Source organism: Heliconius melpomene, chromosome 13 (assembly GCF_056956725.1).
Source record: "Heliconius melpomene rosina isolate 202511_hmr_F chromosome 13, ASM5695672v1, whole genome shotgun sequence".
In the NCBI taxonomy this organism is placed as follows: domain Eukaryota; kingdom Metazoa; phylum Arthropoda; class Insecta; order Lepidoptera; family Nymphalidae; genus Heliconius; species Heliconius melpomene.
Genome location: NC_140401.1, coordinates 11,672,406 through 12,249,121, shown reverse-complemented (window position 1 = coordinate 12,249,121; position 576,716 = coordinate 11,672,406). Strand labels below are relative to the sequence as shown.

General features: G+C 33.2%; 15 protein-coding genes across 30 annotated transcripts; 6 read left to right on the top strand and 9 right to left on the bottom strand.

The window, feature by feature from the left end:
* Nucleotides 1-26,254: 26,254 nt before the first annotated feature.
* On the bottom strand, nt 26,255-51,349 carry LOC146532989 (uncharacterized). Its single transcript, XM_085196668.1, has 2 exons — nt 51,192-51,349; nt 26,255-28,703 (listed from the first exon to the last, which is right to left on the bottom strand). The coding sequence occupies exon 2, from the start codon at nt 28,676-28,678 to the stop codon at nt 26,933-26,935; it is 1,746 nt and encodes a 581-aa protein (XP_085052794.1). The 5' UTR covers nt 28,679-28,703; nt 51,192-51,349; the 3' UTR covers nt 26,255-26,932.
* Nucleotides 51,350-108,499: 57,150 nt separating this feature from the next.
* Nucleotides 108,500-110,648, top strand: LOC146532988 (uncharacterized). The gene is made up of 3 exons (XM_085196547.1): nt 108,500-108,918; nt 109,593-109,718; nt 110,528-110,648. The coding sequence occupies exons 1-3, from the start codon at nt 108,778-108,780 to the stop codon at nt 110,615-110,617; spliced, it is 357 nt and encodes a 118-aa protein (XP_085052673.1). The 5' UTR covers nt 108,500-108,777; the 3' UTR covers nt 110,618-110,648.
* Nucleotides 110,649-118,293: 7,645 nt separating this feature from the next.
* On the bottom strand, nt 118,294-241,615 carry LOC146532984 (uncharacterized). 2 transcript variants are annotated; one of them, XM_085196493.1, is made up of 2 exons: nt 241,462-241,615; nt 118,294-120,627 (listed from the first exon to the last, which is right to left on the bottom strand). In XM_085196493.1, the coding sequence occupies exon 2, from the start codon at nt 120,590-120,592 to the stop codon at nt 118,832-118,834; it is 1,761 nt and encodes a 586-aa protein (XP_085052619.1). In that variant the 5' UTR covers nt 120,593-120,627; nt 241,462-241,615; the 3' UTR covers nt 118,294-118,831. The 2 variants fall into 2 exon arrangements, with proteins under 2 accessions (XP_085052619.1, XP_085052618.1); XM_085196492.1 differs by lacking the exon at nt 241,462-241,615 and adding an exon at nt 149,262-149,380.
* Nucleotides 139,474-163,759, bottom strand: LOC146532987 (uncharacterized). The gene is made up of 2 exons (XM_085196316.1): nt 161,374-163,759; nt 139,474-139,577 (listed from the first exon to the last, which is right to left on the bottom strand). Exons 1-2 carry the CDS (start codon nt 163,757-163,759, stop codon nt 139,474-139,476), a joined length of 2,490 nt encoding a protein of 829 aa, XP_085052442.1.
* Nucleotides 164,118-165,029, bottom strand: LOC146532986 (uncharacterized). Its single transcript, XM_085196315.1, has one exon. It carries the CDS (start codon nt 165,027-165,029, stop codon nt 164,118-164,120), a length of 912 nt encoding a protein of 303 aa, XP_085052441.1.
* Nucleotides 178,463-178,819, bottom strand: LOC146532985 (uncharacterized). Its single transcript, XM_085196314.1, has one exon. The coding sequence runs from the start codon at nt 178,817-178,819 to the stop codon at nt 178,463-178,465; it is 357 nt and encodes a 118-aa protein (XP_085052440.1).
* Nucleotides 241,616-314,493: 72,878 nt separating the features above from the next.
* On the top strand, nt 314,494-332,782 carry yem (yemanuclein). 4 transcript variants are annotated; one of them, XM_085196918.1, is made up of 17 exons: nt 314,494-314,750; nt 317,763-317,861; nt 318,707-318,814; nt 318,947-319,066; nt 319,615-319,746; nt 321,341-321,428; nt 321,883-321,988; nt 322,183-322,308; nt 322,446-322,591; nt 323,196-323,388; nt 323,882-323,962; nt 324,308-324,523; nt 325,007-325,928; nt 326,231-326,282; nt 326,801-326,861; nt 328,728-328,776; nt 328,947-332,782. In XM_085196918.1, the coding sequence occupies exons 1-17, from the start codon at nt 314,592-314,594 to the stop codon at nt 328,986-328,988; spliced, it is 2,700 nt and encodes an 899-aa protein (XP_085053044.1). In that variant the 5' UTR covers nt 314,494-314,591; the 3' UTR covers nt 328,989-332,782. The 4 variants fall into 4 exon arrangements, with proteins under 4 accessions (XP_085053044.1, XP_085053045.1, XP_085053047.1 ...); XM_085196919.1 differs by having other exon boundaries at nt 328,723-328,776; XM_085196921.1 differs by lacking the exon at nt 326,801-326,861.
* Nucleotides 332,783-333,006: 224 nt separating this feature from the next.
* On the bottom strand, nt 333,007-392,869 carry LOC146532982 (protein Fe65 homolog). 5 transcript variants are annotated; one of them, XM_085196922.1, is made up of 13 exons: nt 392,643-392,869; nt 384,366-384,534; nt 358,048-358,186; nt 340,975-341,013; nt 340,574-340,788; nt 340,072-340,312; nt 339,701-339,893; nt 339,169-339,296; nt 337,782-337,975; nt 337,158-337,360; nt 336,550-336,726; nt 336,166-336,345; nt 333,007-335,879 (listed from the first exon to the last, which is right to left on the bottom strand). In XM_085196922.1, exons 2-12 carry the CDS (start codon nt 384,496-384,498, stop codon nt 336,178-336,180), a joined length of 1,830 nt encoding a protein of 609 aa, XP_085053048.1. In that variant the 5' UTR covers nt 384,499-384,534; nt 392,643-392,869; the 3' UTR covers nt 333,007-335,879; nt 336,166-336,177. The 5 variants fall into 5 exon arrangements, with proteins under 5 accessions (XP_085053048.1, XP_085053050.1, XP_085053051.1 ...); XM_085196924.1 differs by lacking the exons at nt 384,366-384,534; nt 392,643-392,869 and adding exons at nt 365,529-365,709; nt 371,757-371,882; XM_085196925.1 differs by lacking the exons at nt 384,366-384,534; nt 392,643-392,869 and adding exons at nt 365,529-365,697; nt 371,757-371,882.
* A 1,679-nt stretch (nt 392,870-394,548) lies between these two features.
* Nucleotides 394,549-503,623, bottom strand: LOC146532980 (uncharacterized). Of its 5 annotated transcripts, XM_085196436.1 has the most exons (10): nt 503,320-503,623; nt 448,050-448,110; nt 438,599-438,707; nt 438,319-438,454; nt 437,376-437,493; nt 419,369-419,482; nt 400,041-400,176; nt 399,359-399,474; nt 398,963-399,062; nt 394,549-398,815 (listed from the first exon to the last, which is right to left on the bottom strand). In XM_085196436.1, the coding sequence occupies exons 3-10, from the start codon at nt 438,696-438,698 to the stop codon at nt 395,658-395,660; spliced, it is 3,978 nt and encodes a 1,325-aa protein (XP_085052562.1). In that variant the 5' UTR covers nt 438,699-438,707; nt 448,050-448,110; nt 503,320-503,623; the 3' UTR covers nt 394,549-395,657. The 5 variants fall into 5 exon arrangements, with proteins under 5 accessions (XP_085052562.1, XP_085052563.1, XP_085052564.1 ...); XM_085196437.1 differs by lacking the exons at nt 437,376-437,493; nt 438,319-438,454; nt 438,599-438,707; nt 448,050-448,110; nt 503,320-503,623 and adding an exon at nt 421,313-422,942; XM_085196438.1 differs by lacking the exons at nt 419,369-419,482; nt 437,376-437,493; nt 438,319-438,454; ... (1 more) ...; nt 448,050-448,110; nt 503,320-503,623 and adding exons at nt 400,479-400,694; nt 417,253-417,522.
* Nucleotides 459,950-464,585, top strand: LOC146532981 (pupal cuticle protein PCP52-like). 2 transcript variants are annotated; one of them, XM_085196640.1, is made up of 2 exons: nt 459,950-460,074; nt 463,996-464,585. In XM_085196640.1, exons 1-2 carry the CDS (start codon nt 460,030-460,032, stop codon nt 464,518-464,520), a joined length of 570 nt encoding a protein of 189 aa, XP_085052766.1. In that variant the 5' UTR covers nt 459,950-460,029; the 3' UTR covers nt 464,521-464,585. The 2 variants fall into 2 exon arrangements, with proteins under 2 accessions (XP_085052766.1, XP_085052767.1); XM_085196641.1 differs by lacking the exon at nt 459,950-460,074 and adding an exon at nt 463,284-463,736.
* A 165-nt stretch (nt 503,624-503,788) lies between the features above and the next one.
* LOC146532979 (endoplasmic reticulum-Golgi intermediate compartment protein 2) lies at nt 503,789-506,425 on the bottom strand. Its single transcript, XM_085196431.1, has one exon. It carries the CDS (start codon nt 506,286-506,288, stop codon nt 505,128-505,130), a length of 1,161 nt encoding a protein of 386 aa, XP_085052557.1. The 5' UTR covers nt 506,289-506,425; the 3' UTR covers nt 503,789-505,127.
* A 292-nt stretch (nt 506,426-506,717) lies between these two features.
* On the top strand, nt 506,718-513,634 carry Lamtor1 (Late endosomal/lysosomal adaptor, MAPK and MTOR activator 1). 2 transcript variants are annotated; one of them, XM_085196434.1, is made up of 4 exons: nt 506,718-506,936; nt 508,326-508,471; nt 509,675-509,876; nt 510,423-513,634. In XM_085196434.1, the coding sequence occupies exons 1-4, from the start codon at nt 506,829-506,831 to the stop codon at nt 510,513-510,515; spliced, it is 549 nt and encodes a 182-aa protein (XP_085052560.1). In that variant the 5' UTR covers nt 506,718-506,828; the 3' UTR covers nt 510,516-513,634. The 2 variants fall into 2 exon arrangements, with proteins under 2 accessions (XP_085052560.1, XP_085052561.1); XM_085196435.1 differs by lacking the exon at nt 506,718-506,936 and adding an exon at nt 507,015-507,335.
* A 979-nt stretch (nt 513,635-514,613) lies between these two features.
* LOC146532977 (uncharacterized) lies at nt 514,614-516,883 on the top strand. The gene is made up of 5 exons (XM_085196432.1): nt 514,614-514,773; nt 515,405-515,552; nt 515,771-515,894; nt 516,042-516,227; nt 516,656-516,883. Exons 1-5 carry the CDS (start codon nt 514,703-514,705, stop codon nt 516,820-516,822), a joined length of 696 nt encoding a protein of 231 aa, XP_085052558.1. The 5' UTR covers nt 514,614-514,702; the 3' UTR covers nt 516,823-516,883.
* A 252-nt stretch (nt 516,884-517,135) lies between these two features.
* On the top strand, nt 517,136-519,889 carry LOC146532976 (uncharacterized). Its single transcript, XM_085196670.1, has 6 exons — nt 517,136-517,378; nt 518,194-518,341; nt 518,483-518,587; nt 518,919-519,039; nt 519,390-519,566; nt 519,734-519,889. Exons 1-6 carry the CDS (start codon nt 517,284-517,286, stop codon nt 519,832-519,834), a joined length of 747 nt encoding a protein of 248 aa, XP_085052796.1. The 5' UTR covers nt 517,136-517,283; the 3' UTR covers nt 519,835-519,889.
* Nucleotides 519,890-520,420: 531 nt separating this feature from the next.
* On the bottom strand, nt 520,421-558,364 carry RhoGAP102A (Rho GTPase activating protein at 102A). 2 transcript variants are annotated; one of them, XM_085196430.1, is made up of 13 exons: nt 556,518-558,364; nt 550,264-550,420; nt 539,947-540,063; nt 535,256-535,380; nt 527,265-527,432; nt 526,303-526,453; nt 525,742-525,964; nt 525,487-525,654; nt 524,406-524,504; nt 523,291-523,371; nt 521,875-521,974; nt 521,018-521,484; nt 520,421-520,702 (listed from the first exon to the last, which is right to left on the bottom strand). In XM_085196430.1, the coding sequence occupies exons 1-13, from the start codon at nt 558,147-558,149 to the stop codon at nt 520,489-520,491; spliced, it is 3,702 nt and encodes a 1,233-aa protein (XP_085052556.1). In that variant the 5' UTR covers nt 558,150-558,364; the 3' UTR covers nt 520,421-520,488. The 2 variants fall into 2 exon arrangements, with proteins under 2 accessions (XP_085052556.1, XP_085052555.1); XM_085196429.1 differs by lacking the exon at nt 523,291-523,371 and having other exon boundaries at nt 556,518-558,295.
* Nucleotides 558,365-576,716: the final 18,352 nt, after the last annotated feature.

Genomic DNA, 576,716 nt, shown 5'->3' with positions numbered 1-576,716 from the left:
CTTCGCTCTCAGGATGTGAATTTTTATTAACATAGATTAACAATAAAATTAATAAATTAGTAGTTTAAAAAACTAAAAACACGCTTACTGGTAGGTTCCATCAGCCTCGATCATCATCCTCCATCAAGCGTTATGAAGTAAAATAATTTAAAAAATATATTAAGCATTTACAAATTCATGTTCAATACATTAACAATTATATAGAAGAAAAACTAAAACTTCTTATTGTAAAAGCGATAGTTGTACATTCTAGTTTCCGTTAGGAGTCCATCGATTAGAAGTTTTATCTCCTCTTAAGAAAATGATTATATTTTTTTTTAGTGTGGAATGGTCTATCTTGACACTAGGTTGTCGCTGTCTATACTGTTATGTGGAAAAAATGGTGAGACTGCCATTTAATTTTCCACGACAATGGAAACAAATGATAAGTCCACAACTTTACAAACTCTACCTGGTTACGACATTTGATTGATAAACGTTTCGAAACAATACTTCTTCCTACGTTTTTTTAAACGATTTATATGAATATTGTTTGATGTCTTTAAGCGTTGTAATATAATATTATAATTTTATAAGTATTTTTTTAATATCACTGACTATGTTTGTTATAAATGAGTTATACCAAGAGGGTCTCCACATGGAAATATTAAATATATTTATCGAATTTATACAGAGCATCTCTATAGCCAGGCTACCCGTGCATCTCCATAGGTTTTTCAATAGAGAAAAAAGAAAATATACATAATTAATTCGATATGAAAAAAATATTTCAAACGAAAGGAGCCTAGCCTAGTTAACTTTGAAGAACTACTTTCTCTGTCCCATATAGTCTCTTTGTTCTTCCATTCAATATTTTTCATATTATTTTCCACAACTGAAGTAGTATAATAATCTGATATCCAATGTATAAAAAATATGGGATGAACAAGGATCTTAAACCAAGAGGCTTGGAGAGAGGAACTTGAAAATAAAAATATAATGAGGAGGTCAAGGGGGTTTTCAATATTCATCAATATATTTTAAGACTAGTCGTCGCTCGCATCTTTATTTACATGGACTATAAGACGTAAAATGGAAAAATCTGTTTTTTCTGTTCCCGTATGTATTTCGAGAAAACTTCTTTTAGTGCTTCTCTGGACTCTCAAATCTGAATAAATGCCAAATTTAAACTTTATAAGTCCAGTATTGCGTTGTTTGTTAGTCACTTAAGTAAACAGGTTTCTATATATTATTATGTATATCCGAATATATAGATGAAATAGATTTCATGACGACATCAGGAACTGACTGTACTCATGTGTTATGAATTCCATTCATACTCGGGATAATGGTTGAAATTGAAATTAAAATCTCGAAGAGAAATTACTTATTGGTGGGAGCGCTTAGATTATACAAGAGGCGGTTACATCAGGCGTGGGTTGAAGTCCTGGAGCTTAATTTTTTTATGTATTTTCTAAAATATATTTTCCGTTACATTGCCAGGTGTGATAATGTGTGGTGTATGTCCTGTGCGTTCAGAACGTGATCAGCTTCACGCTGTATCCCGCATAAAGCCTATTGATAAATTCCACGGGATCTGTTTTCGTAAATCAGGGTAGGCAGAGGGAAACTAGAAGATACTCTGTTACCCACTTTCCCTTTCCTTTTCAGGAAATGAAAATATTAATAAATAATAACTAATTCACCCCAGTGGGCATTGAACCCATAACCGTCGCATTACAGTCGCACCCTTGTGCCCCTGCGCTACGCATAAAGAACGTTATGCTGCTAAAACAGACGAAGAGTAGAAAATAGAACGATGAGTTCTATTCTGCACACATCGTATGATTAAGGATTTTTTTATAACAAGCTACGGACGGACGTAAATGTAATTTAAAAAATCTTTTTGTATTGTATACTTCAGATATTGAAGGAGGCTTTAGGCTATTACAAGACAATCTTTTCGATGTAATTATCTATGCCTGCGGCCAGAGCTACCTCAGACATTGAGAATGTATCATGGCTCATATAACTATTGGCTTTTTAAATTTGACCACGCAGGCGAAGCCGCAGGTATAAGTTAGTATAATATATATCTACACATTAGATCAAAGAAAAACTGCATTGTTTTATTAAATTTTAACTTTACGGTATACTTTATAGCAACATATATTTCCAATTTTATGATACGAGTCCGTAATAAAAGAGTAAAATATGGGATGAATGGGATCGTTGTGGGATTTACGCTTTTCAATAAAATTTTGGTTTTGTACTCAACCTGTTGACGTAAAATATTATTATACTATTACGGAAAATTTAAGTATAATTGATAGTTTTGTAAAACTGACATATTTTGATTCTGGCGCATTGTGTGTTTCCAGAATTTTTCTTATTATTATCTTTTTATATTATTTTTATAATTTTCACTTAGATCTAAAGTGATAAGCGAGTGTTGATATAATTTTATATAAACAACTTCACACATTACAATATATTCGTTCGTTTGATATCGTGTAATTTTTTAAAATCTTACCTACAGGAGGCATTGCACATTAAGTAGCGGAACTCAACGCGGCGCTTTGCCTCGTTACCAGAGAGAGAATGAAAATAATAAATATTTAATTTCCTCAAGTGGGACTCGAACCCGTACGCTTGTGCCCCTACGCCACGACTGGCTTCGGCAACAGATAAACATTTTAAGTAAGTGGTTTCAACAAGTCACCAAACACAACCCGTTATTACAAAAAGAAAGTTTGCCGAAGTAAATGAATCAGGACACGAAAAGTCAAAGTTTAGTTAGAATAAGTGAGTTTTAACTCAAGATTTGCGCATAAGTTAAAGACAAATAGCGTTTAGTAATATTTTAAATTAATAAATATGATTTCGCTTTAAATAGTTCAATAAAAGAATATTTTATATCTAACTTCATACATCAGTATTTTGCATATAGCAGAGTAGGTAGGAGAAATCTAGCGTGAAGACTTCATCCCCATTTTCTGCCTGATTAAATTTAGTATAATTTATTTTTATTGTGCACTATTTAACATGTGCCAGTTTAAGATATGTTAATTTTAAATAACAAACTACCCAGTGAATTAGAACAAGAAGAATAAAAATAATTATCTGTATTCTCTCTCTCTGGTAACAAAACAAAACACGACATTGAGAACCGCCACATAATGCGCAATGTCTCGAAAATTAAGCGGTGAAGAACGAAGTGTCTTAACGCTAAGTTAGCATGAAGCAAAAAAAAATATATAATCTCCTATCGCTTTTGAAATGTACCAAATAAATTGTGCACGGGATCTGTTTTCGTTAGGCCAACTTAAATTAGATAGCTTAACCCATCTGTGATTCTTTGATGAAACTAGAATTGCTGTTCGATGTTTCAGCTTTATCGTGTTTCTTCTATTGTAAATTACATTTTGTTGTAATGGTCCAATTTATTTAAGTACAGTCGTCATTTTATAGTTGTTGTGGTTGAAATTGTTCTGTGTTGAATCGCGCGCACGCGCGGTAATCTCCGGATCTCTGCAACGCCGCGTATTGTCTTGCTACCAGCGTAAGAAAGTTAAAATAATCTATTCCCCCTAGTGGGTATCGTTGCGTTTCCAGGCAATCATCACTGCGCCAAGACGGCCTCATTTTACAATTTTTATCAACAATTTTACGAATAAAATTGAGGACTACCCGTAAACACGACATTTTTTATTTACAACTTAATTTTCAACACCCAGAAACACTCATAACTCTGCCTATCTCTGTAGAGACATAAAAATTTATTTTTTCGCATTTTAATTTATTGTATTTGCAATAAAATGTTCATATAAAGGCGAAATAGAAACAAACGTGAATGAAATTTAAATTTGATCTACCTGCAAATACTGTACACGTAAGCGAGCGCGTAAATTATTTCTATAGTAAAACGTACCCTTGTCGTATGAGCTATGGTTATTGCATCGTTAATACTTTAGCGGCTGTAGTTTCCACTGTAACTCGTAGTATAGATACTAATCGTCGGTCAGGTCGTAAATAAGGCTGGTTGCGTACACAATATGTTAGAAGGCTAGTTTAATATGCGATATCTACTATAAGCGTTCTATCAAACAGTAAAAAAACTTTAGCTTCCTTTGACATTGAAAATATAGTTTTTATAGTTTTAATCGCATAAACTATTAAAGACTTACTGGGAATAAATTAAGAATATTTGCAAGAGATACGAGTAAAAAAAATATTTTTAGGGTTGCATACCTCAAAAAGAAAAAATATGTATCAAGTATTAGGTCTATAGTCTCTAAAAGCACAGAAAAAAATGAAGCTTCTAAGCCAACGTAATCAAAAGATACGAGGATTTATGCATCGATTTTGCTGCATTTTGTATGAAATTTACCGCGTAATCATAGCGTGTAGAGTACTTCCCGTGGACCTACAATTATGAAATTTGGCATAAAATGAGAACTTACAATACAAGTAAGAAAAAAATCCGAAAAGTGAAACTTATATGTAATAATAATAATGTTAAAAAATCATTCTACCGAGTAGGAATCGAACTCATAATCGTAGCGTCAAACACTGTGCCGTTGCGCTACGACTGTAGTCTATATATAAAGTTCATAAGTATTATTACAAGTCTTAGTCAATAAAAATAAATAAAAGAAATATAATTCATTTACTTTCAACCTTCGATATAAATGTATAAGTAAGTATATAAGACATAGTACAAAACAATTTAGTTGCAGCGCTTAAGCCTGGCAACGTCTTTGACGACACGTTTGCAATGATCGATAGCGGCAAATACGTTTACGTGAATCACTGTAGAAAGTTTATTTGTTTGAAACTACAATATATGTATTTGCACCAATTTTATTTATAAATGTATGTTTATTTATATTAGTTTTTTTACAGTTTCACGCTTTTCCCGTCTAGCACGGTAAACAGAGGTGGGGTAGTATTAATATACTCTGTTCACCACTTTTCGCCCAATTTTCAAGACATTGTGTGCCAGCGCCGCGGCATGTCTTTTTACCAGAGCGAGCAAATGAAAATAATTCAATCTCTCGATACTTCGTAAATTTAACAAGAAGTGTACAACGAAGCTTCCGGATGAGCATTAAATTGAATTTACAATTATCAAGTAAAATTTCCTGCTTCGGCACGACAATAGGAATTTTCATGAAGAGCTGTTCCACTGATTTTAAAGTATACAAATAAGGTATACTATAATGTAATTCCCGTTAAGACATTTTTGTTCCCCATTATCCGTCAAATTCGCCTTTCTTTCGCCGCGCTTTCTCTCGTTACCAGAACGAGCAAATGAAAATATTAAATATCCATTTAATTTAACTTTTGATTATCCTTTCCTCGAGTGACAATCGAACCCTCAATCTGCCGCATTTACAGTCGTTCGCTTGTGCTCCTGCGCCAAGATTAGCGTCGATTATATTTATATTATTTTCATTTCCTTGCTTTAAGGTTAGTGGCGGAAAGTCGGCAACGGAGTGTCTGAGCACTAAGTTCCATGTGACTACCCCGCTAACTAGAAAAAACTGTAAAAATATATATATGTACGAGTATACTACTTAACCTTTAACTATGGACGTGATTTTTTTATAACATACATATGGACGTCGGGTCTGTCAGACCAGTGTATTTATTGGTCATATTCCGGCTGTTTTTTAAAGGAAGAAGACAATTTTATGTTTTAGTTTACATGAATAGCCTCAAATCAAGCAAAATTAATATAAATAAAATCGACATTGTAGGCAAACAGGACGATTGCAGTCAACATAAGTATGTGTTGTGTTTCTATATATCTTTTGGGGTCAAAGTGTACATGTTTTTCAAGAATCCAGAACTATTTTTTTTAGCTTCATGTTCAATAAATGATAGATCAGATCGCGAAACGCGAGTCAAAGTCATTCTCAATTCTTAGAGTAGTTTATTATACGAAACGCGTCTTTTTATTTGATAAAGTGCTATTTTCTTTATAAAATGTCGTCGTCCAATTCTTTTGTTTGATGTTGATTATAAAGTACCGATATTTTTGTCCCTGACGTGCTAGGTCGATCATTTTTTTCCATTTTATCATAAAAACTAAAAAAATTGAATCTTTTTTAGGTAAATAATATTTATATTACTAAAATATATAACAAACAATGCCAAATAATATATGATATAAAACAATAAAAACATTTGAATACAAATAATACAATTAAAATATTAAAGTATATTTTGTAATATTATAAAAATATATGGCGTTTTTAAATCATTCATGTATGGGAAACATGGACGTCGGGTCTGACAGACCCAGGCCCCGTTTAGAAAGTTAAATACTCACGTGTTTTGAACCCAGAGACACAACCACTGCTGTCTACATTCATTTTGTCATTAACACGAAAGGTACTGAGAGACTCAGTGGCGGAGATCACCGAGAAGTGGCCGATTTGTAGAATTCGTAGAACTGTCTGGTCTGTCAGACCCGACGTCCATACTTAAAGGTACTAGGTAATACGCACAATTATATAAAACCATTGTAATTTTTCGTACTCAAAGCTTGTGTAGCAATAAAGATATTCACGGCAATAAAATTATAATCTTTAATACTAAGGATTTTTGGTCTCATAGGAAAACTAATTCGGATTGTAAAGTTACATTTCGTATTTAATTTATAAGAGTATAGCGTTTAGCGGTAGCTTTGCTCATATTTATACATAAGGAAATGAAATATTTAATATTTTCATATCTTCGCTCTGGTGTCGAGGCAAAGTGCGGAGCTGAGTTCCGCCTATCAACAAGCAGTCACTCTAGAATTCGGCGGAAAATGGAGAACAGAGTTTTTTAACACCAGGTACTCTCCACCTACCCTCTACGTATGCATGATACAGCGTGACACAAAAGAAAAGGATAATTAGTACTATGAGTAGGTTTTTAAAATCAGCTTCACGCTGTATCCCGCACACAGCAGGGTATTCAGAGGGAACCTAGTGTTAAGACACTCCGTTCCCCACTTCCTGCCGAATCCTGGAGGCATTGCGTGTAGATCTTTTATGCTAATCCAGTGATGCAAAATTTAAAAAAAAGTTTTATTCCTAATTTGACATTCTCTTATAACATAAGAGTTTTAACGCTCGGCTGAAGTTTACAAGTCTTATGCGTCATTAAGTGGAGCTATCGGTGAAAATATCCAAACTCTGGGGACTTTGTGACACTAAATTATATGAAATTTACTCCTTTAGTACCTTTTAGAGATAATCATAATGATTAATCTTTGTATAATACATATAATATACAGATGTAACTTGATCGACAGATCTACCCAGGTCTATAGGTAGAGTATCGCAGTACTTATCCATTCTACCCCTAATTTCAGCAATTTTTAGTAGTTTAGGGGAGATATGTATCACGCATATAGCAAGTTAAAAGGAACCTAGTGTTAAGACACTGATTTCTCCATTTTCTGCCGCATTTATCGACGCATTGCGTGTTAAGTGGCGCAATTCAACGCCGCGTATCAGAGTGAGGAAATGAAAATATTTAATTTCCCCTAGTGGGTGAACCCAGAATTATCGAGTTTACAATCACACGCTCGTGCCACTGTACCACTTTTAATTCAATAATTTTTTTCTAGCTACCCTGTATGAAGTTTAAATGATCTTATTTTTTATTTTTTAACGTCTTTAGATATTTTTTAAATTTTAGCAACTTAAAAAAAATATTGGATAGAGAAGAGAAAACGGAATGTTTCACCACTAAAACCTATGCCTAAAAGATTTCATACATAGCTAATACTGCTTCTTTACCAGATACGGTGCCATACATTGCATATGGGATCAAATCACTTTATTTATCTCTTCGGGCAGCGACTCTCATGAATATTTTTCTACCTAAAGCCATTCCATATCTTTTGGGCTTATAAGAAATGTGTGTCTTAACTTAACGCTCTTTCAATCTAGGTGTTATTAGGGGTAGGTAAATACATATATATCACGTTTATGGACCAGTTATGGGCTATTTTGGTCAGATTTAGCATTAATATGACATTCCATACTATTTTTATATGGATACTAGCGGACCCGGACGCGGCTACGCCTGCTTGAAATATAAGAATATAATTTCTATGGAAATATAATTTCAATCTAGATGAAATGCTAAAAGTGACTATTATATTTATTTTCATAAGGATGAATATCAAAATGACGCGGTAACGAACGCGGTCGCGTAGCGACGACGGTTGTTATTAACATGGCAGAATAAATTGCATGTCAATTTAGAAAGTATTTTAATATATTAGTATATATGTGTTATATAAAATTATATAGCCTATAGCACTTCTGAAGAATGCAGCTTTCATACAAAACAAAAACAAAGTAAATCGATCCAGTAGATCCAGAGATCTTAGCGTTCAAACAAACAAACAAACAAACAAACAAACAAACAAACTCTTCCGCTTTATTATATTAGTATAGATTTTGATGAAAATTTCGAAAACTAAGTTCCCAGGTTCGATCTGCCTACCCTGCTTATGTCCCATACAAAAGATATTTATACAGAAAAATATTTCGTTCCTTCCATTTCATATCAGATTTATTAGCAATCTTATCATAATAAAAATTAAGGCATTTCTTATTGATATACGCTTTACTCTTATAAACAACAAATTAGGGGGGGAATTGCGTGAGCTTTAAAGTTCAAAAAAAAAAACAACACAATTTATTTCTCTACATACGAGTAGGTCTATTGATTACTATTCACACATCATTAAACTGCCATCGGCTAAATTAACACAGTTCTGGCGTGAGGGCCGAAAGAGGACAAAGGCCCCTTAAAGTGTTGTAATGGACCGTAAAGGTACAGGAAAAAGGTAATAGTAACCTTTTTATAATGAATGTTGTTTTCATGCTTTACCTTTTATCTCTCTGTTCGTTTGACAGAGAGTTTTTTTTTAATTTCACGCATTAGTCGACGATCGATCCGGGTTTTCTCTGCCTACCTTGCCATGTGAAGGATACATTGTAAACGTGACAATTATGGGATCGATATCCACTAGAGGGAATTAGTTTTTATTTCTTTGCTCTGGTAACGAATTAAAGCACGGCGTTGAGATCCGTCACGTCACGAAAATTGGTGGTGAGTAGGGAACAGAGCGTCTTAAAACTAGGTTCCCTCTGCCACCCCGCATATAGAGTACAGCATGAAGCTAAATAAATATTTAATGTATAGAATAGCTATGACTTTTCAGGTAATTCTGATGTTACATAAAAGTTTACAATATTATCATGTAATAATATTAGTCGCAACGTCAACATTACCATAGAACGGTAGTATGCGCAGTACGAAATGCATGCAAATTGCTTTATTAAAACCTATAAAAGCAATATATTTATTTCTCTGATTTGGATAATTTTAGTGTTTTCAATACATTTAAATAAATTTAATGTTTTTTTTTGGCTTCACGCTGCATCCAGAGATAATCTAGTGTTAAACACTCCCATACTTAAAATTTTCGGAGCATTGCCTGTTATGTGGCAGCATTCCGCGAGTTCTCCCACTCATCAAGCAAAAATTAGGCGGAAAGTGGGGAACGGAGTGTTTTAACACTAGGTTCTCTCTGGGAACCTAGTACTTAGATACTCCGTTCCCATTTTTGGACCAATAGATCCAGAGATTTTAATATTTAAGCAAATAAACAAGCTCTTCCGCTTTATTATATTAGTATAGACTTAATTTCATCGAATGGGCATCGAACCTACAACTAGCTGCGTTTATAGTCACACGCTTGTGCTCCTGCGCCAGGACTGGCCTAAATAAACTATATTATATGGTATACGGTATAACGGAATGGAACTTTCGACAGCGATCTATTCTATAAATTAGATATAACAAGGATATAATAAACAGCACTCTTGAGATAACCACGTAACAAGGTAAGTTTAGATAAATGGTCGAACTTGTTATACCTGGGCTAGATTACGTTTCGAAACAATCGAAGAAAACGAAAATGAGCAGAATTATTTCATAGAAACTAAACAAAATTATAATTATCTTTTGCTTATATATTTCTGTTCATATATTAATATGGGGACGTCGTTATGTAGTGGAGCAGCGTCTGCAACTGTCAGGGCGATGGTAATGGGTTCTTTTTCCACTGAAAAGACTGAAATATTTTGATTTTTATCTACTTGCCTTTGCCGCAACAAAATGGCGTATTATAATTTTTTGCACAACCCACCAGGTTTTTTTTGGTTTAAAAAAAAAAAACGATTTATTAAATGTATTTTTTTTATTCATTAATGTTTACTGTTGTGTTGGAGGAGTAGTCACAAAGAAAAAAAAAATAATTTTATAGTATTTTGATATTTATTATACTTAATACATATATTTTAAAAAATAACATTTCTCGGTTTAAGCATATTTAATTTACGTAATTTTCACATCCAAATCAATTAATTTGTATATCTAATATTTGATTAGCGCGCTTCCTCTTTTGCCATTGCTTTTTAAAATGTTCTACAGAGGATTTGTTAAGCAAAACTACTAAAGTATGAATTACAAGTCTAAAATTAAATAAAAAATCAAAGACAAGTAAGACAGGCAGCACTAAGCTGATCGACGTTATCATATCACACAGAATTGCTATTCCCACTAAGGAAAGGGCGCGTGTGCCTCCAGTCCGCGATATCTTCTTCTTGCAACACGAAACAACAGATGACATTACTTTAAACACAACCAACATATTTATGAACATAATAAAATAAGCTCCAGTCGCTGTGGCCTCCAAATAACCACTACCTTGAACTTCAAACATAGTTGGTACCACAACTTTCACTACAATCAACATGATTATAAGTGTTCCGTAACTGAACGCCGCAGCTTTTCGTTTTCCGTAACTAATTTTTCCCGTAACAAGTAACACTAATCTAATATAAGCCAAGAGGGAAGCGCAAAGTGTCCAACACATACTCGCAGGAAGTAGAAAAGTAGAAAAATTAATCGAGATTCCCCAATCCATATGTATTATACATAAATGAAGAGTTCCAATGATTATTTGGTGAATATTAATAAAGTTGTGCAATGATCGCCACTTCGAGTCTATAGTCCACACTACAAATAATATAATAGAACACAATATTGATAGAATCGTCGCGACAACTGCTGACGTGTCGGTCATTGTAAATATACTGCAGTACTAATAAGGATTGTTAGTAAAGTATTTTTTTCATAATTAATGGTTTGTTATCAGGTTGTTAACTGTGTGCTTATCGTGTTAGGCCTGAATTTATATAATGTGTTCTGCATGTTATTAAATATATTTATTTATTTGCTTATAAAATTTTAAGTAAATTTAAATGTAATATAATGAAGGATTAAAAAAATTCTATATAGATAGCCAAATATTGTAATGAAAACGAAATTTAGATAAAAGGACACAAATTTATGATTTATTAAAGTAACATAATACAACATTTTTTAGTCTTATCGCATTATTGCCGAAGGCAAAATACTATTCTGAGTTCCTAAGTAGAAGAAAATAATTATAATTTTCTACCATTTCTTCCATTTAACTTAATAAATAAATATACTGAAGTAAGTAACATTTTTACATGTAAATACGTAAGTGGAGGAGAGCACTAAGAGAGGATTTCTGAAATTTCTATGGAAACGGGAACAAACCAAATTTTACGTTTTACAAATGAATTTTACAATTTTGGGCGTCCACTAGTTTCATTAAATTCAGAAGCTTAGACAAATAATTAATTATTACTTATAACATTTCAAGAAACAAAAAAATCTAGTGGATAACCCAAATAAATATCAGTGGTCAGAGTTAAAAGATTGTAATGTTTTTTTCATTAGTAAAACAAAAGTCTGTGTAAGGAGGCTGTATTTCTCCCGCAAATTGCCTATAAATTTTTATTATGGCCACTCTTATTTGAGGTACCGAGGTTTTTCAAATAAATAGCCGTGTTTTATTATGGAAATGTATGATTTGTGCTTACTACACTAATTCTGGGAAACATATTTTTTTAATGATTTTGTAAATTCTTGGTAAATATTTTACGCAATTTGGTAAGAATAAGATATCTTTTGCCTATATTTTATATTTATTTAAAGCAAACTATAGTTTTTAACTGAATAGATAAGAAGCTTACAAAAACTTGCGGCAAAAATATTTTTATTAGGACCTCACAAGCCGGTTTAGCTAATTAACAAATAGTTATGCTTTTTTTAGCTTCACGCTATATCCTACGAATACAAACAGATGTGACAAACAGAACCTAATTTTAAGACTCTCCGTTTACCACTTACTGTCTTATTTTTGTCTTTGAGACATTGCGTGTTGAGTAGCGGAATTTAACACCGCGCTTTGTGAGAACCAAACCCACAATCATCGCGTTTACAAACACATCCACCAGGCTTCCTTATACAAATCAAATCTAAACCAAACTAAGGAAAAAAATTAAATAAAACACAAATATTTGAATATATTCTTCGTATATTTTTCAAATAAAATTGGTAGTAATTTTAACTAACTATAATCACATCGTCTATCTAAATTAGCATAACGCTTAGAACAGAGACATTTGCACGCCACCTTTGTCAACATGCAAACTATAGCAATAAACACTTTCTTTTATGGCGGCACTTATAAGAATACAGCAAAATTTCGACTAAGAATTTGTGCACGCGATAGTTAAATCTAAAATAGTGTCACGCGAGTCTAAATATGTTTGTAAAATAAATTCTTTTGTATATCTGTTATTTATAAGTTTTATGGTGTGAAGTTTTAAAATTATAGTCCTTTTGTTTTTGTTAAATTATTAATAGAGCTATAGAGCAACAAAGCCAGAGAGTATGGCTCGATAATTCTCTTGGACAAATTTTCTTTAGTTTAATTATCAAAAATTAAATAATTTTAAAATTATTTTTTAAAGTTATTATTTATTTATCCAAATCATCTACATACTTTAAAAAAAGTAGCTTAAAAATTGCAATACCTTAAAAGGTGTGTAATTTAAAATAATCAAGTTTAGACCTTGGCGAAGTCTGGTCTTATAGCTAGCATGCAAAGAAATCGTGTTGAATGTAGTTTATCGTTATTCAAATTCCTATATTTACTTTATTGTTTGCACGGAGGTGTCGAAAATAATGGAAGTGTAAATATTTGTTATAGCTTTTTGTTGGATGTATAATTAAAAAAAAATTTAGCGACCAGTTCATATTCAACAATAATTCATTAATTTTGTATCTTCACACTATACAATGACGATACGATTACGATTTTATTATTATATACGATTTTAATATTTTTCAGAATAAACAACGGAACGGATTTCAACGCTGCGCCTTTTTCGCCAGACCAAATGAACAGAAGCTAAATATTAGATAATATAATACAATAGAAATAATTAAAAGGCAGTAGTAGCTTTATTTACGTTCGACGGCTCAAAAATGATTGCAAATTGCAAAACTATATTTGAATAAATAATATCATTAATTTGAAAATCTAACAATTACGCTACATCAACCAAACCTCGATGACAATTAGCAGCAAGTAACAAATGATAAAGTAAATTAAATTACAAAGCTGTGTAAAGCTTTATAAATACAAAATAACAATATATTATTATTAACATAGTAAGGAAAGCTCTGCAATGGAATTAAATTAAAAATGTCATACAAAACAAATGAATCTGCCAGAAAAAGCTTAACGGATAAGGTATTTGCGGAGGTGATACAAAGGCATTGTGTGAAAAACTAGGACAAGGATAAATCGTACAAGTCCCACTGAGATAGTAAAGCTGTGGTCATATAGAGGTAAAGACGTTTTGTGTTAAACTTTTAAATAGTGAATACTTCGCAGGGAGGCAGAAAAAATCAATTAGTGTCCAAGACACTCCGTTCTCCGTTTCCGCCTGAATTTATCGCAATGCTTGTTGTGTGGTGGACATCAACGCAGCACTGTGACTTTGGAGATCGGGACCCTGAAAATTTTTAGTCTTTCAGGCTTTCGTATTTCAAAAGAAAAAATGGAAACCTTATGAGATTATTTTTTCCGAAAACCTATGTAATGTCACTTTCACGTCAAAATTACTTTACAATGGGCACATAAAAACAAAATTCTAAATAATATTTTTCTGAGTTTCCTGGCTGTTAGTTAAGAAACTTGTTTCAAACTTTCCTCGGCTTACAGTGCAGTGGCTGTGAAAGAACAAAAAATCTATAGGTACGCCCAGACTTCGTGCATACGTTAAAACTCCACCAATAGAACTCTTAAGCTCCCTCCAAGTTGTAAACCGATAGAGTGGCTTTGAATTACTTGTCATTTTTCTTATTTGAACTAGTCTGGTCTGCTATGGGCTGTTTGGTCTGGTCTGAACTAAAGGGCTTTTATGTATTCTTAAGTATTTTTTTTAACTTCGCGCTGGATCCCACATATAATATATTAGCAGGGCTGGCAGAGGAAACCTAGTGTCAGTCAATGTTCCCTTCTTTCTACACAATTTACGAGATATTGCACATGGTTTATTACAATAACTAAAACTTGCATATAATCTGACAGTAAATAACGCGACAGTAGTGGGCTCGACTATTTAATTATTTTCATTACCTCGCCCAGGTAACAAGATATAGAATGTATTCATTTAGTAACAAACGTCGGAATTAATTCGACTATATTTAACTTCGATTATATGATTAAAAGCAAAAACCAAGCTAATGCCAAACACTTGCCAGCTTTTGAAAATAATTTAAATGAAAAATGAATCCAAAGTTCTGATTCCACGAAAGGTGTACTAAAGAAGCGTTCACATTGAAAAGCGATGCAAATCCATGAACAACTGAGTCTATGAGACGTTTCTACTTACGACTTAGTGAGAGCTTATACTTGCAACGTGGGTGTCATTTTACGACAGGTATGCATAAAATATATGTAACTTGATTTTATTTAAATAAAGATTTTTTAGGACTGTAACCACGAAGATTGTGGGTTCAATTTCCTCTTGGGGAAATTATTTGAATTTTAGCGTGGAATTTTAACGTTGTATCTAGAAAGATGAGCTGAAAGTTGACAACGGAATGATTTAGCACTAGGTCCTTTGCTTATTCAAGTTGGTGAAAAGGTGATTTTCAACGCTATTTCCTTCATTCCCACTCTAATAAAACATAATTGATTAACATATAGTTAATAAGAAGATAGGTAACTGGTAGTCGCTCAGCGTTAACTACGTAATAAAATGTAAGAGACTGAATTTAACCCACTTGTATGCAATTTCTTCTATTCTTGTGGACCTGAACTGAATGTTTTGATGTCAGGTTCTCTCTGCTTAAGCTGCTATGTGGGAAAAAGGTGCAGTTACGTTCCTATGTTTCACGCAAAAACATTTGCTTGAGTAGTATTTAATTCCACGTCTGAAATATACTATGTCATCCAAATGTTGAAACTCTAAAGAAATGCATATTTGAAATGCATATTTTAATTTTTTTTTAATTGAATAAGGTATTTTTAAAATAGTACCGAAAACGATAATATTTTTGCCTACATTTGTAAGTAACTATAAAAAACCGATAGTAAAAATAAGTAAAATATCAGTTAATTAAGATTTCACAGTAAAGCAATATTGTGTTTACCAATAAAATTTAATTTAAACAGTTAAACTTTTTAATGGCAACACAGCGCATTTTATAGATTCAATACTGCATTTTCTCAATAAATATTTGTGTGCTTTTTATGTGGCAACATTAACATTGTGACAGATGCGACGTGAGCCGTGGGCGGACCATTCGAGTTTTTATATCCGCATTTGTGGAATTTCGCTATTAAACCTCAGATTTAAGATTTCATTGTAAAATTGTTTAGTTGACACAGTTTATTTAACGTGAAAATGTTGCTTGTTTATTATTTAATATTTCTTTTTATATACATCACTGACTGACAGTATCTAACTAAAGCCAACGTAAAAACGATGCTGATGGATTCGATCCTCACTCGGAGAAGATATTATAATTCAATTATTTGCCATGCAAACCTTCTGCTAAAAAATATTAAAGGGAACCTGGAAATCTAAAAGTGTAAAGACACTTCACTTTGTGGTAGCGGAACAAAACGCCGCGCTTTGCCTCGAGGAGGAGACAGGGAATTGAACACATGACCTGTCGCGTTACACCTGTGCCTAATACTATAGTTAGACCTGTGCCATAATTGGCCTCTGCCTTCTTTGTCCAACAATTTACTTTTACCATAAACATATTATAAGTAAAATACAATATACGTTTATGTATTCCATATAATTTACGTGCACTATCCAAAAAGCACTGCCCGACTGAACGTCCCGTGTCCAATTTTATATCAAAACTTTTGTATTAATACTCTACCGTCTCTCCAATGGTTAAAGTTTGTATTACCCTCATTCTGTTGTCTAATGTCGCCAAACTTTGTTTAAAATAGATATTAATTATTTTCATTACACCATACTAACAATTTCCATAAAAGTAATCAGAACAAAACATTTATTATTAATATTACTAATTACACTTATTATCCTGCTCCAAAACTACCTAACAACTTATGTGCATACACAAAAACTAAAACTAAAAAAAAATATTTAAAAAAATCAGGTTCTCACTGTATCAGGGAAGGCAGAGGGAACCTAGTTTTAAGACGCGTTGAGGGGCGGAATCCAACGCCGCGCTTTGCCTCGACGCCAGAGAGAAGAAATGAAAATATATATTCAAATAAATATTTCCTTTCCTCGAGTGGGGATCGAACCAGCAACCACAATAGACATTCAAGCTGAGAAACCAGTGCAAAAAAAACATACAGTTGAATTGATGATTAATTTTATAAGTCGGTTAAAAAATAGTAACATAGTTTTAAAATGTTCTCATCTCAATATATTCTTTTCCTCTCAATTTCTGCAATGCACTGAGATCGGTGTTCAAACAGTCGTTTTATTCGGAATAGATATAAATTAGAATTCGTTTCAGACGTAGTTCTAGATTGGTAGTTTATGGCGCGTATCTAAAACGACACTATTTCAATGAACCTGAAAGTACTGGTGCGGAAAGTAAAAGTAAAATAAAATGTTTTGTTTATCAATTTTGCGCTATATTCAACATATAGTAGACACTGTGGAGCTCAACACCGCGCGTTGTCTCAGCAGAGTGGAGAAATGAAAATATTAATTACTTATTATTCTCCTGACGACTCAGGCCGGTATAGGACCCATAACTAATGTGTTTACGATGGCCTCAATATAATAATAAATTATTACAGAATTAATCTTTCTATTAAGTATATAAAAACTATTAATATGCATGATTTTTATAAATCTTATAACAGTGTGAATATATGAAGAAGCATTATCGTGTCTTAAATTTTATTTGAGCCTTCTTTGAGGACATTTTTTGAATCCTATACGCGGGAAAGTGTTATTTTCATTTCCCCGCTCTGGTAACAAGACATAACGTAGCGTAGAGTTCCGTCACTCCGCACGCTACATGTCGAAAAGTGGGTGGTGCATAGGTAATGGAATTCCTTAACACTAGGTTGCCTTTATCTATGCTACCATGCGCGGAAGCATCGTGAAGCTAAAGAAACCTTTTTTTTTCATTCTTCTCTTAGCTCTTTCAAAGGCCGTTGTGGCGTAGTGGGTCAGCGTTAGACTGCAAACGTGACAATTATAGCTTCGATTTCAGCTTAAGCGTAATAAAGTTTTCATTTCTCTATCTCGCTCCGATAACAGACAAATCACGTCATTGAGTTCCACCACACAACATGCAATGTCTTGAAAATTGAGTGGAAAATGGGGAACGGAGTGTCTACGCTCTAGGTCCCTCCGCCAATCTGTCTGTATACGGGATATAGATTGAAGCAAAAAAGTATTTTATTTTCACAGAACTTTTTCGCCTTGTTCTAGTTTACATGATATTTTCGGCGTTATATTTTGAGAGGTGTAAACTGAGAGCAACGGTAGAAATGGATTAACGCAACAACAATTTTGAAGATTTAGAGTATGCACTCTGTAAAACAAGTGGATTTTGTGGCAATATAATGAAAATAATATTTTTTTGCTGTATTATATGTTCAAACAATTTTATGTGTATTTATTCCTATGTTCTCAAAGCGCGGCATTGAGTTTGGTCACTCAACACGCAATACCTATAGAATTCGGTACGGTAAGTGGGGTACAGAGTGTCTTTACACTAAGTTCCCACATGGGAACAGGGGGTTCTTTCTGTCTGTGAAGTTGTTTGAGAGTATTTTTTTAGAGGCCATCTTGGCGGAATGTGGTGCTATCTGACTGTAAGCGCAATGATTTTGGGTACGATCGCCACCGGGGGAGTACCTACATCATGCCCATTTCCTCGCTCTGGGAGATAAAATGCGGTGTTGAGTCCCACCATTCAAAATGCAGTATCTTAAATTTAGACCGACTATTTTAAATAGGTAGGATTTCTCTTACTAGAGTAAATTTATCTCATACGAAAACTTACCTCAAATTTATTAGAACCCACAATGCTTAAATGTTATTAAAAAGTATAATCTGTAAAAGTATTTTTAGCCTAGTTATTAAAACAGCCACCCTTTAAACATTTTAGCATTGATGAAGTGAAGTAAATAATTGAATTTCTCTCTCTAGAGACTACCCTGAGAATATTGAACGTATAGGTATTGACAGAACTCTAGAGATGTCAGTTAATTGTTTTATATACTTGTATACACTTTCAGATAATTTTTGATTTCATTAGAATAAGTTTATTCAGTAACAAATTATAACAGAATGTTTTTTTTACTCTATTTTCTGTTGATTTTATAAATATTGCACGTTTTGAAAACTGTGCGTAAAAAATGGGGAACGGAGTTTTTTAACACTGCCCTCCCTCTGCCTATTCACTCTGCTAAGCGGGAATAATTCATTTATTATCATTTCATTTATAAATGTGACATCTTACAGACTGATTTTTGCAAACAAAACAAACTTTTTGAAAACAAGATTTTTGGATGTTTATTTTTCATGCTGTATTGTATTTTACAACGTTTCTTTTTTACTCTTTTCCTTTCATTTAATACCTAGTTTTACAAATATTTGTAATCCGCCATTTTGTTGCAGCGGCCATTTTAGATTAATAACAATATTGATTGTAATTTCATTGTCATCGGAACCGACTTTGTAATCAAAATATTAGCTTAAAAAAAGGACATCAAATTGATTTCACATACACTAACACGCTCACTAACACGACAAGTTAAATAAAAGATATAACAATGTGTCCCTTTATTAAAAGCTGATGAGTATTTTTTGTTGAATGCTCTTATCATATGAAATACTGGTTTAAAATGAAAAATTATTTCTGTATTGTATCGAACAACGATATAAGCCATATTACATTTAATGACTAATCTTTTTGACGAAAAGTACTTTACCTTTGCTCAGAGTTATCTCCCGCAGTGTATTATGTGTCATACAAAGTTTATATTATTTTCATTTGAGAGCGTAGGCTAAACTGCAGGTATAATATAGTTTTTTCAGCAGTGTTTCAGCTTCACGCTGTATCCCGTATAGCAAGGTAGGCAGTGTGAGCCTAGTGTTAAGACACTCCTCTCCCCAGTTTCCGCCAAATTCTGGATGAAGCCATTTAATATTTCATTTCCTGGAGGAGGAATCAAACCCATAACCTGTCGCTTTTACAGTCACACTCAATGTTCATTATAAAAGAAATATTTTCACTACATTATATATAGAACGTCCGTCCACTTTTACACATATTTTATTTTACAATTAACCTAATCTGTGACAATCACGAAACACGATAACAGCTGATTATGTCAAAAATAATTTAACGAGTAACGTTTCAGATCCGCGATTACCTCATTATTTTGATTTTAATTTATAGTTAAAACATATTGTTGCTTTAATGGCTGTGATTTAATTAAATCTGATATTTCAACGATATTCCAATGGTATAATAGAAACATATTATGTAAATACTAATATTTATGTACGTACAGGGTGAGTCATATTGAACTTTCCGGTTTTGGAAGGACGTTGCACGAAGAAGGGAAGGAGTAGAAGGGTGGGGATGGTGTCATTAGACGCGCCATGACATGCAGTTTTAGTGTGAGCAATGGCTTGGTCGGGACAACATCGTGCGTTCGTAGTTGAAGAGTTTATTAAAAATGGCGGCTCCGTGATCACAACACAGCGTGCGTTCCGTTTACATTTTGCTATTGGTCGACGTGATCCCATTCCCACTGGACCAACAATCAGAAATTGGGTATCAAATTTTAGAGCAACATCATCAGCATTAAAAACAAGACCACAAGGCCGAATTAGGACGTCAACGTCAGCGGAAAACGTGGATAGAGTGCGGGCTTCAATTCAACAATCCCCTCGGCGTTCTGTTCGGAAACATGCCGCTTCACTAGGATTATCTTTCAGTAGTGTCCGCAGAATACTGCATAGAGACCTTAAATTTCACCCATACAAGATTCAGGTAGTGCAAGAATTAACAGTTAGAGACTTAGACACACGAACAAATTTATGCCGCGACATTCAGCAGATCCCCCGCACTGCTGTTTTGATCTTCAGTGATGAGGCACATTTTCACCTCGCCGGAACTGTCAACAAACAGAATTTTCGATACTGGGCTGAGAATAACCCACGAAACCTACACGAACGACCACTTCACAGCCCTCGAGTGACAGTGTGGTGCGCTATTGCAGAGTTTGGTGTGTGGGGTCCCTATTTTTTTGAAGAAGATGGTCAAGTCGTCACAGTTACCTCTGCTCGGTATTGCGACATGCTTGAAACTTTTCTGAAACCGAAATTGGAGGAATTAACGCAGAATCATGACAACGATAACATCTGGTTCCAACAAGATGGTGCTACAGCCCATACATCCAGGCGTTCAATGGAAATCCTGCGACAAATGTTTCCCGGTCATCTCATTTCTTTGCGAGGTGACGTTGGGTGGCCGCCGAGATCACCTGATTTAACCCCCTGCGATTTCTTTCTCTGGGGTTACCTGAAGGAAAAGGTGTACACGCATCGTCCCCGAACCATCGATGAACTGAAGGCTGCAATCACGGAAGAAATCAATGCTATTCCGCTGAATATGACTCGACGAGTAATGGACAACTTCCGGGAAAGGCTTCAGCAGTGTGTGGTCAATGGAGGTAGACATTTACAGGATATCATTTTTAAAACCAACTAAATTAAAACTGCATGTTATGTGCTTTCAAACAATAAAATAATTTTTACTGCATGTCGCTTTGTTTTTAATACACACCTTATTGAAATCGGAAAGTTCAATATGACTCACCCTGTATAACAGGAGACACTATGGTGCCGTGTGTAATGTAAACGCGTTGGTTGTGAGTTCGATTCCTACTTAAATACACAATCATTTTTAAATAAGTGGAATATCAAGAGTGCCTTATTACTAGGCTAAGCTATCTCTGCTTACTCTTTTTTAAAAGGGAGATATGTGTAATTAAAACGAAGCTTCATGCTGCCCTCATATGCTGGGCTGGTAGAGGAAATTTAGCTATAACAATCCGTTCCCGACTCTCCTCCCAATTTTCGAGACATTGCTTTATCTTGACCAGAGCTAAGAAAATAAGAAAATATGAATAATCCATTTTTTCGAGTGGAAATCGAAGTCACAACCTTCGCGCTCACAGTCAGGTAAAGTTATCTTAATACATTATTACAAAATATAAAATGACAATTCCTTTAACATTAGTGTGCAGTAATTTTTTCTTTAAAATTTTGATACTTATTTTACTTTGCAAAGCACAATTAGAAAATGCAAGCGAAATTGATTCAAGCGAAACCAATTTCCATTTGACTTATTTATTGTGGAAAATGTAATGAAAAGAGTAGATATTTGAATACCTTATTTGTTTTAGAAATTCAATTGTGTGTTATACCTTTATTTATTATGTTGTTGAACATAAATTTTACATATTTTTTGCTTCACGCTGTATCCCGAACACTGAAAAGTGGGCAGAGGGAATCTGGGAATCTAGTGTTAAGACACTCCTTTCCCATTAAGACATTGCCGCCTTATATATACTTTTCGCAGAATTCTAGATTCACTGCTGGGCACAGACGTGCGACTGTAACCGGGACAAATTGTGACTTAGATTGTGACTCGGACAAAATGAATTATATAATATTTTATATTTCTTCACTCTGGTAACGAGTCAAAAACGCGGCGTTGAGTTCCGCCCCTCAACACGCAACATTTCAATAATTCGGTATAAAGTGAACTGGAACGGAATATTAATAATCATATTATTGAGAGCTTACTTCGAAATACACTAGTGCACTGTGCAATGAAAATAAATAATAGGGTCTGGTTGTCACAGCCCTTGCCAGTCACATGTTTTCTCTGTAAAGTAGACTGAGATAACCCAAGACTGAGATAAATTGGAAACACAGTGTTTTTGTGTTAAGTTAAAGAGAGTGGCGAAATAAAAAAAATCTACATAAAATCATTCAAGCCAGAATCGTATTCATGACAACCAAGTCAGACGTAGTCCACTGCGCTACGACGACCACAAATACATATAGAAAGACAGTAACAAAATTGAATAACAAATAATTTAATCAAATATACCATCAGTATTACACCTGTACTGAGGGCTTATGAATAAAATAAAAACTGAGGTGGCACGGTGACAAGAGAATAAAACTAAAAATTCCCAAAAAACAGGCGCTCGGGACGCGCCTATGGTAGCTACTAGCGGGGAAACCTTTTCCAACTTTTATGCGAAAATTGTGATATATTTACAACGCTGTTCGGTTCGTAAATTCATATTGTGTCTGGGCACTTTCTATTTCTATGTAAAATATTTCATTTTTTCTATACAAGCCATCAAAATACATTAGAAAAGTAATTATTATAATGATTTGATTATTATTAGAGTTTTAAGCATTTTTAGTTTAAAATTTATACTAAACAAATTAGCTTTCAGTTTTATTATATAGGTATGGTTTTTAAAAAAGGTTTTTATGATTAAAATATTTTTCCGTCAGTCATTTCTATGAGTAATATTTCAAACGTTAGTATATATTTCACAATACTATTATTGAAAACATAATATGCGTTGTTTGTATAACATTTAATTGGAATATATGATACATGTTTTTTTATCGTTACGCTTCTAGCCGCATAGCAAGTAAGATAAGGTTTTTTTAGCTTCACGCTGTATCCCGCACACAGCAGAGGAACCTGGGAACCTAGTGTAAAGACAATCCATTCCCACTAAGAAATTTCCGATCACCAGTTTTCACCGAATTTTAGAGGTATTGCGTTTCACTATGATAAAAGCGTGGGACTGTAAACAAGACAGGTAACCTTGTCTTAAGACATTGCGTTAAATTATTTTCCACCTTAATTTTAAGACATTATGTTGTCAGTGGCGGTACTCAACGCTGCACTTTATCTACCATAAAGGAGAGCCCCCGAGTGGGGTTCGAAACCACAACCGTCGCCTTTATAGTCAGGCACCCAATCTTTCACGACATCTTGATAATATAATAGCATTCTGTCAAACAAACAGACAACTTAATTCTATCAAATGGTAAACATTTCGATCTAGATATAGTTTTCACCCAAAGGAATGTAGTCTGTACCGTAACGGGACATTGCAAACTTGCACAACTAACTCCGACGAATGGACACTGATAGATGACTCGTTTAGATTCATTTAAAATTTGTTACGTTGTTTTAACTTTGACTTTGACTAAAGATTTATTGTTTACAACCGTTTTGTGACAAATATGTTTTAAATAAAATTAAGTATATATAAAAAAAATCGCCAGCTACTAGACCGAAGTTGTTATTATTATATAATCTAAATATTAAAATTAATAATATTCTCTCATGTAAAGTGGGGAAAAGAAGTGTCTTCATGGACACGGAGTATCTGAACACTAGGTTTTCAGGTTCCCTCTGCCTATCTTGGCTTCGTGCGGTATACATATACGTGAAATTATTTATAATGAATCGGGTAAAGAAATACAAATTAAAAATTAGAACAACTTAAGTTTTACTTATAGTACAAATTATTTCGAACTCAGACTCAAGAACTACTTAAGTTAAATTACTTTTGCTTGGCCTAAGCTATTCTAAAGTTAAAGGGAATTTCTAGTAGAATAGTCTAAAATACAATTATCACGCAAAGTATGTAAGACAACTGTCTTTAATGAATATATGAATAATCTAGTAGTTCAAGCAGCGTAGTAATAATATTAAGCTCGGTAGTAACAACTTCATTAAGTAAAAAAAATATTAAAAACGAAAAACCTCAATGCATAAAAGTAAAAAGAAAAATATAAGTCCAATTAGGATAAAATCAGAAAAATTATAGGTCTCGTCGACTGTTAATCTTAATGAACTATTGAGCATGTTAAATTTGTGGGGTGAGCAGGGCCTACTCAGGTTCTCATGTTCCTACGCTCGTGGTAATCGAACCCACAACCGTCCGTACTTACGGTCAGACTTCTTCTCGCCTTGCTTGCCAACGTCCACTTAATGATTTTTTCTCTTGGCTGGGTAGAAAGAGAGAGATGAAGAAGACAAAATTATTCTGGAATTTCCATCTGTTTTAAATATTGTTGTGTTAGTGGCATAACTCAACACAGTGATTGATTTTTTAGTTTCATACCATAATCATACTTATAATATGTTTAATATTCAGCATGCATATAAAAAATCTTATAAAATACTATATATATCTAATTAACCTTTAATACAACATAGTTTTAGGCAAAGAACTTATTTTACAAACCTTTTTAATATTAACTTAAACTCACGAGTCGTCGCTCACAATTTGAACCAGCTGGATTTAGCACTAGTTCCCTAAAAATCGCTCTTTTCCGTTCCCATAGGAATATAGATAACGCGCCTCCCATCCACTTCATGTCTTCATTCTCCAAGTAACCTCAAGCCTAAGTCTAAGCGTAGCGAAAGAGCCAGCTTATCATTTACTCTGTCTTTAGTGAGAAAGAAATCATTTTATTTCTCCACTCTCCACTCCACAAGCCAAGCTAAACGGACGGCGCGTCCGTATCGGAATCGAATGCTGACATTTCAATTTGCTCAAAATAATGGGTTGGTACATTGTAAGGCGGAATGCGTCCGCTATGTGACTGGCGTGTAAAGCGTAAAGTAAACGAATTTACGTACCGAGTGATTGACGTATATCGAATAATGCCTGTATTATCATTTTCTGATTTAATACTTCTATATGTGGAATTTTTGGGGTATCTTATAGTGTTGGGTGAATTAATTATGTGTGTACATCTTTGTTTTGTTGTGGTGTTGTTCACGTTTATTTTTGGCGTCTCACTGCAAACGTGACGGTTGTAGATTCGATTCTGCTCGAATGATTATTTATTTTAATTTGTCACAAAAAATGGGTGGTGCGTATGGAAAGTAGTTTCTTTATACTAGTTTCCTCTGCCTACCCTTCTATTTGCATAATATAAAAAAGCGGGAAGCTAAAATAAAAAAAATAATATACTTTACTCACAAGTACGAAATTATCTCCAAATTAACACAACACATCATTCTCGAGGAAAACACTGAAAGTTAGATGAGTGCTTCATATTTTTCCCCAAAAGTTTTCCAACTAAGGAACCCAAAAGTTATTTTTTCGATATGTAACTTTATCTCGGCTTTCATTATGTTGGAAACACTAGCCCACTTCAAACACCTTGCCAAAATATTGGTGAGAACTTTGAAGATAAAGCTTCGATTGTACAATGATTTATTTGAAAGCCTTTGGAGTTATATAATAAAGTATTAAAAAAAACTGTTTGTTTGTAAATGCGGTTGTGGGATCGATCGCCTCTTCTCTGGCACTAAGGTAAAAGCCCGGTGTTGATATCCGCCACTCAACACACAATGCCTCGTAAAAATCGACAGAAAGTGTGTTTCAACACTTTGCCTACCCTTCTCTAAGCGGGATACAGCGTGAAGTTGATAGTAATAATGTTTACAATGTTGATAAATCATTATTATTTTTTTGTGAGAATTTCTTTTATTTACTTTTATAATTTTAAGGGGTAATCAAAAATCTATTATATTATACCGGTGCTACAGCTTTAAAACTTTCTTCTATGTACTTTTTTGCCTCTTTACGCATTTTTTCGCATAGCAGGCTTGGCAGAGAGAGCGTTAAGATACTTCGTTCTCTATATAATTGGACTAATTATAATTATAAAAGGTTAAATAAAAAATGTTTTTTTTTTTCTTTTCATTAATAATTTTATTTTTCATAAAACTTAAAGCAATAATATTCGATCCAAATCCCTTAAAACTATAATATTATAACTATACAATACAATACACACTATTTTCTACGTCAAAGTAGTCACATAAAATGTTAGTATCTAAAATTAATAAAAGCACGCTGCTAAGACTGATATGTTACGTTAGAAAAGTTATTAACTTAGCTAAGTACAAAGGAAATACAAATTGAAATGAAGATCTAATAGTTAGCTTAGATAATAAATGTATAAAAAAATGGCATATTTGATTTTTTTTATATTGTACAAAACTTATATTAAACTCAACACTTTTATATTGTACAAAATTCACTTTAAACTCAACACACAATGTTTCGAATTATGGGCGATGTATGGAACCCAGAGGGCTTAGCACTAGGTTCTCTCTGCCCGAGTAGACAGGGTAGGGTAGAAACAGCGTAAAACTAACATAATATAGATACGTCTTATAACACTATTTTTTATAAATCAATTAACATTCCACCTAAGAATATTATTATTTAGAATTCATTTCAATTTGTAATTCCCAAAAAAAAAACATTTCAAACGTTAACTTAATACTTAAAAACAATAATTATAATATGCATTTGAGATATAACAAAAAATCTCAATCTCCCTATTTATCTATAGATATAAAAATTTAATTATAAATTTTATAAAGCAGTGAATTCTGTTGAAAAAGTTGATAATGGCATAGGGGGTGTTGAGGCTCTATTATTTTTATCTCCTTTTGCACCTGGCAACGACCATGTAGAACTACCGGTAGCCGTCACTCTCGGCCCCATATTATCGTAAGCAGATTTCAAAAAACAAGTCCTACTTCGCCTTGGCAAAGTTGCCCCACCACCTAATAAATCTGGAAATTTCTCATTATGTCCAGTCACTTGGACTGATATAAATATATTGCCGTATGGTGCTGGTATTGCAAACTCCGCTGGTGGCGGAGGAAACACGCCCGAAGGACCCTCTATTGTTATTTGTACTGGTTCCAAACACCTTTGGGTATCTTCACTCTCCATAGACATAGATCTGTCAAACATTTCAAAACCATATGAAGAACCCATATCCATACTTGTTCGGTCGCAACTGACAGCTATCGAAGTATCAAGTAATTTTTTTTCTTGATCTGTGAAACTTCGACTCGGAGGAACACTCCGACGTCTTATTTTCCAACAGACACAGGCGGCTATGAATCCTGTACTAGCCATCGCTAACACAGCGCCTATTGCTATAAAAAATTTTGAATAATCTGGCGCACTACGAGCAGTTGCCGTTCTGGCTTTGGGCAAAAAAATGGTTAAATAAGCACTGGATTCTCCTGCTACACTTTTAGCGCTACATCTCCACTCCCCAGCCAGTTCACTGGTAACATTAGTTACAGTCACATTAAACCACTGAGCACTTTTATTTATAAAATCGTCAATGTATTCATTAAAATTTCCACTTGAATATTGGAAAACGGAAATGTCACTATCACTATAAGTCTTATTTACTACTTGTGTATGGCGAAAATACCATGAGACATTAGGCATAGGATCTCCACGGACAAAGCAACCAAATGAAATGTCCGCCCCGGTCTCAGTACGAATTACGGATGGATTTGTTACAGCTGACGGAGGACAGAACATGTCCTCTCCCTTTATGTCTAACCAGGATATATGAGCTTTATTGTCGGGACCGGAACAAAACACGTCTTCATTACCGAGATTGCTATTAAGAAACCACTGGTGAAATTCTCTTATCCTACAATCACAGAACCAGGGATTATCGGAGAGCGTTAAAGTTTTCAGAGCTGGCAGGTTAAACGTGTCTCGATGAAGATATGAAAGTAAGTTCTGTTGGACATGTACAGTTTCTAACGCCCGCAGGTTCACAAAGGCTAAAGGGTGAACTTTGCGGAGCCTACATCGTGAAAGTTCAAGTTTCTTTAAATGTTGTAAGGGCGGGAATTGCTGCGCAACTAATTTACTTAACGGGTTGTCATTAAGGACTAAAAGCCTCAGACGCTCGTTGCCTTTGAAAGTGTCAGGTGAAAGTTCGGTTAGATAGTTCCGGGATAGATCTAATTCTATCAAAATACGAAGTTCCCGGAATGCATTTTGGTGTAAGAAATGAAGATTTGTGGAGCTCAGGTTCAGACGTTGCAGGTTTAATAACTCTATAGTGGCCAAAGCATCTTGTTGAAGTTCGCCGAGGTTGTTTCCATGTAAGTCTAGTACTTGTATATCTGAGGCTAAGTGAGGTATCTTTGTCAGACCGGCGGATACGCATGTTGCAGTTTTCTTCCCGGACGACCATTTGCAGTGACATTCTCTGATGCGGCCGCAGCTCAGCCAGTCGCTTCCAGATGATTTGAAGAGAGTGACAAGTAACGCGCACCACAGTGCACGAATGCCCATCTCATATCAAAATCGGTGTATATACCTGAAACAACAGATAAAATTTTTATTATATTTTAGTAAATTAAAATTTTCTTATTTTCTTACTTTTATAACGTTTTTATACGTTTTCTTGATAGTCATATTTTTATATACAAAATTTTTAACACGATTATAGAACAACGGCCTAACGACTTGACGTACCCACATCCAATTAAGAAAAAAAAAACAAATGCATATAATGCTATATAATTTTAATTATATCATTAGATTTAAATCCACAATTAATGCATAAGATTTATTTTAATAATATAAATTTATTTCTTCTCCGTTCTTATGATGATGCTCTATCATTTAATTCGTAAACAAAAGTTATCAACGTCAAAAAACTTCACTCTGCTCCATAATTAATAGTGAGTGAGCACTTCACTTTGTATCTCGGTGATCTATCTACGTAAGTGGCGACGTAGTTCGATGGTGGGCTAACAAAGTTTGCTTGTTATATCGCACAAAGTTAATTAATTTAAATGAAAATTACCCGTTTTATATGAATTAAAAGGAGTTTCAAAAAATTATGTAATAAGTAGTCGTCTCTCGCAATTATGTTTGCGTGTACTTTTAAGATACAACTAATAATTCTATTTTTCTAAATTTTCCCAATTACAAATTTGAGAAAACCCTCTCATATCAAACTTTTATACATTTTATACGTTTAATCTTTAACTAGAAATTAGCAATGTTATATACTAATACATGAAATAAAATTTTCCGATCCTTGTAATTAAAACAGCTAGCTAAAGTTATATAGGTATGAAATTTGGCATATATGTATGTATCCACATATATATACGGTTAATGCAGCAAAACAACGCATGTAAATAATATTATTTTATACAATACAATACAAAACTTTAATCCTATTCTATTAATATTATAAATGATAAAGTTTGTGAGAATGAATATTTGTTCTACTTTCACGTAAAATTTGCTTTACAAATTTAAATGAAACTTTGCAGTTATATAGCTTACTAGCGACCCTCTTGCGGCTTCGCCCGCTTTAACTACTGGATTATTCAAGTAATGTATGTTTGCAAGGCACTTAAGATAATGTGAAAATTAATTAAACCCTAATGCAACCCGCATTTTTGTAGTTTCAATAAGGATTTTCCAATTGTTTTACACAGCAAGGATCCAATACGTGCAAACGCATCTAACTAAATCTAAATCTTCGTTGCTATAGAGGCAGGCGGGTTTTTTTTTCGTGCTTGTGGTTAATGCTGAAGGGGGTATTCTGTCCCTGATGAAAAGCAAGCACGACGAGTGTATTCTTAATTTGCCACTTCCAAAATTTAAAATATCTGTAAAAAAAATTCTAACAAGTAAAGCTTATTACACTGTTCAAGAATATTTAGAGGATAAGCATGTATGGAATTAATGTCTATTGAATGTCAGGCAGGACAGCTGCCAGCTAATGTAATAGTAAAATACGAGTATACCATTGACTTTAAAAAGAGCAACTGTTGAGTTTCTTGCCGGCTCTTCTCAGCAGAACTGCCTTCCGAACCGGTGGTAGCTTTTTGTTCATATGTTCATTCGACGATTCAAAAGTGCTTATAAAGTTTATTTGAATAAAGAATATTTTGAATTTGAATTTGAATTAAATGGCCAACGTAACTAATATACTTATTTATATGCTGAGAGTAAGGGATAAGTAAAACTTGACTCGATACGGCTGATGTGTGAACAATTAAATGCGTTTTTCTCTAAAACTATTCGCAATTTCGAAATATTGTAAAAAGCAAATTTTATCTTCGTTTAATGTAGAAAATTAATAAAGTATTTTAATGGATAAGGATTAATACCATTATGGAAAAATATCCCTCACAATAAAAAATATATTGAAATTATTATTTTTAGACAGAAATATGATCACTACACGTTAGTCCTAAAAGATAAAAATATGCTGTCGCGGACTTTTTTGTAGATCTTATTAAGAGGGACAATACTCCAGTACATTTTTTTCATGTAGTACTCACCATTAAAGCAGCGCATGCGCGAAAGTGTCTCAACGGGTAGGACTTTATACACATTTATCGTATTTATGTTAATGTACATAAGAATGTACAAATAATAAACTATATATAAACCTTCTACGAAAAATACTCGACATAATGGTGAAAACCGCATAAAAATCCATTGGATGGCTTAGAAGAAGAAGAGTTAGAAACAACAGACAGACACGAAAAGCGACTTTGTTTTATAAGATATAGGATAGGATAGGATATATCAGAATAATATCAGAATAACATAGGCTATAATTTATGCTAATATTTTGTAGAATATAAATTTAGCAGGCGAAGCCACCGCTGGGTCGCTAGAAAAATACATATTAGATACACTCCCAAATGATGCTAGACAACATAATTTTTTTTTAAAGTGACAAAAACGTGACAGAACACCTACGTCCAATATTACGCGTCAATGAGTCCTGTAGTGAATTTAAAATTAATAAAAAAGTATAAAAAAAATTTTAAGTTAAACGGTTTTATATTGCAGATAAATGTACTAAAAGCTAAAAAATAATTTCATAGAAATTATGATTACTAAAATTTAATCGTGGGGCACGTCCAATATCTACAATTGAAAGACATAGCGTGAGACTTCACCCACCTAGTGGTAAGTAGCAAGTGTCCCCACGATTTTATTTTAGTAATCATAATTTCTATGAAATTATTTTTTAGCTTTTAGTACATTTATCTGCAATATAAAACCGTTTAACTTAAAATTTTTTTTTTACTTTTTTATTTTTAAGTTTTTAGTTTTTATTTCTCATGCTATTCAATTCGTTGAAATGAGGCTCGATGTCTCATTATTGCAAGGTTAATGGAGAATGTTACGAACGACCCCCCCAGAGGTCCAATAGAGGGACAAGGCTATGTACAACAAGATGTGCCTGAATCTTGAGGGGAAAACGCTAACGACATATCATTTTTATCCACCTAGTGCCATACAGTTCTCGGCGCGCTTTTACCTTTTACCTTGGGTGGTACCCCTAGCGACGTATCATTTTTAGGCACCCTATAGCCACACAGTCCTCGACAGGATACCAGATCTTGACTTAGGTGGGAGATTCATATTGTAATTGTGTATAGTATACTGTATTATACTTACCAAGCCCTTTATTTTGATACCCATATTGATGGGATTGAAAACTACATTATCCGCCATTTTGTAGCAGTGGCCATCTTTGATTTTGATTTTGTATAGTGCACTGAATTCTACTTGACAAGCCCTTTCATTTGATACCCATATTGATGGGATCGAAAAAACTAACTTGTCCGCCATCTTGTAGCGGCGGCCATCTTGGATTTTGATTTTGTATAGTCCACTGAATTCTGCTTGACAAGCCCTTTCATTTGATACCCGTATTGATAGGATTGAAAAAAACTAACTTGTCCGCCATCTTATAGTGGCGGCTATCTTGGATTTTGATTTTGTATAGTCCACTGAATTCTACTTGACAAGCCCTTTCATTTGATATCCATATTGATGGGATTGAAAAAAACTAAGTTGTCCGCCATCTTGTAGCGGCGGCCATCTTGGATTCACAATAATATTGAATATGGATAATTGTATTGTCACCAGAATCAAAGGCGTATACCAAATTTCAGATCAATCGGTTAACGGGAAGAGGGTTAAATTTCAATTACTAAATTTGACCCAAACAAACAAACAAACGGGGTGAGCTAAATAAAACCGTTTAATAAAAAAGTAAAAAAAAAATTTTAAGTTAAACGGTTTTATATTGCAGATAAATGTACTAAAAGCTAAAAAATAATTTCATAGAAATTATGATTACTAAAATTTAATCGTGGGGCACGTCCAATATCTACAATTGAAACCCACCTAGTGGTAAGTAGCAAGTGTCCCCACGATTTTATTTTAGTAATCATAATTTCTATGAAATTATTTTTTAGCTTTTAGTACATTTATCTGCAATATAAAACCGTTTAACTTAAAATTTTTTTTTTTACTTTTTTATTTTTAAGTTTTTAGTTTTTATTTCTCATGCTATTCAATTCGTTGAAATGAGGCTCGATGTCTCATTATTGCAAGGTTAATGGAGAATGTTACGAACGACCCCCCCAGAGGTCCAATAGAGGGACAAGGCTATGTACAACAAGATGTGCCTGAATCTTGAGGGGAAAACGCTAACGACATATCATTTTTATCCACCTAGTGCCATACAGTTCTCGGCGCGCTTTTACCTTTTACCTTGGGTGGTACCCCTAGCGACGTATCATTTTTAGGCACCCTATAGCCACACAGTCCTCGACAGGATACCAGATCTTGACTTAGGTGGGAGATTCATATTGTAATTGTGTATAGTATACTGTATTATACTTACCAAGCCCTTTATTTTGATACCCATATTGATGGGATTGAAAACTACATTATCCGCCATTTTGTAGCAGTGGCCATCTTTGATTTTGATTTTGTATAGTGCACTGAATTCTACTTGACAAGCCCTTTCATTTGATACCCATATTGATGGGATCGAAAAAACTAAGTTGTCCGCCATCTTGTAGCGGCGGCCATCTTGGATTCACAATAATATTGAATATGGATAATTGTATTGTCACCAGAATCAAAGGCGTATACCAAATTTCAGATCAATCGGTTAACGGGAAGAGGGTTAAATTTCAATTACTACATTTGACCCAAACAAACAAATAAACGGGGTGAGCTAAATAAAACCGTTTAAAAATACACATGTTGTGTATATTCTTATATACAATAAGGTTAAAGTCGTTTCGTAGCGGTTAGCGTAACATGTACGCTAATCGAAACGGTTATGGGTTCGATTCCCAATTAGAGGAATTTTTTATTTTTATTTTCCCGCAAGACAAAGACAAGCAATGTTAAGTTCACCACAGTACGTTATCGAAGTGTTTCCCCACTAATTTCCCTGTGCCTACCTGTTATATGCGGGATACAGCGGGAAACTAAAAAATAAATTTACTTTTATTGTATTTCTTTCAAAACGCTTGCTAATTTTCACCAACTAATTTAACGGGCGTCTAACATTTCTGTCTAATGCCAGTACGACTCAGAGAGGATTGTACTGCATTCTTGTCTCTTCATGCAGAAGTGACCGGATGCTTTGGCGCATATTGCTCTATACTTTCATTAATGTGAGAACGTTCACACTTTCGTTGTTCGTGTAGGTATTTGTTAAAGGCTTAGAACTTTTAAATTGTACGAAATTTTAATTTTATTATGGCTTTTAAAATCTTTATATTTGCTATTGATTATGTGGTTTAGACGTAGGCATGTCCTAGTGATAACTGTGATAACGGTGATACTTAGCGATGTTTTTTAGTTTGCTACCAGATATAGGCAGAAAATAAGAAAGAACAGAGACAGAGAGAGAAAATAAGAAGGAACAGAGTAGAAGGTTCCAAATTTTAATATATCGAAATGAATAACGAACTAAAGGCCCTCTTGGTGCAAAGACAAACATAGCAGGCGTTCTATTTTCTGTTTATAATTAATTAAGAATTTAATTTACTATACCACTACAATAATTGAACAAAAAAAATAGAAAAATAAAATAAAGTACCATACAATAAACAATGGTTTTTAAAAAAATCTTTTCATTTGCAATGGCCTAAGGTAACAATGATATTTCTACTCTACGTTGTATAATGAGATGTTTAAAGTGTATCTCAACTTCATAAATATTATAATAATTAATTGTTAATAATAAGTGTTCTAGTTTGTATCTCGGTGACCTATCTCGAGAGAGAGAGAAGTAGACCATTTGACGATACGCATTTGCAAAAGGAGTTATTTTTTTTTAACCATGCTGTACAAGACCGGAGAAATGAAAATTATTTTTTGCATTAAATAGCTACAGATAATATATGGTCGATTTCTGAATGTCATCTTAAGTCTAAATTTTCTCTTTTACCATTCACTGTATGTATTATAGGTAATTTTTACCATTTTTTTATATATAAAGTTTAATCTTGTATAGAAAACAAAACTACCAAGCGTACCTAAGCCGAGGCCGGCCGAGTATTATTAAACAATCAGATTATTGTCCTACATTATAAGAGTATTTGAATTGAACAAAAGAATATATAATAAACAGAAGGTAAAATTATCAAGAATTGGTTTAAAAATATGATTTTATAATAAAGCTTTGAAAACAATGGTGATTGATATCTGTGACTATGTTAAGATTTTTTTATTTTATTTTACATCCAATATTCTCATGTTTCAATATTGCAATGATCTAACAGGTTTTCTAAATTATTGATATTTTTTAAATAAAAAATATTTCTCCTTTTATCTAGTTTTACGTTGTACGTACCTATGGTAGGCAGGGGGAACACTAGGGAGGGTTGAGACATATCGCTTTCCAAATTCCAAACACCCTCTAATTTTATAAATAAAAAAAAAATTGACTGACCTCAACTGACTGACCATATTTTGTATTGTTACCAGTGTCTTAATGGAAACAGAATAATTTAGCACTGGGTTCCTCGTTTTCTCTCACTTTATTCGCTAAAAGGCAAAGCATGGCGTTGATAACCGCCGCTCAACACGCAATGCCCCTAGAATTCGACGGAAAATAGATAACGAAAGTGTCTTAATGGGAAACGGCGTTGTTCCCAGTCCTTTCCAGGTTCCTTCTGCTATGTACATAAATACAGCGTGAAGCAGTGAAAAAAAATCTATAACCTAGTAAGTTAGGGCGTAGAGAAACCTAACGAAGCTAGAATTTCCCCTGCGTATAAAATATATTATATTTTAAATTGTTTTAAGTCAAGAGGGTTATTTACGAGGTTGTTCTTGAAGTGGTCTCATGTGGATTTCGCATAATTTAAAGTATGCAAAAAGGTAAAGCAGAATTTTAAAAGTTAAAGGATATACTGTTTTATGATATCACGTTTCATATATCTTCTGTTTATATGAATTCTGAGTGGAAATATCTAAGTTACATTAAGAAAAACGAGATTTTGTTTGTAAGTTTTTTTTTTGTGGCTTTATACCCACACATACCAGGCCAGGCAGAGAAAGTATTTAGTGTTAGGACACTCCATTTATCACATTTTCATCTGAATTGACAAGACGCTGAGAGTAGGCGGAACAGAACGCCGCGATTTGCCTTCCAGAGCGAGGAAATAAAAATAATTAATTCTTCAAATTCATTGTTTAAATTTAACATAAATTTCACTCTGTGGAGAAAGAAATAGGAACTTAAGGTCAAGAAGTACGGAATATTCTTCGTTGGGAAGCGAACTCACAACAATCGCATTAAAGATCCCCTGCGCTACAATGGCCTTAATTTCAAACATATCTATATATATAAAAGGACTTGTCCTCACTGACTGAGGTAAGACGCACGCACAGCCGTAACCGCTGTGCGTAGAAACGTGGAATTTGGACAGATGTTTACTTTCGTAATCTGGACATCCAGTAAGAAGGGATTTTGGAACATTTTAACCCTAAAGGGGAGAAATAGGGGTTGAAAGTTTGTATGGAAAAATAAATTAAATCGGCACCGATTTTTATAAAATTTGAAATTTAGATTTTTAAAAGCATTTAACTGAATACGTGTTTCATCGTTTTCTAAAATTCTCTCCCTAAGGGTGCAAATAAGGGGTTGAAAGTTTGTATGGAAACATCTTTAAAACGCCACCGATTATTATAAAATTTGAAATTTTGACTCTTAAAAATATTTAATTGAACATGTGTTTCATGGTTCTTTCGAATTCACCCCCTAAGGGTGCAAATAAAGGGTTGAAAGTTTGTATGGAAAAATCTTTAAAACGCCACCGATTATTATAAAATTTGAAATTTAGACTCTTAAAAATATTTAATTGAACATGTGTTTCATGATTTTTTAGAATTCACCCCCTAAATACACAAGCGAAGCTGCGCGCGTCCGCTAGTATGAATATAAAATATTTAACTTTGTAGGTTGGGTTATTGATTACAGTATCGAATTTCAATAACGAATAGAAATATTTTTCATATTTTTTAAAATATACGCCTTTAATAAAAACGACAGTCTCAGTTTCATTTTTTATTCCAATCGGAAGTTTTTGTGTGGTTCGCAATAAAAATTAAAAATGTTACTGCATACATATATTGTAACGTGTATATTACCTATCGATGATAAGACTGACTGTAGATGTAATGATTGTGGGTTCGATTTCCACTCAGGGGAACTGTTCTAGCTATTTTCTCATTATTAGGCAGGCCTCTTTTTAGTCCTTCCAGTTCTTCCGGCTTTGAGCTCCACCACCATCACCAAATTTTATTGGAAAGTAGAACCGAAGTGTCTTTGCACTTTTTAACCGAAGGAGGAGAGCACTTCGTATATTTTAGTACGTACAATAGTGTTCCATAAGTAGGTTCGTTCATAGGTTCTACTCATAAATATGTTTTTACAACGTTACGTTACAAATCTTTGACATTATTTTTATTTTAAGAAATAATTTAATTTAAGAAATTATGCATATTTTTATACCCGCTCACTGCTATATAGCAGGGTAAATTGAGAAAATTTACTGTTAAGGCACTCCATTTCTTACTTTCATTTTAATCAATGAGGCTTATATTATTTAATTATAAAATTTCTTTTTTTTTGTTTAGGCTTCTTCCTGCATACAGTAAAAAAGGAATCTAGTATTTAAATATTTCATTTTTAAGTTTTCATCAATTTTTCTAGACATTTTAAGTGTCGAAGCTTAACGCCATATTAGAACTTGTTAGAGCATGAAAAAAAAAAATCATGGCCAAAGTGGACATCAAACTCACACCCGTTTACAATCAGACGTTGCCCCATAGCCATAAAGGCCTAGCTTTAATAAAAAATATAAAAATTTAATTATTTACAACATGAAACTGTTACTATTACATTATAAATATCCATACCAAAATTCTAATTAAGCTTATAGCATCGTTGATTTATCTGGAGTTCCAGACGTCTAAATTGGAGTTGACCTCGCTATAATATATGCAGCATATTAAGTGTCCTGCCCTAACGAAATTCGTTTGCGTTGCTTAACTCTGAAATTTCAGTGAAACTACATTACCTCCTAACGCTATAAAGTGCATTAACTGCAGCTGTGCTAAAAACTAAAATTAGTTTTACATAGGTTTAACAGTAAGTTGAAAATTTTGATTAACTTTTGTATTAGATTATACGACCTTTTAGTGTTAATATTAAATACTAGTGATCTCCGCGCGGCTTTACCCGCTTTAACTGTACTAATATTTATTTTATATTATTTATGCGTATTTTGGGAAAATTTGTTATTTTTCCAAAAAAGTAAAAGGTAGTAAAAAGGTAGGTAAAATAACTAGTCGAATAGTATAAATATACGTAAATCGTGTAGAAAATTTAGACTGTTACATAGAGTATAAAAGTTACCTGGAAGAAAATAAATGGGCACCACATGGAACTTTTCAATCCAAAACTTATCTTAAAAATACTACGGTATTAGTAAAATTAAGAATTTCATCAAAAAGACTTCTTTATTGTTTTCTCTTTTCTTTTTTAGGCGTAGTAAATTCAATTTATTTAATTTTCATAGCTAAATTGGAAAGAAAACATATAATCTAAAATAATATTTTATATGTAAGCTCAATAAAGAATTTAATAATTTCAATTGAAGTTTGAATTGAATTGAAGCAAATAACTTTTTATTGTATTAAATAAGGCTTCACGGCTATTAGCTCCACTTGTCTTCTGGCCTTCAGCGTGTGAGACTAGGTCACTGATAATATCGGGTTACGTTGGAGGCGTTGTCACTTAATTGGATAGAATCATCAATCTGTATTTACAGTATACTACTGTTACACCTGGTTTGTGTCTAATATAAATAGAATAGAATAGAATAGAATATTTTTTATATTAGGAAAAAATTATAGAGGTCGTTGTGGTACAGAAGCACAAGCGTTCTACAGTGGGTACAATTCCCACTAGGAAGAAGTATTTAATATTTTCACGCTCTCGCTCTGATAACGAGGTGAAGCGCGGAGTTGATTTTCGAAAATGAGGAACGGAAATGTTGAATTAGGAACCGAGTCCTAACACTAAGTTCTCTCGTCTGTCCTTCTATGATATAGTGTAAAGCTAAAAAGAATCATCAAAACTCCGTCGTATTTATAAATAGTAATAATATTTTTTTCCCAATAATGAGTTGCTTGAACCCGCCACCATAGCATGTGCTACCATAGCATGTGACGGTTAACGCGCCGGTAGTGGGTTCCATCCAGTCGGTGGAATTAGTTATTTCCTTTTCTCTCTCTAGTAACAATTGATATTTGCCCTTCAATACGCAATGATTCGAAAGTTGAGCGAAAATGAGAGAGTGTCTCTACACTAAGTTCGCCCAGACCATAGGGTAGCCCATATACGGAATATAGCGTAAATCTATTATTATTATACTTTTTAAGTAATATCAATTTTAATACATAAGAAAAATATTTTTCCCGCTTATTTATAATATAATCAACCGAAGAAATAAAGTACCATAGCTCTATAGAATCTTCATATAAAGTGCGACGTTTATTGCTTATACTATAATGTTAATTACATCGTTACAAGATTACAGCGTACTTAATTTTTATAGTTTCATATGTTACCAAATGATAGTCAGTTGTGTGTAGTCAGAAATTATTTTAAAAATTATGTATAGCACAACTATCTTTTTTAGGCAATAAGAGATTTTCATTTCGACCGTATATTTTAAACTTATATGCTGCATTCCGAACATACAAGAATAGGCAGAGGGACTTTGGGAGCCTAGTGTCTGTTCCCAATAAGACACTTCCGCTTCCCACTTTCCGCCGAATATGTCCGTTTATTGAACTCATTAATCAAATGGAAATTTTTAAGTGTTAAATGTAACATTTTACAGATTAAAAGAAGATACTCTACCTTCCATTAAAAATAAAAACTCTTAATAAATCTAGATTGAGACATAAACTTAAAATAAAGTTGCAACAACAATTCTAGCGTTTCATTTAAATAAAAATATGCGACACTTTATTTGAACACAACGTGGACAAATCTCTAAATTATTCAAATAGTTAACCCACGTTCTAAGCCATTTTGTTCTAAGACATTATGAGCTTTTTGACCTATTTACATAAACGCCTGTACATTTATTACTCTTGTGTAGGCATTAAAATATGAAAAATCTATAAAAAAAATCTTCATTAATGATAGTAATTCTCGGCGTTGACACATGCGATGTCTCGAAACAGGCTAGAAGTGGGGAATGAAATGTCTTAAAACCTGGTTTCCTCTGCTTACGTTAGGCTATAGGAGAATACGGGAATTAATTACTTAAATTTTCACGACTAGATGATAAGGTTCCTTCTGCTTCCCCTAATAGAAAGAATAGAATAGAATAGAATAGAAAAAACTTTATTGCACACAAAAATACATATAAAAGAGAAAGAAACAATATATTTTTATAAAATGTATGCAAAGGCGGCCTTATTGCTTCAAGCAATCTCTTCCAGGCAACCCTTGTAAAATAAAGGACTAAAAATAAAGAAGTGGGAATAACGTTATAGTGCACAATTAGATTAAATAAAATACAGTAATAAACTAATAATGAATATACACACATACATATATATATATATATATATATATATATATATACATATTTACATAATAATAATATAATATCTACATATAATCCTATAAATATAATACATAATACTACATAATATAAATATATATATATATAAACGACTAAAGATAAACTACAGTTATATTTGGAAAAGATAGTCTTTTAAACGATTTTTAAAAATATTAAGTGATTTAGAATGACGTATTTCGGACGGAAGTTCATTCCAGAGGATAGCAGATTTTACAGTGAAGGAATTGGAATAGAATTGGGTACGACAAGTTGGAAATTTAAGAAGATTATCGCTCCTGGACCTAAGTTCAAGGCGTAGGCTAGAATCGGAGTCACGGAAACAGAAACGATCTTTTAAATAAGCAGGATAGAGAGGATTATAAAGGATTGAATAGAGGAGAGTAAGCATCCGGAAGTAAGCATCCCCTAACTATTTGAAATTAAAGTCATATCAAAAATAAATGGTGAAAATGTATAATATTATTTATATTAATATATCTTACACTAAAGGTGATATTGGCTGGTTAACTACCTTCAACAAGTCAAGACGAGGTCATCATATCCATCACACCTGACTAAATTTAGTACCTGCTACAAATTTAGCCAATCTCGTTATAATGATATATGGGTTATCCTCAAATTGTACCTGTTAGCATTTTTATAGCTTCATGCTGTATCCCGATATAGCGGGGTAGACAGAGGGAACACGGGAAACTAGTATTTAGACACTCCGTTCCTATTAACTCACTTCCGTTCCTATTTTCTGCCGAACTCTGGAGGCATATTTAAGTAAGCCCATGTTGCTAAAGTAGCGTCATATTTCATTTTTTTCACATAGCACTATTCACTGTTCATCTTATTTTCGAGACATTTCGTCTTACGTCCTTTGGCTGAACTCAACGCTGCCCTTTATCTATTAATCAGAGTAAGGAAATTAATTTAAAAATTAACACTGTAGTGTCAAAGTTATAATAGCATTTAAACTAACAAATTAACTGGCGTCAAGCTTACATAGACTAAAGTACTACCATTTTTCATCTCCTTCATATAACACTATAATTTAAATGAATAAATAGCAAACTTAGTTCGCAGAAATGAATAGTTATTTACAAAGTTTGCAAAGCTTTTAGTGTTTCAAGGTGTTTTTTGTGCCTCTTAAATCATATGTTTAAATTATGTATGATGAGTGTTTGTACTAATTTTTGCATAATGTTGTTGCGGTTTTATGCATTTTTCAGGTGCATTATTGTGTTTTTGTTTAAATGTGTAAAAATTAAAGTTTAAATTTGTATGTAAAAATTGTAAGTTCATGTTAAAATATTTTTTTTTTCGGCCTTTAATGCAAGAACGCAGAGATAAGGAAGTCATTTCGTTCGTCCCTTATGACTATTGACATATATGGACCGTTTATTTTGAGAGTGGTGTAAGTCCATTTTCTTTTATTTCGAGAAAACTAAAGGTTAGTATGTCGATGATTATGTAATTTCATTTACCGACCGATTTTAAGTTATTTATTTATTTTAATCACTAAAAATTTAAATAGAATTCTCAATTTTTTTGTAAAATATTCTTTCTGTTGTGTTTATAATTATTAGCAGCAAGACAGAAAATTCATAGAGTTCAAACTCTCCGTGCTCAAAAAAATCCGCTATAATTCAAGACATTGCAAGTTGGGAAGCGAAACAAAGCACCTTACTAATATTCATAATAATTTTAAATTCATCCTATTTCCTAAACCAGTCCGTAGATTGATGACAAAAAAGATCGATCGAGACTTAGATGCCGATTGAGCGTTTTATAAGCGCGCTCCAAGTCAAGGCTCCTTGAAAGTTCTACCGTGTAAGGGCTATAGAGCCATGTTCGTCACGTCATCACGTCGCCCTCGTTACATTAAATTATATTTATTTCAATTAATAGGACTGCCTTACTAATTAGTAAGTAGTGTTCTATATGATATTAATTAACTAATCCATACCTAAGTTTTCAAAATTTTATATAGCTTAAATATAGTACTAATTGATTTCAGTAATGATTTTTTTTTAAATATAAAAAAAATCAAGTGGGAATCGAATCTACAGCTATCTATTTACTAATAACACACACTTAATTGTGTCAAGTACGTTATTGTGACGTCAAGTAGTGCTGTAATAAACACAACTGTGCAGTGATAACTATAGTATAAGTAAATTGAACTTATAGCTATAGTTATAGCTTTAGTATAAGTAAATTACAATTTTACTACATTTGTTGTGAGTAACTTGCACACATATCGTTGACGGTAGAGTTGACGTTACCATGCAGTTTTATTGAGTTTGGCTAAATTTGGAATACTATTAAAACAATGGGTGAACTGAGGCCAGTGGGACCGTGTCTGGCACACTAGGCGCGGCTCTAACTTGTAGAAAAGAATATATTATACTAGAGACCCAAACGCGGCGTTCCCCGCTTAAGCTATTTATTGTATTATAATTTCGATGTATAAGCTATATTACTGTAAAGTTTCATCTATATCGGTTCAAAACTTTTTATGTGAATGTGGGACAACCATCCATGATCACAAACTTTCATATTTATTAAACTTAAAAACTTATTAACTTATTAAACTTTCATATTTATATTGAGTCTTTTGATTGAAAGTGGGGGCCAAAATGTCTTATGCTAGGTTGCCTCTGCCTACCCTACTATATGCATATTATAGCGTAAAGATAAAAAATATAATTTATAAGATTCCCACTTCGGAAATATAATTTCCTTGATAGAGAATCGAACCCACGACTATTGTGTTTATCATACACTCACCGTGTAAGGTATTTTTAATAATTACTTTTAAATATATTATAGGTACAAATAACGTTTACTGCTATTGTCCACCTCATTAATTTAATAGCATCTTCAACTATGAATTTCTGGAATTAAATCAAGCAGATACGGCAGTGCGGCTGGCTCGTCGCCAACCGACTTGGGCCCAATATTAATATTGTTTTAGTTTACCATTACTCATTATGGAAAACTATATTTTAGTATTTGTTTATTAATTGATTACTTTCTTTAATTGTTTGTGTTTTGTATCAAGAGCTGGAAGACAATTCGACATTAGGCTTACTTATCAGCTTCACGCTGGGAACCTAGTGTTACAACATGCCGTTCCCCACTTTCTGCCGAATTCTGGAGGTATTGCGTGTTTAGTGGCAACGCCTCGTCACCAGAGCAAAGAAATAGAAATATAAACGTAAATAAATATTTAACTTCCTCGAGTAGGGTTCGAACCCACAACCGTCGTTACAGTTACATACTTGTCGTCAGGACGGCCTCATTATAATATAATGCTTACTTATAGTAAATTAAAAAATTATATTTAAACATATGTCTACAGGATATGTAGAACTACTATAAATAATAAATAATAATAATAAAAATCATTGTTAACATTTGATTAAAAAAGCTGTAATTAGCGTAAATAGCTGTAAATAGCTGTCTTTGTAAAAAAAAAAAACAAAAAGCTGACAGTACTTTATAACCCATTAATCAATAAAGCACTCTACTAAAAGTTCTTTGATGTCGCCTTCAAATCAACACTTCTTTTATTAATCTTAAACAAAGAGAAAGCTCAGTGACCGTGGTATTGAAGCTTTTAGTTTAAGAACTAGAATTTTGACAATATTTTATACTTTTTTTGCTTTCTATAGAAAACACAATTAAATACGTAAAATAATTGACAATTGTATAAAAAACGATCATTTTCTTAATGGATCACTCGGATTCATAGAATGCTAAGTAATTTCTCTCTTTTAAAAAGTAGGACTCAAATAAGGGTTAGTAAATTAATAACAAAATATAAGAATTTAATGAATTAGAGCCTAGTGTCAAGACTCTTCGTTCTCCAATTTCTGTCTAAGTTGGAGAAGTTGTTTGTTAAATATCGAAATTCAACGCCGCACACAATAAAAAAAACATTATATTAAAGTACCTTTATAAGCGAAAACCAGTTTAACATAATAACAAGTATTTATAACTAACTAACATAACTAAAATATTTCTCACAAACGCTTTATTGTAAACATTACTATTACTGGGCCGCGTCTAAATTTGTTCTGTAAAGTCTAAACAATGCGTCGCGATGCTAACAGGCATTTCCTTAATAGTATTTCGAAACAATGATTTAGTTTTATTTTCAAACAAGTTTTAGCATTAATGTCTTTAGATAATCCTTAAAAATTAAAAAAAAACACATAGCAGGGTAAGCAGATGGTACCTAGTGTTAAGATACTCCGTTCTCCACTTTCCGTCGAAATTTTCGATGCATTGCGTGATGAGTGTTGAAAATACTTCATTCCCCAAGTGGGGATCGAAGCAACAACCCTCGCATTTACGGTCAACACATACAGACGCTGTGCCATAACAACCTCAATAACAATAATAATCTAACATTACTCATTTTAAAAAAGTAAACAAAAAGTAAAACAAAAACTGTAAAAGAACATCATTAATTAAAGATCGCACAGCGTAACTACAGCTTGTGATCTGTCATGTTCTGGCTCCTGAACTGGAGTGGACTGGTCTAGGTCGTTATTAGCGAACCGTAAAATAGAAACTTAGTAGTGAGAAATGGCAAATAACTTAACTTGAAGTATTGTTTTGTACACTTGAAATGTATAATAAGACACAGACAATATCTCAGGCCAGTCGTGGCGCAAGGGCGTAAGTGGGGAATGGAAGTATCTCAATACAAGGTTCCCAGGTTCCCGCTGCCTATCCTGTTACGTGTGGGATACAGCGTCAAGCAATACAAGCTAAAAAAGTCTTGAGGCCATAGTAGCGCAATATGGATTGCTGTTAGCGTGTTGATGATGATGATGATTTTAACTCGGGGCATTGTATTAGTTAAATTTCCCCGCTTTAGTATCCAAAGTGCGGTGTTAAGCGCTACGAAGTAAAAAACTGTAGGAATCATTTGTATAAACGCTTTTTTAACTTTTTATAAAAAAAACAAAAAAAGCTTTTAACTTTATCATAGAAATCTGCTGTTCTTCTTATTTAAGTGTAACGATAAGAATAAAATTTTAATGGAATCTAGACTAATGTAACTCAATGGGTATTCCAAAACTATTCGATTCCACCTTTGAAATAATCGATCTTCTTTTCTTCTTATTACTTGATGGTACTTATGGTACTTACAAAGATATTTATTAAGTACGTAGATTCATGAACTAAAGTGGTTTTCAAAGATGTATCTGAATTGACTTGATGTGGAATTAATGGCTCAATTCCCACAAAAGTAGAGAATGGATTATATTGATACTAGGTGTCTTCTGCCATGTGGCAAAGTGATTTTTTTTTATCTTCACGCTGTATCCCGCATATAACAGGGTAGGCAGAGGGTATCTAGTATCTAGTCACTCCGTTCACACTATTTTTTAGACAGTACGTGTTGAGTGATGGAACTCAACACCACGTCCAGACACGTCCACCATTGTCCAAATAAAGGAAATATTAATTCCTAGTAGAAATAAAACTGACAGCCATCGCGCTCATCATCAGACAGCCTCTAAAACGTGAAAATAAAGAAAAATATATGATAAACTATAACCATAATATCAATATTGTCACCAGGAATAATTATCATTAGCGCCCACACGACCCTAATAGAACTTTTCGTTCAAAACTAATATTAATAAGCAAATATAATTTAAAACACATTAATCATTTGAATTTCAGCTATGATGAGTTATTTTAACTTTCGTATCGTCGTTATTTCCTAGAAATTTATTAGATTAGACTTTATTTATGTATCACTGTAGTACAGCGGCTGACTTTAAGGCTAGCAAATAATTTGTTGCTATATAAATAAAAACACACGAATGTAAATATAAATAGGTGGTCGGTTTGAATCCTCGTTCGTCGTTCTGGTAACCAGGCTAAGTTAGGCGTTAAGTTCCAGCCCACTCAATACGCAATGCCTTCAGAACTTGGTGGAAAATGGCCGGAGATATTAATTGGAACGGAGTGCGTTAACACTACTATTCCCAGGTGACATGGACTAAGGCAACGGAAGGGACTGCTCTTACATTCATTTCTCTAAATAAAATAATACAATAAATTAAGTATATTTTTGTAGGGCACTAAATCGAAGCGAGTGTTTCATCTATAGTTCTATTTTATAATAGTGTTAAACAAAACTATTGATGCTCAATTTGCATCGTTGGACAGCTGGGCGTTTGAGAAATTTACTTCAGGAAGTTAGATAGTATTTGCGCATGACAGTTGCATATTTGAATTTCCCCGTAGAATTATTATAGCTGTTTTTATAGGTTTTAATTTTATATTTTGTCTTTTTAATATAGAGATATTCATTTATTTGTTTTTATTTTTTCAAACATTGCTGTGTTTTTTGTGACCTCACAGACAGAAACTTAAATTATTATTAAACGTATATTTTATTAAATTATAAAAAAAATATTCTGTACAACCATTTCAATTGCAATAAGAACGTAAAAAAATATATTTTTTCACCATTTACTTTAAAAATACCAAATGGTAGCGTAGTTGAACTAATTTGGCTATACTTTTTAAAATCCAATGTAAATTTTAACCAAAAACTGTTTATAGAAGCATCAATCTCGGAGCAATTAAAAAATAATTGCTTCACCCCGTTTCATTCGATTTAAAGGTTCACTAGGCATGTGTATTGTGACATACACATTTTATACATTGACTGATTAATGTTTATTAACGTTATAGCTATATGGCACAGTGGAGTTGTGTCTGCACGTCCGTGATGATTGGGAGTTCGAATTTTATTTATATTTATATGGCAATTTAACATTTTTCGCATAGTATCAGGTGGAGAGGAATCCTAGTGACATGACTGCAAACGATAGTTGTGGATTCGTTTCTCAGTTGACGAATGAATTGTTAAAGTAACTTTGGTAAGACAAAGCACGGGGTTGAGTTTCGCTACTCGACATGCAGTTTCTCGATTTCAGACTGAAAGCAAAGAACGCAGTGACTTAACTTACTATTTGGGTTCTCTCTGCGTATTTTACTATACACAGGATAAAATGTGACGATAAAAAGACTAGATGCATGAGTCATACCTAAGTTGCCGAAACCTTGATAAGATTTAAATTTCACATTTTCAAGCTCGAAGTGCCAAAAAGTGAGAGCGCTCACGTCCGTTGAAATTTAAAACAAATTTTTAAAATTATTGTTGAAAAATGTTGAACTACTATTTTGCTTCAAAATATTTTAAAGTTTCATTTACATTTTTAACATTATAAATATAATATACATAACTTCGTAGAAACATTTTGAATGTAATAAATAGGGTTAAGACCTACATACATCTTAAATATACCAGTTACTTTTCATATTGGCCAGTCATCGTTTAGTTACGCGATCAACTTTTGCGGTGGATGTCTAGCTGTAAGCGCGGTTGTAGGTTCGATTCCCATTAGAGGTAATGATTTATTTTCATTTCTTTTTTATGGTAACCAGACAAAGCGGGGCATTGAGTTGCCGGGGCAGTTTGAAGCTTGTTTAGCTTGAAGCTAAAAATATTCTGGATGTAATAAAATAAAACTCTGTACCTCTTGGATACGCCAGTCATTTTTATTATTTATTTATTTTTATTTTATTGTTATTTGACCAACAGAAATAAAATAATGAAAAATCACTCTCTATCATTTTTTAGTTAAGAAGTTAAATCAAAGTAAGTAACACCACATGTACTTCTGATCTGACTTTATTTCGACCCTAGACTCGTTTCCAGATGTCCCATCTAACAGACCCAATAACACAGTTTATTATAAAGGTTCACTGAATTTCTTTGGTCAAAAGCTTTCATTTATTACCAATTCGAGTTACATTTACCCATTTGTTCGTAAAGTTGATTTTAATTAAAGTCATCTTCCAAGCGTGCCCTTAAATTTAGTGGTAGGGGCTAGATAATTTTGGGATCTGCTAATATTTGACGTCGCAGTTAATTCTGGCGTCGGTCTGTAACGTGATAATAGTCTTATTATTACGTCGGTTGTCACTATCAGTTGGGAGAATTAATGATCAAACCTTGCCACTATAAAGGAACTGACCCTTTCTATATAAATGCTTAATTTTAAAGTGTTATGTAAAGTTACTGATATAGCCGCGGTGTTAGAAATAGTTGGGGTGATGGAGCTTTCCGTTTCTATGTATAGATAAGGAAAAGGGTGACTTAGTCACTGTAAAATATGAATTCAAATGGTTTCCTTCTCTTTTTGTAAAATTATTTTTTGCTTTATTCTGAATGTATTCTTATTAAAGCAGAATACAGAGTGAAGGTAAGAAAAGAAAGTACTATTAACTAAAGGCTCGTTGTAGCGCAGCACAAAGTGTGACTGTAACGCGACTGGTTTTGGGTTCGATCCCCACTCGAGGAAATTAAATATATGTATATATATAAAAAAGTTCTGGAGTCAAGGCAAAACGTGGCGTTAAATTTCGCCACTCAACACGCAATGCCTCCAGAATTCAGAAGAACGGAGTGTCTTAACACTAGGTTCCCTCTTCCTACCCTGCTATCTGCGGAGTACAGCGTGAAGCTGATTTCTACTATCATGTATAAGTAATAAAAAAATTACCAAGACCACTGGTCAAATATTAAAAAAAAAGGCAATATCACAGCAGTGGGTCATGTTGATTAGGTAGCTGATTCTACCCAAAATGTCCTCAAAGTGGAAAGTAAAATTTAGCATCATACGACCAAACGTACCGCACTCGCATATTTTTGTAACAGTTCCAGCTCTATTACGTGTGTAATCTCTTCAAAGGGATGCGCTAATTACGACTTAGCATTGAGTGGACTTTTAGCTTTTTAAAGCGAACCTAGTTTCGTTACAGAATTTTAATTTTTTTTTTCTTTTTTTATTATGTAGATGAGATATATCTTTTTTCTATCTTTGTAAAAAAAATCAAAAAGAAAAGCAGCTATACGCTTTTACCACATATCAGTGTAGGCAAAGGTAACCTAATGTTAAAAAACTCCGTCCACCACACACCGCAAAATTATTGAGACGTTTGTTGATTGGCTTTTGCCCTATCACCAGAGCAAGAAAACAAAAATAATTCATTCCCTAAGTGGGAATAGAACCCACAAGCGTTTAATTTACAATCAAATATTGTGCCGTTATATATGTTTTAGTATATACTGGATGTAATAGTACTTATATACTATTTTAAAATAATAATAAATATAATTTTTGGCCTTCGTGGCGCAGCACAAGGATGTGACTGTAACGCGACGGTTGTGGGTTCGATCCCCACTCGAGGAAGTGAAATATTTATTTACATTTACATTTCCATTTCTTCGCTCTGGTGTTGAGGCAAAGCACGGCGTTGAGTTCTGTCACTCAATATGCAATGCCGGAATTCGGCAGAAAGTTTTAACACTAGGTTCCCTCTGCCTACACTACTGTGTGATCGTTACAGCGTGAAGCTGAAAAAAAACTAATTAAAAGAGGTTATATACCATCTCAACCGAATAACCTTAATTGCAATTGAAGGGAGCGCTCTAAGAACGAAGGAGAAAGGGCAAACCATAAATCAATACCATTATCCCATTAAAAGTCAAAATGTATTTACTAATTACGATGGTTAATTATAAAAAAGGTCGACCATTATTCATAGAATAAATATTGTTTTATCAAAGCGGGATGCGAAAGCTTGTTTTCAAAGATAAGCTTTATCTCTCTATAGCTTATATTCCAGACAAAAAGCTGTTTCCAAAGCTGTTCAAAGAACATACTATACTATAACATTCTGTGACTAACAGACAATGTTAAATAATAAAATTTAATGCATAAAATAAACAAAAATAATTTGGTTCGTAAAATAAATTGTATTAAAAACATATTATGGTCATCGTGGCACAGCAGCACAAGCAGCAATCAGCTGTCAATCACAACGGTTATGGGTTCGATGCTTACAAAGTTAAACAAAACAAAGTACAATGTTGAGTTACTTTTCAAGGCAGTCTAAGTTCCTTGCCGTGCCGTGCCGTGGAATATAGCGTGAAGCTAACAAAAATATACCTACTTGGACTGTTAGCGGTGTCCTCATTCCGCCTGTAGTTACGATAAAAAAAACTCTTTGAACGACACCGCTTTGCTACCCTAATACTAAAAACTACATCCACAGTGCTATGCGTGAAAAAAGATCACTACTTTTTTATAGGTATATTAGAAAATTATTTTTAACCGTAAAGTTATGAATTTTCGGTAACACGTAAGTATTCTTCATATTTACAACACCCTATGTAATTTCAACAGGTATTCTGTTGAAGTCGCGATACTAGATACAATTGCAATTGTTAAAACAATTGCTTTTTTAAAATTATTTTTTACTCTTCAACTGTTTTTTTAGCTTCACCTTTATCCCACACATAGCATTGTAGACATTCTATTCCATTAAGAAATACATTTCTGTTCCTCAATTCTACCGAAGGCACTGAGTGCCGAGTGGCGGAACTCAACGCCGCGCTTTGCCCCGTTATCAGAGTGAAGAAATGAAAATAATAAATGCTTCATTCCCCGAGTGGGAGTGAGCTCTTCAACTTCAATTAAAAATTATTTCATTTCAAAAATGTATACACATTATTTTTTTAAAATACATAATAGCTTAATAAATAATTAGGAAATAAATAAAGTCAGCTTAAATATTAAAGAAATATTATAAAACTTTCAATTCACTCTACTTTCCTGACCACGTGTCCAATTCAGATTGCCCACCCAATTAATCCAATAATTCAATTATCATCAATCTTTCAATACTAATATACATATTTAATACAAAATCTAATCTTAAATAATAAATAAAAAACTTACTTTTTCCATTTAAAATCCACAAAACACAATTGAACTGGGCATTTTAGTTTCACAAAAAAATCACTGAACGAACTCGTCGCCCGACTAGTCGGCGGATCGATCGACTTGTAGCGGAGACGTGTTGACTCGACGCAGGCTCGCGCCAATGTGCCCTGAATTCTGTGCAGTAGAGTTAAACCGCCTTTGTAGAGACCGACGTCTTATTGTTAATTCGCCCTTTATTTGTAATAAGGTTTTAGATAATCTTTTGCCAAGTGATTTCTTTGTGTTTTTTTCGCAGTTTTTTAATTAAATTATTTTCTGTTTTTGGAAAAAAAATTGGAAAATATTATTATAAGCTGAGATTTTGTCCAATAAGGCGACATTGTTATTATTCAACGTATTTTCATCGTTCGGATGATTCACTCGTGTAACGAAACAAGTGGCGAGTTTTACCACTCAACACGCAATGTTTCGAGAACTGGGCGGAAAATTGGGAACACAGTGTTTCAACTCTAAGTTTGCTTTGCCTGCCCTGTTACTTGTGGTCGTGATTTTTCCGAAATAAGCCCGATGCTCTGACTGACTGTTCATTCTTATCAACTGTTTTTTTTGGTTTCTTTCATAGTCTAGTTTTATTAGTGTTTTTAGAAAAAGAATCTGAAATACATATGTATATTATAGGCGCAGAGACACAGAGTCTGGCTGTTAACGCTATGGATATGGAATTGATTCCCACTCGTGGGGAATAAATTGTTTTTATTTTCTCGCTCGGGGAGTAGTATATAATATAACATTTTGGTAAAAGCGAAGGTTCCACTACAAAAATAGTAATAACCTTACCCGTTTCCAAAATTTTCGTTTTCGTAGAGCTTAGTCTATGTAATATTTTATTCACATACTGGTAAGTATGGTAATTTTAACAACTTTAAATAAAATAATATTTTTTTAAGAAAAAAAAATATTATTACGTTTGTATTTAAATCATAAATGAAGTAAAAATTCCGAAAACGAAAAAAAAGTGTAATTTAAACTTTTTTGTTGACGGTTCGCCGTCGGCGTTACTGCTACAATATTCATGCTAGGTAGGACTAAAAATGGCCTATGTCTACTTTCTCAAAGTAGTGTTTTGTAATTTTGTATAAATATTAAGGCAATAGGATTAGTAGGACTACTTCTGATTGTGACCGCGATGGCTGTGGCTTCGATTCCCATTAGAAAGGATGAATATGTTTAATTTACATTTATTTCTCCACTATGATGAGTTCCACTCAACACGAAATATTTCTAACATTCTACAGAGAGCGGGAAACATAGTGTTTTAAAGCTAGATTCCGTCTGCCTAACTTGCTACGGACAAAAGCCCGAAGTTTCCCGAAGTTTTTTCTAAACATGACAGTTTCGGGTTTATTATTCGAGGAAATATTATGAAAATAAAATAATGAGAGGAAATAAAATGAAGTCAGGTGGAAAACGTAATATTGTTTAGACATTATGCGGAGAACGAAAACTCGAAACTATGTAATGTCTACTTGCGCAGTAATTTGGTAAAAATAGAAGCTGAAACATATAAGCAATTTATTTTTTCAATTTCACGCCTTATCGCGCGTATGGAAGAGTAGACAGAGGAAACTTACTATTAAAGTACACACGTCACTCAATTTTCGAGACATTGCGTGTGAATACCGGAACTCAACACCTCTCTTTGTCTTAGAAACAATTGTTATAAGAAAATCGAATCTACAACCACCTCACTATCAAACCATTTACACTAAAAGGCTGTTTCAAAAAAACATTTCAACACTTGCACAACGTAACATCAAACGGAAAATACAAGTGTTTACGTTCCAGCTTACTCACGTTCACTTGCATACATTTTGTGACTTTGAATTCCACGTGACATTTAAGTGTCGTTAATCTTTTTTAAAGGTGGAATAAAAGCTATGGCCCAATTTTATGGGTTTCAAGTAGCTGCTATACTTTTATTAGCTTTAGTGAAGCTGTAGAGCTTAGCTTAGCAGTGTAAACATCTTTGTAGATAAATTGAGAAAATAATTATTATAAATTTCTTCTGGTTTTGATTGGGAACTGGCTAAACATTGAAAACCTAGAATCACGACACTCCCTACCCTACTTTCCCTTAGATTATTAAGACATTACGTGTTTAGTAGCGCCGCGTTTTGTTTTGTTACAAAAGTAAGAAAAGAAATATAATTTGTTCCCCCCAAATGGAATTCGAATCCACAACCGTCACCAATACAGTCAGACACTGTACCACTGCACTACAACGGCCTCTAGAGTAAATTATAAATTATAGTATGTAAATAGTTACGAGTGTACTGCGGTATTCAACGCGCACTGAGTAATCAGTGTCACTAAAAACTCGACGAGTGCATCTGTTAACCGTCTGCGGCCGTGCGAGTAATTAGAATGAATGTTGCGCTGCTAATTTATATTAAATGCTTATTTAAATTACTTTATATATATAGATATATATATACAGTAAATGTACTGTAATGTATTACTAAATAAAGATTATTAAATAAAGATTTGATAAACAAAGTCCGGCGTAGAGTTCCGCAATTCAACACGCAATGTATCGCAATATATTCATGGCCAGTCGTGACGAAGGGGCATAAAATGTGATTGTAAATGCGACTAGTTATGGGTTCGATCCCCACTCGAGGAAAACAATTATTTATTAAATTTATATTTTCGTATCTTCGCTCTGGTGTCTAAGCAAAGTGCGGCGCTGAGTTCCGTCACTCAACACGGTATGCCTCCATGCTACTGTATGCGGGATACAGCGTGCAGTTCTTTTCTCGCGTTTTTCTCTAGGGTTTGTATAAAGTACGATCTGTTCCACCGACAGTGTGCATAATAAATATATCTTGGTCTTAATTCCTACATTCGAACTACACATTTAGCGGGTTTCAAGTGCAGGTTAGGTTAATTTAGCATACATTAGTTAAAGAATTAACGAAATAACTACTGATAAAACAAACCTTTAGAAATTAATATATTACAATACATTGAGTAAATTGAGCTTTTACAAGCTACAATCATTGTATATTAATGAAAGGCATTATTGTCAAAGTACACAGTATTGTAAACTACTTATTATTACCTATTGCATAATGCCTTACAGTGCAGTAATAATTTTGTTGTTAACAATAAAAATAAAGTATTAATTAATTATTAATTAATACTTTATTATTTCTTTTGACCAGCTATCAAAAGGAATAATAATTAATCAATTATTATTCCTTTTGATGATTAGTTTTCATATTTATGCCAACTTTATGCTCTTTGCGGGTCATAATTTTATTAAATGGCATATTGACATTGGTTTCTATTTATTTTTATATATATATATATTTCAATTAATATATCTACTGACAATGATTTAAACTTTTTTTAGCCTTACGCTATATATTTGCAAAGAGTAGCCCACTTTTCGCAGGATACAGCGTGAGAGATAATCTAGACGAATCCAGTTACCAATCTGAGAGATAGTCAAGAGTCTCTGTTCTCCGGTTTTCGCTCGAATTAAAGACTCGGCACGTCAAGTAGTGGAACTTGACGCTGTCTTTCCAGTACAGGGAAATGAAAATAGTTGGATAGAGAACTAGTAACAACTCGTGGCCAGCGGCACAAGCGTGTGACTGTACCGCGACGGTTGTGGGTTCGATCCCCACTCGAGGAAATTAAATATATATTTACATTTATATTTTCGTTTCTTCGCTCTGGCGTCAAGGCAAAGAGCGGCGTTGAATTCCGCTACTCAACATGCCTCTAGAATTCGGCGGAAAGTGGGTAACGGTGTGTTTTGACACTATTCCCTCTGCCTATCCTGCTATTTGCGGGATACAGCGTGAAGAATAAATAAATAAATAATGGTGTGGTGTCGTGGGACACCAGGTAGAAACGAAGTTGCTTCGGCTAATGTAGAATCGACACAAATTGCAAAAAAAGTCGTGCTCAATTTTAAGGTTTTCTTGATTTTTCTCTTAAATTTTGCTGATTAGTTTTTATTTAAGTACAAGAAAGTATTTAGGAAATTCAGTATTTTAAGAAATAATAAATTACTTAAAATAAAAAAACATCGTAATTCAAATTATCAACTAAAAAAAGAAAGAGGGAGAAAGAGAAAGGCGTTATACACTACTCGTCTGTGTATGTGACTGTCGCGCCTGCGCACGTCTCATTTAACGGTTTTATTCCACGCATTTTTCTTACGGTTTTACTATCACATTTTTTTCAGTTCGGTCACGCAGCGAAATCCCTATCCCTTCCAAGCCTGCCGTAAGAAGCCTTCCAAAAAATGAATAAATTCAAAAACCCTTTAATTCTTAGTTTTTGCAGCATTGTTAAGCCAACGAACGGGTCGATCGTAGGAGCTAAATGAATTAGCAGACGCTCATGCCCGTCGGATGCGGATCGACTGCGGATCGTGACTAATCATTGCACCGCTCTGTTGTGTACCAAATTGTAGGGAATTGCTTATTTTATGTTTTTTTGCTCGTTATATTAAAGTGCGGTGTTAAGTTGCGCCACTTAATACTCAATATTTCAAACTTGTGGCGGAAAGTGGAGAAAGGAGTGTCGTGACACTAAGTTCGTTCTGTCTAAAACTAAAAAAACGTACAATAAAAATATATTAACTTATTTAAAAATTAATAAATACAAACAAAGCTTTTATAACTCGAAACAATATAAAAGAAAATACACCGAAAATAAAGGAAAAGCAAGAAATTTAAAACAAAATATATATACCTACTTTTGAAATATTTAATCGCGCACTTAATCCGAGGCTAAGTTATTTTTTGCCCAATTTAAAGGCAGCTTATTCTAGTCACGGCTGTTTGCTTAACAAATAACAATAATTTACTATTGGAGCGGAAACAGGAAGAAAATATCGTGGATTCGAGTGAACAGAGTAGGTAGGCAAAATTTTTAGGTTTTATAAAATATAGAAATGTGTGTTGAGGCCGTCTGTCTGTAAATGTGACTATTGTCGGTTCGATTCCCATGAATAACTGAATTACATAACCATCGTGCTTTCAATCCTGGTAACTTTCCGGTTTTTCAATATTGGAACCTGTCCCACTGCAAAACGGTGCTTAAAGGCCATTACAGAAATAACCCTTTATTATAATTGAAAATTAAATCTTATTATATCGAAATTTTATTCTAAAACAAAGACTAAATCTAGGTTTAATTTATTCCATTTGAGTCCTAAAGAGCTATACAAAGCTAAAACCTAAATAAAGAAGACCTAACTCATAGCGTGACGTATGAAGCCGTACCTGGAATGTGGGTACATAGAAAATCAGTCATAATACGTTTTTGAAATTAAAATGATATAAGAAATAGATAAGAAATATTAAATTTATACCTTATTATAATGATATAAAGTTTTAATTCGCTCACAAGAAGTATTGTAAGAAAAAAATTAAATGCTAAAATGAAATCGTTTTATTCGCATAAACAGTTTCGCGAGCTTAGCGTTGGATAAAAATATTGGTTAAAGCCAACGTTATGGTTGCTAATTACTTCTACAGCTATTGAAGATTTGAGCAAGTCTAAAAAAGTCCTGATGAGTTTCATGCGCTGTTCTTCTCAGGTCAGAGTAACTTCGGTGTTAAATTATTTATTGTTCCAAAATTATGTAACTTCTTATTTTCAATAAAATTATTTAATGTATTTTTTTTTTACTTTCTGTGCCTAAGCTAATCAAAATGAAAAGTAAGTGGATTATCGTTTTGATTACACCTCCCGACTCCCCTGCGTTGTCTGACAGTCATTGAGTAACGGGGGGGTTTATGTAGATTATTATATAAATTTATGGTACAGCCGTCGTGGTGCATCATCTGATCGTAAGCAGGATGATTTTGGATTCGAATCCCACTCGAAAGTAATAATAGTTTCAGGAAATTAAAATATTTTTTCTCCCGTGTTGGGAACTGAGTTGTTGACAAGACAAAGCGCGGCGATGGGATTTGCCACTCAACATGTAACGTTTCCAAAAATGGGGAATAGACTATCAGGGTAGGTTCCAACTGCCTATCTTTTTATAAGGAAAGCGTGCCAGTTGAGCACTAATTACTTCGCCAATATTACGTTAAAGGGAGAACACTCGAAAGAGGTTATATGGTAAACAAGAGATATTGAGGTGGGTAAAGTGTATGAAATCACGAGTGTGATAAATTCAATTAGACTACCAGGCATGAAGCCTGTACGTAATTAAATCATGATGAAATAAGAAAATACAATAACATTTATTTCATTTTAATAATTATTGCTAGCAGTTCACCGATACTTGCTTTCAACTAAATAATGGTGTTATTAATTGAAATGAAAATAATTAAACATAATTATTTGACTTAAAGCAGGTCAAACGTCTACACAATGTAAATTAACAAAGAAATACGAACGCAACACTTAACAAGGGCGGGGAACACTCGAAAGTTGCGTCATTAGGGAAGTTAATTAACAAAAGAGGCTTTATCAGAAAGTTGGAGATTTATCGTTACAAGTATTCCATTAAAAATTGAATCTCAGGAATGAATTAGATCTATCTATATAATATATTAATATTAAGAAATTGAAGATTTTGTTTGGTTGAACGCACTAATCTCAGAAACTTATGGCTCGAATTAAAAAAAAAAGTTTGTTGGATAGTCTATTTATCGTGGACGTCTTATTATTATTATATTAACAAAATTACATTAATTACATATTAATAAAAATTACATTATATTAACAATAACGAAATATAATAATTATTTCCTCTGAGTGAGGATCGAACCCACAATCACCGCAATTACAAAGCTGCACCTACTGCTCTACGAAATAAAAATAATAAAGCTAAACACACTTAAGCAGAGGTTTAATGAACACCCTTCACATTGTTTTATGTTAGTAAGCAAACAACCCTGTATACAGTAATCCTTTCTAAGTGATAAGCTAATTCCACTCAGCAAGCGCGTCGTTAAACTCGTCTTCGCTAAAACAAACTATTATACTTTAATACTAAATACTTTTAGCGTATCCTATTTTTGCTCGAGTTGAAATATTCTTTTCCATGGAAATTAAATTTAATTATAAATATCTAGTCAAGTGCGAATCGGATTTGCCAACCGAATGTTCCGTACCAATTTTAGGGTTAAGATAAGCTTATAAAACGCTTTCATTGTGTATGAAATGAATGATTTTTCTTTATGACATTCCTATAAATTTTCACTTTTCGGATATTTTCCGTAAGTTGTATAGTAAGTTCTCACTTCGTTCTAAATTTCATAACTGTAGGTCATCGGGAACTGCCTTATACGAATTACATACAAAATGCAACAAAAAGAATGCATGAATGCTCGTATCTTTTGATTTCGTTGACTTTGGTCTTGATAAATGGTCTTGACAGACTGACAGACGGGAAACAAAGTGATGCTGTAAGGGATCCCTATTTTACTTTTGAGGTACTAAGTCCTAAAGAAGCATTGTAATTTTTTTACAAATGAGTAGTTAAAAGTTATTCTGTAACAGAGCGGACTGTCTGACCGGCAAAGCGGGGCGTTAAGTTCCGGCATTTCATACGCAGTGCTTTTGATAAGAGAATTTGGTGGAAAGTGAAGAACGGAAGTGTCTTAATGGGTAAAGAATATTTTAACACTAGGTGCCTATGTTCCCTCTACCTACTCTACTATGGGCGGGATACAGTAAGTAGCTAAAAAGAGATGATATTTGTCATGTGGTTACTTGGAGGGTAGGGGAGTACTAAGATAGGTGTTCCAGAAATATGAGCGGTAACGGGAAAAACTGAATATTCTATTTTACATGTTATAGTTCCGTTATAAGGAGTATAGACAGCATTAGAAGATTTCTTGGACTTCCAACAACAACAAGGAAAATACTTTATAGGAAATATATAGGAAAATACTCATCGTTATATTTATGTATATAGAAAATTACTTGCTATTAGTTAATTCTATCTCTAAAAGCTAATTCGATAAACTTTTATAAGGCCAATTAATACTCAGATAAGAATGTAAAGAATTTTAATAGGATCTTTTTAAGTGATATTTAAATTTTCTTTTGCATTGTACGTTTTTTATAGCATAGATAAATAATAGGCGCTGAGTTCTATTCTTAGCTATACGAATATACATTTAAAAAAAATATTATATTATTAACACTTCACTTCAGCTTCACGCTGTATCCCGCACACGCAGGGTAGACAGAGGCAATTAGTGTTAAGATACTCCGTCCCCCACTTTCCGCCAAAATATGGAGGCATTGCGTCTTGAGTGGCGTAACTCAACGCCACGTAATTAATGTACTATTCAGTGCTCTTCTACTTCTATTATTAATGATTTTTATCAATAACATTTATTAACGTTAATAAATACTATAAATGTTTAAAAACAACTTGTCTAAATTGTGTAGGTAGTGGGTGTTAGTGAGGCTGAAGTGTACTTTAATAAACGATAGGACACCTGAGCTTTGTTACGAGACATTCTACGATACCTTAGCTTCACCGCATACCTATATAATTTGTTTCATTTTAAATTTAATAAGAATATTCCAACCACCATTAAGGTAACATAGAGACTATCCTGAGATTATTTGATGAAAATTTCTTTGCATGTAATATTTATTTCCTTTAACTTTACTCTGCTGCCTATACTTCTATATGTGATGTATCCCACACTCCATCTTCAGAAGAACAGGCAGAGGAGACCTAGTGTTAAGACACTCCATCGCCCTTTTTCAATCCAATTTTTGAGACATTGGATTTTTAATACAGTGCCGTGCTTTGTTTACTAAAGTAAGTATTAGAAATAATCAATCTAAAACTTAAAAAAAATACCACATAATACAACAAAAACAAACTAAAAATAAATCAAGAAAATACTATGAAGCAAAATTATAGGTACCTACAATGAACAAACGAGCTATTCATAAGAAATTACAATATAATCTTAAATCTCGAAGTAAGACAAACAGTTATTCGATATTCGACCAAAGATATTTTGCGTGAAACACCTGACAGCTGTGATTGAAAAAGTTTAATCAAATCCGGGCGCAGGCTTACTTCTGCCGATAGCGTTTTACCGAAAATTACTTTGATTTATACATTTATTTTTTGATGAATAATGATATTATTTTTTTGTCAAATGCATATATTAGCAAGGTAATAATATTAAAAATAATTAGATAGTAAGTGAGTTAGAGTTAGAAAGAAAAGTAATGCAGTAAAAAATTAAGAATTATGTAGTACAAGCGGGCGAAGCCGCGAGCGACTTGCTAGCATCTAATAATGTTTAATGTTTTGGTATACGTTTCATGTATTTACCTGCTTTTTGTTACATTCGTCGTTTGTTTAGACGTCTTTATGAGCTTCGAGTTCGTTTGTGTTCAGTTACATTAACAATTGAATAATAAACATTAAATTTACGTTCCTTTTGCCGATATATTCTGTACACATATCGATGTAAATAAAACTTGTAAAAAGTAAATGACTTGCATTTTAATATAATTGTGAAACTTTGTAACTGTGTTATGAAATCTAAGATGTTGACTTTGACCCAATTATATCATCATGGAACTTGTCAGTTATATATGTTTACTAGTGGACCCGAACGCGGCTACGCCCGCTTGAACTATACGAATATTTATGAAATTATTTTCAGTTTTCAATAGAGAGATGCGTTAAGCAAGCTCATTTTGGGTGACTTTTCTAACAACAAACTTTGCAATTCGTTGCTTAGCAACGGTCGCATAGCATAAATTGCATGTCAAATTAATAAATATTTTAATATATCGGTATATATCGAAAATATTACAAATATGAGAAAAAAAAGTATCCTATGTTCATCCCGGTACCCTCAAGTATCTCTATAAGAGTATTTTATCACAATTAAATTAGCGGTTTGGCCCTGATTGCGTAAAAGACAGACAGACACAGTTACTTTCGAATTTATAATATAGGTATGGATGTAGTTTAGGTGACAATAACATGGATAATAATGTGGCCATCAAGCTGATAATAGATCTTAATATTGGAACTCTTCAGAGATTACTAGTAAAGCAGCTGAGGCCTACATAATTTGTAGCTCCGAAAACATTCTAAAGGACTTGTAGCACTTGGTGTAGTCTGTTTTTTTCTTTAACTATATACCTACTAATAGTCCAGAGCGAAGAAATGAAAATAATTCATACCCTCCAATGAGTATCGAACCTATAAACATTGCGTTTTAAACGACTTGGTTATCCTAATGTGCCATAATGGAGTAACTTTTAAAATTACGACTTATGAACTTATTCAAGGCTCAATGATAGGACGTACACGTTATTCAAAAAGTAAATTTATTTTCAACTTCAAATTGCTCACGTCTCGATCAAATTGAATAAAGAATTTGTTTTTATTAAGTTTATAGTGCGAATGTTTATATTTTAAAGTTTACAGATGATTAAGGTTCTGTTTGTGAATAAAAAGGCGATAGTAAATAAAAGAAAGAGGGAACCTGGGAACCTAGTGTTAAGATCCGTTTTCCTCACTTTTAACCGGAAATTTTAGTGGCATTTCGTGTCGAATAGCAAAATTTTCCGACCGCACAGTATTTCATCAACCCAAAATCATCCATCCCACCTAGATGACGTAGCACTCCACTATCGTGCGGATTAGTAGAAGCTTCCTTCCACGCGCTACGCAACCGTGGAATGGCCTAATTGATACGACTTGGGTACCTTAATAAAGCACGTTTATTTCCATCTCAAAGGAATATTTCGAATTATTGAGAACTATAAAATAAATATTTAACCTGAAAAAGGATATAAGTAAAATAAAATTCTTACTAAAATTGTTATACTACCAAAATGAACTAGATGCTTATATTTCCTGCTTAGAAATACTAGCTCTCGCAACTCCCTGCCAAGTGCCAAGTTTATAATAGGTTAATCTCTATGAGTCTAGTTTTGTTATACTTGCTGCATCTTACAGTAATACTGAATAAGAGAACTTAAAATTTATAAAATACTAATGTTCTGCTTGTGGCTTTACACGCATAATCTATTTTTTTTTAGCTACAAGCAAAGAGAACGGAGCAGCAAATACTAAGGTCTTTGCATAGTTCTTTCTTCATCCATTGTCGTCATCTTCAATTCTTTTTATTAAATGGGTAACTGACTACTAATGTAAAGCGAAAACACAAAAAAGAATATGTATGTGCTTTTGAGGCTGTCATGGCGCAGTGGGTCAGTACAGTACAGTATCTGACTGTAAAAGCGATGGTTGTGGGTTCGAACCCATAACCATTTTATAGTCGAATCAATATTGCTCCGAGTGGAAATCGATCTCCACTGTGTTGAGTTCACTTAATTCTAAGTCAATTTCTCGAAAATTGGGCAGAAAGCGTCTAACGGAGTGTCTTAACACTAACTTTCCTCTGTCTACCCTGCTATCCGAGAACAAACGTGGGGCGACTTTTTGGGGGCTTTAACACTAAAAGAAGATTTCCCGAAATTACTACGCAAACGAAGTAGCGACCAGTATCATAATATAATACATAAGCTATTATGTACAAACTTTTAACTTTATTTTTTTATAGTTAACTTTATTTAAAACTTCACAAACTCTGCGTTTCAAGAGTTTCGTTGACATAATGCCGCGTCATACTCTCACATTTCTATGCATCAGCATGAATTCTTTTAAAATATTCAATAATTAAGAATAATTAAAAATAAATAAACGTTTAATTGACATTTGCGACGTAGTAGGACAACGTCTTATTGGACACAGGATGGTTGCAGGTTCAATAATTATTAGAGCATTCCGTCGTTTCCTAACGTTATGTTTATACTTACCCTCCGAGGACCCTTCATGCTTTTTACGAGACCTTCCTCCAGTATCAGTTCCGGAATGTCCACCAAGACTTCAACCATGCCAACCAACTAAAACCATAGAAGGCTCATGCGTGATATTCGTATTTTCATACTTAACAAAGGCAACGTTTTGTTTTTTAGTTAATAGTTTATCTAAGGCAAAAACTTTGTTAAAATAAATGCCTAATTTATAATAATATTCCTGAAACATTCTAAACATAGAATACAAAGGTAAACAAACATTCAACGCGATACAAAAGATTTAATTAACATCATTTTATCATTATAATTAGTTTGGAACTAATTGTCCGCTATATTTTATAACTAAAGTAACACTAAAGAAAATTTCGAGATTAATTACTGCGAAATTGCAAACTCTCATACGACTCTAGCATCTTGATAAATATGAAAAGGTTATTAAGTAAAGCTGTAGAATGCAGATTTTATTAAAGTGAGAAAATTTCATTATTAAATGAAACAATAGAGCTTTGGATGTTCCTTTTTGTGGAGCGTTGTTATAAAATATTTTTGTTTTCCTTTATAATATACTACTTGTTGCCTTTAGCATTTACGTTTAAAAATAAGAAAATTCGTGGTTAATAGAAGTCACCATTATTCCAGCAACTACCATTATTATTTTTATATTGATTATTACACAGTGGGAAATTGTGGATTCCAATACCATTCGGGAATATTTAAGATTAAGGGATGAATATGAGGCTATCGTTGTGGCGCAGTGGTAAAGCCAATCTTCGAGACATTCTGTGTTGAGTGGTGGAGCCCAACCCTGTGCATTATCTTGCTACCAGAGCTCGGAAATAGTTCAATAAGAAATTTATGATTATACATACTACCAAAAAATTTTGAAATATTTATTTGAAATATAATTTTAAAAATGTAATAAACAAAAAGTTAAATATCCAGGAACCATCCAAATTGTAATAAACGTTAATACAAAAGAAAAAGAAAATGATGAAGCGTAAAAATGCAATTTAAAGTTAAAATTCCTTAATAAACAGGGCACATTCGAAATAAAACAACCCTCACTTGGCACAATGAGGAGGTGTTTATGCAAATAATTTAATTATTTCTTTTAACGTTTTTAAACGTTAATTTTTTTGCCAGAACTAATTTAAAATGGTATTCTGCCATATCACATTGTCTAGTTTTACTAAAGAGTGCATGTCGTACCTTAAAATATTGTTAATTTAAATTATTATAACACAAAATGAAAAAATTGTAAATGAATTGTAATTTGAACCAAAATAGAATTTGAACTTAAAGCCATCGCTGGTAACCGAGTACTTCACAACTGGGCCACTACAGCATCCCACAATGTAGATACTTCTGCCCTAATATAAGATTGAATGTCCCTTTTAGCACGTACGAACTTTACCTCACGTTTCGGTGACTCAGCGGCTTGAATTGAGGTTTTGGGGATCCCTTATAAAATTGTATTATTAAGATGATTATTTTAATGAACTTAATAATACCTTTTAATAAGGCATCATGGAGGGGGACACATTTTAATAGGTTTAGATATATTTTTTTATAAAAAATATATTTTTTTAAGATATTTCGAGGCAAAGCGCGACGTTGAGTTCGGCCACTCAACACGCAATGCCTCCAGAATTCGGCAGAAAGTGGGGAGGATACTAGGTTCCCTCCGTCTACCCTTCTCTGTGGGGGATACAGCGTGAAGCTTTATATATTTTGTTAACAAATATAAATATAATTTAAAGACTATTCTGTCAATTAAGTATATATTATTAACAAGAACCCATTCAAAATTTTTATTCAAGCTCGAACTTGACGGGTGCCTACAAGATTAGGTATTTATTAGGTCAATCAACTTTGATTTTTCTTTCCTTTTTATTTTATATAATATTTTGTGGCGAACATTTATTTTTTGTACACTTCGATATCTTTCTATTAGGTAAAAAAATGTGTAAGTATTTTTTATAGGGTACAGTAGAGTAGAGACGTAGTTATTTTTTCAAAAGACACTAAAAATTAATTTTTAACAAAAACAAAAACCGACTTCCAACAACGAACTAAAAAGTGAAAAATAATTATATAAAGATTTTATAATTTTGAAGTCGGTGTCAAACTAATGCTACAACACCTTTACTACAATATCTAATTACTAAGCCTGTTTGTTTTACTTGGCACCTAAAAATTAAAAAATTAATTAAAAATTAATTTATTTTACGATTTTTAGTGATGGGTAGATCTTAAAATGATGCTTCTTGAACGAGTGGTGATGGTGGTGGTAGTGGTTGTCAACGAGTGGTTGTGATTTTTCTATGTAAAACTTCATTTAATTAGCTATTATTTTTGTGCAAAATTACATTTTGGTATATTGACAAGAACAAACATAAAAAGTATTCGGGTGAATTCGGAATCTCCCTTTTTTGAAGTTGGTTGAAAATGAGAACATCCTCTTTTTTGAGATTGGTTGAAAAGAAATGCAACGATCAGGAATCTCACTTCTGACATCAATTTAAAAAGTTTTTGCTTGTAACTATTACAGTATAATTAATTTTTGACCAAAAAAAACAAACTTTCTCAATTTTCTCCGGATTCCACAATCGAAACTTCACCAAACTTTCACCAAATTATCCTTGAAGTGTATCCTTTCAAATAAAAAAAGAATCATTAAAATCGGTTGGCGCGACATTGAGTTATTCGGCTATTAGTCGCGCACATGCCTAATGCAAATTTAAGACTTATGTGATTTTCTCATGGATACCATTGTCAAACATGGACCAAAAAAAATGGGACCATTCGGGAAGCTATACCTTTCAAATAAAAAAAAAATATCAAAATCGGTCTACCCAGTTAAAAGTTATGAGGTAACAAACATAAAAAAAAAAAAAAAAAAAAAAAAAAAAATACAGTCGAATTGATAACCTCCTTTTCTTACAGAAGTCGGTTAAAAAAGTAAATAACAAGCGTATAAGAATTTTGATGTATCTTGATATGAACGTAGACATTTGCATGGTGTCCAAGAGGCGTGGGTTCGAAGTCCAGCGATGTATGTTAAAAACCCGTTTTCTAAAATATTTTTCTATCCTTAGTGGAGTTTATTGCCTGTAAGGCTGTGCAACCTAGAAACAGTTAATAAAATATATTAAGCACATCCGTACAGTGATTTGTAAAAAAAAATACTTTTATAAAAAAAGGTCCAAATTCAAATTTTATACCTTTTTTAATAAATTAAACAAACAATAAAAAAAAAACAAAGAACAATGAGTCAAACAAATTTTAACAAAAAATATATCACAATTTTCATAATTACGCTTTCTCACAACCAGTATAAGAAGTCAGCAAAATTTTAATACAAGTAATAAAAACAATTATGTAGAAGGTAAGCAATTAACAAGAAAAGCTACATCTTTCAGTTAAAATAATAAAACTACTGGGATGATTGTTAATATAATAAAAGCTCCATACTTTTATAATTGTCGAGTCGTCTTTTTTTAATTTATTTTTTCATATTTCGGAATCCAAGAGCTTAAGATTAAGTTTGTATTCTTTAGAAGAACATAATTAAGTTAGTTGTGTTCGCGTTTTATAATATCTGACTATTGCTTTTGTCTTTGTTAGCTTCCCACTGAATCCTGCTTATAGCAGGATAAGCAGAGGGAACCTGGGAACGTAGTGTTCACAGACACTCCGTCCGCCACTTCCCGCCAAATTCTCTAAGCATTGTATATTGAGTGGTAGAATTCAACGCCACGCTTTACTAACGAGTAAAGCGCCTTCATATAACAGGGTAGGCAGAGAGAACGTAGTGTCACACACTTTCTTCTTCACTTAGTCTTAATTTTAAAATAAATATTTAGAAAACAATGTGGATATTATTTATAATTTTTTTTGATAATTTTATTTCTTTAAATTTTTACCTTTATAAGTTACACGTTAAAATTTTCACTTATTATTAAATTTTATAATTCTATGTTGACATGAAACACCTTATTTTAGTTTAGATTACGCACACAGACAGACAGATGGACAACATATCGATATAATAAAATTACTCCGTCTTTTACTTTGAGGTTCAGAACCCTAAAAACATTATATTGATCTATTCCGCAAAAACAAGATATGCTGTTAAAAAAAATGTTTGACACAAGTTCAAATCAAAATCAATTGTCTCGGTAGCCCAATACGTTGTCGGAGTTACGTCGTTTATGACAGTCGTAATTCGTCGACTGCGTGATTGGAGAGCCATAAATTGTTTGTATATAACACGTAGCCAATGCAGTTTGCCTTTCGTGACTACTGTTACTTCACTATAATTAGAAATAATATTGTATTAGTTGTAATTATCTATTTTTCCTATAAAATCTATATAAAAGAATAATAAAAAACACAAAAATTTTATGTATACCGTTAATCACTCTAGTATTCTATACATATATCTACTGTTTAGCTCATATTTTTAAATTATTATTTGCAATTGGACATAAAAAAAAACTTATTCGAACCAACTATACTTATAAAAACAGAACACATTCGCTTTTATATAATACAAATTTATCAACGCGATAAACGCAAATTAATTATTATTAAAAAAAACAAACATAATGAGCTATTCTAATTATAAGCACAGTGTTTTCAAAATGACCGACCAGTCAGCACTCGTTGCGACGATTCTATCAATGTTGTGTTCTATTGTTTTAATTTTAGTGTGGACTGTAGATTCGAAGTGGCGATCATTGCACAACTTTATTAATATTCATCAAATAGTCATTGGAACTCTTCATTTATGTCTTATCTATTTGAATTGGGGCATCGGAGCTTATGAATTTTCTTTCATCCTACTTCATGCGAGCATGTGTTGGACGCTTTGCGCTTCTCTCTTGGCTTATATCAGATTAGTGTTACTTATAACAGGAAAAATTAGTTACGGAAAAAGAAAAGCTGCGGCGTTCAGTTACGGAACACTAGCGATCGATTTCATTGTATACAAACTTGCTGTACCAACTATTTTCGAATTACAAGGAAGAGAGTATTATATGGAACCTATGGTTGCTGGAGCTTATTTCTTAATGTTTTTGAATATGATGGTGGTGTTTAAAGTGATGTCATCGGTTATTTCGTGTTGCAAGAAGAGAATATCTAGTACGGGAGGCACACGCGCCCTTTCGTTAGTTGGAATTGCCATTCTGTGTGATATAATAACGTTGATAAGCCTAGCGGTACCTCTCTTATTCGTCTTTGATTATTTATTTAACTTTAGACTTGTACTCCATACGTTTGTGGTTTTGTTTAATAAAACGTCCATGGAGCATTTTAAAAAACAATGGCAAAAGTGGAAACGTGCTAATCAAGTTTTAGAGTTACAAATGATTTAATTTATATATTTTTTTATTTTACACTTATTTATTTTTAATAAAAAGTAGACTAGGAGAACCTTCGCTTGTTGTTGATTTCACAAGATGCTGCTCCACAATACCTTTTATCTTTTATTAAAAGTCCCTTAAAAATCAATTTAGCTATTCCGAAGACTTGCCCGGATAAACGAAAGGGGGGAACGGTTTGTCTTGAACCTACGCTCACGAAAGGCTAACATCAATTACTAGTGTTAACCCATTCATAGATATGTGATGATAAATAAACAAAGTTATGTGGCCCGTTGTTTGCGTTTACAGTATGGAATATTATTCATTTGTTTAGTTATTAATATAATGTTTTTAGTATACTAATGAGTGTGATGTTTTTATTCTTTATTAACGACAATTTATTATGAGGCATTCGTGGCGCAGTGGTGCTTCACTCTCGTGCACTCTCTGATGTCTGACTGTAAACGCTATGGTTGTGGATTCAATAATCATTCGGGGGAATGATCATATACAATTTATTTTCAGTACTACCACACGAAACTTTGGTTCCTGCTTTCAGGTGGAATTTCGAGATGTGGTAAAACTCGGTAAAGTAGACTTTACTGAGTTCTTAAATTTCTCCTGGATTCCTGATATTATTTTCATTTTGTCCTGTATATGATGGATGTCGACGATAGATACATCGGGACAAGTCTATTTTGTGCTATATTTTATATAAGGTTTGATGCTGTCAGGGTCCAGCGGCACGGTATCTGAACGTCGGTTGTCAGTTCGATTTCCACTCAGTGTAATGAATGAATTATATCTATGTATAAAAAAATCATTCAGTAACTTCTAAATATTGTTATATTTTACAATTAATTTATTTACATTGAAATTCATCGGGGTCGGGCTAGCGGACTACGCAAACTAAGGTTAACTAGGGCATCCAACTTTAGCAAATTAAATTATAACCAAAGTAATTACGAATGTGATACTTTGTTTGAGCACATAATACTTATTTGTTCATGATTATTGTCCAATTGTTTATATTTATAATCAATAATTATATTAAAATTATAAACTGAAATATTTCATATGAGGCACAGTGGGATAGAGTTCGATGGGGTGAGTTCAACTCCTACCTAGGGGTATGATTATTTTTAAATGATTGTCATTTTCCCACTCTATAGACGAAGGCGTTGAGTTACGCCATCACGCCATTTTTCTCAAATGTCTCTTTGACCAAGAGTGGCGAACGAATTGTCATAGCATATAGCATAATATTCCCTCTGCCAGCTGCTATATCATTTTTTATGAAAGAAATGCGTCAGCTGGAAGCTTTGTCCCGCATAGCAATGTATACAGAGAGAACCTAGCGTTAAGACATTCCATCTCCCGCTTTCCGCTCAATTTTTGAGACATTACGTAAGCACCTTTTTCGTTACTAACTGAAAGATTGATAGAAAACGCATGTAGAACGCTGAAATTTAGCAGGTGCCTTAGGGCATATTGAAGAGCATCATCATATGAAATTCCTGTGGAAATAGTACAAAAACAAAATTGTACGTTTACAATCCCGAGCTAAAAGTACGTTAACATTTTTTTTCAGCTTTATGCTTCATCCCACCTCGCAGGATAGGCAGAAAGAGCCAAGGGATTCCGTTCTCCGCTTTTCACCTGAATTCAAGATGTCGAATGTGAGATGGTGGAACTCAAAACCGTGTAAAGCATTATAGTATCAAACATTAAATTGCATAAAATATGCTAAAACTACCAAAACTACATGAGAAACAAATCAAAAAAAATTAAGAATTACCTTTTCCAGCTACCTTAGTGGGGTACGTATGTAAATTATATTAATTTTGTCGGCACGCGGACGCCTGTGCTCCCTTGCGGTGTTAGTTTTCTTTATTACATTACTATTTGTACTATGGTTTTACATTATACCCACTGTTCTGAAATTTTAGCATTTTTTTTCAACTTATACGAATTGTATTAGTATGAGAAATAAGTAGGTAGCAGGCGAGACGTTAGTAGAATACAAATATAGAAAAGAAAAAATCCTTTTCGTGGCATTACTTGTTCAATCTTCTTCTTCTTCTTCCTCCTGGCATTAATCCCGGCTAATTGCCAGGGTCTGCCTTCCTACACAACCTACTCCACTTTGCACGATCTTTTGCATCCTCGGTGGTTAGACCATTGGCTCTCATGTCCTGCATCACGACATCCAACCAGCGCTTCCTTGGGCGTCCGGGAGGTCGCACCCTAGGGACTGGTATAGCAAGGCACTTGCGTCCGACATAGTTCTTAGGCCGGCGCGTAACGTGGCCAAACCATCTCAAACGACTCTCTTGGAGCTTATCCGCTACGTCACGGACCCCAAGACTACCTCGAATGAATGTGTTGCGTATGCGGTCAGACCGCGTTACGCCGCACATCCACCTCAGCATCTTCATTTCCGTGACGTGAAGCTCCTGAGTGTGCCGAGATAGTGCTGGCCAACATTCGCTGCCGTATAAAAGAACCGGTCGGACGATGCTCTTGTATATCAGTCCCTTGAGCTTGGGCGGTATTCTACGGTCGCAGACCACACCAGTGACCTCCCGCCATTTGGCCCAGGCAGCGCTTATCCGGCCATGGACATCGTGGTCGATGCCTCCAGACTCGTGCATAACGGATCCAAGGTACCTGAACTTCTCCGACTTAACGGCTGGCTCAGGACCTATAAGGATGGTGCTCGAGTCCCGGCTCCCGCAGGCCATGTACTCTGTCTTCGACACATTTAGTTTAAGACCGCCGTTCTCAAGCGTACCCTTCCAGAGGTTCACTTTACGCTCCAGCGTCAGTCGGTTCTCGGCAATGAGTGCTATGTCGTCGGCATACATCATCAGCCATGGAGGCGGGTCCTGGATGTGAGCCGAGACAGTATCGAGCACTACATTGAATAAGAACGGACTAAGAGCCGAGCCCTGGTGAACCCCCACCGTAATCGGGAAGGGTCTAGTGTCGCCAACAGCAGTCCTAACCATAGAAGCGGAATCGTGGTACATGTCTCTGATAATCTCAATATAGGCCTCAGGGATCCCTTTGGATCGCAATGCCCACCAGATACACTGACGAGGCACACAGTCAAAGGCCTTCTGCAGATCTAAAAAGGCCACATGCAGAGCTCTCCTTTTTTCCCTGTATGCCTCCATCAAAGTTCTGAGGGCGAAAATGGCGTCCATGGTGCCCGATCCTGGCTGAAATCCATATTGAGACTCAGAGACAGTACACTCTCGGCGGAGCCTGAGGTCGATCATGCGCTCGAAGAGCTTCATGGTATGACTCATTAGCTTAATGCCCCTATAACTACCACAATCTTGAACACTGCCCCTTCCTTTGTAAATAGGGGTAATGAAGCTAAGCCGCCACTGATGCGGCATCTTACCAGTGTTCAAGATATGGTTAAAAAGGTCAGTAAGCATGAGCACACCAAGAGAGCCCAACGATTTCCACGCTTCGATCGGAATGCCGTCAGGTCCCACCGCTTTTCCGTTCTTCATGCGTCGAAGGCAATTACGTGTTTCGTCAAGGGTTGGGACTTATTGGGGCAATAAGTCCGAGGTTAGGCGGTGGGTCGTGATGAAGACTGCATGGGTGCTGAGTATTCAGCAACTCCTGGAAGTAGCTCCTCCACCTCTCCTTCACAGAGGCATGACTACAGAGCAGCGTGCCCTGGGAATCTTTGACGCAAAGACATTTTGCGATATCTTGCGTCACTTTATCCCGGGAACGTGCCAGTTTGTAAATGAGCTTCTGCCCCTCCACAGTTTCAAGTTTATCATACAATGGTGACAAACTTTCACTGCGGGCTCTGGCTACAGCTCTTTTACAGGCACGTTTAGCTACTGTGTACTCCAGTCTGTCTTCAGGAGAGTTGGATTCCTGCCACTTCTTAAAGGCAGCCTTCTTTTCACGAGTCACCTCCTGCACCTCGTCATTCCACCACCATGTCTCCTTGTCGATGACACGTCCTCACCTAGAAAGGCCAAGAACTCGCCTGCCCGCCGCAATGATTGCCGACTGAGCCCGATCCCAAGCATCCTGAGCAGTCTCGGTGTTCGTCGAAATATCGTGACTTTTCACCTCTGCCAGGAAGTCGGTCTGCATCGGTCCATTCAGCAACCACCACTTGATCCGAGGCCTACGTTTCTCGGCTACTTTCTTCTTCGGAGTGACGTTAAAGTCCATGACAAGAAGACGATGTTGGGCCGTTAGGCTTTCGCCTGGAATGACCTTACAGTTAGTTACCCTGCCCATATGACACCGTCTGGTCAATAAGTAGTCTATTTGAGTTGAGTGGGACCCGCTCTTATACGTGATAAGGTGCTGAGAATTCTTTTGGAAGAACGTATTCACGACGGCCAGATCAGACCCAATACAGGTTCTCAGAATGTTTTCTCCTTCTGCATTGCGAAGACCGTGCCCAAAACCCCCGTGAACACGTTCATACGGCTCAGCAGCCTTACCGACGTGCCCGTTCAAGTCCCCCCCAACTAAGACCACTTCGGTAGACGGCACAGCAAGTAGCACCCCTTCATACTGCTCCCAGAATGTCTCCTTTTCGGCCGCGCTACATCCCGCCTGGGGAGCATAGGCACTGATTAAGTTTGTGATAACGCCCTCAATCAGTACCCTCACTCGCATCAAGCGGTCGGAGCGACGGTCAACTTCAAGGAGCCCATTCTGAAGCTCTTCAGAAAGCACTACCGCTACACCGTTTCTACCCGAAGGTGACCCAGTGTATATAAGCTTTTCGTGGCATTACTTGTTCAATCTTCTTCTTCTTCTTCCTCCTGGCATTAATCCCGGCTAATTGCCAGGGTCTGCCTTCCTACACAACCTACTCCACTTTGCACGATCTTTTGCATCCTCGGTGGTTAGACCATTGGCTCTCATGTCCTGCATCACGACATCCAACCAGCGCTTCCTTGGGCGTCCGGGAGGTCGCACCCTAGGGACTGGTATAGCAAGGCACTTGCGTCCGACATAGTTCTTAGGCCGGCGCGTAACGTGGCCAAACCATCTCAAACGACTCTCTTGGAGCTTATCCGCTACGTCACGGACCCCAAGACTACCTCGAATGAATGTGTTGCGTATGCGGTCAGACCGCGTTACGCCGCACATCCACCTCAGCATCTTCATTTCCGTGACGTGAAGCTCCTGAGTGTGCCGAGATAGTGCTGGCCAACATTCGCTGCCGTATAAAAGAACCGGTCGGACGATGCTCTTGTATATCAGTCCCTTGAGCTTGGGCGGTATTCTACGGTCGCAGACCACACCAGTGACCTCCCGCCATTTGGCCCAGGCAGCGCTTATCCGGCCATGGACATCGTGGTCGATGCCTCCAGACTCGTGCATAACGGATCCAAGGTACCTGAACTTCTCCGACTTAACGGCTGGCTCAGGACCTATAAGGATGGTGCTCGAGTCCCGGCTCCCGCAGGCCATGTACTCTGTCTTCGACACATTTAGTTTAAGACCGCCGTTCTCAAGCGTACCCTTCCAGAGGTTCACTTTACGCTCCAGCGTCAGTCGGTTCTCGGCAATGAGTGCTATGTCGTCGGCATACATCATCAGCCATGGAGGCGGGTCCTGGATGTGAGCCGAGACAGTATCGAGCACTACATTGAATAAGAACGGACTAAGAGCCGAGCCCTGGTGAACCCCCACCGTAATCGGGAAGGGTCTAGTGTCGCCAACAGCAGTCCTAACCATAGAAGCGGAATCGTGGTACATGTCTCTGATAATCTCAATATAGGCCTCAGGGATCCCTTTGGATCGCAATGCCCACCAGATACACTGACGAGGCACACAGTCAAAGGCCTTCTGCAGATCTAAAAAGGCCACATGCAGAGCTCTCCTTTTTTCCCTGTATGCCTCCATCAAAGTTCTGAGGGCGAAAATGGCGTCCATGGTGCCCGATCCTGGCTGAAATCCATATTGAGACTCAGAGACAGTACACTCTCGGCGGAGCCTGAGGTCGATCATGCGCTCGAAGAGCTTCATGGTATGACTCATTAGCTTAATGCCCCTATAACTACCACAATCTTGAACACTGCCCCTTCCTTTGTAAATAGGGGTAATGAAGCTAAGCCGCCACTGATGCGGCATCTTACCAGTGTTCAAGATATGGTTAAAAAGGTCAGTAAGCATGAGCACACCAAGAGAGCCCAACGATTTCCACGCTTCGATCGGAATGCCGTCAGGTCCCACCGCTTTTCCGTTCTTCATGCGTCGAAGGCAATTACGTGTTTCGTCAAGGGTTGGGACTTATTGGGGCAATAAGTCCGAGGTTAGGCGGTGGGTCGTGATGAAGACTGCATGGGTGCTGAGTATTCAGCAACTCCTGGAAGTAGCTCCTCCACCTCTCCTTCACAGAGGCATGACTACAGAGCAGCGTGCCCTGGGAATCTTTGACGCAAAGACATTTTGCGATATCTTGCGTCACTTTATCCCGGGAACGTGCCAGTTTGTAAATGAGCTTCTGCCCCTCCACAGTTTCAAGTTTATCATACAATGGTGACAAACTTTCACTGCGGGCTCTGGCTACAGCTCTTTTACAGGCACGTTTAGCTACTGTGTACTCCAGTCTGTCTTCAGGAGAGTTGGATTCCTGCCACTTCTTAAAGGCAGCCTTCTTTTCACGAGTCACCTCCTGCACCTCGTCATTCCACCACCATGTCTCCTTGTCGATGACACGTCCTCACCTAGAAAGGCCAAGAACTCGCCTGCCCGCCGCAATGATTGCCGACTGAGCCCGATCCCAAGCATCCTGAGCAGTCTCGGTGTTCGTCGAAATATCGTGACTTTTCACCTCTGCCAGGAAGTCGGTCTGCATCGGTCCATTCAGCAACCACCACTTGATCCGAGGCCTACGTTTCTCGGCTACTTTCTTCTTCGGAGTGACGTTAAAGTCCATGACAAGAAGACGATGTTGGGCCGTTAGGCTTTCGCCTGGAATGACCTTACAGTTAGTTACCCTGCCCATATGACACCGTCTGGTCAATAAGTAGTCTATTTGAGTTGAGTGGGACCCGCTCTTATACGTGATAAGGTGCTGAGAATTCTTTTGGAAGAACGTATTCACGACGGCCAGATCAGACCCAATACAGGTTCTCAGAATGTTTTCTCCTTCTGCATTGCGAAGACCGTGCCCAAAACCCCCGTGAACACGTTCATACGGCTCAGCAGCCTTACCGACGTGCCCGTTCAAGTCCCCCCCAACTAAGACCACTTCGGTAGACGGCACAGCAAGTAGCACCCCTTCATACTGCTCCCAGAATGTCTCCTTTTCGGCCGCGCTACATCCCGCCTGGGGAGCATAGGCACTGATTAAGTTTGTGATAACGCCCTCAATCAGTACCCTCACTCGCATCAAGCGGTCGGAGCGACGGTCAACTTCAAGGAGCCCATTCTGAAGCTCTTCAGAAAGCACTACCGCTACACCGTTTCTACCCGAAGGTGACCCAGTGTATATAAGCCGGTAACCCTGTCCGATGTTACGGGACATATTGCCCTTCCAGCGAGTTTCCTGGAGGAAAGCACACTGGACCCGACGTCTCATGAGTACATCTGCGAGTTCCCTGCATCGTCCGGTTAGAGAGCCAATATTCCACGTTGCAAAGCGGAGTTTTCGTCTGGGTACTTGCGTCTTTAACCGTGCCCGTACTTGACACGGTAGCCCTTGCCCACTTGTCGCAGGTGTAGGACGATGTGCCTGCGCGTCGTTTTGCGGCGACGCCCTAGCCGTACCCAGTCTTTTCTTAGTCCGTGTCATGTACTGGCGGTTTGCGGTTTTCGTGGAGCGACTGCCGTCTGACCTCCAAACCCCTTTGTGGGGAAAACCGAAGGGAGAGGAAAATAGAAGGGTAGGATAGGAAAAGGAAGGAGGGAGCTAAGGAAGGAGGAGAGGGGGGGGGACACCATTCTTACGGACTGGATGATGATATAAGAGTGGCGGCTCGAGGATCCGGGGTCGCGTACCCGTATGCCCACAAACCAATATCGGACAGATATTAGTCTGGACACCCTCTGGACTAACCTCACCACCCTCTGTTCAATGGCGGGGCTTAACGGCGCACGTCGTCTATCAGAACGGGGAGATGAAAATAACTCATTTCCTCGAGTGGAAATCGAACCAACTATCATCGGTGGCAGTAAGAAGCAGTCTCAATTTACAATACGCTAGAATGACCTAGACACATTTGGTCGTAGATAAAGAAGAACAACATCAACAAAATTTTGTCATATATAATCTATTTAAAAAAACCTAACGAGTTTTATTACTTTTGCGGTTAAAATTTATAGTTTTTTACTATGACTCGTGACACTTTTCTTTTAAATGGCCGATATAGTGTGTAACGCTTGACGGTTTTTATTGACACTGCAGTTTAGAAATGTTCATCTGCATTGGAATGGTTATTTGTTAGTATATTTTTTTATTTAAATATACATATTATTTCAAAACTTGAGGTAAAGCATTGTGTCGAATTCGCCACTTAATACAAGCCTCGACATTGAAGGAGAAAGTTGGGAACGTGAATGTCTTAATACTAGGTATCCAGGTTCCTTCTAGTTACTCTGCTACATGTGGGATACAGCAAACCAGTAAAAAGAGAAATAATTTTATTTCGCCGTAGTTCTATGATACATGTGTGTTAAAATGTAATGTTTCAAATTCAGGAACCGAAGGATGGAGTGTTTTACACTGTGGAGCCACTACTACAACTAGTGAAGTGTTACAATTGGTTCCCCTCTGCCGTTTAAAGTTGTAAAAGTTCATATAATAGTTAATTAACAACTACCGTTGGACTAAAAAAAATAAATTGTTAAAAGTAAATTTAGGTAAATTAAAGTAAATTTAGGGCACCATACCCTTCATTCAACCATATCGCTGTGATAGCAGCACAAAATCTGTTAATTTTAGCAAAATGTATTCTAGATGCAAAGCAAATAGCTAATTGAGTTTTTAGCGCCCAGGTGCGTCCAGCAACCGGCTAATGTGAAATTTACGTCGAGATGAGGCTATTTTCAGGATTATTCTATAGTGAACGCAGCTTCACGGATTTACCGCAATCAGGGTAGACACAGGGAAGTCCGCCCAGTTTGTAGTGGTGGAATTTAACGCCGCGTTATGTCTACCAGGGAAAGAGAAATAATTAAAAATTTAATTTAATTTACTTATTACTATTCTATAGTAGCACATTGTATTTTACATCTATGCTATTCTACACCCATAATCTATATATATAAAATCGAAAGGTCACTCACTCATCACGAAATCTCAGAAACTACATGTGCTAGGAATCTCAAATTTTGCATAGGAGTTACTTATAGGACGTAGGTGCTCGCTAAGACGGGAATTTGCAATATTCGACTTCTAAGGGGTTGTTTTTGGGGTAGAAAGTTTGTATGAAACTCCGTTACTACAAATATTAGAAGTCTCAAATTTTGCTTAGACATCACTATGACGTAGTCATGGAGACAGAAATTAATAATAACATAGTTCACGCGGGTGTAACCGCGAGCGGGCCGCTAGTGTTATATAAATTTATGCTTTGGATTATTATTTTAGTTCGAAATTTTCGATGGGAATGTGTTATGTTGAACATAATGTTTTAATACATACTTTGATTTGTGTTAATATTTTTTAATTTTTTATCATGTTTTGGTTGTTTAAAGCTCAAATCAAATCACGCGTAGAAAGTAAAAAATCTTCTCAGTGAGACTCAAATCCACAACCTTCGCGAGTTTGTTCTGTTTTATCATTCATATTTCTTTAAATTTTTATTTTCATGTATTTGCTCTGGTGTCGAGGCAAAATATGGTGTTGAGTTACGTCACATGACACGCAGTGTCTCCAGAATTTGGCGGAAAGTGGGGAACGGATTGTTTTAGCACTAGGTTCCCTGTGTGCGGGATATAACTTGAAGCTTATTTATTTATTTTATTTTTATATTAACTTCTCCGACTTAGTGTCAAACCCACATCTATTGCATTCATATTCAGGTGTTCCACGACGACCTCTAGTAGCATCCAAAAGCAAATAATTATAACCATAATTTTGGGTCAATTTAAAACCGCATCACAAAAACAAGATTAAAAGCAAATCTAAAGATCGTGACCGCAAGCCGACGACAAAGCCAAAAGGTTCGAACGACGGCAAAATTAATTTAAAGTTAACAAGTATTTTTGGTTACAAAGGCGATTAATTGAGAATTTAAAAGAAATATTTTTTAATAGTTCTTTAATCTAATAGTAAAAATGTAATTAATAGTTGCTTCTGTAAATTCCTTCCTTAACTTCACTTCTATTAACTTCCGAATCCCTTTAGAATGAGTTGTTACAGTTTCGATGTGGTATGTTAGAAAATTTCTTAAATTTTAACCCAGCAGTGGCGTAGCTAGGGGGGTGCGAGCGGGGCGGTCGCACCGGGCATCAACAGGAAAAGGGCATCAAAGTCGACGATTAGTGTGTTTTTTCTTTGTTTTTTGGACCTTATACCATTTTAAAGGGCATCAAGTCCTCTAAGCCGCACCGGGCATCAAAAGGAAAGGGGCATCAAAGTCGACGATCACTTTGTTTTTTTTTTACGTTTTTTTTTTTAGAACTCAACGTCGACGATTACGTTTTTTTTTTACAACCCATCAACAGAAAAGGGGCCTCAAGTCCCCCGAGCCGCACCGGGCAGCAAATACCCTAGCTACGCCACTGTAACCCAGTGTTAAGACACTTCGTTTTTCCCAACTTCCTTTTATTTTTTATGTGTTGGCGGAACTCAAGGCCACTCTTTATCTTGTTACGACAGCAAATCGAATTCTCCAACTATCCTTAATTTATTTATAGTATAATATTTTAAAAACATTATTTTCCCTTCCGCCAACTTATATAAATCTGGAAAAGATTTTGAAGTTACTATTAACTAGATATGTCTAATAAAAACAATACATTATAAGATAAATTTATTTAAAAATTTTTGTATAAAATCTAGATCTAGATCTCCTATGCATAATACTACGAAGTATCTCGAGATGAGACGAGGATGATATTTAAGTTTCTCTTACACATTCGGCTTACATCGTTAGGAAACCTGCCAAACGGTGGAGAAGCATTCATGTAAATATTTTCATCTACACAATTGAAATTCTTCGCGATAAAGCTCGAAATTTCTAAGCGGTTAGCTTTTGGTGGGAGCTTTTGGTTAGTGCTTCAATAAGTAGACTGTGTGTATCTACATTTTAAGAAATAATTTTAAACTTAGCAATAAAGTAAGTTTAAAATTGTTTCTTAATCTTAAAATTATTTGTTAATAGTACAGTAGTTGTAGCGCAGGGCCCAAACGTGTGACTGTAAAGACGACGGTCGTGACTTCAAATCTCACTCGGGATAATAAAATATTCATTATTTTCATTTCCTCGCTTTGTTAACGAGGCAAAGCACGACGTTGAGCTCATCACTCAACATGTAATGCTTTAAGAATTCGGCGGAAAGCTGAGAACGCAGTGCCCAGGCTTTAATCCGTGTAGCAGAGTAGGCGAGAGGATCTAGAGTAAAAACATCCATCCTCTTAGTTTCTACCCAATTTGAATGTTGAGTAGCGGAGCTTAGCACAGCGTTTGTCCAGTATTCCTCGAATGGGAATCGTACCCACCACGATCGCGTTTAAAGTAAAGCTGCGCCACGACGGTTCCAGTAGTAATTTAGTTAAAATAACTCTGCAGTGCCGTAAATGATTCACTTAATATATTTAATAAAAGTACACTTTGTAACACAAAACATTTAATATTCAGAGCACGCGGCGGATTTAATAAAACGTACCATATATCGGTGTATATAAAAAGTTCAGTATTAACCACAAAGTTTCGAATCATAAAGAAAACTTTTAATAGTCGAGACCGGAAGGTAGCAAAATGAATTTGTATGAGCCAAGTTTGAGCTTCAACATTAACAGTTTGGAAAATTAGCTTTGAAATTTTTGACGCGTGAAGCTTTATAAAGCTCCTAGCCTAGCTTTTATTAATTTTAGCGTAGCTTATGCTGAATTTTGGACATGTTTTTTCACAATAAGTACATAAAATTGGCCTATTAATAATCAGAATGTATTCTGATTTCCATTCGGAAAATTAAATATCTGATATACCTATGTATTTATTTCTTCGCTCTACAAGGCAAGGAACAGCGTTGTGTCCGAAACCGTCACACACCAAATTTTCAGAAAAAAAAAAATAGCTTTCGCAGGACAAATGGGGTCAATCTAGCACTTTGCGTCTACTTTAATTACAATATTTTCTACAATAACTGTTTTAGTAACAAGACAAACAAACGTGGCGCTTACTTTTACCACGAAAATTCAACACGCTATGTCTCGAAATTTGGTCGACGCGTGAGAACGTAGTGTTTTGACTCTAGATTCCATTTGCCTACACTGCTATATGCATAATATCGTTAAAAATATAGCAAATAAATTTTAATTCACAAGTTAAATTTCTATTTATATATAAGTACATTTTATATTATACTTAAGCGATATCAAACAAAATTGAACTCATAACTGCCGATAATACCAACCAAACTACTGTACTACACCATAGCGATAAATATTATTTTTATATTGAAACATATATTTCGACTGGCTGTAAATAGCAGCTTTGAGAAGTGTCAATAACATACGAATATCACGAGACTCATTTCTGTTTTTTCTGTACCACTGCGATCATCGTATGACAAAATGTGGTGGGTGGTGGGTGTTATTTAATAGGAAATCGACTAAAAATAATTTATTTCACGTGTCAAGAGATTGCCTGTCACGTGACAGTGTTTTGACGTGTTTACGTTTATCTTAGCTTTCAGTGTTGTAGAATAAACAAGGAAAAATATATACAACATTGCAGAAATTTTATGAAATTATTCCCGCTATGTTTTACATATGGCAGGTAAAGAGCGAAACTTAACGCTGCACTAACATGACATCATGTTAATTATTGACTACATCAATGTTTGATAAAGAGTGTTATATGTTTCTAAGTTTCATTTTAAACTTTATTAATTTTTAATGGTTTAAATGAATGAAAATAAAAAATAAAAAATTGCTTCACGCTGTATCCCGCACACAGCAGGGTAGGCAGAGGGAACCTAGTGTTAAGACACACCGTTCCCCACATTCCATTCTGGAGGCATACATCTAAGAGGGAATCGAACCTATAGAGATTGTATTTTGCCGTTAGATGTTGTACCACGTCGGGCTCACAATTATTGTTAATGTTTCTTTATATAATGACATTCTATTCACAATAATTTCAATGAGAATCAAATCTGTGAACCCTGAATTCCATTCATGTTATAAAAAATGAGGATGGAGCACATTTAATTTTAATAAAAATAGGAATAATGAAAATAGTTTTTCTTTTGCTATATTTTTTATTGTCTTTGCCTTTTTTAAAGCACTATAAATTTTAATGTTAATAAAATATATATTATTTTTGAAATAATTTACTACTAGCTTTTACCTGCGGTTACACGCGCTTTGTAATAAAAATAATTAACAGCTGTGTATTGTATATGACCATGTATAGAGTTCAGGAAGCCTATTTTTGCGGCCTTTTCTTAAAAAAATGTAATTAATGGAAAAATCAATTAGAAAATTAAGAAGTCTATGTTCATTCCAAGACTCTCAAGTATGTTTATATGAAATTTTATCACAATCGGCTCAGCGATTTGGCCGTTATTACGTCACAGACTGACAAGCAATGTTACTTTCGAATTTATAATATTAGTATGAATGTATTATTTTGATGCATTAGGTATATTACTGTAAAGTTTGATTGAAATTCGAATCAAATAAAGTTCCATGCTAACAAACTTACACATTAATAGTAGGTATTTGAACAGGTGCACAATGTTATATTGAATACCAAATTATATTGTTAAATTAAATATTAGTATATGTTGCTTTTGTAAATGTGACAATTATATTATGAAATTTGTAAACAATTATTCTATTTCCCAAAGGATAATGTGTTTACGTGTATTATTGTTTATTTATTTATTGAAAATATTTGTTTAATTATTGGTAATGATTCCATTTTGCCTACAATGACGATAAGTACATATTTACAAACAAATATTTTTATAACTAGTATTTTTTTTCAGCCCAACGCTTTATAATGCATAATAATATAATATAATAAAGCGGAAGAGTTTGTTTGTTTGTTTGTTTGTTTGTTTGTTTGTTTGAACGCTAAGATCTCTGGATCTACTGGTCCGATTTACATTGTTTTTGTTTTGTATGAAAGCTGCATTCTTCAGAAGTGCTATAGGCTATATAACATTACATTATACATATAAACTAATATATTTTAAAGTACTTTCTAATTTGACATGCAATTTATTCTGCCATGTTAATAACAACCGTCGCGTCGCTACGCAACCGTTACCGCGACATTTTGATATTGATCCTTATGAAAATGAATATAATAGTCACTTTTGGCATTTTATCTAGATTGAAATTATAGTTTACTGTGTAAAATTCTAATAAATAATTGAGGAGATGTCACTGATTCCAAATGACCTAGCCTACGGGCGGCATAGTATGACCGACGCGAACGGGCAGATGATGTTGACAGTTTTAAAAATTTTCATACATTTTCGAACTATTGTTAATTTTTATGTAATTATTTGCTGTTTATAATTAATTTAAACTACACTTTGGTTCTCTTCTTATTTTATTTGATATAGCCCGCTAAAATTATCCTATTTAATAGAGAGAAATGTTTAATTATTTCGTAGAGTCGATATCTATGTACGCACGCACGGAATACTTTAGGTACTTTTCCTAATATTAAGAAATACCTATCCTTTAGTTACTTTTAATCCTTTTGTTGGTTCATTTCAATAACTCAGATAATTTTTTCTAATAATATGTATCTACTTATTATTCTTTTTAATTATTTAGGCCTATATTTCCTTACTAATTCTAATGAAAATTGGAAATAATTTCATGAATATATTTAATAAATATTCTTATAGTTGAAGCAGGCGTAGCCGCGTCCGGGTCCACTAGTAATGCATAAAAAGAATAGGCTAAAATGATGCATTTTTCATTTTCCAGAGATATTGTGTTTTTGGTGGCAGGTCTTACTGATGCGCTTTTTTACTTGTGAAATTAAAATAATTCTAATATAACATCCACCTGAACGAGAATCGAACAAACAACCATCATATTTATAGTGAGACGCTGTTCTACTGTGATACCTTAATTCTGGCTTTTATTTTTTGTCTATTACAATAAATTTAACAAAATATATTCCTATAAATATTAAAGTCACGACATTAGGAGTTCAATGTCAATGACCACTTTTGTAAAGGGCATCTTTAATGTAAATAACTTTTCACTCACTTAGAATCGGAAATTGACTCAAAAATTCAAATTATATAGCAATTTGTCTAAATTGAAAATTGATGAATGTAATTTAGTAAATGGTTGCTATAAAGAATTTTTTTTAGATATGCACTTTATCCGTACGTCAAAGAGCGCCAGAGCCACGATGTCTGTGTAGCCACCCTTCTCCTCTCGTCCACTGTCATCAAGTTAGAATTAAGTTAAATAAATATATTATTATAAACTCCCCTAAATATTTCAAACGTTTATGTTAAATTATGATATTTTAATATTATAATACCCTCTTCCTCATGTAAGGAAGTAGGAATTCATCTTTGTAATGATCTCACACAGTCGTAACGCTTAAAGGGTCGTTGAGCGTAAAATTTCATCCTACCAAACCATGGTAAGGAATATTTTATTATTTGTTGTTTTTACTGTTTTATTCTGTTTTTTTATCTCAATTAATTATATTATTTTAATATAAATGTTTCTATGTTTATTATATTTTTATTATTAATATTATAAAACTGAACAATTTTGTTTCGTCCAACGCGCTAATCTCAGGAAGTGCTCGTGCGAATTGATTTTTTGTTAGAAAAAACTATAATTTTCTTTTTCCGTCTTAAATTCCACGCAAAGATGCGGGAGACGACAAGTTAAACATAATAGACACATCTAATGAATTTGGTTTCTCTCATATTAAAAACATAAGTAAATTAAAGTCAAAAACAAATGTAAAAGACTTACTCGAATATACAAGAAGTTAGCAACATATAGGCTGTATAAAGTTAAATCTCATCGTTACGGAAAATTTCCCCTTTTAAACAGATCAACTTGATGTGCTTACTTGCGTTGTTTGCTAAAAAGTTAGGGCTTTGTATGAGTTTCCTTTTAAACAATTAATGTTGTTCGCTTCTTTAAAATGATTGTCTGTATATTTTTTTTTATTTTAAATTTCACGCTCCTGCATTTTAGCTTCCTGCATGTAACAGGGTAAGTGGATGAAGCCTAGTGATAATATCCTCTGTTACCTATTTTCTGCCCAATTTTGGAGACATTGCATGTTAAGTGGTGAAACTTAACGCCGCGATTTACCTTGTTACCAGATCGGGAAAATGAAAAATAATTCATTTCCTTCAAGTAAATCGAACTTACAAGTCAATTGCTGTGCCGCTGAACTACTAAGGCCTCTTTAGGTGCTTTTTTATGGTATACTCGTAATATTTTTTTTTTATTGTTTCCATCCATACCTATATTATAAATTCGAAAGTAACTCTGTCTGTCTGTCTGTCTGTCTGTCTTTTACGCAATCAGGGCCAAACCGCTAATTTAATTGTGATAAAATACTCATATAGAGATACTTGAGGGTCCCGGGATGAACATAGGATACTTTTTTTTCTCATATTTGTAATATTTTCGTTATATACCAATATATTAAAATAATTAATTTGACATGCAATTTATTCCGCCATGTTGTTAATAACAATCGTCGCTACGCGTTGCTAAGCAACGGCTTGCAAAGTTTGTTGTTTTAAGAAAACGTCACCCAAAGTGAGTTTGCTTAATGCATACTTGGCGCGCGCCGATATATATTTGTATACATTAACAAAAATTAGATGATTTCTATAGTTTGATATTCATCCTTATGAAAATAAATAGGTATATTAGTCACTTTTAGCATTTCATCTAGATGGAAATTATAGTTTACTGTATAACATTCTAATAAATAATTAAGATGTCACTGATTCCAAATGACCTAGCCTACGAGTGGTATAGTATGACCGACGCAAACGGGCAGATGACTTTGATGACTTTGTAATTTTTTATATATTTTCGAATTACTATTATTTTTTATGTAATTATTTGCTGCTTATAATTAATTTATCTCAGTTCGGTTGTCTATACCGATGTTATACACTTAAAATATCGTAATTTTAATAATTTGGGATTTTATTAAATATTGTTTGCAAAAATTTATAATTATTTAATATAGAAAAATGTTTAGTACGCGCGCACGGCAAACTTTAGGTACTTTTTCTAATATTAAGAATTTCCTTTAGTTACTTTTACTTCTTTTGTTTGTTCATTTCGGTTACTCAGATATTTTTTCTAATAGTAAATCTCCACTTATTATTATTTTTTAACTTATTTTAATTATTTAGGCTTATATTTTCGCGGGCGTAGCCGCGTCCGGGCCCACTAGTTATAAATAAATATCTTTATACATGTATTGCATATCTTCTGCATCACACTTTACGGCATAGGCCGATAGATATTTCCTCGAGTTAGTTCCGAAGCCACATTTACCACATTCTATCAATCTGGCATCTCAACAGTACTACAATGATTTTCATGTAAATATCTCGAGATGTTTCGATATATAGGGATCTTAATGTTAAGATACTCCATTCCCAGCTTTATACAAGATTTTTTATTATTTGACTGTGGAAGTATACAAAAATACATAAGAAAAAGCATAGGGATTGAACCTATTACCACTGCGTGTATAATGAGACACCAACAGTGCCACTCGATATATGTATCTTTTAATAAATATTAGCTTTACGCTATATCCCACATGTAGTCGGGTAGATAGAGGTAACTTAGTGTTGAGACACTACGTTTTCCGCTTTCATCCCGTTGAGTGGCTCTCCTATTACTAGAGTAAGGAAATTAAAATATTTGATTCCCCTGAATGTGAATCAAACCCATGAACGTTGCGTTTATAATGAGAGGCTGTGCTGCGGTATCTAGGACGTTTTTAAATGAAATTTACAAAAAATAAAAGAAAAATATTTGAAATTTTCCATCTGCTTTATCGCACAGTATGAATATAAATATGTAGATGCTTCCATTCAAGAACGTGGTGTGTAATTTAAACACAAATTACATAGTCTGGTGGACTTTAACCCTTAGGTTGTTATTTGTATTTTATACTTCGCTACTTCAGCCGTTGACAAGTATTTTTTTTTTAGTTTCACGCTGTATCACTCAGGCCACACGTTTGTGCCTCTGCGCCACGACTGGCCTTAATTTGTATTATTTTATAATATAAGTAGCAACTTTCTTAAGACAGAGAAACACAGAGAATTACTTATATTGCTATAGTAAAGATCCATTTATATCTATGGAAAATGTTATTTTTTATTAAAATGTATATTTACATATTAAGTTTTACTGTAGTAAAAAGTAAAGCGGCGTTGTGTTCCACTTATCTTGCAATATCTCCAAAAATTCGGCGTATACTAAGCAATCGAGTGTCTTGACACTAGGTTCTCTCTGCCTACCGTGCTATGCGGAAAAGAGTGTGGGGGCTGATTTTTTTTATAATATACTTTTTTATTTATGAAACAATTGAAATAAACGAATATTAAATGTTACAGGAAGTTTTTGTTACTGCAACTTAAGGTTTTCACATTAGAAATATTTACTGCTTTGCAAACATACACTATTTATTAAAATACGAACGTTATTAAGTATACTAAGTAAATAATTCAATAGCATACGCGGGCGAAGCCGCGAGCAGGTCGCTAGTATAAAACAAAGTGATCGAGAGAGGGTGCTACATCATGTAAAAAATATGGAGAACACAGTAGAAAACCTCGAAAACGTCAATTAACATGTATTCAATTTACATGCTATAATAGCAATTGTAAGCTATATTTTTCTTATCACAGTCGATATTTCATGTTTGAAAATTCCCGTAGTGGCAATCAATATGCTATGGCAACGGTCCAAGTGTAATGCGAGTGAGTCATAATTCAAAGGATATCGCGCCTCCATAGCGGATCAGGGGCCGTTTACACGATGTCGAAATGAATTGTATTGTAAACTAAAATATATACTAAAGATACAATATTTCAATTGTAGAACAAAGGTTTCCATTAAGTTATTTCTGCTTGTTCTGCTAAATGTGAAGACTGTGTTTAATTGTCTTGATAGACAGAGAGACAAACAAACAGAAAGAGACACAGATGGACAAACGGTTAACAAAGCGATGTTTTAAATGTTTCTTTTTTTGAACTACGATAAAGTAAAAAGAGCTTAAAAAAATTATCAAGAAGAATATAATATACGACATGTACGTTAAACATGAGATATATTTTGAAATATATACATACGGTATGTATGTTTTTGAACAACATTGCTTAATAATAAATATATTTAATAAATTGAAAATTTTATATTAGGTCATAATTAATGAATTTTCCGAGTTTGATAGAATGCGGCGTTGAGTTCCGCCCTTTGTCCATCTTGCTATATAACAAGATAAAACATGAAGCTGAAAAAACTTAGGATTATTTGATAAAACTAATTGCTTGTATAAGTATAAAACGTAAATACTAAATTATATAACCTCAAATAGTTATTTATTTTCATCCATTACGTTCAAAACTATGAATCGTTTCGATACATTTCAAACAGGTCAAAGCGTCACTTAGTTTGAAACTTTACCTGCTCTCACTGATTTATCACCTCTGTAACATAAGCTTGGCCAAGTAGTCTACTGTATTGATATTGGCTTCAAATTCAACCTCTGTGAGGCAATATAATTAATATCAAGTAAATAATTGATTTGTACAAAAAAAATGTATTACATACATATGTAATACATTTTTTTTGTATTTAAGCAAAAAGTATAGAGTTAATATAGTAGAGTGCAGACTGAAGCATTTTATACATTATATACGAAGCGTGTAAAAATATACACAAACATTTAAACTTTTTAAATTCATTGTATCCTGTATATAGCAGGCTAGGCAGAGGGAACCTAGTGTTAAGTCAAACCATTCTCCACTTTCCGCTGAATTTTTGAGATGTATGTGTAGTGTGTTGAGTGATGGAATTCGTCGCCGCGCTTTGCTCTGTTACCAAAACGAGGAAAATACTTATTATTAATAAAAGTAATATTAAAATTTCTTTGTCAAATAAAGTAATATTAATTTAACAAATTAGCCACTTTAGTTTAATACGTATCACTCAAGCCTAACTCGGAACACTTATGTGTAAGTAATTGCGACGTAGCAGTTAACCTTTAATTAACGTGATGGGGCGAACATCAATTTTGTATCACCTGCGCGACGACGGGCTATTAGTCAACTTTAAATATTTTCAAGTTAAATTTATGAAATTTGTGCCAGAATTACTTATCTGACTAACCTATATATTTTAGATATCAATTTTAATATCTGCTTGCTTAGTAATGGATTCATGTGACTAATTCTTCTCAGGTAGAAAGTGGAGAATATCTTGATATTATGTTAGATATGAACAATATTGATATTATTATACATTTATATTGACTTTGTTTTTCTCTTACTGTTTTAAACGTAAAATTATTTGATCAATTATCATGAAATTTTGTTCATATATTTTTAAAAATACGAATAGTCAATGATATAAGAATTTTAAAATAAAAAACATCGATGATACGGAAAATTAAAATTTGCTGATTTTGGTATATATGATAAGGAAAATGTCAAATTTAATAGCTTTAAAATAAATGTAATGTTTTTAAGTTAATTAAAATTTAATAAATTCATTTGGTTTTTTGCCTTAACGTGTAAATATAGAAATTAAAGCGTTTAGAAAAAAATCTTAAACTATCGAAATGTATATTAAATGCTAAAAATACATTGATTATAGTACATATGCTATATCGAATGTTATCAGTTTAGCGCATTGTTGATGCGCCATTAAACAACTTAAGTTAAATTGTGCGATGAAAATCAATTTCCTTCCAACATGATGACTGCATTGAATCATTTTGACTGAAAGAGTCATACAGAGAGATATATAAAGAATTTTGGTAATTTTCTTTTATAATATTTTTTTCTCTTCTCTTTGTATAGCGAGGTAAGCACAAATAATCTAGTGTTAAGACATTTCGTTCCCCATTTTCCGCCGATTTTTCGAGACATTGTGTATTGAGTGATGGAACTCAATACGAGTGTGAATTAAACCCATATATGTCGCATCTTTGCACCACTACCACCACCACTGCACTGTTTTTTTTTGTAAATCGAACCCATAATTATCGCGTATACTTCCCAATTAACAAGTGTTTCTGCGTGTAGCAGGAAAGCAGAGAGAACCTTATCAATACCTGCGAAATTGTGAATACACTCCGTTATACACTTTCAGGCTGATTTCGAGACATTACATGAGTGGTGGAACTTAACGCCGCGCTTTATAAATTATTTGTTAAAAGGCCATTTCCATGTTAAATGTTAAACGTAATCTAGTTTTCATTTCCTGTCACAACGTTGTTTCAATTCAGGATATAACAGTAACATATCGTTGTGTCAACATATATTACTTTATCGTAATATTGTAATTTCAATTTCATATCAATACAGATAAGATATATGAATATATAGGTATTATTTATTGTGTACTATTGAATAAAAAGGTTATTAAGGGATGGTAGTAAATTCAAATTAAAATATTAGGATTTTAGAGCATATAAAGTATATATACATATACACAGTAACTGAATGTGAACGCGATAGTTATGGGTTCGGACTCCATTTGTGACAATTAATTATTTTCAATAACTAGAAACTTTAAAAAATCCTTCTTTGCCGTGCTATGTGAGATAAAAATTAAAATTAAAAATATATATCGATAAAAACGACTTAATGCAGAGAAATATAACAACATATCTTTTATCCCGCTTACATCAGGGTAGGCAGAGGGAATCTAGTGTCCATTTTCAAGCGAATTTTGCAGCCATTGCGTGTTGAATGACGAAACTCAACGCCGCGCTTTGCGATTAAGCACAACTTTCTTAGATTGCATTACATAGTTACAAATAATAATAAAAGCATGTCATAAAAATCGACCAAAACATTTTACTAAATAAAGATAGAAGCTTAAAAAATTAAAGTCACATCTTCCAAGGCTATTGAAACGAAATTAACCATCGAAATACATAAGACCAAGAAAGGTTGCGTCCTAATAGCCCAAGAGCGGTAGTTCGGCACAATAATGTTCTAAGTTTCTGCGTAGCGTACTATAATTAATCCCTTTTATTATTAAACTAAAGTAATTACTTTAAGATAAGCGTCAGGTGTTCTTATATAACTAATTTATAACTGTTACACTTGATTATTAACTGACAGGTGGTGGGTTCTCTATTGTGGGGATAGCGTATTCGATTCCTGATCTATACAAATATAACAAAGAAGAAAGTAAATATTTTTTCGCTTATGTCCCTGCGTCAATATTAAAAGAAAATTATTACAAAAGCTTTTTTTTTTTAAATCACGCATTACAAATATTTTTTAGGTTCTGTAAGAAGAAAAAACGCGGCGTTGAATTCCGCCACTCTCTGCACACAATGTTTCAGAAATTGGATGAAAAATGGAGAACTGTGTATTGCCATTAGTTCCCCTCTGCCTATACTGCTATATACCTACCTGCGGGATACGGCGTGAATCTATTTATTTATTTAAGCAAACATGTTTTTTTTTTATAAAATAACAATTTAGAACATGCCACCAGTATTGAAACAATGTAAATACGTAATTCTCATACTATGTATTTCAGTATCTGTAAATCATGAGGTGATTCATGCAAATGTATAGTAGAGGTCGGTGCCGCCATGAATTTCAATTAACTTGGATTATTTGTATCCTGTGGCTTTAATTACATTGTCTACTGAAAGTTAACGCGAAATAGAAAATAGAGACGTAAGTGTGACGTTTCTATAGGAAATTAGTATTTTGACACTTTATCACGCTGTTTACCGCATACATTCCTTTTCCGTTTTCCGATTAAATTCAAGGTTCTGAGTATACAATAGCAGAATTCAACACCGAACTTTCTCTTATTAGAGCAATGAATTTTAAAATTGTTTATTAAGTACGACAGGTAAATGAAATATGTAATATTGTTATTTCTTCGCTCTGGTAACGGAGTGTTTTAACATTAGGTTCCCAGATTCTCTCTGTCTACTTTGCATTATGCAGGATACAGCGTAAAGCTAAAAACCTATAAAACCAATATTTCTAATACAACTTTAATATGAGTATATTCAGTTACTTTAAGCTTTGATATCAGAAGACGTCGTGTGATCAAAAGCTGCTTGCTAGCTTCCCTTTAATTATGAATTTCCATATTATATAGAATTCACCATACGAGAAAATGAGCGGTAACTTTTAAAGGCATCGTTAATGAATAGATAATTATACGTCATGTATAATACATTGCCTTTTAGCAAATAGTTGGGTAAGCGTGACTTTAGTGTTAAGACACTCCATTCCCCATTTTCGAGACATTGGGTGTTCATTAGCGAAACTCAACGCCGTGCTTTGTCTGCCATGGAAAAGCGCGGCGTTGAGTTCCACCACCCAACATGCAATGAATTTCGGAAATGTCTTATGAAAACCAAGGGACTTAGCATTAAAAAATGAATCAAAAAAATCAGCTTCACGCCGTATCCCGCACACAGCAGGGTAGGCGGTGGGAACCTAGTGTTAACAAAATACACTCCGATCCCCACTTTTTGCAGAATTCTGGAGGCACTAGGTCTTAGAGGTCTTAGCACTAGGTTTCCAGGTTTCCTCTGCCTACCCTGATATATGCGGGATAAATCGTGAAGCTACAAAAAATATTAAAAATATAAATAAGCTATTACACATTTGATTGAAATACCCTGTTTACCATCCACATGTTCCGTCCAATCTGCAAAAACAATGATCAGAATATAGCTTACGAACGGGTAAACACATCCCTCTGTTTTCTGGATTTCATCCAAGATATATTGATTTGTCAATGAATGTCGGTAGCATAAGGAAGGAAATGGGTATCGAGATTGTATTCATAGATCTTGTTGAGATAATAAACTTGATATGTTCTGTCGTAAGTGGAGATATTTCACTATATTATATACTAGTGTAGTGCTCGCATGGGCTACACAATTGTGGTTATATCCCGTTGTCGTGAGTGAGTTGACAGAGAAAACCTCATGTCAACACTCCGTTCTCCACTTATCTTAAGTTTAAATAATTTGCGCAAACTTAATGCAGTCTACAATTTATATCTGTACTGTATACTAAAATAATCTACACTTCTATATAGATTTAACTTGCAGACTCCATTAACGTCCAATACTTCGAAATGTAGTTCAATTTACTGAAATATTTCAAAAGAAACTAGATTTCTACTCTAAATAAAAGATTTTAACTTGTAATACATAATTAGGCACAGAAAAAGGCATAAGTTTAAATTAGCTTCCATTCAGTAGTGGAAACAATAGAATTTATTAACTCTCAAATTGCCATTTTCACAAATGCGGAACATTCATTAGTTTTACCACTACCTTCTCTGATATTGAATGAAATTTTTTTTTTTTCGAGTCATATCTTGGCACTTCATGGATATACCATGTAGGTGGTTTTCTGCCAAATTAGAACATTCCGAGTGGCGGAACTTAACGCCTTCTCTTATTTTACCAAATCGGGGTAATAAAAACGATTCATTCCTCCGATAAGCGATGATTTTTAATCAAATCCCCTATTAAGATAATCACCTTCCGACGGTCCACCGAATTCTAGAGGCAGTGTGTGTTAAGTGGCGGAACACAACGCCGCCCTTTGCCTCGACACCCTACCACCCGAGTGAATAAATGAAAATAATTAAATATTTCATTTCATCGAGAATCGAACCCACAATCTGTCGTCTTACAAGAGTGTGATGCTTATGCCTTGGGCCACGACTGGCCTGAAGGGATCAAATCATGTATGAAATTCTTAAATAATATTAATTTTGTACCAACTCACCATACATTTCAGTGAAGTACACTGTACATTTCACACTTACGCTCTGCTAAATGTCCTTTGACATAAACGGCTATACGAAGTGCTTTAACTTTAAATTTTATTGCTTCACATATCTACGCGTCGGTTGCTCTTGAGATCCTTTGAGATGCTGCGTCATCCGCAATAGCATGCAGCAGCTCAAAGACGTGTTGTGTGCTAGTGTTAATTAATAAGCAAATGTATGAAATTTTAGTATTTTAGTTTTTATTATAATATAATTATGACTGTGAAGCGTTCTCTATGAGAAAGCTTTGGCGGAAGCTACAATACAAAACAAAATATCATTGACTCCAACTTTTTTAAATTAATAATTAAAATTCAGCTTCACGTTGTATCCCGCACACAGCAGGATAGGCGGAGGCTAGTGCTAAGACACTCCGTTCCCCACTATCTGTCAGGAATTGAAGGATTGCGTGTTGAGTGGCAGGACTCAACGCTGCAACTTTTTTAAAATTTATAATTATAGAAATTCATTGCATATTACATTACATTATTTTTTTTGTTACATTTGTTTTTATATTTCCATTAAAATAAAATTGCTAAATATTAAAAAAATAAGAAAAGAAGCATTTTCTTTGAGCTAAAAAATACTTTGGTTAAGCATTCATCAGCTAAAAGTTCTCCCTAGTATATTATTTATATTATACTATCTATTAAATACGATCTGTTTATAGCTATTATTAATAAAGAGATATATTACTAAAGAGATATTTTATCTAAGAGAAATTTTAGGCATAGTTCCTATGACTATAGGTTATGGGTTCGTTTCCCATTCAGGGGAATAATTATTTTCGTTTCCTCGAACTGGTGACAAGTTAACCTGGCATTGAGTTCAGCTCGAAATTTAGCAGTGCGTGTAGTTCTTTCTAATTATTTAATCCTTCGATTTAAACATCCAATAACGAAAAAGTAATAAGTATATATTAAGTTTTGTAACTTATACCGTCTTTTGTTAGGAAAGATGACTTTTTCCAATTACCAAAAGTACATCAAGTAATTCTTATTCATAGTACATTATCATGTGATGTAAAACGACGCCTGGTCCCATCAATCACTTTCCATCAAGCGGCAGCTTGTACAAGACTAGAAATATATTAAAAATACTTAAGAAACAAAAGCCTATTGTTGTGAAAATACCACGTTACATATTTGTAAGGCGGTATTTTCATTTCTCTTTAAGAGATCCGCATGTATAAGAATATTATATAAAAAAAATCTTCACACTTTATTCCACATAGCAAGGTAGCTGCAGCTTAGTGTTAGACACTCCGTTTCCTGTTTTCTGCCAAATTTAGAGGCAAGTCGTGTTGAGGGGCAGAACTCAAAATCGTATTTCATCTACTAGAGCATATCTAAATCACTGTTTTGTCTGATAATCATTTTAATTCTTTTAAGGGTTCTGTAACTCATAACGTTGCATTTTGGTCTATCTACCCTCCATTACGAATTTTGAGACAAAAGTTTGTAAGAAAAAATATAAATGAGCATCGAAACTATCGGTATTACTATCAAAATCTTAAATACAACTAATATTAAATTTCAGACAAAATATTCTCACAAATTACAATTTTTCGGTAAACAAATACATAGTAAATGGGACGTGGCTGTTTTCAAGGAACATAACGACGTCATCACGGCCCTTTGTAATGGAGGGTAGTCGTTTCGTAGCCCGCAAGGTCTGGGTTGGGCCATTAAAATATATTTGGTTTTAAAATTTTTACATTTCTATCTATATTAATATAATTAATTAATTTAATTAATATAATAAAGCGGAAGAGTTTGTTTGTTTGTTTGTTTGTTTGTTTGTTTGTTTGTTTGTTTGTTTGTTTGTTTGTTTGAACGCTAAGATCTCTGGATCTACTGGTCCGATTTACATTGTTTTTGTTTTGTATGAAAGCTGCATTCTTCAGAAGTGCTATAGGCTATAACATTACATTATACATATAAACTAATATATTTTAAAGTACTTTCTAATTTGACATGCAATTTATTCTGCCATGTTAATAACAACCGTCGCGTCGCTACGCAACCGTTACCGCGACATTTTGATATTCATCCTTATGAAAATAAATATAATAGTCACTTTTAGCATTTTATCTAGATTGAATTTATATAGTTTACTGTATAACATTCTAATAAATAATTAAGGAGATGTCACTGATTCGAAATCACCTAGCCTTCGGGCGGCATAGTATGAGTATGACCGACGCGAAAATATTCTTATAGTCCAAGCAGGCGTAGCCGCGTCCGGGTCCACTAGTATTATATAATTCTATCAATGTTATAAAATATATATGTATACATATATGTAGGGGGTAACAGATTCAATACTTTAGATTTAGCGTAAGTGTTTTAGAAATGGAAATTGATGTCTATTCTAATATTACAATAATCTCACTAATACGTTATTTTCATTTCGCACGGACATGGGCAGGGAACTAGTAAAACTATAAAATTAATAATTTTCATTGCTAGCCAATAAATGTTGTACTCACAATTATTGCAATTCTCGTCTCTTTTTAAGCTAAAATATATTTCTCTAGAATATTTTAAATATAAACAGATTCAAAGGGACAGTGAGTGATTGTAAGCGCGATAATTTTATTCGTATTTATTTCCGTTTCGTCGTTATACGACCTCAACCGTACAATTATATCACAGTGTTGTTAAATAAGTTAAAATGTTAGATAAAATAATTTTAATACATATTATTTTAGTGTACAATTCTCATTTATCTACAAAATAAGACAACAATTTCAAGTATTTTAGCATAATAACTGTGAAATAGTATGAAAATGTGCAAATACTATTCCCAAATGATGGAAATAAACAAAGCTATCATAATATTTAAATGGACTAAATATTCTTGGGTAAAGCTTTTGTGTGGTGTTATCTCATACATATCTGTGCCATCGTAGGTAGCGGGTAATCGTTTGCACTGATTTGTGATTTTATTTATTACCTGTAATTAATTTACCTAAACGGGAAGGGCCCTTACCTGTTGGGATTGAATTTTATTTGTGAATGTTTACTCAAATTTATTTTTTGATTTTGACACGTCTTGCGCATTGTGAAGGATACCAAAAGAGTACAACATATTACAAAAAATATTATACATGGTAAGTATATTCCAGATCGTCGTGATGTAAGAGCACACGCGTGCGACGGTTGTGAGTTCGATTCTCACTCGGGGGAGTACAATATTTAACATTTCCATTGCCTCGCTGGGGTAACGAGAGTTCCACCATTCAAGACGCAACGCCTCAAGAATTCAACGGAATGAAGTGAAGAACGACACAAGTGGGGAATGGAGAACAGAATAAAATAGAGAAAATCAATAAGATTTAGATTAAAACCACAATTTTTAAATTCACTCTATATGGATTTCACTCTATGGGTATCGGATTGGAACTTAAAAAAATATACTATAAAAATGTTGTCGAAACTACTTTAACTTTAGTAGCTAGAGTTGATTTAGAAAGTTTATAGACGGTTTTAAGCTTTGACTCGGCTTGTATTGACTTAATTCTATAGAATTACTGAAAGTACCTTATGTGGATTTATTCTGTGATTTTTTAGTGTTTTAACTGTAAATAAGGCTATTAAAAATAATAAAAGATTTCGCTTAAATTTAAATTTAATTGATGAAGTATTCATCATTTTTAGGGTTCCGTACCCAAAGGAAACGGAAACCTTATCACAAACATTCCACATGTATATATAAATATTTATATTTATTATTGTTTCGATAAAATCAGTCACTTTTTCTCAAATACATGTGAGACAAAAGGAATCTAGTGTGTAGACTGAAGATACCACACACACACAGAACATTCAACCTCATGCTTTGTTTTCCCAGAACGGATAAAATAATATAATTTAATGTAGTGTAGTGGTAGTGCGACTGTAAACGCAACGGTTGTTAGTTTGAATCCTTCTCTGGGGAATGAAATATTTAATACTTTCAATTTCTCGCTCTTTTAACGAGGCACAGCGTGGCTTTGAGTTCCACTACTCAACGAACAACGCTTCGAGAATTCGAAAACATAACGAAGAGTTTAACCATTTTTTAACTATTTAAAGGCATGAAATTTATTACTAAAAATAAAATAAGGAAATTATTCCAACGGAATTATTTGTTAAAAAAATAGAGTTCAATTTAAATTAAAACGTAAGGCATATTGGCCATCCGCCAGTATTTATATCAACTGATTCAACTTCCAATTTACAGATTTATTATGCTATGGGGCCTTGTTACATTGATAAGGAATTGTTGAGCTTTAATAAAAAACTCATGTCACAATTGACAATTACTATCAAATTCTTATTTTTTTCAGCTTCACACAGTATCTCGCACAACACAAAAAGTAGTGTAAGTAGTAAATTAGTGTAAGTAGTAACCTAGTGTCAACACATTCCGCTTCAAACTTTCCGCTGAATTTTGGAGGCATTATGTGTTGAGTAGCGGAACTGAACGCCGTACTTTGCTCCGATAGAAAGAGCAAAGAAATTAAAATATAAAATATTTAATTTTCTCGAGTGGAAATCAACCCACAAACTTCCCAGGAACTAACACATTAACACGGCAAGTTAAATAAAAGTTTGTAAAAAGAACTTAATATTTTAATTCAAACTTAAATGATACATAATTTTCTAAATATCTAATAAAATATTATCTCAGATAATAAATCAATTACACTTTCTTATAATCTTAAAGTGATGGATCGGCATTTTGAGAGCTCGAGGCGAAGATGTACTGATCAAGAGAGATGACCCAATATTTACTATAGCAAATGAATTTTTCGGTGAAAATAAATATTTGAATTTCTTATTTATTTATTTTTTCCATTTCTGTACCATATATTTAATTTTATATTCCAGCGGTTATTGGTTCTCCTCGCTAATGTTAACGTTCGATCTTTTAAAATTTCCAAATCAACTTCACCCAATTACATTTAAAAAGAAAATTAATGGACGTTTTATTATAAAAAAATTGGGCCAATCTTCTCTTATAATGATATATAGTTATTACTGAGAATGCTATAAATCCTGGTAACAAGGGTCTATAGGAATAAAATAAAACGTCGATTAGATATACCTACCTTTGGAAAAGCCATTTCGTTACTGATTTCTGTCATAATTTACTTTTTGAAGGTGACTTTTTTAGCCGACTTACAATAAAAGTATAATCACTTTTTTTAGATTTATTTTAGAAGATTTATTTTAATTTAAATCACATAAACCACAAACTAGGGAACATTCCACGTTCCACAAAATCGCTTAAGTTGTATTTAGACTTGGATGCCTATTTCTGGGAGGTGACATATTCCTATAACACATATAATTGATAGGTGTAGGTTATTTTGTTATTTACCTCTACGGTACTAGAATAAAAGTTAAAAGAACCCGCTGGTTAAAGCTAGTATATAATAATTATAGTAATTTAATATTTACAGAAACAAAGTTAAAGCCGAGTACAAAGTTCCCGTCATGTTCATTTCCTGGGACTGATTTTGTAATACCGAAACAACAAAGCCAATGTATATTGTAAACTAAATGTTGAATTCAGTTTGTCTGTTTAACTTTGTCGTGTTAACTTGTATTGTAAATAATTTATAGAAATACATTGTTAATTAGAATATAAGTATATTTCTATATAATTAAAAGAAAAGGATAGAAAAATCAATTCTGTACTTGAAAGATATAAAAAAATATGTAATGGGATTTCGTTAATATGTCGATAATAGAAGCTAAAAAATACTCAGCAGATTTTTTGTCTGTCTGTCTGTCTTTCTATCTGTGAGTTTGTTCAAATCTTGAATTTTGGTTTGGTAGCTTAGTATGGAGGTACGAGTACATCTGTTTCATTCCGGTATTGATTGTAGTTTTCGTAAAAAAACTAATACAGTAAAATTACTTTGAACACTGACAACTACTAGTAATAAATGAACTATGGCAAGATAATAGCTGAAAGTCTAAAGCAACTTAAAGGGTAGTTTTCATCCTGCGTTAATATTTTAATTTACTTTGTCATATTATTTTCAAGTTGAAAAGTGTCAGTTCACATATGGTATGTATCTACATTATATTTATTCGTAACAGAAGATAGATTTACTTTTTCAATATTTTATGTAAAAAATATTTTATATTAAATATTCATTTTCTCTTTTATTTTTCATATAAAAAGCATACACATGTTGTGTAAAGAAGCAAAGATATATTTTTAATTAAAGTGACTTTTATGAAAGAAGAATTTTATTATATTTTGTCAATATGTTACGGATGGATGTATTGAAAAACCTCTTTTTTTCCATATTTTGTTTTTTATTACGTCATATATTTTTAAACAAATAAATATATTTTAATCCGCATATTAATTTTTAAGTTGTGAACGAATGTAACAAAATAAAAGTAAATATTACTACGTGTGCAGCGTTTGAGAGCGGACGTGTTGCGAGCTTTTTTCTATTTTTATAAATTATAACTGCAGTAAAATCGATCATAGTGCTACTTAAATAAGGACTCATTTACTTCAAGTTGGTTCATGCGATTTACGACGTTCTGCTGGATCGAGACGTGAGTTTTGCCTTTCACTTTCGAGTAAGCGAGACAATTATAAAAACCAACTGTTACACTCTTCTTACCACACCACTATTCAAAAGTGCACCTTAATAACTTGGAAATACTATCAAAAAGTGGAAAAAAATTGTGTAACATGAATAAGTCGCCGAGTGGAAGTTCACATGCCGCCGGCTCGAAGTCAAACGAGGTAGTGGATCGACAAGTAACGTTGAGGAAACGTAGGCAACCAGAGACGGACTGTGATTGCAAAAAGGAACTAACCAAATTTCGAGATGAAATAACAAAGTTAATTACCGATTTTACAAATATACAAAAAGAACATATGATGGCTATGCGGGAAGACACATCCCAAATTAAAAACCAGATAAATGTTATTCAATCCTCTACAGAATTTCTTACTGTAGAGCACAAGAAGATAATAAACGAATTAATAGAAATAAAAAAGCAAAACACACAGACTGAAAATAGGCTGAAAAATGTGGAGGATGAAATTATTTTATTAAAAAATGCATCTTCGAGAGAAACTACAACGGTCTCCTCACCAAGCAATGAGAACATCATACGTGAAGTTCAAGAAAGGTATCAACGGGAAAAGAATATCATTATTGTAGGAATTAGAGAGTTACATTTAGAAAAGCGTGAAACAAGATATAATCACGATAAAAATGAAGTTTCATCTGTTCTCGACTCCATAGGTAAGGATATTCCATCTCCAAAGTACATTATAAGAATAGGAAAATATAAACCGAACTTAGATCGACCTATAAAAGTGTGCTTCGACTCAAGTTCAATACCTAAGCTGTTACTACGTGAAAAATATAATATAACTGATAAAAATATAAAGATATACCCTGATAAAACTAAAATAGAACAATTACACCTAAAAAAACTTAAGGAAGAGCTAAAAAAGCGGCAGCAAAATGGTGAAGATAACTTGATTATTAAATATAAAAATGGATATCCTAAAATAATAAAAGCGCCAAAAAACTACAAAATTCAATAAATTTACTTAACAATACTCCTGTAACTACAATAAAAAATAAAACCTCTAGCATAACCTATGGAATAGTAAACACATATGATCAATTAAAGAAGAATTTATACTCACAAAACTTTCTCTACTCCAATATTCGAAGTATAGTCAAACCAGGAAAACTAGATGAACTAAAATGTATTATAAAATGTATAAGCACAAAACTACAGTTTATTTTATTAACTGAAACTTGGATAAAATCCGAACAAGAGGCGAACAGAGTACAGATACCCCATTACACTCATTATTTCAATTTTAGAACATCTGGAAGAGGTGGTGGAGTATCTATTTTTGTACATAACGACCTGGAACATAACTACACTAGTGAAAAATATACCAACGGTAACAACTACTTATGGATTCACGTAAAAAAGCTTAATCTTGATATTGGAATAATCTACAAACCAGGTGATACGAATACTAATCAATTCATAAATGACCTTGAAGAGGAACTTAATCAGAAAAAAAGAGCTATTGTATTTGGTGATTTTAATTTAAACTTATTATCTAATAATAAAGAAGTAACACGATACAGAACTATGCTGACTGAATGTGGATATACTGTATTGAATAAAATTGACAAAGAATTTGCAACTCGTACTACAACTTCTAGTAATACTATTTTAGATCACATAATAACGAATATTAAAGATAAAACTTACCATCTAGCTTTGACTGACTCTGCAATCTCAGATCACATGCAGATATTTCTTGCAATGAAAAAATATAAACTTGAACCACCCAAACGAATTCAGTACGAAGCTATTAATTACGATGCTTTACGAGAAAATGCTGAAATTTACCCCTTCAACTCGGACTCTCATTCATTTACTAATCTCCATAAAGCCATTAACCAAATAAAAGAAAAACATAAGGTGATCAAATCTAAAATACAAAATCTCCCACAAGCCGATTGGATTAATAAAGACATATTAGCAGATATCGAATCAAGAAATGAAGCATGGCGCAAATTTAAACTGGATTCTAATAATTCTGACTTAGAAAGAGATTATGCAAGACAGAAGACGGTTACGGCAACTAACATAAATAAATATAAAAGGAATTTTTACATTGACTCTTTTGTGAGATGTAAAAATAAACCTAAAAAAGTATGGAACCTTATTCATACATTATCTAATAATAAAATAAAATCAAACTGTGTGCCCCCACAACTAATGACTAGTACAGGCTTAATTACTGATGGTACGCAAATATGTGAATATTTTAATAAGTTTTTTGCCACCATTGGTTCCGTTTTGGCTACTCAGATTCCTAATAAATTTCATAATAGTACAGTTTTTACCGTAAGTAGTCATAAATATAATAATAATTTGTCAACATTAACACACTGTAGTAGAAGCGAAATATCTAGAATTATTGATAATTTAGACTCAAACGTAGGCATTGGGATAGATGGTATTAGTACAAAAATAGTTAAGTGTTTGAAGGAATACATTGTTGGAGAATTGACAGACTGCATCAATAAATGTCTAGATGAAGGTACTTTTCCGGATGCTTTGAAAATTGCAAAAGTTACTCCAATATACAAGTCTGGTGTAAAATCTGACCCCGGTAATTATAGGCCCATCTCTGTATTGCCTGTTGTTTCAAAAATATTTGAAAAAGTTATTTACAATCGACTAGATAAGTATTTATCCCAGATTGGGTTTATTTTTAAACGTCAGTATGGTTTTAAAACGAATTCAAATACTTTATGCGCAACAATAGACATAGTGACGAAAATTAAAAGAAATATAGATGCTAAACATATAGGCTTAGGAATATTTATAGATTTGAAAAAGGCCTTCGACACTGTAAGTCACCCCCTTCTATTAAAGAAGCTAAGAGGAATAGGGATCACCGGTACTGCTTATAAATTAATAGAATCTTACTTAACAAATCGTCTACAAATAGTAAAAATTGATAAATATCAGAGTTCGACACATATGATCACTTTCGGTGTACCCCAAGGATCAATACTCGGGCCCCTGTTATTTTTAATATATATAAATAATATCAGTGAATTATCACTTCATGGCGAACTTACACTCTATGCAGATGACACGAGTATTTTTTATTTTGGGCATTCCTTACCAGATATTGCGAAACACGCCCAACAAGATCTTAATGCATTAAGCCGATGGTTCCAATGTAATCTTTTAACAATAAATATACAAAAAACTCACTATATAATATTTAAAGCTAAAAATAAAAAAATACACAATTTTACTCCACTTTCTTTAAATAACACAGAAATCAAGAAAACTAGCACAGAAAAATATTTAGGTCTAACCTTGGACAGTGACCTGACATGGACGGTGCATATAGAAAATATTAAATCTAAGTTATCCTCCCTACTTGGTTCGTTGCGTGGTATCTATCGTTGTCTGCCTCGTAGTGTGTGCTATACAATATATTACTCATTAGTTCAGTCAAATCTAACTTATCTAGTTGAAATATGGGGAGCCGCTGCTAAAACTAACTTTAAATCTTTGCAAATTATTCAAAATAAAATAATAAAACTGCTTTTCCATTTCAAGCCATTAACATCTACAAATAAGATATATAATGAAACTAAAATTTTAAATATTCGTCAACTATATCAATATAACACATGTATTCTTATTCATAAAATTTTACAAAACAATTTACAATCGGAGCTATCTTTTTTGACCAATAAACAAATAGGAAAGAGACCACTTAGAAGTGCAAATAATTTATACTTACCAAAAACAAGAACCAATTATGGCAAAAAATCTATTATTTATGAAGGAGCACAAATTTACAACAAATTACCTCAAGATATAAAAACATAAAAAAAAATTTATAATTTTAAAACTAAATTAAAGGAGCATCTTATAAAAATTAAGTAGAATCCGACCCTGTATTGTGACTTCTCAAAATGTGGGTAAACCTTACTTTATTGTAAACGATCATGGTCAATATGTTTAAATTATCTCAATGTACCCCCTATCACTTACATTTGTTAATTGAGTATTTGATATTCTTTCCTTTTTGTTATTTACCATGTTTTGCTGATTCCGACGCTCACATTGTTTAATACGTATTTATTTAAGATAACTCTGTATTTCTCTTTAAGTGAAATGTAATTTCTTTTGAGAAATAAATAAACTCTTTAACCATAAAAGTTTTTGCAATTGCAAGTCGCTTACGGTAAAAACAAATCAATTACATAAATATATAACAGTAATTCGTAAATAGTATAAATAAATAGTAAGGCTCGAAATTGCATTATAAGTATTATAACAGATAGAGTATTTTATTTTCAAATTAATAAAAAGAATAAATTAAAATAATAGTGTTAAAACACTACGTTCCCACTTATTTGTCAATTATTCGAGATATTATATGTTAACTGGTGGAACAAACCGCCGCACTTTGTCTACCAGAACGGAAAAATTAAAATGATATTCTACTCCCTTCAAGTGGGAATCGAATCCGCAACCATCCTGTGTACACTGTAGCTCTGCACCACGACGATTTCTACGGATATTAATTAAGAAAATAATATATTAATTAATACTAGTATAGATTTGAGAATAACATGAACATTAATTAGTACCAGAATTATATGCATATATGTCCTCCGTAGTCAAACCTCACTTACGCCTGGAATCACCGTTTATACAGATTAATTGCTATCCTCTGCTAACCATTAGGAGACCGCGAAATTGGATTAGACAATTAGCTGTTAACAATTGCCAAGATATTTGTAATGAAGGGGTGTTGGGTACGTTTTCAAATGTTATTATTGAAAATTATAAAAATATATTCTATTTATTATTTTTAGGATTTCGTACTTCAACGTGAAAAAATGGAACCCTTATAGGATCGCTTTGTTGTCCGTCTGTATTCGTCAAGATTTTTTATCTCGAGACAGCGTGGAGGTGTCAACCTGAAGCAAAGAAAAAGCTTCTAAGTTAACGCAATGAAAAAATACGGTATATATAAGTTTTCTACCGGATTATAAAGTTGGAAGGGATTATGAATCAGTATGTAAGCTTCTATTTATGCCGGGATTCCCGTGCAAAAAATTGCTGCGATTAGATTTAAAATAATTAAATATGTTTCTATTAAATACAAAATTTAAAAGAAAATAACTTGAATTCATGAATTCAAATAATACAACTATATGACAACTATATGAATTCGTATAATAAAACTAAAACCTATAAGTAAAAATATTAAACCATATAAATAAGTCATCAATGTGTTATTTTATCAAAGCTCACTTGTTGGTACAATCGTTATTCAACCAAAGCTAGGCTTAAAAAAGCTCCTTAGGCTTTCACAAAAAAACCACTCAAATGTGTTAAACTTAAAAAATATTTTTAACTTGTGGCATGTTTAAACATGCCGCAGCTTTAAAAAGAGAGTACAATTTTTATTTACAGTAATACCATATGAGAATATAACTGAAAAACTCATTTAAAATACGAAATGAAATAATACTGTCAGTATTTAATATTGTTCCAGAGAACAAAAAATGTATTCATTGCGCTAAAATGAAGAGACAACAAATTTTCTCACACGTTTTTTATGTTTTAATATTTTAAGCCGAAAATAAGCATTGGTATTTCTTTTGAAATTCATCAGATATTATTTTTTATTCGAAGCCGTCAGTTTTTAATATGAGGCTATCGTGGTTCTGTGGGTTAGTGTCTGACGCGATATGTATGAACACGATGGTAATGGGTTCGAAACACACTCGGGGGATTATTTTCATTTCCCCTCTCTGCAAATCCATACCTAAATTATTAAATAGCATTCTCTCTCCCCAAATAAAAATTTTAAATTAGAAAATTAATTACCAATTAGTTGACAAATATAAGATACGTTACGTTTCTGTAAGTCTGATAGGTAATTAGTGATACTTCTCTTCTCCCTATTTTCATTCTGTCACTTTAGTGGTGTTCCTATGAATATATCCTATTACTATTCCTATATAATTTTGAAATTTATCCTAAAAACTACTAAAAATCATTAAAATAATTTATTTTCGTTATATTTTTTTAATTATTTATGTGCAAAAATACGTTAGTGAAAAATTCTCGCCTCGGAAGCCGTAAGCTCGACGAAATGAAAACCTGTTTTGTTTTTCCTTTTAAAGCTATAAATGAAACGCCACAATGAAATTCTTTATAAATCTTAGTTACGATCCCATGTACGAGTATGAAGGAAAGTAAGAAAATATGTTGGAAATAGCTAAGCTGATTTTGATAAGCTTTCAAATTGAAAGGTATATATAAAATATATTAAAATAAATGTATATTTGAAACACGCAAAACTTCACAACTACTGGACAGATATGGATTTTTTTTATTGTGTAGCTTTTAGGCCTGGGTAGTATGTATTGTAATATGAAATTAAAAGTATTATACGGTATGAGAAAGTAATAGAGAAGGTGCAAGAATAGAAAGATGGCCTTTAAGGACTTTTCTTTAATAATATTTAATTTCATAAAATATATTTTTACCAGATATTAGGTAAAAGGCTCACGTTATGAATGTAAAATATTAAGTATACGTACAAAACCTCAAGCATATGGACAATATCGTAAAATCTACAGACATCCATAATTTTAACAATTTTGTATCATTTATTACAACCCTTACTTCAGTAAAACGTGAAATTTGAAATGGAAATTTTTCAACGGCTCAAATTTTCAATTTCACCAAGCAAAGTAACAAAAGCCACTATATATAGTACCTATAGTAATAAGATGCAAAGTATCGTTCGAGGAATAGCGCAATACGCTTTGCATTGAAATATGATGGGTATAACTTTGAACATTTGGGCGAAATGAAAGGACGGTGTAATCCTTACCGGATGTCATAAATGACGGATCAATTTTAATGTCGTTTTTGGGTTTGAAAATGAAACAATTAAGCATGTCTTTATATCGGAGTACAAGGTATAAATTAGTGGTACTAAGAAATATTAAGAACGGTAATATTGCACGCATAGTAACTAAAAAAGATACAATATAATATTTAACGGGTCTCACACACCTAACCCGCGCAACGCCGGGTAAAATATAACAGTATGTTTTTGTTTGTAAAGTAAATTAATTATTTTAAACTCGTATAAACAACTAAAATCCGCCATTAAGCGAGATCGCATATAATGCTCCCATTATATTCATATTTAGTCAATTATACTTTTGTTGTACTATGTTTGCAATGATTGTCATTATTGTATAATTTTGTCGGAACTATAGCTATTTGCTTTTGATTACAATATTATTATTTACAGCGGATTTTTGCATTGAAATTATAAAAATAAATATTATGCAATGTTTTTTCTAGATTGTAGTTTCATTGTTATTCTACATATTGAAAGATTACGAACGATATAATTGATACATGTTGAATGGCGGAATTCAACTTCTGGCACAGTATTCTTGTCCCTTTGTAACTTGGAAACAGCTAAAAAATTATAAAGGAAAACAGCTCAAAAATTATACAGACGAAAAAATCCAATTTTAAATTATAAATATAACTTTACCAAGCCACACTAAAAACAATACAACTAAAAATAGAATGTTACAGTGAAATTTCGATATTGGCAACATTTCCCTCATTTCGAAAACATATTTCAAAGCGATTAAAGCTGGTTGTACATTATGACAAGTCTGTTTAAAACGCCAAAACAAGTCCAGTTTCTTGGCACGATATGCACTGCACTGTAAAGTCTTAGGATAGGAATAGTTTATTTTAATTTAAAGGAAGACTACCCAGAAGGCGCGTTTGCTCTAACTCCAGGGAGTCATTTTACAAAAATATGCTCAAGAAGTGAAAATATCTTATGAAATTTTAAAATATATGTTTATTTTGTGGGCTGGGTTAAATTGTTTTTCAATCTTATAATTTTATTCCACACAACGGGGTAGGCTGAAAGAACTTAATGATAACATACTTTGTTCTCCGATTTCTTCACAGATATTGCATGTCGAGATACGAAACTCGTCGTTCTTCGTTTATGAGAGAGTAAAAAATATTTTAATTGCCACAATTGGAAGTCAGATACTGTCCGCTTCAAGATTATGTTAAGAAATGATTTGTCTGCGATTGATCTATATTATAATAATTAATAATTCTAGGGCGAAGCCGCAAGAAAAGAGTAGTAAAATATATAAATAATCTTAATGAGTGGCCTTAAATAGTTATATTACTAAAATATCATTAATTCATCTATGCGTGAAATTATGTCAGAGAAGGTTACAATAATTTAATAGTTTTGTTAGTATATCATGTGAACACTATTATGTTAAACGTCCAAAATGTACATTCGAGGTTTATTTTTAATCTGTTTTCTATTTTCCATGCAATTCTTTATAGGACAAGCGGAGAATGGTAATGTATTATACAATATTTTCTTTATGTTTTTTTCTGATTAAAACAAATAAATCTGATTAAAATAATACGTAATAAATAAAATCTGTATTATATTACTTACGTACCTAAAAATTATTTGTATTAAATTAACAGAAAACCCTATAGCAGCCATGATTCACAAATCACTAACTGCTGTTGCTCATTCTTGTATGGAAAAAATCAACGGTACCGAAGAGGACCTAGAATATCTTCGCAAAGATCCTCCTTTTCCTGAAAAGTCTGCTTGTATCATAGTTTGCTTATTAAAAAAAGTAAGTAAATGTCATCAGCCTATCGCCATCCACTGCTGAATGTAGGCCTCCTTTGTCAAGCGTCAACCATCCCGGTCTTGGGCTTCTCGCATCCATCCGGTGCCAGCCACCTTCTTTTAATCGTCTGTCCATTGTGCTGTAGTAAATGAGCTATGTTTATTATAGCAGCCATGTTTTTTCCTGATACAATTTCAACGCTGTGGTGAGGAATTCAAATTTGGATTTATTTATATAAGTTATTCTAGGTACAGAAAGTGTGGGAATACGATCCAAGTTAATTTCCGCCAACCATGAAATTTTAGCAAAATTGGAGGAATTTAACGCCGCATAGTAAAACTTTTTTGTATCAGATCAAGAACCCCTTAAATATTAAATAAAAAATCCCTGGCTAAGAATTGAAAATTTTTTTAGTTTTACCCGCTTGACCAAATGGAAGTACTCGTAAGTAAAATGAAACATGACATATTCTGAAGGCGAGAAGTAGTTTCGACCGCAAGTACATCGAAACGATTAACGTGATGTCTTTTTCGAAAAATTTACCATCCAACAAAAATGAATCCTATTCGAATCCGTAGTTCCTAAGATTAGTACATGCAACTAAACTAACTCTTCAGCTTTATAATATTAGTAAAGATGTGATGGCGATTATTAATATTTTAAAACTTTGTTAACAGATCGGTGTTGTAAAAGATGATCATTTTTCTAAAACTGGTTTCGTAACAGCAGTCACTCCTTTAGTCTTTCACAACAGAAAAAAACTTGAGCATATGAAAAACGTATCGGAAAAGTGTGATAAAGAGGTATTTTTATACTTTGTATATTTATTTTCTTCACTCATCACAGTTTTTTTTTAAATTCCCGCACCAGATAAAACCTAAGAATCTTGTGTTAAGGTATTTTGTTTGCCATTTAGATACTTCCGTACCCCACTTTCATCGGATTTCTTAATAGAATTGCACGAAGGTAGTTTCTCAAATACGGACGGAAAGTAGTCAATCGAGAAACTTGACGCTAGGTCCTCTTTCATTAAGTTACTATGAGAATAATTAAATAAAATGTAGTTTTTTGGAACTTATAAAATAAAGCAAAAAAAAAATGAATTATTACTTAAAACAAATTAAAACAAGTATTTTGTTCTCATCTCTACACAGCGTGATGATATGGGGCTGGTCTTAATTCTATAGGATTTATTAAAGAAAATAAAAAGTTTAATGTAAGAAAGCAAGAAAGGATTTTATTATACACTATCTTTTTCTTTAGGCTTTGCTTCCAAAAGATTTGTCTAAAATGTAAATTACACACCACACATTCTAACAGTGGCGTAGCTAGGGTATTTGCTGCCCGGTGCGGCTTAGGGGACTTGATGCCCTTTAAAATGGTCTAAGGTCTAAAAAAAAAAAACAAAGTGTCTTCTACTCTCACGTAGATCAAGTGTCAGACACTAAAATCTGACATGGCCTACCTTTAAAAAAAAATAATCGTCGACTTTGATGCCCCTTTCCTTTTGATGCCGCATGCGACCGCACCGCTCGCACCCTCCTAGCTACGCCACTGCATTCTAAATCAAATCGAGTACTAACGTCATTTTTTTTACTTCTTTTCTTTCCAGATAACCACCACTGAAGACACTTGCCAGCTCGGCAACTCAATAACCGCTTGCATATTCAAATACGCTCCAGAACTGCATTACAAAACTTAAAGCAATATAAATAAATAAAAATTTATGAATGTATATTGGTTTCATTTGGAATTCACGTTTCGTTTTGGCGAATCGTACTTGTTTTAAATATTTTACAATATACCTTATGCGTTTGTCCGATTGTAAATACGATGGTTGTGGGTTCGTTCTCTAATTAAGAGATAGGTGGGGATCGGCGTTGAGTTCCGCCGTTTATACGAGAAAATTAGGCGGAAAGTGGGGAACGGATTGCCGTCACACTAGGTACCCTCTGCCTACACTCCTAAATGCGGGATGAAGCTAAAATGAAATTAGAAAATGTATGAACTTATTGTAGGTATGACCGTGTATGTACCTACAGATTTTGTAGGTTTGTGCGCTTGCGACTCATTTATTTAAATTTTACGTATATTAATTTTAGATAGATTTCTCTAAAAAATATATATCTCCAGAAGGTCTAACGTTTTTTTCCAAGTGACTAAGACTAAGACCTGAATCCAGCATCAAGCATGTCAAGAGATCCTCACCACGTCCTCGTTGACGGTCGTCTTGCATTTATTTCTATGAAAATAGCACTTTCCAGCTTACGTTGAACCTTAAATGTGTCACTTAAGTCGTCTGACAACGCGAATATTATGTTGAGTGCTATCGTCATGTTAATGAGCATTGTGTGAAATTGATCATATTTTTTTATTTCTTACTTAATGATAGTTTATTTCTTATTTAATGATATTTGATGGAAGTCATGGCGCAGGGGTAGAAGCGTGTGACTGTAAATGCGGTTGTGGGTTCGATTCCCACTCCACAAAATGAAATATTTAATATTTTAATTTCTTTGCTCTAGTAACGAGGCAAAGCGCAGCGTTGAGTCACTCAAAATTCGTTGAGTCCTCAAAAAAACGAGAATTCTGCGGAAAGTGGAGAACGGAAGTGTCTGAACACTAGGTTCACAGATTCCCTCTGCCTACCTACCTATATGGGATATAAAAAACAAACGAACGAACTAACCACTTTCACACTTACAGGTGACACTTGGTCCCTCAACCCCACGATTCTTTAATAATGCTCTTAAAACACAAAATTATTAAACCTCATTTTACTATGTTCGTATAATATTCATGAATATTTGAGGTGTAGAATATTAATATCTAAAGAATTCAAGGTTTTAGGTATCATAAATAAGAAATGGTTTCATTTTAATATTTTGGTTGGGTATAATTAATATACATTGAAAGTTAATTTAATTTATTTTATTAATTTAATCATTATTATACTGTAACCACATATTAAAATTAATTGTGGCGCAAACACGATGGCTGTGTTTTTTTCTGCATAGCAGGGAAGGCAAAGGGAACCTAATGTTAACACTCTACTCCCCCCTAGTCACCAAATTTTCGACACATTACATGTTGAGTGGCAGAACTCAACGCCGAGCTTTGTCTTGTTATCAGAGCAAGGAAATAAAAATAAATTATTGTCCCGAATAAAAACCAAACCCACAGCTCTGTTAAGATAAAGCAAGGCGTTAACTTTCGCTACAGTAACAAGTAGAGAATGTAGTGTCTTGACACTAGGTTCTCTGTTATATGTGTGATATAGCAATATACAGAAAATTTAGTTTAGTTTTTAGAGAAATTATTAATTCATAAAAAAATAATAATAATATCCATCCGCATGTTAATTAATAGAAAGCGAAATAACAGATTTTTTTAATTAAAAAGGCACGTTTTTAACTCTTTTCAATGTATAACATAACAATTGAATCAATTTATCCATCACTTTGTTTACATTTGTCGCATTTTTATTTTGAAATAATAATAAAAAGGCATTTTTGGTGCAGTACTAGATGATTGTGAGTTCGATGTCCACAGGTCATATTTAAATTATTATTTAATTCTTACTTGGCACTATATGTGACAAAATAAAATCTAACAAAAACTAAATATATGCTATATCAATATAATATGTTTGTATATTGAAGTCGTCGTAGTCCAGCGGTTCAGTGTCTGGCTGTAAACACGACGATTTTAGCTTCGACTCTCATTCTCGATAATGAATTGTTCTCATTTTCTCGCTCTGGTAATAAGAGAAAACACAAAGTTGAGTACCGCCACTTAACACGTAATATCTAGAAAATTCCGCTAAAATTGGGAAACGGAGTGTCTTAACACTACGTAATTTTTACCAACTTTGCTATATGCGGAATACAGTATGAAACTAAAAAAACCTATGCACATATTTACATAGTATTCTACTGTAGGCACTGTACTGTATTTTTTGTACAAATGTTTCACATACCCGAGCTCTGCGTGTTGGCGAGTAATAATAAATGATATATACCATTATAAAACACCCCTTTATTGCCTCTGTGGTTTGTAAGTTTAAAAATGCCGCAATTCGCAATTCGTATAGCCGCAAGATTAATTTATAAATGAAATATATGGATGTATTGTTCAATTGATTGTGTTTTTGTTAGTTTAAAGGTGGCTGTAGGTTTGATTTGGTTGTGAGAAAAAAATGCTTTTGGAGAATAAAGTTAAAAAAACAAATGCAAAATGGAACCTAATGTAAAAATCTTCTATTTCGGATTTTCCGCCCAATTTTCGAGACATACTCGTAGCTTGTGTTGAGTCGCGAAGAAGCTCAACACGTTCAACACACAGTCACTTAGTAACGAAAAATAGATAGCAAGCAGAAGAAAATAAAATAAATAAAATACGAGTATCAAACTCAACACTATTTAGCTACTCAGTTTTAACATACATACATATATACACACATACTATAATTATCATAATTGAAGAATTTCGACCTGAACTCATTAATTATCTTTTGTCAGAAAATAAGCCATTGTACAGATCTGTTAGTGGAAATGATAATTATTTTGTTTCGTATTAATTGTAATTTATTAAGTGTATAATTTTGTTGGACGTAGGTACACGTCTTTACATGTTTCATCAGAAGTTTAAATCTATACATATAATAAAGAAGTAAAAATATACATTGAATTACAAAATAATAGTTGAAGGGTGTTTAGGAACAGTAATAGAGCCCAAATCTACAAAAAAATTGTCTGTATGCCTGTTTATTTGTCTGTTAGTACGCGCTAATCTCCGGAACTACTGGACGAATTTGAATGATTGAACAATATATTATAAATTAATTTAAATGTTATTATATTAAAATAATGTATTACTTATTATCGATGATGTAATGTGGCAGCCGTTACGCGGTAGTTTGATTGTAAGCACAACAGCTGTGGGTTCAATTTCCACTCAGAGTAATCCTACTCTATTATATACATTCAATAAGAATGGACGTAGAGGAGGCTAGTTGTTTATGGGTTTTATATTGCAAACTGGGATGTCGTCGTCGACAGCAAAAACGATACTGGGTTCATTCTATTTTGGGTCAAAGATAAGCTTGCTTGTGACTTTATATTCCACACTAAGTATGTACATATGTATGTACAAAATATATCAATAAAAATACATAATATGTATATACATAGACTGATAAATACATTACCCTCTTTATTATCGCGCAGTCGGATAGTAAAATAAAAATAGATTAGTACCAGATGTAAACAGTACTAAGATATTTAAAGCGTTTTCTTTTTTAAATTATTACAATGTCACTTCGACTAATAACTAGAAACGTAATTTATTGAAGTGTCCGCCACTCAGCTTTAGCAAAGTTAGGAAAATAGTTTATGATACGTTTATTTAATCTTTTTTTCTTTGTTGTTTTAATTTTGCATGTAATAATAAAAATAATATTTATTCATTTATTTATTTATATTCATTTATTTATATAATAGTATTTCCGTATTTTGAATGTATTGAAACTGACTGTACTGAATATAACTGGCTGGTTTTAATACCATTAAATGTGCCATTCTGAAGAAATAATAAATAAAAAAGTAGTTCCCGCCATTTTTCCTCGCTCTGGTAACGAGGCAAAGCGCGGCGTTGAATTTCGCCACTCGGAAACTTGGAACAAAGTGTCTTAAAAATAGCTTCCCAGGTTCCTCGTGCTTAACTTGCTATGTGTGGGATATAGCGTGAAGCTATAAAAAACTAAAATAAATGTAAATTATAACTCTATATTATCCAACACCACGACCTCTATTTGAAGTTTAAAAGATTGAACTTTATATCAAAAGTAACCTAGTTTGGCTTGAGTAAAATTACTCAGTTGTTAAAGTTGCCTTTTGAGTTAGCGGAACAAGCTGAAGAAGAAGTACAGGCCATGTGGCCATAACTACTTAATATAATGAAAATGTATTGTGTGTTGTTAGAATTAGAGATGTTGGTGACTTTGTGACTTTATAGCAGAATCGAGTGAGAAGTATAGGGTCTAAGTATTAGTAGACACACTGTCCAATTTTCGAAACATTGCGTGATGAGTGGCGCAACTCAACGCCGCGTTTTACGAGAATGAGGAAACGATAATAATTAATTCCTCCGAGTGATATAATTATATTTATGATATTATTTTCAGTTTAGGGGGTGAATACTAATGAACCATGAAACACGATTTTTCCATACAAACTTTCAACCCCTATTTCATGCCTTTAGAGTTATGATTTTTCAAAATCCCTTCTTAGTGGGTGTCAACGTTATGAAAGTAAACATCTGTCAATATTTCACGTTTCTACCATCGGTTACGAATGTGCGTGAGTCTCACCTCCGTCAGTGGGAACGTCTCCTTTTATATACTCGTATGTAGATAACCTCCAAAGATCAACTACCAAATTATTGCTGTCCCTCTTAGCGATTCCTCCAATAATCTATTTTTATGTTTTTCCTGAAACTGACAATATTATCCCTTTTGTATAACAATAATAAAGAAAAATACATTTTAACACTACCTTTTCAGTGACGCTATTGAAACGGGTATACAATAATTCTGGATTGAAAACCTACCTTTTGTCTACTTACCATAGCAAGGAAATAATATTAAATATTTCATGTCCTTTAGGGTATCATATTATTACAAAAAGAAATTAACCAATTCTGAATAAAAGATATCTATGTCCATGACTCGAGATTGTAGATATAACAAAGTTACTTAGAAAGGCTAAATAAGCTCAAACTTTCTTATTGTTCAATATTCATTTAAGAAAACATTCTCAGTTACAACTTTGAGAAGAAACATCAAAATAAGTGAGCTTAATTAATTTAATACTATATAAAATAGCTAACTTTCGAGTCATTTTATAGTAAACATAATGGTTGTGGTTTTGATCCCTAGGACAGTAAATGATTTTCATTTTTCCTCTCTGACAAGATCAAGCGCGGCGTTAAGTTCTGCCACGTAACATTAACGTTTTTTTTAAAAAAGATAAAAAGACATAATTATCGTCTATATGCTTCTAAATTATTCAGAAAGAGATTCTACGTAATTGCAATAAGTGATATGTATCGCCCATTAACAATACTTCACACGAGTTTCCTTACAATAAGGACCGTTGCTTACAAGCAACTGCCCCCGATCGACACTGCTTTTATAGTCTTTTTCACCTACATCTACCCTCTTTTACACGAATTCGCTAACAATAATACAAATTATAGACTTCTGCTTTAGTAAATCAACATATTATGTTTGTCTTAGGCTAGTCGTGAGAATCAAATTCATAGTGCCTAGGAAAAAGGAACTAAAAAAAATCTAATTTAAAATGACACACCGTATCTTTACCCATAAATTCATTAGAAGGATTTTAATAACGTAGCGCGAACGTACCACAAAATGACTTGAAGGGCTGACCCAATTTCGGCTTTTATTACGTTACCGGTTATTTTGTTTTCCAACGCCTATAAAATTACACCTTGAACCGATTTTCGACGTCTTGTTAGTACGTTGCCATTTATCGGTCTTTACGACGCTACCTACCATTATCCCTCAGGATGAGAGTAAAAGAAAATTAAATGAAGGTTCGTAATATGCAAATATATGCATGCGTATGTGTTCTTATAGAGTACTAGCGGACGCGCGCAGCTTCGCTTGCGTATTTAGGAGTGAATTCTAATAACCCATGAAACATGTGTTCAATGAAATATTTTTAAGAGTCTAAATATCAAATTTTATAAAAATCGGTGGCTATTTAAGAATTTTTCCATACAAACTTTCAACCTCTTATTTTCACTCTTTGGGGGAGAATTCTGGAAAACGATGAAACATGTGTTCAATTAAATACTTTCAAATTTTATAGAAATTGGTGCCGATTTAAATTTTTTTCCATACAAACTTTGAACCCCTATTTCACCCCTTTAGGGTTAAAATTTTTCAAAATGCCTTCTTAGTGGATGTTCAGATTACGAAAGTAAACATCTGTCCAAATTTCACGTTTCTACGCACAGCGGTTATGGCCGTGCGTGCGTCTTACCTCAGTCAGTGAGGACAAGTCCTTTTATATATATAGATAGTAGGCTAAGGTTGATTGTTTTGTGCTTCATCCACATAGTTGATAACAAACAGTTCATCGAGGACATACAACGTGACGCGTAATTTATATATAGTAGATATGTGTGTGAATAAAATTGTCAAATAATATAAAGTAATATACGCAAATTTAATTTATAAAAAAATATATTTACCTTGTAGTACAATCCACTTCCAATCAGCAAGGAACAGGATGCAGGATGAAAAATGTTTTTCATTCTTTCGTTTGGAAATGTATTTATACAAATAAAAGTATTAATTTTTTTATAAAATATTGAGTGTCGCAGCCTAACATCGTACTTGGTTTAACTAGGCCGAGAAAATTAAACATCTATATTAATATTATAAAGTTAAGTTTGTTGAACTAACCTCAGAAAATATGGATTCGAAATGGTCTATTAGTGTTTTTGTCTTTCATATATTACATCACGGTAAAAGTTTCGATGTAATTCTCTGTATGGTCAAAATTAAGCCAGGCACTTGGAATGTGTCATGCACAACTCTTATTTATTTCCGTAAGACCAAGCGGGCGAAGTCGTAATTAAAAGCTAGTTTCATATAAATATTCCTGTCAGTGAGAATCGAACCCACATCTACATATACAGTTTATATGTGTAATATACCGTATACATTTCTTTCTACTTACGTACTCGTACTACAATATCATTTAAACAAAGATTCCTATAAATTAAGTTTTATTTATTGAACACTCATAATTATTAAAGTTTCTTAACAATAACAACCTCCTGTATAAATTTAACACAAATTTCAAATTGAAAACTGACAAAAGAAAATGAAATATTACAACGAAACTTCCGATTTACTCATAGAATTTGGGCAAAGGGATAATTAATAGGTAAAATTTGTAAATCTCATAAAGTGGGTCAAAGATTGCGCAAGCGTTTATGGCAAATTGTTTTGGCAGTTAACGGCTACAAATGCAGTTACGCTGAAATACTGCTCTTAATTGGGCTACAGCTCTCTGGAACAGTGATAGATTGTCATTGCTGATGTGTCAGAGGTAACGGGTTCTCTTTGTGAAAATATTGTTATATAAAGGTGGACAATTCAAAACATTTTAAGAGTTAATATGCCTGAATAAATTGTAAATTATTTGGTAGCTTTACTACAAGAACGTAGTATAATTTCGTTGTTTCTACATTGATAGATTGACATTTCTGAATCGAAAATGTCATGAACAAAGAATTAAATTGAAAAACTTACATCTAATGGATTCAATAAAACAACAGAAGTTATATTATAATGTGATCTGTTTATTTTTACATTATTTGCATTGAAATAAAACTTTTATAAGCTATTGGCCTATTTGAAGTATATTATAGCTTTATACACTCGCATCGTAAGTTAAAATAACAAAGAGAGATGAAAATAAGACAAAGAGGTCAGTCTTATACTTGGGAAGTTTGTAAACATGAATCACCAATATTTACAAAAGTTGGGAAGACACATACGCGAAGAAAAAAAAGGAACGTCTAGTAAATAAACAGGTAGAGACTAAATGCTTTACATTTCAACATCCCATGCGAATAACCTATTCACATAAACGTCTATAGTAGTACAGTTCATATTGATAACAACCTTAAGTAAATATAAATCTCACAAGATGTCTCACATCGCTCACGCACATTATTTACAAGTTTCATTTAAAGTAATCACGTTAAAATTATCGTATAATAAATACAATAAAATTGGGAAATAGTCTAATTGACTCAAAAAATGGTAGGTACCAGGTCACCTCAAGCTTGAGACGTCCAGCACCAGCGGCCTCGGCTAAAGGGAGACGAAGTCTGGTGGCGGAGGCGGTAGTGTCAATACTGGTGTTTCAGAAGCTTCCACGTTTTCTGAACTAGCTCCAGGTAATGACCATGTCGAGCTGCCTGTGGCTGTCACTCTAGGACCCATATTGTCATAGGCTGGAGCATTACAGCATGTTCTACTTCTACGAGGAAGAGTCGCACCACCACTAAGTAAGTCTGGGTATTTACCAGGCTCGCTTCTACCCGCTACTTGAACAGATATAAAAATATTTCCATACGGAACTGGTACTGCAAATTCAGCAGGAGGAGGTGGAAAGGCTCCAGGTGTTCCTTCGATTGTTATATGAACAGGATCAAAGCCACATCCTCTGGGTGTTTCATCTATAGACAGAGACCGTTCAGTCAATTCAAAGTTGCACGGCGATGCCATATCAGCGATAGAACGATCGCAGCTTACGACAACAGACGCATCAATTAGACGTTTCTCTTGATCCATAAAACTTCGACTAGGTGGAACAGTTCTCCTTCTCAGGTGCCAGCATGCCACAGCCGCAATAAATCCAAGAGCAGCTAATGCACCTAATGCACCAAAAACGACCCCTAGTAGTTGTGGAATGCCTGGAGCAGTACGTGCAGTAGCTGTTTGTGATCTTGGTAAAACAAGACTTATTACGGCTCTAGCTTCTCCTGCCATACTTTTTCCAAGACATGTCCACTCTCCAGCTGCACTAGAAGTCACATTTAATAATGTTATATTCACCCATCTAACACTACCGGGTACTCTTTCGTCGGAATTATCATCTTCGATTACTGTATCTGTTTCTTCCATGTCGCAGTCAACCGTACTGTTTCGTATTTCAACACCATCTAACATCCACGTGACGTTAGGTTTAGGAACTCCATGAACCCAACAACCAAATGTTGCAGGTAAACCAACTTCTGCCCTCACAACTAATGTGCTTGATCGTACTTCTGGGGGGCAGACCATGGCTTCACTGAAAATATTTCGCCATTTATTACCTGATTGTGTAGTTGGCTCTACACAAACTAACTCCTCCGTACCCAGCTTACTTTCTAAAAACCAATCTTTGAACTCGCGTAAACGGCAATCACATCGCCAGGGATTTCCAGAGAGCTGCATTGTTTTTAGTGCGGGAAGGGCAAAAGTAATTAAACGTAGGAATGTAAGTTGATTTCTTCGTAAGTCTATCGTCTCTAGAGATTTTAAATTTCGCAAGGCGTTTGTGTGTATTGTCCTTAATCTGCAACCATCCAATGATAAAATCCGTAGATGTGGAAGTGGTGGAAACTGGTCTGCTACTAATATAGTCAATGGATTGTTACTTAATATTACATGTCGTAATCTTTCGTTGCCTCTGAATATATCCCTTGGCAGGATAGCTAGATCATTATCCGCTAAATCAACTTCTATTAAAATCTTTAATTCTAGGAAAGCATCTGCGTGGATAGACCTAAGTTTGGTGGCTCGTAAATTAAGCCGTTGTAAATTGAGTAGACCGATATTATAGAACACTTCTTGAGGAAGATTTCTCAGTGGGTTGTCGTGGAGATCTAAGACTTGTATATCAGATGAGAGAGCTGGCGGGCGGCGTAGGTCACTAGAGGCACACATGGCAGTTTTCTTCCCCGAGGACCACTTGCAACGACACGTCGCGATGTGAGCGCAGTCGAGCCAGTCGCTGGCCGTCCTCGCGGTACACGTCGTGAAGATAACTATCCAATACCACCTGGCCCACGACACGCGCATACTCATCTCATTTCGGATTTGTCTTTGCACCGGCCGTATGCCTGAAACAATAAGAATATATTCAATTATTTAACTTTATACTTTGCGGACTTATATATAATTGGTTATACTTAAAGCTATGTATAACCTCCTATGTATTCATAGTCAACATTTATCAATACACTCTGTCAACATTTCAATCAATTTCATTATTAGCTATATAGTTATCAAAATACATTTGAAATATTTACATACAAGCTTTACGACCATATATTTATTTAAATTATATATTAATTTAAATTTTATATACAGCTTCACGCTTTTTCCCGAATAGCAAGTCAAAAGGAACCTAGTATTAGGACAGTCCGTTCTCAGAGCGAGGTACGTGGCGGACTTAGTTCGCGACCGCGCTTTGTCTACCATCATCCCTATGATAATCGAACCCACAATCATTGCCTTTACAGTCAAACACAATCCTAGTACACCAACAATATCATAATACTCATTTTTTATTTCTTGTATTTTTTGTACACGTAGAATATAGAATTTTAATTATCATATATCTATTTGGTCATAGTTACATTGCCATCCCTCATACATAATTAGATATATTATATATATATATATATATGTATATATATATACATACAGATATAATAAAGTACAAATTATATTACCCTCATCACCTTGACATAATAATATATGCTATTAAATTTCATACGTCCCGTAAATTCATTGATTATAGTTTAATTTAAATGAATCCAGAGTAGCTTCCTCTAATGAGGATGGTTACGTTACTCCTACGCTGAGTTAGATGGTTATATATTTTAATATATATTAAGGTATAATACACTTTCCTTATACAGTAATAATTTAATATTATTTTAATGTTTTTTAATGAAATTTCGTATACTGTTATAAATTACGGTTTTAATTCGCGTCTTTTTTCTCACATATATTATTTTATACAGCTGTTATAAATTGTTATTTTATTATTTTGTTACTGCTAAGTTTTTGTTTTTCAGTACTAAATAAATTAACTTCACACATTTCCCCACAAAACAGAATAGGCTAAAAGAACTTAAGACACACCTCTAATAATTTTCAAGGCATTACGTGTTGAATGGTAGAACTTAAAGCCACGTTTTTCTACCAGAACGAGGAAATGAAAATAAGAATATAATCATTCCTCCGAGTGACAATGGATCCACAACCAACGTATTTACTCTCCATTTTTTTCTTTTGACTTCATCTTCTTCAGAACTGGACTACAAAATACAACTATATTAACGACTTCAATATAAGAAATGTAGAAAAATAATCCACTTGGCAAGTATAGCGGGGTTATTTGCTATCCACACATTTCAAGATGAATACAGTTTTGATAAACGTATACGTATTGCCTCATGGGGCCGGAGGTTTTCTGTCAAGATTAGAAGGATTAATGGTTGCGATAGGTTATTTGTCTTGTCCAGTTGGTTCCGGCACCAAATCTGGCTATACTCGTATTTGTTGGAATGCGCGATGATTTCATTCTTTTCGTTAACAGGGTAGGGTTTAGCTGGTAATTTATCATTGTGGTGTGGACGCTTTTAATTTGATGTCGTTTTCGATTATTTGGAAGAAATATAAGGTTCTTAAATATTTTTTTATGAAATAAAATGCAGCTTTACGCATTTTTCTGGGTATACATAGGAAACCTAGTGTTAAGACACGTTTCCAATTTTCCGTTCAATTTTTGAGATACTTCATATTGAATGGTAAAACTCAACGCCGCTTTTTGTCTTTTATTAATTTAAGCTAAAAAGAACATCAATATATGTACCTATATAAATCAATATATGTATATAAATAAATAAATATGTGTATAAATGTGTATTTTTATTTTTGTTTACCTAAAAGCTTGTAACTGTCTATTTGCACTTACACCTAATATTTCTACTCAAGACACCTACAATAATTTGGCGCGGCGCGAGCGTGTGAATGGTAAAGCTTAGATGTAATGAAACACATAAATCACTTTGTTAGCTGTTAACACACGCGTTGATTCGATATTGATCTTTTAGCAAATTCGTTTTTACTTGTATAGTTTTGTAGCACACTAGATCTTTTCATTTTTTTTTTCATTTTTTTATCAATCCTCGTAAATTTTAAATAAAAAAAATAATTTCGTTCTGTATCCAGCTTATAATAGTGTAAGAAGAGGAAACTTAGTGCTAAAACACTCCGTTCCCTACTTTTCGTGAGTCACTGTTCGTCCTTTGGGTGGCGAAACTCAACGCCGTGCTTCGTTTTTTTATTCGAGCGAGGCAATGAAATATTTTATTTCCTCTAGTGGGTATCGAAGTCGTAACTGTCTCGTTTTCAGTCTGACGCTGTGCCTCTGCGCCTTTATGGTCTCAAAAATATATTCAATTTATTATAATCTATTAATTTATTTGGCCTGTGGCAATTGTCAATGTAAATGATATTGTATATTCAAAGAAAATCTTATAATATAATAAAACGATATAATATACTACTAGTATATTTATTTTTATAGAAATAAATAATTCAAGAATTTTCTGAAACATAAATTTATATTTTCCTTTAAGCAGATTTTGATTATTTATATTCTATTTTGAAATTTCTTAAACCAGTACTTCGAATTTACTAACGAACTTCCAGAGCTCGGCGGAATAGTAGGGAACGGAAATGTCTTAATGGAAACAGAGTGTCTTAACACTATGTGCGAAACTAACTAGGAATAGGAATATTGAAAGAGTTTTAGAGTTTTTTTTTACATACACTTCGGCATGGCATGTACAAATATTTATGAAGTACGTTTTCTCTGACTAACCAGTAAGAGATACATCGTGAAGCTTAAAAGAAAGCTTAAAAGATTTATCCCGATTTTTCAGATAAACTTACCTTAGTATTTGAAAATAGTTGACTTTAGCAACTAAGTTGAGTAAACAAGAATTTTCGTTATAAATTCTTACGACATTTTCTTTGCAATTTTAAACTTCGAGGGTATTTATTTCGGAAACCGCGCTCTGTTTGTGATAGAAGCTTCCTGACACAATATTTTCAATACAATACGATAAACACAAGTTTGTAACGATTCGAACTAGTTTCTGCTAAACTGTCACATTTTATCAATTGCTGACTTGGATATTGGGAGCTAAGAGTTTTTGATTATATGGCTGAACTAACTTAAGTTGTAAAAATACAAGAACTAAAAATACGAAATTGTTAAAATTATATATGAAGTATTTGAAAGAACTATTTTAATTTATATGAAATCAAAAAAATAATAATTTCTTAACATAAATGTTCATAATTTAATAAAAAAATACTCTATAAATCGACATGGCATGAAGCCTCATTTGTGAAACAACAGTCAAGTTCAACAGAAAACACTCCACCACGTACAACACTTAAGCGGTTTCAAAGTTACGTCGCGGCAATGTTCTCGTTTCAGTACAAGCGACAAAGTTTGCACGTTAAATAAAATAACTTACGGCAAATAGTGTGCTTTTCAATTATTCTGATGTTGTTAGCTGTAAATACTGTATTTTAAGCGAAAATTGATATTCTTTTGGGGAGATTACAATGAAATAAAAGAAATAAAGTTAAATATTGTACTGAATAGAATTTGTAGAAAAAATATGAGTATGTGTTTTTTTTTTCATAGATATTTCAGATATCTAAAACAGCCGTAGGAATGATATAGTAATCTTACTTACATTACATAAATTAAAAATGTCAATGTATGTAGAAAAATTATTTATAAACTTTGATGTTTTTGCAATATTTCAAAAGCTGTAAATACGCCCATTTGTAACTAAATAAATAAAAATAAATAAATCAGCTTCACGCTGTATCCCGCACACAGCAGGGTAGGCAGAGGGAACTTAGCGTTAAGACACTCCGTTTCCCACTTGACGTTACTAAATGAGTGATACTAAAATTACGCTGTGGCGCTTGTTTAGTTGAACACACTAATTTCGGGAACTAATAGATGAAATTGAAAAAAAAAATTGTATATTTATAAATATACAATTATTTTTTAATAATTGCATATAATATATTGTCACATAGTCCATTTATCGATAAAGTATCATGTAACCCAATATAGGTACTTTCAATCAGTTATATCGACACTTACAACGTGTCATACACAACCCTTAGTTATTTACATTCGAACATGCGGGCGAAGCTTCAAGTACCCGCTGGTTCCAACTAAAACTACTAAAATAACTATCTATATAGCCATAATATGTACATCTATGTCTATATATGGGTTCTCGACGCCATTGTCACGCTCAACGCTCCCATAAAGCATTTAACGAAGCGCTTGATTCCATTAAACAACCACTAAAGACCTCTTCACGCTTCTTTCATACTCACTTGAGTGTTGGAAATTTGTTAGCCAGTTTTTAAATTTACATCTAAATGTTATAATGTAAGGTAATCGAAGTAAGTTTTGGGTTTCTTTTTGTGTTTAGCTGCAACTGTATCCCGCTTATAACAGTAAAGGTAGTGTTACAACACTCTGTTCTCCACTTTTCAATCAATTTTCGGGACATATATGTTTAGTGGGGGAACATAAAGCCGCATTGGAAAAGGATCAAATAATCTGCTCTTTATCATCATTCATCTGAAGTTGTTTATGACCATTCGGTCATTTCTTTCTTTTGTAATACCTTTCTGCATGAAACGAGAAACGCAGAGGTAGCCTAGCATTTAGACATTTCTTTCCCCTCTTTTGGCCCTATTTTCAAAAGAACAAACTGTCTGCCTACCAAAGCGAATAAATGAAGACAATTTATTCCTTCAAATGGGTAGGTATCGAACCTTTATCTATCATATATCCTTTGCCGCTGCGTCTAGACGGCCTCCGTAGATATAATAGAATGTATATTTTACAAAACTTCAAAGTATACTTTAATAAGCGAGCAACTACTTTATATCGCACGACCACGTTAAGCTTCCATAGTAAAAAGCTCTCATAAATTTAAACTTACTTTATTCCAAATTTCAAAACTAACCGCAAAAGCAATGTCAAAGCACCCTGTTCATATAAATTCACAATAATACAGCATTGTTCTTATACAATTTTATAGTGTATAAATGCTAGTCATATTAATTATAATTTTGATAGCATTAAGTTGAAAACATAGCAAAATGTTATCTTGGGAAAATATGAAACTACTAACGTTCTCACTTCTCTACGTGTAAAAGTATTAAATATTTATTCCCTCGAGTGGTATTCGAACCCACAACTTGTCGCCGACTAGTGTCACGGCCGTTGCCTTTATAATCAGGAGCCTATATAATGTTTTTTTTCCAAATAATATGTTTTCAACTTAATGATATTATATTCTTACATGAAGAATGAAATATTCTTATTCCCTCGGTCGCTCAAGTGTCGTAACACTACGTTCTCTGTGCCTATCCTGCTTTGCAAGAAAACTCTTGCGTGCGTTGCTTCTTTATTCATTTCATTAAGCTAACATCATAAAATTTTAAATGGCATAACTTTAGTGACCTAAACTAAAGTGAGTTAAAAGATAAATCAAATTAGACTTCTCATTGAACTGTCAAGCTGAAATTATATTCGTAATGTAATAATATGAAAGTTGGAAGGAGTTTTTGATGTCGCCAAGTAGAATTTCTAACCTAATAATGCTGGACAAAGGTCGCCTTCAGGGGTTATTGCATTTTATATTGGACCGTCCCCGCTCCTCGGTGTCCAAATGATTTTCTATGTCTTTATAGTTACTATCCTGCATTCTTCTTTGGAGATCGTGATGGCGCAGTGCGTTGGCATCTGACGGCGAATACAATGATTGTGGGATCGATTTCGACTCAAGGTTAACATAGCGTGGCGTTAAGTTTTGTCATTTAACACTCATTGTTTCAAAAAATTTACGGAGAAAGGAAAGCGAAGTGTCTTAACAGTAAGTTCCTCCTGCCTATCCAACTATATGCAGGTCTTTGGTTAAAACGACTGAACTTCATTGGGGAGAATATACTAATAACTATTGGTTCTCTAGTATGTATGCACCGTGAGACGAGAAGCTTTCTCTTTAACAACATTTTTACTAAATAATAAAAATAATAAGTGAGAAACTTCAATTTCTTACATAGCCGTAACCAATTTTAAGCTTTTCTTCGCTTTTATTTCACTCATTAAGGGCTGGTTTTTGAACGCGCTCTTTAAAATGTTTACAAAAAGAGATGTTTGAAGCCATCGTGGAGCATAGGCCAAAGTTGCGACTGTAAACGCGACGGTTTTGGATTCGATTCCTACTTGGAGGAGTGAAATATTTAATATTTTCATTACCTCGCTCTGGTAACAAGGCAAAACGCAGTGTTGAGTTCCGCCACTCGACGCCTGCCTGAAGAAGCCTGAAGAATTCGGCGAAAAGTAGTGATTGATACTGTATTAAAGAAGATCGTAGTATCTGAACACTAGGTTCTCAAGTTTCCTCTGCCCACAGACTCTAGCAGAAAAAGGCGATAGTTGTGGCATCGATCTCCACTCGGGAAACTGAATCATGTGAGGTAACTTGGAGTTCCGTCAAATTTGGCCAGAAATTGTGGAATAGAGTGCCTTTAAGCTAAATTTTCTCTGTTTACCTTTTGTACTAAAACATATTTGCATATATTTTATTTCACCATTACCTATTTATATATTAAGTAAATGTAAAAGGTTAACTTGACACTCCCTTGTTTGCTTGAATTTGTCAATATTTAAAAATCATATTGACTTAAATAACCTGTTGCCCTAGATTCTATAATGTTATAACTTAGCTCTACTATTACTATTACTAATTTTATAGCTTCAAGACTTGAGAAAATTTAAGTTCAAAGTTTATAGGGTACCTAGTGTTAAGACACTCCGTTCTCCATTTTCCCCCAAAATCACTAGAGCGAAAAAAATAAAATATTAAATATTTCACTTCCACGAGTGGCATTCGAGCCCACAACCTGTCAATGTTATTTTTAATATTAGTAAAATATGAAGCTAATAATTTTGTTTGGTTGGACGCGCTAATCTCAGTAACTACTGGTTTCGATTGAAAAAATATTTGATTTTTCGAGAAAGGCAATTAGGCTATGTATAATATATATGATGTTAATCGTGTCACTGTAACCCCCTGCAATCAGTCTTACACAAGTCTCAGTTATATTTTTCCCCACGTAAGCGAAGTCAGAGGTAAAACTTAGTATTACATAAAATATCCAAAAATATATATTTCTAGCAAACTAATCTTGTTGGTAATACAACTGAATGACACCTTGAATTTGTTTATTCCATTTCCAAGTAGGCATCAAACCTAGACAGACAGACGGATTCGTTATATTCGTTATATCATTACATTGTGTAGATCAAAGAAAATTCGCGAAATGAAAAATTACTTAATATATTCTGCTTCTCAAAAGGGTTTATTCGATGGGTCTAGAAGGAAATTTTATTTCAAAAAGGCTTGTGAGTAAATGTATTGATGTTTTCTTATTATAGTAGTCCATTTATGAAATTAAAATAAAGAGGTACTGTGGCAGCTTGCTAGTCGCGGGTTCGATAAGCATTTTTATAGTGTAAAGTTAATAAGCAATATAGCTTATAACAGTTATTTGTTTTGTTATGAATTATAGAATATATAAATATTTTTTAATATAAGTGTTTTGTTTATTAAGACTCGAATGGGAAATGAACCCATAAACTTTGTGTTCATTTACTTCATACGCTCATAATTGCAAGATAATATTACCATTAGTCTTTCAAATTGATATACGTAGAATGTATGTAAAATTTTGCAGGAAAATTTTAAGATGAAAAGCTTATATATAAACGCTTCAGCATCAAGCCCGCATCGCTCGAAGCGTTGAGGCGAAAAAGCGGATGTTCAAACAAACACGTTTTGTATTCTGTTTTATATTGATAGCACAATGTATCTTTTTCGTATACATACATATTAAATGGCAGTAATAAAGATGTGTAAATATAGAAACGGCGATAAACGCCGTTGTAATAAAATTGTGCGTTGCCTTTCTATATAAAATTTGCACCCAGACGCGTTGTTGTTTAAATAGATATATAAATACAGATTCACGCTGGGTGGGAAGAGGGAACCTAGTGCTAAGACACTCCACACCAGAGTAAAGAAGTGAAAATATTAATAAAATATTTAATTTCCTCGAGTGGGAATCGAACCTGTCGCGTTTACAGTCACACGTTTGTCCACCTGCGCCACGACTGGCCTCAAATGATATTTAAATATTTAAAAGACCATTTCTGGCGCAGGGGCGACTATAAGCGTGACCGGTTGTGGGTTCGATTGCCACTCGAGGCAATGAAATATTTAACATTGTTATTTTCTCGCTCTGATACGAAATAAAAAGCGGCATTGAAATAAATTAAGTTAAACCCTATTTTATCTGTCTGGAGAGATTAAATCAATATAAGAATTCACAATACAATATTGAATACCAAATTGACTATCGTGGTGGTGGTGGTGGTGGTTCTTTAAATCTAGCTAATCTGGACTATCAATCAATACATTTACGTGTGACATTCGATAGTTTGTTTGTGAAAATGATATCCGCATACCGTCGTGGCGTAATCTAATGTATAGAATTAGTTCTGGCAATACGCCACCAGTTATACCGGGCGTTGGCCCCTTTACAGTTTCCTGCGAGAAAACAATGTGCAACGTGCGAAACGTACGACGAGATGAAATACTGGGATTCTTTTGTTTTTTTTTAGTGTTTTGTTTTTTTTTCATACTTTATAGGGTAGAAATTTGTTTTTGTGGGAAGAGACGTTAGGAGGCAGTGTCATTCTTGATAGATTAATAATAATAATAATACTTTATTGCACATGAAAAGAAAATATATATATATATATAAAATTTACACAGAAAAAAAAAAAAAAGAAAGAAAAGAAAAAGAAAAAGAAGGATACATAGGTACTTAAATTAACATGTGCAATGGCGGCCTTATCACTGCAAGTGATCTCTTACAGGCAACCATTAAAAGTGCAGGACTTATGCAAGAAATTATAGTAAAGCGCAAAAAGTATTACTTAACAAAGTAAAAATAAATAAATAAATAAATAATATATATATATTTATTTAATACACATACATACAAATATAAAAACATATACACACAAACTACATACATACATACATATATACATACATACACACATACATACATACATACATACATATTAAAATAATACGGAAATGTATACATACGTACATATTATGATACTTTATTTTAAATATTGTTCTAAGTAGTAATTTTTAAGCCTACGCTTAAAAATATTTACTGACGGAGATCGTCTAACTTCACCTGGCAGCGCATTCCAGAGTTTTACTGTTTGGACAGTAAAAGAGTCTCCATAGCATTTAGTGTGACATGAGGGGATTTCTAGGAGGTTGTTGTTGCGGGAACGAAGGTGTTGGGAGTGGAGGGCGTTCGACCCCAAGAACTTAAACCGTTCTTTGAGGTATGAAGGAGTGACAGGGTGGTAAAGGATTGTGAAAAGGAGAGTGAGAGAGTGTAATTGTCGTCGGTCTTTTACAGTGAGCCATTTAAGCTGAGTACGGTATTGTGTTACGTGATCAAACTTTCGCAATCCAAAGATAAATCGGATTATAAGATTCTGCATCCGTTCAAGCTTATTTAGTAGTTGTTGAGATAAATCTAAGTAACACGAGTCGGCATAATCAAGTATAGGGAGAAGAAGAGTTTGAGCCAATGAGATTTTAGTCTTTAATGGTAGTAGGTTCTTCCATCTTCTCAAACTTCTTATAGCACAGAAGATCTTACGGCTGAGCTCGGCAATTTGAGGCGACCAAGAAAATGTGCTGTCCATTCTGACTCCTAAGTTCTTGACACTATCACTAACCTCTAAGCAGACATTGTCAAAAAGGATTTGAGGGAGATTTGGTTTTATTTTAAATAACTGCTTAGGATGCGCAAACATACATACATTAGATTTACTTGGGTTAATAGATAGTCCGAACGATTTACTCCAAGAACTAATTAATTGTAAATTGGAATTAATTTCATCTATCGCTCTGGGTGTGTCATTAGCAGGTACCGTCTTATAAATTTGTAAATCGTCGGCGTAGAGATGATAAGATGTTGATATATGTGGAGTGAGATTGTTAATAAAAATGGAGAACAGTAAGGGAGACAGCACACCTCCTTGCGGTACGCCAGCGCCTAAATGACATTGAGAAGTATGCTTCCCGTCATGCTTAATGCTCTGAGTGCGGCCGTGAAGATATGAGGAAAACCATTAAAGTCAAGGTTATATAATATATTTTTTTAAAGTAATTTACAAGATCTGTTATTCTGTTATTTGTTATCTGCCCCTAAAGCATACACTTGGATCGCAAGTCCTAAGCACTGCGCCCAATTTAAGAGTATTTGTTGAAGTAATTTTGCAAGTCTGCAAAAGATTTGAAACGAAATTCATACCTTTTCAATACAGAAGATAACAAAACTATATTGAGGCCATAGTGGCACAGCAGCACTATATCTGAGTGCAAAGGCGATAGTTGTGAATTCAATTCTCACGATTTTCTCGGATTGAATTGATTCTTTTTCTTTGCTCTGGTAATAACAGAAAACACGGAACACACACAAGGAAGTAAAATATCGTAACACTAGGTTCCCTCTGCCTACCCTGTTATATGCGTGGGGCTAAAAAAAACATTTGCATCGTAGTAATGGTATATTTAAGGCGACAGTAGTCTATAGAAGCGAGAATAATGCAACATTATATTTTTTTTCAATGGACGCATTTGAGCATTTCTATTGTATTTTTTGTGTTGAAATTTGAATTTTTATTTCTAGCTTTATTTTCATATTTTTATAAAGAAGAAATGACTGTAATTATGTGTGACTTACTGTAACGTCCCAGTTTCAAGTATGTAATTTGAAATTTAATTTCCTTTAAAATTTACGCTCTGTTTATTTTTATTTTATTTCTAGTACTAGTAGTAAAATAAATTGACTTCTGTTATACGCGTAAATCTTGTGTACTACGCAAGGCATTTCAATTCATTTTTAAAAGCTTTTATTTATTAACAGACAAAGTGGCTCAAGAGAAAGGCTTAACTATTAGGTATCTAGGAAAAGAACCTACTTAATATTTCATGGATGCACTGTGCGGGTATCGAAATCACATCTATCACGTTATTATAATATTTTTTCTATATTTATGGCAAAAAATGCTTTAAAACTGTATCCCGAAATATCCTATAATAAAGGGGGCGGTGTAGGGTTTTAATACAAGAGACTTTCTGCCCAATTTTCGAAATCTTTCGTGTTGAAGGCCAGGTCAGTTTCAATGGTGCTCTGTCTTTTTACTATTAAAAAGCAAGAAAATGAAAATAATTCATTGCCCCGAATAGGAATCGAATCTACGACCGTAGTGTTTACAGTCAGACGACCTCAACATTTAACAAAGATACTTTATACATTACAACAAAATACAATTCAAATAAACCATATCCTAAAACGTGTTTGACTTACAAAAGCACTTTCCAAATTAGATCTGGGCTTGTGCAAAGGACAGAATTCTGATTTTAGCTTATAAATAACATTACTCTAGGGAAACATAAGTTACCTAAGATAATATCTTAAGTATACATTGTTTAAATCTTCTACTTTGATACGTTTTATTTTTTTATAGCTTCCCGCTGTATCCTGCATATATACAAACAGAAGGAAGGAATATTGCGTGTAGAATGGCGGAACTTAACTCCGTGTATTGTCCTGTTACTAAACCAATCAGGCGAGGAAATGAAAATAATCCACTCTCTCGAGTTTGAATTGAATCCACAATCAAACCGATACGTCACGACGCCCTATTGGTATATATGTATAGAGGTCGATATGATCGGAAATATCGAATTCATAACGGTCACATTTTGACATCCACTCCAGTACGATGTTATCTATTTTTTAAGTTCACGCTGTATCCCTCACATAGCAGGATAGTCAGAGGGATCCTAAAAATCTAGTGTTAGGTCGCTCCATTCCTTATTAGGATATTTCCGTTCCTCATTTTACACCGAATTCTTGAAGGATTGAGTGTTGACTGGAGGAAGTCAACCGCCTTGAGACATTATTAGAGTAAGGAAATGAAAACATTAAATATTTAACACCATCGAGTGGGAATCGAACCACAAGTCACATTCACACTGACAGGACTGTGCCCGTGCGCTACGATGACGATTTTATCCGCCAAATATAAATATTATATATATATATTATACATATAAGAAGATAAAATGGTCTCTTTTCTAATAGGTTACTTACGTCATGGCTCCCAGACGCCTGTCGAATAGTTCCCAGTGATCGGTCAGTTACCTCTATTTAGGTTACTTCGTTTATGTAATGGCCAGTTTGTTTGCCAAAAGTTAGAAGGACCTAGGTTCGATAGTTGAGTCATATATATAGTTTAAAGTTATATTACTATAATAAAGTTAAGAAATTTCTTAACATCAGAATCCCTTTACGAATTTTCTCAGAAACGATAATATTTTACAAATTAATTCAATACTCGAATAGAAGCCAAGGAAAAAATAGAATATAATATTTGAAGAGCAGCCACATAGAGTGCAATAAAGCATGTCCTCGAAAGATGGTGTTTATATATATTTTTAATTTTTTAGCTTAGGATAACCAGAGGAAATCTACTGTTAAGGCACTCCGCTTGAACTATACGAATATTTATTAAATATATTTATGAAATTATTTTCAGTTTTCAATAGAGAGATGCGTTAAACAAGCTCATTTTGGGTGACGTTTTCTAACAACAAACTTTGCAAATCGTTGCTTAGCAACGGTCGCATAGCGACGGTTGTTATTAACATGGCGGAATAAATTGCATGTCAAATTAATAAGTATTTTAATATATTGGTATATATCGAAAATATTACAAATATGAGAAAAAAAAGTATCCTATGTTCATTCCTCTATATGAGTATTTTATCACAATTAAATTAGCGATTTGGCCCCGATTGCGTAAAAGACAAACAGACAGACAGACAGAGTTACTTTCGAATTTATAATATAAGTATGGATTTATAAAAAATATAATACAACAAGATCTTGTTTGTTATTTATATAAGTTATATTTATAGCAGAATAACGACTCTCACAGTTTTATCAAATGAAAATAAACAAATACAGCCTTGTTAATTTTTCAAGCGGAAGCGCCAAGTCTCTAGAACACTTATGCAGCAATTGAAATACTTAAATGCTCTTAAGCATAACAATTGAAAAAATATAGAAAATAAAACTATAATATGAAAAATAGTAATAAAATATAACCTACTTTTATTTTACTTCAGGTATCATTCATAATTCGCGGTAGGAAATAGTGACCACTCCGTTCCCCACTTTCAATTTAACTAAATTATTTATTTATGGTACAATGTACACTCTACATATTTATACTTGATACTTCTGTACTATAAATTTGGATATTATGTTTGGTCGAAAGCAATAATCTCAGGAACTACGGAATTATCACTTATAAAAATGGCTTTTCTTTAACTTTACGATGTACCCTACCTACCCTAGATCTCTCTCTCTCCTATGTTCTCTCTAACATAGGAATCTACATTTTAGATAGTCCGTTCTCCATCTCCATCTCCACTTTGTTAAGAGGGCGAGGAAATTAAAATATTATATATTTCATTCCCAACAATTAAATCTAATAATATAAATACTAAAACATAGTTTATACTGGATCTAGTGCACGCCACATAGTTATGACACACGCGGGTATACTTTATAGTGCTGATAATTCACTGGCAGTGTGGCACACGAATGTGTGGGACGTTTTGCAAATGTCATGTGATATGACCGTTATTTTAACGACGTCCATACAAGTATATATGTATGTTTGTATGATTGTTTGGTTAGAATTTGTAGTTTGTCGGTTTGAGTGTGTGTATGAGATTAGGGTGTTTAATTTCTTTTTAGTTTTGTATGTCCTATTTGCGCTGTAGCAGAAGACAAAAGACCTAGGGAACCTAATGGTAAGTAAGTAACTCTGTTCTCTACTAATCACTGAAGTCTAAATAAAATGAAAATATTAAATATGTCTTTCCCCTGATCGGGAATTGAACCCACAAGACGAGGTAGGTAAAAAAATCTTTATGTGCAGAGTTCTGATAATATGAGATATTGCAGTATGAAAAACGTAATTGCGCTAGGATTCTGCATAGTTTTTGCGAACTTTGGCTAGCGAGATCACACAAGGAAACTGTTTTAATGATAAGTTTTCTGAAGTGAACACCTACTTATCACTCTTAGAAAAGAATATCTCCGCATATTAAGTGATGGAACTCTACGTCATATTTTTTACCAGAGTGAGAAATGAAACTCTTCAATCCCATTGAAAGTAAATTCGTCGCGTTCACAGACACGTTCCCACTATGTCTGGATCATTATTCTATTTATATACGAAATAAATGAGGTTTTATATTTATATTTAATCTACGTCTCGATTCCTTTCGTATTGTAAATACTAGGCATTTTCTTGTATCTATTGCTTGTTATTTTTACCGAGAATTTAGTCGTTTATATCTCTTTTTAAGATCAAGATACTCATTCATTTTATATTCAGATGCTGAATATTTGATGAATTCACAGAACTAGCTTTCTACAATTGCTTCTTGGATGTTTTTTTTTTAGATTACTTAAAGTAATTGTAAGAATAGACGTAAAATGTAAAAAAAAAACTAATATAAATAAATATGAATAATTCATTATAATAATTTGTCCAGAAAGTTTTATTTTATGGCAAAAATTTTTTTTTACATTTATTTATTTATTTTGTTAGCTGCACATTGTTTCCAGCATATCGCAGGGTAGGCAGAGGGAAATCTGGCAACCTATCGTTAAGACACTCTGTGAAAGTGTCTTAATGGGTAAGACACTTTCGTTCCCCACATTCTGCCGAATTCTCGAGGCATTGCTTGTTAAGTGGCGGATCTCAACGCCGCGTTTTACCTCGCTAGCAGAGCGAGGTACTGTAAATATTAATATTTCAACCCCCGAGTGGGTCTCGACGGCCTCGTAATCACTAAACGTGAACACTAAAAAAACACTTAAGTAAAAACACTATCCTAGCAACAAGAACCTTTAGGCCCGAAATACTGTAAAAATAACGTAATTAGATCACGTAGTGTTTGTTATACTTCAGCGAAAATTAACGACTAAAGGTCCCTAGTTCCAGCGAATTGTATGAAAACCCAAGATTATTATTCTAGTCTGTTTCTTTGAACTACATATTTAAAATTGTTGTATAAATAAGGAAGACAATTTATATGACGCCATCGTCGTGGTGAGCGGGGGTTCGATTTTCATTACATGTTCAGTAGCGGAACTTAAAGCCGTGCTTTGCCTCCTTACCAAAAGGTGGTAATTAAATTTAATATTTCATTCTCTCGAGTTGGAATCGAACCCATAACCGTCGCATCTACAGTCGAACGCTTATTGAATTGAAAAACATTTCAAATATAACAATAAGGGAACATTCTTTACTCATTCTAGCCGCGGAAAAACTGGATTATTTTTAAACAACGTTATTAAATGAACAAAACAAGGAAATGTAATAAAAGCTTTTCGAAAACATCTATTGTTACGAATATATACTTATTTTTTATTGTTATGTAAAAATCTTATAAAACAATATGAAATGCCGTAATATTTATTAAGCTTATCGTATCTTGCATGTTGCAGGGTAGGCAGAGGGAACCTAGTATTAAAACACTCTGGTCCCCCACTTACTACCGAATTTCCAAGACTTAACGTCACGGTTTGTCTTGTCACCAGACCGAGAAAGAAATTAAAATTATACAATCTACCGAATTTATAGTCAGACATGGTCGCCGCGCCACGACGGACTCATCTTATAGAAATATGCTCTAATTAAATTTTGACGTCGTTTTGTTCTAAGACATCATGTCTTGGCTACGGTTGCCAGAATTATAACTATAATTCTGTACTCTTTACTGATGTCATAAAATTAGAGAATTCCTTTGGTGAAGTGCGCTTAACTATAAAAGCTTGTTGTATTCTTAAATATAGTTGTATATTAACTTTTCACTCTTTACTTAAAACATTCAAAACAAGATTTACCATAAGCTAGTATTTTTGTTTATTCTTTATATTATTTTCGCCTCAAATATCATAATTTTCCGACAAAAAAAGAAAATATATTACAAATAACGATCGTTAATACGATATAAGGAAACCAAAACTGTCTTCATTACCGGATGTCCTCAGAAAAATAAGATACTGACAGTATTAGACTGGTGTTTGACGAAAATCTATTGACCATGAACAAGACAAAGTATGGTAAGGAAAACCAATAGGGAAACTCACGTTCCCTCCCCCTCTACTGAGGTTTTCGAGAAAATAGCCACCATTGAAATCTTTACGAATGGTTTTTTTTTAGTTTCGTTCCGTTTCGTTTTCGTTTCGTTTGTATTTTATAAGTTTATTTAGCTTCAAGCAATATAACCTACGATAAAAAAGACAAGAAATTTACAAAAAACTAAGGACACAAATCTACCAATAGAAAAAAGCGAAACATTTACATCGTCCACTGATAAAATATTGCCTTACTAATGTTAAAACGCTACTATCTTTTAGCACTTTTATTGTCGCCACCTTATCTTGACCCCTCGATACGATCAGTTGGTTGCGAGCCAAAAGTGTTAGAACCCATTTTCAGAGGACAATTCTTTAAAGGATTTCCAGAAGTGCTCTTGAACTTATGTAGAGGAAGATTACTTTGGCAATCATCTAAACGGAGGAATGAAGTATTTTCATTTCGTCGCTTGGAATCCACCAGACCAGGCTCGGAGTTAAGTTCCACCACTCACTAAAAGAAACAAAAGGTTTCGAAAATTGGGCGGAATTTGAGGAACGAAGCTACTTACTTAATTCTAAATTTTTTCTGAATACCCTACCAGATACAACAACGAGAAGCCCCAAAAATCGTTTTAATGTAAGTGTACGAATGTGCACCCATTGTGCATGTGGTTACGGTTGCCTAGGGTTCTTAAAACTGGTCATGTATAATATACAATTCTTAGTTATTCTATATAATCACGCGAGTGAATCCGACATTATAAACTAGATACTCATAAATGTATATATGTTTTACTTATAAAATGTACTTCATATTACATTTTTTTATTTATTACTGGGAAACGAAAGAGGAATTATGAAATAATAGTACAATATTATAGAGTCGAGGAATATCATAATATTTTTCTATTTAAAGTAGCATTTACTTGCGCTTGCGTGATTAATGAAGAAAAGTAAATCCAGAATTTGGAGGAAAGTGTGAGCGTGAAGTTAAGGTTCCCTCTGCCTATCCCGCTGTGTGCGGGAAAAAATAAGGTAGATAACAAAAAAACAAAAAAAACATATATTATCTTATTTCACCGATTATACGTTTATCTATAGGCTATGCTACTGGGGTAAATGTATACCTAAGCCGTTTTATATTGGAAACAACCGAATCGATTACAGAACGGGCCATAAATCGATATTTAACAGATAAGCAAAATGAAAAATATCCGAATAACGTCGCGTTGGATATCAAATTTCATCCTAATTGAGTGAAATCGGGCGAAGCGGATGTAACAAGGCAGCCGCAAAGCGTGGCCCAAGTAATGGGTGAATTAGGGTTTAATTTATTGTTGAAGCCAGTGATAGCTTCCTGTAGGCTTTTCATGAGAATGGATCAAAAATGCTTGTAATGGCCTATTTGAATAAAGAATATTTTGATTTTGATTGCCTTTATCCTTTACCTTTAAGGGAGAAGACGGAAGGAACGTACCGTACGGATACCAGAACCTCTCTGGTATCTGGTATGGTGAAGCTTGATGTTGTCAAACGTATTACACATGAAAAATTACAACTTATAAAAAATTAAGTTGAACTTAAATTAACTACATTTATAAGTTTGTAATAGTTTTTATAAACTTGCCTTTTTTATTCATTTGTCACTTTCTATTTGAGAATTTTATATATTGTGTGTTGAGAGGCGGAACTTAACGCCACGCTTTTTCTTGTCAGTGACGGACAAAAATTCTGTCCCACGATACCATGATCGCCTCAAAACAAAAAAAAAACCTAATTGCTACACTTTATAATGATAAAGAATTTATTTCATGGTAAATAAAAGAAATTCTTTCAAGGATTTCCTAAAAATATCTCCAAAAATATTCGACTTCGACAAAAGTATTCAATAATTTGTACACAAAAGCCTATTCATTTAAACTTTCGTGAACTTTGTTGCGAAGTCCAGATTGGTTTCGCATTTGCTTTACAAATAAAATAAATATTATAAAAGGCATAGATTATGTGAGCCGTTTCTATTTTTTTTTGTAACGTTAGCCATCGCCCGCCACTTTGCTTGACGTAAAATATAAAAAAACACAAGTGTAAAGAAAAATTTGTGTAAATGAATATACCTTTCAATGTGTTTTCTATAAATGAAATTTTAATGTCCACATTCAGCCTATAATAAATAAAGCATTGACGAAAACGTGAGACATAACGCTGTATCCCGTAAGTAAGACGCTTCGTTCCCCAATTTCCACCCTATTTTCGAGATATGGCGTGTTGAGTGACAGAGCTTAACGCCGCCCTTTATCTTATTACTATAGTAAGGAAATGAAAAAGTACACTAACCGGGTGGAAAACGAACCAACAACCGTCGTGTTTTTATATGTGTTTGTATATGTGATTGCCTCTATATAATATATATGTATTTGCATTAAACAAACCGTATGTATACAAAATTTCAACCATATTATAAATCTTTCACTAATAAGCCTGTGTAATCTTAAGAACGCTTACCACCTGTCTACGACATGTTCCAGCTTCAAGCAACCGTGACCTATTTCTGGGGCTATTTTGAAACCATTAGATGCTTTTGTTTGTGTGAAATCAGTGAGTTCTGTAAATTACGTTTAAGTTTTAATTATAGTTAACTAATTGTAAACTAGTTGAAAGATTTTTGGTTTTTGCTTCACGCTGTATCCCGCACATAGATGGATGTAGTCCCGCAGGGGGGGGGGACAGAAACCTAGTGTTAAGACATTCTGTTTCTATCAAGACACTCCCGTTCCCCAATTTCCGCTGAATTCTGTCGTTATCATTGCCATATACAAGATCGAACTTATATATAGCCTACGTAGATCTAATGGCGTCTATACCTATATGTTTTTTTATCGTATTAATTAAAATCCTAGCTATAATAATTCTGTATCTCATACATTAACGTCAGTCTGTCCGTACCGCTATAATAAATTTATTTTACAAGCTTTTTTATAGCATCCATATATCATTTTGTGTTCTATGATTGCTTTATCATAATGTTGACCTGGTTACATTGTATCTAATTATAGATGAAGGTGAAAAATTATTGATAAATATATGGGTGATCGTTCTTAGTATTTAATAATTGTGGTATATTTGTTATGTTACGCATGTAGGTTCCCAGGTTCCCTCTGCCTACTGTGCTATATGCGGGATACAGCGTGAATCATTTACACAAAAAAGATAGATAGAGAAAGTATGTGTTAAAAAAATCTTCTCGCTTTATCTCACTTAGCAGGGTAGGCAGAGGGGACTTAATGTAAAAAAACGTTAAATAAGTACTGTTTTGTCAACCTAGTGTTAAGACACTGTCCCCACTTTTCAAATACGAATTTTCGAGGCATTGCGTATATAGTATTGAGTGGCGGAACACAACACCGCGCGAAGCCTCGTTGGCATAGCGAAAAAACATATTTCATTTCTCCTCAGTGAAAATCGAATATAAAATAATCGCGTTAACAGTCTCACGCTTGTGCCTCTGAGGCAGGACGGCCTCTTTATTCATTAATATTTTAATGCAAAATGAAAATTTAATACGTTTCTAAAAACCTATCCTACCCACATACGCTTTGAGCTAAAGTAATTCGTTTAAAGATTCTCAGATAGGTACTCTATATGGAATATCGTTTATAATTTATTTATAATTTTAAATACGTTGCTTATTTAAACATTCTACTTAATAAAATATTTTAATTTCTGTTTAAGTTTATCTGCATTGCAGGTGTTTTTTGGGTTCCGTGGGTGAGAAGATATTCTTAATGAATTGTAACTTCATTTACATAATAATCTCATTCAGTGTTCTTTTAAGTGATAATGATGACACTTTACTTATTAAAAGTAATAATTAATAAATACATATTAGATTAAAACAAAAAAAACTCAAAAGAAGAAAATTTTATGTATAAAAATTTTTAGGCGTCGCGACGCGACACGACGACGCGACGTGGTGGCGGTCACTTGCATATTGTCTGACTGCAAACACTACGGTTGTGGGTTCGATTCCCATTCAGGCAAATGAATTATTTTAATTTTCTCGCTCTAGTAAGACGAAAAAGCGCGGCGTTGAGTTCCGCTACTCAAACCGTAACGTCCCGAAAATTAGATGGAAAGTGGGGATCGGAGTCTCCTAGTACCAGCTATTTTTCTAACTACTATACGGGAGTCCTGCTATGCTGGGTACACAGAGTGAAGTAAAAGAAAAAAAAATAAACACTATAGCTAGCTTCGAGAAATAGTTTTTAGAAATATGTTAAAAAAAAATCATCAAGCATAAAGTTGAAACCAACGTCAGATATTAAAAATTCTTTTATAGGTTTCTTGATAACGTATTGTGGAATTTAATAATGCCTTGGCAAAAAACAAAGTTGAAAAGTAGGATTCCTCATACGGCGTGTGAGGGAAATTATTTTGTGGTAATCTATTTTGCGCAGCGGCACAGCGTGTGATTGTTAAAGAGAGAATCATGGGTTCAGTTCCCAATCGGGGGAATAAATTATTTTCATGTACTCGCGCTCGTAAGAAGATCAACCGCGGAGACGACAGTGGTGCACCACTGCAGTAATATCTACAAAATTCTGCGGAAAAAAGGGAACAGTATATTAGCATTATGTTGCTCTGCCTACTATATTCTATGTGGGATATATCGTGAAGCTAAGTTTGGTAAACTGACTTTGTCCGACCAAAAATATAATTTATTCCATTTAAATATCATTATTTAGAAAATTTATTAAATAAACAGTGGTGTTTTATAAATCTTTTTTTAAAGAAACAGTTTTTAACATTAATAAGTAATCTATATACATCTCTATATGTTTTTATCTATGCTTCGTCTGTCAGTCACTCAGTCAAGGGAAGAGTTTTATATAAGTATATTATATATCTGTAACATTTGATTACAATCCTGTCGTCCCCATCAAAGATCCCATCTTATAGAAACCCCATAATAAGATGTTCGCACAAATAATTTATCGTATTTGATGGAGATAGCCTCATGGGAAATTAACCTTTACGTATCAATCGTATTAATGAAGAACTGTCTTCGAAATTCTATAGGTTATTTATTATCAATGCTTAAAGAAAAAAAATTGACGTAATATTACTTAAGTGAACGATTTTTCATATAAATATTATTGTGTTTTTTGTAAAAATTATAGCCTAGCTAGCTGTTTGTTTCGAACAGATATTATGAGCAGGTTCACCCATTTCCCACATAGCAGTGTAGGCAGGAGAAACCTTAGTGTTAAGACACTCCGTTTCACACTTTCCGCTTAGTTTATATAAACTAACTAGTCTAAATAGTCGAACAGACATCGAGCCCACAGCTATCTAAACTAGTTAGTAACTAGTCTAGTTTTAAGTAAATATCTCAAAATAGCTTCAAGTAGGTGGAAGCCACCTCGTCACCTAATTACAAACAACCCTTAAGGCGTTCTGCTTTAGAAATATGATGTTACAAATTTTATAGTATCTAATTTTAAGCAACGAAAATATGAAGGTCATAATTATATGGTAATTGTATAAAATTTACTTTTTTCATAAAAATTATAGGTCTTTAAACTTTAAATATGAAGTAATTATAAAATTATTTTCATTTTTCCGAGTGTGTTGTGATCATCTTTCTAATATTCCGTGATTTGCGGGATCAAGCGTGAAATTAATTTGTTAATTGTATAATTTTCCATATTTATTTTAGTTTATTACGATGAACTAACATGATATATTCTATCTACTCAACATAAAACATAGTTCCAGGTAAACAACTTGATAGTCGCGACGAAGAATAACATGTGAAAAGCACTAACTATTACATACATGTGAATAGAGAGCCCTACTTTTATTGGTTATAAAAATATTAGTTACAATAACGGCGTTGATGTTAAAACATATCATATTTGTTTCAGTTCTCCAATAATAGGTGTTCTAGTTTTTTGACCGACTAAGAAAAAGATGTTATCAATTCGGCTGTATTTTTTTCAGAGTATATACCTAGTTATAATAAAAAAAAGTAAAAACTTTTTAGCTTTACACTCCTCAATATGTCAAATTTAAAAACGCGTATTTTTTGCCGTATGTTGTCTGTCTGTCACTCATAAACGGTTGTGTTTTTTCTAAGCATAGATGAGTGTCCGGATTTTTTGTCATTGACTCTTTTTACTATCAATAAAATTAAATATAATATATAATATATTTTTTATACATAAAAATATACAAAACGGTGGAAATTTTTACCCAATCCACCTAATACGGGATAAGGAGAAAATTATGGAAAAAAATCCGCCATTTTGTTATGGCGGCCATTTTAGAGTGACAACAATATTGATGATAAATATTTTCATTGTCATAAAATTTTTAATAGTAATCTAAATTTTACTTTGCACTGGGAAGAGTGTCAGATTGAGTTTGCCAGATTTTACATACACTATTAACACACATATTAACACGGCATATCAAAAAAGCTTGTAAAATAATATAAACTATAAAATAATCCATCTTATTCTATTGTATACTAAAAGTGTCTAAATATTTTAAGTCTTGATGACAGCTCATCGTCAGTGTAAAGAAACTTCTGTAATTAATCATGGGAGGCTGTAAACATGTGTTTATTAGCGTGGATCAAAATATGTAATATAATTGATTATATTTATCTGAGGCCGTCGAAATACAAACGCCACGTAGCGCAGCGTGGTTGTGGGTTCGATTCTCACTCGGGGATGGATGGGGACTCAATGGATTATTTTCATTTCATTCTTTTCTTCACATAATAAAACTTATATGTTTAATATGTCAATAACATAATTTAACATTATAGATTTTACAATTCACAAAAGACTTTATGTTTAACGCTTAATGAAGGTACAAAAAATTGTTTGAGAATAAAATTTATTATGACCACATTTCCCCGCTTTTCCGATTTTTATTATTAAATATATAAAAGCCAAAAAAAACCATTAATTAAAGCCATTATCCGCTAAAATACATGTAATGTTTCTTTACAACATTTCCATCATTATTTTCTTTACGGCCGCTATTAACAACGTGACCAAAAGGTCGAGTGTCTTAAAATATGCGACCCGTTTCTTAATATTTTTAGTAAACCTTAAAAATATCGCCGAGTATTTCAGCTTCCATTAAACTTGATGAATTAAAATGTTTTACTCAAATACTACCTTTATTTGCCTAATAGCAAATTGTAAAGACTTAATTTTACAATTCGGAATACCAAACGCTCGCTCTGGTAAAAAGACCAAGTGCGGCGTTGAGTTTCGCCACTCAACACATAGTCTCAATAATATTGTGCGAAAGTGAGAATGGAGCCTCTTAACATCAGGTTCCCTCTGCCTATACTATCTATATGCGAGATACAGAGTGAAACCAGAAAAAAGTGAAAAAAAAAAACCAGTTGAAGGTATATTAAAAGCACATCCCAAAGATATTTCATTCTTTATGGAAAAGACCAGGCAAACGTGCGTACGGGTGACCTCATGATAACTGATCCCCGCTCACGACCCCGTGTAACACCAGAGGAGCTACAGGTGCGTTGCCGGTCTTCCAGGTGGATTTATTTTTATTATTATTCAATAAAAGTTATTGATTCCAATTCTTAATTCCCATCCAGTGCATATATGAAAAATATCGCTTGAAAAATAGCTATCAGCATTTAAAAATCACTCGACTACTAAAATACTTTTACTCTCACTATTAAATCTATATCAATATGTTTCACCCATTAGTGTGTATGACAGGGCTGAGCTAATGGGGGGAACGCAAAAAGGTGGCCCCGTTCTGAATAAACCTGGTCTTAAACGTTTATCGATAATGGTGCTTTACTTTAGTTATGGTGGGTTCGTGGTAGATTATTGACTTTCTATTTAGTTGAACGCTTTACCCCACATATGGAAAGGTAGAGGGAAGCTAGTGTTAAGACACTTTGTTTCCCACTTTCCATCTAAATTTAATCAAACAATGCGTGTTCAGCAGCGGAACTTAACGCCGCGTTCTGTCTCTTTATAGCGGTGATGGGGACATAGAAGGAGGTGGAGTTAGTAGAAAGGACAGGTTTTAACCGAAAACAATGGTTGCGTCGCTTAGGGACAAGAATTATTTGCATTTTGTCACTCCGGCAGAACAAATCAAAACGCGGTGTTGAATTACATCATTCAAGACAAGATAATGTGAAAATATGGATGGGAAATGTAGAATGAACGAGTGAATATTTGAATGAATGAATGACTGTAATCTCTTAACAACATGTTCCATCTTTTTACCCTGCTAACCGGGGAAAAGCGTAAAGCCGCGAATTCTACATAGATGAGCTAAAAACGAAAACGACACGAATCAACTCGATGCTCGCAGAATGCATATCGCTCGGGATATGAGGATTATCGGTTTAAATGTCTAACCGATTCATTCCCAACGGCTTCAGAAGCCTCACAATGCACAAAATTCACTATTTACATGCAAATATGTATGCAAGTACTTACTGGAGCGCGGTACGTAAAAATTCCATTCGTATAGCATAGGGAGTTGTGAAATAAAATTAGTTAAAAGATTCTTTTCTAAATACAAACATTTTCTAAATTTTTTTTTTAGCTTCACGCTGTAGCTTGCAGGGGGAGTTCCGTTAGCAGGGGGTTCCATTAAGAAACTTCCGTTCTTCATTTTTTGCAGAATACCCCGAATACTGGATGCACTGCATCCTGAGTGGCGGAACTCAACGCCGTGCTATGTAGACGCCAGAGCCAAGAAAAAAATATTCAATATTTTATTTCCTCAAGTGGGAATTTTTTCCCACGTTTTTTTTAATTTCCTGTATAATATGTATAATGTATATATATAATATTATATATATAATGTATATAATATTATATATATAATTACATAATAATAATAACTATATTTTTGAACATCCGGTTTCTTAAATAGCTAAGAGCTGGCGCAAAAAATCAAAAGGATTTTTTTCAAAATGAAAATAATTGATTTACTCCCTTGAGTGGGAATCAACTGAACTTACAACCATCACATTTAAAAAACAGATAAACACAACTTATGCAAAAAAAACTAATATATAAATACATGAAAATACAAATGTAATATAACCAACCATTTAAACATTTTTACTCTAAGTTAGCGGTTGAAAATTTCAGTAAAAAAAACACCTCTTACTGAAACCAATTACTGAAGCGATAAAGCAAACGCACTCATATAACGAATCCACTCTACATCAGAACGAACTATCGTACACATTCGAAAAATCATTTTTAAATAGTGACCATTACAACGAAATAAAAAAATGAAAATATAACTGCTTAAATGTGGAGATCGCGGCGTTAAGTTCCGCCATTTAACATCCAATGTTTATAATATTGGGCAGTGCGTGCGAATAGAGTGTCTTAACACTAGGTTTCATGCTAAGAGCTTAAAGTTTTTTCTCACACTTTGTTTTTAATACACTGAGTTATACGCGTTCTAAATTCGAATTCGTGTCCTAAATTCGAAATATGGATTATCAAGTGTCCGAAAAGTCTCGTTTTGTCTTGGCAGGGCGGAGAAATGAAAATGACTCGTTCTTCGAGCAAGTATCGAACCCATAACCGTAGCGGTTACGGCCAGGCGCTTTCTACTACTGCACCACTCTCATTAATCTTGTACGTATAACATATTATATGCTTCATTATGATAACAAATGGATATTTAAGTATATGAAATTGTAAATTTGGACCAATTAGAGGATTGAAGTTGCAAAAAAATTTTAAGAATATCACCGTATGTTGAAAAAAATATATTTTTAAATAGTTACAATAGTTTTAACTTTTAAAATTCGTTTCACACTTTTCGTCCAAATTTCAACTGTGAAACTGAACGCCGCGGCTTGTCTTGGTATGTGAAACTATTTAAAAAAAATAATCAATATAAAAATATTAACAAGCACCGAGTTATAACCTTCGAAGTGATATAACCTCACATATAACTTAAATAAAAAGCATAAAGAAACTTTTCATCTCCGACGACGTCTCAAGAGACACGAAGATAAGTAATAAGTGTTATTCCAACCTAATAAAATGAAGTATTTCAAAATATTAATCTTTCTTTTACTTACATAAGTATTTTATATTTTTATTGTCTTAATTTATTTAAACGTTTGAAGGTCGCGAATTTCATTTCCAGTGAATTGCTCAGTACGTTTATATTAGTTGAGTCTGACTCTAAATTCGACAGTTATGAGTTCTATTACGTTCAATTATTTTCATTTACTTGCCCTTAGAATCAGAAAAGGCATGGTTTTAAGTTTCACAGAAAAAAGTCCTGGCACAATTGAGTTATTTAATTATGTTTCTGATTAAGAGTAATCAACTAACGACTAACGTCACTTAAAAGGATGTAAAGTGAAGAATATTAAATTTTATTTATTTTTATTTTGTTTTTTTTTTGTAAAATAAGTCAATGGTAAGAAGGTAGAGACGTATAAGTTTTCAAAAATGTTATAATAATATTTAGATAATGAAAATTATTTAGATATATAGTAAATATAAAGATATTAAGAAGCGGGATTGTATATAAATAAAAGTATACATAATGATAACCTCCCTTGATAAGCAGACGTAGGTCGTTTCAATACAAAAATATTTCTATATAGTTTTCAATTACAATTTCAAGTTCTTGAGATTAGCGCGTTTATACAAACTTTTTAGCTTTATAATATTTAGTACAGATATACCTACCAGTAAATGTTTCTAAGCCCACTTTTATTCTACTGACCGATTTCTCGGAATTGCGTTCGAAGCAAGGCTTAAACTTTAGAGCTTGAGTTTCCTTACGGCAGTCGATAGCTGTAGTTGAAATTGCTCCAGTACGTAATAGTACTGTATTTGTACTGTATAAAGGCAACAATAAGCCTATAAAAGTATATAAAATATATGTAAAAGTGTTTTTTTTAACTTATAGTATCTTTCCTAGGTAAGTAAGAACAATTGTTTATTCGATTACGGAACCCAACGCTGCGTTCCCTCTCGGGACAGTTAGATGTTTCATATTTTCATTTGCCTGGTCTGGTGATGAGGAAAAGCACGGTGTTGAGTTCTGCCAATCAACACGCAATGCCTCATATGAATGTGAACAGAGTGACTTAATGCTAGGTTGCCGCGAATTATTTACGTACTATAGGATTCTTACTTTAAAAAGATTAGATTCAATAACTAAACAACAAATCTATCATTTTAAAATAAATTTCAGACTCTATTTCAAAATTATGTAAAATAAAAAAATTCCTGATAGAAAAATATTTCTTAAAAAAATCGCATTTACTAAGAAGCCAAAGAAAGTCTCAAATAAATACAGAACGTTCAATATGTAACATGTTAAATCTTGTAAGTACAATAATGTTTAAATACGTAGTAAACCTAAACATTATAAATAATCTACTTAGTTACCTGTAAATAAAATATTTAAAATAATAGATTTGGCTGTGTATCCCGCATATAGAGACTAAAGGATGGGGTAGGCTGAAGGAACCTAGTGCTAATACTCCGTAACCCATATTCCACTAAGTTTCGGCACATCGCGAGATGAGCGGCGGAACTAAACGCCACGCTTTGTCATGTTGACGGAAAAGATGACCCTCCAGACCGTAGGCTATCACCATATAAAAAATCATTTTTTTCTCTCCGGTATTTATTGTGTGATTCGTGAACAAACGAACAGTAAGACAAAAAGTTCTAGTAAGTGATTTTTTGCTTCTATAATCGATATGGTAACCGACTTATTTTTTTTGATATTTTTCATATTAGAACTGAACAGAATAGACTTTTCTATTTTTATTATATAAAGAGTAGAGATTTTAAATCTTTTATCCCTGTTTATTTTTTTTTAGTTTGGTGTTTTAGTTTTTTTATAAAGCTTAAAGATGAACGTTATAATGAATAGTGTTTTAAGACGAAAGTTTCAGCTTAATATTGTCTCATGATTACGTAAAATATATTTAAGATTTATATAATGAGTAAACATTATGACATCATTTTATTGCTAATATTTGTTAGGAGTTAATGCGAATTATATAAAAAATTTTAAAAATTATTATAAATTTGTCTTAAGAGTTAAAATTTTCTAACCAAAAAATGTAAAACGTAGAAAAAGTTTTACGTAAAACATTTCTTTTGTTAAAAAAACCCATGTATATGAAAAAAAAATACAATATTTAATTTACTGAACGAACTTCCAAAAAAATTTTTTTTTCATAAAAATTAATTAAATAAAAAAAATTACTTACCATTTAAAGCCACAGCAATACGAAAACACAACACATCACATATACTCGTAGTTCACTGTAATCACTGGCATCGTATCACTGTAACACGCTCGGGCGCCGCGGCGGCTGGTAAGCTAGTGAACGGGGACGTCCCCCGCCCCCCCTAGGAGCGATACCATAGCATGTATTGCGCAATGCATGTGCATGTTGTAAGATCATAGGATTTCGCTTTTTTTACATGTGATTATTATTAATTTTCGATTTTTTACACTGTAAACTTTACCTATTCCGCAAATAAGAAGGTAGATAGAGGAAGTTTGATGTTAAGACTCCTTTTCTTTCCTCCCTCTATAATTATGATTTCAGACATCTATATAAATTTATATATATATAATTAAAAATATTAATCAAATAAAAAAACAAATAATATAATAAAGATTTATTTTATGTTTATATTTATGAAAAAGAAAGAAGAATAAATGTTTTCGTGCTCTAGTTAGTCAAAGTGCAGAGTTGACTTCAACTTTCGTCAACAAGCACGCAATATCTCTAGATTGGCTTGAAGTGAAGGAACTTATTATAAGATTCTATCAACTTAATCCGAAAAAAGAAAATGTTTATATATCTTTTTCTAGCTTCACGTTTTATCCCGTACATAGCAGGGTTACCAGAGGGAAACTGTGAAGGAAACCTGGTGTTAAGGAACTCCGTCCTCTATTATGACGCTTTCAGTCCCCACTTTCCGCCGAATATTTGAGACATTGTATACTGGGTGGCGGAACTGAACGCCGCGCTTTGCCTCGTTACCAGAATGAGGAAATGAAAAGATTAAATGTCTTATTTCCCCGAGTGGGAATCGAATGCACAACCTTCGCGGTTCCAGTCGCACGGCACCACTATGTCCCTGCACCAGAAAGGTCTTATGTTTTTTAGGTTTTTTTATATTTAATTTTTTAATTTTTAGTTTATAATATAATGTCAAAATATTTGAAGTGAAAAATAAGATTTTTGCGTTTACGTCAACAAATGGGACTCTAGCCAAACGCGTCTGTGAAATATTGTTGCTTTCTTCCTTATTTCTTCGTGTCGTAGTATCTATCGTATCTTTTATTTGAAAAATGTACCTATCTGACGTTACGAGAAAATTTAATCAATATAAACGTGTTAACTGAATGAAAAAAAAAACAATAATTTCACGTTTTTCCTTCGCAGTACACAAGGTACAGAAAACTTACATAATATAAACCAATGTCAAGACACTTCCAACAATCTCCGTTATTCACCCGAAATTAAAGAGCGGAACTCTAGAGAGCCAATAAAAATATATAAGAATAATTATTTCCTGCACAGAATCGAACCCATGTCATCGCACTTTGTCTTGAAAGTACTAAAAAAAACCCAGAGAGGGACTAGAACTTATGACCGTCGTGATTACAGTCAAACGATGTTCCACTATGTCATAATAGCTTACTGTAAAAAACACGTAATATCGCTATTGTAAAACTAGAACCAAGCGGTAGGACTAAAAAATTCCATTATTTACTTTAACAGAACAGCTGGAACCTAATTAGGTTGGAAGGTACTCGTTTGACGTCAACTAAATAATGAGTATTAATTAAAAAGAACGTGAGGACAGAGAGCGGGAAAAAATTAAAAGGTGTATATAATTCTAATTTCCGGAAAAAACACAAGGTGGATGTTTTAGATTAAATTTCCGAATTTATGTAATTTCGGTTTATTTTTCGCTTGGATATCCCCGAGAGGCACGAGTTCAATTCCCGCTTCGTAAAAATCTTTATACATTTTCAAAAAAACTGTACTATAACAATTTAAATCACTTCAAAAGTATAAAAACAACTAAAATTAATTCAATACGAATCCATTAATAGACAGTCTAAATTATAAATACACTAACGCTAAAATTTTTATTATGTTAACTAAATTGAATTGTCACGTCTATTTCGATAGTTGCGATTCAAATAATTAATAAATCATTTTGTTTCGTGAATTCAATGATGTTTTGCAGATATTGTTGCTTACATATATCACTATTAGGTCCCAGGTTCCATTTAGGGTTCCTAGTATATATATTTTTTTATTTCACGCTATACACTGTATACAACAGGTTAGCAAAGAGAAACCTAGAGTTCTCTCCATTCCCCACTTTCGTTTTAATTTTCGAGACATTATGTGTAGAGAGGCGGATCTCAACGCTGCACTTGGTTTAGTTACCAGAGATAATTCATTCCCTCGATTGAAAATCGAATTTACAATTGTCGTTTTTTAACAAAAAATATCATTGACTATCTACATTCGTTGAAATATCTTAAAGCAAAAAATCTTGTATATAAATAAATTAATTTTTAACAAAAAGAAAAACCGACTTCTAACAACGAACTAAAAAGTGAAAAATAATTATATAAAGATTTTATAATTTTGAAGTCGGTGTCAAACTAATGCTACAACACCTTTACTACAATATCTAATTACTAAGCCTGTTTGTTTTACTTGGCACCGACTTCAAAATTATAAAATCTTTATATAATTATAGTCGGTTAAAAACACGCGAACGTACAGCTTAAATATGACAAAAATACTAAATTAGCATGCTCAAGTTCTGCTGTGCCTAAATTTTAAAATGAATTTTCCTGAACTTCTTCTTTCTGTCAACAAATTTGAAAACAGAAATAGAAAATAGTAAAAACTATTAATAATAACCTAGTTGTTTATGGCAATAAGGCGGAAAATGAGATGGGAGCGTATAATATACTGTTTACGATATAGAAGACTCGAATACATAATGCATTAGATTTTCATTCATCCTCATATCCAATATATTCTATGAGGTTTAAAAAAGGGCTTTTCAATAGATAACTTACAATTTTCATAACATACAATTAGAATCCCGGCGCTAAATTCCGCCACAAATTTCGACGGAAAGTGGAGAAATGAAGTGTCTTAATAGAAATGGAATATCTTAACAATAGGTTCCTAGGTTCCCTCTACCTACTCCTTGCAACGAAAAAAAATGATCTCATAAATTCTCACAAAATGGCAAAGTTTTTTACAATAAGTAAGTTTTCTAAGGCAAGGCTCAACATTCAATGTCTCGAAAATATAACGAAAAATTACTTACTTAACAACCTAGGTTCCCTCTGCCTCACTCCTATATGCGGGATGTAGCGTGAAACTAGTGTATTTAATTAACAGTCGACATATATTTCGAAATTATTACGTTCACTCTTTGATGTTGAGAATTAAAATGTAAAGGAAACACGGTATTAACATGTTTCTTTTTATTTTAGTATGCTTTAGGTCCATCTGTTGTGACCATCGCTTACTTAGAAGCGGGAGAGTTTTAAAATTTTCTTTTAGATTCACGCTTTTCCCCACACTTAAGACAGATAAGACATTGCGTGTAACTTAACACCGCGAACTTTTAATTAAAGAAAAAATGCTTATTCAAAAAGACCAACTGATATTTGTATAAAGAAGAGATGCTGAAACAGTCTCAAATACTGAATGAATGTGGAATATGGTCCAAATGTATTATTGTCCGAATCTAAATCTGTAGTTATATTTACGACTGGAGAACTGCCAATTCCGTTTTCATAGTTGCCGACAATGGTTTTACGGCGGACCTTTTGTTGAATAAAAATGTCTATTTCTAATATAAACGTCAGTATGGGGGTGGTGAAACAAAGTTATTATTTAGAAACGTAGTATTCTAATTCATTTAGGTGGGGATTGATTGAAAATTATAATAAGGTATGGTTTTTTTGGTACGGCTGGATGCGAAGAGCTGAACATCGACAGGACAGGCTGTTGATGATGATGATGATGGTTTTTTTTAATTAATCGAAAACAATAGTGAATTAGAATTGAGGCCAGTCGTGGCGCAGGGTTACAAGCGTAAACTCGATAGGCTTTTATTTCATATTTTCATTTCCTCGCTCACAAAAAATGCAGCGTTGAGTTTCGCCACTCAACACGTAATTTCTCCAGAATTTGGCGAAAGTGACGAATGGAAGTGTTTAGACACTTTTAGGAACGAAATGTCTTAAAACAAGGTTCGCAGGTTCCCTCTACCTACTCTGCTATATGCGGTACTATATTGAAATTCACATATTTTTTTGAGCGGGGTTTGAAGCAACAGCGTTCACATTTAAACAGACTCGTCCCAACTACGCCGCGATACCTCCTTTTTAAAATTAAAATCATGATATTTATTGAAGCGTATATTTGTCAGGCTAGTTCTTATTTTTTTATTTATTGCTTTATACATATTATATGAATGTTATCAAAGTAATTGGAATTTAATAAATACAAGAACTACGTCTGTACTAAGAATTTTTTGTGTATTGTAAATACATATATTTCTCGTGAAAGAGCCATTTTTATTGAGTTGTCAATATTTTAATAAAATAACCTATTTCTAGTGGAAGTTAATATAAAGTTCAATATTTTCCATTTTATAGGATTTACATGCATCGTGTTTCTAAAAATTACGCAAAAAGAATAAACTGTACTAAAAAATATTTTACAATATGTAATTTTTGGAAAACTTATAAAAAATGTAGATACAAGTACTTAGCGAGTTTCGAACTCGCACACTACTTTGTTACAACTTATGTTGCTGTTAATAGTCTATCGAGAGATTTTTATCAGTATGTAAATAACTGGTACCAAATGTTATTCCCAAAAATATTCGTTTGGCAAGAAATAATAAAAGTAATTCGTTCCCCGAGTGGGAATCGAGCCCACGACCCTTGCATTTACAGTCGGACGATGTTGCACTCCGCTACGACGCCCTCTATATCTAATTCATATTATATTTTAATACGACCACAACTATTTTACCTTATTCTACACATATGTTTAAATTATTTCCATACTACAGATTATATAAAACCTAGTTAATTAGGTGTTGGCTTAAGACTTAAAGTAGGTTTATATCTCAGAGTGGCGTTAAATAATAAACAGTTTCATACCTCACTCCCAAAGGAATGTAAGAAGATTTAGCAATCCGTTAACATCTCGCCTCCTTTGCTTCCTTACTTGTTGAAAAATACGGCTTCCATCTGAAAAATGTATTTATAAAGGTGAAGATTTTTTTTTATTTTATAGCACTCTATGCGACTGTAGATGCGACGGTAGTAGATTCGATTTTAACTTGGGCAAAATGTTTTTTATTTCTTAACTCTAGTAAGAAGACAAACTGTTGCGTTAAATTCCACCACTCATCACGGAATCTCTCGCGAGCAAGGTAATATACCTGCATAGTTCGTTTTCGAGTGGGAATCGAACCCATAACCGCCAGGTTAAAATTACACGCTGTGCCGTTGCTTCCCGGCGAGGCCTCCAAGAAAGATAGTTCAGATAAATAAATAAATCATTGTGTACATTTTCCAATACATAAAGTACTAGTAAATATTATTCAACAAAACACCCCAAGTAAATACTTTTATAAACAAAGCAAATAAGAAATGTCTAAAAGAATTTACGTAAAACCATTATATTAGATATATTCAAGCAAATAAAAATATCTGTCTGTCTTTATTTAACAATCTAACACGATTTTCTTATTATTACGAAAACAATATTTTATGAAATATTTTTTTTTATTGTATCTTAACAAAAATAGAAGCTGATTGCAGAGTGGCGACAGGTTGTCGGTTCGATTTCCACTGGCTCTGGTAACGCGGCAAAGCATGGCGTTGAGTTCCGCCACTTAACACAGTGTGGAACAAAAGTGTCTTGTGTTGTCAAAACATGACTAACTTTACCGTCGTGGCGCAGTAGTACAGCGTACCAATAGAAACGTGATGGTTGTGGGGTCGATTTGGGTAGAATAATTTTCATTTGTTTGCTCCGGTAAAATGACACGCAATATTTAAAACCTTAATTCTTGGTTTCGCATACATGCCCGCTGGATCTAAATGGAAGATATGGCACGAAGTTAACAAAAATATTGGTACTCATATAATGTCTAAATAAGAATCGAACCCACAACCCTCAAATGATTCGAAGTCGAACATTGCGTTAAACATAATATTACATTCAGCCATTACAAATTAATTTTAAAATTATCTTAAGCAATTACAAAGAACAAAATTAAAACCAATAGAGGTCGCGCTAAAAGTTACACGACGTACATAGACCGAGTCCGCTAATTAATTGTCCTAGAAACTTCCACTGTGTCGCGAGTCATGAAATTGGAAATATTTTCGATATTTTCCCCTTAAACATTGTATTCAGTAAATTTGAAATTTTGCTTTGTCTTAAAAACCTTAGTGATAAATCACTTTTTTTCTGAGAAAGCGATAAGACACTCCGTATTCACTTTTGTGTGGAGATGGCAGAACTCGTCACCGCATAATGTTTCATTATACCTACTAAAGAATTCAAACCCAGAACCACAGTCATGACGATCAGCATGTTTAAAGATTCAAATCCTAAACATACAACAATATCTTCTAAAACATTATATATTTTACAATACTTTTTTAGCAGAATACCTGCTTATATCAACCGCAAATTAACACAATACGCAAATTTTCTATATCAAAAATTCGGTAGACAGAGAGAACATAATGTTAAGACACTCTGTTCCCCACTTTCCGTCCAGCTACCGAGATACCCATTGAGTACTTATACATATATAATGTAAAGAAATACTCATTATTTACAATTTTACATTCACATCTATGCTGGCGAAACGCCGTTTTCAACCAGGTCGATAAACATGTCATTATCTATAGGGTAATATAGAATTTACCTTAAGTAATTGAATTTACGTCCCTCACGAGGAAGGGTAAAGTAGGTGACAAAATTGTAAGAATGTTTCATATTATATAAATATTTTGTATAATGTCACCCAAGGTGTATATTGCCATCTTGTTATACCGTGGTGTAGGAGAGAAGTCAACTTGTTTGGCGTTGACTATAAAAATAAATAAAAATGATATTATTATATTATAATCGTAGTGGCCGTCGTGACGGTTGTGGGTTCGATTCCCACTCGACGAAGTCAAATATTTATTTACGTTTATATTTCCATTTCTTCGCTCTGGTGTCGAGGCAAAACACGGCGTTGACTTCCGCCTCTCAACATGCAATTCCTCCAGAATTCGGCAGAAAGTGGAGAACGGAGTGTCTTAACACTAGGTTTACTCTGTCTATCCTGCTGTGTGCGGGATATAGCGTGAAGCTGATTTTTTTTAATATAATCGTTTGTACATATATGCAAAAACCTGAATTATCGAAATTTTGAGTTACGTCACTTTCATGCTAAGGGTGTTTAGTAAAGGTGTCGAGTTCAATGTAGTGTTAACTGTATGTTACATACATACAATGCAAAGTCATGAATGACCCAACCGTTGTTATTTCCACCTCATCAAACATCCTTCTCTCTTCAGGTTTCCACAAAAAAACTTGTTATGTGGAATATGTTATCTTTCTTTTAAATAAAATGTTAGTATTTTTTTTATTATAGAATTATTTTTAGTACCTACAGAAGTTTTGTAAAAGCATTTTCCTTAAAAAAAACTGTCATTTTCTTTTGATGCGGTCGTGATGCAGTGGAACAGCGTCTGACTGTAAACTTAATGGTTGTCAGTTCCAACCCCCGTCAGAGAAATTATTATATTTAAATTAATGTAATTTCTTCGCTCTGGTAGATAAAGGATGGTGTTGAGTATCACCACTCAATACGCAATGTCCAAAACTGCGGTAGTAATTGCGGTAAGGAGTATCTTATCACTAAGTTAACCCTCTCTCTACTGTGCTATGCGAAAAAGCATAAAGTTGCTTTTTTTAATTTCTTTTTTAACTAGTAAAGCTATGTGCTTTACAATCTTTTCATCTAAAACTGTGAAAGTTTTACAAACATCCATATTCACAAGCTTTTACATTTACAATATTAATAGAATAGTAGAGTTACTAAGTAACTCTCTGTATAACAAAATGTTATAGAGTAGTATTACTACTATCATAAATCTCAGGGCTAAGCATCAGATTTAAATTCCAATACAAAGCTCGAAACGTAATTAGAATTTCAATAAGATCAATTTAATATATTTTGAGAAAATAAATATCGTTACAGACAATAGGCATAACTCAAGTAACATTTCGGACTATTTCTATCTATTTTAAAATATAAAGAACCTTTTAGACGTGCCTAATCACATATAATATCTATAATGGCAATACTGCCTACCGACCCCCCCTTTTACATAAACTGTGTTTCTTATAGTTTTACAAAGGAGTCATTATATATAATTTTAAATTATACACCTATATGAATTTTTGCATATTCTTGCAAATTACAGAAGCAAATTCTAAAAACATTTTACGGGGAATGTTGCAAGTCAAATTATTGGACTTATATAATTACCATTTTACATTATCTATTAAAGTTATTGTTATATTTTTGCCAAATTATACAAATTATTTACATAAATATGTTATTCTGATATGACTACTTAGTTCCGATCAATAGTTTTTGCGTCCATCCCCATAAACATTCACATTTATTAAATTAATAATTAATAATATTAGTAGAATAAGTCACGTTAGGTATTTCAGTTGTCCAACGTGATTGTGCGGAAGTAAAGATTGAATTACCGATAGATAATAAGTTTTCTTTTCCTCCCCAAAACGTTAATTATATATTGTACTAGTCGTTGCTAAGAAAATGAAATGAAAAATTCCATTGGTTTGTTACCTCTTATATTGTATACTCTCTATTCTACTTACATATTAAATTTCAACTCTCTAAATCCAGTAGTCTCGTCTGTGCATTGTGCATTAGTCTCAGCAAGGTAGGCAGAGGGAACCTAGAAACCTAGTGTTAAGACGCTTCGTTTTCTATTAAGACCTTAATAATTATTTTCTTATAATGTAAAAGGTCTCCTAAATCTCGAATTAATTTCAAGTTGGCATCAAGGATTAATTGTATTTAGACCGTTTTACGATTGGCCACACTGAGACCGCACCTAATTGATTCTTGTTAAAACTTTCCGACCGACCCATTTACGTCCGTAGTTTGGAGATTTCAAAGACGTTGTATGCAGAATGAAGTATATATTGTATCGGAGTTTCTTTATTTTATAGTGTTGTTTTTTTTCTACTCGCTGTATTCTGCGTATGGCATAGGGAACATTATTATCGGAACGAGGAAAATGAAGATAATTCGTTTCTTTAAGTGGGAATCGAAGCCACAACGGTTGCTTTTACAGTTAAACACTACACCACGACGTTCTGTATTTTTAGAGGTCATTATAATTAGAAACCAAAAACTAAACTAAACTAAAACTAAAAACTAAACTAGTAACTAAAAACTAAAATAAACTAAAAAAATCTAAAAATTATACGTACCAAGACTCAAACTCGCGCCTCATGGATAGGTCTAACCACTCCTCAACGATTGTTCCACTGCACAATAATAGCTTCAACTATTTCATTTAATTTAAATGCACAAAGTAGAAATTCAAATTAGTTCTCAAAAGTAACAAATGTCAATTAACATGTAATTTCAGACATTAAATTGTTCAAATGACCTAAAATCGTAACTTCCCTTAATTAGAAGTGGTATTCCTTCTGAAATTTGAATCTTAATTAAGATAAAACTGTTGCCGTGAAATATTCACAAAGCTATTTATTTTATTTAATATTTATACTAAATTTTGTGCTAGTGTTTTTTTTCAACTTCACGCTCTGGTCCGCATTGTCTCTCAATACTAACTTGTCGATAATTACCTATTTTATCAACAGTAAAATAGGTAACAACAATTCTGATGGGTAGGCTGAAAGAACCTAGTGTCAAGACATTCCGTTCTCCGCTGTACGTCTGAATTCAAGATTTAGTAGTGGAACTCTACGCAGCACTGTGTCTACAGAAGCGGAGGAAATGGAAATAATTAATCCCTCCAAATGGAAATCGAACCTACAATTAATGGCATCATGACTAAATCGTTAATAAATCGTTTATAATGCTATTTAAACACAATAAATCACTAAGGTTATAAAACTAAGATTATTAGTTCCAATCGTTTATCAAAAAGTGTGGTACTTTAATGGCTTACAAACCAGGCCAACCCGAACTAACGGCCTTTCAATATTGCACTCTTACAGGACCCTATTTCATTATTTATTAACCACTTTTGATCATAAAATCATTCGCCCGATATATCTTCGTGTTTTCTAGACAGGGTAGGCAGAGAAAATATAGTGTTGAAACACTACGTCTTTTACTTTTTATTTTAAGAATATTGTATTTTAGAAAGCGTAACTTAGCGCCTATATACATCGTTGATTATGGAAAAACATAAAAAAATATTAGAACAAATGAATGAAGTTGTATATCTGGGAAGTATGTTTAGTAGAGATGGAAATTGGAAATGGATATGGAAAGGCGTATCGCCGCCGGTAACGAAATTATGGTGCTATAACATCATTGATGAGACAGTGTAGCGTCAGCATAGCTTCAAATTTGACCATAGACAAGGCTGTGCTAGTACCGACGCAGAAGTAAATATGAAACGAGTGCATTTTATACAAAAAAAAACTTTCTATACACGGTATACAGAGAACGTAGCTTTTGGTGCTGTATTCCCTCTGGCTACTCCGCTACGGATGAAGCGTGAAACTAAAAAAAAATTGGAATCCGCAATCACCGCTTCCAGGTTGACTTTTTTTATTAAGCCACAACGATGTTCACACAATTGATATTCTTTATTTATTTATTTATTGTGACGTTATATATAAAGCCATAAGCAATATGTGAAACACGGTATCAAAAATAAATTACTCGTCTACAAAGTTAAATCGATGCTAGGGGCTAAATACCGAACTAAATTGTAATTAATTGAACTGCTCCGATACCTACTGGTTTTGTCTGGTGAATACAAACATTTTTATTTTGTTTTAGAAATAATATGCTGATATAAAGTAGATATTTGTTATTATTGTTGTTATTTGCAGTACAATTTTTTAATTTTTTAAAGTTATAGCTTACACTTGCTTCATCGTTTATAATCGTTTAAGATCGATAGACAAACTGACAAATAGGGCTATAGAAGATAATACAAATACACCAAAAGCTGATGGAAAAACACCAAAAATATAGATGGCCTGAAACTAAAAAAAACATATAATTATAGAGAAATTTTGTAGAAGTAGATATAATAATAATAATATAATTTATTCATAAACAAAATTACAAAAAAAAAAACAATTTATAACGATAATAACCGCATTAGTTGTAAACTGTGTGGCAGTTATTAACGCCCGCCTCACCAGCATCCATTCATAAATTAGTATGATCAATTACAAAAAAAAAAGAAAAAACTTTAAAATATAACAAATGATAAAAACTAATAATTAAAAAAGCATGCAATAATAGTATTAAAAATTAATTAATTAAAAGAAAAAATAAAATAAAAAGGTATACAATAAACAAAACATTATTAGAGTGCATGTGCATGATGTTTATATGTGGTGTGTGAGTTTGCGTGTGTTGATGTGTGTATGCGTGTGTGGACGTGTGTGCGTGTGTGGATGTGTGTGTGCGTACGTATGATGGCTTCATCGGTATCAAGCTATACGATCAATAGGTTCTCTGTCTGATCATAATCTAAGTTTAATAGCCAGTCAGTCAATTTAGTTTTACATTGATACAACGTTAGGGGATATATTTTTAATTCTTTATTTATTTTATTATATAGTATGGGGCTTAAGTAATAAAATATGCGATTTGCCGAGACAGTGCGTCGTGACTCTATTGAGCAAACCTTATCAACTCTACGTTTCCCGCAATTGTTCTGCGGTTCGAAAGGGGTGAGCCTATGCTTCCGTAAAATAGAGCGCAGAACGAATAATTGACGGACACTTAAAACTTTACAAATGTCATATAGTTCGGCAGTTGGAAAACGGGTAGGTTTAGATGTCATAACCTTAAGTATACATCTCTGTGCTTTTTCTAGTGGGAGTAAGATTGATTTAGGAGCACCACCCCATGCCGGTATGCAGTAAGTAAGAATCGATTGGACAAGTGCGAAATAAACCATCTTAGCAATTTTTATACTAGCTCCAGATCTTAATTGTTTGAAAATGTATATTATTTTTCGTATACGGGCACTTAAAGCTAGTATATGATTCCTCCAGGTGAGATTCTCATCTATAATAACACCAAGGTATTTTATAGTGGAAGATCTATTAATATTACTACAATGGCAAATTGGACTTAATTCGGGGTGGCATCTATGAGCAATTATAGAAAAAGAAATGGGTGGCAACGAGCGTTTCGGGCCTAGAGTTATAAATTGGGTTTTATCCACATTTAATGTTAGCCTGTGACAGGACAACCAGCTTATTACGATGGCTAAAGCTTTCTCACCATGCTCGCGTGTCTCGGCCCAACTGTTACCGTACACAAGCAAAGCGGTATCATCTGCATAAGAAATAATTTTGGTATTTGGAACAGAGAGGTTGCAAAGTTGATTAGCGTAGATTAAAAATAGAGTTGGTCCCAATACGCTACCCTGAGGTACTCCAAAAGAGACGTTTGCTTCATTGCTAATATTATTATTAATGTTTACTGCTTGTGTTCTGTCAGATAAATAACTTTTAAAGAGATCCAAGACAATTCCCCTAATACCAATATTTTCCAATTTGCTGTAAAGGATCGGTAGTGAGACCGTGTCAAAGGCCTTAGAAATGTCCAGAAATATGGCAAGAGTCTTTTTTCTATTATTGATATTTTGGGCAACCTCATCAACTAAATTCGAGAGCGCATCCTCGGTTGAGCTACCACTTCTAAAACCATATTGGTTAGGAGAAAGCAAGTTGTATCTACCTAAGTAGGAGACAAGTCTATTATTAATAAGCTTTTCCAAGATCTTGGATAGGGCACTTAGAACAGATATGGGTCTGTAGTTACTGAAGCTGGCCTTACATCCGTTTTTATAAATTGGGTGAACGACAGCCTTTTTAAAGATTTTGGGAAATACCCCCTGGGATAAGCAGAGGTTACAAATCCAAGAAATAGGTGGGGTAAGTACATTTACCGAAGCTTTAAGGACAGAGGACGATATACCGTCCCACCCTACCGCGCAATGGCTTTTAAGATTAAGAATTATGGATCTAATTTCTGAATTATCAGTTTCATTAATAACCATTGAATTAGGTATTACCTGGGCGGCAGTGTACGGTAGGTACATCTGAGGAGCACTATTGAAATGATCGGCAGAAGCAAGTTTTTTCCCTATATTAGCAAAGTAATCGTTTACATTATTGACTGCTGAGATTGGATCGTTACCTAATTGCAAGAGATTGCTTGAGACTTTAGTATTCTCTTTAGTGTTATTTATAATTGTTTTAACAACGGTCCATGTCCTTTTTGTATTTTTGCTAGCTTTCTGGAACTCGATATTTTCATAATTAGCTTTAATTTTTTTTAACAGATTGTTACAGAAATTTTTATAACGAACATAACTGATTTTAGATATTGGATCATCGGGATTCTTTTTCGTATTTTTATATAGTTTATCGCGATTTCTTATACATCGGAACAATCCAGGAGTAATCCATGGTTTTATAATTCTTTTTCTGCAAGAGATGATGCGGGTGTATTTTTGTATAGCAGAGGTTATTGTTAATACCAATTTTTCTGCTGCACCTTCTGGATCTCTGTTACTTAAAATATCAGTAAAATCAGATGTTTCTAGTACACGAGTAACTGACGATTCATCCACGTAAGTGGCAGTTTCAGATGTTAATATATTTCTGTTTTGAAGTTCACAGCAAACCAATATAGGACAGTGATCAGTGAGAGGTGCGTCCAGCACATATGTAGAAGATTTCCTGCTACTTCGAAGGAGTATGTGGTCTATACAGTTCTCATTACGGGTGGGAAATAGGTGCGCTGGTATAAGACCATGTGTTGCGCATAGATTTAAATATTCTTCCGCTTGCGAATCATTTGACGAGCCGCTAATATTGATATTTAAATCACCAATAAGGACTATTGTTTTGGACTTTGTTAGCGAAGTCAGTACATCATCCAAGCTGTTTAAGAACACATTAATACAACGGTAAGAGGGAGATCGATACAAAGCAAGAATGACATGGGTAGTAGAAAGCGTAATTTGGAGGCAATTTGCCTCACAAAAACTGGGCTCAATAACCTCACATAATAAAGTATCTTTGGTATACACGATGAGACCGTCATTTTGATTTGTATAGCCCGACTTAAACGATCGGAAGTTCGGCAGTACGGGAATTATAGAAGTCTTACTCAACCAGCATTCCGATAAAACCAGAATGTCAACTTTGTAACTCAACCTGTCAAGAAGAACCGAAAGCGAGTCAAAATTGCAATTTATACTTCGTATATTTACATGAAGAATTTTTATACCACTAATATGAGTCAAGGATTCCTTACATTGCTCGGGAGAACAGAGTTGAGAATCAGCTACCAATAAGTCATCAATATTATCAAGTAAATTTTTGTGACCCATTATTTAATTCTGTTTGAAAAACGTATGTGCTAGTAACCAGCTCTCCAAAGTTTGGTGACATATTATTTATTTTTAATATAGCAGAAAGAAATAAGTTTTTAAATCCAAATACTTTTCTAATAATGGTACAAATGAAAGCTTTACCAACCCGTACACTGAAAGAGGCGATGTAACTGTTATTATACAAAACGGTAAGTAATATTAAACTGGTGAGTGTATGTGTAATAGTGTAATTATGTAAGTACATGGAATCCCATAAAAAATATACACAATATTTAAATTGAATTAAATTACAAGAATATAAAACTAAATTTGACATATTAATATAAAAATAAGTGTACACATTTGAATTGACTAGTCATTTTTTTACTGGTATATCAGATAAATCACTTTCACTTCTAACAACTATAAGTTTATCTCCTTCCTTCTTCCGTAATAGCACCTTGCCGTTAGAAATCCAGCAGTGTGAGTATTTGTTTAGCTTAGCGAAGTCACGGGCAAGGAAAAAAAGTCTTTTCATTTTGGGTGTCAGACTCTCAGATATAAATAATGGTTTTGGCGGTCCTGGTAGCTTTAATTTATCCGTAGTTAGTCTAATATTTTCTCTATTACCCTTTCTGTACATTTGAATAATTTTTTCTTTGATCATCACCCCTGTAAAGTCCACTAGGACTGTGCGGTTCGATGAGTCACGTGAATTAATGCGAAATACATCTTTGACTTCGTGTGATTTGATAGAAACGTTTAAGCTGTTCCCTATAGAGATAACTGTATTTAATAGTTTGTCCTTTGTCTCAGAAGGTGCTGATGGTACATTTTTTATTTCGATGCATGTTGACCTTGACAAGCGTTCATAGTTTTCCATTTTGATTTCTAAAGACTGTATTTGAAGAAGATTTTGTTGTTTGTCCTTCTCTAATTTGTCAATCTGAGTAATAATGGAATCATATTTCTGCGACAGAAACTCAACAGATGTTTGTATTTCAACATTTTGTCTTTTAATTTCTTCCACAGCTGCAGACAATCTTTCAAATTTCAAATTTTGTTCTTTTTTAAGCGCATCGAGTAGATCTTTAAATTCCACCATAAACGCGGCCAGCTTTTCACCAACTTCATCGGAGGGCGTACGCCTCCGTTTTTGTCGGAATGTCACATTTGGGGTCGATGCTCCAGTATCGACGTTGCCTTGTTTAACAAGACTTGGTTCCGAGACACAAGTCTGTTGTGGTGACGGTAACAATGACTTAGGGGGTGTTCTTTTCAGTGGCATTTTAATAGGAGGATGTACCAAAAAAAAGAACAAAAAAAAAAAAAAAAGTAGAACTAAAAAGTTAAAGAGATAGAGATTAGATATACGAGAAGAGAGAGACAGAGAGTAGATATACGAGCATACTGGAAAATAGTGCTATAACAAAGCTCATAGTCCACTCAAATTTCATACGAGACGCTGCCACGTCAAGTGGGAACCAATGACAGGCTCAATTTACTACGTGGTATTCTAATGTTTATTTAGGCAGGCCAAAATTGCTTATATTAAAATTAAGTAATCCATGTCGTCACTCTCTCATTTCTCCATTATTTTTGGAGGCAGAATTGGCAAGGAGAACTTAGAGTCACTTTGTTCTTTGCTTTCACGGTCCGAAATACCGACGTAATTGCCAGTATTCAATTTTAGCTTGAAATATTTACGGTTTGAGTTACAATCGACGAATACATTAAACTTTTTGAATGTAGTTTCACGAGTTTCTTTGAAGAGGGAAGCTGGTAGTAAGACATTCCATTCGAGACATTGCTTGTTGAGTCGTGGAATTAAGAGCGAATAAATTAAAAAACTAAGTATGTGGCAATCGTATTTACACCCAAACGTCACCACTGCCTTCTATATCATATTTAAATGATTTTAAAATTTTTCCCTCTGGTAAGAAAATCCACGGCGTCAAGTTCCGCACATATAATATCTCGATAGTAAGCGAGATGAAACCTCAGCTTTTTTAAAACACAAATGCATAATTGATATACACGTATTGATTCATAATATAAAGATGCTTAGCAAAATCCATTAGTACCGCTCACATACACAATCCTTTAAAAGAAAAAAAACATTACTTTGCTCTATATCAAACACAGAACGTTTGAAAAGGCATTTTTAATTAAAGCTATATTGATTAATATATACGAATAGGACTAAAATATATGTAGTAATATAATGTATATTTCTAACTTTTAGATAGATTACTTTACGTTTGAAATCAGATATAAATTTGCAAAGTTTAAATTGATTTCGTGATTACTTCTATCTATTTTATATTCATTAATATATACATTATAAATGCGACAGGTTGAGGTTTCGACTTCCACTCGATGAACTGAAATAATTAATATTGTTATTTCCTTTTCTTGTGCCTAGTGTGTTATGTGGGGTTGGTGGAAAGCTGAAAAATAAATATAATGAATGTGACCCTCTACAATTATTGTTTCTTTATAATAATAAATTTCAGCATTTTAGTAAAATTTCAAAATTACTTGCACTTAAAGCTACTTTAAAGTGTTTATTACTTACATTTTCGTGTTATAGTCAAATTGTAAGTCGTAAAAATGAAATAAGTCAGTAAATTAAGTTTTGTAGACTGACAAGAGCTACGTTTATTGTTGGTGAATGAACTAGAGTGTGAGTCAATAACCGTGTAAATGACATTTCATTTTCACTTTATGGATGTTTTTATTATTTTCTAGTGTTCGTTTGACTTAATTTGTATGAAGAATATATTGAATGGTATAAATTTCATTTAAATGTACCTAACAGAATGATTGTGTATCTAAATTAATAAAATTAACTAAAAAATACGGACGTTGAATACTGCCACTCAACACACAATGTTTCCTGAAATCGGCGAAAAGTGGTGAACGGAAATGTCGTAATGGGAACGGAGTATCTTTCTTCACTATCACTATCTTTCCAGGTTCCCTCTGTGTATGCTGCTATGTGTGCTGTCCGCACAAATTTCAAACGGATATTGCATGTTGAGTGGTGGAACTCAATCCTTACTTTGTTTAACTTATTTTTTGGGATTCGAACCTACAACTATCGTGTTTACACTTAGACACTGCGCCACGACCGCCTAAAGTATCACGTACAAAACGAATAAGTCCAAAAATCACAATGTATGAGCGGTTTATCGAACGTGACTAATGTGTGGGACGTAGGCAAAGGTTTGTCACGAACTCCCACTAGTTTTCTTGATCCGATTTTCTTGTATACTTCTTAGTATTCTTTCGTAAGATCATAAAAATGGTTACAAAACTGTCTAGGTTTCATATATCTAGTATTTGAAGGCTTGTAGACTGTAGTATAGATTACATAACAGCCAAGGACTGCTCAATCCCAAATTAAATAACTTTTTTCTTTAATAAGCGAAGAATCTTGAATTCAAAATCTATTATCTAAGATTCGGACACAATCGACACATTTTGCAATCAAAATATTTATATCATATATCTACTTTAAGATTTAAAAAGAAACGTTAAAATATTTGAACGTAGCGTACCTATATCTAAGATATATTATAATCTAAGATTAATATTTCTTATTTAATTTTTTTAGCTTAATGCTGCATTACGCACATAGGTAGGCAGAGGGAACATGGTAACCTAGTGTTAAGACACTCCGTTTCCCACTTTCCGACGAATTCTGGAGGCATTGCGGAGGCAGAGACAGGAAAGGAAAATATTAAATATACCATTTGTCCTCGAGTGGGAATCGAACCCACAACGATAGGCGGCCTTACTGGCTGTTTTTAAAAGTTATTTTTTTTAGTTTAGTAATTCATTGTAGTATAATCTTGATGGAATTTTCATTTAATATAATTACTAAAATAATACATCAAACACAGCTGTAAATGCGGTCAACCATTCAAAATATAGTACTTAACCCGGGAAGTGAACCCGAAGCCAAAGTCGGTCAAAAGTCGGAGGCCCTTTTACGGCCCATTTAATGATTACGCTCCTAAGTAGCAAGACATTGGACCTGTCCTACTATTAGGACAAAAATATATGGAAGGGATGTCTACAAAATAATTGTATAAACTTAAAGAAATATGTATTTTTTTCTTATTATACTTTTTACTCACGTATTTACAGTTTACTTACTTTGCTTAGAAAGTATATTATAAAGACAAAAAATATCGTTAATACGGGTACAAATCCTGTTACATTTTTCTTTTATGACCTTAATATTTTTAATTTCGTGAGTGATTAATAATTAAAAACAAGTATTAATACATTTTCTTATATTAGCCTGACATCATTCTGCTCGCTGTTCTTAGAACTTATGAATATGTTCATTGATTTTACTAAGTAGTCCTTAGGTCATGACCTATTTGGATGAGGATTGTTTTTGGGTAATGTCTTAGGGTGAAGCTTTGTATCGTATATAGCCAATATACATATTTGTTTAGCTTCACTCTGTTCTTGTTCCCAGTTCCAGGAACTGGGAACCTAATGTTAAGACAGTCCGTTCCGCTCTTTCCACTAAATTCATGAAGCATTGCTTGTTGAATGACGGAATTAACGCCGTTTCCAGAGCGAGGTAACGAAAATATTAAAATATTTCCTTCCCCCAAGTGGGATTCGAATCCACAACCGTGGCCTTTGTGAGTTCGTGTTTACAGTCAGACGCTGTCTCACTGTGGTAGGATGAACTAAACATATATTTTTACATACAAGTTTAAATAAATATTACTTCCTATGAAAGTGCATATATGTATGAATATTACCTGAATTATAAATATATTTACCTTAAAAGTTTGATCTGGTAAAAGTTTATTATATTTATGCATCTTTTCTTCATATATGTACGACTGATATATTTTAGTGCGCATAGTAAAGATATAATGAAATTGAGGTCTGACGTTAGTACTTGAATAGTAAAAGTTCTGTCGCAGTCCAAACTTGGCTTTAAAACTTTTAACCGAGAAAAGCTAGTTTAGAATAACGTAAGTAAAGCACTTTCATTAAATGTGTTAAGAAATTGAGTTATCTTTTTGTTTTATAATATTTTTTCTTCACGCTGTATCCCGCACAAAGCAGAGGGAACCTGGGAAGCTAGTGTTAAGAGACTCCCTTTCTATTAGGACACTTCTGATCCCCATTTTCTGCGAATTCTCGGAGCATTGCGTATTGAGTAGCGGAACTCAACACCGCCACCGTTATTTGAAAGAAAATTAAAAAAGTGAAGTAAAAAATATCACCTAAAAGAAAATACTGTTATAACTTAATATAATTATAATATAAACAATTACCAGAAAATATCATTTAATAACTTATATAAACCATTAAAACAAGAGAAATTTCAACAAAAATCGACTTCTTTCATTCATAGTAAATATATTATGATTAGAACAACCTCATGTTCGTCGATACGCCGCCGTAACGTTCGCGAGAGCATACCCTATTCGTGGCGAAAACAAAAAGAAATTTACCAATAAAATATATTGTAGTGAATATTGAAAAACTTGGAGTTCGGTACGACATCTGCATATAAATGTTCTGGCTCTCCGCCTTAGGTTATTTTATTATTATGTTTGTTTCTAATTTTTTTCAGTTGTTCTCTTTTTATTTACACTAAGCTAGTATATATGAAGTGATGTAAATACTCGTAGATGGATGAAGCTTTTAATTGATGATTTGTTAAGAAAGTGGTTAAGAAAAACATGGCCTTTTTATATAGTAAGTTCACTCGGAGGAATGATTTTTTCGAAGCATTTCGTGTTGAGTAGAGGAACTCACCCCCCGAGTGGGAACCCCTGAGTTGGGATCGAACCCACAACCACCACGTTATAGTCACAACTTTGCGCCTCAGGGCCACGACGGGCTTTAAATTGTTATGCTTAAAATGTCGCACCAGCTAGACAGAGGATTTCGATGTCGCATTTACATACAAACTAACTTGATGAGGGTACCCTTAATCCGATGTACTACCGATATTGGCTTATTTATTTGATATCCTGACACATGTCGGGTGACCGACGAGATTATTTTATTCTCAATGTTTGTCCGGGGTTCAATCTTCGACCGGGAGAAATTGAGATTAAATTATTAATTTTTCATTTTATCGCTTAGGTAGAGAAAACGCGGCGTTAAGTTCCGCCTCACTATGTTTCAAAAACTGAACAGTGAACGAAGAACGAAAAATAATATATCTATACTAGATTTTCTATACATGCCTCTACTAATCTATACAAATATTATAAAGCTGAAGTGTTTGTTTAGTAAACGAGTTAATCTTAGTTCATTTATCGACAAATATTTTAAGCTAAATAAAAAAATGAAATTAAATTTAATAAATTTAATAAAATATAATTTAATAAAAATGTTACATTGAGACAGCTTGAGGACTTCTGATAGCATAATTTTGAGATCGATCCTGAGATGACGTTTTCATTCATAAATTATATATCTATGAACGAAAACGGCAACTTAAGATCGATCTTAAGACTTGAGAGAAATTTATAAAAATGGGTCTAGATAATTTTCCTTTGACCAAGCTTAGGCTACTGTAGTCATACATATATTTACATTTACATACAAAAGAGAATATTAACTGTACAACGTATAACCTAACCTAAGCCAAAGTCGACACGTTTGTGGGTATATGATACTGGACCCTTTGAGGTCGGTTAATATTAAGGGCGCAAAGGTTGGGAATCCGCACTGGCATGTTTTTGTATTGTAATCGCTTGGGGAAGTTAAAAACAAAGTCATTTTAAATTATAATTTATTACTTAATTTCGGGGATAATTTTTTAGTAAGTGGTAAAGATATCGTGAATTTTTGTTACTTAAGTTCTCAACGAAAATATGTGTGTAGTATATATATGTTCATTACACACATTCAAATAAACACACACGTAAATAAAGAATATAATTTTTTACTTACCGAAATGAATTCCCATCTGTAGGTTAAAATTCAGGGACTCCACTTGCATTTTATTGACATGTACCTACAATATAAATATGTTAATTCTTGAGTAAAAAAATTAAGCTGATAAGGCACACTAAATACATGGAATATGTCACCTGACTTACCACACACGCAGTGGTGTTAAATGCAATGGTTGTGGGGTTGATTCCACAAATTATTTGCACTTCTCCGCTTAGTATGACAATTTGCAAGGTTAAGTTCCGCCACTCAACGTACTATGTCTCGGATTCATACGGAAATTATGGAACGAAAGAGCCTTGACACTAAATTCTTTTTGTTTCCGCACATATTCACATATTTAAGTTTTTATAAGTTTTTATTTTCTGTAAGTGTATGTGTAAGTTAGTGTAATTACGTCATTGTTACACCAAATTAGCATAATATTTATAATACTAATTATAGTGTAAGTAATAATTGTATTACTAACTCTTGTGTAGACATAAATTTTATAGAAGAAAAAATCTTTTCAATGTTTACGGAAATACTATCATAAGAACTTGTACTAAGATGATATATGTATAGAAAGGCCTCGTGAGAGCAAAATTCCTTTGAGGTCACCGCGTTTAATATTAAAGGTGCTGTTGGGGTTTCAATCCCATGTATGGTTTTTGTTTTGGTCGACCTTTTTTTCTCAGAGAGAATATTGTTCTACAGATTTTTGTTTATGAAATTTCTTTCGAATGTAAGAGAACATAGAGTTCATGGAAAAAGCTTTTTTTTTCAATATTCTTTAGCATACTTGAACTGTAAACCAAACGAGGGTGGGTTCAATTCCATGGGGAATTAATCATTTCGTTTCATCGCTCTGACACCTAGAGAAAGCGCAGCGTTATGTTCCGCCACTCAAGAGACGAACTCACCGCCGCCTTTTAAGAATAAAAGGCGTAGAAACCCGAACAGGGAAAATGGGTCACAACCGTCAGACGCTATTAGTAAAAATTCTGAATGGAAGTTAGCATATCTAAATGAGCCATAATAAATTGATTATTTGATAAAAAGATCAAAAGTCAAAAATTTTGCTTTTCAATCCGCTACTTCCCAAGTTGGGCACATTTGATTAACTCAACATCTTTATAATACCTTTAGGGAACTCTTTAGCAGGCGACATTCATTGGCAGTAAAATGAAAAAGTTTGTTACAGAAAGCTCATTTAGAATCATATAATATAATGATATTACCAAATGGAGACTACGATGACTTTGTTCTTGTAAGGAAATTTAAAAGTTTTAAAGGCTTACCTACGTTATTATTAAGTAGTTGATATATTTGTTTGATAAGTTGCTCTTTTTTAGGTTCCAAGCAAAGTATGCAGGGGGAACCTAGTATTAGGACACTTTATTCTCATTTAGACATTTCAGTTCCCCAGTGCGGACTTTCCGCCAAATTCTCGTGGCATTGCATATTGAGGAAATGAAAATATTATTATTACATTCCTCCGATACTAGGTTCCCTATGCCTTACCTATACTTTTATTATTTCACTACTTGTTTTGTCACACATTTAACCCGCAATGTATCTATTCGGATTGAAAGTAGAGAACAAAGTGTCTTGACACTGGGATCTCTTAACCTACTATGAATTATACTAGTTATAACGCGAAACTAATGATAAAACCTTTACTAAATTCACATAAAGTCAGTACAAAGTTCATAAAGACGCTATGACATGTCGGCTTATTTCTAACAACGCCTCGGATCTTCGTATATGTTTGCATATCAACCAGTTTTACACAAATCCTTGCTTTTGTGTCGGAACAAAGACATAAGATTTTACCATTATATCCTTTCATACTCGCGTGTGCAAATTGATATATGGATAATGAAATATGCTAATATGGATGAATTTATTAAATTATTATACAGAAGCTGTCGTGTCAACGGTATAGTGTTTGGCAGTGAAGGCGATGGTTGTGAGTTCGATAAACTCGGGATTTTTTTTTATATTCTAGCTCTGTTAAGTTCTGAACACAGTGTTGAGTTCTACCAGTCCATATGCAGTGCAGAGAAGGCAGCGTTACCGTGGACGTGTGCTTGGCAATCGTCCTGGTGTCTTTGGTCGATGAATCAGATTAGACCATTGGTGTGCAGTATGGGAAATCTGCGCCAGAACCAGAATAGGGTATTCTGGTCTATTGTCGAATTAATTTTAAATTATAAGAGAGCTCCGTTGAGGAGCGCGTCATCTGAGGAGGGCTACGGACGTGGTTCTATCAATTTCCCGGGTCCTCCAATAGTGTCGAAGTCGGCAAACGCAGGGGTTTTAGTCGGTAAAATCCCACATAATCTGGTCCTCCCCAAAGATTGGATATCTTTCGAAGATTTACCCTGCAAAAAAAAACCCCCTTCTTCCTTCTTCTCTCTAGTCTGCTAAGTGCGGGATATAGGGTGAAATTCATACAAAAAATGAAATTTTCCATTTAATGCATTAAAGTCACCACAAACGAAGTAACGCTAGTAACGAAAATACAATAGACAAAATTTTAATAATAAAGTAATAATAATAAGACGGTACGTATAATAAGGTATTCATTTCGAGCCACAGGATAAAGAAGATCCGACCTCATCCTGTTACTTTACGGTTCTGAAATAACGCAAAGTTAATAAAATTTCCGCAAAAATCAAAATGACGCTTCCTTTTTCACGCCGTCACGTGTATTATGATGAAAACTTGAGAAAAATAGTCAAGATACGTTTAATTTGAACGTTTTATTTTATTATGTCCTTTGAAATTTCGAAATTTATTATTATATAAATGATAATTAGTTGAGCGATTTTTTAATTTACTATGTTTGATTTCTTAGCTGCATGCTGTATCCCTCCTATAGCAGAGTAGGCAAAAGAAGCCTAGTGTTAAGGCACTCTATTCCACACGCACCGCTGTGGAATAGAAATCGGACTGGGATTCGAAGCCTCATTTAAAAACCATCCAAACGTTCTAACCAATTAAGCCGTACATTCTTACAGAGCTATTTCGATATGTCTCGCTAAGACGTGCAGGCTCCAGGCTCTCAAGACATGGTCAATAAAAATAAATGACAGTTCGTCATGAATTTTCATTATATTTTCACATGAAATTTTATGTATGTACGAAATTTTATGTGTACCAAGTACAATAAGTACAATAATTGTAGTAAAAAATATTTTAACCACGATTAACCATATTAAACTGTTTTTTAAGCAATCATATTATGTTTTGTTTGCAGCGTCACGCTTTTTTCTGCATAGCAGAATAGGCGCAAGGAACCTAGTGGTAAGACACTGCGTTCCTCATTCTCCATCCAAGTTTCAAAACATTGCACGTAGAGTGGCACTTAAGTTGAGTTAATTCATACGTGAACAACGGAAACTGATTAAAGATGTAACTAAATTTTATAAGGACAGATATTATAAAAGTGAATACTTTGATTGGTTGAACGGGGGAGAAGCCTCACGTAAAAAGCTATTTTTTATATATACTATACTTCCTATAAGCAAAATATAATAAATATTGAGCACAATCACAAAAAAATTATACAAAAAATATTATTGGAACAAGTTAGTATAAGATTTTACATGTTTGTGATGGGACTTCCGGCGTACCAGGTATGGGGTGAATATATGAATAATAAATCTTGTCGTATTTGGTCAAACCTCGTGACATACATACATAATGCATTGCCGTGTTATATGCGTATATTAAAAGTTGGGACCGGCCCGGATGAAATGTAAAGGAAGTTCATATTGTTATACATGAATATCGAGGCTTTGTGGGATTGTTAAGTTAATATTTAATGTTTTATTTTCAGTTTTTTGTATTATCTCGCATAGTGAAGGAACGGAGAGAACGGAGTGTGTTAACACTATGTTCCCTCCGCCTACTCTGCTGTGTACGGGATACAGCGTGAAGCTGTGTAGCTAAAGTGGAGAACGAAGTGTATTGGCATTATGTTTCCACTGCCTACCCTGCTTTATGTCTATAAAGTTGAAGAAGAGATGCCAATATTCGTACGAGATTGGTAAATTAAAATATATCTTAAAAGATGAACATTTAAAAATATTGTAACATTATTATCTTAGGAGAAAATAGGTCACGGCGTTAGTACTACTAGTAAAATTGATGTACGTATTAATAAGATCTTAGAACAGCATAAAGAACAATGACTAGATAATGTAGAATAATAATAACAATACGATGGTATTTATTTATTTATTTTTTAGCTGTCTCCCGCACAAAGGCGATCTGGGGACCTAGTGTTAAGACACTTTGTTTCAATTAAGATATTTCCGTACACCATTCTCGGTTGAATTCTAGAGGATTGTAAATTTAACGAATATATAAAAGAAAACATTGATTTAGAAAAATATATATTGGAGACAATCATAATTTAATATAATAACTTTTTTTTTCAAAACGTAAAATATTTTGAAAATGAGTCCACTGGCATGGCAGAAAAAATACGTACAATTTATCCGCTGTCACAGCACCGACAGATTGGTCCCCCAGTGCGAAGGACGACAACATGACATAATTCTTGTTAGTATACAATATATTATTAGAGTAAGGCCGGTTTGACGAGGATTCCTTATTCAATTATCTTTTTTAATTTCACCCTGTATCCAGTACTTAGGAGGGTAGGCAGAGGAAACTTAGAAGCCTAGAGTTTGACACTCCGTCCCCATTAAAACACTTCCGTTCACCATTTTCCGCCGAATTATGGAGGCATTGTGTGCTGAGTGACAGAACTCGACGCTAAGCTTTACCTGAGTGAGAATGAAAATATGAAATTATTCATTTCCCCGAGTGGAAATCTTATCAACAAAATAAATAAATAATGAAAAAATTAGAAATACATTATTTAATAACAAAATCAATTAAATAATAATTGATATCTCTGAAAACAGAAGTTAATCATTATTATGTTTTAAAAATATTTTTAACGTCATCGTATAAAACAAAATTAACCTACCAATCATTTCTTTTCATTTATCAATCAACTGTACGTTTTAATAACGTCGAACTTGAAAAATGGCCCAAAATTGGAAATTCACAAAATATTAGCTCCATACTTTCGCGACAGGTGAAATAGATTCAATATCTATCGAATTTCAAAATTAGGATTTTCATACGAAATTCCTTACCTGAATATGCTATCACGTGTGCATTGCATATGTAATGGCGGTAGTTCTGTTAGAAATCTTTTTACTGGAACATCTTATTTGAAATTTGTAATTTTTCGATTCTCAGTTAGAGAGTGAATTGTTTTCTTTTACGACATCTGGTAATAAGGCGAAGGGCAGCACTCTCTCAGGGAGTTCTGCCACTCGAATGTCTCGAAAATTGGACGAAGAGCAGGGAACCGTCTTAACACTATAAACTATTCATGCAAAAACTACTGAATTAATTTCGATGAAACTTTATAATAATATAGCTTATATACCACAATAACACATAGGCTACAATTTATGTAAAGATCTCGTATAATTTGCGTATAATATAACATCAAATTTAAGCGTGCGCGGCCGCGTTTCGGTCTCTATTAAATGTGCGCATTTTTCATAGAGACATTTCATTGTTAGAAATTGAAATGAAGAATGAAAAGATAGGACGATATTTTCTTTTTTAACACGATTTTTCTACTTCTGTCGTATCTATGTATGTTTGTAACAGACACTTTGAACATGATTTTAACCGGTTATATAGCAGGGTAGGCACAGGGAACCTTGTGTTTTTACACTCCATTTCCTCATTTTCCATCGAATTCTGGAGGCATTGCGTTTTGAGTCGCGGAAATCAACGCCGCGTTTAATTCACAAAACATCACAACAATTTTTTTTTTTTTTAAACTATTATTTAGTTCTCTCTAAATAAATTTTATACAAAAAATTGTAACTTAAGCTAGATATTCCTTTAGATTACATACAAATATCGTTGACTCAAAATGTTTCCAATTGAATTAGAATTTTCAACGTGTGCCATATTCAGCACCTGAATTTGTTATAGCTTGCTCTCTACACTTGTAATAGATTTTAGTAGTTTCTGTACGTGAGTGACGGTTTTAGGTGAATTTCTAAAAGGAATTTAATAGCTAAAATCTAAAAAATTGTGTTAGTAAAAAACAAAGACGGTAAAGAAAGCTTTACCGTTTATGTTTATATTCTTTTTCCCAATAACAGGACATAGGGAACCTAATGTACCCAACACTCCGTTACCCACTTTCCGCTCAATTTTCTTTTCTTTTTAATACCTTGTCATACTAAATGTGTTTTGTTAGTAATATTTCACGATCATATAATTGATGATTGTGGACGAGGTGAAAGAGTTACTATCAGTTTTTTTATTCCTTGAATACTGGTGCCAAGACAATATCTGATTTTATTTTCTTCCTTATTTAAATTTTACTTTATTTTATAAACGCCTAAACGAGATTTATTAACATGTGTTAATCTTATACATTACTTATTAGAGATATTTTATATATACCTACATACTTGTTAATTATAATTATATAAAATAATTATAATTGACAAATATGTGTATCTAAAAATATCATAGTTATATAAAATTACATTGAAAAATCTAGTCACGTAGAGAGTGAGCGAAGAGGTACTAGGATTAGGCCAGTATCGCTATGTTGGAGGACTGTTTTACTCCCGTTCTTCACGGGCATTTTCAGGTTGTACTCCACAATAATTCTCACTGACACTATTTATGATATACATTGGTATATTTTCTTCCTTTTTATCACTTTTATGTATATTTCCTAAATTTGGTCGTAAATAAAAGTAAGGTCCAGTTACTTTATAGAGAAAAGTACACTGCTTATCTATATGCTCTCAGATTGGAGTAAGAAACTTTTATTCTTACCCCTACTATATAAGGAAATCAACATACAGTATAGTAACATATTTATCATGTTCCGCTTCACGGTTGTATAATAGTTTTTTTTAAGTTAAAGTTTGCTAGTGAGGAAAAATAAAAATATGTTATATATAAATTTATTTAATTTTTGTAAACTGTAAACACGACGTATTTGGGTTCAATTCAAACAGAAACGTGAAACACTCTGTTTCCCATTAAGACACTTCCGTTACTTTCAACAGAATGAATTCTGATATTGTTTTTTTTTAAATATTGGATTCAATTCCCTCGAATCGGAATCGAACTCACAACCGTTGCGCCACGGTGACATCTCACTTTTTTAAATTTACTAAACGAGCGGGTTCATGTCGCGCGCTACATCTTTTTTATACATATTATAAAAATGTGGGATAACATTTTAGAAATATCAGTAGATACCTATATATTTATTAATAAATCGTATTTGGTCATGATTGTTGATGCTAAAACAACAATACTAAAGTTGTAGCTTGTTCGTGAGTCTCCTAACAGAGATATGCTCAAAGGATTTTTTTTCTTATCACTTATCGCTATCTTTATAAAGTTTCGACAGCTGCTTACTTTGGGAAATGTTTTATCTACTTTTGTATATTATGAGGCACAGAAATTATATAATTCAGAAATATTTTTGTGCTACATTTACTTCATTATTATATTTTTCTGAGTATTCGGTCAGTATTCATTTATAATATTATAATTCACTTCCAATTTGCCTTTAATAAAATTATTTATTCCAAATTTCATTCAGATTTTCAACTATACCAATTTAAATATACTTAATTGTTGTATGAATAATAATTCTTCATCTTCTTCTCAGTCGTTACGCTCTTGACAGAGCGGTCGTGGCCATCACGTAGTCACATTTTTGGCTTTTGTTATTCTTGCCACAGTTTCACGCCATTTCCTTCTGTTGGTCGCCATTCTAGTGCACTCATGCAATCTACCGCCCACAGCTGATTTTACTTGGTCAGTCCATCGCATGGGTGATTTACCTCTTGGTCTGGTACCATTTACTCTGCCTTGCACCACGAGTCGCTCTATGGAGTCGTTTCCTTTTCTGGAGATGTGACCGAAAAACTTAAGCATGCGGGTTTCTACAAGAGCTGATAGTCGCTCTTTGATGCCAAGTTCTTGGAGTATGGACACATAGGAACGGAACTCTGTCCACGATATCCCGAGCATCTTCCTCCAGCACCACATCTCCATGGTATCGATCTTCTTCTTTTCCGCTTCGAATAATAATACGAGTATAATTAACACTAGAAGCGCCGCCGTCCCATTTTTATCCCAAACGCAAGGTTGATTGTTTATAACTTTTTTATTTGTTAATTTATGTAGATGAAACTTTTTGACTATTACCAATTTTACACCTTTATTTAATTAAAAATATAAATAATTTTATAGCAGTCATACTTTTTGAAAAAAAATTAGATTTACCTAGAACTGCCGCTGGGTCATTTTTGTCCCGCCATTATTATTTTATTATTTGAGGGCATAATTTGACATATTTTCATGCCTCGGGGACGAGGTGGAGGTGAAAGGACGATGCGGGGGCGGAAAAAAATTGAATAGTAGGTTTAGCAGTCAATACCTAAGTTTTTAGGGTTCTATAGCTTTTAAGGGAAAAAAACCCTTATAAGATCATTTTTTGTCCATCCGGCTGTCTTTGCCTTTATCTCAGGAACGCTTGGAGAAATCGAGTTAATATTCATATGAGTATATGAATATCAACTATATGACGATCTACAGTCCCTTGATTTCCTGAAAAAGCACGCTTAAAAAAAGATATGACCATTTACATAGTAAAAAACGTGTATTTCGACACTATAAAGGGAATCAAATTAATAAGGTACTTTCAGTTAACTTAGAATAATGAAATTTGGCAGTTAGTATCTACATGTAGTACTAGTACAGGAAAAAATCTGAAAACTATACATTTATGCATAAATCTTAAAAAATAATAGCCTGAAAAGTGGGGTAAAATTGGTGTCAATACTAAATTTTGCCGCTAGTTCAAGTGAGGTATCAGATGAAAGGATGACTAAGCTAGGCTTGAATTTTAGAAAAACAATCGATACCAAATGTGGGCAATTTTAGGCTAGGTGGAGGCAACCTGGGAACCTAGTGCTATGCACTCCGCTGGCATTTTCCGCCGAATTCTTGAGCCATTACTATGCAATGTTATAAATCATCTGTGATGTATCACTGATGAAGAATATATTAATGCATTACTTGGCCTAATAATAATATTAACTAATTTCAATAACTTATAATTTTGTAAGAGTTATTCAGTTAGTTGTCACGACCTTAGAACGTATTTGAAATATTTGATTCTTTCTTTGTGTTTGGTTTTTTGGTACTTTTATGTGTGTTAAAGAACAAAAATTGATCATTAAAGATGATCTACATATTTTACGAATTATTTTAATAATATTTTTTTGTATTATACCATAAATCAACATAATAAGTAGAATGGGACAAATTTGTCACGACGGCGGTTCAAGGGGGGTCTCAATCTTCGGCACTTCTAGTGTTAATCTGTATTGTATAACTGTGTTGTTGTTTTTACAGCTTCGCTGTATCCCATATATAGGATAGGCATAGGGAACTTAAAGCCCTATTTCCCACTTAAAGCCCTATTTACAAAAAGAATATTACGTGGCGGAACTTAACGTCGTGTTCTGTCAATTATTTATTGTGTGATTAAAATGTTTTCCTTAGCTTAGCTTCACAGTGTATCTCAACAATATATATTCCATATCAGGATAGGCATAGGGAATCTGGGCGTCTAATATTAAAAAAAAAATGTTTCTCATTAAGACACTTCTACTCCACCCCACTTTTCGCCGAATTTTTGAATCATTGCCAATTGAGTAACGTTTCTAGTTATTAAGTTTTTTTCAACCTAACGTTTGTCTCGATGACAGCATATTTATAATATTTTTAATCCATGTTTTACTTATAGACTGTTATACAAAATTTTCCAATAACGAATTGTTAAAACAACAGAGCTTTGCATTTAAACGTGAATAAAAATGAAATTGTCCATAATATCTACAAATATAATAGTATTTTAAATAATCTATTTTCAAAATTAAACCAAACTATTAGCGTAGATATAAATTCTTACACTGTAAAATAACTTTAGATACAGTTTTCTCCAGTTTTTAAGCCTAGTGTCCAGACACTCCACTATTCTCCCAAATTCGAGACAATACGCGTTGAGTATCGGAACTCAACGTCGCGCTTTCTCTTTCCAAAGCAGAAAAAATAAAATAATTTATTTCTTCCAGTGTAATCTATATATATAAAAGGGCTTGTCCTCACTGACTGAGGTAAGACGCGCGCACAGCCGTAACCGCTGTGCGTAGAAACGTGAAATTTAGATAAATGTTTACTTTTGTAATCTGGACATCCACTAAGAAGGGATTTTGAAAAATTTTAACCCTAAAGGGGTGAAATACGGGTTGAAAGTTTGTATGGAGAAAAATTTAAATTGGCACCGATTTTTATAAAATTTGAAATTTAGATTCTTAAAAGTACTTAATTGAACACGTATTTCGTGGTTTTTTAGAATTCTCCCCTTAAGGGTGTAAATAAGGTGTTGAAAGTTTGTATGGAAAAATCTTTAAATCGCCACCGATTTTTATAAAATTTGAAATTGAGACTCTTAAAAATACTTAATTGAACACGTGTTTCATGGTTTATTAGAATTCACCACTAAATAAGCAAGCGAAGCTGCGCGCATCCGCTAGTCTTTTATAATTTTGTACTTGTTAATAATTATATTGTTATCTATGGAACATTGATACGATAATATTCGAGTGAACGGTTTCGTTTAATTGAAACACAAAAATATCCAAATACATTATGTATATTACCAATGTATTCGTTATACAGTGCAATTTTACTACGTGCAAGTCGCAGTTAACAGGTCTGCGGTCTGCCGATTCAGTGAAACTGGTAGGGTTAGCATAAAAAGTATTGCATGATTAATTTTAACCTGTAAGACTGACATTACTGACATTTTAATGTAGCCCGACATTTCATGACCTAATGGAATAAAAAGTATGATAATTTAGATCGCCATGTGATTCAAGGAAAAGTTGAGGGTAGCAGGCCACGCGGTAGATCCGCCATGCGATGGACAGACCAAGTGAAGGCTGTCCTCAATGACCCTCTCTACGAGTGCACCAGGCAGACAGTCAACCGCGTAGAATGGCATCGGACTGTGTAGTGCACCACCATCCTTTAAAAAAGACGACCACGACCGCTCTGTCAAGAGCGAAACGACAAAGAAGAAGAATAAAAATGTGTAGTCAAAATTTCTGCTATTAAATTAAAAAAAGATTAATTATAATATTTTTTACAGATTTTTTTGCTAAAGTAACAAAAAAATATTTAAAATATTGTATAAAATGATTATGGATTCCATTTGCCCTTAAGCACAATTATGATTAAATAAAAAAAAAATAACGGAAAAAATTAACATTAAATCACGCGACGTGACACTGACTGTTTTAAGCAAAATATGTATAATTAAGTAATTTATCACTAGTTTCTGTTTGTTATCCTTAAAATATTACAAGTTGTTGCCAAAATTTGTCATATTAATTTAAACTGCTGGCTGTACTAGCAAGTTCTTTATGCCAACTGTCCGTACTTATATTTATCGTGACCACATATTGCTTTAGTTCGGAGTTGTAAAGGTAAATTAAAGGATTTTGTTTTATTGTGAACATATAGACCTCTAAAAAGATTTCTTACCTCATTTTCATTAGAATTATTCATTATGATACACTATTTGGCATTTTTAGCGCATACAGCAAGGTAAGCAGAAGAAACCTAGTATTTAAGACATTCCGTTCTCCACGCATCGACCAATTTTTGAGACGTTGCGGGTTTAGTGGAGGAATTCACTTATTAATGGTATGATTTATTTACTCCATTGCTTGAGATCGCCGTGGTGCTGCGGCCAACGTCTGACTGTAAACGCGACAACTGAGGGCTTCATCGGTGAATTATTTCACTTCCTCGCGCTGGTGGAGTACCGCCACTCTAAACGCATTAGCCCTAGATTTGGGCGTCTTAACATTAGGTTCCTTCTGCCTGTCCCATAAAATGCAGGATACAATGAAGAACTAAAAAATACTTTCTTTTTACGCAAAATATCTTTTGAATAGAAACATTTCTAAATTTTAATATTGATTTTAAATTCACAGCATTCCGACAGCTCATCATTTTACATGAAAATTGTTGTAACTTTCAACGTTTTCATTAAAGCACCGAATAATAATTACATCCAGTAAATTCATAGCGCTATATATTATTTTGTACTTTATGGTAGGTGGCCTTTAGAAATAGTTAATTGTTGATTCCCTCATATAAAGACCCTATCCTACTATATGCAGGATAGATGGTGAATTTAAAAAAAAAATCTGAAATGATAATACGTCGTGGTCACTCCTAATGCTCGGTACAGTATATTTCAAAACTATTTTTTTTTTTAGTTTTGCCCTGTATCCCGCACATAATAAAATAGATAGAGGAAATCTATGAACCTAGTATTAAGACACTTCCGTTCTCTACTTTCTGCCGAATTTACGAGGCATTGCGTATTGAGTAGCGTAACTCAACACCGACAAACATACATATTCACAATTTTTTACATTTATAATATTATAAGTAAGATGGCCGACAACCCTTAGCTAGTGGTCGTTGGTTCTCGCTTGATTAGTACAGGGGAGTAAGAGAGGGGATCCAAAACCTGCCATTAATTCCGTTCCACTCCACCAATTTGGAATAAAAGCTCATCGGCTCATAATTTTCCATCCTCATTTACTATTCTGATGAAATCCCCGTTATATTTGCCTTTATATTGGATTAATCAAAGATTTATTGTAAATTAAACTGTTAATAGAGATGAGTGTTCCAATAATTGGGTGAAACTTGAGGTTAAGTTCAGATTTGAACAAATAAATAGAAGAGTGTAGAGATTGAACGTTATCAATTAATGTTAATTATTTTTTTAATATTTTTATTTAATTTTTACTAATTATTTATATTTCAATACAATTTATAGGGAATAATATCACTGATGATTGATATCTACTTTGTAATTATTTGAAATATTTTTTTATAACAAAAATAAAAATATAAAATACAGTAGATCTTATATTTAAATTATAAACAACATTTTTTTCATTCTTAGTTATCTAAGTTAACGCAAAAATAATTAAAGGAGCGACAGCCGAGTTTCTTTAATCAGACAAAATGGATTACTTCGGTGATAATCTGGTTACTTGCCTACCTTTAATTTCTAGGCTGTAAAATTTGCTTAAAATGTTTTCTTTTCTTTTTCTGTAAATTGAACACGACTTACTTAAGCCACGTCTTATAATAAATGCGATGGTTATGGGTTCGATCCTCGGACGGAAGAATCAATAATCCATTTTCTTGCTCTGACAAGACAAAGCACGGTGTTAAGTTCCTCCACATTATTAATATTTTATTTATAGCGTCACACCGTATCTCATAAAGTAGGGTAGGCAGAGGGCACCTGGTAACCTAGTGTTAAGAACTTAAGACGCTCCGTTCCCATTAAGACATTTTCGTTGCCCACTTTCCACCAAATTTTGGGGGCATTGCGTGTTTAGTGGGATTTGAAACCACAACCTTTCCAGTTCCGTACAGCCTCAACAATTTCTATAGAATCAATAATAAATTATGATACTCAATTCACTAACCTACCGTCTCAACCGCGATGCGGTTACCTGACCCCACTGTGGTAATTGTTATATTCATATTATATCTTAGACCGCGGGCCGTGTAACAATTGCAACGCGGTTGGTATTAATATGTATATACAAATATACATGTGAGGTCACATACATGTGTGATATTATATTTCATACATGTGTGGCATTACGAGGCAAAGTACGGAGTTAATTTCCGCCACTCAACATGCAATGCCTCCAGAATTCGGCGGAAAGTGCCGATAAGAAGCGTCTTAGTAACTCGTATTTTCTCGTCTCAATGTCAAATATTGTAATAATAGAACACAAAAAAAGTCCCAACCGGAAATAGAACCGAAACCCCAATATTTCATATTTCTTAAAGTTTTAAACTCGCTCTGGACAACCATCTAATGTAATCGTATGCGGTAAAAGAAATAAAGGAAAGAAGACGAAGATTAATGATTGATATGTGAAACCACTCGCGTTGCTCTTATATAATGAAAAATGAAACACTTCAACTAAGCTATTTATAAAAGTAAGAGTGGGCTATTTTTAAATTATATGACATGTAATGTGTGATCATGTTTTATTCTATACAGCGTGGTAGGCAGAGGGGAACCTCACTAGGGAACCTCACTAGGTGGTGTTGACACTTCAAGTAAATCATTGTGTGCTAAGCGGCAGAAGTGAACGCACTTAGTCTTATGGGAAAATAAAAAAAATATATAATTAATCCCCCGAGTGGGGATTGAATCCACAACCATTAGTTAACGGAGAGGCCGTTATAATAATTTAAAACATCAAACGCATCTAAATATTTCTCCAAATGGAAACCTAACTCGCAACCGTCATGTTTGCTGTCAGATATTACACCACTGGGCCACGACGGCCTCAATATATACAATAGGTTCTGTCCCTATATCCATTTACATATAACTACTTATACAACATTCAATGGAACGAAAGAGAAACAGTTTACTATGCATAAAGCAAACATAAATTACATCAACTTTTTCTTTCCAAAGATAATGTAAATAGAAGAGATGAACCTTCGCGGAGAATCGTACTTTTATTTGTCAATTTGTGAATATTGTCAAAGAAATATAACATTAATACATGGCGCGGATGCACAAACGTGCGACTGTAAGCATAACAGTCTATGGGTTCGATTTTCATTCGAGGAAATCTAATATTTAATATCGCAATGCCTCCGGAATTTGGGGGAAAGTGAAAGTTAGTCATTAGCACTACAAATTGAATTTTCACTTTCGGTCGAAATCTCGAGGCACTGTGTGTTGAATTCCAGATCTCTACTAAATAGAAATTAAAATATTACCAGTAGCCAGACTACCTACTAAGCTTAGCGCGTTCAACCAAGTAGTCTTGTTTAGCTTCACGCTTATGTATCCGGCACATAGAAAGGTAGGCAGAGGGAACCTGGTCACTTAGTGTTAATTTACTCCGTTCCTATTAAGACACTTCCGTTTCTCAGTCTCTTCAGCTTTATGATAATTGTTTAGATATAGATAATTGACATAAAGACTATTAAAATATATAAACTATAATATACTGAAATATTAGGTTAGTATATAAGGACGTAATAATATGAGAAGGTAACGTTTTCCATAATAAAATGAGTCTTATGGTTTATTCTCTTTGTTCATTTCCCATAGAGTACTATTAAATTTACATATCTGTATGAAGCGTGAATTATTTTTTCCGTCACATCATTTTTTATTTTGATAGGCATCATTATTACTTTGCGAAATAACACTAACTAACACTAGGGGAATAAAAATTAATTAAATTATTTCGTGCAAGAGAAAGCGCGGCGTTAAGTTACGTCACTTAACACACTTAACCTTAATGTCTCCAATTCGGCCAGAAAATGAAGTGTCGGTGTCTTGCTAGGTTCTCTTTATCTATCCGAAATGAAAGGAATGGCTGTGCCCACCCCAGAATAATTTGGTGGCGCGCGGCTTTACTCGCTTAAGCTATATGAATATTTATTTATTATTATTTTAGTATATTTAGGGAAAATAGGTAGATTATTTTGGTATGATTTTTTATATATTACATGATAAATGTAGATTGCAAAAAAATGTATAGACATTTTTCACAGTGAAACAACGACAAATCGATTCGATCGATTTTACAAGTGGAAATGACAGTTTTTCAATTATTTTAATTAATTTGGGTTTTTTGTCTTAGGTTGATCAAGGTATATTATTAAAATAATTCCATAAAATATAATATTATAGCACATGTTCAAGAACTGCTCGCTTGGCTGTAAGCAAACATTAGGTTTTGTAAATATTTGCGACCACTAGACGCGCTAGCTCTTAACCCTTTATGATCACGTAACGTTAACCTCTGTACACTTCATTGAAAAATAGAACAGGAATTTTCTTTGTATGTATTATATAATTATATACATTATAAATATTGTGTTTATAAAAAAATCAGGTAACACAACGAGCTATGGAAAGAAGCATATTAAAAATTAAAAAAATACATAAAATAAGAAACGAAGTAATTAGAAGTAAGACTAAACTAACGGACGCGTTATCTCAAGCCCTAAAACTTAAGTGGCAATGGGCAGGACATATATCACGCTACTCTGATCATCGCTGGACCATACAAGCTACAAAATGGAAAGGCCCTATAGGAAAGAGAAAAGTAGACAGGCCAACAAGACGGTGGGCTGATGACATCAAAGAAATTGCAGGAATAAATTGGACGACAACAGCAAAAAATAGAGAGGAATGGAAGAGGATGGAGGAGGCCTTCACCCAAACAGGGGTTCACATCCAAGAATTAGATAACTAACAGTACTAACACTAGCATTAAATTCATTTCATACTAACATTAATGTAAGATTAACATCAATTAATTGTAAACATTTGGTTGTGAAATAAATGGGCTTAATTATTATTATTATTTATAAATATTGTGTAAGAAAAAACTTTTATAAGCAGATATGCTACTAATAAAAGATTTTTTAAAAATTTTAACAATCTCTTCATTTATCATATAATATATAAAAAATCATACCAAAATACTCAACCTATTTTCCCTAAATTTACTAAAATAATAATAAATAAATATTCATATAGCTCAAGCGAGTAAAGCCGCGCGCCACCATATTATTCTGGGGTGGGCACAGCCATTCCTACGCCCATAGATAGAACTTTATATATATTATCTAAAGAAAATATAGATAAAGATACCTGCCTACCTAGAGAGACCTACCTACATTCAAAGCCAACACTATGCATAACCTAATAGATTTAGTTCAAAACCCCAGTTAAACTAACATAGGTACTCTAGCTAAACTCTAATAGCTAGATAGATTGAATTTGTCTGTACAAATAAACCAGTAAATACTCCTATACGAGTATACGCCGAACACAGGCTTATTTGTCAAAATGTCTGAATTCAGAAATCAACCTCAACTAATCTAATTAATCATTTGTGTTTATACATACATACATATATGTATGTACATATGATAATAAGCCATAGCGTGTATAATGATTTAGTATTCATCAATTATGTGAGAAACGCTGGCATGTCAAAATAAGGACATGCATATCGGGCGTTTGATTATTATTTAAAAAAGTTGATTCGGTTAAAAAAGGTTTTTGGAAATTAAAATTATTCTATTATTCAGATATTGGCACAAATTATAATGAAAACAACCGGCCAAGTGCGAGTTAGACTCGTGTACAAAGGGTTCCGTACCATCCATAAAAACGCCAAACAATTCTAAACCAATTTTATAGGAGCCCCCTTAAATATTTATTTTATTCTGTTTTTTGTATTTGTTGTTATAGCTGCAACAGACATACATCGCGTGTCAATGAGATACATCCTAGTGACAGACGGACAAACAAACAGACTGACGGATGGACGCGTCTTACGTAAAAGAATTTTGAAAAATATCTTAAAAATATACCTACAAGTTTTTAATCCATACATTTTCCAATATAGCAAAAATATTCAGAAATTATTCATTTTTACCTCAACTGTAAATAAAATGACGCAAGTAAAATAATAACTACTTAGATAAGAAGCAATTTATCACATTTCAAAATTAATTGCATTAGCATAATTTGCAGCTTCAATAGAGTTAAAAGCTCGTATCAAAGCTCACGGGGCTTAAAACATTTGAGCTTATTAAATTAGTTAAAGGCTTTCAATTCAGCGGAGCATGGGAATATTGTATAAACACAGGATTGATAGGAGCGGAAGTTAGAAGGGTAATTTTACTTACATTTTCTTTTGAGACCAGTCGTGGTGCAGGGACACAACCGAGCAACTAACTGTAAAGGCCACGGTTCGATTCTCACTCGCGGAAATGATGTGTTTCATATTTTCCTCTCTTTACTAATGAGATAAAGCGCGGCGTCGAGTTCCACCTCTTAATACGCAATTCCTCGAGAATTTAGAAAGTGGGGCCAGTGAGTCCTTCTAATTTTCAAGACATTGTCTGTTGAGTGGCGAAATTAAACGCCGCGTTTTTCAGTTTACAAATATTACATATGCCTTAGTAGAAATTGAACCTACAATCATCACGCTTACAGTAACATTCTGTGCCACTTCGCCATGATGGCCTCAATACAAATAAATTAATTTTTAACAAAAACAAAAACCGACTTCTAACAACGAACTAAAAAGTGAAAAATAATTATATAAAGATTTTGTAATTTTGAAGTCGGTGCCAAGTAAAACAAACAGGCTTAGTAATTAGATATTGTAGTAAGGGTGTTGTAGCATTAGTTTGACACCGACTTCAAAATTACAAAATCTTTATATAATTATTTTTCACTTTTTAGTTCGTTGTTAGAAGTCGGTTTTTGTTTTTGTTAAAAATTAATTTATTTTACAATTTTAAGTGATGGGTAGATCTTAAAATGATGCTTCTTGAACGAGTGGTGATGGTGGTGGTAGTGGTTGTCAACGAGTGGTTGTGATTATTCTATGTAAAACTTCATTTAATTAGCTATTATTTTTGTGCAAAGTTACATTTTGGTATATTGACAAGAACATACATAAAAAGTATTCGGGTGAATTCGGAACCTCTCTTTTTTGAAGTTGGTTGAAAATGAGAACATTCTCTTTTTTGAGATTGGTTGAAAAGAAATGCAACGATCAGGAATCTAACCTCTGACATCAATTTAAAAAGTTTTTGCTTGTAACTATTATAATATAATCAATTTTTTACCAAAAAAAAACAAACTTTCTCAATTTTCACCGGATTCCATAATCGGAACCTAACCAAACTTACAGCAAATTATCCTTGAAGTGTATTCTTTCAAATAAAAAAAGAATCATCAAAATCGGTCAGCGCGACATTGAGTTATTCGGCTATTTGTCGCGCACATACATATGTGATTTTCTCATAGATACCATTGTCAGACATGGACCAAAAAAAAATGGGACCATTCGGGAAGCTTCACCTTTCAAATAAAAAAAAAAAATTCAAAATCGGTTCACTCAGTCAAAAGTTATGAGGTAACAAACATAAAAAAAAAAAATAAAAAAAATAAAAAAAAAAAAAAATACAGTCGAATTGATAACCTCCTTTTCTTACAGAAGTCGGTTAAAAATAAAAGTAACTTATTAAAATTAAAAAAAAGTGTTGAATATAATTAAGTATGTACCTACTTGTAGGTTTACATATTAACAGTATTAAAAATATGTGTACGATTGTAGGTTAGAAACTTTATTTATATAAATTTAGATGAATTGATTTATTACGTATATTTTATACGCGTATTTATGTATATATAAAAGGTAACCATTTAACAAATTTTCAGTTTTAACACAACTCGAAAGTTACCTAAAATATAAAGTGCTTGGTTATCCCAAAACTTCAGGATTGTTTATGCAAACAGGTGCTGAAGCGGCCCTAATTTCGATGAAACCTCACTACGTCCTTTATGAATATTGGTCTTAGCATTTCTTACACTTGAGGACAAATTTAGGGGTAAAAATATATAAAAATGCAATAAAATCGGGCTGACGTCGTTACACTATAAACCATGAGAAATATATGACTATAAAATAGTATATCACTATAACATAGAGATTTTTATATTTTTTTTTATTGCATACAGTCTGATGTATAACCTAATAACCTATATGATGTTTATCTTGAGATCACGTAGAGGTATCAAGCCGAAATTAATGTAAAATATTTAAGTCTATAGCTATTTACACCAGAGCAAAATAATGAATATATAACACGATATGTTTCATAATTTCTATTCAAAAGACAAAGCACGGAGTTGAGTTCCACCACTCAATACGCAATGCCTCGAGAATTTGGAAAGTGGGGCCAGTTAGTTCTTCTAATTCAGCAAAATAATGAATATATAAATATAATAAACATTTCATATTTTATTAGGTATTTCATAGATAAAAGTTATTACAAGCTTATATTTGTTTCATTTGACATAAAATGAGTGCATATGCACACTTGCATGTGTCAATTTTTATGAGTTGTCTTTTTTTGACCTATAATCCTAATTTGGTACGGATCGATGGGCGAGTCCGACTCGCACTTAACCGGTTTTTGTAATATAGTACTATAAAAAGTACAAAAAATTTGTACCATCATAATAAATATATAAATGGATATGAAATGTGTATCTTTTTCATGGCAAGAAATGCACGGAATTCTTCCTATCAGCTACAGCTATCGAATCCCGCATATTATTGGAAATTCTTTATATTTTTACGGCGTTTTGTCGCTTCTTACTCTTACACGTGAAATTTCTGTTGTACTCGTGTATACCAAATATTATAACAAATAACTCGGATGATCTTCTACAATGGTTCATTCAAATCAGAAAACAACACAGTTTTACAACGCCACAATTAAAATAAGTTCATAATATAAACATTATATTATAATTATATTCATATAAAAATTGTAATTAAATAATTTCTCAGCCGGCAAAACCATTTGGTACGGTTAATTAAACTTCAAATGCAATACTGAAAGCATCCAGGGAACATTTAAGTCTAGGAAAACATTGAAAACATTTTGCTTTGATAATAAAGTATTATAATTTTAATTTTTCGAAATATAGAAAAGTTACGTTACGCATTTTATTGGGGATTCAAATTCAACTTTCAGTTTTCTTTTGGCTTCAAGTTTTGGCTTCAGAGGGGACCTAGTGTTAATACACTCTATCTTGTTACCAGAGAAATAATCATAAAAAATTAAGGCAGCGTACGCTAGGGAGCCCTAATTATTGCACATTTTTTTCTGTAAAACTGATGCTTTTGTGTTTGATTCCCATTGGGAAAACTGACTGAGAGGGAATTACGCTAAAGCTTCCCAGTAAAGAGTTGCGCCATCCAATACTTAATTCCTCTGTAGGATAGGTTCCCCTTATCTTATCTGTGAATTTTTTCGTAACCCCATTTGTATAATAGAATCGAACCTCCCACACGCAATACTAAACAGACACAATTACACAACGGCTGTCTACGTTAACATACTATAATGGGTTCTAATTTAACTTAGAGTATGCTCCAATTAAATACCTAAGTAAGTTACGAATACCTGTGGAGTATACGAATGTTCTGTAATTTCTGTACAAGGCCTGTTAAATTAAATGGTGTTAACTACGATGGATTATTTGACTTATATTTATTTCCAGGCCAGACGTGCCCCAGGGGCACAAGAATGTGACTGTAAACACGATAGGTTGTGGTGTGGGTTCAATTCCCACTCGAAGAAATGATATATTTAATATGCTCGCGCGGCGTTGAGTTTCTTAATGGGTAACAGTGTCTTAACAGTCTTTGTCTAAATTATTAACTTCCAATTAAGCTCATACGCGTAGTTTAAGTTAAGTAAAAAAATATAGTTACCTACAAAAATACTACTTTCGCATACTCTAATGCTACACTCCCACCAGTTGGGTTTACATTCGCACTGTTGTACCGCTGCGCTACCTGTGACTGGCCTCAAAATATGTCCACAATCATTTCCCACTGAAATTAATTTGGAATACCTGCGGCCGGTGAAAGAACACGCACGTAGCAGTACAATATTTATGTAAATGTTGGCAGATGCTACCACCTTATTAACATACCTGTGACTTCGAATGGTAGTGGTAGTGTTTCAAGTTGTTTCTTAAAAAGCAGGTTCACGCACAGCATAGCAGGCATAGGAAGCCTAGTGTTAAGACTCTCCCTTCTCTATTTTCTGTTCATTTTTCGGCGTTGATATAAATTAAATTTTGTAAGGGATAGAGTGGTTTTCCAGCATGTTGTCAAAAATTCCGAATACAGTATGAGACAGCCGTGGCGTAGCGGCACATAATTTGACTATAAACGCAACGGTTGTGAGTTCAATTTAAACAGAGAGAATGAACAATCAATTGAACGGAATGTCTTAACACTAAATCTGCTCTACATAGTTAAGCTATGTGAGCGGGAAATGCCTAAAGATATATCTTCGCAGCTATTACTATTCCAATAACCATACAAACGTTATTACTTATGAAATGGGAGACGCGTATATCCAATCGACAGTATAATTAAACTGATTTAATACAGAATTGAATTGTAATTTGCTATAGTTGCTCATAAATTGGGAAGTCAAAGATCAATCAATTTCAATAATTTCTAGTAAATGTATTTCTATATCTATTTGGAATAAAATTATATTATTTTATAAACGTGAAGCAATAAGGACTAAAAATGCCTTTGAGCTAAAAATCTCTCTTTTTAAAGCCCTAGTGGTGCAGCGGCACAGCGTCCGACTGTAAATGCGACAGTTTGTGAATGAGATTCCCTGTCATGGTAATGAATGATTTTCTCGTTCTACAAACAAGAGAAAGCGCGACGCAATGACTCGAAAATTGGGAGGAAAAGGGGAACGTAGTATTCTCTTCTTCTGTACCCGTAGTTTTCTGCGCCAGTTCTTCTCAGGTCTGACTAGACAGTATTTTTTGTAAACTGAGGTCGGTCTCACCCACAAAGGCTTCCGTATCAATTTCAGGATTGTAGGTTAACATGAAGTACAACTTACAAAAGTTGTCAAACTTAAATTTGCGGCCCTCATTTTGTATGAAACGAACTACAAACATAAGTTTGTAGTGATTTCTTTCTATGAAATACCTATAAATTTTTAATTTTCGATTTTTTTCTTTTATTTGTATTGTAACTTCTCACTTTGTGCCATGTGCAATACAAAATGCAGCAAAATCAATGCATAAACGCTTGTATTTTTTTTATTGTTTTGATTTAGAAAATTGATTTTGTATGTGCTTCAAGAAACCGTTGACTTTAATATTTGATAATAATTTCAGGTTGATACCTCTACGCGATCTCGAGATAAATGGGCTTGACAGACAAACCGAGAACAAAGTTATCCTATAAGGGTTACTTATTTACCTTTTGAGGTACGGAAACCTAAAAATTAAGCATATAACTTCTTATTTTACATAAAACTATTTGAAATTGAAATTGCAGCAACCCACAAATATCCAAGTAATGTCGTCGTTTGTTGTTATAATACTGGAACATGCTCCTGTCCAGTACATCAAGCACAATTTACATTTCAAAGCCGCGTAAATACTGTTTGCCGGCTCCTAAATTATTTCACTTATTGCGCAACATTAATAATACACTACGGAAGGACAGGGCTTATTCTAATTAATATCTTGGATTTAGTCGTAATTATGATAGAGTATCTAGCTCAGATTATAGTGAATTCGATTCTTCATGCATTTTTTTTTGGGCAAAAAGAATAAAAATTATGTAACATATTTTTCTTAAAAATTGTCTTTTGAGGTCATTAAGAGCCGTGTCTAAATATAAACGTGTTGGTTTAGGGTTCGATTTCAACTCGGGGCAATAAATATTCTATTCGGGGCAATAATATTTCTTTGTATGGCATAAATAAAGATAAAATAGTGATAATATACTTTATCAATTATTCTTATTGGAAATAAAAGAAAATGTTTTGCCATTCTTAAGAACAAATTTGTTTTAAAAAAAAATATTGTAAATACTCAGGAAAAACTAGGACAATGCAAATATACTGTTGGAAGCAGATGGTTACACGTCTAAAACATTTGGTAGCTTCATTTGAAGTTAGTTTGATATACTTTTAGAGCATTTCTATAGTTTTAAATAGTATTATAACAATATATGGACAAGTTTCGATAGCCACCTATCGAGGGTGTGGGTTTGATTCCTAATTTGGCAATCGGTTCTCCCTTTTGTTTCGGCGGTAAATTATAGAGTAAGATTTTTAAAGAATATAATTTTTTATTAAACGTACTTTGCGAGATCATAGTAATATCAAGTAAATAAAAATAAATCAAAAACCTACTTTAAAAATATCAGTAGAAGATAATATTTTAATAGTTTATAGGATTATTGTACAAAATAGAACGACTTATCTTATTTATATTTTTTTTAAAAAGAATACAAATCAATGGCAGAAGTCAACGCCTTTGTCTTGATACCAGAGCTGGAAATGAAAATAATTAATTCACCCAACTGAGCATCGAACTAACAACTGTTGTGTTAACATACAGCTAACTAACTCAAATAAATTCTTGCAAATTCTCTATGAAATAACCAAGTGATATATATTTAATCATTCAATATCCAATATATACGTCAATTTTACTACAATTATATTAATATACACCATTATAGAGTAATAGCTTTCAGTTAAATGCACCTGCTTCTATTAGTTCGGTAAACTGGCATTAATAGTTAATTATAGTAATTAGACATTTGTATGTTGCATTTACGGAGATAGTGACGGAACAACTGTGGAGTTTAACGCCTTTGGCGATGTTGTTCAATGTGGATTCAATATGTAACTATGGAGAATGTCTTATTTTTACTTCCTTGCTCTGTCAAGAAGATAATGCGTGGAGTTAAGTTCTGTCACTCAACACACAATGTCTCTTAAATTAGGTGGAGATTGGTGAAAGAAGTGTTTAACACTAGAAGCGCCGCCGTCCCATTTTTGACCCAAACGCAAGGTTGATTGTATATAACTTTTTTATTTGTTAATTTATGTAGATGAAATTTTTTTACTATTACCAATTTTACACCTTTATTTAATTAAAAATATAAATAATTTTATAGCAGTCATACTTTTTGAAAAAAAATGAGATTTACCTAGAACTGCCGCTGGGTCATTTTTGTCCTGCCATTATTATTTTATTATTTGAGGGTATAATTTGACATATTTTCATGCCTCGGGGACGAGGTGGAGGGGAAAGGGCAAGGCGGGGGCGAAAAAAAATTGAATAGTAGGTTTAGCAGTCAATGCCTCAGTTTTTAGGGTTGCTGTAGCTTTTAAGGAAAAAAAACCCTTATAACATCATTTTTTTGTCCATCCGTCTGTCTGTGCCTTTATCTCAGGAATGCTTGGAGAAATCGAGTTGATATTCATATACACATACTCATATGAATATCAACTATATGACGATCTACAGTCCCTTGATTTCCTGAAAAAGTGCCCTTAAAAAAAGATATTACCATTTATATAGTAAAAAAACATGTATTTCGACACTATAAAGGGAATCAAATTAATAAGGTACTTTCAGTTAAATTAGAATTATGAAATTTGGCAGCTAGCATCTACATGTAGTACTAGTACAGGAAAAAATCTGAAAACTATACATTTATGTATAAATCTTAAAAAATAATAGCCTGAAAAGTGAGGTAAAATTGGTGTCAATACTAAATTTTGCCGCTAGTCCAAGTGAGGTATCAGATGAAAGGATGACTAAGCTAGGCTTGAATTTCAGAAAAACACTTGATACCAAATGTGGGCAATTGTAGGGTAGGTAGAGGGAACCTGAGAACCTAGTGCTATGCACTCCGCTGGCATTTTCCGCCGAATTCTGGAGGCATTACCACGCAATGTTATAAATCATCTGTGATGTATCACTGATGAAGAATATATTAATGCATTACTTGGCCTACTAATAATATTAACTAATTTCAATAACTTATAATTTTGTAAGAGTTATTCAGTTAGTTGTCACGACCTTAGAACGTATTAGAAATAATTGATTCTTTCTTTGTGTTTTATTTTTTGGTACTTTTATGTTTGCTAAAGAATAAGAATTGATAATTAAAGATGGTCTACATACTTTACGAATTATTTTAATAATATTTTTTTTGTATTATACCAACAAACAATATAATAAGTAGAATGGGACAAATTTGTCACGACGGCGGTTCAAGGGGGGTCTCAATCTTCGGCACTTCTAGTGTTAACACTATGTTCTCTCTACAAAAACCTCCTACGAAAAGAACTTGAAGCCACCAAACATAAGTAAAAATAACAGCCCAAGACGTCCAAGAATATGTTAAATTCACAACGAGAAAATAAAGCTCCACTTTAAATTAACTGACGAGAATAATTTGGGGGCTTTTTTCCCGAAAAAGTGCCCTTTCTTCTAATTCATGCTGTAAATCTACTGATTTACTAGAGGAGGTAACGAACAGAGATTCTTAATTACGAGCTTTAAAAGATCGTTGAGGGAAAATCACAAATTAATTTTTAATTTTCATATTGTTTTATTTTGGCTTCGTTTATTTTGTTTACGAGGTAAGTAGCGGTTTTACAGTCGATTTGCTTGCAAGCCTTGAGAATATAAAAAATCTACAAATTAATCATCTAGCATTATTTTAATTATAATAATAGATTTTCTTTAATATAATTGTTTGTTTTTTTTACATGAAGAAAACGATGGGATTGATTCCAAAATTGTCACAATAAGCGTCGTTCCAGTACGCCACGATAGGCTCACGAGGTTATGAATTCGACTGTATTTTTTATATTTGTCACCTCTGAACTTTTGACCCGGTCAACTAATTTTGATGATTCCTTTTTCGCTTTTCCGCCATTCAATAGGCAATACTTTCAAAATTCGGCGGACAGTAGAGAACGAAAGTGTCGTAAAGGGAACGGAGTGTCTTCCCTCTGCCTATCCAGCTGTGTGCAGGATACAGCGTGAAGTTAAAGAAAACTATTACGAATGCAGCCAAAAATATCTTACTACGCTACACTAAAGTCTAAAGTTAAAATGTATGTTTATATAAAAAACAGTACAACAGTAAAAGCAGAATGTGGTATTTATAAGCTGCTTTGTTATATTTTGATGCAAGTTGCAAGCTCTCGATGCTCGTAGAATGTAGCTTTATTTAAACTTTACATTTAGAAATATAATGTTTAACCACGAGTAGCATATAAAGGTACAATAATATATTTTTGAATTTTTACATACATATTATGATAAATATAATAATTTGATTGATAAACCTTCACAGTTTTGCCAGCATTAGGAGACCTGCGTTCCCTCTGCCTACTTCGGACTAGAGGGAACGGAGTGTCTTAACACTAGTTTTCCTCTACCTACCCAAAAACTAGGGAAAAAATATAAAGTTGCCTTTTTTTTTTATGGAAAAAGGACAAGGCAAACGAGCGTTCGGGTCACCTGGTGGTGATCACCGCCGCCCACGACCCCTTGCAGCACCAGAGGAGCTACAGGTGCGTTGCCGGCCTTTGAGGTGGAGATAGACGCGTTTCTTGAAGGTACCCATATCGTACCGACCTGGAAACACTGCAGCGGGTAGGCCATTCCACAGTTCGGTGGCGCGTTTCGAACAGCTTTACGTTGTATGCGATCAAATGGGTCAAGCTGATACTGGGGTGCACCAGCCCAGAGATGAGAACAGTACTCCATGTTTGGCCGAACCTGGGCCCTATATAGGGCCAATCGGTGTTTTGGCGTGAAGTACCGTCTCGCTCTATTTATGCCCCCAATTTCTTCGAGGCCAACTTGGCCTTGCTTTCCAGATGCTTTTATGTATCACCATAAATGAATTAAAAAATATTGTATATTATATGGTCTAATATTGTATAGTCTAATTTTTCCATTAATTTACCATGGTCTGCTCTCCTTAACATATTTTTTAAGAAAGGTGTGAAAAGAAGAAAAAGCTGTTAATTCGGACCATTTGTTTCAAAGGAACGGCGACAAAGTAAATAACGAATAACAGGTGCCTTTTCCGTGGAAGGTATGGCGAATTTTAATTATACAATAATAATGAGGGTGTAACGACCGGTAAGGAGTCTAATGTCTTTATACAACATTTTTGTGCTTTTCGAAATTATTATTTTTTAATTAATGTTATTTTATGCAGGTATTTGTATTTAAAGACTGTAGGTATATAACCTATAACAATAAGAGAACGAGAGCAGTATAAAATATTTCTTTTTAGCTTCACACTTTATCCCGCAAATAGCAGGGTAGCTAAACCTGGAAAACTACTCTTAAGACACTCTGTTCCCATAGAGACACTTTCATTTGTCACCTTCCCCCGTATACCTGGAGTCAATTGGCGGAACTCAACGCACTACCAGAGTGAGGAAATAAAAAAAATATTAAATATTTTATCTTCTCGAGTGGGAATCGAAGCCACAACCGTCGCGTTAGCAATCAAATTCTGTACCGCTGCGCCTCTACGGTCTAAAGTATTACCAATACAAATATTCTTCACTTAAACAATTACAAACAAAACACATTAAATTCAAAGAAATTGTTCTAAAACCTTACAAATTAAGTGTTATATTTAGTCCGTTACAATAACATAGTAATCAGAAAGACGAGGGTCCTCCTCTAAGGAAGATTTACGCAGCATCAGTTGTTCTCAAATATTAACCAGACTGTGAGGAGGGCGGTAAATAATAGTTTTTAACTTTGACCTTAGATTAGTTAGATAACTAAGTAGACTAGTTTAGTAAATGGCTAATGATAATGCGAATCTTGTAATTAATTTTAAATTAAGTTAAAATATAGATCGGCCATATTAAAATTACAGTAGTTTAATTAAATTTAGGCTGAGCTCAGTATTATAAAGTTGCTTTCGTTAGTGTGATAAATATAGAAAAATGCCTAGAAGAACAAGTACCTAGTGGCGAAACTTAATATGTTTTGCGCTTGCCAGAGCGGAGAGATCACAATAAACCCTTTCCCTAAATAGGAATTGAACCCGCAACCATCGTACACAGACTGGTTAACTTCGCAACTCTGAATTCCCTCATTAAATACAATACCAATAAAAGTTCCGGAAGAACAACGCGTTCATCATTCAAGAACGGAAAACCCCGTGAGAGTAAGCTAAGCCTTCTGACATCAATCAAAGTCAGAGTCAAAGATCGAGGGACACTGAATGACATAGCAAAGTAGAGTGTATCATGTTACTTCGTAGACATTGTCCTGACACTTGGGTACGGGTTCCATTCAAGAAAAGAAAGTCTAAAATAGATGAAGTTAATTAAATACTTACATATATACTTTACCGTTAAATTTATAGAAACATGAAATTTAAATAGAAATTTCATGTGTCTATAAAGTATTGAAAAATTTTCTATAACTATCGCTTCTAGAACGAATCGCGGCTTTGAGTTCTGTCACTCATCACGTCAATGTCGCGAAAATTGGGCAGAAAGTGAGGAACAGAGTCTCTTAACACTACGTTTTTTAAAAAAATAACGTGCGGTTGTAAGCCATCCCAGGTTTCCAAGAGGCACGGCTTAAATTGTTTATCTAAATATTTCTATTTCCTTAGAGTGGAATAACAATTTCAAAAATATTCATCAAATATTATATTATTCATATTAATATAATATTATATTATTCACTAGTACCTATTACACCGTTTTGGGTTCTGGCCGTGGCAGTTGCGGATTTGCAAATGATGAATCTAGGCAAATGTCTGTCACGGCCCGGTCGGATTTATAACAATAGTGTATTAACTTAGACCACTCAATTTGACTTTTGTTAGCATTCTGTCCCATTGTTTATTTAGGCGACGGAAACTAAGTAGATTTGATATGATATGTTTATATATGTGCGTAGTACTTCCTACCTAAGTACCTATGCATACATTTTTATTTTCACAAAAATATTATATTATTCAGCATCACGCTGTATCCCGCACACAGCAGGGTAGGCAAAGGAACCTAGTGTTAAGACACTCCGTTCCCCCACTTTGCGCTGAATTCTGCGTGTTGAGTGGCGGAACTCAACGCCGCGTTTTGCCTCGACACCAGTGCGAAGAAATGAAAATATAAATTTAAGAGTGGGGATCGAACCCACAACCAGTCGATTTTGCAGCTCACTTTGTGCAACTGGACCACGACTGGCCTCATATTATATTATGATTATTGTTTATGTTTTGGTTCAGGAACGTCCCGTAGTTATATCCAACAGAACTTAAATTTTTGGTAAAAATTGGCCAACGTCAGCGATGTACACAATGTTAATTTGGTCTAAATATGAATGGACCGTATATAAGCTTGGTAAGTTATAAAATTATTTTCCCAGGGTTTTTTTCCACGGTCGCAAGATCTATCTACGATCTGCCCAATTTTCGAGATATGGAGATGACTGTGAGGCGGAACACAACATCATGTTGTCTCTTGTCACCAGATGGAGATAACGACAATAATTCATTCCCCAACTGGAATTCGAGCCTACAATCGCCGCGTTTATAGCTGTGCCACCACTTTGTTATTTTATAAAGATGACAAAAGACAAAATTTGTTAAGCATGTGAATTGAAGTTGCAATCCACTTTTAAAACCATCTTCAAAAATACAGAAAATAAATATTTTAGACGTCATAAATGTAAATTTTTCTATGACAAGCATTTCATAGAATTAAAATTCATTCAAAAATTGCCTTGCAGCTAATGTTAGAATTTCAAAACTGAAAAAGTTTGGGCAAAATGTTGAGGCTTTTATTTAGAGTCTGAAAAATCCTCTAAAACACAGTTTTTTGTTGAAAGAGTTTTAAACTAGGCTGAAGTGAATTTGGTACTAAATCTAAAAATCATGTCAAATGCTTTATTTGATAGTCCAAATCGTAATCACTATTAAATTTAGAAAATCCACACTCCGAAGTGATTTTAATACATTATTGTATTACATCGTTTCTTTCCTGGTAATAACACAAGTTGAGTTTCTCACCCAACACACAATGTCCAAAAATTGGGGAATGTGATGAACGGAGTCTCTTTAAAATAGGCTACCTCTGTTTACCCTCTATGTGGAGTACACACGGGATACAATTAACAATTATAATAAAAAATCAGCTTTACGCTGTATCCCGCACACAGCAGAGGTAAACAGAGGAAGCCTAGTGTTAAGATACTTCTTTCCTCACTTTTCGCAGAATCTTGGAGGCATTGCGTATTGACACCAGAGCGAAGAAATGAAAACTTTATGTTTTAAATTACAATTTTAAGTTTAATATTTTTATTTAAATATTTTTATTTCACCGAGTAGAAATCGAACCCACAACCGGTCGCGTTTACAGTCGCACACTTGTCCCCCTGCGCCACGACACAGCTTCTGATGGTAAAGGTGAAGGATGTGGATAAGAGTTCCACTTAACGGAATTCATTAATTTAATTTCTTGACTCTGGTTCGCGGTGTTGAGTTTCACAATTCAGCAAGAAAGGTTTTGAAAATAAGCCGATGCGTAAATAATAGAGATTCTTAATAGGTAATTAGGTTTCCTTTGGCAATAGTGCTATACCATTATATAACGTGAAACTATTTATATTGTATATAAATTTTCAAAAAACTTAATAACATTTAGTCGGACCACGGTTTTAACTAAATGCAAATAGTACATTCCATCGCGCCCGAGGACTGGTACTGATTTAATTTGAGCCGAGTTAATTTCTGCCGGAGTATTACATTATCTTGGAAGGTGAATAATCTTGTGCGGAAATGTCCAAATTTCATTTTCGATTCCCTTATAATTCACAATTTCCCTTTAGATTTAATCTTTGAACAAAGTCTAGCAATCATGGTACAAGATACGGCATAAATAAATTTAAACAATTATGTTGTATGTAATGGGTGTCTAATTCATGCTAATTGTACTTAAAACAATAGGCTAGTCGTAGCGAGAGAGAAATAAAATATTTATTTAAATGTATATTTTAATTTCTTCGCTCTGGTGTCGAGGCAAAGCGAGGCGTTGAGTTTCGCCACTTAAGATGCAATGCCTCCAAAATTCGGCGAAAAGCGGCGAACGGAGTGTCTTAACACTAGGTTCCCTCTGCCTACTGCGCTGTGTGCGGGATACAGCGTGAAGCTGATTTAATTATTTTCTTTAAAACAATAGGCCCTCTTGACGCAGTTGCACAGCGATCTTTAAGAGATTTGATTCCCACTCAGGGGAATGAAATATTCCCTATGTCTAAATGCAGGGAAGGTAAAATATCAATATGTATGTACATAAATAGTTTTTTATAAGTAAATCGTTAGATTTCTTATAAGAATAAAACATAATATAACACTAACATCATTCAGTATTCACCGCTGAGTTGCAAACGTAACTGCCTTCTGAATATTGGAGGAAAAAATGTCTGCGTGCTATGAAACACACTTTAACCTGAGCGCGGCTTGAGTTTGCTTGAATTATTAAAATGTTTGGTTGTGGAGGAGATATTTAGTTTTTTGGTTAAATATAAATGTTATTTTATATTTCAATTTTCCTCGTAATGTAGCTGGTTCGTTTATTTCTATTTTTTAAATAAATATTATATAATCAATAAAGATATGTTTTTATTTACATTATATGTTTTTATTTACATTATATGTTTTTAAAAATAAGTTTCTCTCCTTTAAAAAATTTGAACTTTATATATTTTTAGAAACTATTTAAAAAAATAAAGAGAGATTCGTACCTGCGCCTCATGGAAACTATCCAAGCGCCCTGATCACTAAGCCATACTACATCTACTGGATTTATTAAAATTTATTATTAACTAGTGGACCCGGACGCGGCTACGCCTGCTTCAACTATAACAATATTTATTAAATATATTCATGAAATTATTTTCAACTTTCAATAGAATTAGTAAGAAAATATAAACTTAAATAATCAAAAAAAAATAATAAGTAGATACACATTATTAGAAAAAAATATCTGAGTTATTGAAATGAACCAACAAAAGGATTAAAAGTAACTAAAGGATAGGTATTCTTAATATTAGAAAAGGTACCTAAAGTTTTCCGTGCGTGCGTACATAGATATCGACTCTACGAAATAACTAAACATTTCTCTCTATTAAGTAGGATAATTTTAGCAAGCAATATCAAATAAGAAGAGAACCAAAGTGTAGCCTAAATTAATTATAAACAGCAAATAATTACATAAACATTTACAATAGTTCGAAAATGTATGAAAATTTATAAAACCGTCAACGTCATCTGCCCGTTCGCGTAGGTCATACTATGCCGCCCGAAGGCTAGGTCATTTGGAATCAGTGACATCTCCTTAATTATTTATTAGAATGTTATACAGTAAACTATAATTTCAATCTAGATGAAATGTTAAGAGTGACTATTATATTTATTTTCATAAGGATGAATATCAAAATGTCGCGGTAACGGTTGCGTAGCGACGCGACGGTTGTTATTAACATGGCAGAATAAATTGCATGTCAAATTAGAAAGTACTTTAATTTATTAGTTTATATGTGTAATGTAATATTATATAGCCTATAGCACTTCTGAAGAAAGCAGCTTTTATACAAAACAAAAACAATGTAAATCAGACCAGTAGATCCAGAGATCTTAGCGTTCAAACAAACAAACAAACAAACAAACTCTTCCGCTTTATTATATTACTAGTGGACCCGGACGCGGCTACGCCTGCTTGAACTATAAGAATATTTCTTAAATATTATATAATATATTTATTTTTATTAGGATGAATATCAAAATATAAGTTCATTTTGGGTGACGTTTTCTTAAAACAACAAAGAAACTTTGCAAACCGGTGCTTAGCAACGACGGTTGTTATTAACATGGCAGAATAAATTGCATGTCAAATTTGAAAGTATTTTAATTTATTAGTATATATGTGTAATGTAATGTTATATAGCCTATAGCACTTCTGAAGAATACAACTTTCATACAAAATAAAAACATAGTAAATCGGACCAGTAGATCCAGAGATCTTAGCGTTCAAACAAACAAACAAACAAACAAACAAACAAACTCTTCCGCTTTATTATATTAGTATAGAAGTATAGATACTACAACGTATGGCTCAGGGTTGAGTCCTGCTACGTAAAAAAAAATTCGTTTTATTAAATTTTTTATCTATTCTTATTGTAGAATAAAAGCTTAAAAAAATTAAAATATCTCATATTATATTGATATAAACTGTACACAAGTTGAAATAATACCAGGCTTGAGATATCCGTTAAGTTATAACGCGGAAAATAGGCGTCAATAACTGTTCGAGATTGTCATACGAGTCCTCGAGGGGATTCTGATCCATTTAAGTGTTTTATGGGAATGTTGGGGGATTTAATATCTTGTTCCTACGAAAATAATATGTCACGCTATACACTATACATGTATAGTGTATAGCGTGACATAAATATTATATTATATGTATGAATTTATATTAAGTACCTATTACTTTTTTGTAATATTATGAAAAAGAGATAGTTTTGTTATCTTATTGAATAATACGAGTATAGAAAGATACTTCGCTGGTAAGCTTAAATTCGTTCCCCGGAGTGGGAATTGAACCCACAACCGTCACGTTTACAGTCTTGTTTTTAACCGACTTCTGTAAGAAAAGGAGGTTATCAATTCGACTGTATTTTTTTTTTTTTATTATTTTTTTTTTTATTATTTTTTTTATTATTATTTTTTTTTATGTTTGTTACCTCATAACTTTTAACTGGGTGAACCGATTTTGATAATTTTTTTTTATTTGGAAGGTATAGCTTCCCGAATGGTCCCATTTTTTTTTGGTCCATGTCTGACAATGGTATCCATGAGAAAATCACATAAGTCTTAAATTTGCATTAGGCATGTGCGCGACTAATAGCCGAATAACTCAATGTCGCGCCAACCGATTTTGATGATTTTTTTTTATTTGCAAGGATACACTTCAAGGATAATTTGGTGAAAGTTCAGTTAGGTTTCGATTATGGAATCCGGAGAAAATTGAGAAAGTTTTTTTTTTTGGTAAAAAATTGATTATACTGTAATAGTTACAAGCAAAAACTTTTTAAATTGATGTCAGAAGTGAGATTTCTGATGTCAGAAGTGAGACTTCAAAATTATAAAATCTTTGTAAAATTATTTTTCACTTTTTAGTTCGTTGTTAGAAGTCGGTTTTTCTTTTTGTTAAAAATTAATTTATTATTAACCACAATTTAAAAATACTTATTGTTTAATTAGAATAGAACTTGTGCTTATAATATTTAAAATCATTTCTACTAGACAAGAATATATATAATAACTATAAAAAAAGTATTAGAAAATAGTCTTTAAATTTAAATTTTCTTTGAAAACTGCCGAGTCTTGCAAGAATAAATTGCTCAATTAGCTGTCAATCGTCGGCGTCAGCAGAAAATTTGATGTCTTGAAATGAGGGCGTTTGCTTTCCCAGTTTCTTCTTCGAACTCAATATTATAATGTAATGTTTACTTGAATAGCTTATTATTATATGGTAATCATCGGTTTCTGTTAGACTATCGTAGGATATCTTTTAAGTTTAACTACAAAAGCTATAGTTGTAGGTAAGAAAAATATATCGATAGTATCGGACATAGAACCTCTATCTTTTAAAAAAAAACTTTAAAAAAATATTCTGCAAACAGCTAATTAAAATGCTTAAAGTCGAGTCATTCCTATGCATTTGGGTGATAAAATTAAAAAATTCAACGGCACCCAAAACTTTACCAATGAAAGTACTTTAAACAGTGTCTTTAGAGGCATCGTGAATCAGCCAGGAATGTAACCAAAGTTTGGTAACTAACAACAAGATGCCGAAAATGTCTGCCCGCTTAAGTTAAGCCAACTGGGAAACTTTGCACGCCTTTCCACTCTTTAGTGAGGGAATAAACCTCGGGCTGGTGCTCGCTTGAGTCCATTGTATAACGTTATTTTCGTACGTCAATCACGTTGAAATACAACTGATTATTATTGACTAGAGTAATAGTATAATTGATTTAAAAAATCGTATTTTTTTACTTTCACGCTGTACCCCACATAACAGGGTCGGTAGAGGGAACCCGGGAACCTAGTGTTAAGACATTCCGTTCCCATTAAGATACTCACGTTCCTCACTTTTCGCCGCATTCTGGAGGTATAGCTTGTGGAGTGACGGAAGTCAGTGCCACGCTTTGCCTTATTACCACAGGGAGGAAATGAAAATATTAAATATTTAATATCGTTGAGTGAAAATCGAACCCACAACCTGTCAACCTGTTTGTGTTAAGTAATTCACTACATAATTTAGCGATTTAAGGTTTATATCTACATAATTTTCGTGTATGCTCGTAATTAGGTTAATATTAGAGAAGCTGTAAATATTAGTAGAGTATTTCCTAATATAAGCTATAACAGAATAGTCAAATATTAAAGTACTATTAAACAATGATAAAGCGATACACGTTTATTCCTAAATCAGTTATTTCATTTGCCTATATTTTAAATATCTGCAATTTGCATTTGTTTTTTTTGACATTTTTGATGTATTATTCCACACTGAGAAAGATTTTTTTTATATATATAACGTAGTAACAGGTTAAAATCTCGCTACTTTAATATTTTTATACGTTTTTTTTAAAGTATTGGAAAACCACTTGACTTCTACGCTTTAATTGAACACCTCAATCGTAAATTAAAAAATAAATCAAATTTAATAACCTATAGGTTATTAACCTATAGGTTATTAAATTTAATTCTCTTCTATAGAATCTGTTTCCTTAACTTGAAAAAATATATTTTCATAAAGAATGGAAAATAGTGAACGGAGCCTTTATACTAATGTATATAGTGCCCTAGGACACTATATTTATATTATTTAATATTTTCATTTCGCCGTTCTAGTAACAAATCAAAGGGCGGCGTTAAGCTCCGCCACTCAACAGCTACAAACAATGATTTTCACGTCCAACAATGGAAACTGAGAACAGCAAACGTCGGAGAGGTCACAATCTGCGACGATTATGGACCTCAATGCGGATTATAGTGCTCCCCGTTCTGACACCGAGTGTGTTCCAGAGATAAATCTTATCCCATTTAATTAACTAGGAATGCTGTAAATTGTTAGCGCTAAAGGTCACGCGGTACGTTTTTGTGTATGACAGTTTAAGAAAAGAATTGTTTTATATTTTTTATTAATATTTCCGTTTCCTTGCTCTGATAAGGAGGCAAAGCGCGTCGTTGAACTCCACCAAAAAATACGTACATTCAATGTATATAATAGATATATTAAAAAGATATGGCATTATAATAACAGTGTCATAGCGCAACCGTGACGTAGATGTAACTGAAACTTTAAAGTTTATGTTTTTTTTAGGTTGAAGATGTAGCAGGATGTATAGGGAACTTAGGAACATAGTGTTAAGATATTTCGTTCCCATTAAGACACTTCCGTTCTGTTCCGTGGTGAATCTGGATTTGATAAAGTAATTATAATTTAATTAACCACACTGTTTTAGCCAATACTAACTTAAAAGTGAAATAATTTTAATTCCTGCGTAATATTCCATCACAATTAAGAATGTAACTTCTGAATATTTCTTTGGAATTTGTCTCAAAACAGTTGATTATAGCCTACAAAAGCTTAATTTGCAGTACAAAGTAAAATTTCAGTTTCTCAGGAATTCCTCTAATCAATTTGCAAGTAAAAAACTGACCTTTAAAAAATTTGAATATAAAATTGTGAAAAACTTTTTATAAACCTGTTGTCGCGTTTCAATTATTTCTGTACAGGAAATAAAATTTTGTACGAAACTAATAAATAATTTTTAATATTTTTAATATTTTAAAATAGTTTTATAATATTTAAAAGGGTTGCTTTATATTATGTAATTTCATAATTGAACATTTAGCTTAATTAAAAAGGTAGTATAAACTTTAGTAAACATAATATTAGATTATATTGTATGTTTATTAAGGAAAATAAAAAAAATCTTATTTTTTTTCGTTAGACGGTAGAGTTCTTTGTTCTCCATATTGACGAGACGATGTGCAGTATTTGTTATAGTAAAACTACTCTTAAAAGTAGTAAGAAGTAATTTAAGATGTGGTTTTAAACAAAGTAGAGTGCTAAGAACGCAGAATGTAAATTATTATAGAGATGATCTCACATAATTTTATATTTATTTAAGAAAGAAGCATGTAGCGGATTCCTTACGCATAGCCTGTGCGCCTGTCACGATGGTTGTGAGTTTGATTCTCAGTCGGGGCAATTGGATACTAAATATTTTCTTCACTCGAGTAATGCTACAAATTTCGACATTGATGTCCCGCTGCTCAACATATATTGTCACACGAACTGGGTGGAAAATGATGTAGTCTTCACTCTGGTAGTGAAGTCATCTCAGCTACCGTGTGATATAAAAAAAAATATTTTATATTCATTGATATCATTTCTATAACTATCAATTCTATTTGGATCTTGTCCCAAAGGCGTAAGAAAGTTTGTGATGGACAACAAAACCTTTTCAGTGTCCGGTCCATATCTTACATCCCAGTTAACAGCAGAAAATTGAGTCCAACAAACTTTCAGTCCAGAACTATAATAATTGTAATGAATTAAACTCAACGGTCATTTCAATTAGTTAAGATTGAGAAGTTCGATTGATATTATTAGTATAAAGAGATTTATTTGTAGTTCTTTTTATGATTATTTTTTTATCAGGATACCGTTTGGAAGAATTCAATGTAGGTACACACGATATTTCAGTGATTTCCATTTCCAATAATCTCTTCACGTTTTTTTCTGCACAAAGGTAACCTAGTGTTACTCTTAGACACTCTGTTAGACACTCTGTTCCTAAGTTTTTGATGTAGAATTGTTGATGTAGTTGTTGTGAATACATTTTTTTCTGTTAGAATAGAGAACCTAGTGTTACAATACCCTGTTCTCCACGCGTCGTCCAAGTTTCGAGCCATTACGAGTTAAATAGGTGAAGCGCCGCGGTTGCTTGTTATTAAAGCAAGAATATTAAAATAATTAATTCCTCTGAGTGGGAACCTGTCACGCTTAACAGGCAGATTTCGCGCAATCTATACAATATTATTAAAGCTTTACATAGCAAGGTAGATAAAGAGAACTCAGTGTTTCTCCACTTTACGTTGCCAACACCTCCTTGTGTAACATTTTCCAGAGAATAGAAATAAAAATAATAATATCTGATTCTCCCGAGTGAGAATCATACAGCAACATCAACAGCGACATCACTAAATTAGAATATAATTATCACTACATTTCACTAAAATTTTCCACAAATTTTCCAATACTAAACAATATAACGAGCGTAAACAACTTCATCAGACAGCACGAATTAGGCACCAGAGTATTTTGTATAGCAAATTTAAATTACGGCTTACTAATTGTCCCAACTAAATTCAACGTGGCTAAAATGCCAGTACGTTAAAGAGGGTCCGATAGCATCTGGGGTTTGAAATAAACTAAAATTTGCTGATAATCATTTGTGCTTACGCCCATTACAGTATTTGTGTACGTTTGTTATTAATATTAATAATACACTATTTAGGCCAGTCGTGGCGCAGGCACGTGTGACTGTCAATGCGACAGGTTGTGGGTTCAATTCCCACTCGAGGAAATTTAATATTAACATTTTCATTTCTTCACTTTCACTTCTGGTATGTGGATTGCCGCCACTCAACTAATGCAAGTAGCATTAGAAAAGCTTAGTCCTTGAAAGTTCTATAAACTAACATTATACGGGAATCCAAAGAAAATCCCAACAAACACATCGTTTTGTCAAAACAAAAGGGATAAATCTAAAATTTAATTAAACCTTTTTTAATTATAAAAAGGCTTTCACAATAAGTTCTCTGCAAGCGCCACTTCACACGCGTTCCGATGGCCCAATTATATGCGGCATTCAACTGCGAGTTAATTAAGAAGAAAATTATCTTCTCAAACATAGGCGGGTGTGACACGAGGTCTAAGATGCGAGAGGCATGTAAGCGTTTGTTAATGCGTAATATAAATTTCTGTTTTTTTTTTTTTCAACTTCACGCTGGGAACCTGGGAACTTAGTGTTAACACTCCGTTCCCATTAAGACACTTCCGTTCTCCACTTTCCAGTGAATTCTGGAGGCATTACGTGTTGAGTGGCGGAATTTAACGCTTTGCCTCGACACCAAAGCGCAGAAATGAAAATTTAAATAAAAAAATAACGTAATTTAAATAAAATAGTAAAAATAACTGAATTTGAATCCGCGTCTCTTAGAAACCGTTTTAGCGCTCTGACGTGAGGCATATGTTCTCATCAAGCAATGTCTAAATTCTTATACACTTGTTAATTGTTTTGTTTGAACAACAATTTTATCTTTGGCAAGAAAGAAAGGCTAACTGTAAATGGTTATGGGTTCGATTCAAATTCGAGAAATTATTTTTATTTCAAGGATTAGAACGAAAAACTTGCCTCATTATGCGATACGAAACTAAGAAAAATCTAATTAATAAACAGTATATAATACAATTATAAATAACTATTAATATACATCATTATTTTCACTATTGGACAGAAGAAACTGGGTCATCCTATCTTTCTAAACAATGACTATCGCGTAAGCTTATCAAATAAGCCTCCAAGTAATCTGAACGACCGCCCGAAAGCTGAAATATGGTAGAAATTCCTTCAGTAAAATGCCTACTCGTATTAAATTATAGCTAATGAGACGTGTAAAGGCGGAAATGGAAAATTTTATCTAATACTATTTCTGTAAACTTGAATTACAGAAAAAATACGTGAAGCTTAATAGGTTTCTGTTTGTAAGACAAGTTGATTAACTTGTCCTTTTATAACAAAGAAAGACATATTATATCTTTCTTGCAATGTGTTCTGCTGCTGTCTTCAACTTCTGTATTTTTCTTAACAAAAAAATAGCTCCACGTTATTTTCAGCATAGCAAAATAGACAAAGGGAAACTAATGTCAAGACCGTCCAACACCTCCCTCCTAGTTTTCAAGAGACCCCTTTTTTAAGAGACAAAAAATGAAAATAATTAATTCCCCCAAGTGAAAATCGAACTCAATCGTCACGCCTATCGTGCTATGTTGAACTACTGCGCCACGACGATTGTAACCAGTCGCCGTTCCACCGTGTTATAATTGTATCTATATACGAGTATATGTTAAATACTAAAAAAATAAAATAAACATATTTATGTTTTTCATTTTATTTCCAATATTATTGACTGTATAAACTAATACGCCGTATAAGTAAACCAATAAAAGTTATTTGTTTTGTCATAAGTCTTCTTACATCCTGTGTGTTTCGCGAAGAGCGGGGAATGAGAATATTGAAAAAATAAATAATATTTCTGTTGAGAGGCGGCTTAGAAAAATATTTTATTAATACTATATTACAAAACATTGAAGGGTTGGTTTGGTTGAATGCGGTAATCTTAGGAACCACTTCCCATTTGGATTCCCATTCGAGGAAAGGAATTATTTTCATTTCCTCGCTCTGGTAACAAAGCAAAGAGCAGCGTTGAGTTCCGCCACTCAACACTAAATATCGAAAATTGGAATGATGCAGAACGGAGTGTCTTAACACAAGTTTCATCTCTTTTACCCTGCTATATGCTGGATATAGTCTAAAGCTAAAAGAAATTAAAAAACGTACATTTCCTTACTTAGTGGGTCGAGGATAACGTTAAGGATCGGAAGCCTTGTATGACACTTTAAAGTCAAAGAAGCTATTCTGCATCAATACCGCGCCGTCAGCGTTTCTCTTTAGAAATGGAGCCAGGAAAGGCATCTTACTTGTTTTAATACTTTTGAAGTGACTTTTAGTAACTCTGTTTACCAGTGCGTGGAAATGAAAATATTTTTCCCCCGGAGTGGGAACAGAGCTCACAAACATTATGTTTACAGTTACAATGTAAGTGCTGTGTCGCTGCGTCACACATTTTTTTTAGATTTTGTAATACAATTCTAGGTTTCACTATTCAACATGCTCTCTATTTAGTCGAAAACTGTAGATATTAATCACTCTTCATTATTTATTATCGCTCTTATCCATATTATGATACAAAAACAAATTGTGAAATACAAAAATTCAAATAATCTTTAAAATATTCTTTATTACCCGATTTTTTTTTACAAAAAACGTAAAAATCAACACAAAAATTAAAATTACATGCACATAATACGAGTATATAACAATTTCTACCAAAACGCCTACTAAAGTTAAGGTAATATAAAAAGGTATACCCATAGATAAATGGAGACGCTAATGGCGGGGCCACTATAGTTTACCGCAGTCAGCTCCTTCCGTGTCCCCGATTAATGAGCTGTTGAATATATACTTTAAGAGAGCGATCAGGCACGTTAACCTTTGAAGATGGTACTTACAGATTTGGAAAGTGTCGAACTTTTTGGATTTTTTTTAAACAATTTAAACGTAAGAATATACTGACTGTAACAGGTACGAATGTGGGTTCGATTTCTACTTGGGGTATGATTTATTTTCATCTTCTAGCTTTGGTAAGAAGATCTCGGCCCTATATCTCATTAATTGGGTGGTGTCTAGAGAATGGTACTCCGTTAGATGATATTTAACACTAAGTTTTGTCAGCCTACCCTGCTATATTCAGGATGATATATATCACGAACAAACCATGAAATTGCCCGCAAGGCAAGCATAATGAGGTTCGTGGTAGTGAACGAGGCGCTACCCGCTAGGTACAAAAAGTACAGCAAAATAAATAGCAAGAAAAGGGATTTGGAATTGATTTTTCCCTAAGATCTCTATATATATATATGCCGCAAGAGATTCAAATACATTATTTAAAGTTACCTAAACTAAGCAACAGTAAGAAATGATCCTCGGAAAACAATTTCAGTTATACTGGAACATGTTCTGCAAAATTTATGTTCTCCATCGGGAGTACATTGCTAGGAATAATAAAAGTATTTTTAGATTTTTCCGGTAACGATATATTTTATACTGCAAACGACCAATTTTGTGATAATATTCTTTTGTTGTTTCTTAATCTTTTCTTATATATTATTTGTTTTTGAATCTAACTTTACAAATATTTGTATTATTATTTATTCGAAAGCCTGTACGTGTGAATTCAAACATTTTCCCGCACATCTCCGTTGTCCACTTTCTAATAAATTTTAGACAGTGCGATAATTGTTACCAGAGCGAAGAAATGAAAATATTAATAAATAATATTTCATTCCCCCGAGTAGGGATCGAATTCACAACCGTCGCGTTTACAGTTACACGCTTGTGCCACTGCGCCACTACAGCCTCAATTTATAAAAAAAAATGTTTTTTAGCATCTCGCTGTTTTGCATGGTAGGCAGAGGGAAGCTCTTCGTTCCCCACATTCCGCTGTGACGAATGGCATGTTGAATGGCAGAAATCAACGTCGCACTTGGCCTCTTTACCAAAACGACAAATCGAAAGTATTATTCCATTCCCTCAAGTGTGAATCGAACTCACAACCGTCGCGTTTAACCACGCTTGCGCCCCTGCGCCTTATCGATCTCAAAAACATAAAACTTTTCATTCCAAATAGCAATGTGTAGCTCAACCTGAGTGTTGCTTGGAAAGTTCCTATAAAATTACCATAATGTTCCAACAGCGAGTGGCCTGTGCTTGATGCGCTATGTGTCCCGCTAACTAGCGGCTTCCAAATTATAATATTGTACGTTACATTTTACATTTAGAGCAGATTTAAATATTAAATACCTGCAATATATAGAATAGTTTATTTATGTAAATGTATTATTTCCGTTGCTGAGTGACGGACAGACAACTGTTATCTTCTATACTTAACACACAACCGACGCGTAAAAGTCACACCTTGTGCCTCTACGCCATGGTGACCTCATATATGTTTAATAAAAAAAATACTTCCCAATACTACTTCTACTTCCTCCTAAAAAAATATATCAAATTTAGATAAAATTCAATCCGAGTCCAGAAACCAGGTCATGTTCCTAGTATTCAAAATTAATTTCAAATGGCAGTCAAGACATTATATATGCGATGCCTCAACTAAAAGTACCCGCATGCCAAGTTTTACATATCTCGATGTCTATCTTAGTACGAAGTTGTATAACGTCAGTTGAATATTAGATCTAAGAGCTCATATTTACATCGTGTCCACTTTAAAACTAAATCACAAGTTTTCATAGAGATACTTTACATTAAAAATGATATTTTCTTACTGCATGATAATGTGAGGAATATAATATTTTGTACATGAGGCCATTGTAGCACAATGGAAAAGCATCTTAAGGTAAACGCAATGGTAGAGGGTTCGATTCCGACTCGGTAATGTTTAAACATATCTTCAACCTACCCTGCTATATAGAGAATATAACGCGAACCTAAAAAAGTTTTCTATATATGATATTTTTCATATGTACTTAGATAAATAAAACCAATATAGTATAAATACTTAAGTAATATTTTTTTTGTATATTTTGCACATAAGTATAACGCTGTCTGTTAGAAGACCGGTAACGAGGAATGCGTCAGCATCATTAGTTCATTACATTCACGGTTACGCCCTACGACACTGGATAGGTTATGGCTTAGTGATGAGCTGAGCGATTAGCGATTTTATATCAATTGTCGTGATTTTAAAATTAAAACGTTGAATATCTAATATATATTTCATAGAACGTTAAGTTCTAAACATTCGTAGGACCTTGAATAAAATTCTAAAAAGAATAGAAAATATGTCTGATTATAATGACTTTTAAAATTGACCAGAAAACTACTAGAACTTATGCTGTTCGTGTCGCACCGGCACAGCGTGTGTTTGTAGATTCTATTTTTGAATGAATAATTTGTATTTTCATTCAACAAGCAACGCCTCAAAAATTGGGCGGAAAGTGAAAAAAAAAATCTTAATATTACATTCACTCTGCCTACTTTACTAAATGTGGGATATGGCGTGAAATACTCGAATGCCATTCATATAATTTATAAAGTACTCGTAAATGATAACTAATATTATTATTTCACTTCCCACTACTTAAACGGTGTCGAGTGTTAGAAATTGCACCCCCAGCGCTTACAAGAGACTCTTGTCTCTTAATGGAGGCGTTATATTTGAATGTGTTTTACATAGCTTACTATGAAATCAATTATACCGTGACAAAGAACATTAAGTACTAATATGCAAAATTTCTTGTACCCAAAAAAATCTTAAGAATTATATAGATATCTTTTTCAGGGAACCTAAAGTTAAGAAAATGAATAAAATATAATCATTATCCCGAATGGAGATCGAATCCATTGCGGCTTCAATATCCATAAAAGAATATATTCATATTTATATAAAAAATACACAATGCCTCAAAAATTCAGCAGAAAGTGCTGAACGGAAGTGTCCGAATGGGGCACGGAGTGTCTTAACACTAGACTTCTAGCTATAAAAAATCATTCTAATTATTATTATCATTGAAATAAGGATAAATATAATAAAAAAATTGTTTCAATATAAAATCTAGAACTAGATAACAATTTTTTAAGCATTCGTCTAAATCTACAAGCTACTATACATATTCTTTATTGCACATGTATAAATAGTAAGAAAACAGTTAAAAAGTGAACTACTATTCTACTGCGTTAGTCACAGTTCATTCCTGAGTGAAGTAAATATTTATTTCAGTCACATAAAAAAATCGCTACAACTAACTTCTATGGGGTTATCCTAAAAACTTAATGGCGTCTGTTCGCTTGAGATACCGCGACCCAAGAGCGCGAAACACCCACTCATTCTGACTGTACCACTATTCTCTACTCTCTTTATTATGTATTTTGATTTATTTACTACAGGTTGTCTATATTAAAGACCACATAGCATAATTAGTCGTCGCCTGCAACTTTTTTGAACTAAGACGTTAAATAGACAATCCCCTTTTTTCCTATGCTCGTAAGAATTTTATGAAATCCTGTCAGACTGCAGTCTCCTCAATCCTTAACCTTCATACATGCAAAGTTTTCTCTTTCTAAGTACAGTAGTTTGGTCTGTGCGTTGTATGTCTGTGAAGAGTCTTACATCTATATATATTAAAAAGATGAATAAAAACTAAAATGAAGAACATGTATGAAAAGGCAGTTATGATATAACTATTATTACACATACAAAAACGTAGATTTTTATAAAGCTTCCACAACTAGAAATACATAGATAGGAAAACAGTTTAATAAATAACAAACGTAACACAAAAATGTCGTATGAATATTCATATTTGAAACATTTATGTGTCAAAATTCAGCTGAATTTCAATGCCTCAAGCTACGGTATCCTGTAAACTCGGGCAAAATGCCAAAATATTCTTTTCCATATATATCCATATTTCAAATCGGTAACATTACGGTGAATAGACGATTTTACTTTGAAATGAAACTAAAGATTTTTGTTGTATTTTAATTGTTTTTTAGATGCTACCAAGTAAATTCGTTCATTCATTTAACACGAGTGCAGTTGTAGTATCGATTTCCATACGAAGAAATGTTTATATTGAAAGAATTTGAATTTGACACACAGTGACGCTAACTGGTATCTTTGTCCATACATTTATCCGCGTTTCCACGTAAGGTTACACGTTGAATAGCCTTAAAACTATTCATACTTATTAGTTATTTAAAAAAAAACAACATTCACTTGTACTTTAAGGTTATCAAAGAGCCGCGGGTTCCGTACGTCGCGTCGTATATATTCTGTTAGAGCCCAATAAGCGACGGTACGCCCAAGTTTGCCAACCTCTTCTAATTAATTTCTACTCCATACCGGTGAAATGGTATGCAGCTTAAGTTATAGGCGGAAGCGATTTTGGCATATTTGGAGCAATTTTTTGAATATCTACAGGAACATTGTTGCTGAGGGTTCGAATAAAATTTGAGAGGTAAATATATCTGTTTCGCCAATGTGGTTAGTTGTTGTCAAAACACTCTTTATCTTTAATAAAACCATAAATATAAACAAAATGCTTTTTTTTACATTTTGAAAGTGTTATTCCACAATTAGGAAACAAAAATACTATTACTACTATTTTTATAAAATGTATCAATATTTGAGCATAGCGTTATTTAAACCAGCGCCTCTCGGAAACCGTCCAAGCGTTTTGGCCATCACGCTATACGTTCACATCAAGCTGCCATTATTCTTATACGCTTGTTGCAAGTTATTTGTTGGAATATAAAATGTGGCGTAAAAAAAAATTAATATAGCTTAACCTGGAACCCGCGCCTCTTGGTTATCTTCTAACCACTAAGCCTTACGTTTAAATTCTTATGCGATTGTTACAATGTGTTATAGTTGGTTTTATTTCTTATCTTTGATTATTTTATATTATTTTAGTCCCACCTTATAAGCAATTTTGAAAAAAAAATATCATTTGGCAAAAAAGAGTGCAATTTTTAATAAATAGGAATACAGACGTTTAAAGATATTCTTCTTTTCTTAGTGCGGAAAAACAATTTAAAAAATATATATAAAAGCACATAGTAAAATTTTCATCTTAAACCACCTACAACGTAAGTACGGACGATAGTGATATTAGTAAGCTCAGAATTGGTTAGATAGGGTGAGAAAAGATCAAGGGAGCGGCGACCTTATGCTTACGTTTCATTTAAGTTTCAAGTGCACACGTAGCACGTAGCGGTGCTCGACTTGCTACTAAATTCCGATATTGTATAAGCTGAACGGAAATATTGAATTTTGCATACAACGTGCATAAAGTTTTCTAATATTTTAAAATGTCAAACACATACCTTTTGGATTATAAATATATTGAATTTCTATATAAAAGACAATGTATTTTCGTGAGGCTAGTCTTAGCGCAGGGGCACAAGTATGCCCTCAGGGGCCACTCAACACACAATGCCTCCAGAATTCAGCGGAAAGGTAGTGCCTTAATGGGAACGGAGTGTCTCCGCAATAGGTCCACAGAAACCTTCTATCTACCCTGCTAAACCACAAAGCTAAAAGCGGGGCAAAAAAAACCATTAACACACACCAATAAGACAATAAATACTAAAAAAATAACAATATCAAGTACTAATTTCATAATAACACAACTGCTCTCTACCGACCGCAGGTTTCAATTAGTGTCGCCCATTTACCCGCTGCCAATGTGACCGCAGGTTTAACGCCTATTGTTAATACTGTTACATTTTAAGGTTCCCTTTCTCAAAAACTATATATGGTAATAAATTTATGTGCCTCTTACTTCCTACTTTTGTTTAGAACGTAAACGAGCAGATAGTGGAGAGGGCAATCTTGTCAGTAGGTTATCTCTGCGGGTTTCGATTTGCGGGATGAAGCGTGAAGCTGAAAAGTCATGAGCTTTTTGTGTCTTAAAGTTCACGCAAACAAAGTTGCGGTCGACTACTAGTTATTGAATATAGTTTTATTTATTTTAATGAAAATTTTTAATCTCCGTAGACACACAATATATTTTTTTAGCTACAAGATGTATACCACGTATAGCAGATCTGGCAGATGGGACCTGGGAACCTAGTGCTAAAACACTCCGTTCCTATTAACACGCTTTCCGCTAAATCCTGGAGGCATTGCGTGTTGATGACGGAACTCAACGCCGCGGTACGTCTCGTTACCAGTTCCAGGAAATTAAAATATTAAACATTTCATTTTCTCGAGTGAAAACCGAGCATACAACCTGTCGCATTTACAGGCCTCCAATTCTAATATTCTAATCATTGATTAATTATTTTAAGTGGTGGCCCATTCCATACTTTTTACATAGAATATGAAGATGTACATAAAAAGTGTAAAATAAACAACTGGTAGTGTTCAAAAACACTCCGTTCTCCACTTTTTGCCCAAATTCGAAACATTGTATGAGTTGCAGTATTAAAAGGTAGAATTTAAATAACGGTCAGTATACGTAATTTCCAAGCGACAGGCTATTTTAAATTTAAGTAATTACTTTATTAAGCGTTGTACTCACACAAAATACAGTGGAAAATAATAATTTTCCACACAGTGTTATGAAATTAAAAGGCAATAAACCATATAATGTATAAAGTCAGGATTTATCAGTTACCTATATAATTAATACTGCAGTGATTTCGTGGTGTAGACGTATAATTACCTTAATTGTATACGATCAAATGAACAATATCTCTATATAAATTGCTTACGCAGGTTGACGGTGATGGCTAGTAACATGTGGAATATAACTTTTTTTCAGCTTCATGCTATAGCAGGGTAGGCAGAGAGAGCTTAGTGTTAAAACACTCCATTCCCCACTTACAGCCAAGTTTTCGAGGCATTGCCATGGTACCAGAGCGAATTTGTAATGCATATACGTATGTAGAGAATGGAAAGTTATAGTATGCGAGACAGATTCATGTTTTTCCCATATATCAGAGTACTCAAAAGGTCCTAGTGGTGGATTAGTTAGTTGACCTAGTGTTACGATACTCTTTTCTCTAATTTACAGCCAAATTTAGAGACATTGCGTGTTGAACGACAGAACTGAAGGCCGTGCTTTATCTACCAAAAAGGAAAAGAAAATAATGTAAATTTAATCATTCCTCTAAGTAAAAATCGAACTCACAGTCATCGTATTTACAATCAGATACTGTTGCGGTTTTCTAAATAAGATTCATGCATTAAAATCATTACGAAATATTATAAGTCCATACGTGCCACGATAGTGTCAGCTTATATACGAGTATATTGAATGTTATTCTTACAAAGTTTGGGCTTTAAAACTTTTTATCACTGGACATTCAGCCCAAATAAATATCTGCCCTTTTTCTTTTCTTTTATTCACTAACCTCTTAAGCTCTCCTGAAAAAGTTTTCTTTAGTGAAACAAATACGAAGTTAATATTTCATTGTTGTACAAAACAATTGTTTTATTATTATTAAAGTTGTTAATTTTAGAAGATTTAGCGACTTTTGATGAAGAAAACCTTGTTGGCCACCAAAGATCTAAACTAGAATTGTGGTTAATGATATATATATTAATAATAATAGTGGTAATTAATAATATTTTTTTTTTGTTTATTAAACTTTCAGCTTAAAAGTAGCTCTTTTAAGTAGATATGTGGCTAGGAAACGACTTTAGAAAAAAGGACTATATGAAAAAGAATCTGTAAAGATAATTAAAAACAAAATTACAAAACAATTATACTCGTAGCATCAGTAAGAAACATAAGTAAAAGTTTCCGTTCAACATTAATTTAGACTTCGAGACAAAATAAATGGAAATTGTTCATAAACTGCCATAAAAATACGTTCTTGTTTTTGCGTTAATCTCTTAGGGACAATGTTATAGGTTGTAACTTCGTAATGGCCTTCTATACTTTTATTCTGGCAATATTTTATTTTACATCTTCCTATTTGTTGTGTTATTAAAGAAATTTGTTGTGTTTTTTTGTATGAACAAATAAATAATATTTGTTTTAGTACACAGAATATACTTTTATTAAATAAGCGAATCAATTTTACATTTTTAAATATAAATTATTATAAAAAAGATACATTTAAAAATATAAAAAACCACACTTCCGAGGGCGGGACAAGGGTCCAAGCCATCGGTGGCTAGGGCTCCAGAGAGAGGAACCTCCGCACAATACGTACCGTCTCAAGTATTACTGCCTTCTGTATCCGGTTCTTGATCCAACAGCTAAGCGATAGCCTCTTAAGGTGTTGGTCGAGGCTTTTCGCTATTAAACCGTTAACCGAAACCACTATCGGCACAATGATAGTCGCATTGACATCCCACATGGCGGTAATCTCATGGGCTAGGTCCAAATATTTAGATTGTTTTTCTTTTTCGGCCTTCACGAGATTTTCATCATGTGGGATAGTAACGTCAACAATCACTGCGCGGCGCGCCGCTCGGTCTACTAGTACTATATCAGGTCTATTGGCAACAATATACCTGTCAGTAATAATAGACCGATCCCAGTAGAGCAAAGCACAGCTATTTTCAAGAACAGACATGGGATTGTACCTGTAGTAAGGCACCTCCAATTCTACAAGGCCATATTGAAGAGCAAGTTGCTGGTGTATTATCTTGGCTACTTGATTGTGTCTATGCAAATACTCGCCATTAGCAAGATGAGAACAACCAGAGACAATATGTCTGAGGGACTCCCCAGGTCGATGACACGCCCGGCAGATGTCGATAGTGCCATCTTTCATAATATGTCTCTGGTAGTTCCGTGTCTTGATAACTTCGTCCATAATTGCACAGACAAAACCTTCAGTTTCTCCGAAAAGATCCCCGAACTGTAACCAAGATAATGATGAAACAGTATCTACGTCCTGGCCCACTAGGGCTCTATGGAATCTACCATGCAGCTCCTTGCTCTTCCATACATCCATGCGATCAGAAGTAGTAAGTACTACAGGCCGACGCCAGTTCTCTTTGCCCAAGGAAAGAGGAGTAAGGCCTTTGTCAACTGTTACCACATCCTTGTGCATATCCACGTCAATCTTGAGAAAATATTCTCTAAGACTGCATACCTCGTGGTTATGGAGGTTCTTGACATTCAAAAAGCCACGACCTCCACACTTACGCGGGATATACAGTCTCATTACAGACGAACGCGGATGGTGCATTCGGTATGTCGTCAACAATTTACGTATTTGGCGATCTACGGAGTCTAACTCAGTCTGTGTCCATCTTACAATGCCAAAAGTATAGGCTAAAAGCGGCATAACCCAACCGTTGAAAGCACGCACCTTGTTGCCACCAGATAAAAGGCTGCCAAGCACTTTTTTCAGGCGGCTAAAGAAACGCTCCTTCACCAATTGCTTTATGCTCCGCTCATCAATACCCAATGCTTCAGACATTCCAAGATATTTATAAGTCTCACCTTCACCAAGAGTTCTGAAGGAAACAGAATCTGAAATGCAAATATTATCAGATCTGATCACACTCCCCCGCACTACATGCATGCTAGCACATTTATCGACGCCAAATTCCATTCCTATATCACTACTAAAGGTTTGAGTTACCTTTAGTAGCCGCATAAGATCAGAACGTTTTGACGCAAATAATTTCAGATCATCCATGTACAGCAAGTGAGATATGACCTTACCCCCCCGGCGAAGACGAAAGCCTAAACCTGAATCCTCTAACAAAGTGCTAAGAGGATTCAGAGCTAGGCAAAACCATAAAGGACTCAGACTGTCACCCTGAAATATACCCCTCTTTATCCTTATCGGTTCAGACGTTGCAGGAATATCACACTCCCCTAGATGACGAAGGACAGTGACCCATTGTCCCATACAAGCCTCCAAAAATGATCTCAAAGTAATATCAATCTTATATAACTCCAAGACCTTCAAGAGCCAAGTATGTGGCACTGAATCATATGCCTTCTTATAGTCTATCCAAGCAGTAGTGAGATTTTTCCTGTTCCGCCTTACCTGTTGGCTTATAGTTGTGTGAATGAGAAGAAGTTCCTTTGTACCACGGCCACCAGCCTTACATCCATTCTGAGTCGGTGCCAAAATTTTGTTACGAACAATATGTCCTGTGATTTTTTTATTCAGAATAGATGTAAGGAGCTTATAGATGGTAGGTAAGCATGTTATTGGGCGATAGTTTTTAGGCTCCGTGGTACATCCGGATTTGTATGACAGGAATGTCACACCTGTTGTCAGAAATGTTGGTAACGATCCAGAGTCAAGGGCATCCTGGAATTGTGTTGCGAAAACGGAATGTGAACTGCGAAACCACTTCAGCCAGAAATTATGCAACCCATCTAGGCCGGGACATTTCCAATTACTAGCATAACGAATAGCACACCTCACGTCAATTTCGCTTATTTTTATTGATGGCATTGGTATAATATTTTCGCAATTTTTCACAATATCACAAAACCATTCACCCTCAGTGTGTTCAACAGGAGCCGACCATATACTACGCCAAAAACCAGCACTAGCATCTGGATTCGGGATCTCGCAATTAACCACACTATCCCCAGAACGTTCCCATTTCCTGTATACACTCCGTTGGTTCTTTTGAAAGGCACTATTCTGATTGTATCGATCCCATCGTTCTCTATATCTTCTAATGCGTTTTGCCAATGCATAGAGTTTCTGTTTCAGAAAGTCAATACGGTTTGTGACGTTAGCCATATACTCACTGGGCTTTAAATTTGTTCCAGCAAATGCTTCCGCCACAAACCGCATGACCCTCGGTCGACGATTACCCGACTTGAAACTTATTAGCTTATTAACTTATTAGCCAATGAGGATTCTAGTCAGATTGATACGCTTTTCAGTGTCGTACTGCCATGCCGGCACCGTATGCTTTGAAGCCTTGGTACCCCCTTTATTTGGGAACTGTACACCAGCAACACGACATACAGCTACAGCACCACAATACAACAATGAATGCGTATCAGTAAGATCGTTACAGTTGTTAAAATGACTTGGCAAATGTTGATCTAGAATCCTCACTAGTGCTATGTTACGTCTATGCATAGGCAAACGAGGTAATTTTGGTCTGAGATTTACCGGAATGGAACCATATTCCAAAATAGCATCTTTCAAGCTTCTCCTCAATCGCTCATCATCCTGGGCACTCACAGACAACTCAATATTACCTTGCGACTCAATGTTGGCGTGCTGGAACTGTGACCGGATGTCGCAACTGTTGTTGTTGGTAGTATTGACCTGCTGAAAGCTCAAGCGTAGCCTTTCCAGTACGGATTCATCCAGCAGATGACGTCGCTGAATGATCCGCACCCTGTCCGACAGTCGCTGTGCAGTAACGGTCGCTGTTGGTTCAAGCTCCTGAAACATAGACAGCAACCTTGAACGATACGCAGTGAGGTTAGTTCCCCCCTCTGTTGCCCTATAGTACGCACGCATGACACTCTCATTCAGCTGTTGAGACCATCTCATGCGAGGCACTTTACCACCGGTAGCGGGAGCCTTGTTGAGCATCCTCGACACTCCTGGCTCCAAACCCTCCGATGGTGGGATGTCGGCGCGCCGGCGTGGTCTTAAAGCCGGCCCTTCCGACTCTGACATTCCTTCCTCCGAACCCGCAGTCGAAGGCGCAGTGCGATAGTCGTCTTCTGACGACGACGGTTGCGAATTCGAAGGGCAACATCTCCGCCCGTGGTGTTGGGAGTGCACTTGTCCTCCTGGCATCCGTCACTATTTTTTACTCTTGTGCCATCTTTTACCAATATTTGTTTTAATTCTAGTAATCCAGATCATATTTTTGTATCCAATTTTCTTATGGTTTTGTACTTTTTCTAAATTATTTATTAATTTATATCAACAGTGAAAATTTTTCCTGACATGTTTGTTTGACGGTTGCTAGGGTTGTATATTATTGAACCTTCTGATAGTTTTACGTTTATAGTATAGTCATACGTAACAATTTCTCTAAATATCTAGAGGGGAGACGGCTTCTAGATGAGACTCATTGGCTGTTGTTTCTCTCTCTGTTCATGGCTATGAGCGAGGAGTTGAGGTGGGCCCAAGTCTTGATATGTGGCTCAGATGAGACAGGTTGGTGATATAGCTATACAAAATACGTTTTAATATAAAGTCCACCCCGACAGAAAGTTTTGAATATGAACTCCACTTTGAATATCTTATTTCAGCGCATATATTAGACGACATACTGACTTCTCAGTAAATTTGACCCGTTTTTAACGGTAAAGTTTGGCACTCTGTCCTCTCAGGCCCCTCTAAGGATAAATAAAGCGCGAAGCCAAAAAAAAAATCTATTTGACTTCGCTATTCTGAAAACAGAATAAAAATAGTTAAAACGAAAAAAAAGAACTAGAAAAACCGTGCTAAAAGCCGCACAGTAGAACTAATACAGAGCGTCGATGATATTCAATACTAGACACCTCGCACGTTAGATATTTCAAATGTTAGTACCATTTACAACATGGGAATACAAGTGCTCCTGCCGCAATGCAGTTTTAGTTTAAACTAATATTTATTAAATAAACTTCACAGTTACTCGATAACGTAATGGCTCATTGATATCGAATGTTAGAAGATTAAGTTCAAATTACTATATTTTTTTAGACTATTTGTATATTCACATAAACTTACAACGAAAGTTATTTTAAAAATTAGTCCATTAACAATATCTTAGTGCCTTTTCAGAGGAAGTCAAGAGATAAAACAAAAGATTTACACAATACTTAGCACAGAATAATTCAAATGTATAGAGTATTTACTGGTTCTATACCCCCCTCCATATCACCCCCATTCGGTTATACAATACAAGTTAAGTTAATGACCTATGAACCCCGATTTGCGTACCTAATGTGTTTTTAATGACACACTCCGCTATTGAATGTCATTTAATATAGCTAACAAAATTTACAGCTTTGTTAATCTTCTAAAAATACACACTTATGGTTAGGCCGGTTGCACAATGGGTGACTTTATTTTAGCTTCGCTTATGTTGTATGTATGTACTGTAACTCGTTGTAGTGATAAAAACAAAATCTTTGAAAAACTATATTTTTCCCCACTTGTTTTCTGATCTCATCCTTTTACGTTTCCAATATGAAAATAAGTTATTCATTTTTAAGCACAGGGAACTTAGACGTTTTTTAAGTTGATAATTCTACAAACATGGTCCGTACCGTTTTTTCCATAATATGAATGAAAACCTAGAATTGAGACACTTCGTTTCGCACTTTTCGAACAATTTTCATTTTATTGTGTGTTGAGAAACGGAATGGAACACCGCGGTTTATCTTGTGTGAAAAAATGAAAATAATTCATTTTCCCAGTGAAAATCGAACCCATAACCTTCGCATTTACAAGCTTCTCAATTACACAAATCATTCGTCTATTCCTATATAATATGATATTTGGTTAGTTGCAGATTGAAGTTAAATTGACAGCCATCTTGAGACAGTATGACATATACTTGAATGGTAATTGACACCTTATACTAGGTCAATAATTGGGTATGCTATATAATAATATCCTTGGAGATATTCCCTGAAGAGAAACTAATTATATTGATGTTAACAACATTAAATTACGCCTAATTTAAATTAAGCTAATGTTAGAAAAAAATCCCGAGAGGATAATGCCATAAATTTATGGCATTGATTTAAACCTTTTTTAAGAAATAAATTATCTAAAAAAACTAATCTATACTAATATAATAAAGCGGAAGAGTTTGTTTGTTTGTTTGTTTGAACGCTAAGATCTCTGGATCTACTGGATCGATTTACTATGTTTTTGTTTTGTATGAAAGCTGCATTCCTCAGAAGTGCTATAGGCTGTATCCTATCCTATCTATACTAATATAATAAAGCGGAAGAGTTTGTTTGTTTGTTTGTTTGTTTGTTTGTTTGAACGCTAAGATCTCTGGATCTACTGGATCGATTTACTTTGTTTTTGTTTTGTATGAAAGTTGCATTCTTCAGAAGTGCTATAGGCTATATAATATTACATTACACATATATACTAATAAATTAAAATACTTTCTAATTTGACGTGCAATTTATTCTGCCATGTTAATAACAACCGTCGTCGCTACGCGACCGCGTTCGTTACCGCGTCATTTTAATATTCATCCTTATGAAAATAAATATAATAGTCACTTTTAGCATTTCATCTAGATTGAAATTATATTTCTATAGAAATTATAATCTTATATTTCAAGCAGGCGTAACCGCGTCCGGGTCCGCTAGTATCTTATAAAACAAAGCCGCTTTTCGTGTCTGTCTGAACTTTCTAACTCTTCTTCTTCTAAACCACCCAACGGATTTTTATGCAGTTTTCACCATTAGGTCGAATATTTCTCAGGGAAGGTTAATATATAGTTTATTATTTGTACATTCTTATGTAAATTAACATAAATACGATAAATGTGTCTAAAGTCCTACCCATTGAGACACTTTCGCGCATGCGCTGCTTTAATGGTAAGTACTACATGAAAATAATGTACTGGAGTATTGTTCCTCTCAATGAGATCTACAAAAAAGTCCGCGATGGCATATTTTTAACTTTTAAGGATAACGTGTAGTGATCATATTTCTGTCTAATAATAGTAATTTCAATATATTTTTTATTGTGAGGGATATTTTTCCATAATGGTATTAATACTTATCCTTTAAAATACTTTATTAATTTTCTACGTTAAACGAAGATAAAATTTGCTTTTTATACTATTTCGAAATTGCGAATAGTTTTAGAGAAAAACGCATTTAATTGTTGACACATCACGCCGTTGACACATCAGCTGTATGTTACTCAAGTTTCACTTATCCCTTACTCTCAGCATATAAATAAGTACATTAGTTACGTTGACCATTTAATGTAGACCAAAACTGTCTTTTACTGTTTTTCATTTTAATAAGTACTTTAGAAGTTGTTACAATATAAAAAAAAATCCTTGCTGCGAAACGGCTCGCCACTCGCCATGCGTCCGCCGTGCCCGCTTGCCTTACACGCATCGGTGGTTCAGTGGTAGAATGCTCGCCTGCCACGCGGGCGGCCCGGGTTTAATTCCCGGCCCATGCATTCTATTTAATTTTCCTCACAGGCAGCCACGTCGTGCTTGCTTTTCATCAAGGACAGAATACCCCCTTCAGCATTAACCACAAGCTCGAAGAAAAAAAACCCGGCTGCCTTTATAGCAACAAAGATTTAGTTAGAAGTTTGCACGTATTGGATAATTGGAGTTGAATGTATTATTTAAGCGCGAATTATTTGGTTTCACATTTTTTGTAGTAGTTAGTAGTAGGTAGGTTTTTGTTTATAATTTCTTCCATTTAAAAATAGTCATTTAACTAATAAGTACTTGAAAAGATTAGTAGCACAGATTTAAAATTACGGTAGCTACTTAAAAATCCTTGCTGTGTAAAACAATTGGAAAATCCTTATTGAAACTACAAAAATGCGGGTTGCATTAGGGTTTAATTAATTTTCACATTATCTTAAGTGTTTTGCAAACATACATTACATGAATAATCCAGTAGTTAAAGCGGGCGAAGCCGCAAGAGGGTCGCTAGTAATATTATATTACACATATATCCTAATAAATTAAAATACTTTCTAATTTGACATGCAATTTATTCTGCCATGTTAATAACAACCGTCGCGCGTTCGTTACCGCGTCATTTTGATATTCATCGTTATGAAAATAAATATAATAGTCACTTTTAGCATTTCATCTAGATTGAAATTATATTTCTATAGAAATTATATTTTTATATTTCAAGCAGGCGTAGCCGCGTCCGGGTCCGCTAGTATTTAATATGAGTAAAAAATTTATTTCGGCCACTTGCACATCCCACCAACGATGATAACTGGTCAAAAGATATGTATATACAGAGGCAGAGGGAACACGCCGGGCATTTGTTTTGATGCCAGAGCGAAGAAATGAAAATATTAATAAATAATAATTCATTCCCCCGAGTAGGCACCGAACCAACAACCGTCGCGCGTGTGCCACAACGGTTTTAATATATATTAATTTGAATATTAATAAATAATAGTAGTAATAAAATTAATTCCATGCCAGAAATATGTGAAATGCCTTAAGAATTATAATTATTTTCGGGGCGAGAGCGCTAATGAGATATCATCCGATGTACAATTAACGATCATAATGGTAGCGTTTTAATTTTGCGTCGCGGTTATAAAGACTCATGTGAAGAAGAAGAATAGAATAAGATACAATGAGGGTTAAGTTCAGTGCAGCTTTAAATGGATATCCTTGCTTAGTCAGAAAAAATAATAAATGTACGCCTACGCCATGATACTGAATTCGATTTCTGAGAGCTGATGAATCCAATTGGGATATTAGATCTTGTCGTCGGTGTAACCTGTATATGTATTTCATGACTGAGTGGAATCTTCTTTGTCGTTTCGCTCTTGACAGAGAGGTCGTGGTCGTCTTTTTTAAAGGTTGGTGGTGCGCCACATAGTCCGACGCCATTCTACGCAGTTGACTATCTGCCTGGTGCACTCGTAGAGAGGGCCATTGAGGGCAGCCTTCACTTGGTCTGTCCATCGCATGGCGGATCTACCGCGTGGCCTGCTACCCTCAACTTTTCCCTGATCACATGGCGTTGCATAGAAATATCTGAGTGGAATACAATGCCGAAATTAAATATTTCATATTTTCATTTCTTCGCTTTGGCGTTAAGGTAAAGCGCAACGTTGAGTTCCGCCACTTATCATGTAATGCCTCCGAAATTCGGCGGAAAATGGAGAACAGAGTGTCATAACATTAGGTTTTCTCTGACTACTCTCATGTGTGTATCCCATACTGCGTGAACCTGAAAAAACACCTCACTCTACCTTTTATTTCTCTCAACACACTATAGAACCAAATCATCTAACAAAACGTTGTTCATTGCATATAGAAAAGCAGAACACCCGTATATCATTCTATTTTCCTACCCCCCAAGATTTATTTACACCCTAATTCAAAGCGAATTCACTTGACGTCCAGTTGAGGAAAGCCCGGCGTATAATTTATGTTAGTGCCTAAATTTACATTACATGTCCGTTTCGGACGCCAGCGTTGACCTTAATGCTGCTCTTTATTTATGTATGCTTTAGTTGATTATGATTATTATATAGAATGGTTTCGTATTGTTGTTATGATGGAGGATACAGTGGGTGAGGGAAATGGTATGGTATTCACAAAGAAAATAGTAGTTTAATAAATTGTGCAGAAAGAGAGCAATTGATTTTTTAGTAAGTACAAATTAGACGTTTTTGCATATGTAAATTGAAGAATACTGGCTTTTCCCGCACTTGAAGGGATTTCTCTTATTGCTTCCCTACACTCTCTAGCTTCGTGCCAAATTTCAACTTTTTAAGTATTACTTTTTCGTCCATCTGTACGTTGTCTGTTGATTGACAGAACTGAACGCCGCATTTTGTCTTTCTATCAGAGCGAGTAAATGAAAATAACTAATTTCTCCATTAAAGTCACGACCATCGCGTTCACTATGCTATTGCGGCACGATGACTTCAAAAGATTTTTTATTATAATATATAAAGAAACAATCTATCATCTGTATTCATAAGAGGACCGACAAATTCATTATTTTAATTCTTAAACGAAACCTACATATATATTTAGTTTCATCATAGAAGTATTGAAGAAAATCCTATTTGCCTCTATTCTGTTAGAGGCACACGTTACATTCGTATTGAGAGCAATCTGTTAACATTAATCCTGGAAGTAAAGCTCGTGTAATATTTTGTTCTACGATATTGCCCAAAATCGTCAGCTGTTTCAATAGTATAAGAATAACTATAATAAATAGACTATAGCAAATTTATACGTTACTACAATAGTTAACGTGTAGTTACTGGAGTAATATATCCACCTATAGTTTTACTTATAGTGCAGTGCAGTCATGCTTACAACACTGAAGGTGTTAAAACACTCCGTTTCCCACAAACCGACCAATTTTCGAGTAATTGCGTCTCGAGTGGACGAACTCAATGCCACGAACATAACATTTAACCTCCAGTTTGAACTTATATTAGTGACAATGCAAGATAATTTTTCAAGTAAATCTATCGCTACTAAGATTTACAAATTAATATTATAAAAAATAACAACAAAACAAGTCACTGCCAATCGAAAACATATTCCAAAACACAATTCATAGTAAAAACAAAGCTAAGGCAGATATTTCTTAGCGTGACTGCGATAAAAACGTAACGTGACGCGAACCCATGTAATATACAGAGATCAATCTGTCACTCGTGTAATCTGAGTGACAGACGTTGGTGCGTACTAGTAGATTTGATCAATATGTATGTATATACAAATTGTAGCCCGTGACTTCGTTTGCGCCGACGATGAGATGTAAACTTCGGTTTTAAAGTTTGTATCTCAAGAAAAAAAACGGAACCATAATGGTATTTCTTTATAATCCGTCTGTCTGTTTGTCTGTCAAGACTATTTTTCTCAAGAACACATCAAGATTCCGTGGAGGTAGCAATGTAAACGATCCTTTATAACGCTCGAATAAAATAAGATAAAATTATTCTTCATACTAATAATTATTCATCAACGTTGTTAGGTACACCAAATCCTCTAAAAATATTGAGTCTTCACGCTTTTTCTTTCATATTGCAGGATAGGTAAAACGGTTACTTTTTCAGTTACTTTTCTATTTTACAATACTTATTTACAAATACAAGCAAATAATTAATCCAATAAATATAAATATTCAAAAAAATAAAATAATAAACATCTAAATGTACGCTTTAAGAAATCGATAGCTTCAATAGATACTGTAGATGCACCAAACATTTGTGTCGAGATTCATGATATCGAATTCAAAGTGCAGTAGTATTTAGACTGGTAAGGCGATCAGTTTGATATATTTATTTAAAATATCCAACTTCTATCTACAGAAACATATTGAATTTTATAAAGCCTGACGCTTTGGAGACACCTGAAGGCTTAAGTCTTTTATGCGGGAAGTTTGTATTGAACATACTTTGCTTATACCGGATTAAAAGAAAGTGTTTGGAGATTTTTTAAATAAGTACATAAAGTTGATAAATTGTTGTAAATGTAAGATTTACATAATGTTTTTTTATTACATTGTCGGTTTGCTGCTTAAATTAGGAATATGTAAAGAAGAAACGATAAAATAACTTAAAAGAGTCTGTAAAAAAAATACAAAAAAACTGCTTAATTTTTAATTTTAGGATTCCCTACCTAAATTTTAAGAAAACATAACCTTATTATTTTTTTAAAAAAATTAAGATATCTTGTTGGCCATCTGTCTGACTATCAGTGAAAACAATGCATAGAACTTAAGTTTGTATATTCTTATAGAACTCTTGGTGCATGAACCTAACATGAACACAAAAGCCCTTGACCGGTGTTTCTTATATTTAATGAATTTCTAAGCGCATATTTCAGTTAAAAATTTAAACATTACAATTTTACATATCTACTTATCTACAAAAACGAAGAAAATTCCTAAAATAATAAGATGAATTGTTGAAGAATGTTACTGCTTGATTCTGGCAGCAGGCCGAGTGAGAAATCTAATAAGATTTTATATCGATTTCAGTTAGAAAAGAGTTTTGGCGAGATGGAATTATGCCGTTATTTTGTGTAATACTGAAATATAAAATTAATAGATACTATATTTTTTCGTTTTCTAATTCTTTAATAATATTTTAAACATTATTTTGGCACAAGCGTGCACAAGCGGGCACAAGCGTGCGACTGACTGAACAGGTTATGGGTTCGATTTCCACTCGAGGAAATGTAATATTTAATATTTTCGTTTCCTCGCCCTGGTAAAGAAGCATAGCGCACGCAAAAAATCATATATTTTTATTGATACCTCAATACGCAATTATATTCCAAGTTCTATAATTACAACCTACTCTATAACTATTAATTACTTTTACTAAGTAAAAAATCCACTAAACGCTATCACTTTAATATCAAACACTGTGTATTTCTCCCACGAACTATAAATTTTTCTATAAACCTTTATTGCCGTTTGCAACGCTCGAGTGTAATTAATTTTAGACCCCGAGTAGCTCCGGGCGAAATATGAGCTTCTTTATAGACGACTTTTATGTGGTAAGCTGCTATAACTAATTTCGTGAGTGCTCAGATTGCAGCGAATGATTGTATTGGTCTAAATAATTGAAACTTTGTTGATATTTTGAAAATTATTTATTTTACAATAGGGCACAAGCGTGTGTCTGTAACGTGATGGTTGTGGGTTCAATCGCCACTCGGGAGAATGAATGAAGCGCGTAGTAGCAGAACTAAACGCCGCACTTTGCCTTGTTTCGTACATAGCCTAGATAGAATTTTAGATCTAGGTACAGCCCTGACTTACCAAACTGAAGAAATGAAAATAATTTCAAAACAAACCTTGTGTGACTAAACCGTAATAGCAAGTACTTACCATTATAATATAATGAGCCCGCTATTTAGTTCTATACAGCTGTTTACTCGTGTCGTGTTTAATGCTAAATGTTCTCTGATGCAATTTGGGTCAGTCCTTATAGAATATATCGATGTTAGACACATAGTAATACTAGATACTTATAAGTAGACTAGCGGACGCGCGCAGCTTCGCCTGCTTATTTGCATTTAAAAAAAAAACATACAAACTTTCAAGCCCTATTCAGGGTTAAAATTTTTCATAATCCCTTCTTAGTGGATGTCCAGATTACGAAAATAAACATCTTTCCAAATTTCACTATTTCTACGCACAGCGGTTACAGTTGTGCGTGCGTCTTACCTCAGTCAGTGAGGACATGTCCTTATATATATATAGATAATAGATATACATATATGGCATTATTATATATACAATATACATATGTTAATAATACTTGACTGTGAATCACGCCATTAAAATAATTAAATATGAAATAGCTTAAATTAACAAAACTAACTGACCGACACTATACAAATGAAGCAACAGCCGCAAATTGAAATCAAAAACAAATGACTTAATAATTAATGATCATTCTATACTGTATATGACTAAATAACCGTTAGTTGTATAATGAAGAGCGACGGTTTCACACCATATAAGTATCAACAGGTTGTAATTAGATTAAAAAATATACTATTTAAGTTTAAAAGCAAAGCAACGATCATATTTATTAATAACTAGTGGACCCGGACGCGGCTACGCCTGCTTCAACTATAAGAATATTTATTAAATATATTCATTAAATTATTTTCAATTTTCAATAGAATTAGTAAGAAAATATAAGCTTAAATAATCAAAAAGAATAATAAGTAGATACACATTATTAGAAAAAAATTATCTGAGTTATTGAAATTAACCAACAAAAGGATTAAAAGTAACTAAAGGATAGATATTCTTAATTTTAGAAAAAGTACCTAAAGTTTTCCGTGCGTGCGTACATAGATATCGACTCTACGAAATAACTAAACATTTCTCTCTATTAAGCAGGATAATTTTAGCGGGCAATATCAAATAAAATAAGAAGAGAACCAAAGTGTAGCTTAAATTAATTATAAACAGCAAATAATTACATAAACATTTACAATAGTTCGAAAATGTATGAAAATTTATAAAACCGTCAACGTCATCTGCCCGTTCGCGTCGGTCATACTATACCACTCGTAGGCTAGGTCATTTCGAATCAGTGACATCTCCTTAATTATTTATTAGAATGTTATACAGTAAACTATAATTTCAATCTAGATAAAATGTTAATAGTGACTATTATATTTATTTTCATAAGGATGAATATCAAAATGTCGCGGTAACGGTTGCGTAGCGACGCGACGGTTGTTATTAACATGGCAGAATAAATTGCATGTCAAATTAGAAAGTACTTTAAAATATATTAGTATATATGTGTAATGTAATGTTATATAGCCTATAGCACTTCTGAAGAATGCAGCTTTCATACAAAACAAAAACAATGAAAATCGGACCAGTAGATCCAGAGATCTTAGCGTTCAAACAAACAAACAAACAAACAAACAAACAAACAAACAAACAAACAAACTCTTCCGCTTTATTATATTAGTATAGATTCTAGTTTTACCACTTTAACGAAATGCGAGACTGTCGTAACAAAGGGGCGCCGCGCGGCGTTTGTGGGTTCGATTCCCACTCGGAGACATAAAATATTTAATATTTTAAATTTGATTTCCTCGCTCTGGTAACCATTTAATATGTCACACTTAAAATGTCATACCTCAAGAATTCAGCGGAAAGAGGAGAACGGAAGTATCTTAATGGCAACGGAGTGCCTTAACACTGGGTTCCATCTGCCTACCCTGCTATTGCGGGATACAGCGTCCTACATCTAGCACAGGGGAACGAAGAGTCTTAACTCTTGGTTCTCTCAGCCTATATTTACATGCATTGTTTAAAGCATAAGAAATAGTACTTTCAAAAGCTTCACAATTCAGAAACTTCGCCCAATACATGAATGCTGATCCCGGAATCCCGATGCCGATACATCTCACAAAATCTAGTATGCGTCGCTGTCGGATACAGGCGCCGTATGCACGCTAATTATTTGAGGTGAATACGTTAGATATGCTAGACTGAATTATGCCTATCTAGACTTAATTGCGTTTGTACTGCTCTTATGATCAAATATATTGCAGATTAAAGCTATATATGAGCAGTGGCAATGTAAAAAAAACAGAATATAATTCAAATTATTTGTAACTAGCTTTTACTTGCGGCTTCGCCTGCGTGATCACATTGAAAGTAATTGCTGTGAATGTGCAACACATGAGACTTTAAGGCTCGTATTTATAAATCGTTCTCTACTTTGAGATCGATCTTGAAAGCCATCTTGAGATGCCGGTTTAGTCAGATTATTATGTGTGTTATATACACTTAGTTTTATTGAATTAGTCAGGCAGGCGAAATCTAGCCCCGATGGCCTAAGTGTCTTAGGTGACTTCAACACTCCTATTTATCTCTTATCGATTTGAATGAAGAAATCGGTATTCTCTTTTGTCCTATTAGATATCGGCCGAAAGGAATTCAAACTCGCAACTATAATATGAAGTTCAAGTGTATGTGTTAACTCTTAACTGAACCATAATAAAATTCCTCTCAGAATTAATCGATTGTGATAAAAGTTTGAGGTATAATGACAAGCTATCCCAAATAAATTTACATAGGTGAGGTTCTTCCGGGAAGAGCCATTGCAAGGGTAGTGTGAGATTAATTGTAGAATGTTTGAATGTATTGTATTTAGTGTGTAATAGTTTTCAGAGAGACTATGATTATTCTTAATGTTGTGACATTTTTTTTTAAATTTCAACTTACACTTTTCCCTCTGGCACAGTGCCCGAATGTAATTGCGAAGGTCGTGGGTTGGATTGCCACTCGATCCTTTATTAACTCGAATTAACTCTTAAATAACTTAAACTTCGAGACTTAATTACTTTTAATTACACATTTCACGAAGAATATGAAACAATTTGTATCGATATGTAATTTTCACTTTTAATATCCATGCTATAAAGGCAGAGTGGATAAACACCATTCGTTACGGTCTACTACCGCGGTAAAATTTAAATAAATCATATTTTCGAACCCACAGCTATCAGTTTTATAGACAGACTCAGCCCCATTGCACTGCAACGACCTCAATTCTTCTTTTTATTCTTATATCATATCAGTTATTAAACTGTTATTTCAAAAATTTAAATTTCCGTTTGGTGAAACTAACCACGCACCAGTAATCAATTAATTTCGTTTGTCTCTATTAAAGTATTTAAGAAAAACATACCACATATATGTGGTTTTCTAAATTACACCAGCATACCACCAAAACCGGGTTCCCTGGGTTCACCGCAACTAATTATGTAAAAATCCAACCGCAACATTAGGCCGGCCGGTGATTTAGAGGTTACTATACTATGTACGATATAGGTACCTACGTACTCGTATGTAATCAAAACTGGAATTCGACTCACGGTGCCCTCGTCGTTACAGTTGTGTCATTAAGTTTATTAGGTAGAGGGTTAATAGAAAACCTTGCTATTCCACAATTTAGGAAGTGTGCCGTAAAATATTTAGTTGTTTTGTTCTTTATCTTATCGAGTTCATGGAATTGTTGGGTTCGGATATAAGAAGCCACTTCTTATGGAAAACTATAGTTTCTTTAATAAATTAATAGAAAGGAATAAAAATATTATTTCAGAGATCCTTCAAAAGTAAGAGTGAATTGCATGTTTAGTAGATAACTATACTTCACATTCTAAAGCTAAAGAGTTTATTTGGTTGAAGGTGCCAATCGCAGGACTATTTCAATGTAACCCAACAGTGGGTTAAACAACTGTGATCAGAGTTACCTAATTGGCATGTGTCATACTCAAGTGTCAGATTTAACAAAACCGCAGGCAAAAGCCAACATTTACATAAATTAAGTCTACAGTATAAAATTTCAAAGGTTACCTCAGTAGTTTCTTGCTATGATAAAAAAATCTTATGAAGATTTCAATGTTTAGCCACTGAATAACTCCCAGAGGAACGAATCCATTATATAGGTAGTAATTTTAAATTATCATCTACCTTACCTCTGTCTCTTAATACAACTCCGAAATCTAAAGTTGAATAAAAAATATTGTTTCGAGTGATAAGCCTGCATTAGACAGAACTAAGTATGCGAAGTTGACTGCCAACCTTCACAAGTTGGAGAGGCACGTTAAGAAGAAGAAGGAGAAGAAGGAATTTCGTGAAATCTTCTTTTAGTGATTCCTTACACGCCTTAACTTACGTACGTGCTAAGATTTCTAAGTCCAGTGGTTTTATTTTATCATAAAAATAGTGATTTTCAATAGCCATTTTTCTCTTTAGTGAAGCGTGAAGCTGTACTGACAGTCCTTTACATATAACTTGCATATTGCATGAGCTGAGTTTACAAGAACGTCGTCTGGAAGACACTGTAATAGACAATGCTTGGGAAATGCGTTTTGATATTCATTCATATCTTATGAGTGAATCGAGTTTTCCAAGGCCGTCATTAGTTAATTCTAAATGTTTTTACGTTGAAGTTTTAAGCCATAAAGGTATACGCCATATTATAAAAAATAGAGAAATAGAAATAAAGGAGATTCACAATTCGTAGCGTATTGTTTTTGTTTTAACTCGAAGTTTCCTTTACTAAGTAGTTCGATTTTGTGAATTATTTTTTATTAGATAGATAGAGTATACCCCTAAAATGGTTCCATACAATTTTTCAGACTTTTTCTCTTCTTCAGTAAATATATATATTTTTTTCTATTTTTTTCTATTTTTAGACAGAGGAAACCTTACACCTTGTAGTAGTGTACTAACAGCTTAGTGTTAATACACTGCATTCCCCACTTCTCGCTGAATTTTCGAGGCATTTTGTGTTGAGTGGCAGAACTCACCGTCGCGTTTTTGCCTTGATACCAGAGTGAAGAAATAAAAATATTAATAAACAATAATTCATTTAGTCGAATGGGAATCGAACTCACATCATCTGCGTTACACGCTTGTGCCAGAGCGCCGCGACGACCTCGTCGACGTGAACAAAAAAAATAAATCTTTACAATGCCAAATTGTAAAACAAAAGTCAAAAAAGTCATTAAAATTTCAACTGTACGGGGGTCAAGCAAAGAGCGCCCACAAAAAACATTTAGCGAACTAAAGTCATTGCTGAAAAATCAACATTGACACGCTGTACCTAAACAAACACGCCACAAATTATTAAAAGGTAAGCCCACGGACACGGGCGGGTCACGGACTTAATAGTAGAATTGTTCCAACTAATTATGCATCTAATTACTCTTGGAAAGGCAGACGTGTTTCTTTCAAAGGCGAGTCCCCGCTTTCGGAGGCTGTAATAATGCACACCTGCAGAATTTTTGAGGTTATTTTTTTGGGGTGAAACTGGCTAATTTGATATTTTACTTTGGTGAGGTTTTGTCGTATAAAATGAGGTGGTGGGATGAGGACATCTTTGTATCTTGGCAGTATATAAATTTGTAGGGAAATGAGTGTGTTGGCATAAATTCATCATTTTTAATATTTTTTTAGCTTTACGCTGTATCCGTTGTCGTGTTGAGTGGTGGAACTTAACGCCTCGCCTTGAGTTGTAGGAGCAAAGTAATGAACAGAAAAAAAATCGTTATTAAAAAATATTTTATTTAGAAAAATTCTTTTGACACCAACTAAATCAACCCCAAATCCTAGAAATATAATATCGATAAAATATGTGTATTTATTATAACTAAACGTTGAGATTTTAAATACCTCTATTTCTCAGACATAACAAAATTTAGTGCATTATTGGGAGATATTGTATTTATCACATTTATATGTTTAACGGATTTTATCTAAATAAATCAGAAAAATATCAGCTTCTATATTCAATCCAGAAAAATAAATTGCCTGGAACATACAAATACAATTCACATTCAGTAAACAATATTGAAATATAAATAAGCTCACGAAGTCTTTCTATTTCAACGTACTAGTATCGACCATTCGAATTAACCCAAGAATGATATCCAACATTATGTAAACAGCTACAGAAAGTTATTCACGAAACAACAATGCAATCTTTGACCATAACCTCTAAGTTTTAAAGCTTACTTTGCTATAAACGAATAGTTTTGAAGTGGAACAAACTTAGAGCTCATTCAGAACACTTCGACCATTTCACTCGAAGGCCGTTCCGATCCGGAATTACAGGGTAATCCGGTTACAGACAGGAAGCATTTTGAGTGACGTCCACTCTTGTTGACCGAGACTAATTAGAAATTATAAGCTCACAGAATGGACATTTGACATTTGATTGTTGATGGTTATATTTGTGGTCCATTCATATTTTTATTTTAATGGTCTTTATTATAATTTGAGCAGTGTTGAACTCCACCACTCATGCCTTGAAAATTTGGCAAAATCGCCTGCTATATGCAGCATGAAGGTAAAAAAATATTGTTTCATTATTGAAATCAAGCCTAAAATCGTTAGATCAGAAAGATCAGAAGGCTATTACATTTACATATTTACCAACGTACCTTAAGCAAAAAATAAAAAAAAAATTATTTAATGATATATATATATAGACTATTTGATATAAAAACAAACTACTATTAGTATATTATTTTTGTATTACATTACGTTAAGTTTTAATGTAATTGTCTGTACCTGCGGTCAGGTACCCCTCGCACTAATCATTGACCACGCTACGGCAAAATATAGTTTTATCTATAAACGTAAAGACATTTTATGAAGCGTTAGATAAAAAATCTTCTATCCATATAAAAACAAAGCTTACAAAGGAACATGTTTGTCCACCGGCGCAATATTTCAGTACCAAATTTTTCAATTCCCTTTCAATTTTCGATATCCCATCAATCCATGTCGTTTGTTCTGAAATAAAAGTGCAATACGAAACGAGTAACCATTTACTTTGTTCGAACTGTCTATATACTGGTGTCTGTACATGAAAATTGGCAATTGAAATTTAGATTTAAAACTAAAGGTATGAAACGGAAAAAAGGAACTTCACACTTTTTTATCGCAGGGTATTGTAGGCAGAGGGAACTTAGTGTTAATGCACTCCATTCTTGATTTCGACGTAAATTTTGAGACAGCTTGCAAATTAGCGAAAGTTAATACTGCTCTACGTTCCTCAAAAAATTAATACATAAATAAAAAAATGACCATAAAATAAAAATAAAGGTATATTTTAAAAACGTCATATTGAAAAAAAAAGCAATAAAAATGTATCCAGCCATGACATAACACTGACAAGTCTTTAAAGGGGATAAATAATAAGTACTTTAAACAATCCTGTATCAATCGGGATCACGGTTGTCGGTTTTGTTTTTTGTCGTGAGATATTTATTAGTGGGACTATTCATATTTATCCGATATAGTATAATTCTAACTTTTTTTTCAATTTCACGCTGGCAGGGTAGGCAGAGGAAGCCTAGTGCTAAGGTACGCCGTTGCCTACTTTCCTTCGAATTTTAGGCTACATGTTGAGTGACAGAATTCAACGCCGTGCTTTGCCTCAACACGAGATTCATAAATATTAAACATTTCATTTCGTCGAGTGGGAATCGAACCCACGTCGATTCCCACTCGTGTCGCGTTTACAATCACACGCTTGTGCCCCGGTACTTCACGACTGGCTTCTGATTACTTAACTTACTTTATTATTATTAGTTTTTAACTGCGGCTTCGCCCTCTTGTCCAAACGAAAATAACTAAGCAGTGCTTTATACTTAGATGAAAGATTTCAAGTGGCGAATTGACTTTGATCGCAAGTGTATTCGATTACATCTAAACGATTAATATTATGTAACATAGCCTTCCTCGATGTATGGAATATCCAACACAAAAATACTTATACAATTCATATCAGTTGTTCTTGAAATTATCGCGTTCGACCATAGAAATTCTTTAGCTTTGTAATATATCCATAAACAATGATATAATACGAGTATCAATGTAATTTGCAAAAGAATTATGGAAAAAAATTAGATAATTCTAATAATGAATGAAAAAGTACTTACAAAATAGAATTTCCTCTTGATCGCATGCTCTTGAGCACTTGTCCTATTTTATGAAATCTACAACGACATCTTAAATGAAACTATTTTAACCGGATTAATTGTATATATTTAAGAATATACATTTTTGGAAACCCGACGCGACGTTTCGAACACTTTCCACTAGTCCGTGGTCACGAGTAGACTTAGTGAGTTGGCATTCGTCTGTCAGTTGAAATAGAATTATTATATCAAACTACCGCCAAAGTTTTTTTATAATTTCCTAAGCTAATGCCCTGGATTCCTGGGACCCAGGTGGTACAAAACTTCCAGCTGTCCGAAAGCCTGGATCTGTATCTTCTATATGGCAGATGCTTTTACTGTCATGTAACTTAGTGACGCATCACTTTTGAGCAATTGAGATGTTTTGTTAAGAATATTTTTTTCTTTACCAAAAAAAACTTTTTAAACAATTTAAAAATTTTTCTCTATATCGTCTTATCGTATAACTTGTTTTTGTTCACAAAAACTAAGCCACGCATTCAACTTAGACCGAATTTATACGTTATCTACCTCATACTGTATTTTTCTAAAGTTTTATTCCCCGGCACGATGCCAAATGCGAGTGTATAGGAATTTATAACAAACTCAGCACGGCTACGTGATGGCGCTCTGGAACTCCCGTGTCTTATAATCTTGATGCTTCTGAGTCAATGCAGATAGTAATAAACATGCGGAGGAAGTTGTTTCTTCTTCAAATTCTTCTTCAAATATTTTGTAGAAATATTGTAACGCAAGGTTTCTCTATTTAACTCTACATTCTATACAGGTTATTTGTGACTATATAGAAAAACAAACAAAGTGATTGGATGGTAATTTCTCCTTTCCCGTATAGAACATTTTCTATTTTTTTCTTTTATTGAGATAAAAATGTTTTATATAGCAAGTACTGCTTATATAATATTCGCTCGTCTTAGAAGTCTTTACTGGCCCAGCTGTTGCTACCCTACTCTCTTCAATGTCAATTGATATCCAGAATCTAACCATTTTCCATATTCGATATGGTGAAATAGAAAATTTAATACAATTTAAAGAAATTCTCTTATATTTTTTTATACTTAGTAGTTTTATACTTAATTTATGTGAAGCTAAAGTTAATTATGAAAATTTTACTTGCGCTGTATAGTTATAATGCTAATAACTTTTGTTGGATTAAAAATTTTACTTTGTTAATTTTTTAAGAAAATATTTAAAGCTGGTGCTGGGACTCTTAGTTTAATATAGTCTTGATATTTTAATACCTTACTGATGTATGTATATTCAACATTCTACTAATAATTATAGAAATTTTAGGTGCGTCGTAATTTTAGTTCCCCTATTGTACATTTCAATTTTTTTTTTCTTTTTTGTTTTCTATTTTATTGTTGTTTTCCTTATAACCTTCCTTATACAATAAAGAGTATTATTATTATTATTATTATTTCTTTCACTTTACGTTGTTCCCAAATAGGACTGAAGGAGAGAAACACAGCAGCAGAACTCAGTGGAACTTCTCAAAATTAATTCCGCCAAAGATTACATATATAATTTACATGTATAACTTATAATCAAATTTATCTAAATTTATCTCTATAAATCCACATAACAAACTTACAAACTTAGTTTAAAACTCATTAATCTTGTATAAAATATACAAGCATTAAATATAAGTACGACAGCAGTGGATTTGATTCCCACTTGAGGTAATTAATTGTTTTCATTCCCTCACTCTGGTAACAAGATAAATCGCGACGTTTAGTATTGCTACTCTAAAATTAGGTTGTGTCTTAACACTAGGATCCCTCTACGCTTCTATACTGTAAAACGTGTTAAGTTAATTTAGGCGTAACTCAACGCAGCGGAAGCGTTAAGTTATTTTAATCTAACTATATTTATAACTACAAATCTACATAACAAAACTTTGAAGCTAAGTTTAGAACACATTTATCATATATAAAATATAAACTAATAAAGCATTAAGCGAGACCGACACAAATCATACTGGTAGCTGGCCTGTTGTATGGCAAAACCGCTATTTAGTTATACACGATACAACCACCACTAAATCAATGTATGAATCTTAGAATCTATGTAGGTACTGTATAGATGAATTTATATGTATATTTTTTTTAGATTTCCCGCTTAATCCCGTGTATAGCAACGTTAAAACACTTCGTTCTTCACGTTCCTTTCAAATCCTAGATGAATGGATGGCGTCGAGGGATGGAACTTAACGCAGCGCTTTGTCTTCTAAAGCGGGAAAACGCAGTAATTTAATAGTGTCTGGTCTTTTTCACCGCGCAGTCAGGTAAAAATAAAATAAAAATTGTTGCTATATTTTTCCTCATTTAACAACCATAAGATTATCAAAAATTTCAGTCATATAAAATTAACTTGTTCAATTCTCAAATGAAAATTTAACATAGTCGAACATAGTAAAATTTAATAATAAAAAAGACACTGCGTACTACCATTCTCACCTAATTTACGAGGTATAGAGTGTTGAGTGGTAGAGCTCAACGTCATGTTTTGTCTACCAGACCGAAGAAATTAAAACAATATAAATGCTATAATTTCCTCGAGGGGAATTGAATCCATAACCAAAACTGTCGATCATTGCGCCGTAAAAGCCTAAAAATATATAAAAACAACAACGTAAAAAACCGTTCCATAAATTCATAGTTATATGTTTTCATAATGTGAAATTCTAGTTAACAATACAATCGAGGGATTCCAACAAAGCGTAGCAAAATACTGAACTAAATGGCCGTATTACGATGAACGGCCAAATAATATTGGTCTGAAATGGAGAATTTATTAACAAGTTTTATATCTTTTTTTTCTGTCTGTTAGAGGCCGCCGTGGCGCAGGGTGCAAGGGTGTGACTGTACGCGATGGTTGTGGGTTCGATCCCGACTCGAGGAAGTGAAATATTTATTTACGTTTTTATTTCCATTTCTTCGCTCTGGTGTTGAGGCAAAGCGCGGCGTTAAGTTCTGCCATTTAACACGCAAAGCCTCCAGAATTCGGCAGAAAGTGGGGAACGGAGTGTCTTAACATTAGGTTCCCTCTGCCTACCCTGCTGTGTGCTGATTTTTTTTCTGTATTACTATTCCGTATTTAGAATGTACATAAAAAATAATCAATGTACCTACAATGTGTAGAAAATTAGGCGGAAAAAGGGGAACGAAGTGTCTTAACACTAGGTCTCTCTGCCTGCAATTATACAAAACAAACAAAAATATTTTTAAACATTACCCCGAATGGGACTCGAATCTTCTACCATTACATATACATTTAGATACTGCCCAACTCAGTCACGAGGATGTCAAACTGAATTTAACACAGTTTAATTATTCAAAAGCGACAAGGTGAACTCGTTGACAGTAATCGTATATGGGAGGCGTTCAAAACGGATTAAACTTTATAAAATAACTGTAATGTATTTTTTTGTGTAATTATATAAATGTTTATACTAAATTGGCTATAAATTATGGCTTGTAACACGGAATGCCTCACATTCGTGGTACTTACAGGTTCAAATTATATTTATATCGTTGCTTTGGTGGTGAAGAGACAGTGACAATGACGAACGGAACGGAACGCACGAGTTAAGTAAAGCAAGTTATTCTAAATTATAATAAATATTTTTTTTTATGTAGTTAGTGTTTTATTTACCTAAATTGAGAGACCAGCGCAACGATATATAAAACTCTTCCATTACCGAATAGAATATTTACAAGCAACGCAAAACTGACTGACCACTGAATGTGGAAAGCTATAAGGCTGCATATTCGATAGTATGTGCTTGAAACTGCCGAAATAGAAAAAAACTGATTTTTATAGTCCTCGCAAAAACAGAAGTAGAAGCTGCAGGCAACAACTTCTATCCAATATATTTGTAATTAAGAACATGTAAAAAAGCAGCTTTACATAGTATAGGTAGTGCCAACCAAGTGATCACCTACTTTCCGTTTAATTTCGAGAGTTTTAATACTGTGACGGAACTCAACACCGCGTTCTAACTACCAGAGAAAATAAATAAAAATAATATAAATATAATAATTTCCTCTAACGGGGATCTAACCCACGACCATCTCATTAACAGGCAGACTCTATCCCAGTGCACCATAACGGCTTCTTTTGCATTGTTTTCTGTTCTCACTACAAATTACCGCTGAGGTGCTTGTACTGTTTATACTGTCATCATTTAGACTAAAGTACATGGAATTAAGATCTAATCTGTTTACAAGGGTGAAAACTAATATTACAAAGTTCATTCCCCCTACGAAACTCCATATATTTGATTCAATCGTAATTTATTTTACAATTAAATGGAAATACAGACGACTTTAATCGTTTGTTATTTACAATTTAATTTTGAATTTTATTAGTAAATTTTGTTTTACAATTACAATTTTACGATAACATTTTCTTTTACATTGTTTACGTTTATGTATTAATTTTATTTACGGTCTATTAGACTATTAAAAAAATCAGCTTCACGCTGTATCTCGCACACAGCATGGTAGACAGAGAGAACCTAGTGTTAAGACACTCCATTCCCCACTTTCCACCGAAATCTGGAGGCATTGCCTTTCCAATCTGGAGGTATAGCACCAGTAGATTTTGCAGTCATCCTTTGTGCCTCTGCACCATAAATATTAAACATATATTAGGAACGAAAATAGAAATTAACATTAATACGAAAAATACATTGACAACAAAAGTTAAGAACTGTAGCTGCAAATTATAAACTTCTTATCAACATATCAATCACAATCTATCATCGTAATATAAAAGGTATACTGTTGATCGATTGACACCTAATTACTTATGTGACTGCGAAATAAGAAATTATTGTACTCTTCTATAATGTAAATACTTTTTTCTTTAGATTTTTTAAAGGCCGTCGTGACGCTACTGCGTCATTTGACTGTAAACGTGAAGGTTGCGAGTTTGATTCCCACTCGGAGGAATATTTTTTTTTTCATTTCGTCGCTCTAGGGAAACAAGAAACGGGTTCCCTTTTAGTGCTCTGCTATATTCAGGATACAAAGTGACGCTAAACACATATTTCCCACATCTATATATATAAAATCGAAAGGTCACTCACTCATCACGAAATCTTAGAAACTACATGTGCTAGCAATCTCAAATTTTGCATAGGAGTTACTTATAGGACGTAGGTGCTCGCTAAGACGGTAATTTGCAATATTCGATTTCTAAGGGGTTGTTTTTGGGGTCGAAAGTTTGTATGAAACTTCGTTACTACAAATGCTAGGAGTTTCAAATTTTGCATAGACGTCTAGGACGTAGTCATGGAGACAGAAATTAATAATAACATAGTTCACGCGGGTGAAACCGCGAGCGGGTCGCTAGTATAGTATAATTCCCCTTCCCCAAGTGCGAATCGAATCCTCAACCGTCAAAATTACATTCACACAAATTTTTGCTTTATATATATTTAGAACAATGAATTCGAAAATTGAAAATGCCATAATCTTATTACATTCAAATTGTTATGTTTCTAAATAATTAAAAATCATCATTATGACAAGCACCCACCAAACCATAACACAACCACAAGACAAAAAACCAAATAAATAATACTTTCGCGGTAAGAAAATTAAAAGGAGGAGGAGGAAGTATAAGGATATTATTAAGTTCATCTTCCACACTCACACCCTAGACGTCTAGTCTAAGTAAGCCACAACAACCGAGGCCTCGAGGCATTCTCAGTTTGCTGGTATTTATAAATTTACTTTGCATAACGAGGGGAAACTTTTAAATATCTTACGATATATTACATGTATATATGTAGGATTAACTTTATGGCACTCGTTCGCAACTTAGTTTGTGTAAACTTTAAGCTTGGTGTCCACTGTGAGCGGAGCGGGCTCATTAATGACTACGTTGAACTAGCAAGAGTAAACTGCTTATTTGTATTTTCACCAATAAGCAGTCGGGTGAACCGAGCAAACAGAAAGAATTGAAATTAACTCGCTCAGTTCTAGAAAGATGAGCGAAGTGATTACAAAATACAAAACTGTTTGTGTTAGAAATGTAAGCCTATTTTATCAAAAAAGAGCATTACTCTCTCTCTCATTTCTCACCATGCCAAATTTGGACTTCCAAAGCCCAGTATTTCTGTCTGTGCATCATCTGTCAGTCAGTAATGGACCGGAGTGTCCTAGCACTTTGCAAAAAATATTATAAAAATACAATAATATGACAGACTTTATAAAAAAATGTGTTTAAAACATAATTTGTTTAAAAAAATACTTCCTAATTATCTCGTTTTACTATTATTATATTAATATTAAACAAATAAAATGTTATAAAATATGAGTTCAACAAATATAATAATAAACATTTAACTTACTAAAGATAGTTACAATAAACGGTACAAAGTGAAATAACAACGAAATAAACTGAAAACTACTTTAGTGCGCTGCTTTGTGCAGTTATAAATTTCAACTACGATAATTTGTAGAATTTGAAAAGGCCAACATACTACTTACAGTGAGATATTAAAATATAGCACCTTAATTTATACCTGAAGCCGGTATTACGGTACTTATTTTAAACGCGACGGTTGTTGATTCGATTTAATAGTCAAATCATTCGGAGGAATTATTTTTTCTTCTGTCTAGTAACTAGACAAAGCGCGGCGTTGAGTTACGCCACTCAACACAGACGTCTCGTAAGTTGAGCGAAAAGTGAGGAACTTAATGTCTTAGCACTAGGTTCTCTCTTCCTAAGTTTACAGTCAGACATTGTACTACTGTGCAACGACAGTCACAAAAACAGACATTTTTTTAATATATTAAATTCAAAGTAACTTGAAAATTAAGTGAAATTTTTAATTCGACGTTAATGGCTGTTGACTTTAAAGAGTTCTCAAAAACGAAAAATAATGTCTGCTTTACAAAATTCCACGAGTTAATAATAAAATGAAATTCAAAATGATTGATAAATAGATACTTATAATTTAATAAGTGGATTAAGTACATTGAAAAGCTTTTATTATTGAAAGGAAAGTGTTTGGGATAAACGTAGAAAAGTAGGCCATCATTGGTAGTTGGTGTTCGATTTTTTATGCAATGGGTGCGTATTCGATTCCCAGTAAGGGGATCTTCATATGAATATATTTTTTGTCAACTTCAAGCTTTTATCCTTCACCGCAGAATAAACAAAGATACCCTAATGGTAACTTTTAAAACACTTCGTTTCATTCGATTTATTAAACGTGCGCTAATTAGCAGGGCTCAACGCCGCGCTCTGTATTACCAAAATAAAGATACGAAAAAAATCAACCCCCTAGATTATATAAATAACCCATAGCTATCACGTGACTACGACCTCTTCCCCATACATATAGGAAAAAAATATATACAGGCTGATATTTTTCCATCATTCGGTTAACCCACTGGGTTTTTTTTGTAAAACATTACCACCGAGCTTTGTAACTAATTAAACACGCTGTACAACATTAATTAATCGACCGTCACAAATTAATTGTCAATCAAGCTAACGATGGATGATAAGCGATAACTGTAATTAATCGCAATTACGAATGACCACTACAGTATGGCTTTTTGATATATTGGTGTATAGATTATGGTTTTTCTACTAAAAGCGACGGTTGTGAGTTCGATTTCTACGGGTAACGTGTGATATTCATTTTTCTGCTCGGGCAATATAAAACGCGGCGTTAAGTTCGGTCACTCAACACGTAATCTCGAAAATTGCATAAAAGGTGGGGAAAGAAGTGCCTTAGTGTTAGGTTCCCTTTGCCTACCCTACTAGTTATGCGGAATCAAGTGAATGAATTCTGTAAGCTTAAAAACCGTAATTAGAAAAAAAATATTATTAAAATTATTTAATTTAAAGGCTTTAAACCAAAATATGCTAAGTTATTTAAGCATTAAAGTTTCAAAGGCGACGGTCAAGACTGATTTACATAAACATCGCTGTAGTGAGCCTAAGTCTTGAATAGGTATTTAATTTCTATTCACCTGCATTCTAACTAACCTAACTGGATCTTATCATGTAGATACATAATAAATAACAAAAAGCAACTTTGTCACATAGGAATAAGGTTTACTTTACAATTGTGAGAGAAATGCACAAGAATTACAAAATTGCCAAAGGTATTAAACACAATATTCAGTTTACAATTCGAAAATTGTTATTTACACAAAATTAAACCTTATTGTCTTTGAAATAAAACTTAAATTATATACGATATAGGTTTCTGTAAGTATATTTAGATGGTTTTTCAGAAATAGAGGACAGCTAAGACAGGAGCAGACGGTGATGCAGACTGGATGTTTAAGGGTAATTTGCATTTTGATGCCAGTTTGGCGATCCCTCTAAGTTAACAAGCCAATCTTCTGTTATCTCTAAAATAAGTTTATTCGATATACTCTATGAATTTAAGAAGAAAATTGAGTAATTCTGTTTCTTTTTTACGTTGTATTTTTTTAGTTTCACGCAGTCCAGCTTCATCCAGCATAGAGGAGAGGCAGAGGTGTAATATTTGTACTCTCTGTTCTTCACGCACTGCCTATTTACATGTGTCTTGAACATTGCGTGTTACCGCAACTCAACGCCGTACAGTACTAAAGCGGAAAAATTAAAATATAATTATTCCTAACCTTTTTAAAGTGTTATTCCACACTTATGAAAGAAAAATACTTATTTAGAAAACGTATAAAAATTTGAACGTGGCGGGATTTAAACCCGTGCTTTTTGAAAATCGTCTAAGTGCTCTATAGTCAAACAATATTTCTAGGATATAAATCAGCTTCACTCTGTATCCCGCACACAGAGGGAACCTTTTATTAAGACATTCCGATCCCTATTTTTTTACTGTGTAGATTTCAATTATATTTTGACGCGACGAAACGAAAAAAATAACTCATTCCTCCAAATGCGAACCTAGAACCGTCTCGTTTATAGTTAGTAATTGTGCCAATATGCCAAGCCGGCCTCTTAAAAATAATAAATGCATAAATTATTTAATAATAAACATAACATAAATAAATATAATTAATTTCTCCTTTGCTTTTCACTTTGTTGCGTCTAAGAATAGTTTGTAGTGTACTTTTACTTCAACTTGCCTCCGCCTCATAATTATAGTACAAAGAATGTTATATAAACAAATTGAAGATATAATTTGCAAAGAACTTTCTATTCTATTTTAGCTATAATTATTCTAGCTATTTTTATAAAATTTTATATTAACTTAACACGTAGCTACGAACGGCTGTACTGGGAACTTAACGCTAAAATACTTTGTTCATCCCTTTAGGCCCATTTACGAGTAATTGCACGTTAAGTTGTGGAACTCAACGCCAGGCCTTGTCTTGTTACCAAAAAGAGAATTGAAAAGAGCTATATTCTTCTCTTTTTCTTTTTTCTGTGACTCCGTTGACATAGCTACGAGTATGTTAATGGACATAATATGCAGTTGTGAGCTAAATAAATATGCCTTATTACCAGAGTGAGGTAATGAAAATGTTAAATATTTCTTTTCCTCGAGTGGGAATCGAACCCACAACCTGTCGCATTTATATTCACACACGTGTATTTCTACGCCACGGCTGGCTCAGCATTAAATAAGACATTTGTAGTACCAATAAGTACACGTCGCCAGACTTATGTTCAATACAAATAAAACTGAATCTTATATTTACGATTGCATTTATACCGCCACCACTTAGAGTTTTATGTGAAAATTTTATAAGCCAACTTAACTAGCGATAGAATTTTATGCTAGAAACTAATAAGGTCAAATCACTTTTAAGTTTATAAAATTTTCTATTAATTATTTCGAGGGCAGCGATTGACTGTAAATGTAATGGTTGTGGATTCAATCCTCAATCGGGGAATTAATTTATATTTTTCATTTTCATTTCCACGCTTTGGCAAAATTAAATACGGTGTTGAGTTCCGCCACTAGAGACTTAGAATTCGAGCGGATAGCGGAGAAATGTTGAGTGTTTTAACACTACATTCTTCCAGGCAGAAAATTCCTGGTCTAAAAAATGTACCTACTATTCAATTTGAAGGACACAGAATATAACAAACCGGTCAAGTGCGATAGGGTAAGTGTAACGTTTTATAAGTTAACAAATATAATTTTGCTATCGTATGCTCTCGATTTGTGTGAAATGAACTACAATTATAAGTTTGTAATGATTTGTTTCTATGAAATACTCATAAATTTTCATATTTCGGATATTTTTCAGTTATTTGTGTTATAAATTCTCACTTCGTCCAAATTTCATAACACATGTAGGTCCACGAGAAGTACTCTGTAACTTTTGGTAACGCTACGAATTTCATGAAAAATACAGCAAAAACGATGCATATCTGCGATGCGTATCTTTTAATTTAATTAATTTAGAACCTTATTTTTTCTGTGTCTCTGGACCCTAAAAAACGGCCAAATGCAAGTCGGACTCGCTAATCGAGGGTTCCGTACCAATTACAAGATTGTAAGTCAATGGGAAGTACAACTCATAAAAGTTAACAAACTTAAGTTCAAATTTCCGTTTTTCGTACTGTAATATTCCACTCTAGAACCGCAATTAACATTTAAATGGTATTTAATCGATGTAAAATCTCAATGTTAATGGACACAACCAGGAGATAATCCTAATATAAAAATAAATATAAATAATAATAAAAATATCCTCTCTAACGTATAGCAACTTTACGACGTCACTTTAACTACGACAATAATGTACAACGTACAGTGTACCGCGTGATATTATTTGCGTTGCAACTCGCAACCTACTTCACGGCACTATATTTTATCGCTTTAAGAACGTGTTTTATGTCACACGTACTGTTGAAAACATAGGGGGTTAGAATTGAGCCAGTATTTTGAGTAATTGAGTCGTTTGGCTTTAAAGGTGACGGTAGTGGGTTCAATTCTCAATTAGGGGAGTGAATTATCTGTATTGCTTCGCTCTGGATTAGAAAATTGGTTTCCTTTTTCATATGCGTGATACTAAAAAAATCCAGCATAAAGGAGAAGGCAAAGAGAATCTAATGTTAAAATAATTAACTCTGGTTTCCGCTTAAAATTGCGACATTGCACTAGAATTTTTGTTAATTAATTATTTTCTATTATAAATGCCTAAATATGCTCGATAATATTCTTCCCCGTATCATTCGCACGTTATAACGTCCACTATGAACACGCTTCCGAAGAAACACTTAGATTTTACGACGTCCCACATTACCGTTGGCAATCAAATAATACTAAAACAATGTTGACTGGATATGTCCTATTTGGGAATATTCCTTTGTTTGTACTGTTTTTCATTACTAATAACAATTATTAGAGATATTTAGTAAGTATGAGGCTGTCGTGATCTAGCGGCACATTTGACTGTAAACGCGAAGGTTGTAGTTTCAATTTCCACTCGGAGGAATTAATTATTTCCATTTCCTCGTTAAGTCGTTTTGAGTACACTTCTTGTTTTCCTACATTTTGTATTTGAATTTAAAATATTACTTAACTTGTATATCTACTACTACTTGTAGTCTAGTCACACGGCGGTGAATGACTATCCTGTTCTCATTGATATAGATGCACTAAAAGCTCTTCCGCCTATCCCATTTTCATGAGGATAAAATGTCACGTCCTTTCCTTACGAAATGTAATTACATTTCATATTTTGAGTCATTAGTTATCGAAAATTCTTATATATTTAGATTATAAAATATTTTAAATGAGCTACTACTGTACAAATGTAACTATTATTTAGTACTAGATGTAGACGCGACGCGGCTGATGTGGATTCGATTTCCACTCGTGTCTAAAAAGTCTGGGGGAAAGAGAGCCTATAAGCGAAATAGAGCGTGAGGCTAAAAGAATAAAATTTAAAAAAAACAATAGAAGACTTGACGACCCTCCCCATAAAACAAAACACACTGAACGCGAAACAAGAGCGACATACCTTTCATTTGGACCATTCATTCTGTTAAAACTTGACAATAAAATTTAAATTTCGAATATAATGCTCTCGTTGAGAATTGTTTAATGTACAGCAACCACTAGGCTATATAAAACCTAGTAAAAACCTAGTATAAAGAAAGTGGAATAAAAGCTGAAACATCTTCCATGCTTTCAACCGCCTAGTACAGGTACAATGCGTTTTGCTCAGTCACTTGTGAATCCATTTTGGGCATCACTTTCAAGAACTCACTTTTTGTATGCAAATGAAGTTTGTAGTTGAATGTTCTTCAATATTATGTGAAAATTATACTTGTGTTGAGAGAGTTTCACATATGTTGAGTGGAGGATATAATAATTGTAGGTAGGTACTGGTTGTATGGTCACTAACAAGGACTATTAAAATATTGTTCTGTTTTGATGAAGGTTAAAAAACTTAGCAAGGTAGGCAGAGGGAACCAGGGAACAAAGTGTTAAGACACTCTGTTTCCCATTGACTCTTTCGGTCCTCACCTTACGACGAATTTTGAAGGCATCGCTTGTTGGAAGTGAAATTCAATGCCACACTTTCTGGCTAATCTGCGAAAAGTGCGAAAAAAAACAAATAAAGCATACAGTTAAAAAAATAGGAGACGCAATATATTTTTAATTAATGACTTATTGTATAGGTATACCTGTGTATAGACGACATAGTATTGTTCTTTTAGGAAATATTATAATTATTCCACTTCTGGTTCATAGAGCCTATGTTTCCTTCCCAGTAGACAGTCGGCTTCACTTTTTTAATTTATTACCTTTAACTGAACGTTTAATCATAAATTACCCTATAAAAATTGATTGCTTCCGGAAACTTCAATAAATAAAGTGAAATAATTCTTCCAAATATATATAAAACTTCAAAGAAATAGGACTGGTGACTAGTTATAAAAGGTATAAGTAAACTAAAACCGCCATATCATTCTATTGCGATCAGGCCACCGTTCCTTTACTCTAGTACTCAATGTAATACATTTTATAAAAGCAGCTTAGAAAATAGAAACTAAATAAGAATCTTGATACTGAAATTCTATATAAGACTAGCTTATACTTGCGGCTTCGCCTCTGTAGTCAAATATAAATAATTAAGATGTGCCTAAAGTGGGGAACGGAGTGTCTTAACACTAGATTAAACGAAACATAAATATGAATACAATTATTCTTTCATTGTTATTTTTAATTGTATTTTGTATTATATCTTTATATAATTATTTTATTTTATAGCATTCTTCAATAAACACAATTATTTTCTCATTTCTTCGAATTACGGTAAAAAAACAATAACGCGAACTGACTTAAATAATATATTAGAAACAATATGAAAAAGAAAACAGTAAGGTCTACGCTTTCATCGGTTTCCACTGAAATTCCTTTACATTTATAAGCTCTGTGCACATTAATCTAAATTTCGTTGTGGTTGAAATTAATGTGACCGTAAATTTCAGGGACTTACATGTATTATATATTGTTCAAAGTTAACTAAGGTCTTACTAAATGATATGATAATTTGAATAAATTACTTTACATATAGTCAATTTAACTTTTTTTTTTTCAACTTCACGCTGTATCCCGCACACAGCAGGATAGGCAGAGATAACCTAGTAACGCGACAGGTCATAGGTTCGATTCCCACTCTAAGAAATGAAATATTTAATATTTTCATGTCCTCGCTCTAGTAACGAGGCGAACCGCGGCGTTGGGTTCATCACTCAACACACAATGCCTTCGGAATTAGGCGAAAAGTGGAGAACGGAAGTGTCTTATTGGGAACGGCGTGTTTTAACACTAGATTCCCAGGTTCTTACTGCCTACTCATGTACGAGATACAGCGTAAAGCTAAAAAAAAATTAAATTGTGTGAGAACCACATATTAGAGTAGGAATTTTATATTTTATACTTTATTGGAATACACAAGAAAATTTACACAAGAAACAATTTGTACGATAATAACCGCATTAGTGATACACTGTGTTGCGGCTATTAACGCCCACCTCCCTAGCGTTGCTTAGTAACTATTGTAATTATATGAAACAGCAAAAAATTACCATGAAATACAAAAAAATAAAATAAAAAAAAACTCTTAAAGTAAAATAATATAAAAGTAAGTGGGTTTGTGTGAGTGTGTGTGTGTGTGTATGTGTGTGTGTATTTGTGTGTGTGTCTGTGTGTATGCGTGCGTGTGTACATGTGCGCGTGTGTGTCTGTGTGTGTGGTGCGTGCTTATGTTTGCATCTGAAATTTAATAAGATTTTCGGTGTCTCTATAATTTAGTGTTAGAAGCCAATTAAACAATACAATTCTACACCTTCGTAGCGTTAGGCTGTAGAATTGTTAAAATATCTATATTATATAATATAAAATAGATTGTTAAAATATCGACGAAGTCTCATCGACATTAAGGCTGTATATAACAGAGTTTTGGCTTTCCGCTCAAACGGTGCCCTAAGTGACGGAACTCATCAGGAATAAAAAATATATATTCCGAGAAGACTGATTATTGAACTTACAACCACCGCGCTTACGATCAGACTCTGTCCCACTCCACTACACTATACTACTCTTTAAAAGCTTTTTATACAATAAATATTTTAGCTAAAAGACCAAGAAAGCTCAACTAAACTTTTTGTCACGCTCGACATCCCCACTCCTTGCCCTCCAATTTCGCAAAGTGAAAACATCTATTTATAAAAATTTAACACTTGCACTTACATTTTCGAATTTAAATGCCCCAAATGTCGTAAACTCAGATGGTCTATTAAAGCCCACTTAAGGGCAGAAGTCGGTAAATGAGAGCGGGTCTAATGCAAATTTAACAGCGCAATAATAATTTGAAAGATTTATTTTTTCACTGAAAACCGCCTTTTTAGGCTTGTTATTTGAACTTGTACAATAAGAAATTGAAATGTAGCTCAAGAAAACTAAATAAGTAATTATTATTAAATTTCAAAAAATGATATTCATATTTGAGTTGCAAAGCTTTGCGAAAATAGTTCTACGGATCTATAGAGACGCTAACAATTCTACAATTATACGAAAATGTCCATTATTTCTTCTTATCCTCAACTAACTATTACACCGATCAACAAATTCAAAAAGAATAAAGAGTAAGAACTAAGAATACAATAAGATCTTTGTTATCATCAGCTTCACGCTTTTTAAATTCTTTAAAATGTAATTAATTTTTTTTACAACAAAAATTTAAACATTGAGAATTGAACCCACGCCTGTTGCTTCACGCTATTTTCCACCTAACCAACCTGCCTACCCATCCTATGCAAAGAATAACCAGGTAGGTAGGTTAGGTGATTAGTGTTAAGTCTTTCCTAACTCTCCGCCCATTTCAAACACAGAACGTCGCGCTTTCTTCTGCTCGCACGGGAAATGAAAATAAATAATTATAATACATCAATGCATTCTATCGAATGTTTCCTTAAGATATGTCCATTATATTTCAAAGAAATTTGGATGAAGGCCAGCGACGTCAATTAAGATTGGTAAATGGACCCCCTACGAACTCCTCCGCTAGATATCTGAAATCCTTATCTCAATAGTGTAAGTATCAAAATGGGAAAACAAATTATATATCGATCTCGACTGCCAAAAGCCTCAGGCTTGAGACCGGTGAAACAAATATTTTCTATGCGTTTAATTTTATCTGCTTGTATGTAGGGTTGTCGATATAAAAATTACTTAAACTTACTTGCTCTATAATAGTTTTAATATAATAAGCTTTTATAGTGGCTCATTCCTCGTGGACAAATGCAAATAACTAAGAATCGTATATGTAGCAACTAAACTAAGAATTGTAGTTTACATTGCCTACAGCCTACTTCATCGATGAGTGACCAATAAAAATATTTTTTCAAATTGAACCAGTAACTCAATATTTTCAAAATATATGTGACACTTTATCTTACCAGAGCGAGGATATGAAGAGCATTCATTCCAGCTATTGATGATGGAATCCACAACAAACACAAATAAAGTACTAAAATCATTGCAAAAAATTGGCAACCCTAGCTGAGTAGAATTTAAGTATAGCGCTTTTATATTTACTTGTCCGATTCGTTCCGCATTTAGACGGCAGTACAGTGACTTTGTTTTTGTAAGTACATGGAAAGAAAGATTTCAGTTATATAACATTTACTATACTATAATATTATATAACTCCGATAAAGAACAAGTGTTTCGAGTAACGAGACAATGAGGGTTGAATGGCGGAACTAAACGCCGCGCTCTGTCTACCAGAGCAGGGAAATGAATATATACATATATAGAATCCCAGTCATCAAGTTCACTACGCCACGACGGCCTTAGTAAAACTGAAAATTTTTAATTAATCGAATTTTAAATGGAAATTTTCTAATGAATTATCCTCTTGAGAATAAATTTAATTAGCAAAGTACGGTAGAATTTTTTACAGCCAACGCTTGAATTAACTAAGAATATTCTTAAAGGTAACGTAATATCGTTATAAACACGAGCGCGGGTAATTTTTTATATAGAAAATACACGAGATTAACTTTTTACCGCCATGTATATCCTCACCGGGTAAGATGAAACAAAGTAATATAAAATATGTAATATATTGAAGCAGCCAATAAGTCATCTTTTAGCAGAGCTGCCTTCTGAACCGGTGGTGGTTTTCTATAGGAATGGCGATTTTATAAAATTAGATTCGAATTTAATTTTAATTTCACGCGGTACCCTTATCTGGATGGCAAGAAGGAACGCAGTGTTAACTCCGTTTCCAACTTTCAGGCCAATTTTCGAAACATCGAGCGTTGAGTGGCGGAACTCAAGACACCTCGCTTAACCTTCTACTAGAGCGAAAAAATTAAAATAAAAATTAACTAAAAAACGACCTCTATTTTTACAATCACACGTGGGCCCTTGCCTATATTATAGTATGAATATAAAAAAAATCAAATCAACTTCACTGCGTATCCCGCACAAAGCAGAGTAAGTGAGGGAACTTAGTGTTAAGACAATGCGTTCCCCGCTTTCTGCCGAAATTTCCGAATGATGAGTAGCGGAACTCAACGCCGGATTTTTGGTGCCAGAGCGAAGAAATAAAAATATTAATAAATATTAATTCATTCCCTCGAGTGGAGATCGAAACCACAACCGTCGCGTTACAGTCACACCATTGTGTCCCTGGGCCACGACGGCCTCGTATATCATAAAAAATAATAAAATAAATAAATTCGTTACATAATATTCTTGACTTCTTGACTTCTTGACCTCTTGAAGTTGAAGTCTAGTAACTTGTTGCGTTAGAGCTTAATTAAGATAGACCTAGGTCATGTCTTATACCTGTAACGTAAGACCTTAGTAGACCGAATGGATATATGAAGTCATTTGAAATAGTGCGTACTATCATTTAGGGTTTTAATTATAGACATTTTCTATATATTTCTGTTGAATATAAAAAGATTTTATGAGTGATTTTTGTAAGTTATATAGACGAGACGTACTGGGATAACATCTGACTGTAAACGAGAGTGGATGTGCCTGTGGTAAACAAAGCGCAGCGTTGAGTTCCGCTACTCAACACTGTATGTCTTGAATACGGATGAAAAGTAGGGAAATGGAGTGTTTTACTACTGTTGTTTACTAATGTTGGCTTACCCTACTATGCGGGAAAACCTTTGTATATTAAGCCTACAAGGACTATCAAACCATGTGTATGTAAGATACATGTATATAGAGCCGGTGTTGGGTTCTATTGTCACGAGCCAAATAAGTAAATTAAGAAAGAAAACGAAAAATAAGCGTAAAATATATATTTTTTTTTTAACAAGACAACAAATATTATTTTAATAAGTATAAGAAATATAAGACTCCTGTCCCGAAATTAAATTATAATCTGAGGATTTACGCGAAATTTTACTTCAGATTTACTTGAAACATCAAACGTCGAATTTGTATTAAGGTTCATAAATCCGCACAAAATTATTTTTAAAAATATAATATTATATTAGTAGTATTTACTGTTATACAAGTATTATAAATACTTTTTTTGATAACGTATTAAACGTCTAAAATTAGCGGAATTTAAACGAACGTCTGTTGGAAACCGACAAAATATAACTCAGGAACAGCACATGACACAGCACATGCTTTGAGATTTAGTAAAGGTATGATAAATACCGAAAATAAATAAACAATGAAAAATTACACGTTGCTTAATGAAATTTTAATCGTAAAGTCTAGAGTATCTCCGGCTGCACTCAAATACGCAATGTAAAAAATTATAAATCTATATATATAAAAGGACTTGTCCTCACTGACTGAGGTAAGACGCACGCACAGCCGTAACCGCTGTGCGTAGAAACGTGACATTTGGACAGATGTTTACTTTCGTAATCTGGACATCCACTAAGATGGGATTTTAAAAAATTTTAACCTTAAAGCGGTGAAATAGGGGTTGAAAGTTTGTATCGATTTTTTTTAATCGGCACCAATTTTTATAAAATTTGAAATTCAGAGTCTTAAAAGTATTTAATTGAATACATGTTTCATGGTTTTCTAGAATTCACCCCCTAAGGGTGCAAATAAGGGGTTGAAAGTTTGTATGGAAAAATCTTCAAATCGCCACCGATTTTAATAAAATTTGTAATTTCGACTCTTAAAAGTATTTAATTGAACACATGTTTCATGGTTTTCTAGAATTCACCCCCTAAGGGTGCAAATAAGGGGTTGAAAGTTTGTATGGAAAAATCTTCAAATCGCCACCGATTTTAATAAAATTTGTAATTTCGACTCTTAAAAGTATTTAATTGAACACATGTTTCATGGTTTATTAGAATTCACCCCTAAATAAGCTACCGAAGCTGCGCGCGTCCGCTAGTCTTACATATTTAGTATGTTATATTTTTACCTATGAAATGATAATGTAAAACATGATAGACATAGGCTGTTTTTTGTTAATGGTCCTTTATTATACATTAATTATGTTTCTGTTTTTAACTTCAACTAATGTTAAAACATTCCTTTCTTCACTCTTCTTGCAACCTCGAAATATAACGTATTGACTGACGGAACCTGTAATATAATAATTATTGTGTTCAAAGAAACCTCATTATATTATTTAGTAATTCAGTTTATATTTTCAAATCAAAAACCCAAGTAAACAAAGTTATGAATAAAAATAAGTTTAAAATCAAGTCTGAAATTAAAACAAGCACAGGAAGGAAGGTATGCGCAATTTTCTGCGAGGCCCACTGAGTACCGACCGCAGGACTAGAATGTATGAAACATCATTCACACTATGGATATGGTGTATATATTTATTTACTTTTACTTCATGCATTATACCTAGTAGTCAGATAAAGCCAAGCGCCAAACGGGTCTCTCCACGCCTGTCTCGTCTCGTCCACTATCACCAACCTCTTCATCCATACTCTCTGGGGGTTTCTCATGCTTTTTACGTCACATTCCTTCAGAATTATCGGTGCAGTTTGCTCGAATATCATACAGGGTGTACTGCCGTTTTTCTTTGACACCTTGCGGTTAAATTGTCTTAGTTTTTAAAATGTTTACTTTGTGAGCACAGTTTTATTGGAATTGTTTTAAATAAGATGTTTAAAAATCTTATTTAAAATAATTCCAATATATATTCACAGTTTAGGCGTGTTTAAATATAACTATTTGATACTTTTGTTCTTCTTTTTGCATCTTCAACATTATGAGGAGTCGACAATGATTATTTTATAGTACTGCAAAACATTTAATCTCATTTTTTGTCGTTCCCGTAGGTGTTTTAGAAAATCTTCTCTTAGTACTCTCCCCAAGGAACCAACATGCCAAGTTTCAGCTTTCTACGTAATTCCGTCTGTGCGTTGTCTGTCAGCAGAATTTTATAAATACGAGTAGGTATAGACGCTACTACGCTTTCTTTAAGCTATTTATCCGCCACAAAAAATGCATACTAATAAAGCATTACCAGTGAAACTTCTACCAAATGAAAATCAAGATATTTATTTTTCAAGAAGTAAAAGCAAATATTTCTATATACGCCACATCCGTTTTACATACACAATGTACACCAGTGGCCATTACGGAGTTCTCAGAGGCAAATTACTTTCGCGCTTACTTCATATCTCATACAAATTTTATTTGTAACCGCTGAGATAAAAGGGTGGTGTTGTTAGACATACTAGTAACATTGTTAGGAACGTTAAACGCTATTATTATTATTAATATCCTTGATTTTTTGGCACACACCGAGATTAGAAATAGTTTTTGCCATGTATATATTTTAATTCATCTATATGTTTTTTAAACTTCAAGCATTTTGTCAAATAACAGGGAACCAAGCTAGTGTACTCCGTTCCTCATGCACAGCCCAGCTTTAGAGACATTGCATACTGACTAGAGGCACTCAACGCCGGACTTTGTTTTTCAGATCATGAAAATGAAAATAAATAAAATCATTCCCACGAGTTGGAATCGAACCCACAATCATTGTGCACACAAATTTACAGTACAAATTTAACTCAGTTAAATTAACAAAACTAGTTAAACTTTTTTAGCTATCTCTTAAAAGTAAGTAAATTGATATGTCTATGAAAATAATGTTTATTTCACCCACATTGAAAGCAAACAACGCAAGATGAATAATATTTTATTAGTAACTATATATCCATACCTATATTATAAATTCAAAAGTAACTCTGTCTGTCTGTCTGTCTGTCTGTCTGTCTGTCTGTCTGTCTGTCTGTCTGTCTGTCTGTCTGTCTGTCTGTCTGTCTGTCTGTCTGTCTGTCTGTCTGTCTGTCTGTCTGTCTGTCTGTCTGTCTGTCTGTCGTTTACGCAATCAGGGCCAAACTGCTAATTTAATTGTGATAAAATACTCATACAGAGATACTTGAGGATCTCGGGATGAACATAGGATACTTCTTTTTCTCATATTTGTAATATTTTCGATATATACCCAAATATTAAAATATTTATTAATTTGACAATTTATTCCGCCATGTTAATAACAACCGTCGCGTTGCTAAGCAACGATTTGCAAAGTTTGTTGTTATAAAACGTCACCCAAAATGGGCTTGCTTAACGCATCTCTCTATTGAAAACTGAAAATAATTTCATAAATATATTTACTAAATATTCGTATAGTTCAAGCGGGCGTAGGCGCGTTCGGGTCCACTAGTTTATTATATAACTATAGATCTATTTAGAGGTCGTCGCGTAATGCCTCAGCATCTGACTGTAAACTCGATGGTTGTGAGTTTGGTTCCCATTCGAGGAATAAAGTTATTTCATTTCCTCATTCTAGTAAGAAGACAAAGCGCGCCGCGGTCCGCTATTCAATATCTCCAAAAGTGGGCGGAAAGTTGAGAAGGAAATGCCTTAACACTAGGTTCCCTCTGCCTACCCTGCAAAGTGTTAAAATATCACTCTCTATATTCCAAAGCACCACCTGATTAACCACGCTACTTAACACCGCATTTTATCTTACCTATTCATCTAGAGAACATATTTTATAAAAGAAAATATACAAAATTCGAACCTACTAACACCATTTTACATCGAAGCACGTAATCATTCACAAAATTAATCATTCCCCCATTAATTTTTCATACACCCAGCTCGTTTATTAAGCTGATAGTAATCCCCTCGTCGGATATTACTAAAGGTTTATCGACCAACATCGAGTACACAACACAACTCTTTTAATATTCACGTAAAATTCTTACGAGTTTATTCAGCTTGGCTTATTTTTCGGTTTTATAAGCTTTAATGACGCCACAACGAATGATAAAATAATAAATATTTTATGAACGAAACCTATTTTCGCTTATAGTTTTTTTTTTCTATTTTTTTATTTGTTTTGGTTTCATTCTGTATAATATTTGTGTTTTGAGTGGAAAAACTAGTCCCCGGGGTTTGTCTTCTTCTCAGAGAAAGTAAATTTCAGCCGCGTAATTCAATTCAAATTCAAAATATTATTTTATTTAAACTGGTCTTTGTAAGTAGGTACTATTGAATGATGAAGAGGCGACCAAAAATAAATATATTTTTCTACGATTTCCTGCATGATATTTTACATAATACAAATAATGAATGATTCAAATGATAACATGGCTTTCCATAGAGCCCGATATTATAGATATTACGAGTAGAGTGGCGAAACTAAACACCGCGCTATGTTTTCTTACAACTTTTGCGTTTACAACGACTAGGTCTCTTCAGTGACTTAAAACAAAATCTCATAAACCTATAAAACAACTAACAATACAGATTTAGATATATAAATAGATTAATGTATGATTAAATTCACTAATATCTCTGTTTACGATTCCATCATAAATGTTTATGAACAGCATCAAGGCGGGACGAGTCTTCGCACGTATGGAGACCATCCTAACGCGGTTGCCGTTACTGTGACAATAATGTAAAAAAACTATTCTTAATTTTATAAAACTATATAATAAAACTGGATATCGTTTGGCTTAACGCACTAATCTCAGGAAATAGGAATTCGAATGGAAAGAATTTTCCAATTTCCATTTGATTAAACGAGCGAAGCAGCAGCTAAAATTTGTATTATATAAAAATATAAAGAATATCCAGATACCGTCAACGTAGGTACAACGCGAAAAACGCTACGTTGTGGGTTCGATTCCCACTTGGGTGAAATAATTATTTTTATTTTCCCGCTCCTTTGGGCATTTCAACCGCTAAACACAATTTACTTCGCCAATGTCACGTTATACGGAGAAAACATAAAAGGAGATCGATATACAGAATAATAGGATACATATAAAAAAGAAATTCAATAAGTGTAATAAATTTATATAAATTAATATAGATTTTAGGACAAGACTCGTCTTAACAAAACTCGTAGGCACCCTACAGCTACGGCAATTTTACGAGACAAAAGGTCCTGACGCAATGCGGATCGTTAGCGGTAAATCGCCACCTGTTATTTGGTTCCGCATCCCTCTTTATAAATAAATACGTAATTTCACGGTGAATTCGTGTTTGCCGGACTGATTTAAAATTTTCCTTATTGTTAAAGGAAATATCGAAGAAAATATGTTATGTTACTTTAAGAAATAAAATGTTATTGTATTTTTTGTTATAATTACCTTTGCCTTGTTATCACACACTAAGTTTTTTCAGATTTTGTAAAAGAGTAAAATTGGAATCTAAACAGAAAATTCAGATTAAAAATAATTATTTAATCGATTTTTGCATTTCTAACATATTTGAAATATTTCTATGGTTTCATGTTGTTATAGTAATCTCTATAACCAAAGGGAACCTTGTATTAGAATACTCCATTTTTAAGAAACTGGATTTTGAGTGGCGAACTTTATGTCGCCCTTTATTATGTTACCAGAGAGACAATATTAAAAATAATACGTTCAACCAAATGGTAATCGAACCCACTGCCATGGCAATTACAAATCGACGCTGTGCCTAGAGGGTCAACCTCCACTCCACTTTAATAAATATAGCTATTTTGTTGCCATTATTACTTACTATATACATAGAATTTAGGCCTTTGTAGCAACGATCAAAGCCTAAGAGCTTTACAAAGCTTCGTATGTTTATCTAAGTACCTTTTGAAATGTACAATTTATGTCAGTAGATCAATAGAGTCTCAATACAAGATGGTTTTAGCTAACCTTTAAAATAATATTGTCTACTATAATCCTCCATTTATATTTATAGCGGAGAGTACCAAGTGGGAGATTACTTACTTATTTTAATTTGGAAAAATTTAGTGTCAGTTGGCAAAATATTACACTTAGCACGGTCGATCAATTATTATCCATACACCTATATTCATATATACACTTAATATTTTTTTACTATTCACTGACAAAACAGGAAATTCAAAGGGAACCTGGGAAGCTAGTAGTAATAAGACACTCCGTTCTCTATTCAAACACTTCCGTACTTTCCGCCAAATTCTTGAAGTATTGCATACTATGTGCGGAACTCAACACCGCGCCTCTACAGACCAAAGAAAAAAAGTATTAAATATATCATTGCCCCGAAAGGATTCCGAACCCACAACCATCACGTTTACAGTCACTGCGCCACGAAGGCTAAATTATTTATTACGATAAAGTTATCGTTATTTTAAGGCTAAATTATTTATTACGATAAAGTTATCGTTATTTTAGTAAAATAAAACTCTAATACAAGATATTTAGAAATTTCAACCCCATTTTACTTAGTTAAACCCACCCCTAAACAATTATCGTTCATATAAGCAAATATTGGAGATTCTGATATAATCTGGGGCCTAAATCTTGCACAATATCTCGAAAGTGCAACGTACGGTGGGATTATTAAGCCGCTGTGCTATTACGATTTCGATATGCCCACGTAAACACGAGCCGAGTTTGTAATTTATATTTTGTCCGTGAAATGCTTTGGTTTTGGATTACTTTATTTATATTTAGCTGGTCTCTGGAGTTTAGATTGGAGGATGTTTAGATTTTTTTTTATAATTTTTTGCTTTACTAAATTTATTTGTAAATCATTACTAGAAAGACTATCAATAAGACAATCTTACTCTCAATTCAATTTAACAGAACAGAATAAACTAAAATTTTTGTTAAACTGAATATATATTTTTTGCACCACGTTGTTTCCCAGTTTCCGCCCAATTTTCGAGACACGCCGTGTTGAGTTACGTAAAACAACGCCGCACTTTATCATCTTACCAAAACAAGTAATTTGATCCCTCGGGTGAGAATCGAGCTCGTCGCGCCTACATTCGGATGCTGTGCCTGTACGCCACGAAGACCTCTAAACATATGTAAACATTTTAATATGAGTATATGTTAAAACCGTTCAAACACACAAAAAAGGCTAAAAATGAATTATTACAGTCATCGCGTTACAAATAATGGAGTGAACTAAGCTGAATTAATATGAAAACTTTGATCAAAAGGTAAACTTTTCCAATCAGAGCGCCATTGTACGCCGCAACGATTAATGGCCGCGACACAAATAACACTGTTCTTTTGTATTCAACTTGGAGACGATCTCGGCGAGCATGTTAAGTGATATACTGTGTGGGGACGTGTTCTTAATTTATATGTTATTTAATTAGAGATTCATTTAGCAGGAAAAGCAGAGGGAAAAGAGGAGTGAAGGTGTGCAGGATACTGTACACCTTCCTGTTGTATGTGGGATGCAACAGGATCGGCAGAAGAAACCGAGTGTTACGACACTCTGTTCCCCTACTATTCCACAAATATTCCAGAAACTTCGTGTTGAGTATCGGAAATCAAAGCCACGTCTTGTCTCTTTGCCAGAAGAAGGAAATGAGAATATTTCCTTTCTCTTAATGTGAATCGATTCCACAAACGTCGCCTTAACAGTCAGATGCAGTCACGATTGCCTTTAATATATTCTACAATCGATATTCTTCAAATGTCACTCTAGTAAAGAAACAGTACTATAAAGCTACAATAACTTGTAGATCGGTCGTTAAACTCATTGGAGTGCAACGATACGATATATTCAACTCGCCCTCAGTATCCCGACAACACGGGTGAAGTGAAATAAATAGGTTTTTCAAGTAAATTCTAGACGTGCGATGATTTCTTCTATTCTGTTGTTTATTTTTTTTTAATAAAAATACAACAAATGCTTACACAGCATACAACAGCGCCCCGCTTTCCTTCATCAAATTCGAGACTGTTAAGTGGCGTAATTTAACGCCGCACTATGTTTTCTATTAGAATTTGGAAATTAAAATAATTTATTATTTCAAGCGGGGATTGAACCCACAGCCATTTCGCTTACAGTCAGATTCCACTGACTTACTATACGATAAAACTGCAAAATAAATTAAATTTTCATCGCTCAAGCACTTTTTAGTGAAAGCTCCCTTCTATGGTCCCAAGCTATTAATCAATGTACAGGAACAAAACTTGAGCTTTGCTGCCTTTAAGATCTCATTTTTTATGGTCCAACCACCAATTTATATTCGTGATTTTTCATTGCAAAATTTATTTTCATCATTGTCATTTTTCGACTGATCGTTTAATGCTATCTGCTATCTATTTTTCTTAATGCGTCTTATTGGAAGTCTTAGGTTCAAGCTTTGAATTACTTTTCGTTCCATTTTTGAAACTTTTTCTATTGAGTGACGGAACTAAACGCCGCGCATTGCCTAGTTAGAAGAGCGACAAAATTAAAAAAATATATCCTGAGTCCATCGTCATCTGTTGCTAGGCCACGAGAGGTTTTGAGTCTAGAATTAATTTTAAGAAGGAACAACACCGAATGGAGACTTAACATTAGGTTCCTTCTGTTTTCCCTACTACATGCGGAATACAGCGCGAAGCTAAAAAATAAATTACCATTGAATTTATCATCGATACTACAACTGTAAAACAAAACACATTGAGTGATAAAGTACACTTGAATTTGTTATTTCACCCCCATGGAGTACCTACTTAGAATTAAGTGATAGAAATTGCACCCCTCACAAGTATGAGAGGCACTTGTCACTTGAGACTTGAGAGTGAAGGAAATTTAAGCGAGTATATTTTGTATTATGGTAGTTTCATTACTTTTTAAAAAAGATTAAATCTAAAGTGCTTAATATATTTAAATGGTTTGAAACCGTTGTGCAACTGTAAACGCGGCGGTATGAGTTCAATTCCCACTCAGTAGAATGAAATATTTAATATTTTCATTTTATCGTTGTGGTAACGAGGCAAAGTTCTGCCCCTTAACACGCAATACATCGAGATTTCGGCTGGAAATGGAAGTGTCTTAACGGGAACAAAGTGTTTTATCACTAAGTTCCCAGGTTCCCAGGTTCCGTAGCCTGAAGCTCAGAAAATCTACGAAGATATGTAAAAATTATACGGAATACTTCAGACACTCTACTACATTTAAAATTGGCCATTAACATTTTTTTATTAAACGCTATTTATTAGCCAGTGTACAGAAAAACATGTTAATTTGAGCAAAGTGAAAATCTCTTAAGAAGATTAACAGAATTTGAACCCGTGTAAAATGTTTTTACTATAATTATTTCACGTGGGCCATTGAAACAGCGTTTTTAAAATAATTACATACAACTTTTAATTTTCGGAATGAAAGTTCCCTTGTTAACTTAAAATAATACATGCCACTGATATAATTTTTCTTATAAAAAAAATATTGAATTAAATTTTTTTAATGGAAAAAAATTGATAAGAAGCGACCATTTTATTTAGATATCAAAACTATCTAAGCATTAATTTGGCGTATCTGTTCTAGCTGAAAGCACAGCAAAGGCAAGCTGAAATCTCACACAAGCGTTGACTGGCCACAGTGGGTCCTCTGAATACTTGAACCGTTAATTGCAAAGAGGATCCATGGTGTCTGTCAGAAACCGTGACCCATAATACTTACTATGTGAGTGTTTTAAAAAAAACCAAACTACAGAAATACAAGATGTCATCATAAGCTTTTACAAAGGCTTTTACAATGAGTACACAACGTCTTTATGTATAATTGGTTGGTGCGAATCCGACATAAAATTCTAGTTAAGATTTTTATATTTATTGGTTTTTATTATTGCTTTACAAATTATCGAATATTTTTATAACTACTTAAACAATTTGCTATTTTCGGATCATTTTACTATTTATTTATTTGGTTATTTATATTATTTAAAATTACTGATTTTTACATACCCTATGATTATTGTGTTGTGGGAATTAAAAATATATAGCGGATGTATTTTCAATTGTATAAATAATTATAATTAAACAGATTGATTAATGATTATATAAAACCATCGTGGCGAACTAAGACGCGATGTTTGTGGATTCGATACCCTTTAGAGAGAAAACGAAACAGCAAAATGTCTTAAAATTAGGTTTCCTCTGTCTACCCTGCCAAATGTCAGATATAATGTGAAAATAAAAAAAATCAAAGAATTTATTTGGAAGTAATCACAGCTGCAGCTAATGGCCAAACATAAGCTTTAATTATCCACCATATGCCGCCTCGAGCATCTCACCTGCTTAAGTGGCCTGATACATCTCAGAGTAATCTGAAACAGCATCTTACAAAATTACCCTCTTATATTTATTTTGGTAGAACATGTAAACAAAGTCTTTAATTTGTTGTAATTTATAATGTTATTTCAAAATTAGGTATTCAATTTGTATGTATTTTAAATGTTCGTAATTTTATAGCAGGGCAAGCTGGTCCCCTTTACCTGGGAGCCTAATGTTAAGATATTCCGTTCTCATTGAGACACTTCCGTTCCCTTCTTTCTGCCAAATTGTGTGTTGAGTGGCGGAACTCAACGCCGCGCTTTGCCTCATTACTAGAGCGAGGAAATTAAAATATTATATTTCCTCGATTAGGACTCACAACCTGTCGCGTTTACTGGCCTGGAATGGCCTAAATTTATTTTTATTTTTTAATAAAATTAAAAAAGACTTACTAAAAAACAATTTCCTTATATAAAACTACATAATTAGATATTCATTATCCTTTCACAAATTATAAAACATAACACTTGTAATTTATACACGAAAATATACACAGTAAGTATATTATCATCTATTTATTTAACCATGTAATACGTGAGCCATACAATTACTTGCATTTCATTGGCTGAAAACAATTGTACACCTGTGTCCATAACGTCCCGTTGCAACGGGCTTTACGTTCAATCACAATTTATTTGAAACAGTAAAATGTACGTTTATAGTATTTATAGACTAAAGTAAATATGCAAATTAATATGTAAACAGATAAAAGGTGTGATTATATGTGATATTGTAATATAATTATTTTAATTATATAAATAATACTCGATCTAGTAAGGAGGAAAAGCGCGGCGTTGAGTTCCGCCACTCAACATGCAATGCCTTAAAGGGAAGGTCTTCTCAAGGAAAGTGTCTTAACACTAGGTTCCCAGGTTCCCTCTGCCTACCCTGCTATGTGTGCGAGATACAGCGTGAAGCTACATGACTAAATGTAAAGCTAAGAAAGGTACACACAAATTTAACGATAATTGACACTAATTCAAAACAATTTTTTTTCCTATAACCCAACCTCGGTTGTAAATTCATATAACCAAAACAATAAATGTAACTGAAAACTCGTCAATTTAACAGCTTGCGTTCAACAAAAAAACAAAAGAAAATTCTAAAAACCCGTACGTCAGTGGAGTCTATCGAAAATTGGAATAACAAAACGTATATAAGTTTTTAACAGTTTTCGTGTGAAATACCGATCGAGTTTTCTAATCTCAACGCGTCTAAAATATTGCTTTCCGAGCATTGCCATCGTAGTTCAAAAAGAATCGGTTCAAAATTTTAAACTGCACATCTCAATTGTATCTCAGAAAAATTTGCAGTTTGAAGTTAGACCAATTTATTTTGCAATGATAGTTTTGTGTGAAAAGGAATAAAGGGATAAGGTATCTATCTATATATGTTTTGTCTATATATGTTTCTATCTATATATATTTTGAAAATTAACACTTTGGAATTGATATTATGAGAATACAATAATTTTCAAAATATCTTTTTGCTTGGCCTCCTGGCCTTTTAATGTCGGAGGCCCTGGGACCTTAAGCTAGTGCAATAGGTGTAGTTATGTCAAATAAAACCTCACTATTGTATACACTCACACAAATGCAGGGCTCAGCTTTCGCCTCGCATAGTGGACTATAATATCAGTGTGAATTCTTAATAAGAACAGAAAAAAATATATTAATTTCCAAATAAAGAGCATATCCATTTCATTACACGAACTGTAATCGTTAAACTGAATTGACGTTCGTTAAAACGATATCTCGGTCTGTGTGTGAAGTGTATTTCACGTCATTCGCGTTCATTGTATGACGTATAAAGTACGACGAGACGATAACTAGTTCATCTCCATTTTACTCGGGATTGATTGCTTTTTCACTAGTTTTTTTCACTTTTTTTCTAAGATAAAGGCAGATATGGCCAAAATTAGCTGCTGTCAAGACATAGCAACTCAGGATTTGAGTGTAAGTGCGATTCTCATTACTCCCGAGTATCCCGAGTGAAAATCAAACCCAAAGCCCCAAGCCGTTTCATTTACAGTCACGTGCCATACCGCGGCGCCACAAAGACCTCCAATACATTGAGATCTGTTAAACATATAGCTTTCGATAGAAAAACAAAAGACAAACTCCATAATATAGTACCTACTGATCTACGAAGACCATTGTATTAAACTTTTAAAAAGTTTCTATGCCTTTCCTTTACAAGTGGCTTAAATTTTAAAACTTTTAAAGTAGAATTTTAAATATGTATTTATAGTATGAATTTATATTCTCTTAATACACATAATAATGTATTATTCTAATAGATGTTTGTTGATGTTTTCATTTCGACACGATACAATTAACTAGTTTTAGTCGTAGCTCTGGTAACTAAAGAAAGTGGTGGATTTTAGATTTTTAATTTCACGGAAAGTGTAGGACGGACGGTGGATTAATTTTAGATTCCCACTTACTCATGGTTGTGTCTAGGAGATATTTTCCAAGAAAGGCCAACTCTTTAAATTTGTTTTTAATTTTCATTGTAAAATTTTTGTTACTAAGATTTCTGGGGTGCGTCAAGCTAATAAAAAACGCAAAAAAATACTGATAAGAATCTTAAATCATCCTCAAAGTCTTAAAACACTAAAATTATTAGCAATATAAACCATCAGAAAGGGTCTAAAATAACATAACTAAGATTCTAAACTTCTAAAACAGCTATTCTATGTATATAATACAGTAATAGGCTATTTAGTTTTCAATCTCAGAGCGAGGAGGAATTTACGCGGAGCCTGAGCGGTACTAATGAAACATCGTGTCGCAAGTTTACAGCCGAAAACTTGATACTACAAGACTTCTAGGGATTTATGTACTACGTACAATGTAGGAATGATAGCGTTTTAGTATTTTAAACTAGCAGCCCGCCCGAGGGTTTGCCTGTATTATTTATGTTTAGTTCTTTTATTATTCTGGTACACCCAATGAATTATTATTTAGGATTTTATTTGTTTTCATTCGCAAAAATTGTCATATTCAAAAGAAAAATTGTTTTTTTTATCTGTGTGAGTGGAAGGAACTCGCAGCGCGAGAAGTTACGTAGGTAACCAGGACGAAGAAAAGAGGACAGACAGAAATTAGATGTTAAAAAAGTGGAAGAGACAGGTTTCCTCTATGAGTACAGAGAGAACCTATTTCTGATATAATTGAGAAGGCTTTCAGTTAGTTAAAAGTTAAATATTAAAATTTAAGTTATTATAATTTTATAATCACGCTATAATAATAGTGAAATAATATATCACTTATGTTTTTATTATTCAGTGTATACTTTGAGTGTCCCTATATTTTATACAGCTCACCAAAGGACACGAGTGTCACTAAAATTTACTGTGACACTATTATTAGTGTCGCGACACCCGCTGTTTGAACACGTTGTGCCCAAGTGTCTAGTGTAGCTGAAAAGTTTCGAATTGGTTTGACATTTTCAATATACCGTACACACATTACATTACAATCAAAGAAACCGTACAAGTGTAAACAGTACACTTATATTAATGTCTAACATTTATGTCGAAATTTTAGTCTTAGTCTATTCGTACTATTATATTTTGTACCACTTTTACTTTTTCTAATAAGAAATTCTATTACATCGTCTTGAGAAATTTAGAAATGGAAACACTAACATTTCCCGACTAGAAGTCAAACCCTCGACCGTCGCGACTACAATATAACACTTGGCCACGATGGCGTAATTAATTATTTTAACGTCAATTAAAATAATTAAACTTTAATTAACTTAAAAGCCCGCTCCTTCCATCACTAAGAAGCTGTTTCAACGAATCTGTGAGTATTTCACGAAGGTCAATTAAATCAAAATGTTAGTTGTTCCGTTGTTTCTCGCATTTCGGGCTGTTTTGTGTGTTTCAACTCTAAAAGTGCCTACAGTTGTATCACTGTTGTCGTTAAAACATACTTTATAACTGTGGATAAGGAAATTTGTGTAAGAGTTATATCATTTACATAGCTTAATTTTACTTTTTATGATTTTTTTGTTATTCAAGATTAGTCAAATTATTATATACTTTTATTATTATAACTTAATATAAAAAATACATTTAGAAATATGAAAAATATTCTCCCGGGCGGGCTAAGGGTCCAGGCTATCGGTGGCTAGGGCTCCAGACTCCAGAGTGAGGAACTGCCTCGCAATTCGCGCCGACTCAAATAATGCTTTCTTTTGCATCTGGTTCTTGATCCAATAACTAAGTACCTTGATAAATTATAATTTCGAGGTTAGTTACTATTAGTTGACGCTATCTTAGCGCAATGTCATCTGACTAAGGTTGATGGTTTAGAATTCGATTTCCACTCGATGGAATAAATTATTATCATATATCAGGCAGGTAGAGGGAACCTGGGAACTTAGTATTGAGATACTTCCGTTCCTCACATTTTACCGAATTCTGTTGAGTGGCCAAACTCAGTGTCTCTCTGTCTCTTACTACTTTATACAATATAGAAATCAAAATTTCTACTTTCTATGCGGGATAAACAAAAATCTAAAAAAACAAAGCTCTATCATAGTTTTCGCCAGACGATATTTAATGTTTTTAAAGTAACTGTTAATAAGAATAATAGGAAGGTATCAAGAAGATGTTATGCTAGCATAAGAGATTCATCTCAAGTTTAAACAGCTAAGATAATGAAAATGCTAATTTTACTTCACACTTCCGTTGCAAAACTTATGACCGTTTATATAATTGAAATACAACAAAAGATTTATAGTTGAACAAAATGTATTAAGTATATATATTTATTAGGTCTTCCGTGTAAACACCCCCCCCCCTTTCTGTTTACTAACCATGAAGCTAAGTAAGTAAGCAGAAAAAAAAGCTAAAATATATATGTACATATACTTACATCCTACTCCACTTTTAATTTCGCTGACACAAAAGGAACTTTTCTAAAACAAACCGATCGACCGGATAAATGATTACTTTATTTTTCGCAACAATCTCGTTTCCGTAAACATTTACTTCCGTTAACTTTGACGTGATTTAGTTAAGGAAAGTTCATTGCGAGTCATTGGGAAGGTTTTTTTCTTTGTAGACAGCTATGGTAGTTGTTATGGTTTTCTTCTGATCTAACTTTTAATTTGATTGAAAGACAATTTTGCTTAATTATTAATGATGGCGTTGGGGTTGTTCTTACATTAAATTGAAAGAGATGATTGTGCCTTCAAGTGGATTGAAATAGAAAGTTACTTTAAAATAGTAATTTCGTTGAAGTTAATCAATGAAAATTGGATAATTTAATTTGTCACTGAGCTCTCTCTGAGAAGGAAACTTGCTTTTTTTTTGCATTAAGAAGAAAAATATATAAAAGTAAATAAATTTATTGTTTTAACATTTATAAAATGTTTTTCCTTACTTTGGAAAGAAAAAAATTGGAACTTTTATCGGAAAATACAATAAAAAAGTTTATTTCGCAATATAAATGTAATTTTTATACCGAATTCCTGCGGAATCAAGACTTACCGCCCAGATAGATAGACTCGCAAGTCTAACCATAGTAAAAAAAAATAGCAAAATATGCTTTGGCAAAACAACCATTGAATTTTCCTTAAATACACTAAAATAAATTTAAACGAACGAATCCACATACAGGTCGCTAGTCTACAACAAAATTATATTCACTTACAACTCATATATTCTAACATTCAATCTTCATACGCAAATGTGGATCCACATACATTTCATACTCTCACTCATATCAAATGCAGAAGTCTCATGTTTCATTAAAACACATTCGTTATCTAGGATATATTGCCTGGTAGTACCTACCCTGCTGTGGGTATACTCGTAGGTAGAGTAGATACACTACGAGTATATGCCTCGAGTCGACGATTTGCAAATGCGGCGTAGTTTATTTGCATCTCCCTAAACTTGTAAACATGTACGTCTTTGTGATGTGGTTAGAATGGATATGGTATTTTAATTTTGTTTAGCTTTACCCTATTTATCGCACGTAGCTGGGTAGGTAAAGGGGAATTGGGAACCTTGTGCTGAGATACTCCGTTTCCATTAAGTCACTTTTGTTCCCCACTTTCCGCTGTCTTGCCTTATTTATTCATCCACCAACACCAATTTGCGTCGCTTCATGTAATTAATGAAATAAAATTATTCAAAAATATTTCTTAAACTTTTACAATACTGAATAAATTATAAAAATCACTCGCTGAAGATTTTTATATATATAAATATTTGTATAAAAGCCAAGCTAAACTAGGTCCTCTCCCTCCCCTAACTACCCTCCTTTCCATTCAGCTACATTATCCAATATACCATTTAAACACACACATACATCAACATTGGACTAATGCCAGGCTATCGTGGACTGGTGTCAATCATATTATGTCACGATAAATCGCATGACAATTCTCAGACGTCAATCGATAGGTTGATAGGTTGACCCATCGATCATGATTCTAGCGTTACCCATATTTCATGGAAGTAGAAGACTGATTATGTAGCTGAGGCGTTCAATTTGAATTCTGTTGAGGTTAATTTACAGGTATTTTGTGAAAATCGTAATATTTTTTTATTTTAGTATTATAACAACGTAACTTATAAAATTTGACATACAAATTTCTCGTTGAATCACACTGTCTATAGTGAAAATCATACTATTACTGAAAAAATAAAATCATTCAAATATTTTAACATTAAAGGTTAAATTATTCAAAATTTTAAACTGTCATATCCAAATCAACACAGTGCTGGTATACAAGAATCTTCAATTTAAACGCACCCTCTTGTTTATAGAAGTTGTTGTGTATTTGATCACCTGGCTTTATTTTGGGCAAAATTTTACCTGTATACATACTCTATTATTATTTTTATTTATTACCCGACTAAAGATGAAAAGTGGGTAATGTTCGATTTGAATTAACTTTGTGATCTTATTTATTTATTCACTTCTCCTACTCCCTAGTATGCATTCGACTCCCACTTGGGAAAATATTTTAATTTTTTTTCGTAGACAAAGTGCAGCGTTGAGTTCCGCCACTCAACCTACAATGTTTCGTAAATTGAACGCAATGTGAGTAACGAAGTGTCCTGATACTAGGTTCCCTCTGTCTACCTTGCTATGTCTGAAAAAGGACAAACCTGATTTTTTCATACACTATAAAAACCCCAAACCAAAAGTCCTATAGAAAATAAGCAAACAAAAAACTTAAATGTAAACTTGTGCCATTTTGACTGACATAAAGTAATTCAAACGTCAAGAGCTCTCGCAACGAAGATTCGGTGAACGTGAAAAGTGGGTCAAGCATTTTTTTACACCCGCACGTTTTTTGGACGCTGTGTCGTAAAAATTTATTTGGCGACGCCGCGCTGAGGTATTTACGAGTTTACATCAAAGTTGGTTCGAAGAATACTGTTTTGTATGTATGTATCATTTTGTTATTTTTACATACAAAATAAATTTCTCCATCCTTAAGACCATTGTGGCACAATTTCTGGTTGCAAACGCAACGGGTTTGATTCGCACTCAAGGAAATTAGTTTTATGTACTAACAAGGCAAAACGCAACACAAAGTTGCGCCCTCTCAATATGCAATGTCTCAAGAAATGGGCGGAAAGTTGGGAACGAAGTGTCTTAACAATAGGTTTTCTGCTTTCAACCCTAGATTACTAGATTTACTTTACAACGTTTATTATGAACCTGATATGAACAAGTAACCATTAACGCCATGCTGAAGTCTAGTTATACATATTTCCAAAAGTTTATATTCAATTTACAATATAACTAACTGACTGAAGCCAATAGTGGCGCAAGAGCACACGCGTGTTATTGTTACCGCGACAGGTTGTGAGTTCGATATTTCATTTCTTCGCTCGCTCTGGTGTCTCCAGAATTCAGCGGAAAATGAAGTGTTTTAGCACTTGGTTCCCACTGCCTACCCTACCGTGTGCGGGATACTGCGTGAAGCCAAAAAAAAACCATTCAAAACAAATATTCGAAAACGATTTCATGACGCATGAAAGAAACGTATGCGCCCATATTACTATCTACTTTATGTTGTTTGACTGTAAACGTCTTCCGCTTATGCTGAAGTGCTTTTGGCAACTAATCTACTTGCGCATTGTCTATGATACTCGTTTGTATGGCGTTAATGGTAAATGTAAGAATTTTGAAGTTAGTAGGTGTAATGGTGGTTGTGGGTTCGATTTTCCTATACATTTAAATTTATTTCATTTTTTTTAGTTAAACGCATTCTATATGTATACTGCATATAAGATTATAGATAGAGTACGCAGAGGCAACAAATCACTCTTTTCCCCATTTTCAACATATTGCATAAGCGGCGGGACTGAACGCCGCGCCTCGACCTGCAAAGGTGGGGAAATCCAAACAAATAATTTATTCAAATATAGGGGGGGGGGGGTGTATATATATGGGAATAGAATTCATACCTGACACGTTTATAGTCAGAGTCAGTGTGAATAATTATTATTCTTCCTTCTTCAATTCTGAATAATTTAACGTCCTTTTAACTACCTTCTTATAACGTCAACTCAAGGTTATAATTAATGTCTCGATTTTTTTTGAAGTTTGTCTTTCCTGCTGTAGTAAAATATTTTCTCCTCATTTTATTCCTCCTCGTATTACCACATTTGGCGCTAACTCCACAACATCTTTGAAAGGCACGATAGTAGTTTCTATTAACTTATGCCCGAAAATAAATATTATATCGATACCTTTAAATTGATACACAAATATCGATGTTACAGTTATTCATATACAAAAATGATGAATACAACCAAAAAAATCCTAACACAGTATATAAGGTACCCTAAAAAGGGAGACACATCCAAGTGTCGAGGTCGTTAGAGGACTTCGGCACTTACATGGCCCTTAACGTGCCTCGAGTGCTGTAAGACAAGGATCCCAAATTTAAGAGGATGGGAATAGGGTTGCCTTGTTAAACATTATGTGATTTATTATCTTTAAATTAAATTGGTAATTGAAAATATATTTTTGTGAGATGATAGGCTATAGTTTAGTCATAGTTACCTCCTGCATGCGCCACGCAACTGTGGAGTATGCTACTTGCGGCAGTGTTTCCAGGTCAATTCGACATGGGTATCTTCCAAAGCGCGTATATCCTCACCTCAAAGGCGAACAACGCTCCTGTAGCTTCTCTTGTGTTACACGGTATCGTGAGCGGCTGTGATCACTTACCATCGTGTAACCCGTACGCAGATTTGCCTTGTCTTTTTCCATAAAAAAACTGCGGTTAATTCCTCTATAAAATATTATTATTTGTTTATATGTGAATCGATTGAAAATTTAGTTTAATAAATACTATTGGGCTTGGATTTTTTTATTTTAATTTATATGCATAAAAATTGCCAACCCTATATGATACCCACAATGTTCCCCAAAAATACGCTTTCTATATAAACTTAAGAACGCTAATCCTTGAGGCATATTTGCTTGCTTGTTATATGAGAAAGTGAATAAAAATGTTGACGTTTTCATCGTCTTAAGTGTTTCAGAGGATGTGACCGTATAATTTGATCGTAATACCATATAAGGCTTGTACAGGAATTCGCATATATTTTTTATGTTACGAATATTTTGGTGAGTAGCGTTGAGTTCCGCGATTCAAGAAGCAATTCCTTCAGAATTCGGCGGAAAGGGGAATGGAATAGTCTTAATGGAAACGCAATGTCTTACTACTGGGTTCATAGATTTTCTTTGCCTACCCTTCTATGTACGGGATACAGAGTGAAGCAAAAAAAAAATATCCTATCTTTTGCATCGTATCGTAAATTTAATTACAATGGACAACCTCATAAACTATTTCTTTATTTTTATGTCAAGCGGAGTTATTTTTATTTTTTTACAGTTATTTTTTTCTTCAAGGTATATCCCCATATTAACAAACATAATCTAGTGTGACGGCAATTCTCAAAAATTTTCCATACAAATTTACGAAACCGCTGCCGTTGACCTTTGACCCAAGCGAGGTTAGGATAATATTATTAAAAAAAACCGAAGAAATCCTCCATAAAATCAGAACAATAATTTGAAATTACAAGAAAGACATCACAACTGTACCACAATAGAAAAAAACTCATAAACCTAATTCCCATTAAAAAACTCCGCAACAAAAAAAATGTCGCCGTATACAGTAGTAAATAAATCATTGGACAGATGTAATATTTCACAAGCGGCGGCTGGCATTCAGCTTACGTAATACATTTCATTTTTGTCTTGTTATTTTAATATGAAGGATTCTGAGGTGTAAGGCTTTGAATGTATGGAGCTGTTTTTAAACATTTTAAAATGCTATTCCACACTTAGGAAAAAGATACTTTTTTTTAGAAAATGTATATAAATTGAACGTAGCGGAATTTTAACCCACGCCTCTAGAGAAGTCCGTATACCCTTTCATATAGCTCTATCAGTTCCTTAAGACAACAAGATCTGTGAACTCTTTGCTTCCTATTTCTCTTCAGTTTATTGCACAGATGAATCCAGTTCAGATTCAATAGCGTTAAAAAACCTTGATCGAAGATTTAATAGAAACTCATTCACAATTTTGGCATTCGAGGAAGCTGTTCTTAAAAAATTAAAGGAGCTGGACCTTATGGCATACCACCATATTTCATTCAAAAATGTACCAATATCAGTTATGCTTATCTAAAACGAGGTTACTAAATTCATAAAATATTACCCAATAAAATATACACACATTTTAAGCAAGAAACTTCTTAGTGGTAAACTTTCTGAGAACTTCTAAAAGCTCCATACAAAAAAGCCTAAGCACAACTTATGTTGTTTCAGCCTTCTGTAACAAGTTAAAACAAAGCCATTTTAAGACTTAATTTTGCAGACTGAAAAAGGTAAAATATTTAGTATATTTATAGCTTTTATCTTTAGTAAGGAAATTTAAAATATATTACAATATTACTTTTAGTAATGTATAATACTCATTAAATATGACATCCCGTAGCCTCAGCTCAGCAGGGTAGGTAGAGGGAATCTAGTGTTAAAATACTTCGGTTCACACTTTCCTCTCAATCTTCGAGATGTTGTGTCTTGAAGGGCGGAACTCGAGCTTCGTCTCGTGACCAAAAAAACGAAAGTAAGTCATTCTCAGGAGTAGGAATCGAACTCACAACCGTCAAATTTTCTTACAAGAAAATATGATTGAATTCTCAGAGTAGGATTTAATACGAAAACGATCTGAAAATAATAGAACATTGGACTCCCTAACTCTATCAAACAATCAAAAACCAATTCAAATCTAACAAAAGAGTATCAATGCACTTCGGGTTGCCATGTAATTAATATCTCGGTATCAACCCATTGTCCAAACTTCTCCACAAACTTGGAGCTCTCGGTTGTAGGAACTTCAGCGTTTAAGCTGATTAAATCGTTATTGCTCACTATCCTATGGTTTCTCGGCAAACGACAGGCAGGGTGATAAAATTGTGTACAAACAAGCTTTTTGTATGGCAATAATCACAAAATATAATAGAAAAATAAAATGGAGACTTATTGGAGTCAATGTCTCAACAACTGTAGACAACGGAGTGTAAGACACTACTAGGTTCCCTATGCCTAACCTGCTATACGCGGGATACAGCGTGAAGCTAAAATATAATTTAAATAATTCAATTATAATTGAAATTTGTTCACATAGCGGGTAAATTTTTATTAATTTCGCACATACACCGTCGACGCCAACCATTAGTGGTCGTTCTGCAGGTATCATTAATACGTTATTTACTAATAGCTTTTTGATGTTCTCATTATTTATCTAGGATGTTGTTACGTAAATTTTAAACTCATGCTAAAAACTGATCAAGAGCGAGTCCGATTTGTATACAACAAGTTTAATATACTAATCCATAACTCTAACAAATATTTTTTAGGATTCCGTACACAAAGGGTAAAACCCGACCCTATTACTAAAACTCTGCTGTACGTCTATGTATCTGTTATCACAGTGTATCTCATGAACTGTGATAGTTAGACAGTTAAAATTTTCACAGATGATGCCGCGCTTGTAAATAATATTTGTTGCTTAGAAGCACCCTTAAATATTTTTCTCTCGGTGACATTAATCATTTTTTATTCTGGTAATAAGTTGCAAAATTCTGGTAAAGAATTGCAAGTAAGGGACGGAGTATTTTAACACTAGGTTCCTCTTGTCTAACATATATGAGATACCGGGTGAACCTAAAAAAACTTTAATAATGTGTTTAGTTAAACTCTTAAATATATCCTTCATATATTTTGCTAAATTTGAAATATCTTCTTACTTGCGTAAAGTTTTATATAAGCAATAACGTGTGATATTACCGCGTGTATTATTACAACTCATAAGTCTTTTAATATGACAAATTAAAAATAAATATATTATATTTATTATAGCACTGTAACCGTTGCTGTACGTTGATCTGACTGTGGCTTAATGTTGTAATGGGTTCAAATCTATGATTTAGTAAATTTTCTATAGAAACGCTACGTTCTCGAAATGCTACGTTCAAATTTCAATTCCCGCATCTTGGAAATCGTCCAAGCATTCTGACCACTAAGCCATACGTTGTCGTCAAGCTAAGTCGAAATTCTTATACACTTGTTACAAATTAGAAGATAGATCATTTAGAAGATTTTTACAAATTTCAAAAGATTATTGCTTGGAATTATCACTTGGCAAAATATTAAATATTTTTAAAGTGAAATAATGAAAAGAAAATTTTAACCCAGATTTGAACCCAAAACCTACTTACTTTTCAAGATTTAACCATCCATCATACCATGTGTTACAAAATGTTATAGATAGATAACAATTTACTTAGAAACTCACAAATCCCTTTATTACAAGTTATCGGATAAAGCAATGCTTAGGCAACGCCATAGTTTGAATTGGTTCACATAACTTTGGCACAGTAATGTTATTTTGAGTTATTTACGAATCTCTGTTCGTCTTGGATGCTGATCACACCGTAGCTGCTTAGATTTGTAACTTCATATAAAATGACTTGTAGGTGTTGATTGGTTGTGGGTTCGAACCCCAGTGGAGTTAAGGTTAAATAATTTGATTCATAATTAGAAATTATATGCTTCATTTTTTTACTACTAATGCTTTACACTAATGTCTAATATCTATTGAATGTAATGCAGGATAGCTGCCAGCTAATGTAATAGATTGTACCATTGATTTTGAAAAGAGCAACTGTTGAGTTTCCTGCCGGCTCTTCTCAACAGAGCAGCCTTCCGAACCGGTGGTAGCTTTTTGTTCATATGTTCATTCGACGATTCAAAAGTGCTTATTATAATTGCCTATTCGAATAAAGAATATTTTGAATTTGAATTTGAATTTAACGTTAAATATTTTAGCACCAGCTACACTAAAGTTACTGCCGAACTGCCGGTCTGCTGCCTGCTATGTTCGGGATACAGCGTGAAATGAGAATATCTCTAAAGTGGAAATCGAACTCAGAACTGTTTTGTTTACAATTAATAGCTTTGACCATGCACGACGACAGACTCGAATAAATATTACACAATTTAATTTTAACTCACGGTGTAAAACAGTTTTCTTAGTGTTCAGAGTTTTGACGTTTTCACTTCAGTGTTTCAACTCGACTAAGTCAGATTGCATTTTCCGGAAGCTGTTGAGGCCACTTCAACTTAGCTAAAACTTATTAGCTCACTTTCTTGCTAAGCTTAGTTTAACGTATTAAAATTACTGCTTCAATTTGGGCTATTTTACAATTTTGTATTTTTATTTTTTAAACGTTGTTTTATATACGTTTAAAAATAAATGTCTATATCTATACTAATATTATATATCCTAAAAGGTTGTTTGGTCGAACGGAATAATTTTAGAATACTGATTCGAATTGAAAAAACATTTTTTATAGGATAGTCCATTTCTATTCTTTCAATATAAATAACTGTACCGGCCCACGTAAGTAATTTATTCTATTTTCAACCCCATGGTTGCCTGGGAGAGATCGCTCACTTAGCGATTCTATCCAATCTATTATATCTTAATATTTCATATATGTCATATAATAAATAGTCTTTTACTTTACCCGTACTTAGAGTTACCTCAGGTAATTGGATTTGGACTGGTTTCTATTTAAGTAAAAAGTAATATTTTCCAATATTAATTATTATTGTTTTACACCTTTTCTGATCCAAGTCAGGATGTTATTCATGAGAATAATAGATGTAGCAAACCGCATTCGTTGAAACATTTTCTCAAAAATAGTACTTTTTTTAAAAAAAAAAATCATAGATCTACCTTTATCGTAAAAGTATCTTTATTTCATACAAAATTAAAATTTTCGCCTCAATGATCATAGCCTTATCTACTATAACAGAGCAGCAATAAGTAAATATTGTCCACCACGGACGTTGCTCTGTCAATATTTACTGTATACTTACTTACTAAATACACCAATGACCGAATGGATATTGCTTGAAATAATAAAAAAATACTATTTTTTGTTTTTTTGTAGTTACATTATAAAAAGTAATTAGGTTAAAATAAATATTGCAACAAAAATACAAATCAATTTATCGATTTAAGTAAGAATCATCAAAATCGGTTCCAATCAAATGTACGTACATATGTATATGCATAAATTGAGAAACACTTTTCCCTCCTTAGCAACCCAGTCAGGTGAAAATGTTACAAAAAAGTGGAAAAAGGTATACAAATTTCAACCCATATAAAATACTCGTTATAAATCTAATAACCATAACTAACTTAATTAAATTAAAATAAATAATTATGCGGCTTAATATAATTATTACAATAACATTTAAAAGAGCACTCTACTGAGTCAAACACAATGATGTTCTGAAATGTGGTACACCGCAAACAGGAAGGGACTACCACTTTACGGTGTTTGTCATAAAATATACGAGATTTTAATTACTACATATATTTAGACTATCCTGGTACAGTGGGATAACGTGACTGTAATCGCGATGCTGGTGGGTTCTGGTGGGTGGAGGGATTACTTGGAATAATGAACTATTTTCATTTCGACGCTCTGGTAATAAGATAGAACGCTGCGTTTAATTCCGCCATTCAATGCGCAATGTCTGGAAAACCGAGCCTGAGTGTCTTACCCTACGTTTCCTCTTAAAATTAAAAATATATATATCGGTAAAATTATTGCATATCTCTTTAACTACAGAATAATTTTAAGCATTTTCCTATATATTGAAAACAATAACGAAAAAGCAAAAGCCATCCAACTATAATATAAAGCTATTTAAATTCATATATAGTCGTACTCGTAGTATCAATGAAACCGCGAATATCCACCATTTATTTACCAAAAATATTGCCAGAAATTATTTTATAAAAGAATTGATGGATAAAATAATAAATATTTGTTAGTAAATAACAAAAAAGATATATTATTTTATTTTATTGAGGCTTGTTCGCTATACGAGTGAGTTTAAACGATGCACTCTACGGCCATTGTGGCATAACAAATAAAATATATATACGTACTATACGTAGTAGGTCAGAAATTGTTTCAGAAAACATTATTATAAAGCTATATAATAAAATATAATGAGGACACTCGTGGAGCAACACAAGGGAGTTTGATTTCTACTCCAGGACATGAAGTATTGAATATTTTCGCGGCGTTAAGTTTCGCCACTCAACACGAAATGCTTCCACAATGCTGCGAAAAATGGGCATTATACCTTTACTTTCCATTCCCTGAGGTCTAACTGTAGGTCAAGTAAAATACTCCAAGACTCCCTCTGCCTAGCCCGCTACATGCGGGATACAGCGTGAAAGTGAAAATAAAAAAATACATTTGGTTTCTACAATTTCTCTTTAAGCCAAAAAATATCATCTTTGAATAGAACTCCAAGCGACATTGAAAATTTCACCAACTCTAGGGCCAACGCAGACCTAGTACATTATACACGATAAACCTTTTATGTAACTTAACCTGCTTAACAAGAACATGCTAATTAATACTTATATTTGAAACAGAAAGTACATTTCGAGTCTCACAGCTGTGGATATTTCTATATAATAACTCTCGTGTCTGCAGTGCGAAATATTATCTTTTAATGAGGTTTTTTGGAGCGTTTTTAACCTACTTGTTGAAAATGTCACAAGGTTTCAAATATACTGCGTCGAATTGACGTAGATGAGTAGTGGTCTTTGAATTATTTATTACTAAATTGGGTTACTATGTTAGGTGTGTTTATATGTCTATTTAAATTGGTTGGATATTCTATCTATTAATTATGAGATATGACGATTTTTTTACTGTTACCTAAGTGGAACATTTAAGTTAGTTATTACCCAACAACGTGGTTGTTTATTTTGAAACCCCTTAAAAATATTTTAAAACATTCTAATAAACAGCACTTTAGTATAGATGTTGGGAGAGTAAACGCGACATTTGTGGGTTAAAATTAAATATTTAATATTTTAATTCTAGCCTTGGTAACGAGGTAAATCGCGGCGTTAAGTTTTGCCACTCTACACGCAATGCTTCATGAATTCGGCGAAAAGTAGGGGAGGGAGTGTCTTAACCCTAGGTTTCCAGATTCCCGTTGCCTACCCTGGTATGGCAGCATATAGTTTGAACTTAAAATATATATAATTGTTATGTATTTCAAATATAAATCTGAGCTTAGGTAGTAATAAGAAGGTTTATTAGTATTAGAATTCATAAATTCAAAAAATTATCAACGAAATCCAAAAAAATGTCTTAATTTTAAAATGGACAATATTTTCCATTCAATAGAATAAAGTGAATAGAGAAGTTTCTTTTAGGAGTGCAAGATTTACTTCATTTAGCCTAGATCAACTAACTGCGAACTAAGTTACGGAGCTTCACAAACTTTGTTGCTGACAAAATTTTCGAGATGATGACATGAAAGTAATATATTTAAGGAATTACTCTAATGTAAGGATTTAGATACTAGTTTCCCAGTTTAATCCATTAACGCTAGGTTTCCTCTGCCTATCCTGCTATGTAATGGATACAGCGTAAAGCTATTTATTTATTTTTTTAGCACAATGAGCTTAACCATACTTATTATCAGTTTCGAGACCAAACCTCATAAGAAGAGGATATTAGAGTTCATATTCTAGAATTAGAATTTTGATTATATACAACGTTAGCTTCTTATTAAATAAATTTAAAAAATGGGCAGAAATTAGGAAACGGAGTATTTTAATACAAGGTTCCCAATGCCGTACCTGCTTGTTTTTTTAAATAATTCCAACATTCCTTTTAATATACATACATGAGAGACTTCCCTAATTTTAATTTCCCTAAGATAACTTTACCCTATAGCTAAATATAAAGTATTCATTACACAGTTACAAGAGGTTTATGTATTTAGTAATTAGTTTATGAAGACCACTTAAAATTGTCGAAATTTTGAACATTAACTCAAGTGGTGCTATAGAGTATAGACAGCTGCTTCCTAATCACCTAATTTGAGTTATAAAGATTAATTTTGCATTCGAACTCCCATTGTTATATTGAGCAGAAAGCAGAGTGTTTTGTCACTAAGTTCTTTGTAAGGCAGGCTTTGTAGCCTGCAATATGCACAAAATGCTTGAAAAAGAACTATTCTATAGGAAACATAAGTGTAAAAATTAGAGCAGAGTTCAATATTAAGACTAGGCATGTTTCGTTGACCTAAAAAAATATAGGAAATCTAAATGAGTGCATAGTTCGATGGTGGATAGTAGATATCTCTGATTTATTTAAAAACAAGTAAATATATCGGAGCTTAAGGTAGGAGTAAAAACTCACTAACTATCACGTTCAATATATTTTATATATTAACATTTTTAAATGAAAGATTATAGATTTCGAAAACTTTATTTTCTTTATTTATTCATACAATATATTTGGTTAATATTAGAATATCATTCTGATATTGGAAGATTGTACATTACTTTCCTAAAAGCTTATTAAAACTAAATGAAATGAAACTTTATATAAAAAGAATTAAAGAACACATTATTCTTTCAGCAAAAAACCATGTTTAAATTAAAAGTAAAACTAGAACTAAAACTTTAACAACTACAGATACGTCTTTCGTATTCGTAAAAAAATACAAAGGGCCAAAATTGTGCAAAACTTTCAGCACCGCCGCTATGTGAAGAATTCTTAAATAGTCACTAACAAGATGTCTCCTTGTCTAACTATTGTAAAGAACAATGATGGTGAGTTACTGGATAAAATTATATTTTTATATTAAAAATCAATAAAAAATCATTTTTAGCACATATAGCAGAGACGATAAGAAAGTGTTAAGTGCATTTTTAAAAGCATTACGTGTTTAGTGGCGTAATTAAACGCCGCGTAAGCAATAATGCTTTTTTTACAAAAGTTACCGAAGAGAAATAATGTTCAAATTTTGTCCTAATGTAAAAAACTATGTAAAAAACAAATATACTTAATGGATAAAAACAAATAAAAAATAATAATAACTTTTAGAGGTCTCTATCATCAAAGAGCTCGTCTATGTTGTGGCATGTCAAGCTTCAAGCGTTATAGTATGTCAGTTTCGAGTGCCTTTCAGTAATTTGAAGTGTTGTTAAGTAATTGAGTCAGTGGAATTATTAATTAATGATATTAAATAAACTAGTTATATGACAAGACTATAAGCGCGGCGGGTGGCGGTTTTCATGTCTTCTTTATGGTACCAAGACAAAACACGGCGTTCTGCTCCGCCACTCACCTGGCAATGTCACGAAAATTGCGTAATTCTTGAGTCTCTCTTACATAATATATAATTTTGTTGACACTTCCATTTTCTTAAGTCACAAGTGAGATAGTTTTAGCTTTTTTATTTCTCGGCGTCCCACTGACCGCTCTCGAGCATTTTAAGAAGCTGCTAATTATTACCGGCATGATTTTTAACAAAATTAAACTAAAGTAGTATTTCATTTGGGATTTTAAAATTTTTGACATTTATTTTTCTTATGCATTTTAATTTGTTAAGATATTTCATCTACATAATTATTATACAAAGTCTTCTAATGCTGACTGACAGAAAACAATACTACGCGGCGCAGAACACCGAAATTTGATTTTTTGGAATTTCTAACGACCAAAAAAAAGGAAGTTAATTTCGGAAGTCGCTAGATTTTTAATCAATAGCCCTAATTTTGAAAAACTTCTTAACTATACTGTAAATCCAATACATTCACAAAAATAAAGACATCTTAAAAAATATAAAACATTTTTAATATTAAATTTTAAATTAGAAATTGCCACCCATCCGGAAATATTCAACGGTTGCCTTAAATGAAAATTTATAACAAAAATTAATCACATTCAAATTACAGCATTAGCCCCATAATTAGCTACAATCGAGGAGGAAATGCAACCGAAATTACCTTCCTTTGAATACGGCGAACGAATTACTTATAATTTGTAAATCAGTATCAAAAGGCTCCCGAATCGGCTCTGAGTTATAGCTTTGATAAATTTTCTGTAATTTTAAATTATTTACTGTGATTTATTATTTGCTTTTTCTTTTATTATAATTAATTTTGAACGTCGTTTAGACGAGAATTATGATAAATTGAAATGTTTCTGGTGCAGTCTGATATCTGACAATGGTTGTGGGTGTAAATATTACTTGTAGGAAATAATATAAAGCAAGCAAGCAGCTTCACACTGTGTTCCGCGTACGGCAGCATAGGTACAGGAAACGTAGTGTTAAAAGTTTGGAAAGTGGAGAACGGAGTGACTTGACATTACATTCGTGCAGATCGTTGAGCAGTCAAAAATAAGCGTCATAAAGAATTAACGGTTACATATTTCATAGATAATTATATTATTACTAGCATTTTATTATGGCTTCGCCCTCGCTGTCAAATGGAAATAACTAAAGTATAACACATTCAAAAGTGCCCGAAGTAACTCTCACCGCAAGAACTGTAGATTACATTGAATTGAATAACGTGATGTAACATAGCCTACAGCTTTTTTAGATAAATGGACCATCTAATATAATATTTATTAAATTCAAACCAGTTGTTCCTGATATTAAGGCTTTCAACTAAACAAAGTCCTTTTGTTTAGTTTTCACCTTTACAATATTAGTATCTATAGATTGCATTATATTTATGAAATATGCACAAATCACGCCCAGAATATTCTAACTGAATAGTTAGTCTAACTAAAGTTGGAGTATCTCGTGTAAATTGGCGTAAAGAAGCCGAACTATTGCCGGTGTTCTTGCGAACTATGCACGTAATTTCCTCATTTTCATATTGTTGGTTGAAACGTTTCTAGACAAGGACTTTCATGTAAGATGATTTAATGATAAAATTTTAAATATAATCATCATCTCATTATTTATCTTTTTGTAGCTTTATACTTTATTCTCTGTGTGTGTCTCTACCTCTTTCACCTCATCACTGTCGTCAATCTATATGAATGCATTCTAAACCTTCATCCTTTTTACGTAACCTTCCTCCAATATCAAATTAATAATTTTAGCATAAATATTATTGAATATATCGACCTATCTGTATTAAAGTGACCATATGCTATTCAATTTGTAATATTTCACAACAAAATATTAGAATAGTTTCATTATTATACTATTTCTGCATCATCAGAAAACATATGCATGGACTCCAGATGTACTATAATATTATCAGCCTACTACGTAGTATAATCAAATGCACGTAAGTCATTATCACACTAATGTCTTTCATCATTTGGATCATTTTCACTTTTGATTTTAATAGGCACCTTTCACCCCTTTTCATCCATAAGATATTATATACTGGGTACTCAAAACTGAATGCTCTATGTTAATCTTCTAATATGTAACAAGATTTTTTTCAAGTTTCAATCTACTGCTTACTATTAGTCATATATTAGTTATTACACTCCTATTATTAATAAATTACATATAAATTAAAATCATAATCCAGAGGAGGTGGTGATGGTTGTGCTTGCTCCTAACAAGACAAAATACGGCATTGTGCTCTGTTACTCATCTTACCTCATACTCTACCTATACTTAAATAAAACAAAACAAAATATGACAAAATCAAAATAACATAAAGGTATTTTTATTATAAAGTTTACGGTCGCGTTCACATGAGAGCAACTTTTAAATTAAAAAGGGTCTGAATAACATATTACATATTAGGTGGCGCGATTTCCCTGGTGTGGATAATTTCATTACAACTTGCCTTGTCACCTCAATCCTTTGGCTGATTGGACACACGTTAAATACTGGGAATATCGTTTTTATATAGTTTTTATTTTTTTTTTGTTTCAGCTCCCGCATGGAGCAGGGTAGGTTGTGGAATGGCTTGCCTGCGGTAGTTTCCAGATCTATACGACTTGGGTACCTTCAAAAAGTGCGTTTATTTCCAACTCAAAGGCCGGCAACGCATCTGGAGTCTTACCATCAGGTGACCATCCTTGTCTTTTTCCAGCAGCTGCAGCTGCGACTGAAACGACTTCAACTTTTTTCTTTATTTTGTTGAAATATAAGTCTTCGGCTACTGAATGTCCGACGAACAGCACACAATTGTAACTGCGAAACGAAGAAGAAGAACGCTGAAATTTTGTATGTAAGTTCCTCGAAGTTAAGAGAAAATTTCCCGAAATAAATTTTATATTCCACTAAACTAAGTTGGAGGTTTTTCAAATGAGGTTTAATATAATCAAAAGCAAATTTTAACTTTAAAATGAAATTTTGCATCAAAAATCTAATCTAACTATCTTTAATAAAATTTGACTTTAATTTTCAACAAAAATGTCTTCCGCAAAATTAAACAACGTCATTAATAGTGAACGTGTAGGAAAATTACAGAGGGGCATCACAACGCAAAATATTTTATTCATGCCGTTTTTAATTTAAGCCTTCATTACGTGGGTCCCTCGGGATAACTTTGGACAACTCTAGGCAGGGACCATTGTATCAATTATTTTGTTACTATAATTAAATATATAATTTTTCACGGCGTTGAATGCCGGTATTTGACAAGCTATGTTTCGAATTTAGGAGAAAAGCAGAAAGTATCCTAACACTAGGTTCTCTATACCTCGCTATATAGCATGCGTGCTGGAACCCAGCAGGCTTTTTTATGAAAAATCAACTTACTTTATTTTCCTTCTAAAATTGTTCTGACAAAATAAACAACTAAAAAGTTCAAGCACAATCAACCATCGTCAACAAATTTTGGACGCGATAGAAAACTCTTCAAACAATGCAATTTAAAAACCAAAAAGTTGATTCTTGCAAATTTTAATAGAATTAATATAAAAATATAACCAAGTTCGAGTCGATTTCATCCACTGAGGGTTCCGTTCCCATTTCATGACGGTCAACGGGGACTGGTGCCTTATAAAAATTTACAAACTTAAAACTTAAGTTGGTCGGCGTATGGACTCATCATATATGAAGTGTACTACAAATATAATTTTGTAATAGTTTTTAAATATGATATACCCATAAATGTCATATGGAATGGAATGGCTTAATATTTCTGTCCTCCAAGAAATGAAATCAGGGAACTAAATCAGGATATTTGATACTTTTTTCATCCTGCTACCTCAACGCTTTCTTGATAAGTATGGTCTTGACAAATATTCAAGCGGACAAGACAGCGATCCTATTAAAGACCCGATTTTTTTTTCTTTTAAGGTACGGTAACCCTAAAAAAGTGTTGAAAGCCGTCAAATATTCGTGATAAATGACGTTACATTGTTTGTTGGTGTATTGTATATTCCTCGCCCACATTGCGGTCTAAAGACCAAAAGTGACGCGGTCGTGGCAATATTGCGGAGGTTTTTTTTATATTCCTTATATTAATAAAATTCCGCAATGTATTTAGAAGTTGACACTTTCGAATTTTTAAGTAACTTTAAATATAATGTCGTTAGTAATACTAATTACTCCGTTCAAAGATATAAATGTGTAATAAAGGTTCATTTGATATAAATGTGTGAAAAACTTCATTTGAATTTCTTGCAGGCTATTCTGCAAGTATTGTATTAAGCAAAAAATTGTAACTTTTACATTGAAAAGACCACACGCAAAAGACCATGCAAAGTGGAGTAGGCAGAGTTCCTACTGAACCTACTCCACTTTGGGATTAATGCCAGGAAAAAGAAGAAGAAGACATTGAAAATACCAACTTTTGAGTTTGTTGCCGCCTTCTAAGCAGAACTGCTTTCCCAGCCAGTATACTTTGTATCTTTATGTTCATTTTATTTAAAAATGCTTGCAAAAGATTATTTTAAAAAATAATATTTTGAATTTGAATTTAATATGGAATATGTCTCACAGTGACACATTTACATTACGTTGTAGGGAGACGAGGAAATATTTATTTTTCAATGTTTGTCTGTTAGATTAGAATCTTGTTAGGTTTGCATGATTCCTGAAATTTATAACTTTAAAAGCTTTTTCACGTTCAGTTATATTACGGCGAGGTAACTGAAATACATATATGAAATTTTAATTTTTTAAGGATTGAAAATATATTTACTAACATCATTAGCAGTGTTAACAGAGGAAATCTAGTGTTAAGACACTCTGTTCCCAACTATCTGCCTAGTTTTCGAGATATTTTGGAACTGGATAGATAATTTTATTCACCTTGTAGTTACATTAGTGGGCTTTTGTCTGCACATTTTATTAAAAATCAAAAAAAAATATTTAAAAATTAAAAAAAAAATGCCTCCAGAATTCAGCTCAAAATGGGGAACGAAAGTGTCTTAATGGGAACGGAGTGTTTAACACTGACTTCCCAAGTTCTCTGCCCCCGCTATGTGCGGAATAAAGCGATAAGTGTAAAAAAATAGCATATAAACATATATATCATATAGATACTCCCGTACAACGATAAAATGCATTTCAAAGGAAGCTCTCTCAATACTGATACTCGAAAGGTACTTTAAAGCTAAACAATCTGTAAATCATATAAAATTTATTGCTCAAACGTCGCAATGTATATTAAATACTGGAAATGTTATTACAAGCGGAATCTTATATGCTCGACAGCGATATTAATGGGTTTTCTTATTAAATATAATTAAGGGAATATTTATTTAAATGCTAAACTTCTCAATGGAAAATTGTAAAGATTTGTCGTGTTATTTCGTTTAGGTAAATACCTTATATGATGTTTGGAATGGGGTTATGGTTGTGAATTTGAGTCCCGGAGAAGACAATTATTTATGTGAAGTTAATAAATGATGCAAACAAAACTTGCACCCGTTTTGTTTCTAGGTGTGATTTTTTCTCAGCTTTCGGCTTAATTCTACTTCTAAATATAGCGAGACAGTAGAGACAACCTAGTGTGGAGACACTACTAATTCTGCTTTCCGCCCGAATTACAAAATAGTGACTCCTCATTAAATTCTCGTGGATACTGTATAAACGTGAGAAATGTATAAAAAAATGACGTCCGTCGTGAATAAACAGCAAGCACTATATATAAACGCTTGTATTTTCCATTGCATGGAATTAGAAGCTTGATTTTTTTCTGTACTCGAAAGGACCAAGACCTGAATATTTGAAATTAATTTCATATCGACACATCCACACGATCTCGAGATCGTCTTGACAGACGGACAACAATTAATCCTATAAGGGTTCCGTTTTTTTCATTTTGAAGTACGGAACCCTAAAAAACATCAATTTTAACAAAAACTGATAATGTCAAGCTCTATCATAAGTAAATTGTCGTGTAAAGCTCTTTTAGAATTGCTAAGTATCGTAATAAATAGAAGCTGATATATTAAACGGTCATTAGCATACAATGTAACTATGAAATATGTGTAGTAATGATACTTAAGCTATTTTTTGTTAGCTGCTTTTTAGCTTACTTCACATTTTTTTTATTAACACGTTAAATATTAAGAGATCTTCTGATCTCTTAATTTTCCTTCTATTCAGAATTCGGCAGAAAATGTGGAACGGTGTATGTAAACACTAAGTTCCCTCTGCCTACCCTAAAACGTGACGTGGTTTGCTCAGATTGCATTTGTACCACCAATAAGCTCTCATTCCCCTGAAGACACTCATGGGAACAGAATGGTAATTTTTGAAAATAATGTGTGGAATTAGTTTGTATTTAAAATATTTTCCACTTAGCCTTTGGATTGGTTGTCTAGATGGTTATGGGTTCGACGTCTTGAAATCGAACGGAAAGTAAAGAACGTAGTGTTTTGACACTAGTTTCTCTCTGCCTACTATAAGCAAGATACAGCGGTAAGCTATAAAAAACATTAAAAATATTCAGAAAATCTCAACGGATAAACATAAAATTAAAACATGTAGCTACATTAAAATCAGTAAATAATTGAATCAAGAATAATGAATCAATCTGAATATAAAATGTTTCATGTTTCCAATTTGACCTCGTTACTGTCATAATTGATTATATTGTAGAATTTATTTTTAAATGTATCGCTAAAATTTCGAATTATTTGAAATAACAATAAATGCTTTATTGAATAAGCAATGATTTTCAGCTTTCTTTCGTTTTATTCGTTATGTTTCGTGATTTTCCCAGCATCATTACGATATGTACTGTAAAGCTAGTGACTACATCCTCCGCTATTTTTTCTCACGTCCTTCCATGAGGCCAGTCATGGAACACAAGCGTGCGACTGTCAACGCGAAAAGTCTCGGCTTCGAATTCCACTTGAGTAAATATAATATTTATTATTTTCATTTTCTGTAACGAGACAAAGCGTTGAGTTCCGCCACTCAACACGCAATACCTCCAGAATGCGACAGAACACTAGGTTCCCAGTTTCCCTCTGCCTATCCTGCTACAGCAGTACAGTGCTGGTATAGCATTAAGCTATTTTAAACATAAAAACTCCCCTAGGATATTGATAGAACCAACGGCTTCAATAAGCAATAAGTTTACATGCAATTTTGCAAACAGAAGTTACTGGAACAAAAAGGATACAAATTGGCCATATTTTTCATGCACACAACTTAAATTATGTATGCAATTAGTTGCAACGAGTATTTCAAACAAAACAACTAACAGGCTATGCTCTAAAGGCTTCACTTATGTGAGTAAAGTAATCTAATGTTTTTAGCAACAACTAATATAAATCATTAATAGTTTAAAAAATTTAAATCACGCTTTACACATTAATAAGACTGTTATGAGCACCAAGTACTTGTAGGCAGTCCAAGGTTCCATCAGTCATCTTTCAATTCCATCATCAGACCAGCTCGGTGGTACCCAAATATAATTGCCAAGTATAAGTATCATTCAGATTTTTAGATTTCATTACATAGTTTGTTACACCTCGACCTAATTAGAGCGTGTTGAAGATAAAATGAACTAACCTTTTTGTCTTGCCTTATTAAAATGAAATATTAATATTTGGCATACCACGCTATGGTTTTTAATTATAGACGATGATTATAGGTTCGATTTTCACTTGATTGGAAACATGCAATACTTTATTCTTCTACCCTATAAGATATGTTTCCAAAATAAACAAAGTATAAAATAAAATAGAGGCTGTCTCGTTGTAAATACGATGACTCTCTCTTGGGGGATAATTTTGGGTATGGGGGGATATGATGTTTTTTTCGTTTTCTCGCTATAGCATATAAAGCGTGACGTTGAGTTCCACTACTGAACATAGAATCTGGAAAGTAGGGTGAAAAGTGGGGAATGGAGTGCTTTGTTACTAGGTACCCTCTAAATACTCTGGTATGTATCTCTTTTTTTTATAAAATTCGACGTAACACCTATACTATAAAAGAATTTATTTTCTATAATTTTGATCTTCAAATCGTTTAAAAGCTCAATTAAAGTTCAACTAGTTTTTGCTATGAATTTATGTAGTATTTTACACAGTAAGCTCGGTGGTAAGCTTGGGTCTCAGTTAATAAAAGAAAGAAGTGTATTTTCTGCAACACTGCACTAAAAGGCTATTAATCTACCGTTCTTACCGGTTACGGGCATGTGTGAAGGAATGTGCTGTGAATTTATCTTACAAATAAAACTGAAATATATTATATTAATACGTTCACTAAACGGTTGCTTCAATTTTTTTTTTGCTTTCTTACTGAACTAAAGTTTAAATAAATTAAGGAAATTATAAACATATAAAACTTTAAGGGAAACAGGATTTAAACTAGCACCTTTTGAAAATCGCCCGTCGCCAATTCATTTTCTTAGGTGACGGGACCCAACGACTTACATACAAGTCGGATTCCATATTATGCCCACATTAAATATTTACTTGTGAGTATTATAGCGCAGGAGCACAAGCGTGCGATCGTAAACACGTCGATTGTGGGTCCACTCAACACGCGTTGTCCCAAAAATCTGCGAAAAGTGGGGAACGGAGTTCCTTCATGGGAAACGGATGTCTTATTAACCTAGATTCCCAGATTATCTCAGCCTACCCTGATATGTGCGGGATACAGTGTGAAATTATAAAAGAAAAAGATTCCTCAAGTAACACTCGTAGTTATACCTATGTTCATACTAAACATATCATTCATAGAAAATCAAATTATGTTTTTTAATCTTGATTACCTACATTTAAATATTCACGTCTGGGAAAAGAGCTTTCGAGATTAAAACATATATTTTTATTATTTACACAGCAAATGAACACGTTTGGTTAATAAATAAGTAGTACCTACTTAAAAGCTTAATTCCCCTACAAATGAGCAACTTCATATTGCTAATTTTAAAGCTCGCGACTGCTATGTTATTCTATTAAAAGTTACACTTGGAAAAAGAGAATTACAGCCCTACGTTTCTATTCCTTGGGGGGTCTTATATGTAAGTGGTATAATATTCTCATTTATTTTATCGCTTAATGAGAGTGCTGGTCTCTAGTTTGAATTTTCTATGTTTAATGAGGTCACCGTGGCGCAGTTGAGTAGCGTCTGACTGTAAACGCGAAGGTTGTGGGTTCGATTCTTACTTGGTGGAATGATTATATTTATTTTGTTTATTTTTTACTTTGTGGCTTAATATACGAAGCGCTGCGTTGAGTTCCGCGACTTACCACGAAGATAAATTCTATAGTGACATAGTTTGGTAATATCATATTACTATACGTATAGAATTCTACAATTTTTTTTTTGGCAGGACTGTGGCTTTGGAAATGAATGTATTGAACTAAATCAGTCTATAAAATAGTAAACTTTTATTCGTAAGGCCGGCCGTGGCGCAGGGGCATAGAGTGTGACTGTAAAATCGACTAGTTGTAGGTTCGATCCCAACTCGATGAAATGAAATATTTATTTAAATTTATATTTCTATTTCCTAGCTTTGGGTGTCGAGGCGTTGAGTTACGCCATTCAACACGCAATGCCATTGGAAGAGTAATTTTTCTAAAATCTGAACTCGCACCATAGCATATATACAAAAAACAACAACTAAACTAAATAAACGTCATTGTGGTGTGAAATTTAACAATTAGCTTCAATGATGCAATTTATTGCATCTGTCACTGATTGGCCGCTGATTTGTCCTGTAGCGGGATAATTAAACTGTATTATAGTATTGTCTATTTAAACAGACACACATATATACCTATATTTATATACATAATTATACATATACAAATTTTATACTTTTTGTGCACATTACGCGTGAAGTTACGCGGAACCTAGTGTTCTCTGTTCCCATTAAGACATTTCCGTTGTCACGTTACACATATTAAATTTGTGAAAATTTTTTTTATAAGCGCATATTAACTTCTACGTAGCAGAACTTGCCTTAATTTTGAATTTATATTTTTAGCTTTAAATTACATGAAAATTTAAAAAATACATATTATTTTCACGTCACATATATCTCTCAACTCTATCACTCAATACGCAATGCCTGTACAATTCCACGGAAAATGGAGAATGGAGTGTGTTAGCACTAAGTTCTCTCTACCTACTCTGCTGTTTGCGGGATACAGCGTGAAGCTGATTATTATACATTTATATCTAAACACAAGTAAAACCATGTAAAACTATTAGTATAAACTAAAAAATTACAGCGATTAATTCTAATTACGACGAACACTACGTACCTACTGTAGTAGGGTAGTTCATTAGCACTTGATTTAGACGAGAGCTGCTAACCAAATTGCATATTCTGTTTTCATTATCTCGACAATATTGCCTTTGTGTTGTTTTTTTCCTTCTTTTTAATTTTTCTTAAAATTCTTTGACAAATACTTACCATCTGGTGTAATTTCCATTTTTATGGCCTAAATTGAATTGCCTTTTTAATTTAATACATTTTTCTTTATTTTTATTATTACAAGGTAGGCTAAAAGAAAATTAATAGGTTTATATTTCTTTGTTTCCATTAAGGTACTCTGTCCAATAGGCATGATGACAGCTAGTAAAAATCACTAAAATTATTTATTCCTATTAATAGATTAGAAATGTTATTAATTAGTGTAGAATAATTGAGAATAATTAAGCAAAAAAAACTACAAAATACTACAAGCTGCCATGATACGAAACGCCAGGAAGAGAGATTTACGTCACTCTTTAGTGAATAAACGTATTGACATTTTGTATTGTAGGTATACCATGGTATTGACAGATTACTCAAACTTGACGTCACAAGCGACGTTATGACACTTCGACGCCTTTTGTTTCTCAAAATCTGTCAGCATGTCTATTAAAAACGTTGCAGGTTAAATGGTTTCAGGGGAAATGAAAATAATTTAATCATTTCGTAGTGGGGATAGAACTCGCAACTGTTGCTTCTACAGTCATTCAATGTACCACTGCGGTACAATGTCTTATAATATACTAGTAGGCGCGCGCAGCTTCGCGTGCTTATTTGGACACTTAGGGGTGAATTCTAATAAACCATGAAACACGTGTTCAATGAAATATTTTTAAGAGTCTCAATTTCAAATTTTATAAAAATCGGTGGCTATTTAAAGATTTTTCTATACAAACTTTCAACCCCTTATTTGCACCCTTATGGGGATAATTCTAGAAAACCATGAAACATGTATTTAATTAAATACTTTTAAAAATCTAAATTTCAAGTTTTATAAGAATCGGTGCCGATTTAATTTTTTTTCCATACAATCTTTCAACCCCTATCTCACCCATTTAGGGTTAAAATTTTCCAAAATCCCTTCTTAGTGGATGTCCAGATTACGAAAGTAAACATCTGTCCAAATTTCAGGTTTCTACGCACAGCGGTTACGGCTGTGCGTGCGTCTTACCTCAGTCAGTGAGGACAAGTCCTTTTATATATATAGATAACGTTAATTATCTTTATAAAAATCCTCCAATCCAAAATATGGTAGGGCAGGTTTTGAAAAGCTAATATTTTTTTTTTTAGCTTCAGCTGCAGAGGGAGCCTAGTGTTAAGACACTCCGCTCCCCACTTACCGCCCAATTGCTTGTTAAGTGGCGGAACTTAACGCCATAATATATTTTTTCTTGATTAAACTAAAATATTTGATCACTAATATTATTAAAATACCCACATTTTGAACTATTAAGGAAGTAATACGCGATTAAGCTTCGCTCAAGTGAATATGGCGTATGTAATGAGAGCACGTTACGACCTCAATAGTCATTGCAATAAGCCAAGATAGCCTTAATGCTTAGAAGTTTTAAACTGGGCTAAGTACTTTTGATTTTAAGATTCGAAATTTTAAATTTATTATTGCTTTTGTATGTAATAACGATAGTCCGATTGTACACAAAACCAGTACAAGCGATAAGACAGACGCGGCGGCAGTGGAACAGGTGTTTGAATGTTAACGCGTTGATTGTGGGTTCTATTTTCGCTCGTGACAATAATTCTATTTAAATTGTATCAATTTGATTTTATTATATTTTTTTATTTAGCATAATATGTTTAATATGGTATCTACCAACGCGTACAATAGAGAAATATTTGTTCAGCTTCGCGCTTCATACCGCACCTAACACGGTAGCTAGAGAGAACTTGGAAACCTAACGTTAAGGCTTAAGACATATCGTTCACATTAAGACATTGCCATTCCCCACTTTCCGACGAATTCTAGAGACCTCTGAATCTGGACGTCTAGAGACGTGTTGAGTGGCGGAGCTAAACGTCGCATTTTGCCTCGTTACCAGAGCGTTACTTTAATATATGCCCCTGTTCCTTAACAATAATTATTACATGAAATATCAAACCACATAATAATTATAGTAACCGATGTCGCGTATGTTAAATACTCGTATCTAAGTGAATGCAGCTTATTTAGCTTGCACAATTACACGGCTAAGTTATCGTTAGTTCATATTGCGCGACACAGATTAATGTAGGATAGGCTGCGTCGAACAAACGCTTTGGCAACGATAGTGTGGCTGAGGTTGTGCACACTGAAATAAGGTTCTATATAGATATGTTGTATATGAAAAATATATATTTTTCAACATAAATAAAATATATGTATTGAAATAGCATACTGTGAGGGCTCCATGTTATATCTCAAATGTAGCAAGGTAGCCTTAAGGAACCATTCTCCACTCTCCTTCCAATTTTTGAGACATTACGTGTTAACTGGTGGAACTCACTCACTCGTGGCGTTGCGTTTTATATTCTATACTAAATATACGCGATTAATCCGATTAAGTAGTTTCATTTAAAATGTATAATAGCGAAAATCAAAAACTCAAAAAATATTAATTCTTCCAAGTGTCTATGCCGCTGCGTCCGGAGGGTCTATATTTTATATAGGAAAAAATTAAGTTAACATTTATTATAATTAAATTAGTCAATTATAAATTAATTGGATTGCTATCCAACATGCTATATATCTCTAAATTAGAATAACAGTTGCTTAGATACCGTAAAAATACAAAATATGAGTAACAAAAAGAAAGAAATATAGAGAATTCGGCGAATATTAAATAATTCATTTCCTCGACTGAAAGTCGAACCCACATCCTGGCCTGCGCCACGAATGGCCTAAAATGAATTGTTGTTTGTAAAAATTCCGCCTACATACAAATCATTGTGTAACTACGAGTAAACTGTCAAACCGTTTTGAAACCATTCGTAAACTCTGTGTAAAATAGAAAGCTGCGATTAAAGTTGATATTTGGGCGTAGTGAATTATTTTCCACACATTTTTAACAATTTATATCTCACTTTTAGACAAATTGCTCGACAATTTTTAACCAACTTCAAAAAAGGAGGAGGTTATTTATTCGGCAACTATAATTTTTTAACATTTTATTCATGAATACATTATTTCGGCAGAAAACTTTATCATTCTTTATTCTGCTAACCTATTTTGCTATTTTCTTTATACTTAGAATTCTAACCATTTGAGACCAGGCTGCAAAAAAAAAACTTCGAGGACAATCGTGGCGCCGTGGCACAAGCGTGTGACTGTAAGCTCGATAGGTTGTGGGTTCCCACTTGTGTAAATGAAATATTTCTATTTTCATTTTAATTTCTTCGATTTCATCATTCTAGTGTCGAAGCAAAGCACATTACTTACCGCCACTCAACAAGCAATGTCTCGACAGTGTCTTATCACTAGGCTTCCCTTAATAAAATCTTCGAATTTTGCGATTTTCAAACTGGAATCGTGTATATTTAGTATTTTACAATTTTAGAAACCCGACGTTTCGAACACTTACAGTATTTCCAGTAGTCCGTCCTTGAATTACCTACGAAAAGTCGAATTTTAAAAAAGTTTCCCCTATATATTAGTTATATACGGGATAAAGCGTGAAAATATATATTATTATCTATTAAATTATCTGGAAAACAGTCTCAAAACCAAGAATAGAAGTCTTTCCCTTTGCCAAGTAGTGTTGTTAATGAACGCCGCACAAAGGAGACGCAGCGGGCATAATGAGCGTGACCCTGTATTAAAATATACTAATCTGTAAGAACTATGTTGTTTCTTTTTTAATATCGCTATAGTTTCTTGTGATATATTTAGGGCATTGTTTTTGTTTTGCTTTTGTAAGTAAAATAACTTAATAATAAAATATATCATATGGATATGAAATCTAGTGTTAAGACACTCCATGATCCATTTTGCTGGTTGATAAAATCTTCTTAAAATTATCTATAAATTATTTGAACACTATTTTCTCTTTCATTCTTCCAATTTTTGCAAAAAGTAAGATTAAAAGTTCAAAACAATTACTTAACTTATATTATTTAAGAAAACGATCCAGTCTTAAACAAACCTAATATATTTTATTTAAATAAAAGAAACCAAACAACTAGAGATCTCTTAAAGAATAAAGTACAAAGAAACATAATAATTCCTGTAAATTGGGTAGTTATTGATTCGTTCTCTTTGCCCGGGCATAATATTGTTTTATGCAATAAAAGCACCACTATTTACGCCGCGTTGCCTCTAGATAATGGGAGGTCGATGTTGCGAGATAAACATGGTAGAGCAAGGAAATAATTAGTCCATGTTTTTGTTATACTTACTTTAGATACTATTGGTAATATTGAGAAAATAAGAAGTTTCAAGTTTTTTTTATGTATATTTTCTTTAGAATATGTTCAGAATTAAAAACAGCATAGCATTAAGTTATCTTACAACGATCGATTGAATCTGTAGGTTATATGGGTAAAATATTTTTTGTACACATTCTTAAAATATACAAATTCATATAACAAAATACAAAATGTAAAAAAAAACTTCAGCTTATAAATAATCAGCTGTATCCCGCACACAGTAGGATAGCCAGAGGGAACTTTGTGTTAAGACACTCCGTTCCCCACTTTCCGCCTAATTTTGGAGGCATTGACACTAAAGCGAAGAAATGTAAATAAATATTTAATTTTCACAAACATTTTATTTTGTACAAATATATTATTTCTTTCCTTTAACCAAGTCAACGAAGCCACAGGCAAAACCTAGTCTATATATATTTAACTAAAAAAAATTACTCTACACTAAAATAAATATAAATTACTTACATGTCTATCTACCGTATAACAGCGTTCTTATTTGTATTGGTTTTCCGATAAACAATTGAGTGTGGATGCTCGTAATGCTATGTAAATCCCACGCGGATCCGGGTCACGTGTGCAATATGCACCTGCAACGGTACAGAGTAAATGAAAATAGAGTAAAATACATGGATTTTTTTTCAAAGAGAAGTTAGGGCCAAGATATTCTGTTTTTTATTGGAACGAAGTTCCTTACGGAAGGCTTGGAAGGGTTAGAGATTTCGCTGCGTGACCAAACTGAAAAAAATGTGATAGTAAAACCGTAAGAAAAATGCGTGGAATAAAACCGTTAAATGAGACGTGCGCAGGCGCGACAGTTGCCACAGACAGTAAGTAGGCAGTCGTAGTTGATAATTTGAATTACGATGTTTTTTTTTATTTTAAGTAATTTATTATTTCCTAAAATACTGAATTTCCTAAATACTTTCTTGTACTTAAATAAAAACTAATCAGCAAAATTTAAGAGAAAAATCAAGAAAACCTACATAAAATTGAGCACGACTTTTTTTGCAATTTGTGTCGATTCTACATTAGCCGAAGGAACCTCATTCCTACCTGATGTCCCACGACACCATTTTAATTTTATTTTTTATTTATTTTTTTAGATTTTCGAAATATTGAATTTTAAGTGGCAGAACTTAAAGCTTTCAGAATTCGGCGGAAAGTAGGTAATAGACGTGTCTTAATGTGAACGGAGTATCTTAACTAGAAAATGGTAGTTCTGCCATTTTTTTAGCTTTACGCACTATTCTCCTCTTCACCTCTTTGTCTTGCAGACGGAGAAATTAAATTATTTAAATATAATAATTTTCACTGTATTATAATAGATAGAAACAAGAGAAAGGAAGTAAGTGAGATTTTTTTGTTAACACAACTTTAAAATATATTTTTAATGGCTTTGCGAATTTAAAAAGAATATTTAAGCACAACTTTACGTTCATATAATACTACAAAGTATATTGACTTAGAAAAATATATTATAAATCTCTATGTTTATCCACTCTTCAGTACAAACATCTTTGAAAGCTATAAGCGTTTGATTTTCTTTGGAAACTTTTAATAAAAATATCACATGCTGCAGGTACTCGTATAGAAAAGCTCGGCCCGATTATATGTACTTACATAGACTGCATAATATTTTATTTGCAAATGTAGAGTACATTTGCTTCTACTTTTCTTTTACGTAATACAATTTTTTACCTGTGGCTTCGTTCTCGTGGTTTGTATATATATAATTGTAACACCGTCGTCGTGGCGAAATATAATTCCAATAATATCCAAAATCATATTATCGGAAGCGCGGCGTTAGGTTTCGCCAGTCCACATAAAAATTTTAATATCTGAGGGCTATGTTCGAATACGAGTACGAGAGATACGTTCACACATATGACACGTTCTTAGTGCCTCTTAGTTATGTAATATGACATGACTATGGCTTTAGCCCTCCTCTATAAGTGGACTCCCCAACTATAAACTGTTCAGCGGAAAGTGAAGAAAGAATCTTAATGAGGACGAAGTGTCCTGGGGATCTAGTCCCCAGGTTCCTTCTACCTACCCTGCTATGAGCGGAAAACTATGTGTAGCTAAAAAAAATATGATAATAATGATTTTATCATAAAAATTATTTTATACATTCACAAAAAATAAATTTAAAATTTATGCCATTATGCTGACATATTGGAATATAAAATAATAATTGTTATTTTAACATAAGGATTAGACCTTGGAATAAAAAGTTATTCCTAAACCACTGAACTATCAAGCCATTTAATACTTGGATACATCCCAAATGTGCCTACTGCATTGTCCTTATAACTTAAAACTTATTTAAAGTTTCTCCATGACTAAACTAACAAAAGTACTATTATATAACAGCCCTACATTGAATTATTCATTTACAGCAATGTTGCCAATATTTAAAAAATAAACAAAGTTTTAGTAATATACTAAAGATAGTAGAAGTTATTTAGAAAAATATGAAAATTTGAACATAGTAGGACTCGACCTTGCACCTCTTGGAAACTGTTTAATACGGTTTTTACTTCGCACATCTCTTGCAGGTAGAGAGAATCTACATTCACCACTCTTCATCAAATTTCGAGAAGTTACGTGAAGAACAGTAGTACCTTACGTCACTTTTTTTCTCCTACAGACTAATCGATTTTTTTAGTTTCATGCTATATCTCCTAGCAGCAGCAGAGTAAGGAGACCTAGGAACCGCAGTACTGGGGACCCATTTAATAAAAACACACTAAAAAAACATGTTTTGGGTTCCCCCAATTTTTGATAAAAACGTGATTTTTAGTTACATTTAACAATTATTTATTACAGAACCACGATGCCTGCAACTATGTTATCAAGAAAACAACATAAATACGCTACTAATTCCAAATGTTGAAACAACCAGGCTCATTTCGTCATAATTGTAAATTACTGCGGTGCGATCTTAACAACGTGACGTGACGGTGGGAAATAATTATATTTGTAGAGGCAAATCTTAAAGATTATTAATTAAGCACGTCTGCCTGCTCGTCGTGTCTATGGAATGGAATATTTACTTGGAACTTATTGAATATTGTTTTATGAGCGAATTAATATAGGGTGTTATGGCCAATTAACTTTTACTTTTGAATTTGTTTGTCTAATTAGAGTTAAGTAAAATATAGACTTTTATGAATTAACTATTAAAGGAACGTAAAAAAGAATCGAGTATACCATGTTAGTTACTTAGTTAGTACTTAGATAGATAACTTATATAGTATATGTCCACTCTAGAAATACATATTTAGTAGATATTGATGTCTCGAAAACTCAGAAACTGATTTTGACGAAATTTAAACGTTCATGATTTTTGTTTTTCACAAATCATCATAGTCATTTTTTACTCTCCGTTTACTACTACCACCAGTATAGATCTAATATTACAAAATAAATTAAAATTTGAGGAATAGAAAAATAAAGTTAAACTAAATAACTACATTCTTTATGAACATTCCAATAAATAAGATATCTTTTACTACGACTCCAATTTCCAAAAATTACCACTAATGCATAAAAAATGTACAACATATGCATATGAATACAATAAATAAAAAAAAATACCAAAATATGTACCTAGTACCACAAGTACAAGAGAAGTTTAGAATTTGATCTCCATATAACCCTAGACAGGGCGTAGCTGTTGCTCGTATAAATAAAATATAGCGCCTCCAACCCTACGAGGCTGTCGGTTATCGAATGTTCGCCTATATCTAGTGGGATTGAACTGAAAAATATTCTATGCAAAAATACCCTCAGGTGTGGGATGTGGGAAGAATGGATGTGCCATTTTTTTTAAATTGTATGTAAGGAACTAAAAGATTTTTTCCGATAAGCATATGTATTGGATTATTGTGTTCGTTGTTCGTTTTTTTTTTTTGTATATTTATTTAAATGTATGATTTTTAGTTGACTTTAACGATAATTATCGAAGACAGGGGGAACCTACCTAGTAAAAAAAGTACTACGTTCACCACGAACACCCAATGCCAGAGTCACGACGTGTTGAATGACGACATTTGTATTAAAATAATCAAAATATATTAACCTCATGTGAGTATACCGTATGGCTTTCACACTTTCTTCTCACATCCCAAGTAATTGGGAAGTGCCGTTTGGAAGAAAGGGTGAAATTTCAGTCACGAACCGGGGAGGGAGACTCATAAATATTGTAATCGGACGCAAGTGTATTTCGCTCATGATGAAATTTATTTAAATGCCTACTTATATTGGATCCGAAAGCATAAATGAGTTATTAATATTCCGCTGGATTTACGGTTTGTTATAGCGAACGTGAGAGAAGGTAGGTTTATGAGTAAGTTTTAGATTTAATAAAAATATTGCATATTTCATTATTATTTTTTATCTTTTTATTAAGAAACTATATTTTGAAATTAAAATATTATATATAAAAAGTCATATCGACTATATAATAATTATATAAAATTAATATTCAGATACCTAATAAAAGTTAAAAAGATTGTTGGTGTTACGGTTTTCGTATTGTCTGTTTATATTATATAGATTATTTTTTCATCTTACATGTTAAACTATATTTTGTTGCTTAGGTATTTGGTTTCCACATTTTTTTATTTTACAGTTCATTGACTCCCCAATTAGTATTTGGAGTCTGATAACATATTTAAGCTTCACACTGTATCTAGCACATAGCAGAGTAGGCAATGGTGCTCTGTTAACCACTTTCTACCAAATTTTGGCGAGGCAGCGTGACGGAACTCAACGTCGGGCTTTTGAATTTTATCAGAGCGAAGAAACGAAAATATTAAGAAATAGTAATGCATTTCCTCGTGGGGATGAAATCCCAACGAATCGAACCCACAGAATCGAACCCACTGCTGTCGTTACAGTCAAAAGATGTGCTGCTATGTCACAGCGGCCCCTGTATAAAAATCTTTTTCCCCATACAAAAAATCATAATATTTAATAATTACAGAAATATTTATAAAGACATGCTAATGAAAACTATTGATGACAGAAACCCTATTCATATTTGCTTTAAAAAGTATGACAAGCTTTAGAAAAATTTATTAACTTATTAATAAGGATGAAAGTTCTGAATGAAACTTCTCAATCTCATTTCTTACTTAACCAACGGGCAGTCATAGAAATTTCTATTTACAGAAAAATCCTTTTTTATATTGAAGTTTAGGTTAGTTTAATTAAAATGTTTTTTTTTTGTATAAAAGAAGCTGAGCTGAGCTTTCAAAAATCGTCCTCTAATGGCAGCTTTATCTCGTGTCTAAAGTTTTTTATTGCTCTCTGTTATTTGGCAGGCGTTCAGTATTTAAATGAACCGTGCCCGGCCTTGGTACCTAAGAGCTACGTCCTTATAGATTAAAATGTCAATTATAATTTGTAATGAGATTTATTTAAGGCTAAATAGAGTAAATCATGAATGAAAATAAAGGTATTTAGTTAAGTGATCGTAAATGTATGGACTTTGGAATTTTTTTAACAATTTCACGCTCTAGTTATCTCGCATATGGCAGAGTAAGTAGAGAGAACTTGATCAAATCCACAACAAGACCAAAAATACTTTCATTTCCAAAAGCTGGTGACATAGAGCGGGTCGTTGTGTCCTTTTATCCTATAGACAATGTTTATAGTTACAATTTAGAAAATAGCAGATGATTTCTTCTTCTTCTTTCTCAATATTATAGTGTATAGTTATGAATTACAGTGTATAGTTCATCGATGGGCAAGCTTGTCAAATTTCCTTTTTTTATGCAGAAACTCTCGAAATTATTTTACATTAGGTATGTAATTTTGCTATATCGAAATTTCAAAATCTATATGTAAGCGACGCTTATATTATTTTAAATAGGCTCTATTAAACTTTTTTAGGGAAAACTTTTAAGTAAACAATGTATGTAAGTAAACAATGTAAGACCTAAAAGAAGAGTTATTTTTTTTTTATTTTACGCTGTGTCCATCATCGTCATCGTATTCTCAGGTTCACATTCAAGTTTTAATTAACTAATATAATATATTAAAATAAATACTTGATTATAAATAAATTTTAAGACGAAAGAATCCACCAAAACATTATTCTACCTTAAAATAAATCACAGAAAATTACAAAAAAAATACCGTTCTCCGATTAAGAAAATATAAATTGAATAACCCGAGTATTAAAAGAAACCTGAACTGAATATAAAATGAAAGGGCATTTGGAACAAAGTAAATAAATCGCTCCTAAGCGATGATTCAGAGAGCGGGCCTAATCCGCGCGATAATAAAATTTTAAGGATTTCAATCAGTTTGTTCGTAGGCTGTGAGAATTTTTTTCTTTATTTTTATTTTGTTTTAAGTTAATAGGTGACAGATAATAATAAAACCAACCAAATCATATAATATAATTGATTGATTGATTGATATATTGATTTATTTAGCTTCTCGCTGTCTCCCGCCCACAGCAGAGTAGGCAAGGGGAACCTGAGAAACTAGTGTTCAAGATACTTCCGTTTTCCATTTTCCGCTGATTTCTGGAGGCATGTTTAATGGCGAAACTCAATTCCGCGCCTTTTCAGAAAAAGGTTTAAAAATAATTTATATGCAGTAGAACTAGGAGCCAGGAGTGTAACAGCTATATCTGTCTATAGTGTTATACAAGCCTATTCTTATCTAGAACAATCATCCATTTATTTTTAGAAGTACTTCAGAGGCGGCACTAGTAGAAACATTTCGAACATGATTAGGTAATAAGATGAGGTCGGACAGTGAAGGTGAGTGTTAATGCACATTCAAAGGCCCTACCCTAGACCCTTAGACCTGGACTTGGGTCGCAAGTCCCATACTTCTCTGACCTCGTCATTCACCAGCAATGGACACCCACAGGGTAAATCCATGAAATGCTAAGTAGTTTCGCTATTCGCTTTTTCTTTTCGTTTTTCTTTATCATAAAAAGCTATACTATAACAGGTGTTACTGTCAAATTGAAATGTAATAAGTGACAGTTGACAGTTTAAATAAAGCAAACAAATATTGTCTGATGTTTATTCAAATAATTGTTTACAAAAACATAACTGGTTGTCTGTAAATCCGGTTTACGGACGATAATTGTACGTAATAAATTACGTACTTTTATGAATTAGATTGAATTATTATCACTGAGTTGTACAAAGAATTTTGTATAATACAAAGAATTAATTGAAAATTACAATTATCTCGATAAATTATCGTTTTTTTTTTACACTTAAAAAATAAATCAAATATTTTATTATTTCATTTTACATATAACAATAAATGGATAGATTCGTCACACGCCGAACACTTAGGCGGATCGTGCCTCTATATCGCTTGTTTCGCTCTCTCGCTTACACGCTCGGCTCAGGCGGAACGTAACAATGATACCTGCTTTTTCGTGCGTTCATCGATTTATAAGACATTATCATGTCAAAATAAAACAACTATTTGTTTACCACAGATAAATGACGGTGTTCAATTCCCCAATCAAAATGGCATAGCACATTTTTTCTAAATGTTTCCACATATATATATTTTTTTATTTATTACTATTAAATATCCATACAAATATATTTCTACATTGATAAAGGCACCACGAAAACTAAAAACGAGTACCATAACTCGTCTAAATTATAGATTTAAATAATATTTCTTTAATAGTCGATTTAAGCTCCCCTCAGTAAATAACGCTCTAAATATTATTCTAATGCTTGCACGAACAAATAATATGTTTAGGTTACGAGCCCTATATACCTTACCTAGATTTGGAGGTCATTAAAACGCCCTCCGGTAGTTATATTATCTCTACACGCAGCTGGCAGCTTTGCTCCTAAAAGGGAAACCGGTCTTGAATAGACTAACTGAACTAAGGACAAACGAGGGTAAGAGGTCACTTGAGGTGTTATGATAACAGCGTTATAAATATGTCATTTTCTATCATATATAAAAAATATTATTTTACTTCTGATAATATTAAGAAATTATAAATATATTTAAGTAATTTAATAGAGAAAACTGTAAATAAATAATTAGAGATGCAATTACAACAGGTTTTAATTATTAAATGTACCAACAATTAATAATACCCAGTAAATTTCAATATTTATTAAAAAGCTTGGATAAACTTTGCAAAATCAATTTCGTCATGAAGCTAAAACCATATTATAATGTAACTCAACATTCTCATTTATAACGAACAGTCACACCTACCTCGCTCTATGATGCAGCACTTAAATAATTCAGGAAATAAATATATATATTTTTTTCATCACATAAAAATGTCCTCAGTGAAGACCGAATCCACAACCATTGCAAAAAAGACATATACAAAGACATTTTTCATCTCCTCCATAATAACATAACGAGTTTAATTTTTCATTATAATCCTTACTAATAAAACATAAACCCTCTGAACAGAATCCATAGTCATTTACGGAAATTCAAAACGGCGATTATAAAAAGTCATTCGTTCATTCTATAATGACGTCAAGAAGCTAAATTTCATTTTTCCTAATGAATAATATTCTTGAACTGCCACCGTATATCTTGGAATCCCTAAAATAATGGCTACTCGCTGCTTCCTTTACTTGAGGCAAGTTGAAGAAAAAACTCGTGGTGAAGGAATAAAATCCAGTATATAAAATTTATAAAACCTTATTTTTTATAAGAGAGTAAGATTTTCCTACTAACCTATTTTATGTGATATGTGATTTTTATACTTTATAATCTTATTTGTAAAACATCTACGTAGGTACTGGTCTAATTTATAAAAGAAATATCCTTAAATAAATTAACCTTTAATAAGAAGTAAAGTTAATTATCTCATTTCACAATTCCAAATTTTTATTCACACACCCCGAAGCACGACTGTCAACGGAAATACAAAAATATTACAAAAAAATACAGTCGAATTGATAACCTCCTTTTCTTACAGAAGTCGGTTAAAAATTAGGTTTACAACCATCAAGAACTGGAACGCTAGAACAGTGCCCAACTGAGACTAATGTCCTTTATCTTAATAGGAATCTCGGCTTCATAATGTCCAACTCATCAACGTTTCCAAACCTCCTTACCCCCTAAGACCCCCTAAGACCCCCAACGCTGATAGTGTCGTTTTTTTAATAACCACACTCCGTTAAATCTGAATGGAGTTTTGTAATTACTATACTTAGGTTTTTTCGTGCAAATTGAGTCTTTCTAAAGACTAAATTTCGCAAAATCATTAGAGGTATTGGATAATGATCTTATGTTAGACTTAATAGCATCTAAAGAGGTTTAAAAAATATTATTGAGTTAAATCTATCTTTATTTCATTTATCATATTTAAAATTATTTTGAGAGTTAATTAAATATTTTTATTTATAATTAAAGAAGCCAAAAAACATATTATAAAAAAAATATTATTATAGACTACTGCAAAAATATAATTACGCACACATATGTACATATATGTTTGTAAATTAGTTCGTAAAACATACAAATTAGTTGTAGTTTATCACTTATTAAACGTCGCAGCAAAAAATAACGTCAACAAATGTTTTCAGTTACAAACAAAATAATAAACATATAGACAGATATTTTATTCACTCTTAAAAACTTAAAAGAATGTATTTATTCATTCTTATATCAAAATATTCTGCGAATGTTATTTTATGTAATTTTGATTAAGTAATTGTATTTGTTTGTAAGTTCGGTTTTAGATTAGATCTTCACTATTCTGTTTATATAGGTTTTTTTTTATATTTGTTATTGATATACTTGATTGCTTTCAACTGCCTCGAGCACAAAATTCAGACGAACATATCAGGTATATAAATTTCGTAAGAATAATAAACAACGAATATTCTATTACTTTATTTAGAGGTCATATATTTTTTAGTAAAACTATATTCTTATTATTATTTCTTATTATATTCTTATTTCTTATAAAAATATGAAAACAATTTGATCGTTATATATGAAAAGAACACACATATTTTACGATTAAATAATTTTAATAAACACAGCAATGTTTTATATCGATATTATCTATATCGAAACGTAGCATTAATATTTTGATACTGAAATCTCTTTGAAAACATAAAGATTTTACTTAAAACATATCTTTTTGTGATTAATTTCTGGTGATTTGAATGAAATAAATTATTTATTAAAAAACATTTTGCTCTAATCTTCTTTCTTGTATAGAGTATAATAAATTATACTAGTTAATTTTAACAAAAAAGCCGGACAAGTGCAAGGTCGGGCACGCCCACCAAGTGTTCCATACAAAAATTGGAGGTCTCGTGCTTTTTCTGAAATTCAAGCTTACCTTAGCCAGAGCTCTTTCGTCTGATAACTCATTTGAACTATCGACTTGAACACCAAATTTTGCACCTTTTAAGGCTATTGTTTTTTAGGATTTAAACATAAATGTATAATATTCAGATTTCTTGCTGAACTAGTACTGCCTATAGATGCTAGCTGCTAACTTTCATAATTAATATTGATTCCCTCTATAGTGTCAAAATATGCGTTTTTGCTACATAAACGGCCATATGTTTTTTTAAGTAAATATAGAAACACGATTTTTTCAGGTAATCAAGGGGCCGAAGATCTGAGTATATGGTATGAATTTTTACTCGATATCTTCAATTTAGCATTCCTCAGACAAAGGCTCTTGAAAGAGAGACAGGCAGATGGTGACATAGAACAAAGTGATCTTATAAGGATTTCTTTTTCCTTAAAAGGTACGGAACCCTAAAAAAGTAAATACAATATAATATAAAATGTAACAAATATAATAACCACCTTATAAAAAATAAAGGTGCAAATAATTCTATAATAGTGTGTATATAAGTTTTAATAGAAAATATATCATCATTCACTAAATATTTATAATGTTGTACTTTGCCAAAATTATACTATAGTACAGTTTAGGTGCAGGTCAACTGACGCCCTTTTATATATTAAATGACAAAATATGTGCAAATTACAAAGTAAATAAAAAATAAGTTTAAATAAAATTGTTAAAATTATCATAATATTTATATTTTTTATCTAAATTGAAAAAATCACAATAAAAATAAAACAAGTGTCGGTAAAACAGTCCAACAACACATGACAGTAGTATAAAAACGACATCTATCGAAATATATGGGATTTATTATGTGAACATTTTTGTCACCTCACAGCCACTATTGAAACTTAAGGTTCATACACAAACTTATTATTATAAATAAAGTTTCTGCTAAAAAATAAGGAAACATTTAAAAAATAGTATACTCATAATATATATTATAGGATATTTTATTAATATCTTATTTATTGTGCACAAAATTCTATTTTATTACAGAAAAATGTGACGCTATCTAGAGGAAGTTATAGTAAACTACAGCGCTATCTATCGGCGCATGAGTCAAAGTGGCGACTAGTTCCAGCTCGTTCCGTAGCGCTCAGAACCCAAACAATGAATTCCAACATGGTGGCAATGTGGTACACAGTTTGAAAATGCAGGCCGTGTCATGCTTTGAAAAAAATCATTTTATACTGGAATTTGGTGGAAAATGTCGGACCCTAAACGTGCTAATCTTATAACAGTGAGTGGTGCAAAAAGTACACTAAACAAATTGAAGGAAACAGTGAGATTAACTATAAATTTGGACGAAAGCAACGAAAAAGCATATCCAGAGCTGGATTACAAGGAACTAGTCAGAGCAGTGCTGGTAAGTTATAACAGAAAATCATAGTAATTTACGCAACCATACTGGTTTTTCAGCTCTTTGTGTTATTGGGGATCGTGTGAAATAATACGAGAGCAATACACCGCCGCATTTGGCGGCTAAAGATGGTTGTAAACCGAGCTCTTAGATTTCGCTTAGGATATTTTTTGCTTACGTTACATAGCTTTGCATTAGTATTGTTACATGATTTTGCGTCCACGGGCCGCGCGAGAAGCCCAGATATCGGTCGCCATGTTTGCAACAATCTAAGAAGAACGTCAACCTAGGACATCCTTTACGTGGGCAATGTTTTGATCGCTCTCTGAGACCGATTATCAATATTTTATACGTTAAATAAATAAGATATTAATAAGAATGCACTAGAAATATTATAATGATTAATTGATGACGATACCGGTGTGTTATTTAGATAGGTGATCGAGCGAAAGTAGTAGTGTTGGATGACCTAGGTTAACGCGCCTATTGCACTGTTTCCGGCAAAGGGACTATTTTTAGGTTACTTTCTAATTACATACAATTTTAACATTATTTATGCGTTTTTTATCGAAACATATGGTTACTAATTATATGCATTGACATTAAAAGTCATATAGAGATAATGTTTTTATGTGTGCGTGTGCAATTTATATACACTGAAGGCTGACACACAATTGTAAAATAGAATTTTTATTGTCATTATATTTCATTTGTATATATTATGTTAATATATGTAATTTGTTTGTATAATGTCTTTTTCATTTGCGATTCGTTTCGCGTTTTTGGCGTAAACATTGTATATTGTGAGACAAACTTGTAGTTGGCAGAACTGGGCATCGTTTACCTTTTAGTATTAAAAACATTGTTATAGTAACTTTTAATCGATATATCTATAGGTTATGTTATGTATTATAACATCCATTTTGTATAAACTAGTGTGTGTGAATGTTAATTATACATTTATACACTGTTGTTTTGACGTGTATGAGGTTATTTTGTGTATAATCTGCGTTTTATGTAGGTATATAAGTTGCGCGTCATTTTACGTGTTTATACATATGTAATGGATAAGCTAATGACCTCGTTAAGGGAATATGCTATTTTTTTCGCGGTTTTTTTTTGTTTTTTTTTATTACTTTTCTGCTGTTTTCTTATTCTATTAGTAATGAACAATGATATTTAGTGTAATTTATGTATCTTTAAGAAAAAAAATTATTTAGGCATTTTATTATAATGACGTGATTTATCGTTTCTCTATTACAAAATATATTTTTGCGCCTTTTATGAATATTTTATTTATTTTTGAAATTTCAATATTATGACGTGATTTATCTTTTTTTTTGTTATCTTCATGTTGAATATGTTTATTTGTTTCGTGCAGAGATTATTTTAGAATGGTTATTATCCTTATCTTCTGTACCTTGTGAGATAAATAGATAAGAAAACCTACATTGTTTTTTCGTTTACTAGCCTTCGCGTTTAGGTTTACTTGCAATTTTTGTTAAATATAAAATAATATTAAGTAATTATTTGTTAAATTGGTTATTATTGATTTGATATAAGCAGTGATATTAAATACTATTCAATATTAAAGTTTTGATAAGAATGATAAGAAATGAGATTTTACAATCCTCTTATATTTAATCTTTATTGAAGTAATTGAAATACACATAAAACAAGAAAATTCATTAATCTTAAAAAAAAACTACTATTAATTATTTTTATTAAGATTCATATATTTTTTTGTAAATAGTATTTAACTATTTATTACTTTATTTTCATAAAAAGTACATTTTTCATACTTGTTTTGTAACATGCAGGTAAATGGAATTATATTTTTAAATTCCTTGCTTATCGTAGTAGTGCTTGTAATTATTTTTAAAGCTAAATATTATTCATACAAGAATAGATAGCTAAACTATGAAGATAATTATGTATTAAAGATATTTCTTTTTATATTGACACAAATTGTAATTAGGATGTTTTGAATTCACACTTTCTGTATGAAATATTCTTCATATTTTTTTATTATTAAATAATTATCTGTGTATATCAAAATAGCTAAAATCTGTATATAAATCACACAACACATTCTAGTGAAATGGGTTACATTAAAACAAAAAGTGATGTATTATTACCTTAATTTTATTGCCTAAATTATTCATTGATAAATAGGCTATCTGACATAAAAATATAATTTTAATTTAAACCAGTAGCTTCTTAGATGACTGCATGTTAAATGCAGTCATCAAATAAATTTTTTCTTTATACTATTGGTAAAATAATATACAAGTTTAATTATAATTAAAATAAATTATACACTCTGAAATACCTTAATATATAAATATATGTATAAATAAATATGATATAAACATTTTGATATAAAATAATGTCACTAGTGAATCATGTTTAACATTCAAGGTCTTTGCGAGAGGATTTTGCCTTTCAGCTTGTTTACGCCTATTCAATCTTGCTTATTCAATATTGAAATACAAATGAATTTTCATTGTTTTTATATGTTATATAAAAATTATAAGTAAATATTTTATATTTAAAAAATCTATGAAATGTTTTCTAACTAAACTTCTAACATATATAGTATAAATTATTTCTTAAAGTAGCTAATATTTTAATCTATTTACAGTAAAATAACCTATTATTTCTTGGCCTCATAATTTGACTGATAATAATATTTATTACTGAAATTATTACATTTCTAATATATTATCAGATATATTTGAAATTGTGAATAATTGATAATTTATTCTTAATATAATATATAACAGAATGCTTGATGTTTTTTTTTTATATTTTATATATCTCTTTAATATTATGAACTAACTATGCCTCTAACTTTATATGTGTGAGAAATTAATTAAAGGAATTCATTACAATTAGTAATTGAATACTTTCAATTCAAATAATAATTTCTGAATAATGTCCTCAACCAAACAAACTCTTCAGCTTTTTAATATTTGTTTAGATATGGTATAATTCATTGTATTTTTTTTGTTTTAGGGAAAAGAAAAAAGAATAAACGGCACCACACCACCAGACAGCTTCTTTGATAATGATGATGATGTTAAAAGGAAAGCTAGGGAATTTGAAAGGAAATATGTTAGTACTTCATTTATATATATATATATATGTATATTAAACAGTGAAGCTAAATAAGATTATATTGTTGTTGCTTTACCCTGTATCTCAGATTTAGCTGAATAAGCATAGGGAACCGGTTCCCTGTGCACCACCTAATTTTAGAGGTATTGTATGTTAACAAGGAACTCAACACTGCCTTTTGTCTCCTTGCCAGAGTGAGGAATTTTAAATAAATCATTCTTCCTAGTAGAAATTTATCCAACCGTCGTGCAAACAGCGCCACAGCAGCCTCAATATTTATTATTGACAAAATTATTTATTATATTTAAATATTTTAAGAGTTATATTGTTTTGTTTTATTTTAAGAATAATGTTGTTTATGTATTTTTTAAATAGTTTTATCAATTATAACAATAATATTAAGAAACTAAGCACAAAGTCAACAGAGGTTGATTACAAAAACTCATTAGGTATTCCACATTCCCATTTATTTCACAATTAAATATGAAAACTAACTACTTTGAAAATTGTTATTGGAATATTCTAAGCCTTGTTAGCTACTTAGCTGTTACTTGCTCACAAGAAGCACATTTTTATTTTGTAGTAATTATTATTTTTCAATTTATTTTTACTATCAATAACTTGATATAATCATTTTGTCCTTTGAGAGAACATCTAAATCCTACTAATACTATAAATGTAAAAGTTTGTGAAAATGGATGTTTGTTGCACTTTCACGTTAGCGGGCAAAGCCGAGTTTGGGTCGCTAGTGCCTAAATATTTTTTTTAATGGGGGGGTTATCCCCTTTCGGAAATTTTTTTAAAAATGTTTTATTATCATCATTTTAAACATAATATTTCAGGGTGGCCAAAGCACGTATGGCAAGAAAAGCGGGACAGTTAAAAACAAATTCGCAGATATTGGGGCTGGTTACGATGACAACGATTCCTTCATCGACAATACTGATGCGGTACGTTAGTAGTACATACAAAACATAAGCCCGGTCTATTGACCGTAGTAACTATACAAATAAACAACAGCAAATTTTTCAACATTAAAATGTTTGTATAGATAAATAACAAAATGAATTATAATATTTCAGTATGACGAAAAGATAATCCCAGGTGTGGATACCAAACATGGTGGATTCCACATACACAGCGGCTCTCTAGAGTTCAAGCCAGTCAATGAGGTGGATCAAAACTTCAGGGATAATAGAAAGGTATGTTATATGTACCATTTAGTTTGCTTATTATATTTACTAAGCACAATAAGGATATTTTATTTTTTAATTTTTTCAATTTTGGTCATGTGATGTTAAGTTTATTATATTTTAATATTATCAAGAAAGTTCAAACAAATAAATGGCTGCATCTAAACTTTTTATATGTACTACATTAGTAAGAAAACAAGCATGCGAGGAATACTATCCTACCGTCATACAGTAAAACTAGTTCGGAGAGTAGTGCTAATCAATTATTGTTAGCTTAGCCAAAATTGTATTACTGTTAATTATACGCCATTAATTGTAATAGGTTAAGATTTATATATATAAATAAATAAATAAATAAAAGTTAACAGTCTGATGATGTTAAGATTATAACTTATACACATTTGATTTACAATTTATGACATAATTTCTCGAATTTATTAAATAAAATTCCGGAAAAGTTTAAGACGGTACTCTGTGTCTGACATCGCCTTGCAAAATGTTTATCAAATCACCGCGGTTCCACCATACTAACATATATTTATTCTTTTTATATTCAGAGACGCAAGATATCAAGCAGTAGCAGCAGTAATAACTCTGATTCGTCATCGGATTCAGACAGTCAAGATGCGAAGGAAACGAAGGGTATCACCAATGGGGTTGATTCCCATGATACTGAGCATAGGAAAAAGGTATGGGTTTTATTGGTTTCAAACTACCAATAAGTGAAGTTAGTGTTATATTTAGGCCCTTACGATTGTGGGTTCACTTTGGGTGAACTCCAACTCGTACTTGACCTGTTTTTTATATTAAAACTAGCGACCCCCTTGCGGCTTCGCCCGCTTTTACTACTGGATTATTCATATAATGTATGTTTGCAAAGCACTTAATATAATGTGAAAATTAATTAAACCCCAATGCAACCCGCATTTTCGTAGTTTCAATAAGGATTTTCCAATTGTTTTACACAGCAAGGATTTTTTAGTAGGTACCGTAATTTTAAATCTGTGCTACTAATCTTTTCAAGTACTTATTAAAATATATTTAAATGACTATTTTTAGATAGTTAAATGACTATTTTTAAACGGAAGAAATTATAAACAAAAGCCTACCTACTAATAACTACTACAAAAAATATATCGCGCTGGAATAATACATTCAACTCTAATTATCCAATACGTGCAAACGCATCTAAATCTTCGTTGCTATAAAGGCAGGCGGGTTTTTTTTTTGCTTGTGGTTAATGCTGAAGAGGGTATTCTGTCCCTGATGAAAAGCAAGCACTACGTGGCTGCCTGTGAGGAAAATTAAATAGAATGCATCGGCCGGGAATCAAACACGGGCCGCCCGCGTGGCAGGCGAGCATTCTACCACTGAACCACCGATGCGTGTAAAGCAGGCGGGCGCGGCGGACGCATGGCGAGTGGCGAGCCGTTTCGCAGCAAGGATTTTTTGATATTGTAACAACTTCTAAAGTACTTATTAAAATGAAAAACAGTAAAGACAGTTTTGATCTACATTAAATGGCCAACGTAACTAATATACTTATTTATATGCTGAGAGTAAGGGATAAGTAAAACTTAAGTCGGCACAGCTGATGAGTCAACGGCGTGATGTGTCAACAATTAAATGCGTTTTTCTCTCAAACTATTCGCAATTTCGAAATTGTGTGAAAAGCAAATTTTATCTTCGTTTAACGTAGAAAATTAATAAAGTATTTTAAAGGATAAGGATTAATACCATTATGGAAAAATATCCCTCACAATAAAAAATATATTGAAATTATTATTTTTAGACAGAAATATGAACACTACACGTTATCCTTAAAAGATAAAAATATGCTCTCGCGGACTTTTTTGTAGATCTCATTGAGAGGAACAATACTCCAGTACATTTTTTTCATGTAGTACTTACCATTAAAGCAGCGCATGCGCGAAAGTGTCTCAGCGGGTAGAACTTTATTCATATTTTTCGTATTTATGTTAATTTACATAAGAATGTACAAATAATAAACTATATATAAACCTTCTACGAAAAATACTCGACCTAATGGTGAAAACCGCAGTTTCTAACTCTTCTTCTTCTAAACCGGTGGTTTAGAAGAAGAAGAGTTAGAAACAACAGACAGACACGAAAAGCGACTTTGTTTTATAAGATATAGGATAAATCATAAAAACCTAGCCGCTTCTGCTATAACTGTGTGTACAAATATTTACTGATAAGTGCGTCAATATAGATTTTGGAAACTGAATAGACTTTAGTGTAAAATATTTTCTCTGTTTACAGAAGAGTAAAAATAGTGATAAGGAGAACGCCAAGAAGATAAGAAGGACCGACTCCTCTGCCCCTACATCTGGAAAGCAGACATCTGATGGTAATTTTTTTTATTTTTAATTTAAATTAAAAAACAATGGTCATTAGTAAAGTTTACTACTCTGTTCAAGATTTTTTAAAGCCAGACATTTGTATGTATGAAATTAAAATATACTTGAATTAGGGGTTCAATTCCTCTTTCTAGTAAGAAGACAAACTCCACCACTGACTTATCTAATATTTTATTAAATAAATAAATTTGATATTGACGTAAGCCCGATAGGTTGTGGATTCGTTGCCCACTCGAGACAATTAAATATTGAATATTTTCATTTTCGCGCTCTGGTAACGGAGGTAAAGCGCGCCGTTGAATTGCGCCACTCTCCAACTTCATGTCTCCAGAATTCGGCGGAAAATAGGATACAGAAGTGTCTTAACACTAGGTTCCCATGTTACCACTGCTACAAATTTAAAAAATAATAAATTTAATATTAATTAGTAACTTTCATCTACAGACAATGCTCAAGGTGATGGTGAAAGTGCAGATTCAAGGTCGTCAGATTCATTAACATCTAAACCGGCGCCCAGCTCCGAGAATGCCATCACATCAGACAGTTCTAGGTTAATAATTTGTTATATGTGTGTATAATATCAATGTGCGGCGTTGGGTAACGTCACTCAAATTACTATGCCGGCCAGTTTGATTGATAAAGCGTTGAAATGATTATGCCGTTTCTGATATAAGCGTGCACAAACGAACAGACAAACAGACAGAATTAATAATTGATATTAATAATTATTATTGTGTAATTTAGGGATATGGAATCGAAGGAGGAAATGAAACAGTTGCCGTCGTCAGTGAATCAATTGTTAGAAGAGTTTGAAGTACTAAGCCGTCAACTCAGTAAGGAGGACACTAAAATTGAACAGTGTGTTGGCAGGTAATAAGAACTGTTTAATATTTAAAATAAACATTGAAAATTGGTAAAATCCATTCTACCACCGAAATTATACTAACATATAGAATTTAGCTAATATAATTTAGTAATAACAGACACAATTTTCTTTCACATTCCAGCTTAGAACGTGCGTTAAACAAAGCGAGTGCGAATGAGAATATTCGTCGTATAACTTCCAATTATGTAGCCAAAATGCTCAATGTGACTGCCGATAATAAATTATTACAAAGGCTGAGGAGGGAAACACTGCCACAAATTGAAACTAGTATGTATCTATTTTATTAACTAGCGATACAGGGGCAGCTTCGCCCTCTTAAACTTATTGTTATATTATAAGTTCTTTTAAATTCATGCTGTGCTTCACGGAGTGTTAAAACACTCCGTCCCCCCACTTTCTGCCAATTTCTGGAGGCATTGCGTGTTGAGTGGCAGAACTCAACGCCGCGCTTTGCCTCGACACCAGAGCGAAGAAATGCAAATATAAACGTAAATATATTATAAGTAAATTGTACAAAATATTTTTACATGTTAGGTTCAATTTCTCTTTGTAATAAGAAAACAAACTGATCTGTATAGTGAATAACAGAAACGACTATCGTGACCTTATATGCAAAATGCTAAAAAATAAAAATTCCACCCTTTTTCTTTTGCATATTTTTGATAATATAAATTGTATTCAATAAAGAATAAATATATATTGATCAGCATTTGAAGACTTGTTCATCGGGATAGTATGTCCAAATGGCTTATTTAACTATATTTAATATTTTTACATAATTTCTATAGCTATAGAAAAAAATCAAATGTCTAACTAAAATAGTCTTTCTATCTTTTTCTATATAATAAAATATATTTGTTTACTATTTCAGCTCCAATACCGCCAACTACCTCTCAAATTGCTCAACCCACTGCCACTATTATTACGACAACAATTACAAATACAACTAGTACTACTAGTAGTAATAACTTCAAGAGGAAAGCTGACGACATGTTGGATCATATGGATGTTAGTATGTTGACACTGGCTGAGAAAGAAGCTAAGATTGAAGATACTTTAGTTAGGTAATTATCTGTTATTTTATGCTATATGAGGCAGAAAGCGTAGTAGGCAGAGGGAAAAGCTAACGTGTATCGAGTCAGGACTCAACGCCGTGGTTTGTCTTACTAAAGAGACGAAATAATAGTAATTCAGTGTGAGTGAGAATAGAATCCTTAACCATCGCTTTTACAGTCAAGTCCTGTGTTTTAGCAACATGAAAGCCTGAAAGTAACAGTTGTGCTATGTAAATAAATATTAAGTTAATGAGTCACAAATAAAAATAAAATAGCAAGTGTTCTAAAGTCCACGCAAATGAAGTGGAAAATCAAAAAGTTGACTGGAATTCCTACAACCAGCATATAAGCTGCATGGCCTATAAGCAATATATAACCAGAAAAAAGTAATTATATAATTTTTCTTCAGATTGTTAGATCCATATATATACATAAAAATATTGCTTACTATGCAAATCATATTAAACATTCTAAAAATATTACGATTTTTATAATATTTCAGATTAAAAATTTTAATAGAAGAACGCAAGCCAGCCATGATAGCTGCTTACAAAGCTGACTGTGAAAGGGTGCAGGAAGAAAAGTGTGTATTATTTGACGCTTATTTATAAAATTTGAGGCCATAGTTTCTCACTGTAACTTTCATTTCCTTGCTGTGTACATAAATACAGCATTGAGTTCAAACACTACTACAAATATTTTATTTGGCTGTTATATATTAACTATGGTGCGGTCGCTGACTCGTCGCCGCCCTGGAATTAAGTTTTCTGATTTTTTGCATATTATTTACTCTGAAATAAAATAATGAAAAGTAAGAAACAAATCTAAAATCAAATCTGCGCAGCTAACAAGAGGGCCGCCAGGGCTCGATAGTACTGCATTAAAAACAAATTTTAATACGAATTCCTTATAAAACTCATGTTTCCAGGAAAAAGCTCCAAACAACAAAAACAGACGGTCCAACAACAGACAAAAGGCGTCCCAAACGTCGTTTCCCATGGTGTTCCCGTGCCCGAGCCCTACTCATGAGGTTAGCTTCCCTAGCCGGCACCGGTAGAGACGCGGCTGCCCTACTATCCAGTAGGGCTCTACCCTTGTTCCCTGAAGGATTTGTCAGGATGCCTACACTGTTGAAACAGGCTGAGTGAGTTTGTATATATATATATTTGTATCTGTACATATATAGGATAATAGTAGGGCCATCGTACCCAATATGATGGAATAGTTGTGGGTTCATACTTATGTGGTTCTTCTGACAATCAGTGGTTAGTGGCTCTAGCCGACACCGGCGAGGAGAAGGAGGCGAAGGGTGGTGTAGGGAGACGGCTGCCAATGCCGAAGGATTTGTCACAATGCCCACACTTAAAACAGTTTGAGTGACTTTGTTGTTGTACTATGGATATTAATTTTCGTTAACTTTTACTCACATGTACGTGCTTAGACTTAATCCAAAAAATATCTCATCAATGAAAATTAAACTCACTACTCATTTAATTAATTAAACTAAACATTTAATTTGTGTAAATTTTATGTGCAATAAAGTATATTGTATTGTTCTCCAAATCTATTACTATTGTTACATACATTTAAAAAATATTCTATATTTACCTATTTTTTTTTATTTCAGCCTACATAAAGAAGTTAAAGCGTCTGATCTGAAACGACCACGTGCCGGTTCTATGTCACAGCCCTCGCCAGTTATAACTAATGTTCCACAATATGCAGAAACACTTCAGTTCCCAAGCTCCCTTACAGTAACTACTTCTATCAAAACTATAGACAATAATGATGAAAAAGAAAAATATAAAGCTAATACTACAATATCACCTAACAATTTTACTATTAACAAGGAATTGATAATAGAAAAAACAGAAGATAGAAAACGTGAAGATGTATACAAAAGAGAAGATATACCTAATAATATAGGCAGTATAACAATAACGCCGGTCAATACGCAAAAAGACAAGAAATTAAGTGAAAAATCTAAAGAGGCGTTAATACGTGTAAAATCACCAGCTGCTCTCAATGAAATGGTACATAAAAAGGATAAAGTTAAGAAACTGGAGAAAATTAAGAATATTGATACTCCATTACATATTGATACTAATATTTCTAACAAAAAAGATTTAACAAGCCCCAAAAATAAAGAGGAAATATCCCAAAAACATATTGAAAATTTGAGAATGATGGAGAATAATATTCCCAGACCGAGTTTAGTTTCGGTTCATCATTCACCAACATTTGTCAAACCTGATAAGAGACCGCCAGAAGTCAAGAAAAAAAAGGAATTAATTATAGTGTCAGATATCAATCCTTTAGATGATAACATGCAAGAACCAGTCAATTTAGATGATAGTAGCAGTGATTTAGAGATAGTGGAGGACAAATTGGACAAAAGTGTGAACACCAAGTGTCAAAGTGAAGTGCCTTGCAAGGACAAAGTGAAAGTGAACAGCGTAATTGAGAACACAAGTGTGAGTGTTAGTGATGCGGATGAGATCACCGAGGAGGATATTGCGGGGCTCACGAGGAGTATACAGGATATGAAGGTTAGTGTTTGTTTGTTTTTTTTTTTATTTGATTAGGCAGGTTCCAAAAGACATGTGTCTGAGTCCCCCCTATATTCAATTTTTATATTGCACTTTAGACACTTGAATAAAGCTGTTGAGTGTGACATGAGTGTCAACAAGTCTCTTATGATTTGAATAACATTAGATAAATTGTATCTACTTAATAATAGTTAACCTTTAATAAGTATTTCTGAGTGCATCTATTTTTTTTTCATATTTAAGTACTTTTATAATTGTATTATTAATTTTTTTTTGTTATATATTTTTTATTTTTATTTCAGAATTCACAAGAGCTGCCAAATTTAAATTGTAATTATGGGAGTGTTATTACAAGTAAGCATTCATTTCAATTTATATTTAATTCATTAAGTCAACTTTTTCTAACCTTCTATAATGATGATGATGATGTAATTTGTTTTTTTTATATAATGTATATTTTATATACTGAATTGAATATTATATATATTTTTTTCCAATGTGAGCAGAAATTATTCCTTATTGGTTGTAAAAAGCATAAATTATTTAATAATTAAAAAATGTCAGTAAATTCTATAATTTTTAATAAGTATACTTATAATTATTAGGTTGAATATTTTTTTATTAGAGTTAGCTATGAATTTGAATGTCAATCTTTATAGAGATATATGTTTCATGAGATTAAATAACAATTATATTGTAATTAACCAAGTACCATTAGTATTTAAAGACTTTTCTGTTTGCAAAAACAATTATGTAACTTAATACCCCCATAATTAGTCAAAATAACCATATTAATCATACCATTTTAATGGCACTTAAGTTCTAATTAACATTTCTATCTACTATATTTAATACAAAATTTCCTCACAAAGGCCCGAGAAGCAAGAGCAAAAACACGTACAGCAGAACAGACTCTCGATCTAAAGACAATCTGTAAGTTTGTCTGTAACTATTGAATTAGCTCGCTAACTTTATTGTTTTTGTTTTTTTGTTATTCCAAAAGTGATCACCTATCTAAAATGTAAGTCAAGTGACCAATGTCAACCCTTACATTTGAAGAATTACTATTAATAATTCTTTACTAACTTTCTTATAAAAGTTATGTTGAATGTCATAATAATAATTACAAATAAAATATGTAACTTTTTGTACATATTCAAAAGTTTTTATTTTTAAGTTGCTCCTTAGATATTTTTTATGCACTATCCATGTAAATATATTTTTAGTAAAATCATGAAATTAAAAGTTAGCAAGTTAATTTCAATTTGTGGCTAACATGTCATGCTTTCCGAACTATGTTGTCTATGGTAGAGACAAGTTAATATAAAAAGAAACTAAGATAGAAACTACAGGAATGTGATACTTACTAGAGATAATAAAATGTAAATTGTGGTAAAAAGCCACTTGTTATCGAAGGCCAGAAGAAATATAGATTCATGACAAATCATTTCAAATTACATAAATAAAACATTTTTTTCTGTAGTTATTTTTTTATAGAAATAAAAATATTTCGATAATGGAGATTACCATGAGGAAATAAATAAATAAGATAGATAATAAAGTTTTTTTATAATAAATTTTAAGATTATTGTGATTTATAAAATCTTGGTAAATTCCTTATAACATGTCTCTACCTATATATGTATGGGCTTCCTATGTATATCACATTACATTAAATTAACAAAAGAATTAATTAATTAAATAATTCATTAAAAAATTCATTAAATTAACGTTGTCCATATTTTTTTATATTACTTAAAATAAACATGAGTTAATACTTATAATGATAATAGATCTTAATGCTACGTTCCCAGGTTCCCTCGGCTTACACTGCTATGTGCGGGATACAGTATTAAACTAAAATAGTAGAATAATATAATTATAAATAACATTAAGTGTATTGATTATACAAAACATGTCTCATTGAAAATCATGTTTATGCAATATTTTATTTATGAAATTAATTTTTTACTTCTCTCCATGATATTACTTTTAGACATATTTTTTTTTACTTTTCATTTTTGTCTAACTAGATTTTTTTTAATGTTATTTAGAATTAGTGCAATTATGAATTCTGTTGTTCATGTAAGAGGCCAGACATAGCGCAGAAGCACGAGTGTGTGACTGTAAACGAGAAAGGTGTGGATTCAATTCCTACTTATTAAATAAAATTTTTAATATTTTCATTTCCTTGTTCTGGTATCGTGACAAAGTATGGTTTTGAGTTTGCACCACTCAACACGCTTTGCCCTCAGAATTCGGTGGAAAGTGGAGAGTGGAGTGTATTAACACTAGGCTCCCAATGTCTACCCTGCTACATGCGAGATACAAGATAAAGCTGAAAAACTGAAAAATACTAAATGTATTTTTAGAACGATGGATTTTTTGTTATTTTTTTTCTAAACAAAAAAGTAATTCAAAGGAAAATATAAAGTTTACAAACATTAAAATTTTCTTTATATTAAACCGATTTTTCCAAGTATAGATAATGAACTCAAAAGGAATGTAAATACTTATTTGGATACAGTGTTTTTTCCTTTTTTTTTCCACTACATCTAACTTGGTAGTGTTGTTCTACAGGTGTAAAGATCTATCATGTACCTATTAAACCAAACCAAAATAAATATATATTTTTTTTTATTATTATTCTTTTAAAAAAACCTGTGACTGACACATTTGCATAAAGATCATAAAGCATATTATATGTCACTACGTCATGTCATCATGCTTATCTAGTATTATCATGTCATAAATAGTTTGACAGAGTAACCTATAGTTGTTTAATTTGTTCCAGCGCAGAATGAAGAAAATACATTTTTTTGAACAAAATGGATGGATAGCATCACAGGTATATTATATTTTTTAATTAAATAGTATTTTTAATTTGACTGATTATGCTATTATGGTTATAAACTAAATTTGAAAATGTAAATAATAAATATATACCTATAATCAAATTTATTATATATTTTTATTATTATTTCTATGTTAAAAGAAAATGTTTCTTTTTGTCCACAGAAAGACGTAAATTCATTACTGCGCGATGAAGCGATGAAATGATATAATTGTTTTGAATGATATTTATTAGAAAGCAGCTTATTACTATAAGATATATAAAACTAGATCTACTGCCACGTCGCGAGATAACGAATATATGCATATAAAACATATAAATGCCAATAAATACATGTAAATGCAGATAAATATTATTTATAATAATCCTAAAATATTATATTAATAACAGACTTGCATAAAAAGTGAGATATGTACCAAAAATATATGTGTATATTATATGTAGTTTTTTCTAATCTTCACGCTGTATGCCGCAAGGCAAGGTATGCAGAGGGAATGAAGTGTTATGACACTCCGTTATCCACACACTACTCAATTAAGGTAACATTACATGTTGAGTAGTGTAACTCAATGGGAGTCGAACAAACTATCGTTTATATTATAATCATGTAATTCAATCATTGTAAATATTTGTATATAATGTTATTCTATTAAAAATCTAAAGTGACCTATCTCAAAATAATGCAATTTTTAAGAAATTACCAAAGACCCTTGGAATTTTAGATTAGATTAGATTTTTTATTGTGAGTTTATATAAAAATAAGTAAAAAATACATAAAGGTGAATTCAGGTGAATTAATTTTATTACCTCGCTTTGGTAGCAAGACAAAGTGCGGTTTTGAGTTTCGCCACACAACACACAATGTTTCGACAATTCATCAAGGACAACAGAGTGTCTTAAAATAAAGTTCCTTTGGCATACCCTGCTATATGCGGTATACAAGTGAAGCTAAAAAAGTCGCTCTTATTCTAAAGGTGGTCTTATGTCATATATTATAATTTAATATGTTCTAATGATTTGTGATAGTTATTTTCTCGTGACGTGTTCAGTACAATATATAGTATTATAATTATAAATCTTTTAGTTTTAAGTTGTGTAATACAGTTTTGAACCAACTTTGTAATATATTTGGATTGTATCAAGAGATTTTTCTTTTTTTTTCTTATTTAAATAAATAATTGGACGTGTAATATGTTATGCAAATTGATATATTTTTTTATATTTCACAGTTTGTATTTATTAATTGTGAATATGTAATAAAAAATGTTTAAAATAAAGAACAATTTAATTTTGTTTTATATAAAACTAGCGACCCGCCCCGCGGCGGTTTCTTCTAGTAGCAGATAACTAACTGTAGAACTTTCATAAATTGAAGATTTTTTAAATGTTTGAACCAAATGAAATAAAACAAACAATCAATGCTATGGGGAGCTTATTAGAATACAACAGTGAACAAGAATATTTGAATCGATTAAGGTATTTCTGAAATTTGCGTCCACAAACCACACCACCTTAAACAGCCAAAAATTTAGAAACTCACTGTTTTGGTTCTACTACATTTACAAATGCCGCCAATAATAGTTTTTCTAATAAATCTAAGTACAGACAGTGATCAGTTACATTTATATTATATGTATTGATGAATGGAAAAGATTGTTGAATTGGTATTTTCAAATTTTGATCTTTAATTACTTGATTTTTACCCTAACATTATAAATTAAATGATAAACAGGAAAGCTTAGATTTTGTACTTTTCTATAATCCATTTTTTACATAGAAAAAAATAATGACCGTCATAAAAATAATTTTTTATTTAGGTAACTACGTCCATTAATGGCCTAAAATAACAAAAAAATCTAATATATGTTACATTATATACATAAAAATGTACGCTTATTGGTCAGTAATTATTTAAAACATACATATATATTTTTTATGTTGAATCTGAAAATTATTGCAAAGTTGGTTCCAAACGAAAAGAAAAGCGACGCTTAAGAAGAAAACATTTGTATAGAAATTATGAAGAAAATATGATTTTAGATTTTCGCGATTTACTATTTTAAATGAAACTAACCGGATTAATCGCGTATATTTAGAATTATGAAGATGTTTGGGAACCCCACGTTTCATTTAAAATTGTGAAGAAAAATTATCGTTCCTACCGCGTCAGTGGGGAAAATGATGGGGAGACTTTATTGTATTAAAGTTTTTTTACTACAACTTGTATAAAGGTTGAGTTGATTCTTGTGGATATTCCTCACATACTATTTATACGTATAAATAATGTTGGTATGTATGTATGTGTTTTTGGTGTTATATCTTGTGAATATTTTATTTTAAACTATATACTTTAAAAATGTAAAATGGAAAAAAAATCTTATTTTAAAATTATGCATTTTCTTACTATAGTATTTTCTTACTATAGAATTGTTTTGCCGTAAAAAATCCTCATTTTAATTACAAAAATAATCGGGTTTTTATGAAAATCTTGCTTAGATTTATTTATTTATTTGCCGATGTAATTCTATAATATCAAAAAAAATTACATACATACGTACAAATATCCAAATATAAGGAATATCATGTAAATAAGAATCATCTCATAATATTTTGTATAAAAATTACATATTATTATAGTTTAAAATAGTTTTTCTTTTATTAAACACTACTATCTAATAGAATGATGCCTCACGACTTTCGATCTCTTATCCTCATTTTTTATTTCAAAGTGGCGACTTCATTTTATTTTATTTTGTGTGTTATTTTTTTCTGAAGACTACTCACAGTGACTGGTAAAATTTGATTTTGAAATCATCATTTAGATAGATATAATATTTCAATAAGTGCGGGTTCACGATCATTCGTTGTTTTTATAAAACAAACATTGTTCTTAATATAAAAAAGTGAATTTGTCGAAATAAACACTTATTTGTATGTAAAAAAATCTATTTATGAACTGAATGTTTATTATTTTTTATAACATGATATAAGAAAAGTAAATTTTATATTAAAAATATTCCCCACATAATTTTTTTTCAATACTTTTATGTTCTATGAAAACGATGAACGTATATTTTATATTTATTGACAGGCTTTTATAAGGTCGAGCTACATATGTAATAAAATCTAAGAATCTGAATTTAAACCACTTGTGTATAAACTAATGTAACACGTATAGGTAAGTAGAGGAACACTGGGTTGGCTTTTCTACAAGAACGAGGAAATGAAAATCTTAAATATTTCATTTCCTCGAGATCCTCGATTGAACCTATACAACCTATACCTATATTCTGTAGCATTTACAGTCGCATGCCGGTGCCCCTGCGCCACGACTGGCGACTGGCCACGTCTTCGTCTCTTTCTCTGGTATTCAATATGGATTGTATTAATTTACAAATATGCAATTTTAACATTATTTATTTAACTTTTTCAAAACAAATGTTGTTTGGTAATTTTTTTAAACAAATTTAAATAGCATTTACTTATCATGTTTTTATAGATTACTAGCTTTTATCTATGGCGGATTCGTCCGCGTTGTCAAATTGACATAAGTAAGAATTGGTACACAATAGGTTCCATCAGGGAGGGTCAGCTTCCTCGTTCTTCCTCACACAATGCCTTCAGAAAAATGAAAGTAATTTATTTAACATTTTTACTTTTTATATATAGAAGAGAAGAATATTGAAAAGTCTAGTCTAAATTTTATTTCTGTCATATACCTAGGTAACTTTTTTTTTAGTTCGTATGGTAATTTTAAAGTTTTTCCAAACAAAAATGAAATGTCTGTGTTTAAAATGTTTATATGTATGTATATAAAAGCTAATACTGCCATTATAAGATAAATATTAATATTATAGTGTTTTTAATGTCGTGGGGCTCGTAATGTTTTGTCGAGTTTGATTTCACGGTTTTTTTTAATTATTGTGTAATTTACCTGATTCCAAATTAATGTCCAATAAATATATTATGATAATGATAAATAAATATTTATAATGAATTCTTTTGTAGTTTTGTTTCTTTTTCTCATATGTTCGTTGTGTATTTTCTTTGATATGTCAAAGGTAGCAGGTAGGAGTTAATTGATTTTGTAAAGTATTAATCAATTTTATTAATTAGAAGAATTATATATATGTATATTTTTGATACCAAACTGTGTATTTAGAAAGAATATACTGAAACGACTTTTTGAAAAAATGACAGGATACAAAATAAAACAAACAAACATTGTGTTTATAATTATTTTTTTATTAATTTTCACAAAATTATTTATTAAAAGCCACAATTGTAAGGCTTTTAAGCTGTTAAAGCGACGACGGTTTTTAAATCGAATCCCCACTTACAGTCGAAGTGAGACAAACTCGCACTCGTGAGCTAGAACTGGAATTTAAGCTAACTATAAACTACTTTTATAAATGTTTATATTTATTTCATTATTATAGAAAATATTAACCGGCAAACGGCAGTCAAGCATCCTACGGCGGGCGGAACGCGCGGTCCGAACGCCGCGTCTAACGCCCGTCGCTATATGTAAATACAATCTCGTGTAAACATTAATCTTATATATTATTGTGAATATAATTTTAATTATATTTTTAATTTACGTATAACAGCTCAGTGTTTTTGAATACAAGCAACATCGACTAGTATTTGTGTAGAAGCTAATTTGTGATTTCTATACAATGATTTTGGCCACTGAGATTTCGTTTTAGAAAATCAGTGATAAATCATTGTTCCCTACATATTAGACTATTTAAAAGTACACCAAGTATTTTATTTTTCCCACTTAAAACGGTTTTCTTTATAGCGATTTAAATACAAATATATAATTATCGAAAGCTCAACGATTTCACACCCTTGTTATATGAGGCTATCTATACATATATTCGGCCGAGTGGCAAATAAACATTTTACCATCAATAATTTATTTAGAAGCTTAGAATTTTAAATATATAGTGTTATTAGTATTGCGGTTATATAATACAAAAAATATTTTATCTTTTGCAATACATAATTTTATACAAGCTTAAGCAAAAATAAACTCTTCACCTACACGTTATTTATTACTTAATTCTAAATAACTAATCCTAGCCATCTTGACATCAATCAGAAATCAGTAAGAGCGGTTTGTTTTGTTTTTTTTTTGTATTTATTACTCCTTTAGAAGATAACCAATTATGATGGTAGTAGCAAGCTGTTTCATAATTACATCAGTATTTGAAGCAGTGACCCGCGTTATAGTAACAACCACTGGGTCTAAACCGCTCTTAGTATAACAATTTCTTCATACCGTGCTCACAATATTCCACTAGAAACAGAATTTATTACATTTAGGTAATAAATTCCATTTCTAACAACTTTACCGACCAACCATTTTGCTACACTAAAATTATCCACCGCTACATTTATATATACAACATACGCTAATTAAATTATTCCATAATAAACAAAATGTTTGGAAAATAAAAATTAAAGTTAAATGTAAAATTAGTTTAGTCATATGCAACGAAACAGTCATATAATATTTTTGAATATGATTCGTGAAAAAATATATAATTAAGCAAAAAGGATGAAATTATGAAATTATTATTATTAATAATATAGAAAAGTAAAAAAAGTATTAACTATACACGAACTAAATATTCCAAAATGACTTGTCAAGCTGATTTCCTCTTTCAATGTACGTTGTCCGTCACGTCAACGACTGACCAGAAGCCATATTTTAATATGTTTTCTAGTCAGTCATTGATTGACAATTTCAAATCGCGTCAAAACTGAATATAAATGTAATTTGAATTTAGATGATAAAGTCTATTTTTTTTATTTATATACAAAGGAAAACAATAAAAATAACAAATAAATCCTTTTCGCAATAAATTTTCACGCTCAATACAAAATCACTTTAAAATTTACAAAAATAACATTAGGACTAGTTCTATAAAGGTAACTATAATATCATTAAATATACGAGACCATCAATTTATCTAACACCGACAAGCTTTATACACGAGAAACCAACAAACGTGAAACGTGATTACGTGTTAACGTGACAATATGATTGCGTGATAATGTGATTACGTGAAACGTGATAGATATGTACGTTAATATTATGCAACGAAATTTACTGTGTTATTTTATTTATATTATCTTATAGTTATGCATACTTCGGATTGTGAATATATTGAAATTTTGTAGGAAAATTTTTATGTAGCAGGATTTAAAGCCGTTTTTATTACTATGGACGGTATCAAATGCTGCTACGTTGAAATTGTGCATAAAATTTCAATATATATTATTAATTATATAATTTATAGTGTTTTGTCTTTTTTTTTAATATGGTTTAATAAATAAATTTTATAAATCTATTAAATCTTAATCTCAACTCATTCTAAACGAAACGAAAGTAAGATTTGTGCTATAGAGACGTATTTTAAACGGCATTTGGATGTCAAAATGAAATGTGCATTAAAATATAAAACAATCATTAATCGAGTACAAAATGGTCTATTTATATAAGTAAACATTTTAACAAAAATTAACAGAGTTAATTATTATTTAAAACACTGAATAATTCTAAAAATCGATTATATTTATCGCTATAAGTGGAACAATTTTCGCATCACTACATAATCGATTAAAACAAATATTCGTAGCGTTATCATTTATAATAATCAATCTGATATTATGGTTGTTTGCGCTGACTACAACTTGACTGACATCCCAACATATGTCATGACTGACCAATAAACACAATTCTGAACATTTTGACTTACTGACTGTACACTCTAATCTTTATATTATAATAATATTAACATCGATACATTTTCCATATAATAACGATACTCGAAGCGTGCGCGAGTAAAGGCGGCAAAGGCTCGCTTACAGTAACGATTATGTCACGTCACAGTGACGTCATGTTACTGTCACAGAGACGGTGCTGTCACGTCACAGTTACATTGAAGCGGTGACGTCAAAGTGACATTGTGATTGCAGTCAATGTGACAGTGACCTGGCACTCACGTCACGTCACGGTTATGTCGCAGTCACGGTAACGGCTCGGTGTGGTGCGGTTATTCTCGATATCAACCGCTGGGAGCTAGCTGTAAAAAAAGAAATCGATAAAATTATTTTATTTAATCACAAAAGAAAATCAATTAATTTAATCTTATTTGCAGACATACTAAAATATTTATAATATTATTTTTTTATTAATTGTCATATAATTAAAGAAGAAAAAACCTAAAGTAAGAACTTGTGGACGTAGCTTAATTTTAAAGTGTACTCTCTTGAACAGGACGTACTATTTCCTTCAGTTAGCTAACCTATACTTCGTATTTCGGTATCTTACCATATACTAGTAAACTAAAGCAAATTAAGACTATTTACCATAGAAACCGCTCAAGAAGCGCGTCGTCCAGTCAACGAGCCCACAAAGGACTTAAGCGCTTGCCCTATAGAGGCGCGTCCGTCCGCGCCCGCACCCAGCATTGACCCTGGGACTGACCCGCCCAGTGAACCAGCTACCACTGAGCCGCCGTGAGCGTCCAGGCATTTTTGATAACGTAGCTGGGGAATAAGGGATTTTTTATTGTATTTTAAAGTAATGAAAGATTTTACTTCAATAATATTTTAAAATTGTTAAGGGTCCTATTATAATAAGTGTTACTTATAACAGACCCATAAGTATAATTTTTATAACATAGAAATAGATTTTGTTAATTATAATTTACAACCATTTCGATACTTAAGTAATAAGTTTAGAGTACAAACCTTGCAAGCAGCCTCTACAGTCTTGCACAGCGCCCCAGAGCTAGGCTCGGCGTGGAAGGCGTGCGCCACGAACGCGTCGTGCGGAGTGTGCACGATGAACGCGCAGCGCCGCACGTCGCGCCCGATGCCCAGGAACGACAGGTAGCGCACCCGGCATTCCAGGATTGGTGTCGTTTCCTGTTAATATTGTAAGTAAATCGTAATTACACTTAAATACTAAGTTAACTCATTAATACAAAATTTATTAATTACATTTAATAAAAGTTGAAAAATTGGATGTTTATAATAAAGCTGCTGACATAAATTAAGAAAAAAAACATCATTGTTATTTTGAGACCTTTGGTTCCGTTTAAAAAAATGTAGTATTTACTTTTTTAGCTTCACGCTATATTACTCTCTGCAATATAAGCAGAGACAACCTGGGAACCTAGTGTTAAGATATTCTGTTCCCATTAAGACACTTCTTATTGTTCCCAATTTCCCCCGAATTCTGGATAATGTAAGTTATTCTGCATCAAATCCTAAGTAATTAAAGTTGTTTTAATTTTTTAGCTCTACAATTACCGCATATAACATGGTAGGCATAAGGAATCTAGTGTTAAGCTCACCCCCTCCTCAGTGACCGTGATCATAGAGGGCGCGACCGCGACCGCGACGGGGCGCCAGGCGGAGGGTGCGCGCGCTGCCGCGAGGCGCTCGAGTGCGTCGTTAAGCACATCCATGCCGGTCGCGCGCGGCACCTCCGCGCTGCCCAGGTAGCGCGCGCGCACCGTCTTGCGGGGCTCCTCCATCGGCGTGGGGAATGACGCTCCTGACAATGTCATTGTTATTAAATTATATACTTTAATAGACAATGTTCTGTTTGTTAATGCAAGTTAAAATAGTGACAACATCAACGTCAACATTCTAGAGAATCAATTTTTTTAAATACCAATTTAAATTCATTTATTTTATTTGCTCTGTGTGACTTATATCTTGCCTTGAATACAAATCATTCAATATGCTGTTTCTTAAACTATACATAGCACAAATCTATTTAAGAAATACTGTTTCAATATTTTCGTTTCAAGAGTTAGTTCAAACTCACTCCAGAATAGTTATTCCCACTTCAAATTTTTTACTAATAAAAAAGTAAGCCAAGAAAAGACAACAAAACCATTAAAAATATCAATTCAAAGCTAATATCAAGGTCCCTACCGATACCTATCCCATTGCTCTATCCAAAATCTTACCCGACAACGGCCTCGGTCGCCTAGCAGCTGGCAGGTCCGTGGGACGAGGCGGAGGCTGCAAGGACCTCTCGATCATGATCCTCTTGCATATATCGCGTAATGCGTTCGCTATGGACCGCGCGGGCGCCTCACAACGGAAGACGTGACACATGTGCTTGCGTGTCACTCTGTCACGGGCTACGTAGGCAAAGTCCCTGGATGTTTTAGGGTAAAATTAGTATTTTTTTGTGTATTTTTTCCAAAATTTAAAAAGTCTTATATACAGCCCGAAGTGCAAATAGTTTATTAAGTAGTGGGATCATTGAGACCATATTTGATCTAACAAGATCAAGGAATAGATGAAAAAAATAGGACATAATTTTCATTATTGGGCTTTAATGACCAGTTCCAGGAACCAACCATTGCAAATGGATCGCTGTACTTATTTGTGCTATGGTATTATTAAAATAATAAAAAAAAATATTTATAAAATATAACATACCTACTTTTTATAAAGAATAGTAATTTAGGGTTAATCCTTAATTTAAAAATGTCATAGTAAGATCTATGCACATAGCTAATCTATATTACCGAATGAATTATTATTTATGCAAATTATAATAACAATTCCCACTCTTATATTTTAAAAGATCCTATGTAAATTAACTCTGTGTATTCTACTTTAGGATAACAAATTACAACCATATATTTATATGTATTGGGACAAAAACAAATGACAAGAGCTACAAATGTAACTAAAATGAACGCTAAATTCAATCGTTTCATACCTTTCACTAATCCAAGATTGCGTAATAAAAAACAATATTTATTAGTCAATTATTGGTTAAAGGTCTAACTACGTAAGATTGTATGAGGATCTACTTGCGCGAATGATTTGGGACTTTGCAAAGAACATAAATACTAGCGTGATACGTATAAGTTGATTACAATTATATAAATAAATTTATTATTATTCACTAGAAAGTAAAGCATGGATAGCCAATTATATTTTTTGTATAGATGTAGTGCTTCAAGCGACTAAATTATTTTTTACTTATAATGAAAACCCTGTTGTGTAAATAATTATAAAAGAAAATAATAATAATTTAATGACTGTAACTTATAAAGTTTAATCCCAAACACTAATGTAGGTATATATCACATGTAGACGTTTCTCAAAATAAAAAAAATAAATTAAAAAAATACAGTTACAAAATCTCAGAAAATTATTGTGGAAATAATTTTTGTATCAGTTTCCTTTTTACTGCACAATTGATACTTTTTAATAAGTTTAGTAAAGTTATTCCATTCTTATAAATTAAAATTAAAATATAAACCCTTCCTAAAAGTAATTTCCTCTTTGTATTAAATACATAATTATCTATAACTTCATTTAAAACAAACTCACCGTCCATTGTCTCTGCCGACGCCCCACACGCGTATTGTGTGTATGGGCTGCGTGTGCAGAGTATTTAAACTCTCCGGATCTATCAGCTTCAGGGCACCGTCGTCTAGATCCATGAATAGATCTTTGCCCTGGAAATGATTGAAAACATTATATTAATCCATTGGTCTTGATATATAAATTAAGTTAAATGGATATTCGCATATTTATAGTAATATTTAAACATCCAGTAAAAACTCAACCGATTTTATGATGATCATTTAAGCAACAACATATCCAGATTTAATGTTCACAGATATTATAAATAAAAATATCGTGGCAGTTGGATATCATCTGATAATAAATTCGATATTTTATTATTTTTAGACAAAACACGGCCTTGAATTTTGCACGGTCTTTTGAAAAAAATAAGCGGTGCCTGGGAAAGGTCTTAATTCTACGTTGTCTCTGTTTATCCTGTTATATACTGTATACAATGTGAAGCTAAATAGAAAGTAAAACTAAATTATTATACAATTCTAAAGGTCATACTCACATCTCCCCAACGCCCGACCTGGTCCAAAAGATCATTGCGACCAAGACTCAAGTCTACAATGCATTTGTTGACGGCGCGGCTCGAGCGCTCAGGAGTTAAATCAGTTTCAGATATCTCCACCCAACCGAGGGAACGGACGAAGAATCTGACAGCACGACCATCTTGTTCAGGACGGGCTGGGTAACTACGGCGCCTGAGGGAAAATTTGTTTAGTTACATTCAAATAGATTGAATTTTGAGAAAATTATTACGGATTAAAAAATGTTTTCATTCAAGCATATGTCACATGTCTTGTCTTCCGGAATAATTGTGTAAGAACAAGATTGAGACATAAATAATACCGTTCTTAAAATCCAAAAAAAGAAACATACTTATAAGCTACTTCCTCTCTTCGTTTCCTCTCAGCCTCTTGATGATCCTGATCCAAAGCACCACTAGTAGTACTTCTAGTAACGGACGATGTCATACCACCCTCGTACTTAACGTCCGATAAGTTCGAGCAATCTCTGACCATGGATATGCGGGACTCTCGAGCTTCTATGGGCGGCATTTTGGGGATCTCCCGCTGGATAGTCCCGCTTTTTATGTGCCAGTAATATGGGCCATCATTGTCTGTAAGAAACAATTATTTTTATGACAAAAAGGAACTCTCTTCAATAGAAATGAATATAATGTATATAAACTATTATCGCACGAACTTGTAAACAACCATATTTAGGAATATTGGTCCTGTCACAAGTACCATATATTATAATGTTTTTGTATCTTAGACTTGAGTGGAGAACGCAGTATCCTTACTACACTTGATTCTGGTCTACATATTGAAAAAAAAAAAATAAGGAATAAGAAAATAAATAGAAATACTGTATTTACCTTCATGTTTCTCCCACCCAGGAGGCAAAGTTTCTTTCTTTGGACGCAATTTAACTGGTATAGCGTAGAGGTCGTCATTGGGCCCCTCTGCGCTGTGCGGCACTGAACCGCAATGGCTCTTCTCCGTGTCTTCTTGATCAGCCCTCTCCTTTTCAGGAGGGGGTGAATCCCCCCCGCCATTCTGTTGGGGCGGCGTGATGAGGCCGCTTTTTTCGCTATGGACAAAAAATAAAAACATAGTAAACAAATCTATAAAAATCAAAAGTTGTTAAAACGTGATTTTGATTTTCGCCACTCTAAAAGCACCGTTTTTAAAATTGAACAGAAAGTGGGGAACAGAATATTTTATCACTAGTATTCTATCACATAAAAAATATATTAAAATAAAAAACAATACTTACTTAAGCTTGTTAACAGGTGAAGACGCCTCGTCTTCCACTCTGCAAAGAAACAAACACGAATTCATTAATAATGTCACCAAAAAACATATAGGTACTTTTATTATATTTCTTTATATAGGCACAGCCTCTGACTGTAAACACGACGAGTAGGGGTTCGACACCCACTCGAACTGATACTGAAGTTACAGAAATGAGGGAAGTTTTAGACAGAAGTGCTACAAAATACGTCTACCGTTCTTAACTGTCTCAATGTTAACACGCACCACTAAACACTGAAAGTTAAAACTGAATTCACTATGGCTTCTTCGTGTCGCCTTACTATTAATCGTTTAATACAGATTAAAGACCACTCCTTGTCTTTAATCTTGAGTTTTGGGTATTTTTGGGCATCTTCGGGTGAACGGTTATATCTTTTAAGCTTGGGTAAGCAGATAGTATTCAGGAAAATGTTATTGTTTGTAATCATTTTAATAGGCCATCGATGATTTCGGCCAATCGACCTGCATAATCTTGAAAAATGGGAAAACGGAAATTAACATTACATATTCTTCTATTCTCTTAGACAAGATCTTAAATAAAAATTTCAAGAGCTTAGACAAAGAAATATAAAACGACCGACGACTCGACGCTTTAAAAATGAGAAAAAAAATATCGAATTAAACTGCGTCTTCTTGCGCATAGCAATTTTTTCCATTTTCAATTACTTTTTTATTTTCATTCTTGTCTTGAGTCAGGTGGGTGGTTTTAAGTATTTATTAGTAGCGACTGCCTCGTATTTTTGGAGATTTAATGGGAGTTTTATATTTACAACTATATGAAATTACAAATCCATACTAATATTATAAAACGGACGAATTTGCCTGAACACACTAAACTCAGGCACTACTGTTTTCAATTGGAAGTAACTTTTAAAGTTAGATATACATACTATTCATCGAGGGAAACTATAGGCGATACGACGGTAATCCTTTCAATTTTACACAAATTTTAATTATATTCATTTGACCACGCGGGAGACCTCGTGAAGCATGGACCAAAACCTATTCTTTCTACGGGCATGAAATGCCTACTTCAAAAAACAAAAAAAAATCCTCACAAAGGTCTCTAAAAAAATATATTTGTATGAAAAACCAGACGTATCTGCGAAACATTATCTTGTCTTAACTGCAGTTGCCGAACTCCGGCCGTTTCGGGAGGGTAAATTAGCGTCCCCACTTTACGACCAATCTCGGTGCTAATAGACAATTTGTACATTTTACGGCTTTTACGACTGTACTGTCGACAAAAACGTACCACACGTCGTGTAATTAACGAGTGGTGCTTTGTGGGATTAGTATATAATTTAGGTTTACATGTGATTACTTCCTTCTGATTCTGTTTCCCGCACATATCAGGAAATGTATGCTGAGGGAACCTGTGAACCTAGTGTTAAGATACTACGTTATTATTAAGATACCTTTTCGTTCTCCACATTCCATGGAATTCTGGAGGCACTGCGTTTTCAGTGGCCGAACTCAACACAGCACTGCCTCGTTACCAGTGCGAGATAATAAAATATTAATTATTATAGTGTTATTTTTTGCTAATATCGAATGAATATTATGTATCCATCGGGAATTGAAAAAACAACTACGACATACGATCGATATGACTTCAGTTTTCATTGGGACTAATATTATATTAAAAGTAATAACAGTTGCGGCGGCGTCCCGACCGAAGTGTCTTATTGGGAACGGAGTGTCTTAACACTAGGTTTTCCAAATCTTTCTTCATACCGTAGCGTAGCGTAGCAAACGCTAAAAAAAAAATAACGCTCTCCATACTACTCTTCGTTTTTCGCCCGAAACCAGGACATTCGGAGTCTAAATTCGTAACTTAACGCCGCACTTGAGATTCTTATGCGCATGTGGTTCGACCTCACTACTCGTGCTCAAAGTACATATTTTGTAAACATATAAACATTATGTCATTTAAATGTAAATAAAGTCTAAAACAGCGTCTGCAAAAAGCTATAAAGATTCAACCGTGGCTGCTTTTATTTAACTACGGTTTTACGACACGTCGCCGTTTTCAAACAAACTGTAGGTACATGTATGTAAACTTTCAGGTTTTATTATATTTTCTATGTTTTAATTAGAATTATAAAATATTACTTGTCACTCATGTGTTTGTTTTAAGACGTAAATTGGAAAATCTCATATTTTCCTAGGAAAATCAAATTTCAAATCTCGTAGGAATTTCCAAATTTCCTCATTATGAGGGCGAGGAAATGGAAATATGAATATTTCATTCCTCGAGTGGGAATCGAACCCATAATCGTCGCGTTTACAGTCGCACACTTGTGCCCTTGCATAATAAGTAAATAAAAAACTAAATACAGGGGTGTGCCGCTCGACTAACTGAGGGGGTAAACTGATGACCGCTCCAATGGTTTCGACAAAGTTGTAAGGCCTTTTAGCATTTACTTCGTAACCCTAATAAAATAAGAAGTTTCTTGAAATAGTGTTATAGTATGAGATACCACCTAGTTATACGTAGAGTACGCACATAATTTGTAAAAAAAAATTAAGTACCCATTAAAATAAAATTAATATTAAATTAAGTTAAATATAATAAACGATGCATGAGGCCAGTGGTGGAGGAGGGGCATAAATGTGCGACTGTGCACGCGACAGGTTGTGAGTTCGATTCCCATTGGAGGAAATGAAATAATTAATATTTTTATTTCCTCGATCTGGTAACCAGGCAAAGCATGGCGATGAGTTCAGAATTCGACGCTTATAAGACACGTAGTGTTTTTAAACCTAAAAACTACTGACATAAACACATTAGTTATAGATTATCTATAATATTTGTTTTAGAAACTTTCATAATCTGTGAAACTAACTTGCTAGATCAATATTACGAAATACTAGACAAGCTAGGAGATGACATGACACTATAACGTCATCTGAACAAATATAACGTTGTAAGAAAAATATGTGACTGTATTTCTTTTCAAATTATTAATTTACGTAAAGAAAATAATGAATTGAAATTGTAGTTGTGGATTCGATTCCCTCACGGTGTAAAATTTATAGACCATCCAAATAATGCATAATCTGGGCGTTGAATAAATTATACAGAAATAACAACAATTAATGTTCACGCCCAATTCTTTTGATTTTCCGTATTATAACCGTTCCCCAATAAGACGACGGCTTCAAAAATAATAACATAATATTTTGACAAAAAATATAAAAAATCCATTATTACAAAAGGAAGACAACGTCAAAACGGTTGTACATATATTACAATAACAAACCGTACCAACGAATGAATATGAATAAAAAATTCAAAGCAATGTCGTTTCTAAAGCGTGACTTTTAATGCCTGCATAGAAAAGCAAGCTCGTAAAAGGACATAGGTACCGCATCTATTTAAATTTTTAACTATATTTTAAAATTTAAAATTCTAAATAACGCCCGAGGCGTAACTAGAGAAATATTTTTAGATTAATCTTTCATCAGGCAGGGCAGACAGAGCAGACTAAATGTTGAGACACTCCGTTCCCCACTTTCTGCCGAATTTTCGATTTGATTAGTTTTATTTTTCCATCCATCTCTCCGACGTTGATATCCTTCACTTAACGTGTACTTTATAAGCTCCTATTACTTTATGCAGGACGAAGGTACAGATTTTCTTTATTTTGATCTAAACAACATATTTTTTGGTCATCTTATCTTTTATTATCTTTTTTCAAACAAAAACATTGAGCTAATTTCCATATAACTCAGTATGTTAATTTTCAAACGCTACAAAAGTCATAAATTTTTGTTTCTAAAAATACGACAAATCCTGTGGAAAACGTAAAAACGATTTTAAAAAGCCAATTAATATGCAGAGCCATTGCATTGATTTGCATCGAAATTGCCCTAATCATTGCGCTATGCTAATAAAAGAAAAAAAGGAACTTGACTGACATTTCATTATTGGCTTTAGAATAGAAAAAATAAAATATATATTTATAGATACGCAAATGGACATGTTAAATTAATAAATAATATTGTTTAGCATCACGCTGTACTCCGCACATAGCAGGGTAGAGAGAGAGAAACTAGTGTCATTAATCTTAAAAGATTAAATAAAAAAAATATTATTATTTAATCCCAAAAGATTAAATTAAAAAAAATAACAGACAGTTGTTCATTAGTATTAATTATTATAACACTTAAAAATGGACCCTGTCAAGTGACCGTGGGAAATATTTTAATAGAAAACTAGGTTATTTTGTGGTTTGTATGCAATGAAAGTTGTTTGATGAGAATATTCTATGAACTGTGTGTGCATCTTCATTGCCAAATATCGTATTATTACATACATTTACATTTACACACATTTATTTATATCAATTTATTCTTTTCCAAACATTTTACAATGACCAAAAGGTTTGGCTTATATACCATACTAGTCGTCGCCTGCAACTTTTGTTTAAGTGGACTTAAATATGAAATCCAATTTTTCCCCGTTTCTGTAGGAATTTCGAGAAACACTTTCTAAATCTTACCTACACTCCATGATCTATCCACAAGCCAAAATTGTAAATGATCGCTGTCTGTACATAGAAGATACATGAGAAAATCAATTATCGAGGGGCATTTATTAATAGGTATAGTAGAACCCAAAACAATTATATTTTTAAAATATTTGCATACGATTGTAATCCTAGAATTTTATTATGCGAACTAACCCAAGGTTAGTTTAGAAAGCCTAGATTTAACCGTAGAAAGTAGTCTACTTGTATTTGAATATGTATAAGCATTTAAAGTATTGTCACTTTTACATTATATTAATTATTTAAATAAATTAGAAAAGGTATACTAAAGGACCGCCGTGGTACTGCGGCACAGTATTGTGGGTTCAATTACTACTTTGATAGTAAGACAAGATGCGGCGTTAAATTCCGTTAATCAACACAAGCGCTATGCAATGTTTGAAAATTGAGCGGTACATGGAGAAAGGGGTGTCATAACACTAGATTTCTCTAGGTTAAAACCAAAGAGAACCAAAGGAAGAAGTCAAACAAAACACATTATCACGTACAAAAACAAACTAGATGCGAAGTAAAAAGTCCTGCAACGGGTATATTAGAGCGAGGGTATTATTCAAAAGGGGCAAATTGCTTTCTAAAAATACATCGAAGAGCCTTCGAGAATAGATGGCTGGCTGGTTGAAATGAAAAATAGTATTCTGTAAATAGTGCTGCTAACTAGATGAAATTAGAAATGTAAAAGCGTTTATTACTTATTCAACGTTTATTAATGACAGTTTGTTGAGAACGTTCTAGGAACAGTGTATTTTTATTTTATGTTGAAATGATAATGATGATGATGAAATGGGGTGTTATTAGAGGCCGTCATGGTGCAGCGGGCAGGTTCTGACTGTAGACGCGACGGTTGCGGGTTTGATTCTCATTTCTCACAACGCCACGGCAGTTTCAATTCCCACTCGGGACAATGAATTAATTTAATTTCCTTGCTCTTGTAATAAAATAATACGCGGCTCCCCTGAGTAATGTCTTGCAGGTAAAGGCTAGTGTTTAGGATAAGCAGTAAAATATAGTGTTAAGACACTCCGTTTTATATTTGTGTATAAAAAATACAGCTATCTTTCGTATATGTCGAATTATAACAGCAAATATAAAAGTGCTTAACAGTCGTTATACACCATGTATAGCACGTTTCCCGACAATTTCCGTCTTATTGCCCACGTTCTTGTTTTAGATTGGAGGGCATTCATGTATGCTTTCTATTGACTATTATTGAGATTTAAAAATTGTTTTAATTGTTATGTATGTTTTGTATATACGAAATTAAATATTTACTTAAATTTATATTTTCATATTTTCGCTCTGGTGTAGAGGCAAAGCACCGCGTTTAGTTCCGCCACTCAACACGCTTCCAGAATAGGTGAAAAGTGGGAAACAGAGTGTCTTTAAACTAGGTTCCCTCTGCCTCTCCTATTGTGTGCGAGATATAGCGTAAATCTGATAAAAAAAGATAATATGGACAATTCTAAGAACGACAGAATGGAATGACTGAAAAAAAAACCATTTCCAATCTCGAAGTTTTATAAGTTCTATGTTTACTTATAAAAAATCCTGATAAAATATCTTAGTTCATAAAAACTACTTAAAAAAGCTTTTACCGCGCTGAATATTTCAAAGTTATAAAAACTAAGAAAAAACCGATTCTAACACGAATAACTTTAAAAAACTATCTCAGGATTTCTGCGAAAAAACGCTATCATTTCTAATTCCAAAGTAACGGTACAAAATACGTATTTAACTGAAAGACATATAGATACGAAAACTGAAAATAAAATATTGAATCTGTTGTGCACAGCTGGTGCACAGGATTGATTTCCATTCGGAAGTGTTAATTATTCTCATTTTGTGACGCTGGTAAGAAGACGAACCGCGGCGTTCAGTTCCGCCACTTTATACACAATGGGGCACAATGGGGAACGGAGTGTCTTAAGAATAAGTTCCCTTTGCCTATCCTGCTTATCTGGGATAAGGCATGAAGCTAAGAAAAAATAATTCTTTTGATTTTTTACAGATTGAAATTAATATTTATGATTTTTTACTAATATATAAGCATACAATATTAAGATTAATAATCAAGAAAAACAAGTTAAAAAAAATAGAAAATAATACAATAACTCGCTATAATATAGTTCACGTTCAAACGAATCAACAACAATAGATTGCTTCCGATTCCATTTGAAAAGGCACTCGCTGTGGTTCCTTGTAATGTGGATATTAAACTTGGCCATTGGAAGCCGGGGCTCGACTCGCGAGTAATTTACGAGATGAAATATGAAATATTTCATACTTTAGTTGGTTGTTTAATTAAAATATTTTAAGCTCTCATTGTGTGCTGAATGTGGTTTTAGAAATTGGGTTTTTATATAATACACTAATTGTAGTTCAAAACTTTGTTTGCGTGGAATTTAAAATGTAAAATGGAAAATCTCGCTTTTTCCCAATTAACATAGGAATTTCGAAAAATCCTCTCTCAATGCTTTTAAAGTAGTGCTCTCTAGTAGTACCTATTCATGCCAAATTTGTTAAGACACATCGTTCTCATTAAGACACTTCTGTTCTCCATGTTTTCTGGAATTCTCTCCGAATTCTGGAGGTATTGCGTGTTGAGTTTCGGAACTCAGTGCCGCGACTTGCATCGTTACCAGAGTAAAAAAACGAACATATTTTATATTTAATTATTTCTCTTCGAGTGAGAATTTAATCCACAACCTATTGCGATTACAGTCGCACGCCCCAACACCACAACTATCCTCCAGATATTTTTAATTAATAAGAAAAATAAATCAAATTGAAATTTAAATTGTGAAATATAATCCATCCATCCAGCCAATCTTTTACGAGTAGATTTTATATTTGGTCAATAGCTGTTAGAACAAAAAGGATTTTCCAGTGTGTTTGCAAGTAACAAAATATATATCGGAACGTCCCAGTAACTCCGCAGCAAGTAAACAGAAACATAAATCCGCTACCCAATTTAAACTTTTGCCAAATAACTAACCTCAGTACGATAAATGCGGTGTCCACAGTGATAAGGTAGAATATCTACATTTACATAAAAATACTTAATTATTATTAAAATGAATGCATTATACATTAGTTGTGGCTTACGTATATATAAAAAATATTGTTTTAAGAATAAAAGATTTAAAATTTATTCGTACAAAATTCTGATTTATTATATACATAAATAAAAAAACCTGACGAATTAAGTTTAAAACTGTAAACAAATTAGTTCACTCTACTTAACAACGTGTGAAAGCTCTGGTAAATGCTTTAATCTCTTTGTGAACATTTAATACGAGAGTCCTATGTTAATTATCATGTAAGTTGTATGGGAAACTATATTTTTTAAGTAATTAGTAATTAGGTATAATATTTGAGTAGTGGCTTGATTATAAAATGTAAAATTTCGTGTATTTCCTGTTTTTAGTTTTGTCCAGTTGCTAATTTTGTCTCTGTGTTTGTCTGTTAGTCACTAAAAATCGATAGAATTTTACATATATAATAGATATAGACTAAGAATTTAATTAGTGACTTGACAGTATACTTACAATACTAGTAAATATAATAATATATAAGGGAAATTGCTTAAAAATAAATTTAATATCAAACCACAACTCAATTAAGCTCGCATGTCAAACAAATATCGGATTTTTAAAGCTGGTACAAGTTTTAATAAAATTTTACGACAGTTCACAACTCCGCTTTTATACTAAAATACAAGTTGAGTAGTTTTTTATAGGTAGCATGAAGAGAATGGTAATATTTTTTGATAACGGAATATTATTATTGTTTTGTTTTCACGCCGTATCCCGCACACAGCAGGCAGAGGGAACCTACTGTTACGACACACTGTTCCCCACGAAACTTCCAATTTCCGAGACATTTGTGCGTTCTTTTTATCAGAGAGGAAATTAAACCAAAGTGGGAATTTTAGACTTTAATAACAAAATAAACGATCATTAGAAAATTTTTCACGGAAAAGGAATTGAACCTGCGCATTTTAAACGATAAGAATCTCTGCGAGATTTTAAGAAATAAGCAATATTACACGGCACTGGGCCCCCTTAATACCTACCGATTTTTTTGGTAAATTACTTAAGTCGATTTTTTTTAAATATTTAAATTTATGACAGAAATTTCCATTTTTATTGCTTGTAATTGACACTGTAATATAACTTACTTACTTCATATGTAAGGTACTTTTGTGTATGTAAATAGTATACAATTTCAGCAAAAACCGATAACCCACTGAGATACAAAAGTAAAGGCAAGTTCGCTGATTGTAATCGCGAACTCATTTCAGATAATCATTTTACAATTTACATATTGCAATGGCCTATGCCATTGCAATATGTAAATTTATGTATGTATGTATATTCATATTATTAATCTCCTGAACTAATAATAAAATAGTAATAAATTTTGTTAATTTGCGTTTTATTTTCTATTAGAACTCCGACTAAATTGATTATAGTTACATTTAAAAAAATAAAAAAATAAGTTTTTATATATTTTTAATGTTTTCCATATAACAATTATCTCACTTCAAAGTCGAATAAAAATAAACTAAACATGAAAAACTACGAAGTAACTTAATAATTAAAAGAACAATATTATGCGAATGCATACAAAAAATGCATTCAATTCTACAATATCTACAAAAGGCGTGAATTATTTAAAAAAAAACGCCAGACATGCATAAATTTTTAATGCAGTATTAATGAACTAGCGCTTCAGCCGACGCCTGATAACGAGGCTTTTAGTCTCGAGCTTTAGAATAAAAGTTTAAATTAAAAATATAAAATCTTGCTTTTTAACGCCGTCGTGGCTTAGTCGTCGTAAAATACTTTAAATATAATGGTTGTAGATTAAAAGAACGGAGTGTTTTGACACTAATATGCGTAAAAAATTGGTATTTTCTTTAAAAAATAAAAATTTTAAGCGTAGCGGGATATGAACTCGCACATCTTGGAAACCGTCTAAGATATATTTACGCTACATTAAAAATGTCACAAGTTTTCTTAAAAAAAAAAACTATTTACCCCCCTAAAAATGTTAAAAAAATTGACTTTAAACTTTATAGCATCACTATTTTTTGTTCATTTTTATAACTTTATTAATATCACTATATTCTATATAGGCACAGGTCTTATTTAACATTGTAAAGAGAATACAGTAGAGTCTTAGTTGTATTTGAAAGGTGCTAAATCTCACTGCAACGCGAGGAGTCACGTATTGCTGTAAACTAAGATAAGTGTGGCACAAACTTTAAGGATATAATTAGTTGAGTTTAACTTTGTTATTTATATTTATTTAATTATAGACATATATATACCCAAGGGGGAGTAGAATTCACAACCGTTATGTAAAAGGACATTCGATATTTTTAAAAGAAATAGTGGATATATCCCGCGTATTACAGGATAGGCAGAAGGAATTTATTGTTAAGACACTCCACTCATCATTCAATTATCGAAGTGTTCAGGTCGAGGAAATAGTAATAAAAATTTATTTTGTGTTTTTATTAATAAGTATCACATTAAGAAACTAAAAACAGGCCTAGACTTGTCTGATACAAGCCTAGGCCTGTTTGATACAAGCCTAGGCCATATTCCATTTCCAATATCAAGTATTTATACACACAGAATTTGATAACTCGCCTCATACCAAAATATTTTTAAAACAATAACAAAACTTAACTCCCCACACATTTTCCTGTCTACGCTACAACTATTAAACGATCGCTTCAGCTTACAACCTACACCACAAACTATATTAAGTTAGAGCGGACGTGCACCGCTCCGGACGCCCGGGGCCATTAAGCGGGCTTAGCTTGCGTTTGTACAAGTACTTTATATCTAACGACAGTAAAGCATTTTACGATATATTTTTATATTTTATCAAGTGAACTTTAAAATTAGGATTTTATCAATTTAAAATATATTGTAGAAATATTTAAAAAATCTTCTTTTTAGAAACGCACGGTTTTCAAGAGGCGCGGGTTCGAATACCGCTATTTTAATATTTTCATATATTTTTTATATTTTGCTTATATCTTTTCTAAATGTGGAATAACGATTTAAAATTGTTTTAGTTTTGTAGTTATATTAGTAAACACGTTATAATAATAATAATAAATATATAGTTATTATTATGATAATGTTAGAAAAGCATCTATATCAATTTTAAGCTTTGCATGAAAGCTCTAAGCCATAAAATTGTATCTATATACTATAGAAGTACATGTAAACATATTTAAAATTTTATGTTTTTTCATTAGAATTTTAATACGTCTAAATAAAAACAATAAATTTATATACTTATTATTATTATTATTATGTTAGAACAGCATCTATATCAATTTTAAGTTTTGCATGAAAGCTCTAAGCCATAAAATTGTATCTATATACTATAGAAGTACATGTAAACATATTTAAAATTTTATGTTTTTTTATTACAATTTTAATTCGAATTAATAAAAAAAATATATATTAAGATTATTACTATATAAATACATAATTTAATAAGCTTTAACGAATTTACCTTAAAAACCTAATGATATACATAAGTATATATCGTCGTATCAGCATATTATATAAATAGTATTGTGTGAAGCACATAGCTGGCCGCTAGCAGCTAGTATGTAGCTGCACTGTCGATCGATGCACTGCGACTGCGCAGTGGGCAGGTCGGCGCACCCGTTACGTAACCATTGTTACTAGATATATCTATCTATCTGTCTATATATATATATATATATAAATATAGATAGATAGATATATGTACTAGTTGATGCCCGTGACTTTGGTCGCGTGGACATTACAACCAGTGCCACACTATATTCATTTACATGTTTCGTAATTTTAATTTGAAATGTAAAATTATTTTTTTTTCGTGGGATGTATTGGAAACAGTTTCACGGTACTTTAAATATTCCTCAAGGAAACTGTATGATAAATTTTAGCTCTCTGTTGCTTAGGAACGGTACAATTTTATATAATTGATTGAAATTGTATGTATAATTTCAATCTTTTCTCCACTCATAACAGCTTAGGCAGGTAGAATGTAGTGTTAAAATACTTCTTCCATTTTTCACTTTATTTTCGAGAAATTTGATGTTAAATGGTGAAACTCAACATCACGTTTCTTACGAAAGCAGGAAAATGAAAACAATTTAAATTTTATCATTCCCCTGAGGTACAATCGCGCAAGCATTGTGTTTACAAACACTGTCACACTGCGCTAGGAAACCACTTTTAAAATATATGATTCGATTGTAGGATTTATTGTAAAAGGTCAACTTAAAGCATAAATCATGAGAATTTCTGGTCTGGTTGTTTCTGTATAGAATTATTTTAGAGCTTTAAACTTTTTCTGGTTTAAAGAAAAAAAGAAAGAGTAAAGAGTAAAGAAGAAAAGAAAAAGTAAAAGTAAAAAGTAAAATACAAAATAGGTAATATACACATGTATATTACCTATTTTGTATTTTACTAATTTTTGAGACAACACGAGTTGGGCGGCGTAACTTAGCGCCGAGGCTTGTTTTATTTATGTTCTGTAATATATAACTTGGAAATTAACCGTTAAAGTATAAGAAATAAATTGGGACTCCACTATCACAAATTGAGCAGTCAATTTTCATTTGAAAATTGTAAATGGGAAGTTCTATTCTAGTTTCAGTTTTCCTATATTCTCCTGACAAAAATAACCAGCGATGGACAGAAGTTTTACGAGACTTATTTTTTTAGCTTCAAACTATATCTTGCATAGAAAAAGAGATATGCAGAGGGAACACAGAGCTAAGACACTCCGTTCCCCACCTACTTAATTTGGAATTAAATTTTCAGACATTGTGTATTGAATGGCAGAACTCAACGGGATTTTCTTTTGTTTTTCCAAACGGGAATCGACCTCATAACCATAGCGTTTACAATACGGCGTTTATTTTCGCTTATCCCACAAAATGCAATAGAAACTTAAAAGTTAAAAATAATTTTCCATACAAAAGTTATATAACTTATATAGATACGTATACAGACGTCCACATTGGAAGCTATTGACTTCACGCTTGGAAGCACCAATGAATCATTTAGTGTTATTATGAGCGCAACGGTAACGCCGTACGTTACCACGTAAACACGTAATGGAGATGACTGGATGATATGTTGCTTGTTTGTGTTATTACTTAACTTAATTGAGAATTTGTTATATACATGGTGCTAGGTGTTACGGGTGAAAATATTGTTTTATATTATGTTGAGGCTGTCGGCGTAGTGACTGTTTATGCAACGGTTGTGAGTTCCAATCCCAATGAGAGGAATTATTTAATTAATACGAGTATATTCGTTTTCTTGCTCTGGGTAGAAGATAAAGTTCGGCGTACAATTCTGAAATTGAATACGAAATGTCTGGAAAATTCGGCGGATAGTGGGGAACGTAGTGTCTTCACTAGTTTCCCTCTGCCTAACCTGCTTTATGCAGCATGAAGCATGAAGACAAAAATCTTATTTAAAATAATAATTTACGCAAACCATATTAATCAATTACTAATGCCTACTGTACACCTAAACGAATGTAAAATGCTCTATTATTTATGTTTTTTCTAACAACGTTTGACGGTTATTAAAAATTAAAAAGTATCTTTGAAATGAAATATGAAAATTTATTTATCGATTTTGCATGTCTAATTTTGATGTAGCTCTCACTATTTCACTGATTTAATCTAAACTTGATAATACTTATATACAGTTAATAAATCAAACCCGCTAATAAAGTGATAACGTTAACGCAAGTATAATAAGTGCAACAAATCTCTATCAGATTTACGGTTGAGAGGCGCAACGAATCATAAAACGATGATATCTATACCTAACGGTTGTGTATTAACCATATGTGTATGTGTGTTGGTATGTCTCTCCCTATAAATGCATGTACCATTTCTTTTCCGTTGTCGGTAAAATAACCTCAAAAAGTATACTAAGTGAGCCATATAATAGCTTAAAAATAGCTTAAAAAGCTTAAAAAGCTCACTCAAGTCCAAGCTATACAACCCTGAACTTAACATTTTAAGTTATTCAAGTTATCGGCATTCGAAGAATGGACTTCTATATACAGGTATGTGTTTTGTTCGTGCGTCATTCCACGTGTATGTACATTTCTTTCAGGTCACATGAATCATATGAGAATTTAGTTCTGTACGTTTTTTTTTTGTTATTATAAAAGGTAAACTGAGAAATGTATAATGTTTTTTATTCTGCTTGGTTATATTTTAATAAAACTTTTTTTTTTTTAATAAAACCATTGGGTTTTGCCACTCAACACACAATTCCTGTCTACTATATGCGAGATAAAACATGAAGCTGTTAAATCATACTAAAAGAAAGATTCTAATATATTTTTACTTTTTTTACTATTAAAGTAACAAAAATAAAGAAATCAGCTAAAATATATAAACATGAGACTAAAAAAAATCATAGATGATTTTTTATTCATCTTCTAACAACCTCTCTAAGTTGAGTATGAACAAAGTTTAAGGTCGAATCTAGATTGAGAAATTTCAATAAATCTTATAAAAACTTAGGCTTTATAGTATGAGGTCGTTGCCAAATTGTGATGTTGGGAACATTTTCTAGGTCATGAGTCATATTAAGTTTAGTTACTGTATTAATTTATAAGTTTTTTTTTCTTTTTTAGCTGTATCCCGCTCATTATAGAGTAGACACAGGGAGCCTGGAAGCCTAGTGTTAACATACTCTGTTCCCATTAAGACACTTCCGTGTTATATTATATTTACATTCGCATAGAATATATTAGTAGTAGTTCTCTTACATTGATAAATGTCCAATATAATAGATGCTCTTATATGTATATCTTCCATGTACAGACAGCGATCAATTACAATTTTATTATACTCATAGAAGAATAACTCAGTTTTCAGCTTTCCTTTCCAGTACAAAAATACTAGATTATTTTTTCACAAATAATTATAAACAATAAACATTTCCTTTTGGTATTTAAACCCATTACCATTACAATCAATCATAATGAAACTACAACATGAAATTTCAAAGAAATCATAAATAAAACTTGCAGTAACATGATATATGGAAAAAATAACCTCCCATCCCTATTCATAAGTTCCACAATAAAGCACCCGTATACTATCAGTCCAGGATATCCGTACCTGGCTTGGAACACGTCCAGGTGGTTTGAAATGCAAATGGCGATGTGCTTTCTTTGTAAATCAAGGTTTATATTCCAAAATGTAGTGGATAAAAGTTTGTGTAGAGTTGAATGTGTAAAAATCATAAAAAATATGATATATATTATATATTTCTAAGGCCAACCGTGGCGTAGTAAGGGCAATAGCATGTGGGGAACGGAGTGTTTTAACACTAGGTTCCCTCTGCCTACCCTGCTGCGTGCGGGATACAGCTAGAAGCTAATTTACTTTAATTTTCATTCATTGATTAATTGGCTCATTATTAAATTATTTGTTAGTATTCATACTAAATCAACATAATAAGCTATATAACTCATAATTACTTTATTAGGTATATATTTTCTAACCTGCTTATAAATACAGTACTACCATCCTGTAAATGTACTTTAAATAACCACTTATATTCTTCAATTACATTAATATACATACATACATTAAAAATTAATTGTACAAAATTGCCAGTTTATTTCACGAATTATATTATTAGAAGTGAACTTGAGTTTAGTTAGTGATGTAAAAAATTCAATACACGAACTAACGATTATAATTGTGGGTGCAATTGCAAAAAATTCCTGTCCGGCTTTTTGCGAGATGAAGTCATAAAGTTCTTTGTTCTCAATATAAATAATGCATAGATTTACTGTGTACATACATGTACTTTTATGTTTTTTTATTTACCTTCACACTGTATCCTGCACATAGCAGAGTAGGCAGAGGGAACCTGGGAACCTAATGTTAAGACACTCCGTTTTCACTAAGTCACTACCGTTCCACTATTAAAAAAAGAACCAATTTTGTAGAGTATATTATACAAAGGGGTTATAAAGTAGGTTAAAATCTACATTAGCTCCGAAAACCATCTGCCGTTGACAGCCGGTGAACGGGGAGACCGTCGGACTAACATAATATGAAACAGCTGTTAGCAAAAAAATTAAAAAATCTAAAGAATTCGTTGAAAACGTTGTGAATGTTATCCAATTTAGTTTTATATATACTCTATACTAATGTTATAAAACTGAAGAGTTTGTTTAGTTGAATGCGCTAATCTCAGGAAGTACTGGTTCAAATGAAGTTTTTGTATTCGAGGAATACTATACAATCCTTACTTATTAAAGGCAATAACTATTATTAACAAGTGTATTGACGGAACTTTATAATTTGAATCTTACACTAAAAAATATTAAAAATATTTTTAAGTATATTCAAAATAAAAAATCGATCGGTGGAAATCGGTAAACGAAAGTGTCTCAATGGAAATGGAGTGTCTTAACACTATGTTTTCAGGTTCCCTCTGCCTACATGCGTGCGGGATACAGCGTGAAGCTAAAACAAAGTAGTATTTGATTTTAGAAAATATCTATATTTACGGGAAATTTTCCTCAGTGGTAAGAGACCTCGCTTTAAAAGAAAATCTACCTCCGAGGATACTCGTTTTGGAAGAGTATAGGGGGAATTGTAACCAAACAGTTCTAAAATCGCGTAAACTATCTAGATCTTGCCTTTCTACGCAAAATAGAGGTGATAACTAGACTTTTTAAAAGAAAATAATAGCTTTTTTTATAATAACATAGTGATGTAACTTGAATTTCCATGAATGAGAACAGAGAAAGTAAAAAAAGAAATATTTCAATACATTTTAATTAAATCATAATCTGTCAATCCATTCATTTTAATTTAAACGCCCACTGATTTTTAACATGTCTGTCATTTCCCATTTTTGTATACTTGTCATATCGAGACTCATCGTGAATTATGCCTGTTGACTAGTATTTTCTAATAGTAATATAATATTTCTTTACTTTCCTTATAATTAAGATAAATAGTTATAAAACTTATATATTTGTGCAATGGTTGCGGAGTGTAAAATGGGGTTCGAATCGTAATTAAGTAACAAATTAAAATATACAGAGGATAAATTTAACCGAGCTTAGGTGACAATATAATAATATAGTATCATCAAGCTGGTCTGATGACGGAGCCAGGACCTGACTAGTGGAATTCTTCAGAGGTTACTAGTAAGCCGTTCAAATATAGAATCATAATTTTTAGCTTTGAACTCTATGATACTTGTACCATTTGGTATATTTTTAGTGTGCATTAAAAGTGTTTTTCTTTTCAGCTTCACGCATTACATACTTAATTTTTTCGAGTGGAGTACGAACTCATAACCTGTCGTGGTTAGTCACATCCTTGAGTCCCTGCGCAACTGGTGCTTTTTCTGAAATTTTTAAGTAATATTTTTGTCAATTATTAAACTTACCTCCTATTATCTAAGTAATTGTAGTCTAGAGGCATGCTCTTGTCGTCGTGCATGTCGTACAGGTCGCTGTATATCGCGGACTCGAGGCGCGCCGGGTCCAAGTGGTAGTTTGGGTTCTCGTATGAGAGTAGACCATTCTCTGTTGACAAAACAAATTTTATATTCATATAAAAAATATAAATTCATGATAGATATGTCATAAACGTCTAACAACCTACCCTCCTCCACACCTGGACATTGGTCAATCACTGGATCGATATTCGGCTATATTATTGTATTTCTTCAAATTTCAATATTAAATATAACTAATTAATAATATGTCTATACAAAATAAATAATCTACTTCATTTAGATATTTAGTCGCGACATGCACTTCACCGGTTTCACGTAATGTGACTCCGAAGCCCGACAAGTGACATCGCTACAGTGTACACTTGTACCAGCTTCGAGTAAGCCTATAATGTAAAATAACTGGCTATTAGCTGAGGAAAGTAAGGCTTTATTTCCTTAGACGAATATTCTTTACTTTTGCTAAATTTAATTTTTTCATTAAATAATTTTAATTATACCTTTTTACTAGCTTTTACTGCGACTTTGCTCCTGGTTCTTAGGTGATTAGGTAGTCTGATACCTTAAAGCAATTAAAGTGCCTATATAGCCTATAAAGTGCCCATATAAAAATAGCCTATCCAACACAATAGAATTGTTTCAAATCTATACAGTAATTACTTATTATTGCGTTGAACCCATTAAGCTTTATAATAACACTAGCGGACGCGCGCAGCTTCGCTAGCTTATTTAGGGGTGAATTCTAATAAACCATGAAACATGTGTTCAATGAAATATTTTTAAGAGTCGAAATTTCTAATTTTATAAAAATCGGTGGCGATTTGAAGATTTTTCCATACAAATTTTCAACCGCTTATTTGCACCCTTAGGGGGTCAATTCTAAAAAACCATGAAACATGTGTTCAATTAAATACTTTTAAGAGTCTGAATTTCAAATTTTATAAAAATTGGTGCCGATTAAAAAAAATCGATACAAGCTTTCAACCCCTTATTTGCACCCTTAGCGGGAGAATTCTAGAAAACTATGAAACACGTATTCAAATAAATACTTTTAAAAATCTAAATTTCAAATTTTATAAAAATCGGTGCGGATTTAATTTTTTTTCCATACAAACTTACAACCCCTATTTCACCCCTTTAGGGTTATAATTTTTTAAAATCCCTTCTTAGTGGATGTCCAGATTACGAAAGTAAACATCTGTCCAAATTCCACGTTTCTACGCACAGCGGTTACGGCTGTGCGTGCGTCTTACCTCAGTCAGTGAGGACAAGTCCTTTTATATATATAGACTAGTGGGCCCGGACGCGGCTACACCCGCGAAAATATAAGCATAAATAATGAAAATAACTTAAAAAATAATAATAAGTGGAGATTTATTATTAGAAAAAATATCTGAGTAACCGAAATGAACAAACAAAAGAAGAAAAAGTAACTAAAGGAAATTCTTAATATTAGAAAAAGTACCTAAAGTGTGCCGTGCGCGCGTACTAAACATTTTTCTATATTAAATTATTATTAATTTTTGCGAACAATATTAAATAAAATCTCAAATTATTAAAATTACGATATTTTAAGTGTATAACATCGGTATAGATAACAACAAATAATTACATAAAAAATAATAGTAATTCGAAAATATATAAAAATTTACAAAATCATCAAAATCATCTGCCCGTTCGCGTCGGTCATACTCATACTATACCACTCGTAGGCTAGGTCATTTGGAATCAGTGACATCTTAATTATTTATTAGTATGTTATACAGTAAGCTATAATTTCCATCTAGATGAAATGCTAAAAGTGACTATTATATTTATTTTCATAAGGATGAATATCAAATTAAAGAAATCATCTAATTTTTGTTAATGTATACAAATCTATATCGGCGGGCGCCATGTAAGCAAACTCACTTTGGGTGACGTTTTCTTAAAACAACAAACTCTGCAAGCCGTTGCTTAGCAACGCGTAGCGACGATTGTTATTAACATGGCGGAATAAATTGCTTGTCAAATTAATTATTTTAATATATTGGTATATATCGAAAAAAATACAAATATGAGAAAAAAAAGTATCCTATGTTCATCCCGGGACCCTCAAGTATCTCTATATGAGTATTTTATCACAATTAAATTACCGGTTTGGGCCTGATTGCGTAAAAGACAGACAGACAGACAGACAGACAGACAGAGTTACTTTCGAATTTATAATATAGGTATGGATATTATAGTATGTAGGTATTTTTCGGGTATGGTAAAAAAATATTATTTTTTTTGTAAATTACTTTTTTAGTAGTAGGGAATGTACAAATGTTTGAATGTAGTGGGATTTGAACCCACAACCATCGCGTTTACAGTCAAACGCCGCATATACAACAAAACCTTGTATTTTCCTATATTTTTGTGGTAAAGGTAACGAAATTCACACAAACTGCCCTCACTACCGTTATTAACGGCAACTACCCTTATATACATAGGGTTTATTATATCGTTAGGGTTGTACTAAAACCGTAACGGTTAACGTAATGGTCAAGTTACAATGAATCGCTATACTACTGTATATGAGTATTGGAAATGATTTTCCTAATATGAAGGTTCTTTTTTATTTTCTTCGTGTTTAGCGGGATAAGTGCAGCGGTACAGCGCCTGCCTGTGAACGTGACGGTAGTGAATTCGAGTCTTATTCGGACACATTATTTTTTCATTTCCTCTCTTTAGTAACAAGACAAAGCGCGGCGTTGAGTTCCACCACTGGAACTGTGGAACGGAATATCTCAATACTCTGCCTAACCTGCTGCATTAAGTTTATACTGTACTTATAACATCTATTTAATCGTCTATACTGGGTTACTACTGTACCTAACTACAGTGAGAGTTACCTCCCACACTTAGAATATGTCATGTGTCATACACAATAGTTAGTTATTAATAATAACTATGTAATAATAACTATCGTAACTAATAATAAATATGTAATAATAACTATCGCCTATGCACATTTGCAATAATTTATTATCATTTACACAAGCGATGTTGCAGATTAAAGAAACGAACCGCATAGGTAGTCAGAGGAAGCCTAGTGCCAAGACATTCCATTTCCCACCTTTCGTTTAATTTTTGAGACATTGTAGATTGACTCAGAGCCTCATTTTGTCTTGTACCGGATGGGGAAAATGAAAATAATTCATTCCGCCGAGTGGGAATCGAACCCACAAATATCGCGTGTACAACCTCACGCTGTGCCTGTGTAGTCTATCACGGTGGCCTCAAATAAGGCACTAATAAACTCGGCGCCACATTTAATTTCAAACATGCAAGCAAGGTTTGAGACCTTGTATTAAACAATGGCCTTTCGTTGAACAGTTCGTGCTGGACGCGACTATCACAGGCCGCTATGAAACCCACATAGTATATGTGGGGCGAGGAATGCATTTATAACATGAACTTTGAACTTGGCTACAGGGGTGACACTGTGGTATTTTAGAACTTATAAACATTTAAGTAAATAAAGTATATAATCAATATATGTGGAGTTTATAATACATTTTTTTGGATCACGCTGTATATAGCAGGGTAGGCTGAAGTAACCTAATCTAAGATCTTAAAGATCTACGTGTGAATCGACTAATTTACATTATCGATATATTGAATAAAATATTATAATTGAATCTATTGAAGACTAGACTTATATAAGTAATAAAAGACTAGACTTCCTTGAAGAGTCTATTTACTCTCACTGTTTTCTATTTTCCATCCGTATGTAAACACACCAGTTTTCACTTGCGGCTTTGTCCTTATGGCCAAATGGAAATAACTATAGTTGCATATGACACATGACACATTGTACGGGCCCGAGGTATCTTTGACCGCAACCCAGGTACAGTGGATGTCACCGAAACTCTTAATGTATAAAGCCTATAGGTATAGCCTTCTAGTTTTTTTTTAGAAAATTTAATTCATAAAAAAACATAACATGTCAAAATGTACTTATATTTTTACCACAATGAGCTCTCATAAATTCAACCCCTAACAATATGTTCATTGTTTACATCAATTCCTTGAATAAAAATAATATAAACAACGTTATTTACAACTACGATCCTGATAACTTTGAATCAAGGTGACTTAGTAAATAAAAAATGAGAAATGCGTTCACTTTAGCTAGAAATTGCTTAAGAAAAAAAAAAATTAATTCAAAAGAAAAAATGGTAAGTTTTCTTATAATAATGTTTAGAAGCAAAAAATGTTTACGTTTAAACAGATGGAACCTAGTATTGAGACACTCCGTTCTCAACTTTCTGCCTGTATAAAAAAATACATTGTCGGTGGCAGGATTTAACCCCGCCGTCCTTACTTTTAAACTAACTAAACTAACTAACCAGACCGAGGATTTGAAAATATCTATCAAATTGTCTCCACGAGTAGGAATCGAACCCATTATATGTGCCACATAGGTAACATATACAGTTAATATCTTTAATATATAAATAATATTTAAAAGTAAATTAATTTACTTTATTAAATGTAATTTCAATGGTTTCAGTTTCTTAATGAATATGATTCAGGCTTCAACTGAAGGATGCTATCGATCGTCCGACCTTCGCTCGACCGAAATCGTTCAAAGCATTTGGTTCGCGTCGCGTTATAGTAAAACTATATAATATAATTACAATAATATATAAAAATTAAGTTTATTTTGTCATTTAAACTATAGCTTTTTTCACAAAGGAGAGTAGGCAGAGGGAACCTAGTGTTAAGACATTCCGTTCCCCATTTACTGTCCAATTTTACAAGACATTCTCAAATCGTGGAACTCAACACCGTGGTCTGGTTTGTTATCCGAGCAAATAAATGCCTCAAAATCAACAGCTTTAGTTTTCTAAATAGCTTCTAAATCTAATGCCTAGTACCTACTTCAGATCGTGAATTTAAGATATTTTTATATTAGTTTCACATTTGCCCTATAATAATATATCATGAATAGTTGGCCGGCACAAACGAGAGTGGCCTTCAACTTAAATGTCACATATCAACTTAGAAAACAAATACTAACCTAAATAAAACAAATATAAGACCGCCGTGGCCTAGAGGCATGCGTGCGACGGTAGTGGATTCGATTCCCACTCAATAAAATTAAATATTTTCATTTCTTCACTCTGGTATACCTATTGAAAATGGAATGGAAACAATTGCGTGTTGAGTGGCGCAACTCTATACCGTATAAAAATATAAATAAAATAAAATAAAAATAAAAAGAGCCTTTATTTTCTCTGACCTGTTTACATAATTTGTTTTACTTATAACTAACATTTTACACAATATATGAAAATATTTACTAACATAGAATAGAATATAAACTGAAATTGTCCTTTTTTTTCCAAATGTTATTTTTTTTTTTAATTTAAATTTATTATTAATTATTATTATTTCTGCTAGTGTCAGCTACCAGGTCAGGCTGTCCTACGACATAGGCCTCCTCAAGTTCACTCCACTTGTGCCGGTCTAGTGCTGTCCGTCTCCACCCCTCTGGCAGGTGGCTTCCCATCTTTTTTTACCGTATAACTCTATATAAATAATTCATTACCCTGTACGGGAATCGAACCCATAACCGTCGTGTTTACAATCAGACGAATATTTGTACTTAAGAATTTACAATTTTTTTTCACGTTAATTTAATCGAGAATCGTTATAATATACTTTAGATAACTATCAAAGTACATTAACTACATATATTTCTTTATTTGGCTTTGTGGTACAAATTATATAGTTATTAGGTAATAACTAGATAGTTAAACTTGTTACTATGTGGGTCAATGCTAAAATGTGATAAAATCAAAATATTTTGGTCGACATACAATAAGTAACGGCTATTACATTTTTTATCGTCACGTTTTTCACTAGAGAGCTAGTGTTAAGAAACTCCGTTCTCTACTTTTCTCCATTTTTAAATAGTGAGTGTTCATAGCGCTGCACTTTGTCTAACAACTGTAGGGAAAATATGGTGTTTTAACACTTTTCGCTGATAACTGTGTGTTAATTGCCGGAACCTAACGCCACTCATTATCTATTAGAACAATGAAAAAGAAAATACGTAATATGGTCATGCCGGTCTATAATAACTCTAGAACATATGTACATTATCCTTGAATAACAACAATATGGTCATTAAAAAGGTCTCGTTACCTTGAAATATAAGTAAGTTAATTATTATTTGCTTTTGCTGTATCCTGTCTACAACAGGGAAGGGAGAGGGAACCCGTTATCCACGCAGCGTCCATTTTACGAGACATTACGTATTGAGGGGTGAAACTTAACGCCGCGCTTTATCTTGTTACTAGAGTGCGGAAACGAATAAAAATAATTTGATAAATAATAATAATTATTTTAATGAATTCCCCCAATTGTAATCGAACCTACAACCATCGTGTTAACAGTCAGATACTGTATGTTAGTTAATAAATTATACATAATTCATTACACTAAATATGTAACAATTATAATTTTTATAATTGTTACATATTTCATCACACTGACATAAAGTAACTTTGCTTGATATAAATATGTCTAAAATTAATAAGCTGTAATTCCGCATTTAGCAGGGTAGGCAAAGGGAATCTAGAGTAAAGACACTCCGTTCTATGCTCATCGCCCAATTTTCAATATACTGCGTATTGAGTGGTAGAACTCAACGCCGCGTTTTGTCTTATTACCAGAGTGAGGAAATGAAAATAATTAATTCCATCGAGTGGCAATTAAGCCTACAAATCTCGCGTTTACGTTTGTGTAAATGTTAGAATATATAACCAATTTTCTTGAGGAAAAAACAGAATGGACTGAATCATTACCTCCAACACTAATCCCGTAAGATGCAAAAACACGTATAAAAAGCTAAACAAAAGAAGGCATTAAAATACGACTGACTAATGGGTAAAAACTATTCGTATACAATATATTTTTGTTACTTAGGCTTCACTATGACCTACACTTTCTATAAACATATTTTTTTTAGTAACAAATGTGACATTAAAGGGGGACACCCTGCACTCAGTGACTCACGTTACTGATGTCTCATACTAACAAGGTGTGATGGTAATTAAAAATATAAGATTTTTACTTTGGTATCAAAGTAAATGGCAAAAATACAATAGAATATAATTTTCCCGCTATATACCATATAGCAGGGTATGAATAGGGAACCTAGTGTTAAGACACTCTATTCCCCACACACCGATCAATTATCAAGACATTGTGTTTTGAGTGGCAGAACTTAACGCTGCGCTTTTTTTATATAACCTTACCAAACACATAACAAATTAACATAAGCAATTATATGCTTTATATTAGCACATATACCTATGCACATAAAACATAAAATAACACGTAAACAAATAATAAATTTATTGAATAATACTCACTTCCTCGCTTGTGCAATCCCATGTTGGTAAAACACTAGCACATAGTGATGTACACTTTCACATCTCAAAGCACATCACTATTCAAAGTAATGCTGCGGACACACCAGCGTACGTAAGGTATTAAGTAAGTAAACAGTGTATTGAATTCAAATTATGTTATAGTGACTTTCTAGAGCAAAAACTATATAAAAATGGTAGTCGTTGCCCGCAACTTTGTTTGCGTGGACTTGAAGAATTAAAATGAAAATATCGTTATTTTTTTAGTTTCTGTAGGAATTTAAAGAAATTCTCTCTTAGTGCTTCTCTTCTCTTTGTAATCTACCTACCTACATGCCAAATTTCGATTCGATAATAATCATTCCATAAATTGCATTCTACAAACACAAACATTACATTTATTCTTATAATTCAAATTTACTTTAAACTTTTAAATTTAAACATTTTAAACTTCAAATGCGTTACATCTATATATGTACTGTATTTATACATACATTGCGATATACATGAAATAATATTCCATATCCTCGTTCTGGTATGGAGACCAAGCGCGGCGTTAAGCTCCGGCACTCAACACGCAATGCCTGTAGAATTTGGCAATACTATCCTGTATACACATATACCTAGTTGAACCACAGTTATGTAAACATTGCGACAATATTTAAATGTGAATCGACCGTTAAATCTTTGTGCTTGAATTTTTTAAGAGCAATTAGCACCGTGAGACACATTATATGTAATATTTACTCGCTAATGAGACCTCGCTTTCCTTTCCCGCAATAAATGCTCGAGAGTGGATTTTACTCAAAAATATATGAAATTTTGTTTTTATTGCGAATAAAAGTTTTACTGCTATAACGCAGTGGTAGAGCCGACTAGTAGAGCTGATGGATGTGGGTTCCATCATCGCTCTAAGGAATGATTATATTTTAATTGAAGCTTTCACGGGGCAGGACCATAAACGTGCGACTGTAAACGCGGCGGTTGTGGGTTTGATTCCCACTCTGGGGAATGAACTATTTGATATTTTCATTTCTTCGCTCTCAAAAATATACAGCTACTAGCGGCCCGCTCGCGGTTTCACCCGCGTGAACTATGTTATTATTAATTTCTGTCTCATGACTACGTCCTAGTGACGTCTATGCAAAATTTGAGACTCCTAGCATTTGTAGTAACGAAGTTTCATACAAACTTTCGACCCCAAAAACAACCCCTTAAAAGTCGAATATTGCAAATTCCCGTCTTAGCGAGCACCTACGTCCTATAAGTAACTCCTATGCAAAATTTGATACTCCTAGCACATGTAGTTTCTGAGATTTCGTGATGAGTGAGTGACCTTTCGATTTTATATATATAGATTCATGTAATATATTAAAAAATATACTTCTAAATTATTAATTGAAGCACAATTAAATAGCAATTAAAGTTCCTATTTCATTTTATTTTGCAACAACCAAATGCGGAGATTGTTTAGCTTTTTTTTTGTTCATACATTATAAATGGCTGAAAAGTCCAAGGATTTCGCGCGATACATTAATTCTGTTTTAATTATCAACAAGAAGAAATAATACGGAAGTTTAGTAAAGAAATATAATATTCATAAATCCTATATGATGATGATGATGTCGTAGTTTAGTCTGGTTATTATTATTATAGTTTTTATATGAATACGAGTAGGTACAGTTGAAGCTTGCAACTAATTTACGTGGATTATAAAAAGTAATGTTTCGGTTGTTACCGAATTTTGAAAAATCCTCACTCAGAGGTCCCCTACACACCGGACTTACTTTTCCGTTGAATTCTAGAGGCATTGCGTGTTGAGTAGCGGAACCCAACGCCGCGCTCTGCCGCGACACAAGTGCGAAGGAGCGAATTAAAAATATGAAATATTCCATTCCTTCGAGTGGGATTCAAATCCACTTTACGTGTTTACAGTCACTCGCTAGTGCCCCTGCACCACGATGGCGTCGAAGGAATAAAAATAATTCATTTTCTCGACTAAGCTCGAATCCACAACCATCGCGTTTACAATTCAACCCTCTCCCACTGTGCAACTATGACCTCTTTTTTCCTTATACGAGTTCATTGATTTGTACCATATATTCATTCAACCATTTAAGATTATATAATCCTAGTCTGAGCTTTGAAGAATAATCCCTTAAGTAATCTAAGGTTTCAGCAATCTGGGTCGAGACTTAACTGGACTCTACTATCTAAGTACTTTGAAGACTGCAGTTTAAACTTATGGTATTTAGATATTTAGTTTTAAATGTAAAATAACTCGAATTTAGCTCGATCGACGGTCTCCCACAGGGGACGCTCTTGCTGTCCCTTGCCCAGATCTTGCAATTTATTAGAGACAGACAACTATTTTCCATACCCAACAAGTGTCGCTGTAACAGCGTTAACCACAGGATAGAAAAAAAAATCAGAAAATTATAACATTTCTGACAATTCTAATATATAACTTTTAACTAAATTTAAAATATTTTAAAATTATTATTACCTGCATCAGTTTTGTTATTTACCTACCAATTACTGTATATAATAGACAAATTGACTATACGGGTAAATTAATGTCGAGTACTAACTAAAAATTCTAATTATTGAAAATATATAATTGAATCAATTGTGATAACATCTATTGTAATCATACAACTAATACTTCAATTGTATGATAATTAATTTCAAGTTCTATTATGTACTCGTATACTGATTTTATATAGGTAATTGAAGCATCCCGTTGTTTCGTAAATTTTATTTAAAGAATGCAACGGGATAAGTGATGTTATAGTCGTAACTTCACGCTGTATAACTTAAGTTGGGAGAGTTCATTCCCCATACATTACCCAATTTTGACACTGCGTGTTGAGTGGCGTAACTCAACGCCGCGTTTTGTCTTCCAACCTATAATAACTAGTTCCAAGTGGGTATCGAATCCACAACCCAAAAACATTATTATGTACAGTATTTAAAGAAAAACAAGAACATTAATAGGTAGCATATTGGACAACTTTGAACGTAGAAGTTTGTTTTAAATGACAATGTGACAGTGGTAAAGAATGGTTGGTCTGTCTTTGACCTAAGACCTGTTTTGCCAATGTGATATTTGAAACCCGGATACAGGCAAAATTGTTATCAATTAATTAATATGCAATTATATATACATAATGTAATATGGCATTTGAGAAATTTATATATTAATTAGATATATCTTATTTGTGTTCTTATAAGTTAGTCACTTATACCTTAGCTATACACATAGATTTTTGTTTATTTTACTGTATCCCGATATAGCGATAGATGGTATAGCGAGAAAGGCATCTAGTGCCAATTCTCCATGTTCCACCAAATCTTCGAGATATTGTGTGTTGATTGGCGAAACTCAACGCCGCACCTTTGTAAAGACGTTGTAAAATTTTGGAAAATATCAAAGATTCAAATACAGAGAATTTTCCATGAAATCCTCATACAAAAACCACAAAACCACGCGACCCAAATTAAAAATAGCAACAGCTACAAAATTTTAAACAAAATTGAAAAGATTCAAGTTTCTGAATAAAAAAAAACGCCTTTTCATAACAGCATAGTACGTATTCTATTCAACACGACTGAAATAGTACGCAAATAAATAAGTACTATGGCTACAGTACGTTCAATGGTGAGTCAACGACCGAAACACCATGCTCCAGATTCCTTTATAGGATTTACTGAATTGCCCCCACTGTATACACTATACTATGGAACAATGAACATACATACATATTGAATGGAATGTTTGATTTGCTTCATTTATTAGTTTTATATATATTTAAGTATAGATACCGTTGTGGCGTAGTTGGCGTCAGGCTGTAGATGATGATTACGGATTCGATTATCAGTTAATAGAGAGAATTATTTTAATTTCTCCGTTCTGGCATAATAAAGCGTTAAGTTCCGCCACTATCGCCAACACACAATATTACGATTTGGGTTCGAAGTGTGTATAAATGGTTTTCTGAATGGCTTTATCTAAGTTAGGATATAATAAATCATGCTACCGACGTCTATTATCATTTATTTATGATCGTTAATAGTTTCACACAATATCTCGCTAAGGAGAGTCAACATAGTGTTAAGATACTCCGTTCCCGACGCACCACCCAATTTAAAAGACACCGCGTGTTGAACGGCGGACGTCAACGCCACGCTTTGCCTACCAGAGCGAAGAAATTATAATAATTGATATATAATGATTTCCCTAGCGGAATTTGAGCTCACAACCGTCGCGCTTACAGTAAGAAGCTTTGCTGTTGCACCTCTACGGCCTTGTACACCAAGAAAACAAATAACTAATTTACATTCAATTATTATACATTTATGCCAATTCACGTCTTAAGAATAATTTCCATAATAAATATCGCTTATCTAATAAATAAGCTGGGGCACGCTATGGGGCTAACTATGGGGTTGCTTGACTTTTGATTCATCGTGCCCCCATTTTCCTTTATATTTCCATTTTGAGTGATCAATCACTCTGTGTTTACAGTTTTTTTGGGTTGTGACCCAAAAATAATGAATTTACTTGATTAATTGTAAACTAAATTTTGTAGCGTGAGTGTAGTGTATTTTACTTGTCATTCACTGAAAATATTGAATTTAGTAATATAGAATGAATGAAGCATGTTCGAATTTAGCATATGCCTAATAATCTTAACCTGTTCAAAATAATAAACTCATTTAATTCATACTTCATAATAATTTAGTTTTTCCTAATTTTGGACAAGACATTACTATTAGACGAAGCGGCGTTAAGTTTCGCCAATCAAAACAATGTCGAAAATAGGGCGGAAAGCGGAGAACAAGTACATTAACAGTAGAATCCTTGAATAAATAGGGAAAAATGTGAAGCTATTTACATTATTTTTATAGAAAGTCCACTAAGTCACTAGTCTATATATATAAAATCGAAACGTCACTCACTCATCACGAAATCTCAGAAACTACATGTACTAGAAATCTCAAATTTTGCATAGGAGTTATTTATAGGACGTAGGTGCTCGCTAAGACGGGAATTTGCAATATTCGACTTCTAAGGGGTTGTTTTTGGGGTCGAAAGTTTGTATGAAACTTCATTACTATAAATGCTAGGAGTCTCAAATTTTGCATAGACGTCACTAGGACGTAGCCATGGAGACAGAAATTAATAATAACATAGTTCACGCGGGTGAAACCGCGAGCGGGCCGCTAGTGACATTATAAACTTGTTAAATAAAGTAGATACCTAAATCAACTCTACAGTTAGGCTAACTAGATTTAAAGATTAGTTGTCATCCATTACGTAATCCGATTGCAAGCGAATAATTAAAGCCATAAATAAAGAGGCTATCGTGGCGCAGTGGCACGGCATTGGACTGTAAGCGCGACGGTAGTGGATTTAATTCCCACTCGGGGACTAAATTATTTAATATTTTCATAGAAATCGTGGCATTTAGTTCCGCCAGTCAACTCATAATGTTCCGCCTGCAGTGTGAGATATAGCGTGAAATAAAAAATATATAAAGAATGTAATGGATACTGCGTAAAGCTGCTTTTTATATATTTATATCAGTAATATTAGGTTAGTAAGCAGTATTTGTTCTTTGTGTTGTGAAAAGCCGGCGTTACAAAAGAGTTTGTAAAAGGGTTTTCAGTATTGCAACCGAATTAGCATAACAATTGGTACTCTACACAACATAACGATGTTACATTCTTTTTTTAGCTTCCCGCTATATCCTGATTATACGGGATAGGTCGATTGAATATAGTGTTAAGACACTCTGTTCCCCACGCACCACTCTATTTTCGAGACATTATTCTGGCGGAAGTCAACGCCGCGCATTGTCTTTTTACGAGAGCGAGAAAATAAATAATTAATTTCTCCAAGTGGGAAACGAAGATACAACCTTTGCTACATTTAAGTTAAATAAAACTATTAATAGGTAAATTCATTAATAAGAAAAAAAAATGCTTTAGTTCAAAATATTTCCAGAAATATTTAAGAAAAACAGTTCTATACTTAGAACGTTCAAATAATTTAGTGATTGAAAAATCAATTAATTATAGTAGCTCAATTATTTTTATGTATATAGTTAATTTCAACAAAACTATTGTAAATTGTAATATTAAAAGCCTTATTAAAATTTGGCCTAGACCTAAAAGGAATAAAAACGATAATCGCACATATGTAATATAATAGGATAAGAAACATACGCTGGTGTGACACTGAAAAATATAATCACTATTCAAATTATAGTCACTATAAGTACTTTTTAAGTCACTAAAAAATTTTATATCAATAATCCTTCGATATACGTATATTCTCGCGCACGGTCGGAAGCAGACTGACGTCTGACGCCTGTGCGCGGCAGGCGGGGGGCTCCCCGAATTTGCTATATAAAGTATACAGATCACAGCTGATTATACATAGACATATAAAAACTTTTTAGTTCTTTTTGACTGGCGGATGTTATGGTTGAGACGGATTTAGCTAAAACTATTTCTGATTAAATTTGATTTTATTTCTTTATTATTTGCAGCCCGCAACGTTGGTTGTGTGAATGTAACATAAGGCTTTTCCGTTTCCAGAGGATTTTTGGGAAACCCTGTTTCAATCTTAGTCCACCCCCCAATATTGCAGAAGATAACAAAATAGAATTTGGGTATAAAGTAGAATAGTTTATAAAAAAAGAAGAGCTACATTATCATTTAAGTAGCTCTTTATTACATGTTTAATCACAATTTACAAATGCAAATGGCATGGCGTATGGCAGCGTTCTATGCTGCATATTTTCGGTTGTGCGTTGCCTGTCAGTCACTCAGTAACGGAATAGTTTTATATATTTATATGTTTTATTTCAAAATTTTAATTAAACATATTTAAAAAAAACTACATAAATTACAACTAGGTACAACTAAGATACTAATGAAACGAGACGTTAGATAAAATAAGTAAAAAAAAAACAAAGAATGTCTAGTGCCCGTTCTCGTGTTCAAAAAGAAACTAAAAATTCTTAACTATCCTTTAGTTAACACCTACATTAAATCGTTAACGAAACTTTATATTCTCGATTCGATAATATTAGTTTAATTTATCCAAATCCTTGAAAAGAAAGCCTATAGTATATAGACCTACGTGTCTCATGGCTGTTCTCTATAAAAACATGTAGTTACACGTGAGTACAACGTGACTTTAGCAAGGTATAAGTGCGTTCATTCGTAACAATCTACTTATAGTTTTTTTTAGCTTCACACAAACAGCAGGGTAGGCAGAGGGAACCTAACCTAGTGTTAAGACACTTCCGCTTCCCATTTTCTATCGATTTCCCGAGATATTGAGTGGCGGTTCTCAACGCCGCGCTTTGCCTTGCCAAGAAATGAAAATATAAACTTTCTTTTGCTCAGAGAAGATTGAACCTACAGCCGTTTACAGTCCAACGCGTTACCTCTATCGAGACGTTAAAAGCTTTAAACGACAAACTTTACGTAAAAGCTCATTCTCAGCAATATACGCGCGTAATTTGGACAAAACGTGATATTATGTAACGATATAATAACTTCACTCCTGTTATGGAAATGGGGGATTTTGCCTGTCAAAAGGTTATTGCTCCCGAGACTGTCGATATAAGCTTTGTTACCAAATCGAATTTTTTAATGCTTTAACTTTTTTAGTGCTAAGCAGTGGCTTAGCGGAGTTCTGTTCCCAAATTTTTTACCCTATTTTCGAGATGATAAGAGTTTGTCTAGTTACCAGAGTGACAAAATGAAATCAATACCCTCAAGCGGGAATCGAACTCAGATTCTTTGCGTTTACTGACTGTTAAACAAGTGCTGTTAATACTTTCAAGGGTCAATACTTTTTTCCAATTGTTATAAAAACATTATTATGTCCATCATGGCGACAAATTTTGACTAAAATAGGACAATTGTAGGTTCTATTCTCATTCGAGGGTATGATTATATTGAAATATTTTAATTTCTTTAATATTCAACGTTGACCGAAAGCGTGAAGCTTAAAAAAAATTATATTTTCTAGATTAAACTAGACACTTATATTTAGTTTTAAACATTAAGTAATTAGATTTTTAATGAGACGTTATTTAATTACTTTTGTGAAATAGATGAATGACTCGACAACTAATATACTATATATTATATAAAAACTTTTATAGCTCGACGGAAATAGTAACATTTTATTTTATTTTTTTTTTTATTACTTATTATGTAAAGATAATTTCACACGTTTGAGCGGAAGATATTTCATTGTCTACCATAATGTAAACTGTACCTTTTAGTAATATTTTAGTTATAAATTCTACGGCGTTCATTTCCTCGCTCTGGACACTGACAAAGCGCGGCGTGCAATTCCGCCACACAACACGCAATATCTCGATAATTGGGTAGAAAGTGGGAAATGGAGTATTTTAGTACTAGATTCCCTCTGCTTACAATATGCGAGATACAGCGTGAAAATGCCGATGAAAATTTTAATACAAAATAAATTGATTTCAAAATGAAAATTTTAATACAAAATAATTGATTTTTACTTTCAACAAACGCTTGAAACAATAAATATAATTTGGGACGATGCGCGCGCAGTCGACCGTTTATATGGTTGCATCAGCTATATTTACATACCCGGTTAGGCTAGTTGCTAACATTAATACCGATAAAGTTACGAAATTAATTAAAAGTTAAATAATAACTATTAAAATTGATGATTTTGTTTTGTAACCTCTATTGAATCATTAGTTTTTATTTTCATATAATTTTCCATATTGAAAGAATAGTAAGAGGAAACCTAATGTTAAGCCACCTCGTTCCTCACTCTCCGTCTAATTTATGAGACATTACATATTTAATTGAGGAACCGAACACCGTGTACTGTCTTGTTGCCAGAATGAAGGAACAAAATCTTTGCAGTGTCTAGAACAATGTCTATTATTATTATTCGATATATGGGATACGGAGTTTCTTAACATTAGATTTTCTCTTCCTACCCTGCTAGGTAGAACATAGACAGTAGAGTAATGTTCAATAGGATATTTTACACAACCAATAAAATTACTTAAAATGTCCAAAAAAAAATGTTTACATAATAAAAACAAATTACCATCTCTGAGTACGCTTTTCAAGCTAAAAACTATTTGCATTTATCCACTCTCGTTAACCTCAATATAAATCTCTTATCTAAAAGTTAGATATAGATAGGACCTTTCAATTCAAAAGTGGGGGTGACTGTTTGTCTTTTACGCCCCATCTCGTAATGGAAAATCAATATGTTCCGGTGTGGAGTTAATTATTCATATTGACTGAAAGTTTGCTTTGGACCGTGCCGTGAATGAAATCGATAGCTGTCTACTGAGCGGCTTATACAATGACTAGTGGACCCGGACGCGGCTACGCCTGCTTCAACTATAAGAATATTTATTAAATATATTCATGAAATTATTTTTAATTTTCAATAGAATTAGTAAGAAAAGATAAGCTTAAATAATCAAAAACTATACTACAATAATAAGTAGAGACATATTATTACAAAAAATTATCTGAGTTATTGAAATGAACTAACAAAAGGATTAAAAGTAACTAAAGGATAGGTATTCTTAATATTAGAAAAAGTACCTAAACTTTTCCGTGCGTGCGTACATAGATATCGACTCTACGAAATAACTAAACATTTCTCTCTATTAAATAGGATAATTTTAGCGGGCAATATCAAATAAAATAAGAAGAGAACCAAAGTGCAGCTTAAATTAATTATAAACAGCAAATAATTACATAAACATTAACAATAGTTCGAAAATGTATGAAAATTTATAAAACCGTCAACATCATCTGCCCGTTCGCGTCGGTCATACTCGTACTGTGCCGCCCGAAGGCTGGGTCATTTGGAATCAGTGACGTCTCCTTAATTATTTATTAGAATGCTATACAGTAAACTATAATTTCAATCTAGATAAAATGTTAAGAGTGACTATTCATAAGGATGAATATCAAAATGTCGCGGTAACGGTTGCGTAGCGACGCGACGATTGTTATTAACATGGCAGAATAAATTGCATGTCAAATTAGAAAGTACTTTAAAATATATTAGTATATATGTGTAATGTAATGTCATATAGCCTATAGCACTTCTGAAGAATGCAGCTTTCATACAAAACAAAAACAATGAAAATCGGACCAGTAGATCCAGAGATCTTAGCGTTCAAACAAACAAACAAACAAACAAACAAACAAACTCTTCCGCTTTATTATATTAGTATAGATTATTATTAAATATGCTCTTTTTTGTACTTTTTTGATCTCAATATTTGTACTATGGTAATAATATTAGGGGGTCGGCGTCAGCACAGCGTGTGATGGTATATGCGACAGTTTCGCGAAGTGGTGCAAAGTGCTGCATCAGTTCCTCCACCCAACTCGCTATGCTTCGAATATAGATGGAAAGCGGAGAACGGAGGATCTTGACACTACTTAGGTCTTCTCTGTCTAGCCTGCGTTATACGGGATAAAGCGTGAAGCTATAAAAAAAAACTTAAATTCGGAGATGAATGATAAGACATACCTATATATCTCTAGACCGTCTACCAAAACTACAAACGAAGAAAATACAAAAGAACTTACTCAAAGTCCTAGTAATACTGCCCATCACAACAAAAGCGAACAATCGGCACATTACACTATAGGATAATGAAAACAAACCAATATCTGACTAACATAGCTGAACTGAAAGCCTTAGAGACCTTGCCATTTGGTTATTAGAAAACAAACTTTATTGCAAAGGAATAAAGGGAAATATCTTTTGGCCATTTTATTAGAGCGATTCATTTGCAGGCTCTAGGAAAACCCGTGAGTCACCTGTGAATCCACTGAAATACGTCACTGTTATTGGAGTTTCATAAAAAGTTCATAGAAGAAATTGTTTTACGAAATGTTGTGTCATGATTTCTGAATTATTTATTATATGGTGCACTAAGACGAACAAGTTCGACTTTTGTCAATATATATTCTCTTGTACTTGTAAAAGAAAGCAGTTTTTTTTTTCGTTTCGAGCAGGGTTCCGTAGGGCAAAGGGAACCTAGTGTTAAAGTTCAGAGGATCCTCACTTTTGAAGTATGTTCCAGAAAATCTCTGTGCCCATTTGGGGAAATGATTAATTTATTAATTTACTTCCATTAACCCACTCTCGTGGCGTTGCGTCAAGTTGCTTTTCTGGTTTTTAAGTCCAATTTTAATAATGCACTCTTGATTATTTGTTAATACATAGAGTATATTTAATGGTATTTTGATGTGTTTTCACTTTTTAATATTATATTAAAGAAACAGCGCAGCTTAACGCTTATTTTACTCAGTTAAGGAAAAGTCCATATATAAATTGCATCAAGCTACGTATATAATGGAAGCTATTTTCCCCAATTTCTGAACAACAATATTTTATCAAACTACCAACCAGTACATCTTTCAAATATCTTACGAATATAATACAAAGTTTATCGCCGTCTCAATGTTTCCCCCGTCTGCTGTCGTAATGGGGGGTCAACGAATGTGTTAGCGTTTGTTTTGTATGCCATGTCATAGGTTGATGAACTTTAAGTGAGATCCCCCAAAATTTCTCTATATATGTATATAATCGTACATATTTTTGTAAAAATATTGTGAACAAATCAGATTTACGCTGTATCCTGGACACAGAAGGGTAGGCAGAGGCAATCTAGTGTTAAGACACTCCGTTCCCCATTTTCCGCCGGATTCTGCAGGTATTGCGTGTAGAGTGGCGGAATCATAAATAAATAGCTTTACGATGTATCCTGCATAAAGCAAACTAGAGGGAACCTATTGTTAAAACACTTCTTTCCCAACGCACTGCCCAATTTTCAAGACATTATGTAAAACTTAACGCCACGCTTACGTCTTGTTTGAGCAAAGAAATTAAAATTCATTCTTCTCAATAAGGAAACCCTGCTATATGCCTAATGAGAAGATCAAAGGATTAAAGTCCACTAGTCTACTCTACTTTTAGAATAATCTCTATTTAAGGTTTAATATGACATCAATACAGCATTTATAAGCATATTATTATGTAATTTTAGTATAAAACACATTGTTAGCCTAATTAAGCCGATAATTTTAGTATTAGAGGATAATAGATGGTACCTCATTTGCATAAATCTCATCATTTTATTAGGATTTAATGAAGTTTATGATCATGAGAGATTTTGTGGGTTCAACATTATGAATTGGTAACAGTTTTGTCTACATAAATTTTTTTTTTTTTTTTCAGGGAAACTAGTGTTACGATGCCCCGTTCCTCCACATTTTCCGCCTAATTTTCGAGGTATTGCGGGTTCAATGGTGGGACTCAACGTCGTGCTTTGTCTGTCTGAGCGAGGAAATAAAAATAAATATTCACCCAAATAGAAAACCACTGTGCCACGATACTATTAAATAGAGTCACTAAAGAAAAAAACCGGACAAGCACGGATTAGGCTCGCCCACAGAGAGTTCTGAACAAAAACCGTAGATCTGAGTATATGGTTTCAATTTCAACTCGATATCTCCAAGCGTTCCTGAGATAAAAGCTCTTGACCGGTAGACAGACAGACGGACAATAATGATCTTATAAGAGTTAAAAGGCGAGGAACCCTAAAAAACATGCCAAACGCGAACGACAAAAAATGAGGTCATACTATTCCAGTAGACTTGTTGAACACGTCGCTCAGTTTTCAGAGAGGCTGCACGCTTTTTGTGAATCACTTTGTGATTATAATTAAAGAGTTTTTCATTTCATCTGAATAGTTCTTTTTATAGCGTCAAAAAAAACTTAATCAACTTTTCAACAAAAATGATGCCACGTAGAGTTCCGTCACTCTGACCACGAATATCAGAGAGTGGAACTTAGCTTCATTTTATATTATGTACGTACATTTTGTTATATTTCTGTATACACAGTACAAAAGAAAAAATATTTTTTCATATATAAAAATATTTTCTCCTTAGAAATTATTTTCATCCATTCATTCTCTGGTCATCTCTATCGTGGCGTTGCACCCGCCATTCAACACGCAATGTCTACCAATTGGGAAACGGTTTGTTTTTCCCTAGGTTCCCTAGACTAACCTACTTCGCAGAATAAAGCGTAAATCTCCTGTATTTTCCATAATAATGTAGTTTAACGGTCTCAAAGCATTGAATGGTAGAGACTGCCAAATGCTAAAGTCCTATTGAGCACGCCTCGCTGCGAACTAATGGAGGACACTTGAACAACTTATCGATTTACAGATTTTAAGTAAGAATAAATGGTTTATGCTATTTTAATAGCTTTATGGTTCCTTTTTAGCTTCAAAGTTTTACCCACTTAGCATAACAAAATGAACCTAGTATTAAGATCATTTGTTCTTTAAAACCTGCATAAGATTCGAAACAAACAAAAACGCGAAACTTGACGTTGTATCCTACATGTAGCAGGATAGGTAAATAGTAATAGTGTTGGGACACTCCGCGACCCACTTACCGACAAATTTTCGAGATATAAGAATATATGTAATAAATTGCAATTATTATTATAAGCAAAAACATCCAGAATATCTTTAACTCAGTACCTACTTAAGACAACAAAATCACTACAACTAAAACATCAATTGACTCTTTTGACTCTTTACGCAATATAGTCGTCTCGAGACCTAATTTACAAGGGATCAAACTGCCAATACCAAGTTTGCTATCATATGTCTAAATCTCTGTTGTATATCATTTAAAGCTGATTTGTGTCACAATATTTAATTTGAACACTATATGGCGCTTAAAGTTACTAAAAAACAAGGCTGAATTAATTGAGGCCAGTCGTGGTGTAGGGGCACAAACATGCGACTGTAAGCGCGATAGGATGAGGGTTCGATTCCCACTCAAGGAAATGAAATATTTAATATTGTCTTTTTCTCGTTCTGGTAACGAGGCAAAGCGCAACGTTGAGTTCCACAGCTCAACACTATGCCTTCAGAAATCGGTGGAAAGTTGGGAACGGAGTGTCTAACACGAGGTTACCAGGTTCCTGCTATGTGCGGATACAGCGTGAAGTTATTCCTGCTCAAAGCTCATCAAAACTTACCAAAAAATTCAATTATTTAAAAAAATGCTTCTCCACAAAAAGGCTCATATTAACCGTATCGCAGCCATCTAATATCGATTAAATATAGTTAAAATAAATCGATTTTCGTATACGAATACAGTGAAATGGCCGTCGACTCACGCGAGGTTATATCTACAGACATCTTGGCGCCTCGCCCCTACCACTGGAAGCTAAGGCACAAGATATATGAGACTAACGCTACAAAACTGACATAACTTACAAAAATATTAGTTTGTTTTGGGAATAAAGTATGAATATTTTACAATTAAATTCTATACTCTGAATATACGACGGCATTTAGCATATTTTTTTTTTATTTTCATTTTTCTATTCTAATAAAAAAATAAAGCTGTTCAGTTCTCCCACCCAATGTTATAATGATCACTAAAACTCAGCAGATGTTAGGGGACGGTGTTTTTAACACCAGGTTCCCTCTGCCTACCTCTATAACACGTTTTTTAAAAAAAATGGCGACGTTAGATTGCACTATTTAGTATGCAATGTTTTTGATAGGCCTGAAGTGGGAAACAGAGTGATATACACATGTATATCTACTATATAAACTATATATTTTTGCTTGACGTATATTAGCAAAGAAGATAAACGCAATTTTTTTTATTTTTTTTAGTTATTTCAATTACTGCGTGTAAATAAATGAGTTAGGCCACTCTCTTTATACGGACAACTTGCTATATCTTTACGACTGTAATCTTGACCAGACTAATGTATGGCCATACTTACATTTTGGGTTCACTCAGACATCAAAATGTCAACTTTTAGTACTTATTAGTTGTTTTTAACCCTCAACTGTACTGAAAGTTTTATTATTTTTTTTAGTTAGTTTATTATTTTCATTTCCTGGTTCCAGTCACAAGACAAAGCCGACGATGAGTTCTGCCATTCATTAATTACGCTATGTCTTGAAAATTGGGCGAAACGTAACTTAGTATTTTAACTTTAGGTTCCCTTTGTCTACACTGCTATGCCGATTAATAAACAAACTAAGAGATAAGACACACTGTTCTTTACTTTCAGTCTGTTCATTGACATTGCCAGTTGGAACCCAACGCCGTGTATTGTTTTATATTAAGCATAGCTATATAAAATATATTGTATGATATAAAGATATATAGATAGGTGAAATATTAATGGCGTTGACTAAAACTAGACATCATAATGGGATTGTCTCATTACAATGGTATCGATCAAAACGTCCATTATGTCGTTATTGTATAGTAAGTTGAAATAAAACTATTTGTACACGTATAGCAGGTAGGCTGAGGGACCCTTGTAATTAAGAAGACTTATAGAGAGAAAGAGATTATAAAGACGCTCTTTTGGCGTTAATTTTGAAGAAATTGTGTGATGAGTGACAGAACACAACGCCGTAGCGCTGTTGATTAGAAATTTGGGATAGATCGGAAGAGTACTTTTTCTAATGCTACAGTAAGCTAATTTACTACTGTTTTGCTGTTATCTGTGGTTCCGTCCATGTGGCCGAATGATAATAGCTAAGTGTTCTGTATGACACATGACACATTCTTATTGCGTTCTATCAAACAAACTCTACAACTTAATAAAATTAGTAAGTATAGATTTAAGTGTTGCTAGTAAATTAATACGCGGACGAAGCCGCAGGTTACATTTAATTAAAAGTAAAATCAAAATCATTAGTAGAGTCACATAGACTAAGCTATAAAATCTGTTTGTGAGATTCAATTAAAATAATTACAAGCACTACGCCGTTGTCAGTTGATTATTAATATTAATATGCCTATATAAAGTACGGCTTTGTGGGAAACGGAGAAGGTATTAATGTGCCCTCCACACGCACTCACTAGATTACAGATTTTGATATTATTGTTCATATTGTTGAAGCTTTACCGTTATATTTTATGTACGTTAAGTATACATTTTAGTGTATGTGTCAGCTTCACGCTGTATCCCTCACATAGCAGGGTAGGCAGAGGGAACAGGTCTCCTCTCTCTACCATACTATAAGGAAAATAAAAGAATAGTAAATAATATTTTTAAGCTTTCCAAGCAAAATACACAACAAAAGCTCACACGAAACTATTCAGTAAAAGGTTTTCTTCATAAAAACATGAAGATAACATATCTCTAAATAAAATAAGAACCAAGGACGGCAAAATCTTAAGTAAGTGGCCTTCTCCAATTCGATGTGAGTGTACCTTGTACTCGTATGGTATCCAAAAGAAAGAACTAAAGATGCTAAAACTCGTTTACCTTGATATTTTTATAAAACCACATTATAAAATGCTAAAATGAGGTGATCGTGGTACAGTGCGGCACCGTGTAACTGTAAGCGCAACTGTTGTGAGTTCAATTCCCATTCGGGGTAATTTTTTTCCATTTCCCCTCTCTGGTAGAAAAAGCATGTAGATTTAGGTCAATCACTACAAAATGTCTCAAAAATTCAACGGAAAGTGGGAAAACTTGTATAGTTTAAAATGCAAATAACGTATTAAAGACGAATGACGTTTATGAATTCGTTTCATCATCAAAGACAACATTACAATGAAAAAAGTAAAATCTTGGCGGAAAAATATAACATCTATATATATAAAATCGAAAGGTCACTCACTCATCACGAAATCTCAGAAACTACATGTGCTAGGAATCTGAAATTTTGCATAGGAGGTATTTATAGGACGTAGGTGCTTGCTAAGACGGGAATTTGCAATATTCGACTTCTAAGGGGTAGTTTTTGGGGTCGAAAGTTTGTATGAAACTTCGTTACTACAAATGCTAGAAGTCTCAAATTTTTCATAGATGTCACTAGGACGTAGCCATGGAGACAGAAATTAATAATAACATATTTCACGCGGGTAAAACCGCGAGCGGGCCGCTAGTATATAATAAATATATAACATAGTATCTTATGATTGGGAGAACCTTCCTCCGTGATTTTCATAAAATCTTAATAGATTACATAAAAAAATGGTTAACCTTAGATTTGTCTTCATCATGAAAGTATAATAAAAATGCTATGCTTGCTAACTTTAAATCTGTCTCGGATCTGGATGATCATAAAAGAATATGTAAAACATGAATTGACTGTAGATACTATCGTGACATTGCTTCTTTAGCGGCGGAACTTAACGTTGCGCTTTATCACAACCACCATACACAGTCCGATACTGTCTCATTGCATAATTTTTCATATCTACTATTCTATATAATTATACTATTAAGCTAAATACATAAAAATTATAAGAAAATACATGGCAAAACTGTGAGTATAATAATGTAAATTGTAAATTTTGATATTTTTAAAAATGTATCTTCTGCTCTCTCGTATTCTTCTTTATTCTTCTCTAATTCTTCAATATGTCGTCGTATTGCGAATGTTACTCTATGCCACCCATTGGTATGTTGGGCCATACCAGCAGGTGCCATGGAATACCGGTCGCTTCATCTTCGTTATCCCGGAGGTGAATATATAAACATATATGAATTTTACAATTGAATATAATAGAATTAGAATATTGTTTTTAAGATACAGAAATAAATAAATAAAAAATGAGGCAAAGCGGCGTTGAGTTCCGCCACTCATTATCCAATGGCTCCAGAATTCAGCGGTAAATGTCAAAAGCGTCTTAATGGGAACGGAGTGGTTTAACACTAGGTTCCCGGTTTCCCTCTGCCTAACCGGCTACAGGGATACCGCGTGTAAATATATAATATATATATCTATCTACTTATATTTAAATCTCACAAAGAAATATATTTTAAAAAAATCTCAGTAAAATATAAGACAAGTGCTACGTGAAGCTCAACAAAGACTAGAGTCCTAGACAGCTTAGTATCTATCTTTTGAGAGACTTCATATATCCGTAGCTCCTTTTCTCAGGCGTGTCGTGTTACAGCTGGTGATAAAGACGCGTAAACTACTAAAGCGATTATTTGAAATTTTATGTAAATTTACATCAACTTTTAAGTTTATTTTTATTGGGTGTGATGACGTGTGGTTTTGTGAAACTCTTATTACTATAAAAATAAAATATTACAATAAAGTCTTTATTTAAAAGTTTGCTAAAAAATAAAACGCTCGCTCTGGTGTCGAGGCAAATTGCGGCGTTGAGATCTGCCACTCAACACGCAATGTCTCCAGAATTCGGCAGAAAGTGGGGAACGGGGTAACACTGGGTTCCCTCTGCCTACCCTGCTGTGTGCGAGATACAGCGTGTAGCTGATTTTTTTTATATATTCTAAAAGTTAAGTTACGTCTGTTTAATGCAGATCCCAGTATACAATGTTAAGAGTTAGTGCTCTTACAGAACGTTGCTCTTCTCAAGTATAGTTCGTTGCTACCCTCTCAAGATATACTGCGTTAGTTCCTTGTTTACTTCATAAAATATATAGTATTCAGTTTTTATATAGCTAGTTGTTATATGAAGATTCACTATTTTTTTTTCGTTATAATAGTTTAATTTCATTGTCTCAAAAGATGAAATATGTGAGGTGACTCTCTTCATTACCAAATCATTGACATATAGAGTACTAAAAGTTTCCTTTAAATTACAAATATTTAGTTTTTTTACGCGAACACATATAATATGTAATGAATATTTATATATTTTTTTTAATTGTAACATTTATCAGTTTTTCTATTATTTAAATTAAGAACTACATAGACAGTACTGTCAGTCCACATTGAAGCCTAGACTTACCTATAAAACTGGGCTCGTCAGTATGCAGCGCGTGCATGACGAGTGCGGCGAGGAGGGCAGGGCGCGGCGGCAGCGGCGGCGCCAGCCCGCGCAGGCTCACCGGCGCGGCAGACCAGATCGCGCCGCAGAGCATGCCCTAGCGGTAGGCCCGCCTTGTTGGGTTGCTCATCTAGTCATAAAAGATATGAAATGTTATAAATTGACGTTTGAAGCCGTTAGCCGTAAGCGTGATGGTTGTAGAGTCGATTCCCTCTTGAGATAATGAATTATTTTTTAAGTTACATCAGCGCCACACAATATGCAACGTCACAAAAATTGGGCGGAAAATGGGACACGGAATGTCTTAGCACTAGACTGCCTCTGCGTACCCTGCCCTTATGTAGATAGCGAGAAGCTGAAAAAAAGAGGGTAGGTAAAGAGAACATAGTGTTAAAACAATTCTTTCATATTTTATATTAGAGTGGTGGACTGGAACATGTGTGACGTGTCCTACGTATTACACCTATTACCATTTAACCACGAGGGCGAAACCATCCATCCATTACTACAGTGCTCAATCAATCAATCAATCTCTGATAAACCTACATAACAACCTGTGGATTCGTTCCTCATTCGGTTAAAGATTATATGTAATTTATTTCCATTTCCCCACTTAAGTAGACGAAGCACAGCGTTGAGTTCCGCCACAGAATACGCAATGTTTCGCAAAATCGGCGAAAAGTGGGGAATGGAAATTTAACTCCTTAACCCTAGGTTCCGTCTGCCTACTCTGCTGCGCTCCCACAAAACTGTGAAGCTGCGATTTTTTTATAGGTACATATTAACCAGCACGTGGTATAGTCATATAACGATATATCAGCGTGTAATTACACGTGGAAGCAGCTTAAGTTCTTGTATTCTCTCATTGAGAGACTTATAGACGACAATCGGACGTAACCTGCACGCGATTCTTTATTCTATGGTGCATATATTAGAGTAATGAAATTATATGGCTGTTACCGAGGTTGTGAGGGGATAAAGCGCGGCGTTAAGTTCCGCCGTTCAGGGAGAGTGAATTAAAGGAAGAAGCGTTCTTTTTTATATATATATATAAATATACATATATATGGCAAAATAATTTTTTAATTTACGGACAAAATTAGTTTCAATATTATTTTCCAAAATAGAAACTTGCAAAACATACAGATTTAAGGATTAAGTCCAACCAGCTTAAAATAAATAGAAAATTTCAAAACATCTAAAGTTTTCATCAATTTCATTATAACAGGGTTTGTATACCCCTAACGATGCAATTATTAGTTGGAGCCGCCCCTCACCCTCTTTCAGAGAAAGTTCCTTCCGAGTTATGGTGTCAGAAGTTTAAGGGCTTTTAATGGGAAAATTGCTATCGCTATAGAATAACTTAAATTTTAAATTTTATTACAATAATGAAGTCTTGGAAATATATTGTTCTACGAAACAAACTTAAAAGTCTACAAATAAAGGTAATGTAGAGAGTAATTATAAAGAAATAATTTTTATTACATATATTTTAATATAGTTTTTGTTAACCATTGTATTTGAGAATCCGACGCTACGCTTTATTGGAACAAAAGACTATAATATTTTTAGAATAAACTTTTGTTTCGAACAAAATTTTAATATATAACTACATATATATACAACTACATAGAGTATTCAGTATAGTAATTACATAATAGCATATGGATGTCAATTTTGATCGATACGACTTTAATGAGACAATCCTATTAGGTCGACTAGTGACAGTTAACCATTAGTTCTAGCAGACAATATGAACTTTATATAATATAGCTATATATTAATATAATATAAAGAATGAAGCCGTCATATCAGTATGCCGTCAGCGGCACAGTGTCTGACTGTAAACGAGAAGGTTGTGGGTTCGATTCCTACTCGGGAAGATTATTTTAATGTTCTCGCTCTTTTTTCTCTCTTTTTTCTTCTGTTACTTTAACAAATGGTGGCGTAGAGTTAGAGAGAGCGGCTATTTTAAAAAAATAGGTGGCCTAAATGACGTTTCAAAAAACGCATCACCCATTTATAAGAACCTATTTAACTATGTTATTGAGCTGTATAGAAATATATATATACCTTACTACATCTGGGTCAATTTGTAAGACTGTAATAAAGTTCTTGATATAAGTTCTTGTAATTCTATGTATAATTAGAAAAGAGAAATTTTGAAAAGGAAAATTCTAAATATAAGGTTTGTCGTCATCGCTCGACGACTTCTGTTCATTAAAAAAAAATATCTAGATTTCTTATATAAATCTAGGTCAATCTCTTAAATTGTATGTTCCTGAGTTATCCTATTAGAAGTTAGAAAAACAAGTTTTATGCAATATACATATTTTTTGTAACAGTTATTGAAATACTTTGGATTTTTCCAGATAATGTTCTAGATAATTCCAGGACACAGGCGGGCGACTGTAAACGCGACAGGTTGTGGGTTCGATTCCCATTCGAGGAAATGAAATATTAATATTTTCATTTTCCTCGACCTGATAACGAGGCAAAGTGCGGCGTTAAGTTCCGCCACTCGAAAAAGTGAAACGCAAAAATGGGGAACCGAAGCGCCTTTATGGGAATATCTTAACACTAGAGCCCCAGGTTCCCTTTGCCTACTCTCTAAGAGTATTCCCAAGGAACAGCAAAAAAAAAGTTATTTAAAATATTATAGTATGAAAAAACGGATATTACTACAAATTCTATAAGCTATTCATTAAGTTAAAGTATTCAGGCCGCAGGTACTGAATGCACGGGTATGAAGGGTAACGAGGTCGGGTGTAAGATGCAACTCAACAGATTCATTTGTTTATACATGGTGTATAGAAAAAGAAATGTTTTAATGGTCTCTTTAATAAATGTTGGTATACATTTTTTTTGTATTTATTTACGCTGTTATTTTTAGTAATGTTCTTTTGGAATTTAGTTTTTTTAAAAACTTTCTTAAGAAATGTCTTAAAAAACGAAATTTTTATATCGGCTAGCCTAATATAATTTCAGGTATAAAATCGACAGTTGTGGATTCGATTCCCACTCATGAACTATTTTTATTTCCTCGCGCCGGTAACACAAGGGATGTCTCGTAAAATAGGCGGGTGGTGTAGAACGGAGTATCTTAACACTGGATTCCCTCTGTCTACAGTGCAGTAACATGAAGCTATTTTATTTAAAATAGTGAAAACAAAATCTTTTCAAAAGAGCTAAATAGGGCATAGTAATTACTACTGGCTTTGTGACTGCTCCGCGAGCAAGTCCCTTTGTGTTGTTTTAATTTGTGTATACCAATTACAAAAACATGTGCTTATTATATTTTTGTATAAATCGGTATGTTTTTGATGCTGTCAAGGCGCAGTGGGGCAACGGCTGAATTATGGGTTCGAATTTGGATTCTTGTGTGATTCCTCTGTTTAAAATAGGCAGAGGGAACCTAGTGACACTCCGTTCCCATTAAGACATTTCCGTTCCCCATTTTCCACTGAATTCTGAGTGGCGGAACTTAACGAGAAAAATGAAAACATTGAATATTTCATTTCCTCAAGTGGGAATTGAACCTACGACCTGTCGCATTTATATTCTAACGTCTGTGCCCCTGAGCCACGAGTGGATTCAATTTAATTGGATTAAAGTGATAAAAATTACAGTTGGGATATCAAATAAAAATAAAGAATTGCTATAATCCAACTAAAAGTTTCAATCCATTTCAATAAAAAAGAAATCCTTTCAAAGATCTAGAAGTCTATAATAGTGGGAGATGAATATCTAAAGGTTTATAAGTGGGACGCTGTAATTGCGCAACTTCCATTACTTTAGTCGGCCTTTGCCTGTGCGTTTGTGGGTCGTCCTCAATACCACTACCTCTACAGCAGTAGATATACCGAGCTAAGTACGGATTAAAGATCAGTTTTCTTTTTGTATTAACGCATTTTTCGTACTCTATGCCGTCGTGACCCAGTTGCATAGCATCTGACTGTATAAGCAAAACTTGGGTTTGATTCGCACTCGGCGAAATGAATTGTATGTCAACGAGAAGTACAACGTTTCAAATTTGACAACCTTAAGTTTGCGGGCATCAGCAGTATTTTTGTACGAAAATAACTACAAATATAAGATTGTAACATTTTTTATTTCGACTTTTCTTTTATTGATTTTTTAAGTTCCCACTTTGTGCCAAATTTCATAACTGTAGGTCCAGGGGAAGTACGTTGGCCTTTAATTACGCAGCAAATTTCATACACAATGCAGCAAAAATGGAAAATATTTTGATTTAAGAGGCTTGATTTTTTGTGCGCCAAAGGGACGTAGAACTAAATATTTGAAATTAATTTCAGATACCTCTACGCAATGTCATGAGAAATGGTCTTGTCAGAAAGACAGACGGTCAATAGTAATCCTACAAGTGTTCCCTTTTTCCTTTGGACGTACGAAACCCTAACCCCCAGAAATTAGTATAAGCAAAATATAATCTTACAAAGATCCAATAACATTCTAATATGAAAAGCAAAACCTGACCTACCGCAAGATATCTCAATGACGTCATCCAAACCTGTGACGCAGTTGTAACTGCGTAGTATTAGATAAGCTTTTATTGATTTGCCTATTATATTGTCTGTATAGCTGTCTGTCTGTATATGTGCGTACTGAATGCCTAATGAGGGTGGACTTTATATAATTATCGAGCTTATACCATTACTAATAAGAACCTAGCAGAATTAAAGATCACAAATTTGACAAAAAAGGTGAACTTACAACACGAATAAAGGACAAAAATCCGAAAAATGATAATTTATAGACGCTATGTCGCATAGAAAAATATTGCATATGCATGAAAACTTAAATTTGTCAATTATAATGTAATGTTCTTAACGTTCATCTACATTTATCAAATTGGTACTGTTTCTTCATTGACTGAATCCACTTGTACTTAACCGATTTTTATAATTATTTCGAAAATCTGTTAAAAATAAAACGTCAATTTTAATTTATAGTTAATTTTGTTTTATTAGTCTGCTCGTCTACACAATAAAAATATAAACATGTAAAATAAATTATTATTAAAATATTCCAAAGCACAAAGTCTTTCGCACTATTTAATATAAACATAATATATCCAAGATATTAAAAAAGTATTCCAAACTAATAAGTTTTACCGCTTAGATATTGAGTGTAGGTAAGCTTTAGGAAGCTCCACTAAGTGCCGTAAGCTCTCGACGGGACGACGCATAATAGGTTCAAAAGCCACTGTAAAATTGGGTTGTCTCTTGAGCTTTCGAACTTTACTATATTTTGTTAGCTTCTAATAGAACTTGATGACTTATATAGAGGGATGCGGGTTCGAGGCCGGTCGCGTGCTTTTTATGCTATTGTTAGGTCTTTTATTTTGTAATTTTCAATGGAGGCTTTATAGGTTTTGAATATTTTATGTATGTGACTGCAATCAATCATCAGAATGATATTTTTTACTCGCTTTAGCAAGAAGACAAACCGCGGCGCTTAGTTCCGTCGCTCAAAATGTCTTGTCTTGAATTGGGAGGCAAGTGGAGAACAGAGTGTCTTCAATGTAGGATTCCTCTAGCGACGGGACAACTGTAAAATTGGATTGCCTCTTGAGCTTTCGAACTTTACTATATTCTGTTAGTTTCTAATGGAACATGATGACCTAGATAGAGAAGGGGTTATGGGTTCGAGGCCGGTTGAGTGTTTTTAAGTGGTTCTCTTTTGCTATTATTGGATCTTTTGTTATGTAAGTATCGATGGAAAATTTGTAAGTTATTAATAGGTTTATGCAAGTATTCTTAATTAAATATTTAATAAAGCGTCGTTATAATTAAACTTAAACAATCTTAATATTAAAAAACGTCAGTTATATTATATTCAAGAAATTTATAACCATATTATTTAAATTTTAAGTTATTCTTTTGCTGTTGTTCCGAAATGTTTAATTTTAATATGTTATGTCACTAATTATCTCTATAAGAAATATAGAGTGGCCTAAGTTCTTGATTAAGGAAAAAAGAAGACATCGTCATCATCATCAGCACATTGATATAATCCTTTCTACAGAGGGCATATTAAGTCTAATTAAGTCTAGCTTGTTAAAAATCGATTTAATTTGCAAAAAAACAATCAAATTAGTTAAATGTTAATTGCTTTTTCCATGAATATCAATATATTTGGCAATTTAATTAGATTTGTTCCCCGACAATAAAGGTAACCCTTGTAAATGAGTTCATTTGTTAGCAATCGTTCGTCGTTAGGGCGACAATTAGCAGGGATGTATTTTTATTCCTGTTTAATATAGATATATTCTTTTATATACCACTAGCCTTGATCTATGGTTTCGCCCATTGATCGAATGGTAATATAACTAAGAATTGTGTTCCAACATATTCTAGGAACTTGATGTAATTCTCACAACTACAGTACTAAATAAAATGTTCTGCTCTATAATATTTGTATAGATATGTCGGTCTGTATCATCTAAAATATGTCGGAATAACAACAGGAATTGGATTATATATGTAGTTTTATTAAGTAAGATTCAAACAATTCTCAGAATCCCTCCATACCTCTCTAACTTAATAAGCTACAATTTCTTATACTATCACGTCAAAATCTTCAAGCTGTTTAATAATATCCCGTACATAGCAGGCCTACCGGCAAAGGGAACCTGGGAACACATGACGCATTGCGTGTTGAGTGGCAGAGCTACGCTGCTCTGTGCTTCGTTACCAGACCAAGGAAATAAAAATATTAAATTATTGATTTCCTCGAGTGGGAATCGTAATATTTTTTTTATTTTAATAGATATATTGGATTATATGTATATACGTATTTAGCACATGGTATTTAAAATAGGTGATTAATGTCCTAAAAGAGTGCATGCAGAGAAAATCACAATTTATTTCTGCCTCTGATATACCTTATCGAAAAACAAACATTTCAATCATTTCTTACATTCTCGACGCCATATTACAACTTAATAGCTTTACAAAGGCTATTTACAAACCGGAAGTAATATCGGATTGGAAAACCTTATCCCTTTAACTTAAGGTTTACAGCTAATTGTCTTTATGTATCGTGTAGTTTATAAATAGCAGCGATCGAAGCCTGTCGTTTCTATGCTTCTATTAAACTATTTATAGATTTCAATATACATATGTATAGAAATCGTGATATAGTGGAACGGTATCTGAAAACACCATGATTGTGGGTTCGATTCCAATTCACTTAATAAGCAATGTCTCGAAATCGGCAAAGTAAATAACGGAATCTCTTGACACTAGGCTATTACGCGAGATACGGCCTGAAATTAAAAAATATGTTTTCATCAAATTGGTAGATAAGCAAAAGAATATTGTCCACAAAAAGATGACTGTAAGAAGCCGTTGAACTATAATATGATTGAAACGAACGTTCTACAACGTCCGTAATACTGTTTAAAAAAAATCAACAGCAATGAGTTTCGCAACTGAAAATGCTACATATATATCGAAAAATAGACTGAGCGTGAATGGAGTATCTTAAGGGGAAGAGGAACGGCTCTTCCGTTCCGTTCTTAATGGGGACGGAGTGTCTTAAAACTAGGTACCCACTTTCCCCCTACCCTGTCATGTGCCAAATACGACGTGAAGTTAAAAATGAAAAAAAAAACTCAGATTGTCTATGTTTGAGATAAATTCCAAAAAAAAAAAAATAGCAGAGAGATATTAAAGCTAAAACAAAAACAAAAATAGGGAACGACGTCTCGTGAAAATATATGTATGTGCCTACAATATACATAAGAGTCATATCTATATACAAGCGTTAAGTAAAAATCAATGATACAGTTCGGCATTTATTTTTAATAGTATATAAATCTTTGTAAATGTATGAAACATAAAAAAAAGTGGCGCATTGAGACAGCGTCTGATTGATGGTTGTTGGTTCGATTCCCATTCGAAGGAACGTATTATTTCTTTTCCCCTAGTTTGACAAGACGAAACGCGTCGTAGAACTCCCCTGCATAACACACACATTATGTAATTCAGGTGGAAAGTGGACAACGGAGTGTCTTGACACTATTTTTCCCCTATATACTTTGCTTTAAGATAATTTTACTCGCTAAATGTATAGAAGAACGCAATTTGTGTTAATATGATAATACCGGTACGAAAGTGGAATATTATTAAACAAATAGTCTTAAATTAGGCTCTAAAGGCAAAACAGTGATTAATATAATATAAGTATGACTATTTAAGATGAACATCTTACCTCATACGATGAAAGCTCCCAGTCTCCAGTCAAAAATATATTACGTAAGCCTTAAATAGCAAAAAATCACCAAAAATATCAATACACACTTCGTTCTTACGTATTTACTAGCTTTTTCGATGAATATTAGATGTATTTTATAATATTTGTGTATAGAAAAGAGAAATAAATGTAAAATAAAATGGAGGCGATAAGCTTCTCGCTGTTTAGGGTCACTCAGTAGAGGGTGGTTGGCGCATGCGTGCTGCGACCCCTTTCCGCGTTCGGAAACTACCCCTCATATAAAATTGAAGATTTGGTTATTTCGTTTGTTTTTAGGATATTTTAGAACAGTTTTGTGATATATTTATACATGATTGATGATAATTATAGTAAAAAAAATATTAAAAATAAGATTATGAAAATAATGATTATTTATTATTGCCGTATTTCCCTGTGCCTACCCTACTAAGCGCGGGATAGAGCTTATAGTTTACCTTATAAATATCTACTCTAAAATTTTAGATACAAAAAGTATAATAAAATATAGTTTCATCTAAAAAAGTAGATCTTATAACATAAAATGTTTATTAAAATTTTATTTATGTATGTCAATACACTTTACAAGAGTGAGTGGCAAGAGAGGCAGGGGGAAACCTCGGTTGACCTTCGGGGACAAATATCGATAATACTGGAGGAAGGTCATGTAAAAAACTTGAGGTTTCCTCCAGGGGCATGGATGCAGAGACCGTAGCGTTTGGCTCTCTATTCTCTCTTGCTGCCCCGCTAGAAATAAAGCATGAAACTAAACGACACGACCTCATATTATTGATAACGATGTCGTAGTAATTTAATCTTTAGTTATCCTTTGTATGAATAACTCACATACAATTTACTATCAGCTTGACATTTTTTGCTGACGCATAGAGGAGAGAGAAAGACTTTCCGCCTAATTTTTGAGACATTGAGTGTTGAGTGACGGAACTCAACGCCGCTATTCGTATACCAGAGCGGAAAAATGAAAATAAATTAAATATGATCATTTCTTTGACTGGGAGTCGAACCAATTACATTTACGACCTCCATATTGCGAGTATTGCATTGATGTTGTATATTTTATTTTGTAAAAAAATATTAGTCATTTCTTGTTATTGAACGGTATTTCATATTACCTATGTCTTGGGGTTATTTACTTTGGATTAGGTATTGGTATAGGCGTTGGATCTGTGACTTATGAAAATATATACCGTCCTTCTTTATTGAAAAAGAAAAAATAATAAAAGATAATTATATATATAAATATTCTTCTTTCTTCGTTGATTACTCGATGTGATAGTAAAAAGAATGCATAAGAATATGGCACTAAATAAAATAAATAAATAATATTAATTAAAAAAACCTTTTAAAAAAAAATCTAGACTTTTTTCATGGTGTATTGTATTTTATAAATATCTATTACCTTTATTGGGTGGGTTGTGCAAAAATTTTGTAATCCGCCATTTTGGATTAACAACAATATATATTATATGTAATTTTATTGTCATCAACTGTAGTCGTAATCAAAATTTCAGCTCAATCATCCGAGTGAGCTTTTTGGATTTCACATACACTGTGTTAGTGTACAAGTCAAATAAAAGCTTTTAAAAATAATGTTTCATAGATTATAGAACTTGCTTCAATTTCAAAAATGACAAGTCTTAAATCAAGAATATTTTCTCAAATGAATTTATCATACAGAAATCGAGGCACTGAGTTATATTTTTAAAAGGTAAAGAAGTAGATTGTAGAAGTAAGTAAGGAGAATTGTTATAAAAGCATTATTTAAAATTTTAGAAAAAATAAAATAAAATTATCGTACTATTAATATTTTCAAACGATGTATTCTTAGTAAAAGAAAGAAAATAGGGAATCATAAAAACAACAGAAGAACTATAGGAATAAAATTTGTATTTCACGGTTCAGAAATGTAATACATTAGTATTTAATAAAATATACCTATCTATGTAATAACACTCGAAAACTTACGATACACGAATATGCGCTACTGTATACACAAGGTATCCTGCTCGTTACCAAAATATATTCTATTATATATAGAAATAAATGTTAAAACCATAGATATTGATGTTTAAATAAACTTAAAAAATTACGCCATTATAAAGAAAATACGGTCCAAATACCTCGATGGACTCATATATTTTTCAATCTCAAATTAATAATATAACGCAATTTTATTTATTATAAGTCTTAATTTTACTATATAAAGTCAATTAACAATAAATATACAATTTTATTTGATTATTTTTGATAATTAAATGTCAAAATTCAATGATCATCCATATCTATGGTTTTTAAGTAAACTATTACTATAATTTAATGATCCATTTACATGAAGTAACATAATGGTTAAATGCAATCTGCAAGAAACATTTTTGGCTATAATCTAAGCTATTTATACGATCTATTATTTAATATTAAGTATAAGAATCTATAATTCTCGCAATTCCGACGTCAGTGTTAATAAAACAGTCTAAACTAAAATAATATTAACGGCCTTATTAACAAACGGTGAATAAAGTTATTTTTATCTCGATTACTCGAGTTATCGTTTCAGTTCTCGATTAAATCTCGATTTTGTAGATATATTATTATGTATTATGTTTATTCGAATAATCAAGATATTCATTTGGTTCTCGATTAAATTTCTATTTTGTAAATACGGGTATATATTTATATTTTCATTGATATGTATTTATTACTAAGTAAATTGTTTTATAAAGAAATTAAAGATTTCGATGAAGTTTTAAATTAACTTATGCATGTAAAATCATAAACAGTTATGCGCTTGGTGTGTTTATATTAAACAATATTTCGGTTCGTGTAATTTTTTTATAAAAAAAATATGTTTTGACAAACTGATAATCCAGATTTAATCGAGATATTTACAAACTACAGTTAGTTTTATGTTAATATTTGAACCTTAGGTTCATCCACTCTATCTAATGTTTATTACTAAGGCCTTCTTAGCACCGTTATTTATTTGGTCATTCCCTTTGCCCGTCTCTCCCATTCCGCTCTCATTTGTAAAATACCCTTAAACTGTGGGGATGCATCTGCTTCTTCCTTCTCTTTCCCACTTTCACATTTCTCCCTATCGCTGTCCTTTTCTATCACAGTACTATCTCTTTTATCTGTATCTTCTTTCTTTTGCCACGGTCGTTTTGTTAGTGTATCGGCTTTAAAGGCCATTGCGTCACTTTTAGTTAAACTTTTAATATCTTCGCGATCGTTAGACGAGTCTGGGAATGTTCGGTTCCTTAACCTCTTTTCGGGAGTCGAATCCGAGACTTCCTTCTTATATTTGTTCACTTCGTTTCTGAATACGGGGGCGCTATCTCGTTTTGATGTGACACTATTGATGCTGACACTTCGTTGGTAGTTTCCGAATTGACTGACTCTAGCCGCGATATCGACTAGTTTGTTTTCAGGATTTTGCTCTTTATTTTCTTCATTTTCTTTATCGCTATCTCGAGATTTAATAGATGCGTTAAACTCGTTTTTGAGGACCTTTGTTTTAGCTGCATTCTCGTCTTTTTTGGTCGCCTCTGCTATTTCTTGGGCAATGTGATCAGCTTCAGAATCTTTTAGCTTTAAAGAACGGCGTGCAAAAACTTTCATCAATTCAGGTTCGTCCTCATTTTTTCTACTATCTCGGGATTCTTTTCCAATAATATGCTTTTTACGAAAAATAACGGTCTCATCTCTGTCAGGTATTTTGTTTTCATTGCTGTCAGTGCTCTGAATAGAACTTTTACTTCCAAAGCTTGAGTGTGATTTTTGACCTATTGATATGTTGTCGTCAATTTTCTCTGTACTTCCTTCAGTACTTACTGAGATTGTTCTAGTTTTTTCCACGCGTTCGTTAGAATCAACACTTGTGGATTTCTTTTTGAAAAAATGTTTAGGGGTTGATGGACTTTGGGGTGTAATACTTTCAAAATTAGATATCTTAGACGAAGTCAAAGATCTTTCGTCCGTGCTTTCCACGCTTTCGCTCTTTTTAAACGATTCTTTTCTTGTCTGAAATGTCTGTGTTTTAGTCTCTGTTATTAGAAAATTTTCTATATCTTGTTCTTTTTCAGCTTGAGGACTGTCAATTTTTTTAGGTGTCACATTTGCTGTTAATACTACATTCGAAACAGGCTTAGTATCTACTTTGTTTAGTTGTATGTGTAGAAATTCAGGCACGGTAGGCCTCTTAGTGCCAGATTTTTGAATTTTTTCATCACTTTTGCTTAATTTAGAAGTTTCTGTAGTTTTAGAAGCATCGGGGGTTGCATCTTTGTTAATATGAGTAACTGTTATGAAGCTCTCCACATCAATTTTATCTTTCTGTGCCTTAGTCTGTGATAAACCACTCTCAACTGAAATTGTTTTTCGTCTGTCATTTCTGTCATTTCTTCTATCATCCATAGGTTTTTCTGGACTGCTCTTAACGCTGTCTAAAGAGTTTGATTTGAGTATTGGGGATAGGATGGGTTTAGGTGAACTAATAATATCATCGATTTTAGCCTCAATTTGAGAAATGTCACTATCACGTTTATTATCCATTTTTATGTGAACACTATTTGCGAAAAGTTTACGATCTTCGTTTATATCTGGTTTTAAGCTGTCTAGATAACTGCTATCAGTGCCTGTACTTGGCAAACTGTCAAAGTTATCTTCAGTAGTTTGAAGAATATTATGATTTCGGGCTGATACACGTTTTGTGTAATCGTGTCTTTCACTGACATTACGTCTGTAATTAACTTCCCAGCTTTCAAGTAATGGTTCAGAGATGCCCACAATGGCTGGCAAGCTTGGCATTTGGTTATCTTGTGAACTAATAGATGGGGACTCCGAGGCATATCGAAAACTATGCGATTTGCCAATACTATTTCGGGTTTCAACATATTCTTCTCCCAAAGACCTTAAACCGGAAGTTACATACGACTCTTCAGCTCTACTAACATGGTGAAACGTTTCACGTTTCGCAACTATTTCTTTGTCCCGGAAATCGGATACTTCGGAGGATCTACTCATATATTTCATATTTTCCGAATTATGTGCCATAATTTTATTTGGAGACGATGACATTCCTGGATTAAAATATGGTAGGTTTTTGGGCATACTGCCGCTGTGGAACACGAAGTCATTACTAACGCTCTTAATACCCATTCCTCGTGCTGAATTCTTATCTTCAGAGCCTTCTTTGTGGATATTATAGGGAATTTCTGAACCATCTGGTCCATCCACTTCGATACTTATAAAAGACTTCGATGAATACGGGTCCATCAATCTTTGTATCGACGCTGGCCGTTTTGATTTGTCATGATGCAAATTAAAAGATTCACGCTTATCCTCAATATTTTCTTTGGAAGAACGCTTCACATTGAATTCCTCGCGTCTACTAAAACGACTTTTTATTTCCTGATTAAGCATTTTATCAGTTTCTTCAGCAATTTTGAGATCAGTTATATTATATTCGACTCCCGGAACTTTGGCCGCGCTGTAAACATCTTTATAAGCGCCTTCATGAATATAAGCCCCTTTGTTATCTATTCGTTTGTGCATTTGATTTGCGAATACCTTCTGACCGGCAGATTTGTAAGATTTGTAACTTTGGCCTTGTTCATAATAATAGCTCTTCTCAGAGTCAACAGATTTGTACTGAGTTTTCTCAGTTTTCGTTTTTTTCACTTCCTGTTGTCCGTCATCTATTTGATCCTTCTTGGATTTCTTTCCGCTCTTTCTCAACAGCAGTCTACTGAAAAACGATTCCTCTTTCTTGGAAGATCGTATGACTTCGTTCTCGAGTTTTTTCTCCGATTTTGTTTTCTTTTCGTGGCAAGAATCGTCGGCATGTTTTTTATCGCGATGCTTTACATCTTGGACTTCGCTTGTCATTGGTGAAGTGTCACGAAGAGGTTGTTCCTGAGTACTTGATTTGCTTCGTTTTATAGAAGATCTTGGTGTTTTGTCAGGAATGCTCAACTTTGGTGACTGTCCCATTTGGCTTAGAGCTAGTCCAGGTGGTAGGGAGGATGATTTTAACTTCGCATCGCTGTTCTCGAGAACTTTTTGCAGCTCCCTATTGAGTTGGTGCTGTTCTTTGTTTATCATATGATGCTTCGTACTCGATGAAGAGAATGATTCTGTAATAAAAACAAAAATATTTTTAAAATACACTATAGTTTATAGTAAAGGCAAAAAATATTATTACTGTAGTAGTATAATCTTTTTCGTATTCTTTATAAATTGAAATACGCTACATTTTGCAATATACTATATTTATTACATACCAGTAACAACTTCTGAGACTTTGTGTACGACTTCAGGAGTAGTGCTTCGTATCATTTCTTCGTTCAACTCGGGAGTTATCGGCAAGGCTGAAGCGGCAATCTGGAAAAATTACGAGCAAAATTATTTTTAAATATTTTAGTTTTACGGCTACACGCTTTGGACATGTTTTTTTTAATACAATTAATAAAAACAAGTCTAAGTGGGAGATCCTAGTGCATTACTCCATTTTGTCTCTTTAAGCGTCATTAAAATGGTCATCGTTAAAATTGTATTACAGAGAAAAAAATGAAACGAACTGAAATTTCAGTATGCTATAAGGATCGTTAGTCGCTTTTAATTCTCAGGTACGGAACCCCCAAAATAAATGTTACCGCTATTAGAAACAATTAGCTTACAGAATGCGTTTTCTTCCGCCGCGGCGCCCCGTGCGTACGACGCGGCCGCACCGCCATCTTGTGTCGCGCGGCGGAGTGTGACAGCGGCGCGAGCCCCGGCGGCGGCTCTGAGACATCTGTGGAGTTATTTTGTTGTGTTGAATATTAAATACATATATTATTGTATAAGGAAAAAATTGAATACATACTACCAAACGATAAGAGCTCTGGTCGACAAAGCGCGTTCTGCCACTCGACACTAACTTGTAAAACCAATGTCTCGAAAAATATAATATTTTTCTTAAATATTAGAATTATTAAGTATTTTTTGTATAAACTGATTAATTAGACCTAGAAATAGAAATCCTCTTAGCGAAGAAGCGATTACTTGAAAAACATTTGAAAAACGTAAAAAATGGGGTGTTGGCCTAGGATGTTGGATTAAAATACAGTATAAACAACTTTAAATTAATATTTACTTATGGCCAAATGGAAATAACTAAGAGTTATTGCACACATATGGCAGATGTTAAGTTCCCAAGGGTAACTGCCGCAGTCTTATTACCCATTTTAATTTTTAAAACTATCGATAAAAAAAATAATTTTCAATTCGAAACATGTTGTAATCATAATCTCAACAGTTGCTGAGATTACCTTTTTCAACCAAACAATCTCTTCAATTACATTAGTGGGTAACACTCACTATATAAATCGGAATGGTCACTCCTCGAATGATCGTGCTGGTGTCCGCTGCTGCTGTCCTCGTCCATTTCGGACGAGCCCACGCTGAGTAGCGAGCCATCGCTGCACGATGATTGAGATATACCAGGGTGATGGCGCTGGAAGGAAATATGGAATTTAGTATGTTATAAAATAGATAACATATGCAAATAATATATATTTTTAGATTTTTGCAACGTTAGCTACGCTAGAGGAAATGAAATCCTCGCTCTGGTTTCCGTTAAAATCCAATTTTGACTTTGAAATATTTGGAATGATTCAAAGAGCATTCGATTCAAAAATGATTCTTATTTTATACGGTCTTTCATATTTTTTTTATTTTTAAATAATGTAATAAAATCTCAGTAATAAGTAGTAATTCACTATTTATTTTTTTGATTCACTGCTATCATCAACAGACCTTTATATTGGCACTGATATGCCTCCTCCGTGGCGGCCTCCTCACTTCTGCACTTGTGTTTGTCACATAGAGCATCATTTTTATAGTTAAAACACTAACTTATTGTCTCATCACTATTTGCGTACACTAGTTTTACCATCCCATCACTATTTACATGTCTTTCATTTTAGTTTCTACACTATGTTTATATTTTATTTCTATTTGTTATAAATTGTCCTGTTATAGGGTATAAGTAATTTAGTTGTAAAAGATTGAAGGAAAACTAAGAAACTGATGTGAATTGGACAGTGTTATCATATGATTTGATTATACGCAGATAAGAATCGTTTTGCATTTATATGTATACTAGGATTTTTATTTTGTCCCAATTTTTTAGCTCCATTCCATATCCCAAGTATAGCAGTGGTAGGGAATAGTAGTGGTAGATTTTTAAGGAAATGCGGTTATTGGCGGAACTCAACATCGAGCTTTGTCAGAACTGGTAAAATTTAAATATTTTTAAAAAATTGTCTATGTATTTGCCTTTATAACGGCGAATATTGTAACCCTGCTAGCTTGCAAGCTATCTAATATGTATTTTGTTTATAAATAACTTTATATTTTAGAACTTCTATCTACTACTATCTAATATGTCGTTTGGATGTCATTTGCAATATATTTTGTTATTTACAATCAATAAAGTGTTGTTTTTATAGATATAATATGTCGAACATTGACAAGCTAACAGTAAAATCCAATGATAAAATATGAAGGTATTGTTAAATTCTTGCAGCGAATCTTGAATAGAATATAGTTATCACACAAACAGTCTATAATGGTACAGTGGGAGAGAAATGTAAATGCAATAGTCTTGGGTTCGATTCCCTCTTAAGACGTACAGAGGCAGACGGTTTTTTCTTCTAAGGTTCCGTACCTTAAAAAGTCACTACAGGTAGTTCCAGTTCTACTCAACACGGACATATTGAACAATCACAATTTCTATTATATTAGTAAACTTTAAAATATAGAAAACATTATGCAAAATATAGCTGTTTTAAACAATTCAGTTTATCAAGACAAGTGCCTTATCTAAATCATTCGCTTGTCAGTGTCTGCTTTGATATGAGATAGTGCATCAAATGTCATAACTACCTATCGATTTTAAACATTTAAATATAAGCAACGATTAACACTGTTGTTGCTCAATTGTAAGTTTTTGATGCAATCGATATGAGTTTTACTCCTGCTTGGGGAAATTTTCATATTTATATTGTAACTTCGATACAGTGGATTACATCGAAATGATTAAATCTAATATGTTATTCCTAGAAAAATGGGCTCTCTAACAAAAATAATATCCTTTTAACCATTAATTCCTGAGATTAGCGCGTATAAGTTGTTATACGACACTATGGCCTCTACCGAATATTTTACGCGTGATAATAAAACATTTTTTCTTAATGCGTAATTAGTATTTCGAATTTACATACTTAATTGTATTTGCTATTCTAAAAAATACACGATCGGCACGATAAAGTAAGCATGTCTATGTAAAAAAAAATCATCTATATCTCTCATTTACATTACAAAAAAAATTGAAATTTAAACGATTTCAAGTCTCAAATGCTATATTTCATTTCAGATATACCGAAATAATTTATTGCTGTTTGTTTTTGGTTGAAAGTAGTGCAGTTGTCACATTGAATGCACGAACGCAAAAAAAATATGCACGTTTTTTTTAGCTTCACGCGGGAGCATATAGCAGGGAAGTAATCTAGTGTTAAAACACTCTATTCCCGATTAACCACCAAATTGCTTAGTCATTGCGTATTAATTGTATAAATATATAAAACGCAGATACACTACAGTAACAAGATTGCATTTCTTTTATTTCATTTGCGTGACTGGAACTATAAATCTTATGAAGTTACTAAATTAAGTTCTACCAAAGTAATGAGGCAATTGCAATATTAGCAATCGTCTATATGTGTATATATGTTTGTGTTGTTTGTATGAGCTCTAAAAAATGTTTTGTTGTTTATATTCTAAATAAATTAATCTATATATATAAAATCGAAAGGTCACTCACTCATCACGAAATCTCAGAAACTACATGTGCTAGGAATCTGAAATTTTGCATAGGAGTTACTTATAGGACGTAGGTGCTCGCTAAGACGGGAATTTGTAATATTCGACTTCTAAGGGGTTGTTTTTGGGGTCGAAAGTTTGTATGAAACTTCGTTACTACAAATGCTGGGCGTCTCAAATTTTGCATGGACGTCACTAGGACGTAGCCATGGAGACAGAAATTAATAATAACATAGTTCATGCGGGTGAAACCGCGAGCAGGCCGCTAGTATTATATATATACCTCATTGCAAGTTAATTAACAACAAAAAAATTGTGAAAATTAAAAAATAATTTTAGTTTAGGCGTCATGAAAATTCAGTGGAAAGTGGAGATCGGAGTGTCTTAAAACAAGGTCCCCTGCCTATATATACAGCGTGAAGAAAAAACAAACTAAAATAATAATAAATTTAGGTATACTTATACATAACAACATAATAAACATGGTTTGTTTTAAATACAAATAATAGAATTAATTTATATTTACTTTTATAAATCATATAAGTATACGTATTTACATATATAATTATGCACCCTTTTAATTGTTGGGTAGTGTACCAGTGTGGAAAGTCAACGGCGCGTAACATTGCAAAATCTATTATTTGTGACAGGATACGTGTAATTTGTTGTAACACATTGGTTTGATGACCAAAAAAAATTAGTGTCTTAACACTAGGTTCTCTCTACTTCATTTTACAGATAATTTAACATTCTCATTAAGTTTCTTTTATGAAGTAAAAAGTTAAATATGAATTAAATTTGTGCATAACTCAATAATGTATTGTATATATAATGAATAAATAATCCAATTTCGTTACGTTACACGGAAGCCCAGTACTAAGGGTACGTCAAAGTTAGATAATGGTGTTATCTAATGTTATATAGAAAGAACATACTAAGTGAACTACGTCTAGGTCAGTATAATATATATTGTAGTGGATATATAAAATATCTCTATAGATAGAGTATTTTAAAAAATCTACAACTTTAATGTCTTAATAAAAAATAAACTTAGTTTAGCAAGATACCTACATATGTTTATATTAATTGTCCTTGCAGTTTTTTTAAATATAGGTATATAATTTTATGTTAATACAAAGAAAATGTATATAGCAAAGACAATATATCAAAGTTCTGGTGCAAAGTAGAGAACCGATTGGAGTATCAAGATACTAGGTTCTCTTTATTTATACAGATTTACAGAAACAGCATGCTGTAAAGAGTGATGTTTTGCTTCACTCAGACGCTGCATCGCAAATCAAGACATTACATGTCGAATGGCGAGCCTCATTTGTACATAATATGAAATACCTATATATCAATTAATTTATATAGTAATAATGTTAACACAATATATATAAAAGGTTAAAACAGAATACTGTACAGTTATCTATAAAACGGATGTAGGGGACGGAGAGACCGGAAGTGCGTTGTTACTGTCGCTGTCTGTACGTGCATGCAGTTCACATTTTAGATAATAATTGCCACAGTATGGAAATTTTGAAAGTTTTTGCTTAATAATAATGGAATATATTTTATGAATGCTTGTATATCAACTTTATAAGCCGAAGAGTTTGTTTGGTAGATGTACATAATCTCGGGAACTACTGGTCCAATTTGAAAAAAATCTTTCTTAGTTGGATAGTCCACTTGTTAATAAAAACTATAAGTTCAGAGTTGTTAACTAGTTTTTTTATTATTTAAATAACAATTCTTAGTTATTTCACGTCTAGTAAACGTACGTACATAATAATATGTAGGTACTTATATTGATTACAATAAATCAATTGATAAATAATTTTACGCGCTTGTCCCTTTCCTAAGACAAAATCATGTTTTTTTTTTCTTATTTTTTGTCTGCTGTCTCTATCATTTTTAAATGTCTCTAACATTTTATTTTGTATTTTTAATATAGCATTCTTAGTTCTACCAAGAATAAAAGTGTTAGTCTAGTTGAAATTGTTATATTATTAAATCACATTAGGTAAAAACTATAAATCTTACAGCGAAGCGTGTAAAAAAGATTACATTACGTATATTTATTATGAAAGGTGTAAAAGTACTTTAACACTCAAATGCCACAACGTGTTAGAAACTACAATCGATACTTAGGTTTTAAATTGAATGTTGAAAAAAATACAAACAATTTCAAGAAGTGGCGTTGAATGAATAGAAGCACTACTACTATATTTAAATAATTTTTACGTAAACTTATATGTTAACGATTTTAAGATTTATTTGGATAAGCAAATCGCGGAATTCAATTTTACCACCCATCACGAAATATCTCTGAAATTGGGCGGTAAGTAGGCAACGGTATGTTTCTCTGTCTTCTCTCTAAGGCTTACCAATAAATTGTTGAGTTTCTTGCCGGCTCTTCTCAGCAGAACTGCCTTCCGAACCGGTGGTAGCTTTTTGTTCATATGTTCATTCGACGATTCAAAAGTGCTTATTATAAGTTTATTTGAATAAAGAATATTTTGAATTTGAATTTGAATTTGAATTAAATTAACCGGAATACGAAGGTAGGCAGAGGGGTACCTAGTGTTAAAACACTTATAGCTAATACATAGAAACATTTTTCACTACATTTTCCATGCACACGGTAATAAATTAGACACAACTGAACAGAACTTGAGTTATGCAAGTTATGTATGAATATCATTACTATGGAAGTCGCATTTCTAGTTGCTGTCATGAATACACAAAATGCATTTTCTCTCAAAACTGGTACAGCAAGCAGCTCAATAGAATATGTTGTAAAAATTACTTCCTTATGTAACTAAAAATGGACTATTGGTCCAGTGGTTAGCTTGTATTGTTAGGTTACAAGGCAAGAGGTCGTGAATTTGAATTTATATAATGACAGGCCTTTAATCAATTTTATTATGATATTGGGTTCTTATTGGAAAGATTACAGTACAATTCAAAATTGTAAGAACATTTAAAAAATATATTGAATTCTTAATACATGGGAGCCTTAACACTATTTTGTCTCTGCCAATCCTGTTATTATGCGGGATATAGCGTGAAGCTGATTTATTAAACTAGCTTATATATCTTGATTCAACAATTCATTAACTCAATGTATAGGTACGTACAAAGTACATAATTTTATTTGAAGGTATCAGAAATGTATTACAAAATATTTAATCAAATATACATGCAATATGTAAGTGTTATCAGATAAAGTAAATGACATACAGTCTACAGCACTAATAACATAATAAGCCGGAGATATGGGATTCGATTATCACCCAAAGCGTAATTATTGTTAATGAATTGTGCTATCAAGAATATGTGTAATTCATGTATAAACAGGAGCTACTTTAAGAAAATGTAAAATTAATTCTTCAATATACTTTATATAGGGAATAGCTATAAACCGGCTAACGGTGGACGAAGCCCTCATGAACCACTTCGGGGCCATTGTTATGGCGGCCAGACTGTCAGGAGCGAACGAGGTCACACTCATCGGAGATATCAATCAGCTGCCTTACATCGACAGACAAAATCTATTCGAATTAAGGTACTGTAGGCCTAGCTTGACAACCAACATCACATGCGAGTTGCCTTGCACACATCGGAGCCCAATGGACGTCGCCTATGCCCTCGCCGGAGTATATAACAGCATTTACTCCGCAAGCCCCATTGTCCACTCCCTAAAGGTTCTCGGATACACCGACGCGCGAATACCACACTGTAACGACGGCACCCTATATCTGGTCCACACGCAGGAGGAGAAGAGGCAGCTGAAAGACCAGGGATATGGAGCTGGAGCAGGTTCGCGAGTCATGACTATCCATGAGGCCCAGGGGCAGACCTTCGCAGACGTCGTCATCGTCCGAACCGGACGCGCACGGATCCGAGTACATGAGAGCGTCTCTCACGCAGTCGTCGCAGTGACGAGACACACCAACACCTGTGTCTATTACTCTGACGATGGCGGTGACGCAATAGGCAACTTCATCAGCCGAGCGGTGGGCGCTTCATTTACGGAGGTGGTGGAGACGAACCTAAAAGGGGCAATGTCACAAAGAGACGATAGGGTGATAGAGGCACTGATCCAAAAACTTAAGGAAGGCGTTCTGCATAAGCCAGGCCAAATCTAAAATTCCACACCTATATACATAATATTTATACAAAAGACTATAATAATTATACAAAATACTATAATAATATATGTAAAAATAATAATAATAATAATAATAATAATAAATAAAAAAAAAAAAAAAAAAATTGTCGGTAGGGGTCTCATCCAACCCCTCTAGTATAAGCTCTAGATATAAGTACAGTTTAAATTGTCCCAAAATTAAGTACGCCACATTAAAAGAACTTTCATAAAATAAAAAAAGGCACGGGCAACTATGCGCCCGTGGATGTAGTTTCTAAAATAAAAAAATAAAAAAAAAAAAATATAGGTATTAATAATAATAGTTTAATATAATAGGTTATATATATATATATATATTCAGGAAATTCTTCCTGAGTTTTTAAGAAGATGACTTTCACATTTTACGCCCATTTTAATAATAATGCAGCATTGTTTATTTTCTTTTTATTCTTTGTATAATAAAAATATATTATGAATGCAGCTTTCACCTGCTTGTAGCATCGAGTCCTGGAGACATTGTGTGTAGAGTGACGGAACTCAACGCCGCGCTCCGCCTCGACACCAAAGCGAAGAAATGAAAATATTATTATTTATTCCTGATATAACATAACTAATTCCCTTCACTGAAGCCTTCAGGGAGCTCCTCGTGCTTTTTGCGAAACTTTCCTCAGGTACCATCAGCACATTGTTCTCGAAGAACAACCGAGTCTTTGAATATTACATCTATTTAATCATAATCGTAAACTCCCAATAATAAAGATATTATTAATCTATGATCAATATCAATGATACTACGCAGTTTGGTATAATAATATATAATTTACTATGTGAACAATTCAGTGATATAGCCTTTGCCTCACTTGAGGTTCTGGGTATGAGGATTTCCCAGCCATTAATACATACGTGTCATGCATAGCATGCTGTTCAGTTAAGCAATGTCTCTAAAGTAGAGATTAGATCCGGCGTAGAGCAGGGGCATAAGTTCCAACTGTAAACTCAAGAGTCCCACTCGGGGGAATGAAATATTAAATGCCCGTATGTTAAAAATGCCCTTAATATTTGGCTGAAAGTGTATAATAGAACCTTACTTAACAAGACGTATGATACCAAAATCAACTTATTGTGAGCTTTTGGGTACAACATTTCCTATCTAGCTATCTACATATTTCCATATTATTAGGAAATATCATTTCAAATGTTTAAAACTACCAGTCAGTCGATTTCTAAAACGTATTTCAAAAGCGTCACTAGAATTTGGTTATGTAGAGAGTGGAAGTCGGACAAATGAGGCAAGCATTAATCCACACATCTAAAGGCCCCTTTAAACTGCACTCCTCGGAAACACCGGAAAGCCCGGAAAGCTTTCTCAGCAGTTTTGCTGAGAAGAGCTGGCAAGAAAATTCTGAGCTGCTATACCTGCACCGCAATGGTGGACATGCTGGTCGCTGTATGCTAAGTAGTTTCTAGTCTTTAGAAGTGTGTCGTGCGTCACTGATAATGTTATCATACAATATTACTAGGATTACCATAAAAATGATAGTCTTATCTGTATCGGTAATGGCCATTGAGGTTTATTTAACATTGTAAACTACCTTTTGATGTTAGCTGCGTCGATATTTTATCTATATCTTTTTAAATATGTAGTTATGTATAAGGAAATAGGATCAAATATAATTGTGTAATCTATATATATACTGTTTATAAATATTATAAAAGGGAAAAATGTACTTTAACAATATATACTACTCTAATTGCAGGTTGTACTTTGATCCCTTTTATGTGAAATTAAAGATTAATAGTGTCATGGTCATGTTTTGTAATAATATTAATAATTAAATATTATTTTTATCGTAAATCCATCAGTGTTATCCGGTAATAATGTCCTTATAAGTATATCTTTAAGTAGTGAACAAACTCGCGTTATACGTATGAATCAAAGAAACAAAAATTAAAATATTCCAGCGTCAGAATCGAACCAACACCCATCAATCACGTTTATTACTAAACAGACTTAGACACTCTCACTGTAACTATTAGAGATATTTATATAAAAACAAAATCCAACAATACGTCGAAATACAAGCTACCGTCGACATATCATAATCGTGAAACAATTGAACCGTGGAAAGCCGGTAGAAAGCGTGCGTAACCTCGCGCCACTGCGCCGACGCACCACTCTTTAGAATTGTCCGATATAAATAATGTAAGTAAAGGAATAAACCAGCCCATTCGACAACCCCAAAACTAGATTTGAATCCCGTTAAAGATGCCCTTGAAGCTGACGGCTCCATGTTTCGTCCCCGCTAACAGCATTAACTTTACATTCGTAAAAAATGATATTAAAAAATATACATATTTCGCAACCGAAAAAAACAAGATCAATACTCAATAACAGTATTGTAAAAATAGAAAACGTCAAAATTTTTAACGTAGTGGGATTCCACCCCGCTCCTCTTGGAAACAGTCCAGTTGTCGCCAATTAAGCCCCACGTTCTTATCGAGCTACGCCTGTTATAATTTATTTTTATTGTTAACATCTCTGTAGGGAAATTTTGACAAATTTGTGATTTGTGGATTTAAATTCCATTCTTTTACCTGCTGTGGCAACATAAACATGTGCAACGTCTAAATTTGCCTCCTGATACTTGTAACGTTATATGGTTAAAAACATGTATATTATAAAAAAACACGTTTTTATCATTCACTAAGAAATAAGATAGTTGCCCAAGGAAGAAAGAAAAATTCTACTCATCAGGTCCTGCCTCCATTATCAACCAACCGACCAACCATCTGGATGTCACCATATTGTTGTGTTGTCACAACTACAAGGAAATAATAATGATAAAAAATATTCTTGATAAAAATAATCTTCACGATTCAAGTATTATCTAAAGCTTTAAAAAAAAGAACATTTTAAATTCAACAAACCATTCAGAAAGAAGTCTAGCCAAGATCTATTATAAATATCATTTCGAATGAAAACCTTAGCTCATTTGTAGGAAAAACAATTTTCATGACATAACAAGTTACTTATGTAATATCTTCGTTCGTAGCTCTGAATGCAGAGGCTTTTGCAAAGTTTTTGGAACATATCCAAGACATGAATTGCCCTCTCCTACGTTGTTACTAAAAATATGAGCCTTGTATGGGAAGTTCCGAAAGATTTTATTTGAGGCAATGTTGCGTGGACTCTATGGCGAAAAAACCCGTTCTTGCCATTTCCGTAGACATTTGAAGAATTCCTAGGGCCTTCTATACTTCCCAACCTAGCTTTACATGTAGAACTAAAGTCGCACTCATTACAAATAAGTAGAATTTTAATATCATAACATTTTAATATATAATTGATGTCTTTGAGTCCAAAATTATTTTTATTTATCTTAATTAACGAATGAGACTAGCGGTATATAAATCTGTTAGAATCTAACACAAAAATATTTTTTCAATTATAACCTATAGTTCCTAGGGTTAATTTGTTCAATCAAACAGAATTTTTAGCTTTATAAAATTAATATTGACGTCTAAATTATAAATATATACTGAGAGAGGTCACCCAGCAACCCTGTTTCTACAATGTCTCAGCTACTACTTAATCTTTATATTGGTTTAACTTCAACGGCTTTGTTAGGTGACCTAAGGCTTTTAGATAGAGTGGTTTACTAATATCTTTAGGTAAGATGACTTACTTTAAACAACGGGTTTGAATACGCTAAAAATAATTATCACAAATATGCCGAGTACTTCAATATAATCTACATTACCTATATTTTATACAACTATTATACAGCTGGAGTTTGTTTAAAGGCCAGTAGTGGCGCAGGGGAACAAGTGTGTGAGTTTGAACGCGACAGTTTCTCGGTTTAAGCTCGACAAAATATTTTTTTCATATTTTAATTAAATTGTGTAATGTATGTATCATCTCATACATAACTCATACCTGGTAAAATCTATTACCATAAGTACGCCTAAATTCATCATCTACAATAATTTGACTATTTTTTGTAGATCTATAGTAGAGGATTATCGACATCTCTGAATCTTGGACCTATCCAGACATTTCGGATAGCAGTACTTATATCAATATGAGATCAACTAAACTAGTTTCGAACTTGAAGATATCGCTTAGGAGAGGGATTCGAACACAAAATTATCATGTTTATAGCAACGTACTCTCCTAATGCGCCAGGATCGCCTTTAAAAAATATAAAAATATAAACAAATAGCTGGGAAGCCAGTGGGAACTCTCCAACGTTCCTCACTTTCCGCCCAATTTTTTAGACACAAGGTTTGTCTGGTTACCAAAGCGAGGGAATAAAAATAATTCATTACCCCAAATGAAAATCAAACTCACAACCGTCATGTTTACTTCAGATACGTTACGACGACCTCAAAAAATAGCTTTTGTATACCTATCTATTTTGCGTAATAATTAAGTAGGTACAATATTGTGAGCCTTTGTTCATTCATTGCATAATGCACAGGTGCCGGACGCGCTTCCGTGCCGGCTGTGTGCCAATAAACGATTTTTATCGCCAAAATTAAGGTCATTTACATTTTTTTTGTATTATACATATATAAATATTTATGGTAAAATCAGGTTCACGCTGTATTCTGTACATAGCGGGGTAGACAAAGGGAACCTAGTGTGAAGACATTTCATTCCTCATTTTTAGCCCAATTTATATTAACTTTAGTTTATATTATTACTAAAATCGTTCACTAAATAACAAAACGATTAAATCGTGTCGATTATTTACGCTTAAAGTACATGCATGCACCCGTAGTCCGTAGTCGTATGGCATTGGCCGAAAGTCTTGTGTAACACTAACACAATTTGATACCGTTAGAAACAATTACATTACTCGTGCGCATTGTAAAGATTTGATATTGAAATTTTGTATCGTGGTTTTAGTAAAATTAAATTATTTTAGTCGGATTAAGCCCAATAAGTCGGATTTAATGAAATTAAATAATTGAAACATCAATCAGTATATTATTAGATGGAGAATGCTGTATGTATAGAACCCTCTGTCTATTCTTCTTATAGTGTTGTGGTACAATTGATATATTTTTTATTTAATTTTTTAAAAAATATGTTATTTATGGGAAAATTTGTTAGTTCAACCGAGGTATCTTAACCTCGGTTGAACTTCGAGATACCAGAAAAAGGAGAGTAAATAGAGTGAAGGGAGCTAAGGGAGTTATATCTCGAAATTCTAACGGAAATGGTAAACGGTATTTACGGAACGGTATTTCAACGGGCGCAGGACCGGACGGAGTGGCGAGCATTGGGGGAGGCCTATGTCCAGCAGTGGACCTTAGAAGGCTGATGGATGGATGGATTTGCCATTTTACCTCTTAAAGTAAACGCAAACAAAGTTGCTTGCGGCATCTAGTCTAAATTGGTTTAAGCATCGACTAAAGCCTAATTAAGCAAAGGCAAAACGTCTCACGAGTCATCATCATTAAGCCTCCATGGCCATATTCAGATGTGCTTGGCGTCAACGTGGGAGGGTGTGGGAGGTCCAAAACCTTCGTACTGTAGGTTAAAGAGGTCAATGATAGGAATGAGATGCTTTTGTTGTCTATATATGATAATACAGTCAAACTCACATTACGGTTTCATTAATTTATAAACCAAATTTAACTTTCAACTCTGAGATTGATCATGAGATTCCATTTTAATAATCTATGAATGAAAACGGCATCTCAAGATCGATTTCAGAGTTTAGAGCGATATATAAATACGTACCTTAGACCTTTGCTTAAACTATTATGCAGGAAATAACGTAAATCCACATAACATAACATAAAAACTCGTTATTTCACACAATGGTACACAATATAAAAATATAATTTACAAGAGCTTATATTCATTTAAATGTTTAATGTTATGTCTCGTTTATTAAAGCTACTAGAGAACTGAGTGTTAAGGCACTGCGTTTCCCACTTTCCATCATATTTTCGAGACATTGGACTTTCGATTTGTCTTACAGAGCAAGAAATTTCTAGTGTTTTACTTTATTCAATACAACAAGTTTCAAGTGCATCGTAAGTCCACCTTAGACTATCGACGCCTGTATAGCTGACGTAAATGCCTAAAGAGATAAACAGTCGCGCGTCACTAAGCCGATTTAATTTCAAATAAGGCAGTCAAAGTGCTTCCTATTCACGCTATATATTGAGATAAATATATAAAAAACAGGCGCTCATAAGGGCCTAAGCTTGCAACTATAAACACGACTATTGTTGGTTTGATTCCCACTCAGGGAATAAAATATTTTATATTTTTATTGCGTTGCTCTGGTAGAGGCAATGCGCGACGTTGTGTTCCGCCACTCAACACGCAATATCCCGAGAATTTGGCGGAAAGTAGGGAACAGAAGTGTCTTAATGGGAACGGGATGTCGTAACACTAGGATCCCAGGTTATCTCTGTTTATTTTAATAGATTAAAGTACAAGAGAGCGGCTCATTTACATTAGATTCTTTTAATTCACCACATATCCTAAGAATTTAAGCTATGCTTAAATATAAACAATATGGACATTCAATATAGTCACATAAATAATATCCATATCGCTCATTTGATGCAACAATGACGTAAATGCACTTAAAAACATGTGAATTGTTAATGCATGCAAAAAAACTATTTACAATACAAACTTTAATTGCATCTCCTACAGTAATTCATAGAATGCAGTTATTCAAACAAATCACCAAATATGCTATATAAATGCTTAACGTAAGAAAATAATTTTTTTTTGGTAGACATTTTAAATAACGTGAATTATTTTCATTGATAAACAAGAAAATGCAAGAGCAAAAATGATAAGGTATAGCAAATTTTATCTCAATTGAGATATTGCTGACATCCTCAATTTTGAGTCACGCACGACACTGCTGAATGGTAAAAGTACACGAAGTTTAATATTTTTACCTTTTTAAACTTTTATCGTGGCCGTTTATCTTTCCTTATAAAGAATGATAAATCACTCCGTATTTATACTTTCAATCGAAAACAAAAAAATGGCGTCCACGCCTAAAAGCGTCACAGACAACAAATCCTTAACACGTCAGCATAATAAACTAGTATATTAAACGTTAATTGAATCAAAAGGATATCCCTCCTCCCCTCACCACAGTCACGCAGTGTCATCGAGTATTTGTGGGTAACGTGACACTTATCGTCCCTGATCGGTTAGAGCGATGTAATTATACTATTTCAATATGTGTATGTGTGTATATACATGTGTGTATGTTTGTATATATAGGCTGTTATTTTAATGACACATGATTAAAATTATATTTTGCATTTTTTTTTCCAGCTTAAGCTGTATTTCCCATATTTACGTACGTTCTTTTTGTTTCACTGTATAATAAATGGGCATAAAATGGGAAAGAAGTTATGATAAATTGCTGATAACCTTGCAAGATGTGGGTGATGAGTGAATTATAATAGAACAAATAAAATAATTTAATAGTGTTATTTGCAAGCAAAAGAACGAATTGTTTGTTTCAAGTACGAACTTGAAACAAACAATTAAAAAGCCTTCATCGCGCCTACTCGCTCATTTGCATTTACATACCTATATATGTATACAAATATATAATTATAGTTATTTTGATTATAGTTATACAATAAATATATTTATATTTGTTATACATCCATGCATGTACACTTTAAAGCAGTCGAAATTGTTTGTAAATTAGCCTTGGAACATCATTGAAAAGATCATCTAATTATATTTGATAATTGTGGGTACATTCCGTATTAATAGTTTTGATTTATTTTTTATATTTGTTATGGACAGTCAGACTTCTCACATGGTTCGTGTTCTACAACCCAAGATGCAATGACTAATACCAAAATATTATTTTGGAATATGTCCCTGATAGGAAGAATAAATTACATACATATATTTGATTTAATAACTAGCAATATAAAGCAATTACTGTACAATAAAATAGTTTGTATCGGATGTACATACGTTATACAGTTGTTCACAAAGCGTGAACACCGTGTGATCGCACCCTTAACCTCAATTCAAGTTGTATCCTATTTCATTTGGTCACAGCCTTATTACCAAGTAACTGGAACTAAGTCGATAGGAGAAGACGAGTAATGTTAGAAGTGAACAATTTCTATTTTTAAATACTAACGTCAAATAAATAGATAATGATCTTCTTATATCATGTAAATAAAACAAGAAGAATGCGTTACAATTCTTTGATAAAGTAAAAAAGTTTCTACAGATATTAGGAAAACAGCAATTAAACTGTATTCTAAGAATATGTAACGTGAAGTAAATAACAATGGAAGAAGTAAAAGTGAAATATAAATATTAAATAAAATATAATTTTAGTTATGAAGAATACTCTCTATATGAAGAACTAACTTTTACGTGCGACTTCTCCCGCTTGGTGAAATGGAAATAACTAAGTTGTGTATAAGATATGACAAATTCCAAGTGCCTAAATTTACTTTGACTGTAGGGTTACAATTAAATTATTATTTTTATATAATATAGACTACACGAAAATATATTTTTAATTAGAACCAGTAGTTCCTGAGATTAGCGCGTTGAGCCAAACCAACTCATCAGCTTTATAATATTAGTGCAGATTAAATAGCGTTTAGGAATTTACTGTAAAGTTGCTTAAGTAGATCGTTACAGCTGAAGACGTTTGTTTGGTAATATGAAATTATCAAATTAGTTAGAAATTATAAGTGTATATCGTAAACTAAAATTCTTTCTTTTATTACCTCACTATTATACAGAGAATAAAAAGACTGTATTTGGACGAATGAATTAACTCTAATCTTTAAATTATAAAATCTAAATTATAAAAATACATTTTTTACAACACTTCCAATTCCAAACTAGTGAGAAACCACTAAATCACTATTTTTTTTTTTAATTCTGTTCGCCTAACAAATCATCATTATAGCATATTTACAATCTGCCGTTTCATTCATACGAGTATAGCTGTATAATTTAATGCTCTCTCATATTACAAGTGAATTCACACTTTTTTACATACCGCTACAGCGGCGGCAAAACTGTTACTCGAGTAACTTGCAATAAGAGTTAAAAAAATTAAGTGAAATAAACGTTTTTGGCACTTCTATTGTGTGAAGTTGAGAAAACATTTTGTTATTCTTCTATTAAATAATGAAGTATAATATATATTTTTAACGTAACGATGTATCCCGGCCATGGTAGACTAAGACTAGGACACCTAGTATTAACACTTCGTTCCTATTAAGATACTGCAAATTCCCACTTTCCGCTGAATTCTGGAGGCTTGCATTGCATGTTGAGTGGTGCAACTCAGCGCCGCACTTTGAACAGTGAAGAAACGAAAATATTAAACATTTAATTTCCAATAAACTCCAATGGGAATCAAACTAACAACCTGTCGCGTCCCATGCTTGTCCCCTGCGCCAAGATTGGCCTAGGTATTATATATCTATTATATTATTATTAAGTTGAATAGTTTGTCTGGTTGAACCTGAGATTAATGTCGGGAATCATTGGTTAAGTTCAAAATTACTAGTTGAAATATGTACAATACCTACATAGGCTTTAATATTAAAATTATATAGACATTTATAGATCTCTTACAAATGTAGATATTGCAATAGCATCTGACAATAGTACATAGATTTCACCATATGATAAAGCAAGTCATATAGAAATTCTAAAGTTTAACTTTTAAAGAAATGTTACTTATCGTATTCTAATATTATAAGGCTGAAGTTTGTTTGTTTGAACACGCTAATCTCAGCAACTACTGGTTCGAATTTAAAAACACTTTTAGTGTTGTGTATTCCAATTATCGAAGAAGGCTATATAGGCTATATCTACATGATGTTAATCGTTTCGATTTAAATTATTTATTTACATTAAACTATGAGGCAATCAAAAATAACCAAAGTCACGTCATATATAATTTATAATGAAACAAAAAAATAACTATTCCGCATACGTTAATCGTAAACGTTCATTAGAAGATCGGCTTTCTATGTCATTTGTGTTTTTTATGTTTTCCGAACGAGAAATGTGCGTGAGAATCATATTTTTATTGTAAAATACATTGTAATGTTTTGCAAGTGGATTATAAATGTTTAATAGTATTAGGTTTTCGATTATTATGTTTGAATGTGTAATATATGCGATGGTTATAAGATTCAATTCAATTTCAATTCAAGTTAATTATATTTAATGGTAAACTAAGTGTGTTTAATAAATACATGACACACTAATATAGCATTCCTCCATAAACGACCTGTCCAATATAACAAAAAAACACTTCGAACTAATAGTTCCTGAAATTTGCGCTTTAAATCAAACAAATTTTTCAGTTTTAATATATTAGTATAGAAAATAGATAAAGATTTTGTCATTTCAATACAATGAGTGAAAAGTGTTAGAACAGAGAGTTACAGAGTTGTCTTTGTTGTATTTAATTCGCGATAAATGTTCGCGTTATTTTTTGGGCGCAGTTAAAACGATTTATTATATTACTTATATACCTATTTTCATTTTACCTTTTACCTTAATATAAATATTTTTTTGTTAATAATCTTAGAATTTCGTTTATAATCATTTAAATTAAAATAAATAATAAACTGTTAAGTACATATATATAACACTAGTTTTGACACTACACTATTATAAACACTATCACATTATTTTATTCTATCACTATTGTCATTAAGAACTGAACTGTCATTACAATATAAAAATGGAACATTTTCCAGCTGTCAAATAGTTTTTATTTCCCGCGCGTGTGTTTAAAGCAAAGGTCGCGGCTAGACTGCCTATCGCACAGATAACGTAAAGCCTTAATTGGTAAGTTGGTAACGCTACATTACATCGTTTTGCCTTGTATTGGATTTACATAATAATGAAAGTGTTTACGTATGTTTGTATGTATGGATGTATGTGCGTATATTTCTATGTACCGCATACTTTATTAAGTTATTAATAAAAACAAATTTGCGGTGACGTTAGTGTAATCTCTTTAGAATAGCGATCACGCTTTATTTGTTACAGATGCCATTTTTCAAGACGATACATCTTGAAAAGATAATCTCACATCTTTAAAAACAACAATACTCAAAATGATTTATAATATTTAAATATAGTAAGTTAGTGGATATTTCAGTGAAAATAATATTTGGTAATTTTTTTAATGCTCGTTTAATCATTCGACCAACTTAAGATTTTAGAGGTGGAGACGGATGTGGGTTTGATTCCCACTCGGGGGAGTGAATTATTTCAATTTCCCCGCTCTGGTCAAAAAACCTAAGCGCGACATTGTTTCCTACCAGTTAAGATGCCATATTTGGAAAATTAGGAAAAAAATGGTATAGAGTTCATAGACACAACGTAGAGTTATATATATCTCTACAGTAAGAGACGATTTTCTAATGCTATTAGTATATGAAATAGCGACTTATTGACCTCTTCTGACTTTCACCTTTGTGTACTTGGCTTTTATTTTATTCTTAAGACATCTCAGGCGTTGGTAGTGTATTTAGGTTTACCTAGGTTAAAGATATTACTAGTTGTTAGTTTCATATATTTTTTAGCTTCACGCTGTAAATGCGACGGTTGTCGGTTCATTTCCATTCAAGGAATGAATTTTCATTTCCTTGCTCTGGTGGCAAAACATAGGGCAGCGACGAGTTTCGCCACTCAAGCCGTAATGTCTAGAAAACTGAGCGGTATGTTGGGAATACAGTGTTACCACTTGGCTCCCTCTGATATAAGCAGAACAGCATGAAGCTTCAACAATAAAAAACAATTAACCTCTCCCAATTATACTAATCTAATGCATAACAGGAAATAAAAAAACTAATGTCAAGATTCATTCCATTATAACCGTAAATAGATAATTAAATTACCTATAAAATATAAACTATTTAATTGATAACACGATTTTGATGGTAATTGATGTGTTTTACAACTATCGTATCTGTTTTATAGACGTATACTGTAATTTGATATTGCGGTCAATTAAGCGGTTTTCAACGCGGAAGACATCTTTATACTTACATAGATATATGTTATTTATTATCAATATTCTTTACTCTACGACGTGGGCTTAGATGATCTAATATCTAGTAATGAATATCAACATCTATGTATTGCTTTTGGCGCTAAACCCACTGAACGCGATGGTTATGGGTTCGACTCTCACTCGGGGTGATTATTTTTTATTTCCCCTCTTTGGTAATAGGTATGCATTAGTTGGATTCCGCCATTCGACACGTAGTATATCGTTTTCTTGTAGAAAGATTTAAAAATATATATTTTTTCTTTTCTTGTAATTATACATTTATACATTAAAGCTGTTAATAGTGCTTCTAATATTTTTTCTATTAGGCCCCACTTAAAGATAATAATTACTTCAATTAGTATTTAATTGACTTTAAGCAACTGTTAGAGCTGTAATTGTGTTGTAGCACAGCGCCACCTATTTAAAGCAGCAAAAACTAAGTAAGTTAACATCGCAATGAGCAACGTCATGTAACAATCATAGATGTCGTTGGTATAGTATTGTAGAGAGCTCAAATGTTGATTTTACATGCGGGTATACGGGCGTAAGAATGAGGATCCAGGAGGTTCCTATCCAAAATAGTCTGGTAAAATACATACGTTATCCGCTTTATCAGTGGGCGGCGACGCTGGGGGACTGCGTGGTAGGCCATCATCTTCATCATCATCACTATCACCTCTCCCACGTCTCCTTACTGCCGCTACTAACTCCGCCTGGTGAATAACAATTTATAATATTATTATAATTGAGTTTATTTTGATTTTAGAATTAAAATGTAAAATGTACTTAGTATGTCTCATACAGCAAACATTGTTTATACCTTGCCATGATAAAATGTAGAGAACATAGAATTATAGCTCTCTAAACAAAAATAAGAACAAATTATTTTAATTATTCTATCTAATATTAATTTTAAGTTTCGGATTTGATAGAGATCAACTTAGTGCAACTTTATTCCCTTGCTCTGGTACTCCGTTCTGCGGCGTTGAGTTCCACTACTCAACATGCAGTCTCCTGCGTTAATTTAAAAGTGTCTCAACACTAGAGGAACGTGTGGTGAGGAACGAAGTGTCTTAACACTAGGTTCCCTCTACCTACCCTGCTATGCGCGGGACACGGGAAAGCTTTTAATTTTTAATTATATATAATTTGTATATTATATTATTTTTTTATCAAATTCGAGCTAACATTATTTACATAATGCGATAAAATATCCTCAGATTATTCACTTATTAAACCAAACACACTAAGTGTATGTAAATAAATAAGCAAATACAAAGTCTAAACATCATACAAATTATGTCAACGAAGGGATGCGATAAGGCTATCGCTTCCGACCGTTGAAACTTGAAATGCCTTAAAAACTTAATTTATATAGAAATTCGATTTAATTGCTTTTGTCCATCGCTTAACAAAAACCTAGTGTTAAGACACACCGGTCTCCTCTTACCGCTCAATTTTGGAGGTATTACATGTTGAGTTGCGGATTTCAACGCCGCACCGTTTGTTTTATTACCAGAAGGAGACACACTTACTAATTTCTGCGAATGACAATCAAGTCCACTACTATTGCATTTACAGACAGACAATTTAGCTAAGTTAAAATTAAAACTACTGAGCCCCTTTTTCAATACAACTCAATCAAAACATACTTATTAAGCAAATAGTTGACTCATCGTAAAGGGAATTCAATAACCATTATATTAAATAAAATACATTGGAAAATAAGAACGTATTTCAATATCCTGTTATTGTTATATTATACGCTCGTTTCCTCTTTAATTTATGTCTGGAGGTAGGAAAATTGATGCGAACAGAATCCTTTTAGTAATTATCCGTGTCAATTTGTCGTTTTGCAGTAAAAATATATTTCTTTTATTTCACGATGTATCCCGAACGTAGCAGGGTAGGCAGAGGGAACCTAAGGACTAAGTGTTATACTACGTTCCTATTAAGTTTCGTTCCCTTATTTTCCGCCGAATTGTCAAGGCATTGCATGTTTTCTTTGTTTATCATTTGCCTGGTTACTACAGCGAAGAAATGAAAATATTAAATATTTCTTTCTCTCGAGTGGAAATCGAACTCACAACTCACTTACATTCGCACGCTTGTGCTCTTATGCAGGACTGGCCTCTATTATTTATAATTATATTAATGTCATTAATATATTTACTTTAAATTCACGCATTCTCCCGCATATAGTAGGATAAGGAAAAAGTACATGGTGCCCATGCGTTTCATAAACTACTATTTTTTTTGTCTATATCTATAACCATCAACTGATTTCTACAAATAGTTTACACTTTTATAAGATTTGTAATATAATATGTATTTTTGAAATCTAGAGTTTGATAGGTATTGTATAATGAAGTGCGAATAATATAATTAAAATTATAATTTTTATACGTTTTCTAAAAACATTTTTCTTCCTAAGTGTGTAATATCAATTTAAAAATGTTAAAAAGACGATAAGTATTAACACTATAGGATAAGTAAGTAATAGTGCTATAAATCTAATACTGAGTATAGAACACTAAACATACCCATAGCCGACCAAGCTTCGATTCTGACACCCACAGGAACCTCCTCTTCCATTGACTCATAACAACGACACTCCACTAACTATTATTATTAATTCATATTTACAAAATATTATTAATAATAGTTTAAAGTACTATAAAATGACATATTTTTGTTGTATATGTTCCACATACATATATGTATGTAGAGTTACACTCACTGGGTTTATATATCACTTACCACTTCGGTTGGAAAGCATTAAAGCTTTAACACTTAAAGCTCTTCTTTAAAAAAAGGTTTTACTTAAAATTGGCTGACTGTATTTTAATGCGAAAACGAGCATATAATTCACTATTGTTTATCGATATTGATAATTTTATCAAAATTACTTAAAATTCAATTTTTTTAGGCTCCGCTAATAAACGCGTTAGGGCGTTAGGGCGGTAAAAAATGTAGTGATTTATCACTAAATATTCTATGCCATGCTTTTACACAACTCTATTAATAACGACTTGAACGTCTAAATAAATTGATGACACAACAACAACTAAGCCATATTGAGTCAATGTTAAAAGAGAATTAACGTAGAGGTAGTGAATAATGCTGATATGAGTTTGTTTATTGGAAATATATTCCTCCTAATATTGGTTCTATGTATCATACTTTATTATATAGGTACACTGTTTTACGTGGTTGTAGATTCGATGTCGATTTTGGAGAATATTTAAATAAATTTTATTTTTCGACAAAACGCAGCGTTGAGTTCCACGACTTCACCCTCCCAACACTTTTGCGGGAAAGTGAACGACGTGTAGAGTAAAAAATACGTTTAAATCGACATTTTTACCAGGTTTAATTCCCACTCGGGGGATTGTTGGTTGAGTTTATTTTGTTTCCCCGACTTTATAGGCAAATTATTTCTATAACATTTAACCATTTGCTGGCAACAAAATTTAATTGTAACAACAAAAAATAGGCGTAACTTATCATTTAAATATTTTTTAGTGGAAACTTGACTGGATTGTGAATTATTTATTAACATTTGTGAACTATTTATTCTATGGTTAAAGAAATAATAAAATAATTTAATAAATAGGTTCTTCAACATACAAATGTAGTAGGTACCTACTCAAGACGATGCGTTATATTTGTGAAGATAATATTAATATTATCAATATTACAAATATGGACTTAAATACATATTAGGTATAATAGTTTGTATGACTAATCTAATTATGACTGTTATGACGCCGTTATGTCATTTTTAATAGACACTTAGATTTTGGGTTCACATATTGTATTTTTTTTAGCTTCACTCTGTATATCGCACATAGCAGGGTAGGCAGATAGAATTTTTGAGTCTAGCACTAAGACACTCTATTTTATTGAAGAAAAAGGGGAACGAAGGTGTCCTAAGCGGTAAGTAGCTAGTAACACTACTTCCTCAGGGTCCCTCTGCCTACTCTGCTAAGTGTGGGATACAGCGTAAAAGTAAAAAAATATATAATTTAAATATAATCATTTCACTGGGTGGGTAATGAATTCATAATCATCGCGTTTACAGTCAAAGCCTGGGCATCTGCATCTCGCTGTCAGTAAAATAAACGAATTAGAAATCAGCAAATTGTGACAAATCACTCCGTTCTCTTTCCCTTCCATTTATATGACCTTCATTTACTAGTTTGTACATATATATATGTAACAAAAAGTTTATTCCTATATGTAAAAGGTAATCATTTTAACATTGATTAAGACATTCTAAGAAAAAGTTGTTCTATTCCATCTTGAGTTGGCTGCATTCTTTGCCTTTTGGTTGTATGGAAAAAACCGCAATGTTAGCGATGAATTTTTTTATTGAAGTATAAATATACAATTCCTAACTAAATAGCTATACTTATAAATGACATTATTTTTTTCAGTTTACTCTTTAATTAAATTTTGAAAAAGAAATGTCTTTGAGCCAGAAATATGATTTTTTGTAAAAAAAAAAGAGGATAAAAAGGCAAAAGAGGATTCCCACCCGCGAAACCCGCTATGAGAGCGAATTATTCTAATTTTTCTCGTTCAGGCGCGGCGTTGAGATCCGTTCCAACAATCTGACACTCACGAGCCACCCCGACCTCATTCTTAGCTAATGAACAAATTATCTCTAAGTATAGAGATATGATACACATTGACGTGAAATCATAACATTTTCAATATTACAGCACACAATGGTTATCAGATTTCTATTGTCTCGATGAAAGCCTTCGCACGGTGCAACCACTTTACATAAACTTTAGTGCAGGTATATAATAATATATTTATGTAATCATTTTTCAATTATGAACATGGTATAGGAAGAGTTATGTCTTAAAATGGCAGCTTCTCGCCGCATCTTGAATAGCGGGATAAGTTAAAATCTAGTGATAATACACTTCGTTCCACACTCACCTTCCAATTTTCGCGACATTAAGTACTGAGTGACGGGACGTTTTAAAATAGAAACTATTTATTTTTTTAATAAAATAAAAATATCTTTGCGATTTTATGTTCTATAATATACATATTTATTAAGCATAAAAGCTTAATAAATATGTCTATTTGCGTTGCATTATGGTAGGTAGAGGAAACTAATGTTAAAACACTCCATTCCCCACTTTACGCCGAAGGTCCGAGTCATGCATTGAGTAGCCAAACTTAACGACACATTGTCTTGTTACCAGAGGGAGGAAATGACAATAATAATAATAAAATATTCCTATCACTCCTTAAATGAGCATCGAACCCGCAACCTACGCCTTTACAACCACTATAAAGACGATCTACAACCAATTTATAACATACCATTATTTCTATTTCAACTCCAACCACACAAAAGTGTGTGACACATAAAATTTAACGACAAAACAAAACAAAGATCAAACTGATTATTTAGTTATACGTAACTAACGTGACTTAATAATGTTTCGACACAGCGAATGTAGGCGGATGACTTCTTGTGAAACTTGCGGGTTAATCCACACATATAATATGGATATATGCATAGAAATTAATTTTTAAGAAATATTTAAATAAATAAAAATGGACAGATTAATTCATTAAATAATAGAAAAATTATGAAGATGACATAATTTGAGAACATTGAAGTTCGTTTCCTATAAATGCCATAAAGATATGGCACATTAAAAAAAATCTACTGACCATGAGGAAAGAAGAAGGAAAGTTGTGAACGAAGTGTTTTAATGGGAACACTACGTAGTTTAGAAAAAAGTATTAAAATTTTATATCCTAACGGTATTCAAATTTGTATGAAAAAAGTGAGCAATAAATAGAAAACTCTATTCTTTACTTTTTGGGAGCTTTTTTTCTCTTGACATATTGGAGGACAAACCAGAAGAATAAAATAAACAAATGATCTAACAATTAACCAAATTTTATCAAAAGTTAATATTTATTTAACATCAGTCATCGTCAACAAAGAACTCCGTTAAACAAAGAACTTCACCAATAATTCCTCATAAAGTATGACTAAAAATTAAAAAGAAAAAATTAAGTAATATGAAAAAATTGCATCGCATGTTAATTGAGGCAAAATTAAACTTGTTTGGCTTCACACATCCTGACTCACTAATTGGTGACTCGGCGTTTAGCTTTAAAGTTACTATATGAGTATCGTCAATCATTAAATTATAATATTTAGTTAGTATGTACTTTTTTAAATAAAAACTATTTAAGAAAATGGTAGTTTTCCTTACATGTATATTTAGAGACCGTCGTGGCGCAGTGGCAGAGCACAGGCCTGGATCTGTAAACGCCAAGGTTGTGGGTTCGATCCCCACTCGGGAGAATGAAATATTTAATTTTTTTTTTCAAAAAAAAACGGTGGATAAAGTAATAAAATGATTTACAAATATATACAACGACTTCTCACAATATCTATCTAATTAAGTTATCAGAAAAAATGTGAAATTATCTTATCGTTTCAATTGTATTATTATTACTTGTTGACATAGTGGAAAAGTAATTGTTAAAAATATCTATGAAGTTAACAACAATAAGTATTACCGGTAAATACAATTGATGACCACTCAGCCATACGTTCTTATCAAGCTACGTCGAAAACTCTTATACACTTGTTAGAATTTATAAATGTTGTTAGCATCTCTATAGGAACAATTTTAAAAGTTCTCGCTATCCAAAGGTAGCCAAAGGTCCCTGAAATTAGGCCTTCTGAACTTTTGAGCATTGTTCACTCGAGAAGGAAGTAATCAAAAGAAACAACTTAAATCGTCAACTCAAGGCGGCCACAACTCATTGACAGTACTGTAATTGCTTAGAATTATCATGATCGTGTACTTTTTCCTAAATCTTTAGGATTTAGTTTAGACCTAAAAACATAATTTGCTAGCATTTGACAACATTCTACAAAGTATCGTGTAGGCGTGCAATTTAGACATTGTATAAGCGACCGGTTTGCAAAACTAACACTAACGAGATGCAAATATATTGTGTTTACGAATATATTACAGCTGATATCATTTCCTGAGACCATTTTGGCGCCGCTGCTCAGCATCAGACGTAAAGACGACGGTTATGAATTTGATTCTCACTCGGCGAGTTATTTTCATTCCCTGGCTGTAGTAACAAGATAAAGCGTGGTGGGTTCCCCCAATTACGACGCAAAATCTGGAACATTGCGCAGAAGGTGGCTTACGGAGTGTTTTACTACTAGATTAGCTCCACCTAAACTATGAGTATATGCGGGATACAACTTGCTTGTAATCAAAATAAAGTATTTAATTAAATGTTTAGTTACTTCGTTGTTTTGCCTGTTGACTTATTACGTAAATTTTATAGCTTAGTTATTAACTTTTTTTTAAGCATGAGTATACTCGTACCTACGGGTTAAGATAACATTATATTCTATTTTCTTTAAATAAAATAACAAAATTTGTAATAGATTTGTTTTGCATTCAAATTCCAAAAGAAAAAAAGAAGTTGCTCCAGATCCCTACAGGTATTGGAAGCATATTATAGAATTTCTCATTATGCCAAGCCTTCCGAGAAAATATGCGATGGTCCGTGGAGACCGGCGCGTAGTATTATTATTTATAACGCGAATATGAATAATGCAAATGTACAATTTTAATATATTTTTGTAATGTATTTTAATACTGCAATGCGTACCTATCCATATCTTTAGATATGTTTTAATTATTTTAGTATAGATCCAGTTCAATAAATTCAGTATACTTTCTTTTATGAATCTTCCACATTAAATGAACTATTTATTACATAAAAATAACATATAACTAGCAGAATTCATACTTTGTAACGAAATCCAAGAAATTTTGTTATCTATACGTGAAGCAACAACTTTGTTGGATGCCGTTCCTCACTTTTCGCCGAATTCTGGAGGCATTGCGTGTTAGCGGAACGCAATGCTGCGCTTTTTCTCGACACCAGAGCGAAGAAATGAAAATATTATATTTATTATTTCCTCGAGTGGAATCGAACCCACAATCTATCGTATATATAGTCACCCCTGCGCCACGACTGGCCTCAACACTAGTGACTGACATAATTCAATCTATCATGGATTTTTAATGTGATGGTAATAAATTTATAATGTAGTTAAGAGAGAAGGTTAAGAGCTTTCTTTCGGAAGCTTTTAGTGATGGTGACAAGATTTTAGATTAGTGAAGTCTTTTTTCAAGCGTTGTGTAATGTAATTACTCAATTAGTTTCTAATTAAAACTTGTTTTAATCTTTCATTCATTTACAGCTTAACTAACGCTTTTTCTCGTATATAACAGAGACAAAGGGAAATTGTTGTCACTCCGTTCTCTTTCTGCCCGAATTCTAAGCATTGCGTGTGTTCCTTTAAATGAAGGCATTTCCCTCGAGTGGTGATCGAACCCACAACCATTATGGTTACAGTCAAACGCTATTCTAAAGCGCTACGCTTTAACATATTAATATTGAAATTTCAAAGCGCAATATATATATAAAACAAGTAATACTGTAGGCATGTTAATTATAAACGAAAAGGGGTTAATTAAGTGACGTCATATAACAGATTCATTTCCAACGGAGGTCAGCCGGAGCACTACTCGCAAAGTGAAGGTCAAATTTATAAAAGGACCCTAGTTGTACCTATCAATATATTCTATATGGGAATTGGAAAATTGCAAAAGATTATCAGCAATTTCATACTAGTGCTATAAATAAATGTTTTTAATCCCCGACGAAAACAGAGGGGTATTATAAGTTTAACATGTCTGTGTGTGTTTGTCTGTGGCTTCGTAGCTACCAATCGGATAAACCGATTTTAATTTAGTTTTTTTCTTTGAAAGGTTAGCAGCTCTTTTATAGTTGTTTGTTTACTTTTTAGAGCTTTTTGTGTCAAGGGTTTTTATTTAAATGACGTCATCGAAGAATAAAGTGTGTAGTATCGAGAAACTCCGTTCTGCACTTTCCGCCCTAATTCAGGACTTTCAATTGAAAGGTATCATGAAGTGTTATTTGTCTTTCCATCATAAAAATGCAGAAAGTTATAAAAATAAACAACAGACAGCCAAACCTAAGGCGTTAAACTCTGTGATTCCAATCTTTATCTTGTTCTAATAACTACTAATTATAACTATAAAATTTAAAGACTAATATAAAAATCAAGACATGTCAGTGAAATCATCGGAACCAGTCTTACGTACACTTTAGTTTTCACTTTTACTTTTAATAACATACACATTATTATATAGAATCGTAATAATGCATTGCATTTTATGCTCAAAACTGTATTTTAATGTGTCCATGATATAAGAAAGTTTACGATATCTACACTTCTATACTTAATTTTATAAAACTGGAGAGTTTGTTCGGTTGAACGTGCTAATCTCAGAAACTACAAGATCGAATTGAGAAGTTTTTATGTGTGCTCTAGTCCTTGTATCGAGGAGGGCTATAATAGGCTACTTTTTATCACCTTCATAGTATTTTCCATACATAGCAGGCATAGGTAAGGCCAGGCCTAGTGTTAAGGCTCTCCGTTTCTATTAAAACGAAATCCTTCGAATTCTGAAGGTATTGCGTGATGAGTTGCGGAACCTAACGCCGCGCTTTGCCTCTTTAACAGGGCGAAGAAATAAAAGTATTAAATATTTAATTTACTCGAGTGGGTCGAACCCAAAACCTATCGTATTTACAGTCGCACTTTTGTGCCGCTGCGCCATGACTGACATTGTATGTCATTAAATCACGTTAATAGTTTCGATGTAACCCACAGTTTCAGAGGTTACAACGTAAGAAATTAGTGGAAAAACAGATTTACATTTTTTTTGGACATAACAGTGTAGACAGAGGAAACCATGTTAAGTTTGGAGGGTCTTTCAACACCGCGAATTGTCTACGTTGCCCTGTTTCGTCTTTTCAAAACAGCAAGAAAATGAAAATAATATTTTTTCTCGAGTCGGCATCGAAACTACAGCCAGACGCTGTCGCTGCACCATGATGGCCCCTACTAAATGCGGAAAATAAATATCAACACTATTTCCCTCAAACATAATATGTATAGACAACCCCTAGAGTAAGGTCCGCCTAATGACTTAAACCTTAAATGGGTGAATTAAAGGGTGAATAAAAGTGAGTTCAACCCAACTGGAATAAAAAATAATATGTATCTTTAAGAAACAGCGTTTGACTATAAATGTAAATGAATTATTTCCCCCCCCCCCAATAGCAAGACAAAGCGCGACGTCAAGTTACGTAAGTTACTCAACAAGCACTAACTCGAATTTTTGGGAAGTAGACAACTGGTTGGTTAGGTTCTATTTTACACACATGAAAGAAGAGATGATAAATATAAAAAATATATAAGGAGTTAAAATTTAAAAATAGTTTTTTTTTTATATATAAATCATATAGGTATTTACATACTTTATGATTTTTAAGAAATATTTTATTAAATTACAAAAATTTACATGCTTTCTCTACCAGGGCGAGAGATGATCATTTAAAAACTTACTCCCCGAATTGAACCCACTATCGTCACGTTTTCAGTAGCACGCTCGTACCCCTGAGCCACGACGGCCTCGCGACCATTTACTATTTTTTACCGCAAATAATAATTATACTTAATAAGTTTGTAGCTCTTATACCAAAGCACGTATCATGCCAATATATACAAAGTATATTAAGAAGAAAGCATATCAAGAACCGCAAGCAATAAACCGATTATCGCGAAATCAAAGAAATTTTGTATAAACAATCTTTTACTGGTATTGTTTTAAAAATTTTATTTTATAAGTTAAAATGAAGTTTTACTAATTATAATTCTTACTCGGGGAAACGAGTTATTTTAATTTTGCCCTTGCACTTGCCTTTTTTCCCGACTTATTCTATGATTTTGTTTTTAACAAATGATAAGAGTGTTTTTCCAGTAAATTTCTCTTTTACTTTAATACATATAAACAAATTTTTAATTTGTTTATAAAAAAATCTATTAAAATTTATACAAATAATTACCAAGAAAACCTTAGTTGTGAACAGCCACGCTACATTCCAGAAATTGCGTATAGCGTCCTTAATAGACCTCGTCATTTTTACCATATGACACAAAGCACTTGCACTTAAAAAAACTACAAAAATAACACTACACTTCTAAAAAAAATATAAAAACACTTTATTTATTTATTTTTATAAAAAATATATTTATATATAAAAAAAACTATTTTTTACATGTAAATGTCTAATAAAAATAAAGTGAGCGCGCGCGTTGTTTTTGGAAAGTCTGAGCAAGAAGCGAGACGATACTGACTGAGCGTTGGATCCTCCTGCCGCAGTTTTTACTTTCTAAGCGAGATAATATTTTGTGATACGCTTCTTATTCATAATTAAATCGGTTTTTTTAATGATAATTAGTCTTATGTATTACGGTAATATGGACCTTTTTATGTATGTATGTATGTATGAAATGTAAAATAAGAAATAATAATTATAATAAAAAATAATTAGTTTTATATTTTTTTACAGTTTCACTCAGTATTCCACATGTAGCAGAGTAGGCTGAAGGAACATAATTTTAACAGACTCCATACCCAATTATTGACACACAGTTGAGTGGCTAAACTCACCGCGTTTGCCTTGTTACCAGAACGAGGACATAAAAATAACTAATCATTCCTCCGAGGCGGAATCGAACCTGCAACTGATCTTATTAGTTTTAATTACTAGTAGAGTTACTAATTAATCAATAACTAAGTATAATATAATATTGTCTTTGTATATCCACTAAGTACACCAGAATAGGCAAAAAGAATCCAATGACCTACTATGTACTGGCACTCTGTCCTTAATTTTTCGCCAACTTATAACTTCAATACGCAATGGCGTAACCTAAAGCCAACAGTGTATCTTAACTCAGAAAATATGTATTATAAATAAATAGTTCTTTAGGAATCTATGATAATTACGTAAATTTATAGGTGTAAAAAGATAAAGGTACTGGAGGTATTAGAGGGCTCGACTTTAGTTTTGAACAGATCTGTTCGTGTAAAAGGATATTTTTTTACATTTTTCAGAGTATATTTATTTGTAGGTAAATTTTTTGGAGTGGGCACTAGTGTGTACTGGAGGGGAAATCGTCGGCTAATTGATGATAACATTACTATTACGTACGTTACATAATATAAGATTTTAAAAAATGTTCAATTAATTATTATTGAAGATTTTGTTTTCTTATCTCATCTAAAATAAATGATTTTCTTTAGTTTTTGGGTGGTGTGAAGCTTATTTTTGTATATAGATGATACAATGTATGTATGTTATATGTTCCCCCACTTCCCATCGAATTTCGAGATATTACGTGCTGCGCTTTGTCTTATTATCAGAGCAAGGGAATAAGAACAATAAATAATTCAATTGCCCAAGTAGAATTCGAACCGACAACCGTTCACTGGAAAAGAATACAAGAAACAAATTAAAATATTAAACAATGTATCAATATAAGTAACACTCCATTTCTCTTTCTCATTCTCAAAATAAACTATTTTTATTTAAATAGCATAAAAAGTAAAAAACAAAATCCTATAGGTATGTAGTTTAGTACTTACCTACTCAAATGTCAGTACTTCTTTCTATAAGAGTAAATGTTCTAGCACTATTACTATAGAACTATTTCATTGGTAATTGACACGTGCGATCGTTAACGCCCTGTGTTAAATAATAAACGCGTGTCTGAGAGTTTGCTTAATTAGAGGGAAACGATTTATTGAGAAAATAAACAATTTATTAGCCATGTTATGTGTTTGTAATAAAATTTTGTATTAATAAAAATAACTTGAACTTTACATGGTTCAAAGCCTGCAAAGTTTGTAGTTTTTTGTTTCAGCTTCACGTTTTATCCCGCACATAGCAAGGTAAGCAGAGGGAATGTTACATGTTATTTCGTTTCCTACCTTCCGCCGCATCCTGCAGTTATTGCGTGCCGAGTATCGGATCTCAACGCTGTGTTTTGATATATATTAATAAAATCTGGCTTATCTTAAGTGTGATAAGATTGTTAAAAAGAATTACAAGAACAAAACATAACATTTTATTTTATACTATAATATTATTGTATCGACAAACAGAATTATAAGGGGACGGGAAACTTTATGAATAGGACATCGAATAAGGGACGAATAAACTTAGGACGAGAAGTGACGTAGATACGATAGACACTACATCTTCCCTACTTTTCCCAAAAATCCACTGACGGAACCTTAAAAAAATATAAAATAACAAAAGTTATGAATATTCTAACTTTGATTCCACCTTAAAAAACTGCAATCAATAAGATTTACACCAAAAGCTATAAAACCGGTTACAAACGGCAGTGAGAAACTCGTAGTCGATACATTTTAATATAGCTCACTTTTTAGCTTGTATTATTATTAGATATTTTTAGACAAATTATATGAATAGATCTAAGATCTTTGGTTTTCGTGATTTTTTTACTTTTTAAATGAAAACTCTTAAACCTGTGATATGAAATTATTTTGCTTTAAGTAATATAAGTATAGCTACTAGTCCGCCCGCAACTTTGTTTAGAAGTAAAATGGAAAATTCGTTTCTTCCCGTTCATATAGGAACTTTGACAATTACTCTGCTCCCCAATAGTCTGTGCGTTGTCCGTCAGTCATTTAGTAACAAAAGATTCATATTATATATATATATATATATATATATATTTAAATATTTGGTATTGATTGATATACCTTACGGTATGTATTACTATGGCTCTTATAAAACTAAGCATGGCGTTAGGTTGTGTCAAACAGTTGTAGATAGATTTCAGTTACGAACATATTTATATTGTAGATGCTTTCTCAATTCGGTTAGACAAAGCACGAGACGAGATTCTGTGAAAACTTAACTCAGTTACGAGACGTAACTCAACGCCGCACATTAGTTCTAAAACGTAGTTAACTCGTTAGCCTCTATCAACATTATAAAATGTGCGAAATGCATAAAGGCTATCTTTATATACGTACTGTAAGTAACATTGAAGCTATCAAATAAGGAAAGTGAGCACCGAGAATGTTGGTATGACAAAAAATAGTACACACCTCGGTATGTCTGATATTAGAACCAGATTTTTTAGCCGTGACGTACCTACTTATAATACAAGTATATGTCAGTAAAGTTGTGAGTTTATATACAATAAGGCCTAAATTGATAAGGATAAGCAAAGTGCGGTGTTGAGTTACGCCACCCAACTCGTAATATCTTTATGAGTGATGATAGAGTGATTTCTTGCTTTGTCTGATCTTTCAATCGCAAAGAACGAAGGGGCAACGGAATATTTAAAAATTCTTTATGTCTAGTTAATTGTTTTTTTTCATTGTGTTGATATTTTTTTCCATTTTTTAAAATTCACTGGAATTCAAAAACATGGCGTATTAAATAGCTGAAAACAACGCTACTTCACTTCGTTGTCTTTAATTGTAAAATATATTATAGTATAGGCAAGACGTTTTTCTTAAAAATATATATACAAAAATAGCTTTCCGTCTACAAGCTTATTATAAAACTTTAACAGCCCTTTAATTAAGATATGATAAGATAATGAACATAGTTTAACGCAGCTACGTTTAATGATATCTGACATTAAATACAGTACAGCCAATGTCAAGCTATTGGACCGAGCTATATTGATTCGTTGTATGACTCATGCAACCCAGCCTTTTTTCAAGGAGAAAAAAATACCAAAAAATATAGAGATGTCTCTCTCTCTGTCACTATGTTATGTTGAAATGTTGAAACACTTTTTTTATTGTTTCTTCTCCGGTTTTTTAATTTTTTTTTCTTATGTGGATCACTTTATGCAAACTATCACTAGTTTGAATATTATACCAACATTTAATATATATTATATATGTATGTATATACAACTTTATATCAGAAACATAATTAAAAAACACAAATTACACTGCTTTTCACACTTTTTGACACAATTTAATACCGATTTCACTAAAAACCCAAAGTTTTATACCAAAAAAGTAAGCACGTTTCGCGTTTTTTAAATCTGTTATTTTGTAACACGCGATTGCCGGCGTCGAGCGCGCGAGGAACACTGTATGATTCATCTCATCTCGAGCCGATGGGAGGAAAACAAAAAGTTGTATATCTATATATACATATTATATATATATTTATATGTTATTACGTTGATTTGCTTATAAAATATTGACTAATTGGATGTAACGGGTCCTCATGTCGTGTTATAATGTTAAAAAAGTGTTTTAATATTTATTTTAATTAAACTATTTGTAGTTATATTAGCGTCACATTTATATCTTTTGATCCTCAGATATACAAGGTATTTGGCGATTGATATAATTTAAGCTTCACATTGTATCGTTTATATAACTTAGGCAGAAGGAAGCTGGTGTTAAAACATTCCGTTCTCCACTCTCTACCCAATTTTTGAGACAAAAGACCAAGTCTTAAACGATGTTTGTTACCAGAGCAAAGAAATGACAATGATTCATACTCCGAGTGTGAATAGAACCCACAATTATCATGTTTACAGACGTTGTGCCGATGCGCCACAACGGCCTCAATTAAATATTATATTTGGAAATTGTACTATAAACAATATCGACACTGTAATGACAATATTACATGTTATATACAATACTTTCATGAAACTTGGCAAGCTCTTTGTTGAAGGGAAACATAAAATGGCTATTCTGTAACAGCCGTTGTCAAGATGGAATACATTTTCTTATATCTTGTAAAAATATAATGAAATTGTCTTAAAAAATTTTTTAGGTCTTTAGGTTTGACTGTAAACGGGACTACACTAGGGAAAATGAATAATTGTAGTTACAAAACAAAACGTAATGTCTTGAAATTTGGACGGTAGTTCGGGAACAGAGTGTCTTAACACTCAAAAGAATTAACGAAAAACACCAAACTGTCACAAATATATTTAATCATATTTAATGGCGAATCATTCCAGCAATTGACATAAATATCAATATTTGCACGAGACGTGCGCCGAGCGTGCGCTCGAGTGCGCTTCAGATAACTTCAATTTAGGATTCCGCGGCCATTGAAGTTTGCCAGATGGAGCTTTTAAATTATTATGTATGTATCTTTATATATATATATATAAATATATATATATATATAGTACTCGTGTGTAATGATTTCTACTTTTGTGTGTATGAATTTTCATATATGTATATAGGCTTTGTATGCTAAGTATAGGAAACTAAGTGTACCTATCCAAATTGATTCAAATTCAATATTAACATTATAAAATCCCAATAGTAATTGAATCCATAAACATCGCGTCCATTCATATAGAACTTTCTTCGCCAAAACGGCGCTTAACACCACAAAATATTTAAACAAAACTAAGGAATAGACTTAGAAGTATTTGACTGTAAATTTAAAATAATTATCTAAAACAGTATTCGTATTTATAACTATTATATAAAATAATCACAGTACACAGATTATGTGCCGTACAGTAGTTTAGTATAGAAAGTAATAAAACATCTATTCCATTCATTGGCCTTACAAGGCGACTTTGCATACAACCGGAAGTAAACTTGACACAGTGAGGAACTTTCGATGCTTAATGACTTGTGTTTTTGATTGTTTTTTTTTTTGTAACTTTAACTTTTATTGGTATTAAAGTTTGGGATTCACTTTTTGAATGTTTATTCATGTTTTGTTTGCTTGATTTTTAAGTAATTTTGTTTTAAAAAGAAAAAGAAAAAAATTCTCTGTTTTATTATTTTTGTATCTATATTATTCATTATTAACACTGTTCATTCGCAATTTGTAAAACAATACATGGAAATTGATTCCACGATATTCGGTTTTACATTTTTTCAAATATTATACGTAGGTATACCTCGAGATATGAACGAATTAAGTATACTGAATTCATATATCTTTTTGGTTTTAGAAACAGTTTCAGTAAATAGGTAGGTTTTAGTAAATATCAAGGCGTCATTTCCTATATGTATAATATTAAATAATGTTACATACTGTGGTGGATTTAATTATTTAGGAAATCCACTCTTCAGGCTCAGGTGTTACTAATTATACGGTCAATGGCAACGCCTACATTAAGTTTGCCTTCCAAGTCTAGATTATTATTATACATAAAATATTGACTAAGTATAATATAATAAAAGTAAATTTATAATTAAAGTTTAGCATGTTTGTCATTCTACACAGCAGTGAAAAGTGAAGATATTATAGTCAGTTTAATTCCCATTCACAGAAATGCTTAGATAAGAACTATAAGATAATTATATTATGTATATTATGTTTTTATAAAAATTAATTCTATTTGAAAATTGTAAACATATCAGTATTTTATTACTCTTAATTAAAAAAACTTATAACATAACTATTGGTCAAGAAATATTGTATACGACTAATAGTGCCACCTATTCTTTCTACATTGCACTATAACAGATGTTTAAGTCTAATGACTTACTATAGAGGTCGTTTCTTTGAAAAATGCATTTTTTTGCATTTCTGGACAGATATTTTCGTGTAATTGTTGTTGTTTTTTTATAAATAACTAGCGGACCCGGACGCGGCTACGCCTGCTTGAAATATAAGAATATAATTTCTATAGAAATATAATTTCAATCTAGATGAAATGCTAAAAGTGACTATTATATTTATTTTCATAAGGATGAATATCAAAATGACGCGGTAACGAACGCGGTCGCGTAGCGACGACGGTTGTTATTAACATGGCAGAATAAATATAAATGCATGTCAAATTAGAAAGTATTTTAATTTATTAGTACATATGTGTAATGTAATGTTATATAGCCTATAGCACTTCTGAAGAATGCAGCTTTCATACAAAACAAAAACATAGTAAATCAGACCAGTAGATCCAAAGATCTTAGCGTTCAAACAAACAAACAAACAAACAAACAAACAAACTCTTCCGCTTTATTATATTAGTACTAGTGGACCCGGACGCGGCTACGCCTGCTTGAACTATAAGAATATTTATTTAATATACATAATATATTTATTTTTATAAGGATGAATATAAAAATATAAGTTCATTTTGGGTGACGTTCTCTTAAAACAACCAAGAAACTTTGCAAACCGTTGCTTAGCAACGACGGTTGTTATTAACATGGCAGAATAAATTGCATGTCAAATTAGAAAGTATTTTAATTTATTCGTACATATGTGTAATGTAATGTTATATAGCCTATAGCACTTCTGAAGAATGCAGCTTTCATACAAAACAAAAACATGGTAAATCGGACCAGTAGATCCAGAGATCTTAGCGTTCAAACAAACAAACAAACAAACAAACAAACAAACAAACAAACTCTTCCGCTTTATTATATTAGTATAGATAGAGTATAGATAATTGTTAATAAATAATGACGATGAACAATTTTTTTCTTAGTAAACTTTCTGAGGTGGACACAGTCTACTCGCTTCCCCCTCCTACACCTAACGTGTTGTGTCATACACAACTCATGGTTATTTCAATTTAACCCGGGCGAAGCCGACTTCGCCCCCCCGAGGGTAGTATAAGTGCATAATATGTATACTTACTCGATGAGAAGATGCAACTTGTGCGAGTGCAGGTCTCTCGTCGCTAGACTCATCTGACCTCTCTCCAGTGAAGACGGAGTCGTGGGACACTGACAGTCCGCTGCCGTATGCGCCCTCTCTGGAAATAAAGCTTAAGATTAATTTAAATTTAATTAATTATTTATCATGGTTGAATGGACAACTACCTATTATAGATAGATAATATTTAAAGGTGGTGTCAAAAGTATCGAGTGTTAAACTACATAAAAAATATATTATATAGAAAATATCTGAACTTTCATGATTTATAAGATCAAGGGACACAAGTCTCCGTTTTCCGCTTAATTTTTAAAACAACATTTCTCAACTAAATTTGTAACAACTCACCGATTATATCACGGGAGCAAAACCATACGTTGAAAATCTAATATTTAACATTTACTTCATTGAAAATTAATGTAGTTAAGCAATGATATCTACAGTAAATATAAATTTAGTGTTTTATACTATTCTCGTGAGATGGCGCTATGTGTACATTAAATTAAAGCTAAACAAACTTTGAAATTTTGCAAAACAACTTCAAAATAACAAAAACATTAGTTAATTTTAAAGTTACCCTTCGTATAATTTTATAAAATGGTTATTATAAAACCGAGAGACCGTCGAGACCCTCATGATGCAATGAGATAGCAACTGACTATAAACACGATGTTTCTATATTCAATTGGGAACATAATAATTTTCATCTTCAAAATAAATCCCTCGAAAGTGTCTTAACACAAGGTTCCCTTTGCCTTTCCCGCTAAAAGAATACAGCGTAAGGGTAAAAAAAATATTTCTCCACTTTGTCACACAAAAGAGAAAACGCAATATAAAATTATTCCGATGCTCAACACACAAAGTATCGAATTCGAACCGAAACTAAATAACGCAGCGCTTAACACCGCTTCATAAATATACTGACTTTCTTCTAGTATGGCGCTCTGTGTCCAAAAGCTCGCTAGTCGAACTGCTCTTCGGGTCGGGGGAGCTGTCGGTGCGCGTACGCCGCTTGAACATACGCCGGAGGCCGCGTAGGAACCGACCAGTTCGCCCTTCGCCTATAAAATAAGTAAAATAAAAAAATGAGCTTATAGGGAAATATTTGAGAACAAAAATATTAAATATGCATGTATTATTAATATTTTTTTTACCTACAGTCAACAGGTTCATATCCAAATTACAAAAACAATACAAATACCAACCATGAGTGCTATGATCGGCGTGCGGCGGTCGGTAGGGCGGCTCGAGGGAGCCCTCGCGCACGCACGACATCAGCCCCGCGCCGCCGCCTCCGCCCGACATCCGCACTGACTGTAAAAATACGTTGAAAATATGTTAAATTCATAAAACTTATAGTTAAATACATAAAAGTAGTTCATTAAAAGCTTTTTTTTCAAGTGCAAATGCAAGTTTTTAAAAATAATTTCATTTATAAATACTGTAAACTGTTTCTTATTTTGTTTTCACATATCGTAACATACAAGGGATATGTAAATTTAAAACACTACTATTTATAGTATGTCGATGATTTGAACCCATAACCAACTCGTGTTATTAATCCATCCATCTAATAAAGTCATAACGCGGCTTACAAAGTTTATGACTTCATAGAAGATTGGATAATTATATTAGTTTGTGTTTATTACTCGCGAGGCAACACGTGTCGAGAATTCTATCCTAACATCTGCCACTGTATAATCTTCATTAATTAAGCTGAGATTAACTTGTACTAAAATATGAAAGCTCATTTACTTAAAAGCTTAAAATGAAATAAATTTAAACCAAAATGTTGCATAAAAACACAGCTTCACGCTTTTTCCCGTATTACACGGCAGGCAGAGGGAACCACGTATTAAGACATTCCGTTCCTCTGGAATCATTACATTTTTGAGACGTTGAGTTTGGTGTGGAAGACCTCAACGCCGCGCTTTATCTTATTACAGAGTAAGAAAATGAAAATAGTTCCTTCCCCCAATTACGAATCGAACCCACAACCCTCGCATTTACAGTTGCACACTGTAGCGATGCGCCACGACTGTGTCTATTGCTAATGTTTATTTATATTAGACTAGCGGACGCGCGCAGCTTCGCTAGCTTATTTAGGGGTGAATTCTAATAAACCATGAAACATGTGTTCAATGAAATATTTTTAAGAGTCTAAATTTTAAATTTTATAAAAATCGGTGGCGATTTGAAGATTTTTCCATACAAACTTTCAACCCCTTATTTGCATCCTTAGGGGGTGAATTCTAGAAAAGCATGAAACACATATTCAATTAAATATTTTTAAGAGTCTAAATTTCAAATTTTATAAAAATCGGTGGCGATTTAAGAATTTTCCCATACAAACTTTCAACCCCTTATTTGCACCCTTAGGGGGAAATTCTAGAAAACCATGAAACATATGTTTAATTATATACGTTTAAGAGTCTGAATTTCAAATTTTATAAAAATTGGTGACGATTTAAAAAAAACCTATACAATCTTTCAACCCCTTATATGCACCCTTAGGGGGAGAATTCTAGAAAACGATGAAACACGTGTTCAATTAAATACTTTTAAAAATCTAAATTTCAAATTTTATAAAAATCGGTGCCGATTTAATTTTTTTTCCATACAAACTTTGAACCCCTATTTCACCCCTTCAGGGTAAAAAATTTTCAAAATCCCTTCTTAGTGGATGTCCAGATTACGAAAGTAAACATCTGTCCAAATTTTACGTTTCTACGCACAGCGGTTACGGCTGTGCGTGCGTCTTACCTCAGTCAGTGAGGACAAGTCCTTTTATATATATAGATAACAGTCGAGTCCCAGCCTTGCTGATATTATCATTACAAATAGAATCCCGTTTGACAGGTAATACTGTTGAGCCAATAATTTATTTGATAAGTTAATACTTAAATCGAAGTCGATATTTTGTTGGCGTTAACGTTAATGTTGTTTGAAAGCTTAATCTATTAAGGAATTTGAATAATAAACAAGTAAGAAATTATATATTATAAGTACATCTAAGTATGTTCCTTATTATTTTTATATATTTTCTACCAGCTGTATCCCGGATAGCAGGAGAGGAAGAGGGAAACAAGTGTTTAGACACTCCCCCACATTGGGCATTCACCCCTAGTTTGAAATTCGAACGCACAACCGTCGCGTTTACAGTCAGACGCTGTTCTACCGGGCCACGACAACCTCAGTATAACAATTATACCATACAATATTGTTTTCCCCAATTCTCACTCAAAACGCGTAGGATAATTACTTTCCAAGTATTTGTAATTGCTCCTAAAAGCTCTTCAGTTCAAGCACACGGAATTTTCCTGAAATTTTACTCGGTTTTATGAATTATTTGGCATTTCTCGATAATATTTTTGGGTTGTAAAACAACTTATTTTAAGTAAACTTACTAATTTCATACAAAACAATTGCGTATGCACTCGTGCAAATTTAAATTAGTTAAATTTGTCAAATTTTATAAGTTGTACTTATAAAAGTTGTACTTAAATTGGTACGGAACCTTCGATGAGCAAGTTCAATTCGCACTTGGTCGGTGTTTTAGTCTCATTGCCTATAAAAAGACTTATTCTCTAATGTATCCTGAATTAATTTACAACTTTTTACCTGAATACTCAACGTTCTCCATTTTTCACTCAAAACTTTGCAATTTGAGTGGTGGAACTCAACGCCGCTTTCGTTGGCCAAATTAGGAAAAAGGTTAATTAATTAGAATAGGGATAGAACCCACAGCCATCGAAAAAAAAATAATAGTTTCCATTATTTCGCATATTTATATTACTATAACGTACAACCAAAACATCTCATCTACCAATATTAAGCAAAATAAATTAAACCTACATTCCAATTTACTTACAAAACACAAAGAAACTAGGGAAAAAAGGATATACAGACAAGGTCAGGGCCCTGTTTATGCACGAAGGTCATGGGCACCGATCGATAGGGATGCTGCGAACGAGATGGAAGATACGTCAGATCGTATAGGAGGAAACAAGCTGTAATACATCGCTGGAGAGACATTGAGTGGAAAATTGTATTGATAGGTAATTTGTTATGAAAGTAATTAGTGACAGAGTGATCTGACTCTCTTTTTTTTGTTCTGTGTAAATTTCACTAGGTCCCCTACCTAGTCTTGAGATACTATGTTCCGCTTTTACTACCCATTTTTTAAGAATTTATTGAGTGGGGGAACTCAACGCCGCGCTTTGTGTTGTTATCAAAGCGAGAAAAATGGAGTTATGAAAGTAATTGATTCCCTCGCGAGATATCTGCTACGCAAAGATGCGAAATGTAAGTATAAAAAATAAAGCTATGAAAATGATGTAGGCGCCGTTTGCTCGAGCTCACATTTTCAATCTCTCATCTAATGGAGTGCCTCTTATAATATGTATAAGGCCTAATACGTAAATGTGAATATGAAATTATTGTACTGAATGAATGAAATGTTTGTATGCTACCCGGTAACACCTACAGCAAGGAGGGCAGAGGGAACCTAGTGTTAAAACAGTCCGCTGACCACCAGTTATTAAAATATTGCAAATTAAGTGACTAACTCGGTTTTAGAGAGAAAAAAAAATTAATTTCTCCGAGTGGGGAATCAAACCCACAATCGTAGGGATTATAGTAGGACACCGTGTAAAGGCGGTTTCGAAAACACATAGTTACAGGTTTGTAATTTCAACGACAAAATACATTTAAAAGTTTTGCTTTTACATAAAAAAAAATAAGTTGTGCGTTCAAACACATTAAACACTTATTAAATTAATATTCGAAACGCACTTTTATAGACATTATTCTCTGATAATAATCTATTGTCGTCATAGTATCTTATCAAAATTGATCAATCATAAATTACTACGATAACACTCTTTATCATAGCTATGTCCATGTATTTAATATCTATTAGTTTATCGCTTATTAATATAATATATTCTATGGTAGGGTAGACAAATAGAACTTAGCTGTTAACACATTTATTTCCTGTATGTACGTTTAGTGAAGAAACGATTTTGTTTTTTTTCTAGCTTCGCGTTGTATCTCGCAAATAGTAAGGAAGGCAAAGAGAACCTGGAAACCTTATGTTAAGATACTCCATTCCGATAAAGAAACCTCCATTTCTCACCTTTCGTTCTATATTATCTACACCAATATCATAAAGCTGAAGAGTACGTTCTGTTGAACCGTGAACATACAAATCTTGGAATTGATTTGAATTAATAAGGCTATGTTACACAATTGTTTAGATGTATCCAACAGTACCAGTGATCAAAGTTAAATCAGCCATTTAAAATATGTCATTTGAGTTTGACAACGTGGGCAAAGCCCCAGCTCTTTATTTGAATGTTATTCAAATAAAGACAGGACATAGAAGTCATATTGAAAATTGAATATTATATATAAAACTTGAATATTTTAACTTTTAATTTCTAATTTACTGTTATCAGTTACGTTATTACGTAAATAACTGATAAGAACAGTCCAAACATTTGTACACATCTTCATGCCTTATCTATAATAGCCAATACGGTACTTGAGTTAAGCTTAAAATAGTTATCTAACACTACTTGAAATTATTTGTTAAAGGTGTGTTATTTTCATACTAAATGAATAATATTATTTATTATTTATCCCGCATATAGCAAAGTAGGCAGATGGAACCTAGTTGTAGGGTGGGTGGGGAACGGATGCTCTTTTCTCTCATTTTCCAAACATTGCGCATTGAGAAGCAGAATTCAACGCCATGCTTTGTTTTCTTACCAGTACGAGCAAAAGGTTAGTAAATATAATTATCTATTATATATTGGGAATCGAATCCATAACCATCACGTTTATGAACAGACTATGCCACGGCGCCACGACGGTCTTTTAAAACAAGATTTTTACAAAAATTACAATTTTAGAAAATAACATAGTTTAAATGCGCTTGTATCGATTCAGTACCCGCGTACTGGGAGTCAAGGTCTGTGAAATAGGTCACGGCTATGGAATTATACGGTAAGTGCATTTGACATTCCCGAACATTGTTGTTACTGAAACTTCTTATGCCTAGTTGGTAAGAGATCGTCGTGGTGCAGCGGAAGGGCGTCTGGCTGTAGACGCGGCGATTATGTGTTCGATTCCTAAGCAGGAGAATTAATCATTTCCTCGCTCTTGTAACAAAACAGTGATGAGTTATCTCTCACACTACAATTTCGCGAAAAAATTGAATATACGCAACCTTTGGCAGAGTTTTTGTTTGTTAACGATAGATACCATTCTTTCCGATAAATTAAGTGTTTAAACATATTTTAATAAATTTATCATTAAAATTTCGTATTTTTATATATTAGACTATCAACTGATATCACAATTATTACATACGTACTTTCATTATAATTAACGTAATACAGTTCCTTAGGATAATATCTTAAAATATCTTTATTAACTTAAGTTATAAAACCTTTTTTAAGTTATATAATATAATAAATTTACATAATTTACCTACAACCATATAACAAGATCATTTAAAATCAAATTAGGCCAGTGTCAAAGGAAACGACGATCGTTTTCAAAGTAGAAGTACATTCTGATACAAAGCAATTAGGAAAATAATAGGTTTTAAAGTACGACGAGAATATAAATTGGCCTTTATATTAAGTGGACATTTTGTTAGAGCACCTGGTGCTGGAGCTTTAAATAATATGATAAAGCGGAAAGCTTCTTGGCCCAAGTTTCGTCGTTAACAAAGAGCTGTTTCATGCTGTTTACTGCAAAACAGTTAAGTAGGAAGAACCTGGAGTTAAAACACTCCGTTCTCCGTTGGCAAAGCGTGTATAGAAATAATTCATTCCACCGAGAGGAAATCGAACTCACAACTACAGCGTTTACAAAGTTGCCGCAGTACGCCGCCGTGCTACGACAGCCTTTGCACTTGATATGGTTGATAATTTTTGTTTATTATATTTATGCATCATCCATATTATGCTAATTAGCATTTTTAGCATTTTATCTTTTATCTGTTTGGACCTGGAAAAATATGAACCAACATAAGCCGAACTTGCCAAGCGGGAAAAGCGTAAAGCTACTTTATTTTGCTATATTATTTCCTTTAAAAATACAAGTTTGTTATAAAGTTAACGCAACTTATACCATAAACAATAAACAAAATATAGAGCAAAATCAATGAAAATGTTTCATCCCAACATTCTACTAATAACTATATACTAGTCTCTAAATAGTAGAAATCGTTAATCTCATTGGTCACACGCGACTGAGAATTTATTATGAAATTAATCAGTTTAATGAAATTTTAAAGTCACGCATAACTCGGAGCACGCCACGCCTGGTAATGGATTCAATTTAGCGTAGAGCAAACATGTTGTCAAGATTTGTATAAATTATAATAATTTTTTAAACAAAATTTAATATTCTAAGCTTATAATAATCTAAGTTAATAATTTAAGTTTAATAAGTTACCTAGCTTAACTGTAACTTGTAAAGTGCTAATAAAGTAATTAGTGACACAACTTTTTTAGAAGATTAAGACGAAATATAAAAAAAAGATATTTTTTTTTAAATATATACTTTTTTTTTGGTGGGCGGTATTATAACGCCGTGATTAATAAAAGCATGCAGAGGGAACCTAATGTTATGACACTTCGTTCCTCACTTTCCGCCCAATTTTAAAACATTGCGTTTTGAGTGGTAGTACAATACGCTTTGTCATGTTACTAGAGGGAGCAAATGAAAATAACTTATTCCCTCAATGGGAATCGAACCCACAATGGTCACGCCTACAGGCAGTATCGTTAGATAATTTCAAAAGAAAAAAAAAGTAATATACCTATATGTAGAAGACATAATAGACAATACAGATAAATACATTTGCGTGAAGATACGTCTAATGAAACTTGTTGATATTAATAATTATGAATGTCTTTAATTAGACACGCAAATCGTTTAGTGGCATGCCTATAATCTACACAGTGGACAGCACCTATAGTAGACGTATAGTACAGTGTCTAACTATCAACGCGATGGTTGTAGGTTCGATTCCCACTCGGGATAAGTCATTTTGTTTTTAAATAGAGATTGAATTTACAACTATCATGTATAGAGCCAGATATTAACCACAATGCTACAATAGAGTCCGATATTTGTAGATACGTTACATTTACATAAAACATTTATTACTAAGAACCACGTAAAAACAATTAAGCAGATTAGTGAAGCCTTACAACAGTTGATTTAATCAATAATAATTATACTTCTACGTGATATTACATGTAGAGTATTATATAATGTACTAACTACGCCCGCAAATTGATATTGTTGCGAGTTTAAGAGGTAAAATGGAAAATCATGTTTTCCCCCCTTCTAAGTCCTTTCTAAGTCAACCCCATCTCTTTTCGTATTTCGGGGTAACTAAAAATAATAAAAAAAAACTGAGTGCGCGACTGTAACAGCGATAGGTTATGCGTTTGATTTTCACTCGATCTGGTCGCCGGCTCTGGAGGCCTTAAATTCTGCCACAAGTAGCGTTAAGATGACTTTTATTTTCTTTTTCAGCTTCACGCTGTATCCCGCATGTAGCAAAGTAGACAGAGGAGCTTAGTGTTAAGACAAGACGCTTTCCATTTTCCGTCCATTCTAGTCCAAAATTTTATCATAATATTTACAAACGTTTCCCCCAAGAGAAAAACTAACTCACAACATCGCAGGCGTCACACACTTATCAAACACTCTACGACGGCATATTTATACTAATATTTCTTTTATATTTGAAGTAATACCAAAACATAGTTATTTATTCAAGTGTTCACTCACTAACGGCCTCCATACCGAGTTCAAAGCGTTTATAGTTTAACATAAAATATGTATGTAGGGCAATACGTTTTGCCCACGTCTATTATAAACACGTTGTTTTTTGTTTAGAAAATAATCGAATGCTCGATCATGTATTTTCTTTACCTTCACGCTGTATCCCGCACTTACCATGGTAAGCAGAGGGAATCTATTATTAAGTCCTAACTTTTCGCCCGATTTCCGAGACATTACGTGTTGAGTGCCGGGTTTTGTCTTGTTACCACAGTGAAGAATTGATAATGATTCACTCCTCTAAGTGGGATTCGACCCCACAATCGTCGCGTTTACAATCACATGTTATACCGCTGCGCAATAACGATCTTGATCATCACATCTCAGATCGTTTTCATTTTAATCGTATAATTTTAAGAACAGTTCAAGTCTCATCAAAGTCGGTTCTGTACTTTTTGGAGATATGAGAATTCACTTAGGTATATCTTAAGCAGCTAGGCAGGGAAGGCAGAGGAAACCTAGATTTAATTACTCGCGTGTATTTTTTCTCTCCTTATGGTGATCAAATCTACAACCATCGAGTTTAGTCAAAATGTCCTGCAAACTAAAACTTAATTCATCTTTTAACTTAAATTGAAATATTTCTAGAGCACAAAAACACAGATGAGGTTTCAGAATAATTTACAATTCAAATAAATTCACTATTATAACGGTCCGCAAACATTCGGTTCTGTTACAACTGTTATTTGCAATTATGTGAAAATTATTTCATTAAACTTTATTTACAGTCTACTGATTATTTTATTTGTGCTTTACTTTTGAGACTGCGTGTTGAGTAGCGCAACTCAACGCCGCGTTTTGTCTTGCTACCTAGGAGCTAGATAGGAGAAAAAATAATTAATTATCTCTAGTGAGTATCGAATCTACATTTTTTTGGTAATTTAAGATTTCTTGCATGCACGTATGCCATGATGGTGCGTCTTAGATTCAAAAAAATAATTTGGTCTGTGGAGGTCCATCCACTCGGGTAAATAATGAAAGCGTTGAGTTTGTTACGAATTTGGGCGGAAAGCAGAAAACGGAGAAAATTGACACTACTTACCTTAAAAAAAGGATAGATGTATTTATAGAACAAAAGACATTAACATATATTAGGCACCGTCAGTAATCCGGCATGAAGGACAAAATTAATACTGACTCGTGACTGTATCATCAAGCTTAATAGCTTGTTTTATATTCACGTTACACGTAATGAGATTTATTTTTACGTAGAACAGTACCTCTGTTTTAAACAGAGCGTGAATTCTACGGTTTAATTTAATAATCGCGAAAATTATACGCATATTTACTTTTCGTTTTTATATGTATATGATAATATATATGTACGAGGCCAGTCGTAGCACAGGGGCACAAAGTGACTATAAACGCGACAGTGGGTTCGATCTCCACTTGAACAAAATAAATATTTATTTAAATTTATATTTTCATTGTGTTCCACCACTCAACTCACAATGCCTAGAATAATTCGGCAGAAATTGAAAAACGTAGTGTTAGTGCGAACATTAGTTTCCCTCTGCCTACTCTGCCATATGCGGGATACAGCGTGAAACGGATTTGATTTTTTTTTAATTTGTATCAATGGGGTCATGGTGGCACAGGAGCACAAGCATGAACTGTAATCGTTTGGATTGTGGGTTCGATTCCCACTTTTAGGAAAGTAATATTTAATATTCTCATTTCCTCGCTGTGATAACAATGCAAAGCGCGGCATTGAGTGCCGTCACTCAACACGCAATAAAAAATAAAATAAATTTATATACAAAACGTAATTATAGTAATACTAACCCGCTAGTTTAGGGGTTTGTTTCGACACCGGCTGCCATGGTTACGGCGACCCCGCCACTATCTGAAATCAAATATATAGATATGTATAAGTATAATGTATAAATGTACACATATATTTATTACTTTAGATCTTAGTAAGTGAAGTATTCGTTTATATTATTCTAATATATCTTCTACATTTTGCGGAAGAGGTAGTCGCTAATAAGTTGGTATATGTGGCACCTGGGCAGGGGCACGTGCGACTGTAAGCACGACATATTCGATGTCCTCTCTAGTGTCTTAATAGGAACGAAGTGTATTAATATTCCGTTCCCAGGTACTTTAAAGACTGACACAGAGACTATATTATAAATATGAATTCTCTACTATAATACTTAAATTATGTTAGCAATGTTTTTCAATTTGAGAGTATTTATTTCTATTATTTTTTTTGAAAATGTTTCTTATAAAGATGTTTAAAGAAATATAAGAACAAAATAAACCTGCCAGTCTTATATAATAATATTGTACTGTTCTTCATTATATATGTAAGTACTGTTAGTCAAACGGGAGGCGGTACTTTTTACGGGTCGTTATTTTAATGCTTAATTTAAAATTCAGATGGAGATAGCTCTAAATCTAGATTTTTCCTCGTTGAATAATTTATACAGCTTTTCATACATTAACGTTATTTACTTTGCTAATTATAGAGAAAAAAGGTAATGACATTTTATTACATGTATCGTAATATAGTTAAAAAATATATAACGTTTAAAATATTATTTAATCAATTAGACTTTTGCAAGCAGTTTCGAATTGTGAAATGGACATATGTAACACTACCATCGATTTGGAAGACAGTTCTGCCTTGTAGAGAGCAGGTAACAAATTTAACAGTTGCTCTTTTCAATATCAATTTTACAATTTAATTAATATATTTATTATTAATAAGGCTGGTAGCTATTCAGAAAAAATATTATTATTATTAATAAGGCTGGTAGCTATTCAGAAAAAATAAAAGACTAAATTGTTAAATTAAGTAATGATTAAGAAGCTTTTGAAGGATAAATAAGATAAAGCTTTATAAAACTTACTTCACTTTGGACAGAAATTGATAACAGAAACAAAAGATTAAAGGGGCTTAACGTTTGCTTTGAATAGGTACAGAATTAAAGCCCCGTTTCGCGTTACGAATGAAGAATTACGTCGTGTTGCTCAAGATACTGAAGCACGGTTTGTGAAATCTAGTATTTATAGAAATGGTAGTGGGCTAGACTAAGTCTAATATAGCGATATTGCATACATTTAAATAAGATTGTTTGTATTTTATATGGCAGCGTAGGCAGAGGTAATCTCTGATGTTAAGATAATCCGTACTCCACTTGCCGCACAATTTTCGAGACATTGCCTGTTGAGTGGCGAAACACAATGCCACGGTTTGCTTTTTTAACAGAGTGAGGAAATGGAATTCCTTCAGTGAGATTCAAACTCACAACTGTCGCGTTTTAAGTTAAACTCTATGCCTCTGCCCCAAGACTACCTCGTTCGTTCTAAATTTATTAGATTATAAAAAAATCAAATTTAAAACAAGGCACCACAATTTAAGAGATATTGAGATAAAATAAAGTTGAAAAAAAAACGTTTGAAATAAAGCAACAGCAATAATGATTCTTGACAGGTCCCAGAGCGTCATAAAAATAAACAGAATGGAGACCGTCGGGGATGCTGTAATCTTAAATTCTAATCTCGAGAGATTTCATTATATTTGATAAAAAAAAAAACAAAAAACCCGCGAAGTAATTGAAGGTTGAATTCGAATTAATTTCTAAACCATTGATATACAAATTCAAGTGGTGGGACAAGAGCCCTACAAAATTGAATTAATATTAATGCTTTTGTAAAGTTTTGGAGATTTTTGAATGTAAACATACATTTAAATATAATTATGTTTTGTAGCTTCACTGTAAATCCCGTATATAGAAGAGTAGGCAGAAGGAACCTAACTTTGAAACAGTTCCGCGCTATCCGCCTAATTTTTGAGATATTGCGTTTTTAGGTAGTGGCGGAACTCAATGATGCGCTTGTCTTATTACCAAAGCGAAGAAATGAAAATAATTCATTTCCACGTATGGAAATTGAACCCGTGGCTTTTACACTCGTATGCTGTGCCGCTTCAATTATTATACTTCTTATATATTTTGGAACGAAGTTCCTTACGGCAGGCTTGGAAGGGATAGGGATTCGGCTGCGTGACCGAACTGAAAAAAATGTGATAGTAAAACCGTAAGAAAAATGTATTTAGACATTACAGACGAGTAGTGTATAATACCTTTCTCTTTCTCCCTCTTTCTTTTTTTAGTTGATAATTTGAATTACGATGTTTTTTTATTTAAAGTAATTTATTATTTCCTAAAATACTGAATTTCCTAAATACTTTCTTGTTGTTAAATAAAAACTAATCAGCAAAATTTAAGAGAAAAATCAAGAAAACCTACATAAAATTGAGCATGACTTTTTTGCAATTTGTGTCGATTCTACATTAGCCGAAGGAACTTCGTCCCTACCTGGTGTCCCACGACACCACATTATATTTTTTTTATATTAATGGTCTCATTTCAAGAATTTGAACTAACCTGTACCTAATATAGTTAGCATATAAGTACGCGACAATAGCGTGGGCTACAAAAAATGAGCAATTAAATAAAAAACGAACAATAGACCTTGACCTTAACGATAGAAATCAAAACAATATTGAACTATTCATTGAAATACTTTATAACGATAACATAACAACAATATAAACATTATAAAGATATGTTAAATAGTCACGACACATTTTTTTTATTACTACGCATCTACGATATAGTACATATATTCTAAAACTATGCACAGAGAAATTAAACTTAAGAGCGTTCTCTCTTCAAGTTCTCAATTTGGACCAATAGTTCCTAAAATTCGAGCGTTCAAGCAAATTCTTTAACTTTATAGTATTAAGTATTGTTTCAAATATTCGAAAATTGACCACACGACCCCCAAGTAAGTACAACCAGGCACTACTCCTACTAGGTAGACACCTATATAGACGTACATAAAAGTTCATTGACTTGTAAAAAAACGAAGAACCTTGATCTCACATAACGCTATTGTGTTCCGATGATTGCACATTTCTTTCATAATGATCTCATCATATAAATATTATATATCTTTTTGCTTCTTAGTTAAAACAATTGTGTATTTAAATACTACTTACTCAGTAATATAATTATATTTTTTAGCTTCACACTTTATCCCGCATTTGCAAGGAATCTGGGAACCTACTGTTAAGTAAGACACTTCCGTTATCCACTTTCCGCCGAATTCTTTCAATTTGTTAAAAATTTTCAATCAACAAGTGTGAATTAATGAGTTAAAATTAAGTGAACTCTACGATATAATATATGTAATACACTCAGCATGTAATGTCTAAATGGGCGGAAAGTGGGAGATATAATAAGATTTTTCATATTTTAAAAGGAACTCTAACCGGGTTTAACGCGTTAATTTGAATATAATACATTTTTGGAATACTTTTTCGCTTTAAAATCTTTTAATTTAAATCTCACCTTTGCATGTATGTTTTATCTGCAAATTGATTTAGACGGCTTCTTTGCTATTCCTCATTACTTCAACATTAAAGTAATATAATCGTGAACTGCATGAAATGAACTGTTTTATTTTATCCTATTTATTACTAAAATCAACATGCAACATAATAATATTAGTCTGATTTTCTACGCGTATTTTCAAAAAAGCAAATGAAACAAATAAGAACTAAACGTGATGATTGTGGATACAAATCTTATTTGGGGTAATATTGGACCTGCTTGCTGATAAGATTAAGTTCTGCTACTCTCGTAAGAAAAAGCGCGACATTGGCTTACCTAACTCAACACGCAATATCTCTAGGTTTGGGACCAGTTCTTCCATCAGAACGAAGTGTCTTAACACTAGATTCTCTCTGTCTATCCTGCTATATGCGGGAATACAGTGTGAGGCTGTGTTTCTTCCATCTTTTACCGCATAAACCAAAACAATAATCATTGTTTACATCACATCGTTCCACAAATCTACTTCTTTTACCAAAAACTCGTTTGGCCACACGCACGGAGGCTACACACAAGGTAAACAGTAATTCAGTTAAGCTTATTATGTTTTTAACAATGGCCGAGTGTTACGACACTCGAGTTGTGTAATATTGTAATATTTCGCGACGTCCGTGGGAATAAGGGCACGTTCATTATTATATTGAAATTTGACATATATTGCTATTATTCTTATGAATTATAATTGTTAGTTATATAATGTTTGTTAATGTTGTGAATATATATTTTGTTATAGTAATTATAGATAGACTAAAAGCCGTTTATTTTGTGTATGGAAGATTTATTTAAATTTTAAATAAAAAAAATATTCGCTTTGATTTCATCTTACATGATTTAAAGATAAATATAATAAAATAGTTGGAAGTTATCACCAAAAGAATATACTTAATAATCGAAACGAACTCCTACAATAGTAAAAAAATAACAATTAACAGTGGATTTATCGAAACCGAAGCAGAACGTGATTCTAATTTAAATTTTATCATTGAGCGTTCAATTTGTTCTCGCTTTACGAAGAATATAAAGCATTGATTTATAGATGCCTAATAAATCTTTCGATTTCGAAGTCATTTAACAAAGTTACGGTCCTTAAAAAAGCGGACCAAGTGCGAGTCGGACTCGCGCACGAAATGCCCCGTAGTTTAATTTATAAAAACGGCAAAAAATCACGTTTATTCAAGCCCCCTTAAATATTTATTATATTCTATTTTATACTATTTTTCGTTATAGCGGCAACAGAAGCGGCATGTGAAAATTTCAATTGTCTATCACGATTTTTGAGATACAGCCTGGTGACAGACAGACAGCGAAGGGTTAGTAATAATGACCTATTTTACCTTTTGGGTAACCGGGACTACGCGGCGCAGAACGCTGAAAGAGTCGGAGTGTAGGGAAGCACTAATAGAATTCTCGAAATTCCTACTGCAATGGAAAAAAGCGTCATTTTCCATTATGTGTCTCAAAGGAACCGACGACCAGTAGAGCTATAAGAAGTTTTCACAAGCAGATTATCTTTTATTCCAACCATATTACTCAGCAAAATCTTGGTTCACTACAGCGTAAGCTCCATTCGGTTCAATGAGTGCGTTAGCTAATTCAAAAGCATCAATATTGATATACTACCGTTACTAAAACTGAGTTTCTGAGTGCTTTGCAAATGTAAAGAGTAATAGAAAATGGATTTCAAGCCAATTGTGTTGGTAGTAAAATATTTTATAGTGACCGTTTAGTTTAGGCTTATTTTATATCTTTTTTTAACTTAATGTAATTTCCGGCACGCATTAGGATAGGCAGAGGGAACCTAGTGTTAAGACACTCTTTTTCCCATTTTCCGCTGATTTCTACGCGACGATAAAAGCCAAAAAATATATATTGAATCTACTAATACCACATCCAATTTTAAGCGCTATAAAAACACATATATGCAGTAGTCTGTGGTTACGGGTCAAGTATTCGAAACATTTTTCCGGTTTCCAAAAATGTATGAGTTTCATTTAAAATCTGTAATAATCGTAGAAATCAAAAATCTTATTATATAAACAGAAATCTCAATCCCATGTATATTATTAATAATAGTTTAATATTGTTGTTTAATATTGTTGTGTTTAATATTGATTTTAAAGCGATTGCTAAAACTAAACAACCGCCATTCACACATACCATGTGGTCACCAAAAATAGATTCACGGTGTTATTATGGTGGAGATAGTCGATTAAATTAATAAGAATGTATGTATTACTTTTTTTCGTATATTTTAGGTAGGTACCTACTAATAAACAAAATAATATAATTAAATAATATTCAGCTTTATGCTGTATCCTCCACACACCAGGGTAAGCAGAGGGAACCTAGTGTTAAGACACTCCGTTAACATAGCTGGATTCGAACCCGCGCCTCTCAGAAACTGTCCGAGTGACTTACCCTCAAGACAAATAAAGATAAAAACCACTTTATATTCCATCTAAGTATTAGGATAATAATATGAAACAGAAATGGAAGAAGGCACGCATCAAGATGCGTTGTGACTGTGAGCGACGCGTGACGGTGCGTTTCACTGACATCTCGTATATCACGTAGTGTTGAGGCCTTGGACGTAAATCACGTAATAGACTTGTTTTGCTATTAACATTTTATTATCTATATTTCTATACTTAGTTTTATTAAGCAAAGTATGTTCGGTTAAATGCGATAATATCAGGAATGGGTCATGGTTCCAATTCAATAATGAATATATTAGTGGTCTTAGTCCTAAACTACCAGTTAACTGAACAAGTTAACTTTTTTGAATTTGAATGAATTTTTCATTTAATTTTAGGGAGGATTTACACTATTCCTAGAGCTGGGTCGTTTTAGGTCCGATCTCATATCTCTTGCATGAAATATTATAATATTCTTATATGCATAATTGGACCGGAGCTTGACCGGGACGATAGTGTGAATACTCTCATTGTTTCTCATGTAAGAATATTTTTAACTCACTGAGATCGGAACAAGAACGAACCGCGATTAGCGCTATAGTGTCAATTCTCCCTTTAAAACAAAAATTATTAAAAAAACTTTGAACCTAATATCATCACACAAAGTACAAGGTTTCGCCAACCACTGTGCCATAGGCTGAACATCCAATGTAAGAATCAGAAATATTATAGACACGCAGTGCACCGAGCCGTGACAGTACCTTTCTGTCATCTCGACCGTCACTGAGAGCGCTGGCTTTCAAGAGCTTGGTCATTTGATACTGATGATTCTAAGTATAATCTCTATTCGTATGTTATTATAACAGATCTCGCATGAGCACAAGCGTGCCACTGTCAATGCGACGGTTGAGGGTTCGATTCCCACTTGTGGGAATGAAATGTTTAATATTTTTATTTCCTCGCTTTGGTAACTTTTTTACAAATTAGACGCTAAGTTAGACAATAACATGTCGGTAGTAATAGTCCTATAGGAAGTTACAACAAGTTCAGAAGACAGTTCTGTTAACATGCATAAATGTATTCATATATAAATAAATCAATTTCAACATCAACTTTGCTTAATGATTTCTTATCCAAAAGTTATTTTCCAACTTAGACACTTATAAACGTACGACATTAAAAAGTTTTATTTATATATGTTAATAAGAGACGAGAATGAAATAGGTCGGGAAGGGAGCGTCTATTTGCGGAAGCTGGAATGCGACGGATCACCATGAGCGCTGAGTGGAGCCCAGTTCTTTATTTTGGAAGTTTTAAGAAGGATCTATTAAAATCTATTAAAAATAGATATTTAACAAGATATTTTTTAGATTTTATATAATAGCTTTATAATATAGCTTTTAAGTATCGGTCATTTGATCTTTGTGGCATTTGGCAAATTTAAGGCAACCTCTCCCTAGTTTAGCCTATTTGTACCTAAAACCTGTGAACCTACGTAATGTCGGGAAAGTTAAAATATTTAAAAAATAATTTTGGTCCATGTGGAAATTGAACCTACTCTCTCATGCCGCCATAGTATTAAGTAAGGAATTCACCAACTGTCCCAGTCTTTCTGATATAATTCTAATATTCATAGCAAATAAGGAAACAATATTAACATAAAATTATAAATTCAGTATAATACCCTATCTAAGTCACACTGTCTAAACAACAGAACTTTACCGTTGTAGAAAAACTTTTGTATTAAAATTAGATAACGGTACATAGAACGGTTGAGAAAATACGAGAAAAATTGCAAAGGAAAAAAGATTTTAATCGGTCGGCGCCGTACAAAGCGACACTTACTATCAATTATCTTCTTTTATCAAGTATGAGTTAAGGTGACCATATATTTTTGTTATGTTGATGATTGAATCTTATCGGACTATGAAAATAAGTATTATGTCAAAATCTTGCAAAAAATATTCAGTGGATATGAAAAAATATCAATTATCTACAAAATCTATAAAAAAAGCATTAAATAATAATTGTCTCTAACTTATAATATAAAAAACTAAACTAAATTTAAACATAATTGGTCTTGAACTTGCTCCTCTTGAATATTGTTCAATCGCGTGAACGACACTTTATGTAAGTGTGTGAGAGATAATTTAAAAAATATTAATTGATTCTTATATATATTTATATTTTTAAAAACAAGTAATAAAGTATAAGTAAGATTTAGATTTCGATTTTTTTTTCTTTTGCTTCACGCTGTATCCTGCACGTATCAAGGTAGGCAGAGGGAACTTAGCGAACTAACATGCTTGAAGCTAAAAAATAAGTAAAAAATAAATCTATAAGTACATTAAGCCCTATAGGAATTTCAAGTGAAGCTAAGCATACTCGTATATAAGAAATATTATTTCCTATAATACAAAGCCTTTTAAATAAGTAATGGCTCACAATATCGCGTGGTATGCGACCAGTCAATAGCAGATCCTTGTGCGGTTTATTTATAACGTACGAGTTCCTACTAGACGGTACGTCTTATAAATATTGGAAAATAGTTTTCTTGGTCCTATATATAGATCTAAAAAGATTGCCTTTCCAGTGTATTTTTCTAATTTATCTTTTTCTTATAGAGACGGAGTAAGCCGCGTATTTTGAGGGTTCAAATAATCATGCTTTAAATTCCCATAAAAAATGTTCAAATCTATAGAAATTAAAAAATCATAGACGACATTTGATAAATTATCAATTTTCTAATCAAAATATTTAATATCTTCTCTTCTTAACTACATAACAAATATTTCAAAATTTTCCACCTCCCACTCATGCTTTAAGGTATATAAGACTACCCCAAAAGTATCTATCGATAAATTGTTTTCACACCCACACTTTTGATACAATAAAAGGAATATTGTGAATTTCATTATTACAGTTATAAGTCCCACACACATTGATTACTTGAGTGCCTAGAAAAAACAGCAAAAGTAAAACATGTTGCTGACACTACTGTTCCCCACTTTCCGTTGCTTCTTCACCAGACCAAGGAAATGAAAACTGAAATTAAATATTTCAATCCCTGAAGTTGGAAGCGGATGGATCGAACCCATAACCTCGAAACGGCAGCCTTGAAATAATAACTGTTGTTAATAAAATAAATGTTTATAGAAGGTACATAGAATTAATCTAAGCGATAAAGACAATTCGCTCGCCACTTTCCATTCTTTTTTGTACTCAGATAAACTACAAGACAAATAAACGTTCATCCATATGAGGATATGAACTGATAACCTTTATCGTACATAATACAACCATCTATTGTGAACTGCACTATAAAATTAGACCTTTCCGTCAGGAAACTCAACAAAAGGTCATTCGCCTGCATGTCGCCAACAAAGGTGACTCATCAAAGGTTACATACACTAAATATCATATCAATGAGTGGATAAGTGGTAATTTAAATGCGTTTAAATTGTTTATTTACTTGTTACCTAATACGATGACTGGCTAATGCGATGGTTATGGTATTAGTCTCGCTAAGATATACATGTTTTTTTGATTTCACGCTTTTTCCCGCATAGCCAGAGGGAACATATTGTTAAAACACTCCGTTCTCCACTTTACGAATAATTTGACAGACATTCGGCTTAGTGTACCAGAGCGGAGAAATGAAAATAATTTCAAACTCTTCGGAGTTGGGATCGTCTCGTCGGGAGCACTCAAATGTTTATAAAGACCACTTCTTTGTAAAAAAACCTTCTGATTGTGTTTGAAACATCAACTAGAGAATAAAAAATAAAGAAAAGACGAAAGAAGATACTAAATGTTATTCTTTAATTGGATGTCTAAAGTAAGGCTTTTGGGGATTTACAGATTTATTTGTAGATCTTCCTTTGTGAACTTCGGATTCCTCTAAGAATAAACTGTTTGTGAAGTTATTATATAAATATCAGGATTTTTTTTTCTTTGAGCTATTTTAGTATGAACTGACAATTAGTTACTGATATTTTGGACCTAAAGGTTATCATTTTATACGTTATAACTTACATTCAGGGGCATTATTATCTTTTCTCTGTCAGTATGCAGAGGGAATATGGGAATAGATTCCTACCAGGATGTTAAGACAATCCTTTTCCCACTTACCGCCGCATTCTGGAGGCCTTGCGTATTAAGTGGCGGAACTGAACGCCATGATTCAAAATGATTTAATTAATTGTTCATCATTTCAAAATTGTATAAATTGTTAAATGTTTGCATATAATCTAACAGGTTAGGAGAATATACTGATATACATGTACTCTATCGGATGTATATATTTGTTCCAGTTTTTCCACTGGTTGGGCAAATCGGATAGAAAAAACGTGTAACTAACACGTTAACTTAAAAGACGAAGAACCTAGGTGACATTTCGTTCTCTTTTTTTCATTCGTATCGAGACATTGTCTTGCAACCAGAGCAAAGAAATGAAAAGAACGCATAAAATATTTCCGAGAATGGAATTTTAACGTATAAGGCATAATACCAATAAAGCATATACTTGAGAGCCAATACGAGTCAGTGACTCATAACATGGCGAGTGGAAGCCAAACAGTAAACTAATCATTGAAATCTGAGTACTTACGTTATGTTCATTTTTGTATTTTGTGGTTTATACGACGGCGGACAGTATTGTAGAGCACTGGATGTTTTTAAAGAAACGTGACGATTACGGGCGCAATTTTTATTTCAAACGTGTTTAAATCAAAACAGTTATTAAAAAATATATTTTATCAATTTGAACTACTTCATGAGACAAGAGCGTTCAAACAAACAAACACGTCTACTTTATAATATTTACTGTATGTATAGCATAGAAATTTTAATATGAACACGAATAAACTGAAGTAGATCTAGGCCAACAAAGTTATAGCCATATTAACGTAAAAATAACGTTCTCATACGTTTGACATCCCAAGATACCGCCAACGATGCCCAAAAAGCCTAATATTTGTTATCTTAATATTTCACGGGGGAGTTGCAGAGTTGAATAGGTTCATATAAAGCTTAGCTCGAATTTACTGGGCCCGAGAGACCTAAATAATCTTAAATTTTGTGTGCAGGATAATTCACTTATCTGTTATTTATAAATTAGAAAGACTGGTAGAGGTGGACAGTGGCTAACACTACATGCGATGGTTCAGGGTTCGATATCAATTCGAAAGAATATTTGTATATAAATACAATAATTTTCCTAGTCTGCTTAACAAAATAGGGTTTCACTTTCGCCACTCTATAAATAACATAGTGCCTTAGCACTAAGTTCTCTGTGCTGCCCTACTATATGGGAAAGATGCATAAAGGCATAATTATAAATTTAAATATTCCACCAACATGGTTAAACGACACATAAAATGAGAAGAAAGAAGTATCAAAATTAAATTACCTTCTCAGTAAAAAATAATGCAATAGTGAGTTGTAAGACGGGCAGCGGGAGATGTCGGTTGATCTTTGAGAACACTGTACCGATGGAACTGTAGGAATGTCACGTTAAAATCATAAGAACCCCTCGCAGGGCATGTATCAGGTAGATGACAACGGACAAGGCAAAAGAATTATGCAGAGACTGTAGCGTTTGGCCCTCCGTTCCCTTGGACTATCTGGCTAGGGATAAACCTTGAAGCTAGAAAAAGGTAATGCGTGTTTAAACACAAAAATTTGCGCTTCAGAAATATAGTAATCATCCTCCAGATTTTCCGTCAGTTTAAAAATATCTTTAAGGCTTACCTATGAGCCTATGACCTCCTTAATAAAAATGATATTGTACTATTTAAAATTCAATGAGGCCAAACATTGTATGTGTACAGTTTACACGAACGTATAGTAAGAGTGGGGTGATTGAGTACAGTGTGTGAATCAGAGCGCGTCTTAAAGGATGGTCTCTGTTATTATGTAGTGTTTTATCTGGGGGTTTTTAGTATGGTGGTGTTTATTAGGCAGCTATTCTTCGGCCCCCTTTATCAGGTAAGAAGGAGAGATTAATCACTAAGCAGTCTGAACTTAACATTTTGGCAGTTGAGTATATATAAATATTCTGATTGAAAGTCAACGTTTCCCTGAATGTAAATTGTATCCACGACCATCGTGTAGAACTGTAGCCCGTCAATAATATATAGAAGTAAGTAAATACAATATGTATAATACACAGCATACATAAGCCTAAGTATTCGCATTTAGGTCAGTATTACCCAATGTGTTATTCGAACGTAAATTCCATTTACCCTCTTAACCCTTTAGCCGTTTCTATTTGTAACCTTTTCGTAATAACTCCGATGTATTTAGAGTGTTAGTGAAAGTTTGGCAAGCGACCAGTCGTGTCTGGACTAGGATATTTGTTTACGATCAATAATGTATTTTAGATATGTTGTGTAGGTATGTAGTGTACGACTCTAACCGCGGCAGACAGGTAGTGGGTTCGATTCACACTCGAAGAAATGAAATATTTTATATTTTCTTTTCCTTCGTCTGTTAACGAAGCAAAGCGCGGCGTTGAGTTGTACGACTCAACTCGCAATACCTTCAGAATTCGGCTATTAACACAAGGATTCCAGGTTCCCCCGGGAACCGAACCCACGGCTATTGTATTTTCACTCAAAGTTGTCCCACAGCGGCTTGACGGCCTCCAGTGACAAAAGCAACCTTGTATGTGAATATAATAACAAAACCTTGTATAGATTGTTTACAAACGTTGTGCAGTTTTAATTTGCATTATGATCTCATAGAAAAATGTAGTCTTATATGAACAAGTATGTAATAATAAAATCTTTATTTGTCACATATTAGGTCGTCTTTAGCTAGATATGCAGGGTGGGTGGTTAAAACCCTCGGTTCTCCACTTTCCGGCCAAACTTCGAGACATGGTGAATTCAGAACGTATTCGTGTTGGAACTCAACTCTGCTCTGTTTCGTCCAACAGAGCGTGGAAACGAAAATAATATAAATTAATACTTTTTTCAAACTTGAGGTTAATGCTGTTAGGCCTACTGGCTTTCACATCGACACCGGATGGGTACTGCACTGTGTAGCTGCTTGTGAGGATGCCCACAGCGGTAAAGGCTTTCCGTGTGGGACTCGAACCTCGGCTTGGGGCCGTTGAGCGAACTGGGATTTCATACTTCGAGATATACCACTTATAAATATCAGAATTTAAAGGTGTATAGCATAGTAGGAAGAAAGAACCTAGTGTTAAATTACAGTTTATATATAAGCTATAATTAATTAACCAATAAATATTCTGAAGTATTTAAAATTAGATCGAAACGTACATTTGCGGTGCTGGCAGCGTCGGTTTTCAATAGAGCGGAAATTACATCATGGAAGTAAATCGAAATGCAACTATGTTCAGTATCGTATCGAGTTCGCCATCGTTTCGCTTAAAATGTGCACTTTTCTGTAAATAAACTTCTGATTGGTACTTTAGTGGCGCGGTAAAGTGTTTCACTGGCAACGCAACTATTGCGACTTTGATCCCTACTGTGGTTGTGTATTATTTTCATTTTGAAAAAAAAAAAAAACAATGCGGCGTTGAGTTCCGCCACACAATACGCAATATTTCAAAAATTTTGCGGACACTGTGTTTAACGGAGAGTCTTAACACTCTGTTCATTCTGCCTACTCTGTAATAGGGAAGCTAAAATACAACTAAAATAGACAAAACAATTAATTATTAGAATCATCAGGTATAATTAATTGATCAAGTGGCATATAAAATTAATTTAATCACTAGCTCTAAGCCTAATTCTGATATAAAGTTATAATCTATGAAGGCAATAGGTATGTAATACTGATTTGAAGTCAAGGTTGATGAACAGACAGGAAATAGGCGCAGTTTGTGAATCACATACGTGTTTTTGTATGCAAAAGTCTTTGTATAGCATTTTTTTGCAATTTAGTTTATAATGTTTTTGTTTTGTTAATTTGTAAAAAAAATACTTAAGTATGAAAAAAAATTAAATTATTATAGGTATTGCATAAGTACGAACGGTAAAGTACGGAGTGTATGAACACTATATTCCCAGGTCCACTCTGCCTACTCTGCTATGTTCTGGATACAGTGTAAAGGCAGAAAAATTAAAGATTAAAAAAGTCGAGTGAGTATAATATACACACAGTCACACACTGTACTACAACCATCCAGAGACTAATATCGGAGTTAATTCAACCTGGCGGGGGTTTTAAAAGGCTTTTCCTGTTGAGATTCTACACAAATTAAAAAGCAACTTCACTGTTTTATTTGACCTTTCATTATACTCACATTTATGTGACATTTTGATTACTTTTACCCGCTATACTTATTTTTATCTATATTACTTATTAAATATTTATTTTATTAGCTAGATGACTGTATCGGGATGGAATTTCATGTGGATTTGTTTCTGATTGTACAAGAACGTTGTAACGTATTGTTACACTTGTTATATGTATTAAAATAACATTAAATAAATTATGTAGAAAAAGGCACTCCAAACATCTCGGATCATTATCGGATTCTTTTAAGAATTGTTTAGTCCTTTTTTATCTAATAATTTTTAAAGAATGAAAAAAGCAGTATGACCTCTTGTCTGTAGTGCTTAACCAATATAATTATTTAAATTAAACTTCAATTTAAAAATTTCATCTAATAACAAGTAGGGAGGTAGGTACATTTATAAAAATTCAATAACAACAATCTAAAATACGACAGGAGTATTCCATAAATCTAGAATCCTAGAAGAAGCAGAAGAGCATCATTTTACTTATATGTATCACACGAAATTCCTTTTAATGAAACGGAGGATAATTTGTGTAATAAAGAAAATCGACTTTATCCTTATAAATTTTAACTTTATTTTTGAATGACATAAACAGTTTGCATTAAGGAACCAGGTTAAGGGCTCTACATTACATATGCATTTTAGTTATTCCACTAACTGAACTTACAAAGGCTAGGAAATTAGAAAGAAGTTCTTTTCATTGCTCATGTGTGTAAATTGTAAATCGTTTATCTTGTTCAAAGGTTAGCTACGTATTAAAATATCTATAGGTATATACATATAATCTACGTAATAAATATGTAAGTCGAGTCGGTTGATACATCAAAGAATAATTAACATTTTAGACTTCAATCAGCATTTTTTAATCTTTTCGACTTTTAGGGTTGAAAGTACGAGGTAAGTGGCGGAAAAATCATGATGTTTCATTCGTGAACCCTTCGTTCACGCTGAATTTGAACCTAAAACCAACAACCATTTTTCAGCAAGTAATTAATTTTATTATCATACTCAATTCTGATATCCTTTATTCTGTAAAAAAAATATGTAGAAAGTATATCACATTAGAAACACAAGTTGGCGTTACTCATTTCTTAGTAAGTTATTGCATAATATTAAATTACGTATATTACACTACACGTTAATAGAAGAGAGCAAGTGACATTAAATTAAAAAGTAATCGACATTGGCCGCGTTACGCCCAAAACAAAATAAGTATATGTCAAATACGCGATTTCCTGCACCCTGTGCCCTTGAGACCCCGCTCACAATCAAGTTCCTCATAATTAACAGATCAGTATATAAGCTGGCGAAAATGTAGCAACATCACTCAGTAGCTTTCGCGCAGTCTAAAAGAAGTGCACGATGAGATTTCTGGTACGTTGGTTCTTATTTTTTACTTTTGGTTGAATTGTGGCTCTTGTATCCCAAAGGATGTGTAATGGGTTCTTTTCTGTTTGTGACATAACAGTGATTGGTGTTTGGCCTACAGCTTTTAACTTTCATTTGCAATTTTATCAAAATCGTTCCTTCAATGTTATTTTGCAACTTGTTTTGTCTGATGCAATCTGTGATATGAATTATTTAATTTGAATATGTTATTAAGCAATACAATTAACATGTTCATTTATTTCAGATTGTAGCCGCCGTCTTCGCTTATGCCGCAGCCGCACCTAGTGCGCTGTTGGCCTCACCCTACTCCAATGGCCTCCTCGCCTACGGAGCTTTGCCTGTAGCCTCCTCCATTGTGGCACCAGTCAACTCAGGAGACCTCCAAGGCGCTGCTATCGAAGCCCACGCTAAGGCCGCCGACAACGTCGTCGCCGCTGTCGACGCTGTCCGTGAATACAACGACCAGGCCGCTGAAATCCAAGGCAAGGCTATCAACGCAGCTGAGGACAATGCTTGGCAAGCAGTTAACGCTGCCCAAGTAGCTGCTGCCCAGATCGACGGTGCTGCTGCCAGCGTATCCCCCGTTGCCGCTCGTGCTGTAGCCGGAAGCGCAGTAGTAGCCCCAATTGCTGCCTACTCTGCCCCAGCTGTCGTTGCTCCCGCTATCTCTGCTTACTCTGCCCCCTTGATCGCCGGCCAATCTCTAGCTTTCCAACGTTTCGCTTCCCCCATCCTATCTTACGGCGCCCACGGTCTCGTCCACATTTAAATTTAATTTCTAGGCAAAGCAAATCAGGCTAAACGAAGATGTGTAAATAAAAAATATAAACTGTTGTATTGAATTTCATTTGATCCTATTGTTGTGATTCTAAAGGTTAAGATCTCTTATAATATTCATAACTAATTATTTAATATAGCACTACCATGTTGCAACTTCAACTAAAAATCAATTTTCATTAGGTATGTCATTTTACTTTTTTTTTTGCTTCATGCTGTATCCCGCACATAGTAGTGAAACAGAGGAAACCTGGAATCCTAGTGTTGTCCTCTATTCTTCATTAAGATACTTCCATTCCTTACTTTACGCCGAATTCTTGAGCCGTTGAGGAACTCAACGATGCGGTTTGCCTCGTTATCATAGCGAGGAAATAAAAATATTAAAAAAATATTCTCCCGAGTGGGAATTGCGCTTATAACAGTGCGTTCAGTCGCACGCTTGTGGTCCTGTACCACGAGAGCCTCTACATAATATGATCTGCGGGACATCAAATTTTGCTTTGATATACTCGTAAAGCTTAACTTGAAATTTCAAACAATAAAAGTTACCGTTTTTAAACAAATAAAATAGATATTCTATAAAAAACCATCAACCTAGGAATCTAATAAGCTAATAAATTCCAATTTATACTTAAACATTACCGTTATGTTATAAACTTTTTAATTCAAACTCATAATTTTGTTAATAAGCGAGCGGCAGTGAATTAAAATTTATAAGCTGTTTAAGCTGGACGTTAATCCTCTTGAAATTTGTTTTTCTTAAATATTGCGGCCATTTTGAATGTTTGACAGTGATTTGTGTTCTTAATTAAGTATGAAATTAATTGTGATATATTTAAGAAGTAAGCGAAAAGACTGAAGTTAGATTGTCTGATTAAACGTATCTCTCGTGTTTTGAAAGGTAGGTACAGACTTAGAGAGAAATCAATGATATAATTTCCCTTCCCTATTTGTCACTAGGTTACAGCAGCGTACAAACTTTGCTCCAATGACTATTATATATATTTTTTTTACCTTCGCGATGTATATATGCAAGCAGAGGGAACCTGGTGTTAACACACTCTGTTCCCTTTAAGACACGACACACAGACTTCCGCTCTCCACTATCCGTCGAATTCTCGAGGAATTTCTTATGGAATACTAATGTCTGCCTGCGCCTACGCAATACGCAGTACCTACTTTAATCATGATTATAATTGTCAACAATCAAATACTATACATATGCGCGGGTATTATAAGAGATTAATACAAAAAGAGGTTAGTTAAAATATAATAAATAAAAACAATTTATGGTTTTATAGTATTATTTTATTTAACCCAAATATAACACTTAAGAGACTTATAGACTCGGAAATATTTCATTTCCTTTTTCCATTTCAACCAGTCAATTTTACAGTTACACATTGTGCCCCTGCGCCACGACTGGTCTAAAAAGATAATGTGTATAAAATTTACGTTTTTACAAAGAAAAGTCGCGTGAATTAAGTACTGCATACTTAAAACATTGCATGTCGTAAATTCGTTACGCTACGCATTGACGTGAGATCATCACGTGTAAAACGAGATAGACATATACACAAAGTATAAGTTAGACAGAGATGGAAACAATGTAAATATTTTATGAAAGTCAACAAAATATTTAGATTCTATCGAACTTCGATAACCGGCGTAATATGTTTACGTTTCACGTTTGAATGAGTAATAAATATTAGCCGTGTACTGGTCCCTTATAATGGATCTTTTGAATATTAGTTTTGTATTTTCCTTAATATATTAATCGGTCATGTCGATTTCTTACATTTTATTACACAGTTACAAAGAGTCTACGTTTCACACTTTCCTCTGAATCCTCTTTTCGAGCGATTTTTAGCGTCTTGAATTATTAACACAACGTCTTTTGAAGAGATGAAAATATTAATAAATAATATTGCAATCCCTCGAGTGAGTTCGAACCCACAACCGTCGCCCGTTTTAGTACATTTGTTACTGTCAGGAACTTTAAATCGAATAATATTTGTAATTAACGACTTCATTTAAAACTATTTATATTTATTTTTATTTCTATTAGTGGGAATCGAATCTGCAACAGGTTACACGTTACAGTCACTTGCTTGTGGCACAGTGGCATAAGTATAGTACTTATAAAGGATTTCTCATGCACGCTCGGAACACCACAATAAAAAGAACAGAACAGCATAGAAGGATTTCTCAAAAATCTTAAAGACCTTTACCAGACCAGACCAGACCAGAAGTAAGCTTTTCATAGTAATAAAATAATGTAATGAAAACATTAGCAACATAACTCAGCCCTAACCTAACAAATATAAAGTTAATAGTTACGTACCAATAAATATTCTGAAAGTGGGAGGTCTCAAGCACCGGAATCAAATTTCCTTCGCATCGTTAAGTGCGTTATGCGATACTCCAGCCAATTAATTGATTCATCTTATTTATGAATAGCTAGCTCAGAGTGGTGTTACAGGGAATGAATCAGTTTTAGTAGTTTTATTTTATGTATTGTTCGTATTTTCGTCAAATTTTCTGTGTCAGTTTTTTTAGTGTCATAGTGTTTTTTGCAGAATTTGTAGAGAGAGGGAACCTAGTATTAAGGTTTCCCCCAGTCAATAAAATGATTATTTTTCATTTATTTTAATCTCCCTGTCCTGGTAGACGAAACGGTTAAATTCCGCCAATGAAACGCACGTGCGATATTTCGAAGTTTGGGCGGAAAGCGGAAAACACAGTGTAAGATCTGAAACTACTTTTTAAACGGTTTTATTTAGCTCACCCCGTTTGTTTGTTTGGGTCAAATTTAGTAATTGAAATTTAACCCTCTTCCCGTTAACCGATTGATCTGAAATTTGGTATACGCCTTTAATTCTGGTGACAATACAATTATCCATATTCAATATTATTGTGAATCCAAGATGGCCGCCGCTACAAGATGGCGGACAACTTAGTTTTTTTCAATCCCATCAATATGGATATCAAATGAAAGGGCTTGTCAAGTAGAATTCAGTGGACTATACAAAATCAAAATCCAAGATGGCCGCCACTATAAGATGGCGGACAAGTTAGTTTTTTTCAATCCTATCAATACGGGTATCAAATGAAAGGGCTTGTCAAGCAGAATTCAGTGGACTATACAAAATCAAAATCCAAGATGGCCGCCGCTACAAGATGGCGGACAAGTTAGTTTTTTCGATCCCATCAATATGGGTATCAAATGAAAGGGCTTGTCAAGTAGAATTCAGTGCACTATACAAAATCAAAATCAAAGATGGCCACTGCTACAAAATGGCGGATAATGTAGTTTTCAATCCCATCAATATGGGTATCAAAATAAAGGGCTTGGTAAGTATAATACAGTATACTATACACAATTACAATATGAATCTCCCACCTAAGTCAAGATCTGGTATCCTGTCGAGGACTGTGTGGCTATAGGGTGCCTAAAAATGATACGTCGCAAGGGGTACCACCCAAGGTAAAAGGTAAAAGCGCGCCGAGAACTGTATGGCACTAGGTGGATAAAAATGATATGTCGTTAGCGTTTTCCCCTCAAGATTCAGGCACATCTTGTTGTACATAGCCTTGTCCCTCTATTGGACCTCTGGGGGGGTCGTTCGTAACATTCTCCATTAACCTTGCAATAATGAGACATCGAGCCTCATTTCAACGAATTGAATAGCATGAGAAATAAAAACTAAAAACTTAAAAATAAAAAAGTATAAAAAAAATTTTAAGTTAAACGGTTTTATATTGCAGATAAATGTACTAAAAGCTAAAAAATAATTTCATAGAAATTATGATTACTAAAATAAAATCGTGGGGACACTTGCTACTTACCACTAGGTGGGTGAAGTCTCACGCTATGTCTTTCAATTGTAGATATTGGACGTGCCCCACGTGTCATAAGCCATTTTTTATATAAAATCACAGCAAAATATAATGTAATCCTTTAAAATGCGTGACATAACAACGTACGTTTAATGAAATATGACATGCGAAGTGCGAATGTGTCACTGTAATTAGTTGCGTCAAGTTAATTAAGAAAATTGTATGAATATGTTGAATTTAACATGAGTTTTGAATAGATTTCATTTTGTAGAATTTATATGTTTTATAGCTTCACATATACCAGGGTAGACAGAAGGAACCTGGTGCTAAGGAACTAAGTTCCCAATATTCTGCCAAATTTTCCAAACGGTGCGTGTTGATTGGCGGAAATGAACGCCACATTTTGTTTACTGGAGCTGGGAAATGAAAATAATTAAATCTCAAGAGTAGAAATCGAACCCACAACCATTACATTTTGCAGTCAGATGATGTAGTATTGTTCCACGACGAGCAATAACATATTTTTAACAAAAATACTGAATAAAGAGCGCCTTGAGCCTTAATTAAGTTAAAATATTAAGTAATTCATAGAAGCCGTGCCGAATATTAGTATTGTAACAAAAAACTAATTGATTCGACGATGGTTTGATGTCATTACGCATAATCGACGCTGCAAATATTCAACAGATCATATTACACATTGTTATGTGGATTGAGGATTCATAAATGCTTATAACACCTAAACAAGATAAAAATACTTGGTGGCTTCTCACTGGCTATCCCTCTAGGGATAAATAAAGTGTGAACCAATAGTTCCTGAGATTGACGCGTTCAACCTTGCAAACTTTTCGTCTTTATAATATATTAGTAATATAGTATAAGTACGTATATACAACTTAAGTATCGAGGCCGTACGTCCGTCCTCGTAACTCTTTACTCCGATTGTTTCGCAACGGATTATCTCTAAATCCATCGGCTTTGTTACATTGCTCCATCATTTTATTGTCAGTTAGAGGATTCAAATTTAATTTACGATTTAAAAATGTTTGTATGGTTATACAAGTATGTATGTAGATATGTTTTTATTTACTTGCGTAAGCCAAGTCTGCGGTTGATTTAGCAGTTTATTATTAGAATCTGTTTTTTTTTTAACTTTCTAAATTTGCAATTACAATGAATTTAATTAAAGATTACAATATTAAAGTTACCCTCATATATAATCATTTATCATTTCTCCTAGTAGATCAAACTCAGAAGCATCGCGAGAGAAGGCTCTCTGTGCCACGACGACCTCTTATATATATTTTATTTCACATTTATTATACACTATATTTTGTAGCTTCACATTCTGTCCCGCACATAGCAGGGTAGACAGAAGGAACATGCGAATATAGTGTTGAGACTTTCCGTTCCCATTAAGACACTCCGTGTCCCGCTTCCACAGATCGCTTCCACCGATTGTTGTAGGCATTGCGTGTTGAATGGAGGAACACAAAGCCGCGCTTGCTATAATATACATATACAAATACGTACGTAGATTCATTTAAACAAATCACATAAGCTTGATAGGATTATTAAAAGCCAATAAAAGGTTTAGTAGCTGTACGTTCCTCATCAAATGAGCTTGCTGGTATCATATTATTACGGTACCAACCCACTAAGCTCAAGCGATACAGGACTTCCTGTTTGTTCTATTTAACGTTAATTTTATTAATTGTAAGACCAAGTTATGCCCGTAACTTTGTTGTTTGTATAAAATTTTATGATTCGAATGTAATGATATTTAGTTTAAAATATTTTTATTTGTTATTTATTTTATATCCAATATAAAATAGAAAAAAGGGTATGTAGTGTTAGGACACTTCGTTTCCTACGTACCGCCTAAAATTATATAATTTAATTATATATTCTTCCTTAACAAATGGACTATCCAAGACGAAAATATTTTTTCAATTGGAACTAGTAATTTCTGAGATTAATACATTCAACCAATCAAACTGTACAACTTAATTATATTAGTATGTATAAACACATTTTTTAAATAACTGGTAATGTTAAATTTAATTATAGGAGATTAGATCCCAGTTTTGTAGGAAATCTTACACATGTATATTATCGTAGGATATCAGGAAGTTTCTCTAACTTGGGGTACCGAATAGCGGCATTAATATTCTGAGAAAGTACACTACTTTCCGAGTTACCTGCTATAATTTGGAAAATGATATATTATGCTTCGTATAATTGAACGGTCGATGATAAAATCACGGGATACAGGTTAAATCTTACTAATATTCATCAATAACTGTTATTGAAAAGGCCGTTGTGGCGTAGTAAAATAAACGTTGGACTGTAAGCGAGATGGTTGCGGGTTCAATCCTTGTTTGTAAAACTTCAAATTATTTTCATTTTCCGGTCTGGTAGACAAATTGCGGCGTTGAGTTCCGTATCTCAACATCCAATGTCCCAAATTCAGATGGAAAACGGGGACCCGAGTACCTTGATTTGATTTTCTATCTGCCCGGGGTGGGCAATAGAAATTCGTAATCAGGCTTCATGAGCTATGAGAAAGAGAGAGACCGTAAAATTGGCATATCTGTTAAATAATAACTCGTATTGAAAGAGTTAAGCAACGTTATAAATTCGAAAAGACGATGGGTGTGCATATTTATATCTGTGCTTGCATATAAAGTAGTCGTTCTTGCATGTTGACCAAACATAAACGACAAACATTGCAGTCGGAAGCACTTAAACATTTATTTCTGAAGATTTTAAAATTAAATGGCTATCCCTTGTTGAAACCAGAATTGAACGTTCTACGAATAAAATGTCTTCTTGTATTATAGTTTATTTTTCAGATATTGTCGGAGTTTAATGCAGCATTTTGTAAATATGACCAGACCGAGACTAAAAAAACAAAAATATTACTAAATTTATAAATCAGAGAAATTTTCATTGAATCTAGAACCTTGTCCTGTACTGTAAATTATCAATACATAGTTTAATTGGAGGCCGTGGACAGCGGCACTGGGTGTTTAACTATAATCGCGGAAAAATTCTTTTGATCGCTCTGCTAAGAAAGCGCAGCGTTGAGTTCCGCCACGCAAAACACAATGTCTTTTTAGTCTTTACTATCCTCTCTCTGCCTACCTTGCCACATGAATGATACAGCATTAAGCTACGTAATAACAAAATGCATAAATTTCTAGATTGTAAAATTTTAATAACACTTGCATAGTAACTATTAACAGATAACTTATATTATTTTACAATTCCCTGTGCAGTTGCAATAGGTTGAATGAACGACCGTAAAGTACAACACGACCGCGAAAACAACAAATCTGGTTACAATTAGACGCAACACAGAAATGTGGAATTTATTTGCATCGTTTATCTTGTTTACTATTTTTATAGAGCAGGATAATTCTTGAGACATTGCGAGTTGAGTGCGTTTAACGCCGCGTTCATTTGTTACCAAAAGTTGTTTCTTGTTATCAAGTAAATAAAAAAAAAATAATTTCTTTAAAAGGGAATGGCCCACAACCGTCTCGTTTATAGGCCGACGCTGTCCTGCTGCGCCACAATAACAGTTATTGATGGATATTATAAGAAAGTATCTGTGTCATGTGATTTTAAGATCAGACCTTTAATTAGGTTTCAATTATATTGATTTTTTATATTACTTTTAAATGCGGAAAGGAGAATTCTATTTTAATATATCCATTTCTCTCAGTAAACTTCCATTGGAGTTATAGTTATATAATAGATATATTTAAATTATTTATTACAAATTGGAAGAGTTTATATGTGTCGAAAGTGCTAATCTCAAGAACTGTTTGAAACTAAATAAATATTTTCCTCCAATCTCCATCGTAGTAGATTTAACAAGTCTCCAAATTCAAAGCCATAATCCCAAAAATTATAGAAATTAAACCCATAAACAAAGACTTGAGGAGAGAGATGGCGGTTGGACTTCACATTTTTAAAAAATATTTACTTTGCCAATTTTTGGCAAGAAAATTAAACTTGCTACCACTTACAAGTAATTCAACCACGCCACACCATATCACTTAATGTTTATTGAATAAATGATGAAGACTCAAGCATCTTTATGTCGCTTGTAAACTGTTGGAGTAACAACTGTAGTCTGTACGTATTCCGCAACGAAGTTTATTAGCCGAGGGAGACCGTAACGGTTTAAGTTACTTCCCGTTATATGATATGTGCTTTGTTTGTACAAATTTCGTTTTGTTTTTGTTTTTTTTTAATAAGCAAAGATATGTTAGTACAGGAGGTATTGCGTGTTGGAAACCGTAACCTAACGCTGCATTTTGTTTCGATTCACTCGATCTACTAAGACTGTTTACGTACTTCTTTACATAATAGAAATTAATAAATAGAATTCCATTTAGTAAGGGAATAGAAGGTAAAGCAAAGGAAAAACTATATATAATCTTGAACCAAATGCTCACTAGGGTGTATAAAGTTCGACGTTTTGGAGAAAAAACCACATTTCACAGCCTTGGCATTTAGTTTGTGCATTTCAAAATAAAAGCTTAAGAAATATTAATTATGGAGGACTCTTTTTTAAGTTTTCTTTCAACATAGTAAATTTAATGGTTTTTTTTTTACGGTTGAACTAAATTGAATTAAACCGCAACTACGACTTTCTAGTTTAAATGTCTGGAACGGATGTTGGATATGTTCCTTCTGAAATAGTACGCAAAGTGACGTGTTATTACTATAAAAACAGATTTTAAAAAAATACCAAGCGCGGCGTCGGGTTCCACCATTCAACACGCAATGTCTCAAAAATTGTGCGGTACGTGAAGGACGGAGTGTCTTTTCATTAGTGTCCCCTTTTTACCCTGTCATATAAGGCATACAGTGTGAAGCGACAAAAAACAATAAAATTATTAAATTTATGCCTTCGGTTCATATAGGTATAGTCTTCGTTACCTTTTTAGAACATTAAAATTTATATATGGGAGAAGGGAGTTATTCACAGACAGAATGATCCTTAAGCATGTACATTTTCTGCACATAATTTAAGCATAACAGGAATTGAACGAATTGAATACAGTGGTATCAAGCGAATTGAATAGCGGTGCAAAATCGAGGACATGAAAACTATTTGAATAAATAAATTCCCTGCGTGGGAATCGAACTCACATCCATCGCGTCTATAATAAAATTCTCAACAAACATTTTCATATAAACCCAAATTACTTTTGCTTTAAAATCTTAAAATTCTTAGCAAATTTTTAAACAACACCGTTTAATTGCTAAAAACTCGGTAACTTTTCACGTTATTTAAATCCAAGCTTTTAATTTTCTCTTCTAAAACTACGTTGACTTAAAAAGCTTTAGGAAGGCGGAGTTTTGGGCTTCCCTCGTAATAACGTAGCCTTAACCTTTGACAAGTACAAGATCGAGTTAAAATTCATTTTAATCACTTTATGTTAGCAGTTGAGTTAGATTTTAATTTAAATTTAAATTTAGCTTTTGTAAAACTACGTACTTTTATTTTTTAAGAGGAATAGATTTTGACAGTTTCTATTTCATATTTTGTATTTCTGACAACGGCGATATTGCATTTATGTAATCTTTCCAGAAGAATGTTGTTGCATCTCATTTTACCTGGAACAAAAAGAACATATTAGCTATATGGAATATGGAAATTACTATGAGTTAAAATTGCACATGACACATTTCATGTAATGTCCTATTACGTTTCTAAATAAATGGAGAAAATTATGTTAACCAACACCAAATGTGGTTTTTAATGCGAACTAGAGATTTTCGCGTTTAACCAAACAACAACTGTTCTGTTTTTAATACGAATAGATAAAGAGGATAGAAGGATCTATTTAACTATTGTTATTAAAATATTATATCTTATTATATAAAATACAAATAGGTAGGTAGTCATTAATTGTAAGCACTTGTGATAAGCCAATTGAGATTACTATCAATAATATAATTAATAATAATTCTCCCCTAATAAATAAACAAACAATTTACCGCCGCCGTTAATGATAATAGACACGTGTATTGAGATCTATTGAGATTTCAGTGAACATTATTATAAATACTGATACTATAGATTTAAAATGATATAATAAATCATTTAAAATCAATCAATCCATGGGTGACTGACTGTGAACACGACAGGTTGTAGGTTCGATTCCCACTCGAGGAAATGTAATATGTAATATTTTCATTAACTTCCTCCTGGCATTAATCCCGGCTATTGCCAGGGTCTGCCCTCCTACTCAACCTACTCCACTTTGCACGGTCTTTTGCGTCCTCGGTGGTTAGACCATTGGCTCTCATGTCCTGCATCACGACATCCAGCCAGCGCTTCCTTGGGCGTCCAGGAGGTCTCACTCCAGGAACTGATATAGCAAGGCACTTGCAACCGACATAGTTCTTAGGCCGGCGCGTAACGTGGCCAAACCATCTCAGACGACGCTCTTGGAGCTTATCCGCTACGTCACGGACCCCAAGACTACCTCGAATGAATGTGTTGCGTATGCGGTCAGACCGCGTTACGCCGCACATCCACCTCAGCATCTTCATTTCCGTGACGTGAAGCTCCTGAGTGTGCCGAGATAGTGCCGGCCAACATTCGCTGCCGTATAAAAGAACCGGTCGGATGATGCTCTTGTATATCAGCCCCTTGAGTTTGGGCGGTATTCTGCGGTCGCAGACCACACCAGAGACCTCCCGCCATTTGGCCCAGGCAGCGCTTATCCGCCCTTGGACATCGTGATCGATGCCTCCAGACTCGTGCATAACGGATCCAAGGTACCTGAACTTCTCCGACTTAACGGCTGGCTCAGGACCTATAAGGATCGTGCTCGAGTCCCGGCTCCCGCAGGCCATGTACTCTGTCTTCGACACATTTAGTTTAAGACCGCCGTTCTCAAGCGTACCCTTCCAGAGGTTCACTTTACGCTCCAGCGTCAGTCGGTTCTCGGCAATGAGTGCTATGTCATCGGCATACATCATCAGCCATGGAGGCTGGTCCTGGATGTGAGCCGAGACAATATCGAGCACTACATTGAATAAGAACGGACTAAGAGCCGAGCCCTGGTGAACCCCCACTGTAATCGGGAAGGGTCTAGTGTCGCCAACAGCAGTCCTAACCATAGAAGCGGAATCGTGGTACATGTCTCTGATAATCTCAATATAGGCCTCAGGGATCCCTTTGGATCGCAATGCCCACCAGATACACTGACGAGGCACACAGTCAAAGGCCTTCTGCAGATCTAAAAAGGCCACATGCAGAGCTCTCCTTTTTTCCCTGTATGCCTCCATCAAAGTTCTGAGGGCGAAAATGGCGTCCATGGTGCCCGATCCTGGCTGAAATCCATATTGAGACTCAGAGATAGTACACTCTCGGCGGAGCCTGAGGTCGATCATGCGCTCGAAGAGCTTCATGGTATGACTCATAAGCTTAATGCCCCTATAACTACCACAATCTTGAACACTGCCCCTTCCTTTGTAAATAGGGGTAATGAAGCTAAGCCTCCACTGATGCGGCATCTTACCAGTGTTCAAGATATGGTTAAAAAGGTCAGTAAGCATGAGCACACCAAGAGAGCCCAACGATTTCCACGCTTCGATCGGAATGTCGTCAGGTCCCACCGCTTTTCCGTTCTTCATGCGTCGAAGGCAATTACGTGTTTCGTCAAGGGTTATTGGGGCAATAAGTCCGAGGTTAGGCGGTGGGTCGTGATGAAGACTGCATGGGTGCTGAGTATTCAGCAACTCCTGGAAGTAGCTTCTCCACCTCTCCTTCACAGAGGCATGACTACAGAGCAGCGTGCCCTGGGAATCTTTGACGCAAAGACATTTTGCGATATCTTGCGTCACTTTATCCCGGGAACGTGCCAGTTTGTAAATGAGCTTCTGCCCCTCCACAGTTTCAAGTTTATCATACAATGGTGACAAACTTTCACTGCGGGCTCTGGCTACAGCTCTTTTACAGGCACGTTTAGCTACTGTGTACTCCAGTCTGTCTTCAGGAGAGTTGGATTCTTGCCACTTCTTAAAGGCAGCCTTCTTTTCACGAGTCACCTCCTGCACCTCGTCATTCCACCACCATGTCTCCTTGTCGATGACACGTCCTCCCCTAGAAAGGCCAAGAACTCGCCTGCCCGCCGCAATGATTGCCGACTGAGCCCGATCCCAAGCATCCTGAGCAGTCTCGGTGTTAGTCGAAATATCGTGACTTTTCACCTCTGCCAGGAAGTCGGTCTGCATCGGTCCATTCAGCAACCACCACTTGATCCGAGGCCTACGTTTCTCGGCTACTTTCTTCTTCGGAGTGACGTTAAAGTCCATGACAAGAAGACGATGTTGGGCCGTTAGGCTTTCGCCTGGAATGACCTTACAGTTAGTTACCCTGCCCATATGACACCGTCTGGTCAACAAGTAGTCAATTTGAGTTGAGTGGGACCCGCTCTTATACGTGATAAGGTGCTGAGAATTCTTTTGGAAGAACGTATTCACGACGGCCAGATCAGACGCAATACAGGTTCTCAGAATGTTTTCTCCCTCTGCATTGCGAAGACCGTGCCCAAAACCCCCGTGAACACGTTCATACGGCTCAGCAGCCTTACCGACGTGCCCGTTCAAATCCCCCCCAACTAAGACCACTTCGGTAGACGGCACAGCAAGTAGCACCCCTTCATACTGCTCCCAGAATGTCTCCTTTTCGGCCGCGCTACATCCCGCCTGGGGAGCATAGGCACTGATTAAGTTTGTGATAACGCCCTCAATCAGTACCCTCACTCGCATCAAGCGGTCGGAGCGACGGTCAACTTCAAGGAGCCCATTCTGAAGCTCTTCAGAAAGCACTACCGCTACACCGTTTCTACCCGAAGGTGACCCAGTGTATATAAGCCGGTAACCCTGTCCGATGTTACGGGACTTATTACCCTTCCAGCGAGTTTCCTGGAGGAAAGCACACTGGACCCGACGTCTCATGAGTACATCTGCGAGTTCCCTGCATCGTCCGGTTAGAGAGCCAATATTCCACGTTGCAAAGCGGAGTTTTCGTCTGGGTACTTGCGTCTTTAACCGTGCCCGTACTTGACACGGTAGCCCTTGCCCACTTGTCGCAGGTGTAGGGCGATGTGCCTGCGCGTCGTTATGCGGCGACGCCCTAGCCGTACCCAGTCTGTTGTTGGTCCGTTCCATATTGTGGCTGTTTGTGGTTTTCCTGGAGCGACTGCCGTCTGACCTCCAAAACCCCCTTTGTGGGGAAAAACCGAGGGGAGAAGAAAATAGAGGGGGGTAGGATAGGTATAGGAGGGAGCTGGAGAAAGGAGGAGGAGAGGGGGGGGGACACCATTCTTACGGACTGGATGAGGATATAAGAGTGGCGGCTCGAGGATCCGGGGTCGCGTACCCGTATGCCCACAAACCAATATCGGACAGGTATTAGTCTGGACACCCTCTGGATGGTGGTAGGTGGTGGATGGTATGTAATATTTTCATTAACCTATACACATTACCCTGCTTACATCGCGCAGTCGGATAACAAAAATCTTGACATCTACTTTGCATAACGGTTTCTATGCACAGCATGCTGTATGCTACACTTTGTCTTGCATATTAATCGTCGTAGACTTATTACGCAGTTAACTAATAACTTTTGATATGCAATGCAATTGTTTTATTGTTCATTTTAACAATTGATAGACGTTTATATGGAGATACCTCACACTTAGATGTTTAATATGCAGTATTGGCGTATATGGACGGCTGCATAGTTATTTGTTGCATCTTTTATTTTGTATTGTATTATAGTTGCATATATAAAAACACATTTAAATTTCTATATTGACTTTGTGGCGTACTCAAATAGGCTTTTGCTTTATACTGTGATTAAATGCATATTATGCATTTAGACCTTAATGATTGTAAAAAATACCGCTTGATAATCATTATTGTAAAGAAAATATTTAATAATAATCCTTCCTTAGCAGTCGGGAAAAATACTAACCAAACCTAACTGCAATAGTTTATTTTAGCGGGATACCGCGTGAAGCTGATAAAAAAAATGTTTAACAACAAAAAATACGCATAGAATAGGTAGGTAGGTATTTCAAAAAAGTTTAAATGTTAACAAAGAATCTTTTAAGACATAATAATGATGATCATTTTAAATGATTACTTTAAATGATTTTGTAAGTGATTCCGTTACATCAAAATTGCTTAGCTTTCTAAATAAAATTCAATAGACATTCATAAAACGTATGAGTTAAATTATATAGGAGTTGTTATGAATGCTCAATTAGTTTTCGAGTTATTCTTTTTAATTTCATCTATATATCGCATATATCAAATTTAGTGTTAAAACACTCTGTCCCTCACATTGCGTGTTGAGATGCTGAACTTCAAACGAACATCTCCCTTTAACTTCTCACCAGAGCGGAGAAATGAAAATAATTTATTTCCCTAAGTGGGAATCGAAACCACAATACCGATGGTATGTGACGTTTGCCACCACTGCGTCATGACTACTTGAACGGGAAATGGTGAATACCAACTAAATAAAGAAAAAAGAACTATAGATAACGTTGTTTTATGTTATCATTTTGTTTTTGAATTTAAGAAAATATTTGAAAATATAAACAAAGCGTACCAATTATTAAAACATATTCAATGATTTACACGATTAGGTCCACTCGTTTAGTATGCGGCACGTCACATCGAATATCTTGTCGATCACTACTTATTGTACGACTGTAGTGTAATATTAATGAGACATTTCGAAAACGTATTATAACACTTTCTAATGTCTATTAACCCAGTGCCAAGACAACCTTTGGTTGTGGGTATTATTCCCACTCAAGGAAATAAATTATTTTCATTTCCTCGCTCTGGTTACAAGACAAAATGCGGCGTTGAGTAACGCCACTCAAAAGTTGACCTTGTGCGTTCAACAATTTTTTAATCAAAAATTCATTATTATTTAACAATTTCGATAATAAATATCTACTAGTCTAAAAGTAATTTACCAAGTATTTTATAAGAACTTCAGGTGCTTTTAAAAGTTTTGAACAACTCGCCTGTAATCAGTCTTCTTTGCGTCAGATCGATAAGATACAAGTTATAACTTATTTAATTCATCATTCTATTTGTTTGTAAAATAAATGTTACTCCTTGATGTAAGGAGTTTCAGTTCGGAACTAATAATTTTATAGATTTTTGGATTCAAATAGAAACATTTACGTAATTTTGTTAAAAAATATGTACTTTACAATACGAAACTAAATTATAATTTTTGCACAGAAACTGGTAAATGTGTCTATCAATTTTTTTTTTATAATTCAGAAATTAGAATCATTGTAGAAAGTAAAGAAGTATTTTGAACGAGATACTTCTGTAGCAACATATTCTATGCGAGCACCAGCTGTCGACTTCAATAATTGAACAGTGCGTCATTAAGGCCCGATACTAATGAGTTGCTCCAGTGTGTTGTACTTAAAACAATTTTTATTATTATCGCGGTAGTGGCGCCAGTGTTTAACAAGTGTCTAATTTCAATACAAACTTGTGTCTAGACTTGTAACTTTTATAAAATATATATTTTTTTTAATATTAGACTGTATCTCGCGTATTGCAGGGTTACCAGATGAAGACGAACCCTAGTGTTTGAAGAAGCTGATCCCCCCACCTTTCGGCACATTTTCATGATATTGTTATATCTTGTAAGCAGAGCGAGAAAAATAAAATGATTCATTTGTCTGAATGGAAATAGAACACACAACCATGAAGCCACTGAGGCTGGTGAAGATCTTGCAAAATGCGATAGCTTGAGTCAGAAGGCAGATCCTGGCAACAAACGCCCGGAGTAATGCCAGGCAGTAGAAGAACTTTAACCACAAGTACCTAGCATATATTAGTATATACAAGATACCTTACAAATTACCTTCATGCTAATTATTTCCTGAACACTTTCTTTTGTTGCATCTGTATACATATATTATGTTAACTAAATGAGCTTAACTTATGTAAATAAGGAAATGAGATGCCTAAAATGAGGAAATCATTAGAATTTTATTGCATGTTACATAAACGAAGATTTAATTGTTTTATAATTGCCTTCGGCCGCCTTGACGCAGTGGAATTCTAGTCTAAATGATTATTTTTAAATCACTTTCATTGTCCCGCTCTGGTAGGCATACCACTGCGTTAAGATCCGCCACTCAACACACAATGTCTTTAAAATTGGGCTGCTGTTCATGAAAAATGTAAACCAACTTTTATCATTAAAAGTGCATCTTTCCTATATTAGCGCTTAAGCATATATGAATATGAAAAGTTTGTGTATAATTTTCGACGTAGGATCTTATTACTCCTTGAAACTTATAAAAGTAGGTATAATAACAAAAGTTTTAACCGTATAGAAATTTGGCTTTAGTACCTAGAATGCACGTGTATTTTAGTATGCTAGGTCGCTGGTTCATACTGTGGACGAAATGTGTATGAAAACATTGATATAGTAAATAAAGTGTTTGTAGGTATCAGGAAACATTTTTGCTATGTTATTTTGCATTAATGCTTTTCCCCCATACAGGATAGATAACGGAAACGTAGTGTTAAGATACTTCTTTCTCTACATTCTGCCCAATTTTCAAGATCTTGACGTCGGAGAGGAACTTAATATCGCACTCACCATAGCGGGGAAAAAAGTAAGCATAATTATACCCCTGAATGGTAATCAAACTGAAAACCGCGTTTACAATCAGACGTTGCCCCACTGCACCTCTAGCTTCAAAAACGTTTAAACAACATTCATAATACAAAAATATAATTATCCAATCATCTATAGGTACAATTAAATTTATAAACTAAAATTATTTCAATTGCTTATAACGTAATGGTATATAAACAATCGTGACTACTTTGTATTGATATTTGTCTTTGTTACGATGACCCGATTTCCCCAAACGCAGTCTGTATTTTTGATAGATGGAAAGTGACCCATGGTATAAGTACACCATAAACAATTTAGAAATGTTTTCTATTTTATAATTTAGATGTAAGTACCGACCTACTTCACCTTTTAGTAGGTAGAGCAGATGGAACCTAGCGTTCCTCCGTTTCCACACCTAAATTCGGGACATTGAGAGGCGGAATTCAACGCCGTAATTTGTATCTGTTGAAATATTTAACCAACTCAAATATTATTAAGTGATTTACTTGAATAATAAAGTTAGCGTGCACAAAGTTCCCTTGACCGAGCATAAACTTGGCCGACATTTACACTATAAAGGTAGCTTTATGGCATTAACCCCATGTATTTATATAGCCATAAGTTTAGAGTTCTATTACAAACTGGATAAGGGCAAACGATATTGATTTCTATGTTTTTTATGCTTAGGCATATACGTCGAATAAAATCTATGATTTTGACTTTGACATGCCATGTTTATATCTATATCTATACTTATAATAAACTCGTAACTGATGGGGGCGTTTATCCTATCCTATCCTATCCTATATATCTTATAAAACAAAGTCGCTTTTCGTGTCTGTCTGTTGTTTCTAACTCTTCTTCTTCTAAACCACCCAACGGATTTTGATGCGGTTTTCACCATTAAGTCGGGTGTTTTTCGTAGAAGGTTTATATATAGTTTATTATTTGTACATTCTTATGTAAATTAACATAAATACGATAAATGTGTATAAAGTCCTACCCGTTGGGACACTTTCGCGCATGCGCTGCTCTAATGGTAAGTACTACATGAAAAAAATGTACTGGAGTATTGTTCCTTTTAATAAGATCTACAAAAAAGTCCGCGAGAGCATATTCGTATCTTTTAAGAATAACGTGTAGTGATCATTTTTCTGTCTAAAAATAATAATTTCAATATATTTTTTATTGTGAGTGATATTTTTCCATAATGGTATTAATCCTTATCCTTTAAAATACTTTATTAATTTTCTACGTTAAACGAAGGTAAAATTTGCTGTTTACAATATTTCGAAATTGCGAATAGTTTTACAGAAAAACGCATTTAATAGTTGACACATCCCGCCGTTGACACATCAGCCAGCTGTATGTTACTCAAGTTTCACTTATCCCTTACTCTCAGCATATAAATAAGTATATTAGTTACGTTGGCCATTTAATGTAGACCAAAACTGTCTTTGACTGTTTTTATTTTAATAAGTACTTTAGAAGTTGTTACAATATCATAAAAATCCTTGCTGCGAAACGCGTCGCCACTCGCCAAGCGTCCGCCGCGCCCGCCTCCCTTACACGCATCGGTGGTTCAGTGGTAGCATGCTCGCCTGCCACGCGGGCGGCCCGGGTTCGATTTCCGGCCCATTCATTCTATTTAATTTTCCTCACAGGCAGCCACGTCGTGCTTGCTTTTCATCAGGGACAGAATACCCCCTTCAGCATTAACCACAAGCTCGAAAAAAAACCCGGCTGCCTCTATAGCAACGAAGATTTAGTTAGATGCGTTTGCACGTATTGGATAATTGGAGTTGAATGTATTATTTAAGCGCGATATATTTTGGTTTCACATTTTTTGTAGTAGTTATTAGTAGGTAGGTTTTTGTTTATTAAATTATCTTCCGTTTAAAAATAGTCATTTAACTATCTAAAAATAGTCATTTAAATATATTTTAATAAGTACTTGAAAAGATTAGTAGCACAGATTTAAAATTACGGTACCTACTAAAAATCCTTGTTGTGTAAAACAATTGGAAAATCCTTATTGAAACTACGAAAATGCGGGTTGCATTAGGGTTTTATTAATTTTCACATTATCTTAAGTGCTTTGCAAACATACATTATATGAATAATCCAGTAGTAAAAGCGGGCGAAGCCGCAAGAGGGTCGCTAGTTTATTATAAGTTCTTTCCAATGGTTGCCTGTAGGAAAGCGCTTTTAGTGATAAGGCCCACCATTGCATTTTTTGTAAATATTGTTACTGTATTGTTTCTTAGTTTTTTAGTGGAATAAAGTATTATGTCCCGAATAGCAGAATAAGTATTAAAAAACAAAAAATAAAGAATGACTGTTAGGCGATACGAAGTTCGCCTGGTCAGCTAGTTAATGTAATAGAACTCAAAATAATTATTTTTATTTTTTTGTCTGCTTGTTAATGTATTTATTCACACTAATCTCAGAAATGGCTAGCTTCCCTTAACATTTCAACATAGAGTATTTGGTTCGGCTGTAAAGTAACGGCTTGTTGAATTAACGGAAATTAATTTTCGATGTGTTGCTATTGTCTTTAAAATGATAATGTTATTAAAATATGAAAGTAATTTAAATTAAAAAATAATGGTCGTTCGCTAGGCTTCGATAAAAATAAAAGATATCTTTTATTTTTATTATTATATCGGTACAATAACAAATTAATGTATGAAATATTACACAACTTTTGTGTAAACGAAATTAAAAATAAATCTTAACATAGCCCAAAAATACTTGTTAAAATGTAACATAAGTAATACGAGTATGTAATTAATCTTTATAGGCAATAAGATAAATAAAAGAAAATGGCAGATGATGCAACTTAAGTCGGAACAATCGACGAATGCGATGACCTCAAAACGAGAGAGATTTATGCGGTTAGCGTATGTGTACATTCTGTATATTTATACAAATTATACATATAAACATATGTAGGGGAGAACGGGGCTGGTACTAAATAGTAAATTTTGTATAATTACTTATAATTTCTATGATAATGAACTTTTCGTGTGTATTTGTTACCAGATCTACTCGTTAAAACCAACCCCACTCTCCCCTAATTGTAGATGAATTATATGAAGGTATGTGAATACACAATGCTAAGACTAATAGAGAAATTCTAGTATTGATGATTTAGCATACTAAGAGAAGAGAAGTTGTTTATACTTTTTTAGAAATATATAAACAACTTCTCACTTAGGCAGGGACCTTAGTTTTAAGACACTCGGGTCTCTACATTGAGACATTCAGTATAAGAATTTTAGAAAAATTGCGTGTTGAGTGGCGGAACTCTACGCCAAGCACTGTCTACCAGAGCGCGAATATAGAAATAAAAAAAATAAATAGAATAATATTTAATTATTTCTATAGTCCTGCACTGGTAAACTTCTGAGCGGAAATAGAAGCCATCGCCATGGCGTTTACAATTAAACGCTGGCTGTTCCACTGCGCCACAACGGCCCCTCTTATTCTATAATTATTATAATAATCTTGAATATTGTACTATATACTCACTGCAATCAGCACAAATATAATGAAGAAAGTTCTACAATTTCCTACTCTACATATATACATACGTCTAAATGTAAAGCAATCTGTTGCTGAAATGAAATGCGGTCGGCGGACATGCATGCAACAGTCTAGTAACCACCAGATGAGAAGAGTATCAACTTATTTCATATTAGTTTTTTTTTGTATGAACACGCGGCTCTCAATTTATAAACATGATTATGTGAAAGTTTGTTTATTAATGCCGCAATTAATTAAATTGATTATAGAAGTCAAAGTCAAATAAGGGCCAGTTTGAGGCCAGTTGAGGCGAATACTAAAATAATAAAACAATTTTCCCTAAATACATATAAATAACATAGACTAAAAGCAGGCGCGGGGCTATATTTCAATTTTTTTTATACAATGTTTTGAACGTCAAAAAAACCACCGGTTCACTAAAGTTATTTTTTTAAGCTTGCGAACAACTGGCGTAAGAAACGCCTTTTTTAAACTGAGAGAGTTTCCTGATAGCGCTAATCTGAAGAACTACGGCTACAGATTGAAAACCTTTATGGGTCCGATAAGTCCATTCATCGAAGAAGGAATGGCTTATGGCTATAATGACATCACGTTAATAGTTTCATTGTAACCCATTGTACTTGCGCTCGGGCACTTAAAAATATAAAATATACACAGCTTCTAGCTATCCATTAGACCACGGAGACCAAGGAGAAGATAGTACATCTATAAAATAGAAAATGGCTTGACGCACCTCCCACTCTGTATAGCTTTTACCAACAAAAGTTGCTATGAATATATATAAAATTTCTATTACAAAAGTGATATAAAGAAGAGTAAAATAAAAATTTGCTAAATAATGTATCAAAACAGTACTGTTTGAGACAGTACTTACTTTTACTATGAATGTATGTAGCCCATCCCAATGACCGGCAATTTATCTATAGATCTAACTAGTTACAGCATCCGCGTAATCTGGTGAGAGTTGTTGCATAAGGATTGTAGTAGACTAACGATATTGAATATCATTTTATTAGTCATTTTGATTGGTACATGATGATGTCAATGACTTTTGTATATCAAAAGTAACTGTGTTAATGTGAAAGTTTGTGTTTGATTGTTTGTTACTTAAAAATGCAAAAATGGCTCCGATTTAGAAATTAAATCAATGGCGGTATGAAACATTAAATATTTCATCCCACCGAGTGGGAATCGAACTTGCAACCAGTCGTGTTTACAGTCGTACGCTTTTACCAACTACAAGTCTCCCTGAATTGTATTAATTGGTTTTTATAATGTTATTAACTTTAAAATAAGGTCTTGATTTTTAAGTCATGACAAAAGAAATCGTAGGCAAAACTTAGTTTATATTAATGAAACGTAACGTCACTCCCATAGCGAGTGTGAGATGTGTTTATGAAATTAGCACTTCGCTTATAAGAACCTCAGACAGGATCACTTTTAAATTCCCTCGTGTGGAATTCAAATAAATAGGAAATGCACGTTAGTGGAATAGGATACGTGGGAATGACAGCCGATGAGTTGGCGTAAAGGAATTCTTCTGATTAAATGATAAAATATCTATAGGTATTTCTTCTATATCTTCACGCTTTAACCCGGATATAACAAGGTAGGCAAAAGGAATCTATTGTTAAGAAATTCCGGCCTTCGCTTTCCGCCCAATTCTTGAGGCACTGCTTGAGTGGTGAAACTCAATGCCTTCTTTCATAGATAAAAACAAAGTAATGTAAATTATTTATGGGTTTATTGGTCAATAAGTACATACTTACTACTTATAAACATGAATATGAATTTCATACATTTGGTGGAACGTGCTAATTTCAGGAAATATTGGTTCGATATCAAAATTATTTTTGTTTCTCATAGTCTATTTGTGAGATCTATGACTATTTTAAATCAATAGATGTACCTACCTAATATTTTTTTAGCTTCACGCTGTATCCCGCACATAACAGGGTAGGCAAAAGTAACCTGGGAACCTAGAGCTATTCTGTGTCCCATTAGGTTTTCACGTAACCAGAATACACGTGGTCTGAGTTACTTTGAAAACTTAGAAAGGCCTTAAGAAATAATAACTGACCGCAGAGGTGAAGCCGCAGATGAAAACTAGGGCAGTAGAGACATAAAGACACAATAACGTAATTTCACTTATGTAACTTAATTTTCCATTAAGAAAACTAAAATTGTTTATAAACAACTTTGAAAATTATAAACCAGTATCGCGCTCTGTTATTCAGAACTAGTTTCTGAAAAGGTTTAAACTCGCATTGAAAACAGTTTCTACGTCGTAAATTATAACTCAAACATGCTCTAACTTTTGTATTGAATTTCGTAAATGATTATTAAGCGAATACTTGTTTTCAATAAAGGCTGTTGTGGCACAGCGGCACAACGTCTGATTGTAGACGCGACGGTAGGTAGGTAAGTTCGATTCAAAGAAATAATTTACAAAAAAAATTGTAATTGATTACCATCGCATTGAGAAGAACAACTATTCAACGATTTACAACTGTGTATTTATGTTTTTCCTTATCTTATCCGTACAGTGAATTATTTTATTTCATCGATAAACCTGACCTGGTCGGGACATTTAATTTTTGGGCTAAAAATCGGGATGTCCCGCCAAAATCGGGGCATCTGACAACGCTGCTCAGTACTCTCAGTATAAATTGTGAATCAACGTTGAATTTGTCGTTCTACCATGGCTCGATTATTGTGAAACTGCCCTTTCGTGACCAACTTAACACTTTTAAAGTTAAGCAGATTTCATTGGATAAAATAACACATTTATGAATAGTAAAGGTATTTTTTTTTAAATATTTTTTTTACTACGTATTTTAGTATCTACCGCTTATTTAGCCACAGTTTTTTTGTGAATGTTGAAAGGTTTATCCTTAGGCCTGGTTCTTGGTCTGGTGTTGCGACCCGGCAAATGAGAAACGCTGTTCAACTCTGTATCTCTAATCAGCAATATCAATAGTGCCATAACATCTATTAGAACTAACTAGTAGTAAACAAGGCATAAATTGATTCTATAGTTACGAAGCGTTAATAGAATAATGATGTTAAAACCATACCAATAAAAGGCTGCTAGTTTAAATTGAGGCGGCAAATGTCATCGAATTCAACTCGTGTCCTACATTTGAAGTGCAATCATTATTTCAATTAAGATACATAGTCGTAGACGATTGCTTAACTTTGTCCTTACCGCGGTAATAAGTTCAAAATATTTAGTATAAGTATATGAACATATTTTTATACCTATCCCATTTTATTTGACATTACGTGTTAAATGGCGGAACTTAACGCCGCACTTTGCCTCGACACCAGAGCGAAGAAATGAAAATATGAATTTAAATAATATAAATATTAACATGCCCACGTCTCGATAATTGGATGGACGTGTGGAACTGAGTATCTAAACCAGGTTCTCTGCCAACCCTGCGAGAAGTCCATCTGTTAGGAAATCCGCTTAATTTTATCAGCATGCCAAACGTCTTGGATACTGTAATGGTTATTAATTTTATGCAATGTCTTCACAGCCGTTGCTAACAAGCTAATACTGTACCTACAACTATAAGTTACTTAACATGTTACACAAATTCCACGTTATCCATAATAAATTATGAAAGGTACTAGAAATATTTAATCGTCGATAGTATGATAGGGAGGATTATACGAAATTATATTCATGTAAGATATATTGATAAAAGATAGATATATTGAGGGTGTCGTGGTGTAATGGGACAGGTTCTGACTGTGAACGCTATGGTTGGGTCGATTCCCATTAGGGAAAATGATATTTTTTTTTTCGCTTTCGCTCTAGAAGACAAAGAGCGGCGTTGAGTTTCACCACTCAGCAAGCAATGTCTTGAAAATTGAATACTCGTGGAGAACGGATTGTCTACTAGGTTCCCGCCCTATATCTTGAAGAAATCGACAGTGTGTGGATTGGCAGATTTCAACACCGCGCTGTCTTCTCAAATTATTATTATATTCAGATGAATATATTACATATACAAGATTGTTGCTTCGATGTTAGGATAGGGAATATTTATGTAAATATTTATTGTTCTTGATTAAATTTAACGTTGTGTTCCTCTATTTCGATTATTATTAAATTAGACGGAAAATGGAGAATGCAGAGATTTACTACGTATAAATTTTATCACATTTTTATTCTATCGAAGCTAAATGGTACTGGACGGAAAGTGGAGAACGGAGAGACTTATAACGTGTTAATTACATAAACATTTTTTATCGAAGCTAAAGAGCAAGTATGAACACGATACGTGCAAATTACGTCGTTATTGTGCGATATGTCAACCATTTGGTGCAAGAATGTTTATAGCCAAGTGTAAGGTCACGGTCGGTTGCATCATCACTTGTCATACGAGATAATCCTCTATATTGATGCGAAAATGCATTTTATTGTACTTTTTGTTAGCTTCATTATACTAATACTGGACTTAGGTTTATTTTTATTAACTTAATATGAGTATTATGCATTTAAATAAAGGAGTATATTATGTTTCATAATATGATCGACTAAAAGATTCATCTACATTTCTGTAAACCTCTTTCATTCTCCTCTCTTCATTCATGTTCTCCGGAGTATCCTCATGCTTCTTATGTGACGTTCCTCCAGTATCAACGATACTCGGTTTCCGAGGTCAACTGTGCCCTAAAGGGCACAGTTATAAGATAAGTCATTATGTGATGTACTAAAAATGTATATCCCTTAATGAAATAATAACTTACGTTTTTAATTTAACTATGTGACGTATGTACTCGTACTATTTAAACTAGTAGAAGGTTAGGTAGGAGCAAATAATTTGTAATTATACTCCACACAAAAAATACCATCAGTTGTCGAAAACAAGATTTCAAGTACAACCTTTAACATCACTAAGTACATTGATAACAGTGTTTTCTTTGTATCTATACAGTACCACACCATGAGTCACTACTCAGTCGAGCTTCAGACTGACGCATACGTTAATAACGATTCCTAGAACCAGTCCTTGTTATTCTTCCTTATTAAATGCTTTTGAACTGATTTTAAGCTATATGGTAGCTTTACTTATGCATATTTTTTGTCTTTAATTAAAAAATTGTTAGGTATTTAGTATTATCAATACGTCATAATCTATATCTAATTATACTTAATATAGATGTAAAAAAATCTTTTGAGGAGAAAACACTTTGACTGTAAACACGACGATTGTGGACTCTATTCTCACTCGGAGAAATGTATTCATTTTCCTCACTCTGGTAACAAGAGCATCTAATATTTTTTTAAACAGAAAAACGTTGTTTTACAATTAAGGAAAAAAATATTTTGTTTTAGAAAACGTATAAAAATTTGAACATAACGAGAATTAAACCCGCGATTCTTGGAAAACCGTCAACCTCTAACCACAAGCCTTTATGTGTACTTACATAAAGCTAAGCCGATTTTCTTATACGTTGATACAATTTAAAATTCAATAGTGGTAAAAACATAAATTTAAATTTATAATTTTCAATCATATTTTAGAACTAATTAATTGAATATAAAAACTAAATTAGAATTGAAAAGTTGCAGTTAAATTCACTCTACAAGCGGTCAATGACTCTACTAATTTATAAAGGGCATCAATTTGAAACTTGATACAGCGCATTATGTAATTATGTTAGTATCGCATTGGAAACGATTAAAGTGGTCGTTGGTTTTTAAAATATATACGTAATGAGTGTGTTTAAGGAATAATACGATGGCGATAAAATAAAGAAGGTAATAAAAATACTTAAGGCGCGGGTTCAAATACGGCTACGTTCAAATTTATATTATGTTTATATTATGTTTTAACTGTATTTTTCGTTTATAACCGATGGCAGTATTTTTACCTTTAAATTAATTAGGTAAAAGTAAAAAAATAAAAACTTTTACAAAAACTGTAAATATGAAAATAAAAATTCGTTGCGGTGCAGTGCCTGCACAGCGTCTGACCATAGGCGACGATAGTGGGTTAGATTCACATTCGGAGGAGGTTCCGTCCAAAATATAAACATTCCATGATGAGTGGCGGAACTCAACGCTTACACTTATACTAGCGGCCCGCTCGCGGTTTCACCCGCGTGAACTATGTTATGATTAATTTCTGTCTCCATGACTACGTCCTAGTGACGTCCATGCAAAATTTGAGACTCCTAGCATTTGTAGTAACGAAGTTTCATACAAACTTTCGACCCCAAAATCAACCCCTTAGAAGTCGAATATGCAAAATTTGAGATTCCTAGCACATGTAGTTTCTGAGATTTCGTGATGAGTGAGTGACTTTTCGATTTTATATATATAATAGAAGATAGATAAACCAAAAAAATATTTAGTTCTGTTAATTACATTTTAATTTATAGATTACATATTTATTATATTTATAAATTACAATAATATTACAGATAAAAATGGTAGACATTTAAGATAGAATCGAAACTATCACCAACACTGGCAATGGTACTGGTACAGTGATGCGGTCAGCGAAGCGTTGCAAGCAATGACCGACGTTACTAGGGGTTCTCGCTTTCAAATACTTTTATAATAATTTATATTGCTTATTTTATATGGTTTTCTTTATTTTATTATTTCATCATACCAGCTCGATGGTACCATATCAATGTAACTAATCCGAGCCGCACATAATCGCAAGTCGACCTAACAAAATATATTTAAAACGTATTAGAAAACTCTTTGAACGAGTAATTTTTATTTTGCCAATTTAATAAGAAAATTATATTATTTTCTAAATAAGTTTAGTGTATAATTTTATTACAAATAATTTATCCATAATGTAATTGCCACTATGTTATCATCGACAGTGACCCTTCTGTAACTGGAGCGCGACCTAATTATTAAATTAATTTTATAATTATTATTAAAATTAATTAATTAATTTCATAATAAGGTATGGTATTTTTTATATGTACGTATATTGGTATTTTTTTTAGTTTCACGTGCCCTACACTCTGAACAGAGTAAAATTCCATTCTTAAGATTATATTAATATTTTAAGACGTAATAAAGTGACACTGCTACATCGTGAGGCTCTTAATAAAATAAAAAAATAAATTCTGAACTAATAATAAAATAATAAAAAACAATAGCTAGCTACAATGCCAGCTAAAACAATTTATTTCTAGAATTTTAAATAGAATTTAGTGATAGGCAGACATATACCTATTATTTATTTTATCCAAAATCATAAAAAACGATAACAAATAGTAATCACGTCTCTCGCAGCGTGACAGTACCGTCGGTCGTTTCTAGCCCATGACAATTTTAAAAGAAACTACATATTTCTAAACTTCAAAAGAATAATTCTTTAGATTTCACCTTGGTAATGGCCATGGGCACTGTGATTTGATGGTGAAACACGAACACAATACAAATAATTTACAACGAATTTCTTGGTTCAAATCGTTTGTAATTTAAGAGACTCTTATTCTTACAATTTTCTAGTATTGTACAGATTGCAGACACGTTCATGGGCAGAGGAATGGGAAGGAGTCATTTTTACAAGAAAGCCAAACTAACTTACGTAAATCTTTAACATTATCTAAATGTTTCAAGACATTATAAATAAGTTAGTTGTTTTTTTTATATTTATTAGAATTTTAAGCATACAATACAACTGTGTACATATAATATTCATTAAATGTATTAATATATATTATGTAGCCACTGGGGACCCGGCTCTCACCTGGAAAGTCTCTAGATACGCTTATGACTATCTTATGTAATAATATCCTAATAACGTGCACAAGATATACATATATATATCCATACCACATATAATTCCTAAAAAAATATTATTTTCTTAGTTTTCAAAAAAAATGGTGAAGCGACACAGTGATTGACTGTAAACGCGAAGCAGCTGTGGAACGGAAGAACGAATTATTTTCAGTTCCTCGCTCTAGTAAGAACACAAAACGCGGCGTTGAGCCCCACTCAACATGAAATGTCTCCAAAATAAAAGTATAATTTGCGTCTTGGAAAATAAATGTAACTTAAAATAAGGACAAAAATCGTGGAAAGTTTCTTAATTGACTTTTTCAGAACATTTAACACAAGGGCACGTTTTAGATATATAATGAACTTTTTCATAGAAAAAGAAAATGTATTTGTAAATAAAAAAAATGAACTAAAATAATTTCTATTAAGTAACCATAGCAGTAAATAGCGCTATGTCGTCAAAGAGGGTTTTTGGGGTTTTTAAAATAAAGACGGCTCTATTGTTTACTATTTCTATATCTCAAAGCGCGGCGTTGAGTTCCGCCACCGAACACGCAATGTCTACAAAATTGGTGAAAAGTGGGGAACGGAGTTTCTCAACCCTAAGTTCCCTACGCCGCCTATGCTGTAAACGAAATAAGGCGTGACGCTAAAAAACTACTCCCGTGCATCTTTTACTTTGAATTAGAAAAATATCATTTAGGGTTTAAATAATTGTAACATATATCAATATAAATATACGTATTGCAATGGACTTAATGTCAGTTAAAAACTAACAGAACTCTCTGAACACCATTTGCTAGGTTATCATAAGTTCAACAACAACTGTTCCCACGGTTCAAGGCTAATCAAAACAACGCAAGATATTCATCTTCCTGAGCCCGCCGTTATTTGCACGACTCTACAGTTATTCTATAAAGCGGTATTCAATAACCATGTGACTATGAACTTGGCTTCCTACGCTGTTAAGTGACTAATAATCTTTCACAATATTCTGACAGAACTTAGTAAAAGCTGTTCCTTTTTATCAATTTTCAAATAACCATACTTATGTTATGAAAATGTAATATGTAATATTTCGGTATATTTTAGGAACATAGTATAAACATTTAAGCCATCGTGGTGTATTAAAACAGCATTAAAGCTATAGTTGTAGATTCGATCCCTAGGCGTGGTAATATTATTTTCATTTCCCCACTCTAGTTGACAAAGTACTAGTTGCTACTTAACAAATAATATTTAAAATGATGGCGGAACGTGAAGAACGGTACACTAAGTAATCTCTGCCTACCCTGCTATATGAAGTATATAATATACATATACATTCTCTCAAAAGGAAATCGAACCGGCAACTATCCCATTTATATTCCAAAACCGAAAAGTACCTTTATGGTGGTTTTATTATATTATTATACATAATAAGACAGTAAGTACTAGTTGCTCTACTTTTCGCTTTATGGTGTTTGGTTGCAGAAACACTGTCGCTTTCACTTTAATATTCAGATCTAGATGTAGATAAATAATAAAAGTATCTGCAGAATTGCTTACTAATGATTATAAATTACTTTTGTAGTATAAAATATTAGTCTTTGAGATCATCGTGGCGAAGTGGGACAGGATCTGACTGTAAATCTCGGGTTCGGTTCTCCCACAGGGAATTGATAATGTTTAAATTACTTTCATTTCTTCGGTCTAGTAGACAAAGCGCGGTGTTGATATCCACCACTCAACACGCTCAACAAGCAATAACGCAATAAATGGACTATTTAACAGAAAAAAAAATCTTCAATTCGAACCTATAGTTCCCGAGATTAGCGCGTTCAACAAAACCATTTCTATAATATTAGCGTAGATATGGATCTAACCTAATTCCCAGTATCGAACAGCCAAGAAATACAACCAAAGCCAAATAATCTATTGCAAATCTTATGATTCCAACGGATATTCCGTTACGTCCTCGTTACAGCATCCGATCCGAATCTATAATAATGACGTTTGGATATCCCATTTTCCGGAAACTTGAGGAAGGGTATGATACAATTTTCTCGCCACATTTATTTTAGACGTGATTTAGCTAGCGACGGCCTCGCTGAAATAAGATGGTTTATACGGCTTGTGTGTTTTTTGATAACGTAATAAAGTAGTTGCTGCGAAAATATAGCTGGAATGGTTAGACTATGTTGAATATGTTTTTGTTTACCATTTTTATATGTAATAAAAGTAATGTTATATGTAGGTTTACCACCCAAAATATATAAAGTCGTTTTGGTTATTTATTTTATGTAGCTATATGTTAAAAAGATGAAGTGGCAGATGCAAAGATGACTAGCACAGTCTGCTAGTTCAAATATTGTTAAAATTGGGAATATTTGTAATTCTGGCTGTTTTATAAGAAAATTGATAACATATTTACGGTAAGAATATTAAGTACCTAAATTATAGTTAAAATTTGAGGCCGTTTCGGCTGTTTGTCGCAGCTACTCAACGTCTAACATAAAGTGTAAAAAAGATTGCAGGTTCGATTCTCTTAGAGTAAAGAATTATTTTAATTTCGTCGCTGTGATAATAAACAAAACGCGGTGTTGAGATCTTTACACAACATATTATAATGTCTTGATAATTGGGCGGTACGTGGAAAACGAAATGTCTTAACAAAGCCTGTTCTCTCTGCTTACTCTGCTTAAGAAAAACCACAAAAATTAAGACCAGTTAGTTGATAGCTCAGCTATCTCTATCTCTGAACTTATGCTAAATACAAAAGAAATAGACATAACTGTTGAACCAAATAACAGTTACAAAATCATTCAATCAATTAATTATAATAAATATTCTCATAAATAATAATTAACTATGAAACTAGCAATAACGTCGCATTCCACTCAAATGTATCAGTACGGATTTCTGCACGTACAAGAACTCGAGGATCCGCTCGATTGCTCCAAGAAAATCGCTTCAAGTATTCCTACACGCGAATGGTTAGAAGTTAGAACGTGCCTACAGCTTTTGTTATTGTATATAGATAGTAGTGTAGTTGTATGGTTAATGGTAGTCTTTATAGCAAGATATGTGTATACTGTTGGGTTTACCATAGTTGGCGTTTTTTTTTTGTTTTTCAAATAAGAATATAATTTAAATATTTAACATTTTTATTTCTTCGCTCTGGTGTAGGCAAAGCGCGGTGTAGAGTTCCGCCACTCAACACACAGAGCCTACTATACGTACACAGTACACAATGCAGCGTGAAGTGAAAATTAATACCAACAAATTTTTAAATCTACATATTATATCAAAAACGACTAGACGAGAAGTTTTATCTTTAAAATAATTACGGTACCGTCTGCGTCGGGAGTCGTGACATTAAAACTGTACAGTGTGCGGTTCTAAAGTAGCCTTACTTATTGGTATGCGTAGTGTTATTATAATTTCTATAATAAGATAATTTTCCAATCGTAAAATTAAGATCGTTATCGTTGTAATTTCATTTAGATTGGAATGTACATTAAGTAGTTTATTTAGAAATAGATAGGTAATAAGTTTTCAAAATATTCGAATATTTTTCAGAACAAAAAAAATATATATTTGGGAAATAGTGACTTAAACACTTCTAAATGTAGGTAATGATTTTAATATTCAAATCAATCACTCGAAATAAGTTTTACTTTTTTATATGATATTTTTTTTAAGTATGGTAATTTGGCAAGAGAGCATAAACTATATTATTACTGACTTTACATATTATTTCTGCAAAAAAGTACAGAAATATAGCTTAAATATCATTCATAATCGTATTCTGTAAACATGTAGCTCTAGATAAGGCGGCGATGCTGAACATTAGTCACTGTAATTAAAAACTACTTAAGTAGAACGATAAAAGTCGTCACCAAAATGACATTCAAACAAATGTGTTTAGAATTTTCTTATTATAATTTTCGGAAAAAATATGATTAAGATTTAAAATATTTAAAAAAACCCGGCCAAGTGCGAATCTAACATACGCACGAAGAGTTCCGTAGCATTATTTATAACAGAGGCAAAAACAATGTTTGTTGTATAGGAGCTGTGCCTACCTGCTACTTGCGGGATTCAGCGTGAAGTCATTCTTTACTTCCCACCTACCTTCTCTCCCATGATGAGAATAGAATGGACAATCTATCTGTCATATTTTAACTGCGTAAAAACGTTTGGATTTTGAAACACAGCCTTATTCTTTGACCGCGATTAAATATTTACATAGGACGTATGGACATACAGGGTGAGTCATATTGAACTTTCCGATTTCAATAAGGTGTGTATTAAAAACAAAGCGACATGCAGTAAAAATTATTTTATTGTTTGAAAGCACATAACATGCAGTTTTAATTTAGTTGGTTTTAAAAATGATATCCTGTAAATGTCTACCTCCATTGACCACACACTGCTGAAGCCAAACTCTGCAATAGCGCACCACACTGTCACTCGAGGGCTGTGAAGTGGTCGTTCGTGTAGGTTTCGTGGGTTATTCTCAGCCCAGTATCGAAAATTCTGTTTGTTGACAGTTCCGGCGAGGTGAAAATGTGCCTCATCACTGAAGATCAAAACAGCAGTGCGGGGGATCTGCTGAATGTCGCGGCATAAATTTGTTCGTGTGTCTAAGTCTCTAACTGTTAATTCTTGCACTACCTGAATCTTGTATGGGTGAAATTTAAGGTCTCTATGCAGTATTCTGCGGACACTACTGAAAGATAATCCTAGTGAAGCGGCATGTTTCCGAACAGAACGCCGAGGGGATTGTTGAATTGAAGCCCGCACTCTATCCACGTTTTCCGCTGACGTTGACGTCCTAATTCGGCCTTGTGGTCTTGTTTTTAATGCTGATGATGTTGCTCTAAAATTTGATACCCAATTTCTGATTGTTGGTCCAGTGGGAATGGGATCACGTCGACCAATAGCAAAATGTAAACGGAACGCACGCTGTGTTGTGATCACGGAGCCGCCATTTTTAATAAACTCTTCAACTACGAACGCACGATGTTGTCCCGACCAAGCCATTGCTCACACTAAAACTGCATGTCATGGCGCGTCTAATGACACCATCCCCACCCTTCTACTCCTTCCCTTCTTCGTGCAACGTCCTTCCAAAACCGGAAAGTTCAATATGACTCACCCTGTACATACATTACTTAGTGTTAATAGTAAAAACCATTCAGTATACAAAAGCAGGTAGCAAAAGAAATACTTGTTATGGGTGGTTCTTAAAATCTGCCACAAAAATAAAACAACATTTAAAGTTCACTTTTTGCATACTAAACTATTAAACATTTTATATCTAAATCAGTCTTTTTATTAAATTTTTGATAAAAAAAAATTGTAACAAAAATAAAAAGTTTTGAATATTTTAAAGAATAGAGAAATGGAAACAGGTTGAATCGAATGAAGTGGAGCATAAAATGATAATGTGAGCAGAACGCTACCGGACTAAACAGAGTTCGTTTGGTTGAACTCGCTAATCTCAGGAACTGGTTCCAATTTAAAACATAACTTTTGTGATGCATAAACAATTTATCCAGAAAGGTATCATTACGATATACCTACTCACTATACCACGGTCAACAACTCCTGCACCATGAAGTCTCTCTACTGCCATACTAATACTTTAACGGTTCGGAGGTAAATGTAGTTCAATAATAATAAATATATGCCAGAAAAAGTGCAACACTGCAAAATTTTACAAAATAAAAGTAACTCGATCAATATCTATAAAAAGTTTTATTTCATTTCGATAAAAGCATCAACTTATACATTTTCCATATAAAGTTTAAATTATATAAGAGTAAATTGTAAGAAAATTGTTCGTAGCTGACGACTCGCGAAACTTATGTGAATACGTTAGCATGTCGTAGAAAACGTTACACAAGTTTAAACATTTGAGCTAAATTAAATTAAATTTACTTAACTTTACGAATTTCAATCTTCTTCTATGGAAGCAAAATTTGATAATGAATTTTAATATGTTATCTGACAACAACCCAACAAGAAAACCATTATCTCCAGTGAAGAACGGACAGACAGACCGACAGACAAACAGACATTACCTGACATACCTTATTCGCTGTAGTGGTTTGAAAAAACGATGAAACATACATATTGCAATCTAATGCAGCGACCTTGCCTAATTTACAAGCAAATTAAAAAATATTCCCACAACGATGCAAACTTTTTACATCGAAAAACTCATTGTTACATGAAATTTAAACCGCATTCGTACGTTTATTTCGTCACAAGTAACACTACAATGAGTACTGATTTTTTTTGTATATGGCCAATGTCCACCCACTATACATTAAATATTATTGTGTAGCAGTGTTGTGAGTTCAATCTCCATTCGAGGGTGTGAAATAATTTCTCATTTCTTAATATACATCTGGTAGAGAATGCTTTTTATAACGTTAAGCCCGCCTTTTATACATGTAATTTTTCCTAAAAAGTGTGCAATAAAGAATAAATTTATAGCTTATCTGTAGGTTTTTGTAGATGAGTAAAAAAAAAATTATAACTTTTTCATTCCAAGTCAATCAATGTTGCTAATATTGTCCTAAATTAATCCACGAGATACTTTTAAACGGTCATGCACTGATACCTTTCCAGTTAATAGCTTTATATCATGTATAGATAATGAAGAATTGAATAAATATTAGGTATACTTTTTTCTTCAGTTTTCTTTACATATCTTTATATCATATTTTTTCTGCGCTGTGCAGAGTTAAGACACATTGCTTTATTCTTTCCGTACATTATAGTGTGAGGCACGTGCGGAATTTCCTCGAGTGGTAATCAAACCCTCAACCTGTCGCGTTTTAAGTCGCACGCTTGTGCCCCTGCGCCACGACTGGCTTCTTCTGTCTAAGTACTAAAGAGATAACTTCTCGAAAATTGACGGGAACGGATAAACATTTTCCATTTTACGTCATAAGTTACCGCAAACAAAGTTGCGGGCGATGACTTAAAAAGTATTAACTTATTCATAATTAGATTGATATTCATATATTCTTCAAATGAATTGAAATGAGTGTAAGAAATACTAATAAGTATAATCAAATAGCACTAGCAACATTGTATAGAAACAGTGTTGCCAGTGCTATTTAATAATTACCATTTATAACTGCCCATATATTATTATACCACACAGTTTAGTACGCTTCATTCAATTTCTTTAATGAGACGGGTTTTTTATTTAAATTAATGGGGCAGTGATTGTAATGGCAACATAAGACTTTTTTCCTCGCATTTAGCAAGATACGCAGAGGCTACCAATGTAAAGACATTTCGTTCCCTACTTTCCGCTCAATTTTCACAGACAGAGACATTGAGACATTTCGTATTGTAAGGTGGAATTCAACGCCGTCCTTTGTTTTGTTACCAGGCCATGAAATAACACTAATTAGCTTATGCGTTAGTAAAACAATTCCATTACAAACGGTAAGTTTTTACAATAGTTGTTTCTAAGAAAACTCAAATCTAAGTTACCCCAAGTACAGATGCACGCATTGCAAAAGTCTTTTGTTTAACGGGACGATTGCTCTATTGTTGTTGAAACACTTTGTTTCTTACATAACTCGGTGCGGAATGAAACGGATGAAGTGAACAATACTCGTATACGTTTATAAGTAACGGTGTCTGCATATGGTTTATACAATTATTTAGGAAAAAATGCAACTAAATTTTGTAAAATTATTCATGGTTATATTTTTTCTTGTATTTTAGTTATTAGTTAGTGAAAATATAGTGAAGTCGAGGGGTAGTGAGCAGCGTCTGTTTGTAACGACGATACGACGGTTGTGAGTTCAATACCCACTTGGAATGTATTATTATCCATATTATTTCCACGCACTAAGCTCTAACTTCAATTAACTTCTCCGAATGGAACTGAACTCACAACCGTCACGACGGCCTCGGGTATCATTATTATATATGTAAGCATATAATCCTCTTAATACATCCAGCTTAATGAACACGCTTAAGCCTTCTCCGAGTTGAGAACAATAGTAACCAACGTATACACAATTTGCCCATTAACACCTGTTGTATAACGTCACCGGTGGACTACTTTGCCAAAGGCGTTCCGTTTCTTTATATGTACATAATATATTTAGCTTATATTATATTTTTATTAATTTTCACGTCCTTACAAAAGAATGTATGATATAAATTATATATGATACAATTTCGATATACCTAAGATATTACGTAACTAACGTAACGTAACTTCTTAAATTAATATTTTTTAATTACATTAATTCTGACCAGAGAATTATTATAAAAAGTCAAATCTATTTGAAAAAAGGAATTACCTCATACTATGAACAATTAAGGCAACGCTGCTTTTTTACTAAAATAAAAACTAAACCTCACGTGTCGAACTTGAACCCACAGAAAATAAAAAAACAAGCTTCCTAAACTACTTGTTATACTAATAGACAATAGATATCAAACGATCTAAGCCACGATATCTCGATACTCCACCGATATCCTGTAGCGTCGACTCAACAAGTGTATCAACTTACTCGCGTTTCACCCGCATCCTGCTCTTTAAATAAACTTACCATTTTGTTTTCACGCCTTCCCAGTTCCTCTATTATTGACTTGGGAATTGTGGAATATATACATTGTGGGGAGGTTTGATCCCCACTCGAGGAAATAAAGTATTATTTTTTTATATTTTCATTTCACCAAGGCAAAAAAGCCCGGTTTTGAGTTCCGCCACTCAACTCGCAATGCTTCCAGAATTCGACAGAAACTGGGGAACGGAGTGTTCTAACACGTTAATTAAGTGCCTCTGACATCGAGCATTTAGAATATGTCATGTATCACACACAACTCTAAGTTATTTCTAAAAACTGGTATAGTTATCATCATCAGTTTTTGTCACTCAAAATACTATTACTTTTAAATTTATAAATGCTTTTGGAAGCAACAACCAAAATAAAAATATTTTCTTCCGTATTATTATTAATTTTATCATTATTTTTACTTTTAATTTTTAATATTTCTTATTAAAAAAGTATAATATGCAATTAAGTTACATAATACAGTAATTTATGTTACAAAATGAAGGCATTAAGATGTAATTTACTTAATAGATGTTCAGTATCTGTTACCGATATTACACTGATTATGCATGATAGTCACTATTTCATTATAAAATAATTACAATTAACGTGTTCACTAAATATGTAATTAAGTCTAGACTAGCTCCTACCTGCGGATTCGCTTGTTCTCACATAAGTAATTTAGAGTTTTGTAATGTTCTTTCACAAGAAGCTCTATAGATCATGCTATATTTTACTTTTACGTGTTTGACTGGTCAACATCGCGCTTTGTCTGTGTTACCAAATATATTTACTCTGTGTTAACAAATTTATATATTTAATCAAAAAAATCTAGCTATGTATATTTAGTCTGTGTGATAAATTTATATTACCTATTAATCTTCTAAGAAAAATAACTTTTAAGTTCGTTCATCTATTTCATCTTCATCTCAAGAGACAAACTTTGTGTATAAAACATAAAACTTGTCGTTACTCTAAGCCATCTGTGAGTCAACTTTGTAAATATGGTGAGGTTATAATAAATAAACATTTGCATGACAAACTATTATCTCGAGTTTAGAAGTTGTTTTAGATCAAAATGTAAGTAAATGTAGCTTTATTTATTTGAAATATAAGTAATAGGTTAATATGATGTTAGTTACGTCTTAACTAAAAGAATCGATAGTGATATCAGTCAGTTATGTCGGTGGTGGATCTGGTTTATCCGCAGGATTATGTGGTTATTAGTCGTTGTCCCCAGCTTTTTGTTTGCGTGGACTTAAAGACGTATAATATTATTTTGTAACTAAAAAATCCGACTTGAACCGGATCCCATAATGAGAATCTATCCAAACTCTCATCAAACTAGAAGTGTATCCTTTCTAATAAAAAAAGAATCATCCAAATCGGTTGCTGTAATATTGAGTTATTAGTCCGTTTGTCGCGCATACGCTTAACGCATATTTAAGACTTGATGTGATTTTCTCATAGATAATATTGTTAGAAATGAACCAAATTAAAATCCACACGGGTATAAAAAACCACAAGCTTTCAAATAAAAAACGAATCATCAAAATCGGTTCACCCAGTCAAAAGTTCTGAGGTAACAAAAATTAAAAAACAATACAGTCGAATTGATAAGCTCCTTTTACTGAAGTCGGTTAAAAATTAATATCATTATTTCCATTATGAAAATAAATCATACCCCAGAGTGGGAATAGAACCCACAACCGTAACGCTGCGGCAGAACATCCTCGAAATAATAATAAAAAACTCGTCAAACAAAACAAATTTACAAAACTAAATTGCAGCATGCAAGGTCTATTTAAACATTGATAACAACGTGCAAATGATAATATCACATAACGTCATCTTCATTTTGGTATAAAAACAAACAATTGTTATATATTAAATATAATATCAATATAAAAAAAGGTGACATATTTTTTATTTGCCCGCAGGCAGTGGGAGAACCGGCTGGGATGGAGCTCAACAGGTATAGGGCACTGACCTACAGTCCACCATGAATGGATGCCATTACGATTAATTTAGTTGATATAATTAACTTTAAAAGTTTTAAAACTATTACAAATTAACAATTTTAATTAATATTCTATGTTATATGCATGCATAGTCGTAAAACTAATCATAACCTATATGTTCATTCGTAAGACAAGTCACTTAGAGCTAATTTCCTAAGTTATCGAGATAACGGAGACTCTATGAGGCAACATTTTAATATGCATTAAAGCACTAGGACTAATTAATAGTCTATATTGCCATCGTTTAATAGAGCAGTTACTTAATTTGACTTATAACAGTATAGATAATAAGTAGGTAATTCAAACTCACCTTCCTCCAGCAACTTGATGCGAAACTTCGCTTCGAGTTGCGACCAGTGTGTCCTTATGAACTTAAAGGTCTACTTTCACCACGCCAAAAGAATAAACCATATAATATAAGCCCCGGTATAATAATCGCTTTTTAACAATAAAACACTACACAAAACACAATTTTCACTAAAATGCACGCCACTGATCGATTTTGTTTTAAATTGTTTATTTTTGATTAAAAGTTTTATAATTGCAAACTTTTTTTCGGATATCGGTTATGATACAGTACACGTCTCGATCAGACGGTGTCGCCGCGCGAATGGCTCGACACACTTCGTTGTTTGCTCGGCTATCGTCGTCACTTTGAGAAAAACAAGCATGTGAAAGAGATAGATGATAATTTCTATTTGAAAAAAGGGGACAGAACACACCAATGGTGCGCAACCCCCCAGTAAGTGAATTGTAACTTGGAATAAAAACACCTGCGATATAAGTCTCATTTTATTTATTATAATTTATTTGAAAAATATATGATTGTACGTAATTCATGGTTTATTAATATAAAACTTAGTATGCTATTAAAAATACTCTGAGATTATATTCCTTAGTGCTAGTCTCACAATATAATAATAATAAATAAAAGGTTTAAAATAAAAATATATTAAATTATATACGTATCTTAATATGCTAATACCAATGTTGACTATTTCGAATATATAAATATACCTTCTATACCTACTTACTGTACAAGAGGATTTAAATAATAGTTTTCAAGCTATAGAAATTAAGTTAGTTACATAGTAAAGTTTAAAATAAAATATTTTAAACAAATTTATTTAAATAGTCTCTATAATTTTTGAACCATGACAATGTTTGAAAAAAGGGCTAATGTCTAAACAAAAAAGTTCTATTTAATTAAAACAAGACTGAAACTTGATTATAATAAAAATGGTCTAATACAATAAAATTTTTATCCAACATTGTATATTATATATGTCATACATTTTTGCTTAAAAATACCAATTAAAAATATTTATAAAGTTTATTTATACATCAATATTAAAATGACTTATTAAATATATATTTTTTAAAGGAAAAAGACAAGATAAACAAGCGGTGATGTTAAGTGATCACCACCATACAGCAGAGGAGCTACAGGTTGTTGCCGGCTTTATTAATATCTTAAATAAAATTTCATTTGATTTATTAGATCACAATTTAACATATTACGTTAATAAAACTGTAATGACATCGATCATCACTATATTATTAATAATAGACCAAAATATACAAATAATAACATCATTTTATTGTAAAGCCAATAAAAACTGCCTAAATAAATGCAATAATGACAATGCTTAACCAATAATGTGGAGTTCACATATACATTAGATTTGATATATGTGGAAGCGATTAAGAAATAAAGAAACAATTAGCTAGCAAGCTATACACTTTTACCTCTTACACATAACAAGGTAGACAGTAGGGAACTTATTTAAGACACTCTCCCCACTTTCTGCCCAATTTTTAAAACATTGCATGTTGAGTGGTGGAACTCAACATTCTACCAGAGCAAGGAATAAAATCCTTGAACAACAATTGAATATAGGACTATCACAATTACAGTCAGATAGATACTGACCTACTGCACCATGATAGCTGGCTAGAAGTAGGTTTAGCTAAAATACAACAAATGAATACAATCTATTATACAATGTCTTAATAACAAATAAGTGAAGAATCATGCTCCATTATAAATTCTCTTTACATACCTTGCAAAACACAAGTGTCAGAAAGTATAAAATAACATGATTAAACATATCACTGTCATTGTTGCATTACATCTACAGGTACATTCAGATCGGGTGTGGATAACAAAAGGTTTTTATCCATTTTATTTGAAAATTTACTATCATCTATTTTTTTTATAACCTGTGGAGCAACAACATTTACAAATGAAGTCCGAATTGTCAACACTATTGTGTTAATAAAACTTACAATTACATATATGCCTCCTATAATAGAGAATAAGCGTAACATAAATTGTAATAAATTCTCTCTTTCTTGATATACTTGAATTTTTAAAGCTGCCATGTCATATTTAAAAAAAATCCCTGGAACTCCATGAGATCCTTGAGTGTGACTTATTGGTCTTTGAAGCTCTTTGACAGAATATTGAAATGTTTTTATTGACTCAAATGTTGTATCTACATCAGTGGGAACAACTTCTATGAAGTATTGGTATAGCATATTTTCATCTGGTGTTATCTTTTCATCACCTTCTAAAGGATATATAATTCCATTTGCTGGACTTCCAAAGCTAAGTCTATGTATTCTATGGCTAAAGTTCTGTGGTGTGTCATCAAACAGCATATTTAAATGTATATGACCTCTTGGTAAGTGTAAGCTTTTTCCTGCAGTGATATGAAAGTTGCCTGCAACTTTATTTAAGATTAAGACACCATGGAGACGGCAAGCGTCTGGTCTTCGATTGGGCTTAGTTTTTCGTTCTGGTATCGTCGCTCTCACAGATCCGTGACCCTTCTTCCAAAGTAACTGCCATACAGAATGATATTCTTCACGTAAATAAGAATTTAAATATTTGACAGCGTCGAAAGCATCTTGCTGTTCTTGAGTTAGTTCCCACCACGTATCGTCTTCTTGAAGTTCACCAAATCCAAACACACTTTGAGATGTTGAATCAAGTATATCAGCTCCGATATTAGAACAAGGCATTGCAATAGTTATATCTATATTAATTCTTAGCTTTTCATCCATATCTATGTCTGGCATAAATCTAAATACTAAATTACTGTCTAGAAAATATGATACTTCACTATAAACAAGCCATACGATGATAAAGAAGGTTATAACAGAAAAAGTGCCGCCGACCGGTGTACTGTCTACGTATTCGTCTGGCACTTTAGAAAATGCATCTAACTCCTTCACTTTATCCAGAACCTTCTTTTTACCCCGGTATCTAATCATATTCGTATTTAAATTGTTTATTTAGTTAAAGTAAGCCAATTAATGAGAAAACTTAAAGTGTTGACGTGTTTATAACTTCCCACCAAGCTTCAAAAGTTGATGACCCCTGTCAGTTGACAGGAGACAGCTGAGTGAGCTGTCTAAATTATTACAGGTAATAAAAAATATTATTTGCGTAGACGTAACTTTTCTTCATAATATATGGTACCGTAGTTTTTTCTATAAATATTTGAATGCTTCATTTTTAAACGTGATATATTCTGTTGATTAAACAAAACGTACTTGATTATTGATTTGAGTATCAATTCAGCATATCATAATTTAATCTTATAGTTCTTATCTCCTATGCTTATTATGCGGATCTTCCGCGTGAACATAGACACACGCAAATTGTCAATTTTGACATTGACAGCGTCATTTCAAATTTGACAAATCCTATGCTAGCTGCGTGAAGTTACGTGCGAGTCGCGAATTTGTCGACTTCGTATGTGAATTACGGATATTTCTATTTATAATACTAATATACGTTACAAAATATTTATGCAGTCGGACGGCGAAGAAAGCGTACTGCATTCATGCTTCGGCTCATTAAAAAGCGCAGTCATGGGTTGCTGCTACAGCATCTGCCACAAAGAAACGGATCCGCAGGTAATGAAATAATTTACCTATTTTCCACGTCTGACTAGATATAGCGAGTATATGTAAATATAATGTTAATCCACTGTGTCTACGTGAGGACGTAATTTATTGAACGTTAAAAGAATACTGCATACATAAAATAAATAATTCTTCCTGTCAAACAGGCATTATGCGTTGTTATCGGTCTTCCCAGTTGACTGGCATTTTTATCTGAATTGTGAACCTGGAAATATGAGTACAGCTTATCGTACTATTTAATGGCGTATTTATATTACTTTTTTCATTATCGCTCCATTATCATACGTAAATAATTGGTATTATTTAATGTTATGAGAAATAACAATTATTTTCTCACTTATTACAATTAGCATTGTAATACAATAATCTTTTTTTATGGACTATACTTCTGTGAGTATATTTTTCATCATTGAATAACATTATTTTGGAATTTATGGCTGTTTGTTTTATACTTCTTATGACAAGCAATTAATTACAATTGTTAAGGTATGAGATGTTGTGCCACACCTGTTAAAAGGATTACTCATTACACTAGTATTATTTGAAACAAAGCATTACCTTGAACATTTATTTTTGTTATATAGTTTCTATATCAATATTTTTACATAGATGTGGTACAAAATAATAATTTGTTGAAAATGAACCCAAGCTCTGTTTTTCAAATGTTATTTAAGATAGTGTAAACTGTAATTATTTTACGTTGTTGAATAAATTAAATAATTTATAAAAAGAAACATAATTTTAATCATTTAATAGATGTTTATTGTCTGACAAAGGTTGTCAGTTTGTCATCCACTTAGGGGAAAAATTCTATTTAAATTGTTTTTATTTCCTTACTTTGGTAGTTCAAACACAGCATAGTGCTGTACCACTCTGAAATCTGAAACTACTATAATATAAGCAAACATATTTATCCTGTTTTTTCATTATTTTTAGCTTCATACTGTATCCCTCATATAGCAGGCTAGGAAGAGAAGGGAAGCTAGTGTTAAGAGATTCCATTCCCATTAAGACACTTCCATTCCATGATTGAACATTTTATTATATTGCAAGTGTATAGAGTCAATAAAATAATTCTTATCGTGCAATTTGTCACTTTAGACATATTGCATATTATATATTGTATATTGAAACCAGATAATGTTCTTTGTTTGAGCATATCGGAAAAATTATTTTATTATAACCTTGAATATATTTTGCTTATAGTAAGTAACTTAGTCATAAATGCACTTAGTGGCCCAATAGTAAGCAAAGCACAATGTTGCGGGTTGATGGGACACTACTTTAGTTTTATGTTACTTAACAATTCAAAAGTGCTTGTATTGTACCTAATTGGATAAGTAATATTCTGATTCAAGGCTATCTTTATTTATATTATAGGAAAACATAGTAAATGAAAGGACCCATTTACTGGAAGTGCCAGAACAGCAACAGGAGACACCTTCACCGACCGCCTGTGCTTCAACGCCACCTAGAAAACCAGATGAACAGAGTGCACTAAGTAGAATATTGCATGAGACTGCTACGTGAGTTTTGTTATATTATAAATTAATATCAACAAATTATAGAATTCAGAGTTAATTTTAATTAAAAATATCTGTGTAATAAGGTTTTCATTTTCGCAATTAATAATAATTTTAAATGAAACTGTTAAACCGGTTTAATCACGTATTTTTGTAAACGAAGATGAACTTTTGAATACTTTGCAGTAGTCTAAGGACATGTGTCAATATAGCTAAAATAGACTGACGTGGCATTCATCAGTTGTTGCAATTATTATATCAACCTACCGTCAATGATTTCTTAGTTAGCCTAGCTTACTGCCCTAGGTTTGTGCAGAATGAAGTACCTAGTCTTGCCCTCCGGTGTGGTCAGTTTGATACCTCAAAGTTTACTATATACTACTGCAAAGGTTTCGTAATGTCATGTTTTCAAACATGTAATCCTTTTTAATATATTAGATATTTGATATTGTAAATATCTGTCCTAGAATTTAGAACTAGGCCTTATCTACGCTTAAACATAACTTATGAAACCTAAATAGGTTATTGAAGGTTATAGACTTAATTCCACGCATATTTCCATATATTAATGGACATCGTTGGGCTTCTTCACCTAATTAGCAATGTGTAAATGGGAGAAAATGAGCATTATGTTATATATTGCAGTGAAGTAATAAACATTACTACTACTAGTTACTGGCTAGAATCAATAAAGGAGAAAAATATCAATTCCTTCTTCCTTCTTTCTGCAATATCTTATCAATAATATGCATTAATATTTAATAATATTTTAAGTTATATATGTGAGATGGTAGGTAACATTTACTAAATGCAACACAATTCTATTGAAAGTTTAGCAAAAAGATCTTCAAAGGAATATAAATACAGATCAATTTAAACAATGTAATGGACATATTATCATATCGCATGTGACTAATTGATTAATATCTTAGTTTCTCTTTGAATAAGAAATCTTATTCACTTCTCCTTGCCTATTTCATTTTCGCGTAATGCTCTATCTCAAGTAAAGAAATATTTTTGTGATATATCGACACTATCTGTTAGGTAGGTGTTAGGTGAATTAACGTTGCGTTCTCAAGCCGCCTTTTAAAGTCTTGTCTTCACAAATTTTTTAGCGCCGCGTTTACCAGAAACGTTATAATTGCTAGGACTATACTACTGTTTTACAAAATAATCAATAATTTAGATTTTTGACGTGTCTTTCAGTAATGTAATAGACGTAAGCGCTCTCGGCCCCTACTCGCTGGAAGCGGGCGCGTACAGTGAACGAGTGCGCGCGTACACGGCGCGCGCGGCAACCGCTACGCTACCTGCGCCCGCGCAGGCGAGGCTCTTAGCAGATTTACCGCCTGCAGTGAGAAGACAAGTGCTGGTGGCCCCGCCGATAACGAGTGGTGATAAGGATTTGGTAAGGGTTCATGTGTTATTTTAAGTCATATACCTACTTTATTTTCGCTTCACGCTTTATCTAGCACATAAGCAGAGTGGGCAGAGGGAGGTTCCCTCCCTGTTAAGTTAACACTTCCGTTCCCCACTTTCTGCCGAATTCTGGAGGTATTGCGTGTTGAGCGCGCTTTGTCTCGTTACCAGAGCAAGGAAAATGAAAACATGAAATATTCCATATCCTCTAGTAGGAATCGAACCCACACTCTGGCGTGTTTACAGTCACACACGTGTGCTCTTGTGCCGTAACTGGCCTCAGTTTAAAATTCATTTCATTTCATTTGTTATTGGCGTGTAAAAACATGTGCGAAATAAGAAACGGTGCACGTAGACGTGACGAATCTGTAAAGCCAGTTGAAATCCAAACGCGATTTATTATTATATTATAGCCGATTTCTACTTGTTGAGGCCAGTCGTGGCGCGCATTAAGTATTACAAACATCCACCTTAAACTTTCACGTTCATAATATTAGTAGCATAGTATTTTAATAGATCAATTATCAAATTCCAGATAACAAATGCAGTTAAAAAGGCAGCTTCAGCCATTTCTGAGCTTCGTGTAGAACATCATGAGGATCTCGTAGTGCCTTTTAGGGTTCCATAGCAAAGAAGTTCCGCGTCCGTGTCAGAGGACGATAAAAATTGATAAACACTGCTATATATCAAAATAAGTAGATTTTGGTAGGAAAGCGGGGGAAATGGGTTGATTTGCTATAAAATATTTCTTGTCAAACTGAGAAACTCTTTTTTTGAAGTCGGTTAAAATATTATAACCCCCTAAGTATGACGAGTACTTTTCTAAACACTGCATCAAAGTCGCTTCAGCCAGAAATACACACACAAATCAAAATGAGAACCTCCTTTTTTAAGTGGGTTAAAAAAATAATAATTTTGACTGGTGTTAATAACTGTTTATTGCACACCGAACCTACCTATACATAAACAAATAATAATCATAAAAAAATAATAAAAAGAAGACATGAGAATGTGTTAATTATATAGAGAATCTATTAATGTCTTATTAAATTCAATAGTGATTTTTATCACTTGAAAGTAAATGGTTGATTTTAAAATGGCGTTTTGTCTTCCAATATGAATAAATGTAAACAAGGTTAAATAACACTAACATAATATGTAAATACAATAAATTGTGTACTGACCAGATATGCGACATTTAACACTAATTATATTATAATTTATTTGTGGATAAACTGCGGACTATAAAACTGGTTTGCTTCTTCCTTAATGATATTGTGTAAATACGTTTTAGTAATGTGGAATACCACTTTCAAAATGTTAAAAATACAATGTTATTTTAAATGACAGCTGTTAATATTTCAGCATACAATTTTCTCGCATTTTAGTGTTTTAGTTAGTTTTTTTTAGTTTCTTCCACTTATGTAAATCCAAGTCTACATTGTACTTTTTTTTCAATCTATTACGCACACTACACATAAAATATGCCACCGACACGTCTAAAAGACGAAATAAATATTTATTATTTAAGAAAAAAGACTATACAAGGTTTTTAATGTTTATGCAATTAATTGCGTACTTCTAAATATATTTTTTTATCCACATTTTTTTTCTATTACCGTGACGAGTGATTTTCATTTTACTCCAGTATTTATAGGACATTACAGCGATTAAACTGAAATTATAAGTTAACATATTTGGATAATTCATAAAAACACACTAACTAAACACATTTGAATAGTATAAAACCACTATTTTCTTACGCAACGGCTTTGGGTTCAAATTGAAAATAATTTGCATGCCGATCTACCGACTATGCAATGTAGCTAAAATAAAAGAAAAACTGACGAAGAAGAATAATGAAGAGTAATTATATTATGAAAGAAAAAACAAATAACAGTACTTCAAATATTAAACGATTTATTATCAACTTTTATTGTTGCCACATCAACCCATTTCTCTCCACAATTTTGGGAAAGTGTTGTGAATTTATATATAAATGCAGTGTAAATGGACTTTTTATATAGAAAAAAGTATTTAGAGCTTTTTGCTTAATAATTTCGGTACTGTGGCCATTTGACTGACGCCATTTTATGTAAATCAATACAAATTAAAGTTTATTATCTATCCTCAACTTTGACTATAATGTGTAGATTGAATTAATTCTATCTAAGAATTATATTTGTTTTTTTTTTTAAATTGGTTATATTTTAATATTCGTATTATTTTAGATTATCTTGTTTCAAATATTTCTTTATAATGAAAAACGTTTTCTTCTTGACTATTATGATAAATTACTGAAAACATTGATCTATTTTTCTTTCCATATTTTAAAATTATATAATTTTAAACTTCTCCATTTATGTTGAAGGTATAACGATTAAAATTTATATGTTATAATATTTTATACTCTATGTGATATTAGGGCATTTACACGCGAGATCTTTCATATCCATATTTAGTCTGTGGATTATAAAACTAAAGCTCTTCTCGTATGTGTCGCGTGCCTTTATATTTGTAACAAAAAAGTTAATTACAAATTCATGTCTTATATTTTTTATTTAAAACATATATAGAGCGAATTTGTAATATATTTTTTTCTCACGAACGAAATAGCTTATTAGAATGAATATGTAATTTTAACAAGAAATATAACTTGTTTTCATAAATGTTTCGTTGTATGTTTTAAATTGATTTTTTAATTTAAATTATGAGAATCCTTTATTTTAAAAAAATACATTTGTTTCTGAAATTGTTATATAAATTGTTTAATTTGTAAAATGACCACTATGATTAAACTTTTCTTTTTAAAAATAAGTAATTAATAAATGTATTGTGTATAAATAACTAATAAACATTAGTATTATATGTTAATTATGTTTAATGTTTCATTATCTATATTAAAGAATTCAATGATTTTGCATGTGAATAAATGTAAGAAAAATGTAATTGCCAAAAACTATTTACTATGTTATCATCACTTTATTTGTATTGAAAGTTTTATACAAAAGTTTTAAAAGAGTTACAGTTTAATCCTACCCTTGGATATCTTTTAAATAAACAACACTAGCGTTTATAATTCTACATATACAAATCATAGAATAATGAAATTGAAAGTAGAATTGTATTTCAAATGAAATTTTGTAAATACTGCTATAAAGATTTTTATAGCAGTATTTACAAAATTTTTTTGTATAAAATAGATTGCCTTTATTTAAATTTTTTCATATAGAATTTCAATATGAATAAAATGATAAGTGAATAAATAACATTTTAAAGTTATATCAATTTATTTGTACGGTAAAAAGAGCTTTTCCATCGTCAGACTGCTTTAGAAGTAAATATATTGAAAGAACTATGTTAAAAAATGATTGAATCAATTTATTTAAAATGTCAACTTATTTTGAATCTGTATTAGCAATTTAACGTTTAAGTGACGTTTATGGTAATGACAGTTATAATAATGTCGACCTTTTCTGACTTATTAGACTGAAAAGGACAACAATACTTCTGAATTACATAATTTCTAATTTTATTTATAATTTGTTTATTGAAAAAAGTAAATTTTCTTTCATTTTTTTTCCATAAAGCTCAAAATATTTTTTCTTATTATTATAAAAATATATTTTAGTGTATAAGGCTGTCTGCATGAAAGTTCTGTTAAATATTATGTTATAGCAATTTATATCAGAATGTGTTGATTATGCCATTATAGATGTACCTAATGAATAAAGAAATTAATTTGTATTTTTTCTAGTATTATTCTTATTATTATGTTTCTATTTAAAGATTTACGGGTTCAAAAGAACCCGGTCCTTTGGAAGGCATGTGTGGGTACATAGGTCCAACACGTAGAGGCCCCATTATTGTCAATGTTGTATTGACAATAATACAGTATGTGTTCGTCGCCGGTTGACGTAGCGTCTCCCGCGCCCCGCCCTTTACCGTTTATGTATGGTTTCGCGCTGTTGCTCTTTCGTTTGTTGCTATTTCAATTCGTATCGCATAGCTGAATACTTTCGCTTATCTATTTAAATTTTACTTACTGAATTTGTTAAAAGCAGAGACGGGGGCGGACAAAATCAAATACAGATAGATGGCATCTATAGATATTCAAATCAAATGAAGACAACTCTTCCACTTGTTTAATGGCAGAGTGTAGAAAAATTTTAACGGTAAGCTTTGAAATACTTAATTATTAATACTAGAGGACCCGTTGACGCGTATTATAATAATTAATCGGAAAAGCAGATTGTAATAATCAAATAGAAGTAATTGAATTTTTTTTGATTGTAATAATCAAACAGAAGCGAAGAAAATAACATTAATAACTGTAACACCCATAGTACATCAACAAATGAACATTCTGAAGTCCAGGTGGAGCTAGATGTTATTTTAATAAACTCGATGAATTAATGGTTTTTTGTTAGATTTGAATAGAGATGACCGTAACATGCTTAACAGCTTACAGCAATCATTAGCTTATAAAAGACCCATCTCTAGCTGAGACAATAGAGAATGCAAAAATTCTGACACATGTCAAAAATTACCTACTAGTAAATTTTGAGTGTGGATTATTTAAAAACTTTTTGTGAAGCTAAACTTTTGTCCTTTAACTATGTTATTTTCTTTACATTTAAATTAAACAGTTAAATAATATCCATTGTGTCTTTTTCATTCTACATAACCTTTGCGAAGTAAACTAGCAAGCCTAAAAACCATAAAGTAAAGAACATAACGTTATACATTATTTTGAAAGTTGCAATCTTGTATAATAGTTTTTGTGAAAATATTTTTAATACTTTATATTCAATTATGTCTGTATTTGACGGCGAAATTGAATTTAAATCAGTTTATATGGTTGATTTTGTTAAAAAGGATAAACCGTAAGTAAAATATAAAAAATATCTTAAATTTTTACTAAATTGTGGGCTTATGGGAAGTAACAGACTTGTGTAGGGTATCAGGTATGACACAATATATTCAGTGTCCGAGGTAAGCTAACTGCAGGCTTAGTGGGTTACGTCGAAAAGAAGTACGTGATGTAAAGAGACTAGCGTTTTTTCTATAAATTATATAAGATTATATATGACAATTCAACACAAAGAAATTTTTCAATTTGAATCAGTAGTCATTGAGTAGGCGAAACCAGCCAAATTCTTAGCTATATTATCTTTATTTGAAATTTGAATTCAAATTCATGATCTACCGACTGCTGTATGTAACATATTAGGGAGCCTTGGTAAGTTGTATCGCAAAGGCTCGAGGGGCAGTGAGTTCGATGTCCACTCCAGAAAATGAAATATTTAATATTTTCATTTTCTTTGCTCCGGTATCGAGGCAAAGCACGGTGTTAAGTTCTGCCACTCAACATGCAATACCTTCACAATGCCGCGGAAAGTGGTTAAGGGAAGTGGGGACAAAGTGCCTTAAACTACTAGATTCCCTCTGCCTATGTGCGTCAAGTTAAGCTAAAACAATAAATAATTTGTAATATATTTTTTTACTTGACTTTAGTAAAAGCCCTCGTCGTAAAGCTATTGACGACGACTGCCTCATCGTCGGCGTAAGTCGTGATACTCTCAAAGCTAAGAAAGATCCTCGTAAATGTCCAGATGTCCTCTGTCCCATTAACTTTGAATACTATAAGGATGCTGTTAAAAGGGTATGCAACTCGTATAACTAAAGTTAGAATTTATTGTAAATTATATTTATTAAAATATAATTGTAATTGAATGTAGCGGCGTCGAGTTCTGCTAGTTGTCACGCATTGCCTCCAGAATTCGACAGAAAGTGGGGAAAGGAGTGTCGAGAGTGCATGCGGAGCTGTATGCGGGATACAGCGTGAAACTTTAATAAAGTAATTGTTATTTCCATATTCAGTTTGATGAAGATCATCCAAAGTTGACAAAAATGTATATGTCTGAAGACATAGATCCAACTCCCATAGATCACGAAATACAAGATTTGAAACGAACTGAATATCTTACTAAATACTGTTCCCGAGGTTTGTTATTAAATATATTATAATTATTATAATAATTAATATTCATTTCAATTACATATCGATATAATTATAATACAGTACGTTAACAGATTTAGAGGCAATCGATGTTCCATATTAATTTTGTTCTAAATACTTATTTATTTACAGAACTACCATTTATGTCAGTCAACTTAGCGCGTAGAGCCCGAGCTCTACAAACACTACGCCTGCCAGACGATATTTACATCCCGGACACGAGTCAAAAAGGTTCTTATAGGCACCCCAAACCGGAGAAGTATGCGGATCCACCTTCTGCATTGTCTATGAAGCCTAAGTTCGATGCGTCATTGCAAAGTGAATTTCTTTTATTTTAGTCTTATATTTAATATTTAATGAGATTATTTAGAGATTAAGGCCGTCGCGGAGAAAAGAGGCAAAAGCGCGCGACTGTGAACGCGACTGGAGTGGGTCGAGTCCCAGTTCTTGTCAAGTCAAGTCAAGTCAAGTCAAGTCAAGTCAAGTCAAGTCAAGTCAAGTCAAGTCAAGTCAAGTCAAGTCAAGTCAAGTCAAGTCAAGTCAAGTCAAGTCAAGTCAAGTCAAGTCCAGTCAAGTCAAGTCAAGTCAAGTCAAGTCAAGTCAAGTCAAGTCAAGTCAAGTCAAATATTTAAATATTTGATATTTTCATTTCCTCGGTCTGGTTCCCTGTTGTGGTATAAACGTAAACTGATTAGATATTTTAAGTTTTTAAATAATAGTATTTTTAATAATATCTATATTTGCAGAAGAGCTTCGTCGTATATTGCGAGTGAACACAGGAGATACAAGCTATGGAGTGAGTCACGGCCTGTTAGCCCAAGTGGTGTTAGACAACAACCCCTTTGGACCTTCCCGAGAGGAACCAAAATATGGACGGTGGAAAAATCCTTTTTCCTATACTTATAGGATTTGAATTATGTATTTGTTTTGTTATTGTAATTTTTTTTGTTGAAATAAACTGTGTATTTGTTGTTTATGGTGTTTAATTTTTAGACTTGGTGTTTTTCATGATATATTTTGTTGGGCTATTTTTTTTTTAATTATACCTGTTCAACCTGTTCTTGTGACCATGTATAATATGAAATAATATATATTTTTATTAATTTAAAGTAGTGTAGTATAACTGAAAGTATACTATAAGTATTACTATGAGTTGAAATCGAAGGATATAAATTGAAATTGAATGTTACTAAAATTTTTATGAAAACTATAAGAAAACACACCTTTTTTACATTTTCGTGCAAGTAGAAGTTAGATGTCATCTAAATGTCACAACAAACATAAATTACAACAGTTTAATATTTTTTTATAATGATTGTGTATCAAAAATCTAAATTTTAGTGATAACAGTTCTTTCTGTAACGAAATATAAACATGGATCATTATTTGACAACTTATAGAAAAGATTACTTATGGCCGAAGATATCAGGAGCGAAGTCCGGGGAAGGAGCGACGGGGAAACTTGCCGAGTTAGTATTATTTTAAACTGCTCTATTTGTTCCTTCAAAGCGCGGTGTTGAGATCCGTACCTCAACAAAAGATACCGTACCTCTCGAAAGCTGTATCCTGTATATAGCGAGATAGGTAGACAGAAATTTTTGAGATGTTGAGTGATGGATAGTGGATAACAAAGAATGAAAACAGTAAACAATTCATTCCTCGGATCAGGAGTCGAATCACCACTATCAAATTTACGGTCAGACGCTGTACCGCTGCGTCACGACGGCCTCTAAAATTAACATAATTAATCAGAATTACTTACTTATATCAAGATGTCAAGAGGATGTATAAGATTAATAACCATAATTTATTGTTCCTTTTTCACTTATACACGCTTCGTACACTTTACTCTGTTTCTATATAACACTACACTTAATATACACGTTATTTTAACGTCTAGTTTCAGCAGTGACACTGATTTTAAATAGGTACTTAAACACCGTCATAATTTTACACCTTACGGAAGACAGAATAACGACGTAATGACTCATTCCATCAAAAATGTCACTTAAAATAGCCATCCCCTCCTCTCTTATAAATAATTATGTGGGTATTATTATTTAACTTTTTTGTAAATTACCCTAACATTGACAATTCTCTTACACTAATGAAGTTAAAAAAATACAAGCGATTAAAAGGTTAGGTTCTTTGTTCTCTCTCTGTACTGAAATTGTTTTTTTGGTACCTAAGAGGAATCTTAGTTCGTTGTCTTCCTCGATTTGGAAAGAAAAATATTTTCCATATTAATCTTTTCCCAATATCATAATAAATATACACATTTTAGTGTCCCAAAACTATCTGGACAAGAGCTCGCATTCTATCAAGCATGTATGCAACACACGCGGCCCCCCGACTGCAGGTGCCCCCAATACTCGGGGGAGGAAATGCCTCAGCTACCTCCCGGGAAGGAGGGCGGGTGGAGTCGGAATGAGGTAGGAATAGATTGTTATTGCAAAACCTACTCAGAGGATTTATGTTATTTTCTTTTATCTTTGGAATGATTTTATTTTTATTTAAGTTTTCTTTATTAGACTGTACGTCTAAGTTACTATTAATTGAAAACCTTAACGCAGATTATGGGCCCGATGTTAGATCCCAAGCTGTACCCAGTGCGAGTGGCAGCGAGTCCGGAGACGCCCACGTCGCGGTACGATCAGCCCAATGCCTTCTTGGATAAGGTAAGACATTATTGGTAATTAATTATTGTTTATGCAAATTCAATTATTCATAATTGAAATGCCGATATTTGGGACCTATGACCGGACGTGATTTTAAATCTCACTCACTCAAAAGAATGTTGTGTTTTATTTTGGCGATGTAGAATTCGTGGAACAAATTGCAGCGTCTTGTTGTGCCGAAATTATTTTTTAATCATTTGTAAATAAATTACATATAATAGTTTTAGAATTAAAGCTAGAATTTAGAATAGTTAACAAGTATTTAAATTAAAATAAAGTACTTCTTAAGTTTTCCTCATTTATATTAAATAAATATTTAATTTCATTACAGTTACAACAAAAGTATCCAATGCTGTACAGCATCCTGCAGAACGAAGCGTCTCCAGAACTGAAGCAGCGTATCGACCGCGACCGCAACAAAACTACCTATCAAGTAGACTATTGTGAAGCGGGTAAATATTACAAAAAAAATATGAAAAAAGTATACAAGATTTTATTTTGAAAAGAGTCTGACTGTATGCACAATGATGGTAGTACCGATTCCCACCACGAATTTTACTTGTGTGTTTCGATTATTATTAATTTCGTTTCTTTCTTGTTAATATTTCTCAACGTTTTGTGTGTAAAATTTTGTCAAGTGACGACAGAATCTACATCTTTTATGAAGGACACTTCTGAACTGCATAATAATGCCATTTTTTTGCGTCAGCTCTATATATCATATAGCATGGTTCATATAAAATAATTTTAATATCAAAGTAATATATATACATAGTTAATTAAAAATTCCTTATTTCAACAGGTCCAGGTGCTAAATTCGACAATCTACAAAGAGCAGCCGATGAAAGTGGCACAGGCCCCTGTGCTCAACCACTCCGTCTGCCAGGGGATCCATGTCGTGTAGGACCTAAGCCCAGGATGACGACCCCCCGTACTATATCCAAAGGGGGCCCCGCTAGCGATGTTAGAGCTAAATGCGGTAAGTGTCTATAGTAATATATATAGTGGTCCAAGAATAAAATATGGTAATTTACAAAAGGCAAGGCTTAGGCTATCTTACGGGCTCATTATGTAAGAGTTTCTTCGCTTACCCTTCGGGGGCTTTTATAGATTGGTGTCATGCTATGCATATTTTTATGTTTCCAGAAACTACGGCAGCTGTACCACCGTTGGGCAAAACTGAGTACCAAGATGGCGTTTCGAAACTCGGCGCTATTATCATGAGAGACAAATTACATAGAAGATAATAAAATTATCGTTTTAACAGAAATTGTTTTTTATGATTACCAATAATGTTCAATATATTTTCTTATTACACATATCATTATTTTTTATTTTAAAGGAAAATAGCCTGGTATTAAGACACTGTCCTGTTTCTGCCTTAATATCGAATAGCCGAACTTACAAGTTGAAATTGAAAATAATTCCCCCGAGTGGGATCGATCCCATTACTATCACATTTACTGTTGGACGCCGTGTAATAGCAACGCTACGACGTCGTTAAAGAAAATAAAATATAATTATTATACAATTTCATATAATTTTCGTTATTTTTTCATAATATTCGTACTTCATATTTTATGACTAGGTGATAGACAGTCTATGTGCTCATTTATGTCCCCATCATTTAGTCTCAACGAGTGAGATCCAGAAGTAAGTATAACTGTAAAATTGAATTATTTCGAAATAAAACTTAAAATCATCTATTTCTAATATGTACGAAGAATCATCAAATATTTGAATATATAACATTATTCGAGAAAAAGATAAGCACTTTATCTTTACAAATTAAAAAAATAGACAATATAAAAATATTACAAGAAATAAACGCCATAAGATCGTAAAAAATACTTTATTCCACTAAATATATAAATAAAACACGATATAAACATTGTATATCGTTAGGGCGGCGCGCGGGCGCTTGAAATCAGCTCGTTCCTTTTGTACAGAGTCACTCCTTGTTTTTCTTTTGTTTCTTTTTCTTTTATCTCTCTTGTTTCTTTTGTTTCTCTTGTTTCTTCTCTTTTAACATGACGTGTTGCTATTCGAGTGGATACTGAGGTCTCGTCATGTTGTCTCACGACCACTGCTCGAGCGTCTGATGTATTTCTTTCTCTAGAAAGCAAGGATTCTGTTTATTACTACATTTTATTACATTTACGGTATATATTATTTTTTGGGCAAAATTGAAATTGTATGTTCACATGGTATTGGATTTTAAAGAGACTATAAAAATGACAGCATCAATCAAAACATCATTTGCACAAGTTTTTTTTTATTACAGTCGAGTTATGTTCAAGATACTTATATTGTATCTCATATCAAAATTTCATTAAAATTTATTCATTAGATATCACTTCATAGATTAAATTATACATTAACAATACATTACACAAAGTATTTAGCTAAAAAAATATTTAGCTAACTCACCTGCCGAATGCTACGAGTCGGTCAATATCGGGGTGTCGCTCAACTTGTCGGTCAACGTGTCTCTCTGCCAACCTTTCAATTTGCCGGTCAATCTGTCTATCGACATCAACATGTCGACCGGTTTGTCGGTCGACATCGACATGTCTAACAATTTGTCGGTCAATCTGCCTCTCTACATCGACATGTCGACCAGTTAGACGGTCAATTTGTTTATCAATATCAACATGTCTAACAATTTGTCGGTCAATCTGCCTATCATCAGTATGTCGGCTACTTCGGTCACGTAATGGTCGTGGCGGAGTAGCTGGTGGAGAAGAACTGTCAGCAGGTGATGGAGAAGCAGCTGAAGAACCGACAGCAGAATCGCGAAGAGCTGATGAAGAAGATGAAGAACGTCTCCTTGTTCTCACCATCGGGATGTGAAGGGAGGCTGTGATCACGCATTCATCCTCGGATATGTTGCAACCCTGGAATGGTGGAAAAAATAGTATTTGTTTACTGATTTATAATGAGTATGATCGATGGCGGCATTATTATCACTGATCAACTTATAATTTATATTTTTTTGAAAATAGTTTATAATGGATGGGCATCCATTATTAACTATTTCTAAATTTTAACCAGTTTTTCCGTTCCGTTCAGTCCCGCCACTCAACACGCAATGCCTTCATAATTCGGTGAGACGTGGAGGAATGATTCACGTCCTAATTGAAACCGAGTGTCTTTACACTAGTTTCCCAGATCCCCTACTTTGCTATGTGCCGGATACAGCGTGAAACTAAAAAGATATTTATTTTCTTGATTATAAAACTAACATGGTTTTTACGAAGTGTAATATATTTAATACCCGTACCAACCTCGTTATAGTCGCTGGCGGAGTCATTGGAGTCGGGCGCGGAGTCGCGCGGGGGGGAGCTCACCACGCCGCTGCTGGCGCGGTCCTCGCTGCTACGCACCCTGACGTAGTGGAAATATGTCCAATTTTACTACATTATATATGTAGGTGTTCTTATTAAATATATAAGTGTGGAAATTATATGGCTCAGTTTGTATAGAAAATTCTTAACATCGAACTGTATATAGCATTAAGTGATGTATGCAGAAGAAATCTATTGTTAAGTCTCTCCGTTGCTACTCACCGCCCAATTTTCGGTACATCGCGAGCTTTGTAGGACTCAAACTTTGTATTATAAAGATTTAAAATTGAAAGTAGCATAATTATTAATTATATTTAAAATAAAATATATATTTAAATAATATGTATTAAAAATTTTTTTATATCACCTATTTGCCTTCTTTTAATTCAGGCCCTACTTATTTATTTACTTAACTGAGCCATACATACCATATATATTAATAACCATATATATACTATCTACTACATTTTCAAAATAACTAATTAGCACGAGCATTTTAAAAATATTGATAATACAATACTAATAACGTCACGCCAACAAGATGTGGCGTAGCTCGTAGCTAGGGTATTTGCTGCCCGGTGCGGCTTAGGGGACTTGATGCCCCTTTCCTGTTGATGAGTTCTAAAAAAAAACAAAGTGATCGTCGACTTTGATGCCCCTTTCCTGTTGATGAGTTCTAAAAAAAAAACAAAGTGATCGTCGACTTTCATGCCCCTTTCCTGTTGATGAGTTCTAAAAAAAAACAAAGTGATCGTCGATTTTGATGCCCCTTTCCTTTTGATGCCCGATGCGGCTTAGAGGACTTGATGCCGTTTAAAATGGTCTAAGGTCTAAAAAACAAAGAAAAAACAAACTGATCGTCGACTTTGATGCCCCTTTTCCTTTTGATGCCCGGTGCGACCGCCCCGCTCGCACCCCCCTAGCTACGCCACTGAAGTTACATTACACGTACGTTACAGGCAAATAACTACTTCGATATGTTGTTGCGGGACTAATCATGCATTTATATAATTATCTAATCTAAACATACATATAAATAAAACTAAAATGTCTGTCCGTGATATCAAAATAGCCTCAGTTAGTTATTTATACGACACTAAGGGCCAGTTTCATACGTAAAATACAGGATGTGCTCTCATGCAAAAAAAAGCCAGGCAACATGTATGTACAGTATGGTTGACGAGTCGTGGCCTGCCTGAAGTCAGTCTATTTAAACACACCTTGCACATTGTAGATTCGGGATGTAAATAAATAACAGTAAGAAATATCTTATAATCAAATCGGTTCATGTACAGACAGTTAAGATCAGGGCGGCCACGACTCATCGACCGTACTATATGTTGTCATTTATCTTGCCTTGTAAGGAAAGTGATGGTTGAAGCGAGAGAAGCGGATGAGGTGTCCGAGGCGGCTCGAGAGCGACGCCCTCGGTCGATCCTATATAATATATGTTTTATTTATGAGTTTTATGATTTTGATAGGAAATTTTGTCTACGTACTAATACAGTACTTGTGCGTATAATGGTAGTTTATTTCTTTTTAAATGTAAAAGCGAACAAAGTGTCTGAGGTCGCAATCCTAATTACAATATGTTTAATTTATAAGCTTTTATGATATTTTATTTGCATTTATGTCTTGTATAATCCAATATTTATATGTTTAATGGGTGTTTATTTATGTTTAATTATGTGAAAGCGGATGAAATGTCCAAGGCCATCCGAGAGGGACGTCCTCCGCCGATTACATTAATATGTATTATGTATGTTTATTTATTAACTTTAGTTAATATTATTAAATATTGAGGTAAAGCACGGTGTTAAGTACCGCCACTCAACACAGAAATTCCCCGGAAAGTAAGAAACGGAAGTGTGTTATTGGGAACGAAGTATCTTAACACTAGATTCCCACACTACACTAGGTTCCCTGTGCATACCCTGCTATGTATGAGCTATAATAAACCCAAATATATTTGACACAAACAAACTTTTCTTTTTTGATTAAAGCAGATGTAAAGTAGCCGATGAGAGTTGCTTAACAAGTTAACGAAATCTTAACAATTAGTTTAGGTATATGTTTTTGTTATACTTGTGTAGGTAATTAAGTTTTATGCGAGGGTTAATGTATTTTAAAATATTAATATTCGTGTATATATAACAGCACATATACAATTGTCTAATATTTTAGTCATTCTTCTATATTCTTACTGAATTGGGATTTTTTATAGAGAACACTACTATTACTACAATTCATGATATCGGAAAATGTATTAATTATTCTCTACGCAAATATAATGGGTATATACATTGGTAGCAGCTCTAAATCACATAAATACATCTGCCTCTCACTCTCCATACAAATCTATTTGTATCTGCGTGTCCTCTATCTCACTCTGACATATATGAATATACACAACTAATAGTCCAACTCTTTCGCACTAGATATATATATGTGTATCTCCGTCTCTATCTCACCTGGAGGCGGGTGCGGTGTTGGCGGCGGCGTGCAGGAAGCTTTCTCGAGACCATAATCGCTTATTTTCTGAATTTGTGTTAGAACATTCTGATGCACATCTGTAATATTTTTATAGTTTCTTAATATTATTATTCTTTACGTAATATAATTCGTTCGTAGATTTGTTTATCAGGAGAATCTCGTACATTTTTACAGTAAAAAAGTTGTGGTTTTCTAATCATGGCTACAGAAATATTTAAGACTAGCGGACGCGCGCAGTTTCGCTTGCGTATTTAGGGGTAAATTCTAAAAAACCACGAAACATGTGTTCAATTAAATATTTTTAAGAGTCTAAATTTCAAATTTTATAAAAATCGCTGGCGATTTTTAAGATTTTTCCATACAAACTTTCAATCCCTTATCTGCGCCCTTAGGGGGTGAATTCTAGAAAACCATGAAACACATGTTCAATTAAAATTTTTTTAAGAGTCTAAATTTAAAATTTTATAATAATCGGTGGCGTTTTAAAGATTTTTCCATAAAAATTCCCTTATTTGCACCCTTAGGGGAAGAATTCTAGAAAACGATGAAACACGTGTTCAATTAAATACTTTTAAAAATCGAAATTTCAAATTTTATAAAAATTGGTGCTGATTTAATTTTTTTTCCATACAAACTTTCAACCCCTATCTCACCCCTTTAGGGTTAAAATTTTTCAAAATCCCTTCTTAGTGGATGTCCAGATTACAAAAGTAAATATCTGTCCAAATTTCACGTTTCTACGCACAGCGGTTACGGCTGTGCGTGCGTCTTACCTCAGTCAGTGAGGACAAGTCCTTTTATATATATAGAAGAAGATACATGCACATATTTAGTTTGTGATTTATCCTATACGGATAAGGTTACTTGTTTAACTGTCTCTATAACAATTATTTAATTTTTATGACAATAAAAAAAAATAAGTTGAATTTTCTTTCCACAACAACGTATTTTTAAAAATCCTATTATACCAAGCCCAAAAATCCAAAACTCAAGCCTAAAATTAATTAAAAATATTCTCAAGTGAAAATATTTTTTACAAAAGCAATGAAACAAACTCACTCAGCTCTTCTCAACAGCAAAGAGTCCAAGTGCGCAGGCGCGTTATGGGCCAGGTGTATGTACGCCTCGTGCAGCAGCTCCGCGGGCAGCGCCCACAGCTCCGTGTGCCGTTCCACTAGCTGACGCACTACGTTTATGACGTCTGCTCGCTCAGATAGTTGTTCAGCACTGAAAATAATATATTTTTTTTAGTTTCTGGCTGTATCCCGTAGGTTTCCTCTGTCGGGATACAGCACGAAGCTGAAAAAAACTTACCTAGCATTCTCATTTGGTTTATTTTTATGCAATATATTAGGTGCGAAAATAGTAGCCAAGTTCGCAGCGTCCATCTTGTTTCCCGGCTGTTGATCGTCTTCAGCGTGTTCTGCTAATTGTGATAAGAATGATAACAGAGCATTGAGTGTATCTCTGTGAGCCGCTGGTAGAAGTTGTACGATGAGACGTAGTGCTTCCCATTGGAGACGACGATTGCGGATTTCTGGAATTTGCACAATAATTGGAATTAGTGATGGAATTAACACTAAGAACGATGGGGAAAGGTTTTATTAAATAATATTTAAAAATAAATGAAAAAATATATATTTGAATTTTGAATTATTTAAATATATTGCTTTACAGTAAATTATGAGGAATATTTATTTGAAAGAAGGTTTTTACTCCTTATTTAATAGTAAGTGGTTATTCGTACACTTCGCTACTGTAGTATAATTTAGGACGCCGGCAACTGAATTTAATTATAAATTAATAGTTAATGAGATTTTGGTAGCTTTCTGTAAATTCAAATCAGGCAATATAAGCAAATCAAGCATCACTTACTTTGCGTATTCAAAAACGCTGGGTACAAGTCCCTGCACAGCAAAGGATCAGGCAAATCTCTTAGAAACTCCTTCAGCAATGTGGCAACATCGTGTGGACATACTGCTGAATCTAATGCTGCCTCCTGACCTCGCTCCCATTCCTCTCTGAGCTGAAAATGTATAATTTCAAATAAGCTTCTAAGCACAGAGAGTCTGACTGTAAACGTGATGCTTATGGGTTCGACTCCAACTGATTAGGATATGAATTGTTTATGTTTCCTCGCTCTGATAACACAAACAAGCGCGGTGTTGTCTTCCGCCACTCAATACGTGATGTCTCGGTAATTGGGCTATCTGGCTGTCCTGAAACTAAGTTTCTTCTGCTTACTCTCCTATATGCGACATATAATGTAAAGCTATAAATTAAACTTCTTAAATATTCGCTTAAATTATGCTGATATTTTTATGCAGTTAGAACTTTGCACCTAAATTTAGGATCAATGGTTATCGGTTTCTAAATGAAAAATAGAATAAAATTGTTTAACTATCCATTTTCAGTTACTCGTAAATGAGAGAACTTTGGACTTATTGCTGTAAGAGTACTTTCGAATTTACTTTAACACAACCCATAACAACAAATAGTGTTTAAGCTACTTTTCTATAAAGTATCTTCAATTTGGGTCAACGACGTGAATCGATAGCAACGGCCAATTCGTTAGAAAACATCTAATTCCGTCAGTCGATGTTTTATTCTTGCAGCGCGTGTACGAATCGGATCTGTAAACTCGCCTTGGCTAGATTTACTACTTTATTTTCTGTCATAGCAACCGCTTGTAATAAGTACTTTGTTTAATATTTACAAAATATAAGTCTGCATTTAAGTATTATTTTCAAAATTTACAAAGTTTTGGTATTTCTAAATTAATCACAATGCATTTAGGATTATATTGGCTTTTATTTATTAGTTTATACTTGACTAACCTGTCTAACCCTCTTCTTGGAGGACGACACTCTGAAAAGACCCAAGGTGCGAAGACCGTGCCGCCTTAAATGCGCCAAACACGCAGTCACTAGAGCTGGTACCCTTGGACCACCGCCGCCTTCTTCTAGTCCTGACCAGCCCCATTCGCCTGAGTCACAGGACTCACTCTGGAAATAAAAGAAATAGTGGTTTGTTATTTTTGTAATATATGTTATTGTTATATAACAAACGGAATCATTTTACTATTATTTTTCTGGTTTTACGCATTTTGCATTGGCATTTGAACTTACACATTGTATTTGGGGCGCGCTTTGTCTAGTCATATGACTATAATTTAATAGAGTTCTTCAATTATGGCGTTGGAGCTTGCCTTTCAGTTAAGAACAATAATTCATCCCACAATTATCTGGCTGTATGAAAAACACACGAAAAAGACTGATCGGGACAACAGTCACGCAATTTTTGGTATCATTATAATACGAACTTCAACTTCACTAAAGACGAGAGGTCGCACTGTCAAATAGTCATCAAAACTTATGTAGACCCAAGTTTCTAACACATCCTAATTCTATATACAAGTCCTAACTTTACAAACTCCAGCTTAACCAAAATATGTGGCTTAGTCGTTTCGTATAAGAACTATGCAAATGAACTTAATATCTATATATATAAAAGGACTTGTCCTCACTGACTGAGGTAAGACGCACGCACAGCCGTAACCGCTCATGGTAGAAACGTTAAATTTGGACAAAAGTTTACTTTCGTAATCTGGACATCCACTAAGAAGGGATTTTAAAAATTTTTAACCCTAAAGGGGTGAATTAGGGGTTCAAAGTTTGTATGGAAAAAAATTTAAATCGGCACCCATTTTTATAAAATTTGAAATTTAGATTTTTAAAAGTATTTAATTAAACACGTGTTTCATCGTTTTCTAGAAATCTCCCCCTAAGGGTGCAAATAAGGGGTTGAAAGTTTGTATAGGTTTTTTTTAAATTGTCACCAATTTTCATAAAATTTGAAAATCAGACTCTTAAACATATAAAATTAAACACATGTTTCATGGTTTTCTAGAATTCACCCCCTAAGGGTGCAAATAAGGGGTTGAAAGTTTGTATGGAAAAATCTTTAAATCGCCACCGATTTTTATAAAATTTGAAATTTAGACTCTTAAAAATATTTCATTGAATTACATGTTTCGTGGTTTATATGAATTCACCCCTAAATAAGCAAGCGAAGCTGCGCGCGTCCGCTAGTATTCAATAAATCTTCAAGTGACCATCATATTCACCAAGTTTATTTGGTGCAAACTAATCCTAAGTAATGGTTAAAAAAATCGAAGAAGCGTTTCGTAAAAAGGAAAATAGGCTAAGACTTTTCGGTGTATGTATTAATAATTAGGGAAGACAAGTAGGTAATCAATATTTTGATTGCAGTGACACAAAATGATAAGTTACCTACATATAATATATGGAATATGTTCGAATTCATAAATATTAAAACCTCAAACAGACTTTTTTTCCAATGCTTTCATCTTTAGATCAAAAGACTACTCGTTTCTCTAGATTTATCTAAAATATTCTGTTTCGAATTGAAAGATGCAACTCCATACCAAAGAATTGGACAGTTATGAAGATTTAAGTTTACGGTTATGACGAGTGATACTTTGGACGTCAGAGGAGCACTTACTCTGATTTGTAGGTAAACAAACGTAAAACTTCATCGCATATAAATCTCTCCTGTCAGGAGTTAGTTCGGTTGTTATTTTAAACTGCAACTATTATTATAATATTTACGTTAGATTTGATATTATTATAAAGTAGCTTTTGATTGAATATGTTCCTTGAATTTTTCTTGGTTGTGAATATGATTTTAAACGAGCAATTTTAGTGAATGTTTTTTAAAAGAATCCCACGTTTTTTGGAGAATGTTAGCTATTGCCTTTTATATAAGGATATTATATTCATTTGGCTGTCGTGGCGCAGCGGCAGAATGTCTGACCTTTGACGCGACTGTTGTCGGTCCTATTCTCACTCGGGGAAATGAATTATTTTCATTTCCTCGTTCCTAGACAAAGCGCGTTATAGAGTTCCGCCAATCAACACGCTATGTCTCAAAAATTGCGTTCTCATCCCAAAGCGTGATAGCCAGTTTGCGGAGAATATATATTTTTAATTTTTTTTAATCTCTCAAACAGCGAAAAAACGAAAAACGTCTATTGCTAAAACACTTCGGTATTCTCTGTCCATTTAAAATACATTTCATGTTAGCTTTTGGAGCCCAACATCGCCCTTGGTCTTATCAGACTGAGAAAACCAAATAAAAATTAAATTACTTATATTTTACAAAAATAAGTCATTTAATTTTTAACCTAAAAGTTCACGGACTTTTAAGGGTTCGACCACCAAGCAACACGGATATAGCCTGCGAAGTTGCTTATCTATTTCTGTTGGTATCGAGACGAGCGGGACGCGTCATACGATAAAATTATCGTGGCCTTAATGAAAGCAGCCGCTGTAAGGCCGCCCAGGTAACCAGATATGAGTGACGTCACCGTGACGCCGCACCACGTCAAATTTGACCTATTGGTCAGTTTGTCTGTTTTTTGTTTAATGACCTGACAGATGTTCGGCGTTTTGTTTAGAAACATATATTTCATTTGGTCGGTTTTTTTGTGTTGTATTTGTAGACGTAGCTAGAATTGCTAATTCTTAGAAGGTAATTGTATTTTAAACTTCTTTTTACTCGGAAAAAAAATAAAAATTAGTTTTTATTTTTAAAAAACTTTTGTAATATTGAAATCTAAATCAGTTTCGTCATTTATTTCATTGAGTGTTTTAATTTTTCGAACCCCATTACGTTCTAATATTTATACATTTTCTAAATAATAGCTGCAATTAAATTTTCCACTGATGACGCTATTATAGTTGAGGATAGCATGTCACATATCTTTGATAGCGAGACGCGCGTTTAATGACTTCTTTGAACGCTTAGATTTAACACTTACTTCCGTGTTCTTAAATTATGCATGACTTTGTATCATATGTTTATACTACAATAATATGTTTAATTCCGTCGTGACGTAGCAGTACAGTGTTTGACTGTAAGCATAGCGGTTGTGGTTTCGATTTTCACGGAGGAATGAATTCATTTTATTTCTCATTTCTCGCTCTGTTAACGAGATAAAGGGCGTGGTTTCGCCACCTAACACGCAATGTCCTGAAAATTGAACGAAAAGTGGGGGACGGACGGAAAATATGAACAATCTAGCATGTATGGATAAAGAAAGAAAAGAAAGAAAGAAAGAGAAAAAAAGTAAGTAACGTGGGCAAAGAAAATCTAGTGGTGAGTGCGAGTAATCCAAAAAAAATAAATGAAAATAAAGAAAAAAAAAACTTACATACAAGATATTTAAGCTTAAATCTTAATTTGTATAATTGTCCCCTTAAAAGCTAAATTATATAATCACCCATTTATTAACATGACAGAATAAATTGTCAAATCATTTTAGTGAAACATCCAAGTCCACACGACCACCACATGCCACGTCAATAGTTTCACAACCTGTCTGAAGCTGAAATCGCGTTCATAAATCAAAACTATCGAGCACTGACATCGGTTTGATGTATCGAGTAAACAAAACTCGATTCCTATGTCATACATATTAAGCATGTTAAAGACTCCCACGCACGTCTGGGATATCGTCTACTATATTTGTAATAATGTATATAATTTTTTTTAAATAATATTTTTGCTATATGGGTTTTTATGTTTCATTATTTAAAAAATAAATAAAAAATAAATTCAGATATGGGTATAAAGGACATAGTGTCAACACACTATGTTCTCTTATTTCCACCTAAATTTTGAAATAACTGGCAGAACTCTTTTGTCAGACGCGGCCCTACTGGGCCACAGTGAGGGTATATGTATTTAGTGTATCACAAACGTCTTCCGTGAATAGATAGTGTCTTAACACTAGGTTCCTTCTACCTACCTACTTGTTCCTACGGTGTGAAAAATTTCTTATACTCGTATATTCGTAGAGACGCAAAAATACAAACAGGTATAGGTTAACTTAAGGACGCATTAGTTCAATAAGGTTAAAAAATATACTCGTTAAACCGAACGGGAGAAAACAAGTCTATTTTTGTCATATTATTATTAACTTAAATTATTTTCAATGGATATTTGAAGCGACTAATGTCTAATATAGAAAGGCAATAAAATTGACAGCATTGAGATGAACTGGTTAATAGATATTAAATTAAGTTTACGTTTATTTTGGCGCAGATTATTTAATGTACGTATTACCACAGACGACGCGGTCGAGAATTCAAAGCCTATAAGCCAAGAGAATACTAGTTATTTATTCCTGGTTTTTCACTTAGACTTGAAATTTTAAATTTTACGTTTCTATCTTTGAAAACTAGGAAATTTTATACAAAATTTATATCCCATTTTACTCCCTTAAGAATAGATTTTTCAAAATTCATTTTTTAATGCTTAATAACGTTATACAATATATCAGCTAATTTAACCTAAAGTAACTTAAATTTTTGAATTCAGTTCAGCAGTGTTCAGTGGTTCATGTCGTGTGTTCTTACAATCATATATGCCTCTATCGAGTACACAAGTCAACAAGCAATTCCTCCAAAATTCGGGAACAGAAGTTTCGTTTTCGGAGTGTCTTAACACTAGGGTCCCAGATTTCCTCTGTCTACCTTACTATGTGCGGGATACATGGTGTAGCTATACAACAATTGTTGAAATATATAAAGATTTTACTTACTTATTGTGTAAAACACGTCAATACAATAATCGGGGACGAGCAGTAGCGATTCTTTAGTGTGCAATTGTTTATTTGTATAAAGCAATATATGATTGGTGCACACAGGCTTACAACCAGCATACCAACGAAATAGTATTTACGCTATAGAGTCGAATGTAAATCATGTTTATATAAATTCAATGTAATTTACGTTTTACGATGTATTCTGGTTCGTCATTAAGGGTGTTTCTTGAGGTAACATTGTGAATAGCGTTCACCCGCGGCTTCGCCCTCTTGGTTGAATGGAGAAATCTAGGAGTTGTGACTCGCGTATGACACATGACATATTCCAAGTGTCCGATCTGGCTCCGAACGCGGATACAATGGGTTGTATTGAAACAATTAACGTGATGTAATATAAAATAATCCCATACAATAGATATATTTCTTTGTCGTTTTTATAGGTAATGGTATGAAATCATTCGTTCGATTTGTCCAACTTAGTCGGAATTTTCATATTTAGCAAATTTCAATTGGAAATAATTTATATTTTTATGATATCAATGTCTTTCCGGTCTATATAGGCACATCTATTCTTAACATGCATCGATTTTAAACGAACGAAAATTAAAAAACAAAGTCGCTGTATAGGTACGGTACACACAGATTAGAGTCTCTCCTCCCACGCGTCAATAACGCGATGATATAAAGCAACTCTAAACATTTCCAACATTAACACAATAAAGATACGATCGGGTGTCGTCGAAATTCCTAAAACCATTTGTCCCAATGGTGGATAGGTCCAGGTGCAACCCGAACTAGTTGCGTGTCTTGGCTTGCATTAGGCAACTATTTCTGCACTTCGAATGCCGCATGCCAAATCGTTTCACCGACCAATCCAAGAAGATCTCTTATTTCTCTATCCACTTAGTTGAAGAGAGATATTCCTCAAGCCCTAGAGATCAAGTTAGACTGGCAGCTCACCAGACTAGTATTATGACGTTACAATAATTTATGTACAGTTTGCTATAATATCTGAAGTATCGAGATTATTATAAATATGTTTGTAATATTAAATATATTTGAGGTAATATATGAATAGCGAACGATTTACACACTGTTTACAGGAGTAGGGTAAATATAAAGGTCGCTTATATCATGGTACAAGACCGAAATAGAAAGGATTACTATTTTATTGATGCATTAGAAACGGAATTGTTACCATTGGAGCGTTTGGTTTACTTTTAAGTTTATAATTTACATATTTTTATAGATCAAATGGGAAGAAATGAAAATTGTAACTTCCTACGAATGGGGATCGAACCCACGACCGTTACGTTCTCCATTTTTTGTCCTCTAAATATTTATATGAATATTTTCTAGTTGCTACCCAATGCTTGGAAGAACGCATAGGTTTTATGTAGGAAATTATAAATATTTTCGTATAAAGGATTTTGAGTAGAAAAACATCAACAATATTTCTGTTTTAAATCAAATCATAATAATTTCAAAGTCTTACCAATAAAATAGAATGCGAACAAAACAAAAATAGTGAGTATCCCTTGAACCATTTGACTTTCCACATAAAATATTTAATATAAACAATAGTGTAAATAGGTACTAATCATTCCTTCTGCTTCTATATATTTCCCTGCTCTGACAGACAAACAAACGCGACGTTAAATTCCGCCACTCAACCCGCAATGACTCTAAAATTCGGTGGTGCGTGGGGAACGGAGTGTCCTAACACTAGATTCTCTCACTACTATGTGGGAAAAAACGTAAATCTGTTTAAATATTATTTTATTGTTACTTTTACCGCATCCATGCTAATATAAGTATCAATAAAAATAGGATAGCTCTGTGCTATTTCTATTTTTGCTCTACTATTCTGGGTATTTATGTAGTTTATGTGTTTAGGTGTTGTACAGTCCAATCGATGAAAGAAGAAACGCACAAGGTTTTTAGAGTATAGCTTTTACGACTGTTGAAACAGCTTAATTATTTTAATTTGACAAAATATTATTCTTTTTTTACGTATTTACGTATTTTACGTTTTCACTTTTTAAGGCAGGCAGTAAGACACTGACTTTTGTTTCATAATTATTATTTTAAGCCACAAAGTAATTCAGGTCGTCGTGGCAAAGAGGCACAAGCGTGCGATTGTAACCCCGTCGGTTATGGGTTCGACTCCCATTTGGGGTCATGATCTTTTTCATTTCCTGTTACTACAAACATTTTATAATTTGAAATAGCTGAATTATATAAGAAAATTAAGCGGAAATCATGTACATTTTCACTTTTTAAGTTTTATCCATAACTAGCGTTCCGCCCGCGGCTTCACCCTCGAAATCATGAAAACACAGGTTACATTGTGCTAGGTACTGCCCTACGAAGGCCTCATAAAAAGAAAAGAAAATAAAAATTGTTTTTTAAAATAATATTATTTATTTATAACAAGAAAAACTATTTAAAAGTATTTTACTACAGAGAAATGTAAAAATGTAAATAAATTCTCTATAATACACATTTCACACTCTTATTTTAAACACGTCACGTGTGAAGTAATCTAAACAATCAAAGGGGCTTACATCATCAATCTAAATTCTAAACGGGATTTCCCCGTATTCGCAGATGTTTAACTTTTATAAATTTTCTTTTTTTCTTTATAGTATACTAGTGTTCGGCACACGGCTTCGCCCGCTTGGTGTATACTACTTTTGTACTATACCTAAGTGTAACTGTATGGAACTAACGTATTACAGTAACAGTATATATTATCCAGCATTTATAAGCTTCAGATTTTTGTAGAAATAATAAGGTCATTTAAAAAAAAATAAACTAGAAAACTATATTATATATGTATATTGCCAAAACTAAAACAAAAACTAAAAACCAAAAATAATATTCTATTTCGAAGTAAAATAATTAAAGCATAACTTACGAAATTATTGATTGATTTATACTATACCTATTTAGTTATAATTTACTACCATATATATATTAATTATCATTTTTATTTATCTTTTATTTGGTAACTTAGCTCGTACTGTTTAAAATCTGTTACTATATGATATTAATTTGCTAATTAATTTGAACTTAAAATTTGGTATATTTACAAATTTTTTATGAGTGCAATTTATTGCCTATATTATATTTGCCTAGGTATAAAAAGAAATAAAATATTGATAAAACAATAAAATAATAAGCACACAAACTTACATCATCGCCCTTTTCCAAAGCTCCCAGCGACGCCAGTGAAGCTCTGGAGCCACCGTGTTTGCGTAGAGCTCGCTCCATCTCCACGCATTGCGATAGTGGCATGCCGAACACACTCCCCGTTGACTCTGTAAAATAATTTATTTATTACTTATAATCTTTTCCTTGCTTTGGTAATAAGACAGAGCGAGGTTACGAGGTTAGGTTAGGCTACAGTTTTTAATATAAAATAACACTAAGCGCTATAGAAGCAATTTAACTATCATCTACTCAGAGTTTATAAATGATAGTACAAAGGCCGCGCTATTTGCGGTACTCGGGAACAATAGGGTAATGTGGTGGCGCCTACTTGGAAACTATTTGTATATAAAACAAACGTGTCTTTATATTGAGATCCTATTAATAGCATAATAATTTAGTATATGACGTAATAAATACGAAGAGTATGTTTTGTTGAACGCGTTTATCTTAGGAACTACTATCTTGATTTGAAAAAATACTTTATGTCAGTCATGACTCAGGGGCACAAGAGTGCGACTGTAAGCTCGACATGTTGTAGGGTCGATTTCCACTCAAGGAATGAAATGAAATATTTAATATTTTTATTTCCTCCGCTTCCGCTCTAGTAAGGAGGCAAAGCGCAGTGTTGGGTTCTGCCACTGAGCACGCAATGGGTCCAGAATTCGGAGGAAAGTGGGAAAATAAGGACGTAATGAAATTGTTATGCCAAATATTTAGTTCAATAGTTCGTAATCATGGGCATCGTAGCATATGATCTTTTTGTGTAATGTCTTTAAGCTTACTTTTTTTCCCTAAAATTCTGGGGTGGGCACCACACTATTCTGTGAAGGGCACCCGTACTCACCAGTAATTCCTACACCTATATAGCCCATCAACAATAAAATTACAAGCGATTAAAACAAATACTGAGAAACCACCCGCAAATACGCAACTAACCCGAAACACTTTGACTCATTTGACATGTACGACCCAAATTTTTGGGTGCGATAAGGAAAAAAAGTTTAAATGTAACACTTTCATAACGTGTTAAAGGGGAATTGGCACGCGCTCAACGTAAACAACGATCACGCGAAGTTATAAAGAAGTGAAATAATGTATACATTGTGCGTACAAGGTCTAGCAGAGTTTGTTAGACGTTTGACAAAACGTTGGATGGAGATGAAAGGTGCTGCGTTTGAATATATTTTAGAGAAAATATGATAGAATTAATTAAAAATAATATTATTGTTATAAATATTTTTTCTTGAGACCGTCGTAGCCCAGTGGCACAGCGTCTGACTTTAAATGCAACGGTTGCTTCGTTGCACTCGAGGGGAGATTTTTTTTGTTCATTTTCTAGCTCTGGCAACAAAACAAAGCGCGGCGTTGAGCCCCGATTCTCAACATGTAAAGCCTCGATAATTGGACGATTCGTGGGGAATGGAGAGCCTTAACACTAGGTTTACTTTGCCTATGTCGTTATAAAATGCAGGTGCCAACAGTTATATGTATTTATGAAAGTTGTAATAATATAACATTTTTTGTAATGGATGGTTATCTAAGTTAATTTTAAATAAAACTCTTTCTCCGGACTTATTGTGTATATTAAATACTTTTCTGGAAACACGACGCGACGTTTCTTAAACTTTCGAGTAGCAATTAATCCGGTCAAAGAGTTTCATTTAAAAAATGTAATAATCAGGAAAAGCAAGGATCTTAATATTTAACTTCATTTTTTATCCTCAAAATACAATATAAAACATAAAAATTTCAAAATTCCAACTTTGGTTTTTAATTTTCGATTAAAATTATTACACTTTGCACATCATAATAACGTCCACACTTCGCAGTGTCATCAAAAATAACAAGCTGTATCGATAATTATTATACAGATGCCCCAGAATTTTAAATGCCCCGAATTTTAAATATTTTAAAATCTTACTGAAATTACGTGAGTAATAGCATCGGACTGTAAGCACGATAGCTTTGAGTTCGATTCCCGCTCAACGGAATAATCATATTTATATTATTTTCGTATCTCTTTCGATTCGTTTCGCCATTTAACACGTAATGTCTCGCATATTTATCGCGTAATTGACGCAAGTTTTCTAGTATAGCAGGGCACTAAGCGGTAAGAACCTTCCTTTAGCCACAAATTAATCCGTGCCAATATGAAATAACTAATTATGAAATTAAAGCAATAATTTTAAATAAATAATATAAATAATTGTTTTTATTTTAAATCTCTCATACATTTTAGGGTAGACTGAAAGAATCCATAATCTAATTTCCCAAGAGTGTACATTGTGCATACATAGTTACCATATCTCAATTTGTACTTATATGACAAATAGATATCACCTGTCTCACTACAAGCTCAACACCGAGCTTTGTCTAATTACCAAAGCGAAAAAATTAAAAGAATTCATTGCCTCAAGCGGGAATAGAACCCACAACCGTTGCAGTTACAGACGGACGACGACTACGCCTACAAAAAACCAATATTTCATGAAACAAAAAACCAAAGCAAAATGTGACTGACGCAACCAGAACAATATACGGAGGTGATGACAGACAATCCTCAAGAATTAGCTATATATAGCCGCGTACGCCGGCGCCTACACTATTTTAAATATCCACGCTTTCTGAATTCCCACGGGTTTAGTCAGTATTGATTTTACGATGGGATGGTCAACGACATCGATAGATGTGCACCGGTGGTTACCTAGTGATGCTAGTGAGGCTATCTGTTGGGTCTGTGCTCTTGAATGTTCAACATAATTTTATAGTAGACATTCCATCTCATAGAATTCTCTAAAACTATCATTCCATACTTTTCGGAAAAAAACATCAAAATATAAAACAACAATCGTTTCAAAGAACGTTTAGTTTTAACAATAATTTTCATAGGCTATAACGAAGAAGAATTATACATATAAAATAAATCACATATCAGTCGATTTGCAAAATCACCTGCCACGTTTTGCCTCAGATATAAAATAAAATTGAAGTTATATTACTAGTATATACACTAAATTTAACACACAGGCGTATAGTAAATCAGTTTGATATATTCATTAGCCGCACTGTCTAGTGTGCGCTTTATTGGCTTCTAAACGTATTTTTTTATGTATCTGGTGCGCAAGCGCCGACCGGGACTGATATCCTGGATATTGTTAGTTTTGATTTTTATTTTTCTTGCACTTTTATTTGGTTTTATACTAACAACTATTCTTAGTTTAGCAGTACAGTATATTTTTAATTTATAAAAAAAAACGTTTAAAACGGCAAGTAGTCAAAAGTAATACTGATAAATATATGAGAACAGGCAGTAAAAAGAGAAAACAATACCGTGGACACTACGCTGTGCTTGATGATATAATGGAACGATTCATTATTAACACAAACTACACATCAGATGAGACTGAAAATTACCAGGATACAATATCCGACGTAGAAAAATATATTATAACTAGCGGACGCGCGCAGCTTCGCTTGCGTAATTAGGGGTGAATTCTAATAAACCACGAAACATGTGTTCAATTAAATATTTTTAAGAGTCTAAATTTCAAATTTTATAATAATCGGTGCCGTTTTAAAGATTTTTCCATACAAACTTTCAGCCCCTTATTTGCATCTTTAGGGGAAGAATTCTAGAAAACCATGAAACATGTGTTCAATTAAATACTTTTAAGAGTCTGAATGTCAAATTTTATACAAATTGGTGCCGATTTAAAAAAAAATCTATACAAACTTTCAACCCCTTATTTACACCCTTAGGGGGAGAATTCTAGAAAACGATGAAACACGTGTTCAATTAAATACTTTTAAAAATCTAAATTTCAAATTTTATAAAAATCGGTGCCGATTTAATTTTTTTTCCATACAAACTTTGAACCCCTATTTCACCACTTTAGGGTAAAAATTTTTCAAAATCCCTTCTTAGTGGATGTCCAGATTACGAAAGTAAACATCTGTCCAAATTCCAGGTTTCTACCATAAGCGGTTACGGCTGTGCGTGCGTCTTACCTCAGTCAGTGAGGACAAGTCCTTTTATATATATAGATTTTATTGTTTAAATATTTTTAGTGATCTCTTAATAATATATTTTATTTTCAAACGTTATTTCTGTCTCTATTTTTTAAGACACACAAATGCACAGATTGCTTAAGATTCGCGAACTGTAACTTACTTTAAACTAATAAAAATATATTCTAATCAATAATCATTTTATTTAAAACTCGTTTTAAGTACACGTTTCTCATATAAAACAAGACAATCGGCATTGAACCCGACACTACTATATTACGATATTGGCAGACGTATTATTCATCCATTTGACTGTTTATTTGGTGGTTAGTTATTGATACGTTGACAATATGCCAAAAGCTTACAAATATTTACGTACTACTAAATTGTTATGTTATATCGAACTAATATTTCGCGTCACCTCGCCACTGTACTGCTTTTGATATCGGTATAAAATATATATTTTAAAATATATTAAGAAAATTATATATTTTTGTATAATATGTTAAAATACAACTTTTATACCATTGTTTATTTTTTATAACAAACATAATAAGACGTAAAACAATTTCCTTATATGGTATACAATAGTCGTACTCGTAGAAGTGCTACGAGCGACCGCTACGACTACATATGTAGCTTCTACGACATAGAAAACATATTACCTTTTTCCTTATCGCCGTCCTTGGCACGGCTCTGATCAAAGAAGCCAGTGGTGAGCGCCTTCCTTTTGAGCAAGTACGCCCGCCTCTTTGGCTTCGTCGCGACTGCTGCAGCATTGTCTGTGTTAAATAAATTAAACATTATAAATCTGAGTAAATCAGCTACACGCTGTATCCCGATCATAGCATGATAGAGGGAACCTAAGTAAGGAACGGTAGTGTCTTAATGGGAACGGAGTGTGTTAAATAATACTAGGTTGCCGGGTCCCCTTTGTCTATCCTGAAATGTGTGGAATACAGAGCGAAGTTAAAAACAAAGGACTGGACTTTATGACGTAAACAGTTTTTTTGTTATTTCCTTAAAATTTCGAGGAATATTCATTTATGTTTTCCTATACTTCCTAACCTATCTTCGAGCACATGTGTCCATGTCCTTAGTAAATTGAAAAATGTAATTAAGAGCAAACGCAAAATTTCATAGTATAATTTAAATTGTTCAGACTTGCGAGCATTTACACATGTATACACTAAAATTATAATATAGTGGCACATCTGACTGTAAATTCAATGGTTGTGCAATCGATTCCCACTCGGTAGATGAATTATAATCATTTCTTCGCTCTGGCAACCAAACAGGTGTTGAGTTTTCTCAATACGCAAAGTCTTGAAAATAGTCCAAAATTGGGGAACGGAGTGTCGCAACACTAGGTTCACTCTGCCTATGTATCCCGCATGTTGCTACATGCGCTACAGTTTGTAGCTATTAAAAATATAACATCTTATATTTGTGAACCCACGATCATTCTCTTCTAAATTGTCACGTCTTAAGAATGTTTCTTGGCTAATTTCAATATGTTTGTTTTCATATTAATTAAAGCGATCAAAATTCCACTCGTCTCACGCAGAGTGCAAAAAGTCGCCAAGATTGCATCAAAACAAGTGTCGGGTTGCAGCAGTAGGGGTCGTCGAGCTCACCTTACATGTTGTTTACCGATGGAAAATTTACTGTATTTTTTACTATTGAGTTTCTTTTGAGATCACCGTGGCGCAGCAGCACAGCGTTTGACTATAAACGCAACGGTTTTGAGTTCGATTCTCATCAGGGGTAATGACTTATTTTCATTTCCTCGAGTTCGAGTTTCGAGAGCTCGGGAGGCTCGAAAACTGAGCAGAAATCTGATATTAGCTTGATAGTTGTGGGCTTGATTCGTATTCGAGGTACCACCAAGTAAAGAAAATTTGATGAAAAGAAATTATTTATATCAAAAACGTGTTAATTGTCAAAATAAACAGATTCACTCTAGCCGGAAATATTTTGGACCAATTCAGATCAGTTTTTCTTTTGAAATTCACAATTTTCCGTTATATAACTTTATAGCTACACAAGACTCATACTAAAACTTGTCAAACATATTAAACTTTAATACATTATTAAATAATACAAAACACGATTATATCAGTGTCAGAATAGACATATTTATAGTACCATTTAGACATATAGTATAATTTACTATATGTCTAAATTATACAGACATTGTATAATTAAGACACTACGTATAGCCGCTATACTGTGTGATAGGGCTAATAAATAACATGATACTGTTAAATTTTTATCTCTTACCAACAATTACAATATTCTTTCTTTTACACGAAATCTAATTTTAATTTCGAACAACATACAAAAAAGCGATCTATTTGTGAAAGAATTTATATTGAAAATTCACGCCGTGAACACAGCGAGCGTTGGTGTCAACAATGATTGTCACCTGGGCTAGATATTTTAAATGCTTAATAACGTGAAACACTTTGATGAATAAGCTGGGTATACAATTTGAAAAGAAACAAGAAAAAAAATATTAGGAAGAATCATGATTTCTGAATGCTGAAGCGATCTGAAATAACGTCTGCCAATAAACAGGATGGTTCTGTGTTCGATTTCCACACAGGGTCATTATTGTTATTTCCTCGCTACAGCCAAAGAGGCGAAAAATTGGTGAACGGAGTGTCTTAAGCTTAACAATTTGTTTCCTGAAGCTAAAAAAAGGAAACACTAAAAAGATTTAGATTAAATTTGTCACCCAAAATTTTACACACACAAAGATACACGATATTCAAAAATAATAAATGCCACCAACAAAATTCACGAGCAGAGCCGGAGCTAGTATAAAATAATTTTATCACCACGTAAACAAACGCCGCGCTTGAAGCGTTGCGTCCGCAGAGATTTACAGTGACAGCGCTAAGAGCATTGTGACACGAAATAATAAGAAACGTTAAAATAGAATGGAAATAAATAGAAAATCGCTAAAGTTTAATTTATAATGATTTATGTTGTCTTCTTTTGAAATTTAGTAAAAGTAAAAATAGATTTTTCTGTAACAGATTCTAGTACCTACATTGTTTCATCGTGTTATTGTGGGATCAACTCGGTAAGAGCGATAATTCTCATGTTATTATTGAATTTAGTATATAATATTTAATATTTGATTTATTGTAATAGATTATAGAAAATCATGATTTGTTATGCAGATACTTGTGTCTACACTCTACATGATAATATATTATTATTATATTTAAAGCTCCTGAGAAGTCAAGGCTTAAAGGCCATCCCACGATCGTTTATATAAAGTTACCAAGGCAGATAGCAAGCCTGAACAATATGAAATAAAGAACTAAAATTATTAAGAATAATTGTGATAATTGCAGATTCGAACGAATGTGCTGTGTTATGTGATGTCTAAGCAGTTATATCCCAAAATAAATGGAATATGCAAAAAGTAATGATGGCAGAATATTGGTTATCTTTACGTATATAAATCATTTAATTTAATTAAACATTACCGAAAAAAAAATAATATCGTGGCCTCATTGTAAGATAGTAAGATATTACTATCTATACTAATATATAAAGCTGAACAGTTTGTTTGGTTGAAGATGGTAATCTCAAAAATTACTGTTTCGCTGCAAAATTCCTTTTTTTCTAGATAGTCCATTTACAAAAGAGAGCTATATAATACTTTACCAGTTAGAGTAGGTACGCGGGCACTTCATTTCACTAGTCGGGGGTGGTCACAGGTAAAATCCTTCATATTTCATAGAATATTGTTCACAAAGTGTCAATGGTCACCTGACTGAAATTTGTTTAAAAATACAAAAATAAGTAGCATTAATTAATTTACAAAACCCTGCTCCGGACGTAACACCCACTTGGGGCGTGAAGCTCCGCATCCTCTATCATATATGATTTAAATTAATTATTCTATTTTTATATTGTAGCTTTTTATAAGATCTTTCTTTTTAAGCTGGCAGTGAAATCATTGATTGAGTATTTACAAGTGAAATGACAAGAATCTAACTCTGTTTAATCAAATCATGTAAATTATTGTGATCTATACTAATATAATAAAGCTGAACGTTTTTTTCGTTGAGCTCGCTCATCCCAGGGGTTCAAGTTGAAATAGAAAAAAATTGTGTTGGATAGTCAATTCATAGAGTAACCTCGAGCTAATGGAGTGACGAACTCAACAAACAATTGCTACTTTGAAATATATTTAAATATGATGGCAAATCTGGGGGGAAGGTGATTGTGGGTTCTATCGCGGAAGAACATTTTAATATAAAGTACATAACATTTTAACATAATCTAATCTACAAATAATAAAATCTAACGAAATAAAATAACAACTTGTTGACAAACACAAAAAAAAAGAAATTCTGTCATCTCACATCTCACTATGATTTAATTTTACACATCTCCTTTGGACAGCCGACAGCTGGACCGCGCGGCAATCTAGACCGATAGCAGCGCAGGCGGGCGAAGTAATCAGTCTTTATAAAAATATCAGCCACTAAACATTATATGAATCACTCGTGATGGCACGAGAAGCTTTTATATACATACATCTGTTTATAAATTATTACCTATACTTATATATTTTATGTTGGGAATAGATGGAGTGACTCAACACTATGTTTTTTATTTGACCGGTCGTTGATGAATCATTTGACCAACGGTAGTTAATAGAAATGTGTATATTCTAAAAAGCTAAGCTAAGTTTCGCTTTTTTCGCATTGCAGAAATCCGAATTCGAGACATTGTGTGTTGAGGTGAAGGTCAAAGCGGGGAATTAAAAATAAATATAATCATTACCCGGATGGGGAACGAACCCACAACCGCTACGTTTACAGTCATATGCTGTTCCATTGCGTCACGTGTGCTTCAATATATAGTGAAATATTTATTCTTATACGTATTAAAAGGTAACTTTTATTCAGCAGAGGCTAGGTAAGTAGGCAAAGGGCTATCTAGAGTCAGAATATCAGAGGAAACGGGAAACAGAGAGTCTTGACGCTAGGTTTGCGGGAAAAATCGTGAAGCTGCTTTTTTAATTGAATGTTTCTAGGTAATAACAGTAATCACCACCTCAATTATTTGTAAAAGCAAGTGTCGCAAGTGCTTTTAAGATAACGAGTTAACGACACGACGGTATGCGCTATATTTAGAATAAACGCGATTTATCGCGCGGATTCCGATACAACGAAAGACGATCTATACAATGCACTGAAAGTATGCAAAAGTCAAAACTATTTTGAATGGATAAATTGTTTGTGGAGATAGAAAAATATAAGAAAATGCAGAAGGAAACAGTTAATATACTCCGTTGCCGATTTTCCGCCCAATATTTGAAACAATGCATTTTGAGCATCGGCATTCAACGCCGCACTTTTACTACCAGAACGTGGAAATAAAAATAAATATAATCGAGTGGGAATCGTGAAAAAAAATCGATGCCACAATAGTCGCGTTTATAGTCGTATCTCCAACATCAGTGTAATGAATTATTTTCATTTTCTTGTTTTCCAAAATGAAAGTGGGTAGCGAAGAGACGTAAGCTTAATACTAGATTCCCTCTGCCTATCCTGCTTTATGCGGGTATAGCGTGAAGATCAAAATTTTTTAAAAATAATTTATTCTTATCGATGTAATAATTTAGAAAACTTAAACTTATTATGCAAGACTTTCATCACTCCTTTGTTATGTTTGATCTGATCTCTTGATCTTGGAGATATGTTGATCTCGATTTATGAGAAATATAAATAATGTTGGGAAGCATTTTTACGATTTTCTTGGTTTTAGTTGTGTTATGTTGTTATAGATTAATTTAATTCTAAAAAGGAAGTAAATTTATAATATAATAAGTTTTAATAACTGGCTACCTGTGCTTGAAAGGTATCTAAAAAAAGGGGAGAACGGAAGTGCCTTATTTGGGACGAAGTGTCGTAACAAGTTTGCCAGGTTCCCTCTGCCTACCCTGCTATGCGCGGGATAGTTAAAAAAAACATGCTGAAGACACGTACCCAAATTGCTACAAATTTACGTAGAAACGATATGATTGACATTTGTTGTATGTAGTTTGTTATGTGTAGCTTTGCTTTGGCACGCTTATCCTCCGCCATAACCTGAGTTCCGTACAGAACTGTTTGTCCAGTGTCTGGCTAAAGGTAAACAAAATGAAATAGAGGTATTTTTTAGTTCGTAGACATGGCCATCAAGGATAGATTAGCTTTGTTTGTATAAGCTCGCATTTTTGGCTCAAGGGTAATCTTTCCATTTAGTGAATTTATGTTGTAAATTATTAATATGTCTATACATATGAATAATAAAACTGCAAAATGGTGAATTCTGTACATTGAGAATAAACTAAAAAAATACTTCTAATGGTCTTTATACAAAGTATATAACAGAAATCAAAAATATGGTTTTTGCAATTTTTGTCTGTCAGTCTGTTTACCTTAGCAAAAACTATTGGAAAGATTTGATTCGAATGGTCTATTTTAGATCTTTACTATTTTAACATATTTGATTTCGAATGTGAAATGACAATTTAAAATGTAATAAATGAAGTAACTTCGTTTTTCTCTGAAATTAGTTCATTTTGTGAATTTTCAATATCATTTTTTTAAAACAACTAATTAAAACTATTAAATCATGTATATTAAATAAAAAAATAATTTCAATTTATAAATAAACTGCTACACCTTATATCTTCCAAGATGTCATAACAACTTAATTAGCCTACTGCAACTCTTCAATCGAGAATGAGCTTTTACGAACGTCTTGGTACATAAGTTGCACAAATTAACTACAACATTGTTTTCAATACAAGTAGAGCTATATGAAACAAAATTTTTATATAAAGAGATCACGAATATCACATAACATTTTTACACCTTCAAATTTTTTCCTACATAATCAGGGTACGGCAGAAAAACCATAGCGGCAGAACTTAATGCTGCGCTTTGTCTACCAGAGTGAAGAAATGAAAATAATTTAAATATAATGAAGAATCAATTCCAAAACTATCGGGTGTACAGTCAGACACACCACTGCACTACGAAGGCCTCAAAAATATATATATCGAACGTATTTCAGATAAACAACTTTACATTTTGATTCCACATGAAACGCCGACTGTGCCAAGACTCGTAAGAGACTGTTAAAATTATAAACCACCTACATACATTAATATTTGTAATCAGAAATAATCTTTTAAGAAACTCGTCAAAGGGGGATCATGTGATCGGGTTCAAGCGACACTCTTGATACGGCGTTGCCAACTATCAAATATATACAGGTGTTTTATTTACTTAAGTTGCAAACTAAAGTTATCTATATCAGGAAATGGTTTAACTTTTAGTAAAAAGAATATATAAAATATAATTAATAATGGCTTCATGCTTTTTCCCGCTTATAGCAGCGTAGGCAGAGGAGACTAGTGTTACGACACTAAGCTCACCACACACCGTCCATTTATCTCAAAAAATAGAAAATGCTAGTTGATAGTCAGACCTCTCCACCGTGCTTTTCATCCATGGAGAAATTGAACTCTCAAAGGCGGCAGATAAAATGTACAATTATAAATTGTTTTAAAAGTTTATTTTAAAATTTTTAATATCGTTATAAGAGGCTCTTTCCCTTTGCATTTTAAAGCTCCCTGTATAACCCCATATTGTCACGTTGGGCGGTGTCGAGCGACGTCACGGCGCGTCACGCTTGCGTAACGGCGGGACGACGTATTTATTTAGAGGCGGTCATTTGCAAATAGCCGTGTGTCAATGTATTTATAGATACACTCGAGTAGGTCACCTGTGCTGAAATTTTTTAGCTTCGTTAGTGCTCTTTGGTATGTATCTTAATTGTGTTCAATTTAATTGTACTCAAAAAGAGGTAGAAAGATAGATAGATTGTATTCGTAGTAATATGTACGTAATATTGTGTGCTAGACGCCGGAATTTAACGCCGCACTCTGTCTAAATAGATGAGGGACGTCTGTATTATAAATATTAATATTTCTACACAAGAGCTGCGTTGGACACACTGATATCATGAGGTTTCCATAATTAAATCAATATAGTAATACTAGAATATTAGTTACCTATATAAAAAAAGCTTCACGTTCGTCAATCACGTCAATTTTAAAAACACTGCGTCTTGATTGACAAAACTCTACGCTGCGCCTTGTCTGACATGACAGGGAAATGAAAATAATTTAAATATAATCATTCAATGAGAATAGAACCTACACGCGCCAGTCACACGTTGTTTCACTGTGCCACGACGGCTACAACTGATAATAAAATATATACAAGGAAAAAACAGATAAATAGATAAAAATAAAATAAATTTTACTACTTCATCATGTACGTATTTTTCATGTCAAGGGCGGAAAGGTAATTTGTATTGATATATTTAAACAAAAAATATAATTCTTTAATGTTTTCATATTTTTCTAATACAAAGCATATACAGTTTTATAATTGTTTTACGCTTCTACATTATAAGTATAGAAGTTATTTTACATTTAATTTATTGTTATACGTTTATCGTTTTCTATAGTTTTTTATAATAACTTTTAAGAATACTTTCATTTTTTTATATAAAAAGTAGATAACTACCTAATACCTTTTTTCTGTATAAATCTGCCGTTTTATACTAAACTTACAAACAAAAAAGAATTAAAATATATTTGAATAAAAAAAAAGCCAATTTCATATATCACTATAAAACAGAAAGCCATACATCATTACTGTGAACCGTTCCAAAAGATATACAAACACGACGATCATTAACTATGAAAGTTGTCGAGTGGTATACCTCTAAAACCAATTTAAAAATGAGTAACAGCCGGCCAATAATAATAATAAAAAACGGTGTGATGACAACGCGGCAAAATTATTAAATTCACGTAAATCTTATACGTACAGTAAATATAAGATAAAAGTTACTGGCACTCTACCAACTTTCGCAACTTCTGATGGGTTAATCTTAACTTTTATATATGGTGTTTGGACAAACGGACAGATGGTATATAAATATTATATTAAATTGACATCAAGGGAATTAATTATATATGCTTAGTGTCAGTTGATGTCTTATTTTTTTATTTTATAACATGAAGAGAGACCGATGCCCACGGAATGGTTTTCATCGGAAAATAAAATTTCCTAATACTAGTTCCGCTTAATTTTCTGCGTTTTTTCCACACCTTAGCGCTAGGTTTCTGCTTATCCAACTATAAGCACGCAAGCAGTAAAATTTAGGATCGCACTATGATATTTAATAAGAGGAAATCAGATATTTTTTCTGCTTCACACTTTACATAACGGTGTAGACAAAAAGAACATTGAGTCAAGTCCGTGTAAATTGAGATATTGAGTTGTGGAACTCGACGGTTGTGGGTTCGATTTCCATTCGGGGAAATGAATATATATTGTTAGAAACTATTGGAAATATTAAATAAAGTGGGAAAGGTAATGAATTAAAACAAGGCTTCAAATAATTATTAAACAACCAAAGGGAATTATCTAGCAGTCTAATAACAGTATCTGGTTCTAAAGAATCCATCGGGCAGAGTGACGTTAGCGATCCTTTTCTTTCGGTCGTCGTTGACAGCCCATAAAAGTGCCAGCCAGTAATTAGAGTCGTTCTTATATAACCTCTATGGTCATTATTTGATTATTTCTAACAATATTTAATATTTTAACTTCCTCGTTCTGTTAACGAGGTAAAGGTTCCCTCTGCCAAAGATGAGCAAAAAATGATAATAATTCATTCGCCTGAGTGAGAAACGAACCAACAACCATCGCGTTTACACTCAAACACTGTATATTTATAAATATAAATAATAACACATCTTCGAACGGAGTCACGTGTAAATCCTATTGAATGTAGCGAAGTGTATATTTTACGACAATTTCATGAAAGCTACAATGTTATTTTTACATGCATTTTACGATATTATGATATATTTTTGCACTTTCCTTTAGTAATGGTCGCGTATCCGTGTACCGGAAACTTCGCTCAGCGGACGTTTAAGTGTTTATAGGTTTTCGCTGGAGCGAAGCAAACTCAATGACTCAAACTTTTCGAGTTTTACTGAGTAATGTTGTTGGACTTGAGTGAAAAAGTGACACCGTGGCGACAAGTTTAATCATAAAAAATATTTATATTTAGATTTAAGTTTATTTAATTACGTGATTTAAAAGCCACAAATTTATTTAAATGCTATTATCATCAATTCTATCTTGCTATCAAAAGTAACTTAAATACCAATTTGTCTGACAATATAAGTAAATGTAATTTACGTTTTCAATCTATGTAAAACTCTTTTCTTACTGAGTGACTTACAGAAACGCACAGACAAAACTAGTGGAAATTAGAAAGTTGAAGTTTGACATGAAGGTAGGTTTGGGACTGTATGGGCACTTAGGAAGGACTTCTCGAAATTCCAACAGAAACGGGAAAAATAATTACCGCTATGCTTTGTTTTTAACCGACTTCTGTAAGTAAAGGAGGTTATCAATTCGACTGTATTTTTTTTTTTTTTTTTTATGTTTGTTACCTCATAACTTTTGACTGGGTGAACCGATTTTGATATTTTTTTTTTATTTGAAAGGTGAAGCTTCCCGAATGGTCCCATTTTTTTTTGGTCCATGTCTGACAATGGTATCCATGAGAAAATCACATAAGTCTTAAATTTGCATTAGGTATGTGGGCGACAAATAGACGAATAACTCAATGTCGCGCGAACCGATTTTGATAATTCTTTTTTTATTTGAAAGAATACACTTCAAGGATAATTTGGTGAAAGTTTGGTTAGTTTCCGATTATGTAATCCGGTGAAAATTGAGAAAGTTTGTATTTTTTTGGTAAATTAATTTATGTTACCAGAAATGAAAATATTTGATTCCCACAACTGAAAATTGGACACAGACTCGTCGCACAGTCTGAGTAATTATTATTTATAAAACAAAACTAACCTTCAGGTATTTTAATGGTAGTACCCAAGTTGAGTTGCTGTAGCCTCGCCAAGGCGGCTTGCTGCAGCGCCCTCCTCTCAACTTCGGTGAGAGTGAGCAGAGAGGTGTCAGCCAGCCGCACGCACCGCCCGCCGCCGTCTGTCCAGCAACAACTGCCCTGCACAACGCGTTACGTCATCACACCAGAGATAAGATATCCTACTAATATTATAATTGGATGGATGGATCACGCGAAAACTATTGAACACGTTTAGATGTAATATTACTGTAGGCAATATAACTTATTCACCAGAATAACGCACAGTTCATGTAAAGATTTTGTATAATATAATGATAAGTTAAAGCGGGTGAAACCGCGCCTGAGTTGATGTCAAATTGTTCTGAGAACTTTTAGTTTTAAACTTGTTAGCTTTCGACTGTTTTCTGCAAGGGAAAACAGAGGGAACCTAGTGTTAAAATATTCATATATATAACGAACACATGAGTATGACACATGACACATTATAAGTATGTGAAGTAACCGTCCGCAAATTTAGTGGAGTTATGTATCGATTAACGTGATGTAATATAGCCGGCCTTTATAATGGCTATCCAACACAAAAATATTAATATAAAACTACAACTCTTCAGCTTTACAATATTCGTATAGGAATCTAGATGGTCTAGTAGTAAAGATATACTGTTAAAGGCAATAAGGATTTACAATTCTTGAATAAAAGCTTTATTTATTAAGTTTTCTGTCAGTTTTCGTGCAATTTTTATAGAAACTATTGGATGTAATAAAAATCTACTAATTGTAGAGGAATGGCGGCAAACTTAACATCCTTGTATCTGACGTTTCGCGAGTAAGTTTAATATTTTTCAAGTATTTGGATCAGAGAGTTAATAGCGTAGAACTGACATGTAAGGTTCTTGAGAGGTGTAAGGGAGTATGAAGAGAGAATTCCCCGAAATTCCCAGAAACACGGGAAAAAACGGGATTTTGTAGTCCACGCAGACAAAGTTGCGTGTTAGGACTTGCTATTTACATATTTTATACGAAACAGAAATGAATTTAAACGTTAGCCACACCTGTGAAATACTTGAAGCCTATTTCACGATAAGTATAATATTTTTTCAAGTATGTATTCAGATCAAAGAGCAAATAACGTAGAGCTGGTATTAACGAAGTAGGTGTGAAACCGTTATCGTTACCAGACCATCGTTAATGTCACGACAGAATAGTGTTTCGCATAAATATTACGTACGTACCGTTTGAGAGTCTTATAAAGTTTATATTAATGGGTAATGGGTATATGGGGACGGCCCACGCTCTTTCGGTTTTAACAAATTTTAGGTTGTGGTTAGTCGACTTAAAAATTTTGTTATAAATTGATTTATTTTTAGTTTCACGGTAAGCACACGGAAATTTGTGTCGTTGTCCCCTTTTCACCTGAACTTGGGTACCGCGGTTTGTCTGTAAATGTTCAAAAATCCCGCTTTTCACCGGGGGAAAATCAAAATCGCAATCAGTCATCAAAACTAGTTAAATAAAAGTGGCAAAAGAGAAACAACATAAACATATTTTGATAAATTTGAAGTCTCTTTTCTCATCCAGCTACTCCGAAAGGAAATAAAATATATCTCTTTCTACGATTTGAATTTTTTCTATTATATCTTTTCTAAATAAACAAAGAATAGAAGAAACTGAACTAAATAACTAAAGAATAGCCTGTCACTAATCAAACGTGCAGTGGAAAAACTCACTGTGACTCAAAAACTCGTGATACATACATATGTTTTGTCTGAAAGCTCGCCCACATTCAGTTTTAGTGGAGCATAGTCAATGCAGTGTTTGTTTTTATTGATCACTGACTCGTTGTCATGGCTAAATTCTAATTTTAAAATTATTATTAATTTTGTATCAACTAATTAGAGAATTTACAGGTGTTTGTAATTTCTTTTTAATAATTACCCTAAATATGGTGGATAAAGCATCAGGCTCATAGTAGCGATATAATGACTTTTTTCTGCATTTATGTAAAGAATTAATTTCAACAAAAATTATTTGTTATAAAATATTTATAATAATTTCGTGGACTTTTTTAATATTATGTACGACATGTACGCAAAGATTATATATTTATAGACAGTAAACTGTCTACACATGCATAAACTGTCAACTTTTTAAGACACGAAACTTTTTAAGCACCCGTGCGAAGTTGGAGTGGGTCGCTAGTAGTTTAATAAAGTCCGCGAGGTTGAAACTAAGCTTTGTATTTAGAAGACAATATGAATTAAAAAAATTGTTTAGTTTAGTATATAATCTGATAACAAAGATTATGTTATATTTAAGTATGTAAAAAGCTATGTAAGCTTTTTATCGAGATGGGACCTAGTGTTTAAGCACTCATCAACGCCGCGATTTTCTTCCGAAGAACAGGGACAGTTAAATTAGACAGGTATATTCATAACAGAGGCGGGATGAGTTATCTGGATAATATAAAAATATATAAAAATGTAGATTTGAATAGAAAGTTAAGCGTAGCGGAAACTGAACCTGCTCTTTATATGTTTCTATATATTTTTCTTTTTCTTTGAGCATCAATTGACATTAGAAATAATTATTTGATTTCTTGTATTATTCTTATAAGGCTATGTTATAGATTGTCAGGTGAGTATTATGTAGACAATAAATAAGCTTTTATACTTAGCATATTAATTATTTTACTATAAAAAGGAAATATAATTTTAATTTTCCTTAAAAGTTAGGAAAAACGTACAGGACGTTTCACTTTCTTTAGTGTGTAAATAGCATTTAAAAATGTTAATATATATTATAATACAGCATTTTTAAAAAAATAAATTTACAAAATATAATATTTATAATAGTTTTGCTTTTATTAAATATAATTTATAACCATTGAGGCTGTCATATAAACGACATTTTCCAGCAAATAAAATTAGCTTTCATCGGTTCCGCAACCACGGGAACCGTGATCACCATCTAATTAACAGTAGAGTTATTGGTGCGTCAACAAATAAATGAATCTGCGTACGAACATCAAAGTCTTGTGTGAAATATGTGTATATAATATATATGCAAGGTATTTTGTTTTAAGAAATTATAAAAAATATATTAATGTTGCTTATTATTTTGTGATTTTTTACTTTGGTCGTCATCACTTCTTTTAATACTCTACATGGAAAACTTCATATTTTCAAGTCCAGCTGTTTAGATTGTGCGTTGTCTGTCTGTTACGGAAGAGCTTCAAGAATTCGGTGAAAAATAGAAAATGGAAGTGTCTTAATGGGGGATAGAGTGTCTTAACACTAAGTTTCCAGGTCCCCTTTGCCTACTCTGCTTTGACCGAAATACACTATGAAGCTATTAAGAATAGATTATTAATATATTAAGAAAAACATTATCGACAGAGAAAACATTAAAAACTACCTCTTCTACATCGCAACACGCATGTGAGAGTCATATTGTATTATTAAATATTTGTTCTGTGTATGTTAGTATTATTATGTGTGTACATAATTACGCGTTTATCAGTTATCTAATCATCATGGGACAGTATCTGCCAAGAGTCAGGTGACCAATTAATTTTCCAAAAATAATTATTTATATTTATTTCTTACTTAAAATAAATAATATACGGAATTTCAAAACCAATAAGTAAGTTTAACAAATTGCTGAACTTCTTTCGGATAAATCTATTGTTCAAAGATATTTTTAGGTGCAGAGTATATTGGAGAAAAGAATTATTTAAGAATTAGCTTCATGCTGGAGCCTTCATAAAAGCAGTAGGCAGGCAGCAGTTGTAGGTATAGTGAACCTCGTGTTAAGTGGGCATCAAACCCATAACGTCACGTTTATACTCAGCCGACACACCACTGCGCCACGAAGACTTCAATCTTATATACTTAACTGTTTGTAGGCAAACAGACTCTATCAACAAACCAGTCTGCTCTTTTCTTGCAGAAAAATAACATTAACGTTAAGTATTCAGACAAATACTATGTAGATATTAAACAAAATAGAACGTAGATTAGAAGGTTAATAGCAAAGAAGCGTGTTATGTAAATAATCAAAATATTAGCTGAATCTGGATCCACCGGCGTTCCACGTGTAACGAACTACCTACGTGAGTGATAAATAGAAACGAAATGCGCTTTGCACTTTACAAAAGTAGAGAAATTGTTGCGGTTGATTAAACTTTTACTAAGTAAGTAAGGAACTTACTTTAGATTTCATTCCCCTGTGATGTGAGGTGGATGGGTTTAATTAATGTATTTAATTAGTGAACTTCTCGTATTTTATAGACGAACGGGAACACCTCCACTTTCAAGACATTGCTTGTTGAGCGGCGGAATTTAACGGCGTCGCTTGTCTACCGGAACGATGAATTAAAAATAATTAAAATATATTGCCCCGAGTGGAGATAGAACCCACGAACATAAACGTTCACGTCAGACAATGTCATGCTACTCCACGAAGGCATTAATTTCATTATGATTTATTTATAAATTGTAAAAACTTTCTTTTTTAACCTGGGAACTTACTGTTATGTGTTATTCTACACAAAAAAAATAAAAATATTTGAGAAAATGTATAAAAATTTGAACGTAGCAGGACTCGAACCCGTGAATCACATCCAAGGGACTGAACTTTCTATTTACAATGATCACGTTCAGTTAGACACGCTCCAGTTACGCTACGCCCGCGTCTACGTTTGTATTAACAAAGTGTTCAAATTATTATTAATTTATTGCAATGTGTTAACGCATGTCGTGTTATATATAAATTATATATATACCTATTTATTTATTAATATAAATATATATTTATTTACTTTATTTAACGACTTTATAAGCTTTATATTAAATTTTGTACTAACAGTATTTTAATTTAGTAAACTTCTTTTTCTAGACGACAAATCACAAGAAAATTGATTTTTTCAGAATATTTTTTCAGTTTTTTACTGTATATACTCCTTTTTTGGTAGACGACGGCATTGAGATTTGTTAATCAACACGCAATGACTCGGATTTTTTTATTTAAAGGTGAGGTTAATGTTGTTAGACTTACTAGCCTTTAATAACGACATCGAATGAGGGAGGAGGAGGATTCTCTGTCCCTCAGAAATAGCAAACACTACGTGGCTGCTTGAGATCTTAGAAAATGGGTAACGAAGTGTCTTACACCAAGTTCCCAATGACCTGCTATGATGCAAAGCTCCTATTTTGTAACCTTTTTTATAGATTTTCTTTTCGCTTTCCTGGCGTGTCGAATATGTAATATATTCACAGGATAGGTAAAGACAATATAGCAGTAAATCACTGTAATCGTTACACATTTTCATCTCATTTAAAATACAAATTAAAATTTTGCAATATTTGCTCAGATTATTACTTTACGTACACATTCTTTTCGTGATCAAACAAATTGTTATGTTTTCTTGTAAGTATTGTAGTTTGTAATTTAAAATGGCTACAGTTTACGGGTAGTTGTATTTTAATTTTACGAGTTCTATACAACTTTTTAATTTGAACTAACGCCAAGATAAAGAAATAAATTAGTAAGTATATAATATTGTATGTAGATATTGCTTGATAAAAACAGCTATTTAGACCGTTTTAAGAAAGATACCACAATAAAAAGCGTTTTAAGAAAGATACCACAATAGAAAGAGTCTGGTTGGTTGAACGAGCTAATGTCAGAAAGTACTTGTTTGATTTGAAAAATCTTTTTTGTGTTGGAAGAGGAGGCTAGACATCACGTTAATGATTTCAATGTAACCCTGTGTACGTTTCGGACACTTAGAATATGTCATCTGTCATATATACATCTCTTAGTCATACCATGCGAGCGAAGCCGCAGGTAAAAGATAGTTATATAAATATAATAAAATATTATTAAACTTGAAATTCTTGTAAACAAACAATAAAATATGAGAAATCATACAAATGTATGACTGCAACATGAAAAAATGTTGTCGTTTCACATTTGTAAAGCACATATTTATTTAGGTTACGCGGTGAAAAATGAGTATTGATGTTCAGATTGTTTTCAACAATTCCAGATTTTTTGCTTAGCGTTTTTTTTAGTGTATTATTAGTCATCAAGGCACACCTATTCATTTGCATTCTTGCGTCTAAACAAAACAATGTGCGAATACAAATGTGCTCAAAATTCTGTGGGTCAAATTGTGGGTCAGTATAAATCTAAACAACAATATAAGGTTATGATAGAGTGCTTTGCGACTGACCTGAGGAGTCCAGGCGGCTGCGACACGGCTGGAAGACCGACTTCGTGTGCGCCACAGCCGCTTGCTGACACTCTGCACCACACTGCTCGAAGACCGCGACTTCTGCATGCCACCTGTAGGTGAAGCCACAGGTGTTGCAGTTCTGCCTAACAGAGTTGACAGAAACGAGTGCGACTGAGAGGGAGACGGTGGCGATGTTGGCGTTGACACTACAGAAGCAAACTGTAAGTCTTTATAATTCAAAATCCAAGAATCTTCAGTTTGGCAGCCCTTGTGCGGCCCGTCATCATCTACTTCACCGGGCTGACGTGGTTTTATATTTCGAAGATTTTTATCGTAGTTTATGCGCTTGAAGCGATCAGCCTTATCAGCATCTACACTCTTTTTTCGAGCCATCCTTAAATACCGCTTAATAGTATCGCTGACTGATTGTGATACATCATCATGGTCCACACTAGACCGGCGTCTTGGACGCCTCTCCGGTGGTGGACTTGTGGGGCTAGTTGGAACAGTAGCTGCTTCCAATTTTTCTTTATATGCTCGCTCGAGCTCGAGCAAGACCTCATCTGGAATAGGATTAGTCTGCGTGCCGACATCGATACCAATTTCTTCCGATGATTCCCCATAGACTTCAATAAGAGGAGGTGGAGACATCGGTGGTGTTTGATAATAATAATTATCCTCATCGGTAAACTTTGAACTACCAAAACCTCGACTTCGAAATACGCTACGTGAATTCGTTGCACCGACACCGACGGAGGGCCCAAATCCACCTGAACCCCCGCCGCTACTACCACCACCACTCCTACCACCACGATATGGCTTCGTTTTACGAAGATCATGATACAGTTTTTTTAATAAATTCCTATCATTTAATAAATCTTGCACTGTATTATCTCTGTTAGATGATCTATGATAATACCTGCCGAGGTTCTCATACAAGATTCTTTGCGCAGGATCTCCATCGGACTCAGAAGGACCACGTTCAGATTGTCGCTTGAGATAATTTCTTAATGCTTGTAAAAGCTCCTCTGACTCAGAAAGCTTTTGGGCCGCCTTTTCATCGTCAATTTTCAGGTACTTGCGTAGTAAGTCAACTAACACTCCATCATCATCTTCCGCAGGTACTGAACGAGGAGATGAATTTTTGAATGCGGTATTAAAAGAGGACGATGGCAAGCTAGAAGAGGACGGAGAAGGCGGTGGCGCTGCGAAAAAGTCTCGCCGTAGCTTTGCAATATCAAAGCGTCCACCTGACGTGTGAGGTATAAAGAGCTCGGTGGGTCTCACGGGTGGCGGAGGTGCGTCATCCGATGGCGAACGAGCCCGCACTGATCCACCACGCGGCCGCTTCTTGCGACGCGGGCGCGGCAGCACTCCCGGGTACGAGCTCTTCCGCCACAGCAGGAACCGCGGCTCGCGCTGACAGACCTCCTGGAAGTAGGCCTCGATGCGCGGCACGTCGTCGGGCCGGTTCTGCACACCTTCCGGGATTAGGCGGCGACCGGCATCCGACATGTACTTCCAGGTCTTGCGCGTGAGCAGCCATCGCTCGCGCGGCTTGTCGCGGCGGCGGACCGCCTTGGTCATGGGGTCTGCGAGGTCGAGCCGCGCGGGGCGGCGGCGCTCCATGCCGGCGTCGGGCGCGCGGGGCTCGCTCGCATGTCGCGGCCTCGGCGCGCGCACCTGCCCGCGCGAAACTGAACGTTCCACCGCACCGTTCGAAATATTATGCGCCGAAATAGACGTCCGGTAATAGAGCGGCCGTGAACTGAATATAGGGAGAGCGCGAGCGGCGGCGCGAGCACGGCGCGGCGCGGCGCGGACTGCGCGCTGCGTAAACAAACGCGCGCCCACGCCGGCACCGCGACTGCGCCTGCGCCTGCGCCTCGCCGCCCTTAGACGCAGAGCAATCATATCATTTCTAAAGTGTCATTAAGTTCTTGTTCCAAGTATTGTTACTTTTATATTTCAGCTTAGTTTTTTGGTTTTATTAATTTATAATATTTTTTTTTCTTTTTATGGTAGACTAGTGGACCCGGACGCGGCTACGCCTGCTTGAACTTTAAGAATATTTTCGCGTCGGTCATACTATGTCGCTCGGAGGCTAGATTATTTCGAATCAGTGACATCTCCTTAATTATTTATTAGAATGTCACACAGTAAACTATAATTTCAATTCATCTAGATAAAATGCTAAATGTGACTATATATCACAATAATATATCAAAATATAGAATATCAAAATGTCGCGGTAACGGTCGCGTAGCGACGCGACGCTTGTTATTAACATGGCAGAATAAATTGCATGTCAAATTAGAAAGTACTTTAAAATATATTAGTTTATATGTGTAATGTAATGTTATATAACCTATAGCACTTCTGAAGAATGCAGCTTTGATACAAAACAAAAACAAAGTAAATCGGACCAGTAGATCCAGAGATCTTAGCGTTCAAACAAACAAACAAACAAACAAAACAAACTCTTCCGCTTTATTATATTAGTATAGACTAGTATAGATTTAATTAAAATATAATAAAAACCGGTTATGTGTAAGGTTTACGGGATATAGATATTTATTTATATATTGGCGTATTAGTTTCATAATTGTAGGGTCAACGGAAGGTACAACTTATAAAAGTCGACAAACTTAAGTTTGCACTCATTTTGTATGATATATACTACTGATAAGTGATATATATCATATATAGTCAATAGTACGATTGCATATTACAAACCATACCCAAAACGAATGGAATAATCCAATATCGAAATCGAATCCAAAATAATTAATCGAATATGGAATGAAATTGAGAACCTTTTCCTTGTTTTGAAAGCCTGTTAAAAATACATTTTTATCACAAACAAATGCAGATTTATTATAAGTAAAGATATGGATTGCTATATATTTGCAGACAAACTCATGCTGTTGAGTTCATTCAAATGCTGATAACTTTTTTTTTGTGAACCGATTTTGATGAAACAAACTTTACATGTTGAGTTAAAATAAAGCAATTGATGAAAGTTTTAAGTAAATCGGTTCAGTACTTTCAGAGATAAGCGTAACCATATATACAGACAGATAGACACAAGAAATTTAAAAATATATATTTTGGCTTTCTGTTATTCTTCTTAAGTGTCCCTCTATCCATTTCAGTCAAAAATAAATGTACAAAGTATTTTTACTGTTTTATTATATATAGAGATATAGATTTTGATTACACGGCCAATTTCTTATAAAATGTAACAAAATCGATGCACAAACACTTGTGGGTCATAATCAGAAAAAGTGTACATTTTGTGTCTTTTCTTGTCCCGCTACTTTGAATGCGTTTTAAAAATACAATTTTAAAAATAATTTAAATATTTTGCCATTTACGATAAATTTACTTATTAACTTAAAGATTTTTGTAATATTTTAAATGTATTATGGCTATTAATAGTATTTTTTGTTAGTTGCAAAAAACTTTTCAAAATGCTTCCATACAATTTTTCGTGTCCCATTCACCACTTTACTTTTTAAAAATTGATTTGTTACGAATGTTTATGGTTTTATTTGATTTCAGATATGTTTATATTACTTTACTTTATGCAAAATATTAAACAAAAGTACTTTTATTGATATATTATTTAATACATAATATATATGAATTAAGTAAATTTGTCCCAAAATATTGTCTTTTTTGTTACTCAGGGCTAGTAACGTACAATTAAATTATGAATGCAATTATTTTGGATGGTATTTAATATTAGTTTTTATTGTGGCACCATTATTGTAAAAGTCAATGCTGTCGTAGCTACAACAAGTAGTGTTCTCGCAGCAGTAGAGGGGTTCAAATGTTTTAGAGGGAATATGTAAAATTACATCTCAGGGTTATAAACGGCTTTTATTTTGGTAAGTATTCTATAATTTCGTTTTCTTGTTTATGTTATTTGCTTCTTTTTACAAAATCTCAAAAAAGAACTTCAGTGCTTACACATGCAACACGTGGCTTATGAGCAAATATTTAAAAAGGTTAGAATTTCTCAGACTTTATTCTCAATTGCGTTATATTTCGTTACGTAACGAAACTGAGAAAATATGAAGCCTAGTTCATAATTACGTTACCATCGGAAGATATGTATATAAAAAAAAATTGCTGGCATATGAAAAAAATAATTGGTGACTTTTGATAACGTAAAGTAACCAAAAATAATGATTTTTAAGTTTTTTGCCTGTTTGCTTGTTTGTCTAATGTGTTTGTGCACGCTTATCTCAGAAACGGCTTAACCGATTTAGTTAAAAACATTTTTTTATTCTTCCTGAAATTAGTTGTGATTTTGTAATTACTATTTTTTTCTCTGGAGATAGTGAATTAATAAATATGTAGTTCAAGTGGGTGAAGCTTTTATTTAAAAACAAATACGTTCTGTACTAGCGTTGTTAAAGATCTAAACAATAAACATAAAATATTATTAAATATCTATTGATAAATATTTTTTTATTTTCAGTAAGCGTCATGGCTCCTATGTCAAATGCTGAAACACATAAAAGATATAGAGAACGTCTTAAAAAGACCAATCCTATTAAATATGAAGATATGCGGAATAAACACTTACAAAGAATTAAACTTAATTCCCGTGATAACGACTCAAATTTTGATATATTTTAAAGTGGATTTAATTTTATCATTAACTTTGTGATCTCTAACTAGAAATAGAAGTTTATTACGTTACGAACTAGCATTATTATATTGTTAATATTGTCACTTTGTTATGTTTTCTTACATTTATAATCTGTTAATTCAACGATTGAATCTTTAAAATTTTAATTTATGTCTCATTAAATAAGAACAACAGTAGTTTTATTCGTATAATATCCTTACTTTGTTGTGTATAATGCCTTATATCATCAGTTTCGTAACAAACATTATCAGTGTTGTTACTTATCAGTTACGTTACGAATTCGAAAATGTCCACTTTTCTGATTATGACTCTTGTATCTTTTGATCGCGTTAACTTAGATACCTGATTTTGCCTGTGCTTTAATGGCCTGGAAATATTAAATGGTCTCTGCAGTCGGACAACAAAGTGATCCTATAAAGGTACCGTTTTTACCTTTAGAGGTACGGATCCATTAAGAATAAATCCAAATTAAAACAATGTACTAATAATTATAAAAAAGTAGCGTAATTATATATTTCATTGACAAATTTACATTACATTTACCCATGAAGCTACTAGCTATTATTTCGTTGAATAAATAAATAATTAGTAGCAAATAAAGATTTGATGACATTTGAAAGACTAAATTAATGAAACGGAAGAATTCACTATTATTTAACTATTTTTTGATAATAATTTACTATTTCGCTTTAAACAATGAATGAAAGTAATAATTTCACACGAAATTCGACCAGTATCCGCTACAAGCATAAAATTCGACTGTACATTAGCTACTAGGAACACAAAATCGGATAATTCTCTGTAACTCGTAAAATACGATAAAGTTTACAATGTATAGTTTAACACGATGTAGATACGGATACAGATAATATAGAAACAGAATTGTGTAGTGAACAGCAAGTAGCAACACTCAATTAAACAACTTTTACTTGAGGCCATCGTGGTGCTGGGGCATAAGCATGCGGCTGTAAGCGCGACGCTAGTAGGCTTGACTCTCACTCAGGAAAATGAAATATTTATTTCCTCACTCTGGTAAAAAGGCAAAACGCAGAATTGAGTTACATCACTCAAGGCCAAAAATTTCAGCGAAAAATGAGGAAGAGACTGAGATACGGAGTGTGTTAACACTGGTTCCGAGATTCTTTACATTATACTGATAGTTTTTATGGTACATACGTAGCCAAGTAAGAAGTGTTCCTCCTTTTTGCCTTTCACTTAGCCTTGACCTTGAAGTGCGACTCAACAGTTCCTAATATAATGTAATCAAAATCCTCGATTTTGACACGCGGCGGATATCCTGGTTTTATATTATGCCTGATACAGCTCTTACACTACCATAAATCGAAAGCGAAAGACTTAACTTTAATAAAATATCAGTAGCTCTAGTTATTTTTATAATATTACAGCCAACTACATAAATATTATTGTTAACTATAAAAAGATACGTATATAATTGATGATACGTTAATAAAAACAATCGTTCACACGGCATTAGTCACTATTGCGCGCTATTAACCCCATACTACGGGTATTCGTTCTGTAAACAATGTATGTATGTAGGTAGATCTGTAGAACATTGTCTAGCGCAAACACACTAAAAGTTTTGTGTTAATTTGTTTTCCAATTTTATGCTGTATCCCGCAAATAGCTGGATAAGCAGATGGATCCTAGTGTTAGGACACTCCGTTCCCCATTTTCGGCCACTAGGGGCATTGCGTGATAAGTGGCGGAAGTCAACGCCGCACTTTGCCTTGTCACCAAAGCGAATAAATGAAAATATTATTAATATTTCATTTCACGAGTGGGAATCCAACCCCGTAGAAGCTTACAATACCTTAATCTGATGGATCTAGCTTCGATCCTGCATCTAACAGGGCAGGCAGACGCAACCTAGTATTAAGAGACTACATTCTTCGTGTTTCTGTCCGAATTCAAAACATTGCATGTTCATCTTTCGGTGGCGATACTCAACACTGCGGTTTGTCTCCCCAGAGGGTATAAAAATGATATTCTTTTAAAACTGTACATAAGTATAACTTCATAGCCATAACGAGGCATAAAAATATTTCATAGTAAAAATATATCTCTAGTAACGTATTAATAAATACTATGAGTAAAGATTTTGTTTTTTTTTGAATTTTAATTAACTCGGTAGAGGGTAGAGTTGAATGGCGCGATTTGCGCACTTCTTGCCTCCTTATTTGTTCCGCTGTATTATGGTATCCGATTACTTATACTATAAACCCTTTACGGAGCTGAAGAATGTATTAACATTATAAATGTTTGTAGAAAGTATTTTTTTAGTTTAATACTGGTATTAATGCATCTGTCTTAAATCGCTTTAAGATAAAACTATTTGTAAAAATGACTTTTGCTATTGTTTTCGTAAATATAATTTGTATTTTCATTATTTTAGCTTTTTGAAATAAAACCAATATTTAAAAAAAAACAATTAAATATATATTTTTTGGCAGAATTTGGCTGAAAGTGGGGAACGGAATGTCTTAACACAACGTCCCCGCTGCCTACCCTGGTATATATATGCGGGATACTTTGTGAAGCTATATATATTTTACATTATTTAAAATACACATTACATTGTAACACTGCACGGGCGGTGTCATACATTTACTTCCTAGGCCACTTATAAAACGCTCTAATTTAAAAATAAACTCATACATTTTAGGCCATGCTCATACAACTTGCGCCATCTATCGCGTTAAAGCTCAACGTGGAAAATTGAAAGCTCGCCAAAACTTTTCTCAGTTACGTCACGGTTTTAGTAGAAGTTTGTTTTGAGTTTGTTCGCTTTTGGACAGATGGCGTTGGTAGTTTTTATATGATTGCTTTACTTATTTTCACAATTAACAACAAATTACGTAGTGTAATGTAGAAATTTGATGTAACTTCTATTAATTTCTAATACATATAAAAATATATAAATATATAGAGCTTTTGGCTGTGGCTTCGAGCCCGTGGACAAAAGAAAACAACTAATAGACACATTATATATATTAGTAAAAAAAATGTTTAATTATATCAATACATGCATATCTAATATTTATGTCATTTTTGGTGGGCAACGACAATGAAATGATATAGTACATCATTGTATATTTTTCAATTATAATGAAATAGCAGTAAACCTAAAAAAATAAAAATCCAGGTTAATAGTATTTAATAATATGAAAAAAAAATTGAGCGGTGTGCGGGCAACAACAACAGTCTTAACATCATCACTACTATCCTCTACATACCCTGCTATATGCGGAATACAGTGTGAAGCTACAAAATATATTAGAAAGATATGGTTGCGGATTATTACCTATTAACAGTTAAAAGGTAAAAGAATAATCAAAAACTTAATGTAAACTTATATAAAACAAATATAATATCATGTAAATAGTGTTAAAACACTATTCCGATAACCTATTGTTAAGACACTATTTCCTAGGCACCGCCAAATTGTTGAGAAGGTGCGTTTTGGGTGGAGGAATTCTACACCGCGATCTGTCTAGTTTAGTTTAGTATTCAAGCGAAAAAATTAAAATAATTCATTCATTCATTACCACTACCACATCTAACCCAGGCGTAGCGTTTACAGTCAGACGCTGTGCCACTAAACCAGAAGCCTTTGAAATAAAAATAATTTACAACTATGATAAACAAACATAAAATCACTAACAATTTTCGAAAGGAAAGGACATCCGTAACACATTCCTTATTTACGTTACCGATCTATCATCACAATTTAGGTGTACCTCGAACACATGCCAAGTTTTCGCTATAAAAACATAATGTAAATATGTATTAGCAATGCAAAACGATTGTTAACAATCGACATGAGGACGCATTTTTGGCGTACACTGTGTACCTATTACGTGCATAATACGCATACCAATATTATATTGGTATAATAGTACAAACGTGTGACTGTAAACGCGAAGGTTGTTGGTTTAGATTTCAACTCGGCGAAATGTCTTATTTAATATTTACACTTCTTCCTTCTTAACAAACCGCAGATTTGAGTTCTGCCACTCAACACCCAATGTCACTAAAATTCAATGGAAAGTGGGGAACAAAATGTCTTAATACAAGGTTTCCACTGTCTTCTTTGATGTGTACTATCAAGTAAAATAAATATAATTAAAATTGATTATATTGATGTAAGAGGTAGTATCAATGTCGTATTGTCATTTTGCACGTCACAGTCAGTGGGTTAGTGATTCATGCGGTTTTGGATCATATTTCGCGTGTTTCATAGATTAGCTATGCATATGACGCGTATACTTATAGATAACTTATAGAATGTAGGCGGAATTTTTATGTTCATTTACTAAGGCACATGGCAGGGGAGGCAGTAGGAACGGGACGTATATGAATGAAAAACTTTTAATGCATATACGCAATAATTTTCAACTCATAATGTATTCGATGAAAAATGAGGAACGGAAATGTCTTAATGGGAACGGCATGTTTTTAACACTTCAGGTTCCCTCTGCCAATCCTGCTATATGTGAGCTATAGCGTGATAAAAAAAATCAAAGGAGTACTAAAACTAATTAGTTAGCAGTTAGGAACATCTATTTACAAATACTTAATTTCCAATTTTTAAACATGAAGATATGTTCCATTATTTTTACTTTAATCAAATCGTTTAATCAAACGTATTTTCATTACTTTAATGTTGTTGATATAATATCAAAGAGATAGTTATCCATACGATATTTGCAATAATAATAAATCACATAGATTTTCTAATGGACCCACACAAAAATCTTTTGATCTTACTCTACTATACACGCCACGGCAAAATTTTCCGATTGTCGCGGGGAAATTCAAATATCAAAAGAAACGTAACGTAATTAACGTAACGACAAGATTTATTTTTTCAGCATTAACGTGGAGTCGACGCCCTAAGAGTATTGAACTCTATACATTAAATTAAGTTGACAGTGTTCGGTTTTAGGGTTCCGTATTTTGAAATAAAAAAACAATAGCCTTACAGGCAACCAACTAAAAATACAGGTGCTTTACAGGCAATCAAGAGATACGACCGTTTATGCCTCGTTTTTTCCGTATATTATTTGAAATTTAAGGCATTGTCAATTCCAACGTACTTCTAGTTGACCTAGAAATATGAAATTTAATAAAAATGAGAACTTATAGTATAAAATAAATACAGGAATAAATCCGAAAATTGGTAATTTATAGGTATATCACAGAAAAGAAAAGTATTACAAACTTTATTAATAGTTCATTTCATACAAATAAAATAAATAAACCCGAAAGTTAAAATTCCTCAACTAATTCAAGCTGTAATTTTTCGTTGACCTACAATCATGAAATTGGTACAGAACCATCAGCGCACGTCTCCAAATCGCACTTGGCCAGTTTTTATAAATAATATACCACTATACAAGATATATGATAACATTGTGTTCAAAAGTTCCGCTCTGATTAGATTTGCGGAAAATGTGGCAGTAAATCTCGATGACACTTATTTAAGTCACTATATAAATATATTATTTCCGGTGAAAACGCAATACAAAGAATTACAGATGTAGGTCTAGAGACTATGGAAATGGTGCTAAATATTTCTTATGTTTATTTAGAAATATTTTTCATGTTCAAAGTGCGACGTTAAGTTCCGCCACTCATTGTCACGAATATTGGACGGTATGTGGAAAACAGGGCACTTTTATTCATCACGAGGGCATCACATCATTATTTATCTCCTCCAGTCGTTAAAAAGGGGCACAGGGTGTGACTGTAAGAACAACTGGTTGTGGGATCGATCCCCACTCGAGGAAATTAAATATTTATTTAAATTTATATCTTAATTTCTTCGCACTGTTGTCAAGGCAAAGCGCGGGATTGAGTTCCACCATTCAACACGCAATGCTTCCAAAATTAGGCGGAAAATTGGGGACCGAAGTGTCTTAGCACTAGGTTTCTTCTGTCTACCCTGACATATGCGGGATACAGCGTGAAGTAATTTTTTTTCTAAAATGTAAAACAGCTATTACGATAACAATAATATGAAAATTTCAATGTTCTATTGAACAAGTTAATCTCCCGATTTATTTGCTTGTAGTTAGCTGTTGGCAGATCACCAGCGTCAGTACTATTTCCTATAAATCGTCACTGTGTTTAATATCTCTTAAAGGAGAATAAACAAACCAGAATAACGGAGATATAAACACCTGAGGCATCCACACATCTTAGTATGACTGTGGACATGTGTCATTTTATGGTTACATTTTTCTTAAAGCGTATCCTGCGTGCCTCCCCATAAAGGGGAGAAGATATTAACATGAGATATAACAATTACATAAGATATGGATCATTCAGTAATGCAGTACTTTGTCTAACAAACATTAATGCTGTCAGACTTCTGAAGCTAGCTAAAGAGTCTTGTTTTACAAGTACTGTTTTCTTTAGATTTTTTTTTTAGCTCGTATCAAAATTCGGCGTTGTATTATGCAATATGTACATATAATTTGGTAACATGTAATATTGTTAGGGGGTTTTAGTTAAGTTATGCTTTCTAGAATGCCCAATATATGTTTAGGAGCAATATGTACATGGTTTTCATTTACTTTCATATTTATTTAGTGATCTTATCAGCTTTTTTTATCTGAACGGAGCGTAGATGCTAAAAGCTTCAATCAAATTAAATAGGGCACTAGCGCGCAGCTGTCATAACTCGTCAGAAATCTCCAGATGTCTTTCTTTTCACGAGAAATGTCGGATTTTCTATTTAAATACATGATTGTAATCCATAAATCTATCTAACTGTGCTTTATTTTCGAGTATTTCTCATTCGTCTAAGGCTCTAAGCATTGCACTTTAGATGAACACTGATGAAAAAAACGTGAAGCCGCTTGTACCATGTTCTACAAAATCTTCGTTTCATTTATATTATATTTCACACTAAGAAGATCATTAAATACAATAGGTATATATCAGCCTCTAATATTTTATCAACTCCTCGACAAATATATCTTAAATAAATGCACCGTCTCATCGTCATATCAGTTTAAATATTAGAGTATATTAATTTTTATTCATAACTGATTACCGACCATCCATCTCAGTCGCCCTCGATATATCTAGGCCGCAAAAACAGACACGACATTGAACTTTGTTGAAATAAAAAAAGAAAAATTAACTGAAACAGATAATATATTTACAAATTAGAGGGCAAGGATTACCAAATTTCCTGCCAACACAAATGTTTATTCTTTCAACGGACGAATTTAATACAGGAAATGGTGCGGTAACGGTGCGGCGGCTGAAATACGTGAAAATTACATTTATTTCATAATATGAAACATAGCGATGAGGTACAAAAAATGTTTTAAATTGTCATTTCATGTATTATATACATCCGTTGTATCACCTCTTTTTATTCTATAAGTACTTTTTGAAATAAGAAAAGATCACTTGACAAATTGTATAAGTCAAGTTTCTAATAAATATTCAGAATAAATTAATTGATGATCAAAGTATTTCAAATAAAACTTCTATTTTCTGACCAAATATAGCAAATAGGATGTAATTGTTATTAGGTATATATCTGAATTAGATTTAAATATAATTTTTCCTCTTGATAAATTAGAACCTATTATATTATACGACATATTAATTGAATAGATAGGTATATTTTTTTATGTCGCTCACTTGGTGCAACAATGACGTAGTTACACGTTTTTACACACACTTTTTTTATAAATTTAAATAATTTCTCCTGTATTGTTTACAAAAACAATGCAAATATGTTATATAGCACCAAACGACCGATAATCATATTTAATTATTAATTATAATATAAATACTTACATGTATTACTATAATTCACATTATTTTCCACTTGTATGCCCATGATGTCAATTAATCATGTCGTGTTCACATCACTTACGCGTCAAGCGGTTGGATACCACACTGTAACACTACATATTTTCAAAATCACTTACATTTCACAAATTCACAGTGAAACAACACTATTATATTACAAATTTAAAAACTTTAAAGTTTCACAAACTTTAGATATAATAAATATAATAAATGTTGTAATATACTATTACAAATTAATATTTTTATCTGATCCAAAATGGCACAATTTAAAGAAATATGTCAAAGTCACACATGAAACTTTCCCGCGCGACTGCGGGCGCGTGCGCGACGCTGCCTCGCCGCCATATCACTGCGCCTGAAACAGAGTTGTTTATTTTTAATCTTTTCTGTCAACGGCTATACAGAATGCGGAAACGGATTGCCAATAGTCACAGTTAAAAAATATATATTTGTAAGAATAATTATTATATATTATGTTTATTTTCTAAATTATTGATTCATTAATTTGTTAGCGTCACCATTATAATAATGTTATGGCTACATTAAAAAAAAAAGAGCAAGGTGCGTATAGCGGCTCTATTAATTTATGAATAGTTTTAAGACTAATAGATAAAGTTTTTAGTATTAAATATTTAAAGATGAAATATAATTTTTGAAGCCGGCGTGGCGCAGAGGGAAGCAAGCGTCTGTAAACACAACGGGTGTGGTATGGGTTCAAGTCCCACGCACAGGAACAAAATATTTAATATTTTCATTTCCTCGCTCTGGTAACGAGGCAAAGTACGGTCTTAAATTCTATCGGTCAATAAAGAAAATCAACAAGCAATGCTTTAACAATTCGTCGACAAGTGGGGAACGGATGTATCTTAATGGGGAACAGAGTAAATTAACACTACATCATCGTCCCTCGGTTTACATAACATGTCTTTATAAACTGTAAGCGCAATAGATTGAGCCACCAACCATTTTAGTAGATGAATTTGTGATTTTACGTCTGTCTTATCATTTTCGATGTATAAAATTAGATTACATATTAATAAGGTACATAATATTCGAAAATAATTATATCAAATCCTACATAGAAAACACAAAACGCTAATAATGAATAAATTTAAATGTGATTAATGACAAAAATAAAATAAACAAGGCTCATACATGCGTGTGCAGTGTCATTGCCTGAGCTAAATATAACGGATGGCAGTCACCCTGTCTCACTATAGTACGTTAGATCAAGGTGCATAATCAAAATGCTTATAATTTTTATTATACTTATGACAATGTCATTTATAAAGTATTATGCTAGGGAATATAAATTTCTTAAATCAAGTTGAGATATTTGTCACCTGATGGTAAGTGGAATGGATAGAGCCAGTGGAGCTACAGGTGCGTTGCCGACCTTTAACGTGGAGAGACGCGCTTTTAGAAGGTAGGTTTAAGTCGTATCGACCTGGAAACACCGCCACAGTTGGACCATTTCGTTGCGTGGCTCTTGTAAGGAAGGAAGGCGCATCATATTAGAGCGTCGAATATACTTTGTGCATTCCTCTCCCCTCAGGTCCGCATTTCTCTATAATAGCTAGTTTTACCATTATATTACACAATTACACAAGACTTTATAATTTAAATAGAAGAGTATCTAGTGGAATCCTACTTATTATTTATGAATTAAACTCGTCTTTCTAGTTAATAATATCTATTTAAACATTTCTTAAGATATAATTATAGATAAACTCAAAAACTAAACGCTTTTCGTTCAACATAGCTTATATTTAAATTTGCTATATTTCATACAAGTAAAATATAACTAGAGTCTAAGAATATTTTATAAGCTGTGTTAAATTTAAATAGCACCGTACCATGTTAAACCTATAAAATTTACTATTAACAGGCCAGGTATATACCATTGTTTCAACAAACATCAATCTGTCGACAGCTCGCAAAAAGTTACGCATTTTTTAGTTTATAAATGTACTTTATCGCATAAACATATTCGTCTAGGAATAGCTTTCTTTTCTTTTTTAAGTGTAACAAGAATAAAGTATTGTTAGGACTCTCATGTAAAAAGAGGTACACTGTAAATAAGCAAGGCTATTTATTTATTTTATAATATTGTGTTGAATACTGTAATGGATAAGAAACCTAAAACGAGGACAAAATCTTAGATAAAAATGAAACATATGAATTAAATCTTAGATGAATTTGATGAATTAAAAAGAAGTTTCCATCCGCTCAATCAAACACTTCACTGACCCGCCTAAAATAACCAACAACAAACATTATGCAAAGTAAAGTCGGTCTACTCGCAGCCGCGGCCCGCGTCGCTGCGGTCCAGTCTGCCAGAGAATTTTGGCAGACACTAGAATCTGCAAAAATACTACTTAACGTTCTTACGAGCTCGTACCGAGAGATTTGCGAAAAATGTTGACTTTTGTGTAGAAAACTAATTTGTATTACGGTGGTATTAATATGATTTTTTGGTTAAATAATTATTTAATTATAATTTGTCTGGAGGTTGAATTGAACCAAGTTCCTTTCACTTCATAAAGAAATATTCTCGAGGGACGCGTCAACATAAGACAATCCATTTTCCATAGCGAGGTCAATTTTAACCCTCCCCTAGCTGTCGCCAAGTATTACGACCTCAGCGGAGGCGATCTATGAGAACATATTATCGATTAATCCCTGCTGTCATACACCAAGAAGGGAAAGAGTTGGCAATACTCAATGCGAAAAATGGACAGTGGCAGTGGCAAAAACAAATTGAGATGCCAAAGGTGGTATTAGACCTCTCCAGTCTACCCAATCCAATGCCATCGCTGGTGACATGATTCTCCTACAAGGACTTTAGTCGGTTCTTTTGACACTATCAGTAGCAGGGTGATCTTCAGTCAAAATAACTATGAGTGTGTAAATGCTTGTTTCTATTTCAAAATGTTTTTGTAAATGGACAAAATTTGTTATTTGTCACTTTAAATTAATCAGATTTAAAATTATATAAAACCGTGTTTTCTTAGATTGATGACGCTATTTATTTAAAAACTTGCTGCCTATGTTTTCCTTAAAAATGTAGGACGGTTTAATTTAAATTATTTTTTAAGATCGATTATAACGATCTACGTAAACTTACTAACGCCTTTGAGATTTCTATAGGTGAAGATTTTGATAAATTATGTAATTTAAAAAGGAAGCACATAATATTTTTAGCTTCACACTGTATCATACACATACCAGAGCGAGGAAGTGAAAATATAAAATTTTTCATACCCCCTTTTGAATATTGAACCCCCCTTTTGAATATTGAGGCCATTGCGTTGACCCTTCACCACGACGGCCTCACATTTATATATTTTTTATGATACATGAAAAAATAGATGGGTAACACTAATAGATAGACATTCCAGACTCAAAATGTTGACCTAGCTAGTTTTTACTTGGCGTTACATCATTAGTCTTTGTAAAACACAGCACATTTTGAAAAGTACAAATAGGAAAAAAATAATTTCATTCGTTTAAGTAGAATACCGGCCGGTAATATTGTGTTTCTTATTATAATAATTACTTATTATTGAATCTTAATATTCTATTATATAGAGGCTGGCCGTGGCGCAGGTACACAAAGTGTGTCTGTAAACTTGATTGTTTGTGAATTCGATCCCCATTCGAGGAAAGATAATTTATAGTTTTATTTCTCCGCTCTGGTATCCAGGCAAAGTTACGGCGTTCAGTTCCACCAATCCTAAAAGTTACTTTTTATTCTCATATCAATTCTGCTAATACAAATCTATTCGGCCAAGATTCCTAAGATATACAAGCATATTATTTATGTTAGCTTACATAAGATAAAAAAAATCAATAGCAGTTGATATAGAAAATGTACCTATAATATTTGAAATAACAAACATTAGGCACTTTGTTACTCATTTCTACGTAGAAATATCCATGTAATTTCCGTTCTCCAATAGACTGATCGCGTCTGGTTTGAATTAACTAAATATAACTCTCCAGACGTACGAGTGCTCACATAGGTACATGTCGTTTATATGACTGTTGGGAATTTCTTGTAATATTCATATTTCGTATTTATGATTTTAAAACTGTCTCGGCGTGGTGTAGTGTCGGCGCTACAGTTGATTGAAGCACAATGGTTATAAGTTCGGTCTACTCTAGTTTTAAGTTAAATTTAAAATTTTAATTAAAGAAGAAAATGATAAGAAAACAACTCTTCCTTAGCAGTCGGGAATTATCTAAGAAGTGGCAGGTGTACTGCCCGGGGCAGTACTCTGCAGAGATAAATAAAAACATTTATGGACAGTACCTTTTTGATCTTTTATTATTCGAAAAATAATCAGGCCTCCACATTACTAAACCTTGCTCTGATTCGGAGAAACACAGAAAGTATTTATGAGGCGCTTTTACTTCAAAATCATGTAGAAAATTATTATACACAAAACTTTTATATTATTGAGTGACTTCCAGACAACACAGAGCCGATACTATATGGCGTAGAACGCAGAATGTTGACATAAGGGCATAGGTTCTCTGGGGGGGATGAGGGGGAGCACTAGGAGAGGACGTCCTAGAAATTCCTGCGAAACCGTGAAAAATGTTATTTTCCGTTCACCCAAACTAAATTGCGGACAGCCTCTAGTAAATTTATAAAAATAATATAATATTAACGATTATTGATGTAATTCCAACAAGAATATGAAAAATTATCACAATCGTGAAAATATTTTTAAGAAGGGAAATGATATCATTAATAAAGGGCGAACCATTATTCATAATCACGCCAACACTATAATAAATTCAAAAGTTCAAAACAAACACGAGATACATAAATTAACACTTACATTTAATTTTTATTTCAAAAATATTAACATTTAAATTTTATAATATAAAAGTTATACATAATTTCGACGCTACTGCATATGCTGTGTATTTGTGCATACATATATTTATTATTTATTTCCCTTGAAGTAAAATTCGTGTATTTTAAGAACATAGATATGTAGATACCATATACCATAATTCATTATTTATCGCCTGATAATGATATTGCTTAATAAAAATTCTTATATAATTTCGATTGAGCAATATGCTGTTGGCCCAAATGGACCCTACAGCGTCACCGGACTTAGTGGCGCTGAGTTAGAAGAGCTTCGACTGTTACTCTAAGTCTGCTACCGCTAAGTCAAGGTTCATGGTAATGAACGGCCAATAAATAGGATCACAATTTCCCAAGGGGATCCCCTGTAAGACTCAAGCCACTACTTAATAATAAATAGTCAAATAACTTTGAAACATACATTTAGGTCCGAATTAACAAAAAGTCGATGTAAAACCAACGTAATATTAATTACATTTTTTATTAAATAATTTTATTGAAAGATTTAATTCTTAAAAAAATATTTCATAATTAATTTATAAATTAATAAAATAAATAAAAACGCAATAACTAACCGTTGAATGCCAAGAGCAATACAACCGACCGCGACTGACGCACTCACGTTATTTATTAAAGGACATCCATCTTGCTTACTGGAAAACTTCTTAATTATATATAGCTAGTGTTGTAGATAATTAATAGTTATCATTTATAAGCACATAATTAACATAAATTATTATATATTTTCGATAAAAAATCCTTAAATAAATACTAACATTTACTTGCTGCTTCGCTCTCATGATATATTATTATGTTAAATAGCACTGGCAACACTGTATATGTAGAATTATTCTATTTCCAATTGTATAACTTTTATTTTAATACCATTACCAATTTAATTATACACAATAATTAAATACACTGTTACTAAATTGTAAATGATTTAAAACAATTACTATGTTGTATTTTTAAAATGTAAAAAGTTGTTCTATAGAGTTACTAAAATATATATAGACTGTAGGTCCTGTTCAAATAATAAGTGTACTGCTTAGAACTACGAACTCTACACCTTTATAATAAAAAGTATATTTAGCTGAATGCGCTAAACCTAAGGAACTACTGATTTATAATATGTAATAATTAAAAATAATAATTTAGTTTAGATCGTTAAAGAAAAATTATTTATGTCGAATGAAAGGAATTGCTACTCAATCAATTTCTCTTAATAGATGCATAAATATTAAAATTATAGGATGAATATCCAGGCTAAATTTTATTTATTACAAACAGCAAAACTAATCTCACTTGGGAATTGTTTTTTAGCTTCACACTGTACCCCGCTTATAGCAGAGGTACGCAAAGGGAACCTAGCATCAAGACGCTCAATTCTTCACCTTCCAAATTTTCGAGTTCTTACGTTTTGGGTGGCTGAAAAAAACGCTTCAGCTCGTTATCAGAGCGAGCAAAGTAAAATAATTTATTTACCTAAGGGGGAGTCGAACCGACAACCGTCGTATTTCCAGCCATACGCTGAGCTGCTACGCCACAACGACCTCATTGAAATAAATAATAAGTTTTAATTATAAATTTACACCAAACTTCGTATCGTGGATCAAATTTCTATTTTTAGTTAAATTTATGTTAGCTTTTGGATATCTTTTAATGTTATTGAATGACTATTATTGATTTATGATTATTGACTGGTAAAATTAGGAAATTGATTTTGGACTATCAGTTTATTACCTTTTTCCATTATCGACATCAAATTATGAAATTTCCATTCATATATTATTTGATATTTGTACATTAAATGAATGTTCAAGAACATTTATCTTTTTTACTTTGAATTAATTAAATAATGATCATTTTTACAGCGTACTGTGTCTATCTATCATACGTAATACGTGTTAATATTACAAAACAGTACAATTTTTATGTTATTTTATTAGTAGCTTGCAGTTTTTTATAATTATGTTAAAAATTTATTGAATCTATTGGGTTGCCTAACAAATAAATAAAAAAATACATTGCTTTTCAAACCAGACGAGCGAGTATAAAAATATAATTATATGTGAATTTTAACTTAAACCGCTTATAAGTTCAACAATCACAATTACCATTGCATCACTAAATGATTGTAAATGATAATAATGACATGTCTTGTTATTCTACTTACATCAAAACAAACTCGTGCCAAAACAAAAATATTCGCAAGGAGACCTATAAAATGTAGGATTTGAGTGTTATTTTAGATCTTTTACTCGATAAATTTAAGCTAGTACTAACGTTTATATAGCTATACCATTTTATGTATTTTATTCAAAATGGCAATTAAACTGTCATTCATTTATATTCGTGTTTGTGTTATCATAGAGTCGTAGACTGTTGTAAAATTGTTATTTGCACTTTTGTGGTTAATAAAATAAGGCCTGTAGTTGTAATAAAAATAATATCTTACGAAAAGGTTTACATATACATATGCCCAAAATCATTAGTAGATAATGGCTGTAGGGTTAACTTATTTATTATATACCTAATAGTAAGTATAACAATAGTAAGCAATTAAATTTTTTTATGACAGCTACAATGTCCATGCCTTTTTTGTTTCTTTTTTCTTAATCTTGTGATGTTATATTTCTTCATAAATGTTATGACAAACTGCCAGTTATGACAGGATTTTTTTATCAGCTTTACTCTATATCCTACATAAAGCAGGGTAGGCAGAGGGAATTATATGTTAAGGCAATCTGTCCCTACTGTCCGCCGAATTGTCGAGCCGAATTTTCGA

Bases quoted from the DNA above. Each gene is read 5' to 3' on its own strand.
- LOC146532989 (XM_085196668.1), bottom strand. From the start codon at position 28,678: ATGGGCATTCGTGCACTGTGGTGCGCGTTACTTGTCACTCTCTTCAAA.
- LOC146532988 (XM_085196547.1), top strand. From the start codon at position 108,778: ATGATTCACAAATCACTAACTGCTGTTGCTCATTCTTGTATGGAAAAA. The intron at 108,919-109,592 runs GTAAGTAAATGT...CTTTGTTAACAG, and splicing joins TAGTTTGCTTATTAAAAAAA to ATCGGTGTTGTAAAAGATGA. The intron at 109,719-110,527 runs GTATTTTTATAC...TTTTCTTTCCAG, and splicing joins CGGAAAAGTGTGATAAAGAG to ATAACCACCACTGAAGACAC.
- LOC146532984 (XM_085196493.1), bottom strand. From the start codon at position 120,592: ATGAGTATGCGCGTGTCGTGGGCCAGGTGGTATTGGATAGTTATCTTC.
- LOC146532987 (XM_085196316.1), bottom strand. From the start codon at position 163,759: ATGGGTCACAAAAATTTACTTGATAATATTGATGACTTATTGGTAGCT. The intron at 139,578-161,373 runs GTATACGAAAAA...CGTAATTTACAG, and splicing joins TATACTAGCTTTAAGTGCCC to AACTCACTGATTTCACACAA.
- LOC146532986 (XM_085196315.1), bottom strand. From the start codon at position 165,029: ATGCCACTGAAAAGAACACCCCCTAAGTCATTGTTACCGTCACCACAA.
- LOC146532985 (XM_085196314.1), bottom strand. From the start codon at position 178,819: ATGGAGATGTGGTGCTGGAGGAAGATGCTCGGGATATCGTGGACAGAG.
- yem (XM_085196918.1), top strand. From the start codon at position 314,592: ATGTCGGACCCTAAACGTGCTAATCTTATAACAGTGAGTGGTGCAAAA. The intron at 317,862-318,706 runs GTTAGTACTTCA...ATAATATTTCAG, and splicing joins GGGAATTTGAAAGGAAATAT to GGTGGCCAAAGCACGTATGG. The intron at 321,429-321,882 runs GTAATTTTTTTT...TTTCATCTACAG, and splicing joins TGGAAAGCAGACATCTGATG to ACAATGCTCAAGGTGATGGT.
- LOC146532982 (XM_085196922.1), bottom strand. From the start codon at position 384,498: ATGCTCTGCGGCGCGATCTGGTCTGCCGCGCCGGTGAGCCTGCGCGGG. The intron at 339,894-340,071 runs GTATGTTTCTTT...ATTTTCCCTCAG, and splicing joins AGAGAGGAAGTAGCTTATAA to GCGCCGTAGTTACCCAGCCC. The intron at 337,361-337,781 runs GTAAGATTTTGG...TGACATTGTCAG, and splicing joins GCGACCGAGGCCGTTGTCGG to GAGCGTCATTCCCCACGCCG.
- LOC146532980 (XM_085196436.1), bottom strand. From the start codon at position 438,698: ATGTCGGGCGGAGGCGGCGGCGCGGGGCTGATGTCGTGCGTGCGCGAG. The intron at 399,063-399,358 runs GTAAGCTAATTG...TAATTTTTCCAG, and splicing joins GGCGGAAGAAAACGCATTCT to ATTGCCGCTTCAGCCTTGCC. The intron at 398,816-398,962 runs GTATGTAATAAA...TTTTTATTACAG, and splicing joins AGTCTCAGAAGTTGTTACTG to AATCATTCTCTTCATCGAGT.
- LOC146532981 (XM_085196640.1), top strand. From the start codon at position 460,030: ATGGTGGTGTTTATTAGGCAGCTATTCTTCGGCCCCCTTTATCAG. The intron at 460,075-463,995 runs GTAAGAAGGAGA...CATTTATTTCAG, and splicing joins TCTTCGGCCCCCTTTATCAG to ATTGTAGCCGCCGTCTTCGC.
- LOC146532979 (XM_085196431.1), bottom strand. From the start codon at position 506,288: ATGATTAGATACCGGGGTAAAAAGAAGGTTCTGGATAAAGTGAAGGAG.
- Lamtor1 (XM_085196434.1), top strand. From the start codon at position 506,829: ATGCAGTCGGACGGCGAAGAAAGCGTACTGCATTCATGCTTCGGCTCA. The intron at 506,937-508,325 runs GTAATGAAATAA...TTTATATTATAG, and splicing joins ACAAAGAAACGGATCCGCAG to GAAAACATAGTAAATGAAAG. The intron at 508,472-509,674 runs GTGAGTTTTGTT...CGTGTCTTTCAG, and splicing joins ATATTGCATGAGACTGCTAC to TAATGTAATAGACGTAAGCG.
- LOC146532977 (XM_085196432.1), top strand. From the start codon at position 514,703: ATGTCTGTATTTGACGGCGAAATTGAATTTAAATCAGTTTATATGGTT. The intron at 514,774-515,404 runs GTAAGTAAAATA...ACTTGACTTTAG, and splicing joins TTTGTTAAAAAGGATAAACC to TAAAAGCCCTCGTCGTAAAG. The intron at 515,895-516,041 runs GTTTGTTATTAA...ATTTATTTACAG, and splicing joins TACTAAATACTGTTCCCGAG to AACTACCATTTATGTCAGTC.
- LOC146532976 (XM_085196670.1), top strand. From the start codon at position 517,284: ATGGATCATTATTTGACAACTTATAGAAAAGATTACTTATGGCCGAAG. The intron at 518,342-518,482 runs GTAGGAATAGAT...ACCTTAACGCAG, and splicing joins GCGGGTGGAGTCGGAATGAG to ATTATGGGCCCGATGTTAGA. The intron at 519,567-519,733 runs GTAAGTGTCTAT...TTATGTTTCCAG, and splicing joins CGATGTTAGAGCTAAATGCG to AAACTACGGCAGCTGTACCA.
- RhoGAP102A (XM_085196430.1), bottom strand. From the start codon at position 558,149: ATGGAGCGCCGCCGCCCCGCGCGGCTCGACCTCGCAGACCCCATGACC. The intron at 524,505-525,486 runs GTGAGTTTGTTT...AAAATATTACAG, and splicing joins TTGCTGTTGAGAAGAGCTGA to ATGTGCATCAGAATGTTCTA. The intron at 521,485-521,874 runs GTTGGTACGGGT...CCACCATTCCAG, and splicing joins CCGCCAGCGACTATAACGAG to GGTTGCAACATATCCGAGGA.